The sequence below is a fragment of the Halichoerus grypus genome, chromosome 7, assembly GCF_964656455.1.
Source record: "Halichoerus grypus chromosome 7, mHalGry1.hap1.1, whole genome shotgun sequence".
Lineage (NCBI taxonomy): Eukaryota > Metazoa > Chordata > Mammalia > Carnivora > Phocidae > Halichoerus > Halichoerus grypus.
The window spans coordinates 90452798-91029513 of NC_135718.1; the positions used below are offsets into that span (position 1 = coordinate 90452798).

Sequence of the window (576716 nt, forward strand, 5' to 3'; positions counted from 1 at the left end):
ACAAAGCAGGAAAAAACATGCAATGGAAAAAAGACAGTCTCTTCAATAAATGGTGCTGGGAAGATTAGACAGCCACATGCAGAAGAATGAAACTCGATCATTCTCTAACACCATTCACAAAGATAAACTCAAAGTGGATGAAAGACCTCAATGTGAGACAGGAATCCATCAAAATCCTAGAGGAGAACATAGGCAGTAACCTCTTTGACATTGGCCACAGCAACTTCTTTCAAGATACATCTCCAAAAGCTAGTGAAACAAAAGCAAAAATGAACTTTTGGGACTTCATCAAGATAAAAAGCTTCTGCACAGCAAAGGAAACAGTCAACAAAACAAAGAGGCAACCCACAGAATGGGAGAAGATATTTGCAAATGACACTACAGATAAAGGGCTGGTATCCAAAATCTATAAAGAACTTCTCAAACTCAACACCCAAAAAACAAATAATCAAGTCAAAAAGTGGGCAGAAGAGATGAACAGACACTTCTCTGAAGAAGACATACAAATGGCTAACAGACACATGAAAAAGTGTTCATCATCATTAGCCATCAGGGAAATCCAAATCAAAACCACACTGAGATACCACTTTACACCAGTTAGAATGGCAAAAATGGACAGGGAAAGAAACAACAAATGTTGGAGAGGTTGTGGAGAAAGGGGAACCCTCTTACACTGTTGGTGGGAATGCAAGTTGGTACAGCCACTTTGGAAAACAGTGTGGAGGTTCCTCAAAAATTTAAAAATAGAGCTACCCTATGACCCAGCAATTGCACTACTGGGTATTTACCCCAAAGACACAGATGTAGTGAAAAGAAGGGCCATATGCACCCCAATGTTCATAGCAGCAGTGTCCGCAATAGCCAAACTGTGGAAAGAGCCGAGATGCCCTTCAACAGATGAATGGACAAAGAAGATGTGGTCCATATATACAATGGAATATTACTCAGCCATCAGAAAAGATGAATACCCAACTTTTACATCAACATGGATGGGACTGGAGGAGATTATGCTAAGTGAAATAAGTCAAGCAGAGAAAGTCAATTATCATATGGTTTCACTTATTTGTGGAACATAAGGAATAACATGGAGGACATTAAGAGAAGGAAGGGAAAAATGGGTGGGGGGAATTGGAGGGAGAGATGAACCATGAGAGACTATGGACCTGAGAAACAAACAGGGTTTTAGAGGGGAGGGGGGAGGGGGGATTGGTTAGCCCGGTGATGGGTATTAAGGAGGGCATGTACTGCATGGAGCACTGGGTGTTATACGAAAACAATGGATTGTGGATCACCATATCAAAATGGTGTAATGATGTATTGTATGGTGACTAACATAACATAATAAAATTTAAAAAAAAATAAAAAAATAAATGAAGGGGTGCTAGGAGTATATTCTATTTACAAACAATAGCAAATTCCTTCGGTGAGGGAAAGGAAGCACAGGGCTAAAGCGGATGTTTTGTTTGGTCCAAATCAGGATACAGTTAACTTTACCATGTCCTCCTGCTGCAATTGTACTTAAAAACATTCACTATCATTTGCAGAATGTTGAGTAGGTGATTCTTGGTATTTCATAGATTATTGAAGAGTGACTACATCCTGCTTCTTGGGGTGCAGGAAGGGCTGGGGTCACCTCAAAGCAGAAACAAACAACACAATGTGTGGGTCACTCCATGTTAGACCATCTTGGAATTAAATGGGTGCCAGCATTGGAGAAAAACAAATTAGTGACCTTTGCATATTGCTCCAGGGACTTCCTAAGAACTTCAGGAGCCAGGATCCTGCAAAGCTGGGGTTCCAAGTAAAGTTTGCACATTGTTTGGGTTCTGAGTGTCCAAAAGGGTTGTCTTCAAGGACCTGGGGGTGAGGTGCGTGGATGGATGCATTGAGTTCCGACTGCCAAATGCATCTCAGCTGGGCACATGGAGACAGGGCCAAGGACAGCCAGGCTCTGAGACCCAGCTTCGAGGAAAGAGAGTGTCTAGGGTGAGCAGGAGAGGGAACAGTGTTTGGTTTTTCTTGAGGGGTCCAGAGGCTGGCCAAGAATGCCTATCAGAAAAGTAATGATGTTGCTACAGGAATGGGAAGGACTGGGATCCTTGCCCCTGGGTGAGTTGGCTGGCTGTGGGAACAGGAGAGGCATCACCCACCCTCGGTTGGGAAGGGTGCCCTGGGTCTCCTGTGTTTACTGCATACACCAAGTGGTTGGTTGGGCCCGGAGCTGGAGACCTTCTTTAAAGACTCCTGTAAATGAACATGCACTTGGGAAAACAAGTGTTAAGTAGAAGTCGTTGCTCAGATAGAACTCACTGTATCCACATCTGCAATGGTTGCAATTTATTACAAGCATGTCAGCAAAGCGCAATTTTACATGGACCACTGATTTTTGTATTGTGATGGGTGCTAATCTTAGTTATTATCAGAATTTTACTTGAACTTCTAACTTGTAAGGTCAGGCCCAAGCCAAACCCTCTCTGGGGCTAAATGTCTTAGGGTAATGAATCAAGCACACAGGCCATTAAGGAAAGGAGGGTGTGCCCAAGACATCATTCTAGCTTTCCCCTACAAAGGGCTCCCTGTGAGGGATCGGTTTTTCCCTAAGCGTAATTGATTTATCAGTTAATGTCCTCATGTACCCCCACCCCCACCCATTAAAACACAACTATTAGATTATTTATTTATTTATTTGAGAGAGAGAGAGAGAGAGAGATCACGAGCAGGAGGGAGGGGAAGAGGGAGAAGCAGACTCTCCACTGAGCAGGGAGCCAGATGCGGTACCTAAGGACCCTGAGATCATGGACCTGAGCCGAAGGCAGATGCTTTACTGACTGAGCCACGCAGGTGCCCCTAAAACACAACTGTTAAAATTCATTTCTTGGGAAATTATTCTGTGAAAGGGATGTTGGAAAAATTCTGATCACATATCTATATTCATTATTATTAAATTATTAATTATTGGCAAGGTGTTCACATTTACCCTTCTAAAGACACTGGATTAGGATGTTTTAGCCTCAGGCCAAAGGAATAAAAATATTGAAGGGTGGATCTAGGCAATGGTAAGCCAAACATCTCTCCTCCACAGTATTTTGTAATGAAAAAAAACTTCCCTGGGATTAGCATTCTTTCAGTGAAGCCATATATAAAACCACCACCAGGCTTGCCCCTTGTAAGGTCCAAGAAAACAAAAGAGCATTCCCTGGAGGCTGTGGGATCATTTCCAGATGTGGGTTTGATTTCATAGTAGCTAAAATTCCTAGGCCTTCCTGCATGTCCATTAACTATTTGTTAACCCCTCTTTAAATGCTTTTTAACTCTCAAAAACCTCTGTGTAACATTTAGTTTTCCGGTCAACGCTCTCTGTTCAGGGCTTCCAGAGCATTCTTGGGAGTGAAGGCAGTGTGAAGTCTCATTCGCAGAGACACTCACACAATTCCTCCAGTTTCCAAAGTGCTTATAAATTGTCAGTGGCTCCGAAACACCAAGGACTAATCCTGACAGAGTCCAGAAGGGGAGGATGACTTTATGGGAAGCTGACCCAAAGGGGAAGGCACATCGGTCATACTCCTGACAGTGTCCCCCGGAGCACGAACTCCTGGAAGTGGCAGCATCTGGCTGCCTCAACCCTGATGGCTCCCCCCGCCCAGCAAAGTTAGCAACACCTCAGGCACTGCTCCCCAAACCGGACACGGGGACTTGCTACCCCTAGGGCTAGTGGCTCTGAAAGATGCTTCCAGCAGCTCCCTCCGCGATATCTGAGGAAAGCATGCCAGGGACCTGCGCCTTGCCCAGAGGGGCCCACTTGGGGCTTTCCTCTCTCTTGTGATCAGACCTGGGTCTCTCTCGTCGGCCACTCCAGGCATAAAGAGGACCAGCTGCTCCGGGCCTGCCGTGAGGCTCTGCAGCTGGAATTAGGATGAGGTCCCTCACCTCGTTTTACGGAGCGGTTCTGTCCAGCTGGAAAAGCAGAACACTTCACCTGCTAGCTGCTGAAATCGACAGGCTCCTTACTATACTGCGCCATGAGGCGAGGTGGCAACCAGAGTCCTTATTTGCAAAGAGAAACTCCACACCGTAAGGGGAAGTAGCAAACCGACTTATTGAAGGAGACTGCGTGGCTTACAGAATCTCCAGGAAGGCCAGAAAATCAGGCCTGGAGGCCCTAGAGCCTGGAACAACACCCACATCATTTTCCCAGTGAGTGCAGGTGCTGTAACCTCGGGCCCCCCTGCTGTCCTGAAAGCTTAGGAAAGAATTCCTCCAGGAGCTTTCTCACAAAGGTCTGATTGGTGGGGGCCAGGTCCCATGCCGTGTCTTAGCTGCAAGGGATCCTGGGAAATGTAGTTCTGGCCTGAAGGTCTCTAAAACTAGGAAAGGTGTTTCTAGAAAAGTTGCTAAGCATTCTACACGGTCCCTCATTTTAGTCACTGTGGCCTGGAAATAGACATTGTATGTATCATTTATTTATTATATATCCATATGTTATTAGATACAATTCATTCCTTCATTCATTTGAAATCCGCTCTTTGTTGTCTCTCGAAAAGGTGAGGTGGTGCAGCTGCTGTGTGTCTTAGTTTCTTGTGACCGCTGTAGCAACTTACTACACACTTAGCAGCTTAAAATAACACACGTGTATTATCTTATATTTCTGGCGATCGGAGTTTTGAAATCAGTGTCACGGGGATAAAACCAAGGGTATGCCGGCTGGTGTTTCTTCCAGAGGCTCTGGTGGAAACTCTGTCTCTCCATCTTTGCCAGCTTCCAGAGACTACCTGCACTCCTTGATGCATGGCTCCTTTCTCATCTCCCTCCATCCTCTGGCCACCATGGTACATCTCCCACTATCCTGGTCCTCCTTGTCCCTCCTTCAGTGACCCTTGTGATCACATTGGCCCCACCCAGATAATCACCCCACCTCAAGGTCCTTAATGTAATCACATCTGCAAAGTCCTTTGTACCAGGTCAGGTAAGGAGTCACAGGTTCGGGGGATTACGATATGGACCTCTTTGGGGGCCATTCATCACCCTACCAAATCCTACAAGGCCAGCAGGCTGTCTCCAGAAAGACCTTTGTGAGCAAAATTCCTCTGGCTGAGGGTCCAGTTTCCATCCATGCCAGTGTCCCAGAACTGAACAAATTTGGAGAGAGTGACTCAGGATCATCAGACACCCAGGACATTGTTGAATAAACTAGAATGTCAGTGAATTCATTTATTCATTCTTAATTGGCCCTATTCCTTTCTAGGGGGTATGGGGGGTTCTGCCTGGTCTCTGAACGTCTGGGTGGTCAAACAGAAGGCTGTTTGGTGAGCATGAACTCAAGCCAATGGTGGTGGATGTTCCCAAGGGGCGTTTCACCCAGGTAGTTGGGGGGGACAGTGAGATGTCCTGATGGATGGCAGAGCTCATCTTTCTATTGGCCAGATGCTGTATTTTTCCCCCGAAGCAGAGCTGGAACACAACAGCCAATCACCAGCTTGCTCCCCCTTGAGACTCACCCTCAGCCTCTCCCTCCCTCACGGTGCACCTTCAAGTCATTGCCAAGCACCATTTCATTTTCCTAAATATCCCCAAAGCCAAAGACAGTTAGAATCCCCACTGCCACCCCACAGCCAAGGCATCTTATCTGGACCACTGTGACAGCCTCCTAATGGCCTTTCCTGTACCTGGTCCTGTCCCCTCCTACCGAATACTCCACCCTGCAGCCAGACTGTTGTTTTCCATATAAAATCTCCCTTACTGAAAGCAGTTGAGGTACCATTAGTGTTAGGATAGAGCCTGTGTTAGTCCAGATCCTCCCAGAAGCAGAAATCAGGTTAGGATTAAACATGCAAGGGTCTTCTTTGGGGAAACATCTGTGAGAGAAATGGGAGAGGGAGCTGGGGGAGGCTGGAGAGCCATCAGGGCAGGGGAGGGGGGGAGAAGGGAGGGTACAGTGTCCTGCACTGCTGTGAGGTCCCAGGAAGGCTCTGCAAAACCACTTGCATGGTCTTTGAGCCAAGCAGGTCCCTGAGCAGACTGGCTCCTGGGACTGAGCCCGCCCTCCCCCCCATCTCCCTCCCACCCCCCCAAGCATTCAGTCACTGCCCGGGGACAGACAGGAGGCTGCTTCGCGAGGGATTTAGACTGTTGTAGCTGGAGCTCCGGGTCAATTTGCTCCTTGGAGTCAGAGGTCTGTGTGGTGCCTGCGTCCCCACCACAGCCCACCTCCTCAGCTCATGCGCCCTGCTCTCCACACGAAGGACAAAAGACATACTCTTTCCAGTATCCGAGTCTGCAAATGCTGTTTGCTCTGCGTGGGTTACCCATCATCGCCCCACCACCCCCCACCCTGGCCTCCTTTCCCTTCACCTAATGAGTCCGAGTCTCAGCTGGAACACCCCCATTCCTCCTCCACCCTGTGCGTCCATAACCCTGGTCCTTTCCCATCCATTCTACTCTCGTGATTTTGTTTTGTTTTTTTTTTTAAAGATTTTATTTATTTATTTGACAGAGAGACAGCGAGAGAGGGAACACAAGTAGGGGGAGTGGGAGAGGGAGAAGCAGGCTTCCCACTGAGCATGGAGCCCGATGTGGGGCTCGATCCCAGAACCCTGGGATCATGACCTGAGCCGAAGGCAGCCGCTTAACTGACTGAGTCCCCCAGGCGGCCCTACACTCGTGTTTAATACCTGACTGGTTCTTCACACTTGACCCCAGCAGGGCTATTCATTGCGGTATGCCCCAAACCTGGCATATAGAAGGGGGGCTCCGTAAAATACTGGTTGTTGAGTCAGCAAGGTCAACCCAGAGACAGTGTCCCTCCTGGGAGGACCTGCTGTATGCAAAGAAAGAATGTCCCATTTTGGAGAGTGGTCACCCACAGAGGCCCAGGAAAGGGAAACACAGCAGCAAATGTGGCAGAGCCCACCCAGGCATTGTTGCTCCACTGAGCTCAACATCAGGAGCGCCTACTATGTGCCATTGAGCATGTACTATGTGCTAGATGCTGGTAATCAACCAGAGTGCAGAACCTCCTGAAGCCTAATGAGGGGATGATCGTCAGTCCAGCTGCTAGTAATTTGGACTCTTCTAGCAGCTGTATGTGTACCTATGGTTAAAGGTGATATTCAGAATATTTAGCTGAAATGGCAGAGGCACCAATCAAAACAGACTCCAGCCATTAAGAACCGACACGAAGGGCATTTTGGCTAAATATCCACTCTGACTAAATGCAAGCAGAGACCACGTACACTGGAATCCCACTTCCCACCACACTTGTTATGAGCCATGGTCGCCCAGGAAAGGCCCCATCCCCGCCCCTGCCTAGTGAGTTGATTGGGCTGCTGGAAGCATCCAATCTCATTTCTCACTGTAAGTGAGATGGCTTAGCACATTGGTTTTTTGTGAGCGTCCATGACTCCCAGCACCATGGAGCCATGGGCAAGATAGTTTCCAGCACGCAAGGCCAAAGTCTGAAACCCTGAGCCCCAATGGTCTGCCTGCTTTAGGGCCAGGCCACCCTGGGAGCCCCCTTACCTGCAAGCCCAGACCTCTCTGTCCTGCGTGGTCACTGTCGTGGATGTCTGCCGTTGGTGCTCCTGAGCTGGTGCTCGACTGGGGGCCGCTGGTGGGGGGGCGTGCGTGGGCGAGCGGGCCTGTGCAAGCTCGTGTGTGCACGTGTGTGGAGTTGAGAGAAGCCCTGATATTCAGGAGGGAGAGGCACAGCCAGATGCTCATCGGGGGTTTCTGTCCCAGGAGTGCAGGTTTTTCCAAGAGCTCCGTGAAATAAATGACAGCAATTTAGAAAGCTGCCAGGCGGGGGGTGGAGGGGTTGTGTCACAAAGCGTCAGGAGTAGGAGGCAGAGCAGGGTGCCTGTGGGGCTCAGTTGGCTGAGCAATCGACTCTTGGTTTTGGCTAAGGTCCTGATCTTAGGGTCGTGAAATCAAGCCCCACATCATGCTCCGCGTTGGGCCACAAGTCTGCTGGAGAGTCTCTCTCCCTCTCCCTCTGCCCCTCCTACTCATTCTCCCTCTCTCAAATAAATAAATAAATCTTAAAAAAAAAAAAAAGTAGGGTCTTGAATGGAAAGCAGGGGATCAGAATTGAGGTGGGGGCTTCTGGGAGACCCCACATCCCAGACCTGAGATGGGGGCCTGCTGGGGAGGCCAATCATTACACGAGAGACAAGGTCTCTCACTGAAATATTAAGATTTCAGCCACTCCTGCATGGGTCTTTCCCTCTTGGAACACAGAATTTACATTTGAACTCTTCAGATTAAGCAAATGACACTGCAGGACAGGAGCCCAGTGGAAAGTTTCTCAAAGGATTATCTGAGAATCAAATGAGGTGTTTGCCCAAAAAGCAGATTCTTGGGGCCACATCCTGTGCCTATTGAGTTGGAACCTCCAAGGGCGGGGCCTGGGCGTCTGCTCTTTTCACCGGTGGTTCTGAAAGCCTGCGTGGTCCCAGTGCCACCAGGAGGCCATGCCATCGAGTGAGGGAGCAGAGTGGGGGATTTCCTGTGCCTTGCATACCACCTTGACTTTTAGGAAGTAGCACAGAAGAAGGCAGAGTCTGTGAAAATACTTTCCTTGAGACATCGCCGTTTTTCTTTTATTTCAAAACTGTACTTTAATTTTGGGAACTCGCAATTTGAGGAGGTTAGAGGCGCACCTCTTTTCAGCCACAGGCCTTGTGTGGGCTGGGGAGGGTGGTCTGTTTACTCACTCTGGCAGCCTGCTTCCCCTGAGAGGGTCAGGGCCAAGGTCCCCGAGAGGGAACGTGTGTTCCCTGACTCAGTGGAGTCTCAGGGCCTGACTGCCCAAGGTTGATATAAAGGGCCTAAATATAGACCCCAGAAGCCCGGCTCAACCTGCAGGAAGGAGCAAGAGGCCTCCCTGGGTTGCCAAGAAGGGATCTGGACAAAGGAGCTGGCTCCCCTCTAGTGGGAGAGAAGCTGCTTCCTGGCGCGGCTCAGGGGCTGAGGAGCTGGGGACACAGAGCCCATGGGCCAGGCAGCCAGGCAGGAACCCAGGCGGCAGTTGTAAACAGTAGACATCACAGCAGTGCATTCTAAAATCACGTGGCAGTTAGTAAACCAAGGAGCACAGTTTAAGGTGGTTTCTCCTTATTTCTCAGTGAGATTAAGGCTACCACTAGATTCTCACTCATGACATTCTCACACGTAAATACATCCAGGTGCCATCTGTCTGCGAAGGCCCTTCTCTTGGGGGGAGCACAGAACTTTGGCACAGACACTCAGGAATGGCGCAAGAGGGGAGTTTGGCTTCCAAACCGGGAAGTTTGGCTACGTTGGTCCAGGCACTGTCCCTGCAGGCAGGTGTCTCTGCCGGCAAAATTGTCCTCCCGTCTGAACTCAGTTACTCTGAAATTGGAGAGGGAAGCACCTTTTGAGAAAAAAAATATACAGATAAACAGTGAAGTGCCTACTTAGGACTCAAGAGAAAACAGATATTGTGACCGAAAGACACCAGGCTTTTAATAAAAGCTTACAAAGTAAAAATGCACCTTACCTCATACACATGACAAAGGCTACTATGAAAGACAGAATGCAAGGAGAAAGAGAGAGAAATTGCCACCTTTGTGCACTGTTGGTGGGAACATAAAATGGAGACAGTATGTTTTATTTCTCTTGTATAAATATTTAGGAACAGAAGTACTGGGTCATAGGACAGATGGGTGTGTACGTTTTCCAAGTTTTCGTTTTACCCTCCGAGAGTTCCAGTTGCTTGGCACCCTCACTACATCTGCCATCGTCACTCTCTTTAATTTTAGTCATTCTCGAGGGTGGCAAATGGTATCTCCTTGTGGTTTTAATTTGCATTTCCCTGGAGACTACTGATGTTGGACATCTTTTCATGCCCTTTTTAGCCATTTCTATATCTTCTTTTATTAGGTATCTGGTCAAATCTTTTGCCCATTTTTAACTGGGTTGTTTGTGTTTTTGTTATTTGTAGGAGTCCTTTATGTATTTTGGATATAGGTCTTTTGTCAAACATATATATTGCACATATTTTCCAACAATCTGACTTATCCTTTTGTTTTATTAATGATGTCTTTCAATAAGCAGAAATTTTTCATTGAAAAACGTCCAGTTTAATCAATTTTAATTTTATGTTTAATGTTTTTGTGTATGTGTCTGCTCTGAGAAAACTTTCCTTTTTCGAAGGTCATGAAAATAATCATTTAAATTTTTTCTAGAAGCTATATAGTGTTAGCATTTACATTTAAGTCTATGAGATAGAGGACCAGGTTCATTTTTTCCCATACATTTATCCAATAGTTCCAGCACCATTTGTTGAAAAGACTTTCCTTTCCCTATTGAATTACCTTGGCATCAATCGATTATCATCTATTGGACTCTATTCTGTAGATCTCTGATCCATTTGCCTATATGCCAATACCATCCTGTCTTGGTTACTATAGCTTTATAGATGTCTTGAAATCAGTGGTTCTATTTCAAGATTGTTTTGGCTATTCTAGGTTCTTTACATTTCCATTATATATATATTTTTTTTTGAGAGAGAGAGAGAGAGTATGCGTGTTTATGCATGCCAGCTGGTGGAAGGGCAGAGGGAGAAGGAGAGAGAGAATCCCAAGCAGGCTCCATGCCCAGCATGGAGCCCAATGACAGGCTGGATCTCACGACCCTGGGATCAGAGTTGGATGCTCAACTGACTAAGCCACCCAGGTGCCTCTCCATTACGATTTTTTTTTAACCAACCTGTCAGTTTCTACCAAAAAAGATTTCTATTTAATTGAGACTGTAATTGGTATGACTTTGAGTTTATAGACAATTTTGAAGAGAATCAGCATCTTCCAATCCATAAACATGATACATTTCTCCATTTATGTGGGTTTTCTTGAATTTTCTCATGATTGTCATGTGGTTCCCATGGTAGAGTTCTTGCATGTATTTTGATAAATTTTTTCTGAAGTACTTTTTTCTTGTTCTGGATGTTATTAAAAAGGGATTTTAAGGGTGCCTGGGTGGCTCAGTCATTAAGCGTCTGCCTTCAGCTCAGGTCATGATCCCAGAGTCCTGGGATCGAGTCCCATATCGGGCTCCCTGCTCAGTGGGAAGCCTGCTTCTCCCTCTCCCACTCCCCCTGCTTGTGTTCCTGCTCTCTCTCTCTCTGTCAAATAAATAAATAAAATCTAAAAAAAAAGGGATTTAAAAATTTTCATTTTTAATTGCTTGCTGTAAGTATATAGAAATACACTTAATTTTTGTATGTTGACTTTGTATTATGTGATTTTACTAAAGTCACTAGTTCTAGTGGTTATTTTGTAGATGCCTTATAGATGGTTATGTCAGATGCAGATATGGTTTTTGTCTTTCTTTTCTAATGTGTATGCCTTGTATTTATTTTTCTTTGCCTGATTGCAATCATTAGGAGCTCCAGCACAAGGCTGAATAGAATTAAGAATAGACACTCTTGCCTTCTTCCCAGTCTTAAGGGAAAATATTCAATATTTTACCTTTATTAGCTATAGGTTTTTCATAGTGTTTATCAGAATGAGGAAATTGGGGGCGCCTGGGTGGCTCAGTCGTTAAGCGTCTGCCTTCGGCTCAGGTCATGATCCCAGGGTCCTGGGTTCGAGCCCCACATCGGGCTCCCTGCTCAGCAGAAAGCCTGCTTCTCCCTCTCCCATTCCCCCTGCTTGTGTTCCTGTCAAATAATTAAATAAAATCTTAAAAAAAAAAAAGAATGAGGAAATTGTCTCATATTCCTAATTTTCTGAGATTTTTATTATGAATGAGTATTGAATTTTTCAAATTCTTTTTCTACATCTACTGAGATGGTCACATGGTTTTTCTTCTTTATTCTGTTTATACAATGAAGGACAATTGATTTCCCATATGATACCAGCTTTGCACCCATAGGATAAATCCCATTCAGAATTATGTGTTGTTTTTTTTATATATTGCTGGGTTCCATTTGTTAATATTTTATTAAAGATGTATGTATCCGGGATGCCTATGTGGCTCAGTTGGTTAAGCATCTGCCTTTGGCTCAGGTCATGATTCCAGGGTCCGGGGATCAAGTGCCACATTGGGCTCCTTGCTCAATCGGGAGCCTGCTTCTCTTCTGTCTGCTCTGCCTGCCGCTCCCCCTGCTTGTGCTCACTCGCTCTCTTTCTGACAAATAAATAAATAAAAATCTTTAAAAAAAGATGTATGTATCCATGTTCACGAGGGGTATTGGTCTGTGATCTTCTTTTCTCGTAGCATCTCTGTCATATTTTGGTTTCAAGATTGTTGCTGGCATCATCAAACCGATTAGAAACCACTCCTTCCTCCTTTGTTTTCTGAAAGGGTTTGGGTGAGATTGGCATTATTTTTTCCTTAAATGCTGGATGGAATTTACCAGGGAAACCATCTGGCCCTGGAGTTGTGTTCATGGGAAGATTTTTAAGTTGGGAATTCAATATCTATAAAAGATAATATTTGTAAAAAAAAAAAAAAAAGTTCTGCTTACAGTAAAATGAAGAGGTAACAGATACACTGAGGGGGAGAACTGTTAAAATAAAAAGAGCCAACACTTGGAGCACCTGGCTGGCTTAGTTGGTAGAATATGTGGCTCTTGATCTCAGGGTCATGAGTTTGAGCCCCATCTCGGGGGTAGAGATTTGCTTAACTAAATAAACTAAAAAAAAAAAAAGAGCCAAGACTTGATGACTTGGGAAACTCTCAGGCTATCCAGATTGCAAAAGATGCTAAAATTAGGAGATTTGCTCACTGCCCAGAAAGCAGAGTCTGGAGAGGAGGCCACAGTTGTGGCTGGAAAACCACTTGCTGGTATTGGAGAGACCAGATGTGTGATGTGTGGGTCCCCTTAGCCACTGAAAGGGACAGAGGATTCCATGAGAGAAGGCTCTCAGACTCCCTGCGTTCTACAGGCAGGAAGCAGGCTGGTAAATCTGCTCAGCTGCAAGCATGTGCTACCCTTCAAGAAAAAGGAACATGAGGGCACCAGGGGTGCTCAGTCGGTTAAGTGGCTCAGGTCATGATCTCAGAGCCGTGAGATCAAGCCCCGAGTCGAGCTCCATGTTCAACGGAGAGTCTGCTTGAGATTGTGTCCTTCTCCCTTTGCCCCTCCCACTCATTCTCTCTCTCTTAAATAAATAAATAAATAAATAAGAAAAAGAAAATCATGGATTTAGAAAATGTGCCTGGTAGTTTTGTCGCATCCGTGTACTGGGAGAAGATGTGGTAGTTTTGTACAGTTCTGTGCTTCTAGGTATGCTTATAACCTAGTAGCACACCTGGGCACCTGGGTGGCTCAGTTGGTTAAGCGTCTGCCTTTGGCTCAGGTCATGATCCCAGTGTCCTGGGATCGAGTCCCGCATTAAGCTCCTCACTCAGCAAGGAGCCTGCTTCTCCCTCTGCCCCTCCCCCTGCTCATGCTCTCTCTCTCTCTCTCAAATAAATAAATAAAATCTTAAAAAAAAAAAAAGGAACATGATTCTGGGGGGCCTCGAGTCATAAAGTATCCCTCCTGGGTCTTGTGACACAATGGAGTTTGCCCAGTCAGATTTGCTCCCAATTGCTTGGGGCTGGCGACTCTGTTCTTCCTTCCATTTTCTCCCGTTTAGAATGGGAATGTGTACACCTGTTACCTCGTGTCTGTCCCACAATTGTATTTTGGGAACAGATAACTCATTTTCTAGTTTTCTTGGTCCACAGATGGAGAGGAACTTTGTTCCAGGATGGACCATGCCCAGAGTCTCACCCTTACCTGATTAAGACAATACACACAGTAACATTTGGAACTTTTGGACTGATGGTGTTTAGACAAGATTTGGGGCTTGAGTTGATGCTGTCACAGGTTGAGACTTGGGGGATGTCACCCAACACAGGGTGAGTGTGTTGCACGTGGGGATGGAATTGAATCTTTGAGGGCTGAGGGTTGGTCTGTGGCAGGCTGAATAATGCCTCCCACTATACCAGGTCCTAATCCCTGCAACCTGAGTATTACCTTTCATGGCTAAAGAAAAGCTTAGTCCTCCTCCTTTCCTCCCCCACTACCACACGCATAATGTTTCTGACACCAGACTCCCTTCTTTGGAGAATGTGGAGAGGGGCTGAAAATGGAGTTCATAATCAATCAAGCCTCCGTGGTGAAGCCTTCATAAAAATCCCAGTAGTTTGGGGTTCAGAGAGTTTCCAGGTTGGCAAGCACATCCACACAGAGGTTGACCCACCCCAACTTCCCGAGGACAGAAGCTCCTGCATTTGGAACCCTCCTAGACCTTGCCCTATGTATCTCTTCACCTGCCTGTTCATCTGTACCCCTTATCATGTCCTGTCATAAACTACTAAATGTAAATAAGTGTTTCCCTGAGTTCTGTGAGCTCTTTTGGGAAATAACCACATCCAAAGGGAAGGAGATCATGGGAACATTTTATTTATAGCCAAGGTAGGCAGAAGTTGTGGGTCACCTGGGGACCTACTACTTGTGATTGGTATCTGAAGTGAGGGGCGGTCTCAAGGGGCCGAGCCCTTCACCTGTGGGGTCTGACATGAGCTCTGGGTAGACAGTGTCAGAACTGAGTTACAATGTAGGGCATGCAGCTGGTGTTGCACAGAACTTATGGGTGTGGGGAAAGCTCCCACACAGGTGGTGTCAGAAGTGTTGTGAGTGTGTTGTGAGAGCAAAGGGCACACGCAGGAGTAGTGTATGTTGTCAAAGGTGGGTGCTGTGTGTGAGAGGAAGTGAAGGGTCTTGAGATGAGGAGATTATCATGGGCTATCCAGGTGGGCCCTAAATGTGATAACATGTATACTCATGAGAGGGAGGCAGAGGGACATGGGACTATGGAGAAGAAGGAAGGAATAGGAAGAATATACTTCTGGCTCTGAAGGTGGAGGGAAGGGCTACAGGCCAAGGAGGCAGCTCCGGACGCTGGAAAAGGCCAGGGAGCAGACCCAGTGAAACTGATTTTGGATTTCTGGCCTCCGGAACTGTAAGCCATCATGTGTGTGGTGATTTGTTATAGTGGCTGTGGGAAATCAATACAGGGCTGTCCGAATCTTTATCCTTATTGCTCTGTGTGTGTGTGTGGGGGGGGGGGGGTTGGGTGTGGGTGTGTGTGGGTGTGGGTGTCTTATTCTATCAACTCCTGAGAGAGGTCTGTTAAGCTCTCCAATTATTGCTGTGTTTTTTTCCTATTTCTCCCTTCACTTCTTGGTGTTTCTTTCAAATGTATGGCCAGGAACATACACAGGATGGTAATGTCTTCCTGATGAACGGTCTCTTTCATCATGATAAAATGTCTTTCAGTTCTGGTAATGTAGTAATACAGCTTGGGGGGCAGCCATGGATTCGAGGGGAATTTATATGCAGATTTGGGGGGCTCACCCCTTGTGGCTCCTCCCTTGGGTTTCAGATACCTCTCCTGAGGTCCACAAGCCTTTGTGCTTGACTTTTAGTCACCCCATGCTGTCACAGACCGGTCATGCCTCCTGGGGAAAAACACAGAAAACAAGATCTCATAGTGCAGTTCCCTTCCTCAAGAGTCAAATACCCTCCAAGTTTCTGTCTGCTTCTAGCTGCTCTTCAGCACCTTAAAATGATATATTTCTAAAATATTTTGTCTAGAGTTATCACTGTTGTCTGTTAGAAGATTAGACTAGTATAGGCTACTCTGTCATTATTGTAACCAGAAATCCCCTGAATTACAATAAACATCTTTTAAACTTCAAGAGTCCCCCCAAAAATATTAAAATGCAAACAGTTGCCTTGGAAAATGGGAAAGAAAGAAGTAAAGCAGCTGGCTTGTGATGGACTCCTCCTCTGATTCTGGAAGGACATGCCCAGGGAAAGAAAGAAGGCTGGTGACCTAGTCTAATCTCCTCATAAGTACACTGATAACTAGGTATTTGCTAGGAGCAAAGTACTTTGTGATAAAATTCTTTCAGCATGGGGTTAAGCAAATCTAGACTCTATAGATTTATGACCGGAGAAGGTCACATTAGTTATACAACTATCTGGAGTGTAAGATGGAGATGTCTCAGGACCTGAATGCTACCCCCCTACTATGTGAGGTGCCCTGCAAACCTCATTAGAGACCTCATATATCACTCAGACCCAGAGAGCATTTACCCAGGCAGGAGGGATAGACCTGGGGGACAACAAGGCTTCCAGCTTCAAAAACTTCTACCCAGTTCTCAAGGAAAAAAATTGCAGAAGAAATATTAGAAAAAGACCCAAGATGGAAAAAGTGTCTTGAACAAAGTATACAATTTTTATAACAAGAAAACTGCTTGTTTTATAACAAGAAGTAACTGCTTATTTTTGAAGTACCCACCACCAAAACCATAAATGCATTAAATGAACCTTCCAGAAAAGATTACAAAGAAAAATATTTCATGGAACTGTAGGATGCTAAATGTCAAAGGTATAGATCAGATCATCCTAGGCTACTCTGCAGTGACAAATGGCTCCGGGTCTCAGTGGCTTACAACAACGCAGGTGTGTTTACTGCTAGAAGGACATGGCTTGGTATGCTAGCTGTGGATCCAGCCTAGTGGAGCTGCTTCTATCTGGAACACAGCTCATCTCCTGACAGAAGGATAAGAGTGGGGAGAAACATGCCCAGGATGTCAGAGCTTCTGTCCAGAGCTGTCATGCAGCCCTTCTGTTGACATTGGTCAAAGTCACACAGCCAGTCCTGCTCAACAGGACAGAAAAGCATGGCACCCTGAAACTGAGTGGTGCAAATTTATTTTTGAACAGTCATACAGTCTGTCCAATCCCCACCTCAGAGGAAGGAGGTAGAGGCAGGAGGATGGCTCATTTTTGCTGGAGGCCACTGTTGTCCTATTTCCTTTTTAATCCTCCCCACCGTCTTCTGCAGATATCATTATCCCCTTCCCAGATGAGGAATAGAGGCCCAGGGAAGCTAAGTACCTGTCCTGGGTCATGCAATAATAAGTGGAAGAAATGGATTTCAAACCCAGGTGCACCTGGTTCTCAAGTTCACTGTCTCCCAGTGTTAAAAGAAACACAGTCCCCCCCACTCCCCCAACACCAAAACCTGAGGCGGAGGCCATCCCATCCCAGACCACGAGCAGGCTCAGGAAGGCGCTTCCCTATCCCTCACAGACCAGCATGTGAAAATCAGCTGACGGTGATGACCTCAAAAGAGAACCACGAAGGGAATTGATTCATCAAGGATCACTCGAACGGGCACCGCCGCTGCACTGACATGGAAATTTCTAGCTAGGGAGAGAGGGCTGCTGTGTCAGGCCAGGCAGAACTGAGTCCACACTTAGTGCTGCCACTCATCATCCATGCACGTTTGAGAAGCAGCTTTGTCTCTGTGAACCTCCATTTCCCCATATGTAAAAGAACAAGAACGATGAACTGCCCCTCACAGAGTTGCTCCAACAGTTAAGACAAAATGTAAAGCACATATAATTGGGACCCAGCTGATGTCCATTCTCAATCCCTCCCTTTCTTGCCTTAAAGAAGCTGATCTCATGGCAAGAATCTGAGAAAGGGACAGTCCCTGCTCTGGAGATGTTCTTAAGTAGTGAGGGAAGCAAGTGAGTAGGCCCTTGTAATAGCTGCAGCGAATGCTGTAGTTTAGGGTGGAGCCAATAGCGTAAGGGGAAGGGGGCCTGGTGTATTAAGTAAGCTTTGTTTAGCTGCATGTGAGGGAATCACAAAATAACAATTACCTAAACAGGATAAAGGTTATTTTTCCATCCCCAAGACTACGGGGTTAGGCAATTCTAAGCTAGTGCCTCCACGATCATCAGAACCCCTTCTATTTTGTGTTTCACCATCCTCATGGTCATCACACTCCAAGATAGTGGCTTGAGCTCTGGCTACCACCTCTGTACTCTAGATAGCAAGAAGAATGAGAGTAAGGACATGCCCCTTCTTGTTCATCCTATTAGACAGAACTTACTTACATGGCTTTTACTAAAGTGGCCTGTGGGATTTCTAACAGAGCCAGAAACATGCTCAGAAAAGACCCAAGAGGACCCTAGGCTTGCACCTTTGGCTGATCTCTGGGATCCATGCAAGCAGGAAGCAAAGGCTAAGGCAGAGTGGCAGATGTCCTAGCTAGGTGCAGCAGAAATGTCCAGCTCAGAGACAGTCTTAAAAGACCAACAGTGTTTTCCTTTAGTTTGTTTTTTGTTTTGTTTTGTTTTGGCTCCAGGTGTTTAAGGAAATCTGTGTTTGGTCAGTGGCTGACTGATGAGATAATGGAACAGAGACTTCAGTGACTGCACATGACAAGGAATACAGCGTGCAAAAAAAAAAATAATTTGGAAATGTCACTAAACAAATGGATGACTGTAACCCCTAATGAGAAATAACAGCAGACCTTCCAAAGGGGGAACAGAATCTAATTTCCAGAGTTATAATATTCAAAATGTGCGATTTTCAACAAAAAGTTACAAAGCAAACAAAGAAAAAGAAAAGTATAACTCATTCAGAGGAAAAAGAAATTGACAGAAACCATCCCTGAAGAAGCCCAGATATTGGACTTCCTAAGACCAAGACTTTAAAGGAACAGTCTTGGGCAACCCTCTCGGGTCCCCTCCCTCTTTGGGAGCTTTGTACTCTATCATTCAATAAACTTCACTATAGCTCAATAAATTTTGCTTTGCTGCCCACCAATAAATAAATAAATAAATAAATAAATAAATAAATAAATAAATAAACCAACTGTCTTAAATATGCTCAAATAGCAGGACGCCTGCATGGCTCCATCGGTTAAGCATTTGTGTTTGGCTCAGGTCATGATCCCAGGGTCCTGGGATCGAGCCCCAAGTCGGGCTCCCCACTAAGCAGGGAGTCTGCTTCTCTCTCTCCCTCTGCCCCTCCCCTCCTGCTTGTGTGCTCTCTCCCTCTCTCAAATAAATAAATAAAAATCTTTCTAAAAATATGCTCAAATAGCTAAAAGAAACTTTGGACAGAGAACTAAAGGAAGCCAGAGAACAATCTAAATATAAACAAACAAAGGATATCAAGAGAAATAGAAATTATTAAAAGGAACCAAATAGAATAATTCTGGAGCTGAAATGTACAACAAATAAAATGAAAAATTTGAAAAGCTCAACAACATTGATGAATCTTTAGCTAAACTGACTAAGAAAAAAGAGAAAAGATGCAAATAATTAAAATCAGAAAGGAAAATGGGGGCATTACTATAATGCTTGCAGTGGGGAAAGGATTAGAAGGGAATACTATGAGGGCACCTGGGTGGCTCGGTTGGTTAAGCATCTGCCTTCGGCTCAGGTCACGATCTCAGGGTCCTGGATCGAGTCCCGTGTTGGGCTCCCTGCTCAGTGGGGAACCTGCTTCTCCCTCTCCCTCTCCCGCTCCCCCTGCTTGCGCTCTCTGTCTTTCTGTCTAATAAATAAATATCTTTTTTAAAAAAGGGAATACTATGAACAATTGTGCACCAACAAATTAGACGACTTAGATGAAATGGACAAACTCCTAGAAACACACAAATTACCAAAACTGCTCAGGAAGGAAGAGGAAATTGGAGCAAACTTATAAAAACAAAACAAGATTGAATCAGTGATCAAAAATCTCCCCAAAGGCAATATAAGACAGTTTCTCAGGGTGAATTCTACAAAACCCTTAAAGAAGAATTAACATTGGGTGGCTCAGTAGGTTAAGTTGCTGACTCTTGATTTCAGCTCATGTCCTGGGATCTCAGGGTCCTGGGATCAAGCCTCGTGTCAGGCTCTGAGCACAGGGGGATGTCTGCTTGAGGATTCTCTCTCTCTCTCCCTCTGCCCCCCCCCCACTTGCTTGCATGCTCTCTCTCTCTCTCAAATAAATAAATCGTAAAAAAGAAGAATTAACACCAATCCTTTTCAAACTCTACCAAAAAATAGAAAAGAAAATATTCCTAACTCATTTCATGAGTCTTTACGTTTCATATTAGGAGCTAAAATTCAACCTCTCACTAATGCACAACACTAAGAGCTTCCAAAATAACAAACCTGGCTGGGCAGTCCTTCCTTCGGGATTCTGCAGAGGGTGCTCACGTGTTAGAGTTAGAGTTTGTGACCCTCAAGTGTCCTTCCCGTTTTAATAACTTATTATTTTAGGGGCACCTGGGTGGCTCAGTTTGTTAAGCATTGGACTAATGATTTTGGCTCAGGTCATGATCTCAGGGTTGTGAGACTGAGCCCCAAGTCCAGCTCTGTGCTCTGCGGGGAATCTGCTTGAGATTCTCTCCCTCTGCCTTTCCCTGCCCATCTGTGTGCACGTGCTCTCTCTCTCAAATAAATAAATCTTAAAAAAAAGAACTTATTTTATAATTCTGTTAAATGTAATTAATTTCTCTAATTTAGCAAAGATCATTATTTGTATATTATTTTGTCTGTCAAAATGCTGGCCTGCTCCATTTCCATCTTGGGTTAATTTGGGTTTAAGCAGCTTTTATTTTTTTTATTTTTTATTTTTTTAAAGATATATTTATTTATTTTAGAGAGAGAGAGAGCACGGAGGGGAGGGACAGAGGGAGAGGGAGAGAATCTTGAGCAGACTCCCTGCTGAGCAAGGAGCCCGATGCAGGGCTCAATCTCACAACCCTGAGATCATGACCTGAGCCAAAATCAAGAGTTGGACCAACTGAGACACCCAGGTGCCCTGCATTTAAGCAGCTTTTAAAAAATATTTGTTTTTTTCCCATTTGTCTATGGCTAATTGATTTCTGACAAGGGGGCCATGGCCATTCATTGGGGAAAGAACAGTTTCTTTAACAAATGGTACTGGATATCCACATGCAAAAGAATGAAGCTGAACCCAGACCTCACACCATATATAAGAATTAACTCAAAATGGATCAACCACCTAAATATAAGCGTTCTTATAAAACTCTTAGAAGAAAACACAGAAGTAAATGTTCATGATTTTGGATTTGACAATAGATTCTTAGATATGACACTGAATGTACAAGCAATGAAAGAAAAAATATCAACTGGAATTAATAAAAACTAAAGGCATGTGTACATTAAAGGACATTATCAGAAAGTGAAAAGATAACCCACGGTGTGGGAGAAAATATTTGCAAACTGTGTACTGACAGGGGTCTGGTATCCAGGTAGGTAAAGAGCTCATACCACTTGGCAACAAAAAGATAACCAAATTTAAAAATGGGCAAAGGAAAAAAAAATAGGCAAAGGACTTGAATAGATGTCTCTCCAGAGAACATACTCAAATGGCCAATGACACATGAAAGATGCTCAACAGCACTAATTAATAGGGAGACGCAAACCAAAACTAGAATGAGGTACTCCTTCATACCCACTGGGAAGGCAATAATAATAATAACAATAATAATTTTTTAAATGGAAAATAACAAGTGTTGGACAGTGTGGAGAAACTGGAACTCTCTATTGATGGCTAGTGGGAATGTAAAATGGTTCATCCTCTGTGGAAAACAGTTTGGTGGTTCCTCAAAAAGTTAAACATAGGATTTCCATATGATCCAGAAAGTCAACTCCTAGGTATGTACCCCAAATAATTGGAAAAGGTGCTCAAACAAATACATGCACACACATGGTTACAGTAGCAGGACTGACAATAACCAAAGGGTGGAAACAGCCCAGATGTGATCAATGAGTGAATGGATCAACAAATAGTGGGACATACATACAACAGAATATTATTTAGCCATGAAAAGGAATGAAGGCGAATACAGGCCACAGGAAGGATGACCCTCAAAGACATTATACTAATCAAAAAGGTCAGACCCCAAAGGTCACATATTGTATGATTCCATCTATATGAAATGTCAGAGTAGGTAAATCCATGGAGATAGAAGTCGGTTGGTGATTGCCAAGAGCTGGGGGAGAAGGGGATGAAAAAAACTGTGTAACAGGTAGGAGGTTTTCCAGTGATGGGAAGGTTTTGGAACTAGGGACAGGTGGCTGAGATTGCACAATACTATGAATGTACTAAATGCCACTGTACACTTTAAAAAGGTTAATTTTATGTTATGCGAATTTTACCTTAATTTTTTTTTTAAAGATTTTATTTATTTATTTGAGAAAGAGAGAGAGAATGAGAGAGAGCACATGAGAGGGGTTATGGTCAGAGGCAGAAGCAGACTCCCTGCCGAACAGGGAGCCCGATGCGGGACTCGATCTAGGGACTCCAGGATCATGACCTGAGCCGAAGGCAGTTGCTTAACCAACTGAGCCACCCAGGCGCCCTACCTTAATTTTTTAAAAAAACGAAGCCACTCAGAAATATCAAATTGCTGACAATCTCAGCTCGCCCCATAGACTCCTAAATCCAGGAGTCACAACTCCTTCAGCCAATTCACAGGTCATCGGTAGCAGTTTCATCCCTGTACAATTTTATCTAGAGCTCCTGGTGGCTCTGATGTTCTAGAAAATAGAGCAGGAACATTCTCGTGATGTTAGCTCACAGGCGGAAGCGGGAGACCGGGGACCCAACACTACAAGGAAAGAGATGTCCTCCAAGCAAATGCGCTACGGCTCCAAGGAGCTGCCAGGCCCCTGTGCGATCAGAGGCCGGCGTCCCCGCGGCGCCACAGGGGCAGCTCAGGCCCCGGCGAGCGCCAGGAACCCGCCGCGAAGGCCAGGCTCCAGGTGAGGCGGGGCCGGGGCCAAGGGCGGGACCTGGCAGGGGCCGGGGGCGGGACCTGGGCGGAGCCGGGGCGGGGTCTGCGCGGGCTACGGGGCCTGGGCCGGATGGGCGCTCGGCCAGCCGCGTAAACACTGCTGGAGCGGTGCGGCCGAGGGGGGCCCGGTGAGCTGGTGGGGCTGGGGCGTGCGGGCCGGGCCGGGTCTTCCGCCGCTCGGACGGCGCGGGGTGGAGCCGCGACCCGCGGGCGGGGCGCTGGCCCCCGCACACCCCTCTCCGGGGCGGGTCGTGGCCCCTTCCCCGGCGCGGGGCTGCGGTCCCTGAGCGCGCCTGTCCGGTCTCTGCGAGCGGCGCAGGGGCGGAGAGGGGAGCGCGCAGGGAAGCGGCGGCGGCGGCGGCGGGAGCCAACCGGGACCTCGTGGGTGGGAGGAGCGCGGGAAGCGGCCCCCAGGCCTGGGCCTACGCCGGGCTGTGTCCGCCTCACAGCGGCCCGAGCACGCTAGTGGTGGGCGCGGCGCGGCCCGCAGGAGGACTAGGCATTTAAAGGAGCAGCTCACGTGGGTCTGGGAGGCTCGGGCACGGCGTCCTTCCCGCGCTGGGGCCGCCTTGGCTCCCGGGCCGGTGGGCCTTCGAGGCAGGGGGTAGGCGAGGGTCTGACCGCCACGGTGGGGAATCGCCCGCAGGTCGGGCCTGGAGCCGGCAATTTCGCTATCAGCGGTGCTTGGCCGTTTTAAAGCCGTGAGGAGACTCCCAGAATCAAGCTTTTGAAGCTGGAGGAAACAGAAACAGGCTAGTACCCACCCTACATTTTATCGATGAAGAAACTCAGCCCACAGAGCTAACGTGGCTGTCCAGGGCCAGCCAGGTAGGATAGAGTAGAGCCAGGCTCAGAACCCGCTAAGCTAAGGGTTCGCCGTCTGGCCCGAGGGTCTGCTGTCCAGCCCTGGCAGCAGACCTCAGCCCTTTGGTAGCTGGATGAAATGCTCCTGTCTGCTGAATTAATGAGTATTTCCTTTTTAAGGAATGAACTGTGGGTTCGTGGACTAACTGCGTCCCCATTTACAGATGGAGAACCTGAGAGGCATCCCCTCCAGAACAGTTGCAGAGCCAGCTTAACTCACAATCGTCAGCCTGGGCTTTCCAGCCAGTCCTGACAGTAACTTGATCAGGACCGACCCTGGCTTCTGGTATGGATGCCCTTGATGTCCATTCTGTAGACACCTGAGCCTCCAGTGTTTCAGCAGTAATTAAAGGCTCGGGATAAGCTGCTTCAGGTGTGGGAGCCCCTGGCCGTGAAGGCGGCTGTGTGGGAGCAGGGAGGTGTGTCAGCAGCTGTGTCTTCTGAGCCTGGCTGGTGAAGGGGCAGGGGTCCTGGCACCAGCTCAGAGCTGCAACCTCAGCCACCCATTGGGCAGACAGGTAGGCGGGCGGTCCAGATTCATTCCTGGGGTGTGTGAAGGGGCCTTTAGGTCTGGGGCTGGAAATGGGGGGCTTGGAAGAACGTTTGCTGCAGAGTGGGATAGATGTCATTTTGGGTTTTCAGGGAAAATTCTGCATGGTTTGGTGTTCAAGTGGCTGTGCATCAAGTCTAGACTCTTACTTGGTGCATGCACGGGGGTTGGATGAAATGAATGCCCTGTTCCTATCTATTGGAGAAAGCAGCATAAGAAAGAGCCTGGCTGGAGGCTGCCCCTCATGTGCCTGGAGGCCTGGTGTGTGTTGCCATGCCTGTCACCTGTCCCCTCAGCACCTCGATGGCTGCTCCCAGTCCCACTGCGTACACGGGGTTTGCCAAATGAGAGGCCTCCCCTACCTTGGCCTCTGAGTTATTTTTAATTTTAATTTTTTAAGGTTTTATTTATTTGAGTAATCTCTACACCCAACATGGGGCTTGAACTCATGACTCCGAGATCAAGAGTCACACACTCGTCCAGCTGAGCCAGCCAGGCGCCACAAGCCTCTGAGTTATTGATGATGAGCATAAAGTGTGTCATATGCAATGTCTCTTTACAGCTGCAGTCACACAAAAGTAGCTATTATTTTTACCAGCTACAGTAATGGAAAACTGAGGTTCAGGGAGTTAAGCCACTTGTCCTGTTAGGTGCCTTCGGTGACTAGAGCACCAGGATTTGAACCCAGCTGGCTGGGTCTTAATCTTTTGAGTTTTTGCATAGGGAGACTTCCCACATTCACCCCTACCTGTGTCCCTGCCCTACTGCCCTGGAAATTTTTATGTGCTCTCCATTAGTATCTACTTGACAAAGCAATAAAAATAAAAATAATTTTTAAAAGATTTTATTTATTAGAGAGCATGAGAGCATGAGTGGGGGAAGGGCAGAGGGAGAGGGAGAAGCAGGCTCTCCACTGAGTGGGGCGCCTGACACGGGGCTCAAAGATCCTGGGACCCTGAGATTGTGACCTGAGCCGAAGTCAGACATTCAACCCACTGAGCCACCCAGGTGCCCGCCAAATAATTTTTTTTAAAGAGACCAAAGCAGTGTGTGTGTAGGTCACATGCGTGTTTCTACCGAAGATATCTTTGGCTGGTTTACAGCTGTTGCTTTGAGTTTGGGACGCTGTTTAGTTGGAGACTGGCAAGACAACCGGTGTTTCTGCAAGTATTCCCACCTGTTCCCCAACTCCAGTGGCTGGGGGAGGGCTGGGGGAGGGAATGTCAGGGCTCTGAGGCTGGCACAGGCTGCCCCCCGCCAGGGCCTGGGAGGGGAGCTTGGTCGGACATGGGCCTCACGCCTTGTGTATCCAGTGTTGGCCTCCAGGCCGGGAGGTGGCGAGGCTGCCGTGGTAAAGTCTGGGGAAAGACCAGATGTTAGGGAGGAGTCCAGCTTCTTCATTGCCTGGGAAAATGGGTTGCTCGTTCGTCTTTGCCACAATATGGTCTTCTGGAGCACGGGAAGAAAAATGCAGAGGGTGGTCGCCTTTCTGCTGTACCTTAACCAGAAAATCCTTGGCTTTGTAGAGGTAAAGATAATGCATGTTTGTTCTAGAAAATCCAGGAACTGTTTTTTAAAAGGTCCTCCATTGGCTCTCAGCCCAGAGATAACCCCTGTCAGCATGCATTTCCTTACAGCACACTTCACGCATGTATATATAATCCTTTATGAAAGTATTGGATGCAGGAAGCTGGACGTGAAGTTTTGTATCCTCTTTTTTGTGTGAATGTTACGTCTTCAGATTGTTCCCTTCACAAATATTCTTGTGTATAGAGCACATGAGCATGTCATTATTTATCTGACTAGTGTGTAGCAGGACACTTTCCCACCTTGAATTGACCCGGAGAAGCAGCGCGCTGACTCCGGCCCCCTCCCTGCCATGTGGAGCCCTAGTAGCAGATGAATGGATGGTTGGATGGATGGATGGATGGACGGACAGATGGACGGAGGGCAGAGTAGCCCCCAGGCTGGAGTTGAGGGGTTGGGGGCAGGAAAGAGACTGAGTGAAACCGTGATCAGGAGGCATTTGCAATTCGGCTACCTCTTCTCTGTGTTTTGGAGAAGCTGTATATTAAAGACACACACCTGCCAGTGGCAAAGGCATGTGCCTTTTAAGGATGGGTGTGCCCCCAGAGAGCACACCTGGGGTGCTGTGCGGGCCACCCCTGTGACCGTGGCCCTGGGCCACTCCCGAGGGTGCGAGCCTCACTCGTACTCTGGGTGGGCAGTTCGCTGACCTGAATTGCAGCCAAGGTTTTGGCCCCTCTGGGCTCCAGTTTCCTTAACTATAAAGTAGGGCACTGACCAGATGGCCTTTAAGGTTGGTGCCAGCTCTGGCATCTGTCCTATGGATGTGCCTCCGCCTTTGACATAGTGTTCATGTTGCCAGAGGGCTGGGGCTAGATGGAAGCCATGTCTCCGCCACCCCCACCCCGCCAGGCCTGGGTGAGGGGTGACCTTGGCCACTGAACTCTTGTGTCTAGTGGTTTAGCACGTAACTTTCCAAGGGGGCATCAACAGCTTCCCTCCCTGTCCCGCTGTATCGCTGCTTCTGTTCCATCTTCATGGTAACTGCTGTTTCCCGAACACCTGCTCTGTGCAGGACACTTTACACATTATCCCTCGTTTCCACAGGACTCTTGCAAGGTGTGTCCATTCTGCTTCTTTCCAGATGAGGAGATGGATGGCCCTGTGAGGTTAAATCAGTTGTCTCCGTGCAGCTAGGGAGTGTGTTCAAATTCCACAGCTAGGTGATTGGATCGCTGCTTCTCGTTTAAAAAGAACCCTTTTTTCCTGGGCTGGACTCAAAGATGGCGTGTTAGGACCATGGCCTCTACCACTTTCCCCAAACTGCCCGCTTGCCAAGCTACTTCAGGACATGAGGGAGGTCTGCCTGGGGTCTGGACACTTCTGAGTAGAAGACGGCAGACAGGTGAATCAAGAGCCTGGGTTGAGGTTCAGGAGGCCCTGTCAGGGTACCCTGGGGCCTCTGATCTGGGAGGGTGGAGCGGCCCTCTATAGGGAGGCACTCTAGCCAAGGCTGCCTCCCTGGGTTGGGGAGAACCGCCTGGTGAGTAATGGTGCATCCCTGTTTGGGCTGAGGTGGACGGACAGAGGCCAGCCAGGGCCAAATACATGGGCAGCTGCCCCGGGCCAGGGGGGACAGGGAGGCTGTGGGAATTCCTGAGGAAATTTTGTCCCTTGCAAACCCCTTCCCGGTATGAGGGAGGCTGTGAGAACTTCCCGGGAGTTGTGGGGAGTGCTGCGAGGTCTGACCCTAGAGGAAGGGTCTGTGCAAACCCTAGCCACCCTCTTTGAAAGTGAGGGCTCCCCGTTGAGTTTGGCTTGCTGCAAACAAGAAACAAGGTGCGCAGGACCCTGACCTTCCTCCATTGCCCCTACTCTTCAAGGTAAATGGGGTAACTCCCACTTTGCTTCTGGAGGAGCGATTTACATCTTTTTCCAGTGAGGCGCTCTTGGTTACTATGGCGTTTTACAGTCTGTCTCTGAAATGAGAAGGTCAAGGAAACTGGGTCACAGGGTTTCCTTAATAATTGCAGGAGCTGCTGACACAGGCACACTGGGGGAATTCTCTGGGTCAGACTCACCCGGTTTGGCTAATTCAGCTTTTCGATCCCATTCAGCTGATTAATGGGAGGAAGTGGTGGCTTCTCTGGCTGTGTGGGTTTTGCATCCTATCGCGAGCCAGGCAGCCTGCAGTCCCTGGGAAGGGCTGCCCCTCCTCCCGTCCACCCGCCCTCCCGTCTTCTTCGGCCCCCTCCGAGCCAGCCCAGCCAGCCCGCCCAGCCAGCCCAGCCAGCCGGGGCTGGTTGCTATGTGGTTGGTAGGACCTGCCATCAGGCTGTGGGGGGAGCCACTCCACCCCCCACCCGCCCCAGTATGCCTCCCGAAGGCGTTCCTGACGTCACTGGTGCCCTGATCTGGACAAATATCGAGTAAGATTGTTGATCTGCATCCATTTGGGTGGTGATTTTCCCCTCCAGAGATTTCAGAGTGCTGTCAGGCTTCAGTTCCGACTTGGAAGCAAGAGGCGTGCTGTGTTCTCCAGAGCCAGGTAAAAAGAGGGGCTGCGTGTCCACCTGTCCCCCTCACCCCCAATCCCATGAGGGCACACAGGAGCGGCAGGATGGGAAGGAAGTCTGTCTCAATGTTGATATTCCATATGTCCCTTTAAAAAATTAATGGCTTGGGGCACCTGGGTGGCTTAGTCCATCAAGCATCCAACTCTTGATCTCAGCTCAGGTTTTGATCTCAGGATTGTGAGTTCAAGCCCAGCGTGGGGCTCCATGCTGGGCATGGAGCCTACTTTAAAAAAAAAAATGAATGGCTTAAAAAATAAAACTACAGGCACAATCCCTGTTTATAATAGAAGGTTTGAGAAATGCAGAAAAATGTGAAAAATCACCCACAGTCTCAGCGTCCAGAGGTTAACTGCGTTTGGTATTTTGTGATCTATCTTGCCAGCCCTTCATATACGAACGTTTTCTAAGAATGTTCAAATGGTTGTGAATGTGAGGGTTTAGATCCATTACATTTAACATTGGATGACCCGAGTCCTAGGCCAGAGTTGGGCATTTCCGTAATTTTCACTTTTTGGACCATTGTAAGCAACCGCAGCAAATGTGTTTTTATGAAAATCTTTTATTATTTTCTTAGGGCAGTTTCCGAGAAGTAGCATTTTAGGATCAAAAGGTATGAATGTTTTTAAAGCTTTCCCTGTTTGCTGCCCGCAGTTGGTGGTGCCAGAGGCGTGTGAGACCTAGTTTTTCCACCTTCCCGTCAGTGGTGGGCATCGCCTGGGGACTCCCTGGGCCTGGGAACCGCCTTCTCCCCTTGCAGCTCTCCTGGCGGGAAGAGCTGCTCCCCCTCTGCTGCCTCAGTGGCTCTCTGACCAGACGGAGTTTCAGGAGGAGGACTGTTCCTTCTTTCACTCCCAGATGCAGCGAGCAGGTAGTGCTGAGCAGCGCCGGGGGCAGGGAGGTGGATTGTAACAGGACTCCTGCAGTCCTGAGCTGGGGGCCTGGGGGCTGGCTGGGCTTGAGTTCCAGAGCTGGGCAGCCCCAGGAGAGGCTCTCAGCCAGGGGCCATCTCAAGGTGCAGAGCCCTGGACCTTTGGTCAGAATGAAGCTGGGGATCCACACTCGCTAAGTGGTCTAGCGTAGTGTTCAGACTGCAGACTCTGACTACCTGGGTTCAAGGCTGCCTTTGAACCTATCACGCTTCAGACCTGTCTCCTCATATGTAAAATGGGCAGGAACAGCAGTGCCCAGCTCCCACGTCACTGCGTGTAGTGTGTGCTCGGGGCTCAGCAGGTGGTGTCCCCCCAGCCCTGCCCCAGGTGGCCTGGACCCTTTGAGAAACGGCATGTTAAGGGACCCAGCCTTTTCTGAGTGCTCAGTCCCCTATCAGGTGTTCAGGGGTCTGAAGGCTCCTCACCTGTCCCCGCCCAGCCAGCAGGCTCAGAGGGTTGGGATTGGATAGGGCCCTTGTTCTCACAGCCACAAACCCCTCGGGGGGCCTGCTGTCCTGGGTCCTAGGAGTCTTGGGCCCGGCGTCAGGGCAGGCTTTGGGAGGAATCTGCCCAGGGAGCCTTTGTTTTCTGGCCAGGAAGCCATGCCTGAATTAGCTCTGACAGTCCTTCTTCAAGCTCACCCTGCCGGGCGTCCTTCGGGGACACCAGGGAAACGCTGGGAGGCAGAAGTGGCCTCTGGGGACTGTCTTGTTAGCTGCTGGCAACTGGCTGAAGAAATGGAAATTGGAAGGACTGGTCCCCTCCTCTGTGTCCCCACTCTCCCCCGCGGCTCCCCTTCTCCTTTCAAGAAGCATCTGTGCTCCCTGTTTGTCCCTTCCCCTCTTGCTTGTCATTGGGAGCCCAGGAGACGAGGCAGGCCCGAAGGCTGCAGGTGGCATGCTTCTGAAGGCTGACGCCGTCCCCTGCCTTTGGTGGGGGAGGTTGCAGCCATGAGGCTTTCCATCCAGGGACCTGGATCTGTTCCTCCAGTCACTGCGGAGATCAAATGCAGGCACCCCAGGGGCCTGAGAGGGAGAGAAGAGGCGTCGTAACTGCATTATTAATTCCTACCCCAAACAGAACTGATGTGCTAGAAAACAAGGTACTGAGAGAGCCTCCCCATAATTTCAGGTCCCCTCAGACTGGGCTCCGTCAGGTTCAATGTGTCGGGTCCCAGGTCCGGCCGCCCTCCCGTGGCCTTGAGCTGACGCTGGTGCTGGGGGACTTGCAGTGAAGAGGGAGGAGACCCCTCCCCTCGTTCTGTTCACACCCCTCTTCTGTCTCAAAGCCTTGGCTGGCCCCTCCCTTTGGGACTCAGCCCTTGCTCCTCCCTGGAGGCGGGTCCTGCCTTTTCTGACCTCCAGCCTTCCTGCTACCCGCTGGGTCCCCACGCTTCAGCCGCAGCACTTGGTGTTGTTGGAACAGACCCCATGAGGTCCCCCATCCCACACATCTGTCTGCCAGGATGCCCTGCCTCCTCCAGTCTCTGCCTGGGAAGCTGTTCCTGGCCTTTGTCCCTCTGAATCCTTGAGACCTGAGACCCCCCCCCTCCCCCCACCGCCACCCGACCCGACAGCTGACGGACTCCTCCTCCTCTTGACCTTAACTGCAGGAGCTTGAGCCTTGTCCCCGTTGTGGCACCTGTCTTCTCTCTTCCTCTGTTGGTCCTCCTGCTCTTGTCTTTCTGTTCTATTATTGGAGTATAATTAACGTACTCTGTAATATTAGTCTCAGGTGTGCAATCTAGTGATTCGGCGGCTCCATACATTTCTCAGCGTGCATCACGAGAAGTGTTTCTTCTTCACCTCCACCTGTTGGCCCCTCTCCCCGCTCTGGAAACCACCCTGTGGGTCTCTATTTAGGGGCTTGTTTCTTTGTGTGTTTGATTGTTTTGTTTCTTGAATTCTGCCTGTGAGTGACATCACCTGGTATTTCTCTTTCAATTCCTGCTCTGGTGGGTCTGCCCTGCATCAGGGAGCTGGTTCATTATTTTTTAATGAAGGTTTTATTTATTTATTTGAGAGAGAGAGAGAGAAAACAGTGGGGGGGAGGGGCAGAAGGAGAGGGAGCAGCAGACTCCGTGCCAAGCAAGGAGCCCGACGCGGGACTTGATCCCAGGACCGTGACCCAGGATCATGACCTGAGCCGAAGGCAGGTGTTAACCAACTGAGCCACCTAGGCACCCCGGAGCTGGTTCTTTTTGAGGCCCCTGTGAGACTGACCGGGAGCCTTTTGTCACAGGTCCTAGTCCGTGAGGTAAGCAGATGCGGGCTCTGCCTTTGGCCTGCAATTGGGGGATGGAGGTGAGGTCCACTAGGGAATAATCCTGGCCACAGCCCAAGTCGAAGGCCCTGCCAGGGTGAGCAGAGCTGGCTGACGGTAGAAGGAACCTGCCTGCTTCATTTGGAAGTCACATGTTCCTGGGGGGGAACTGACGTGGAGGCACGCGTTCAACCGAGGCCAGGCCTGGCCCTCTGTCCCCAGTGCCCCGTAGCTCAGCCCTGAGGGCCTCTGGGAGGTGTTGGTGGGAGAGCAGGCCTGCCCAGGAAGCTGGCAGGGATAGCCAAGTCCTCCAGGGGTTGTCTGAAGCTCTTCTAGGTCCTTCCACTGCCCTAGCTTCCTTGTGCTGCTGTGGTAAGGACACTGTGCTCGAGGAGTGCACAGTGGAGCTAGGGGCAGGCCTCCCTGCAGTGTAGACCTTCCAGCCTGGCCTTCCCAGTGGGTCCTGCCCTCAGCTGAACTTTCCCACCAGACACACACAGACACACACATACCCCATCTCTCATGTTCTCGCTGTTGCCCTGCACCCCAGACTCCTTAACCCTTTTTAACTCATCTAACCCCTTCCTACTCAACAGGTTCCTGGACCAGACTCCATCTTTCCCCTGAGATGCTTGTCCCCTGCTCATGGCTCTGTGCCTGGCTGTCATCCTGGATTCTGTCCTGTTTCACCCCCACATCCAGCGCTGACGGGTGTCCTCCCAGTCCCCCCTCACTGGCTTTCCAGCCTGCTACCCCTGAGTCAGAGCCTGTCCCCCTCCCACAGTTGTCTTCAGGGAGGTCTCCTAACATGGCTCAGGAGGCCCTCACGCCTCCACAGCCCCGCCTTGGCAGCGTCAGGCTCCGCCTGGAGTGTCCATTCTTCATGCTCTCTGCCCTTTCCTCCCACCTGGAAAATTCTGTCTCCATCAGGGGTGGTATCTTCTCTAGAAAACATGCTTGATCTCTAAGAGTGACCCTTCTTCGTGCTTCTGTACCTCTTGGTGAATGCTTAGATCATATAATTGGTCACATGGGATGGTTGTTGGTCTTTTTTTTTTGGAAGATTTTATTTATTTGTGAGAGAGAATGAGTGAGCATGAGCGGGGGGGAGAGGGAGAAGCAGGCTCCGCACTGAGCAGGGAGCCCAACAGGGAACTCGATCCCAGGACCCTGGGATCATGACCTGAGCCAAAGGCAGATGTTTAACCGACTGAGCCACCCAGGTGTGTCTCTCTCTCTCTCTCTTTTTTTTTTTAAGGACAAACATTTCTCGCTCATCCTCCTTGTTGTCCCACCACAGGTGCTCAACAGATATTTGTTGATTGAATGAATGAGAGTGCTGACAGTTTGGAGTGGCCATGACTTTTCTAGTTGGGCCTTTTGCCCGTGGCCCAGATCCCTGCCATTCCCTCCGGAGGCTGCCGCAGCTGTAGAGGCGACTCCTGGGAAGTCTTGCCTTCCAGCAGCCACTTGACCCAAGCGTCCTAGGCGGTTGTCGGGCAGGACCTGTGTCCAGGTCTTCGGGCCACCTCCGGCCACCGCCTCAGTCCTCTGCTGCCTTTGCCTTGCAGGAAGATGGACCAAGGTCCCCTGTGCTCCTTTTTCCAGGCACTTCCCAAGGCAGGGCCATGCTCACGTTCATGGCCTCTGACAGTGAGGAAGAAGTGTGTGACGAGAGGACGTCCCTGATGTCGGCTGAGAGCCCACCGCCGCGCTGCTGCCAGGAGGCCCGGCAGGGCCTGGAGGATGGAGAGAATGCTGCCCAGTGGGTAGGTTCCCGCCAGCGGTCAGAGGCCCCGGGCTCCTGGCCCTCATGGATGGAACCCAGACATGCCCTGATGCGGGAGGGTTGGGAAAGTAAGGATGAGAATCGGTCGCCAGGGTGGGTCCCCCAGGGTGGGTGGTGGGGCCCGGTCAGTGAGGGCTCTGGAGTAGACAGCATGTCTGCAGTCTGCCACGGACCGGATGGTTCTGCCCCCAGCCACCGCCTTCCTGGCACAGGTGCTGCGCCACGGAGCGTGGGAGCGAGTTTGCATGCTGGGAGGGTAGCACAGGCCCGGGGTGGCAGGGGGAGCACCGCGGAGGGTCGACGACCAGACCTGGGAGCCATGGGATGAGCATCTACCTCAGTCGTGTGTGACTGTTGAGCTGGCTGCCACTTATAAACAACGGAAGTGTATTTCTCACTGTTCTGGAGGCTGGGAAGTACGAGCGCAAGGTGCTGACAAATCTGGCATCTGGTTCTTCTGGGTCTTCTCCTTGGGTCTTCATGTGGCGAGAGGGCCAGGGAGTTCTCTGGGGCCCATTTATTTTAGTTTAGTTTCAGAGGTAAAGGTCAATGATTCATCACTCTTATGTAATACCCAGAGCTCATTACATCACGTGCCCTCCTTAATGCCCATCACCCAGTTACCCCATCCCCCCACCCCCTCCCCTCCAGCAACCCTCAGTTTGTTTCCTATGATTAAGAGTCTCTTATGGTTTGCCTCCCTCTCTGATTTCGTCTTGTTTTATTTTTCCCTCTCTTCCCCTATCTTCCTCTGTTTTGTTTCTTGAATTCCACATATGAGTGAGATCATATAATTGTCTTTTTCTGATTGACTTATTTAGCTCAGCATAATACCCTCTAGTTCTATCCACGTCGTTGCAAAGGGCAAGATTTCATTCTTTTTGATGGCTGAGTAGTATTCCATTGTATATTTATACCACCTCTTCTTTATCCATCCATCTGTCGGTGGACATCTGGTCTCTGTCCGTAGTTTGGCTATTGTGGACATTGCTGCTATAAACATCGGGGTGCAGGTGTCTGGGGCCCATTTATAAGGGCACTTATCCTATCAGGAGGGCTCCACCCTCACGACCTGGTCCCCTCCCAAAGGCCCCACCTCCAGATTCCATCACATTGGGGGGTAGGGTCCAACGTGTGAATTTTGGGGGGACACAGACATTCTGATCTTATCTCTGCAGGGCAGGAGGCTGTAACATCATGAAGTCGGGGTGCCTGGGGGAGAGTCACCTAGCCTCACCACCTCCCTCCCCATCAGGGCAAAATAGCATCGGATTTGCCTGAAACCCCAGCTCCGTTTTGCCCACTATAGTATTTAAAATCTTTCGTGTGGAATTTTTCCTACCAGCCAGCCTTAGTCCCCATTGCTGAAATTAGAGCTCATTTCTTCCATCCTCTGAGCTCCCAGCAAGCTGGTCTCCGGTCTCTCCAGCTCAAGGCCACCGTGAGCCACTCCTAACCCCTCCTTTGCACTTTTCCTTGTCTTAGCTGAGTGTCTAGCTTGGAATTCTCTCTGCAAAGAACCGATACTGAAGCAACAGTCCTTTTGAATTTGTGTTTCTCTTGGCTTTGTCTTTGGCGGTTAATGTAATTAACAAGGCAGCGAGTGACCCTGAGTTGGCACAATTCCCAAACAGAAATTCTTGCGGATGGGTTTAGGGCAGCGTGTGCCGGTGTCCTGCCCTCCCACCTTCCTGGAGCATGGAACCGCCCCCCAGGGCTTTGGCGTCAGTTAGCCCGTTGGGGTCTGGTTCATGGCTCCCAGTTCTGCATGCCCTATTTTGTGCGTGTCAGGGGAGTTCCAAGTAATTTCTTCCTCTGCAAATTCCCAGTGTCTTACAGAGAGTCCTCATGGGTGAAGACTCTTCTAGTGTGTGTGTAATTGGTCTTCCTCCTCTGTCACCTGGCCAGTCTCCTCCCAAATCTGTATGGCTCCTTGAACAGAACTGAATGGCTTCTGAGTCCCTGAATGGAGGGAGGGGGGAGATCCCTAAACGTGCTTCGGGTTCATGAGCCACATGTCCTGGGCCTGCAGGCTGCCCTCTCCTGTGGCTGCCATGGCCCCTTCCTGCATTTGCCGTGGTGAGTGCCAGCTATAAATCTTCCTTGGTTGATTTCATAAATGTTTCCAATGCCCTGCTATCCCAGCACTCCTGCATCTACAGCACTGCCCCCTAGGCTGGTTCTTCCATCTGGAAAGCAACACTCAAACTGCTCATTTCCAGTTCCAAAACACCTAGGCACTGCATCTCAGGGCCCACCATGGGGGCGTGCTGTGGCCCTCACGGAGCGGTTTTCCACAGAGAAGCCAGGATAGTGAGGAGGACCTCGAAGAGGACGCGGACCGCTACGTGTGCAGTGGAGTCCCTGGGCAGCCGTCGGGCCTGGAGGAGGAGCTGACCCTTAAATACGGGGCGAAGCATGTGATCATGCTGTTTGTGCCTGTCACGCTGTGCATGATTGTGGTGGTGGCCACCATCAAGTCCGTGCGCTTCTACACGGAGAAGAATGGCCAGCTGTAAGTTGGGGAGCAGGGCGGGGTTGGGGGGTCCTCTGCACCCGCAGCTCCATGCCAGGGGCATGTGCAGAGCTGGGCTGAGAGCTGCCTGACTCCATACTCTGCTCTGTCCACTGCCTCCCCGCTGCGTGACTTGCATGGGCCCTTTCCTAACCACTCTCTGCCTCAGTTTCCTTGTTTGTATAATGGGTCCAACACCAGGAGAATGAGGCAAATGGAACAGTGCCTGCTGCTGTGTGGTGCTAAGGCACACGGGGTTTCAGGGCGGAGGGCAGGCTCCGGCTGCGTGGCCTGGGCGGGGTGTCCCCGGTGTGGGGTCCCGGGGGCGGGTGTGCTACACCACGTGACTGAACAGGTGGTTTTCTCTCTGGGCCTCTGCTCCTGTGGATGGAGACCCGCGTGGGGGCCGGAGATTTCTTAGCTGGCTTCCAGCCCAGTGAGGGAGGCTTGGATCACTTTAGTGGAAGGACAAGTGGGAAGCCACCTTTGCTCCCTCGCTTGCTGCTCTGGGGCAGTCGCCTGCCTCTGACTGCCTTCTCTGAACTTTGTTTTTAATGTTTTTAGTTAGGGAGCGTCCTTTTCATTTTGGTTTGGTTTTTCCAAAGAAAGGGGCAGGCTTGTGGTGGGCTGGGGCTGCAGAGCAGGTGGGAGGGGGCCCAGCATGCCGTGTTGAGGGAAGGTGCTCAGCAGGCAGGCTGCCGCAGTCCCGGGCAGACAGGGTGGACAGGGCGGGCGGCCAGGGGACGGCTTCTCGCGTGTCTTGGCTATGGGTGCCACTGCTGCTGGCCTGCGCTGCGTGGGGTAGGGGAGGCGGTGGGCGAGTCCTGGGCTGGCTGTGGGGGTTTGCTGGGCGCCCTGGCCTGGAGAAATGGGGAGGGCAGGAGAGCACTTTAGGGAGGGGGAGGCCTGGTGGGAATGGGGGGAGAACATTTTGGGGAGGGGGAGGGCTTAGGGGGGAGGTGTGGTATGGGGAGTGGGAGAGGTGTGGTGTTGGGGGAGGCCTAAGGGAGGGCAGGCGAACACCTTGGGGAGGGGGAGGCCTGGGGGGCCCCTTCCTTTTCCATTTGGGGCTCAGGCATCAGGCTAAGGCTGGGTGGCTCACGGGCAGGCCCTATGGAGCAGGCAGGGAGCAGAGTCTGCAGCCCGCCATCTCCCTCAGCATCTACACACCATTCACTGAGGACACGCCCTCCGTGGGCCAGCGCCTGCTCAACTCTGTGCTCAACACCCTCATCATGATCAGCGTCATCGTGGCCATGACCATCTTCCTGGTCGTGCTCTACAAGTACCGCTGCTACAAGGTGAGGGCCGGCCCCGCCTGCTGCCCCATCCTGTCTGCCTCGCCCCCTGCTGCCATATGCCTGCCAGGGTTCTTGCCCCAGACAGAGCAGACGCTGCTGTTAGATGCTGTCCCCCCTGCCCCCCCCACCCCCGTGGGGGGGTTGCCTGCTGCCACCGTCCTTGGACCTTGCACAGAATCCCACCTGGCCCCGTCCCTCACTGCAACGTTCTCCACGCCCCTTCTCACGTTCAGGAGTTAATTTTATTTCACTGCTTCTTCCGAAGAAGCGAGATGTTCTATTTTAGGGTCTCTTTGCCCCACACTTCCCCTGCAGGTTTACTCATCCTTCCTATTTCCCTCTTGCTGGCTGTGCAGGTGCCGTGCTGAGGTCTCCTAGGCCTGGGGGACTGGCAGGCCCTGTAGCTGCGGTAAGGGCCCCAGGAGCCAGAGAGCAGAGGCTCCGGAGGAGGCCCACCTGGCCTGAGCGGGGGCGCTGTCTCTCCCCGGCAGGCCGTGAGCTTTCAGACGTAGGTTTTAGGGTCTGAACCCCTGAGGCCTAAAAGAAAGACACACTGGGGGTGGCTGATTTGAAGCCATCCTCACACCAGCTGCCACCCTCTGTGGCGCAGGTGGAGAACAAACAGGAGGCTCAGCCCAGGGACAGGAGCCCATCCCAGCCAGGGCGACGCAGGGGTAGACGACAGGAGGGCTGTCGCAAGTGCTGGGACGCCAAGGCTGATCAGTGAATGATGACTTGTGGAAATAAGGCAGCTTTAAGTGGGGCTGGGAAGCAGCGTAGGGGCTGCATGGTCGGAGCAGAGGCCACGGGGCCTGTGAAAACAAGCCGATCAGGGAATTGGGGCAGGGAAAGCCGGCACTGCCGTGGTCAGTGGCTGTCAGGCGACCCATCCCAGGACTGGTGGGAGGCAGGTCGGTGAGGTATCCTTGCAGGTTCTGTGACACTCAGGAGGGAGGTGATGGTGGTCCTGGGGGGTGAAGGCAGCTGGGGCAAGAAGGGTCAGCACGTCCCAGAGGCAGCTGGGCCACTGCCTTCATTCCAAGGAGACCCGGTTCCCACTGAGGTACCCGGTGGCCCGAGCCGGTGACTGATGGTGGCAGTAACCCCCCTGTGCCACTGAGGGCTGGCCAAGGGACTGGCTTAGGACCAACCCACCATCATCCTTGACCTCCCTCGTTGGCCAGGACAGGAGGCACGTGTCTCTCTGAGGACCTGTGTATGGACTCTCAGGTGGGAGGGCTGTTCCCGGGGTGACCAGAGAATGCTCCCTCAAAGATGGCACTGACCACTCTAAGATAGCACCCCAGGGAGTCTCCCGTCACTTTTTCCTGACATTCTTTTCTTCGTAGCCCCTGTGACTACCTGTCAATATGCATATACATTTATTAGCTACGGCCCTCACACTGGCACGAAGTGTGTGCGCAGGGACGCCGCTGGCTTCCTCCCCGGAGCCTAGGGCCATGCCCGGCAGGTGGGAGTCTCCAGCACATCTTCCCTCAGGGAGGGAGCAGGGCTCTGGCTGCTTGGACCTGAAGGATTCCCGCTCCATGCACTTGCCAGGTGACCTTGAGAGAACTCTGTGGATTTCTTTGCTCTCTTTATTGGTCACACGGCTACTCAGTACCTTCCAGCACACAGTAATGGAGGAGCCTAACGAAGATTCTCAAGGCTTGGGCATCAGACCCAAGAAGCTGGGGGCCTGTGTTCATTCTGCCCATTTCTGTTGTCTAGTTCATCCACGGCTGGTTGATCATGTCCTCCCTGATGCTGCTATTTCTCTTCACCTATATCTACCTCGGGTAAGTGACCCTGTGGGCGGCAGGCTCCTCGGGCCCCTCCCTCCCCCCAACCCCCACGAGGCTCCAGTTCTGGGTGAGGAGGGCGCCCGCCCATTGGACTCCAGATTCTCCCCAGTGTCACCGCTCCAAGGGCCTGGCCTCCGATCCCTCCTCCCACGGGCCTTGACCCAGGGCAGGGGCGCTCTGTGGCGGGCCACGCATTCCTCTCTTGTTCCTGATTTAACTGAGCACAGTCAACACAGAGGATGATCTCTGTGAACCCAAGAGGGGTGCAAACCCCTTAAAATTCACATTCTAGTCTTTGGGCTAGGCCGGGGTACTTGCTCATTTATGGGAAAAGTGATCTGCTCTATTGCCTTCTATTTGGAACATCAGCCTGACCCAGGGGCCCGGAGAGACTAAAGAGACAGGAGGACCTTTTCTTTGGGCAAAGTGTCTTCCAGGTTGTGCCAGCGCATGTGTATGTGAACCAACCCAAGGATGAGATGTTGGCACACTCACCACCTTGTTCCAGAAAATACTTGAAGTGGTTCGTTGTAGGAGTCACAGAACCGGGGAAGGGGGTATTAGTAATGAAGCCAGAGGTCAGAAAAACCCAGCTTGGGGCTTAGTGGTTGAGGAGCAGGGGGTGTTGAACTATGTCTAATTAGGGTCTAACCTCTCCGCTGAGTTTCCCACCCCACGGCTTGACTCTGGTCGTGCAGGGAAGTGCTCAAGACCTATAACGTGGCCATGGACTACCCCACCCTGTTCCTGACCGTCTGGAACTTCGGGGCAGTGGGCATGGTGTGCATCCATTGGAAAGGCCCCTTGGTGCTGCAGCAGGCCTACCTCATCATGATCAGTGCGCTCATGGCCTTGGTATTCATCAAGTACCTCCCGGAGTGGTCCGCGTGGGTCATTCTGGGTGCCATCTCTGTCTACGGTAGGCAGGCGCAGGTGGGACTCGAGCCTGGTGGTGGGCAGTGGGGGCAGTGTCCAGGGTCGAGTCCTCCTCACTGGTGCCCATGAGTGGTGGGTGCTGACAGGGGCTCCCCCTCTGACGAATGCTGGATGGTCTCCCCTTTGAGAGGCTCGCCTTTGTAAGACACAGGGGCTGTGGGGCTTGGGGCTGTGGACGTGGTCACTAATGATAGCACGTGTGTTGAGTGCTCACACTGGTGAGCACTTGACACACTGGGAGGATTTGCTCCTCAGAGCAACCATAGGGTCGATCACAAGACCTGTGAATAACGAGCGCCCAGAACATTAGCTGCTCATTAACTAGTGTTAGTGTGATTCTCTCTCCCTGTCACTTCCATTTTAAGGGTAAGGAATGGGAGGCTCAGGACAGCAAGCCCACCATCGGGGTCCCTGAGCCACATGGCAATTCCTTGTTTGCAAGGAATTTAGACCCCGTTCTGGGCTTCAGCCAATGTGCATTCTCAGTGTCAGGGCTGGAAACCGGTGGGTCGGGAGCTGGCACACAGGCCACACTCTGAGCCTTGCTCGGGGGCTCTGGGCTACATTTGCCCCGGTGTTCGCGGGCTGGCTCCCCCTCTCTGGGGGCTACTTGGGAATAAATGTCACTTGCCACATGTCCCACATGTCTTTGCTCTCCCAGATCTCGTGGCTGTGCTGTGCCCCAAAGGGCCACTGAGGATGCTGGTGGAGACTGCCCAGGAGAGAAACGAGCCCATATTTCCCGCCCTGATATACTCCTGTGAGTGACCCCTATGTCTCTTCCCCAGGTGGGAACCAGGGGCTGCTTCCTGGCCATGGCTTTCAGAGTTCACTGATCCAAGGGGAGGGGGTGGCCTTGGTGATCCCAGGGCGGCCCACCCACTAGGGACAAAAACAGGCTGGATCTTGGTTTCACACAGAAGATGCTTAGAGAGTTAGGGCCAGCCGGGGCTGCAGGGGATGTGGTCCACCCCACAGCTGCGTCCTGTCCAGCATCCAGTGGCGTGTGGTGGGTACCCCCCTTGGCCACCCGCTCGGCCCTCCACACTCTTGAGAGGGTGCTTTGGAGAGGGGCTCTGGAGGGCAGGGGTCTGGGGGAGCAGGTGCACCTGCTTTTCGCTGGGCTTCCTTGACGGCTCCGTGGCTGGTTGCAGTTAAGTCTCTGAAGGGAAGGCACACGGGATTGCTGCTGGCTGCGGGGCCAGTGTGTAGGGATTTGGATTTATATATGCATTCAACAGACAAGCATCAGCTCCACACTTTGCAGCAAGCACAGTGCTGGGCTTTGGTGGTGCCGCAAGAAACAAGACCCACGTGGCCCCTGGCCTCACAGGGCTCAGAGCCCTGTGGTCCTAATGCCCTCCCATCTGTCGATGGGCATATTTGAGGAGTGAGCCTGAATACCTGGGGCTCAGCTGTCTGCAGGGTACAGACCGGCTGCCAAGTGCGGATAACGTCTACAAAGGCAAGATGGAACTTGGATTGGGAGCTGTTGGCAGGTGGCCCACAGCCTAAAAGCAGGTTCGAGGCTGCTCAGAGAAGCAGAGCCACGTGTGGGGGGCTGAGACCGGGCTCATACCTGTGTTCACCATCTCTGTGCTCTGGGGGAGTGCACGTTCTCAGAAGGGAGACGTGCTTTGTCAAAAGATGAAGTGGTAGGGGAGCTGAGGACTTTAGGGGAGGAGTGGGGGTACTGTTTTGTGTCAGGTGGTCAAGGAAACCTCTGTCATAAGGTGACATTTGACCGGAGACCTGCCCTAGGAAGCCCTGGGGACAGAGTTCCAGCAGAAGGCCCTGAGGTGGGTGCGGCCTGGTGCACTGGGGAGCCAAAGCTGCCGGGGGACAGAAGGGAGGAGGGGGCAGGTCCAGGGCCGCAGGTCCAGGGGCGCTGGGGAGCTGAAGCCACTGGGGTGCAGAAGGGAGGAGGGGGCAGGTGAGGGGCCGCTGGGCCTTGCAGGCCATGATGAGCACTCGGCTTTCACTCCTTAGTGAGCTTCACGCCCTGAAAGGCTTTGGACCGAGCTGACATGAACATTTTAGCAGGATCACTCAAGTTGTTGAGGGGAGAGCAAAAGTCATGGTGACAAGAGTGGAAGAGAAGCTGGGTTTGGGGGTGACCAGCAACCCAGGAGCTGGGGGGGGGGCTCTGGCCCCAGGGGAGTGGTAGAGGCTTTGAGACGAGATATTTTGGAGGCAGAATTGGCAGGATTTGTGATGCTTGGGGTGCGGGCTAGGAGAGAGTCAAGGATGTCCGTGCATCATGGGGTCTGAGCAACAGTAGGGATGGAGGTGTCACTTAGTGAGAGGGACAGGGTGGGGCCAGCGGGGCCGCGTGGCCGCCATGGGAAATGTTCCAGGCGAGGTGTGCTCACAGGATGGCCAGATGGAGACTTGGAGAGACGTGTGTGGTGGGAGTTCAGGCGAGAGTTTCCCAGCCAGAGAGAGAGAACCCAGTCAGTGCTCCCGACCCAGCAATCCCATCCTGGACGGACATCCAGGGGAATCAGACGCAGGATCTCAAGCATATGTCCGCACACCCATGTTCGCAGCAGGGTCATGCACGGTAGCCAAGGGCCACGGTCATGCCGATGCCCATTGACGGACAGGTAGGTGAACAAAACGTGGTGAACCCACATGGTGGAGCATCACTCAGCCCTGAAAAGGGAGGCGTTCTGACACGTGCCATGTGGATGAGCCTGGAGGCCACCATGCTGAGTGAATGAAGCCAGTCAGACGAGGAGATGCTGTGGGATCCACCTTTATGGAGCATCTAGAGAAGTCAGGAACTGGAATGGTGGGGGAGGGGAGGCAGTGTTCAGAGGGTAGTTTCAGGGCCAGAAGATGAGCAGCTCTGTGGTCTATCTCACAACAGAGTGGATATAAAAAAAAAAAAGCCCAGGAAAGGCATTGTCTGCCCACATCTGGTGATTCTGGACCCCTCCCCCAGGGGGCCCCGAACAAGCGGCATAGGCACGTCCCCGCTGGAGGTGATGGTTTCTGGGGATGCTGCCTCCCAGGCCCTGGGGGCAGCCTCACTCAGCAGCCCCTGACGCAGGACCTTTTCTCCTTCCACAGCTGCCATGGTGTGGACGGTGGGCATGGCCAAGCTGGACCCCTCCTCCCAGGGAGCCCTTCAGCTGCCCTATGACCCCGAGATGGGTGAGTGTCAGGGGACTGCACCTGCACCCAGGTCCACCTGGCCTGGCCTCTATGGGGGGTGCAGGACCGGGAGGCGCGTGCTGGGGACTGAGCGAGTGGGGGACGTTCAGCTCTCCTTACCTTTCCTCGTTATGTGTAGCGGAGAGCCTTTCTGTCTGCGTCAGGGCGGGGCTGGCTGGTGGGTGAGGGCCGGGGAGCCCTGAGCTCAGAGCTCCCCCTGACTGGACTTCTGTCTCTCTCCCTCGCCCCCGCCTCACACCGGGACGGTCACGTTCTCTTTGTGGACACCCAGAAGAAGACTCCTATGACAGTTTTGGGGAGCCCTCATACCCAGAAGTCTTTGAGCCCCCCCTGCCTGGTTCCCCAGGGGGGGAGCTGGAGGAAGAGGAGGAAAGTAAGGCGCCCATGCCCAGAGGGTCTGCGTGGGCCCAGGGGTGGGGCAAGGGTGGAGCTGGGGCTCCCTGAGGTCGGGGGGGGTGTGGGGAGAAGCCCCTTCTCACGTCAGAGATGGGCACAGAAGTCCAGGAGGAGCCTGCACAGGTGGAGTCCAGGCAGTCTTCCTGCTAAGCCACGTATTTACCAGATGTGAGCGAGTGTGGATGGTGTGTCTCTACTGTGCTGGGTGCGAGCAGTAATCCAGGCCTGGCTCAGGTGTACCGGGCATGGGTCCTGATCACCCACACTGGGCCAGGAGGACCATGCGGGAGAACACGGGGGCCAGAGCACAGTGACCCAGCTCCTTGACCTGCTCTCGGGGGCCCAGGGGAAGTTACCTGAGGTAGGGACTTCTGAGCTGAGCTCCAGGGATTGAGCTCTGGGAGCAGGGGACGCAGGGGTGGGGGTGGGGGTGCAGAGGCTGGGGGGCCGGCAGTTCAGGGTGAGTTAGAGGAAGCCCAGGCAGGATACCCAGACCAGAGATGCAGACATGGGACTGGGAGGCTCGTTGGGGCTCAGAGGGCCTCCCAGATTGAAGTGGGGGTTCTGGCCTATGCACCATGCACAGCCACCAGAGGGTTTTGAGTTTTGTGGGAGGAAGGACGTGACCCAGAGGGGGCAGAGTTGCAGATGGTGGAGAATTCCATCCCAGCACGCACTTGCATGGCCTGAGGAGGTCCCAGTGTAGCCGTGGGGGCACAAGGTGTGGGTTTGGGGCTCAGGGGCAGACTGGGCTGGGCAGCCACTAACAGCCCTGCCCCACGCTCCGGGCTGCCATGGGTTGTGGAACACGGGGTCCCACGTGCCACCCGGCACACAGTAGGTTGGCCATACCTGTGTCCTGGTGGAAGGACTATTTTTATCCCCTTGGAAATGTGCCCTTGGGCCTGTCTTCAAGACCGTCTTCCACACAGGCCCTTCCCTGTCTCTCCCTGGGGGTCACTACCCAATTCTGCCCCACTACCCCTCCAGTTTCAATAATTCGCTAGAACGACTCACAGGGCTCAGGAAAGCGCTGTGCTCACAACTACAGTTTTATTATAAGTGAGACAACTAAGGACCGGCCGTGTGAAGAGATGCAGAGGGCAGGTGTGGGAGGGTCCTGAACTCTCCCTGTGGAGAGCTCTCTCCAGGAGGTATCAGGGCATGTTACACACACACACACACACACACACACACACACACACCAGAGTCTTACTGGGGTTGTGTTATGTAGATGTGACTGAATCCTCGCTGGGGGCCTGGCCTGTCCCCCCAGAGGCCAGCTGGCTCCAGTCCCCGCCCCCTTCTCACAAGGTTGGTCTTTCTGGTAGACCAGCCCCTCCTGATCCTCTCACTTGCATGAACTCAAGGGTTTAGGATCCTGGGTCTCCTGAATAACAGACACTCCTGTTACTTGGGAAATTCCAGGGATGTAGCCTCCCTCCCAGGAAGCAGGGACAAAGGCCAGAAAAATTCCTCGTGACCCAGCAGCACAGGCTCGAGGAGGGAGCCTTGGGGAGCAGCTGAGGAGGGCTAGCCCTTGGGGTGTATGCAGCAATCAGGGTGCAGCTGAGATTCGGCCCTGGAGGCAGCGGGGAGCCCTTAGTGGTTTGTTAGCTAGCATTTGAGGTGGACCCTGGCTGCAGGAGGAGCTGACCCTGCTGGGAGACCAGGCCCCTGGCACCAGTGAGGGAAGAGCCACGCAGGCTCAGGCTGGGAGGAGATGGTGTGGGAGGGGCCGGCGGGAGTGTGGGGGTGACCCAGGGGCACATGGGGCATGCAGGGCGGACAGCTGGAAGCATCTTGGGACCTGCAGGGGGACACTCAGCAGCCACATGGAAGGGAAGCTCATTCTGTTTGAGGCCAGGGTTTGAGTCAGGGCATCACATACATGTCAAAACCTGGGCCTGAAGGGGGGCCTGGGGAGGGTTCAGGTCGGAATTAGAGACAGAGGGGCTGAATCTGGGTCTGCACAGTGAGGAGGAAGGGAGAGTGCCAGAGGAGGACCTGAGGAGGACGGGGGACTGAGCAGGGAGCAGCCTGAGGCCGCGGGCATCCACGGGCAGTGTGCTGGCCTCCCCTCTGCACGCTGACTGGTGGGGGACCTGGGGCTTCCGGGCCTCACAAGTGCACAGGACGGGAGCACAGAGCTCTTCTGAGAAAGAAGAGATAAGGAAGAGGGGAGAGCGGGAAAGTGGGGGGGGGGGTGTGAGCGAGAGGGAGACTGACAGACCACAGTGAAGAGCGTGGTGGAGACAGACAGCTGAGGAAGGAAAGCAGGCTGGGGGCAGGAGCCAGCCTCCGGAGGTCTGGTGGAGGGTGGCATGGGGTCCAGCCCCAGCCAAGGAGCCCCCGTGAGCAGGAGGAGGCCGCAGAGGGCCAGACAGGCAGCTGGCCCGCACGTGCGACTTTGTTAGATAAACATTTGTACCGTCTGCGGTGAGCAGTTCCCTGTAAACAAGTACTCCGTCCGGGCAACCCCATCTAAAGGAAACAGAAGCACCCTGTGAGTTTTCGAGTTCTCATTTACTGTCGGCAAGAGATAAGCTTATTACCAATTACGCTTACCTCTTTTTAAGGGGAAGGGTTGCCAGAGGAGCTCTAAGCACTGTATGCACTCTTGAAAGTAGTGAAATTAAATTTCCTAGAAAATATTTCTAACATAAACTTAGCAGTAAATTGTACAGCCTCCCACTGACCCCTGAAAATACATTTTATTTGCTCTTTTCTTACTCAACTGTCAAGCACCAATTTTACCCAAATTGTCAGAAATGCCAGCTTTTCACAGCCCAGATGGCAGGTGGCCTAGCCCAACGGCCCACTCTTCCCACTGGCTGCTGGTTTTCCGAGGCAGCCAGTCCTTGCCCTGGAGGCCAGGTGAGGTGGGCTGGCAGCGACCCTGCCCCATCTGGGCCCCCACGGGCCCCAGGACTCTGGCCCCAGGTCCCTTGGATCCCTTGGGGCAGGCAGAGTGGCTGGAGTGTGGGCTGGCGTCCGCCTTCTCCACCACTTCCTCTTGGGGCTCCCGATACCAACGGGTTCGCTCTCTTCCCCATACAGGGGGTGTGAAGCTTGGCCTGGGGGACTTCATCTTCTACAGTGTGCTGGTGGGCAAGGCGGCAGCCACCGGCAGCGGGGACTGGAACACCACTCTGGCATGCTTCGTGGCCATCCTCATTGTGAGTGGGCCGGGGGTGCACCTGCCCTGTCTTCCCGGTGGTGGGGGGGGGACCTGGATCTGAGGGGAGTTTCAGATGCTGCTGTCCCTTGGAGGGGCAGGGTGGTGGGGGCTGGACAGGGCTGCCAGGAAGCCCCTCGAGATGAGACAGGCTTACAGGAGGGTCCAGGCAGGGCAGGTATGGCTGGGGGGCTCTGGCATTATGGACCATGCACGTGGCCATGCAGAGGCTTGGCCGACTTTGTGTGCAGTCTCATGACATCTGTGAGGCAGGGAGGGGACCCCGTCACTTCGAACCCCAGCAGTGACTCAGTGTGGCCAGATACCCATGATGGGGAAGTGTCCTAGGAGGATTGCATCTGAGAGGTGGAGGCTCTGAGCGGCAGGTGCTCTACTCTCTGCCCTGGCAAAGCTGGGTGTCACAGGGCGCCGGAAGGCTGAGGCTTGTGTTCCTGGGGATTTCCTACCTGCCCACAGCATGTCAGGGATGGAGTAGCGGACCCCCAGCCTTCTCCACCTCCAGACTATCTGACATGAAGCCCTGCCCTACCCAAGGACAGGGCAGCTGCTCTGGTCCCCTGTCCCCTCCCTGGATCACTGCCCCCATCAGCCAGGGCAGGACAGGACAGGCAGCCACTTCCATGGGGATGGGTCATATGGCATCTTTGGTTCTCTAGAGGCGCCAACTGCTGAGACCCTTACCAGCCTTTCCATGGAGCTTGTCCCACTCTTTAGAAATACACATCCCTCGAGGGGAGGCTGCCTGCCACTGGTCTCGTTGCCAGGTGGGGGCGGTGGTCTGGTAGAGCAGCGCCGTTCTGGGAGTCAGGAGGCTCCTGCGTTAGCGTGCAGGGTGTTAAATGGGGCGAGTGCTCCCCCTTGGGTACGGCACAGAGCTTTGAGAGCAGCCCTCCGCGTCCTGCAGGGTTTGTGTCTGACCCTCCTGCTGCTTGCTGTGTTCAAGAAGGCGCTGCCCGCTCTCCCCATCTCCATCACGTTTGGGCTCATCTTCTACTTCTCCACGGACAACCTGGTGCGTCCGTTCATGGACACCTTGGCCTCTCATCAGCTCTACATCTGACGGGGGTCGGGCATGGGGCTGGCAGCCGTGGGAAGTTGTCATGGGTGCCCTCGTATAGTTCTACGCTCTAGTGCCATATGTTTTTAAGACATTTCTTTCCTTAAAAAAAAAGTGTCCTGTTTACTTGGCGAAGAGGAAGAACCAGCTTTTTGGTGCTAGTGGTTTTGTCACCTGACCACGGCTCACCGGCCAGAAGCGCCGGTGTTCGGTCTGGAGGAGCCCAGGACGGCTATGCCACGTGGGGAGGACGTGGAGAAGTCGCCCGGCCCCACACCGCACCCTGGGATGCTCCGAGGGCCAAGGCGAAGGAAGGGACCAGGAGTTCATGCTTGGGATGGCACCTAGCACCTGCCCACTCCTGCGGGAGAAGAAAGCCGGTTTGCCCTGCGTGGAATGTCCCCAACGCTTTGTCTATGATGTCATCGTTATTTTACTACCTTTAGAAATTGAGTCCTATTCTTGTTAGGCAGTTACTGTTGGGAAGTGGCTTAATATCAATAAATAGATGAATCCTCTTGGAATGCTGGAGTTTGGCGTGTTTGTAAGTGTGGACCTTGCTTCCTGCGTCTCGTGGCCTCTCCTGGGAGGACATGTGCTCTGAGGACAGAGGGGGAGATTTGTTCCGTTGCCTCACTGCTCATGTCTGTCTGCAGTCATTTCTCCAAGTAGAAGGCTTCCTAAGCCAGGCTGTGTGGAGCCAAGACAAGCAGTGTTGCTCCTTGACAAACCGGCACGTGGGAGGCTGGATGGGGGCCTACGTCTGGAACCCACTGTTGTCCCTCCTGTGTCCATCTCTGGGCACTGTGATTGGGGCGTGGACCCGTCGGCTTCTCCCTTTCCTGTCCACATCGGCCCAGGCCATGGAGAGAATCTCGGCGATGCTTCTGGCCGGGGCTCGGGTGCTCGAGGCAGTGCTGGTGGCCGCTGGTGGTGCAGTGCAGTGCGGCTGGCCGGCCGCTGAGCCAACGCAGGGCCTTGCAGTTCTGACTGGTAGACCCACATCCTCATTCCCGAAATAACGTGAGTACTGAGCAGTTGGCGATTTATCATGAGAGAAATAAAAGTGTTTTGATGTTTGATGCAGCTTGCCGTTCCCTGGACTGTTTGTAGAAGTGCAGAGGGGATGCAGGAACCCGGAGGCCAGATGCAGACTGGTGGGGGTGGAATCCGGACACCATCCGCTGCTGACTGACTCACGGTCAGAGCCCAGGGTGGTGGCAGGCATCACAGCGCAGAAAGCCGACAGCAAGTTGGAGTCTCAGAAGGGAGTCTCAGAAGACGAGGGCTGGTCCCTGGTGGTAAAGGGGAGGAAGACCGCGGATTAGCTTGTTCTATTTGGCAATCCAAACAGTAGTTGGGGGGTTGGGGGGGTCCCAAAGATGAGCTTTAATAAGGTCTGATTTGTTAGGTGTGGAGAGGTCTTTGTCAAAGGGCTGGCCAGGATGCTGGGGGTGCAAACCACATTTAGGGGTACAAGCAGAGGGTGGAGGGCCTCACGTCCAAGTGACCGACAGGGAAGGAGAGAGGAACAGTGCCCATGAAGAAGGCCAAAGACGGGAAAACAGATGAATGTGAGCAGGCCCCAGGGTGTGAGCCCTTGCAGGGGAAACAGCTACTTGAGGAGACCCAGCCTGGGGAAGCCGGCCCAGGAGCTGGGAGCCTGGGACCCCAACACAGAGTGTGGGGCAGGGGTAGGAGGACAGAAAGGTGATCAGATATGCTGGAAGGATCAGAGAACGGGCTGCACATGCCAACCCCGCCCCACCCCCCCCATGTCACCAACCAACTAGTCCTAGTGTTTTTTCCATATTTGCTCTGGATTTGTTTTTAGAAGTAAAACCTTATAATCCTGAAGTCCCATTTGCAGCCCCAGGGCCATCTACCCCCCACTTCCGCTGTCCTGAAAGCAACTCATACCTGTCCCTCCACGTTCAGGTTAGCTCTGTGTGCCAGTACATTCTTTACACTTTATAGAAATGATACCACACTGTATCCACGTGATGACTTCTGAAATTTTCATATTGGTTCTTGAGACGTTCATGGACGTAAATGAAGCCCTGGTTCAGTTATCTGAACTGTTTAATATTCCATTGTGTGACATCCACCGTGTACCTGTTACGCTGTTGATGGACGTCATGGGTTTGCAGGGTTTCTGTGTTAGAACCAGACCACAGGGAGAGCTGTTTCGGGCATCTGGGTGAGTGTGCGCAGTCCCCTTGCTGAGGGCATGTTCCTGCTTGCTCCCCAAGCTCGTGGGGCCCTTTGTCCTCTGACAGCCCCCCCGCTCCCCCACTCGACTTGCACTTGGCATCTTCGGATTTTTCATTTTTGCTGATTGGGTGGGTATTCTGTCCCTGAAGTTTGAGTCTGCACTGAGCTTGAGCATCTCGTCTCGTATGTTCTGGCTGTGCGGATTTCCTTCTCTGTTCATATCCTTCACCCACTTTCCATTTGGGCGACTTGCCTTTTACTTATGGGTATTTACATCTGTTAACATATATTTCTGGAGAAATGCTAATGTTTGGTCAGTGACATGCATTTCAAACATGATCCCCAGGCAGTGGCTTGTCTCCCTAGCAGTCTTTCTCTGTGCCAAAGTCATGTTTAAATGTTACTATGTTAAATGTTATGCGTGTCCATCTTTTACCTTTGGTGGCCTCTGAGGCTTCTTTAAGAGATCCTTCCCTACCCTTGAGGCTTTCTAAAAACCTAAATTTTAATTTTCAGGGCTCCTGGGTGGCTCAGTTGGTTAAGCATCTGACTCTTGTTTTCAACTCAGGTCATGATCTCAGGGTCGTGAGATTGAGCCCCCTGTGATGGGCTCTGTGCTCAGTGGGGAGTCTGCTTGAGATTCTTTCTCTCTGCCCCTCCCCCTCTCTAAAATGAATAAATAAATCTTCAAAAATTTTTAATTTTCCTGTAAGGATTTTTTATACATCGGAAACTTATTTGTATGTATTGTATTTGGTGGGGGACCCAGTTTCGTCTGTAGCCCTCTTTATTGAATGGTCTCTCCTTTCTGTGCCATCTTGTAGAGCCATCCAGACATCCGCTAGGTTTCCCTGGGCAGGCAGAGCGGCTTGTGGGCTCACGTTCTGTCCCCCAGGTACGTACATTCTGTCCCACGAGTATGTGCACTCTCCCAAGCCAACACCTCACCAAGTGGGTGAAGCAGAGAAATTCACTGGGGAAAAGAGAAGATGGAGCTCCTCCTGAGCATGTTGATTCCTGGGATCCTGGAGGCAGAGGGTGCGTCAGTCGGCTTACACCGGCTCTCCCAACATAGTTACAGCTAGAAAACTGCACTGGTGTGGAATTGCTGTAGGAATGAACATGTTGTCCACTGGATGCAAGACTAGCCCTGGGGATTGACCTGGGGGCCGGCTTCCCCTCCTCTGCGTCCCTCCTGTGTGCATTCCTCCGGCTCCCTTCACTTCCTTTCTCCTCACCTGCTCCTCTGCTCCTTGTTGCCACCTGGAGCTCACGACTGTGGTCCCCGTGCTGCGTCCCCTCTGTGAGGACCTTGAGATGCGCAAAGCCCACTGCCCTGGGTGTCCTGTGCGCTCCCAAGTAAGGCTGGCAGATCCTGGCTCTGCCGGTTGCTGACCTGAGCCAGGTTCGGCCGTATGTAACAGCGGCGATTTAAACAAGATGGGTGACGGGTCTCCCACAAACGGGCAGCTCGGGGAGCACATGCTAATGTGTGGTATCAGGGGTCAGGCTATTCTCTCGTTTCAGGATCCTCAGTATGCCACCCACATCGGCTGCCCGGCTCTCACCGTCAATCAAGTTCACTCCATCTGGTGTGAAAGCAGGATGGAGAAGGATGTAGCTCCTCTTCAGGCACTTCCCAGATTTGCACCCAGCGCTCCTGCTTATATCCAACTGGCCCTTGGTCACGTGCCCACGCCTTGCTCCAAGGGAGATGGGGAAATAGCTTTATTTCAAGCAGCCACATGTCCACTGAAAAAGGACAAGGGAGTACGCGGTTGGGGTGTGTCTTCTGGTTCACCAGCGTAGATGTCCAAGTTACCCTAGCAATCAGAAGAGGTTATGAGGGATAGCGTGAAGCACAAGCTGACGTCTTCAAGGGAGGTGGGAATGGGCACTGGGGAGTGACCAGGGACAGCCACGGGGACCAAGGTGGACGGTAGTCCTGGAGATAAAACGAGGTGGGAGCGAGAGAGAGAGAGGTGAGCCAGGAGACAGCTGACCCCTACTGCCATCCAGGTGGGGCGGAGTGCCCACGAGTGGCTTGCGCAGGATGGGGTCCAAACCTGCGGCCCCTGCTTTTCCTGCTTTAGACAGCACAGCCCCCCAGGAGGGCAAGCTGACCGACACCCAGTGTAGAAACATGCCTGTGGCCTGTGATCTAGAAATGGGTGTTTTGTTTGAGTTGATGCAGAGGAGGGAGGGTCCTGGGCCATCTGCTGGGAAGGAAGGGCCCTATAAATCCCCACCTTCCCCTTGGCTGCTTAGGGAAGGTCATGTGTATGACATAGGACCTCTGGACAGCTTTGCATGGTGGCGGGGAGGGAGGATCCAGTCTGAGCAGATGGCCAGAGAGCTTGGCAGTGGTTTGCAAGGAGGTCCAGGAGTGGGGATGAGGGTGGGAGGGGCATGGGGCACCTTTGGGAGGACCACAAGGCAGCGGCCATGGACTTCCTGGAGAGTGGCGATACCAGTGACAGACCCTCACCCAGGCACATGCTAAGTGAGTTCATGTGGTTAATACCTTTCATCCTTGTACGCCAGGAGGTGGACTAACGTCACCGGGAGAGGAATTATGGCATCCACGTGGTGGGGGAGGGAAAGGAGCCACACTCTGTGCTGTGACCTCACCTGACCCCCAGACTTGGTGCCGTGGACACACCCTGCACAGCGTGTGTGCTGGGGACTCCAGAAGCCAGGGACCAGAGTTCCCTTGCCCCCACGGTCTGCAGCCCTGTGGCCCCCCCGAGGGAGCACTGCGTCTGCTTACAGCTTGGAAACGTTCTCCTCGGATTTCCTCCACTCTTGTTTTGAGGGATTTTTTTTTTTGAGACTGCGGTCAGATTGCTCAGGCTGTTCCTTGTCTTCTCTGAATGGTTCTCTTCTGCTCTCCATCCCTTTGTGTCCCCTCCCTACCCATATTCTAGAATCTATCTTTCAGCTCTGCAGCACTTTATTTTGGAGCAATTTATATTTTTATTTTTATTTTCAGTAGGCTCCTCATCCAACATGGGCTTGAACTCATGACCCTGAGATCGAGTCGCATGCTGCACCGACTGAGCCAGCTGGGAACCCCAGCAATCATATGGTTCTAACGGGGGTGTTGTTGCTGTGACATACGTGAACTGCAGTGGGTGGGGCTCGGTGTTCGCCTGTGCCGTGCAGTGACCACCACCTGTGTCCAGCTGGCATTGTCACTGTGACACGCTGACAGGATTCTGTGTGCGAGGAAACTTCCCAAACCCTTCATCTCTACCTGCTCCTCCCCCTCGGCTGACCTGTCACTTTTTATGTAGGCAGTGTCTTCTCAGATCTCCCTGGAGAAACAAAGTCACTTTTATTCCCCGAATCCCGTCCGTTTTCTCCATAGTCATCGCATTGGTCTGCCTCGTCCTTTCCTCTCTTACCTCTTTTCAAATGGCTGAGGGTGGGATCTGTGGATGGAGAACTAGCGCAGGTGCTCAGCGCGACCCCCTGCGCACCTGGGAGGTTGGAGAGCGGTGGGCTCAGGTGCGCCCCTCCCTCCCACCTGGCTTCCCCTCTCAGCCCCACTCCAGGTGAGCTGAGGGAGGGGGGTAGTGGAGAGAAGCCCCGCCCCCACGTAACCCAGCAGCCCCCCTCATCAGGCGACAAAGCCATTCCTAAAGTGAATGCACGCACGTGGGATTCCCCCCCTCGTCACGGTTCCCTAACAAGAGAAGAGCGAACACAATCAAACGCATGGGAGTTTGGTGCCTAGAAAGCCTGGCTGATTCCTGTTCTGCCACACCAGTAGCCACCACCCACTGGCCAGTTCAGCTCTCTGGGCCTCAGTTTCTCTCATGCATAAAGCGAAAGACATAAAACACAGTAGTGACAGGGGCGCTGGGTAGCACCGTCGGTTAAGCATCGGACTCTTGGTTTCTGCTCAGGTCATGATCTCGGAGTCCTGGGATCGAGCCCTGTGTCGGGCTCCAGGCTCTTCGAGGAGTCCGCCTGAGATTCTCTCTCCCTCTGCCCCCTTCCCCACTCATACTGTCTCTCTCTCTAAAACAGATAAATAAAATCTTAAACACACACATATTAGTGATTCCCAGGCTAGTGATTTGAACTGTCGTGAAGGTGATCCGTGACGGCATTTTAATGATGTTTAGAAGCTCTGACAAGGCTGCTCAAGCTGTCGGCTAAAGTGCAGTGAGTTCTGTAGACCAGAATGAAACACGAGGTGGGTGAAGGACACGGAACTCTGGGAGGGGGGGAAAGGCAGGACCCTCCGCCCAGGTGGAGCTCTGCCTGCCCTGGCCCCTTGCCGAGAACTTCCGCTCGCTGCTCCAGGCTCGGCCCTACTGGGGGCCCTGTGTGCCGAGGGTAGTTTGGAGGGGCTAGTACAGGTGGAGGGGAACTCCGTTGTCACCACAGACAGAGACTCTTCTCTGCACGATCTGCTCTGATTTCAAGAGGGAATTAACTGATTCATCCCAGAGAACTTACCCATACTTGGCGTATTCCGGGCAGTGTGGAGATGCAGAAATGAGAAGGCTCTGGTTGCAAGGGGCTTGGAGTCTGGTTCACTGAAGGAATTTTTCATTTCCAGAAGCCCAGGCCAGACGCAAGAGGGCTGTGGTGGCAAAACCAGCAGCAAAGTGGAGCTGGTCAGAGGAGTCTGCATGTGGGCAGAGGCCAACCTCCCTGACTCCAGGAGGCCACGCTGCAGGACGCAGGGGGACTCAGCTAACCCTGTGTATGCAGGTGTGAAGAAGGAGTCAAATGTTCAAGATGCTTTGGCTGCAGGCGCCTTCAGGCCCTAGTGGAGGGTAACAAATTGGTTAAACTGGTTAAGCCTTGGCTTAGTTTGGGCTCCAGGGGGCTCATGCAGTCGGGAGTTTCTCTCCCATGACAAGAACGGAGTGCACTGGTCTGGTTTGGTTTATTTAGCAGTTCAGAAAAATCATCATCGATAATTCCCTCATTCTTCCCATTTCTCTCTCCAGCGTTCCCACCCGCACAGAGCCAGGTGTGCAGAGACAAGAGGGGAGGGAGAGGGGGAGAACGAATCTTCCCATGTCATTTTTTGAGGTCGGTGAAAATCATTCTTAGCAGCCTCCCCAGGTGGATTTCCCCCTGAATCCCATTGATGGGATTTGGGTCACTTCCCTAGGTGACGAGTGTGGGGTTGTCACGGCCAGCGCAGACCAGTCGGGACGTGACCCTGAATCTCATGGGGGCGGGAGGGGCACCTGAATAAAATCAGAGTTGTGTTGGTGAGGAAGGAATGAGAGTAGAGTGGGGAAGGCTCTATGTGGACAGCCTCCAGCGTCTGCTACCGTAACTTCCTTACTTTTCTGCCCCATTTTGCTTAGCGTTAGAAAATAAACTGCACAACTCAGCTTTGTGGGTCATGCCCTGCTCCCTTCTCCTGGGAATAGCACCTGCATTGGCAGGGGGGTGTTGCATGGGGTCCTGGGATGCACCTGTCACATACAATGTATCATCTTAATCATCTCACTATTGCCAGGCAACTTCACCTAGTTGCAGGTGAGGTTTCCAGAACTTTCTCATCTTGTAACACTGAAACTCTGTACCCACTGAGTGACTCCCTGTTTCCCTCCCCCAGCCCCTGGCAGCCACCATTCTGCTCTTTGTCTCTATGATTTTGGCTGCTCTAGATACTTCTATAAGTGGAGTCGTGTGGTATTTGTCTTTTGGTGACTGACCAACTTCACTCAGCATAATATCCTCCTGGTTCATCTGTATTGTAGCCTGTGACAATATTTCCTTCCTTCCTTTTTAGGCTGATTAATATTCCATTGTATATATAGACCACATTTTCTTTCTCCGTTCATCCGTCTGTGGACATTTGGGCTGCACCACCTCTTGAATGATGAGCTACTTGAATGATGCTGCAGTGAACATGGGTGTGCAAATACCTCTTTGAGATCTTGCTTTCAATCCTTTTGGATATAGACCCAGAGGTGGGATGGCTGGATCCTGGGGTAGTTTTATTTAACTTTTTGAGGAACCTCCATACTATTTTGGCAGCGGCTGCACCAGTTTGCATTCCCACCACCGTGCACAAGGGTTCCCCTTTCTCCACATCCTCTCCAGCGCTTGTGATTTTCTTCTTGATCGTGTCCATCCTAACAGCTGTGAGGTGGTAGCTCTTTGTGCTTTGGGTTTGCATTTCTCTGATGATGAGTAATGTTGAGCATCTTTTCATGTGTTTGTATGACATTTATATATCTCCTTTGGAGAAATGTCTTATCCAAGTCCTTTGCCCATTTTAAATCAGATTTTTTGTTGTTGAGTTGTAGGAGCTCTTTGCATATTCTGGGTATTAACTTCTTCTTCTTCTTCTTTTTTTTTTTTAAGTAGGCTCCATGCCCAGCGTGGAGCTTGACATGGGGCTCGATCTCACAACCCTGAGTTCATGACCTGAGCTGAATTCAAGAGTCAGACGCTTAACCGACTGAGCCACCCAGGCGCCCTTGGCTATTAACTTCTTGTCACATGTATTTTCCCCCATTCTGTGGGTTGCCTTTGCACTCCTGATAGTTTCCTTTGATGCACAGAAGTTTTTCAGAATGACAAAATCCCATTTGCCTATGATTATGTTTGCTTTTGTCGCCTGTGTGTTTGGGGTCATGGCCAAGAAACCATTGCCAAGTCCAATGTCATGAAGCTTTTTCCCTATGTTTTTTTCCTAGGAGTTTTATAGTTTGGGGTCTTATGTAATCCATTTTGAGTTAATTTTTTGCAGATGGTGTAAGCTTAGGGTCCAGCTTTATTCTTTTGCATGTGAGTATCTGGTTTACCCAGCACCATTTGTCAAAGACACTGTCCTTTCCCCATTCAGTGGTTCTGACATGCCTTATTGTTTGACCTTCCACATGCGAGTTCATCTCTGGGTTCTCTGTTCTGTTCCATTGGTCTGTCCACACTGTTGATTCAGTAGCTTTATAGAAAGTTTGAAATTAGGAAGTATGGGGCCTCTCTGTTCTTTTTCTTTTTCTTTTTTTTTTTTTTTTTTGAGATTTTTTATTTATTTATTTGACAAAGAGAGACACAGTGAGAGGGGGAACACAAGCAGGGGGAGTGGGAGAGGGAGAAGCAGGCTTCTCGCTGAGCAGGGTGCCCGATGTGGGGCTCGATCCCAGGACCCTGGGATCATGACCTGAGCTGAAGGCAGACGCTTAATGACTGAGCTACCCAGGTGCCTCTGTTCTTCTTTTTCAAGATTGTTTTGTTTTGGCTATTTGGGGGTTCCTTGAGATACTAAATTTTAGGATTTTTTTTTCTATTTCTGCAAAAAAAAAAAATGTCACTGAGATTTTGATAGGGATTGCATTGGATCCACAGATTGCTTTATAGGTAATATTGACATCTTAACATTCTTTAATCCATGTGCATGGGATGTCTACCTATATACTTATATCTTCTTTAATTTCTTTTAGCAGTTTCCAGTGTACAAGTCTTTTTTTTTTAATTGTTATGTTAGTCACCATACAGTACATCATTAGTTTTTGTTGTAGTGATCCACGATCCATTGTTTTCGTATAACACTCAGTGCTCCATGCAGTACGTGCCCTCCTTAATACCCATCACCGGGCTAACCAATCCCCCCTCCCCCCTCCCCTCTAAAACCCTGTTTGTTTCTCAGAGTCCATAGTCTCTCATGGTTCATTTCTCCCTCCAATTCCCCGCCCCCATTTTTCCCTTCCTTCTCCTAATGTCCTCCATGTTATTCCTTATGTTCCACCAATAAGTGAAACCATATGATAATTGACTTTCTCTGCTTGACTTATTTCACTTAGCATAATCTCCTCCGGTCCCATCCATGTTGATGTAAAAGTTGGGTATTCATCCTTTCTGATGGCTGAGTAATATTGCATTTTATATATGGACCACATCTTCTTTATCCATTCATCTGTTGAAGGGCATCTCAGCTCCTGCCACAGTTTGGCTATTGTGGACATTGCTGCTCTGAACATTGGGGTGCATGTGGCCCTTCTTTTCACTACATCTGTGTCTTTGGGGTAAATACCCAGTAGTGCAATTGCTGGGTCATAGAGTAGCTCTATTTTTAAATTTTTGAGGAACCTCCACACTGTTTTCCAAAGTGGCTGTACCAACTTGCATTCCCACCAACAGTGTAAGAGGGTTCCCCTTTCTCTACAACCTCTCCAACATTTGTTGTTTCTTTCCCTGTCCATTTTTGCCATTCTAACTGGTGTAAGGTGGTATCTCAATGTGGCATTGAATGTGAAAGGGAGGAGAACCCAGCTGTCTTCTACTAGACTCTTGTGTTCTGTTAAAGAGCATTGCAAAAATGTAACTAAGTGCCACTCTTTTCATCAAAATATAGCTATTTTTCATAACCATGCTATTTTTGCTAACATAAAACATTGTTATTTTAAAAAGGAATTAGATACATCCCTACTTTAAAAAAATTCTCAGCTGTGATTTCTAAATAGGATAGAATTATTCCACATAACAGAAGGCCTTTGGAGTCCTGGGGAATGTTCATGAGTGTACAGGGGTCCTGAACCAAAATGTTGGGGGGACTGCTGCCTACATCTGGAGGCTTTCATTTCAACTGTCCTTTGTTTTTTGTTTGTTTTTTGCTTTCATATTTATTGTCATCAAACATAAAGGAAATAGTTTCAAAGTGGTTGATATTAACATTATAGTGAGTACCCTAATTTATTCAACTGTCCTTGGACCACTTTCCCTCTGGCCCTGCAGCACCTCCGTGTGCCTGGATCGTCTCCTTCCTTTAGCGCCTGGGTGGGATGGCCACACGGGGGCAGCAGAGTCTTCCAGGAGCCAGGCTGCGAGGTTCCACCTGCTGCTCGAGGTTTCTGTCCTGTCTCTGGCTGGCAGTGCACCCTGCCCTGAGCTGGGGAGCCAGGAGAGGCCTGAAACAGTCACAGGCCCAGGCCGGAGCCTGATCCCAGGGCAGGGGTTGATGCGGTCAGTGAATGAGCCTCGCTTATCATCATGCGTAGCTGAGGCCAGAAGCCAGTTTTCCAGATTCTCAGCCTTACCCTGTAAGGGTTAGTTCTCCTTGCCTTGCCTGCGAGGGGAGGGCACCCTGCACTCCTTACTGGAAAGTCGCACCTCGTTACCATGCAGGGAAGGGGGGAGGCGAGACATGGAGCAGAGGAACTCCACGTCCCCTTTATCTCATCGTGCATGAAGCTGGCGGTAAAGGGGCGTATGTGGATTTCACACAAGCCTAGGCTCTTGTTTCTCATCACCTCTAGCAATGAGAAAGGAAGCCTATGGCCATGTAACACAGATAATCCCCTCCCCTCCTTTTAGCCTCTCCTCCCCCAACAACCTTTCAGCCACCTGGCCCGAAGAGCCGGCTCCAGTGTTGGTCAGTACAAAGATCGTGCCATCGAAAATTGCAAGAACAGTCTTCAAGGCCCCAGACTCCTGGCTGCTGCACCATGTTCCTTCCCTCTTACCTGTAATGCCAACCCCATGTTGGTTTTTGTCCTAAGTATTCATCATCATATATAGTCAGCCCAACGATACACAAAAAATCAGCAGTTTTTGCTCACGTAGGGCTTTGAAGGAGTAGGCTGGTGATGTTCCTGGTTCCACCTTGTGTTAGCTCTGTGACCTCGGGCAAACTGGCCTCATCCTGGCCTCAGTATCTCCCCCGTAAAAAGGGGATGAGGGAGAAGGTCATGAGTTTGCTGTGAGGATCGTATGGCTTTTTGTATCTAAACGGCTTAAAGCAGTGCCTGGCTCCTGGTAAGTGCCCAATAAACAGTAACTTGGAAACATTCAAATGTAAACTGCATTTGAAATTCATAACTTTTTCAGCTGCCAGAGTCCTGAAGGACCTCAAAAGTGATTGAACTCAATGTTTTCTGAAGTATATTCAAAATGCTCTCTTCCTTCAAGATGTTCCATGAGAATGGGCTCTGTGGCCAAGCATTACGGGGCACTTAAAGTTCAAGGTCAGATACTAAAGGCTCAGAGAAGGCACAGGGTCAAGAAACTGTTCAACTTTGGTTGTTCCAGCGTTGATCAGACTGATCGACCATAGGACCTTTTCACATGATCCCTTTTAACTTCCGGGTTGCTTGTATCAGCACAACACCTCCTAACCATGCAGCAGTCTGTCCTGTGACTCTTCCCATTAGTGATCATGCAGATTCTGCGGGGACATCCAGCGACAAGGTGCTCTGTCCCCACCCCAGGTAGTAGGTAACAGCGGGGAAGGGTTTGCTGCACGCCGGGTGCCGTCAAAGCACTAAGCGTGCATTATCTTTTTTTTTAAGATTTTATTTATTTGACAGAGTGAGAGAGCACAACCAGTAGAGGGAGGGAGAAGCAGGCTCCCTGCCGAGCAGGGAGCCCGATGCGGGGCTCGATCCCAGGACCTTGGGATCATGACCTGAGGCGAAGGCAGATGCTTAACCATCTGAGCCACCCAGGCGCCCCGCATTATCTTATTTAATTCTTACAGTAACACTATGGGAGCATCCTTAACTCCTGTGTTTTGAAGAAACTGAGGTTTAGAAGAGCTAAGTAATCTGCCTGAGGTCACATGGCTAGAAAGCACCAGGATGCAAACTCAGGTCAGCCTGGCTCTGGAATACACCCACCCCCACCCCCCGGTGCTGCTTCCTACGGCCCATGTCACCTCGATCTGTTGGAAAGTCCTTCCCTGTCTCAAGCTGCCGCCCAATTCCCGTCCCTCCCCTTCCTCCCTGGTGTACACACATCAGTTTCAGTTCCAACATCCTCTGGTCGCCTTTCTTTCTGGAACTTTATCCATTTTGCTCCCTTTTCTCTTGACTTAGGTACTTTGGCAGCCCTTTTGCACTGAGATATTCAAAACCAAACACAATTCTGTCCACTCTACTCTCATTTGATAGTTACACTTGTAGGAAAACATGCATTATCAAAAAACAGAAGAATTTTCCTTTTATGGACAAGGTTACAGGATAAAAATGTTCAATGCACAATAACAAAATTTTTCCATCAAGTCTTTTGATGACAGCTGTTTTTCATAGCTCCAGTAGTATTGCTCTAGAACCTTCAGCCTCACTTGATTACAGGGCTGCAGCTCTGCCCTGCCCCCTGCCAAGCCCTGGTTTCTCACCAGGCTCACCCTTTTTTTTTACCCCTGTGACTCATCATTTGGTATACAAGGCACAAAGCCGCTAAAATCTAGCTGCTGGGCTCTTAACAGGCTTTCCTCTCCTGAGCAGCTGTGGTCTGCTTATAACCAATAGCAGTGCCTAGTGACGCAAATTTCTTTTTTCTCTTTAATCATTAGAGCCAATTCTAGTTCTGAAAACACGACTGACGGAAGAACACTGGCATTCTCAGTGTGATCTGACCCTTGTTCCGACACCTCTACTTCATTAATTCAACTCAAGAGTGCATTGTTTGGGGGAGCTGTGTTACCCCACAGATCCATATAGGGCTGGTCTGCAACCAAAATTAATTCCCCCACAATTCTGCCGTACGTCTGCAGATGTATTTTGGAGCCTCCACTGAGGATCGTATGTTTACATCTGTTTAAGTTCATCTGACTAGACCCGTGTCGTTGCACCAGCCCAGGCTGGTGGTGAAGGAGAAGACTGGTGTCGTCTGTGAAATTGACAGGCATTACCCCTAGATCAGCATTTTCTGGTAGAGTGTTCTATGGTGATGGAATGCGTACAGCTAAGCTGCACACTATGGTACATACCTAGGTGGCCAGTGAACCCCTGAAATAAGGCTAGTGCAACCGAGCAACTGGATTATAAATTGTATTTAACTCTGATTAAATGTTAGTCGTCACATATGGCTAACGGATACCACATGGGACAGTGTGCATCTAGAGGTCTTCCTGACACATAGGCAAAGAATCTGAGCAGAATAGGGGCTGCTCCTGCCACTGGAGACCCAAGTCTAGATTGGGGATGCTCATTCAGTGCTTATCAACCACCTGTGCATATAGAGATCAAGTTGCACTTTCATAGTGTTGGACTTTGTCAGATGCCTTGTGAAATCCACACGTTCCGTGTACATGCAGTTGCCCTGCTCTGCCAGCCTGGTGATTGTTTTTTAAAGAAAAAAAATTTTTTTTTCTATTTGTAAAAGTCATTCATACCCGCTGTGGCAAAATGCAGGAAAGCACGTTGAGGATATTAACAATGACCAATAATCCTGCCATCGGAGACAACTAGCATTCATGGTTCAGCACATTGCCTTCATCTTCCTTCTGCGGTGATACCTTTCACATCACTGAGTGTATACGTTCTCTGATATTTGCATCCCGATTTTTTTCATTAACAGTATTTCATAAGGGGCACCTGGGTGGCTCAGTCGTTAAGCGTCTGCCTTCCGCTCAGATCATGGTCCCAGGGTCCTGGGATCGAGCCCCGCATCGGGCTCCCTGCTCAGCGGGAAGCCTGCTTTTCCCTCTCCCACTCCCCCTGCTTGTGTTCCCTCTCTCGCTGTGTCTCTCTCTGTCAAATAAATAAAAATCTAAAGAACTAAAAAAAACAAAAAAGCCCCAGTATTTCATAAGTACTTTCTCTTATAAACATTCTTCCAAAACAGTCTTAAGGGCTATATCATAGTTCATTATATTAATGACTAATAATTTGCACAACCATCCCCCTACTGCTGTACTTTTGCTAACTTTTTTGCTATTATAAAGCGATGGTAACATGTGTTGGTCCAAAATAGCTTTGTTTATAATTTGCATTGATTCCTGAAGGAGTATTAGTAAGTCTAAGGATGTGAACATCGTTAAGGTGAATTCTTTCAAGAGAGGACAGGAAGTTAGCTTGGACCACATGCTGGCTCTCTGTGGCCAATGCTTTCCTTCAGAATGTTTGAGATGGATGCTTCTTCGATTCCAGTTTCCTAGCCTTTTTGAAAATCAGGGTGACTCTGTCTCTTCGGTTCTCCAGCAGCACTTCTGGCATTCGAGTTCGTCCACGAGGAGCTCAGCTTGTTGCAAGGCCCCTTGGTACCTTCATCCCGTGCTGTCCTGCTGCTTCCTTCTGTCCTCGGAGCTTCAGTTCTTCTTGCCAGTATGGTTCTTCCATTTTCCACCCTGGTTTCTCTTTCTCCCTAATAAGGAAAGTGGAAGGAGCGTGCGGCAGAGACTGCCAACCGCTGGACAAAATCCAAGTTCTTCTCCAGGGTCTGAGCACACACCTGGACTACATCCCCCAGATCTCCGTGGTTGGGTGGCCGTGTGATTGAGTTCAGCCAATGGTGCCTGAGCGGAAGAGCCTGTGCTACCCAGGCCTGGCCCATGAAAACCTGCCCTGTGGGATGGCCACGTCTCCCAGGGCAACCTCAGAAGTCCCATGATGAAGATGCCAGCGCTTTTGCCAACGGGTGTGCAAAGGAACACCCTGCTGACCCATTCACCTACCTACTGTTGTGTTTGATGGTGTACCTGCTCTCCTCTTTTCCCCCTTTGGCACCATCTGCAATTTATAACTTCGTTTAGTCCTGCTTGAGCTGTCTTTCCTTTCTTCTTGGATCAGGGGCTCAATCGCACCTACCTTTTCTCCAAATATCGTGGGATTCTCTGTCCTAAGTCTTGGCACACACTTCACTGTCCAGTAAGCCCTCCCCAGCTGTCCCAGACTCCTGGATGACCACAAGCTTTCTCTCACTTCACCTTACACACAGACGCCCCTGGTTGTGTGGAATTTGTTGTTGTTGTTGTTGTTTTTAAGATTTATTTATTTATTTATTTGACATGGAGAGACACAGCAAGAGAGGGAACACAAGCAGGGGCAGAGGCAGAGGGAGAAGCAGGCTCCCTGCTGAGCAGGGAGCCCGATGGGGGCTTGATCCCAGGACCCCGGGACCATGACCAGAGCCGAAGGATGACGCTCAACGACCGATCCACCCAGGCGCCCCCAGTTGTGTGGAATTTGTTCTGAAATGGTGCTCCTCTTCATTTTCTCTGCTTTCTAAGGAATGGAATTGTCACTGTGTCAAGACTTTAGCAGAAATTGTCTTGCCATTTCGAGTGAGAGAAAAACATCAACAGCCATGGCTGCCTGCTACCTCAGGAAGATAGATCTTGCTGAGCAGGAGGGCTATACCCTGATGAGTCTGATGGCAGAGTGTGGCAGGAGGAGTGGTAGAGGAACACAGGACTGCACAGAAGAGAGTGAGGATTTGGTGTTCCAGAAGCCATCTGTAACGGAGTTAAGGAAGAGAGGTAGGCAGGGGAGGACAGGGAAAAACTGGACCACCCCATGAGGGGAGTCAGCTGGTAGAAGTCCTAAGGATGGGATGGCCAAAGAGCCAACGGTGACCATGCAATTCTTGGATAGATTCCTCCATTCCCCTAAAGGCTTGGCCCAGTTCTGGACTGGGAGAGCACACAGATGGCAGGATGGCCCACAGACTGACGGGACTTGGCAGCTGCCAGAGCTCGGCGCCGGAGGTGACCGTGTGGATGGGAGCCTCCTCCTGCCTTCTGCCCTGGCCAAACTTTTGGGGAGGATTTGGAGTTCCATAGGAAGTGGAGGGGACATGTGAACCTATTTTATTTAGGGAGGCTTCAGCTGACATCTGAGTTACAAAATAAACCTAGCCATTGCTAAAAAAAAAAAAAATCATAGTATCATAAAGTAAAATTAAGGATTAAGTAGGTAGTCAGGTATTTGGCACCTCAGAACACTGAGGCCCGAGAGGTCTGTAATGTAGCTAAGGGACCTGGTGTCATGGGAGAGCTCTGCTCTGTTCTCTGGCTCCTAGCCCCTTGTTCTCACTCCGTGTCTGGGATGAGAGAGCGCTGCTGCTGGGGTAGAAACGGGCCAGCTCCTCAGGCCCCTGGGGCTCTTGGGCCCTCATGGACTCAGCTCTTCCCTGAGTGGCTCCCACAGGCACTTGGGGGGTTGATGCTCAGAGCTCAGGGGTATGGATGCTGTGAGTGAGGAAGAGGTCTCCCCCCCACCCCCCAGGGCGATAGATGTTCCCCAGTGAAGAGAAGCACGTAAGAAACAGATCCAGGAGTAAGCTCATCAGGGTCATAAAGCTATCTTGTCTGAATGTCAGAAACATCCTTCATTTCAGTCAAAGGATTTAGGACCCCAACTAAAAGCCTGGAGATGTTGGGGCCATCCAGGCAGCCATGGAGGAAGAGAGTTTATCGGACCCACTGTTTTCCTCTGTTCCAGATAAGCATGTGTGTTGACTGGTGTGGAGAGGGGGAGGTTTCCTGAGTACAAAGTGCTGAGGCACAAACCCTGAGATAAAAAGTCATAAATAGACCAAGGGCCTGACCAGTGCCAGGCTCAGTGTCCTTGGGCTGGTAGGACTCGTGGGCCAGGTCCCAGGTTGGGGGGCCGGGGCCAAGCAGCTGCTGTAGAAATTTCCTCGGGTTGTCCACCAGCGCCTGGGAAGCTCTGGGGCTCCTGATGGCAGGGGGTTATGAAAGAGACATAAGACATGGTCCCAGCTCACAAGGAGCTGGGCCCCTAGAGAAGACGCTCAGGGATGCTCGCCAAGAAAGCAAGTGAACAAGCAGGTTGGAAAATCTTAAAGTTGTAAATAGTGTCAAAGCATGGGATTAGTCAAGAAAAGGTCAGTATCTCCTCTCAAGTATTAGAACCCCATTTCACCTTTTAAGGAAAATGTTGAAAATACAAACTTCACATTAAGGTAAAAGTTGACTTTAGGGTGCCTGGCTGGCTCAGTAGGAAGAGCATATGACTCTTGATCTTGGGGTCATGGTTTCAAGCCTAACACTGGGTGTAGACATTACTAAAAAAAAAATAAACTTTAAAACTAAAGCTGATTTTATTAATTTAAGTACTAAAAAGTGTCACAAACAATATATTAATTTTTTTAAAGGAAAAATATTTTACAATTTGTTACCAGTTGCTAGAGTCTGAGATATTCTTAAGAATTCGGGTTAAAATTGCATAATCATTTTTAAAAAGATGTTATTTATTTATTTATTTATTTATTTATTTATTTATTTATGAGAGAAAGAGAGTGCGCACAGGCTGGGAGAGGGGCAGAGGGAGAGTGAGAAAGTCTTAAGCACTGAGCGTAGAGCCTGTTATGTGGCTTGATCTCACAACTGTGAGATCATGACCCGAGCAGAAACCAAGAGTCAGACATCTGCCCAACTGACTGAGCCACCCAGGTGCTCCAAAATCATTTTTAAAACAGAAAGTTATTAAAAGACATCAGTTTCATGTCTTAGTAATTGTTACCAAAGGAGGTGTGGGGGGGGTTTCCCCTCCCTAGTAAGGTGGCCTGTGTGTGTGCACGTGTGTGAACCCACAATACTCACCATGGTGCTGCATTCCCAGTACAATGGTTAGGATGATGCTTTGGGTGGCAAGTAGGAGAAACCATGAAGAGAATTTATTGGTTCACATGGCTTAAAAGGTAACTGTTAGGGCAAGCTTCCAATATGGTTTAGCCAGGGCTCAACGCCATCTGTCTGATTCTCTCTGCCCTGTCCTACTTTGTGGGCTAGATTCCCTTTAGGCTGGCTTTCTTCCTGGTGCCAGATGCTTGTGAACAGCAGCTCCATTGGAACTGAACAACTTAGTTGGAATTTCTTGACAACGAGCCTGGAGAGCGTGGGGCTATTGCTTCCTGTAGCTACTGAGCACAAGTCCTGAAATTCATTCTGATTGGGCCACCCAGGGCCAACTGCTATGGGCATGCCATCCATATGCTGATCGGCTCAGCCCCCAAAAAACCTGTCCCTGTGGCAAGTGGGTTGAGATCGGCTTATTAGACCACAGGGGACCATGCCTGGAATTGGGTGAGGCCAAGGCCTCTGGCGCTGGTGGTGACTACACAGGAGGAGGACAAGAGGTGTCGGAAAGACATTCCCAATGGCTACCGCATCTTGGTAGCAATTGTTTTAGGATTTTATGTATTTATTTATTCGAGAGAGAGCTTGCATGGGTGCGCACAAGCAAGGGGAGGGGCAGAGAGAGAGAAGCAGACTCTGTGCAGAGCATGGAGCCCAACTCTGGGCTCCGTCTCAGGACCTTGAGATCATGAACTGAGCCAAAATTGAGTCAGATGCTCAACTGACTGGCCCATCCAGGTGCCCCACTGTTTTTTTTTTTTTTTTTTTTTTTTTTTAATATAGGGGTACTTTCTAGGAACAAGGCACTATGGGAAATATCAAGTCATGCAGCTTACAATGTATTAGATATAAAAAAGATGAGTTGGCTCCTAACTACAATACACCATTAGATGTAATGTGAGAAAGAGGCATGCACATGCTAAAACAAAGTCCTATGAAAATTAAAGGAGACTGATTGCATCTGGGTGAGGGGACCAGAGAGGCATCAGTAACATTGGAATTAGGCTTAGAGAGCGAGTAGGAGCGTAAGGCTCACAGGCGTGAAATGGAGGGCATGGGAGGCTGGGGAGCAGTAAGAGCAAAGCCCCAGAGGCAGAAAGCCAAGGGGTGTGGGAGCCCAAGTTAGTTGGAGCACAAGTTCTAGAAGTTGCTGCTATCTTGGGGTCAGGTGAGACCTAAATTACCCCACAAAGTCAGGGTGCAGGGCGATCCTGCCTTGTATTTTCCCCCATGAAGAACTGGCTTAGGGATGCCTGGGTGGCTCAGTCGGTTAAGTATCTGCCTTCGGCTCAGGTCATGATTCCAGGGTTCTAGGATCAAGTCCCGCATCGGGCTCCCTGCTCAGTGGGGAGCCTGCTTCTCCCTCTCACCCCACCTCATGCTCTTTCTCATTATCTCTCTCTCTCAAATAAATCAATTCTTAAAAAAAAGAGAACTGGCTTAATTCCCCATTTGCCTGATTAGCAGCAAGTTTAGTCTTTCAAATCCTGAAGCTTACGCAGCCCATAGTAGGGGCCGAAGTCAGTCTGACCTTCAGATGCAAGCGGGGAGCACTGGTCTCTAGTCTGGCCGTCAAACGAGTCCCCAGGTCCCTGTGACTCCTCAGGAAGGACAGTTGCCCTGCTGTCACTCTGAACGTGGCGAGCAGTACCCCTCCCTGTGGCCCAGAGCAGTTATCTCAGAGCTCTGCCCTTCCGTTAAATTCATAGCTCCCCACTCCCCACCCAGGCACCCACTGCCCCAGGGACTCTGGGTAAGAGGTACCTCGGGGTATCCCTATGGATGCAGAACTCCTGACTTTTACCCTTCCCTGGGGTCCATAGCACCAGGAGGCAGGGAGCTTTTCTGTCAGCTGAAACACCCACCGTTATCTGCCCTCGCTCCTACCACTGTCTTCCTGCACACCCTTTCCCCACCGCACACACCCCTGGGGTTCTTGGGGTGGGAGCAACTGTGTGAAATGCTTTGCGATGACCAAGGTGACTGTGTGACATCATCTCTTGCACTGGCACGGAAAAAGAAACTAAAACCCCAAGTTCAGCCACCAGTGGGACATTCTGCCCTCCCCAGACTAGAAGGTTCCCACCTCTACATCAGGGATTGCTTGTTTCCCCCAAAGGAGCCAGGCTCGCTCTGCTCTTGATTGAAAGTTCACACTGGCCTTCAACCTCCTTGGTCATTGGCAAAGTGGAGTCTTGCATGTGCCTTTGGGCTGCCCTCACCTCCAGGCTGGAGTTCTTTTCCTTGTAGGCCTCCTCCCTGCCTTGGGCACATGGCTCTTCTCCTTCCTGAACTCCCCCTTCACAGCCCTCCTGTCTCAACCCTGGTTCTGTATGTCTCAGAGGGACGGGGTTCGAGTTGCCCACACACGGTTAGGCTCCGCTCATGGCTTCCAGTTTCCAGCATGTTGCTGCTTCTCTAGTCTATGAACTTGGGGCCCAAAGCTAGAAACTACTCTAAATAATTAAAAACAATTTTTAAAAAATATTTAATTTATTTATTTGAGAGAGAGAGATGGATAGCATGAGCGGGGTAGGGGAAGGGACTGAGTAGGGAGCCCAAGGTGGGGCTCGATCATGACCTGAGCCAAAGGCAGATGCTTCACCGACTGAGCCACCTAGGTGCCCCCCCCCCAAAAAAAGTTTTAAGAAAGTATCCAGTGGCTGAGAGAGAACAAAGTCAAATACATACTCAGCAACCAGGATGGCTTCCCACACTAACTCGAGAATTTAAGGACAGGAGAATGAATTACACACCCTTTTTTGATTCAGAGGGTGCTACTTCCCAATTCCTGTCATATAATTAGCTATTTCTCCTTAACAAAATCAACTTAGAACAGTTGCCTGGGGTGAGGTGGGGAGTGATTGGGAAGAGGGCATGGAGGAACATTTTGGAGGGAGAGAAATTGTTCTGCATTTTAATCAGGGTGTTGGTTACATCATATATTCATTTGTACAAACTGGTGACCTATAGTCTTAAGATCTGTGCATTTTACTGTAGTGTAAAAATAGAAAAAAAGTCAAACCAACAATTAGGCTTACTTGGCTAATGTCCATATGTGATGGTGTGTTGACAAGAAATTAATCTGAAAAAGAGAAATAATACCCTATTGAGAAGTGGGACGCGTGCTGCAAGCATGGGCAGACGTGATTCATGGGTTGGGCCGGGCTGTCTCCAGTCACAGGGAGCTGAGCCTCTTCTGTAATGTGCTTAATTACTTCCAATTGTGCAGTTGGCTAAATACAGTCATTAGTCTTCCCTTCGTTGAACAGGCTTGGGGATTCCTTGAAGTCACTCTCTTAGCAGGACTGGATTGGATTTTCCCAAGTCTGGTGACCTCCTCAGATTGTGGTGTGTGATGGTGCATCTCCGGTGCTCCGGAAATGATCTGTTTTCACCACTGGGTGTTTGGGGGGTTGTGTGATTAGTCTTGGAGTCAGTGAATCATGCATGTCAGGCCTCTGGGCACAGCAAGGGCACTTGTGGGCTCTGTCCTGGCACAACGCTCTCTGCCCGCCAACCCAGCCTCATGGAGGTCCAGGCTAACCACATTTCGAAAACAGGGTTATTAACTGCAGTACTGTTTGAAATAGCGAAAGAGTAGAGACACTCCGCACATTCATCAGTGGGAGACTAGTTAAAGAAATTTTGGCTCGTCCACATAACATAATACTGAAAAAAGAGTGAGGATGCTTCTCTGTGTACAAATTTGGAAAGTTTCAGGCTATATTGTTCAATGAAAAAACAACAGAGTGTATATAATATGAATGCAGAGAATATGAGTGCGTGTGTGTCTTTGCTCATATATATAAAGAAACATTGAGGGGTGCCTGGGTGGCTCAGTTGGCTAAGCCTCTGACTCTTGATTTTGGCTCAGATCATGATCTCACGGTCGTGAGATCGAGCCCTGCCTCAGGCTCTGCCCTTAGCGGGGAGTCTGTTTCTCCCTCTCCCTCTGGCCCTCCCCATCCACTCCTGCTGCTCTCTCTCTCAAATAAATAAATAAATCTTTAAAAAGAAACATTGAAAAGAGACAAGAAATGTAATTGTAGTGGTCACATTTGTGTGTGGGGGTGTGTGGGGGCATTGGGGTTGGGAATTGGGCAGGAGAGAGTGGGAGCAAGGAACACTTCACTGAAAACCTTTTAAAAATAGTTTTTAGAAAGTCATGTGAAGATATTACCTAATAGAAGATTGGAATACATTAATTCAAATGTTCAAAAGTTTTTCAAAACAGGGAAAAGTTTCAGGGGGAGGAAGACCCTTGTGGTCACCTTAAACCAGCATTTCCCACACTGTGGTTTGTGAAGGTGTTATGAGAAATTCATGGACTCACAGCAGTAATGGAATTTGTTTTAATTCCTACTTTCTTATATTCAGCAAATGAAATAGTTATTAAACATGTGTGTTCACGTAATGCCACACCCTCTGAGAGCCCTGGGCGTGGGGGGCGAGCACACAGGGAAGCCTGTGGAGAGCAGGGGTGCAGGCCATGACTCTATTCTTCATGCCTGTTCCTGCTGTGAAACAGCGGCTTCTGCATTGGTGGTTTTGACCATCACACAGTTTTAAGTTGTTTTTATTCTTAGCCACATGTTGTTTAATTTATACCCCAAATGTCCCAGGGATTGGCGAAGATTCTTTGCTTGACCAAACTTTAGTCAGACTCCTGAACCCTCTCCTAGGCCCATCTGTGCACTTCTGTGTAAAATTCAGTTTTAGGGAGGACCCCGCTAAGTCAGGGCTGTGCGTGTGCTCAGGAAAGGCCTGAGGAGGCCTGAAGACATCACTTCTGACTAATCTCAAGGCTCCACACAAGCAGGAAGTTAGGTGAAGGTAGTGTTGTCAATGGCCAAGGTCAATGTTGAGGGCATGCCCCATCATGCACACAGCCTGGCTGATTTGCTGCTTCCTTGCATTCAAGGAAATCTCTGTCTTATTATTAGCTGGCCACTGAGGTAACTGAATAGAGACCTTAGTGGCCATGTACAACAAAATCAGACTTTACAGAATTAGTTTCCAAAAGTCACTACACAAAGAACAACAGCTACAATAAGCAGCAGCAGGAACCAAACCCTGGGGGTCGATGAGAATCTGGTTTCTCGAGATGCCACATTACATTATTTAAAATGTTTAGTGCTTAATAAAAAATTATGAGACAGGCAAAGAAACAAGAAAGTATGGCCCAGGTATAGAGAAAAAAAAGCAACCAGTAAGCATAGAGAATGTCCTAGACATTGTGCTTACTAGTCAGACTTGCTTTAAAAAAAAAATTATTTATTTATTTATTTTTAAAAGATTTTATTTATTTGAGAGAGAGAGAGTAAAAGAGAGAGCACACAAGTGGGGGATGAGGGGCAAAGGGAGAGGGAGAAGCAGACTCCCCACTGAGCAGGGAGCCCAACTCGGGGCTCGATCCCAGGATCCTGGGATCATGACTTGAGCTGAAACCAAAAATTGGATGCTCAACTGACTGAGCCACCCAGGTGCTCCTGCTAGCCAGACTTTAAATCAGCTATTTTAAATATATTTAAAGAGCTAAATGAAACCATGTCTAAATAATGAAATAAAATTTTGAGAATGATATCTCCTCCAATAGAGAATATCAGTAAAAAGATAGAAATTATAAAAAATAACCAGATAGTTCTAGAGTTGAGAAAAACAGGAACTAAAATGAAAAATTCACCCCCAGGGCTCCACAGCAGGTTTGAGCAGGCAGGAGAAAGCATCTTGACTTGAAGAAAGATCAATTCAGATGATCTACTTTGAAGAAAACAAAGGAAAAAGATTGAAGAAAAATTAACCCAGCCCCAGAAATCCGTGGGATATCATCCAACATACCAACATACATGTAACAGGAGTCCCACAAGGAGAAGAGAGAGAGGAAAGAGGGATCTAAAGAGTATTTGAGGGGCACTTGGGTGGGTCAGTCGATTAAGCATCTGACTCTTGATTATGGCTCTGGTCATGATCTCAGGGTCCTGAGATGGAACCTCACATCGGCTCAGTGGGGAGTCCGCTTCTCTCCCTCTCCCTCCGTTGCCCCCTTCTCTCTCTCTCTCTTTCTTTCTCTCTCTCGATCATAAATAAATAAATCTTAAAAAAAAGAATATTTGAAGAAATAATGGCAGAAAACTTCCCAATTTTAATGAAAAACATTAATCTATATGTCCAAGAACTATATCAAACTCCAAATAGAATAAGCTCAGAAATAGGATAAACACCTAGACACATGGTAATTACACTGTCAAAAGACAAAGACAAAGAACCTTGAAAACAGCAAGGAAGAAGCCACTCATCATGTACAAAGATCCTCAATAAGTTTAACATCTGATTTCTCATCAGAAACCACGGAGGCCGTAAGACTGTGGCATGACCTGTTTAAAGCACTGAAGAAAAGAAACCCTGTCAACTAAACATTTTATATCCAGCAAAACTATCCTTCAAAAATGAAGGACAAATTAAGACCTTGTCAGAGGAACAAGCCCGGAGGGCATTCATCACTAGGGCACATCTGCCCTGTAAAAAAATAAATGGTGTCCTTTAGGCTGAAATAAAGGGACAGTAACTCAAATCCGCATGAAGGAATAAGGAACCCTGTAAAGGAAACTATATAGGTAAATATATAAATATATAAGTATAAGCATAAGTATATTTTTTGTTTGTAACTCTTATTTCTTTGCCTGATTTAAAAACAACCGCATAAAGCAATAATGATAAATCTGTGGGGTGGGCAGACAATGTATAAAAATGTAATTTTATGACAATACCAACACGGGGCGGGGAGGGAGAATGGAGCTATATAGGAGCAAAGTTACTGTGTATTATTGAAATTAAGCTCCTATTAACTTGGACCAGGATGTTAATTACACCCCAGGGCAACCACCGAGAAGAAAGAAGGGCGTGGCCAACTGTGTCACCTACCAGGGACCCTTTAGATGAGCCCTGAGAACTGACTGCTTGGTCCGGCAGCATGGAGGTCCCAGGTGCACCGGTCTGGGGGTCGGCGGGGGTAGGGCTGACCAGATGGGTTCAGGCAGAATGGGAGAGAAGGAAGTAGAGAAAATGAATACAGGTAATGCTTCCATGAATTTTGCTGAAAATGGAAGCAGATAGATGGGGATGGGGCAAAGGGTGAGAGGTAGCTCATTGGTTTTGCATGCTGGTGGAAAAAAACTAAGTGCCGTCTCTGTGTCATTAGGAAGAATTTTGGAAATCTCAGGGGGATTATTGGAGCATCATGCTTCTCACCCGAATGCCCCAGGCACTGGCGTCTTGGGTTACTGGGGGGTAGGCATACACGTTCGCATGTATGCACACACACATTTCAGGATATACTAATATCTAGAGGGCAGGGCGGGAGGCAAGAGAGGCCCCGTGAGCCCCAGCCGAAGCGGAGAGCTAACAGAGGGTTCGTCCCGGGGCACACACTACCCCCCCGCCCTGGCCCCGTCCCTGTCCCCGTCCCCGCGTCCCCTCCCTCCGCCCGCGTTTCCCAACTAGGGCAAAGGGCAGCGCGGAGGGAAGGGCGGGAGGGGCTTCCTCCGCCCCACCCCGCGAGCGCTGGACGGCCTCCCATTGGCTCCCCTCGCTCCGCCCTCGGTCCCCATTGGCAGCGGCGCGAGCGCACAGGCCGAGCGCTCTGCTCCGCACCGCCCAGCGTGTGGCCGGCCCGGCGGTGCGGCCAATGGGAGCTCCCACGGGGCGGGGCGGGGCCGCGGACGCCGGGAGCCCGGGCACGGGTGAGTAGGTAAACAGATCCGGGGCGCGTGGGGCGCCGGCGCTGCGGCTGGCGAGCGCGCGCAGGCGGCGCGAAGGTGACCGCGGAGCTCCGCTTCCTGCCGCAGGGTAAGGCTGCGGCGCGTCAGCCGCCGCGCGCTCCGGGGGCACAGCCGGGCTCGCCTTCCACCCGCGCGCGCCCCTCCCGCGTCGCGCTCCTGGGTGGCGGCTTCCCCGTGGCAGTTCCGCCAGCCCCGGGCCCACCTCCGCCCGCTGCGCCTGCCTCCCCGGGGCGCCCGCCCGGCCTCCTCCCCCTCCCGGCTGTCTCAGGGTCTTCGCTCCCAGACCCTCCACGCTGTGTGCAGGGGCTCTGCGTGCCGCTGGCTGCAGGCTCCGGTCACAACTCGGACTCCCGTGGCCCGGCCCCGCTGTCGGGTTTCTTAGGTGGGGGTTTGGGGTGTACTTGGGAAAGGGGGCCCTTTTTGCTCCTTTCATACGTTAGCTTTTCCTGGGTCCGTCCTCCTGCTTCTCCAGGCCCTGGGGGCCCAGGGAGAGGTTTGGGCTAAATTGCCTGAGCTGCTGCCTGTCCCTAGTCCCAGCCCCCTACCACACGCAGTCTGCCCGTGGGCCTCGGGGACGGGGAATGCTGCCAGGGCAGGTCTGGGTGCTGGGGCTCTCCACGTGGCTGAGAGGTGCCAGCCTCCTGAAGGGCTAGAGGCTTTCCACTGGCCGGGCACAGCCCATTGGAACACATGTCGTGCTCACTGGGGCCTTCGGTGTGCGTGACGGAAGACGCAAGAGCCGGGCCTGCCAAGCCTAAGTGGTTGCCAGAGGATCCGAGCATGCATGATACCAGCCTGCCAGTTGTCCTCCTGTGGATGGACAGGTCATCTTGGCAGGAGGTCCTCTCTCCTGAGACGAGGGGGTGCTCTAGGTTCACAGGAGCAGCATCGTTAAGACTCTGGCAATGGCTCAGGGTATTTTGTTCAGCCTTGCAAATAAGGCAGGCAGTGCAGGGTTATTAGAATTTTTGGCCTGACCTTGGGCACCTCAAAGGAAAAGTGACCCAGATGGTGTGAGCACTTCCCTGTGTGTCTCCTGAGACAGGGCTTTCCAGTTTTCAGACTCTTGACGTTTGGGCTGGACAGTTCTTTGCTGTGGGAGGGTGACCAGTGCGTTGTAGGATGGAGAGCAGCATCTGTGGCCTCTGTCTACTAGATGCTGGAAGCAGCCCCCACCCCAACACACACACTAGTGTGACAACCAAAAATTTCTCCAGACGTTGCCGAGTGTCTCCTAAGTGGCAAAATCGCCTTGGTTGAGAACCATTGAGCTAAGACTCTAAGAAGAGTCTTTTTGTGCTGCCAGAAAGGCGTTCTGGGACCTGCCCATGAGTAGTTGAGAGGTTTAGGCAAAGGGTAGTGCTGTGCCCCCATCCTAAACCAGGGATAGAAGCTGTATAGATGGGATTCCAAAGGGACCCCACCTCCACACCTGGAGGGATAGGAGAGCGATAGGAGGTAAACCCATGGGCATTTACTTTGCCTGCTGGATGCAGGGCAGTGATTGGCTGGGTCCAGAATGCAAAAGAAGGAGAAGGCTGGTGGTTTCTGTCTTTGAGACTTTGCAAGAGGGTTGGGGATATGCATGTGAAATAACTGTGGGACAGTTTTTAAATAGTGACCAAACAAGTTCAAGCTTCCAAACCCTGGCAGAAAGGCCAACTCCATTATCCACAAGGTGATGCTTTAGTCATCTTCTTGTGTCTTGTGATGTGGAAAGGGGCCGGCCCTGAGTGCGCAGAGTAAGTGGCTGCATTTCAAGCCTATGTGTGGGGATGTCTGCACTTGCTGTGTGCCCCTCCATGAGAGCGTGCAACACGGGCACACGTATCATTTGTAAAGTGCCTCTATGGTCGGTGGAAGCATCAGTGTCAAAGATGCAGAGAAAGATGCTTTACTTCTGAGTGTAGGTTTTTTTGCCTTTAATATAACCTGGAATTTATGTCCCAAAGTTCTAAGTACCGAATTGATGGGGATGCAGAACAGCTGAAAAACAGTGATTATTGCATAGAGCAGGGAAGAATATCCCAAGCCTCTCCCTCCCATGAATTCCCCTGTCTTGTTCATTGATCCTGTGGGTATGTATCAGGATTTTCCCGTAACATTCCTTGGTCGGTTAGGTGGTCTTCTGGGTGCCCTTTGTTGCCATTAGAAAAGGATCTGGACAGAGAGGTCACTTCTCCTTTCTCAAAAAGAAGTTTAGAGAAGTCCAAACTTGGCAGGATAATTTTCCGCCAGGAGCCACGGACACTGAGTCATTATCTTTGTCAGTTGAAACAAGAGCTGTGTGCAAAATTAGACAGGAATATTTAGATAGAACGTTGTCTTGATCTGACAGTGGCATCTGGAAATAGTTCGTGCATTCCTGCCGAATAACGGCCAGGAACTTGGAGCCAGTGGAAGGGAGAGAGTGGTGTAGGGAGCTCAAGGGCCCGTGTCTTCAAGAGTGGTGCCTGTTATGGGGGAAGTCTGCAGACCCTGAGACAGGGCCAGGACCCTGGGTGCAGGACGTGAGAGGGGGCTTCTGCCCGCACTTTGCAAAGCTGAGTGGGTACCCACTGGTCTGTCCGTAAGCATGTTGTTCCTTGTGGGGTTCCAGGCTCCTGAGCCCTTGACCTCTTGCTTTGAGGTCAGGGGCCCACAGAATATTTAAAGTTGGAAATGACCCTGAAAATGTCTTTTTATTCTTCATACTTGGGAGTGATTTATTTTCAGTGGGTGGATGTAGAAAAGATTCACGAGAGAGCCAAGTGTTTTTTGCTCAGATTGACAAGTCAGGGTATTGTAGAATAGTGACTGTGCTCTTGTCCCAAGAGCCCTAGACTTGTGTGTGTGTGTGTGTGTGTGTGTGTGTGTGTGTGTGTGTGTGTGTGTTTTAATATCCTCCTATCCCATCTGGCCTGGGGCAGAGGGGCTACATTTGGTCCAAACCTGGAAAATCCTTGTGTACCCTGAGGGTCAGTGCCCCTCCACATCCTGCCCCTGAGGAAAAGCCCACTCTGGAATCGTAGGCGGATCTGGTTTTTTACTCCTCATTGAACAACTACGGATGGATTGACTGCATCAGGCATGGCATTGGGAATATTGAAATGAACAGCACTTGGGTCCCTGAACTCAGGGAACTTGTAGTAAGGGGGGGGTGCAGATTCCACCTCAGGGCCCTCAGTGTGGTTTGGACTAGGGGCTCTGGGTGCAAACTGTGAAGGCTTCTTGGAGGAGGAGCATTGGGGGGGGCTCTGAGGATGAGCAGGATTTCAGCAGGAAGAGGCAGGAATTGGGGGTGGGGGGGCGGGGTCAGGGGTCAGTGCTTCACAGACTCCTTGTGGCAAAGGACTGGGTTTTATTTTTTCCCAGTTTGTTGCAGAGCAGTGTGTTTGCAAAGCACAGTAAACATGGCACGGCGATGCTAAATTGCTGTGGAAGTTTCTAGGCGCTCACTCCTGGGGGATGTTAGCAGTCTAGGGACCACCATGTGCTCTGCCGTTAATGGTTTGGGTGAGTTTGGGTGAGGCAGAGCAGTGCTTCCACACATTTTCTCTCAGCACTGGGGTCAGGAGCCAGGAGGGCTTGGCTCTGGACTCCTGGCAATTTTGAGCTGAATTTCGTTCAGGCCAGCTCATGAGTCCAGCTGCAGCCCAGAGGGCCCCCAGAGAGAGACAGAGAGACAGAGAGAGACAGAGCGAGCGTGAGCTCCCTGCCCTGATAATGTGCACAGTCCGGGCCAGACTATGCAGGACCCACAGCGGGTACCGGCCCTCTGCTGTGGGGACCCAGCATGGAGCACAAGCTGCTTCTGCTGGAGAAAGGGTGGGAGACGAGTGCTTGCTGGGGCCTGAAAGATGGGTGCTTTTCCCTGGGAGAGAAGTGCGGGGAGGCTGAGGCCCAGTGGGGGCAAAGGTCTGGTGGCCAGTGGGCGTTGCCATGGGGAGGGTGCCACGGTGGGCTGGTGTGTGCTGAGCAGATGGAAGGCAGGTCAGTGTGGCCAGGCAGGGAGCCAGTGAGGCAGTTTGTGAGAAGTGAGGGTGGCCTGTGTCTCAGGTGGTGGATGGCGGGGCAGGGGGCAGACACGGGGAGGTGGAATGTGAGGCATAGATTCAAGAGAATAGAAATCTGTGCAGGTAGAGGGTCTAGATTCAGTGGCTGGTTGGATACTAGGGGCTGAGGTTTCTAGTTTTGGGGAGGAGCTGGTTTGGGGGAAGACGGTGATGTTAGTTCTAGACATGAAGGGGTTGAGGTACCTCTGGGACTCACCTCCTCTTCTTATTAAGATGTAATTTGCGTGTGGTAGAGTCACCCTGTCTAGTAGGTGGTTGTGCAGTTTGAGAAATGCGTAAGGTCTCGGGGCGCCTGGGTGGCTCGGTTGGGCAGCGGGCTCTGGATTTCAGCTCAGGTCATGATCTCGGGGTCCTGGGATTGAGCCCCGCATCAGGCTCTGTGCTCAGCGTGAGTCTGCGTGAGATTCTCTCTCTCCCTCTGCAACCCCCCCTTTGTGTGCACGTACGTGCTCTCTCTCTCAAATAAGTAAATCTAAAAAAAAACAAAAACAAATGCATATGGTCACCTAACCATTACTACAGTCGAGGTGTAGAACAGTCCTGTTACAGACACGTTCCCCGTGCCCGTTCATTGGTGGTGTGGGACTTTGAGGGGTGCTGTGGTGTGTGTGTGGAACTGGGTTGGTTCTAGAACTGCCTCAGCGGTTGAGAGGGCCTGCCTGGGCTGAGAGCAGGGATGCGCGGACCTAGGGCATCCCAGGGAACAGGGAGGACCAGTCAGCGGGGGGATTTTTATATTTGGCACAGGAAGGCTGAGAGAGGGTTTGTGGATGTGAGAGGGACGGTTTTCCTGGAATGAGAGAGTGAAGGCACAGCTGGGTGGTGAGAGTCCTAGTGGAGGAGGGGGGAGGAGCTGGGATGGGAGGGGTAGGCGGGATCTGAGGACTCTGAGATGTGGGCTCGGGGGTGGGGGGGGTAACACAGCACATTGCCTCTGGGGGGAGCAAGGAGGCAGCTGTAGAATGAGTGAGCCCCTTCCCCCCCACCCCCCACTGGATGGGAGGGACTGGGTGGGCTGGGGGCGCTTGAAGAGAAAGCCAGGGGAGTGTCCTGTTGTGTCCTCCTGACTGCCAGGTCCTGGCCCTGCCCGCCACTGAGGAGCTAGCTCTTCCTGGTGGGTGAGTGAATGTGTGTGTGTGAATATGTGTGAGTGCATGTGAGTGCAAGTGCGTTTGTGAGTCCATGAGTGTGCCACTTTGAGTGCAAGTGAACAAGTGTGTGCATGTTTGCATGGGTGAGTGCGAGTACATGAGTTGTGTGATTACGAGGGTGTGAGTGTGAGTACACAGGAGTGCATGGGTATGTGAGTGCGAGAGCAGGTGAGTGTGCAAGCATGAGTGTGTGAGAGCGTGAATGCTTAAGTGTGTGCGCTGGTGGGTGTGCATGTGTGTGAGTACAAGCACGTGAGTGGGCATGAGTATGTGAGTGTGGTGTGAGAGTGCGAGTGCACGAGTGTGCACATGTGGGTGTGTGTGAGTGCGAGTACTGAGTGTATGGGGGTGTGAGTGTGGTGAGTGGTGTGAGTGCAAGTGCATGCATGTGTGCACGAGCATGTGTGTAAGTGTGGCAGAGGGGCAGGGAGGTGGGTTTCCCAGAGGCCTGTGTCCTGAGACCAAGGCTACCCCCCCGCCCCGGGGGGAAGCAGGGTCTGTCTCTCCGCACTTGGTCTCTACAGTGCCTGGAAGGGGCAATGCTCGGTTCTTTAGAGCATCATTCTTTCCAGACCCTGTGAGCTCCCCGTGTTCAGAACAGCCCTGGCCGTGCTCCCAGGTCTGCCTCCTGTGCTCCAGGGATGAATGGGTCCTAGTCTCTGGGAGCTGGAGACCATCGTGGGCAGTTACCCCATTCTGTACAGGAGGAGATGAGGAAGCGCAGGCCTGAGGAGGAGAACAGGTGTGCCCGAGGTCACACGTGGCGGCTGTCCCTTGGGGGGGGCTCACCATCCACCCTCCCCTGTCCATCTTCTCCCGTCCGCCATCCCCACACTGCTCCCGTCAGGGGACTAGGTCTGGTGATGACGTCCTGCCATCGGCGGGACTGGATGCGAGGTCGTGGGGACTATTCACACACACACAACCCTTCAGGTGAGGTCCAGAGCCTCTTAGCACAGGGGATGCCGCTCTGCTGCGGCGGTAGCTGTGTGTGTGGGGTGGGTCTCAGGGTGGTCTTGGACAGGACCCTGGATTCTGGGTTCTAGATGTCAGGGCTCCGTCAGTTAGTGAGTACCCTGGGTTCAGTTCTGGAGGTGGCCCCCGTGGGGAAGAGAGAACGGGGTAAGAGAGGCCCCCTCTCCAGGAGCTCACTGCACAGTAAGGGGGACGGGACAGCTATACAGAGTCACACAGGCCATCTGGAGGCGACCTCAGGCCATCAAGAGATGCGGGAGTTTGGAGGAAGATGAGGGTGGTCACTCTGCAGGGTGTACCATTCCATCAGGGTGGGTAGGATTTGGGCATAGGAAGTGGTATTCCAGGGGCAGGAGGCACATGGAAGTAGGAAAACCTGTGTGTGTGTGTGTGTGTGTGTGTGTGTGTGTGTGTGCGCGCGCGCGCGCATAGAGGGAGGTCCATTCTGGCAGAAGCACTAGGGCATGGGGCAGGGGTGACAGTGTCCCTGCTGATCCTCTTCGCATTTCTGTCCCTGAGTATGGTTGTCCGTCAAGACCCTTGTCTGGGCAAGGTCCCTACTTTAAAAAGGACCGGGGTTTGCATGCACCTGTGCCAGTATCCCTGCCTGGGCTGCGTGTGGTATTCGGAGGGGCAGCTAATAAAGACTGGTGCTGGGCGTTGGTGTGGCGATCTGAGGACCACATACCCAGTATCCCCTTCTGGCTTACGCACATCCCGAGGTGGCCTTCAGTGTGGGGCTTCTGCCTCTTTCTGCCGTTTGTGTCTGAGACAAGAACCAAGCCTGGCCCTGAGGGTCTAGGCTTGCTGGTGCTGGGAAGCTGATGCTTGGTGCAGGTAACTTGGGAGCTTTCCAGAAGGGGCAGTCTGACCAGATGGCCTTTGAGAACCCTGCCAGCTCCAGAATTTCTATGACTCATGATTTCTGCAACCAGGTGGACACACTTTTCAGGGCATGAACCTTGCCGTGTCTCCAGGAGCCTGTTGATTTAAAATGTTGATTTACTCCAATTCAAAACCTCAATGAGATACCACCTCACACCAGTCAGAATGGCTAAAATTAACAAGTCAGGAAACGACAGATGTTGGCGGGGATGCGGAGAAAGGGGAACCCTCCTACACTGTTGGTGGGAATGCAAGCTGGTGCATCCACTCTGGAAAGCAGTATGGAGGTTCTTCAAAAAGTTGAAAATAGGGCTACCATACGATCCAGCAATTGCACTACTGGGTATTTACCCCAAAGATACAAATGTAGGGATCCGAAGGGGTACGTGCACCCCGATGTTTATAGCAGCAACGTCCACAATAGCCAAACTGTGGAAAGAGCCAAGATGTCCATCGACAGATGGATGGATAAAGAAGATGTGGTATATATACACAATGGAATATTATGCAGCCATCAAAAAGAATGAAATCTTGCCATTTGCAATGACGTGGATAGAACTGGAGAGTGTTATGCTGAGCGAAATAAGTCAATCAGAGAAAGACATGTATCATATGACCTCACTGATATGAGGAATTCTCAATCTCAGGAAACAAACTGAGGGTTGCTGGAGTGGTGGGGGGTGGGAGGGATGGGGTGGCTGCGTGATAGACATTGGGGAGGGTATGTGCTATGGTGAGCTCTGTGAAGTGTGCAAGACTGTTGAATCACAGATCTGTACCTCTGAAGCAAATAATACATTATATGTTAAAAAAAAAAAAAAGAAGAAGATAGCAGGAAGGGAAGAATGAAGGGGGGGAAATCGGAGGGGGAGACGAACCATGAGAGACTGTGGACTCTGAAAAACAAACTGAGGGTTCTAGAGGGGAGGGGGGTGGGAGGATGGGTTAGCCTGGTGATGGGTATTGAGGAGGGCACGTTCTGCATGGAGCACTGGGTGTTATGCACAAACAATGAATCATGGAACACTACATCTAAAACTAATGATGTAATGTATGGGGATTAACATAACAATAAAAAAATTTAAAAAAACTAATGATGTAATGTATGGTGATTAACATAACATAACAAAAAAAATAAAATGTTGATTTACTGATGTGGGGGCAGATTTCTTAGCTGCTTTTCTCTCAGCCTCCTGGGCAGCAAGGAAAGGGCCGGAGCCTGCGGTCAGGCCAGGGTGGAAGGGCCAGCACCTGATGTCTTTGGGACTTTTGGGAGATTTCTCCTCCTTGCTGAGCTCTCTCCCCCCAGTGAACGGGGACAGCACCTGTTGTGGGAGGGCAGGGGAGTCGTGTAAAGTGACAGGCACACAGACGGGACTGTAAATGGTCGCAACTTGTGACTAATACGATTTCACTGGAATAGTAAACGTGAAATGCAAGTGTTTTGAAAGATGAAGAGGGTGAAAGCTGATGAAAAGCATTTTGAGAGTGGGGGCTCTTCCGTGGACTCAGTGGCACCCAGGCTGTGTATCAGACTCTCAGGAGTGGTTTGGATGTTGAACTGAGCTGTGGAAGGCATGGGGCATGTTGATCCTGAGAGCTGGTGGGACTCTGTCCTCAGGAACAGGAGTGTGTTTTGAGCTGGCTCTGGGGTAGTCCAGCCCCAGGCACAGCACCTGACACGTGGTTGGCACCCAGGGCTGTTTGTGGGGTGCCTGAACTAATTATGTTAGAAGAATGATCTGGAAATTATTCTAGAATACAGCCCGCCCCTCTTCCCAACCCAGCGATTTGCCTTTTATTTTTTTAAGATTTTATTTATTTATTTATTTGTCAGAGAGAGAGAGAGCATAAGCAGGGCGAGCGGCAGGCAGAGGGAGAGGCAGGCTCCGGAGCCCGATGCGGGGCTCCATCCCAGGGCCCTGAGCTGAAGGCAGACGCTTAACTGACTGAGCCACCCAGGCGCCCCGCGATTTGCCTTTTAAAAAATGGCCCCTGTATTCGTTTCCTGTGGCTGCTCTGACAAATTACCACAAACCCAGAGGCTTGAAACACTGTAGATTTACTATTCGACAGTTCTGGAGGTCAGGAGCCCGAGGTGGGACGTCAGCAGGGCCCATCCTTTCTGGAGACTCCAGGGCAGAAGTGACCCTGGCTTTCCTGGCCTCCAGGGGGCGGCCTGCCTCCCAGGGCTGTGGCTCCTGCCCCCACCTGCCTGACACCTGCACCGCAGCCTCTGCTTCTGTTACACCTCCTGCGGACCCGGACCTGCCCGCCTCCCTCCCATATGGACCCCTCCCATATGGGATGAATTGGGCCCATCTTGATAATCCCATCATCTTTTTTTTTTTTTTAAAGATTTTATTTATTTGACAGAGAGATAGAGAGAGCACAAGTAGGCAGAGCAGCAGGCAGAGGGAGAGGGAGAAGCAGGCTTCCCGCTGAGCAGGGAGCCCGATGCGGGACTCGATCCCAGGACCCCGGGATCATGACCTGAGCGGAAGGCAGACGCTTAACGACTGAGCCACCCAGGCGCCCGATAATCCCATCATCTTAAGGATCTTTGCCTGAATCCCATGTGCAAAGCCCCCTCTGCCACAGAAGCTGACATCGTCACTTGTTGCAGGGCTCAGAGCATGGACATGTCTGTGAGGTCATGACCCAGCCTGCCACATTTCAACACAACCCTTTAAATACTTGATTTCACTTTAAAGGAAACTTCTCGACCACAGCTCCAGGGTCCCCACCCAGGGTCCTGTCCACCTTCCTGGGTGACAGTGCAGTGACACTGGTCGTTCATGTGGTCACGATCAGTCTGGGTGTCGGTGGGGAAGGAGTCAGGGGGTCGGAGACGGGAGCCTTCCACAAGGGCTTGGAGTTGGGCTGGAGAGAAGAGGCGTGTGTGTGCCGGAGACGTGCAGGGCAGGATCTGGTCGACCTGGAAGATGAGGGCAGCGAGGGAAGACTCCCCGAGAGCTAAGAGTCGGCTCAAGTCCTCGAGTAAATGTGGTGTGTCCGTACCTTTCAGGTACTTCACCTCTCCTTCTTAGATTGGACGTCCTAACAGTTTATGCCGTGATCTCCAGGTGAGAATCAGGTTATAGGGTGGTTCAGGAGCAGGCCTGCAGTGGCCGGCTGGTCAGGGCAGAGCTGACTCCCAGGCCGTGAGGCTGGCCTCACGCACACAGGGCTCCCCTGTCCGCAAGTCGGGTGAGGTGCAGTTGACATGTGCAGAAGCCTAGGGCCGGGCTTGCTTGCCGTGGCTTGGTGCTCACTCGGTGCTCACTCGGCACTGGTGTGAGTAGAGGCTGGATGGGAGGCCCGGGTCCTCACTGTGACACCTCCAGCCTCAGGCCCAGGAGCTTGGGCATCTCGTGTTGACCCTTTAGACAGCTAGGAGCCATTTAGCAGGGGGTTAGCATGATGAAGTGGATTGGGGAAGATTATTCTGGTGGTAGAGTGTGCTGTGGCCTGCAGAGAGGTCATCATGGGAATCAGAGACCCCCTCCCCCTCCGCCCCCTGAACTGCCCGTTCCTCCCATAAAATACCAGTGAAGGCTTCCTGTTTTCTCCTCTGGGAGTGGCATTGGCTGTGGTAAGGATCACCAGCGGGTGTTTCTTTCTAGCCTCCAAGCGGGCCCCTGGCACCACAGCATCAACAAACCACACTGGTCCCCGGGAGAGGGCGAGACTGCCCTCCCTGAGTCCGACGTGATACTGTACCCAGCCTGAGCGCTCGGATATAAATAAGTGGGATTGTCTACACCGCTGTCATTCGTGAGCCCTCTGGTCTCCCCGAGGCTGAACCTCCTTCCAGAGCGTCTCTGCTCACAGTGATGAACGCTTACTGTGTGCTAGTCCCTCGGGGCCCTGAGTGCTACTGTATGGATTACCTGACCCACTCCTGTGGGGAAACTGAGGCACAAAGAGACACTTCGGTGACTTTAGTTCAGCAGCAGAGTCAGGATTTGAACCCGGGGTGCCTGGCTCCGGAGCATCTTGATGAGATAAGCACTGTTTTTAGGTTTTAAGCAGAAAACTTTGGGGAGTTTTATTTTTTTGAAAGATTTTATTTATTTGACAGAGCAAGCGAGGGAGAGACAGGGAGAAGCAGGCTCCCTGCTGAGCAAAGAGCCCCATGTGGGACTTGATCCCAGGACCCTGGGATCATGACCTGGGCCACCCAGGTGTCCCTGGGCAGTTTTTAGTCAGAAAATGAAATTGCTGTCAGGACCCCATGCTTGGCAGGTGGGCATTTAAAAGGCCCGTTTGTAGTCAGTCCCGTTTGCTCACCAGAAGGAGGAGGGGCCGCTCAGGATCCCCTGTGCCCCCCCTCCCCCCGTGCTCCAGAGCCCTGGGCATCCTTGGGGCGGGGGGAGCTTCTCCTGCTGCTTCTGTGAGCCACCCATCCCCCAGCCTGGTGCCCATCTGGGGGCAACACTCCGGGAAGCCTAAGACGGTCTTAATCTCCCAGCAGGCAGGGAGTGGAGGCTTACCGTCTAAGGTACCTGAACAGTCTTCAGCTTGTTTTCTCCTCTTACCTGTCTGGCTCCTGAGCTGATAGACTCAAGTCCTTCCTGGCTCCAGTTCTTACAGGCTGTGTGACTTTGGCCAAGTTATGGAACCTCTCTGTGCCTTAGTACCTTCATTTCAGACATGGACATAGTAACAGCACCTAGCTTATAAGAATAATTGGGGGAACACTTAGCTCACAGCCTGGCAGACGATAAAGTCTCAGGAAGTAACAGCAGCTGTGGTTAGTGCCCTGCAGCTTGGAGACATTTGGGGACACGGTGAAACTCACTGGAGGAGAGTGTCCGAGTGTCTGCTGCCCAGCAAGCCCTTGTGTGTGCTAGCACACGAGTGTGCGCTTCTCACTAGCTCCGAGAAAGAGCCCTCAGGTCTGGAAGCAGCTTCCGAGGGAACAGGACATCCTCAGCCTGGAAGATGCCCCGAGGCCCTGAGGCTGGCTCTTTTCCTCACCATGCAGGACTCTGCTGGCAAAGGGGACTTCCTGGTCGACGTGCGGTCTGGGGGGTTCTGGGGGTGACTGGCAGCTGTGGGGACTGCAGAGCCCTAATGGACGGGAAGGTGACTCTCCAGGCCCGGCTGCTGGTATCGGACGACAGGGGCTGTTTGTCTCTGTCTCTTCCTGGTCCTTCCTCGTGTATTCAGTTGCCAGCACATGAGGCTGTTTCTGAAGCCGCTGGCAAGACGCTGGGGGGCCCTCACCGGCCCGAGGCCTGGAGCCCCTGCGAGATTCCAGTGCTGGCCCCTGGGCATGATTTGGAAGGCCAAGGCGAAGGGCACAGCCACAGAAGTTCATGGATTTGGGTCCCGAGGTTTGAGTCTCTCTGACTTACACCTCTGGTGTTTCCTTTTACTAAGAGTAGAAGGAAAGAAGAAAAATTTTAAGCACCATAAAGGAACTTTTCAGGGCCCATGCAGGCTGGAAATTGAGAATGTTCCAGCCCAAAGTAAAGCTTATTCTTGGCTGGGAGGGGGCAGAAGGTCATGGGCCCCCCCACCCTGGGGCCTCCGGAAAAGGACATTCAACAGCCCTGTGGGAAGTGACAGTCCTGAGGGCCTGTGGTGGTCCTGTGGCTCCTTGTCTTTAAGCTCATTCATTTCTTTTCTAGCTTCTTGAGGCAGTAACAGGAAAAGAAAGGGCAGGTGGAGGGTTTCCACTGATGGGCCGATCCAGGCTTTGGGGAAGCGCAGCACTCTGCTCCCTTTCCCCCTCGTCCTCCAGAACAGGGGATCTCGAGGTGGGGTTCCAGCGTGAGCAGCGGCAGCACCTGGGAATGTGTGAGTCGGGCGGGTTTCCAGGCCCACCCCAGACCTACAGACCCAGAGCCTGAAGGCGGGCCCAGCAGTCTGGACTTTCACAAGCCTCCTGGGGGACTCTGCTGCCCACTAAAGCATGGGCACCCTGCCTCCTACCAGGCCTCCCAGGGGCCTCTGATTCCGAATCTAGATTAAAGCTGCAAGCAGGTGTGAGCCCATCCCAGCTTTCTCAAGCCTTCAAGGGAGCAGCTGAGTTCATTCTGTTTCCTGAGTATTTATGACCCGCCTGCTGTGTGTTAAGCACGAAGCTTGGCATTGGAGACACGGAGAGGGGGAGGACAGGTGTGGTCCTTGCCCTGCTCTGGCTGACAGCCCCTTGGGGGAGGAGACAGTGACTCAGGCAGATTTACAGCAGGCACTGCTACACGGGGGGAAGGACAGGCTCGGGGGGGGGTGGTGGGAAGTGCGTGCGTGGGTTTTTGGGGTGGGACATGTTGGGGGAGGGTGTCCCAGAAGAGGTGGTGTTTGGGCCAGGAGCTGGGGGGTGGGGGAAGAAAGTGTGATCCTCTGCTGAGGCTGGCGGGAGAGCTGGGCTGGCCTGACTGGGACACAGTGAGTGGAGGGAACAGGAGAGGAACTGCGGTGCGGGGAGGCCAGGTCACTAGAGTCCTTTCAGCCCCTTAGGAACCTCAGAGAGCTCAGGAAGCTCGGAGTGGATTGGGAGTGGGGGCCGGGGACTAGGGGCAGGCGGGCTAGCTAGGGGCTGGGGAAGTCATCCTGCTGGGAGTGGCCAGGGAGTCAGCGGAGGTGAGGATGGGTTTGAGAGAAGTGGGTGGTGGCCCCATTCCTCAGGATGGGGAGCCCGGGAGGGGAGCATGGGGGTGGTGAGGGCCATTTGATGCCAGTGGGACTTGGGGGTGACGTGTGGGGCAAATGGCTGGATGAAACTTCACACACTCCCCAAGACAAAGAGCTTTCTGTGCAGCTTCCTTTGGGGTCCTTCGCCCAGCCATCCCGAGGCTTTGGGGCTGCTCAGGAAATAGAGCTACCCGGCTTTGGTCAGACGGGGCTGCTCGGTCACGCCACGATTTAGAGCCATGAAGGGGATCCAACCCTGGCTTGCTGTCCCCTCGAGCGGAGAGACGAGTGACAGATGGTGAGCTCGTGTCCTGAAAGCCCGGGGAAGGTCAGAGAGTGAGGAGTCAGTAGGAGCATTCTCGGAGCTTGGGGACTGTTTTCCAGCCTCTGTCCCTGGGAGTGCTAAGCTGGGTCGATTCCTGTTCTCTCTCTCTCTCTCTCTAGATAAGCTCTTTATTTACATCCTTTATAGAGGTTTAGCATGTTAGGACCAGAAAAGGGGAGCCACCCAAAGCCCTCTCCTACTGGAGTGGGACGAACTGGAGAGTGATGCACTTAGTCGCATAGACCGCAGCCCTGGTAGAGCTGGACCCCATGTCCCTGCTCCTAGGACTCTTTTCTGGGGGTCCGCAGCCGCCTCTGCACCTGAGCCTCGTGTGTCAGCCCCCGTTGGCCTCTGGCTCTCTCCCTGGTGCCTGATCCAGTATAGAAGCGTCCGCATGGCACCACAGCTATGGGTGCCCAGGGGCCTGCAGGGACTAGAGCACCGGGAGGAGACCTTCGTGAACAAGCGTTGCATCTCTGAATGCCTTTTTGTTTTGGTGCTAGTCCCTAGTAGGCACCCCCAACGGGAGTGCTGCCCCCCCCTCACATCTCTTTGTTCACCCAGCACTTTTGGCTGTCCCCTCCTCGGGGGAGAGTGGTGGCACCGGGGCCTTCTGGGGCTCGGGGCTCACCTACCAAGTAGGCAGAGAGCCGGGCGCTCAGTTGCTCTGCTCCTTCTGGGCGGGGTCCGAAAACTTGCTCAGCGGCCAGTGGGATGGAGTGCGGTGGGGAGAGGGGTCGAATACTTGTAGATACTTGTAGATGAATCCTGGTGCAGATCAGGTTTTGTTTTTTAAACAGTTTATTTTAGAGAGAACCATTAGGGGTGTGGGGTGTGGGTGGCAGAGGAAGAGGGAATCCCAAGCAGGCTCCATGCCCATCGCGATGCTCAATGTGGAGCTTGATCCCAGGACCCTGGGATCATGACCTGAGCCAGAGGCAGACGCTTCACCCACTGAGCCACCCAGGTGCCCCGGGGCTTTTGCTTTATTTATTTAAGATCTTGATGAAACGCCTCCTGCTATAGCTGTGTGCCTGGTTCTAGTGCACTCCTACAGGGGGTTTGCCGCAAATTTCAGGGTAGCTGAATTCTGAGTTCCGTTGGGATTCTGGTGCCTCAGATCCGTGAGACCCACTTTTTGAAAACCAAAGGGGAGAAAAGTTTTGGAAAGGTAGTGCCTTCTGTCTGTCCTTCCTCTTCCTGATGTCCCTTGAGGGTAGACACACCTTTGCAAAAAAAAAAAAAAAGTACCTGGTGTTGATTAGGTGTGAACGGCTGACTTTGCACTGAGTGGAGCAGCGCCAAAGTGGGGCAGGCCTGGGTATCCACGTGTGAATCTGCTCACAAATGACTGAGTGTTGATTCGTAGCATCTGTTGATTTGAGGAAAGCAGGTTTTGCCTCACAGCGAGCAGGAAGGTGGGATCTCTGTGATGTTATTTCCACCTGGATGGGGCCTGCCTGGCAGAGTAGCTGGCTGGAGTCCCCCCTCTTCCCCTCCCTGGTGCCCGCTGGCTGGGGTCAGACTTGTGCCCATCGCGACTTTGCTGGGGACGAGGACGCAGCTGGTCGCATGAAAGGCATAACTAATTAGTTTTTTTTAAAGATTTACTTATTTATTTGGGGGAGGCGAGGGTCGGGGGCAGAGAGAGAATCCCAAGCAGACTCCCTGCTGAGTGTGGATCCCGACATGGGGCTTACTCAATCCCAGGACCCTGAGATCATGACCTGAGCTGAAACCAAGAGTTGCACGCTTAACTGAGCCACCCAGATGCCCCATAGCTAGTTTTCAGTGTGTACTGGTTTTAGATGACTTACCCAGTTGCCACTTTGAAAGTAGTATACATCAACTAAACGAATCAGGAATATACTGGAAGAGACCATAGTTACTCATATCTCCCAAATGCAGGAATTAAAAAAAACTTTGGTCAATTTAGCATTTTTTTCTCAGGAAATTTTTTTTTTTAAGATTTTATTTATTTATTTTGACAGAGAGAGAGAGACAGCGAGAGTGGGAGCACAAGCAGGGGGAGTGTGAGAGGGAGAAGCAGGCTTCCTGCCGAGCAGGGAGCCCGATGCGGGGCTCGATCCCGGGACCCTGGAATCACGACCTGAGCCGAAGGCAGACGGTTAATGACTGAGCCAGCCAGGCGCCCCTCTCAGGAATTTTTTCTAAAGTGTCTTGTGAAGTGGGTGTAATCCGTCCCGTCTGGGGGCGGTGATCAATGCTGCCACGCTCAGGAGCTGGGGAGTGAGGACTGGACTCCAGTGGGTCCCAGGCCTGCGTCTGCAGCGCGCCAAGAGTGGAAGTTGGCTTTCCAGTTTGAGCGTCCATGGATCGGTGTGGTGGGCCAGCGCCGGCAGGGCAGACCCACTGGCTCCACATCACTTCTCAGCTCTGCTCTAGTGACGCTTTCGTTCATGCTTATAACTTGGGTGAGAAATCCAGGGAGAATTAATTTTCAGCCTGGAAACAAAGTCTGAATTAAATAGGTCTCAGGAGGGTCTCAGGAGGGTATCCATTAGAAGACAAGCTGAGGCTTGGGAATTATCAGAGCCTGAGGCCTGTGGGAGGCTCCTGCCTTGGTTAGCTGGATTGGACTGAGAGGTGAGTAAGGGGAAGGCCTAATTTGGGGGACCTGGGGACAGTGGGATATGGGGGATACCCTGGGGCCACCAGCAAGGGTCCTTTTGAACAGGTGTGGCTGGGGCCGGGTCTCCATCCACCCTTGTATGTCCCTAACATGTCCTTCAGAAACCTCTCTCCCTGGGGTCTGCGGGCTGAACAGCGGGGGTGCTGCGTCCAGCATGTCTACGTGTTGGGAGTGGGGCCAGGGGGCTGGGCAGTTTGAGCGCCAGCAGCAGCCCTGTGTGAGCTCTGGTTATGGGCTCTCTCCCGAGTCCTAGCCATTGGGTCTGTGGGGCTCACCCTTGTTTATTGCCATAAAGTCCAGGATCCCAGATCAGAGCCCATGGTGTGAAATGGCAGCAGGTGATGGGCCCGGCTAGCCCCTCCCCTTCGTCTCTTTCAAGGGTATGGTCCCCTTCCAGAAACCTTGGCTTTGATGAGGGTGTAGGCAGCCCATTTGTGCCTGAGCAGGGCCCCGTCCCTGTGGGTGTGCCTTGAAGCCAGTGGGCCAAGTGTTTGGGGAGGCAGTGTGGTGTGGTGGGCACAGAGCAGGGGAGGGCCGGGATCGCACCCCAGGGCCACCATTCAGTACACCATTCAGGATCGTTAACCGCTCTGGCTTTGGTTTTCTCCTTTGTGAAGTAGGAGCAATGAGACCCGTGTCACCAAGTTGGAGAGTGGAGAGCGCCTGGGGTCTGGTGGCACCTGTGACCGTGAAGGTGAGGGCCTGTGACCACGGGTCCTCTCTGCTCTCCAGGCTCCTGTGCCTTCGTTCTCCTTGTAAATATGAGTAGCTGCACTGTTCCCCAGCTCAGGGTCCCTGCAGGACTCCTGGGCCGACCCGGGCTGCTCCCCTGTGATGGGTAGGTGGGAGGGAGCCAGCCGTCTTCAGGAGCCCCTGGAGTTGTGGTTGAGGTCTTCAGAGTCGGCGCCTCCCTTCCCTCGTGTGAGGAGAATTCGGAGTCCGCAGGCATCTGTGTGCCCGCAGCCTCCCTGCTGCTGGCCCAGGCCCTGCATCCAGGGTGTACCTGGGCTTCCCCCCACAGCCTCGCCCCTCCTCATAGTGGGTCCCAGTTCCTCCCTGCCTTGGCCAGAGTGCTCCCTGGCTGCTTCTCTGGGGCCCCCTGCTGCTCCCTTTCTTTCTGTGGGTTTTCTTCAGCCCCAGCATGTCCCTGGGACCCTATCCTGCCCCTCCCAGCACGCAGTCCCATGTAGGCTGTAGGAGGTACTTGGGGGACTGGCCGCACATGCTCCCCTGGGAGGCAGTGCTGGGTACAGTGCTTTCTGCCTCTATGGCCTTGACCGACATGAAGAAACACATTTTACACTGTGACCGAGTGGAGGGAAAAGTACAGGTGCACACAGGGAAAACAAGTATCAGGAGAGAGTCCCACCCACAGTGTGCTCTGATGCTTCTCTGGCCGTCCTGCATCCTGCTCCTCTTGGTTTTCGTGCCGGTTTGGATTTCCCAGATGGATGGCACTGGACCGCGGTTTGCAAACCACACGGCTTGGGAACTCGTGGAGCCTGAGGGTGGGGAGGGGCCTCTGCACGTCCCTGGGCCTGTGGGTGTCTGTCAGAGGCCCGCCCAGGCAGAGCAGGGGCAGCTGGGTGGGGACGGGCAGCCCCTGAGGGGCTGGGGTCACTGGGGTTGGGGCGCCCTAGGCCCTAGAGGGAGGCGCTTCTGGAGTGGACGCTCCCTCCCCAACCAAGTTTGGGTCCAGGGAAAAGAGCACTGGACTAAAATCAGGGCATCTGGCTTCACATCCCCCTTCTGCCACTTGGGCTACTCACTTCACCCCTCCACACCTCGGTATCTCACGGGGTGGCTGTGGGGCCCCCAGCCCTGGCTCCACGGAGCCTTTGGTTCTGCTCCATGCCTGGGCAGGACAGGGTGGGGGGCCACCCAGGGCCGACCTTGAGCCCTGGCCCTCCCTCGCTGTCCTGTCTCTCAGTCAGCCTGTATCAGAGGGGGTCTGGTGGAAGAACCAGACCTCCCGATGCCTCTACCCAGACCTCGGGGTGGAGCTCCTCTGTGTGAGTGTGGAGCACCCCTCGACTGGCCCATTCTCTTACAGCCCTCCAGGATGGCTGCCATGCTGGGGGACGCCATCATGCTGGTCAAAGGCCTTGCCAAGCTGACCCAGGTGGCCGTGGAGACCCACCTGCAACGCCTGGGCCTTGGTGGGGAGCTCCTCGTGGCGGCCAGGGCCCTGCAGTCCACAGCTGCAGAGCAGATGGGCTTGGTCTTGGGGAAGGTGCAGGTAAGGAGGCAGGCGGGAGGGGGCGTCAGGAGGGGCTGGCCTGGAGCTCTCGTCGAGGCCGGGGGGTGGGGGGGGCAAATCAGGATGCCGCCGGGGGGCTGGCTCAGGGGACCTGCTGTCCTTCTGGGTGTGGTGGGGTCCCGGCGTGGGGCTGTAGCCCTATGACTCGAGTTGTCGCTCAGGAAGCCTCACGGAGCTGGGATAGCCCCCGGGAACCAGTGGCCCAGGCCCCAGTTCACTGGCCCAGGGGCACAGGCCACACTCTGCTGGCCCAGTCTCATCCTGCTCCCCACCCCCCACCTGGCCCTCTGTTCCTGGGCCTCTACTGAACGTGCTCAACAGAGGCCTTTTTTTTTTTTATTGTTATGTTAATCCCCACACACTACATCTTTAGTTTTTGATGTAGTGTTCCAGGATTCATTGTTTGTGCATAACACCCAGTGCTCCATGCAGAACGTGCCCTCTTTAATACCCATCACCAGGCTAACCCATCCTCCCACCCCGCTCCCCTCTAGAACCCTCAGTTTGTTTCTCAGAGTCCATCATCAACAGAGGCCTTTTTAATTTCAGAAATTAAAAAACAAACAAAGCAGCATCCACCTTTGTTCTTAGGGAGGCAGCTGCAGGGAGCCTGTGTTTCCTTCCCTGAAACAGTTTCTTCAAGAGCCCGAGCACCTTCTCCACTGTTTATCTGATTTATCTTTCTTGTCGGGTCGGTTTTGGTACAAACGTGGCAGAAGGTACCCTGTGTGTAGGCTGAGCGTGCGTGTGTCCCTGGGCGTTACGCCGCAGTGTCAAGCTGTCCCGGGCCCTATGTGCCCAGGATCCTTACTGACGTGCCAGCCGAACCAGGGCCGCATTCCCAGCTTCATTTCCGCGGGGCTCTGGGCGTGGACTCGGGGGCTCGGCTCCTTTCCGGGGAGCGCTGGCGCAGCTTCACCGCCTGCCTCCCTCGCCCTCCTGCCCTGTTCCGAGCCCCTGGCCCAGCAGGAGGGTCCAAAGCACGCGTGCGTGTGGAGAGGCAGTTGTCAACAGGGTTTGCCACAGCGGAGGGCAGAGCACCGTTCACCTGGGTGTCACCGTGCGAGCCGCCTGCCCCGTTCCTGGGAGCCCGAGAGGGTGGGAAGGGGGCACGGGCACAAGATGCAGATGGTGCCCTGCTAGGAGGCTGTCACCGCCTCCAGGCCTCTGGTCAGGTTTTAGGATTCCCAACCCCTCCCCTCTGTTCCCTAAGGGTCTGGTGGTGACACCACCTCTCTGTCATTCTATGGAAATGCCTTTAACTTGTAGAAGTCTCAACCCCATCATGCCGCCCCCAGCCTGGCTGCTGTCCTGGGCATCACCCCTTCTCAGATGGGGAGACTGGTCCTTGACTTCTGAGTGACTCCCAGGTGCCTTCCTGGTGTGGAGCCATCCCCTTCCTGGTGGGTGTCTTGTCTGTGAAACACCGGCGAGTGAGAGTGTGCCAGGCCTGGGGGACCTTCTGAGAGGCGAGTGGGGGGACAGGCCAGGGCATCTCCAGCAGGGTCCTCGGAGGGAGGAGGGAGTGTGGGTCCCACCACGAAGGAGGCACTGAGCTGGGTGAGGGGCCTTCGTGTGCTCCTGTTCTTTCCCTAAAACTTAGATCGTTGGGGCCTCCTCCTCTCCGAGGGGACGGAGGCCACATAATCCAGAAATGTCTCCCCCTCCACACCTTCAAGGGCTTCGTTCACTTGCTCACTGAGCTTGGGGCCCCTCAGGTCACGCAGGGCCAGGGGGCCGTGGCTGGAGTTCTGGGACGGCAGGAGGCCCCACGGGGCTCCCATGGGCCCTCCCATGAGCCCTCCCGGCTTCCCTGGTTCTGGCACGTCCCCGGCACCCAACACGTCCCCGGCACCTGACACGTGCTTGGCAAATTCAAGTGCAGGTCGCTTGTGCGTGGAGCCGAGGTTCAGCAGGGCCAGCGGTCCAGGCTCTGCCAGGCTTTTACCAGTTCTCCCAGCCTCAGTGTCCCCTTGATGAAATGACAGTGACGGCCAGTCTCTTTTTTCCCCCTGGAGGGCAAGTCCCTCCTTGGACCCCAAGCCGCGGTGAGGAGGCTGTGGGGCTGCTGCTGGTTTGCAGCGCCCCCAGGCGCCCCGTGTGTGCCCCGAGCCCACCCCTGCGGCCTCAGGAGCAGCGCCATTCCCCCGGCCTGTCTGCGGCCCACACAGCTCTATTTCCAGATGAGGTGGCAGAGAGGGGGCAGGAACTGGCTCAAGGTCACTCAGGGTTTGAATGCAGCAGGAACCTGGGCCTGCAGTTTGGGTCTGTGTGACCATTACAGAGAAAGCGTGGCACTTCCCTCCTGGCCTGTCCCCGTACCCCCAGCTCCCAGGGACGGCAGGCCAGCCCTCATGAGAGCCTCTTAGAGGAAGGGCCAGGGGTGAGGTGCTGGCCTGGTGTGGCGGGTCAGTCCTGTCGGCAAGTGGCCCTCGCTGGTCTGGTTGGCCTTTTACTTCTCTGAGCTGTCTGCTGGCCTGGCTCACTCCCCAAAGCCCTGATTTACAGATGAGGAACTTGCTGCCTGTAGTGTGGCGGTCACTCCCCAGGGCCTGGCGAGGCTCCCAGCAGGTGCTCTGTGATTGTCCGGCTTCCCTGGAACCACAGAGTGGGGCCTCTCAGGAGCAGGGCCGAACCTGGGTCTCCTGGCTTCGGGCTGGGAAGGTGCTCCCCTGCAGATCTGGCTGAGGGCCGCCTTCCTGGTGGAACGTGTGGCGCCCTGTGCAGGGGGCGGGGGTGGACACAGGGAGGAGGCCCAGGCGGGCCTCTTGCTCTGCTCATGCTGGCTTTTGCTCCCCACAGGGTCAGGATAAGCACGAGGAGCCTTATGCCGAGAACTTCGAAGACCCGGAAGCAGAGTTCTCTGGGCCTCAGACTGTGGGGGCTCTCACAGATTTCTCTGCAGCCTCCTCCCCTGACTGGTCAGCCCCTCCATCCTGGGATCACACTGGCAATGAGGGCCCGGCTCCTGCCTACGTGACCAGTGGACCCTTTAGGGAAGCTGGGCTCTCAGGCCAGGCCACCTCCCCTCTGGGCACGATCACCGGGAGGCTCTTTGGAGACCCCAGACACCCACTTTCTACCACGGGCCTTCCACGAAGGTTCTTCCACCAGGACCAGCCCCCCGTGGGGGGCCTCACCACGGAGGACATTGAGAAGGCCCGGCAGGCCAAGGCTCGCCCCGAGAGCAAGCCCCACAAGCAGATGGTGCGTCCTGGAGGGCCTGGTGGAGTGGGGCTGGGTTGGCTGCCACTCCTGCTGGTGCTGGTGTCAGGCCCTCCTCTGGGGACATTCTCCGGATGCTGTGGTCTGGCGTTTTCAGGGACACAGGCCCCCTCTTGGTGGACTAAGCTGCCAGGTGGAGCGGCCACCTTTGGGGGTGGAGCGGGGCTGTGGGGGGCCGTGTGAACCCCTACAGGCTGGTCCTGTCCCCATTTGCCGATTCCGTGAGGTCTCTTTCCTTGCTCCCTCTAGCTCAGCGAGCATGCTCGGGAGCGGAAGGTGCCAGTTACACGGATTGGGCGGCTGGCCAACTTCGGAGGTAAGGTGGCTGTGTGCGCCCGTGACGCCTCACGTGTCCTGGCCTGCCAGCCCTGGCCAAGTGGAGCTGGGACCACCGTGGGGCCCGCATGGAGGTGGGAGAGGGTGGGGACCTGAGGTGTCCCGTGGAGGCCATCAGCGCCTGCCTGAGCTGCTCCTGACCCTTCTCCCTGGGGGATGATCCAATGACGGGATTCCACTCTGCCTCTGCTCACCCCCGGGGGTGAGCGTGGCCACACTCGGGGGATCGTGTCTGCGGCACCAGCCTTTTCCTCCTGCCGCTGAGCCCTGCTGCCGGGAGGGGCCGGGCAGTGAGCCGACATTCCTCACAGGGCTGTTGAGCTCCCGGAGTGGTTTTTGCCCCTGACTGGCTTCGCAGGGACTCGTGGGCTGGACCCCCACGGGCTGGCAGGGTGTCAGTGGAGGGCTCACGAGGTGCTGGGGCCTTGAGTTGCTGTCAGAAAGTCTGTGTGGTTGGGAGCTCTGTCCTTTTCATTGGAACTTTGAGTACTTCTGTGTCCAGTACACCTGTGCTGAATCGAAAGGTAATTTTGGAGTGAAGCACTTGTACCTGCTTTTATGACCTCGTGTTGTCCTTTCCATTCCCGAGCAAGATGCAGGTCACTGTGTGTGTCTGAGCCGTGACCTGCTTGCCTCGCATTTGGCTCGTGTGGGCTTCTAAGTGTCCCTCCAATGTACCGGCCGTCACGCACGCTGTGCTCTGCAGCCTCTTCTCCCAGAGATGACATCCTGCTCCTCGTTTGGGGTTGGCTCTGTGCCCTACCCCCCCCCCGCCCCCGGTAGCCTGGCCCTTGGAGCTGGACCCATGTGTGGGCTCTGACACCGAGTGACAGCTGCTGGGCTTCCCCATGTGCAGAGCCCACTACGTTCATTGGATGGAGCTTTTTCGAAGCTTTTGTTCCATCATTGCTATCTTCAGATTTGGCATCTGCTGCTACTTAGCTGTTCCAGAGTCCGGCCTAAAGTACCCCCTCTGCATTTTAGGACACAGTTATGGCTTTATTTCCTTTTGTGGGCTTGCATTCAACCAGTGCCTCACAGAACAGTGTAACTGCCTGGGACGCCACTCCCGGGAGGAGTTTGAGAATCCGAGCTCTGGCGGCCTCCGTGGGTCCTTACTCGGCAGGAGCCTGGGCACGTCCCTGCTTTGCACAGAGGCTGCTGGGTGGGTGCGTTGATTACTGAAGTGTTGCGTGGAGGCCCGCTCCTCTCCCCGATGAGTTTGAGGCCGGAGCCGTCCCCTCTCACTCTGTGGTCTCTCTCTCTGCAGCCCGCTTCCCTCTGCTCCAGAGGGGGCTCAGCACAGAGGCTTCGCTTGACCCACGGGTTTGGAGTGGAGTAATCCTCTTGGGGTAGGGACGAGGCTAGTAGAGGGTCTGTTTGGGAAGAGTGGTCAGAAAGAAGGTTGTGGTGGTAAACTGAATTTGACGGAATGCCAGGAATTCCCGGGGAGAGGGGCAGGAACCAGGCCCTTGGGGCTGGGGTCGAGGCAGATGAGCAGAGTGGGAGGGGTTATGGGGGAAGATCTGTGGAGTGCAGGGCTCCCAGCGGGCCAGACGCCGCCTGGTCTGGGGTCAGGGTGAGCAGGTGCTCTGTGCCCTTAGAAGCCACCGGAGCCCCTGCTCACAGCCACCCGGGGCCTGGAGCCATCCTCGGGGCGCGCCCTAGAGGTTCGCCCAGGGCTTGTCAGCTCCTGTGTCGGGCTTTGAGGGGGGAGGGTCTCGGCAGGGAGCAGCCAGGTCTGGGAAGAATGTGCTGTTCTGGCTCCAGATGGCAGTTCTGGGCCTTCAACCTCAACCTGAAATTGTCACGCTCTTCAGCCAGTGTGAAATCAACTTAGTGGGTCAGGACCGGCACTTAAAAAACAAATAGAGTAGAATTGAATAGAATATCAGAATTAATATCATAGATTCTTAGAGCTGTACGTGTTGCAAAAAAACGTTTTTTTTTTCTCCAGAGCTACAAACATCCTGCTTATGTGTGTTGTTCGCGTATTGCGAAGGGTGTGGTTTACCGGTGGGTCGTTGTCTGAACAGAGTGAGGTAACGCTCCTGCTTTGTTCTTCTAGAATACACTTCTGACCTTTCTTCCCCTCATGGGGGTGCAGTGTGGACCGACAGGTGTAGGGATTTTTTGCAGGGGGGACATGAAGGAAAGGGATTACTCCAGACTGCCCGGGAGGCAGGCTCGCCCTTGAGAAGGTCAGTGGTGGGTATTCAGCTGGTGGACGTGGAGGGGGTGGGGGTCCTGGGTCCACTTTGGCTCAGGGGGCATTATGACTGAGATGTTGTGAGCAGGGCGGTCTGTGGATATTAGGTCCTGTTAAGGAGTGATATGAAAGATGGGATCAGAGTCTGGGTTTGGGGTCAGAACTGGGCTTCAGGTCATCACAGTAGTGGGTTATAATTCCAGCCCGGCTTCCTTGTGATCTTGGGCCCTACTTAGGTTTCTCTTCTTTAAAATAGGGGCTTCTTTTATTTTCTAGAACCAATAAATTTTTATTTATTCATTGTACTTTCCCAGGGTAAAGAGAGAAGGGAAAAGGGTCAGCGTTATGTGTTACAAACACTAGCAAGTGGGAAAGGAAGTACCCAGCACAGCAGAATCAACCACCCAGTAAACACTGCTTGGAGGAGGAGTCACTCAAGCCCACGGGGACTCAGTGTCCTGCAGCTCAGAAAGGGGGGGATCAGCGAAAGAGCAGAGTTACAGGCTTTCCTCGCTCCCCTCCACCTGCCCTGTAAATTCAAGATTGCACACAAAGGTGTGGTTTCTGGTGGTTAGCATGGAGCTGCACTCGTCCGTCTCCTGTTAAACGATCTTGTTGCCACTTTGACATGTTTCTTGCACCTGTGTGGAAATTCCTGAGTGACGTGGATGTACATTCATCTTCCCAGTCTCGGTCCCCCAGCCCTACTTTGTACGTGGAAGGCCCGCTGCCCGCCCCCCATTGCTTCTGCTTCTCTCTCCCCTAAGATTAGAGATTAAAGTAGGTTTGATCCATCCCAGTACAAGTGTGTTAGTACGAATCACAGCAAGGAATGGTCTTGACACAGGAGATTGGGAACAGAGGTTGGAGTGTTCTTAGCTTCTTCAGGATTTAAGTGTGTGTGTGTGTGTGTATGTGAGAGAGAGAGAGAGAGTGAGGGGGTTTTTTTTGGGGAGGGGGAATAGGAGAGGGGGTGGGAGTCAAGTGTTTAGGACAGAAGATCTGGCTGGAAATAGGGGAGGGGAACCCAAGAGAAAGGATGGTTCAGGACCCCCACACTTCAAGAGGGGTCACCGAGCTGTGGTCCAGATTCTTTTCCTGGTACAGAACCTTTTGTCAAAGATGCTCTGGCTATTTTTCTCAATACAAAAAAGTTTATAAACGATAAAACCTCAAAAGAATATGGAGAAGACCAACACATATTTGTGAAGTCCTACAAAGCCCCCACAAATACGATCACTGGAGCGGGCAGCAATTGGGGGGAGACAGCCCGGGATCAGATGCATGTCACCCGAGGCACTCTGTTGGGTTTGCCCCCTTCCAGCACAGTGAGGAAGGTTTGTGGGGCTGTCCTGGCATGTGAACGGAATCTCCTTTTCTCCTTTAGCCCCCATGACACTCCTCACGGCCACAGCAGGGCGGGACACTGGCTCTGGGCACCACAGAGAAGCCATGGCTTATGGTCCCTAGAAGCCAATGAGAAAAGCCCAGAATTCACAAAGGTTAAAACATGTTGCCTTTGCCTCAGACACCCATCCCTGGGCAGCTCGAGATGGGTCCAGAGGTATTGTTCTGAAACCTGTCCTTATCCCTGCATTTTTAAAATTCACGCACGCACCTGTTGTGCATGGTAGGACCAGCCCAGTCTCACGACGGATGGATCTGGTAGAAGAAGGGAGTCCCGGGCCCTGGGACCAGAAGTCTGGAACAGGAATCCTCTATTACACATAGAAACGACCCTCAGCCAGTCCTGTCTTCCCCTCTGCCCCTTTCCCCGAGTGCAGCCTCGCCTCGCCTTCCTGCACCACCTGTTCTGTTTAGAACACTCTCCCGTCTTCCAAGAGGAGGAGATCAAGTCCTGGGGCAACCCAGTTCATACCTCGTCTCCCACGGAACATGGCAGGTGGCAGGCTTTCAAGAGCTGGCTTTTCGGCCCTAGTGTCCTCTGATTGGCAAAAATGAGGTGGTTGCTTAGACTCTGCCCTCCAAGTAGTTGTCCTCCCTGGTGATAAAGCAAGTATTCTGTGCCAAACTGGAGCTGCTAGCTCGATCAAGCTCCTGAGAACACCATGCAGGAAGGAGAGCCTTAAGATTAAAACATACAAAACCACAAAACCAGAATATATTATGGAAAAAAAGTTAAAATGCACAAGATACATCACTCGCACATAGTGCTGTTGGCCGCCTGGCGAGAGTGGGGCCTGGGTGTGGTTCCAAGGGAGCAGAATGGGGGGAGGCCTGCAGCTGTTCCCCCAGTAAGCCCTCTGTTGCGGCAGCCCCTGGCTTGCGACAGTTCTCGGTGGGTTAGGAGATGAGGAAAAACCCTGCCTCAGCCCTGGGAGACTCCCTCCCACACGATGTAGTGGCTTGTGGGTTGGGCCCATCCATCTGGTCTCAGGCCGAGCCCTGCTCGCACATTGACCCACTTACAGGGGTCCCCTGGCGCCTTGGCACCGCCACCTGTAAGCGGCTGGGTTGACACAGAGCCCAGGGTTGTCGGCTGAGCCCGTGGCCCCTGGTCGGGAGGCCCTGGACAATAGGGGTCTTGCATTGGCTTTGGTGAGGATATTTTGACCTGTGGCTTAATGTCTTTTGTCCGAGTTGGGAAATTCTGGTCATTTCTTCCAGTGCTGCTCCTGTACCCTGTTCTCTCCCATGACACGTGTTAGGTATGTCACGTGTCCACGGTCCTCTGCGTGTTTCTCGTGTCCTTGTCTGTATTTTCCGTCCGTTTTCCACTTTGTGCCTCGGAGGAGCCGTCTTCCCATCTCCTGTGTGTCTGGAACCTGAGGGAGGACTGGAGGATGACAGAAAGGAGACCTTAGCGGGTCAGGCCTGCTGCAGAGGAGGCTGATCTCCGAAGGAGCTGATCGCTGCTGCTCATTCATTGTGGCAGCCGGGCCTCCACCAGGAACCTTACAGTCCTGCCGGGGAGGCAGGAGCGAGGAGGTGCTGAGGGCACCAGGACGGGAGGACACCGGATGTGCAAAAGCAGGAAGAAGGAGGGCGATGTGTGGAATGGCTTGCGAAATCTGGTCTAGGGAACAGATATGACAAGACTGGGCCGGGAGTGATGAGTAGAGCAAACGGACCCTTGGGAACCCTTGTATTTTTAAGAAGGTGAAAAGTTCAGGGACCCTCATTCCCAGAAAAATGCTTTGCTTTAAAAAAATAGTTCATGCAGGGCGCCCGGCCGGCTCAGAGGAGTGTCAACTCGATCTCGGGGTCATGGGTTTGAGCCCTGTGTTGGGTGTGGAGCCTGTTTAAAAAAAAAAAAAAAGGCTTGACTTGAGGAAGGGAGAGGGGTGCTGTGGGACTCTTGTGTCATCATCCTCCGTCCACTTCAGTTATGATGTGACGCCACTTGTCCATGCATGTTTCTGCTGCTAGTCACGGGCCTCCGGACATGAAAACACTGAGTAACGTCTTAGTAAAAAGGAAATATACCAAGAAAGAGATGAGGCCACAGAAGAGTGTCTTCTCTGTCGGAAAATAAGGTGTAGGGTGGAGGCGCGGCGTTGGCTGTTGGGACGCTGACCCATGTGGGGACATGGTCAGTGTCTCAGCAGCCGCACGCTCTCTGGCGTCGTCATGCCCTCACCCCGCACTCTCGTGGCCCCATCCCAGCGGTAAACAAACAAACAGTGGGTGACTGGGCGTATTTGGTTTTTTGGTTATTTTTTAATTTTGCCAAGAACATTTAAAACAAATAGAACTCCCATCAACCATTCTCATGTTTTAATAATGCAAAAGTGCAAAGCACATGCTCCCAAGATCAAGGACAGGAAGTTGAGTAGCAAGTTTGGTGACCGACTCGCTGTGGGCGCAGATGGAGGCCTAGGAGCTAAGCAGAGCCGTACCGCTGGGACGCTGCCACCAGACCTGCGGCTGGGGTGGGGGAGGAGCCTTTGGGCCTCGTGGGGCAGCCCCGTGTGCCCAGCCCCCTGGCTCCATGCGCCAGGGTCGCTTGTCTGAAGTCAGGCATCCCCCTCACAGAGCTTTATCAATCGGGCACTCAGTCGTCATTGAGGCCGCGGAGATCAGAGGTCCCAGGGCTGGCGGGCAGCGTGCAGGGCTGACTGCTTGTGGGGTGGCCCTGGGGACACCAGCTTGCTGCCTGCAATCCTGAGGGCGCACTCCTGTTTTCCTCTCACAGCAGGTCCCTGCCCGCGCCCGCTTGGTGGGGGTGACGGGTGTGGGCGCGTGGCTTCTGCTCCTCCAGGAGGTGCTCTACAAGGGGTGCATGAGTCTGCTTTGCCCCCTGAGGAGCTCTGTGAGGGAGGCGAGGGCAGATACGGTGATGTCTGGTTCAGGTGACTCGTGCCTCAGTGGCCCACGGCCGTGTGCTTGCTTGTGACTGCGCAGGGACCTGAGCCGAGTCCGAGACTGCAGCAGGGTTCCTTGCTGGGCATGGGGGAGGGGGCGGCTCCTGACAGCCTGGGGGCACGCCGTCCAGGGGACTCTGACCCCTCTTTCCTGATGCTCCGTGCTGTCCCCTGGGGCCAGGATTTAGGAACAGTTTGCTGCAAAGGCAGGGTCCTTGCCCCCACCCCTTTGTGTGTCCTCTGGCTTAGAAGATGTGTTACGACAGCGCGGGCCCAGAACGGTGCCTGGCACACAGTGTGTTGTCCGTAGAAATCTCTGGGGCTGTGGCACAGAAACCCCCGTGAGCCTTGCTCTGTAAACAGCCCGGGGTTTCTGGCGGGTACAGCTACGTCTTCCCGCCCAGGGCACCTTTCACAAAGCCTCCTTCCCAACGGCGCTGTTTGTTGGAAGGTGTTTTGTTTTTCCTTTTCTCAGCCTCTGCTGTCCGTCTGGGCCGAAGCCCAGGGTGCTCCAGGGCGGCCTTGTTGGGCTCCGATAACCTCCAGGGGGACTGCAGGGAGGAGAGGCCGAGCTGGGGGCCTGGGAAGCTGGCCCAGGGCTCTCCTCTCTCTGGGGAGAACCCTCCTGCTTCCCATTTCTTGACTGCAAAAGCTCTGTTCTTGAGAGAAAGGCTACCTTCCTGGCAGGGGCCGGCACCTCCTCGCAGGCCAGGACGGAGGCCAGGCTGCCGACTGCTGCCCCGGGGCCGCAGAGCTGGCTCTGTGGACGGTTGGTTGTCTGGCAGGACTTGCTGGCCGGCCGTGTGGGCCGAGCTGATGGTGGATCCCAGCGCCCTGAGCACTGGGAGGACTGAGGTGGGGCCGAAGAAAATGGGTCACAGGTGGAGTGAGCAAGTGGGGCTCCGGGCGTCCCCACCAGGCCTCGGGGAGTCTGAGCGGAAGCCTCCGGTACCACCCGGTTCTGGGAGAAGAGCCTGGCTGGGCCTTGTGCTTTCCTCTCGACAAGGCTCTGAGAATGGCTGGAAGCTCGCTGGGTGGGGGAGGGCTGGTTTATTCTTGGTTCACTAGAGCGGGAGCTCCTGAGGTCAAGGTCAGGGCAGCTGGGCTGGCCGCAGTGGGGAGCCCGTCGGCTGCTGCACCTCCCGCTCCCTGGGAGCTCGCAGGCCACCGAAGGAGCCTAAGGCGGTCTTTGTGTAACATCTTTTGGTGATCTAATGACAGGTCCTTGCCCTTGGAGAGCTTTGGCCCTGCCCGGCAGCCTAGAAATGGCCAGGGAAGGGTGTGACAGAACTTCTGAGGGGGACGACGACGGGCAGGGGAGCTGGGGGGCCACCTCTGCTCGCGGTGGCCAGGCTGGTTAACCCGAGGCTTGTCTTTGGACTTGATGCAGGCAGATGCAGAGAGACCTTGGTGAGGGTCACTGTAGTTTGAAGGTTAACCTTGCTTGTTATCACTTACTTTGCAAAGGCAGATACTGTGCTGGGTGGGGCGGGGTGGGCAGGCAGCAGGGAGTTAATGTTTAATTGGCGCGGCTGCTCTCAGCTGTCTCAGCTCCGTGCCCAGTGCCCTCTGGAGCTGGTCAGAGCTAAAACAGGCCCGGTTGCCAGATGGCCTTGGTGGGCCTGAGGGCCCTTTCAGGTGCCTGGCTTCTTCCTATGGCTTCCAGAGCTCGGCTCATCCTGCCCTGCGCTGCTTGTATGCGTGAGTGCTTGGAGCACGGCCGGGCCAAACCGGGCTGTGCGCAGTGCGCGTACACGCTGGATTTTGAAGACTCTGTACAAAACCAAAACAAAACCGTGAAATACCTCTGATGATTTTTACACACAAGAGGACTTAGTAATATTTTGGATGTATTATGTTAAATAAAATACACGACGCGCATTCACTTCGCATCTTTTTGCCTTTTTTTTTCTTTTTTTTTTTTTACTGTGGCTACTAGAAAATTTACCCTTCTGCACGTGGCTGGCCTGGTGCTTTCTCTAGGCAGCACTGCTGTCACCACGTTGAATGGGAGCAGTGACGGTCCGCAGCGAGCGCCGGAGCGCTGCCTGGCCCCACTGGGAGCTCTCACTCTCAGTCGGCCGCTGAGGCCTCGCCGTGACCTATGGGGCTGGTGACGCGCACGCTGCACCCTTGCCTGATGGTGGCTAAGATGCATTGCAAAAGCACGTTGTAAGGTTGGGTTAAAACCTTCTTTGGGTTTTAAAATTATTGTTCTATTATTTGTTGGCTATTATTTTTTGCTAAATAAAATTTTGAATAAATTCAATAGTATTTTTCATAACAGTGCAAAACTGGGAAAATACAGAAGCACATGCTGGTTTCCTCGCCCGTTAAACACTGTGCCGGGCGGAGCTCACGCCTCTGGGCGTGGGGGCTGCGTGCACCACCCGCCTCCCGGCCCCACGGGCATTGGCGTCTTCGGCGTCTTCTGTGGGCCCCTGCTGTCCCTTCTGCCGTGGCCGGTGCGCTCACACACGTGTCCTCCACTCTCTGCTAACGGGTGCCCCCACGCCAGCGAGAATCATGCCTCAAGTAGAGGCAGCAGGTCCTGACCGGACCCCTGGGCTTTCTCTGTGACCCCAGTGGCACCTGCTGTGCTCCGTGGGCCTCTCCTGGACAGCTGGGGTTGGGCATTTCCGGCCTCTGGACAAAAGAGGTATTGATGAACTTTGATTTTGAAGATTGTGAAACATAGTTTTTAGATGAGAAATTGACTGCCGCCCCTGTTGTCCTCAGACCACTGTCCACACCCTGCAGGCCCTGGTGGGCAGCGAGTCTCCATGGCTTTCCCTTCGCAGGCTGTTCTGACTCCCACCAGCGACTCCTTTCTATCACTGTACTGACACCTTTCCTTCTCGGGGCAGTGGAGTCAGAGAATTCTAGAGTTGGAGCTCTTCATGCTGAAGGGGGTGGCTGCGTTCCAGGGGGTGCCCCGTGGGGTCAGGATGTCCTCGGCCCATGGACCGTTGCTGCTCCGTGTTGTTTGTGCTGGGAAACCGTGTCCCACGCATGCTCATTCTTAGGGCCTTCGCGTGCCCTGCGAGCAAGGGGGGGTGGGGGTGGGGGAAGCTTTTCCACGGATGGCGCCACACCTCTGAAAACAGCACGTGTGTCCTTCCTCTCTCTCTTCCCCCTTCTCAGAACGTCTGGACTGTCAGCGAGCGTCCCTGGGGAGCTGCGGTGGGTGACCTTGTGAGGCTGCTCTGGGCCTCACAGATGGAGGGGTGGTAGGTAGTCCCTACACCAGCACCCAGCACTCCTTCTCCTCCTCCTTGCAGGTCTGGCCGTGGGTCTAGGCTTTGGGGCATTGGCTGAGGTAGCGAAGAAGAGCCTCCGCCCAGATGACCCTTCAGGTGAGCTGGGCCCTGGGAGGTGGGCCGCTTTGGCCCCCAGCCCCTCCATGTTCCTGAAGTGTGGGCCTCCCGGGGCCATCTCCTGTCCTGTGTTCCACATAAATGGCGCCCCGGAGTCGTCTGCGGCCCGAAGGCTGCTCTAGCTGGCCCACCCAGTCCTTCCCGGCTCCCCCGGTGGCCGGCACACCTGCCTGCTTCTGATTCACTTTTGGCCCTGCGTCTGCCTTGCTCTGCGGGGCTGTTGGAGCCCAGGGCTCCCCACGGAGCAGCGGGTGAGGGGTGTCCGTGCTGCTGGACCAGACCCCTCAGGGCCCTTGGTGCCCCCGCCTCCAAGACCTGTCCTCTGTCTCTGAGGTGAGCACCCTGACTCTTTTGTCCCCTGCCTCCCAGGGGCCATGAGGTCAGGTCACCACCGTCAGCCCTCCCTAGTCCTGGTGGCCAGGTCAGGGTGGGACTCCATGGAGAAAGTTCGGCAGACTGGCTGCTCTGAATTTTGTGGTGCTCATGATGCCGTGACGTTGGGTCGGGGCAGCTCGGGGTGTAGGGGGCTTTCCCTTCCCTGGAGTCCCGAGAACAGCGCTGGGAGAGCCCTCTGCTCGGTGGATTTCTCCAAATGTATTTGAAGATCTGGGTTGGGTGCCCCCCGGCCCATTCAGGGAACATCAACTCCTTTCTGGGGGTACCCCCAGGGACACCCCACTGTGCTGTTGCACTGTGACCCCCGAGGCCCCAGCTGGGGGCCCTGAGGGGAGCCTGCCACACACCTGGATGGCCCCTCTTCCCCTCAAGACCCTCCTGTGGGGACGAGGGGCCTCATGGAGAAAGGACAGTGGCGTGTCCCCACAGGCCAGAGAACAGGGTGCCTGGGGCACATCGAGTGTCCTTGGAAGGGGCCTGAGGACAGAGAGGGTTTAGCGAGGGTATTTTTAGTGTTGGTGCTGAGACACTTTGGAAACGAAGCCTGGCTTTCTCTGGAATGAGAAGCCGGTGTTCTCCGCAACCCCCCTCTGTCCCCGGAAACTGGCTGCTCTTCGGGCACCCCGGCCAAGCAGAGAAGAGGCAGGACTGGCTCCAAGGTTACAGGTGGTGACCTTCATCAGGGAAGTGGTGACCCTGGCTGGGGGTCAAGGGGCCTAGGGACCATGGCCTGAGAGCCGGGGTTGGGGGCCCTGGGCAGCCTCCAGGCTGCGTTCCAGCTCTGAGTGGGCTCTGGAACCCATGGCCTGGAGGATGCTGACCAGCCCGGCCCGGTCGGCCCCAGCAGAGCTTCTCCTGAGTGGGAGGCCTGCCCACCATGGCCCAGCTCCCCCAGGCGGCTCTCAGAACTGGCCATGCCCAGGGGGGAGCACATACCTCTGGGCTGTGGGGAGGGGCTGCTTGGAATGCCCGAGAGGGCCGGGTCCCCAAATCTCAGGAGTGCTGCAGGCAGCCCAGGGCTGTGTGTGGGGGCAGCGCAGATCTGCCTCCTCCTCAGCCTCCCTTCTCCTCCCTGCCTTTCCACTGGGGCCCAGGATTTGGGGGGGGGGCAGTGCACACAGAGGGGCCCCCGTTCTCTCAGCTCTGGCTCAGGGCAAGGGGGTAATGTGGGGCCCCTTCTCGGCCCAGCTCCCAAGGGCGGGTCCGGCCTTATGCAGCTGCCCTCGGGGGGCAGAAGATCCGCGGGTGCTCTCGGGGGCTTCTCGCCTGCAAACTGAATGTCCCTGGGGCTTAGTCCCCATGTCCCCCCCACCCCCCATCTGTCAGAGGCCAGGCTGGATGCAGCCCCTGGGGCAGAGTTCCTTCCTAGAGGACGCGGCTCCCCCACTCCGAGTGCTGAGGACAGTGCCATGCACCGTGGGGATAGCTGTGGGCAGAGATCTAACCAGGCTCACAGGACGGAGTGCAGGGAAAGCAGTGGGTGTCCCAGGGCTGGAAGAGCTGGGGGGGTGGGTCCCGACCGGGGTGGACTTGTTACTGGGGCCAGGCTGTGCTGGGGTTGGGGTGAGGGGGCAGACGCCAGAGCGGGTCCTGACGTCCTTGTGGCCACGCGGTAGCAGCCCTCCCATGTCCTCACCCTGCAGCCTACCACCCCTGGTCGTATTGGACAAAGGTCATCTGCACCCATGAGGTTACTGTACCTCGGGGGCCTCTGTGGGCAGACGGGGAGGCAAACAGCAGCCGGCTGAGTGCTGTCCTTGACCCTGTGCTCTCCTCCCTGGAGGACGGCCCCCTCCTGTGCCAGCTTGCCTTGTAGTGACCTCAGGGGTACAGGTGACCTTTGTCCCGTATGTGGGTGGGAGGGACAGTAACGGAGTCCTCACATGGGTCCCTCCAGGTCCCTCCCTCCTGGTGCCCGCCCCCTACATGCCACTATGGCCTTCTGTGCTGTCCCCATCAGGCCCCAGGGACAGATACGGAGGGAGGGGCTCCGCGTGTGTAAATGTGTGCATGTGCGTGTGTTGGGGGGCTGCTAAAGTCAGGCCTGGGAGAGCTGGGTGGTCCTGAAGGGCCTTCCACAGCATCGGGCAGGTGGGTATGCGGCATGGAGTGTAAGTTGCATTGCTGGTTTTAGGGGCCTCAGGAGGCTGGCGCCAGTGTGAGGGCTCCTGTTTCTTCACGCTGCACTTGAAAATCCCCCATACCCCTAAGTTCTGTATTGTCCCTGTTTTTATGATGCTGGAGCCTGGGGCTGATGGGCTGGGGTGCACTCAGGCTCCCTGGTGCCCCGGGTCGAGTGATGAGATGAGCTGCGGCTGCCCCATGTGGCCGGGTCGGGTGAGGCCTGCAGACACCCCGGGAGGCGATGGGCGGGCACGTGCTGACCCAGCTCCTGCCCACAGGGAAGAAGGCCGTGCTGGATTCCAGCCCCTTCCTGTCGGAGGCGAACGCGGAGCGCATAGTGCGAACGCTGTGCAAGGTGCGCGGGGCAGCGCTCAAGCTGGGCCAGATGCTCAGCATCCAGGGTGAGTGCACGCTGGGGGCTGGAGCCATGGGGGCCCCACTCCGGAGGGGACTGGGGGATGTTCCCCCACCACTGGCTCCTCTTGCTTGAGTCCTGGCTGTTGAGCAGCCAGGATGTTTAAAAACATCTTAAGTAGGAGCCCGTGGTGGTTTTTCTTGCTTTGTTGTGGGTGTTTTGGCATCTCTGGAGGTGATCCTCACATCTCCCAAGTTGGTGAGAGTCCCACTGCTGCCAGCGCCCCCTACTGCCACGTGTGGGGGCTGGAGGGTGCAGGGGGCAGGGGAGAGGTTTGAAGACGAGTCCCCTCCTGGGCCCGCAGCTGGGATGGAGTTAATCCCCGGGGCAGGCGGGGTGCATGTGCAGCCCTTCCATGGACCAGCCCCGAGTGCAGGACCCCTGTGTGGTGACTCATCGCAAGGACAGTGTCAGAGATGCGTGCCGGGTTCTGCGCGGGAGGAGCGTCCTCAAAGCATCCTCCGTGGCCTGGACCCACAGCCCCAAGTGAGCAGCAGGTGGCCGAGGCGGCGGCTCTCAGGACTTGTGTGCAGGACGTCATGCTCCTGCCCTTGGCGCATGGCAGAGCATTTCAGAACGCTGACACCACGGGAAACCACCATGTGAGGAAAGCTGTCCGGAGCGGCCTCGTGAGGGGCCACCATGGCTCCAAAGAGACGCATTAGGAATAGTGTCAGAAGGGGAAAAACGGTTCTCTGTAGGTGGTCAGGTTCTGGGTGTTTCTGAGCTCTTACGCCACTTTATTTCTGAAATTTGCTGCTTTTATAATCCCAAAAAGCTTTGCCTGTTATTTCTAAGAAATCCACCTTCTCAAGTCACTGGTGAGTCAGCAAGCCATGGCACCTGCCGCCCGATGCCGGGGCCCTCGGGCTGCACAGACGCCCCCTGCGCCCCAGGGGAGGCTGTCTCCGGCCTCTGTTGTTGGCTATGGGGCCCCGGGAGTGTGCACAGCCCAGCCTGGGGCCCTGTGTCCTCCCTGGAGCCTTTGTCCACAGCCCTGGGGGCCATGGAGGGGGCTGCTCTGCTCCTGACCCATGCGCCTGCCTTCTGAGGGGTAGCCCTCTGCCGATTTCTGGTACCTTCCAGATGATGCTTTCATCAACCCCCACCTGGCCAAGATATTCGAGCGGGTGAGGCAAAGCGCGGACTTCATGCCGCTGAAGCAGATGATGGTGAGCGGACAGGGCCTGGGAGGGGGGGTCTGGGTCTTCTGCCGCCCCTTCCCTGCCTTGGGTGGCAGCTGTGGCAGCCCGTGGGTGCTTCTCAGGGTGTCCTGGCAATGGGCTATGCTCACGGCCCCTCCCTGGCTCCTCCCACCAGAAAACGCTCAACAATGACCTGGGCCCCGGCTGGCGGGACAAGCTGGAGTACTTTGAGGAGCGGCCCTTTGCAGCCGCCTCCATCGGGCAGGTGCATCTGGCTCGCATGAAGGGCGGCCGCGAGGTGGCCATGAAAATCCAGGTAGGCACCCGGTGTGTGCATCCACCCTTGTGGGGGCTGCAGAGGGCTGGGCCCAGGCCCTGCAGTGTTGGGGTCTCCTCACCCTACACCCCCGTGCGCCCCCTCTGCAGAGCAGCACCTGTGTTTGCTCAGCACTGGGCACTGGGAAGTACCTGCTGAGTGAGTGCAGGTAGAACAGCCTCCCTGTGAGCTTGGTCTGGGCGGGGCCAGGGGACAAGTCAGTGTTTGCTCAGGGGGGATGGGGCCCTGACTGCTTGGCGGGGGAGGGGCTGATGGAGAACAAAGTCATGAGGGGACCTGGGAGGTCCTGGCAGCATTGTAGGGTCACATCTGTCACTCACCCAAGGTATGGGGTCTGGGTGGGACTGGGCTGGGAGAGCAGGGCTCCCTCACAGGACCTGGCCCTGCCTGCCCGGGACCCCTCTGCTCCCCCCCGCAGTACCCTGGTGTGGCACAGAGCATCAACAGTGACGTCAACAACCTCATGGCTGTGCTGAACATGAGCAACATGCTTCCCGAAGGTCTGAGACTGGCCGCAGGGTCAAGGGCAGGCATGCAGGACGGGCTCTGGGGACCTGTGGGGGCCGCCTTGGGGAGCCCCCAGCCCCCGCTGACACCCTCCTCCCTGGCGCAGGCCTGTTCCCTGAGCACCTGATCGATGTGCTGAGGCGGGAGCTGGCCCTGGAGTGTGACTACCAGCGAGAGGCCGCCTGTGCCGGGAAGTTCAGGTGGGGCTTGCAGCCAGCAGCTTCCACACCGGAGACAGAGGGGCCGCTCGAGGCAGCCCCCGGGGTGGGTGAAGGCCCCTGCGGCTCTGAGGGGTGGGTGGTGGCAATTGGGGTGTGGGGTTGTGGCCAAGTTTTGTCCCCAGAGTGAGGGTGGGAGGCTCTGGGGCCAGGGTGTGACTGTCCCAAGCTGCCCCCCAGGGAGCTGCTGAAGGACCACCCCTTCTTCTACGTGCCTGAGATTGTGGATGAGCTGTGCAGCCCCCATGTGCTGACCACAGAGCTGGTGTCCGGCTTCCCCTTGGACCAGGCTGAGGGGCTGAGCCAGGAGATTCGGAACGAGGTGTGTCTGACCATGGCCTTGGGCCCTGAGGTGCTGCTTCTAGGGATGAAGGGAACAGAGAGGGCTGTTGTGTTCCCCCTGCCAGGGACACCTGGAGTCAAGAGTCCTCGTGTGGGCAGCGGGGGGGGGGGGCGACCGGAAGAGGAGGGAGGGCGGGAGGGGGTTCCCCAGGCCCCAGAGTCGGCCTGGTGCCACCATGACCAGGGCTGCTCCCTGCCCCTCCCCCCCCAGATCTGCTACAACATCCTGGTCCTATGCCTGAGGGAGCTGTTCGAGTTCCATTTCATGCAGACAGACCCCAACTGGTCCAACTTCTTCTATGACCCTCAGCTGCACAAGGTGAACCCCTGGGAACTTTACTGGAGAGGGGTCTGCACAATCGGGGGTCTTGGCCCCTGCTCCACCGGGTTAAACCTCTCCGGTATTGCTCCTTCCCAGGTGGCTCTTCTGGACTTTGGGGCAACTCGGGAATATGACCGATCCTTCACGGACCTCTACATTCAGGTCGGTGGGGGGCCGGGGCCTAGGGTCAGCCCAGGGGACACTGGGAGGGGGGAGGGTGACGGGGCTGCTGTCCTCCCACCCCCGGTGACTGTGGGTGAGGACAAGGCCCATCAGGCTCACAGGCTGGGGGCTTGGAAGGAGTGAAGGGGACAAGGTGGGGGGGGGGGCAGGCAACTGGGGGCTCCCTGGCTCCCGGGAGCACCTCCTCCCCTGCCGCTCACGGCCCCTCCTGGGTGTCTGCCCAGATCATCAGGGCAGCTGCCGACAGGGACAGGGAGGCGGTGCTGAAGAAGTCCATAGAGATGAAGTTCCTCACCGGCTATGAGGTCAAGGTCAGCTCCCCGTGGCCTTTGGAGCTCCGTAGGCCCCGCTCGTGGGGAGGGTGGGCAGTGGGCTGCTTTTCCCCAAACTTTGACTCAAGAAATGAAGTGAGAGGCGTTAGTGCCCTGGAGAACTCTCCTTGGGTCTGCCTTCACCCCAGCTCCCTGGGCATCCTGGGCGTGGCGGGATGAGGCGTGATTGGAGCCTCGGGCGATGGGTCAGTCAGGAAGCCCATGCCCCTCCTTCCCACCCACTTGTAGATCTGGAGCTGGGGCTTATGTGAGTGTGAGTGCAGGGAGAGGGCACAACCTGGCCCACCTTCTGAGGTCTGGGGGCCGGCCGGCAGGAGCCTGGAGCCGGCTCTGCAGCCCTTTAAGTGTGGGGGCACTGGTCTGTGTTCCTGTCCCCTGAACTGTCACCAGATTTCCCCGAGAGAGCAGCCCTTTCCCCTCCTTGCCAGGGGGGAGGCTGGGCGTCCGGGCCACCCTCAGGAGGGGTGCACAGGCCCGCAGCCAGGCCTCCAGGCTGTCAGGCTTTGGCCGCCATGCTGTGCCTGGGGCCCCTGCCTGCCCTGCCTCACGTGAAACCGGGGCACACAGCAGGCTTCCCCCGGCCCCAGCTACCATTCCTTAATCTCGTTAATCATCAGACGCCCCCTTTGAGCCTCCTCCCCTTCAACGCCACCTGGTGGGACAGCTCCGTGCCAGGGCACGGCCCCACTCACCCTCTGCCCCACCCCCTCCCGCCAGGCCATGGAGGATGCCCACCTGGACGCCATCCTCATCCTGGGGGAGGCCTTCGCCTCGGAGGAACCCTTCGACTTCGGCACGCAGAGCACCACCGAGAAGATCCACAACCTGATCCCTATCATGTTGAAGCACCGGCTCATCCCGCCCCCTGAGGAGACCTACTCCCTGCACAGGAAGATGGGGGGCTCCTTCCTCATCTGCTCCAAGCTGAAGGCCCGCTTCCCCTGCAAGGCCATGTTTGAGGAGGCTTACAGCAACTACTGCAAGCAGCGGGTGGCACAGCCCACTCCATGAGCCCCCCGCCCGGTGGTTTCCCTCCTGGGGACGCTAGCAGAGGGGTACAGGACTGCCGTGGGATCCTTGCCACCCGAAATACGGAGAAGCCTGAACGTACATAGAGGATGAGGCTTGTGTGTTTCTAGAATGAGACTTGTGTTTTGTGCCCTTTGCTCGAGCCTGTGCTCCGAGCGGTGCTGGCAAAAGCCCTGTTTGCATGAGGCCCTGCCTGCTCTTGGGCTGGGCTGTGCACTGTGGACAAGTGGACGTTTCTGGACCCGTGGAAGGAGATGAATGTGCCAGTGTCACCTGGTTAGATCTGAGGGGTCACCACAGGCTGTTCATTTTTGTACAATTCTTGTAATTGTATGATTTGTTTCAATATTAAAAAAGACAAAAACCCACCCTCCTAGCATCATGGTGTGAATTCTTCTGATGGTGACCAGCCCGAGGTCAGTGTCACACCCTAGGCCGCCTCCAGATACACCTGAACGCTCAGCCCAAATTCATCACTGGGGGGGAGGGGGAAGATGTGTGCCCCCTGCACACACCACACATGCAGAAGAGCCAACTGGGGGGCGGTGACCCCTACCAGCAGGGTCTGCCTGGCTTGCACCCCAGGGGGCCAGGCTACTGCTGAGGGAAGCCTCCTGGCCTGTGGTTTTTCCCACGGCAAACTGAATTCCTAGGTGCAGGCATCTCTGTGCACGGCCGTGGGGCCCCCTCACAGCCCGGTACCGTGACAGGTGTACCAGATGGTGAAGGACGCAGGGAGACTGCTTCAGGACAGGATGGGAGGTCTGGCTGGTCTCGGTGACAGCAGCTAGGGGCCTGGCGCCCAGCACCACCTGCTCCAAACCCTTGTCAGAGCCGTCGTGGCCCTTCTGAAGGCTGTTTTTGTGCATTTTTTTAAACATAGTTTCTGCATTTATGCACCGCCTTCTGGGACATTCAGGGCTGGCAGGGTGTAGGACGAACCGGCTCAGAGCCCATGTGGCTGCTGAAGGTCAGGATCTGGAATGAGGGCAGCCATGCGGCCCGAGCTCCCTCTCCGCTCCCCAAGGGCCGGCAAACTGTGGTCCACGGGCCACATCAGGGCCTCTGCCTATGCGGAAGTTGTCGTCTGGGGACCCAGCTGTGCGCATTCGTACCCGAGCTAAGGCCATTTGGGGCAACGACGGCCACAGAACCAACAAAGTAGAAGTTTTCACTGGCCCTTTATGGAAAGCTGGCCAAGCCTCGCTCTCACCCACTGCGCCAGGCCTCTCTGGAGAGGCGGACATTACAATGCGGCGCCCCGCCAAGAACAGGAAGGTAAACTGCATGAGAAACAGAACCAGGAGGGGGCCTCAGGATAATGAGGCACAGCCAGCTTCAGATTTCCTCTGGTAAGAGCCCGCAGGCTGGCTGCGCGTCCCCAGGTGGGCCGTTCTAACCAAGTTAGGGACATGAGCAGAGGCACTAACGTGCCCGAAGGATCTGCCGCTGCCCTGCAAACAGCAGACAGAAAACCAGCCGGCTGCCTGGTTTGTACAGTTTTGACAGCCGGTGTGTGTGTCGGGGGGTGTCTGGCTGTGCAGAGGGTACCCTGCGGGGCAGGTGCACACAGAGCAGGCCCTGGAAGCCTGCGGCAGGGCCTGGCCTCACCCATGGCCTGACGTGTTCTGGAATTGCTAGCCGGAAGAGAACGGAATGCCACCCTTACCTGAGCTACGGGGCAGAACTAGGAAAAGTCCCTGGTTAAACTGATCCCGCATCCTTCTGCAGGTTAAGGCGGGCGCCTGGACCAGGAGGGGGACTGGCAGGAAGCAGGATCTAGGAAGACGAGGAGAGTCAGTCACCTTTCCTCCACTGCTCAGACCTTTCAATCAGGGAAAGACAGACAGGACCGTGAGGTCTAACAGCTCCCTGTTTTATTGCAATACATCAAATTCTGGTTAATATTAAGTGATACCAACATAAAATATTGGCGAGGAGTCTTGTTACATTTTTTACTATCCCACCTTAAATATTTCTGTGCAAAAGAATCTACACCACTGTCTGGTAGCAGAGAATCGCTTATAAACCTCTCTAAGACATTGAGGGCATAAAACCAAACAAAAGGAAATAGAGGCTAAAGCAGTATCTTTTTCCCTTCCATACACACATTTGCCAGCATTATATTCTAAACAAAAAAAATGATTACACCTAGGCCATGCAAAACTGTACAATATTACAATGAGAAAAAACCCTAAAAAATTTATAAAATAAATGATAGTACACTATCAAATAAAAAGGCAGGTCATTTTGTTTTCATGAAAGTTTCCAGGTTTGTTCTCCTCCTTCGCCCCCGTTAAGTGACGTGGCTCCTCGGGTGTGGCGCTCGTCCCTGGGAAGGGAGGCAGGCCGGCCCACTGGCCAGCGCTGGGTGGCCGACGGCTCCAGTGGAAGCCAGCCCTCTTACCCAGCTGGACTCTGCCAAGAATCTGGACTTGAGCAATAACTGAAGTCAGAACAAGGAAAGAGGTCTAACAGGTGCAACGAACAGTCATGCAGCTTACCTACTAACTCGGGCTGGGCCAGGGAGCGGGGGAGCAGAGGGCCCGACTACTTCCTTGTCTGCCCAGCGTGTGTGACCGCTGCCACGGACGGACAGACAGCCCTGCTATACCCGGCGTTCGGCGTGCCTGCCGTGCCCTCCCTGGCTCTTCTGGAGTGAGACCTGAGAGCGCACAGAAATGCGCACAGAAATGCAGCGGGTCTTTCACGGAAGTCGATGTGGCCACTAAGTAACAAAATGACAGGACTCTAACCATACAGAAGGCAGAGAGAGGAATGACAGATTGTTGCTGTAAACGTAACAGAATTTCAGATTCTTCCCAGAAGCCTGGGTACGAGAACCATGTGGGAAACTGAACAGAGGGGCCCTTCCAGCTCCAGCCCCAAGCCTTCCAACCGTGCTTCTGGGAACGAGCATGCTTCGCTGACGTAGGGGTGTGCGCGTGTCCCAGAACTACAAAAGTGAAATCTGCTTTAGTGAGCATTTGACCAGGAGGAAGGCTTTTGTTTTTGGCAAAAAGAAATATATATATATATATATATATATATATATATATATATATATATATATATATAATTTTTATATACCCAGAGCACACAAGATTAGTTAGAATTCAAGGGTAGACAACAAATTGGCTGGACATAAATAGCACCAAAATACCAATACGTACAGACTATTCTAGAAATGCCTCACTGATCTGTCCTTCCTACTGTGAAATGTGTGCCTACTGCCAGGTGTGATTTTAAAAGGTCCTGCAAGAGAATCGAGCAGGACTTCGGGCAGCAATACCCCCTCCCTGGTCTTTGCACCTACCTGTGTAGGTCTTCTGTTTCCCTAGAACCCATTCCCCGCCTTTTCAGATTATTCTTCTCAGAAGCTTCTGCTGGTAACTGCTTCGTATCTGAGAGGGGGGTAAGCCCAGGAGAAGGATCGTTATCTTAGGAAGAACCGCCCCCTTAAACTGTTCCCCGTGGCCCCAAACTCTTGCCGTCAGGATCGGTCCTATCCAGCACTGCTCTACTACAACTTAAGACTGCTGGGGACTGACCAGAAAGTGCCGGGGGGCAGGTCCCTGGGTCATTACCGCCTTCGGGGGCTCTCTCCTCTGCCCTGCTGTGACTCACCGCAGTGTCGTCTGGACCTCAGGTAGGGTGACCCTTGGATCCTAAAAGCATCCTTTAAAAAATAAGCACCTACCGGCAACACAAATTCACACGTAGTTGTCGAAGCTACAACGAATGGCTTAGTGCGGAGTCCCGTGACTCACAGCTGGGAAGCAGGAGGGGAGAGGCGAGGGGCCGGAGGGGGGGTGGTCAGGAGGACAGGAGGCAGCTGGCCGCAGGCCCTCAAGGGAACGCCAAGTTCATGGATGGGGCTACCGGGTCACAGGGCAGGGACCAAACTCAAGGTCTGATCCTGGGCATCTGGACATACAGGAGCATCTCACACAATACTACTTTCCCCACAGCAGAACGACGGAGAGGGGCCTGGCCAGCATGCGCGTGCGCAGGCGGCCCCCGCGGGCCCTCTCTCCCCTCACCGAGCCTCGGGCGCCTTCTCAGAGCAGCACTGGCCGGACGCCCCAGGGCGGCCACGGAGCTCGGACACTGCCACTCAGACTCCACGCGCGCCTAAGCTGAGAGAGAGGAGGAACTCTTGTCGCTAGTTCTCAGAGAAATTTAGATAAAAAGGAAGAGAGCCAGATTCTCTTTACTTCCATGAGATATTTTTATTTCTTTCTCTGCTCATGTGCTTAACTGAGGAACTAACTGTGAAGGACTCCAGCCCTCCGGGGTGCGTACTTGCTTCCCGGTGTTGGCGGGAACAGCACAGTGCCGCCGGGGCACCTGCCTGGCGGGCCCAACACTTCTGTTTTCCACCGGGGGCGGGGAAGAATATTTGGTTAAGGCTGTGCAAGTCCTTGCATTTGAGGTTTTCTATTATTTGGTAATTAAACTCTCGGGCTTCTCTGAGGGGGGCCCTGGCCAAGGACGCCTTGTGGCAACGCAGGGAGGAACAGGGTTAGCCCAGGAGGAAAGCACGTCTAGGAACCTTTTTAGGGACCTTCAGAAGCCATGACATCGCTTGAGTGCTTTCAAAGGAAGGACTCAGGAGGTGACGAGACCACATTTCTACATTCATCTGCAGAAGATAGCAAAATACAGTAAAAACTGAGGAGTGTGGTTCGAATTCTACCATTACCAAAAGATCTGGAAGTAAAGTTGCCTGTTCACGCTGCTGCTGAAGAGGCGTCCTGGGCTGGGTCTGGTGCTTGGGCTGCAGTCCAGAGCAGTCGGACTGGGTTTTGAAATGTTTTCCTGCAGCCCCTGAGGACCGTGGCTGCGACCAGAGAGGGAACTCTGACTCTTTGCGCTGTCTACCAAGGTCTAGAATGTCAGCTTGAGGCCTTCCTACCCTTTAAATTACTTAGCTGGAAAACAGACGAGAAACAACACATTTCTTTAAATTAAATGATCTCTCTCTTATATAGGAATCCATCTTTTGCTGAATACAAGATGCTTTTTACTATATACATTCAGTATTTAACCTCTACATTTGTGTACTTATTTAAAATCTGTATTGTAGTAAAATATGCACTGTTTTAGTGAATAAGGATTTACTGGCAATGATCAGGTTGACATTGGCTGTGGGTGCTGGAGGAGGGCGGGGGGCTGGCGGGGGGACCCATGTGCTGCCTGGGGTGCTGAGACTCTGCCGTGGAAAACCAGTCTGCCTGACGTTCTTCCCGTGCACATCTGCGAGGTCTGTCTACTCGAGCTACCTTCAGGGAGGGGGACACGATGATGGGAAGCAACTCTAAGTGTATGAAATGGAATCGATATTCATCGAAGCTGCTCAGTGGAAGTCTGCCTTGATGGTGGTTGTTGTTAAGTCAAGGGGGTGCAGGGGATGTGGGGGGCATGGGGCTGCAGGTGCAATCGTCCGCGTCCCTGAGCCCCCACCCTGCTCCTGCCGCTGGCCCTGGGCCTTCCAGGCAGGGGCGGGGGACGGATGTGGAGACAGGGCAGTGGAGGGGGCTGAGAGGGAGAAGCTGCTCTGGCGTCCACTCTGAGCACCAAAGCCGCTCATGGGTCCCAGCTCCCGCGGTCGGTGCTCTCCAAGGAGAGGCTCTTGGTCTTCCGGGGCGACACTGGGCTGGGCGGGCTGCTTAGGTTGGAGCTGTTGGAAGCTGTGGAGTGCCTTGGGGAATCTGAGTCCTGTGGGGCCCCAAGAAGACATTAGTGAGAAGCAGAGGTGCAGGAGGGGCTCAGCTCCCCATAGGCGACCTGCGGCCACCTGAGCAAGTAAGCCAGTGTGACTGGTCTACCGTCAGTAATGAAGCCCCTTTTCTGAGGCCAGTAAAGGGCACAGAATACGGCAAATGTTCAACAGTCCTTTCTGCAGGCCTTTAGAAATGTGGGTCCCTGTCATACAAAAGCTGTTAGAACATCTGTGCAAAACTGCAGTGTGCAGCCCAGGAGACCAGCCATGTCAGCACCCCCAACCTTGCTCCCGGCTGAGCAGGCCCCTGAGTCCCGACCCCTGGCTGCAGCTGAGGCCACTCTCGAGGTGGTGGCATCACTTTGGTAAGTGTACGAATCCTTTTAACACAGGACTTCTCCAGATGTGACATCACTGCTGCCCACACCCCACTCACCTCTCCGTCAAAGTCCCTGGCTGGGGTGTCACTTCCCTGGTCCATGCCTCCGGAAGACAAGGAGCCCTCTGACGGGGAGGGCATGGGCTGCCACTTTGCGTTGTAGCTTCCTCCAGAGAATTCTCTCTTTAATGCACTGCCGTTCTGTGCAGAGGACCCTACAGGACAGCATTCAGGTGAGGCTTCGCATGCGGATGGACAAGGGGACAGCCCTGTAGAAAGTGTGTGGACTGGGGAGATCCTGGGGAGACCCTGGGGCCAGCCACTGAGGGGTAGCATTCTCGAGCCCACTGGCCTCTGCACCCACCACTTTACTGCTGGAGAATTTGCATGAAAAGCAAAGGGACAGGAGAGAAGCATTTTTACGAGAGAAGCCTGGGATACAAAAGTGAGGTGAGATTCTTTAAAATCACATTCTAGTTTGGTCTCAGAGCTGAAGCACCTAAAGGAGGGACCAGCACCATTCAGAGGGAGAAGGATGACAAAAAACCCTTAGAAATACTGGGGAATTGTTTGTACCTATTTAAAGCTCTCAGTATTTCTTTTTATTCTTTAGTTTTTGCTTAAAAAACAGTTTAATCTTGCTGAGCTTCCATATTCAGACCACGGGTCTAAAGAGACTGCCGAGGTTTTTTCATATAAGATACAGACTGTGACTGTTTCCATTTGCTGCTGGTTGAACAAATCCCAATTTAGTGTTTTTACACTAAGAATTCAGTAATAGTGTCAAAAGATGACCGTGCTGAGCACCTCAAGTACCTCACAACCACGAAAATATGAGTCCTCATTTGTGCCGGAACAGGAACCTGCCTGGAGAGGCCCCGTGCTCGGACACTCCTGGCCGACTTCCCTCCAGCCCCCCTTGGCTGCAGGCGGCCAGCGTGTCACCGTAATGACTCCCGTGCCGGCCCCCAGTGCTGTGTGCACACCGTGCACTGTGTCATGGAGCTTACCCAACTGTGGCAGAACTTCAGCGGTCCCTGTTCAAGCCTCTTGTGAGGATTCTGGAATGCACCTCAGGCTGGGAACCAGGGGTTCCTCTTCCTGCCTCCCCGGGAACCTGCCCCCCAGCGCCCCGTCTGCCTTGCAGACTCTCTCACTAGACACACACTGCTCCTCACGGTTGCCATGAAGATGTGCCTTACTTTTCTGAGGGGGCTCTTCTGGGTCCTTGGATCACAGCCTTACTGAAGGCGTAGCTCATCCTAATTCCATGCTTGCTTCAGTGCCACACAAGCTGTATTTTATTTTTGTGTAAATTTTGTTACTCTGAATAAAAAATCCACACCGCCAGAGGCTTCTGTTGCTCTGCTTATTAACTGCGTGACCTCGAGCACGTTCTTTTACCGTTCTGAGTCTCGGTCTCCATCTGTAGACACAAGAATAACTTCTCCCTTATGGGAATTTTCTGGGAACAACAGCCCTGGGTACATGGAGAACACGGTGTGACCCACAGGCGTGCAGTGGGGCCTGCGCAGGGCTGCACCCCGTTTACCTCCATTCTAGCGCCATTTATAGAATGGAAGAAATTAATGCCACCTCAGTGATTCACACTTTTTTTAAGAATGAACTTTGGGAATGTTCCTTTCAAAGAAAAGTTATACTCGACCACTCCAGTCTTAACACATTAAAGCAGGGCTATTTTGTCTGACCAGCAAAAGGGGCCTGGGGACAGTCTGAGGACTGTGGTCCCAGCTGACTGAGGCCACACTTGGGCACGGCCTCTTCTAAGGAGCACTGGCTTGGGCGGCGAGATGTCTGACTCTCCATGACCTCAGGAGAGGCGAGGCTCCCCAGTGAGCAGGCCGCTGACAGGACTGGGTCTTCCTCTTTGGGGGGAGCAGGATGGAGCCATGGTGGGAATCTCTGTGTGGCTCTGACTCCACGTTGTGAAGCCATGTCGAGCTCGGCTCTGGAAGATCTGTGCTTCTGGTTGTGGAGACGGACAACAGGGCCCCTATTACTTCTTGTGTCTCTCTTGGCTGGCTGTCCTTCTGGAACCTTCTGGAAACTTCTCAAATGAGCTGGGCTCTTCTGAAAGCCAGCAGAAGGCACTTGACACAGCAGATGCCCCTTGGGATTCCTGGGAGGGCCTTCCTCTTACCAAGGACCTCAAGGAGACCACGCCTGCCGGTTCCTGCAGACCTGGTGGGTCAGCAGGGACAGAAGCCCCTCACCACGGCCCTCCTGGGGAGGTGGCCACCTCAGCCCTGTGCATACCTGCATTACAGGTCCCATCTTTACCTGCCATTCCATAAAACCAAAGTCCTGAAAACTGAAAGTGTTTTCTTAAGCTTGATGTAAACTCATGCAGTGGGAAACCTAATCTGAGCTAATCGGAGGCTGACTACAGAGCTTATTTTAAGATTACATTTATTTAGGGGCGCCTGGGGGGCTCAGTCGTTAAGCGTCTACCTTCGGCTCAGGTCATGATCCCAGGGTCCTGGGATCAAGCCCTGCATCAGGCTCCCTGCTCCGCGGAAATTCTGCTTCTCCCTCTCCCACTCCCCCTGCTTGTGTTCCCTCTCTCGTTGTCTCTCTCTGTCAAATAAATAAAATCTTAAAAAAAAAAAAAGATTACATTTATTTATGTATTTATAGTGTGACTAGTCATGAATTTGGCTGTATAAATATTGATCTGTTTGTGGGTGCTGTCCGGATCTTGCTGGAATGTAACACGTTATACGGTAGATTCCTTTCTTATATATATTTAAAATCTGAATTCTGAAAACAAACAAAAACAACATCTGGCCCCAAGGGTTTTGGAGAAGGGATTATAGACTTAACTGTTAATGCTGTAATACTCTCTTTGCATCTCAAGTCTTGAGAACTTATAGCAAGTTATAGTGTAAATCCATTATCTTATGTAGCCACCATTAATAAGAAGAAAATAAAATGCTTATCACTTTTCCAACTGGCTGGAGTTTTCACTGTGGTCAGGGCCATACGCGGGGTGGCGATGCTCTCAGGAGGCAACGACACAGGGGTCGAAGGCTGACACTGAAAGCCCCACGCACGCGGACCTCCCCCCAACCCCGTGCTCACACCTGCCCCGGTGCTCCCACCCCGGCCCTTGGGTCTGAGTGCTCCAGAGCACACCGCACGAGGGGCAGGGAGTCGCCCGGAAATGAGGTTATACAAAATCTGCTGCTTCTGTCTGTCTGCCTCTGTGGCCACCTGCTCTGGGGGAAGCAGCCACCACAGCACGAAGATGCTCAGAGAACACAGGGACAGGCCCACACTGGTGAGGAACACCAGCCGTGTGAGAGGCTGCCGGCTCACACTCCAGCCACAGCCACGGGGAGCCTGAGATGAGCCGGCCAGCTCAGCCGCTCCCAGATCCCTCACCCTCAGAAACAGAGAGAGATAATCAATGATCATTGTTTCTTTTCTTTTCTTTTTTTTAGAGAGGGAGAGAAAGAATCCCGAGCAGGCTCCACACCGAGTGCAGAGCATGACGCAGGGCTTGATCCCATGACCCTGAGATTATGATCTGAGCCGAAATCAAGAGTCAGATGCTCAACTGACTGAGCCACCCAGATGCTCCTGATCATTCTTTTTTTTTTAAAGATTTTATTTATTTATTTGATAGAGAGAGGGACAGAGGCAGAGAGAGTGCGTGCACAAGCAGGCAGAGCGGCAGGCAGAGGCAGAGGGAGAAGCAGGCTCCCCTTGGAGCAGGGAGCCCGACACGGGACTCGATCCAAGACCCTGAGATCATGACCTGAGCCAAAGGCAGATGCTTCACCGACTGAGCCACCCAGGTGCCCCCGGATCATTGTTTCAATCCAAGTTTCAGGATACCGTGTTCTGCAAGAGAGGTAACTACTACAGCATCACCCATCTCTATAGCGCCAGGGCCTAGAAGCGACATCCAGCGCAGAGCAGGGCTGACTCCAACGTCTGCTGTGGGAACAACAAGGCCCATCTGCAGCAGGGACATCCATTCCGATAGCTAGCACTCAAGAATGGGAGGCAACAGATACGTTTTCTAACTGAGTGACTTCATGTGAAACTGAAGCGCAATCTATGTCCCCTGGAGACCAGCTGTGGGCGTGAAGAGAGGTCCCGTTAAGATTATGACGGATGCATCTGCACTTCCGAGGGCACCCTCTACTCACAACCTCCGAGCTCTAGGCTGATGCCATGCTGCTTTTGAGAAAGTGACAGAAAAGCGGCCCTTGGCTACAAGTGATCTCCCCCGAGTCAGAAGCCACGATGACCGTCTGACATAGCTCACTGCTTGTGGATCCAGGAACTACCAAAGATCTCTGAATTCAACAAGACTTAACTTCTAATTGCTGCAATCAGTCCAATGCTGCTTCTGTCCACTCCTCTCATTCTGAGGCAGGCAGCTGTTAGCATCCCTGCACTTTTACTCAGGCAAACAGTGCCCTCCCCCCTCCCTGCCCCGCCAAGTCACTCCCAGATGCAGCAGCGCAGAAGCCCAGCATGGGGCAGAGTTTTCTCTCCCCACAGCCCCTGAGCCCAGGGTTCTGTGCGGAGTATAAGACAAGAGATGCTGAGGTTCAGGGTGAAAGGAAAGAGGCTGGCAATAAAGACAGTGGGTGAGCCACCTGAAAGCGGGTGCTTGGTCACAGAAGATCGTACCCTCTGTGCCCCAGCAGAAGACTTGATGTCTACTGGATGTTCACCAGATAAATGACAAACATCATCCCGCTTCTGTGGCACAGGTTACGATCCTGAACTTTTCTCATGCTCTGCCGGCCCTTCAAGAACTCTGGCTCCCCCTGCTCCAGCAGGAAAACGAGGGTCACCTGGAACTCTTCCCTCTCCCTCGCCTCCCACAATAACTACCCTCCAGGCCTTACTGTTTTCACCCCAAAGCGTCTCCCCTCTTTCCTCCTCTGCTGCCGTCCCCCGGGCCCGTCACCCCTGCCGGCCACTCTGACAGCCCCACCAGGATGCGCGCTCCACTCTTGCCCTGTGTCCAGTCTCCATCTGGCAGTCGGAAGGATAGTTTTAAAAATGTAAATTGGAGAAAGGTCCTTCCCTACTTCACATTCTTTAGAGGCTTCCTATTGCGATCCTAATAAAATGTCTCAGCTTGCTCTGCACGTCCCTGCTTGGTCTGACCCTTGCCTACCTCTTGTGCTTTATTTCTTGGGTCACTCCCTGACCACTACCAGGTAGCCACACGAGTCTTCTCTCAATTCTTCAAACAGGACTCAAACACGGCTTCCCCACTAGGGGCATGTGACCTTCCTAATTCCTCTCAGTGTGACTTTGTCCCCAACGGCCACCCCTTGTTACTCTGTGATGATGCCCTATTTATTTCCTTTGGAGCCTCAATCATCACAACTTGTGGTATGAAATGTCTGTCTCCCAGGTGGACTGTGAGCTTGATAGGACCCCGTGATTGTTTTCTTCACAAGTGCATGTGTGCTTACTAGGCACTGCCCAGGAGCACGCATGCGTGGGAGAGGTGGGGGGCGGTGGGGAGGTCCCAGGCTCCCAGGGGCAGCACTTACTCGCTGACAGGCCACTGCTGGCGCTCATGGAGCGGCCGGGCTCAGGGCGGGATTTGGTGATGGATGGAATACTGACTGAGCCACTGAACACCGCCCGACTTTCCTGGGGCCGAGGGTTCTGAAAACAAAACACAAAGAGAAACTCTTCAGCCAGAGAGAAAGTGACTTTCTGCAGAGATGTCTACTTCTCACTTCAATTTCAACAAATAAATTATGTTGACCAGAGTGATACAGAGCAAGGAACAGACTGCATAATCCCTCCTGCCCCAAATTTCGAAACCCTAACAGAAGTAAACCTCACCCCAATCAAGGGTAAGTGCTCCTCCTTGTACTTAGTGAAGTGGTTATCAACAAATAAGAATTCTCTTTGTTGTGAGAACAGTAAGTAAAAGTTAATGGTTAGAAGTGACAGCAAAGTGTAGAATTACATGGACATTTGCAGATAACGGAAACAAAGCTTCCACTTCCTACGAGACTTCCACTAGGATGACTCCACTAGTTGAATAGAAGCCCACTTGGAGGCAAGTCAGTGAAGAGTGTATTTTTCTCCAGTAAATGTTGCACTGTGTGACACTGGATGCGCGTTCACACCCCCGATACCCAGGCTGGCCGAGCAGGTGCTGTGGATCCCAGAAGGCACGTCTGGAACCGCCACAGCTTGGGGAGGGGGGAGTGATCTCACTTGGCAACACTGGCTTGAGAAGTTTTCCATCACATTATGGAATGGTTTCAGGGTTCCAGGTAGAAAAATGGGCTACTGAGTACTCTGAAAGTCACACAGGGCTCGAGAGGAGGCTTGGAGGATGAGCTGTCTGAACATGGCTGAGAACAGAAAGCACTTGGCTGCCTCAACGGACCCAAACATTTGAGACCAGAAGTAGGGGCTGCTGATACCTGAGAGAACTAACAACGGGCCTAGGTGGGCAGTTAGGAAAACATGCGTTAATATCATGTGAAGAACTCCAAATCCTCCGTTCTGAAGAGCCACGCCAGCTGAGAGTCAGCCGGCTGGCCGCAGATCCAACCGCTGCCATTTTGGTTCACATACCAAATCTGCAAAGTCCATTTAATTCTTAGTGTGTTATTTGTTCAAAGCAAATGCTTTCCCTTTTTTCCTCTAAGAAAACAAAACAATTAAAACAGAAACAGTGCCAGCATTTTAACATTCATGCATAGAGAAGCAACCTCTGAGACACCAGTGACATGCACACAGTGCAGCAGAGGAAAGATCAAAAGAGATGGGAAGGTCAGTTTCAACGTTTAAATTTTTACTGTTTCTGCTGTAAACCTTATGATACCTTGGAGATGTCCTTCCCTACAGAAGAAACCTACCCTAGAATAAATGGCATAAATGAAGCCTGTAAAAATGTATCAGTTGTTTAGTAACACCGAATGCTGAAGTAATAAAAGACTGACTCACAAAGACATGTTTTGTGAGGAAAAACCCCACAAAGACAGTTTACCATTCATTCAGCTGGAGTTCAACTTCCATCTAAAGTGACAGGAAACCAGCTTTGCTGGTCTTTTCCATGCACAAACACACTTCAGATTAGGGGAAAACTTTCACTGACGACAGTGTTTCTAACTAGCAGAGGACTGACTTACAGAACATCTCTGTCATCTTTCATGGGAAAAATTCTTGACCAATTAATTTCTACAACATTCCTCTGGAATCCACTCCCTGCAATCTGTTACCAAGCAAACTAAAGCTTATTTTTATCATCGTTAATCTTATTTTGTCAAATAAGACATTTAAATGACATTATATAGTTTAATGTCAATGCCATTTCAAACATTATAATTTAGGATACCTTTATAATACAAACAAAAATACAAAAATAAACTTCTTACCCTATAGTCAGTTTTCTGTACAAATAAAAAATTGGTGCTACTACTTTGCTAAGTCAGAGGGTGCTGTGGGACATGGGTTTGCAGGACAGAATCCAACTATCTTATTTGCAAAATGAACTTGAGAAAAGGTTCCTGAGGAGTTAGCTAAGTGTGCATTTCTTGCTGGAAGTATGGATAATCTGCTAATGCCCACCAGCTCTCCGGCCACCACAAGGCCCCTGGTTACAGCCCTGTCAGGCTGAACCGAAGGGGCCACCAGCAGAGGCCACGGTCCTTCCGAATGCAGCCCCTTTGTGTTAGTTTTCTCTCTGATTTAGGTGTTATATCTTGGATCCTGGCTGGAATTAAAGGCCTATCAGTACCTCAAAGACTAGTGAGATTATCTTCTTTTTCTCATTTTTCCTGTGACTCATTAATACTATTATAATTTTTACCTGGGAGATTTTTTGGCTTTTCAAAAAGGGGTTTATTGTACAAAGTAGGCCTGTGGCTAGGCCCTACCACAGACTTGAACATCACTAAATGGAAAACATTTTCTCTGAATTGAACCGGTTCTAGGCTAATGAGCTATAAAAAAAATGGAGAAATTCTGGGATTCCTTTTTTGTTTGTTTAAACAGAATAAAGACCCACGCAGGGGCTATTTTTAATGATGGTATCTGGAAAGGGAAAATCATGATGGGAAAATCTATGAAACATAAAAATACCTCCAACACTGTTCAAAAACTAAAAGTGAAATCCTCCCCCGTCTTCACGTTTTTCCTCAAAAGAAGAAACAAACTCGAACTTGAAGAGGAGGAGGAGGAAGAACAGAGGTTTAGCAAAAGAGAAGCAGGCCGAAGGCACACACTCACAAAATGCCCCCCCGCCCAAGCAGAGTTACTTATCAAGCCAGCTACAGGAGGTCCGCACACGGTTAGTGGAAGTTAACCCCTGACTCAGCTGTTCATACCCTCAGAGTCATAAAGCTTGGTGTACCAGGGACAGAGCGCAGAGACGGGGAATACTCGGGGTTTATGGAATCAGGAGAGAGAAATTTTTCAGCAGAATTAACAGTCATGTGATAGATGTGCTCAAAGTTGATCGGAGAGGAGATCAGGCCGGAGTGATGATGAGGGGATGGATAAGGGAAGCCTGGCTAACGAAACAACAGAAAGAACAGAAGTCGTGAGGTCATGAGAACGGATCCACTGGTCATATGTGACATTTCACAGTACGCATGGAGCAGAAATGACATATCTCACATCAGAACTGAGTCCTTCACAAAATACTTTCAGGCCTTAGAGAATTAAATTTTGTAATCCTCCTGCCAGCAACTGAAACAGGTGATGTGCAAAAGATCATTCGCTTTATAAAATTATCCTTTTTTATTACTTGCATCAAGTGAGCAGAAACTGGACTTTCGGAGCTGCAAGGAGACGTTCAGAGTTTAGTTCAGGATTTTCTTATTGTGATAGAATCAAAATATGGCAGAAACATACAAACAACAGTAAGGACAGAAAGAACAAGAATGTGAAAGAGCAGCGATCCCACAACCAGCCTCTTGCTAGAAGTGCTATGAAACTTTCTGTAGAAACTGGAAACCATTTCCTGGGATGTACAGACTCTGACGTGTGTTTGGTTTTACTGATCTTATTTCCCTCTGACAAAAGCAATGAGGGACTGAGGAAGACCTTAATTACTGGCATGACTCTTAGCAGCCCAAACCTGTCTCTACTTAGACACCCAAAGGACAGGTTTGTTTTTAACAAGGGAAAAAAATCTTCCCTTCCATGTCTGGGTGTATTAAAACATAAAATAACATAATACTAAAGATACAGGAAAAGCTTTTCAAACTGAGAACTCTAGTTTTTCAGGTACAATGACTTCTGAGTAATCTGGGAGCCATCACTCAGCACCCAGCCACCGTCTCTAAGGGGCATTTTCGAGGTTCAGGCCCGGAGAGCGGCCGCGGCATTCAGGAGCTGGAGGGAAGGACTTGTGGGGAGAAAGCTCGCAGAACATACGCCTCCTGAGCTGGGATGAGCCAGCTTTGCTTAACAAAACCTGGCAACTTATGGAGACTGAAACAAAAGCTTTTCTATAAGATATTGTTTTAAGTTTGGAGATGTGAGTGAACCAGTACTTTCCAAGGTTATTTCCAAAAAGAAAAAAACTAATTGATGTCAATGTAACTTTGACTTGAAGAAGCAATATTACTTCGTGGAGCTCTAAGGGGTCACTGAGCTAGAAATGTGGTCTTCATGAACAATTCTAGGGATGGGTAAAAGGCTAGGAGAAATGTCATGGGCCAAAAATAAATCTTCTGGAGGTAAACTATTATTATTCTTGTATTCAACTGGAGAAAAATCTGCCCTTTGTTGCCAGCACCCACTATGAAAAAAAGCAAACGACAACCAGGATTCGAGAAGCTAAGGCAGTATGTACTTCTAAGTCCCACATGCCACTTCTACTGACTGCTAATACCCTCCTGGCATACTGACACATGCGCGAAGGGCTCCCATCGAACCTAGGACTCCCTCATCCTGATGATCTCTTGCACATTCGTGAGGCAAACAATCCTCTATCAGTATCATTTTGGTACACAGAAGAACTTCTAAAGATGCCCAATAAACTCTCTAAGCTCCTAAGTATTTCCCAGGAAAGCAGTACTGATATGAGTAAGTTAAAACATAAAAATGTCTGGGGTACATGCTGCTCTTTGCATGGATGATAACATGGAGCTCTGGGGTTTGAAAGCCCTTCTGACACATGTTAACGATAGATGAATTTAATTCATCTTAATTTTTAGAAATTGTTCATTAAACACAGATAATTCCATTTCAGCGGAAAGGACATATTAAAACCTGGGAACATATTAAAATATCACAAGCTTTTCAATAAACATATATACACACAGGTACACACATGTATAGTACTAATTTTTTTCAGACATGCATACTAATGTGTTGTTGACCAGTGCCTACCCCAAAACAAGCACGGGTCTGGGCGGACAGTACATCAAAAATACTGGTTAGGTGGGGCAGCGGGTGCCGATATACAGCCCCAGCTTGGACATCCCTTGCTAGTAAAGGGAAGAAGGCCAGGTGAAACTAAAATTAAGGTGAAGAAATAGGTTTCAAAAATGTACACCAACTTCTTGTCCTGGAAATACAAAAGTGCTTACAAGGTAAGAAAGGACTGGAAGAAACATTAAAAACTGGATTGCATTCTAGGGGCACAGAGGGGCACATGTGTCCATGATGGAAAGAGCCAATGAGGCAGTCATGGGTTAGCAACATCAGTGACAAGAAATGCTAAAAATCAAGAGGTCTAATGGGGACAAGTGGTTGCACAGAAGGCCAGGTACCATGCAGTCAGGTGGGGGAAGAATCTTTAGGAAATGCTGTCTGAGCTTGTTTAGCTCAGTAATTAAGACCAGACGTTATTTTGAATAAAAAAATAAATAGAGATTTCTTTTACTTTAAGTGGTGGGAGGGTAAAGGAAGAAAAAGTGGGGTGAGGAGGGATGCCCTGATACAGAAGTTCTCATGATGTTTGAAGTCTGACATTTCTTTTCACTGTGCTCATTCATCAGGGTGTGTGATGACCAAGTCTTATGTGTATGAAGCTCTGAAAAACTTCTGGAACATTAGCAAATTGGTTTTTCACCTGATGGCAGAAGACTACCAAGCAGAGGAATATTTTACGAAACCCTGAAACTATTTCACCTGAAGGAAAATATCGTGATTTCTGAGAGAGAGTAGAATATATAGAAAAATTTTCTATAATTCTTCTGTTGTGGGAATATATAAGATAAAAACTATATATATATATATTTTAAGATTTTATTTATTTATTCATAACAGACAGAGAGAGAGAGAGGCAGAGGGAGAAGCAAAGCTGGCTCATCCCAGCTCAGGAGGTCCTCAGCAGGGAGCCCAATGCGGGACTCGATCCCAGGACCCTGGTATCATGACCTGAGCCGAAGGCAGATGCTTAACCATCTGAGCCACCCAGGCGCCCTGTATATTCTTTTTTTGTGCACCAAAATGAAGCACAAGTGAAAGAAATTTTAATTTAAAAAGTATAATACGTATTAAAAACTTGTTAACTGCTGAAATAATTTTGTATTTGTTGATATATTGCTTTGCAACATATTCATGTTTGAAATCTGCATCCCTCTATCCCTCCAAAATCTTAAAACTTTCACTAAAATGGTACATTAGCCCTTGAGCTATCAAGTATAGGCTATAACATGTATTCACATTTCCAATGCTTATCAAAATGTAAAAATCCTCTCTAAAATGACAGAGGGTTTGGACTGTATGGTTATGTCATGTTTACTTGAGAATAAAGGAAAACCAGCCTGAGAACTTTAAACACATGCTCAGGATGAGCAAACAGTAGAGAGAAATCTGAAATCTCATTCCCAGGCAAAAGGTGAAAAACCAGTGTAAGTTTTAATATGATAGGTAAGTGTAACAGTTTATTATTTAATGTTTAGTCTTAGATTTTCTACTTCGTTTTAATTACTATTTTGAACACTTTATTCATAATTTATCCAACACAGCTAATAAAAATCCCCATTCCAAGAGGATAAATGGCTACTGTTAAATGATTTGAACTCCCTAAAGGAGGGGACAGCACTATAACTAGGTCATCATAATGCCCCGGTGATAACAGTAAGAGCATTGTATTGGTTCATAAACAGGGTCAACTGGTTAATCGGGGTATTTCCAGTGAGGAACTCAGACTCAATGACTGATTTTTTTTGTTCTTCCCATGAAACAAATGCAGGACTACCTTCAAAAGCTTAATTTTATTATTTTAAAAAACTTGACTGCACATAAAACTATATTACCTGGCATTTTTTTCTGTCAGCGATAGACCCTTGTATCTTCTATCACAGCAGGATAGTGCTGGTAGTGGTAGTGGGGGTAAGAGGACAGACTCCCTCAGAAAGAGCTCTGGGTCCAGATTCACAAATCTAACGCTACCACCCATGATCAAAGGGGTCCTATGAAAGTTTCAATAATTTGCTGAGGTATTGTGATACTGGAATGTTAAGTGTAAACAGAGCCTGGAAAATTAGCTAATTCCACCAATATTCTTCATCTCAACATAATGGGTACAAGAATTCAATCTTCATGTGAAAAACAAGTTTTCCTATGTTGTCAATTTTTGTGTGGAAGACAGACAGGGCAACATGTTTGTAACTGGGGAGAGGAAGAAGGTTTGCTTGCCCAACCAGGTAAGAGGTGTGGCCATTAATGACCAACCTAACCTGGTTCTCTGGCAGTAAAAAAGGCCAAATATCTGTATTGAATTGCTAAAACATAATGAAATGTTGGTGATTTCATGAGCAAGTTCTGAGTCTTGGTACAGATCCTCTCCAAATCTGGCAGTGTATTCCACCACCAACAGTAAGTCTGGATACGGGACAAGTTTACGGGGTGTGCAACTAAGTAAGAACTGGATCTGTCTGGTTTCTCATAGATGCCCAAATGTTGTGTTTTTCTCATCATGTATATATCATCACGCATCTTACACATATTATGATGTATGGACACAAACATCTCGTCATCATACTAACATATCTTCTTAAGTCTACATATGGATTTAGGCACACATGTATGCTTTCTCCCCCTCTGCCCCACTCGTAACCCCGTTCCCATTCTCCCTTCATTTCTCTTACCATTGGCAGGTCTTTTAGGATCTGTATCCCATCTCCTGGGCCCATGTGTGCTATGTGGTTGAAATTAGTTGGGTTAGAAATTAATTTATTTCTCATTTCTGGATCTCGTAGCATCTCTCTGTAAGATAAAACACCTGCTTAGACACTTTTTCTGTGATCGACCTAGATGATTTTAGAAAAAAATTAGCATCCTTTATTCACAAAAATAAAACTGTGAAATCATATTTAATAAGGATAGAATTAACTATAAAATATACTCCATTAAAACTTTACTTAGAAACTTCTGTTTTAAATAAAAGATCTTGAGCATTTTGGTGGGAAAATAGGCTTCTCTTAGCACTTACATTTAAAGCTGTATTTTACAGATAGTTCTGACCATTCTATGTATGTCTTTTAAAATAACTGAAAACACTTTAGCGATGTTTTTATATGTGCCCGGAAATACTATAAGCCTTTGGGCTCTTTGCTCATGAGAGCTAACCCGAAGTTCTAAAGCCTGAACAGATGTACCACATGCAGACATGTGCTGTTTATATTATTATACAAAGGCCCATAGTCTAAAAATTGTAAGTATTTCATATACACAGAGCAATGAATTACAATATGATACTTTAATCCAGTGCATACTCACACTTTGGAGAGTATTAATTAAAACTACACTGAAAAGTACATTCGTGATTGCAGTTTTGATACCATAGATGGGTGACAGATTTTAAGAGCTCAAATCTACCTTCCGAGTCAAATACCAGTATCACGAAGCCTCAGCTTCATACCCACCTCCTCTGCTGCATCCTCTCCTCTTCTGGGACCCTGAAGGAGAAGCGCCGTTTGTTGTTGATGTTTCTAACCATCTGCTTCCGACTATTGTCCGATGTTTCAGGAACCACCAGTTCATCCCCTTCTGTTAGAAAAAATACCAAGAACGGCGATGTTCTTTAAAGTGCAAAAATGCTTTTTATCTGTTAATCTCTAAGACAGTACCAACATTCACCAGTTGTACAAACTACGCAATTCTCATTTTTAAACGTTGTGTGTTGATACTCACAGCAAATAATAATTTAAACCAGGACATACGTAAACAGGTATATGTGAAAATTAAACATAGCTTACAAAGTACAGTTTCACTTTAATTTGATTATAAACATAAACTGGCACAATTTTAGTGGAAGACAAGAAAAATGCAGTTGCCTGGGGGGTCCTGTCACTTTGCTCCCTCCCCCTGCAATCTCTCTGCAATGTCTTCTCTCACCTTCCAGGCACTGGGTCCAAATGCTCTTCCTGTGAGGCTGTGCGGCAGACAGGTGTAAACGGGAAATTATTCGTGTAAATGATAACTAAAAGTATTTTGACATAATAAAACATGTCCTTTGCAAGATCCAGTCTGCCAGATGTGCACTAAGGACAAAACCTTGCGCTCCCACCAGCTTCCTTTACTAAAGGTAAGACTCTGTTGCTATTTCTACTCGTCCGATCTTGGGGAGGAAATGATACTTAATCGTATGCATCCAGTTTCAATTTTAATACCTAGAAGTAAACAAAACCGTCTGCCAAGGGCTCCCCAGACCTGTTGAAATTTGTGAACACACTCTAGGAATAAAATAGGCAGCTGTATTCACACAACATGATGGATGCCATTCTCTAAATAAGGAACAGGAGAAAAGCCAATCTTCAGAATTTTTAACAGCCACAAAGCTGAAGTGAGAAAAAGGAGATGAGCGGAAGCCTGCAAGGCAAGCCTGGGCAGATGATTAGCGGAAAAGCAACATTCTGCTTGGATGGGAATAATGATGTAGCTTCACGTGAAACACAGTTTTGGAATTTGAGAATCGTGAGGGCAGAGCAGGTCTGGGTGAGTGATGGTGGAATGGGAGATGTGGGACAGTCAGAAGGCTGCAGCAACACTTTGAGCCCCTGAGAGATGAAGGACAGAGCAAGACAGAGAAAAAGAAAGGGCCTCTGGGGAATGGGGCCCCTTCCTTTTCCCGAGGACAAGACACCTATGCTGAAATTCTGTCAGGTATTCCCTCACTAAGCTCCGCCTCCACTGCCAGCTCAGAGCAGAAAGATGAGAGTACGGGGAACGCAAGTGGAAAGAGGCTTCATCCTACGGACACGACCTGGGACATGGACATATTGCATGATCATCACGGCCACACACAGTGAGAAGAGGGTGGAGCCAATCCTATACCAATATTTGGACTTCCTCTAAGAGACAGATACAAAATTAAGTACAGGCCCTTAGAGGTGAGAGGTGTAAAGTTCAAGTGTCATTAGCTTCATGGTGGATCCATCACTGAGTGGGAATCATTTCTAAATTCTGACTCTCCCTTTGGAAGTCCTCTCTGACAGCCACCAGTCCGTCAACCCAGAGACCTCCAGAGCGCCAAGAGCACATGACAGACATCAAATGTGAAGGCAAGTAGTGACTGTGGACACAGCCCTCGTCCTCTTTGGATTCCCGTCCTGGGGCTCCCACTCCCCGCTCCCAATTCTGGTGCTCCTGGGACCCTCCTCTCCGTTCTCCTTGCCCTGAGCTTATATGAGCACTTCCGAAGTTCAAAGCCCTATGTGTTGTCAGAAGATGTATTCTCAAAGTCCCCGGTCAGAACTCTGGATGAGTTTTCACAATTTTAGCACCACAAACCTGGGTTAGATTTTGCAGTATCAATAATACAGAAGACACAGAAGACACCTACAGCTATACTTTCTCCACTTCAGTCGGTACTCCACAAAAAAATAACACGGTAGGTCAGCAATAAATATATTGTGTATACAGCTACGCAAGATTAAACAGAATGCCTTTTTAGGCAGACATTTATCTTAATAGACTGAGGATAGGATGACAGTAGCCAAGATCACAGACTTTGGAGTAAGATACACCTGAGTTTAAATCTGGTCTCTGCCACTTATTTATTTTCCTCAGGCAGTCAGCTTAGAGAGAACATTTCCATTGAAGCTACCCTATTAATGTATATTTTCTTACCTGCCATCTTATTTTTGAAATATATTAATCTAATTGTCTCCAACCCTAAAAGGTTTAATGATCCTTCACTGTTTAAGGGTCGAACCTAAAATAAAAAAAAAAATAAAATAAAATTAGTATTTCAATAAAACCTTCAAATGAAATCATAAAACTTCTGGCCTATTTAGAAAGCACACACTATTGAGACCTTCCATCTATCCTTCCTCTTCAAAATATAGCTCCCTCAGAAAATCAACAAAAAATTAACATTAATTCTGATGGGTATTATAAAATTATCTAATTTGAACAAAAAAGTTACAATGACAACATTTTGAAGGAAGACTATTCGGGTGGAAAAAAGCAGAAATACATTTAAATCTTAAATTTGACTTTTTAAAGCCATTAGTGACTAAATCATTATACTAAGAAGATATCAATGCAGCTACTTTATGAATGTGATTAGAACTATATGTCCACATATGACAGAGATGAAACTGTGTACCACTCAGGGGGGCTGTCAGTAAACGGTGACAAAGCAACTCCTCACGTACATGGAACAGATGAATGGAGTCCCTACCTCACACCACAGATCACACACCAACTCTACAGGGATTAAAGACATAAATACAACAGGCACAACTTTCAAACTTTTGGGATAAAGGTCCTATTATCTTTATGACCTTGAGTTAGGAAAGTTTCCTAACAGAAAAAAGATAAACCTAAAGGATAAGAATGATACACATATAACGACATTAAAATTTGTAACAATAACCCCTGAAACTAGTAATACCCTCATGTTAACTAACTTAAATTTAAATAAAATCTAAAATAAAATTTATAACAAGTTTTCAGCAAAATAATATAATTTATTGTTATTAAAATAAATGCTAAGCAAATTAGCAAAGCAAAGCAAATGCTGAGCAAAATACACAATCAAAATGGATAGGACACAAATGGAGAAGATTTACCCCACCCCTTACTAACTCAATATTTACAATACATAAAAATTTCAATAAATTAATAAAAAAGAAGCCAAACAGAAAAGTGAGCAAAAAGCATGACTAGGTTTTCACAGAAGAAGAAATAAGAATGAACACATAAACAAAAGTAAGATGAATAGACATACAAAGATTAGGGACATGCAAATTAATGCTTCGATGAGATAGAATTTTACAACCATTGATAATGGTTATAAAACTATGAATTCTGAAAATGGCAAGGTCAGAGAAGATGTGGGTCTGCAGGAACTCCTCTGTACTGCTGGGGGGAGTATGAACCGGTACAATGACTCTGGAAAATAATGACACTATCCTATAAAGTTGAACCCTTGCTTTCCCTGTGCCCCATCAATTCCACTCCTAGACGTGAGATATAAAGAAACTCCTGCACATGCACCCAGACACAGGCATCAGTGTTCACAGTAGCAAAACCTGGAAAATAATTCAAAGTCTGCCAATCAGAGAATGGAGAAATGAACTGTGATTTATTCACTCAAGAGAATATTTTATAGTAGTGAAAAGCAATGAGCTACACATAGCACGTGTAACAACAAGGGTGAATCTTGAACTATGCATGAAGAAAGCAAGGTAGATAACACACATGTAACATTTTCATAAAGCTCAAAAGCAAGCAAAACTCAACAGTACAAAATGAAACAACTGTTTAAGAATATTTAAATATGCAGCCCCCCCCCCCCCCAATCTGTATTTTAAGAAAAGCAAAGCAATGATACCTACAACATTCCCTCTCTGGGGAGGGGCAGGGGTATGGGATAAGGGAAAAGGACACTGGTAGAGGCAGTGATATTGGTCATGTTCTGGCCCTAAAGTTAGGAGGTGGGTTCATGAGTCAGCAGTTGTTTATTATGCTTCATAAAGGTCACATTCTTTCATATACATTATAAAATTCACATGATAAAAATAAAACAGAAAACTAAACCCAAATATACAAACCAAAGGGCCATATTGTAGGTGCTGTACATAAAGTGGGAGTATTTACAAGAGTTTTCATTGCTGATGTGCTTTAAGATCGGGGCAGACTTCGAAATAGGACGTTGGCTACTTTCTGGTACCTATTCCTTTACACCTGCCCCCTAACCGATGATACAAGCTACATATATCTGTATGAAACTATTAGTCTTCTCTTATGCAAAACAGTCATTGTATACCTATAAAATTCCCTTCTGTTATCATAGGGAGATATTAAAGGGAAAATCATGTTTTATTAGGAATATATAAAGCCTTTGTGTTTTAATCATGAGATGTTTAAACAGTTTTGGTTCTAAGTTTAACCACCTTTCTAGCGTGTGAGAGCTGTCTCAGGATTAGAGCCTGCATCCCATAATGTGAAAAGCAGTTACAAAAAAGAAATGACAGCCTTCTCCTCCCTCAGAGCTCCTGAAGTAGAAGACGACACTGGCATTTTAGGTTGGGTATAGATTCTAGTTGCTCGTTATGACAATACTCCTATCGATACAGTGAAACTAAATGTGATAAAAAGAGTATGGTGTTGAATTACCTACAAAATTAACCAGCTTGAGTTTTGTTTCTAGTGTTTCTCCTCTTAGCTAAACCCCAAATTACCAACTGCCAGAAAATGCCTGAATAGTGAAAAATAGCCAACTATTAGTGTTTGACTACACTCCTTAGTGTTTGACTACACTCCTTAGTGTGCTTAGCCCATATTTCCACATGAAATTACCTTTTTGAGTGGGAGAGTCTGAATCCATTCCATAGAGTTCACGTCGAAGATATCAACCGCGTTTTCACTATACACCGAGAGATATGGTGCATTGTAACCTGCAAGAAGGGAAGGAGGGAACAGTGGCTAATTACTTCTAACTTGTAAACCCCAAACATTTTGAAAGATCTATGCTAAATAATTGTAGAGCAGAATCCCACCCAAATCCTACTGTGTTCATGTAGTAGCCACTTCAAAACATTTTTGAGGCAGACAGAACATAAGTCATAAATGAGCAGAGGACATGCCGTGGGTCAGACGGCCACTTTAATACCTAAGGATTCTGCTAACACAGACGGCGGAATATTCCCTTCTCCAATACAAGTTCTATAAAGGGATGTCATTAGATTTTTTTTTTAAAGTATTTGATTCCTAAACCAGTTAAGATACTGACAGCACAACAACTTACAAAGCAATCTTTAGGTGAGACCTGCCATCGCATCTATGAACATAGGATCACGCACCTGACACAGGCACGTGAATGGGGTAAATGTTCAAAACCGCTTACTGGAAGAACGAACAACGACAGACGGTGACACAAGCAAGAAGAGATGAGATGGTTGACATAAGCTGATGTCGCGTTTTACATCCTTGGCCGAGCTATTCATAAAAGCTAGATATTCTGATTCCATATCAGAAGTAATACTTGGAATTATTATCTGACCAGGTTACCAAACAGTCCTTATTCTACATAGGACACCACAGATAAGAGTACGTATTTTAGAAGAAACAAAACTTTAAGAATAGTTAGGTTTGGGTGGGTAGAATTACAAGTATTTTTCCTTCTTTTTTTTAATCTAGATTTTCTAACTTTTCTGTAATAAGCATGTATGGCCTTCCCAACTTTTCTCCCACTAAACCTTTACACTCAACTGTATCCTGCCCATCACTCCTCCTACCTGGTTCCAGTGGAAGAGATTTCACGCCTCTGGCCCCAAATCCTTCCCCCTGTGTTCTGAATTCCATCCTCTCTGGCCTCTGTGGGTATCTTACTCTATTTCCTGTATTTACCACACAGTCAACCTTTCCCTAGTTCCCCAGTTCAGCATTCAAGCATGTTCAAGTATCTTCCACTAAAAACAAAGCACATGGGGTCAGACACACCTCCTACCAGCCTCTCCAGAACTTGGTACTTATGCTACAGAGCACTTAGAATCCAATGCAACTTCTCGCTTGTCATGAATCTTCCTTACTTCCCACTCTGCACCAGCAGGGGAAAATTGCCTATTGAGCTGGGCTCTCTATCTTGTCCTAGTGAGATGGCATGTAATGAGTATCCAATAATTTATTAATGTCTTAATATTTCTCGAAAGAGTGCAACAGGCAATCTCAAATATCTATCTATCTAGATAAAAATATAAAACAGAGAAACACTTCTTACAGATGGTGCATTATACCTTTACATAACTGATTAAATAATTCACTTAGTAACTACTTCTCCAGAGTAAGTCTCACGAGCTGTTAACACGCTCACAAGCACTGTATTTTGGGGGACCATGAAGATAACTGTTTAGAGTTACTTCAAAATATAACATGGGTTAAAAATCCACTTAAGTAAAATATTCCATAGAAAGAGAGCTTCAAATAGGTACAAGGTAATGTCAAGCCTGCTGGCCGAGGTCTAACTATGGTAGTTGCTTCACATAATTAAACAACGTAATTGACACTTAGGCAAAACCTTAAGGGTGACTTTAAAAAACCACCTGTTATTAAGAGTGAATATATTTAGGAGATGAGGTGGAAGGAAAAAGAAAGAAACAAAAAGGTAAAACAGCCAAAATAAGAGACTCTTACAACAAAAGGAAGGATTTGCTGGCCACATCAGTTCCTGCTGTCTCGATCTCCGGCCCTGGCAGTCGGTGTATATCCCGATGCTGTTAAAACACAGCAGATACTCTTTACTGGAGATCTCAACTGCGCAGATGGCATCCATCGGCTGATGTGCAATAAACGATAGTGTGTGGTCATTTGAATGGAGCATGCTGTACGGACTTCCTTCCCCATTCAAGGGGTATCTGAGGAATCCCGACTGGAATCCCACGCAGAGTTGTTCACTGAAGATCGCCATCCATTGCACATTATATGGCACTTGAATTTCCTTAAATTTTCTGTGACGGGTCTTGCTCTGAAATAGTTCATAACAGAGGACCTGCCTTTTCATAGCCACACACAGGCATGTGAGAGCTCCATGGCACACTTTGCCAGAAGTTATGGACTGACACCCTTTAGTTTCTGCCAGCTTATAAAAATCAGTCTCTCGTCCGTCCAAAGCTGACATGGGAAAAAGTCGCACGTGACGATTTCGTCCTGAGATCACAGCAACAAGCTGATCATTTGGAATGAGTTCAATCTGATGTATCTTCTTATTGTCACCAACTCTAATAATTTCTATGCAAAGAAATGATAATAAATCAAATGCAGAATAATGTTTTATTTATTAATCGTATCCCAATTATACTCAAAAAGGTATGTCAACTTATAATAAAGACAAAGATACACACAGAAGAATAAGAAATCCAAATCATATGGAGAAAGAGGAAGATAATTATATCCATTATAAGGCAACTGCATACACCTACAGTGAGGTGTTAAATTCAGCACCACGATTTCCGGCAACCAAGGCAAAGGATCCCTGTGTGATAAAGCATGCCACATCTGTAGGAAAAACCTTTTTACTGGCACTAAGTTCTCAGGAACTTTACCATGGTGCTCCTATTTTAAGGTATATTTCACTGAAGATATTTCTTTCTTTTTTTTTTTTTTCCTAGGGAGAGAGAGTGCACATATGCATGTGCATGTGGAAGCAAGGGAGAGGGGCAGAGGGAAAGAGAATCTCAAGCAGGCTCCAGGCTCAGGGGCTCCATCCCAGGACCCTGAGATCATGACCTGAGCTGAAGCCAAGAGTCAGACGTTTAACCAACTGAGCCACCCAGGTGCCCCTGAAGGTATCTCTATGGGTAACAAACAGATGTAGTTTAAATGCATTGTTTTCCCATGATCTCTCTTGATCTGAAGACAGGACACTAGCAAATTGGTTCCTTTTTATTTCACTTAGTATTTAATTTCTCCCTGGAAAAAAATCTGTTGTATTAAGTGTGGGGAAAAACACCCCCACATGAACACATTTTAATGACTGCTACCTCTTCAAGCACTAACAGAGCAATGAACAAATCAAGCTGTATCTTTCACATCTATCTTTAGGCATGCAACCTGAGTTTGTGCCGCAGAGCTGTTAAATGAATGACAAAAGAAACACAACACATTCTTGCAAGTTTAAGACCTCAGGAGGATTAAAGAATATTAAAAGGTATCTTGATTTATAAACACATCAAATTAGGTGTGGAAAATTTCAATTACAGAATACATAAGAGCGAATCGTGCTCTTCTTAGAATTTAGAATCTAGAGTTTAGATTTGTCTAACAACATCTGGTTGAAAGTTACTCTGCAATAATTAACTTTTCTCTTACCATCTTTGGTGACGTGAACAACAAACAACCCTTCTTCATTGCCCAGTGCTATCCTTTCGTGATCTATGGAAGACATAAATATGAAACACTGTTAATAGATAAAACTATGTAAAACTAATAGAACAAAACAGATAATAAAGAAATTTGGTGCAAAAAACTGAAATAAGTAACTTAAAATAGCAATAACAATTTGTACTATTAAAATCTCCTTTCAGATTACAGTGGTAAATGTTACCTCATGTCTTTTTAAATGGAACAATCATTAGAAAGTATATCCATTCTCGCAAAAAGAAGTAAATGTTTATTCAATAAAGGGTGAAAAAAATTAAAAACCTAGTTTGTTAAGCACCCTGGGTCTAGTTCTATTTCTTGTTTTGGGAGGGAAAATTGTGGAAGGCACTTGAACCCTACTCACTAGCTTTTCTTTATTGACTAGAAAGTAACAAAAGAGTTGGATGTGTACAGACAAAAATGTAAACCTCCAGACACAGACACCGCCATTTCTTGAGGGCATTTGATATGCAGGGTGTCCCGTGTCACATGTCCCGCCTTCCTGAAACCTCCCCATCACTTCTGTGAGGTACCTGGAACCTGCATCTTACCTAGGAAACATGCTTTAAGAAGTTAAGCAACTTGTTCTAAGTCACACAGCTGAAAATAGATCGTTAATAGGTTAATCTTCAGCACCGTTGCTTTTTCAGAAGAAAACACACTTGGAAAGTGTACTTATTCTCATTTACTGGAAAACATAGCTCTCAATGGCCTCGCTCACTCAGTAGACTCTTCCTGCACATTCAGGGCACAACACACGCCATGCTGGACACTGGGGGTTCCCAGCTGCAAGCCAGCCCTGCTCACACAGTAGGTTAGTCAACAACTATGGTAACACGGTCAACGGGGCAAGTCCGTACCTATGATTGCAGCTGCCTGGGTTGTTTTAATGAGGGGCAGAGTGCTGTCATAAGCCTCCTTGGGAACATAGACTGAGCGGTCTCTGAATTTGCTTTTCTTCAAAATCTTGTGCAGCTCACTGAGCATGCCCACCCACTTGTTCCTCTCGCTCTCGCTCTCCGCGAGCATCAGGACCGAACACCTGCTGTCAGACGCCGAGAGCTGGGAAGCCGTGACCTAGGATAGTTTAATCAGCCTATGTTAGAAAACAGACACCCTCCACACTGGTTTCATGCTGATGCTAGTTGACCAGACTCTGGCTGACAAAATGAGCACTCATCAGATGACACCTTTACCAGAGGTCAGCTCTCCTAATCAGGAGAATAACTAGTCTTCACATTAGAATTCATGACAAAGCAGAGGTAGCATATACCGCTATCTATCTAGATACCATTTTAAATGTTAGTAACCATTTTTTATTTTCTTTGCTATAAAATGCCAGAATGCCATCACTGAGAAATGCATGACCCATACTCATACATCAACAGCAGCTGACATTTACTGAGCAATCTCTGAGCAGTGATCGGAGCATGTTACAAGTATGAGACGGGTACTGCTATCATATCCTGATTTTACATATGAAAATACTCTGGCGCAGAGACTCACGGTCTCCAAGGATGTCCCACCAGACTGGGATCCTGGGTCCATGCTCAGAAGCACTACACCAAATCGATTTTCAACTTGTTTTAAAAAGTCAGCAATAACACTCCGTTACTTCATAACATAACACATTATTTTAGAGAAGATCAGATCACTTGAGTTGGTATTTACATGAAGATTTATCACTATACAAATAGCACTTACAATCAGAACAGACAAACTTTATATATACAGATCCCTTCTTAAAGGCAGCAGTGACCATAAAATCCCACTATGTGAATCAGCTTTAGGCAAGTGGGCCTCTTTAGGCTCCCTTGGTGACCTTTCTTAGATACAAGATTCATAGACACTCAGCATACGGGCATAACATTAGGGCAGTGGGCTTTTTTTTTTTTTTAAACATCTATTGTCTTAATTTACCAATTCAAGATCCCCCTGTAGTAGGGCAGACAGCCTCCAAAGATGGCTACCAACAATTCTTTCTATGGAATTCTATTTTTCTCATCAAGCTCTGGAGTCTATTTCCTCTCCCCTTAAATCCAGGCTGGCCTCGTGACATGCTCTGACCAACAGAATGCAAGGGAGTTATGCCTGTTTTGGCCTGGTCCTTAAAAGAGAGGCCTGGCAGCTTCTTTTGTTCTCTTGGAGGCCAGCCCTGTAGACTAGCTCAGCTGGATGACTGAATGAGAGACCACATGGAGAAAGTTCACAAAGAGAGCAGAGATCGCCCAGCCTGACAGCCAGCAGCAAGGCCCCAGATATGGAAGCAAGGTTATTTTGGATATTCCAGCCCCAAATGAGCCAAATGTAGCCACAGGAGTGACCCTACTCAACCCCACTCAAACTGGATAGCTGACCCATAGTATGGTAAAAAATAAATCATTACTGGTTTAAGCCACTAAGTTTTGAGGTAGTTATTACAAAGCAATAGAAATAAAACATTAATTTTTTAAATGAGATTTTAAAAAGAAACCTCTATTTTTCAAAAACTTGAGAAACCTCACACTTACTCAATTTTCCATGTGGTATATTTATTTGGAATGTGAATTGTGGCTCAAAAGTATCACCCAACATGAAACTATTTTAGGAGCCAAATATTCACGCTTTCTACAGGTCTTTTACTAATAAAATATTTACTTAGCACTAATTGTCTATACATTCAAGTACTGGATGATACAAAACACATTAAGGAATATAGGATTTAGTATTTCCTAGTAAGTTTATGATCTATATAAAGAGACAAAATATATATTCACTAAGAACACATAATTCAGTGATCAAATTACAGTGCACATACTCACTCTGAATATGCAGGGTATATCTTTTCGACTTGCATGAATAACATCAGAAGCCAAGACTGAACTCACAGAAAATTCTTCATCCCTGAAGGAAAAATGCAACATTAAAAGTCAGTGTATGTGGGTGTGTATGTTGTGTTTAGGGTGTGCATCCAAATAACACACATGGGACAATCCTCAAAACTTCATTGCACAAAACATTCAAATTGAATTAAAAAAAAATTGATTTTTTTCGCCATTATAATTGATGGTGCCCAGAGGAATTTATAAGGGGTAACTTAGCAGTGGCAATTACACAGGGCTGGCAACAGCTGCTGCCTCCAGCTGCAAGGCCAGTACCCGTACATGCAGATGAGGGATCGGAACCCTCCAGAACAACGCACCCTCTTGCCTCCCGCAACACAGCTCACGAGCCCACAACATACCGTATCTGACATTTCACTCTTCTGTCAACACCTGAAACAGAATTCCTCCATAATAATTTACTCCTTGTGACTTCCTAATTCTTAGTGCCATCATTCTCTTGGTCTTGAAGACTTGACGCCTTAGTCTCGTCTCTGCTTCTTCTCCCTGTCTTTCTATAGCAATTCCCTGAGCAGGCTCTGTCAGACTTTCGTTGCTAATGTTTCCTGCACCTATCTCCTCATATTCTGTATCTGAGGGGAAGAGGATGTGTCTAAGGTGCTGGTATGAAATGTGCACCATGGCTGGAAACGCTTGTTCTGAGTGCTGGAGAAAGAGCTGGAGGGAGGCCTGTGTGGGAGTCATCAGCATAGAGGTGACAGCTGAAGCTCTGGGGGCTCATAAGTCACCCCAAGGGAGCGCAGGAGTTACAAGAAGAGGTAAAGGAGAGCACTCCACAGGGGAGGGGAAGGGCCTGAAGAGTGAGACCAGAAATATTCAAGAGGTGGACTCATTCAAATGTTTCCCGGCTCATTACATACTCCAAGAACCTATCTGATTCTGGGATATTTTTCCTCGCACTGGATTTACGATCTATACCTTCAGGTGACAAGACCACGTATTAGGCCTTCGTCACCCCAGCCATCTTTATGCTGGTCTTTTGGATTCGAACATTAGCTTCTTTTCCCTAAGCCCGAACCCCAACTCACTCACTCAACACACATCAACCTGTCCTATAACGACACCTTGCTTCCTGGTTTTAATTACATTACTCTGGCAATATTAGTAAATTAGATTATTAATATGAAATCAGATTTAAATAAAAATATGGCAATGTAATTAGATGAAAAACCAGACACTTTTTTATTCCTATGTCATAAAGACACAAATATTTTCACTTTTGAAAGCTTACCTCATGTCAATCACCTGACTGACCACGACACTGGGCTGAGATGCTTTTCCTTCCGCAACATCGTATAGGAAGAGTTTAAAGTCACAAACCACAGCCAATGCTCTTTGCCATCCTTTCTTCACTCCAGCTGGCTTTGGGATCTTTGGGCAACAGAAACAACTCAAACTAAAATGTCAGTCACAGCCCCCTCAGTTACCTATGTAACTGCACGATGGAAACCTAAAGATAATGTACACGTGTCCTAAGTCTGCCGCTCTGGGGGGGTCAAGTGCAGATGGAACACACAGACCACTGATAACATGAGAAACTGTAAGAATACATTCTTTAAATATTGTATGACTTTTTATTCTGAAAAATTTTTAAACAGTACCATTTTAACTTTCACTAATAATTCATTAAAATAACATTCATGGATTTCTTTCTTAGTAGCATAAAAGTCAAATTTGGGAGTATGATGAAATGTAGCTTACACTTTAAATGCTATTCAGGATTACAAGTAAGAATACCCCCTGATAACATCTCACACGTCATAGGCATACACTGCATCTCCAGGAAGACCAGGTGCCAAAGACTCCTTTAGGGAGATTCCAACATCTGTTCGTTACAAGATACGGACAGTACAGAAAACTGTAAGACATTTTGGAATTTATTTCCAAGCAAAGGCCAGGTTTTTGTTTTCAAATCACTCTGGATGAAATAAAATTATTAGATGAATTTTATTCGCCTACTTTTCTGGCAAGGAGTATGTTTGTAAGACGACTGGACTTTATTTTCAGTCATTAATCAACCTCAAAAGATTAATCTAAACCCAACCTAATCAGACTTACCCTGACATGACCTTCATATGCTGTTCCTATTCCCTTCTGCGGGTCTATCCCCAGAGGCCCTTTTGTCTGCTCAGGCGGGACTGGACAAGCAGTTGGAGCTTTGTTTACACAAGTTATATGACATGAAAATCCACACACTTTTGAAGGGGGGGAAAAAACAATGTTCAATAAAAATTCACTTTTACAAAAAGATAATTCACTGAGCACTCATTACATACAAGGGGCTATAGTAGATGAATGCTTATCTGTGGCTTTGTTTTAAAGAACTGTTTTGTCATTTGGGGAGCCGATTCATTTGCTTACTAATAAGAATTTCAATGAGAAATTGTAAAGATTTTTATTATTGTAATATTGTTTTGTGTTAACATTAGTAATCAAGAGCAGCCAATACATAGGAAAAAAAAATCTAAGCTTGTGAATACAACAGTTGATTTAAACTTGGCATTCCAAAAAGTAGTTTCTAGAGTTCTAACTCTTCGTCTCACTGCAACTTGGTATCTGCCCTGAAAGTTTCTCTTGCCAGGGTCACTAATGGACATGAAATTACCTGACATCTTTGCAGTATCTGGCAAACTTTACCAATCCCTCTTTTTGAAAATGAAATTGTTTAATGATTAAAAATGTATAAATCACGGGTAAACTTTAGGATTTGTTAATATCATTATAGATACTTCAGCTATGACTAAGATCATAATAATGGTCAACTTTATTGAGTACATTTCTCTGTAACAATCTAAGAGAGGTACAGCCACTCCTATTTATGATGGACTTGCCCTGGGTCACAGGACTCGTAAGTGGCATTGCTAGAATTCAAACCCAGGCGGTTGGGCTCAGAGCCCGCCCTACCAACAATGCTGCCATGATACCTCTACCTGATACACGTATGATGAACTTGAGACTCCAAGAAACAGGATAAACAAAAATAAATGTATAAGTTTCACCGAGGCTTGGTTGGATGACAATTAAAATATTTAGGGGGTGCCTGGGTGGCTCAGTTGGTTAAGCCTCCAACTCCTGATTTCAGCTCAGGTCATGATCTCAGGGTCGTGGGATTGAGCCCCATACCGGGCTCTGCATTCAGCGGGGAGTCTGCTTGAGATTCTCTCTCGCCCTCTGTCCCTCCCTCCACTCACTCTCTCTCTCTCTAAAATAAATAAATAAAATCTTAAAAAAAAAAAGTAAAATATTTAAAACAAACAAACTTGTTGGAAGGGGCTGTAGACTAAGAATATTCACTTAGACAATTCCTACTCTAAGGGTCAGTCCTGGAGAATATTTGGGAAAGATTAAGAGAGGACCTGAAGGGATACCATCAGGGAATGCATGCACATGGGAAAATGTATCATACACCACTGATAGGCATTATGAAACCACCAGAGGAGCAAGATGAACTAGTACTGACTGTCAAAACTACCAAATTTCTGTAAGACATCTCGTTCACTTTTAAGTAGAGTGTCTAACAAGTTATAATTTGTTTTACTAATTAGGCAAAAATCTCACCTCCAAAAGCAGAGGAAGCAACAAAATAATTGTCCTATACAGGATCTAACTTCAATCAACCAGGAAGAAATTAAAATGATAGGAATCTTTGGAGGCTGTAACCACATTACCATAACATTTATGAAAGCCTGGGCAGGGTCTAACGTGTCCCCACAGTGTACAGGGCAGGGTACTAAGAGTCTTCAGGAAAGGGGTGCCTGGGTGGCTCAGTTGTTGGGCGTCTGCCTTCGGCTCAGGTCATGGTCCCAGGTCCTGGGATCGAGCCCCGCATCAGGGTCCCTGCTCCATGGGAAGCCTGCTTCTTCCTTTCCCACTCCCCCTACTTGTGTTCCCTCTCTCACTGTGTCTCCCTCTATCAAATAAATAAATAAAATCTTAAAAAAAAAAAAAAGAAACTTTAAAAAAGAAAAAGGGTCTTCAGGAAAGAAACGTACAATTTCATGATGTGAGACTCTAGAAAGGGGCTTGGGAGATCTCAAAAACCCCTACCATGTAATTGCAAGTGATTCTGATGCATAAGAAATGATAAGGGACCTAACACCAGGTACCTATCCAGGATTCCTTCTGATAAACAGATTTTTAAATGACATTTATTTTTATTTGTATTTTATTCTTTTAAAGATTTATTTATTTTAGAGACAGAGAGAGCTGGGGGAGGGGTGGAGAGAGAGAGAGAGAGAATCCTGAAGCAGACTCTCCACTGAGCGTGGAGCCCAATGCAGGGCTTGATCCCAGGACCCTGAGACCATGACCTGAGCCAAAAACCAAGAGTCAGATGCTTAACCGATTGAGCCATCCAGATGATGGCATCAGATGCCCCTAAAAGTGACACTTATAAGTACTGGCTAAATCCAAAATGGGACAAGGCTTAAAAACTGTACAAATTCTCTCCTTTGGCTTCCATCACACCTTCCCAGTCAATGACAGGTTGTTCCTTTTTCAGATTACTTTGCTGTCTTTACCTTTCACCTCCCCTGAGCTGTTTCCTAAGGCTCCGTCCTCATACTTGCTCTCTTTTCACTCTGTGTGTTTCCTGGAAAACGCCATTCCCCTTCATCACTCTGTATGCTCATAACTCTCAAATCTACTTTTCAACCCTAGACCATTTGCTTTGGCTCTAAACCCATGCATCTACACAACTAGCTGGGATGATGCAATCTGGAGCTTCTACTTTGGCTGTGAGAGCTAATCGGACATAGAATGCACTGCCTTAAGATGCCATTAACAGCCCCTTGATTCAAAGCGACCAAATACAAACTACAAGCACATTCTACAAGGGGAACGCCTGCTTCTGATGTGCACTGATGACCTTCCCTGCAAAGTCCCTTCCAACCCTAAAGGCTAAGAAATGGAAACTCATATTAGAATTTGAACTAGCAACTATTTTATCTTTCTTATAAGATAGATCAGTAAATGATACATAAGGCATTGTTACAGTGATAAATTTGATTTGATTAAAAAAAGTATATTCCCAAACTATTCCCAAACAGTGTATCCCGTTATAATTATTTAAGTCATTTTCATTTCAGAAGTCTTAGGAAAAATAAAGTGGTGCCCAGACAAATATACTTTGTTTTCTGTTCAAATGACCCCTGATCTCTCATCTCTCAGAATGTGAGCTCCTCGAGGGCAGGCTCTCAGTCTTCTCCCCATCCCTGACTACATCACGGTGTCTAGAAGTACAGGACAGGGATTCCATGAACACACGATGGATGAATCAATGAGTCAATGAGTGGTAGGGAAAATCCGCTGATACAAATACTGGGAATAAAATATCTTTCTGAGGCAAAGTGGCGGACACTTAATATTTCTGAAAAGATACTGAACTGCCTACTTCTGAAGAATGATTTCTCTTATTAGAGAAATTAAGCAAGGTGAGAGTTAAATGAACAGATTCAAGGATAACTTTTATGTCTTCTGTCACTCAGCTTAACGCTTTCCCAGAACCACAAATTCACCCGCATAACGAAACAAAGATGAATGAGCCACACTGACAGAGGTCTTCCCTGAAAAATGTTTCTAGGGGCCGTCCAGTTTCTCCCCTGTTCAACATGTAGCAAGGTGCTTGCTTTATTATCTGTACTCCTGTTATCAGAAAAAAGCAGAACAAGCAGGCACTTATATATTGTTTAAGGGGAATACAGTTACATGATCACAGTTAGGAAGCCAACGCTAGGACTCTAATGTCACACTCTCCTGCCATTTTGTTCTTACCTTCACAGGAACAGCCCTGTCTTATCAAACCCACCATCAGAGAGGTGCACTGGTGACATCTGGTAGGGGTAGTGAAAGATTTGACAAAAAACTGATGGGTCTTGCGCTGCAAAACAAAGGGATAAAAAACATACACCAATTATTAAAAACATCAATTATTTAAAGGATTTCTGTAATGTAAATCTCTGGGTGCCACGCGATCTACTAGGATGTTTCCTAAATAGAAGTGCAATGAATTATTTTCATTTCTCACATCTTTCTGTAATTTACGCTCTTTGCATATTTTTATTAGGCAATATAGAGCTAGGTTAAGCTAAAAATAATGTAAGAAGTTATATGGTAATTAATTGCTCTTGAATGCCATTTGAAAAGTTATGAACTGTAGCTTTTTATTTTTGCTCAGATTTTGATTCAGGATTTTTAGAAATTCTTCAAATTATTCTTCAGCAAAGAGTTAAGTGAACTGTTACATATTTGTACCTCTACAAATAGAGAAATTTAATATGCTTTTATACCTTCTTAGGAAGAACAAAGAGTAACTGAAAATTCTTGTCCTGGCTATATATCAAGTAATTTTATTCTCTGGGACCAAGAACAAAGAATATGCTTAATGAATCTGTTTCCTCCTACGGAAGCAGGTGGTATTACCCTTCAATAGACAAACATACACCCGTATTATTCTAGAGACAGATGGCAGCCCAAAACTTCTTGTTGCAAACCCAGTAAAGTTCTCTAAGTCTTGTTTGTCCTATCTGGTGGTAAGTCCATGTAGGCTGCAGCTCTCCAAGATATCCTCTCCTTTCCAAATTAACTCTTAGAATGTTTTAATAACAAATGAATTGTATTAACTGTTCTTCTACTCTACTGTGTGAGCTTAGGACACATTACTTAACTTCTCTGTGTCTTACTTTCCTCTTTCTATAAAATAGGATCAATAATAGTATCTACTTCATGGGGTGGTTAAATGAGTATGTGAACATAAAAAAAGCCTTTCGAACAGTGCTGGCGTAGAGTAAGCATTCAGAACATAGTTACTTACTTTTGAAAACAAATTTGGCTAATTACTTATTTTATATGTGTGATTGATTTAAACTAGTAAGAACTCTATTCCAATAATATGCGAATTCTGATGACATGCTGTTATGAAGTAGTAGTAGTATTTTAGTTGAGACTAACTTATAATAAAAAACTAAAAGGACTCTTCAGGGGTGCCTGGGTGGCTCAGTCGATTAAGCATCCGACTCGATTTTGGCTCAGCTCATGATCTCAGGGTCGTGAGACTGAGCCCCACGTCAGGCTCTGCACTCAGCATGGAGTCTGCTTGAGATTCTCTCCCTCTCCCTTTGCCACCCTCCCCCCAAAATAAATAAATAAAATCTTAAAAAAAAAACTAAAGGGACTATTCAAAGCTTTAAAATTTAAGTTAAAAATAAATGCTGCTCTTCTCAATTGGGATATATGATTTACACCCCACAAAAGCTTCAAAGCAGGACTAGGATCTGACTCTACCGCATCTGGAACAGAGACCACCCTCAGACTAACTGTAAAATTGCTCCCGTGTGGCCTGAGCCCCGACCAACGAGGGGACATTGTGCCGGTACTCCACATGCATCATCTCATTTAATGGAGACAATACCCCTGTAAAGACAGGTAATATTTCCTCATGCAGATAAAGGAGATGAGACTGAGTTACTCATGGATATACAATTCATGGTAGAGTTAAAATTCAAGCCCACATCTGTCTGATTCTGCCATCTCTCAGAGTTTGATCATTTAGAAACATGTAGAATATGCTCCTAAAAAAAAACCCCAAAACTACACAAGGCATGGTTAGGTCAAGACTAGGGGCCTCCATGCCTGTGATAAAAATACAAGTACCTAATTTGTTAATATCATATAAAATCTTGCTCAGTATTTCTCCTGTATACCAAGTTTTACTCTTACTTTTTGCTTTTGAGGACTATCCAGGGTAAATTTTTTAGCATTTTTTCGATTGTTCAAAATTATGGCAAAAGATGCAAAGTTAGTTTACTGATTCGCTCTGGAGGCTTTTATCACAACAAGAGAACTGATCAACTGCTTAAGGGAGGTAACTTCCTTCTTTCTTCTAAGGGATAACTGACAGGTCTGGAATATCAGTAATAATAACGGTAGCCACAACAAACGTTAACAGTAATTCTTGACAATACCCAAGAAATCGTTGACAAAACATATTACATACTTTTTTCCCCCCCCAGAGATCTACTCAGGATGTCATAATTTTAACTGATTATGCTGGGAAAGAAAAATGTTTTTGCAGAGCATTATTTAACTGACCAGGCAACCAACTGGTAGGTGCTGATTAAACCGTGGGAGGGGGTGGGAGGTACTACTAAAGAGTAAGGGGTCCATGTTTCACTGATCTCAACGAAGGACAGTGTAAAATAGAACATAATTAAAGATCATGATTCTGATGGCACTGACCTCTAGGCAAAACACTAGGATTTTGTATTTATTTGTTTTTGGTGGAGGAGAGAGGAACAGTAACAGAAAGATACTTGGGTCCGCTCCTAGGGTCCAGAGTACCTGGCTTCTGACTTTTCTAAGATCCCCTTTCTGCCTCTGGGTCAGTATTTGATTTCTAATACTTCCCCCAAGGGTAGTTTGAGGAGGAGAAAAAGAAGAAGAAGAAAAGTCTAGGAAAAGGGGCATTAAACCTAAAGCATAGACCCAAATTAGAGTTTTAGATTATGTGACAGTTTGGAGTAAACTGAGAATTAACTATAAACTCAACATTTAAAGAGGTAGACAGAAAGAAGGGCTCTTCTCTATTCTAATTTTGTCTGTGTTGTGGACTTCAAGCTATCACTGGAGAAGATAAAAGGTCTTTAACAGAAGCTGTGAGAACACAGCAGAACCAATTACGACCCCTGGTAAAAGCTTAAAACCTCACTGTTGATAACGAGAATTTTACCACTGATAAATGACAAGAAATCTTTACCTCATACAAACCTTTCTTTTAAAATAAATTTTTTAAAATGCTTTTTCTTTTCTTTTAAACACTTTCAATTATTTTGATATAATTATAGATTCACTCCATCTTAAGATTTTTTTAAAGGTTTTTTTGTTATTTTTTTTTTAAGATTTTATTTATTCGACAGAGAGAGACAGAGAGTACAAGCAGGAGAAGTGGCAGGGAGAGGGAGAAAAAGGCTCCCGCTGAGCAGAGAGCCTGACATGGGGCTCAATCCCAGGACCCTGAGATCATGACCTGAGTTGAAGGCAGACGCTTAACCGCCCAGGCGTCCCTGTAGATTCATTCCATCTTTTAAAAAACATGAAGTAAATTTTATTTTCGGGGAGGAACCTTAGGTACACAAAGCTGAGTTAATATTTAGTCCATGAGGGTGCCTGGGTGGCTCAGATGGTTAAGCGTCTGCCTTCGGCTCAGGTCATGATCCCAGGGTCCTGGGATCGAGTCCCACATCGGGCTCCCTGCTAGGCGGGAAGCCTGCTTCTCCCTCTGCCTCTCTCTCTCTCTCTGACTTTCATGAATAAATAAATAAAACACTTTAAAAAAAAAAAAAAAAGAAGGCTTTGTGGTGCTTCTTATTTGAAAAAAAAAAAAATTTAGTCCATGAAATATCATCACAGAGCTTGGCGGAGGCCCCACTCTGGTTTTATTTTGCCTTACTGCTTTTTCCATTCATCCGTGATGATTCACTCTCCATCCTTCCCCATGAGATCTGGCACCCAGTCTAACAGGATTTATACAGATCCTTGGGTATGTATATATCCCTGTAAATTAGACAGTTTGAGTGTGTTTCTAGTGTATGTGAGTACCCAGGAGCACGCATCAGCCACATATTACCCATCTTTCCCCCATTTCCAACTCCCTGGTACCCTTTGTAGCAATAAATGTCTGTCCACTCCACAATGCCATGTTGCTCTCCAGAATGGATGTATGTGTTTATACTTCCACTACCTGTGTGTGCAGCTGCCTGTTTCTTCATGTCCTTGACGTTACCTTACTTAATTTTTGACAATCTGGTGAGTATAAAGTGATAATTTTTTTTTCCCTGTTGTAGATAAATTTTTTTTTTAATTTTATTGTTAGTCACCATACAATACATCATTAGTTTTTGATGTAGTGATCCACGATCCATTGTTTTCGTATAACACTCAGTGCTCCATGCAGTACGTGCCCTCCTTAATACCCATCACCGGGCTAACCAATCCCCCCTCCCCCCTCCCCTCTAAAACCCTGTTTGTTTCTCAGGTCCATAGTCTCTCATGGTTCATCTCTCCCTCCAATTCCCCCGCCGCCATTTTTCCCTTCCTTCTCCTAATGTCCTCCATGTTATTCCTTATGTTCCACAAATAAGTGAAACCATATAATTGACTTTCTCTGCTTGACTTATTTCACTTAGCATAATCTCCTCCAGTCCCATCCATGTTGACGTAAAAGTTGGGTATTCGGGCGCCTGGGTGGCTCAGTTGGTTAAGCGACTGCCTTCGGCTCAGGTCATGATCCTGGAGTCCCTGGATCGAGTCCCGCATCGGGCTCCCTGCTCGGCAGGGAGTCTGCTTCGCCCTCTGACCCTATCCCCTCTCATGTGTTCTTTCTCTCTCATTCTCTCTCTCAAATAAATAAATAAAATCTTAAAAAAAAAAAAAAAAAGTTGGGTATTCATCTTTTCTGATGGCTGAGTAATATTCCATTGTATATATGGACCACATCTTCTTTATCCATTCATCTGTTGAAGGGCATCTCGGCTCCTTCCACAGTTTGGCTATTGCGGACATTGCTGCTATGAACATTGGGGTGCATATGGCCCTTCTTTTCACTACATCTGTGTCTTTGGGGTAAATACGCAGTAGTGCAATTGCTGGGTCACAGGGTAGCTCTATTTTTAAATTTTTGAGGAACCTCCACACTGTTTTCCAAAGTGGCTGTACCAACTTGCATTCCCACCAACAGTGTAAGAGGGTTCCCCTTTCTCCACAACCTCTCCAACATTTGTTCTTTCCCTGTCCATTTTTGCCATTCTAACTGGTGTAAAGTGGTATCTCAAGTGTGGTTTTGATTTGGATTTCCCTGATGGCTAATGATGATGAACATTTTTTCATGTGTCTGTTAGCCATTTGTATGTCTTCTTCAGAGAAGTGTCTGTTCATCTCTTCTGCCCACTTTTTGACTTGATTATTTGTTTTTTGGGTGTTGAGTTTGAGAAGTTCTTTATAGATTTTGGATACCAGCCCTTTATCTGTAGTGTCATTTGCAAATATCTTCTCCCATTCTGTGGGTTGCCTCTTTGTTTTGTTGACTGTTTCCTTTGCTGTGCAGAAGCTTTTTATCTTGATGAAGTCCCAAAAGTTCATTTTTGCTTTTGTTTCACTAGCTTTTGGAGATGTATCTTGAAAGAAGTTGCTGTGGCCGATGTCAAAGAGGTTACTGCCTATGTTCTCCTCTAGGATTTTGATGGATTCCTGTCTCACATTGAGGTCTTTCATCCACTTTGAGTTTATCTTTGTGAATGGTGTTAGAGAATGGTCGAGTTTCATTATTCTGCATGTGGCTGTCTAATCTTCCCAGCATCATTTATTGAAGAGACTGTCTTTTTTCCATTGCATGTTTTTTCCTGCTTTGTCAAAGATTATTTGACCATAGAGTTGAGGGTCCATATCTGGGTTCTCTATTCTGTTCCATTGGTCTGTATGTCTGTTTTTGTGCCAGTACCATGCTGTCTTGGTGATCACAGCTTTGTAATATAGCTTGAAATCGGGAAACGTGATGCCCCCAGCTTTGTTTTTCTTTTTCAACATTTCCTTGGCGATTCGGGGTCTTTTCTGATTCCATACAAATTTTAGGATTGTTTGTTCCAGCATAAAGTGATAATTTTTAAATTATTCATTTTTTACTAATAAGGTTGGACATTTCTTCACATGCTTGTTGACCATTAGGATTTAGTTTTCTGGGAATTACTTATTCATATCGTCTGCCAGTTTTTCAACTGGATTTCTAATCTTTTTCATATAGAGTTGTAAGAGTTTCTTACATATTCCAGAAATTAATCCCTTACTGGTGTTAAACATTGCAAATATCTTTCACTAGGAGGCACCACCTATTAATCCCCATTAACAAAGCTTTCGCTGGACAAGCATCTTTAATTGTGATGTAATAGAGTCCAGCAATATTTTCACCTTACGCTTATGATTTGAGATCTTATTTTCATCGCCTAATCACAAAGAATTTCCCATTTTCTATGTATGTTTTTAGTTTTAACTCATACAAATACACAGTTTAAAAAGTAAAACAGTATCACAATGCTTATAATAAAAACTGAAGTGCCCCTCTGCTCCAAGTTATCCTTCCCAGAGGCAAGTTCTTTTAGCTCTTCTAGCTGTTTGCCTCTTTCTGTGTCTCCACATTTCTGGGCGGGGCGGGGGGGGGGGCGGTTGGAAGCAAGCCTATACTGCTATTTCCTGATTGGAGGCATTATACTGACTTCCTATTACGGAAGAGGAGGACTCGGCACTGTTACACCAGCTACTCCCTTCATGTTCTCAATATTGTTAAGAGCACAGTCTGGGGATAAATTTTACATTTAGCATTTAAGTTATTATGACCTTGGAATTATAACTCAGTGAGTTGAGAAGTATATTATAGTTCTATCTTTCTTGTGTAATCTTTTGATTTTTCTGAAATTAGTGATGCTGTCCCTCTTTTAAACTTAATTTTCTAGTCTCTTGCATTAATTATCCCCAGACCCTCCAAAGGAATGGCAAAATCCCCTCGAATCAATTTACCAGGTGATTAAACAATGAAGAAGGAAGCCTTCAGGGCTCCTCTACCTCGTGTTTATTGACCTGAAGATGTCTCTCCTGGAGCCCTCTGCTTCCCTGCTCTACTTTCTCTAGGTAAATCTGTATGCGATTCTCTCTCCTATGGACCCTATGCCTTTCTCTTTCTTCATCTTCTCCCTTGTTTTGGTGGAAATAATTTCTTAGTAGTTTACTTAGAAAGCAGAGCATAGGTGATAACACTTTTAGAAGATCTTCAGTTTCTGAAAATGCTATTATTTTCCCCTCAGCTGATTAAACATTTGACAGGGAATCAAAAATTCTAGCTCGCCATCATTTTACCTTCCAATTGTCCTTTCCATTTTGCTGTTAAGTATGATGCCATTTCAATCCCTAATCATTTGAATGTGATGTGTTTTTTTCTAAAGATTTACTTATTTGAGAGAGAGAAAGCCTGAGCAAGCAGGGGGAGGGGCAGAGGGACAGAGAAACTCAAGCAGACTCCCCGTTGAGTGCTGAGCCCAACACAGGGCTCGATCTCATGACCCTGAGATCATGACCTGAGCTGAACCCAAGAGTCAGGCGCTTAACTGACTGAGCCACCCGGGTGCCCCTGATGTTTTATCTCTTTGGTGGTTTACAAAAGTTCTCTATATTCTTGATATCTTGAAACACTGCAGAGTGACGTGGGCAGGAGGAGGTATTTGTTAACTGTTGGGACTCCGCAGTCTGGAAATGTCCTTTAGTTGCCGAAAGCATCTGTATTAAATACTGTACAATTTCCTTCCTTTTCTTTTTTTCTGTTATATTACCAGAACTTCTTTTTTTTTGGATATTGATTTCTCACATTTTCTCTATTTTCTATCTATCCTTTCGCAACAAGTTCTAAGAGATTTCCTCAAATTTATGTCCCAACTCATCTAATGAATTTTTAAATGCTTGTCCTATTTTTAAATTTCAAAGGACTCTTCTGGTTTTTCTGGTTATTCCTTTTTGTTTCCTTCTGCTTTGGTATTGCCTCTTTTTCCTTCAATGAAAGTAGGAAATCTTTTTGTTTGTTTGGATCTCTTCTTTTTGCTAGAGGATTTCCTGAAATGTCTCCTGATTCTCGGGAATTTGTTCACATTTGTGAGTCAGTAAAAAAAGCTGATTGGAAGGTTTTTTGGTTTATATTGTGTGTGTGTGTGTGTGGGTGCACGCGCACCTGTGTGCACACGCACTATCAATGTGGACCCAGCCATCTTGACTGCCGTTATCTGTCTTTTCTGGGTCATTCAATTTCTTCAGAGACTCCACTGAAATCCTCCCAGGAGGGAAGGGAAGGAGGAGGCAATAAACCCAACTGCCAACATTCTGGAGCTAAGCAGGAGAAAGGAGTTTGGAGCCTTACCTTCAGTTTGCGGACTTCTTTAAGATCTCACTACTCCTAGTTCAACACCTCACCTCTCTCACCAACCACTGAGCCCGGTGTCCTTCAATCTGTGGTCTCTGGTTCGGTTATTCCACAAAGTAAACATATTGCTGAGTTGGGGGTAAGCTGTCTGGTTTTGAGAGATGTTATAACAGTGCTTTCTGTGGACTTTGAACCCAATTCATTCTAGACTTCCTTGTTCACTCCTGCTCCTTGAGGTGTCGGGTACCTTATCACTCTGGTTGATCTGAAGCCTGTCCTCAATGTATCTCTCAGGAAGGGCTTTTGGGGACAACACTCCTTGACTTCTTACATGTTCTTAATACTTCTCTGTGGCTTTTACTTTTGAAGGATGCTTTACTCTCCTTAAAAACCCTAAAATTCTTAAAAATCTTTGACATTTCAAACTCATCAAATTGTTACAACTACGTGCAGTTTTTTTGTATATCAATTATACCTCAAAGTAGTCAAAAACAAAGTCACAAAGGGGGAAAAAACCTGGACTCACACTTCCCTAGAGCATTTTAAAAGTTATCCAATTGTTTTCTGGCAGTGTTGCTATTGAAAAGTCTGATGAAAATTTCAATTCTTTTCTTCCCCCTTGAGTGACTTACTACACTTTTGTCCAATTTTTTTTTTCTTTATAGGCCAAGAGTTTACTAGAATGTGTTTTCTTTTGTCGGAGTTGATTTTCTTGGCTATGCTGGGTGCCTCTGCAGGATGAGTTTCAAGTCTGCTTTATTTTAGAAAATTTTCTTGAACACAGATTTTAGTATTTTCTGTTGCTTGTGTGTTCTCTATCAGAGACTCCTATTATATAAACACTGGCCTTCCTTTTGTTCTTTTCTGTCCATCACTTTTCTCAAATCCTTTTTAGTCTTCCCTCATTTCTTTTCTTCTAAAAAAGATTTATGCGTTCATTTGGTGGGGGGGAGAGCGCACAGGAGAGTGGGGGGAGGAGCAGAGGAAGAGGGAGAAAGAATCCTTAAGCTGACTCTGCGCTTAGCATGGAGCCCAACATGGGGCTTGATCCCACGATCAAGAGTTGGACACTTAACTGACTGAGCCACCCAGGCACCCCTTCTCATTTCTTGATTAAAATTTTTTTTTTCCATTTTTCTATTTATATAAGTGATCTGTTGAGTTTATTTACTCCCCAATTCCTTATAGGTCAGTCTGTATTCTTGCAGTCATATTTCATTTTAATTTCTAATTCTTTCCCTGGATTTCTGTCACCTCTCTTCAAATCTTGCTTTCTCCAACACTCTCATTTCTAAGGCTTGCTATTTCTAATTTTTGTTGTTTCACAGCTTCTATCATTTCCTTATTTTCTTCTGAAATATTGATTGTAGTTTTTTTGGTTTCATATTTATGTCTTTCTGGCACACTTTCATTTTTTAAGATACATTATTCTCTTTTTGTGTGTGTGAGATTTGACTGAACACTTTCCTCATTTTTAAGTGAAATGACTTTTCCTGTACTTCTATGAGGGAGGGGTAGGCCAGGGTAATTTTCCCAGCTCCATGCCTTTGCATAAAATGATTTTTTTTTTTTTTAAAGATTTTATTCACTTGACAGAGAAAGACACAGCGAGAGAGGGAACACAAGCAGGGGGAGTGTGAAAGGGAGAAGCAGGCTTCCCACAGAGCACGGAGCCCGAGGCGGGGCTCGATCCCAGGACCCTGGGACCATGACCTGAGCTGAAGGCAGATGCCCAATGACTGAGCCACCCAGGCACCCCAGCATAAAATGATTTTTAAAAATGACCTCATGCTTTCTGAGCTCTTCCTCCCCTGTTCTTAATCATCTGGACTTTCTCTTTCCTTTCCTGTCTTGCTCAATTCTGAACCCATTGCCTGCTGACCCTCCTTAGGCTGGGGCTGTGATCTGGAAGGGCGTTCTGACCATCAAGTTTCGAGGGCTTACAACTGCAGCACTGTTGTATCTTCCTACCATCCTGACTTCCTTGCTCTCTCACCTGTAGGATGGAGCTTGCAAAATCCTCTCGGTTTCTTCGGTTCTCAAGATGCGTACTTGTGCTCTGGTGGTTTTCTGGCTCTGGGATTATCATGAATCCCTCTTTCTCTAGCACAGTGTTTAATACCACGGCGGGGCGGGGGGAGGCGGGGGGTCTTATAGATGACTTTTTTTTTCCCCCTATCAGTTTGTATTTTGGAGTTTGTGGGAAAATCTTCTCATCTGTAGCGTTTTTTGTTTGTTTGTTTTTTTAAGCTTTGATACCTATCCAGTTGGTTTGTCTGTTTTTATGGAGATTCTGTGAGATTCAAAAACCATGCTGCCACCGAGACCAAGTTCCCAGAATCCTCTACCCTCTACTCACTGGATTCTAGAGACTCTCCGACATATATTTTTCATTAAAATGTTTTTAGATTGTATTTATTAATTAATTTATTTTTAAGATTTTATTGATTTGACAGAGAGAGACAGCGAGAGAGGGAACATAAGCAGGGGGAGTGGGAGAGGGAGAATGTGGGGCTCAATCCCAGGACCCTTAGGATCATGACCTGAGCCGAAGGCAGACGCTAATGCCTGAGCCACCCAGGCACCCCTAGATTGTATTAAAAAAGGTGGTACTGATTCACATTTCCACCTACAATGTGTCACAGTATCTTACTGATAACAAGGATATGTATCCCACAAATGTAAAGAGGTAGTTCATTATTACTTTAATCTGCTTTTCTCCAACTTCTTGTAAGTCTGACCATCTTTTCACTCTCAGTCATTTTAAGTTTTCATCGGCCTATTCCTGGCTTTTGGCCAGTTAACTATTGCATGTTCATCCCCTTGTTTATAAAAGCTCTCAGTGCATGCAGGTATTAACCCTCTGTCCTCTGCCCAGCATTTTCTCTACTATATTGTTTGTCTGAGAGGTGTGAATTAAAATCTCCAATCTGTCTCTAACCTGCTCCTCCCAAGTTCTTAGTTCTTGCTTTATATAGGTTAGGGCTTCTTTGTGAGTCCCATACACATTCATGATCATTATCTTCTTTATCTATTATTCCCTTTACTAGCATACAATGTCCTCTTTCGTGCCATTTGGTGTTTTACACCTTAAACTCCATATTACAGTACGTATCTGTGACCTCTGTTTTCCTTTATTTTCTTCCCTCCCATCCACCTTTGCTTTCAGCCATGTGGCTTCTCACTGGCTCTCATGGTAGGCTCACTCTGGGGAGCCAGCCGCCATGTAGGAAGACTGAGGGTGTCATCTGGACAGACCTGAGCATCGGCTGCCTGTCACGGGAGTGAGCCATCCTGGACATACAGCACAGCTGAACCTCCACACATCTGCAGCCTCAGCTCACAGCTTACCACACCCACACGGCAGACCCTCTGTGAGAGCTTCCCACTGGAGCCCTTCTTAAACTCATACCCACGAAACTGTGAGCATAATAAAAATGTTTTCTAAGACATTGGGATTTGAGACAATTTATTGCAGTTAAGAGCACCAGGTCACCATGTTCTCCTTTCTCCTTTTTCTCTTTCCTGCCTCAGTTCAATGAATAGCATTTCCTTCTGCAGGTATGAAAATTACACATTTTATATGCTAGTCTTCTATTGATTCCTTTCAACTCATTAAGATTCAAACTTGTGCTTACTTTCCTTATCAAGTTACCAATATTTATTTAAACATTTCTATGCTACCACTATGTCAGGTACTGTTCTAAGGTGTTTACAAATATTAAGCTTCTTTAAAACTCCAAAGAATCCAGTGAAATGGATACTATGATTGTACTCATTTCTGATGAGGAAATGGAAGCAGGGAAAGGTAACTTGCTCAAGTTCACACAGCTAATTAGTGATGGAGCTGTGACTGCAATTTAGGAGGCCCTGCTAGGAACCCACCACGATAACCACCATGCCTTGCTGTCTCTGCAGCTTCTCCCCAGATGAGACAAATGCCTAAGCATGCTCACCTCACCCGATTCTTACACTTACCTCCACTGTGTTTGTATTTAGATTAATTCTGGACTGCTTTGAATATGTATTTCCTTTCTCTTTGATTTTTGTAGAGTGAGGGTGCTTGCTTTTACAGACTACAGTAAAGTCCTCTGAGATACCTAGTCACCCTATTTCCCAAATCTCTCACAGTGGCCTTGTGGCTTTCTATCTCTTTTTGATGGAGAATTTCCTCCAAGAATATTTTTTTTCTTCCAGTTTTATTGAGATATAACTGACATATAATGTATTAGTTTAAGGTATACACCATCATGGCTTGATACATGTATATAATGCAAAATGATTACCAAATAAGTTAACATCCATCACCTCTTATAGTTGTCATTTTTTTCTTGCGGGGAGAATGTTTAAGATCTACTCTCTAAGCAAGTTTCAAATATACAATACAGTGTTATTAACTATTGTCACAATGTATTCCATTTGTCTGCAGAACTTACTTATCTTGTAACTGGAAGCCTGTACCTTTTCCCTCATCTCCCAACCCTACCTCTGACAACCAATATGTTCTCCATTTCTATGAGTTCAAATTTTTAAAATTCTACATATAAGTGAGATCATACAGTATTTGTCTCTTATTTCATTTAACATAATGCCCTCAAAGTCCATCCATGTTATCACAAATTACAAGATTTTCCTCTTTCTTATGGTCATATAATATTCCAGTGTGTGTGTGTGTGTATGTATGTGTGTGTGTGTGTGTGTGTGTGTGTATGTGCACCACATTTTCTTTATCCATTCATCTGTCAACACTTAGGTTATTCCCACATCTTGACTATTGTAAATAATGCTGCACTGAACGTGGGGGTACATATATCTCTCTGAGATAGTGATTTTGTTTCCTTCAGATATATACCCAGAAGTGGAGTTGTTGGACCATATGGTAGTTCTATTTTTAATTGTGTGAGGAACCTCCATACTGTTTTCCAGTGGCTGCACCAATTTACACTCCCACCCACAGTGCACAACTCTTTTCTCCACATCCTCACTAACACTTGGTATCTCTTTGTCTTTTGGATGGCAGCCATTCTAATGGGTACAAGGTGATATCTCATTGTGGTTTTGATTTGCATTTCCCTGATGATTAGTGATGTTGAGCACCATTTTATGTATCTTTGGCAATTTTTTTGGATGTCTTCTTTGGAAAAATGTCTACTCTGGTCCTCTGCCCATCTTTTAATTGGATTATGTGGTGGTTTTTTGTTTTGTTTGGGTTTTTTGTTTTGGCTATTGAGTTGTAGGAGTTCTTTTATATTTTGGATATTAACCCCTTACCAGATATATGACTTACAGATACTTTCTCTCATTCCATAGGTTGCCTTTTCATTTTGTTAATGGTTTTTTTGCTGTGCAGAAATTTTTTACTTTGATGTAATTCCACTTACTCATTTTTGCTTTTGTTTGTCTTTGTTTTGATATCAAATCCAAAAAAATCATTCCTAAGACCAATGTCAAGGAGATTACCCACTGTTTTCTTTTAGGAGTTTTATGGTTTCAGGTCTTATGTTCAAGTCTTCAATCCGTTTGAGTTGATTTTTGTGTATGGTGTGAGATAGTGGTCCAGTTTCATTCTTTTGCATGTGGATATCCAGTTTTCCCAGTGCCAATTATTGAAGAGACTGTCCTTTCCCCATTGTATATTTTTGATGCCTTTGTCATAAATTAAGTGATCAATATATGTGTTCAATAAACAGATATATGCATATTTATTTCTGGGATCTCTATTCTGTTCCATTGATCTATGTGTCTGTTTTTATGCCAGTACCATACTGTTTTGGTTACTATGGCTTTGTAATACAGTTTGAAATTAGGAAGTGTGATGCCTCCAGCTTTTTCTTTCTCAAGATTGCTTGGGCTCTTTGAGGGGACTTTTGTGGTTCCATACAAATTTTAGCATTGTTTTTTCTATTTCTGTGAAAAATGCTGTTGGAATTTTGATAGGGACTGTATTGAATCTATAGATTGCTTCATGTAGTATAGACATTTTAACAATATTAATTCTTCCAATCTGTGAACACATAATACATTTCCATTTATTTGTGTCTTAATTTCTTTCATCAGTGTCTTAGAGTTTTCAGTGTATAGATCTTCTACCTCCTTGATTAAACTTATTCCTAGGTATTTTATTCCTTTCAATGCAACTGTAAATGGGATTGTTATCTTAATTTCCCTTTCTGATAGTATGTTCTTAGTGTATAAAAGTATTTTCAGAGACGGGTTTTTTTTTTTTTTTTTTTTTAAATAAAACTTACTAAGTTCTTGTATACATGAAAATATTTTTAACTTACTCTCATAATTAAGTGATACTATGGCTTGGTTAAAATTTTAGGGTTCAAAGTTCTTTTTCTTCAACATTTTGAACATTTATCTTAATTGTTTTCTTGCATTTAGTGTTGCCATTGAGAAGTCTGATATCAATTTAGTTTTTCTTTACAGATGATTTACTCTTTGTCTTTCAAAGTTTTTAGGATTGTCTCTTGATCTATGATATCCTTAAATTTTACTATAATGTGTCTAAGTGTAAGTTTTTAAAAATTATTCTCTTTAGCACATAATGATGTATTTCAATATGAAGTTTTTCATCTTTAATTACTGGGAAATATTAAGTGATTATTTCTTCAAGTGCCTCTGTTTTTTTCTTTCCCCTTCAAAGTCCTACTACAGAGATACTGAAACTATTTCTGTCATATGTCTTATATCATCCATGTCATCTTCCACCCCATTAACTGTTCTTCTCCTACATCTAGTTTGCTCATTCTATTAAAGCCATCTGCTGAGTTCTTTATTCCAGCAGTTATATTTTCACATGAAGCACTTGCAAATTATTTTTCTTCATGGGTGCCTTATCCCACTCCATGTTACCAATAGACTTCCTTTTTTAAAAAATCTCTTTCAGATACTTATTGTGCCTATTTTAAATTCATATTCTGGTCTCAGAATTTTGCTGTATCTAGGAAAGGTTATTCAGCTTGTTTTTCTTTTATACCAGTTATACTTCTGTATATTTTATTAGCTTTTCAGATCCATCAACCTGTCTCTCACTCTGTGGTTTATCCAAGGTTTCTGTTCTGGAGAGGGAGATCATTTGTTTTCCAATTTTTAGAATTTCTTTGTAGGAGCTTGAGATATAAGCAACTAAATCTTCATGTTCTACTATAATCAATACTTCAGTGATAGTTATGTTGAATAGAATGAAAAAGTAGTAATTCACCTGAATTTTTCACTAAATGTTTCTCTTTCTCAGTGGTTTGTCAACTTCAATCTTAGATTCTTCTGAGTGGCCTCAACTTAATATCTTCTTTACAGTGCATCCTCTAGGCACTACTCCTTACAATAGCAGACTTCAAAACACTGAATTTAGGAAGATGGAAACAAGGAGACCACAAAAAAGAGAGCAAGCATAGAAGCAATGATTTCTATTCATTGGAAATTTCCATTTATTTTACTACCTACATGAACTAACTATGCCAGATAAGTAAGGAATGCCAATCTGTGTTTTCTAGAACCCCAAACCATCTCAAATTATGGTGCAATTATGTGTTTAGTTGCTAATTGTATATCTAACATTAATAGATATTTTTTAAAAGAAAATACTTAGACATGTACAGATCTACATGCAAATATTGGCTCTGTAGCTTACTATTTGTGTGACATTTGGAAAGTTAATTTCTTTAAGCCTTAGTTTTCTGCTCTATAGAGACATATTAGACACCTCCAAACACTGTAGTAAGAATTGAATTAGAAACTTTTAGACATATGATAGAAATAATAGTGACAGAAATAATGATATAGTAGATAGATAATGTCTGGGGCATAGTCCTATTCAGGAAATTGTAGATATGATTATGAAGCTGCTCTTTATATTATTTTTTGATTGATAATTTAAGAGGTCTTCTAAAATGTTTAATCCCATAAATATTTATGTAAATACTTCTAGAGGGGTGCCTGGGTGGCTCAGTCGGTTAAGCGGCTGCCTTCGGCTCAGGTCATGATCCCAGGGTCCTGGGATCGAGTCCCGCATTGGGCTCCCTGCTCTGCGGGGAGCCTGCTTCTCCCTCTCCCTCTGCCTACTTGTGTTCTCTCTCTATCTCTCTGTCAAATAAATAAATAAAATCTTTAAAAAAAAAAAAAAAATACTTCTAGAATAATGTTATTTTCCTGTAGATATAAAAATAAAAGTATAACCCCAAAGAACTAGCAAAACACAAACCCAGCATTCTTCTGAACTTTGCAGGTCTGTACTGTAGTCTTTCTCCTAAATCAAATATGCATTTGAGTGCACGCTAATGCTGTGCTTATGGTATATTCAAGTTGCACGTTCCTCCACTACTATGTATTCCATGTTTTGTATTTTAAAATGGGGAGGTGCCTGGTGGCTCAGTTGGTTAAGCGGCTGCCATCAGGCTCCTTGCTCCACAGGAAGCCTGCTTCTCCCTCTCCCACTCCCCCTGCTTGTGTTCCCTCTCTTGCTGTGTCTCTCTCTGTCAAATAAATAAATAAAATCTTAAAAAAAAAAATAAAATGGGAACAATTAATAATGAAAAATTGTTTGGAATTTTGAAAAAAATTGGTTTATCAATGATTTTATTTCTCCTTCAATTTGTTAGTGCCCAAAACTGATTTGAAAAAACCTTAAGAGCATAAAGCAAAAGGAGAACATACTTTAAAAATAGTAATCTTTCAAAAGCCCAGAAATTATAAAAAAGAAAAGGCACAAAACTTCCAACTTGTCAGGCTTTTCCACTAATAAATAAAACCAACCAAACCAAACTATGCACTTCAATATAGCCGTTCCATCTTCAATTTTTATAATTTTTTAGATTAAAATTATTAAAAAAATAGAAGAAAAACAAAACAAAACAAAACTTTACGACACTCTTCCTACCTTTCTTAGTGGTGGTTATTTCCAGTCCTATAAAATTTATTTTCTTTCCAAGCTTTTATGTTTGCAATTTTGAGGAAACCAATAGCAAAAATCACAGCAAATACAAAAAGCAGAAGGAATCCATTATTTGTATTTTTTTTCAGAACACATCATGCTTATATTTAGATTGAGTACCTTAGTCGGAAAGCCAGTTGAACCAGGACATCCCTTTTTCCTTAAGGTTGGTGTGTGAACTGGAGGAGGAGTACTGTCTACAGTCTGAATCCAGGAGCAAAAAAGGAAATAAATGTCATGAAATACTCCATCTATTTCACACATCACTAAAAACAAATCAAAGTAAATAAAGCCAAGCAAGACATCAATAAGGCAAAAAATATCTCAATGAAGCTAAAATTCTCATAGTGTTGATAATTTAAATTTCAGCCTGCAATGTCTACAAATGAAATAGTTGTTCAATTAGCAAAAAAAAAAATGGGTCTGGAAATTTAAAAAGAAATGATTCAGAAAAGAGAATCCACAGAAGAAAACAAAAAAGTCACAGCATACAGCCTACATAAAAATGAGGATATTAATTTTGAAGTTCATCTGAAAATGCACATTAATTCTTAAAAGTATCTGATTTTTTAAAAAGGATTTAAAATCAAAATATTTAGAAGATTCTTTTAACTCCTAACTTCTATACACAGAAGGCATGTTACACATATGGAACACAATTCAGTGGATTTGTGTGTGTGTCTGTGTGTGTATGTAGAAAGAGAGAGAGAGATTATTGGGATTTTGTGCAGAAATCAATTTCCAAAGAAGGGAGTTAGACTATTTAGTATTACGGGAATTCAGAACTTAACATACAAATTCAAAAGTTAAAAGCCATATCTTTATAAGACATTAATGTAAGATATTTCTTTCAGTGAAAGGAACCAGTGATTTTACTGGAAAAGAGACATCACTTGATTAGCAAAGTGTTAGAAAAAAGGCACAAAGAATTACTTCGTTTTAGGATGCTAAGCAAGCAAACAAGATGAAAAAGCTAGCTTTGAATAAAGTTATAGAATAGTCTAAAATATTAAGAGAAAAATAAATGATCTCTCTTTGCCTTTGTTACTATATAAACAGAGTATTTTCTATGCCCTATAACCTTAAAAGGCAATTGAATTGGGCTTCTCAGAGTTTTCTGCTTGTGAGTTTAGTTCTAATTTAAATTTACTTTAAATAGCTTGAAAAAGTTTTGAACCCAATTTATAAACTAATGTTTAAAAATGTAAACATGAGAGATTAAAGAGAGGAACACTGAAAACCTATATAAAAGTTAATAAAAAGCAACAGGAAACAAAATTGACATTATAATTTACACAGAAAGCCCAAGAGAAGTTTAGAAAAAAAGGAGTGAAGTAAGGGTGTTGGATACAAGATCAACAGAGTTCATGAAGACCATAAGAATATATATTTGGAAAAGATTCCATTCACTGTAGAAACAAAAACTTTAAGGTACCTAGGAACAAATGTAACAAGCAATATGAAGTAAATTCATAAAGAAATTAACAAAACTTTACTGAAAGATATAAAAGAATATCTAAATGATAATATGTATACCCTGTTCATAGATGGAAAGACCCAATCACAAAGATGTCAATTCTCCTCAGATAAATCTATAAAATTCAATGCAATTTCAATCAAAGCCTCCACATGGAACCTGACAAACTGATTCTAAAAGTCATATGTAAAACTAAAGGGTCAAAAGGAAAAGGAAAAAGAAGAAGGTGGGTGGGAGTGGCTGATTATACCAGGTGAATTATTTTAGGGTTATAGCAATTAAGACAATGTGATATTGATACAGGAATAGACAAAAAGAACAACAGAAGAGAAAAAAGGACCCCCAAACAGACCCATATATATAAAGCAGAGATTGTTTTACAAATCAATGGGGGAAATATAGTAGAGTTGGCTGTTCATATGAGATAAATAGATTTAGAACCCCATTTCACATAATATGTAACAATAAATTTCAGTTTAAGGTCCTAAACAGGTAAAATAAAAAATTTTAAACTTTTAGAAAAAAGTATGGAAGAAAATTTTTAAATGTTGCATAGGGAAGAACTGCCTTAGGAAGACATAAAAAAATAAAGTCATAAAGGAAATGATTGATATATATATAAGCCTACTTTAAAATAAACATTGTTGCAAGACAAAAAGACACCAAATAAAATTTTAAAATAAGCCACAGACTGGAATAAAAGATTTGCAGTGCATATAGCCAGCTAAGGATTAGTATCCAGATTACATAAAGAACACTTACAAAAAATAGGAAAAATAATTCAGTAGAACAACAGACAAAAGACATAAACAGGCAAACCACCAGTGGTCAAAAAACATAAAAAGATGCTGAATTAACACTTGAGATCAGAGAAATGCAAATTAAAAACAAAAAGGCCACTCCATACCCATCAAATTGGCAAAAGTTAATGTCTGACAGTACCAAGGGTTTGTGAGGATGTGGGAAAATGGGGAACTCTCACATATTGCTGGTGGGAGTGAAAACTGGTCCAACCACTGTAGAAAATAATTTGGCAAAATCTAGTTAAAGTTGAAAATGCATATACCACACAACCCAATAATTCAGCTTCCAGGTATATATATGCTAAACAAACTGCACATTTGCAAAAGCAGACAGCTACTAGGATGTTCACTTCAGCACTGATTGTAATAACAAAAATCGGAAACAACCTAAATATCTAACAACAGGAGAATGATAAGTGGTTGGGGTATATTCATACAATGAAATATTATGTAACAGGTATAATGAATCAACTAAACGGACACGTATCTGCATGAGTCGAGCTCAAAAGCATAATGCTGAATGAAAGAAGTTACAGAAAGATAAAGCTTTGTGTAAAACATAAATATAAAACAAACATTCTCATATATTGTTTATGGATACAAATGAAGTGAAATTTAAAATGAAGGAAGAAGATGCGCATCAATTTCAGGGTCTTTAGATATGTCTGACTAAGGAGAGAGGGGAATGGTATAGGGAAGGGTGTTTCAATTCTCTGGAATATTTTCTTTCTTTCAAAACAAATTTGAAAAGGACAGGGCAAAATGTTCACATCTGTTAAATCTGTGGATGGTGGTTACATATGTGTTTATTATCCTCAGTATGCTTGAGATATTTCAACATTAAACATGTATAAGCTCAAAATATTGAAACAATGATTAAAAAAAAAAAAAAGCAGAGACTCATCAACTTAACCAGTCTGAGGTAGTCTGTCACAAGGTTGTAAAAAATCAAGTCAGAATCTAACTACAAATCACACTTCACTTCAGACAGCTTTCCAGAGCGGACTGTCTGCTTCCCTTGAACACGAGACACAGCTCTAGAGAGAATATGGGAAACAAAGGGGCTCTGTCAGAACTGCAAGCTGAGTGAAGAATCCAAATTGCATCTCGAAGCAGGAGGGCTTCACTGAGGCATGACACATCCTTCTGACTCGTTGAGGAAATGACCTCTGTTGAGAAAACTGGCTGACTGGCTGTTTGAAACCACTGACTAACATGAGGTACAAAACAACACTGTTTTTGTATTATTAAAAGGCATGACATAGTTGAATGCCTCTTGCGGACCGAGCAGTTAGAATAAACTATTCAGTGGCCAGCAGTGGCAATTTTCATTTTAAGCTGTACTTATGAAGTAACAGTTGTGTAGGTCTTATTACATTTACTGGACAAATTAAAATACGAGAATGGCACCTGACACTGCCATGTGCCTACCAAGTTTATATCTGACAATTCCAAAATTGAGATAACCCTGCCCTCTGTTCCACATAGTCCTTTACTTAAAATAAAGGCTACCTTTATAAGTAAATAAGTATCTGTCTATTTTAGGTTGAATCTGCGGGGGGCAACTTGCGACTTTTGTTTTAGAGTCATATTTACATTATCAGTCAAACGCAATCATCTCCAATAGATTGTGACTTATTACATAATATATTTGATTAAAAGAAGAGTCAGATTTCACTTGTTTTTGCAATTCCCTCTTTCCTGACACAAGTGAAAAGTTGGGGAGCAAGACTGCTCCAATGAGGCACCTTAACTGGCTCAGCTTCACTAGATGTGGAAGGAGATGTGGACCTTGACTGGATGTTAACCTTGACGTTCGGATTCCGTACATATGTGTTCTCAACAGGATCAGTCTAGGAAGATAAGTCGGGAAAAACAAAAACCCAAGAAATCACTTTCAAACAATGTGCAGCTCTTAGCAAATTTCTGTAAGGCATAATCATGATAACATTTCTTGAGAAGAGGAAAACAAACTTCAGTTTGAATATTCACCTTCGGGATGTGTCATCACACAAAAGCATAACCGCTAGCTTTAATGTAAACAAAGATAAAAACAACAGTTAACAAAATGCTCCCATCTTCACTGCCGGTCTCCGACTTTGAGCACTGGTCTCTAATACATGTTCTTGACTTGTATTCCACAAACGAAATCATACGTGTGAATTAAGTGCAGAGTACTTAACAGAGTATGTGCTGCAGATTAGAGATAATCCTGTCCTTCATAAGAAGGAAATTTGGTCATCTACCAGGCATTACTTGAAAGTAAAAGAAACTAATTTATCAGTTTTGTGTTGGCTGAGGGTAACACCGCTTTTTTATTCTGCAGCAGTAGAAATACCAGCACTTATATTCAGTTGCGCCCTTTTAACCAAGTATTTTTAGAAACTCAAAATGCTTGGGGTTAAAACTTAGCATTAAAGATCTTATGGAGCATACCAATCGATGATATATTCAGTTTGGCAATTTTCAAAATTACCAGGATTGCATTTTTGAAATGAAGGGCAAGGAAAGCAATTTTGAAAAGAGGTTGGGGGATTTGTTTCAACTATATTGTACAGCAAGAACAATGCTTAGATCAGAAGCTACAATTCAATAAAATGAACAATCAGCTTAAGGATTTTAAATAGGTACTTAAAATATTTTTTTCTTTTCCTTTACTATATTATGGTTACTCTTTTAGGGACAGGCTAGTGAGCTGGCTAACCCTGCAGGAGTCCTCTGCTGGGCACAGGCAGGTTTCTGGCAAACCACAAGGCAAGACTTTGGTGGGGATGACTCACATGGCTCCCAACCAGGCCTTAAACCTTTAGTTACTGCGCTCAGGGGAAGTGGGGAGAAGAAGGGTCTCTGGGAGGGCATCTAAGGAACCTGGAGCAGCAGCTATGTACCATCAGCTAGGAAGGTATTTCAATATTTTAAAAACTGGAACACCTAAGCTGAAGCATACCAGCTGTATGTCCGCTCTGAAGTGTGCAATGTGGCTGATTTCAGAAAACTAGTACAGCTTATGAAGTGGGAGAGCCAGGCCCGAATCCCACTCCTTGACTTCAAATCCAGTATTATTTTTGTGGTACCAGAGGCATCTCCACAGTAAAGGTACTCATAGCAATTTAATGGTCATGGAGAATGAGTTACATGATCTCTTTTCCTGACAGTGAACTCTGATCATCAACAGGAGAGTGAAAAAAAGAAGAAATTGAGACTCTAAGACAAGTTTTGCCCAGTTCACAATTTTACGCAGGGAGAGTCATGGAGAAGGTACTCCTTTTAAATTATTAATCTGGAATATAAATCTGGGCTGGAGATAGGGCAGAAAGATCCTACTTTCTAGAAATCTCCTCCTTCTAGTTTCCATACAATTACATAAACTGCAAGCTGAATACGAGGGGAGGGGGTTCAGTTAAAATGGAATTGATAAGCAAAGCAGTCCTGATGCATTTTACACTAATAAGAATGTAAAATGACCCCAAATAATCAAGTTAAGTAGTTCATAAAGTTCTCAAGAAGTGTCCAAGTAGGGGATTTGCTAAGTGCAAAAAACTGGGTCATTTTAATAAAATTTAAGTTTCTGACCTGTCACACAAAAGCCTGTAGCCCATAGCTTGAAAGAGATAAAAGCAGAAGTTTCTGTGCAAAGGATAATGCTGTGAATGGGACTGGACAGCTAATATAGTGGCTTTCTGCCTCTGGCCCAATTACTTTAAAGATACTTCAAAAATGAGAAAGGCAGGAGCTTGCTGTGTTCAGGAGTACAGGCTGACAATTGAAAAGCAGATCTGCTCTTTGAGTCCCGTGAACACACGCTGGCCAGAGGTGAGCATGCGGTTTGATTACCTCTACTTTCTTGCAATGACATTAGAACACGCTGCCTTAAGACATTTTGTCAGCACGTGCCCTGCTGGGAGGTGTACATCACAGAAATCATCACCCCTAAAAATCGACCCCACCCCTTGTCCCCACCCCATAGTTGGTTCTTCAAACATTCACCATCATGTTTCACGACCCTATGAAAATTGTGACATGATGACAGTGTGATACTGAACAAAGGGAAAAATACACCATCAAAGTTTAATCCTTGATTACAGAAATTAGTGACTCTTAAAGAACTCTCGAGGCTTTAAATACATACCTCTTGGCCCTTCTTTAGAATTACTGTCATTTATAAAAAGTCTGTTTCTCCTAACAAGTTTTTAACTCATAAATAAAAAAGAAAACAACAGGAATGAGAATAGATTTTAAAATGATTTTCTTAGCTGCATGAGGTAAAACTGGTTATTCAAAAGAGGAAACATTTAGATTTAAAAACCAACCCGATACCAATTCTAATAAAATAGAATAATAAAAATTAGCATACCAGCTTCTTGGAACTATATGCTCTTAAAATAAATTCCAGAGATTAAACAAAACCAGGTAGTTTTTGTTAAAACAAATTAACAGTAAGTAGAAATATTTGAATAATATTTTGAGATGGCATTGAGTATATTTAAAAAGTTGAACTATGCCATTTATGATGATACTCTGATTTTTAAAAAAAACCATGAATGTATAAGTGAAGTTTAAAAATTACCACTTTATTTCTCAAAAGTGTGTTTCTTAGAAAGACAAGGAACAAAGTTTGGTAAAGATGAATAAAACTCGTGGCAATAACGTTTTGAATAACAAACTTTTTCCCACGTCTTCTAAAAGCTATTAGAAGCTAATACCTGTTAGATTAATAGATTTACATATTTCATTTCCTTTCTGGATTACTGCCAGTGTAAACAATATCTCAAAAGAGGTTTAATAGGAAGAATAAGAAAAATATAATACCACTTACATATTTTCTAATTCAAAGTGTTAATTACCACCAGCAGGACTGGTTTTTCAAGATGTTATTAATTTTATCTATAATTACATGCTTATTGATACATTTATAATTAAGGACTTATTCTATCCACTAAAAAGCAATTAATTTTACTGAACTTTCAGAACACTCAATAACTATAAGCCAGACTTTGCAGACAGCCTAAAGTTAACTTAATAGTTAATTGGCAATGATTCAGATATAACATGGCAGCAAAGCATCTGATTAATAGCACATCAATTATGTTTACCTTCCAAACCTTTATCGTGGTTATAATACAGTCATTAATAGTATACTTAAACCATGGAAGTTAAATTCTTTGTGTTTTGAAAAACTATATAGCATTAAATGTAAGCAATGACTTGAATTAATAATGCAGGAAAAGCTGATAAACATGATATACATCCATAGCAGAAATACCACAATTCAATAATTGCATTTATCATTGTAGAAAGAATGATAAAAAGGAGAAAATAGTGAAAAGCAATACATAGCTAATATTAATTGGATAGTACCTTCTGATAGTATCTGGAGGAAGATCTTGGAAACAAATCTTAACTGAACAGTATAAGCAATTCACTCAATATTTCTAAGCTGCAATCTACTGAGAAAGATGAGGAATATCTTTATGTAAATGTGATTTTTTTTCTATTTTCTGGTTAACTAATTCTTTTTTCTAAGTAAACCTACTTCAAGGAGTTATTCTGATGAACAGGCATTAGAAACATCTACTACACTCCAATGTCATTTTTACCTACTGCTCTACTCTTCAGGGAAAAAAAAAGAAAAACTGAATGAGTATCAGCAGTATCATCCACAATACATAACACTGTCATGTAAAAAGTCTATAATGTTTCCTGAATCTATTAGGATTTCCCTACTGAGTGATCCACAAAATTTATTTCTAGAGTAGTGCAGTAAAATAGAAAAGTTTTCTTTCCCCCTAGGATCAGATCTGAGTTTTAAGTGAACTCCTTAAATTATGCAGTATGGTTTTCTGAGAAATAATAAAAACAACTAAAACAACTCATCTTGAACATGTATCAATGGGCCTTTTCTACTCCAAAAATAATTATAGATTTGAAAAATACAAGAAGCAAAACATTCTCATGAGAAACCTGGTTTTAAAGTAAAAGATACCAAGATTTGATACAGATTAGATATAGATTTTTAAAAAAGCTTACATCTAACATGTTGTTTGGTATTTGTAAATACAAAACTCTAAATTAACCAAAAAAATACAATTATCATCAATTATCTTTACCCTTTAGTAAAGTACCCTTTACTTTAGCTAGAAGTATTTTGGAAACAAAGTGGCAAGTAATCCAATTTTTTGTATTAAAGAAACACTTCAAAACCTCAACGTTTCACTGATATAATTTTTTCTGTTAACTGAGCTTATGATAAAAAACAGTGTTAGGGAAATACTGTATCATTTGGAAAACAGCAAATCTAATATTTTATCATCCTAAAACAAATAATAAATCACTGAAGGTTACGACTAGTAAGTGCAATCTTACTAATTACAAATAATATAACTTGTTACTCTTTCTGAAAATTTCTCCTTATTTTCAATATATCGACTTGAAAATCTACTCTGGAGAATTCATAAATGTTCTCAGAAAACATAAAAGAAACTTAAGTTACACGTTGGCTATTTATAATCTCTCTTCCAAACTCTAAAGGAATAATCTAAAATGAGACATTTAACGTTTCTCACTATTAATGAAAACACTGTGGACCTTTCCATAACCATTTATATTCGGGCATTAATGATAAGAACAAATCTTTTTTGTGCTATGCCTAACTGAATAACACCACTTAAAAATAACGTATTCAAATTGTAAATGGAAACTTACAGTGGACTGGAAATAAAAACACAGCAAACCTTGAACAGTGATACCTCACTTATAGGACGTGTAAGAATCCTAAGAATTTTAAGTTTATAAAAGTATTACTTACTGCTTGTCTGAAAACACAGTATATAACCCAACTATATGTCACTGTTGGATTCAAGGCCACTGTTAGGAATGGTAACCGTCTCTGTCCTATTGTAACACACTGCCGTCTCCCAGGACTATCAAGGCCCTCACTATTGCCAGGGAGATGCTTCTCTGTACCTGCTGAATAGCTGTTGATTCTCCACTCAGCTCCCTCATAGACATCACCACTTTTCAGAGGCAGTTTTTTAATTTGTCAGATACATAACCAAGGAAAAATTGAAGCAAGCCTGGAAAGCAGGTTATCAAGCCTATCACATCTGCACTTAAAAAAATCATATACACGTCAAGAGACTCTGGTTAAGTGCAGCTTATTCATATCCTATAGAATGAAGATATAGACTGAATAGTATTTCCCTCAAAAATTTTTCCTTATATCAAGATTCACAGAGGTGCTCTGGGAGGCCAAGGCCCCTAGAAGTCCACAAGGCAAGTGAGATATAATTAATCTCTACTTACCCAGAAAAATAAAATCTCTCTTAATTATAACCGTATTAAAAAAAAAAAACTCGTTAAAAATTCACTCAATTCACAGGCTGACGATTTGAACCCTAATATAATTGCGCACACAACATTTTGGTCTTCCTTCCTAGAGGTTATAGGGTATACTTAACACATACTCAGTTTAATCTGGTAAGTCCAAGCACCCAACAGTTTTAACTCTCTAAATGACAAAATAATAAATAAAAAAATCAGTTGACCCAGCAGTCTTTTCAAAAGTGTCATTAATCAATGAGATATTAAAGTCATAGTTCTACTGGCCATACCACTGGTATTTGACCTGCTTATTCATTATTAAACAGGAGTTTGGAAATATGTGCTATGTAAGGGTTCATCATGTTTATTTTGCCATCAATGCTGCACGACATCTGAAAGATAAGAGCACAGGAAGCAGTGAGGCACCCTACTGCTACCCATGCTCCCTGTAAACCAGATTATTCCATGATCTAGCCCTTTCCAAGTCAGAATTCTGGATTTAAGATGTGGATTAATCCAGTGATTATGAAGCTGACAGGTGAAAATTTATAAGCTTTTATCTACCACAGAAGTTCCTTTTTAATATTACTATTTTACATCGCATATGAAAACCAGAGCAGATGTCAGCTAGCCCACTGCTTCCCAACTAGGGGGTGTGTATGTTGTGTATCTTGATGTTGGGGTGGACGCTGGTTTAGGAAATTTGAGATCTTTCCACAAATACATGCCCCATTCTGAGCATATAAGAAAACTGCAGGATAGAGATAATGGCTGGCCCATTCAGTACTGAGAAACACTGAGCTAGCATCAGCATAGGATGTTGCTTATAGTTTGTTATCAATACATATATCAAGTGTCATGGTATTTTTAAGTATCTTGGAAATACCTTAGAATATAAACAATTTATTATTAATATTATTGCCTCAAATCTATAAACATATTTAGGGATATTCCTCTGAAATACCTTAAATAATCTATCAAAGATTTCTGCAAAACTGATTTACATAAAATTATAGTCAGTAAGATCTATAAGTTGTCCCAAATTCTTTTGAATTCTGCATAATATGAATCATCAAGGTTTTTTTCCACATAATTAAAATCTCTAGGAAATCTCTACATATTTGCTTATATCAGATTCTTATTTAGAGACTCATTTACTTTGTAGGCGATCAATTTGGAAAGCATACGTTAGGATCACTTTTTTCCCCTAGTAAAAATTAAAATAAAGATACCTTATAATTTTAGTAGTTTGGTTACTGAAATTTATACAAACATTCCTAAAGCTTTACGGCCAAAGCCAAAACAAGAAAAGAAAAAGCAAAAAGAAAATGCAGAAAGGCAGAGTAGCAACAGCAGGGCCAGCAGCACACAGCATGCAGCAGAGGTGAGAGTACATCGCGGAGACGTTAGCGTGTTCCGCAACCACAGGCAAGAAGGGGAAGAGACAGGGTGGAGGGCATGGGGTGGGGACACACAGTGCAGTAGTTTCTTACACGTCTGCCTTTGCTAGCTGGAGTACAGGACGGAGAGCGCTTCAACAAAGAAAGGAGAATACTGCACGTTACAAATATTCACACACGACTCTTGAAGGCTACCGCTGTATTAACAGACAAAGTATATCAACATACACATAAAGACACATTTTCTGATAGGTATTTTCAGGAAAAACTGGAAGATAGGACAGTAAAGAAATTGTTGCTCAGACTCGGTCTACGATGACAATCAAGCTTTCACGGGACCCCACGCAAACAGTGACCCACGAAATAATGCTCCATCAAGTGATGGACAATCTCTTTTCTGCAGAGGTTGGTAGTAACAACTGGAAATGTGAGAACAAAAATGATCCAAATAATTCTGATTTAGTGCTGGGTAATAGTTAATAAAATACTTAATCAGTCTTTTACCTACCAAATTCTTACTGTTTCCAAAGATGATGCTTTTAAATGATAAAAGCTAACTTAGGCCTTCAGAATTACTGATAATGAATGAAAACAAAAAGTTACTTCAACAATACTGTCCATCCTGACTAGACATTAGGCTTAAGTCAAGAAGGACCTTCAGCTTTCGGACATTAAAGATTAAGTAATTAGAGAAAAGCAGCAATAACAATAAGTAGGTAATAACTGTACTGAAATATCTCCCAAGTCTCTGGAACTTGGTGATGCGTGAACAGCAGAGTTTTATAAATATAAACTGTATCTGCCTCTGGCAATTCCCTATATTCAATAGAACCTACCATCTACTGAGGGTTTGCAATAGGTCAGGTTTTTATTTTTTATTTTTTTTAATAGGTCAGGTTTTTAAAAGACACAGAAGATGTGCCATTCACAGACTGGTGGGGAAGACACCATGCCACCCACAGTGTGACAAATGCTGTGACAGAGGTTAGCTGCAGAATTCTCCGGGAAGCTGGGGGGCGAGGTGTGTGGGGGACGTACAAGATTTGTAGGGGGACCTAGAGAGGGAGTTTATAAACTGAACTACAGGAGCTACAGAGCTCAGAGGAAACTGGAAGGATAAGAAACATCCTTCCAGGTGATCAGTGTTATTTGTACAACTCTGGCACACTGGTAAACAGGAACTTTTATTTCTTTTTAGGCGACTTGGAAGGCAGATGACCTGAACACGGTGTCCCAGAGAGTTAATGGCAAACCAGGATTAGAAGGCCTGCAGGTTCCTAAGGAAGTTTTGGTGTCTTCGTCCAGTCATTCCTGTTGCTTTAGGCAGAACTCCCCCTCCCTAACCACGCGCTGCCCGCCTAGCACGCACTCGTCTTCCTCAGTATCTCTTACTCTGCGGACCATACCCGTCCCTCCGTGAGGACCGGCTCAGCCATCGGTTCTTTCAGAAAGCCTTTTGGCAGGCTTCTAGTTCGGTCAGGTAGCTCTCCTTTATACTCCCATGATAGACAGTCCATATCTTTTATTATTGTGCTGCTCCCAATTGTGTTATAATTATTTATTTACATGTGTGGTTTTCCATCAGATTCAGATCCTTAAAGATCTGGAATACGCTTATCATAAAGCCTCTATAAAGTCCTTAATAAATACTGAATGAATCCTTCTGACATTCTGCAATACTTACCTCATTATTTCTTTTTTTTTTATGGCATTTATTACTTTCTATACGGCACAGTATATAACTATGGATTTATTTTCTCTAACAGTAAAATAAGTGTTTTGAGGCCTACTTCTACCTCTGATTGATCTTAGCAGCTACCATTGTGCAAAGTAGAGTACTACATGTGTAGAAAGTGCTAAGATGTTTAATACAGAGAAACCTTTACTTTTTGGCTATCCCTACACTTCTAGACCAGAGTCAGGAATGTGCTGAAACCATGAAAAAAAAGCATGACTAGCTCAAAGTAAATATATTGCCACTACGCTAAAAACAAGTCAACATGTCTCTCAAAACCATCCCTGCATATGAAGGACAACACAGTGTATAGCTGGCACTGTACAAATGGAATTGGGGGAACACACATGGCACACACTTTCTCCTTTACACACACTCTCATAACCATGGTTTTCTACTAACAGTAGAAACTGGTCTCACAGTACACGCTGGTCTCACAGTACACGCTGGGAAGCAGGATGTTGTCTTCATATACCATTTAAAACTGTGCATTTTATATCTGGTATAAAACTGCCGCCATAAATTTCAGGCTGATTATGGAAGTAAGCACATGGGCAGAAACCAAAAGAAGTTAATTTATCTTACAGACACATAATTTGGCAAATAGATTTTAAGATTCAGTTAATGAATTCCAAAGGTCTTTTAAAGTAAGATATTGAAGAGTAAAAGACTAGGTAGTCATGGTTCTTTCTCTCTAGATTGTCTAAACTATTAGGATATATGATATACAATAAAAAACATATCTTATATATAAAATAATATATAATGCTGCCTAACCTAGGGAAGGACTGCATATGACAATCTTCTGAAATGGGAGAGTTTCGAGTTGGGTTGTATTTAATATGTGGATGGAAGATTTTTAAAAAAAGAATTGAAAGAGGAAATATCAAGAATGCCATAATTTATTGGATTTAGGCCTGGTTTGGGTCACAGGATTGAAAGATCTTTATAATGTATGTTTTAAAATTCTGTCTTCCACTGATTCTCCCATATGATCAATCTTCCCCAGGTACAGCTACACAATGCTGCCAAACCTCAGATTTCTGTGATGGGTTATGATAGATTATGAAAGAAGCCAAGGGAGAGACCAGCTAAAAGCAAGAGATGAGGGAAGGAAGCTAGGAGCCAGGACTGAAATTAAATATTTTAGGACATCTTAGCAAGATTTTACCATGAAATCAAACAAGGAGTGGAACTCAGCCTGCCAATACTCTCAGACTACTTGCTTCTTGTCATATGCCAGGATACAAGAAAACAGTATTAGGAAGACCAGACAGTTGGACTATTGGGACTAACTCTATTCCTTGATGTCTGACCTTTTTATTCCACACCTTTAATTGTGGTTTACTCTTTCCTCAGTACACTAGAATAAGCCTCCAGAAAGCAAGTTGGCATACTCTCACTTGCCAGGTTCTCCCAGTTTTTGTGAATTTGGCCTGAATGAACAGAGTGTAGAATTGTAATTTAAATAAAACTCAAAACTTACCTGGCATAGATTTAATAAGTGACAATATGTTAATAAATGACAGTATGTTTACCAAATATAAAGAACAAGTAGTTCATTTATATGACTATAATTAGTATGACCTTTAGTACAGTCAAGCCAAGTATTTTGGGGGCTCAATTGAAAAGAAGAAAATGAACGGAACAGGATGGGAAGTTTGTAAGCTGGTCTGATCATCCCTGGACTTCTGGCCACTGGGATACAGGGAACAGATCAGGGAGAGCCTGATCTGCTGAGCTCCGCCTGCCCCTCACCCTGTTTGGTGCTGGGCCTAACACAGAGCCACCCCCAGGCAGTCTAGGACTGGGCGTGTGGGGCTGAGAGAAAAGACGAGGTCAAGAGGAAATGATTTCCACAGCAGAAGGACCCTGGTGTCCGTTTCACTGCTGTCACTGGTGTCTCACCATGTGTGGGAATGCCTGACCCAAGAGACAAAGTGGTCAGAGTGACATCAGTTTGCCATGAACTAAAACCCCCTCTTATCTGCCCTAAACAGTGTCATCCATAACCCTGTTGCCACCCCTTCCCTATTCCTCCAAAGACTGAGAATTCTAAAACTTTACTAATGGGGGAGAAAACGATCCAGTCTACTAATGGGAGAATGCTGTGATCAACAACGGTTACAACCACTGGACTGAGTATTTTTCTATGGTGCTTTTCTCTGTCAGAAGCCTACGATTCTACATGGAGAAAAGCCCAACTACCCGAGTTGTCCTGAATTACAGAAGCAGGGTGCTGAGAATGCCTTCCACTTCGCCTGAGTCGGGGGCAAGGAAGGGACCTGGGTTGCTTACACTGCTCTCCTGTCAAGGCTGCTCTTGCTGGAAACTTGACTCACACAGAATTGCCTAAACTATGCAACTTAAAAGGAAGGCCTATGGCTCCAAATGTGTTCCCATATTGCCAGAAATTCTGGCATTCACTTGAATTTTGAACAGGCAAAATACACTGAGGAAAAACTGGAGGTGGGAGAGCGATTCTGGGCACTATTTTATGTGAAAAGAATTATTGTGTTAATAGGCCCACATGGGAGGGTTAAGGAAAAAAGTAAAGGGTCATTTTTGAGGAGGGGAGGTGCTAGTGATACGGTTCTAGAGAATCAGAGGGCAGTATGAGGTCACTAGGCCACAGGAAACAAATGGGGAAGATCCATGGTGTACGGACACCAAAGAACGTTTCATTTCTGCAATCTTGCTGAATCACTGGCTTTATCCCTTACTAAACCTACAAGTTCCTGCTGCGACTCAAATTCTAGATCTTCAATGTCATCTATTTCTCTTCTATTTCTAGGAGATAAAATTAGAAAAGAATGATCAGAGGATGTGTTGTATGCATTAGTTAAGTGTTACAATCCGCTCACTATGGGGGGCAGTCACGCACAACACTCTTAACTAGTTTTGGCACAAAGAACAATCAAGATTGATTCTATTCCTTAAGCTTCCAAATGCCTAAGAGAAAGGAAGCAACAGAAGTTTGGTTCATACTAAGTATTCTGGACACCAAAGACAAGCATGCCAAGGATTGAATACCATTTTTCAAAACATCACTCTACTCTGGCTTTGAGGATGAACTGAATGGTAACTCTGGGAAGAGCGGTCATAGTTATCAACTACAGAGGTTTATGCCATAAAATATGAAGTAAGAATACAAACTATTTTTTTTTAAACAGGAGCTTACTTCCTTCTCCCTGACATGCAAGCCTCATTGTGCAGCGGTCTTGGGGCTGGACAATTTGCGGGGGGAGTGCAGTGACTCGTATTGGTGGGGGGGGGCAGAAGGCGAGCAGAAGGCCAAGGAAACATTTAAGTCACACTGGATTCCTGGACAAGAAAGGAAGCTAAAGGGAATGCAGGAAGGGAGGTGAACGGCCTATTACGAGTAAGGAAACAGTAACCAGTGTTACTGAGGGCTCTACACACTTTGTTTCTTTAAATTCTCAAACAACCTCTGAGGCAGTACCACTATTATTATCCTTGTTCTTCTGATGAGCAAACTGGGGCTTACCTAACAGAAAAGTTAGGGAACATGATCCCAATCATACACCCAGAAAGTGGCAGAGGCAGCAAATCTGAGCCCCCTTGTGCGCTTAACCAATAAACTGGAAGAAGAGAACTCAGGAAGCAAACGAGGGAAAGACCAGGCTTTTTAAGAGCTGGAGCCCGATTCATAAAGATTCAGCATGTGTGAACTCAACTCCTTTTCCCTTTATGATAGGAGTTCCTTTGTGCTGGTTTGAAATTCAGTGTTATGTCTGAACTGCACTTAGGCTGAGTGCTAGTGGGTGACAGACAAGAAAGGTCCTCCTGGAGGAAAGTGAGAGTGGGAGGCTTCTTCACTACAGCTGGGTGGTGGCTGAGAGAGCAGTGACAAGGCAGGTGTGGGACGGCGCGCATTCCTGCAGCCCTTGGGCCGAGTAGAATGAACCTATCTGTTAAAATACACACGACTTCTAGGTTTTACATTCAGAGCTTTTTGTGGGAGGAAAGGGAATGTAGAGAAGAGTTTGTTAGAAAAAAAAAATGGAAATGGTTTTCTAGTGGAAGGAACAGTTAAAATAATTTATTCGAACTTCCTTCCCAATCTCTGTCAAGTGAATGATGTTTCTATGGACATACTATATTGAATATTTTAGTACAGTGAAACATACAGTAGATTATAATGTGAAATACTATTGTACTCAAGAGAACTCAAGAGAGTTCTCTTTTTATTGCCCTGTAGAATTAACTAGAACAACTGTCTCAAGAATAATGGAATAGTTTCCATTCAGAATGGACTTGGGTATAATATTTCAAAGACAGAAAAAAATAACTTGAAAAAATTTTTTAAAATCTAGATCAAGAGTTTTCTTTAGTGGACAATTATGCGAAATACTTTTCTGAATATAAGAATTATGTTTAACAAAACACAAAAAATAAGACCTACAAAAATTTCCCTGGTAGAAAAACCAGTGCTATGTAGAACATTTGCATTTGAATCCATTTTATTTTCCAGTTTCTAGAAAGGTTAAATGTTCGACATGATAAGGATTTTTGTGCCATTTAATGTGGAATAGAGAGAATGCATACATCTGGTATTTTAGTAAAGAGAATAAACAATATACATTAGGGACTTCTAAGTTATCAAATGGATAGAATTAATTTAGGAGAAAAAATGGTAGTGCAGTCAATTTATAGTGCATGTAGCACATATGTTAACGAAAATCACTTTCCACATTACAGGTGAAATTCTGTCAGCATTAAAAACTGATTTGTACTCAGTTATTATGTCACAGTAAAATCTATTGAAAGATTTAATAAAACATATCACTTTTTTCTGATTTTACCACCAGAAGTTTACTTCTGAGAAATAAAACAGCAAAGTGCCAAAAACGGGAATGTCAAATAGAAATCACAATGAAAAATAAAAATGAGCACTTTTATATACAGATCTACATAGTGACAATAATCAAATAAACATTCCAGTCTTCAGAATTGTTGCAAAGAAAGGAAATACAGATGCTCTGATGGCCAAAGCATTTTTCAAAGTACATTTTCACTTTCTGATGTTTAATAAAGATAAACTCTTCATTATATTTCAGGTAAGAAAGAAGCTAATTTTGTCTCATAAATAAATTACCAGGTGTGATATTTCTAAAACTGACTGCATTACTGGGCAAAATTCTTCAATTCAATTCACTGATGTCTTTTACTGAAGGATGCATTGGTTTGAAAATCAAAGACTTACGTCATCCAAAAAATCAATCAGTGAAGATGAGGAAGAAGAAAAGGAATCCTATTTAACGAATACAGCAATAAGAAATAGAAAATATGGATGAAGCAATTTAATACGAACAAATAATAAATCAAAAATTTTGTAAAACAATTGAAAGGCAAATGACATTAATTCAAATAAATAAATGAGAAAAGCAGTCATTGGCATCATTTCTCAAGAAACTTAGAAATCCATTAATTTTTAAAGCGTGGTTCTTTTTCCCTTTCCCAAAGAAATGAAATACAATGCACACATTGTGCCCAAAATGTAATAAAATGAAGCGCACGGTAAATCATTAATAATCAAATTAAATGAAGCACTTTAGAAGGGTCACAATTAAAAGTGAGCAGTTCCCACTGGAATGTAACCTCTCTGAGAACAGGACTTGGTGAACTGGGTCACTATTCTATCTCCAGCACCTAGAACAGTGCTCTACACAGAGACTTGTGATTATTTGTTTAATAAAGATATAATCACTAACTTAAATCTTCTGAGACAAAAATATACTTTATATCATAAAATTGTTTTTTTTTTTCAGCAAAGAATTTAAGCACCAAAGAAGGACAGTCATAGAGTCACTATTTCCTTATTATGGAATATACTGCCTAATACTTTCTATGTAATACTTTTAACAAAAAGTATTCCTATTGTTAACTTCTAAAATAATTGAACGGATTTGAAGCTAGACCCAGCATTGCCCTATTGTGAGTTTTGACCTTTTTCACTTTTTTTTTTTTTTTAAATTGCGGCTCTGTGCTTGGGAGAAAAAAGAAAAGTGTCAAAATTCTTTCAAAAGTTTGGATTTGTTCTGCATTTACTGTTTCTCAGGGGAAGAGACAAAATTTCTTTTAAATCTTATGACTCTCACATTTTGACCTTTCTTAGATTTTTCTTAAATACAAATGTGATTACAGTTTCCATAAGGATGCAGAACATGGGGTGCCTGGGTGGCTCAGTTGTTAAGTGTCTGCCTTTGGTTCAGGTCATGATTGATCCCAGGGTCCTGGGATGGAGCCAAGCCCGTATCGGGCTCCCTGCTCTGCAGGGAGCCTGCTTCTCCTTCTCCCACTCCCCCTGCTTGTGTTTCCTCTCTAGCTGTGTTTCTCTCTGTCAAATGAATAAATAAAATCTTTAAAAAATGCAGAACATACTCTTCTCTTCACATGTTTTTGTTTATATAAGATTCTAGGTCCTCTTATGTGGGAGGCAATAAAACAGTTTCGTTGCAAATGAATTTTAAGTCACAAAGTGAATTTTAAATGGACCGCAGGGAATACTTGAAAAGTTTAATACTTACTTCAAATTGATCCAGAGCATCGGTAGGCGTATTCAAAAATGCCAAGAAAGAATGCTGTGAGTCTTGGTGCTCTATACCTAGAAGACAGCAGCAACTTTTTTAAAACTAGAACAATTTAAACTAATTTTCATGGATAACCATTCCTGTCTGAATCTATTAAGAGCTATTCACAAACTACCATATTTTAAAGCTGATCAATACTATTAACTCTACATATTTAAAAAAACTATTATTAGTGTTTCTTGGAATATCACTTAACAGTTAAATCAGTCTCCATGACATACTTGTTTCCTGACTTGAGGACTTGAATTTCTTTCTTTTCCCACATAGCGCATCAGAAGAAACACATTACATCTTGGTAGACTTGGGAGAATTTTAAAAACATGGTTATATCTGATTTTTCTAAGCTAATTTATCACCAAACAAGGTTTCTGTTTTGAAAAACTTTTAGCAAACATATAGTAAGCATTAATATAAATAATCTCTTATGATAATGTCGTGATAAAACAAATGTATTTAGTTATGAAAATACTTTTGTCAAGGCCTCAATCTGATTTCAGGTATTGTTTTATTGACAGAATAAATCACTCATACCCTAGTTTTTCTCAGGTGAAGTTATAAAAGCTGGTGCATATTTGTTAGCTATGGCATTAACTTCAAATGCATAATTTCCAAAATAATTCTTAAAATTTATATACAATGATAAATACAACCAAGCACACATTTTCGACTTCCACATCCTTAGGAAGTGACATTAACTCATTTGTGTGGCTTTCCTACTACTCTCTAATAACTAACACCATGGATGCCAGATGAGGCACTATGTTCAGAAATTCATCCAGTCAATAAATATTTATTGAGAGCCTTGTGCCAAACCTTGTCTAGATACCAGGTCATATTAGTAAATGAGCAGAAAAAAAATCCTTGCCCTCACTATATTATATAAATACTACATTATATTATTTAAGTAGTATAGTACATTATGTTACAACACAAAGTGAAATTTTATTATCTACAATGTTCTAAATCCAAATAAAAGCTATAGGTTAACATGCTTTCATAAAGCAATGTGATAAACTTAAGTTATTTCTTCTGCAAGTTTAGATCTATTCTAAAAGTGATGCAGTCAGTGACATGAGGCATGTTATAGTCAGTCACACTCTGCACTGGTCTCTCTTCTATATAAACTGCCTTTAGGGCTACAGATCCTCCAGGTCCTATATATTCTTTTTCCTCTACTCACTGAATAATGCAGCTCCCTTCCACTCTTCATGTTTGAAAACTGCTTGATTCTCAATTTAGTGTGAAGCCTTGTGCTCAATGTGAGTTCCTAATTCACTTTTGCTGTTCCTTCCTTTCCTGTTCACTAGGAAATCGAACCGACAAAAATTTTTTGAATATCTACTACTTTTAGTGGTTTTTCATGTCAACTCCTTTATGTGATAGCTTCTCTTTCCTCCACAATTTTATTTTTTTCTCCACAATTTTAAAAGCAGATACAGAGACCCAACCAGCTTGACATCACTGTGTGTCACAGGACTGAGGAATTACAGGGAAGCATCACATAATGTATGCATAACATAAAGCCATTAATTAGTTCACTATTCAGTCAGGAATACTGACTCTGTCAGGACAATGAATTTATTTACTTATTTATTTTTTAAAGTAGGTTCCACATCCAGTGTGGAGCCCAAGGCAGGGCTTGAACTCATGACCGTGAGATCAAGAGTCAGATGCTCAACTGACTGAGCCACCAAGGTGCCCCAGGACAAAGAATTTCTAATAACTGCATATAAGAGATCCCTTCATTGAGGAAAAAAAATTCTGAATTTGTTTTTATTAAATCTTCACATTCTTAATGCCCACATTATGGAAACAAAGTTTAAGTCAAGTTCCTGTAATAGCTGCCATGCACTCTGAGTTACTTTTCACATTAATGGAAACATGCTCAGGTAATGCTTTCAAGAAAATGGGAATAAATCCTGAGAAATCCCTCAGGGTAAGCAGTTTGAGAATCAAACGTGGAAGAAAACAATGAAATGCCAAAACAGTTCATCACTGAATTGCTTTCTAATATGGGATTAGATTAATCTTTAGTTACTTCATACATTGTTTCCTCAACTACCCTGGAAGTGAATCCTACGACACTTGAAAAGAGTATAAAGTACACTATAAAAAGTATTTTTCCCCCCAGTCACAAAAACCTTATTTGTGAAATCATCCACGGCACTGAAAAAACAGTCCAATTTATGGCAAAATGAGTTTTTCTGTTACCATGAAATCTTTAAACCATGTATATTAAGTACAACAAAATGACTGAAACCAGTCTAGCGAGTGTGTGTGTCAAATATGCGTATATATATCCATCAGTGAGCGTCAGCGTGCTTAGTGTGAACAATTCTCTGACCTACACATACGCGGATTCTTGGGTAATAAAATACATTCACAACAGAATAAGCCCTGATTGATGCAAAACACATTCTCATACCCTTTTCAGATCTAAGCTCTTCAGTGTCCTTTATCAGTTGTTCGATTTCTGAGAGTAGCTCCAAGTTCTTCTTCTCTGAATCTTTTAGTTTACTTCAATAAGGGAAAAAAAAAGGAAAAATGTCATTATTTTTACTGCTGGTTAGTGAGCCATCCTACAGTACGTAGTTGGAGCTTCCTGGTTTAAATGTCAGTCACGTTAGGTCAGGGAAGTGCAAAGCCACTGCAGGAAAGACAAATCCCGCCGGTCATCTACTGTTATATAGATAAAATTTCACTGCAACACAGTCAGACTCATTCATTCACAGACTGTCTCTGGCTGCTTTCACACAATAGCACAGTTGAGTAGCCAGAGGCGATATGGCCCACAAAGCCGAAATTATTTAGTATCTGGCCTTTTATAGAAAAAGATGCTGACCTGGAGCTAAATGATTAGATTTTAAAATGTCATAAAATCAAAGGTTAAATTTAGGATTTTGTTAGACTCTTCCACAGAGAACCATGAAAGTGGAGCATTGTTATGAATACATCTGTAGTTTCCGATTTCATTCAGTCTGGTTTATGAGCGAATGTGCAAATGCCTGTGTCCCAGGCACGGGAAGGTAGCTCATGCTCGTTCTACTTACAACACAGAGAATGACATTCAGTAGCTCTTTGTGTTAGGATCAACTCACATTCTCCAGAAAATGTTCTCTCAAATTTTCAATGTCATGCTATCACATTTAAGCAAAGCATACTTAATTTATGTCTGGATTATTTATAACAAGAGTTTATATTTCAGTGGGGTGCCAGGCAACCGCCCTCTAATTGGATTCAAAACATTAATGATTACAGTTTAAGGACTAAGGCTTCACACCATTACAAACTGAAATTTATGGGACTATATTTCTTTTCATGATTGAATGCCTCTGGAACTCCGCTATGCCAGCACCAAATGGATTTTTCTATTTATATGTTGATTTGTAACACTAACTTTCTATTGTTCCTCTATATCACCAATACTGACTTATTCTTGAACCATGGTTATATCCAATCCAATTAAGATTTTTATTTTATCACTTATTTAATCTACTGTTGCGATAAGGATTGAAGGAATGTATTTATCCAGTAATTGTCTCAGACTGTGGAGGATATACTTGTTTTAAAACATAAAAGAACATGAAGAAACAATTATAGAGAACCTTCATTTGTAAAAGATCTATGGTAGAGGCCAGAATTCCCAGATGACTGTATTTTGTTCTGAATATATGTTGCATTTTTATACTAATATGATACTCTTGAACAGGAGAGAATTTTGGATTTAATGGAACAGAATTTGAGAGTCAACTAAATTTTACAAAGTAAGGGGGAAAATAAAATATTAATTAGCACTATTAATTCTACTTTATGGACAAGTCAGAGGACTAATCTTTCAGCTAGTCTGTTTTCTAAATACAAACAAGGTTGTATTAAAATCCCATCACTGCATACAAGGCTTGAAAGCATTTATTCATTTTCAAATATTCATAAATTTTTCTGGTCATTACTTAAAAGAAAAAAGTGATAGGTATGAACTTCTCCCCAAATACTTTTGGACCAACTTAGAAATTATTCTAGTAGACTCAACTCAACCAAGTATATTCAACCTTACCATTCTGTGATGATGTTAGCTGCTTTAACTTTATTCAGCTCTTCTTGGATGGCCTGCTTAGCTCTTATTTCTGCATCCAGGGCTGACTGCAACTCCAGCCTAGCTGACATATCCAGTTTTGCAAAACGACGCATTTTCCAGGGCATATCCTACCAAATAATATGACTGTTGTTAGCCCCATCCCATTTTTTCCTTAACATTTAAATTCAGTAATGCAAGTAAATTTAGAAACTACATAAAGCACTATCTTTCTCTGATAACAGAATAGAACTGAAACACTGTTTGTGAAAGTATATTATTTTCCATTAAATTCAGAAATAATTGTAGACCCACATATAAGGAGTTTATTTTCCATACTTATTACCAATAACGGATACCTATACAAAATTACAGTTAAGCAGTGATGTGTTATGATTTCCTAAACTGGCAAAGACTTGGACTAAGTGAATTCTCAAGAAAAACTTTACAGTGAGCTAAAGCCTAGACAAACTGATAGAAGTGCTCAGATTTATTATAGTGTGTTTGAGCCTCCCCTCCCACCCCATATGATAATTCTCCATGCAAAACAGCAGAGCTTACTGTTGCTCGTGCACCCAAGCTGGAATTTCTCAAAGCTTCCAACTCTTCTGTCATTTTAGAAGCTAAGGCCTGGAGATACCCTCGTGCATCCTTTTCATCACTGACCCTGGAATACATACACATACAAAGGACAAAAGTAACACAAACAGAAAAACTTCAGTGAGAGATATATTGTTTTTAAAGCCTCATACAAGAAATAAGTGAAATAAATGTCTTCTTTCAAAAGATCTACCACAGTACTACTGCCTGACAATAAGTGGGAAGAGGTTTACTGAACTGTTTCAGTTATCTATCTATCTGGTCATGTTTAGGAAAGTTCAAATTACTTGTATCTGATAAATTAGTAAAATTTCACCCTTGAACCACAGAGTATTCTTTTAATCTAACATTAAAAACACACATATTTACATGATTTCTAAAGAATATTAAGATTTCTAATTGGGTTCTGCCATTTTATCTTATGAAAACAAAATGCATCAGTTTTAAAACTGAAGTACCCTATATTTAGAAAGTTTAAAGTAAAATAGTCTGCAAAAATCAGGGTTGTACTGCAATACAGCTCCTCTGTTTTCTAAAATGGTCAATAAAATACCAATCAAAAGGAAAAGATTAAAGTCTACTGAAGCTCATAACTGTCTTAAGACTATCTTGCTGATGTAACTATTACGATTCTATAAAAATGTTTTCAAATTATATTCAATGACACATATTCTAAATTTCAGAATTTGTCTAAGAGAAAGTTTGTGTTTTGTTACATCTTCAAAACAAGGGCAAGGCCAGGATAAGGACTGCCAGCATATGAAAATCTACAAAAGAAGGTCCTATCCTCAAGAAGAATGAAAACAATTAGTATACAGAAAGCTATAATTGGCATAAAGAAAAAAAAAAGGAGTTGAAATTTGCAGTGCTTAGAAGTGTATTCTAATATACTCTGGGGAACACCATTTGCCTTTGGGAAGGCTGGCTGTTTTCATAAATACAATTCAGGCCACTGAATAGTAATGAGAAAAGCATATTTCAGGTAAATCAATAAGTATCTATGCATATAGCAAATTGAAATCTTGAACTTGGCTTTAGCATCTTTTAGAATTTAAACTCTTGAGGAGCCAAATTCATATATTTCTATCTATATATCTTAAAGAGGCTCTTTAAAAGGGATTTGGTTCTCTTTTCTCTCAGATGGGAAGGTGTACTGGAGGACAAGCAAAAGAACCTAACAATAAAAGCGATCCAATCATTATAAAAAGTTGCCCAGCCTAGTTCGTTACATATTTTTAGGCTCTATATACATATATATATTTTTATTGCCTTTTAAGAGAAAATGGCTTTAGAAAATACTGTTTGTGTAGTGGGAAGTGGTTTCCTTTAAAATTCTTTAACTTTGGACACCACACGTGACCACGACCTTTTGATTTAATCATCTGATCTACAGCATAAAGAATAAGTGAAGATGAAGGAAGATTACCTATTTTTTTTTGGAGTACCAAGAAAGACACTTAAGAAAACTGTATTATCATTTAAAGGGCCAGGCTAATCAGCCTCAACTAGCATTGCTTTAGTGCCTATCTACCACAGTGATCTCGGTTTATGCACATTCCAACCTGCTTCCATAACTCTGGAAAGCAGTAAATTCTTGTACATGACTTTCATGCTGTTTAATGTTTCAAATAAAAACCAATCTCTACCTCTGAAACAAATAATACATTATATGTTAAAAAAAGGAAGAAGAAAGAAGAAGAAGAAGAAAAGGAAGAAAGGAAGAAGAAAAGAAGAAGAAGAAGAAGAAGAAGAAGAAGAAAAGGAAGAAAGGAAGAAGAAAAGAAGAAGAAGAAGAAGAAGAAGAAGAAAAGGAAGAAAGGAAGAAGAAAAGGAAGAAAGGAAGAAGAAGAAAGAAGAAGAAAGAAGAAAGAAGAAAGAAGAAGAAGAAGAAGAAGAAGGAGAAGAAGAAGAAGAAAGCAGGAAGGGAAGAATGAAGGGGGGGAATCGGAGGGGGAGACGAACCATGAGAGACTATGGACTCTGAGAAAGAAACTGAGGGTTCTAGAGGGGAGGGGGGTGGGGAGATGGGTTAGCCTGGTGATGGGTATTAAAGAGGGCACATAATGCATGGAGCACTGGGTGTTATATGCAAACAATGAATCATGAAACACTACATAAAAAACTATTGATGTAATGTATGGTGATTAACATAATAATAAAAAAATAAATAAAATGGGGAAAAAAAAGAAAAAAAAATCTCTTGTAATTTTCGTTTTATTTGCATGTTGAATACGTTCACATTCCCTGACCCATGTGGTCTCCCGCTAAGTCTCAATTTTTTATTAAAGCTCTGTCTATTTTCTTGGCTACAGAGAATTAATGAAGGGAAGGGTTTAAAAAAAAAAAAAATAGACTGGGTCAGTTACAACTCCTGCCATTTAAATTCCACTGGGCCCTGGTCTCCTACAACAATTCCTTTTTAGAATCATTGCTATTTGTTTCCAACCTTGATCCTTGAAGTCTCACTTCCCTCAGACCAACACTGTCTTGCCCTTTTCTTTAGGCCATCTGGATAAGCTGACTCATGCCCATTTTAACTTTTTTTTTTTTTTTTAAGTTTTAGAGGCAAGTAAGTCCCTCATCTTTCCTTTGGCCAAGTCATTTAAATGTATTCCTCATCCCACACATATACAAATAATTACCTTCTTTAAAACAGCTTTCAATTTCATCACTTCCACTGGCTGCTGTAAACATATACAGACGTTTTCTAATCCAGAAAGGTTCCTGTCCCAATCCCTCTCCCTGTCACTGTGATACAACCTGTATCTAATTACTCTAGTATTTAACCCCTCACTAACTCGTACATACTTTCTGAGGTCTGATTTCTACCTCAGCTATTTTGCTGAAACCACAGTTCATTCAAGTGACAAGTCAACTATAAAAGGCCAATTTCAATCTCTTTTGTTTTTCTGCCATAGCTAAATCCTCTACTCCCAAGCTCTTTCAAGTAATTAATGCAGAAATACTTATTAATACTGACTATTATGTAGGGCATAATAGTCAGAGAAGATCTAGAAGATAGTCCTTAAAACGTCAGGGAGGTAGGACATACACAGTAGAGTGATTAAGAACTTGATTCTTGAGTCAAACAGACCTTGGTTCAAATCCTAACTCGCTGCTCACCAGCTCCGGGACTTGGGCTAAGTCATTTACCCACTTCTAGCTCTCTGCTATCTCACCTACAAAGTGGGGATAATAATCCTACCTCATAGGACTGTTGTAATAACTAAATGAGAATCCTGTACAAGTGAATTTTCAGCCCAATGCCTGGAACATACTATGTTGTAATCAGTATAAGCTACGACTATCCACAAACAAAGATTAATGAATGAGGAATAGTTCAAATAATGTGAGGAAATTTAAATAAAGGGAAATAAAAGTGTTATTATTGAGACCCTTTGCTGATTATGAAAACACTTTCCTGGCTGCCCTCTACCTTCTATATGCTGCCCTCACCATATTATCCTTCTTTCTTTCCTCCTTAAAAAGATCTCAACAACTTCAATGGCTTTATTGACCAGGAATTAAATCCCCAAATTTATATGCTTTACCCTAACCCTTCTGTAATCTTTTCAAAAGCGTATTGAAACTCTGTACCCAGATGTCTCAGGAGGAGCCCAGACTCACCAACAAGCAAAATAACACAAACAAAATTGATTATATCTTCCCCAAAGTTGGTTCCTTCTCTGACTTTCCTACTTCAATGATATCATCATTTTCTTAATCTAACTCTGAATTTCAGAAAAACGAATTCTTCCTCATTTCCTGACCTTCCTTCATAATTAAGTCCTATAGATTCTTCTCGCACAATGTCTTCTCCATTTCTTCACTTTTTCCCAAACTTCCCTCCACTTCACCCTGAACACCACTGTAGAGTTGTCTTCCTAATGCATCATGCAATCAATGCCATTATCCTTTGCAAAAACCCTCTCCTTCTTATAAATAAATAAAGTTTAAATTCTTACCCAATATTCACGGTAACTATACAGTAGTAACTTTACTAGTCTTATTTCCTACTATTGTTTTATATGAAATCTCCAATTCAGCCAACCTATGTATAGGACCCTTTATTAACCTCAGGGTTTTCAGAAAATGCATTATGGGTTCAAATGATTACCCCCAACTTTCTCAAGCACCCAGTCTGAGGTAACTCTCCTCTACACTCCCATAGGAAAATCGGTATTGTGTAATACATAGGGCAACTTACATTTAAGTCTTATAGCTAATCTCCAGATCTGGTCACATTACTTTTTAAACTTTTCAATGATACGTTAAAAGCAGCTTGATGGCAAAGTACTATAGTTTATAGGCCATCCTACCTTGTATTATACCAGAAAAGTGCATTAGATGTGAGGAGAAGCATTTTATTTATTTATTTATTTTTTTGGTGTGTGTGTTTGTTTATTTATTTATTTATTATGTTCTGTTAGTCACTATACAGTACATCATTAGTTTCTGATGTAATGTTCCATGATTCATTGTTTGCGATTTTAAAAATCACTCTTATGGACTAGCTTATGATTCTGACCTTTCATTGTTGTATCATTTCAAAGAAAAAGTGAAGTATTCTGATGAATCAATGGTGAGAAGAAAGGCGTCTGCTCTAACACAGTGAGGAGAAACAGGTCTCCCTTCACTAAAAGGTATTCTTTCATATGAAAGGGATATTTCATAGGAAAAGGCAGAGGGAGCCAAGTAAGATGACCATTAGCAATGCATCCAAGTAAGATCTTATTTACAATAGTGCTTGTTCTGTTTTAAAACTGTTATTTTGTCCAAAGGAAACATTTAAAATACTATATATCACAAGTTCCTAAAACCTTGTCTTGGCATCATTTCATTTTTTAAAGTTTTAACTTAAATTCTAGTTCGTAAACATACAGAATAATACTAGTTTTGGGTATACAACATAGTGATTCAACAATCCCATATGACAACCAGTGGTCATCCTGGTAAGTGCACTCCATAATCCCCATCACCTATTTCACCCAGCCCCCCACTCACCTCCCCTCTGGTAACCATCAGTTTGTTCTCTATAGCTAAGAGTCTGTTTCTTGGTTTGCCTCTCTTTTTTTCCTTTTGCTTGTTTTGTTTCTTAAATTCCACATATGAGTGAAATCATAGGGTATTGGTCTTTCTCTTACTGACTTATTTCACTTAGCATAATACACTCTAGCTCCATCCATATTGTCGCAAATGGCAATATTTCATTCTATTTTATGGCTGGGTAATATTCCATTGCATATACATATATACCACATTTTCTTTACCCATTCATCAATCAACAGACACTTGGGCTGTTTCCAAAATTGGCTACTGTGGATAATGCTGCTATAAACATAGGGGTTCATGTATCCCTTTGAATTAGTATTTTTATACTCTTTGGGTAAATACTTAGTATTGTGATTGCTGGATCGCAGGGTATTCTGCATCTACTAAAATGATCATATGGATCTTGTCCTTTCTTTTATTAATGTGATGAATCATGTTGATGGAGTTGAGGAACACTGAACCAACCCTGCAAGCTGGGAATAAATTCCACTTGATTGTGGTGAATGATTTTTTAAATGTATTGTTAGATTCAGTTTGCTAGTATTTTGTTAACAATTTTTGCAACTATGTTCATCAGAGATATTGGTCTGTAGTTCTCTTTTTTTGTGGTGTCTTTATATGGTTTTGGTAATGCTGGCCTCATAGAATGAATCTGGAAATTTTTCTTTTCTATGTTTGGAATATTTTGAGAAGAATAGGTATTAATTCTTCTTTAAATGCTTGGTAGAATTTGCCTGTGAAGACATCTGGTCCTGGACTTTCGTTTGTTGGGAGTTTTTTCATTACAGATTTGATTTCTTTGCTGGTTATCAGTCTATGCAAATCTTCTATTTCTTCTTGTTTCAGTTTTGGTAATTTTATATATTTCTAGGAATTTATCCATTTCTTCCAGGTTGTCCAATTTGTTGGCATATAGTTTTTCATAATATTCTCTTACAATCTGTATTTCTGTGGTCTTGGTTGTTAGTTTTCCTCTCTTGCTCATGATTTTATTTATTTGGGTCCTTACTCTTTTCTTTTTGGTAAGTCTGGCTAGAGCTTTGTCTATTTTAGTAAGTTTTCAAAGAACCAGTTCCTGGTTTCATTGATCTATTCTATTGTTTTTAAAGTTTCTATATCATGTATTTCTACTCTAATCTTTATTATTTCCTTCCATCTGCTGGCTCTAGGCTTTGTTTGTTGTTCTTTTTCTAGCTCCTTTAGTTTTAAGGTTAGGTTGTTTGAGATTTTTCTGGCTTCTTGAAGTAGGCCTGTGTTGCTATAAACTTTCCTCTTAGAACTGCTTTTGCTGCATCCCAGACGTTTTAGACTGTTGTGTTTTCATTTGCATTGTTTCAATGTATTTTTTTATTTCTTCTTTTATTTCCTGATTGTTTAGTAGTATGTTATTTAACCTCCATGTATGTGTGGTCTTTGCAGATTTTTCCTTGTGGCTGACTTCCAGTTTCACAGCATTGTGGTCAGAAAAGGTGCATGGTGACTTTGTCTTCTTGAATTTGTTGAGACCTGTTTTGTGGCCTCATATGTGATCTATACTGGAGAATGTCCCATGTGCACTTGGAAAGAATGTATATTCTGTTTTATTACGGAAGGTTCTGAATATATCTGTTATGTCCATCTGGTCCAGTGTATCATTCAAAGAAACTGTTTGCTTGTTGATGTTCTTTCTAGATGATTTGCCCATTGATATAAGTGGGGTGTTAAAGTCCCTTACTATTATTGTATTATTATTATTGATTAGTTCTTTTGTGTTTCCTATTGTTTTATGTATTTGGGTGCTCCCATGTCTGGTGCATATTTATGACTGTTATATCTTCCTGTTGGACTGTCCCCGTTATTATGACATAGTGCCTTTTGTCCCTTGTTACAGTCTTTGTTTTAAAGTCTACTTTGTCAAAACAAAACAAAACAAAACAACATAAAGTCTACTTTGTCCAATAGAAGTATTGCTACTCTGGCTTTCTTTTGACATCCATTTGCATGATAAATGTTCCTCTATCCCCTCACTTTTGATCTACAGGTGTCTTCAGATTTAAAATGAGTCTCTTATAGGCAGCATATAGATAGACCTTGTTTATTTATCCATTCTGTCACCCTATGTCTTTTTGATTGGAGTATTTAGTCCATTTATGTCCAACGTAATTATTGATAGATATGTATTTATTGCCATTTCATTACTTGTTTTGTGGCTGTTTCTGAAATTTGTTTTCTGATCCTTTATTGTCTTTCTCTTTCATAGTTTGCTGATTTTCTTTAGTGACATATTTGGATTTCTTTTTCTATTTTTTTGCATATTTATTAGTAGTTTTTGATATATGGTTACCATTAGGTTTGTATATAACCTCTTCTGTATATAGCAGTCTATATATTAAGTTGACAGCTGTTTAAATCTGAACCCATTCTTTTCTCCTCTCCTCCCCATGTTTTAGGTGTATGTTATTATATTTCATATCCTTTTTTGTGAGTTCCTTGACTGTTTTTCTTTTTGCAAAAATATTCATTTTTACTGCTTTTGTGTTTCCTACCTTCAAATTGTCACTTTTGGTATCTCCTTTCCACTCAGTCTCCTTTAATATTTCTTGCAGGGCTGGTTTAGTGGTCATGAACTCCTTTAGTTGTTGTTTGTCTGGAAAACTCTTTATCATCCTTGTATTCTGAACGAGAGTCTTGCTGGATAGAATATTCTTGGCTGCAGATTTTTCCCACTCAGCACTTTGAATATATCATACCACTCCCTTCTGGCTTGCCAAGTTTCTGTTGAAAAGTCTCCTGCTAGCCTTATGGGTTTTCCTTTGTATGTTACTGACTTCTTTTGTCTTGCTGCTTTTAAGATTTTTTTTTAATCACTTTATTTTGCAATTTAATCACAATCTGTCTTGGTGTGGGCCTGCTTTTGTTGATTTTGATGTGAGTTCTCTCTGCTTCCTAGATCTGCATGTTTGTTTCCTTCCCTAGATTAGGGAAGTTTTCAGCTATTATTTCTTCAAATAAATTTTCTGCCCCCTTTTCTCACTCTTCTTACTCTGGGACTCCTAAAATACAAATGTTATTACATTTGATGGAATCACTGAGATCCCTAAGTCTATTTTCGTTTTGTGTAATTCTTCTTTCTTTTGTTCAGCTTCACTGGTTTGCATTACTTTGTCTTCTAGGTCACTAATTCATTCCTCTGCTTCTTCCAGCCTGTATCAAGTGTGTTTCTAATCTTGTTTATTGCACTCTCCATCTCTAATTCTTTTAACTTTTATCTCTGTGGTAAGGGTCTCAGTGATGTCCTCCACTGTCTTCTGAAGTCCAGCATCTTTATGACCATAGCTTTAAATTCTCCATCAGACATATTACTTATATCTATTTTGCTTAGATCTCTGGCCATGGCCTTATCTTGTTCTTTCACTTAGGATAAATTCTTTTGTCTTCTCATTTTGTCTAAGTCTCTGCCTTCTTCTGTGTTAGAAAAGCCATTTATGTATCCTGCTCCTGAGAGTAATGGCCTTATGAAGAAGAGGGCATGTAGTGCCCAGGGCCTGGCACACCAGGGAATGTCTCCAGTGTGTGCTGCCTGTGCTCTGCTGCTGTGTCTGGTTGCTCTGTCCTTCAAGCCAGTCATCTACAGAGGCTCTCCTTGCCTGCTGTGGGCAGTGTTTGATCCCTGGTCTGAATGTGCTAAGTTTTCACTAATTTGCTTTGGTCTGCTTGTGAAATGAGACCAATCACCACCTCCACTGGAACTGAGGCCCTGTAAAACTCCCTGGTCAGGAGACATGGTGTGGGCAAGGGTTTGTGCTAGTCTTTGGGGGGAAGGGCCACCACACTACAACTGAGGTAAGTGTGACTGAGAAGGGCAGTTCCACCAGCGCACCTGGGGGTGGGGCTTGGTGGAACCAAGTTACACAGCCAGTATCTTCCCATAAGTGGCTCTGTGTTTATGCTGAGGGGCCAGGGAGGGAAATGGTGTTGGCCAGCTCCTTTTGTTCTCAGAGAGGCCTCTCCATGAATGCTGTCTCTCTGGGCTGCACTCCAAGAAGAGCAAATAACCTCCCCACTGTGTGCTCCAAGCACTCTTCATATTGCTGTTTCCACACCATCTGCCCCCGGGGTGTTTGCCTGCCTTCTTTCCAAGAGCAGCGCAGTACCCTCCAGGCTCTATTCCAGCCAAGCCTGCTGACCTTTAAAACTCAGTCTTCAAGCCCTGCTGTTTCCAAGAACTCATGAAATTTAGCCCCTCTCATTTTCCAAGCCAATGGCTATGGGGAGATGTTCTCCTTGTGCGTTCCCCTGTGTGCTCCTCTCTCTCTCTCTCGCCCTTCTCTGTGACCACGGCTACCTCTCCTCTGCAGCAGCCAGGATTTGTTTCTTCCCTAAACCACATCTCCACACTTCCTACATTCTTCAATGTGGCCTCTTCTCTCCCTTTAATTTTGGAGTTTGTTTTGTCAGCCTTCAGTTTGATTTAGTATTTAGTATGATTTGACAGTTTCTAGTTGTATTCGTGGGACAAGGTAAGCCTAGAACCCTTCTACTCCACCACCATCTTCCTGTCTCTGGCATCACTTCATTTTTTAATATACCAAAACTGAAAAACTTGAAAGAGACCAAGACTCCTGACCTTTTTAAGTGTGGACAGAACGTCTCAGATTTAAGTAGGTGAGAGGAGTCAGAGAACAGGGAGTATACCTTTTACTTTTATCCTACTAAGTATTAGTAGGATAATTAGTATTACTAAGGTAATTCATTCTACATTGAATCCTGAGAGCTTAAAGAATAGTTAATAAAATGAAGCTGTAATCATGTAAGTTTTTATGATGACATGTGCATCAATCTGTTGTAATTATGAAAGAAAATGATAGCACATCTTTAGGTTCAAAATTTTTCTCCAGGCTGTTTCTTAAAATAATCACAAATACAGCAATTTTGGTCTTAGAAAGGAACTTATAGCTAGTGAATGAGTTTCTTCAGTTCTTTAAGGACCAACTGTCTTAAAATAACCTTTTCTTTTCTTAGAAATAACAGCTTTCAGTGAAGCTGTGGAAATTTGACACAGGATACTTGCTGCAGTTGGGGAAAAGAGGAACATAAGAGAAAATATAGAAGGACGCAGATCAGTAATAAATAACAGGTCAGTAATAAAATACTGTTCTTAAGGGAAACTTATTTTTTCAAAGCAAAAAAGTAAGAAAAAGAAAACATGTTGTAGCCTTCTGGAATTCACGCAAACTTGGCCACATGTTCAAATCACTCACAAAAATACATTTAAAAAGAGTACTCACCACTGAATTATTTCTGTGATTTGGGCTTCCCAATGTGCAACTGATTCTTTCTTGTCTGCTAGGTCTTTTACCTCTTCTTCTAACTGCTGGTTGCGCATACTTAAGTTCTCATACAAAGTGGTGAGCTGAAAGGCAGTTTTAAGACACTTAAAGACACATGTGACTTTTAGGAACAGGAATGCAAAGTGCTCAGATGCCACTTGTTAGAGCTGATTACTTACCATATTCCACTAAAAAATGCTTGTCTTCCTGATTTCTTCTTATTATATACCCTTCTGGTCACTGAATTTGGAAACATCAAGTATTCTGAATTCTCCTCTGCCTTTGCTTTCCCTTACTCCCACACTGAATTGCTTCCATTTGTGAACATTCTCCAGTTGCCTGAAAACTCCTCAGGTTCTACTGGTAACAACAATCTCTCGTTTTTTGTTTTTTTGTTTGTTTCGGTTTTATTTGGGGGGGGGTTGTAAATGTCTTCATGTCATCTTTTTAAAATAAAATCTTACAAAGTATTTCAAGTATATGCAAAAATGGACAGTATAAGTTAATTCCCATGAGCCCACAGCCAACTTCAATAATTACCATTTCAATGCCAGTCATTGCATTTGTATCCTGTCTTCTTACCTCTTCCTCCTGAATTATTCCTAAGTGAATACCAGACATCTATAATTTTACCCGTATATATTTCTGTGTATATCTCCTGCAAATAAGGCTCTCTTTTTCAAAAGATAACATTATCATACTTAAAAAATTTAATGAGTTTCCTTATATCATCACATAGGTAGTAACTGTTCAAATTTCCAGGTATCTCAAAATATCAAAAAGCTTAACAGTTTATTAAATTGAATTGTGATACCAACAAGTAACCACAGCTTAATGGTTCCTATATCTTTTAAGTCTCTTTTATTTATAGGCTCTTAGTCCATTCAGGCCCCTATAATAGAATATGAAAGACTGGGTAATTTAAGTACGAAACATTTATTTCTCACAGTCTGGATGCTAGAGAGTCCAAGATCAAAGTGCCAGCAGATTCAGTGTCTGGTGAGATCTGCTCTTGGTTCATAGATGGCTGTCTTCTGGCTGCCATCCTCAGAGGGTGGGAGGTGTGAGTGGGCTCTCCAGGGTTGCTTTCATAAGGATAATAATACCACCATGAGAGTGCCACCTCACAACCTAATCACCTCCCAAAGGCAGCACCTCCTCCTACAATCACACTAGGGGGTAGGTTTCAACATGTGAATTTTGGAGGGCCACAAACATTCTGTCCATAGCAGTTCCCCTCCAGCACTTTTATTTTTCTTGTAATTTATTTGTTGAAGAAAACAGGTTTGTCCTACAGAGTTTTCTATAGTCTCGATTTCTGCTTTCATTTCTGAAAGACGTTTTTTGCCATATAGGACATTCCAGGTTGGCAATTATCCTCCTCTAGTGCTTTGAAAATGGCATTCCTTTTTATTCCCCGTTTTGATTCCTTTTTGGAAATCCATTTTTTTCTGTTGGGGAGTTAACTTTCAGTTTAACTTTTGCTCATTTGAATATAATGTGACTTTCTTCTCTGGTTGCTTTTAGGGTTCTCCTTGGTTGCTGGTTTTCAGCAGTTTTTCTATGATGTCCCTAAGTGGGATTTAATTTCTATTTATCACCTTTAGGGTTTGTGGCATTTCCTGATTTTGTACCTAAATGTTTCTCATAAGTTTTGGAAAATTATGGGCCATTAATTCCTCAAATACTGCTTCTGCCACAGTCTCTTGATCCTCTCCACCTGGGAGAGCAAGTATTTGTACATAAGATCTTTTCATCACGTCCCCTTGGTCTCTGTCCTCTTTTATGTATTTCCATCCTTTTAATTAATCTCTACCCATACTTTAGTCTGATATTTTTTTATTTATATACTCTTTTCTTCAGCTCTTTCCAGTCTGCTGTTAAAATCTATTCGGTATTTTGGTTATTTTAGTTTTTACTCCTAGAAGTTCTATTTGACTCTTTTGTATACACTCCAGTTGTCTGCTGAAATTCTTCATGTCTTAAATTTTCTATCATACAGTTATTATAAAATTTCATTTATGGAAATTCTGATGGGAATCCCTGTGGGCTTGCTTATACAGACTGCCTAGTTTTCTGTTTTTTGTTTTTTTTCTTTCCTTATTTTGTTTTTGCTATTTTATTTTTACTCTTGGTTTTCAGTGATTTAGTTGTATCTCTTGGTATGCATGGTAATTGTTTTAATGTATGCCACACATTTTGCATAAAATTTTTAGAGGTAATTTGAGGATCTGTACATAGTATCTTCCTCCAGAGAGTATTTACCTGGCAGGTATTTAGATTCAAGATAGGTCAGGTATTGAGTTACTTGGAGGCTAGGTTTCAGTCAGTGAGAGGTCTCATCTCTTTCTGGTTCACTCTTATTCCTAAAATGTAGCCTTTCAATGAGTCCAACTGAAAGTTTGTATTCATCCCTTCAAACTTGTGGGACTGTGGAATACTGTGCTCAGCTTCCTGGATCCTCAGCTACTGCTTTCATATCAGCAAATGCCTCAAGGGGAAAAGCGGCATTGAGTGCTGGGCTCATCTCTCTGCACTACTCCTCTATAGGATCTTGGTCAGTGATGACGGCTGCCTTCTTATCTCTCCAATGCCTTCCTGCAGATAAATACTGTGGGAAATAGTCCCACCATATTAAGACAATTTTTTAAAAAATCCAGCTCTTGGTGAGGTGGTGGGTATGAGGTAAACTAATCTGCCATAGAAGCGAAAGTTCCTGCTTTAGTAGGTTTTTAAAAATTTATGATAAAATATTTGCATTCAATTTTCATTTCATGGCTATAGTTTTTCTGATAAATGGTCTCAATCTGCATTAGTTATTACTATTCCTTTCTCGTTTTTTGGTATGTTTATAGAAATACTGTGTTCCTGTGTTCGTTTCTTTTTGATTACTCAACCTGAAGAAGGCAAGTTTTTCCTAGAAGAGCTATTTACAAGTTTGTGGGGATGAGAGGCCAAGTGATAGTTAATTTTCCGTGTTAACCTGACTGGGTCTTAGGGTGCCAACAAGCGTGATCAAACATTACTCTGGGTGTGTCTGTGAAGGTGTCTCTGGATGAAATTAACATCTGAATCAGGAGACTGAATAAAGCAGATTGCCCTCCCTAACACAATGGGCCCAACCAATCAGCTAAAGGCCTGCAGAATAAAAAGGCTGACCCTAGGGAGTAGGATGAATTGGAGGGAACTTCTCCTGCCTAAATTCCTTCAAGCTGGGAGGTTAGTTTTTCCTGCTTTTGGACTCTTATGGAAACAGCAGCTCTTCCTGAGTCTCAAGCCCTTTGGATGTGGACTGAAACTATATCATAGGCTCCCTTGGGTCTCCAGACTGCAAACTACAGCTCTTCGGACTTGTCAGACTCCATAATCAGGTGAGCAAATTCCTTACAATAAATGTCTTTACACATACGTGTGTGTGTGTGTGTGTGTGTGTATATACGTGTGTGTGCGTGCGTATATTTGGTTCAGTTTCTAATACAGGCTAAAGCCATGTTCTAAGTCAGGGGTCTGCAAACTTTCCAATAAAGAATTAGATAGTACATATTTTTGTCTTTGTGGGACACACATGGCCTCCATCACATCTTGTTCTTCTTACAAAAACTTACTTAGAAGTTATGTAAAAATTCTTCTTAGTTCACGGGTCTTAGTCTGAGAGTCAGATCTGGCTCAGGTCACAGTGTGCCAATTCCCTCATTTAAATTGATCAGGAATCCTCCTAGTGACCTAGGGTTGTTCTCATGTGTTTTTGGCCTGCACTTCTGTGAGACATAGACAGTTTTGGCACAAGTCACAATGCAGTTTTCTTTCTTTCCCTCTACCAAAGGAGCACAGCTGTAATTCCCTGTTTACCCTACCTCCAACCTCACTGTCTTCTCAGAAGGCAATGGGGTCCAGAGAAGCTATTGATGCCAACATACACCCTTACTTGTCCATTGAGAATAAGGGATTGAAGTTCTGTACCTCAAGGTGTGCCACTTACCTCTGAAAATGTACTTTACCAGCTATTTTCTTTTTACAGATTTACTGAGGTATAATTTACATACAATAAAATTTATTCATTACAAGTGTATGGTTCATGGATTTTTAATAAATGTATTTATTTTTAATTTAATTTAATTTTATTATGTTATGTTAGTCCCCATAAAGTACATCATTAGTTTTTGATGTAGTGTTCCATGATTATTTTTGAATAACACCCAGTGCTCCATGCAATACATGCCCTCCTTAATACCCATCACCAGGCTAACCCATTCCCCCACCGCACTCTCCTCTAAAACCTTCAGTTTGTTTCTCGGAGTCCATAGTCTCTCATGGTTCATCTCACCCTCCGATGTCCCCCCCTTCATTTTCCCCTTCCTTCTCCTAAGGTCCTCCATGCTATTCCTCATGTTCTACAAATAAGTGAAACCATATGATAATTGACTTTCTCTGCTTGACTTATTTCACTTAGCATAATCTCCTCCAGTCCCATCCATGTTGATATGAAAGTTGGGTATTCATCCTTTCTGATGGCTGAGTAATATTGCATTGTATATATGGACCACATCTTCTTTATCCATTCATCTGTTGAAGGGCATCTCAGCTCTATCCACAGTTTGGCTATAGCCAAACTGTGGATCTTTAATAAATTTAAACAGCTGTGCAACAATCACCACAATCCAGTTTTGGTACAGGAGAAATTTCCCCACTGCTGGTTTGCAGTCAGCCCTGGCTTCAACCTGAGTTCCAGGCATTGCTGATCTGTTTTCTGTTTCTATACTTTGGCTTTTCCAAGAAATTTAATATCAATGAAATCCTACAACATGAGAGTTTTTTTGTCTTTCACTCGTCACAATATTGAGGTTCAACCACAGTATTGCGTGTATCAGAAATTCACTCCTTTTTCCAGCTGAGTAGTATTCTATTATATGGATAATAGTAAATTTCATTTGCTTGTTCACTAGCTGATGAGCATTGGTACTGTTCCCAGTTGTTTGCTATTGTGAATAATTATGCTATGAACATTCATACACAAGTTTTTAAGAGGACTGTGTTTTCAGTTCTCTTAAATAAATATCTACAAGAATTTCTGGGTCACATGGTAAGGGTATGCTTACCTTTTTGAGAACCTTTGAAACTATTTCCTGAAGTGGTTATACCACCACCAGATGCTCCTACAAGCAGTGCAGGAGTTCTAGTTCTGCCATATCCTTGCCAAAAGTTGGTATGGTCACTCTTACTGATTCCACTTGTTCTTGAGGGTGTACAGCAGTACATAACTGTGGTTTTAAGTGCACATTTTCCTAATGACATTGAACATCTTTTTACATGCTTGTCATTCATATCTCTTTCATGAAATGTCTACTCAAATTTTTCCCCCAATTTTTCACTGGGTTGTTTGCATTATTTCTTATTCTTGAATTTTAAGTTCTTTCTATATTTTAAATATGTTTCTTATCAGGTAAGTGATTTGCAAATGTTTCCTCCTCATCTGTGTATGTCTTTTAGTTTTCTTAATGTTGTCTTTAGATGTGATGAAGTACAATTTATCATTATTATTCTCTCATGGGTTGTACTTTTAATTTATATCTATGAAATTTTCGACTAACCCTAAATCATGAAGATTTTCTCCTATGATTATCGCTCACGTTTCAGTTTATGATCCACTTTGAGTTAATGTTTTTATATGGCATAAGAATTTAAGTTAATTTTTTTGCATATGGATATCCAAGTGTTCCAGCACAATTTGTTGAAAAGATTATCCTTCTCCCTTTGAATTGCATTGGCACTTTGGCTGAAAATCAATTGGCCATAAATATGAGGGCTTATTTTTAGACCATTAATCTATGGTTCCATCATGCCAATACTACTAGTAAGTTTCCAAAGACTGTCAGGTAAATCCTCCAATTTTTGTTGCACCTGGCTATTATAGGTCTTTTGTATTCCCAAATAAATTTAAGGATGAGCTTCTCAATTCCAGAGCCTACCAGAATTTTGATAGGGATTTCCCTGAATTTATACATTAGAGGAGAACTGAGGTCCTAACAATTCCAAGTCTTTCAATCCATTAACAGGGTACATCTCTCCATTTGTTTAGATATTCCTTCATTTATCTCATCAATGTTTTGTAGTGGTCGTCCTCTGGTTAATTCCCAGAGCTCCATAATGGTTGTTTTTGACAATGGGGTCCACTTTGAAAAAATTTTTTTTTCTTGAGAGGATTCATCAATCTCTTCATGTTAGCATAGACAGAAGTTTACCGGCTGTTTTTGAAAATTTTTTTGCAGATGAATGTCTTCACTAATTCCTACAACACATTATTTTTTATTATGATTGCTTTTGACAGCCCTCCCAACTAATTTGTGAGTGAGGTCAGCTAGACATCTGCAGGAAGGAGAGGAAACACAGATTTTGCAAGGCCGTGTTACAATAGTTACAAGTAGTTTTAAGTAGACTTGTTCAGTATTAGAGAAATGCTAATCTTTTCATTATTACTGAATAAAAGCATGGACTCTGGAGCCAGACTGCCTGTATTCAAATTTCATCTGGCCACTTCCTAGTTCTCTGATTAGGAAAGGAGTCTCATCCCCCTCTGCCTCAGTCTCATCTACAAGATGGCAAGAGTAATAGGGAACACCTCACAGAGTTTTTGTGAGGATTAAATGATTTATATAAAGTAACTCAGAAGAGGACCTGCCCTCAGTAAATTCTAGCCAAGTATTAGTTCATTTTGCTTGTTTGGGAATGAGAATCAGGTTTTACTATTTGTACCTTGACATATCTGGCTTATAGTATGGAATAGTAGTATAGTATAGAATATGGAAACATGCTCATGACATTTTAAGTGAAAGGCATATTAGAAAACGGAATGCACGTATGACTGCACCTACATAATATTTATACAAACAAAACCTGGAAAGGAACACATAAAATTAAAATCGTTGTTTTGTGGTAATGAGATCATGGGTAACTTTTATGTAATTTTTATAATTTTGCTTTTTTGTAAAATAATAATTTAAGAACAAGATACAAATAATACTTTTCCTTATGGGAAGCCATTTACTTTCTCTAACATACATGGCTAATTTTATTTGCAATAAGTTATCTTTTAATAAAAAGTGAAACTTAACAGGGGTGCCTGGGTGGATCAGTCAGTTAAGCGTCCAACTCTTCATTTTGGCTCAGATCACAATCTCAGGGTCATGAGATCAAGCCCCACCCCGTGGGGCTCTGGGCTGGGCTTGGAGCCTGCTTAAGATTCTCTCCCTCTGCCCTTCACTCCCCCTCCACCCCCCCTCTCATTTTAGAGAGAGTGCTCTCTCTCTCTAAAAAAATAAAAGAAACTTACCAGACTTCTGAAAATATCAACAAACTTTTTTTCGATTTCTTTTTTTTTTTTGAGAGAGGGAGAGCATGAGTGGTGGGTGGAGGTGTGGAGGTGTGGAGGGAGGGGCAGAGTGAGAGAGAGACAATCCCAAGCAGGCTCCATGCCTAGCATTGCACCTGAGTTGGGGGCTTGATCTCACGACCCTGAGATCATGACCTGAGCTGAAATCAAGAGTTCTACACTTAACTGACTGAGTCACCCAGGCACCCCTTTTTAATTTCCTTTTAAATTTTAATTTGTGGAGTTTAAAAATGTTGGCTAACATAATAAAAAAATGTGAACATGAGAATCTATTCATAGCATTAATTAAATAAATTTCAAAATTAACCTAATAGTTGTTTTCTGGCTTCTATGCCAGAAGTTCTGCTGAGAAGAAATTCAGCTCTCCGCTCAGGTTCCAGACAGAAGAGCTGTTAGAGCAACGGCAAAAGTATTCTTTGGTTATCCCTCTTGGTGAAAAAACACAGTTCAAACCAAACCAGAAAATGATTGAACAGAAAGAAACAATGAAGATGCTCAGTTAAGGTGAACTGAGAGTTAAGGAGGAAGAGAAGCAAATGCTGTAAAAGGAATAAATATAGGGAAGAGGCTTAAAAGGTAGCAGAACCCAGATCCATCTCTATTTCTCCAGGAATAAATATTTCCTTGTTATCATTTGTCATTAAATATTTGCCCACCATACAAATTTGCTCTCAAAGTTCTACTCATCCTTCATCATACCTTTCAATTTAGTAAGAAAAGGTAATGTTCTACTTTTATTAACTTAGGAGACAGGCTTTTATTTTTATCCTTTGCATCTCATCAGAATCAAAAAGAGTATTGCTTACAAATTATCTCTAAATATGTATTTCTGGAAAACTCGGCAGAACTTTATGGTTACTAATGAAATAAAACCAAGGGGTGAATACAAGATTTGATCTACATTCAATTTGATTATTATTTAATATAATTTTTCTTGAACTATATACATTTTTTACTAGGTAATTTGTTTATAAACTACATGCAGAGGCCTTCTAGAGTTTAATTACATTTCTTACGTCAAGGTAACTCTTAAGAGAATCTTAAATTCTAATAGACAGAAATAATGTTTAATTTTATAGTCATATTAGTCAAACACATGAAATAAAAATTATGTGACCTATTTGGATAAAATTCAAATACTGTTAGTTTTATTTTAGTGGAAATAACTAAGAGTTACACAATCACCTTCATATACTCTTCGTACTTTAAACAAAACATTCATACTACTTACTATCTCTGGCCACTTCCCACAGTGTCTGTGTACATCAGCTCCATAAGACTTTACAAAATGGACAAATGGAATTGTTTCTCAAATAGTTTTCAAGCAAACAAGCAAAGTCATTATTAAATGTGTAAAGGACCTAACAGTCATGAGGAAAATAGTGAAAGATGCATGGAACACAAAGGAAAACTGAGAGACAATAAAAATTGTGAGAGACAATAAAAAGTCTCTCTTCTATGACTATTTAGTCATGGTATTTCAATCTGTTATTAGAATAACTAATAACTGAACAAAATACTTTTACTGGAGGAAAGTCCTAGAAATCATTATAAAACACAATTACCCAAATGTTCTTAATTAAATATAAGTAAGATTATTAAAACGTCTGGATAATATTAGGATTTTTACAACTGTTTGTTAAGAACTGACAAAAGAAATGCAGAATAACGGCGGTTCAAGAAATCTCAGCTACTAAACAGAAAAACATTCCTTTTAAGTATTTGACATTTTGTTCACAAATCTGGCTGAGTCTAAGTTTAATCTATGGTTCTGCTCTTTACTCAAGCTACAGCAGTTTAGGCAGAGCTAGTTTCCCTGGATTCCTACCTACCAATGATATTATTTCTAGCTACTCGCAGTTTTCCACCATGAATAGGACATCATAGTTGTCAAAACTTCTCCAGTTTGGCCTAAATATTCCTGCTCTTGCCAATGGCCAGCTTAACTCCAACAGCCATGAAAGAGTAAGTGCTAAGTATGACAGGAAAGAGTGAAAAAGAGAATAGATGGAAAGTGAAATAAAGAATAGAGGATCAAAAAATAAATGGGACAAAGAATAAGATGAGATAAGTAAAACCCTCTCCTCAGAACTCCTATACAGACTGGTGTAATGAAAACTTGCCTGTACCATCTAGGTAATCCTTGTATATAAGGAGGGATAGTAAACCCAAACTGTGCATCAAACATAAAATTATTTCTACAATTTCTATCACAGTGCTGAACATCTAGCATATGCTCAGGGAATACAAATTAGATTGTATCACTCACCTTATCAAGTTCACTTGTCAGTTTTTTATTTTCTTCAGTTAATAATACTTTTTCTCGTTCATACTGTTGTTTGAACTCATTTTCAAATTCTTCCCTTTCACTTTGACTAACACAATTTGAAACATAAGAGGGGGGAAAAAAAGGAATGGAATTAAAGTTAAAATAATGGTATCCCCGACTGGCTACTGTACCATATGCTTTTATTCTGAAAAGTCACATATGTTAAATGTGCCAAATCCCTATCTTCCCCCTTAAAATTAAAAGTCACAATCATTCTCTTTTAATTAATAGACTTGTCTGCCTAACAACATCTACTTTGTTTTTCATTTGAAAATCTGAGAAGACATCTGTGATTTGTAGACTTCATGATTGTGCTCACCTTATTTGGTTGCATATGTACCAGAAAGTATGGGAAAATGAAGAGGTTAGGGAAAGAGGGGGATACATGGGCCCCAGCATGATTCCTTATACTCAGTTCAAGATTTCTAGCAAATCCTCAGTGAAATTTCCAATAGTTCTCTCAATATATTCAGCCCTTCCTTTTCTTCTTACCTAGGTACCTACCTACCTACACACCTACCTACACACATATGCAAAAATACACAACAAATTTAATATTATAAAACTTATTTAAAATGATAGTTCTGAGAGGCACAACTGACTCACCCTTAGAGGTAAACATAGTGCTAACAGACTTTGGAAACCACCTAAGGGAGAAAGGGGAATCAGTTTTCAAACACTAAGCTGAAATGCAGATGAAGAGGCTTATATTCTAAGCAACCAATGGGTCAATGAAGAAATCAAAGAAATAAAAAAAAAAATACATGGAGACAAATGAAAATGAAAACACAATGGTCCAAAATCTCTGACACAGCAAAAGCAGTTCTAAGAGGGAAATATCCAGTGATACAGGCCAACTCAAGAACTAAGAAGCTCAAAAAAACAATCTAACTTTATACCTAAATGAGAGAAAAAAAAAAAGACAAAATCCAAGGTGAGTAGAAGAAAGGAAATAATAAAGATCAGAGCAGACATACATGAAATAGAGATTAAAAGAGAAAAAACCCATAATGAAACCAAGAACTGGTTCTTTGAAAAGATAAACAAAACTGATAAACCCTTACCCAGACTCATCAAGAAAAAAGACTCGAATACATAAAATCAGAAACAAAAGAGAACTGATACCACAGAAATACAAAGAATAAGAGAATACTATGAAAAATGTATGCCAACAAATTGGAAAAACTAGAAGAAATGGATAAATTCCCAGAAACACACTATCTTCCAAATTGAATTAGGAAGAAACAAAAAATCTGAACAGACCAATTACTAATAACAAAATTTAATCAGTAATCAAAACTCTTCCCCAAAATAAAAGCCCAGGCCTTAGCAAACATCCTCCATAATGGGGAAAAACTGAGAGCTTTTCCTGTAAGGATGTCTGCTCTTACCACTTTGATCCAACATAGTACTGGAAGTTGTAGCCACAGCAATCAGACAAAGAAAAAAAGGGGGAATATGAGGATCCATACTGGTAAGTAAGAAGTTAAACTGTCACTATTTGCAGATGACCTGATACTATAACTAGAACACCCTGAAGACTCCACTAAAAAAAACTACTGAAATAAATGAATTCAGTAAAGTTGCAGGATACAAAATTAATATCCAGAAATTGGTAGCATTTCACTAATACACTAATAACAAAGTAGGAGAAGGAGAAATTAAGAAAACAACTGCATTTATAACCACATCAAAAAGAATAAATAAAATAGCTAGGAATAAACTTAAACAAGGTGGTGAAAGACCTGTACTCTAAAAACTATGAAAGAAATTGAAGATGATGCAAACAAATGGAAAGACAGTCTATGCACATGGACTGGAAGAATTAATATTGCTAAAATGTCCATACTAGCCAAAACAACCTACAGATTCAGTGCAATACCCAGGAAAGTAGCAACAGCATTTTTCACAGAACTAGAACATGTAATACTAATATTTGTATGGCACCGCAAAAGACCCCAAGAAGCCAAAGCAGTCTTCAGGAACAAGAACAAAGCTGGAGGCATACTATAAGATTTCAAGATATACTACAAAGCTGTAGTAATTACAGCAGTAAGGTACTGACTCAAAAATAAACACAAGGATCAATGGAACAGAGAACCCAGAAATAAACCCACACTTATATGATGAATTAATATATGAGAAAGGAGGCAAGAATATACAATGGGGAAAAGATAGTCTCTTCAATAAAGGGTTCTGGGAAAACTGGACAGCCACATGCAAAAGAATGAAACTGGACCCCTTTCCCACACCATACACAAAAATAAAATAAAAATGGATTAAAGATCTAAATGTTAGACCTGATAAAATTCCTAGAAAAGAACACAGGCAGTAATTTCTCTGATATCAGCCATAGCAACATTTTTTTTAAAGATATGCCTAAGACAAGGGAAACAAAAGCAAAAATAAACTGTTGGGACTACATCAAAATAAAAAACTTGCCAGGAAACCATCATCAAAATGAAAAGGCAAACTACTGAGTGGGTGAAGTTATTTGCAAATGACATATCTGATAAGGGATTAATATCCAAAATATACAAAGAACGTATACAAGTCAACACCAAAAAAAACCCAAGTAATCCAATTAAAAAATGGGAAGAAGACCTGAATAGACATTTTTCTAAAGACGACATACAGACGGCCAACAGACACATGAAAAGTTGCTCAACATCATTGATCATCAGGGAAATACAAGTCAAAACCACAATAAGGTATCACCTCACACTTGCCAGAATGGCTAACATAAAAAAGACAAGAAATAAGTGATGGCAAAGATGTGGAAAAAAAGGAACCCACATGCACTGTTGGTGGGAACACAAACCAGTGCAGTCATGGTGGAAAACAGTACAAAGGTGCCTCAAAAAATTAAAAATAGAAATGATCCAGTTATTCCACTATTGGGTATTTACCTGAGGAAAATGAAAACACTAATTTGAAAAGATATATGCACCCTTATGTTTACTGCAGCATTATTTACAAAGCAAAGATAATGGACGCAAGCTAAGTGTCCATCAATAGGCAAATGGATAATACATACACAATGGACTATTACACAGCCATAAAAAGGGATGAGATGTTGCCATTTGTGGTAACATGGATGGGCCTAAAGGGTATTAAGCCAAGTGAAAGAAGCCAGACCTAGAAGGACAAATACCATATGATTTCACTCACATGTAGAATCTAAAAAACAAATGAACAAACAAAAAGCAGAAACAGACCCATAAATACAGAGAACTGATGGTTGCCAGAAGGGAAGGGGAGTGGAGGATGGGAAAAATGGGTGAAGCAGAGCAGGAGGTGCAGGCTTCCAGTTATGGAATGAATAAGATATAGAAATAAAAGGCACAGCCTAGAGAATCTAGTCAATGATACTGTAATGGTGTCATACAGTCACAGATGGTAGCTACACTGGTGAGCACAGCATAACCTGTAGAGAATCACCATGTTGTACACCTGAAACTAAGGTAACACTGTATGTCACCTTATATTCAATAAAAAAAAAATTTAAAGAGATTTATATCTTAGCAGTAAATGAAATTCAATGTGGATCTGTTCTGAGTAATTTCATATGATTGATTCCAAGTCAACAAAGAACCTGAATAATGACTGATTTTAAAAATGTAATCTTAGAAACGTCTTTTTTTTTTTAAAGATTTTATTTATTTATTTGACAGAGAGAGAGAGACAGCGAGAGAGGGAACACAAGCAGGGGGAGTGGGAGTGGGAGAGGGAGAAGCAGGCCTCCCGCCGAGCAGGGAGCCCGATGGGGGGCTCAATCCCAGGACCCTGGGATCATGACCTGAGCCGAAGGCAGACGCTTAACGACTGAGCCACCCAGGTGCCCCTAATCTTAAAAACTTCTTACATCACTATATTAGTGAATATAAATGAAATTATATTTTAAATTATAAATTCTGCGAAAATAAACCATCCTGTGTGCAGGCAAACATGCCACTTTAAAAAAATTATCCCAGAACCCTGGGATCACCACCCGAGCAGAAGGCAGCTGCTTAACTGACTGAGCCAGTCAGGCTCCTTGCTCAGCCAGGAGCCTGCTTCTCCCCCGCCTGCCATTCCCCCTGTTTGTGCTTGCTTTCTGCCTCTCTCTGTGTCAAATAAATAAAATCTTAAAAAAAAAAATTTTTTTTTTTTAAATTATCAATAGTCAAAATTTAGTTATGTTTGCACCCCAATGTTTATAGCAACAATGTCCACAATGGCCAAAATATGGAAAGAGCCCAGATGTCCACTGATGGATGAGTGGATAAAGAAGATGTGTATACACACACACACACACGCACACACACACACGCACACACACACTGGAATGTTACTCACCCATCAAAAAGAAATGAAATCTTGCCATTTGCAACGATGTGGATGGAGCTGGAATGTATTATGCTAATAAGTCAGTCAAAGACAAATACCATATGATTTAATTCATATGTGGAATTTAAAAAACAAAACAGAGGATCATAGGGGAATGAAAGAAAAAATAAAGTAAGATGAAAAGAGAGAGGGAGACAAACCACAAGAGACTCTTAACTATAGGAAACAGACTGAGGGTTGTGGAGGGGAGGTGGGGGGGCGGGGTAAGTAGGTGATGGACATGAAGGAGGGCACGTGATATAATGAGCACTGGGTGTTATATACAACTGATGAATCACTGAACTCTACCCCTGAAACTAATGATACACTATATGTTAAGTAATGTGAATTTAAATAAAATTTAAAAAATCATCTTGATTCAGAAGCAACTCCAAATAACAAACAATGACAAAAACTTGAAAAATTACAAAGAAGCCTTTCGAAAAAATATGTACACAAATAAACTGAGTAAAATTTCTATGTAAAACTCTTCTTGTTTTTTCCTACTAGCACTAAACAAAGCTGAAGTCTCTTCCATATGAAAACAAAATGAACACACTCTTCCCTGAACCCTATGTCATGCTTCATTTGCCAATTCCCTGCCTTCCTGTTCACTGGGAACCATCTGGAAACCTTGACAGGGTGTGCTGTATCCACTTCCTCATCACCTATCTGTTCCTCACCACACAAAATCTGGCTTCTGCTGCGCCACCACCTCAAAAACCTGTTCTCTCACAACCGGCCATAGTCCTGTTACCACACCCAATCTACCCGCCACCTTTGACAGCGTCGTCCATTTCCTCCCTCTTGAAATGCTACCTTCTCTTGGCTTCAGTGACACCATGCTCTCCGATTTCCAGTCTCCATCTCTGCCCTGTGGACTCCCTTCTTTCTGTCCTTCCCCAAAATACCAATGCTCCTGGGTATTCCGTTCCAGAGCTCGACCTCTCTCTCTGCACACTTCCCCTGAGCTGGCTCATCCACCGCACCACCTGAATCCAATTACCTGTTACGCTGATGAACTCTGAATTTAATCTGAAGCTTTTCTGGGCTTGCTTCAACTGCTGATTTGGTATCTCCACAAAGATGTCTCGCCAAGCACCTCAAATTCAACATGCCCAACTCAGGAGAGCTCCACAAATAAACAAGTTCCTTACCACCCTATTTACCTTCCTCATACACTCTACTTTCTCTTCTCTTTCTCTAGGTGAGAAGCACAGCTCAGGCCAAACCCTCCACTCATACACCTGTTCAAGTTACATGGTTTCTGCACTTTTCTCCACCTGTTGGATAATTCTTATCAGATTACAACCATGGTGTTATTTCTCCCATCTAAAAACAGAAACAAAAGGCAAAAATAACTTCTTTTGAGATAAATTTCTCCTCCAGCTACTGCTTCCTTGCACTGTTTGCTTTTAAGAGATTCCCACCACTATTCTGTTTTCCAACTGCTCTCCTTTAAGTCTTGGATCCCACTGTCGGGTTTTTGCCCCTCCTGTTCCACTGATTGTTCTTACCAAAGTTACCAATAAGCCTCATATTGTTAAATTCAACTGTCATTGTTTGGACCTCATCTTACTTGATTCAGACCTCATCTCACGTTAACATGTAGACAGATTTGATATGCTTCATCACGTGGTTTCCAGGACACCAAATCAGCCGGTCTTCTTCCTATCATTCTTGGCTGTTTCTTCCTCATTTCCAAAGTCCTAAAGACTGGAGCACCCCAGGGCTCAGTGCTGAACCTCTTTTCTATCTCTACCAATCACTAAGTGATCTCACAGAGTCTGTTTTAAATACCATGTGAGTGATAAACTACTCCCAGGATTTTATCTCTAGCCCTAAAATCCAGGCTGATCTACCCAATGACCTACTTGACATTTCCATGTGGGTGTCTAGTGGGCATCTCAAACATGTTTAAAATGAGCTCCCAGTAATACTCCTATCCCAAACGTGCTTCCTTCGCACTGTTCCTCTCTAAATGGTAACTACAATCTCCTAACTGCTAAGGCCTGAAACCTCAGTATCATCCTTGATTCTTCTTCTTCTTCTTCCTTTCTCCCTCAGTATCTAGTCCACCAGCAGAGACCAGTGTCTTTACTTTTAAGGAGTATCAGAATTCCAACATGTCTTTCCACCACTTCTGCCTCTACCATAGGCCAACCCACCATCCTCTTGGGCCTGGACTACTGTGATAGCCTTCTAAATCATTTCCATGCTTTTCTCTTATCTAAGTCAGACTGTTTTTAACCCAGTAGTCAGAGTAACCCTGTTAAAACACAACCCAGTATTTGTCAATTTTCCACTCAAAATCCCGCAGTACATCCCTGCAATGGTTTTATTCAGAGCAAATAACCAGAAGTCACCTGTCACAAAGCCTTGTGCGATCTGGCCCGGGTCCCTCTCATACTTATCTCCTACTATACTTTCCCCTTAAGTCTACCTTGGCCATATTGGCCTCCTTATTATTATATTTAATAGACTTTATTTTTTAGAAAAGTTTTAGGTTCAAAGCAGAGATTTCCCACATACCCCCTGCCCCCCAAACACAGGTACAGCCTCCCCACAACACCACCCCCACCAGGGTGGAGCATGTGTTTTGTCAGTGAACTTGCAGTGGACACATTAGCATCACTCAAACTCCACGGCTTACGTCAGGGTTTGGACACATGTTCAATGACATGCACCCACCATTACAGCATCACACAGAGTAGCTGCACTGCCCTGGACATCCTCCTAGACACCTCCACCCTCCCCCAAGCCCCGGCAAGCACTGATCTTTATACTGTCTCCCTAGTTTTGCCTTCTTGTTATTTTTTTAACAGACTGTACTCCGTGTACTCTTCTCCTACATCTGTAGAGATGTCTCCCTACTTTCTTTAGCCCTTACTTCAATTACCTTCTCAGCATAATTTCCCCAGACCAGTCTATACAGACAATTTAATTGCCCCCTCAATGCTTCATGGCCCTGTCTTGTGCCGTATTTTTTGTTCTTGGCATTTATCATTACCTAATATATTCTATATTTTACTTATTTTGTTTGTAGTCTTTCACCTAACTAAAGGAAAGCTCCATAAGGACAGAGATTTTTTTTGTCTATCCACTGCTACGTTCCCAGGGCCCATAACAGTGCTTTACCCACCACAGGTCCTAAAAAAATTCTGTTGAATGAATGGACCAAACTAAATAAATTTTGGCTTCCAAAATAAGTTGAGAATGACAATAGCATACATTCAGCTGCCTAAAAATAAGGTCCCAGGTCCCAGCAGCAATTTCTCACATCTGGCCATTATGGCACCCAGGTTCTGGGTCTCTGGGACCTTCCAAGCCCACATGTTTCCCTCCACCTTCGAGGTCAGCACCTACAGTCCTGCTCATTTCCCACAGCCAGGTTCCTACCTGCCATCTGCCCCCCTCAGTCCCGCTCCACACAGAAACAAGAGTGATCTTTCAAAACCACGAGTACCACCCTGTCACCTGCCTTCAACGGCCTTAGGATGACGCCCAAACTCCTTGCCCTCCTTCATGATCTTGCCTCTACTTCCCTCTGCAGACCCACTTCTCACCCTCTCACCTGGCCTTCTATGGCTTCACCATCAGGACAGCGTAGTCTCTGAATGTGCCATGCTCCCCTCTTTTCCTCTCCATCCTAGCACATTCTGCTACGTCTATCTGGACACTCTTCCACAGTTAGATAATTTATCTCTTTGGTCTTAAATTAGACATAATTTTGTCCAAAAAACCCAGACATACCGAAGTTATCCTTTGTGCCTCGTCTATGGGAGCTCCTGCATTTTGTCTGCACTTATACTATCCCGTGTGCTTGCCTGTCATGCTGTAGTATAATTTCCTATTTACTGATCTTGACTTTGGGCTCCGTAGAACTGGGATATGTGGACTGCCCATGTATCTCCAGCCCCTGACACATAATAGGCATTCAGGAAATATTTATTAAAGAGTAAATAACTTGATTCTTACCTCTCTCTCCTGTTTTTTTCCAATTTGTCTTTCAAAATCATAATTTCCTTGTTGAGAGCAAGTTGCTGGCCTTCTGAATCATGAAGTTCTTTCTTCAGATTTTTAATTTCATTTGCATGTATTCCTTCTCTTTTAGACAATTCTTCTTCATAAAAGATACTTTTCTTTTCTAAATCAGTCTTTAGTTTGGTTATCTCTTGCTGATGTTCTATGCTGCAGAGTCCTGGCGAGTAACTAATTTGTTTTTGCTACAGAAGTAATAACAAAAAATTGGTTCATCTATAAGAATAATAAAATATCAAATAATAACTTCTTTCTATAACATAAAGAACTGTTCATATAGCTGAATATTATTTTTGTATATTACCACATAAACAATATTTCTTTATTAAGGCTATTCACCTTTTGTCGGCCACATGTTGCAAATACTTTTCTCAGTATGTATTCTCTTATTGTGTTGTGTTTTATAGCCTTCTTTACACTAAGATTATATATTTATCTGTAATTTCTGCTCATAGTTATATAATTATTTGTTTATATTTAAATTTCTAATGTAAACACAATTATTGTTGGTGTATGGAGTGAGAGAAAAATCTAACTGCAACCTATTTCTGATGTGGAACCAATAGAGGATTATAAGTATGCTTGTGTCTTTAGAAGATTAAATGGGGCTAGGGAATGACAGAGCTAGAATGTACAAAAAGGAAAGAGAGGGGGCTTCTCCAATGGTCTAGGGAGAAAGACAAAGGTCTAATCAAACATTTTCACATCCACTAGAAAAAAATGATAGGTTTCTTGACATTTAGGTAGGGCATTAGACACAAGAAATTTAGTTGAAAGCCAACTTCTTAGAAATTTGGATGAAATATATTCTCAGTAATAAGGTGCAAGGAAAACACAAAGTCCAAAGCTTCTTCCAGACTGTGGCTAAAGGGTGAATAGAAACATATAGAGATTATGCCTGTAAGACCTCCTGAGCTTTGGAACTTTTCCATTACTTTGCTATATGCTATTTTCCCAGGGGGTCAAGGACAAATTTTTAAAACCCAAAGAACCTGGGTTTATGTTTAGTGATATAATGAATCATGCTCTGGAGGACACTGTGTCCTTTTTTGACAACAGTAATAAGGGCTGAAAAACTGTTAACAGAAGTTGATTTAAAGCTGAAAGAAAACTATGCTCACTTCTTCACATTTGAGGTACATACTTAAAAAAAAAAAAAAAAAAAAGAACCCAGAGACATCAATTGGGCTGGAGAACTGTCTCTGGGCTATCCACTGTACTATTTAACCATTTACTAAAGCACTACTGATGGAGCACCTACTGCACGCAAGACTCGGACCATCCAGCATTTTGGGGGCAGCCTGTCTCGCAATGCTCGGCCGAACCGGGAAGAGCCACAGCCAGTCCGACTCTGGCTCCATGCAACTCCACAAAAATGAGGCCTAAATCGACATCAGTAGTCCTGACCATTTACCTATATGGCTCTTTCACTTTTTTCATCACCTAAAAAACAATCTTAGTTTGCTGTTCTGGTTTGTATAGTTTGGCTGTTGGGATAGCAGCAGCATGCACTGACGTTTCAAGCAAAAGTTACCCTGATATCAAAACCTAACAAAGATACCATCAGAACAAGTCATAGACTCAAGTCACTTGTTGATAAGGATGTAAAAAAAGTCAAAATGTTGATAAAATCAAACCATATGTAAAAAAGAACACTCTACCCCAAAGAATAGATCTTACTGCAGCTACTGAAGGTAATTTAATACTAGTAAACTTGTTAATAAATGTGCAAAGATGGCATTACTTTAATGTATTAAATTAAAATAAATCCATATGATAATCTCACTAGGTATCCATGTCCAAAAGTATTTGAGAAAATCCAATACCCATTCCAAATACTACTCCGAATCCCACAATAAAACAAAACAAAAAACAGTAAAATGATTCTCCTTTACCCATTTTCCAGCTATCAGACAAAAAAATACCTATTGGTGAAGCACCAGAAATACATACAAGAGATTAAGGAATAATCACAAAAAGGGTGTCTGCCATTATTTCTTAGTATTAGTTTTTAGATATTCTGTCTGAGCAAGTAACATGTGCAATAATTATAAGAAATGAATATTAGAAAGAAAAGTGATAAAACCATTATAATTTCCATAGAATTGTTTGCCCACGAAATGTAAATAAATCCACTAAAAATGTTACACCTGATAAAGTTGCGTAAAGCAACTGCAGGTAAGATAAACACAAATCAACAATATTCCTGGGGAGTGGAATGAGCAATAATAAAACACAGTAAAAAATTTCATTGTTAATAGCAAAAATAATCAAAGAAAAATTATCAGAAACTAATACATGCACGTGAGGAATAACAATAGTAACTTGTCTGAATTATATGAAGAAAGGACAAGTCTTTATAAAAGACATAAAAGAAGACTTGAAACAATATAGAAAAATACCTGCTACTTGAAAGATTAAATGTATAGCTATTTAATATTTCTCAAGTTATATTCCTTGTAAATATAAAAAACAATTAAATATAGGAGATGGCACACAGGTGTTCCTTGTAAAATACACTTGTAAAAATGCCAAAGAAAATCCTGGCGGCAAAAAGGAGTAAAGAGGAAGAGAGAAGAATGTTCTTTTCAGATATTAAAACATACTATACAAATCTTTAATAAAATCTCAGTGTAACAGAGCTCTATCCCAAAATAATTTTATTCAATATATGAGATGTCTTTAATCACCAAGGAAGGCAGTAATTAACTAATTGGAACCACCAATTTAGCAACAAAAGAACAAAATGATTCTCACAACATCCCATCTAGCAAAACAAATTCCAGGTAACTTAGATTTAAATATATTTAGAAGTTTTTTCCCCACACTTCTCAATAGTTTAATAAACTGATAACTATTTAGGGGTTGTTAGATTGTATATATGATGTTTGTTAAACCAAGCACAATTCTAAGTAAGCACTGATAGGCTTTGGTAGGGAGAGCTAAGTACATGGACAGTTGCATGAACAAGATGTTCATTATACTGTATTATTAAAAAAATAACTTATCTCCTATGGTGTAGTTTATAAATATCTGAAAGAAATCACAGGACAATTTCACAACATTGTCAAAAGGGAGGTTATGTGGTTGAAATTTTTTCAAGAGACAGAATTTTGTACATTCAGAAAAATAAATCATCTTTGTTCATCCGTTGTTAGACATTGCTTTAGCTAATGAATACTGAGTCATGATAATTAATTTTCTTGGAAAATAAAGGATATAAACCATGAAAAAAATATATTTAGAAGTATACAGAAGTATATGTGACTAGAATTAAATTTTTTTTTCGACAGAGAGACACAGCGAGAGAGGGAACACAAGCAGGGGGAGTGGGAGAGGGAGAAGCAGGCTTCCAGCCGAGCAGGGAGCCCGATGTGGGGCTCGATCCCAAGACTCTGAGATCATGACCTGAGCTGAAGGCAGACGCTTAACGACTGAGCCACCCAGGCGCCCCTAGAATTAAATATTTTTAAACCCAATAGAAACACCCAGGAAAAGGCAGAATTACATACTTAACAAACTCTGAGAAAAGGACAAGCTAAGCTTTGAAGCAATAAAAGAAACACCAAGGAAAATAAGAACAAACCTCCTGTGATTTGAAAAGGAAACAAGACCAAAATTAAAGGTCAAAAGATAAATGAATAAATAGTTGTAGAAAAATGGAAGAAAAAGTATCATTTTCGCTATTGAAGAGTTTATATGAATTGTAAGAGAAATATTCAGACTCTAAAATTAAAAAGGCAAATAACTTAAAGGAATAATTCACAAAGAAAAAATATAATTAATAAACAATCTACTAATAAGGCAAGAAATGCCTCTTATACTTGCAACAATTTGTGGCCCGCATCTAGTGCCTTAAAGTGATCTGACAATTTCATTTCTAGGTATCTGTTCTAAGAAATAATATCAAAAAGGCAATGCACAAAAGTGTTCACTGTAATGACACTGTTGCAAAAGTGAAACATAAATATTCAATAGTAGAGAACTGGATTAAGTGGATATCCTTCTAATATCATTAAAATTATGTGATAGTGGGACGCCTGGGTGGCTCAGTCATTAAGCGTCTGCCTTTGGCTCAGGTCATGATCCCAGGGTCCTGGGATCGAGCCCCACATCGGGCTCCCTGCTCGGCGGGAAGCCTGCTTCTCCCTCCCCCTGCTTGTGTTCCCTCTCTCGCTGTGTCCCTCTCTGTCAAATAAATAAAAAAATCTTTAAAAAAATAAATAAATAAAATTATGTGATAGTTACGTAATGAACGTAAATGCTTGTCTCACACTTTCAAGTGAAAAATACAGGTGTTAAGGGTGAATTATGTCCCTCCAAAATTCATGTTAAAGCATTAACCATCAGTACCTCAGAATGTGTATTTTAAAATATGGTCTCAAATACTGCATGATCTGACTTAAATGTGGAATCTAAAAAAGTCAAACTCTGAGGAGCAGAGGGTAAAATGGTAGTTGCCAAGGGGGGAGTGGAGGAAATGGGAGAATGTTGGTGAAAGGGTACAAAAATTTCACACAGGTAGGATGAGTAAGTTCTGGAGATATAAGGTAAAGCAGGGTGACTAAAGCTAACAATACTGTATTATGTACTTGAAATTTCTAAGAGGGTGGATCTTAATTGTTCTCAGCCAAAAAAAAAAAAAAAAAAAAGATAACTAAGTGAGGGTATGAGGGTATGTTAATTAGCTTGTTGTGGTACGTATTTCACAATGTACACATATATGTAGACATCACATTTTATACCTTAAATATATACAATTTTTATTCGTCAATTTTATCTCAGTAACACTGGAAAAAAAGAAAATAAAAGTAGGGTCTTTACAGAGCTAATTGACTTAAAATGAGGTCATAGGGTGGGCCCAATAGAACTGTGTCCTTATAAAAAGAAGAAATTTGGACTCACGGTCTTGCACACAGGAAGAAGGCAGAGATCCAGGTGATACATAAGCCAAGGAATGCAAACCATCAGAAGCCAACCCCACCAACACTTTAATTTCAGACATCTAGTTGCAATGATTGAGACTATAAATTCTGGTTTCTTAGGCCACCCAGTTTGTGGTAATTTGTAGCAGCCCCAGCAAACTAATACAACACGGTAAAAAGCTCTTGTAGTACATGATCACAAGAACTGAGAAGTATTTTTTTTTTCAACAGCCTTATTGAGATACTATTCACATACCGTATTATTCACCCATTTAAAGTGTATAATTCAATGGTTTATGGTTAATTTTAAGTAGTAAAATACATATACCATAAAGTTTTGCCATTTTAACCATTTTAAGAGAATTCATTTTAAGTGTAGAATTCAGCTATTAATTACTTTCAGAATGTTGTGCAACTATGACCACTATGTATTTCCAAAACTTTTTCATTATCCCAAAGAGAAATTCTCTAACCATTCAAGAATAACTCCCCATTACCCACTCTACCTGGCCCCTGGTAACCTTGATTCTACTTTTTATCTCAATAAATTTGCCTATTCTAGATACTTCAGGCAAGTAGAATCGTACAATATTTGTTCTTTTTTGTCTGGTATCTTTCACTTAGCATAAAGTTTTCAAGATTCATCCATGTTGGGCCATGTATCAGAGAGTCACCCCCTTTGACGGTTGAATTATATTCCATTGCATGTAAAAACTATATTTTGCTTCTTCATCTGTTGATGGACACTTGAGCTATTTCTACCTTTTGATAATTGTAATAATGCTTCAAAAAACACTGGTGTACAAGTATCTGTTTGAGTCCTTGCTTACAATTCTTCAGGGTACATACCTAGGAGTTGAATTGCTGGGTCATGTGGTAACTCTATGTTTACCTTTTTGAGGAACCACCAAACTGTTTCCACATTCTTGCAAACACTTGTTTTGTTCCTTTCAAACCCTCCCCTCCCGCCCCATTTTAGCTATCCTAGTAGGTATGGAGTGGTATCTTAACTTCATTTCCCTAATGACTAATGATGTTGAACATCTTTTTGTGGGCTTATGGACTATTAAAATATCCTCTTTGGAGAAATGTCTATTCAAGTTATTTCCCCATTTTTTGATTGGGTAGTTTGTCCTTTTGTTGTTCAACTGAAGGACTTGTTTATATATTCTGGTTATCAAAGTCTTACCAGATAACTTGATTTGCAAATAATTTCTTCCATTTCCTTAAAAATGTCCTTTGATGCAATGCACACAACTTTTTATTTTGATGAAGTCCAATTTATAAAAAAATTTTTTTTGCTTCTGCTTTCAGTGTCATAGTTAAGAATCCATGCCATGGTCATGAATACTTACCCCAAGGTTTTCTTCTAAGAGTTCTATAGTTATAGCTCTTATATGTAGGTTGATCCATTTTGAATAAATTGTTTTATATGGTATGAAGTAGGGGTCCAAATTTGTTTGCATGTAGAAATACAGTTGTCCCGGCACATAAATTGAAGGAACTGTTCTCTCCTCACTGAACAGATTTAGGACGACATAAAAAATCACTTGGCCACAGATGCAAGAGTTCACTTCTTGACTCTGAATTTTATTCCAGTGGCTTGTGTTTCTATTCTTATGCCAGTACCACACTCCTTCTGTTTCTGTAACTTTGTAGTAACTTTTGAAACTGGGAAGTTTGAGTCCTCCAATTCTGTTTTTCTTTTTCACAACAGTTTGGCTGCTTGGGGCCACTTGCAATTCCATATGAATTTCAGGATTATATTTTCCATTTCTGCAAAAAGGGCTGTTGGAATTTTACTAGGAATTGTGATGAACTTGTACATGACTTTGGGTAACACGGACATTTAAACAATATTAAGTCATCCTAAGGCAAGAAACAACAAATGCTGGAGAGATTGTGGAGAAAGGGGAACACTCTTACACTGTTGGTGGGGATGTAAGTTGGTACAGCCACTTTGGAAAACAGTGTGGAGGTTCCTCAAAAAATTAAAAATAGGCACTACTGGGTATTTACCCCAAAGACACAGATGTAGTGAAAAGAAGGGCCATATGCACCCCAATGTTCATAGCAGCAATGTCCACAATAGCCAAACTGTGGAAAGAGCCGACATGCCCTTCAACAGACAAATGGATAAAAAAGATGTTACTCAGCCATCAGAAACGATGAATACCCAACTTTTGCATCAACATGGATGGGACTGGAGGAGATTATGCTAAGTGAAATAAGTCAAGCAGAGAAAGTCAATTATCATATGGTTTCACTTACTTGTGGAACATAAGGAATAGCATAGAGGACCTTAGGAGAAGGAAGGGAAAAATGAAGGGGGGGAAATCGGAGGGTGACATGAACCATGAGAGACTATGGACTCCGAGAAAAAAACTGAGGGTTTTAGAGGGTAGGGGGGTGAGGGAATGGGTTAGCCTGGTGATGGGTATTAAGGAGGGCACGTATTGCATGGAGCACTGGGTGTTATACGCAAACAAAGTATCATGGAACACTACATCAAAAACTAATGATGTAATGCATGGTGATTAACATAAGAATAAAAAAATTAAAAAAAAAAAAGAAAAAAAATTAAGTTATCCTAACCATACATGTGGGATGTCTTTCCATTTATTTATGCCTCCTTTAATATCTTTCAGCAGTGTTCTCTAATTTTCAGTACACAAGTCTTTAACCTTCTTGGTTAAATTTATTCCACGGTACTCTATTCTTTTAGCTACTATTGTAACTGGAATTGCTTTCACAATTTCCTCTGTGGATTGTTCATTGCTGGCATATAGGAACACAACTACTTACTGCGTGTTGGTCTTGCAACCCTGGGGTCGTTTGTTTTCTAATTACTGAGTTTTAAAAGTTATTGGATAAATCTGTAGTTTTTCGCAGTCTGTGCCTCATCTTTTCATTTTCTTCTTAGTGTCTTTTGCAGAGCAGAAATGCTTAATTTCAATGAAGTCTAACGTATCAATTCTTTATTTCATGAATTGTGCCTTTGGTGCTGTATGTAAGAAGTCACTGTCCTAGGTGATCTAGTTCTTCTATGTTATCCCCTAGGAGTGTTATAGTTTCATATTTTACATTTAGGCCTCTGATCCATTTGGAATTAATTTTTGTAAAGGATGTAATTACAGTTCTATTCATTCATTCATTCATTCATTCAGTAATGTGGCTGTCTAGTTGTTCAGCACCATTTGTTGAAAAGACAATCTTTACTTCATTATATTGCCTTTGTTCCTTTGTTAAAAATGACTTATCTGTATATTCATTTGCCAGTACCACATGGTCTTGATTACTGCAGGTTTATGGTAAATCTTGAAGTCAGGTAGTGTCAGTCTTCCAATTGTGTTCTTTTCCTTCACTATGGTATTGGCTATTCTAGGTCTTTTGTCTCTCCATATAAACGTTAGGTTTAGCTTGATGACATCCACAAAAGGACTTGCTAGGATTTTGACTGGGAACGCATTAAATCTACAGATTAAGATGGGAAGAACTGAATCTTGATGATATTGAATCTTCTTATCCATGAACATGGAATATCTCCATTTATTTAGTTCTTCTTTGATTTCTTTTATCAGAGTTTTATAGTTTTCCCCATATAGCTCTTGTGCATATTTTATTACATTTATACCTAAGTATTTCATTTTTATGGGTACTAATATTAATAGTATTGAGTTTTAAATGTCAAATTCCACTTGTTCATGACTGTTATACAGGAAAGTGACTGGCTGTGTATTAACCTTGTATCCTGCAATCTTCCTATAATGGCTTATTGGTTCCAGTTGTTTTGTCAACTTTTTTTGATTCTCTATATAGACGATCATGTCATCCCTGAACAGACAGTTTTACGTCTTCTTTCAGAATCTGTATACCTCTTATTTTGTCTTCTTGTCTTACTACATTAGCTAGGACATCCAATACAATGTTGAAAGGTAGTGGTGAAAGGTACATCTTCACCATGCTCTTGATCCTAGTGGGAAAGTGTCCAGTTTCTCACACGTATAATGTTAGCTCATTTTCTGTTAGATATTCTTTATCAGGTTTAGAATTTATTGACAGTTTTTATCTTGAATAGATGTTGGATGCTGTCAGATGGTTTTTTTGCATGTATTGAGATGATCATGTGATTTTTATTTTTTAGTCTATTGATGTGATACATTTTATTCACTGATTTTTTTTTTTAATTTTGAGCCAGTCTTGCATACATGGGATAAAAATCCCACTAGGGCATGGTGTGTAATTCTTATTACATATTGTTGGATTCAATTTATTAATATTTTGTTGAGGATTTTTTCATCTGTGTCTATAAGGCATGTTGGTCTGTGGCTCTTTTTTCATGTAATGTCTTTGTCTAGTTTTAGTAGTGTAATGCTGGTGTCATAGAATGACTTAGTAAATATTCCCTCTGCTTCTGTCTTCTCAAAGAGATTGTAGAAAATTAGTATGACTTCTTCCTCATGTTTTGTAGAATTCACCAGTGAACATATCTGGGCCTGGTGCTCTTCTGGAAGGTTATTAATTATTGATCCAATTTCTTTAATAGACAGAATCCCTTTCAGATTATTTATTTCTTCTGTGTCAGCTTTGGCAGCTTGTGTCTTTCAAGGAACTGCTCCATTTCATCTAGGTTATCAAATTTGTGTGCACAAAGTTATTCACAGTATTCCTTTATTAACCTTTTGATGTACATAGGATGTGTGGGGATGTCCCCTTTTTGATTTCTAATACTAGTAGTGTCTTCTCTCTTTTTTATTTTTGGTTTTATCTGTATTTTATTTTATAATAAGAGTTTAAAAAATATAGCAGAAAGCACAGCATGCAAAACAGAGCCACTATATTCTTTGCAAAAAGATTTATTACAGAAAAGAGAAGAAAACTTTAACGAGAAACTATAGTGTCAAGAGAAATGCAAGTGTATGAAATAATATAAACTATTATTGATAGGTAATCCCCTTCTTTTCAAGCATCCAGGGAAGTTATTAAATTTATATAAAGTACTCACCCCTATGCTTATAAATTTGAAAATCTGTTTGAAAGACATTTTTACTGGAAAAATGAAAGTGAACCAAATTGTCTCAAAATGAATGAAAAATAAAGCATTAATAAAGCTACAGTATAACAAAGAATGTGTTATAGAAGAATTCTTTCAGATTTCAAAGTTTATTTCCATGAGTACAAAGAAAAGGGAAAGCTTCCCTTTATATAAAGTTAACATAACCCTGAAACAAAACCCAACCAAAAGAGCATACAAATAATAAAATCATAGACTCATCTCAGTATAAATTTAACAACAAAACTTGTTAATAAAATGTTAACAATCCTAACCCATTGCTGTATTGGAATTCGATTACTGTATGAGCAACTGATTCCCAAAGGTTAGAACAGTTTAATGCTGGGAGGCTTGTTGATATAATTACTATCAAAAATAGATGAAAGGGATCTCTTTTTTCTTAATTAGCCTGAGAAAAGACTTAACCAATTTTACTATCTTTTCAAAGAATAAGCTTTGATTTCATTGATTTTTTTCCTATTTGTTTCCTGTTTTCAATTTAATCAGTTTTGGCTCTAATTTTTATTATTTGTTTTCTTCTGTTTACTTCAGATTTAATTTGCTCTTCTCTTTCTAGTATCTAAAGTGAAAGATGATTAATTTTAGATCTTTTTCTTTCTTATATATGCATTCAATGCTATACACTGCTTTCACTATATCCCACAAATTTTAGTAAGTTAAACTTGTTTTCATTTCTATTTAGTTCAAAATATTTAAAAATTTCTCAAGACATTTTCTTTAACTCATGTGTTATTTAGAAGTTATTTAGAAATATTTTGGAATTTTTCCAGCTATATTTCTGGTGTTGACATCTAGTTTAATTCCACTTTGGTCTGAGAGCAGCCGTTGAATGACTCCTAATCTCTTAAATTTCTTAAGGATTTCTTAAGGTTTGTTTTACAGACCAGAATGTGTGGTCTATTTTGGTGGATGTTCCATGTGAGCTTGAGAAGAATGCATATTCTGCTGTTATATGAAGCAGTCTGTAGATTTGCCTTATATCCATGTGACTGATGATGCTATTGACCTCATCTATGTCCTTACTGATTTTATGCCTCCTGTATTCGTTCATTTCTGAAATAGGGGTGCCGAAGTTTCCACCTATAATAGATTCATCTGTTTTTCCTTGCAGAGCTATCAGTTTTTGCACTCACACATTTACATGTCTACGTGTTAAGTTTTGCTACGTCTTCTTGAAGAACTGATTCCTTTATCATTATGTGATGCCTTTTTTATTCCTAAAAAACTTTCCTTACTCTGAATTCCACTCTGAAATTAATATAGCTACTCCCACTTTCTTTTCATTGGTGTTAGCATGATATATCTTTCTTCATCCATTTACTTTTAATCTATATCTGCCTCTATATTTAAAGTGGGTTTCTTGGGTGCTTGGGTGGCTCAGATGGTTAAGCGTCTGCCTTCAGCTCAGGTCATGATCTCCAGGACCTGGGATAGAGCCCCACATAGGGCTCCCAGCTCAGTGGGGAGCCTGCCTCTCCCCTCCCTCTGCCTCTCCCCTCCCTGCTTGTGCTCTCTGTGTCGTTCTCTCTCTCTCTCAAATGAATAAAGAAAATCTTTAAAAAAACAATAAAGTGGGCTTCTTATAGACAACATACAGTTGGATATTTTTTGATCCAATCTGACACAATCTGTTTTACAACTGATGTACTTAGACCACTGATATTCTAAATGACTACTGATATTTTTGGATTAGTATCTACCATATTTGCTACTGTTTTCCTATTTATTGCCCTTGTTCTTTATTCCTATTTTTGTCTTCTACTCCTTTTCTCTCAACACTTTAAATATTTCACCTCTACTCTCTTCTTGTTTGCATGAGTTTCTAAGAAGTCATGTGCAATCCTTGTCTTATATCCTCTATTTTTTTTTTGCTTTGGCTTTCAGGATTTTTGTTTATTTTTGACTTTCTATAATTTGAAAATGGTATCTCTAGGTGTAGTTCTTTCCGCATTTATCCTACTTGGTATTCTCTGACCTTTCTGGATCTGTGGTTTGGTGTCTGATACTAATTTGGGGAAAATTCTCAGTCATTATTGTTTCAAATATTTCTTCTGTCCCTTTCTTTCTTCTCATTCTGGTATTCCCATTAGACCTATGTTATAACTTTTATAGTTGCTCCACAGTATTTGGATATTCTCTTCTGTTTTGTTTTGTTTTGTTTTGTTTTTTCAATCTTTTTCCTTTTTGCCTTTCAGTTTTGTCAGTTTCTACTTAGATATCCTCAAGCTCAGAAATTCTTTTCTCAGCTTTTCCTTTTTGGTTCTTTCTTAGAATTTCCACCTCTCTTTACATTGTTCATTTAATTCTTCCATGTTCTCTACTTTCCCATTAAAGTCCTCAGCACATCAATTAATCATAGTTTTAAACTCCCAATCTCATAATTTCAACATCTCTGCCATATCTGAGTCTGGTTCTGATGCTTGCTTTGTCCCTTCCAACTGTGTTTTGTCTTTCAGTATATCTTATAATTTTTTTGTTGATAGGCGGCACATGATGTGCTGGGTAAAAGGAACAGCTGTAAATAGGCTTTTAGTAATGTGGCAGTAAGTTGTGGGGAAAGGAGAAGTGTTCTATAGTCCTAGGATTAGATATCACTGTTTTATTGAGCTGGTGCCTCTGGACTATAAAAGTCAGACAACCTTGTCAGCTATTCTCTCCCCCTTAGTTTGGACAGGATGACTACAGCAGGTTGGGATTGGGTGTCTTCCTTCTCTCAAGTCCACTGGGCTCGGATAAAACTTGAGCAAGTTCGGTTCTGGCTGAAGAGTTTCTCCTGAGGGCAGACCTTGTTAAGAGGAACAGGATACTCTGGCATATTTCAAAATGGTTTCCCCTATTGTTAGCACAAGGGATTTTGCTTTGATATTCATTGTGAGAACCTGGTAGAGGTCCAGGAGGCAAAACTCACAAAAGCACCCCCACTGGAGGTTTTATATCTCAGACCTGTCTACACTGAGCCTCTAATGATTTCTCAGTTGTAGTTCAGGTTTCCAAACACTGGCACTGATTCCTACAAAGGTTTCTGCTAAGTTGTGAGTCTCTGTATTTGCCTGTTAGTCTCTCCAAATTTAGGGGCAGCAGCTTATTCTGTGATGTCACTTCTCCTACAGGTATAAGAAGAGTTGTTGGTTTTTCTATTTATTCAGCTTTTTACTTGTTCAAACATAGTGGCTTCCAAGCTTCTTATATGCTGGACTGGAAACTGGTAGTATTCTTTTGAATATTTTTATATAAAGGGTCATGTCATCTGTGAACAGAGATAGTTTTACTTCTTCCTTTCCAGTTTGGATGCCTTTTATTTCTTTTTCTTGTCTAATTCCTCTGGCTAGATACTCCAGTAGAATATTGCATAGCAGTGGTAAACATGGGCATCCTTGTCTCATTCCTAATGTTAGGAAGAAAGTTTTTGTTTGTTCAACATTGAGTAGGATGTTAACTGTGGACTTTTCATAAATATCTTTTATCATGTTGAACATGTTTCCTTCTATTCCTAGTTTTCTGGGAGTTCTCATCTTGAAAGGATGTTGGATTTTGTGAAATGACTTATGTGCTTCAATTAAGATAATCATCCCCCCTCCCAGGTCCTATTAATGTCATGTATTATGTTATTTTTTTACATTGAACCACCCTTATATTCCTGAAATAAACCACTGTCATGGTGCATAATCTTTTAAATATGGTTTTGGACTTGGTTTGCCAGCATTTTGCTGGGGATTTATACATCTACATTCATTACAAATACTGGTCTGTAATTTTCTTTTCTTGTAATGTTCTTAATATGGCTTTGGTATCAGGGTAATGCTGACCTTAAAGGATGAGTTGAGAAGTACTTCCTACTCTTGTCATCTTTGGAGAAGTCTAAGAGGGATTGGTGTTATTCTTCTTTAAATGTTTGGTTTAATTCACTAGTGGAAGCATCTGGCCCTGGACTTTTCTTTGTCAGAAGTCTTCTTATTACTGATTACATCTTTTTGTTATATGTCTGTTAGATTTTCTATTTTTTTTCTTGATTCATTTTAAGTAATTTGTGTGCTTTTAGCTAAAGGTTTGTCAATCTTGTTTATCTTTCAAAAGAATCAACTTTTCATTTCATTCTCATTATTTTTCTATTCTCATTTTATTTAACTCTGCCTAATCTTCCTTTCTTCCTTCCTTCTGCTAGCTTGAGTTTCCTTTGCTCTTATTTTTCTAGTTCCATAAGATATAAAATTATGTAACTGATTTGAGACCTTTCTTCTTTTTTAAATATAGTTATTTACAGCTATAAATCTCTGAGCACTGCATCCAGTGTGGTGTTTTCATTTGATTCCTCTGTAGGTATTTTTCTAATTCCCCTTGATTTCTTCCTTGATCCACTGATTAAGGGTATCTTGTTTTATTTCCACATATTTTTTAACATTCCAGTTTTCCTTATGTTACTGACTTTTGGCTTCATTCCATTGTGGCTGGAGAAGATATTTTGTATGACTTCAACCTTCTATTTTTGAGACTAGTTTTGTAGCCTAACATCTGGCCTATCCTGGAGAATATACCATGTGCCCTTGAGAAGAATGTGTGTTCTGCTGTGTTGCGTGGAAGGTCTAGTTGGTTATAGTGTTGTTCAAGACCTTTTTATCCTTACTGATCTTCTGTCTATATGTTCTATGCATTATTGGAAATGGGATACTGAATTTTCTGTTATTCGTTCCTACAGCCTTTTAGAATGGTCAAAATAGGTTTCAAAACCAATTCAAAATAGGTTTACAAGAAATTAAACCAAGATATTCCAGTTTTAGAAAATATCCTCAAGAAATTATAGTATGATAATAATCACAGCCAACTTGCTGAGCCTTTACTTTCTGCCAGGCCCTGGGCAAAGCATTTTAAATGCATTAACATTGGGTAGTTCTATTATTATCTCAAATTTATAAATGATACAAGTGATTATGCACATTTGATTAGTCAGTAAATACATGTGATTCAAAGCTTTCAGAGCAGCAGTGTTTATTACAGGAAAAAAAAGCAGACTAGTGGCTAGAACGTGGCACTGAGTTAGAAAATCCATATTTAATAATAATCCATATTTAAACTATACTTTATCACTTATGACTACATAATCCTTAACTCTTTTGGGTCTCAATTTCCTCAAATGCAAATAATCTCTAACATTCCTTCTAGTCTGTACTTTATGATTGTTTGTTACCCAAATCACCAAAAACAGTGCTGGAAACAAAACAGTCCCTGACTGAAAATTATTTGAGACAGTAATGTAATGAGTTCCATACACAAATCCTGTTCCAGAAGCGTAAGTACATAGGAGAAACACCTCTACTTGGGAAAGCTGACCAAGACTGTGCAATCATGATAAAGCAAAAAATTAAAAACAAATAAATCAATCCCTAAAATAAGAAATAAAATCTAGAGTTTATATATATAGTAGAGAAAACTCATTTGCAACCACTAATATTCAATAGTCAGAGAAAAAGTTCTGACCAATTCTACATTCATTCATTGATTTAACACATTTATTAAACAAGTATTAAAATCTGGCCCTGAGGGCGCCTGGGTGGCTCAGTTGGTTAAGCGACTGCCTTCGGCTCAGGTCATGATCCTGGAGTCCCTGGATCGAGTCCCGCATCGGGCTCCCTGCTCGGCAGGGAGTCTGCTTCTCCCTATGACCCTCCCCCCTCTCATGTGCTCTCTCTCATTCTCTCTCTCTCAAATAAATAAATAAAATCTTTAAAAAAAAAAAAAAAAAAAAAAAAAAAAATCTGGCCCTGAGCCAGGTTAATACCATATCTGCATGTTTTCAATAGGTTTGGTCACAGTTTAGGCAGGGAGACATTTTGTGGATAAATACAATAAAAGCTATGCTAAAGTTATTAACAGAATTCTATAGTAGCACAGACTCCCTGAGATGACATTCAACTTGATTCTTATATTTGCCAGATAAGTAAGACTAGACTGTGCATGGTTATGCAAGTAGAAGGTGTAGGTGAAGGCTGGTGGACAGCACAGAGGAGACGGTTTTGCTCAGGTCAGAGTGAAGAAAAGGCAGGCATCATATTCAGATTTTAATTTAGTGTTGTAGAAATAGGATGTCAATTTAATCCCAATTCTCTCACTTTGACATATACATTATTATCAAAGCTAAGAGTTATTGAGCGCTTTACATATATATGCATATACTCCCTACATAAAACCAGTAAGATAGGGTTTTACAGATAGGAAAATTAAAGTGGAGGTTAAATGTTTTGTCCAGCATTACATGGCTAGTAACTGATGAGGCTAGGAGGTAAAACCAAGCAGTCCAACTCTAAAGCTGACACAGGATTTCCCTTGCTAAGCACTTCTGCTCAGATGTGTTGGCCCATGCCCATTATCATCTCATCCCACCTAACAGAAGTATCTGCAGAGCTATCCTTGAGCCTCTCCTATGTCATTTATAAAATAGAGGGTCTGGTTATCTAACCATGCCCCCCAATCTTGTCCAGGTGTGCAGTCCTTCCTAAATATTTTGAACTCTTTTCCAATAGATTTCTTCTCCGCACTAAACACAACCTTCCCTTTCCTTCCAGAATGATGAGGAAGTCTACATCAGCTTTCTACTAGTAGGAATGAGAATTAAGAATACTAGGTTTGAAGGATAGCTAGTTTTTACTCCACATCAAAGAGAGTACATAAATTAACACTCCTGTTAAGCCTAAAGAGAAGAAAATTAATTCAACTTCACAAATGTGAAATCAGACGCTACCTTTAGTCCCTCCAATTCATTTTCCAGTTGCTTAGAATAGTGCTCGCTCTGTTCACGCAGTTTCCTGTCTTTAGATGCTTCAGCAGCCACAGCTTCTGTATGAACTTCCAGCTTTAAAATAAAATTAAAAGAGCAGATGTCATGGTTATAATTGTTTTTCCAATAAAATGCTTTTCCCCATGGGAATTTACCTTATAACAAGAAAATAACTCAAATGTTGAAATTCGTATTTAATAAAATAACCAAACTAAAAAAAAAAAAAAAAAGGTTTTCAACAATTAAAGAATGAGATATACATTATTCCACTAATCTGAAAAAGCAGCTTTAATCACTACCCCATGGGCACTAGAAAATCTGCCTGACTACTAACCTCTTTTTTGGCTCTCTCTGTTCTGCGCAGTTCTTGCCTTAAGCTTTCAACTTTTTGCATCACCAGGTCCACCTCTTCTTCCTTATCTCGGACATGGCGAGCAAGTTTCTGTTTTTGGGTGTGCAATTCTGTTAGCCGCTCATTGATCTCCATGAATTCCTGCATGGCCAGTTTCCTCTGACAGTGTGCGTCTTTCAGCTCTTTGGACTGGTTTTTTAATCGCTCACTAGCCTGGACTAGTTCCTACAGTTTTGTAAAAAGAATAAAGTTACCAATTCTGCAACCTAGGGACCAATTTTGGCCATCAAAGTAGCTATCATGAAGTCAAGAAGAGCCAAAATTATTCATCTGAGGACAAAATTAAAAGAAATCAACTACTTCTGAACAGATATGAATAGCAGGGTGCTCTGTTATTATTCTCGATTCCTGATGCTAACATGCTAACTGTGATGAACAGCTGATTTAATCTGCCAGTACCTTAGATTCTACAAATAAATAAAGAGTATAGGAACACCAGATACTATGGTCAAATAAAGGGTATGTGCTACGGTGAGCGCTGTGAATTGTGCAAGACTGTTGAATCTCAGATCTGTACCTCTGAAACAAATAATGCAATATATGTTAAGAAAGAAAAAAAGAAGAAGAAGAATGTAGCAGGAGGGGAAGAATGAAGGGGGAGAAATCGGAGGGGGAGAAGAACCATGAGAGACGATGGACTCTGAAAAACAAACTGAGGGTTCTAGAGGGGAGGGGGGTGGGGGATGGGTCAGCCTGGTGAAAGGTATTACAGAGGGCACGTATTGAATGGAGCACTGGGTGTTATTCGCAAACAATGAATCATGGAACACCACATCAAAAACTAATGATGTAATGTATGGGGATTAACATAACAATAAAAAAATTTAAAAAAACATATTAAAGAAACATTTTAATTATCACTTCAAACCATTTAAATAATAAAATGCAATCTGTAGTAGGCAGCAGGGGAGTATGGAATTGTCCATCTCTGTTGTAATATTAATACCAATTAAAAGATTTTGTAATATTTAAAAAAAAAACTAATGATGTAATGATGTAATGTATGGTGATTAACATAACAATAAAAAAATAAAGATTTGTGAAATGGAATGGATATTTGTGAGATTTTAAAAAATTATACTGAATCATTACAAGTGATAAAAAAACAAGGAATGCTCTTGGTGGAGACTAAGCCTTAGGCCAGAAGCAAGGAGAGAAAGCTAAATAAACTCCCGGATCAAAGTGAGAAACTTAGAGGGAGTTAAAGCACTCGAGTCTGCCTTCTGGCAAAAGGAAATGCAAATCATTTTTGAGTAAAGAGCCTCAATGAAATGTAGGATTTTTATGAGCACAGTAATATGAGCTCACAACCATAGATTCCCAAACACCCAAAGAACAAACAACCATAAGGAAAGAACAGAAACAATAAAAACAAACTCCAATGGTATTTGGACATTAGAATTATAAAATATTAACATAAAATTCGTATGAAACATGTGAGGAAGTAAAAAGAAATCAATTTAATGGGAAAATGACAAAAGACTATTAAAAATGACCAGGCAGATTTATAAAACAACTGTGTAGAACATTTAGAAATGTAAAAATATAAGTGTTAAAATTAAAGACCTGAATTCATCAATGCAGTAAGCTCCACATTCATGAATCAAGAAAAAAAAGTTAAAGCTCAAATCCAGAAACTTTTAAAAAATAAAATTGTGTAGCACCAAATAAAAATAAATGTCCTTAAAAGAAATCAGTGAAAAAAGACAAATCACCTATTTTCCATCCTCAAAAACAAAAACAAAAAAGGATAGACTAAGAAGTAACAATAGAAACAGGGGGAAATGTTTCTAATGAGATAAGAAAGTAATTAAAATTGTACACCCAGAAAAATTCCTTTTCAAGTAGGAGGCTAAATAATTAGATTCATATAAACAAAAACTGACAGAGCTTATCACAATCAGATCTCCACTAAATAGGAACCTCTGAAGATTTACTTCAGGAAAAAGAAAAATAATTTTAAAAGCAAAGTATAATGACAGAGAAATGGAGGACTAGGAAACTGGTAAACATAAATGTGAATGTAAACAAACAAGTGAATGAGACTGCATTATAAAAATGTCTCATCTGGACAGTAAACAAAAAGGATATAAGTAAAACATTAGTAAAAAACAATACCAATGTTGGGAAGACATAACAGAGTTAAAGGTTTGGGAGGTATGGTTTCAGATATTAAATTTAGACTTTGTTAAATATGCATGATAAAATTCAAGAGCAGCTACTAGAAACTGTTAAAACAAGTAGTGAGTAAAGTGGGAAGAAAAAAAAAACCCACTTCAATTAAAATTCAAGAAAAAATTTTGCAAGATGAAAAAATGCTGGAGATTCATTGCACAACAATGTGAATGTACTTTACACTATTGAACTGTACATTTTAAAAATGGTTAGGAAAGATTTTATATTATATGTATTTTACCACAATTTTAAAAAGGCAAGAAAGGAAACAAAGATAGGCACAGAAAAAGCATCATGACAAACATAAAGCAGAAAGTAACTTGGTAGAAACATGTCTAAACACATTAGTAGTCAAAATAAATATAAAAGGGCCAAATTTGTTGTACCAAATTAAAAAAACAATATCTAGACGTTAATAGAAAAAGCATTATTATTAAGGATAGAGAATGTCCTACACAATGATAAAATTCAACACTAGAAAGAAATGCTATTCTAAACTTTTATGCATTCCACAAGACAGACTCAAAATAAATTATTTTGAGAAATAATAGCCAAGAACATCATAGAAAAATTGGTAAACACACGACCATAATGAGAAGTTTCGATTTGACAATCATTAATAGATAGACCAAGCAGTTAAAAAACAGTGAATATAGAGAAGATAATCAAGCTTCATGTGTAGAAGCTTGCACCCAATATTGCACCCTATTCTTCTCAAGCACATAGTGAACATTTAAAAATTGTTGGCGCCTGGCTGGTTCAGTTGGTAGAGTGTGTGACTCCTGATCTCAGGGTTGTAAGTTCAAGTCCCAAGCTGGGTATAGAGATTACTTAAAAATGAAATCTTAAAAAAATAATAATAAAAGTAAGTAAAAAATAAAAAATGTTAACAGTCTGTCTAGGCCATGAAACAAGTCTCAGCAGATTTCAAAGAACAGATATTAAAGATCAAGTTCTTTAAAATCATCACCATTAAAATAGAAATCAAAGGTAAAAAGGCTAAATTCCATAATAACTCACTGGTCAAGGAGAAAAGTCATAAAGAATGTTAAAATATTTAGAACTAAAAACAAAGTGAAAATAACAAAAAACAACAAAAATGTTTAGTAGATATATTAAAACTTGAGGATGCAGTAAAAGGTTTACTTAAGGGGAGATTTATAGCTTGAAATACTTACATTGAAACTTAAAAAATGGTTTAAATTCAATGAAATCCCACATAAAAAGAGATAGAACACATTAATGCTTCTGCCAATATGAGAAGATAATAAAAATCAGGACATAAACTAAAAAACAGAAATGTTGGGATAATGAACATCAACAAAGGCAAAAGATGGTTCTTTGAGAAAATAAAACAGGCAAACATCTGGTGAGATCAAACAAGGAGAGAATAATAAATGCAAAAAGAAATAATATTAAGAAAGGAAAAAGGTTATAACTACAAATCTGGAAGAAATCAAAAAAGCTAATGAAAATATAATGAAAAATTTTATGCCAATAAATTTGTTAGCTTCTGAAATGAACGAATTCCTACAAAAATACAATTTATCAAAACTGTTTCACAAAGAAATAGAATGCCTAAATAGCCCTATAATAATTAAAGTACTTAAATCAATAGTCAACAAACTTTCCCTATCCCCTCAGTGAGAGAGAATTTCCAAACTCAGATGGTTTCACAAGTGATTCCTCCAGGGTTTCAAGGAATAAACATTCCTCTTATACAAACTTTTACAAAGAGAAAAAGAGGCAATGCTACCCAACTCATTCTATGAGACCAGTATAACCTTGATATCACAAAAACACCAGAATAGAAAAGAATTACAAGCCAATCATATTGATGAAAACAAAAAATCCAACAACAAAAAAAGACATTGGCAAATCAACTCCAGTGACATAGATAAGCATGAACTCTGGATAGACTCCTTGTGTTAAAATTCCAGCTCCACCACTTTCTAGCTCTATGAACTTGAGCAAGTGTATTTGACCTCTCTGTGCTTGGTCTCACCATTTATAAAATGAGAATAATAATCATCATAATAATAATAATATCTAAATCACAAGGCTCTTATAAAGATTAAATGATCTGATATATGCAAAGCACTCCAATTACAGTGCTATTACATAAGTGTTACATATACTGGCATATTATTATTTAGGAGATAATACACATGCAATTTAGGTTTAACCCAGAAATGCAAAAATGGTTTAACATTAGAAAAAGTCTGTCAATGTAATTTACCAAACCAAGTTATTAAAGAACAATCATTTAATTATATCAATAGATATTAACAAATCCCTAGAAATTGGTTGCAATAGTGTATAGAAAAGCACATTTAATAAGTCCAATACCCATTCTTGATAAAAATGATCGCAAAATAGGAATAGAAGATAACTTTCTTAACCTGATAAAAAGTATTACCAAAAACTTACAGAAAACATTATTAGTGGTGAAACAGTAAAGGCATTTTCTTTGAAATCAGGAATAAGACAGGGAAGCCTGCTATCACGAGTTCTATTCAACATTGTACTGTGGGTTCTAGCTAATACAGTAAGACAAGGAAAGAAAGAAAGGTCATAAAAACCAAAAGAAGAAACAAAACTGTCATTATTTGCAGAGAACCATAAAGAATCTCAAATATATTAGTACAATTAATAAGAATTTAGCAATGTTGCTGGAACGAAATCAGTAAGAAAATATAATTTTAAAGATACCATTTAAAATATCTTAGAATAAATTTAAAGAAAGGCAAATAAGACATGCATAAAATTTCATGAAAAAACATTTTAAAAGATGTTAAAGATATGGAGAGATACACCATGTTTGTGGATAGAAAGACTGTGGGGCTCTAGATAAAATATTTTTATATTTTTCTACAGATAGGCCTTTGTAAACAAATTTTACTGAAACTTGGGGCCTGGGCTAAAAGCAAGCCTTGTAATTTCTGACTAATTTAGCGTGAGAAACTCCAAAGAGATTTAACTCCTGGATGTATGTGTTTATACTTCAACAGAGGTGGGGAGAGAGAGAGGAGCCTGGATCAGGGAGTGATCCTCTTTATAGAGCCTGAGACTCTGGGCTTATCTTTCCACTGAAGTGATTTATTTATATTTCAAAGAGTCCTAAATCCTTCTCTTTACATTTCCAAGGAGACTCTCAAAAGGGTAGGTGGAGATGAGGGGGGAAGTAGGAAGCATCCACCACTCTCCTTTATATAAACACCCTGACTCACTTTTTCGGGGTTCCTCACATTCACAACATAGACTCCATATATGTAGGGTTTTGTCTATCCAACTCTCATTGCATTGCTACCAGAGGTAAGAATTAGCACACAGAGGAGGGATGTGGTTATTTGTGCTCTACATACATCGCAATACTACGTTCTGCTCTTGAAATCTGTGTGTGCATTTGGAATAATATTAATAAACACAGATAGTAAGAACCTAAGTAAGAACTTAGTAAGATAGTAAGAACTTAAAGATTCAATACTGTAATGATGTCAATTCTCCTCGAATTACTCTACAGATTTAACGCAATTTTAATCAAAATCCCATCACAGTTTTTAAGGAATGAGATGTAGACTCATTCATAAATGGAAATGCAATATATGACAGAGGTTAACTTGCACATCACTGTGGAAAAGAGGGGCTATTTAGTAAATGAACAACTGGTTAGATACACAGGAAAACCTAAAATTGGATCCTTATCTCACATGATATGAAAAAATAAATTTCTGGTATATTAAAAATTTAAAGATGAAAGAACAAACTTTAAAACTTCAAAATAAAAACAGAACACTTTAAAAAAAACTGAGAATTTTTAACCTCAGATTTCTTACACAAGCCAGCAAAACTTTAAAAAGAAAAATTGAAAGACTTGACTACATTAAAACTAAGAACTTCCATAAAGAAAATGAAAAGACAAGCCACTAACTGGGAGATATCTGTAACACACAACTGACAAAAGATTAATATAGAAATTTTCAAGAATTCTTAACCAACCAATAAGAAAAAGACAAACATCCCAACAGAAAAATATACAAAGGATACTGAGAGGCATTTCTCAAAAGAAGAAATATAAATGATAAATGGGCATATGTAAGATACTCAACCTCATTAGTAATTAGAGAAGTTAAGACCTTATAACAAAACATCATTCTAGACCTAAAATATCAATTTCAACTAGGTTGGCCAAAATAATATATCTAGTAATACAAAGTATTGTTGAATAAACACTAGGTGGTGGGAGTGAAAGTATAAATAGGTATAATCAGCGGAAAATGATTTGGCATTATCATAAAAAATAGAATATCTTCATTACTTATGATGCAATTATTCTACTAGGGTTTGTATATGCAAGTGTGTGCATATCAGCATATACATTCAAGAATGTTCATTTACAGTAGTTGCCAAGTATAAGCAACCTTAATGTCTATACACAAAAAATGGAATAAGTAAATTCTGGAGTGTTCACGTAATAGTATACTATACAGCAACTAAATGAATGCTTTATAGCTATATGGATATTAGAAATATAATGAGTGAAAAAAACAAATTGCAAAAAATTGCATATACCATTTTATAAAGCTCAGAAAAAAGCAACACTAAATTATATATATATATATATATTTTTTTTTTTTTTTTAATTTCCTATGGCATTAAAAATTCTTTAGCCACCAAGCCACACTATTCCATCATATGAATTGGTCGGGCATTTCAGTTCTTCCTAATATTTTTCTTTTATAAACGTGGTGAGAAATTTCTCGGTGAGCAAATCTTTGAACGTCTGGTTATCTTCTTAAATTTTGACAAATGGAGTTTACTATATCAAGTATTTCAGTATTTTAAGGCTTTGGATACTCTTTGCAAATTAGCTTTCCAAAAATAATATATCAGATTATAATCTCATCTTCAGTATTTGGCACTGGCATTTGTATTTATTTTTATTGAAGTATAATTAACATACAATGTTACAGTAGTTTCAGGTGTAAACACAGTGATTCGACAATTCTATCCATTACTCAGTGCTCACCATGAGAAATGTAGCTACCATCTGTCACCACATACATTTATTTTATTATATATGATATATTGTTTAGAGATATACTAATATGTAATAAAAATTTTTCTCAATAAGGAAATGATTGACATAAAATTTAGAACAGTGAGGGGCGCCTGGGTGGCTCAGTCGTTGAGCGTCTGCCTTCGGCTCAGGTCATGATCCCGGGGTCCTGGGATCGAGCCCCACATTGGGCTCCCCGCTCTGCAGGAAGCCTGCTGCTCCCTCTCCCACTCCCCCTGCTTGTGTTCCCTCTCTCGCTGTGTCTCTCTCTGTCAAATAAATAAAATCTTTAAAAAAAAAAAAAAAAAATTCAGAACAGTGATTACCACTTTCAGGGAAGTAGGGAGAAAGGGACTAAAAAAAAAAAAAAAAAAAAAGACTGGCCAGGGCTATGCCACAGAATTGGTGATGTTCTATTTCTTAAGTTAGATGGTAGGTTCAGAGGTGTGCGTTATATTATTTGCATCAAAACTCATATAATGTTATATTTATTCTTTTAAATGTATCAAACGAAAAATATCTTAAAAGGAGTATCTGCTGCCTGTAGGATATTAAGCAAATCACTCAAAATTCTTTATCAATAGGTTTCCTTATAGCACTACCTTCTTCTCAAAATATACTAAAAGGATTTTTAATATTAAAACTTATTAAAATTGCCAAGATATATGTTACTTTATATCTAGATATCAGATTCTCATCCTTTTTATGTTTACTAAGTTTGGCTGAATAATCCTACATTTAAATACATAATAATTACCAATAATATTACTATAATATTATTAAAACAAATAGAACATGTTATAAATTCGAATTATTATTAGATTGGCCATGAATTTAAATGGGTCTGTACACCACATTGCTTGTAATTGCATTAAGAAAAAAGTAAAAATATACTAATCTAATTCAATTTAAGCCTTATATAGTTTTTCTCTTAGTCTTTCTGATTAGCTTCCTCAGCAAAAGGTTATTTATTTTTAATTGCCTCCATTTCTTTACTGGCAGCAAGACTTCAAAATCTTCCCCAAAAAGAAATTCATTATATTATCAATTATATACTATATCATTGAATACAATTTATACTATGCCATAAATCACTCATTTCTTTATTGTGTTGGCTAGTATTAATTCCAACTTATTTTTTACTTGTTTATGAAAGGCAAAGTACATACACTGAATGGTTTAGGTAAAGTATTCTTCTCTGGTGCTTGAATATTATTTGCCCTACTGGATGTGTTAGAGTGTCTTTGCTATTAATAAATTTTGTTGATATTCACAAATACTGTTTGAGTGTTACATAAAGTTCTTATGAAAATAACTTTAGCTTGTTCATCCGTGCTTTGAAAGATAAACTGACATTTTAAAAAATAATTAAAACACTAAAGAAATTTTTTTATTATCATCTTTTAAGAATGTTCATATCAGCAAATCACAATGAAAATATGCCTACATTTTTAATTTTTCCATAGATACTAAATATGGCTATTTGCTTATTCTTTTTTATATTTTTCAATAACATTTACTTTTATTTATTTTTTTTTTATTTTTATTTTTTTTTAAGATTTTATTTATTTGTGAGAGAGACAATGAGAGACAGAGAGCATGAGAGGGAGGAGGGTCAGAGGGAGAAGCAGACTCCCTGCTGAGCAGGGAGCCTGATGTGGGACTCGATCCCGGGACTCCAGGATCATGACCTGAGCCGAAGGCAGTCGCTTAACCAACTGAGCCACCCAGGCGCCCAATAACATTTACTTTTAATCAAGTCCTTTGATTATTAACTTTTCAAAAGAACAAACGATTCTGAACTTTAAAATCTTGAGAATATAAAAATTTCTTCATTACTAGCTATTAATCAAATGACATACACCAAAATAATTCTTAAATTTTTAAACTAACATTTTACAGACAAAATATACGTTAGGTTATTGTAATTCACTAGGAAAGCTTTTGGTATACAAATTAAACAAGGTTAAAAATCCAAAAGCAGCTTTAACAATCTATCCATATATTTTTACCTTGTTTAATTCTTCCCTTTCTTGTTGTAGTGTTTTGATTTGTTTTTCATAAGCCTTGACTTGTCGAAAAGTATCATCTAGCTCTCTCCTCACAGAGTTGGCTTCCTCAAGTTGTTGTTCTAAGTGACTTGATTCTAAAAAGAGAAAACAGTGCTTATTTTATTATTTGTATAAAAACAAATGTTTGAAACCAAGGTTTTACACAACCAAATTTTTAAAAAAAATATTTTGTATTTGGTTTTAGGCTTATGGACACCCCATACCACTATGACTATGACTCATGACTCATAACAATTAAATGCTTAGCCAGTTCACTGTAGAGACCTGCATAGCTAATGCCAATGTGGAGATGTGTAAAACTTGTATACAAAAATGCCTCACATTTCCATTAGAAAAAGAAGACCATACTTCCAAAAAAGGACCTTCAGAACCAATTAAAAGCTTAAAACTAATAAAAACGATAAAACCAACCAAACTGACAGAACAGTGTTTCTCTATAGATGGTTATTAGCATTCGTGTGCTGATGTTAGTCAAATTATTATAAGATGGCTGTGCTTCTAGTGGGTGCAGATTCCCAGCGGAGTTTCACTAGTGGTCATTTGAAGAACAAACTGCTTTTTTTTTTTTTTAATTAACATATAATGTATTATTTGTTTCATGGGTACGGGTCTGTGATTCATCAGTCTTACACAATTCACAGCACTCACCATAGCACATACCCTCCTTAATGTCCATCACCCAGCCACCCCATCCCTCCCACACCCCTCCACTCCAGCAACCCTCCGTTTGTCTCCTGAGATTAAGAGTCTCTTGTGGTTTGTCTCCCTCTCTGGTTTCATCTTGTTTCACTTTTCCCTCCCTTGCCCTATGATCCTCTGTCTTATTTCTCAAATTCCTCATATCAGTGAGATCATATGATAATTGTCTTTCTCTGATTGACTTAATTTCGCTTAGCACAATACCCTCTAGTTCCATCCAAGTTTCATTTTTTTGATAGCTGCATAATATTCCATTGTATATATATACCACATCTTCTTTATCCATTCATCTATTGACGGACTTCTAGGCTCTTTTCATAGTTTGGCTATTGTGGACATTGCTGCTATAAACACTGGGGTGCATGTGCCCTTCGGATCCCTACATTTGTATCTTTGGGGTAAATACCCAGTAGTGCAATTGCTGGGTCATACGGTACCTCTATTTTCAACTTTTTGAGGAACCTCCATACTGTTTTCCAGAGTGGCTACACCAGCTTGCATTCCCACCAACAGTGTAGGAGGGTTCCCTTTTCTCTGCCTCCTCGCCAACATCTGTTGTTTCCTGACATGTTAATCTTAGCCATTCTGACTGGTGTGAGGTGGTATCTCATTGAGGTTTTGATTTGCATTTCCCTGATGCCGAGCGATGTTGAGCACTTTTTCATGTGTCTGTTGGCCATTTGGATGTCTTCTTTGCAGAAACATCTGTTCATGTCTTCTGCCCATTTCCTGATTGGATTCTTTGTTCTTTGGGTGCTGAGTTTGATAAGTTCTTTATAGATTTTGGATACTAGCCCTTTAACTGATATGTCATTTGCAAATATTTTCTCCCATTCTGTCAGTTGTCTTTTGGTTTTGTTGACTGTTTCTTTTGCTGTGCAAAAGCTTTTCATCTTGATGAAGTCCCAATCGTTCATTTTTGTCCTTGCTTCCCTCGGCTTTGGCGATGTTTCTAGGAAGAAGTTGCTGTGGCTGAGGTCGAAGAGGTTGCTGCCTGCGTTCTCCTCAAGGATTTTGATGGATTCCTGTCTCACATTTAGGTCTTTCATCCATTTTGAGTTTATTTTTGCATGTGGTGTAAGGAAATGGTCCAGTTTCATTCTTCTGCATGTGGCTGTCCAATTTTCCCAACACAATTTGTTGAAGAGACCGTCTTTTTTCCATTGGACATTCTTTCCTGCTTTGTTGAAGATTAGTTGACCATAGAGTTGAGGGTCCATTTCTGGGCTCTCTATTGATTCCATTGATCTATGTGTCTGTTTTTGTGCCAGTACCATACTGTCTTGATGATTACAGCTTTGTAATAGAGCTTGAAGTCCGGAATTGTGATACCACCAGCTTTGCTTTTCTTTTCCAACATTCCTCTGGCTATTCGGGGTCTTTTCTGGTTCCATACAAATTTTAGGATTATTTGTTCCATTTCTTTGAAAAAAAGTTGATGGTAGGGATTTTGATAGGGATTGCATTAAATCAAACTCTGATTTCTGAAAGCAAATATTTGAAAACCTCTGATCTAAAAGAGGAGACTGAGGCCTAGGGAGCTGAATATCTAGCCTGACGTCACATTGCTAAATGCGTATCAGAGCAAAGATGACAGCTCACTCCTGCATCAGCCTCTCCAACTGGGAAAGTAATGTTATCAAACAATACTTAACATTTATCACTTCAGAAGAGTTATTAGGAAACAAAATAAAATTACTAATTTTAATACACGCTTAAATAAAATTTAATAAATTGATATAAAATATTCCTGGCATCAAAAGTAAATTAGCAAATTAAAGAACTGAAGCCCATAAAAAGAGAAATCTAAACACATTCATTGTGAATTTCTGTCCTAGATATTTTCTATTCTTTATAACCTGTTACTCTGAATGTCATCTCCAGACAAGTAGCATTAGCATCCTCTGCGAGCCCATCAGAAATGCAAAATCCCGGGCCCCACCCACCCCATACTTGAATATGAATCAGATCTATATTTGAACAAGATCCCCAGGTCTTGCAAATTCAAGTGTGGGAACAGGTGCATAAAGTATTGCACACTGAGTTGAATGGTTTCAATAAATGAAGTAGTGTTTATAATACACTAGTCCTATTAAAAAGAGCATTTCATGTGTATAGTAAGTCCTGTGGTCAAAAAGGCACTAAAATACATTACTGTATCATATACTAACTGGTGCTAGATTCCCTAAATAAAATAATTTACTGATATTCAGTGCCCTAACTCATAGATTTATTAAGAGCTTGTTTATCTTAGGTATTTTGAAAGTCTGGATACATTTATGGATACCATAGTTTTTTAACAATTTTCAAAAATATCTGCAAAGTTGCATTTAACTAGTTTTCATTTTGTCTAACAGTATAATTTTAATAGTCTTAATAAATATTTCACTTGAAGAATGTTTCACTAAAAGATTATAGGATGTATAATCTTAAAGATCACAGGACATGTAGTCATATTCAGAAAATTATATTTTATCATTTTCTCAAATTTCAGCATTGCATGTAGGAACTTTTCTGTTTATACTAATTTCTTTGAAACCTTTTTAAGTGATATTTTTCTTTTTAAGTTTTTAACATTTTTAAGATTTCAACAATTTGTTATTACTAATAATTTGGAGTCAAAATTGAGTATGTGACACAGCTAACTTCAATCCCATTTTATGGTTAAGGCATGTCCGTCTGAAGTAGTCATATGGCCCGTTTCGTAATCCCTTCTGAGAATGTCCACCTCCTTTCCTGCACTCTGAAGAGCTCTTCCCTAGCATATTAACGTTTTTTGCAAACTACTGAGTCATTCACTTATCTCAACTGCTTTTTGTTAGAAACAAAAATGAAATCAGTGTTTCATAAAATGTCTGCATCACATAAAGTTTACGGCAAAATGACTCCGTGGGATGGGTTTCACAGCCATCATGGATGGTTTATTGTCTTCTTTCAGTTTAGGTTAAATTCCAGTTTTATCCCAGCCATTTCGCTTTGGCTGCTTTGCAATGAAGCTGTTAGGTATATATATGAATTCTATGTCACATTTTCATGTTTTACATAGACCAACTGGAGAAGACAAAATCGATTATTTATAAAATCTTCCCATATGAAGAGAAGTATTACACTTGCATTTGATATACACAGAATTTTGCATTCCCCCAAGATAAAAACCCCAAATCAGGAAAAATCCAAAATGCACTGAATTTTGGCCAACCACTCTAAAATGGCTAAGGTGTAGGAGTGTTTACTTTTACTACAGCAAACAGTGAATTGGATCAAAACTTTGAAAGAAATCCTCAAAGACAGGGCGCCTGGTTGGCTCAGTTGGTTAAGCATCTGCCTTTGGCTCAGGTCATGATCCCAGGGTCCTGGGATCGAGCCCGCATCGGGCTCCCTGCTCAGCAGGGATCCTGCTTCTCCCTCTCCTGCTCCCCCTGCTTGTGCTCTCTCTCTGTCAAATAAATAAATAAAATCTTAAAAAAGAGAAATCCTTAGAGACTATCGAAAAAGATCTCATGAACCATGATTAGCCATAACATTTAGATGGAGTAATTGAACACCAGTTTTAGTGAATAAACAGAAGAAGCAGTACTAGCAAAGTGGGTTAGCTCATCCCAACTAAATGGTTCTTAGCTCACTGTTGCTAGTACAATTGTCAAATTCAATCTGTTAGTAATGAGGATTTAATAAGGGATTAACACACAGTAAATAAGTTTTCTTTGCACTGTGTCGCATATAAGAGAAATATAAAACAGAGTCTCCATCTGAAGGAGATGACCAAGTCAGGAAGACAAGTGTAACACTCTTCATAAATGAAGCAGAAAATCAAATGTGTGGCAGGTGATATGGGAGCTCTGGGAATCACTCAGAGTGGAGCGCGGGCAAACCACATGGGGCAAGGGCAGCACTCAGCAGGGTAGAACCATCAAAGCATCTCACCCCAATCCACAGCTCCCTACATTCTTACTCCTAAAATAATCCAGAACTCTTCTGAGATGTGAAGAGATCTGACTTCGAATCATGACGGGGGAAAACAGGTTCCCCTATTTTCACCCCCCTCCTTCCATTCACTCTTTTATACTTTACTTACATGATATAGTGTGTGTGGGAGACAGACAGATGGACAGTGAAAGAGAGAGAGGGAAAGAGAGTTAGTTTAGTGCTGAAGAGATAGAACACGGAGGCACAACCCACCCGTCTCAAGGCAACAAAGGAAACGGGGTTATGAAGCACATTATAGGTTACAATAATTATTTTATTTAGGAAGTAAGAAACCATTCCTTTATTTTCTCATGGAAAAATATTAAATGAGAGGATGAATTTTTATTTTTATCTGCAGATGGTCAAGAAGTATTTATTGAGTGTCTGTTAGAAGACACAAGGAAACTGTCTTACCCTCCGGGAGTTTAGAGCATGATGAGGAAAGCAGATTTTAAAAAGTAATTGTAAGTAGTCACAAACTTATTAAGTGTTCCAGAAGTTTAAATATATTATAAAACACTGCCATTGGAAGAAAAGATAGAAAGACACCGGTGATGCATATTTGTTCACACAAAGATCTTGCTTAAGAAGTAGCTAGAGGAACATCATTTAGAAGGTGATTTAGATACTTTTTTTCCTTTATGGCCACGAGTATAGTCGGGGCCACTCATCAGGCAGGTCCCTAGGGAGCCTATGCTTTATCTCTAGCTCTTATGTCAAATGTTTAAGGCAGTGTGGGTGTAATTATGAATGAGACACAGATGACAAATACCCTCAGCCTGACCACTATGCTTCTGGAACCTACTATAATTTTTGGTACAGAGTAGCAATTCCATAAAGATGCTTATGGATTGAATTAAGAATGAATGAATGTTGCTGGTGGGAATGTAAATGGTACAGCTGCTGTGGAAAACAGTGTGGCAATTCCTAAAACGTTAAACACAGAATTTCCATATAAACCCAGGAATCCCACTTCTTGCTATATGCCCAAAGGAAGAGAAAGCAGGGACTTAAACAAAGATATGTAACCTCATGTGCAAAGCAGCATTATTTACAATAAACAAAAGGGGGAACCAAACCCAGCGCTGGTTGGCGGATGAATGAATAAACAACATGGAGTGTTTACATATACACAATAGGACGCTGTATTGGGAAAGACATTCTGACACCTGCTACGACATGGATGAACCTTGAAGACACTATGTGCTAACTGATATAAGTCAGTTACAAAAGGACAGATGTTGTACAACTGCATGTATATGAAGTTCCTAGTCAAATTCAGAGAAACAGAAAGGAGAACGGGGGTTGCCAGGGGGTGGAGGTGGGAGGAATGGGGAGCTGGCATTTGATGGGTGGAGAGTTTCTGTTTGGGAAGATGACAAGCCATGGAGACAGAGGGTGATGGTCGCACAGCATGTGAATGTGTTTAATGCTACTGATCTGTACATTTAAAAAATGGTTAAAATGCTAATTTCTATATTCTATACATTTTACCACAATAAAAAGGGTTTAAAAATGAATGAATGATATTGAAGAGATGGAATGCAATTGAGGGCACAGAGACCAGCACTTGGCCAAGAAAAAAGAGGCAGGGAAGGAAAAATTCTAAAAGGAGGATTTACCCTTTCTCTCAACGTCATTTTCAATGGTTCTGTCCCACCCCTGGGAAAGGCTGAAACATCAGGAGTGAAGAGCAGTCATATAAGCACAAGTTTAGGGAGAAGGAAGGAGTAAAGAAGGAAATCTCAATCAACAGGAGTTGAACGGTAACTCCATCCGGGCACCACTGATTTGTACGTAAGGCATGAGTGTGTTGGGAACTGCCTGTAAAGACACAACGTAGGAAGACACTTCAGGAAGTGGTCAAAGGTTTCCAAGAGCGAAGTTCCACTTCGTCACTCACTCATCAACAAATACTGACTAGGGGATTTTTATGTGTCAAGCACTCTTCCACGCACATGTACATATCAATGAGTAAAATGGTCAAAGTTCCTACTTTCAAGACACTGACAGTCTAGTAGTGAGGGAAGTAAAGCAACATTCAAATGAAAACTATGTCAGTGGTAGAACGTATTATAGAGGAGTATAAGACTGCCAGGTGAAGAATGTCTCCAGCAAACAAGCAAAAATGAATTAATGAGGAAGGAAAGAAGGAAGGAAGGAAGGGAAGGAGGGAGGAAGGAAGAACAAGGGGGTGGAGAAAGAAAAGAGATAAAACAACACAAACAATGTGAAACTCTGAAGGTGATCAAGTAGGACTAAGAGTAGTCCTATGGCGGGAATCAGCCGCTGAGGCATAGTAACAAGATGAGAAGCTGGAGAGGCAAATACATGCGCCATAATGAAGGCCCTTGGAAACAACTGAGAAATTTTACTCTCATCCTGGAGCCAGTGGGGATCCATAGAAAACATCTAAGCATGTATGCTGAAGCTGTGATGTCATGGGGTTTACATGTGAAGAGCTTACTCAGGGGACCTCTGCTTCCAGAAAGACAGAATAGATGTACTTCCCGCTTCCCATTAACTGCAACGAAAACTCCTGGACATCATACATAAAACAAACATAAGAAAACTGAAATTTGGAGAGAAAAGGATGACCGACAGGGACAAGGGAACATGACACGGTGGTGTCAGGAATGCTGGACCAACACAGTGGGAAGTTCCCTGGGTTGAAACTGGCAACGCAGAAATGCCAACAAGCCCCAACAAAAGCCTACACTTTTTACCCAAAGGACCAGGAAAGGAGCAAACTAACAAGACAGAACACTTTCAGAAAATAACCATTCTACTCACGTTAAACAACACAAACAACTTGCCCACGACCACGTCCATCAGCAAAGGACACGTGACGAGCTAGAGTTCCAATCACATAAGGCTATGATGAGGTGCCCAAACACACTGTAAGGAGAGGACTAGCAAAGGGCCAGAATATTCAACCCCACTGGTTGGTAACAAGCCTGTCCCACACACAGTATCAGTGGAGACCACGTGGCCAACTAGCACTTCCACCCCCTCCCCCAACAGTAGTGAGGTTCTCCACTGTCCCCACATTGGGGTGGGGTCAGAAGAAGTAAGAACGTCCACCACTGCCCAGCGGTATTAAGGCCAGGCCCACCACAGTGTCAGTAGAAACCAGGTGGGGGCCTGGAACACCCAACCCCTTCCAGGAAGGAGGAGGAGCCCTTCTTTGGGTATCAAGGGAGGCCTAGTGGGGAAACTGAACTTTTACTTCAACCTAGCAATCTACCATTGCTGAAGTGGTGGCAGGAAAAGCCAGCTAAAATGGAAGGTTTAAATAAGATTCAGAGTCACTAACTGAAAATCCTATCAGGAAACAGGAAAACCTCAACTTGAATGAGAAAAGAAAATCAATAGATGCTGACACTGAAATAGTAGAGATGCTAGAAATATCTGACAAGGGGCATCTGGGTGGCATAGTCAATTAAGCGTCCGACGCTTGATTTTGGTTCAAGTCATGATCTCAGGATTGTGAGATCAAACCCTGTGTCAGGCTCTGCATTGAGTGTGGAGCCTGCTTAAGATTTTCTCTCCCTTGCCCTTTGCCGCTCTCCCTGCTCGCATGCTCTCTCACTCTCTCTCTAAAATAAATAAAATCTTTTAAAAATATATCTGACAAGACATTAAAACAGTTATGATAAAAATGCTTCACTGAGCAATTATGAATACATCTGAAATAAATCAACAAACAGAAGACCCAAGCGAAGATATAGGAAGTCTCGGCAAAAAAACAGAAGTTTACAAAAAACAAAATGGAAATTTTAGAAATAAATAAATAAAATGAAAATCTGGGTGGATGGACTCAATTGGGATCGGCGGAAAGAATCAGTGAAATGGAAGATAAGACAGTAGATATTGACCAATCTGAACAGCAGAGAAAAAACAGAATGAAAACAAAAATGAACAGAGACCCAAATATTTATGGGCTGATAACAAAAGATCTAACATCCATGTTATCAGAGTCCCAGAAAGAGAAGAGAAAGTAGGCAGGTCTGTAAAAGTACTCAAAGTAGTAAGGTCTAAAAACATCCCAAATTTAGCAAGACACATAAACCTACAGATTCCAGAAGATGAACGAATCCCAAACCGAATAAACCCAAAGAAATTCATGCCAAAACACACCATTAAACATCAGAAAACTATAAAAGGAGAAAAACCTTGCAAGCAGCCAGAGAAAAATACCACCTTAGATAAATACTCAGAATAACAGTGAATTTCTCCTCAAAAATGAGGGAGTCCTAAGGAAGTGGTACAATATTTTTCAGATGTTAAAACGAAAGAACTATCAACCTAGGATCCTATGCTCTGCAAAAATATTCTTTAGTAATAAAGAGAAAATTAAGACATTCTCAGATGAATAAAAGCTAAGAGAATTTGCTGATAGCAGAGCTATCTTAAAAAAAAAATGGCTAAAGGAAATTATCTAACGAGAAAACAAACAACAGAACAAAGAGCTCAGCAATATCAGGAAGAAAGAAAGAGCACTGTATATAAAGTATGGGTAAATCCGCAAGGATTTTTTTCTCCTCTTCAGTTTTCTAAATTATATTTTACAGTTACAGGAAATATTATACCCTTGTCTTATGTGCTTCTAAAACATATGAAGAAAAATACTTAAAGCAATTATAAAATAAACCAGGAGAATAAACAATTGGTATCAACATAAAACAGACTGTTATAACTAAGGATTTTATGTGAGCCTCATGGTAACCATAAAGCAAACAACTACAGGAGGTACACAACAGATAAAGAGAAGGGAATCAAAGCATAACACTACAAAAAATCATCAATTTACAAATGAAGCCAATAAGAGAGGAAGAAAGAAACCAAGGAACTATAAAACACCAGAAAACAATAGGATGACATTAGTAAATCCTTACCTATTAATAATTACTTTAAATACAAATAGATTCAATTCTCTAACAAAAAGACCTAGAGTGGCTGGATGGATTAAAAAAACAAGACCCAGCTAGATGCTGCCTATAAAAGGCTCACTTCAGCTTTAAGGAGACACAAAGACTCAAAATGAAGGGATCTGACAAGATATTATTCCATGCAAGTGGAAACAAAGAGAACAAGGGTAGCTATACTTAGACGAAATAAATGTTAAGTGAAGAATAGTAACAAGACACAAGAAAGTTACTGTGTAAGAATAAAAAGTCCAAATCATCAAGAAGATAGGAAACTTATAAATATATATGCACCCACTACTGTAGCACCTAAATATACTGAATAGATACAACAGATGTGAAAGGAGAAACAGACAATACAATAATAGCAGGGGACTTCAATACCCTACTTCCAACAATGTATACATCATTCAGACAGAAAATCAGTAAGGAAACACTGAATGTGAACTACAGACCAAATGGATCTAACAGACATATACAGAACATTCCATCCAACAGCAGCAGAATATACATTCTTCCCAAACACACATGGAACAGGATACATCAAAAGTTAGCTTACAAAACAAGTCTTAAGAAATTTAGCAAAAACTGAATTCATAACAAGGATCTTTTCTAAGCAAAAATTATGACACTAGAAATCAATAAAGGAGGAAACTGGAAAACTCATAAAAATATGGAAATTGAACAATACACTCCTGAACAACCAATGGATCACAAAAATGAAAGGGAATCAAGAAATATCTTGTAACAAACAAAAATGGAAACACTATATATCAAAACTCATAGAATATGACAAAAGCAGTTCTAAAAAGGAAATTCATGGTGATAAACACCTACATTAAAAAATGAAAGGTCTCGGGGAGCCTGGGTGGCTCAGTTGGTTGGGTGACTGCCTTCAGCTCAGGTCATGATCCCGGAGTCCTGGGATCGAGTCCCACATCGGGTTCCTGGCTCGGCAGGGAGCCTGCTTCTCCCTCTGACCATCTCCCCTCTCATGCTCTTTCTCGCTCTCTTTCTCAAAAAAAAAAAAAAAAAAAAGTCTTTAAAAAAAAATGAAAGGTCTCAAACACCTAACTTTATACATCAAACAGCTAGAAAAAGAACAAACTAAACCTAAAGTTGTAGCAGAAGAAAGGAATTAACAAAGATCAGAGCAGCAATAAATGAAATAAACATCAGGAAAACAGAAGAAAAGATCAATGAAACGAAGATTGTTTTTTGAACAGATAGGCAAAATTGGCAAAATTTTAGGTAGGCTTAAAAAAAAGAGAAGACTTATATAAATTAAAATCAGAAATGAAAGAGGAAATAATTAAATGAGCAGCACAGAAATACAAAGGTCATAAGAGACTACTATGAATGATTACATGCCAGTAAACTGGATAACCTAGAAGAAATTGATAAATTTATAGAAACATACAACCAAGTAAGACCAAATCGTGAATAAGTTAAAAAATCTGAACAAACCAATAATGAGTAAGGATGATGAAAGAAAAACCCATGACCTGATGGTTTTACTGGTGAATACTACCAAACACTTTAAAAAGAATTAATACCAATCCTTTTCAAACTCTTCTAAAAAATGGAAGAGGAGGAAATCCTTTCAAACTCATTTTATGAGGCCAGCATTACACTGATACCACAGCCACACAAGAACCACCAAAAGCAAAAACCAACAAGTGGGACTACCTCAAACTTACTTCTGAACAGCAAAGGAAACCATCAACAAAATAAAAAGGCAACCAATGGATGAGAGAAAATATTCACAAATCATATATCTGGTAAGGGGTTAATATTGAAAATATATTTTATTTATTATTTTTAAAAAGATTTTATTTATTTATTTGAGAGAGAGAGAGGGAGAGGGAGAGAGATAGTGAGAGAGAGCATGAGCGGGGGGGGGGGGTGGTGTGGAGAGGGAGAAGCAGGCTCCCCACCGAGCAGGGAGCCTAATGCAGGGCTTGATCCCAGGACCCCAGGATCATGAAAGCCGAAGGCAGACGCTTAATCGACTGAGCCACCCAGACACCCCAAAAATATATTTTAAAAACTCATAAAACTCAATGGCAAACAGACAATCCAATTTAAAAAATGGGCAAAGGATCTGAATAGACATTTTTTCCAAAGAAGACATACAGATGGCCAACAGGTACATGAAAAAGTACAACATCATAAATTATCAGGAAAATGCAAATAAAAACCACAGTGAGAGATCACCTTGCACCTATTAGAATGGTTGTCATTCAAAAAACAAGAAATAACAAATGCTGGCAAGGATGTGGATAAGAGGGAATATTTGTGCACTGTTCGTGGAAATGTAAATTGGTGCAGCTACTTTGGAAAACAGTAAGGAGGTTCCTCAAAAAATTAAAAATAGAACTACCATAGGATACAGCAATTCCACTTCTATTTATCCAAAGAAAACAAAAACAATGAATTGAAAAGATATGTGCATTTCCATAAACATACACCAAACGGTGCAGCATTATTCACAACAGTCAAGACATAGAAGCAACCTAAATGTCTACTGATGGACAAATGGACGAAGAAAATGTGGGGTACATGTACAATGGAATATTACTGAGCCACTGAAATGAAGAATACCTTACCATTAGCAACAATATGGATGGACCTTGAGGGAATTATGCTACGTGAAATAAGTCAAAGAAAGACAAATACTGTATGATCTCACTTGTATGTGGAATCTAAAAAAAAAAACAAAAACAAAACCCCTGAACTCAGAGAAGAGATTGGTGGTTGCAAGAGGCAGGGGTGCAGGGCAAGTTAAAGGGGTAAAAGTGATCAACAGGTACAAACTTGCAGTTATATAATAAGTAAGTCTTGGGAATGTAATGTACAGCAGAAGGACTACAGTTAATAATACCGTACTATATATTTAAAAGTTGTTAAGAGAGTAGCTCTTAAGATTTCTAATCACAAGAAAAAAATTCTGTAACTATGTGTACTGGTGATCATTGACTTCCTTTGGTGATCATTTCACAATATATACAAATACTGAATCATTATGTGTACACCTAAAACTAATATAATGTTGTATGTCAACTGTATCTCAATAACAAAAAAACAAAAGAACAAAAACAAAGACAGAAGAAAGAAAGAAAGAAAGAAAGAAAGAAAGGGAGGGAGGGAGGGGAAAGAAAAACAAAGGCCAATATCTCTCATGTATACAGATGCAAAAGTCCTTAACAGAACACTAGGAATAAAATTCAGTAATATATAAAAATAATTATACACCATGACCAGTGATGTGTATATTCCAGGGATGTAAGTTTGGTTCAATAATTTCAAAATCAACCAATCTAATTCACCATATTAACAGGCTAATTAAAGAAAAAAAATCACATATGAATATCAACAAATGGAGAAAAGATACTTGACAAATTTCAACAACCATTTGTGATTAAAAACAAACAAACCTTAGAAATACAGGACTAGATGGACTAGATGGGAACTTTTTTTTTTTTTACTTTTTCAAAGAGAGAGAGAGGGAGTGCACAAGCAGGGTTGGGGGGAGGGGAGGGAGAAGCAGGCTTCCCCATGAGCAGGGAGCCTGACGTGGGGCTTGATCCCAGGACCCTGGGATCACAACCTGAGCCGAAAGCAGATGCTTAACAGAATGAGCCACCCAGGCGCCCCTAGATGGGAACTTCTTACATGGTAAAAAGTGTCAATGAAAAACCTGTAGCTAGTATTACAGTTAAGGGTGAAAGACGGAATGCTTCCCCCTCAGAAAGCCAGGATGTCTGTTCTCACCACTCTTCTTTAGCATAGTTATGCAAATTCTAGCCAATGCAATAAAAGGAAATAAAAAGCATACAGATCAAACAGGCATACAGATCATACAACTGTTCCTATTTGCAGACGCATGATGATCCACACAGAAAATCCTAAGGAATCAATTAACAAAAAAAAAAAAACCCTCTTAGAGCTAATAAGATGGGCTTATGAAGAAGTCATCCCAATCCACATAACCTCTTTGAAGATAAATCACTGACCATCCCAGCTGCTCTTGTGTTTTTACTACTTTTTCAGTGTCAAATAACTCATTCACTGCTATCGATGCTTTACTGTTGATAGCAAAGTGAAGGGTTCTGCTTATCATATTCCTAATCTACCTTAATTTTAGAAAGATAAAGCTACAGAAATTTGATAAAAAGATATTTCTTAGGAAAAGAGCCACTTAAAAAAAATAGAACAGCATGGGTCGCCCAGGTGGCTCAGTTGTTAAGCGTCTGCCTTCCGCTCAGGTCATGATCTCAGGGTTCTGGGATTGAGCCCCGCATCAGGCTCCCTGCTCGGCAGGAAGCCTGCTTCTCCCTCTCCCACTCCCCCTGCTTGTGTTCCTGCTCTCGCTGTGTCTCTCTCTGTCAAATAAATAAATAAAATCTTTAAAAAAAAAAAAAAAAAAAGAACAGCATAAATTTCAAATTTAAGAGCTCCACGTATATTTAATACAAGCAAAGTATTAATGTGGCATTTTAAACAGCCCTTTTTATAAAAGACCCTATATGAGATTCTTTCTTCTTCTTCTTCACTTATTTTGTCTTAAAATGGTATTTCTGGAGGCCTGACGATCCTAGCTAAACTAGTACCTTTTTCTCTCTCTTTCCTTACACTTAGCTAAGGTGCCATGACTCTAAACCCTGACTGAAAAAGGCTGCCATTACATTGATAGAAAAAGCCAAAAACCTTGTAACAGTTGGTGAGACTCTACAGATCAGGCCACAAACCCTCCCCAACCCTTTACTTCTCTGGCCTCCCTTCCTCCACTCTCTCTTGCTTGCTCCTCCTGCTCCAGCCATGCTGTCCTCTGGGTCCTAACTACACTCATGAGTCACATTCTGACTTCAGGGCCTTTGCACTGGCTGGTCCTTCTGTCTTGGACATGTGTTTCCCATTTAACTGCACAGCTAAGCCCTTACCTTCTTCAAGTTTTTGTTCACATGTTACCTCCTCAATGAGGCTTACACCCACACCACCCTACCTAAAATTATAAAACTCCTCATCTTGTACTTCTGACCCATTCCTCTTCTGCTCTGTGTTTAAGTACTTAGAGCCTTCTAACATACTGTATCATTTACAAAGTTATATAGTTATTGTTTTAGGTCTGTTGTGTGCCTTACACCCCAGCAAAACAAAGATTTTATTAATTTTGTTTGGTACTGCATCCCAAGAGCCTAAAACAACACCTGGTACACAGCAGGTGCTCAACAAATATTTGTTGAATGACCAGAATACATGCATGAATGCATGTAATAGGCATATCAACAGTTGTCCAAATTAATTTTAATTAAATCTCATCAATATGCTGAAAGGAACTGTTATGGAGAAAATAAATTTTCACATGCCTTGATGTCTGCATACATCTGGTTCCCTTGTCTACACTACTCTTCTTCCTCACTCCTAACACTCCTTCCCTGATTCATATACATGCTCAGCCAGACAAATTCCAACTAAATGTCACAAACTAATAGGTCTTTCAAAAACGTCATCTTTGTTAACTTAAATCATGGTTAGGTGCCCCTCCTAAATACTCTCCACATACCCATGTTTCTTTTTCTCATAGCCTTTCCACATGTATTGCAAAAACTATTTTTTCACCAGACCAAAATGTGAGCTCCTTGGAAGGAGAAACTTTTCTTTTTTTTTTTTGAGCGAGAGAGAGTGCGCATGTGCCAGGCTGGGGCTAGGAGGTGGAGGGGCAGAGGGAGAGGGAGAATCTTAAGCAGGCTCCAAGCACAGAGCCCGACGTGGGCCTCGATCCCACGACCCTGAGATCATGACCTGAGCTGAGATCAAGAGTCAGGCGCTTCACCAACTGAGCCACCCAGGCGCCCCAAGCAGAAACCATTCTTACTTGCTCTTCCCTCACGGCCCTAGAGCTCACATCACATAACACATGACAGGCACTCAATAAATGTCTTGTGTCAATAAAACATTTTTTTAAAAACCTACTAAAGTGAAATAATAGTGAATCACAGAAATTTACCTCTTACTTGTTTCCTTAGTTTTTCAATTTCTTCTTTTAAGGTTTTTATTTCTAAATCTTTGCTTGCTGTTAGTGGACCATCAGCAGTTGAATACTGTAGAGCTTGAACAGTCTGTGTTGACTCTTAAAAAAAAAATAAAGAAAAAATGAGAAATATGGCCATATCTTAAATTTTTAAAACTAACAGCAATATATTTCTTTCTAGAGAAATCCTTACATAATTCTGATCAAAACATCCTCGCATCGACAAAAAGCGGGTAAACACATCACAATTAAATATCAAAACTCCAATGCATGTTTCTTTAAAAGTATAACAGATGTAGGAAAGGATCTGCCTACTACCATGTGAGATTTTCCATTTCAAACACTGCTGGTGCAGTCTACCACTGAGTCAACAACCATTCAGCCCCCGTTCATCATGTAATAACCCCAAAAACTTCCTGTGTCAGATGATGCATTAAAACCAGAGTCTGGTGTGTCAAGGGAGGTTTAGAGATTTAATACAGCTCACCTGGAACAATGCAGGGGGGGATGTTTGGGGGCACTGAACCCCCCCATGCAGTAGAAAATCTGTGTATAACTTCTGACCCAAACACTTAACTACTGAGAGTTTCTTGTTGACCAGAAACCTTATCAATAACACGAACAGTTGATTGACACATACTTTGTAGGTTATATGTATTACACACTGTATTCTTACAATCAGGTAAGCTGAAAAGAAGGAAATGTTACTGAGAAAATCATAAGGAGGAGAAAACACATTCACTGTACTGTATTTACAAAAAAAAAAAAAAAAATCCACAGGACCCACCCAGTTCAAACTGCATTGTTTCAAGGGTCAAGTGCATATAATATATAGAAATGCTGGCCCCCAGATTTCATGTATGAAAGTTGAAGCCCACTACAGATGACTTCGGCTCATCAATTTAGCTAAAATAGAGATTACTATTCTTGTGGTTCTAATCAGAAGATGCAAGGTATTCAAGAAACATTAACTCTACTGAGGTTTATTCCCAGATATTATCAGAAGATACGGAAAAAAGAAAACTTTAAAGAATTTTATCAGAAATGAAACCACCCTTGTCCTAAAATAGTTATTGTGCTATCTTATGGAGGGTTTGCAATAGTAAGTCTCTATTCACCATAATTTTTGGTTAGTACAAATCATTACTGATTGTTTTATACTACTTATATTATTTATATGTTGCTTTATATAACATATTGCTTATATGCCTTATTACTTATATGTATTACTTATGTTTTATATATGTGTGTATGTGTATATACACAGATACATAGATGTATATACATATGTATATACACACACACACACACACACCACACACACACGCACACACACACACACAAGCTCCAAAATATTGTGGCCTTCAGAGGAGGGAGATTTTCTAATTAATTTTCACCATATGCACAGAGAATAGTATCATGATATTTGTATTCATAAATATTGGTTAATTTGAATTAAAGGTGCAAGATGTACCTATTGTGCATCCAACCATGATATTCTACATTCAATAAGTACTTCTTATACTTTTCGGTTTCAAAACATGGTAAGTATCAATGCATTTTGTACTTATTATCTTTAAAAGAACATCCTTTATTTATTTTAAAAAGATATCTAAGGGGGCACCAGGGCAGCTCAGTAAGTTAAGTGACCAACTCTTGATTTCGGCTTAGGTCGTGACCTCAGGGTGGTGAGATCGAGCCCCGCCTATGTGGGGCTCCATGCTCAGTGCTGAGTCTGTTTAAGATTCTCTCTCTCTCCCTCTCTCCCTCTGCCCCTATCACCACCACACGCACGCATGTGCATGCATGCTCTCTCTCTCAAAAAAATTATATATATTAGAAAGATACCTAAGTTAGGAGTAGAAAAAGGAAGATACAAAAATAGCCAGTGGATACCAGTAACAGCTCCTTTTCCTCCTAGACTCCGCATCCTGCAGGGTATGGAGGTGGGTAGGCATCCTGGCTCCTCCTTGTTACTTCTGTCCACCCCGTAAATCCCAGTCTGCTAAAATGCCCATTACTCATCTGCTGAAGTTATTATCCATTGTCTTTCTTATTCTGTCTTTGACTAACAATTTCACACATTGTTCATTGCCCTTCTTTCTATTACAACCCTTTTTATTATTCTTATTAACTTTATATCAAAATAGACAATCCACCCAACACTCTGGCTTCTCGGACACACAAATCCCCCGTGCAGACACAGTTGGGGCTTTTTACCCTCTTGTTTCTGAACCAAATTCAGGTGCACTGACAAGGTAGGCTGGCCAAAACTGAAGATGGTTTAAATCAATCATTGGTGGACCCATCCTTTGTTGCCAGTACTGGTTAAGAATTAGGTATGTGACCTAGTGAGAACTACTAGTCCCTTGAGAAGAAGTCCCCGAGGGGGCTTCCTGGAAAGGGGTAAGTCTCCTACAGATGGAGAGATGGATGAAAGGAAGCAAGCCTTCATTTGGTCTCCACATGTGTGCAGACGTGATCTGGAATTTTAGCAGTACGGGAGAATCATGAGAGGAAAGCCATGAAAATCACAGAGAAGCTAACCCCACTATCGGCACTGAAATGGTCTACTTCTGACTTCCCACATGAGATAATAAATCTGTATTATTTAAGAATTCTAGGATTTGCAGCCCAAAACAACCTAGCTGGTCTCCAGCAAAACCACCAAATCTACTGGTCACACCCTAGACCCGTGGTTCTCACCTCGTCTGAGCTTAGAAATGTGTATGTGTGCACACAGCAGGGAGTGGGGGGTGTTGACACAGGTGTAGGTAGGAGATGATTAAAGGTATTTAGTGTCTGGGGACCAAGAAAGCTCAGTATCTTACAGAATGTTTAAGTCTCCTGCATCAAAGAATCACCCTGCCCTGAATACTAGTAGTTTGCCTATGGAGAAATGCTACTAATGTACACTTTTCCATTATTTAGTAACTGTACGGCCTCCCAAATCTTGATTTCAAGTACACCATTCTCTCTTATCTTTACAGTGTGCTTACTACTCCAGGGGCCACTTCAATGATGCTCATTCCCACCAAGAGATCAAATCCACTGTCCTCATGTTTTTCAGTTTTTCTCTTTTCTTCCTTATTTAGCCAGGTTGGATTCCGCGGTCCATCACTACAATGGACTACTTTGCACACACACCTTCCATCTCTTTGCCCTCCTCTCCTCCATTACACCCACCCTAGAAGACCCCAATCTTGGCCGACTCTGACTCTCCTACTTGTGCTCCCACCCTGGAAGCTGACAAAGTGGCCGAAGAAAACACAGTCACTTCAAATTCATGTCTACTGACATCGAACAGCTTGGCGATGACTGGCAGTCCTCAGCTGCATCCCTAGACCATCTCCTCTTCTCTTCTCTAAACTGACCATTTCACATATTCTCTTTTTCTTGTCAAAATCTAATACACTCTCCACCTTCCTCATTCCCAGCTGATGATCCTGCTTTGTATCTGATTTTGCATCGGTCTCCTCAAAGTAGAATGTAAGCACTACATGGGCAAGTATTTTTCTCGTTTTCTGCTCATTGTTACATCCTCAGTTATGTACACAGAACAAGTCCTGGGTCATCAGTGTTCAAGAAATAGCTGATAAATGGATGAAACGGCCTGATGTAAACCTATGCCGCTGCATGAAACCGGTATTAATACAAAAAGGCAATGATCCCACATTTTCATTGCACTTGCCTGGCGTAAATGATACCAATCACACATAATGATAGTTTCTAAGAACATGTTAGATAATTCAAAACATCAAAAAAGCCTGGTATATAGGAATTTCTCATTCAGAATAGGAAGGAGTAGGAAGCACTAGGTCTCTCACTCCTGCTGCAAAAAGTAAAAATATGTAACTTGCAAAAACCTTATTTTTACAGAAATCATGTATCTGAGAAAGCAAAGAGGACTAAGAACAGTAAAACAGAGAGGTACAGGCCATTCTGAGGTGAGAGGACTGGCAGCTGCCTCTGACTTCTGAATTCTACCCGATTCTATGAGCAGGCTTAGGCTCCAGGTTGCTCTAAATTGAGGGATATCACTCTGGAGTGAAAACACATGACAATTTCTGGAAAATGGGTGGGGCTGCAGAAACAATTTGGAAACCCCGAGATCCCTAAATATGTGGTACTATTTTCATCATGGTGTTTTTGTTGTATCTGGAGACTGCATAGGAAGTTAGCAGCTTCTAATACTCAGACTGAAGTTTCCTCCAGTATTAGAGTATTTCAGAAACAAAAATCTTGCCCAAGGAAAAGAGTCTGTCTCGAATACATGGCCAGTCTCCCAATCAACACATTTGCCAGATAAAGAAATGGCACGGAGGTAGGAGGCTTAAGGGCAGAATAAATCTCCCACAGTTGATGGAGAGAGAAGGAGAGAGCCCCAGCCAGACTCTGTGTAGATCTCCCTTTGTGATATTTGAAACCGGAGGTAGGTTTAGTCCTATGAAAACTGCAAACGAGCCTTGTCCTAGCTCCATTCCAGGTTAGACAGAGCACCAGGAGAAACAAAAAACTTGTGCTACAGCACCACCTTCTGGAAAACAAAAGAAAGGCTTCTGATTGACAACCTACTGAACTCTTAAATCCAAGGAAACAAAACCTTACCTAAGTAGGAAACGTGTTTGCTACTTCAAATGTGACAGCAGAGGTACATTCATGATACACTATGAAAAAATCACAGTAATAGGGTTTCACAAAAAGAAAAGGCCTAATCTGCAGCAACCAAACTCAAAGACACAAAACACTGTGTTCTCACTGATGAAAGATACAAAATAGCAGTTATGAAGAAATTCAGTGAGCTATAAGAAAACTCAGAAAGGCACTTCAATGAACTCAGGAATAAAATTAATGAAAGAGGTTGAAATTACGAGAAAGAAGCAAACAAAAATTCTGGAGCTGAAGGACTCAATCAATATTATGAGTCCTTTTCAATGCACTAGAAAGCACTGGAAACAGCAGATCAGATGGAAGAGAGAATAGGCAGTTTGGAGGGTGGGAATCTAGAAATGATTTGGGTGGGAGAGGAGAGAGAATGGAGATTTCTAAAAGATGAAAAAATGCTACAAGACTTATACTCCATTAGATAAGCAAACATAAGAAAAATGTGGATACCATGGGGGGGGGTAATTTATTTAAAGAAATAATAGTTGAGAACTATTGGGGGAGAGAGAGAGAACTACTGGGGAGAGAACTGGACATACAAGTCCACACAGCCAAATAGAACACCTTCCCACCTCAATGTAAAAAGACCTTCACTAACACACCTTATAATGAAACTGTCAAGAATCAATGGTAAGGAATTTTAAAGGCAACCAGGGGGGAAAGGATGTGACCTATACCCATCAAGGTATTAGCAGATTTCCCGGGAGAAACTACAGACCAGAAGAGTGGGATGATATATCCAAAGTACTGACAGATAAAAACCACCAGCCAAGAATATTCTATCCAGAAAAGCTATCCTTCCAATATGAAGGAGAGATAATGGCTTTCCAAGACAAACAGCAGCTGAGGGAGTTCACCACCAGACCTGCCTTGTTGAAAGGAGCTCTTAAAACTGAAACGAAAAAATGAAAGCACACAAAATTCTAATTAAGATGATAAACAGACATTCAGAATTAGAGAACTGTAACTCTATTTCAGAATAGTGTTACATACTTAATTGTAGCATAAATGTTAAAGGAAAGGCATTAAAAATTATAACTACTACAATTTGGTAACAAATTCATAGCAAAAAAGAGATAATTTGTGACATCAGAAATATAAAAGGGAAGCTATAAAAGGATGGAAACTTTATAGGTGAATGAAGGTAAAGTTGCTATCAGCAGAGAAAGGACAAGTTTATCTAGGAGATATTTTATGCTAACCTCATGCTCACCACATGACAAAAATCAAGGGCAGAGACACAAAATATAAAAAGGGGAGAAGGAGCAAATCACCATGGAAAACCACCAACTGGCAAAGGTAGAGAGAAACAAAAGTTAAAAAGAACAATGGAGAGACAAAACAACCAGAAGGCAAAAGATAAAATGGCAGTAGTAAGTGCTCAAATATCAATAATCACCCTAAACGTAAATGGACTGTCCTCACCAATAAAAAGGCAGAGTGGCTGGATGGATTAAAAACAAAAAGAAAAACAAAGGGTGCCTGGGTGGTTCAGATGGTTAAGCATCGGACTCTTGATTTGGGCTCAGGTCATGATCTCAGGGTCGTGAGATGGAGCCCCATGCTGGGCATGGAGCCTACTCAAGATTCTCCCCTTCCCTCTCCCTCTACCCTTCCCCCCTCTCCCCCTTGCTTGTGCACATGCACACTCTCTCTCTAAAAATCAAAAACAAAAAAACAAGACCCAAGTGTATGCTGCCTAAGGGAGACTCATGAGCTCAGAAGATACACACAGTCTCAAGGTGAAGGGATAGAAGATAATATTCCAAGCATCCAAGCAAGTGAAAACCAAAACAAAGTGGGACTAACCATACTTACATCAGACAAAATAGACTTCAAGCCAGAAATGGAAACGAGACAAAGATCATTATATAATGATAAAGGGGTCAATGCATTAAGAAGATATAATAATTGTAAATATACACTCCCAACACCCAAGTACTGGAATATATTCAGCAAAAACTAACAGATCTTAAAGAATAGTACAATAATGGTAGGTGGCTTCACTACTCCACTATTCACAGTTGATGAATTGTCCAGATAGAAAATCAGCAAGACAATGTTGCAATCGAACTCTACTTTAGAACAAATGGACTTTGAACAGACATTACAGAACATTCCATCCACCAGCAGCAGAATACACATGCTTCTCAACTGCACACAGGACCTTCTCCAGGACAGATCATATGAGAGGACATAAAACAAACAGAAAATTTAAGAAGAAATTATACCATCTTTTCTGATGAGGATGGTATGAAATTAGAAATCAACAAGGGGAAAGTGAGAAGATCTATAAATATGTGGAAATTAAGTAATTCTAAACAACCACTGGGTCAAAGAAGAAATCAAAAAAGAAATCAATTTTCTCAAAACAAATGAAAATGAAACTACAACATATCAAATTTGTGGAATGGATGGATTGAAGCAGCTCTGAGAGAAAGTTTATAGCAACAAATGTACATATTAAGAAATTAGAAAGATTTCAAATAATCTAATTTATACTTAAAGGAACTTTTAGAAAAATAACAAATTAACCCCAAAGTTAGCAAATGAGAGGAAAAAAAGATAAACCTCATTGACAAACCTTTACACTAAGAAAAAAAGAAGAGACTCGAATAAAATTTAAAATGAAAGAGACATTACAAATGATACTACAGAAATCTATCAGATCATAAAGGACCCCTATGAACAATTATAGACCAGGAACTTACATAACCTAGAAGAGATGGATACATTTCTAGAAACACACAACCCACCAAGACTAAATCAGGAAGAAACAGAAAGTCTGAACAGACCAATAATGAGAAATGGGATTGAATCAGTAATCAAAAACCTCCCAACACAGAAATCCTTAGGAATTGATAGCTTCACTGGTGAATTCTACCAAACATTTTAAGAAAAATTAACAACAATCCTCCTCAACCTCTTCAAAATAATGAGGAGGAGGGAACACTTTCAGACTCATTCTATAAGGCCAGAATTACCATGATACCAAAACCAGAGACGACAACCACAAGAAAACTATAGACCAATGTCCCTGATGAATATAGATGAAAACATTCACATTAAAATATTAGCAAGCTGAATTCAAGAACACATTCATACGATTATATACCATGAAAAGTGAGATTTATCCCTGGGATGCAAGGATGGTCCAACATATGCAAATCAATAAATATAACACATCACCCTAATAAAATGAAAGATAAAAATCACATGATCATCTCAATAGACAGAATAAAAGCATCTGAAAAAATGAAACATCGTTTCTTGATGAAAACACTTTGCAGATTGGATTTAAAAGGAACATAGCTCAACAAAATAAAGGCCCTTTGCAACAAACCAATAGCTAACCTCACACTCAATGGAGAAAAATTGAAATCTTTTCCTCTAAGATCAGGAACAAGACAAGGGTGCCCACTCTCTCCTCTCCTACTCAATATAGTACCTGAAGTCCTGGCTAGAGCAGTCAGGCAAGAACAAAGAAATAAAAGGCAGCTAAATCAGAAAGAAAGCAGTAAAATTGGTGCTATTTGTTGATAGGATTTTATATATAGAAAATCTCAAAGAGCAAACCAAGATAACTATTGGAACTGATCAATAAATTCAGTAAAGTTGCAGGATTCAAAATCAACACATAGAAATCTGTTGTATTCCCTTACAGTCATGATGAAACATCTGAAAAAGAAAGAAAACTATCCCATTCACAATAGTATCAAAAACAATACTCAGGAAACATTTAACCAAGTAAGGGAAAGATCTGTACAATGGAAACTATAAGAGTTTCCTGCAAGAGACTGATGATGACACAAACAGAAAACTATTGCACGTTCGTGGATCAGAAGAATTAATATCATTAAAATGTTGATACTACCCAAAGCCACGTATAGATTTAACACAATATCCAGAGATAGAAGAAACAACCCTAAAATTTGTTGTGGAATCACAAAAGATCCTGAAAAGGAGAGCGGAGCAAGATGGCGGAGGAGTAGGAGACCTGGATTTCATCTGGTCCCAGGAATTCAGCTGGATAAGGATCAAACCATTCTGAACACCTACAAACTCAACAGGAGATCGAAGAAAAGAATAGCAACAACTCTCTGAACAGAAAAGCGACCACTTTCTGGAAGGTAGGACGTGCGGAGAAGTGAATCCTAGGCGATATTCAGGAAGACGGTGGAGGAGGGGGCGGGGCCTCCATCGGCTGCTTCTGGCAAGTGACAGAGCCCTGGAGCACAAAATCGGAACTTTCAGAAGTCTGCTCCGCTGAGGGACATCGCTCCAGTGGCTAAGCGGGGGGTGGAACCCTGGCGGGACAGTGTGGTCTCAGGACCCTCAGGGTCACAGGAAGACCAGGGGTGCCTGAGTGAGGCAGAACTCCCAGGTATCGGAGCAGGGAAGCTGGCTGCAGAGATGGAGCCGAGGCGTGGGCTCTCAGCTTGGGGTTGCCATAAACCGTGATCCGCGGCACAGTCGGGCCACTGCTCCTCCAGCAGGGACCCAACAAGCGGCAGATCGGGGGAGACACCCCTTCCTCCCCCGGGAGGAGCGGCACAGGAGCGCACCACAGGGATCTGCTGGGTTGGAGACTCCACACAGGGTTGTATGCCAGATATAGAAACGCTCGGTCACAGGCCAGGTGAGCACGGAATGCGGCCAGAGAACGGGGAGATGGGAGTGACTGACTGCTTTTCTCTGGGGGCACACTGAGGAGCGGGGACCTGAGTTCTCGGCTCCTTTGGGGTGGAGATTGGGTGGCCGCCATTTTCACTCTCGGCCTCCAAAGCTGTATGGAAAGCTTGCAGGGAACAAAAGCTCCCAAGAGCAAACCCGAGCAGATGACTTAGCCTGGACCGGCAAGGGCGGGGCAATTCCGCCTCTGGCAAAGACATTTGGGAACCACGGCAACAGGCCCCTCCCCCAGAAGATCAGCGAGAACAGCCAGCCAAGACCAAGTTTACCAATCAATGAGAACGGCAGAACTCCAGAGCTAGGGGAATACTGCACATAGAATTCATGGCTTTTTTACCATGATTCTTTAATCTTTCAAAGTTAATTTTTTTTAAACTGATTTTTTTTTAATTTTTCTTTTTCCCTTTTTCAACCAACATCTTATCAATCCCTTTTTTAAAAAAAACATTTTTATTTTTCATTTTTAGAGTCATATTCTATCCCTTCGTAGTAGTTACCCTTATTTTTGGCATATATATAAAAGTTGTTCTCTCTTTAAAATTTTGAGATACAGTTTCTTCTAACAGATCAAAATATACCCTAAATCTCTAGTGTATGGCTTTGTTCTAGTCTCCTGCCTGATCACATTCTCTCCCTTTTTTTTTTAAATCCTCTTCTTTCTTTTTTCAAACAACTTATCAATTCCTTTTATAAAACTTTTTATAATTTTCACCTTTACAGTCATATTCCATCCCTTCATCGTATTAACCCTTATTTTTGTACATATATAAGTTTTTCTTTCTTTAAAATTTTGGGAGGCACTTTCTTCTAACAGACCAAAATACACCCAAAACACACTGTGTGGCACTAATCTATGCACCAGCCTGATCATATTTGATCATATTCTGTTTTTATTTTGTTTTGTTCTGTTTTTGTTTGTTTTTATCTTTTTCTTTTTTCTTTCTTTCCCTTTCTTTTTCCCCGGTTTCAGGTTTTTTCTGATTTGTTTAGAGTATATTTTCTGAGGACATCGTTACCCTGTTAGCATTTTTCTCTCATTCATCTATTCTCCTCTGGACAAAATGACAAGATGGAAAAAATCACCTCAACAAAAAGAACAAGAGGCAGTACCGACTGCCAGGGACCTACTCAATACAAACATTAGTATGATGTTGGAACTAGAGTTCAGAATGATGATTTTAAAGATACTAGCTGGGCTTGAAAAGAGCATGGAAGATATTAGAGAAACCCTTTCTGGAGAAATAAAAGAACTAAAATCTAACCAAGTCGAAATCAAAAAGGCTATTAATGAGGTGCAGTAAAAAATGGGGGTGCTAACTGCTAGGATAAATGAGGCAGAAGAAAGAATTAGTGATAGAGAAGACCAAATGATGGAAAATAAAGAAGCTGAGAAAAAGACAGATAAACAACTACTGGATCACGAGGGCAGAATTCGAGAGATAAGCGATACCATAAGACGAAACAACATTAGAATAATTGTGATCCCAGAAGAAGAAGAGAGAGAGAGAGGGGTAGAAGGTATATTGGAGCAAATTATAGCAGAGAACTTCCCTAATTTGGGGATAGAAACAGGCATCAAAATCCAGGAGGCACAGAGAACCCCTCTCAAAATCAATAAAAATAGGTCAACACCCCGACATCTAATAGTAAAACTTTTGAGTCTCAGAGACAAAGAGAAAATCCTGAAAGCAGCTCGGGACAAGAGATCTGTAACCTACAATGGTAGAAATATTAGATTGGCAACAGACCTATCCACAAAAACCTGGCAGGCTGGAAAGGACTGGCATGATCTATTCAGAGCACTAAATGAGAAAAATATGCCGCCAAGAATACTATATCCAACTAGGCTGTCATTGAAAATAGAAGGAGAGATAAAAAGCTTCCAGGACAAACAAAAACTAAAGGAATTTGCAAACATGAAACCAGCCCTACAAGAAATATTGAAAGGGGTCCTCTAAGCAAAGAGAGAGCCTAAAAACAACACAGACCAGAAAGGAACACAGACAATATACAGTAAAAGTCACCTTACAGGCAATACAATGGCACTAAATTCCTATCTTTCAATAGTTACCCTGACTGTAAATGGGCTAAATGCCCCAATCAAAAGACATAGGCTATCAGATTGGATTAAAAAACAAGACCCATTGATATGCTGTCTGCAAGAGACTCATTTTAGACCCAAAGACACCCCTAGATTGAAAGTGAGGGGGTGAAAAACCATTTACCATGCTAATGGACACCAGAAGAAAGCTGGGGTGGCAATCCTTGTATCAGACAAATTAGATTTTAAACCAAAGACTATAATAAGAGATGAGGAAGGACACTATATCCTACTTAAAGGGTCTATCCAACAAGAAGATCTAACAATTGTAAATATCTATGCCTCTAACATGGGAGCAGCCAATTATATAAGCCAATTAATAACAAAAGCAAAGAAACACATCGACAACAACACAGTAATAGTGGGCGACTTTAACACCCTCTTCACTGAAATGGACAGATTGTCTAAGCAAAAGATCAACAAGGAAAGAAAGACTTTAAAAGACACACTGGACCAAATGGACTTCACAGACATACTCAGAACATTCCATCCCAAAGCAACAGAATACACATTCTTCTCTAGTGCCCATGGAACATTCTCCAGAATAGATCACATCCAAGGTCACAAATCAGGTCTCAACTGGTACCAAAAGACTGGGATCATTCCCTGCATATTTTCGGACCACAATGCTTTGAAACTAGAACTCAATCACAAGAGGAAAGTTGGAAAGAACTCAAATACATGGAGGCTAAAGAGCATCCTACTAAAGAATGAATGGGTCAACCAGGAAATTAAAGAAGAATTTAAAAAATTCATGGAAACCAATGAAAATGAAAACACAACTGTTCAAAATCTTTGGGATGCAGCAAAGGCGGTCCTAAGAGGAAAGTATATAGCAATACAAGCCTTTCTCAAGAAACAAGAAAGGTCTCAAATACACAACCTAACCCTACACCTAAAGGAGCTGGAGAGAGAACAGCAAATAAAGCCTAAACCCAGCAGGAGAAGAGAAATAATAAAGATCAGAGCAGAAATCAATGAAATAGAAACCAAAAGAACAGTAGAACAGATCAACGAAACTAGGAGATGGTTCTTTGAAAGAATTAACAAGATTGATAAACCCCTAGCCAGACTTATCAAAAAGAAAAGAGAAATGACCCAAATCAACAAAATCATGAATGAAAGAGGAGAGATCACAACCAACACCAAAGAAATACAATTATAAGAACATATTATGAGCAACTCTATGCCAGCAAATTAGATAACTTGGAAGAAATGGATGCATTCCTAGAGATGTATCAACTACCAAAACTGAACCAGGAAGAAATGGAAAACTTGAACGGACCTATAACCACTAAGGAAATTGAAGCAGTTATCAAAAATCTCCCAACAAACAAGAGCCCAGGGCTAGATGGCTTCCCAGGGGAATTCTACCAAACGTTTCAAGAATAATTAAAACCTATTCTTCTGAAACTGTTCCAAAAAACAGAAATGGAAGGAAAATTTCCAAACTCGTTTTATGAGGCCACCATTACTTTGATCCCCAAACCAAAGACCCCATCAAAAAGGAGAATTACAGACCAATATCCTTGATGAACATGGATGCAAAAATTCTCACCAAAATACTAGCCAGTAGGATCCAACAGTACATTAAAAGGATTATTCACCACGACCAAGTGGGATTTATCCCTGGGCTACAAGGTTGGTTCAACATCCACAAATCAATCAACGTGATACAATACATTAACAAAAGAAAGAACAAGAATCATATGATCTTCTCAATAGATGCAGAAAAAGCATTTCACAAAGTACAGCATCCTTTCTTGATTAAAACTCTTCAGAGTATAGGGATAGAAGGTACATACCTCAACATCATAAAAGCCATCTATGAAAAACCCACAGTGAATATCATTCTCAATGGGGAAAAACTGAGAGCTTTCCCCCTAAGGTCAGGAACATGGCAGGGATGTCCACTATCACCACTGCTATTCAACATAGTATTAGAAGTCCTAGCCACAGCAATCAGACAACAAAAAAATAAAAGGCATCCAAATCAACAAAAAAGAAGTCAAACTCTCACTCTCTGCAGATGATATAATACTTTATGTGGAAAACCCAAAAGACTCCACCCCAAAACTGCTAGAACTCATACAGGAATTCAGTCAAGTGGCAGGATATAAAATCAATGCACAGAAATCAGTGGCATTCCTATACACCAACAACAAGGCAGAAGAAAGAGAAATTAAGGAGTCGATCCCATTTACAATTGCACCCAAAACCGTAAGATACCTAGGAATAAATCTAACCAAAGAGGCAAAGGATCTGTACTCAGAAAACTATAAAATACTCATGAAAGAAATTGAGGAAGACACAAAGAAATGGAAAAACGTTCCATGCTCATGGACTGGAAGAACAAATATTGTGAAGATGTCAATGGTGCCTAGAGCAATCTACACATTTAATGCAATCCCTATCAAAATAGCATCCCCTTTTTTCAAAGAAATGGAACAAATAATCCCAAAATTTGTATGGAACCAGAAAAGACCCCGAAGAGCCAGAGGAATGTTGAAAAAGAAAAGCAAAGCTGGTGGCATCACAATTCTGGACTTCAAGCTCTATTGAACAAAGCTGTCATCATCAAGACAGTATGGTACTGGCACAAAAACAGACATATAAATCAATGGAACAGAATAGAGAGCCCAAAAATGGACCCTCAACTCTATGGTCAACTAATCTTCAACAAAGCAGGAAAGAATGTCCAATGGAAAAAAGACAGTCTCTTCAACAAATGGTGTTGGGAAAATTGGACAGCCACATGCAAAAGAATGAAACTGGACCATTTCCTTACACCACACACAAAAATAAACTCAAAATGTATGAAAGATCTAAATGTGAGACAGGAGTCCATCAAAATCCTAGAGAACACAGGCAGCAACCTCTTTGACCTCAGCCAGAGCAACTTCTTCCTAGACACATCGCCAAAGGCAAGGGAAGCAAGGGCAAAAATGAACTATTGGGACTTCATCAAGATGAAAAGCTTTTGCACAGCAAAGGAAACAGTCAACAAAACCAAAAGACAACTGACAGAATGGGAGAAGATACTTGCAAATGACATATCAGATAAAGGGCTAGTATCCAAAATCTATAAAGAACTTATCAAACTCAACACCCAAAGAACAAATAATCCAATCAAGAAATGGGCAGAAGACATGAACAGAAATTTTTCCATCCAAATGGCCAAAGACACATGAAAAAGTGCTCAACATCGCTCGGCATCAGGGAAATGCAAATCAAAACCTCAGTGAGATAACACCTCACACCAGTCAGAATGGCTAAAATTAACAAGTCAGGAAATGACAGATGTTGGCGGGGATGCAGAGAAAGGGGAACCCTCCTACACTGTTGGTGGGAATGCAAGCTGGTGCAGCCACTCTGGAAAACAGTGTGGAGGTTCCTCAAAAAGTTGAAAATAGAGCTACCATACGATCCAGCAATTGCACTACTGGGTATCTACCCCAAAGATACAAATGTAGGAATCCGAAGGGGTACGTGCACCCCTATGTTTATAGCAGCAGTGTCCACAAGAGCTAAACTGTGGAAAGAGCCAAGATGTCCATCGACAGATGAATGGATAAAGAAGATGTGGTATAGGGGTGCTTGGGTGGCTCAGATGGTTAAGCATCTGCCTTTGGCTCAGGTCATGATCCCAGGGTCCTGGGATCGAGCACCACACTGGGCTCCTGGCTCAGCGGGGAGTCTGCTTCTCCCTCTCCCTCTGCCTCTCCCACTGCTCATGCTCTCTCTCTCTCTCTATCTCAGTGTCTCAAATGAATAAATAAAATCTTAAAAAAAAAAAAAGATGAGGTATATACATACAATGGAATATTATGCAACCATCAAAAGGAATGAGATCTTGCCATTTGCAACGACGTGGATGGAACTGGAGGGTATTATGCTCAGCGAAATAAGTCAATCAGAGAAAGACATGTATCATATGACCTCACTGATATGAGGAATTCTTAATGTCAGGAAACAAACTGAGGGTTGCTAGAGTGGTGGGGGGTGGGTGGGATGGGGTGGCTGGGTGATAGACATTGGGGAGGGTACGTCCTATGGTGAGAGCTGTGAATTGTGCAAGACCGTTGAATCACAGATCTGTACCTCTGAAACAAATAATACAATATATGTTAAAAAAAAAAAAAAGATAGCAGGAGGGGAAGAATGAAGGGGGGGAAATTGGAGGGGGAGACGAACCATGGGAGATGATGGACTCTGAAAAACAAACTGAGGGTTCTAGAGGGGAGGGTGGGTGGGAGGATGGGTTAGCCTGGTGATGGGTATTAAAGACGGCAGGCTATGCACGGAGCACTGGGTGTTATACACAATGAATCATGGAACACTACATAAAAAAAAAAAAAAAAAAAAAAAAAGACCCTGAAAAGACAGAGCAGCCCTGATAAAAAGAACAGAGCTAGCGGCATCATGCTTCCTAATTTTCAAACTATACTACAAAGCTACAGTAATAAAAACAACATGTTACTGGTACAAAAACAGACACACAGACCAGCAGAACAAAACAGAGAGCCCACGATCAAATCCTAGCATATATGGTCAACTAATATTCAACAAGGGAGCCAAAAAATACCCAATGGAGAAAGGACAGTCTGTCCAACAAATGGTGCTGGGAAAACTGGATAAATAATGCAGAACAATGCCAAGTGGGCCTCTCTCACGCCACTCACAAAAATTAACTCAAAATAGATCAAAGACGTAAACGTAAGACCTGATAGCAAGACTTTGAGAAGTACACATAGGTTAGAAGCTCCCAGACATTGGTGTTGGCAATGATATTTTGGATATGATGCCAAAAGCACAAACAACAAAAGCTAAAATCAACAAATGGGACTACATCAAACTCCCAAAAGCTTCTTTCTGTAAAGCAAAAGAAACAACTAGCAAAATGAAAAGGCAACCTACAGAATGGGAAAAAACTTCTGCAAGCAATATATCAGATAAGGGGCTAATATTCAAAATATACGAAGAACTCATACAACTTAGTAACAAAAAACAATCCAATTTAAAAATGGGCAGAAGAACTAAATAGATGCTTTTCAAAAGAGTACTTCAAAATGGCCAAGAGGCACATGAAAAGATGCTTAACATCACTCATCTCAAGGAAATGCAAATCAAAACCACAATGTCACGATGTTCATACTGTCAGATGGCTATCAGGAAGAAGACAAGAGACAACAGGTGCTGATGGGGATGGAGTGAAAAGGAACCCTTGTACAGTTGGTGGGAATGTAAACTGGTCCAACCACAATGGAAAACATTATGAAGTTTCCTCAAAAAATTAAAAACCAATCTGGCAGATGATCCAGTAATTCCACATCTGGTTATATACTCAAAGGAAATGAAAGCAGGATTTCGAAGAGATATAAGCACCCCCATGTTTACTGAAACATTATTCACAATAACCAAGATATGGAAACAACCTAAAGTCTATCAATGGATGAATGGATAAAAAAGACGGGGTATATGTACACAATGGAATGTTATTCAACCACGAGAAAGGAGAGAGTATCCTGCATTTGTAACAAAATGAATGGATGGACCTGGAGCACACGATGCTCAGTCCAACAGAGCAAGAAAAGCACTGTATGACATCACTTATATGTGAGATCTAAAAAAGTCAAACTCATGAAAAACAGAGAGTAACACTGTGCTTACCAGGGGATGGGGCAGGAGTGGGGGCATGAGACTGATGTTGTTTAAGGGTACCAAATCGCAACAAGTAGTAAATAAGTCACAGAGATCTAATGCACAGTGTCATAAATACAGATAACAATGCTGTACTGTAATTACGTATGTGCCAGAAGTACTAACCATCACTACAACAATCTTACTACAGTATATAAATGTACCAAATTAACAAGGTGTACATCTTAAATTTATACAGTGATATATGGTAAATATATTTCATGAAAAAGTCAAAAGAAACAACTTGCTACACAAAGAAGAAGTAATCCACATGCAGAGATCATAGCAACTTACAGAAAAATGGAAAACAGTCTGTTTTATTGATGTCTGTAGTTTTTTTTTCTCTATGGGGCCTCTAAAAGTATAACAGCAAAATTTTATTGTTGTAAAACTTTGATTATTTCTCTCTTAAGAGTTACAAGCTATTTGATTATTTATACAAACATTCCTTTGTTCACAAAAGGAGTAAGTAAAATAAATTGTTATGTTATGTCCCTTACTCTGGAGAAAATAAAGGAGGAAAGAGGGAGAGTAAGTGCTGGAGATAAAACAAGATTACACTGTATTTTTTTTAAATTATTTATTTATTTATTTTTTAGATTTTTAAAATCTATTTTTTGACAGAGAGAGACAGTGAGAGAGGGAACATAAGCAGGGGGAGTGGGAGAGGGAGAAGCAGGCTTCCCACTGAGCAGGAAGCCCGATGTGGGGCCCGATCCCAGGACCCTGGGATCATGACCTGAGCGGAAGGCAGATGCTTAACGACTGAGTCACCCAGGCGCCCCAAGATTAGGTTTTAAATAGAGTGGTCAGAAAAGCCTCATTTCAAGGTAACATTCAAGTAGAAACCTGAAGGAGGTAAGGGAATGAGTCATGTGAATGCCAAAGGAATAAAATTTAAGGCAGGGCAACAGTTGATGCAAAGGCCCTGAGGTGGAGATGTGCCTGGTTTGTAGAAAGAACAGCCAGGGAGCCCAGGGTGGCTAGAAACAGAAGGAACAGTGGGGGAGGCGGGGGCGAGTGAAGGCAGGGAAAGCGGCTAGAAAGTCGTTACAAGAAGGCGGGTGACAGTGGTGGTGATGTGAATGGGGTGATGGCCACACTGTAATGGGGACTGGACTCCAGATCTTCTGTGATGGCAAAGCTGCCCAGGTTTGTTGACGGGCAAAATGGGAGATGTGACAGAAGGAGAGGGCTTAAAGATGCCTGGAAAGCTGTAGTTTTGAGCACCTAAGAGCCTGGACTGCTCTGGAGGACCCTGACATTCACAGGTCAAAGAGTTCAGGAGAACTCAGGAAAGAGACAGAATAACTGGTTTATGAGAAAAAAGAAGACCAGGAGATTCAAGTGTCCCAGAAGCCAAAAGAAGAAAGAGCTGTCAGGAGGGGGAATGGTCAACTGGGTCAGATGCTGACAGGTGAGAAGCCACAGCCTGGGAAGCAGGACTGCTGGGCAGCACACAGTGGGAGTGGACTCGAGATCTGCACTCGTGAATCTCAAGTGGGATCAGTCAGCACCCTGCCTGTCCTAAGTTCTAAGTACGTTACCTTCAGCCACACGGAATGCAGGTCAACAGGGCTGGGGTTCTGGCAAGGGAGTGTGACAGACTGATGTCAGAGCAGCGGATGTGAGGATCCGAGTAAGGGTCTGATTATGACTGACCATGGAAGGACAGAGGGTACAAGGCACAGGGTGAGGAGGACAGAGCTGCAGGTAACAGTGGAATGGAAGGAACACAGGAGGCACCAGAGGGAGTGAACTAGACTACAACGAACAGGAGATGATGCAGGGTTTGCTTGAAACTGAGATTAGGGGCGCCTGGGTGGCTCAGTCAGTTAAGCATCTGCCTTCGGCTCAGGTCATGATCCCAGGGTCTGGGATCGAGCCCCGCACAGGGCTCCGTGCTCAGTGGGGAATCTGCTTCTCTCTCTGCCTCTGCCGCTCGCCCCTGCTCGTGCACTCTCTTTCTCTCTCTGACAAATAAATAAATAAAAACTTAAAAAGAAAAAAGACTTCAAAAAAAAACAGAAATTGAGATTAATAACGAATTCTGGATACTGCAGTCTCAACACAGGAGTTGGATGAGATCGGGTGGAGGATAGGATCCTTGGATGTGTAAGAATCAAGAGACCAAGAGAAGTCAGAACAGTAGGAGGTTTGCCAAGTGCATTTTACAGTCTCCAAGTATCAAGCCAGGAGTGATGTGCAGAGGACAGTTTGCCAGGAAGTTGCACTTTCAAGGCTGAGGAAATAGGACAGCGATCCCCAGCGCTACACTGGGATGGGAAGGGCTCCTTTCCCGAGAGCAGCCCCATCTCCTTCTTCCCAGACGAGTTCACGTGTGCACAAAGGAACCCGTGGGGAAACGAACGCTGTTGGGGGGACTGTTAACATCGTGAGTCTACATAAACAGTATTATTCCATATTCCACATGAGTCTTCAACTGGATTTTTTCCACTTCATACAAAAATTTCTTTTCAAGATAAAACAACCCCTCATAATCAATAGTTCTTCAAACTCTGAGTCCAACTCCAAAAGGAAAGATACCATCGTTAACTATATTTACCTTGAAGCTTTCTACTCAGCTCAAGTTTTTCCTGTTCGAGGCGCTTGATTCTCCTCTCGTATGCCTCGGTTGCCAGGTTGTTGTCGAGAGTCCTCTGGACACTGACATCAAGGTCCAGGGACGCAGGACCGGCTGTGACACGTAAACAGCTCCGATCGGAAAGAACACTGAAGAAACAGAAAAACGTGAGTTCATGAGTAAAAGAAAGTGAAGAAACAGAGAGAGCCTTCTGCAGCTATCTATTTAAAACATGGATTTCAATATCTAGCTACAGTTAGCCGTCTAGGGTGATGGTAAAACACAATGTTTACAAATCTTAACACAGACCACTTTTTAGAAGCATTTTTTAAAAATGAGAAATAGTCCCAATTGTCTTGAATTTCAATAACCACAAATTATAAAATGATGTTTGCTGAACAAAAGGTGACCACCTAAGTGAAACAGTAGTCAAAAGCACACACCATGGTCCTCTTTGTCAGAATCTGGACTCAAAAGTGAAATGCTTCCTTTAATTCAATACAATTTAGCTAAAAATATTTGAAGTGTTGGACATTCAGCAGTGAGCAAATTTGACACTTGTCCATGAAGAGCTTATGTTCCCACGATGGAGACCGAAACAAACGAGATAAATAAGTACAATATTCAGGGCATTAGGCAGTGCTGAATGCTAAGGAGAAAACATCAAGCAGGAAAGGAAGAGGTGACATATTGAGGGGGAAGAAATAAAAATCCAGACAAAGTGGCCAGGAGGCTATCACTCAGAGAGGAACTCTGAATAAAGTCCAGAGGGAGTAACCGGGGGGAAGAGCATTCCAGGCAGATGGAACAGAAGCGCAAGAGCACTGAGATAGGAGTAGGCTTTCTGGCCTGGGACCGTGCCAGAAAGGAGCCGTGTGTGGCTGGAGCAGAGTCAGCAATGTTAAGAGTAGCGGGAAAGAGAAAGTGAGCCAGTCTATGCAGGGTCTTGGTCAGAATGTTGGTTTGGATTAAGATATAAGCCACTGGAGTTGGGGGACTGTGAGGATAGGTCTGGAACAGGTGAGTGACACGTTCCGACTTATCTTTTAGCAGGACCAGACAGGTTCAAAGAAATCTAAGAGACGAGTTTATAAACATTTGAGTAGGTGGTTCAGAGAGGTTTTAAGTAGGAGAGAGCAGAGGAGTCTCACATTCAGGAGTCACCAGCAAGTATCTGGGAGTGAACCACAGTATAAGTGGAAAAGGTCCCAAGATAAAGCCATGGGGCCCAGGGAGATTGGGAGATCAGAAGGCATCAGCTGCAGAGACAGAGGAGGACTGGCCAGAAAGGTGGGAAGTCAGGCAAGCACCCTGGAAGGTAAAAGACAGAAGTGCTGTGATGGGAAGGAGCCATGACTCACAAGATGAGTGCAGACACATGAGACAGGACTGACTGGGAGCCCCCATGGTTCATCCTCACAGGCAAGCGCTCGGGGCCAGAGGCAGGCAGGCGGGACCGAGCAGAGGAGCGTGTGAAAGCTGCCTGTATCAACCTCTCCATGCAAGGAGAAGTGAGCTCATCAGGGGAGAGCAGGAGAGTGGGCACAGGCACGAGAAGGGTCCTGGAGATCGGTAATCATGACCGTGGAAGGTGAGACCAGTGAGAATGGTCAGATGCTTTTCTTTGGACGCTGTGAACTGCACAGGAACTTGAACTGTAATGATGATGTCAACTCAGCAAGACCATGAAGGAGAACAGGAGGCAGTCGAGAAATTGAGGGAGGGCACACAAGGAGTGAATATAATCATACTCTGCTTACACCAGGGAAGGAGGACCAGGAAGCAGTCTGTGAAAACAGGGCTGGTCTTGGCACTTGGCACCTGGAGCGTATATGCTCAAACGCAAGGGACTCTTCCAATTCCTGCCCCAGTGCTGAGAGGAAGACTCAGCTCTATTTCTCTCCAAAATGACTTAAGATTCTCCTATGTTCTATTCGTTACAGAATATCTAACTTTTTCCAGCAGTAGCTTCAGCCTCTATTTTAAAATTTTTTTGACTTACAAGGCTCTCTCATATATTTTTTTAAAACTTCAATTCATCTTAATTTGCTTTAAGTTGTCCAAATTATGTTAACTTTTCCAACTTACCAGCTACTAGTATATGTGAAACCAACAAATGGCAGATGGTGCCCAGAAAATGCAGTATGTGTGGGTGGGGGCATCGTTTCCTGAAGGAGGAAAGAACATCTGGTAAGAAATAAATAACTGTGACCTGTAGGTTGGCCTATAATATTAACTATCAATAGGAAATACATGGCTGTTCGATGAAGTCTGGTGCAGATGCACAGTGATCTAGAATCCAGACAATCAACACTGCCACTGTAATGTTCTAATAAAATTAAACTCCAGGTGGAAAGTCTGACATTGAGAGCACAGTGATTATTCAGGTATGCATATGTGCAGATCTGCCTCGTCACTAAAAATTACTTGTAACCCAAATCAATATTCATAGTACTTCTGCAATCACTTGCAGACATAGGCAGAGCAAAAAAAATTTCTTGAGCCACTCAATGCCTAAGTTTCCAGCTGAGACTGAACAAGGAGACGCTCTGCCTTCTTGTTTCAGCTCTGATATGATGAAAAAGTATTCCTTCCAAGGTCTGCATGTGCCACATCTTCCACGTTTTTCTGTTTTATGGGTGACCGTGTTGTTTAAAATGTCCTCCAACCATAGTGCAGAAGGGCCATCTAGATGGTTTCTAAGCAAGACAGCTGTGATGCGCCTTACAAACACATATGTGTGTTAGAGAAGCTTTGCTCAGGCCTGAGTTACACTGCTGTTGGCTGTGAACTTGCTGTTAATCAACAATATATATTCAATAAGGTGTCTTTAAAAAGAAACATACATAAAACAAGGTTATGTACCGACTGGTTGAATGAAATGACCAGAGATTCAGAAGAACCTAACCCTGAATTTCCCCTAGGAAATTTCCCCTAGTTCAATATTCATGAATACAGCGTACACAGAAACTTTATGGAACATATAACTACCATAATCAGAATCGACTGTACTATGTATTTAATTTGGAATGATGCAAATTTCTGTTTACAGTAAAATGTAATTCTTACAATAAAACACTGATGAGGAAAGTCCATTTAATTTTTTCTTGGAGGCCCAGAGAGGGAAGCATAAGAAGTCCTTACCTGCCTTGCCCATGCTACCTCCTGAACAGTGAAAAGTGACAGAAAATCAATATACAAATTCTTAGTGCAGAATTAAAACCATAAGAAATAAAATAATGGGATAAAAAAAAGTTCAAATTAAGAAGGCTAAAAAGGCAACATCCATAAAATTTTATGTTCTTACTGTCCTAAATTGTAACAATGTAACCTAAAGGTGCAGAGCAGGGGTTGACGAACTATGCCAGCCCACAAGCTAAAAGTGGTCCAGTGTTTGGCGACTCTGCTGGTCTGCCACCCGCCTCAAGGGAGGCTACAACCTCAGGATAGCAAGGCTGTAGACTCCCACTCCCCACGCCCTTCACTTCCTACCACGCTTGCTACTTTTAGTGGCAACACCACTGGGCATGGGGAGCTCTCCAGATCAAGTCAGTCTCCTGCCAGCAGCACCACGGCCCCAACCAGGCCGATGGAATGGGGTGGGGGCAGTGTTTAACCAAAGTTCAGTTTCTCATGAATAAATGCTTCTCGATTTACTTCCCTTGGGTTGAGTTGTCAAGCCCCAAAATGGTTGTTTTTGACAATTCTGACCAGTATCATGGAGCTTTTTAAGGAGAGATTTGCCAACCTCTTTACTCTGCCATCAAATTCCACTTTTCTAAGTATCTAATTTCTCTTCTTCCTAGGAAACCTCACAGTGTAACTGATCTCATTAGTCAATACGTGAAGTTTAATTTTGCTCCTTGTCATGAATAAACATGTTCACCTCAGTGAACCCTCTTAATTTCTCAATATATGAGAGAATAAATACTAGAAGCCATGATAACTGTCTGACTGGTAATTGATAAGGAGGTCCATACAATTGCTTCATAACCACATTAAAAAGAAAGGGAGGGACAGAACTTCTTCACAATGTCATACTTACAGAATTCTTTAAACAATCATCATCCACATCAAAATTTGATGTATCTGTTGGGCTACTAACTTCTGGAATATAAGGTGCTTCACAGTTTCGAATATTATCCCAATCAATTCCATTGAAAAATGGGTGTTTCTTAAAGTCTTCTATCCCATTTTGACCAAGTCGGTGTTCTCTGCTGCAAATGAGCCTTCGAATAAGATCCTTAGCATTTTCAGACACATCAGTCACTTGAGCTGGAAACTGAAACCTCTCCTAGACACAGAATAAAGAAACAAAATATAAATCAGTATTTAACTCCCTAAGTAGGTTGATTAACATTTATTTTCTTAAAAATGCATTTTAAAAATGTGTAATAAGTGTACACTAGTGCAGAGTACTCATCCTACAAGAAAAAAAGAGCATTTTCCTAAAAGAACTTTTAATTTTATATGTGACTTAGTTACACATGCACTGTAGAAAGAATAAATTAAATGCTAAAATACCCTAAACTGCTGTCAAAAGGAAGAGAACTTATTAAAAGTAGAATCTGACTCAACATTTCAGTAGAGTGTCTATGACTGACGATGTTCGTATACGCCACAAACTAAGCATTAAGTAACAACAGCAAACACCTGTGAAGAACGGACCATGCACTTCGCACTCGTGGAAACACTTTATTCACTTAACGCTTATAATCCTCACAGCAAGCCTCAAAGGCAGGTGCCACTATTATTCTGATTTTATAGAAGAGACCCAAAGGCCCAGGGAGTTCAAGGCAGTTGCTCCCAGTCACACAAGTAGTAAACGGGAGAGCTGGGATTTTGGAAGAGTGGCCTGACTCCACAGTCCGTGCTCTGAGCCACCGCGTCACAGACAATGATCTCTCTGTGAAATGCTACATGTGCTCTTTACAACTCAGTAGCTGGCTATTCCCTGTCTTCCAACTCTCTATAACTATTTAGCAGATTATCCTTGCAGCCAGGCAGAAAGAGCACCAACTCCACAGAAGAGCATCAACTGATTAATATATTCGTGAAGCAACTGATCATACGGTCTCATCCCCCTTTTATGGGACATTCCCATTCCAGGTGTTTGCAACCGCTCACAATCTTCTGAAACCAATCAATCAGAACCTTCCTCTCTTTATTACAATTTATTTCTATTTCACTGGGAACTAAATGGATTAAGGCTCTATTAATTTGTTTCTGTGGTGAATCTGGATTGTTTTCACTGTTTTGATCGTAAAGAAGACTGGAATAGGTATCCTTGTACAAACATCCTGGTTCGACTGAATATTTCCTTAGGGCAGATTCCTATAACTGAAGTTGCTCAATCCAAAGTTCTAACCATTTTTAAGGCTCTAGATGCATACTTACAGACTTGTTGACAGAAAGATTACATCAATTTATATTCCTATCAACAATGTCTAACAATGTCCATCTCACTGGATTATTTACAGTACAGAGTGTAATTTTTCTTTTCATCTTTGCCAGGGGAAAAAGAATATCTCAGATTTATTATGGTTAAGGATAAGAATTTTTTATTTTTTTTAAAGATTTTTATTTATTTATTTGATAGAAAAAGACAGCAAGAGAGGGAACACAAGCAAGGGGAGTGGGAGAGGGAGAAGCAGACTCCCCGCTGATCAGGGAGCCCGATGCGGGGCTCGATCTCAGGACTCTGGGATCATGACCTGAGCCGAAGGCAGACGCTTAACGACTGAGCCACCCAGGTGCCCCAGGGTGAGAATTTTTTAAATGCATTCTAGTCATGAGTACACTTACAGTAGTAAGGATATAAATTATCTGCTTACCAATTTTGTTATTCTACTGGAGAGACCATTTAATTCCCTATTTATTAGCATTTCTAATAAAATACAGGAGAAGGTAAGAACTCATAATTTTATGCACAATTTATGGATTTTGATTATTCACTTTTGTCAGGTCCCCTATTAGCATAGGAATTAGAATGTTGTTTTTAAAAAAATTCTTTTTTAACTATCACATTACTTTAAATTTATTGTATGTATCATTTACCACATTCAATTGAAAAATAGTAAAATATACTAACTTTATGATTCATGATTTTTCCATATGTCTCCACCAGAGATTCTGCATAAAATGGTGTTTCTCCATAAAGCATTTCATACATACAGACCCCCAGAGACCACCAGTCACATTCAGGCCCATATCTCCCTTTCCCATCTTCCATGGCTTGAAGGATTTCAGGAGAGATATAATCTGGAGTTCCAACAGCCACTGAGGACTGGACCTGAAGAAGTTCACACATTTTTAGTAATCTATTATATTAGAAACAATTAACAATTTTTAATTAAAAATATTTACACTTACTCACATATACAAGACATTATTTCAAAACAACTACAACTTTGTCATTACCTGAATTTAGCCTCCTTGTACATATAAGTTAAATTGTATATAATCTCCACACTAGTAGTCCTCCAGATTTCATAATACTATAGAATCTTTATTATTGCTGGTACTTCACTGACTACATTTAAGGTAATGAAATGATTTGAACACCACAGCCATTAAAAACAAACTGAGTATTTAGTACAGAACATTCTTGATATTACTAACCAACACATTCATATAAATAATGGAACTAGGAAAATTCTGCAATTTGTCAAAGGAAAATATAGCCTGAAAAAAAACAGGCCAATACTTATCAGCAACCCGGAAATTATTTTAAAACACCTTAATTCAAACCTAAGGAAATCAATATTAACAATGTACTGCAAACTACTTATTAATTTTAAAAATTACAAAGGGGTTTGAAACATATTCTTCAAAAAATAAGCAAGTTAGATCTAAATAAGAAAATAATCACTAAAAATGATCCTGGGCACACACACATCTTGTAAGGTACTCTGAGGTAAAATAAAATTGTTTCTTTGTATGTTTTAAAGAAGCATATCAAAAAAGAACATTCTCAAGGTAGAATAATGTTAATATTCTGGATTTTCTAGAAAAAAATATCATTCTTAGTAATCATTAGAATAGACTTCCTCTTTGATAATACTGAGATAAGGTAACTTGAAAACTCGTATACCTCAAACTCTTAAAAATGCTAGATAAAATATAACAACCATTTTTGTAAACATATAAATGAGCTCTTAGAGAAAAAAGAAATTCTTAGGGGCTGGTAATCAAATGTTTGAGAACCAGGGTGATAAGTGTTATAGCAGGAATGGGGCTGGGGAATGTTGGTTTTATTTTCTACGTACTTGGATTTTAATATATCCATGAGGACAAGAGGACAGCCCTCAGCTTATATGAAGTTTGAAGCAAGAAGCCACCCCATATAATAGCCTTTACTCTAGAGGGTAAGTGAAAAGGTGAATTATAAAAATATGCCACTCAGAGAAAGATATTTTATCTATATTGATTGTGGCTGAAATGTGAAGAAAAAAATTGCTCCTCCCAAAATTCATCACTTTCAGCCACATAGTCCCAGCAGTGGATATTCTAAATCATAGTGCTTCTGTGGTCCAGAAGTCCTCAGGCCAAGGAATTGGCAAAAATACTGGCACCAGGTAAGGTGCACACCAAAAACCTGGCATAACAAATTCAAAACTACTACTATTCAAAACTCACTATTTTATAGGACACATGATCAAACCTGAGCACATATAATTCTCACATATAATAGCCCACTGAAGATGAGCTCACAATCCAAAAATACAAACTAAATGAGGAAACAATCCATTACAAAAAAAAAGTCAGAAATTGAAGCAATATAATTAGACCCCTAACAATGATTAATTCTACTTCATGAAATAAGTATGTTTAAAATGATTAGAGATGATTTAAAAAGTGAAATCATAAGAAAAGAAAGATTTATAAAGTGAAATGAAGTCCTAGAAATGGGGAAAAAAAACCCAAAAAGCTAATCCTTAAAATAAAAAAAAAAAAAAGTGAATAGGTAAAAGATATGAAAAGATAAATAAAACCAGATCCACTTCTTGCAGTTGAACTTCAGTTGAACTGCAGAGTACCAAAGGCAAAGAGATCTTCAAAACAGTAAAGAATATAAAGAGGTTGCCTACCAAGGCACAGCAATTAGACTGACAGCGGAATTATTAGTACTGACACAGCAGTCAGAAGAAAATGGAATTGTATCTTCAAAGTGACAAGACAAAATAATTGTCACCTAAATATGACACACAAATGGGGGTTAAGTATAGACATTTTCACACAAAGAGTGAGTGATTTTCCATGTATAGACTCTTTCAGATAAACATAAGGACGCACTTCAGGAAACAAGAAATTTAATGCACATGGAAGAACGTGATAGTAGAAGCGATTGTGAACAAAGGTATTAGTAAACTTTAACATACATACAGTCATTAATTTGATAAAATAATGACAAAGAGGAAGAAGACAAGGAGGAGTAGGAAAAAGAAAAGGAGAAAGAGAGGTAGCAGAGTAGGAGGGACAACTATTTAAAGGTTGAAATATCAGATGAAACTAAAATACCAGAAAACAGTAACATGTTACCAAGGGAACAATTAGGATTCAAGTGGTTGAAGTTTCTTATTTTCTCATCTTTATTTTTAATTTACTTTTTAATTATTATTTTTAATTGTGGTAAAATACCCATAGCACAAAATTTACCATTATAACCATTTCCAAGCATACACTCCAAGGGCATGAAGCACATTCATGCTGTGGTGCAACCATCACCACTATCCTTCTCCAGAACTCTTTTCATCTTGCAAAACTGAAACTCTGCATCCATTAAGCACTAACTGCCCCCTGCCCACCTCCCGCCCCATCCTGGGCCCTGACAACTACCACTGTACTTTCTCTCTGAGTCTGACTACCCTAGGTGCCTCAGAGCCATGAAATCATACAATATTTGATATTTTGTGTCTGGCTTAAATCACTTAACATTATCAAGGTTTATCCATCTTGTATCATGTGTTAAAATTTCCTTCTTTTTAAGACTGAATAATATTCCATTACATGTAAATATCACATTTTCTTTATCCATCCATCTACTGATGGACACTTTGGTTACTTAAATCTCTTGGATATTGTGGATACTATGAATGTGGGTGTACAAATACCTCTTTGAGTCACTACTTTCAATTCTGTGAAGTATATTACATACCCAGAAGTAGAATTGCTAGATCATACAATAATTCTATTTTTAATTTTCTGAAGAACTGTCATACTGTTTTTCAGAGTGGCTACAGCATTTTACACTTTACATTCCCACAAACAGAGCACAAGTGTTCCAATTTTTTCACATCTTCACCAACAATTCTTTTCTGTTTTATTGTGGGATTTTTAAAAATTTTTTAACAGTAGCCACTTAATGGGTGTGAGGTAGTATCTTTGATTTGTATTTCCCTAATGACTAGGGACGTTGAGCTTGTTGGCCATTTCTATATCTTCTTCAGAGAAATGTCTATTCAAGTATTTTGCACATTTTGAATTGCTCTGTTACTGAGTTGTAGGTAATTATATTATCACATATTCTGGATAATTAGCCCCTAATCAGACATACGATTTGCAACTATTTTCTCCCATTCCATCAGTTGCCTTTTCACCAAGATGACTGACACAGTCACAAAGGTGGTGTAGTCCTATTTATCTATTTTTCCTTTTGTTGCCTGTTGTTTGGGGTCATATCCAAGAAATCATTGTTAAATCCAATGTCATAAAGCATTCCCCTATGTTTTCTTCTATGAGTTTTATAGTTTTAGCTCTTGTATTCAGATCTTGGATTAGTTTTTTGTTAATTTTTGTATATGGTATAAGATAAACTGAATTTCTTGTTTGGCTTAGGAATATGGTGGAGAAACTGACTCTAGACTTTAGGTAAACCTTAAGTGTTAAAAATTTAAAGATAAACATTAAAATAATTGAAATAGAATGTATAGCTTCCTAAGATGTTAAATAAAAAGAGAAATTAAACTACACTTGACCAAATCAACAGCAGGCAGGAAAGTGGGGGAAAAAAGCATGCATGCAAACAAACAAGCAAAACCTACAGTAAATAGCACAAGATCAGATACTAAGAATAAATACAAATATATTGATCATCATGAAATTTATAAATGGATTAAATTTACCTATTAAAAGACAGCATCATCACACTGGATGACAAATAAAACCAAAATGAACAAATATTTTTAAAAATTAGCAATAATCTGTTTAAAAGGGATATACCTAAACAGGACACAGAAAGGTTAAAAGTAAAAGGATGGAAAAGATACATCAGGCAGATGTTAAAAGAAAATTATGGTAGCTATATTTCTATCAGTTAAAATAGACTCTAAAGGCAAAATCATTATTAAGATTTTTAAAAATTCATTAACATAATTGTAAAAGAAAATACCCTGGAATAGCAATTCTGAATAATATACCTAACAATGTAGCTACAAAAGGGTTGTGAAAACATCGATGATTACAAGGAAAAATTAATAAATTCAGTATCATAATAAGACTTTTAAAATAATAGATGGTATAGCAGAAAGAAATAAAACTGGTAAGAATATAAAAAATTTGAACAACAAATTAACAACTTCAATCTTATGGACCCACATAGAAACCTGCACCCAGAAATTAAAAAGAGTGTATTATTTTCAAACAAACAAGTAACATTATAAAACCTAGCCTGTTATAAAGCAAAAGCAAATCTTGACAAATGCCAGAAAAAACTGATATCAAATAGACCCACACTCCAGTAAAATAAAACTAGAAAGAACCAAATAAATAAGTAAATAGTACACTAAAGATATTAAAAAGCAGATATCTAAATAATCAATGGTCCACAGAAGTATTCTAACTAAAGTTGGAAAATATTTAGAAGTGAAAAATAGTAAAATGCTCTATATATCAGAACTGATGAAGGGAAAGAAAAGCACAAGCAAACATTAGGATTGAAAAAACAACAAAACTACACATGTAACAGATATTTTAAAGCTAGGAAGAGTGCAATATGAACATTATACCAACAAAATTGAAAACTCACAGAAAATAGACAATTTTCATAGAAAAAAATATAACTTACCAAAACTGACTCAGGAAGAAATAGAAAACCAAACAGACCTATAACCATTAAAAAATGTGATCAATAGTATAAAATCTACCTGGAAAACAAACCAAAAAAACAAGAGGAAAACAAAACCAAACCAAGGTAAAGGTGATTTAAAAGGGCACGTTCTGCATGGAGCACTGGGTGTTATACGCAAACAATGAATCATGGAACACTACATCAAAAACTAATGATGTAATATATGGTGATTAAAATAAAACAAAAGTGAGTTCTACCAATTTCCTAAGAAATAGATAACCTCTGTATTATATAAACTGTTCTAAAGCCAAAATTGATAAGGGGAGAGAATAGGACTACCACCTGTCCATTTTATAAGGCTAAGATAGCCCAAATACAAGAATCAGACAAGAACAATTTGAGAAAGAAAATCATACTGCAATCTCAGAATGGTCAATCTCAAGTATGACTCTCTGGTAACAATCCAATATAAAATATTAGCAGAGTCAATCCAGCAATTTGTTCAAAAATATCAATACATCTTCATGATAGAGTTATGTTTGGCCAAAGAATGGATGATTTAACATTAGATAATCTTTGTCATTCATCAGTTTAACAGATTAAAGGAAAAACACCCTAATATCATCTCACTGGATGCAGAAAAGTCATTTGATTACAACAATAACGACCATAACAAGACATTCTATGCTAATTAGAAACAGAAATTTCATAATAAGACACAGAAATTTCCTTAATCTTGTAAGGAATATCTACCAAAAACTTACAGCAAACATCATACTTAATTTGAAACTACAGAAAAAAACACCATTAGCATCAAGAACAAAGCAAAGAAGCTCCCTATTACCATACGTCTCTAATATTGCACTGAAGGTCACTGATTGCATACGGGGGAAACAGCATATGTAAGCATTTGTTAAAGACAAAACCTAAAGTTGATCATTATTTGTGGATTGCATGATTGTCTACATACAAAACCTAGAAAAATCTACAAATTATTTTGAACTAATAAAAAATTTAGTGAGCTTGTTAGTTTCAAGATGAGTATACAAAAATCAACTGTGGTCCTAAACAAAAGCAACAAGCTGTTAAACTGAAAAATTATAAAAGTTATCATCTATAATGCTCCACGCCCCAAAAATCCACAGTGTGCCTAGGAACAAATTTAACAAATAAAGGTAATGGATTTACAGTGAACATGATTACAAAACTTCAATAGCAGACACAAAACAAAACCTAAAACAATGGAGAGAGACACCATGTTTGTGGAAGGGAAGATTCCATGTTACAGACATAAATTTCCCCAAAATTAACCTCTAAATTCAATGCAGGTCTACAAGCTTGTTTCTGAAGGGGTATGTGTGTACATGTATGCATATAAACCAATAATATAATCCTAACAATCATATGGAAAAACAAATGGCCAAGAATAGCCAAGACAATCTTAGAAGAAGAAAAAGAATTATAGCAGGACATCCTTCCCAGAAATTGACTTCTTATAAAGGTGTAGTGATTAAGATGGCATAGTTTCAATTCATACGTGAGAACCAAAAAGCAAGTTGAGACTTGATTTGGAAAGTCACAAAATCTGGGAAAGGCTAAAATTAAGGGAGCTGCCCAGGTGATAAATAAAGATCCATACAAAGTCATATAATCATAACATTTCAGAACACTGGGAAAAACAGAATATCCTAAATGCTTCTAGAAAAGGGGCGAAAGGTTATAATAGAACAATTGAGATTTAGAGTGGCACCAGATGTCTCAACATTAAATTAGAAGACAATGCCATGCCTGCTAAATTCTAAGAAAAATCATTTCAAATCTGTAATACTATGCTCAAACAAATTATCAATCAAGTATGAGGGTAGAAGTGAAAGCATTTTTCACATGTACAAGACTATAAAATATTTACTTCCATTAGAACCCTTCTCAGGAGCTACTACCAGATGAAGAGAAAGCCAGAAATGGGAGCCAGGAAACAGCGGATGCGCTGCTGGACTGCCGTGCAGTGAAGCCCACGATGAAGAGTAGGGTAGTCCTGGCATGACTGTGCTACAACTGGCCAGCAGAACAGTCTGGATGAGAAGGGAGAAGGCAAGACTCGAGCGTAGCTCTCTCCAAAAGGTAAATGGGAACTGCTAGGTTACATAATGTGTCCGAGAGAGAAAGGAATTATGGGTTGGAAAGTTTGGGGATAAACTGGTGAGAGTTATATAGAAAACAAGGCAAAGTGGTCACTTACACCAAGGACAACAAAAAGATGTTCAAGAAAAGAACTGTAATTAAAATAAACTGCATGGCCAAACTATGAATAATATTTGTATAGAGTCATAAAGAAATGAACATGATTTAAGGAAAGACTTACACTAGGAAAACAGAAAGTGTATGGGTTGGATGAGATGGTAGGAAATTAACAGGTAATATCTAGAATGAAATAATCAAAAGACAGTAGCACAAGTATGATAACAAGAAATATGTAAGTAAAGGAAGCAACAGGAAAAGCAGCCAGAAGTCTCTAGGTGTCTGCCTCTAGCAGTAGAGATTTGGAGGCAGGAAGAATGGGACAAAGGAATGCAGTTTTTATGATAAGCCTGCTTAAAATATTTATAGATCACTTTGATAAAAAATAAAAATAAAATGGAAATAAAACAAGTAAAAAGGCTTATTCATTATAATTTTCTAAATGGAGGATAAACATGCTAGTACATCCAGGAAAATTATTTTGAGATCATCAGTAAAGAACGAACAACTAGGAAGACACACCAGGATTTCAAGGAATAAACTTGATCGTGGGTAGCTCATACAGACAGAAACAGTCCTCACTGCATTCTGGAATGCCCAGGGAGTTGGAAGGCTGCCTATGAGACTCCAAGAGAAGAGCCCCAGCTTTCAGTCTAAGGGACAGGACTCGGGGAAACACCAGCTCTTCCCCTGGAATTCTTCTTCAGGGTAGCGCTCTGCTCTCCAGAGTTCTGATCCAAAACTTCCTGATGCCACAGCCTCCCTGACTTGAATCTGTGTCTTCTCAACTCAGCAAGTTCTCCCTTCTTTTATCATACCTGCCATTATCGGCTGCCCACTTCATGCTTCAAAGAGACACAGGTGTCCCCAAGCAGTGCAGTTCCATAGACACATTCTAAATTGTGTTACTGCCCTCAGATCTTTTACTTCTACAAATATCATAACCCCACATGACAGTATGATTATTTTTGCTTTTCACACTCATCAGATGGCTTTTATGTAAATTTTGAAGAAAAGATGAGTCTTTTTTTTCTTTATCCTACAGATCTTATTTATCATATCTGATATTCTTTATCCTATTGATCTAAGTATCCAAATGGTATCATTTCCTTTGCATTAAAGGACATTCTCTAGCATCCAGATTGATCACTTTCACTTAACTGAAAATGTCTTTTATTCACCTTCATTTTTGAGGAATATTTTTGCTTGACATAGAATTCTTGGTTTATAGATTTTTTTTTTCTCTTTCATCATTTTAAAGATATTATTTCTGATGAGACACCTATGGTTATTCTTACCATTTTCCCAAAGTATGTAACATGTTTTTAATTATGGCTGCTTTCCATTTTTTTCCCCTTATCTTTAATTTTCAGGAGTTTAATTGTGGACAGGTGTGGTTCCTTTTAACCTTGAGGTACACTAAGATTCTTACATTTGTGTTTTTCATCATATTTGGTAAGTCTGAGCCATCAATCCTACAAATTCTTTCTGCCCCTGTTTCACTCTCTTCTCCTTCTAGTATTCCAATCATGTAGAACCCTGGGCCTGAATTTATTTTGCTTCAATCTTTTCCTCTCTGTTCTTCAGACTGGATCATCACTATTGACCTGTCTTCAAACTCACTGGCACTTTCTTCTCTCATCTCTAATCTGCCATTAACCTACTCCTGTGAGTTATTTATTTCTATTCCTACACTTTTCAAGTTCTTAAAAGGTCCATTTGATTTCTTTTCCCGCTGAGATTCCTTATCTGAGCCATCTTTAAGACTGTATTTTGATTCTTTAGACATATTTATTTAAAAAAACACATTTATGATAGCTTCATTACGTCTCTGTCTGCTAAATCCAACATCTGTGCTATCAAAGTTTCTATTGACTACTTTTATTTTTTAAGTCTGTATCACAATCCCTATCCCTCTCCCCATTTTTGTTTGGTCTCGTGATTTCTAATTGAATGTTGGTCATTGACAGAAAGATATTATAGAGAGTATGGACTCTGTTATCTTCCGCTGAAGATGTTAATTATTATTGAAGCAGATAAAAAAAATACTGCCTGATCTCTTTAAACAAGGGTTAGCTTACAGTTACAATCTTTGGGGGCAGATTTGTAGAAACTCTAAAATTCATCTCAATCCCCTTGACTTGGCGGACCACTTTCAAACTCAATGAATTTTATCAGGACTTGGATTTAGACTGTTACACAGGTTTGGAGTAAGTCTTACATGTTATAAAGGTGTTAAATAGCTCCCCAGGGCCGAAATTCCAGTGTCCCCATGTACTGTCTCTTCTCCAGCACTGCTTGATTTCCAGTAACCTGTTCAATTTTCAGATGCACAGCATCTATAATTTGGTATGTCTTCTGTCTTATACTGCATATGTACAGCCCAACCTTCAGAAGATAGCCCCATATCTTTAGGCCCTCTCTCTGAACAACTCCCTCCTCTCCAGTGTTAAGCACTGCAGACTAACTAACTCAACTAACTCACCTCTGATGTCTTCCTCCTCAGCTCTGTATGACTACTACCCTCGGCTCTAACTCTAGGTTTCTGCATCAGAACCTGCATACAGTCCCCATCCTGGGAAACTGTAAGGTACATCTCATGAATTCATTTCTCTCAAAGATAACAGTCTTATGCTGCCTGTTGTCCATTGCCTGAAAACAGCTGTCCCAAATATTATGTACAATTTTACAGTTTTTTATAGTGAGAGGACAATTTGGTACCGATTACTCCTTTCATCATGGCCAGAGGCAGAAGTCATATAATCTATTTTTTTAAAGTTTATCTCCTTAGGATAAATTTTCAGAAGTCAAATTACTGGTCCAAAATCATATGACATTTTCATGGCCTTTGGAATATATTATATAAACTGCTCTCCAAAATAGTTTCTGCCAAAGTGAAATTACATGTATTTGGACTTCTGCTATACAGCCAGGAAGATGAAGTAAAAACAAACAAAACAGGGAATAAAATTGGGGCATATAAACTTTTAAGTTTATATGAGGGATCTAGGGTTAGTAGAAGTAAACCAAATGGGAATGTGAAACTAAATCCACGTAGAGGATGTTCTGATCATTCATTTGTAGAATATTGTCCCTCAAAAAAACTAGACAACAAGGAAAGAAAGATTAAAAAAAAAAAATAAAGGTGAAGAAGGAGTCACATTTTCTTCTTCCATGTGGGACTTATTTTATTCACCTCTCTTAAACTGTGAAAATATCTCAAGTACAATAACAAACAGTTCGGCTAAAGAAAAAAACCAAACAAGGTTCTCATAAAAGACACATTATATCAATCTTAACATCATTAATATAAGCAGTTAAAAATGGCATTGGACTTTGTAAACAGACCCTATTATGAATAAGTATCCCTAATGCCACTGTGGGAAAAGGTGGAGCATAGAAAGACAAATGGATGGATGGATGGATGGATACTTAGATAATATAAATAGATGGTTTCCAAAACAGATAAAGAGGACAAGTAGCAAGGGAGATATCTGTGGATAAAGTGACTTGAGATTTATCTTTATTTACCGTTCCATCTTCCATCAGCTTCAGACAAGAACCAAAATCTGCTAATCGAATATGTCCATTCATATCCATCAATATATTATCAGGTTTGATGTCCCTGAAAAGACAGACACATTCAATTTTTAGTTGAGAAAAATAAATACAACCATTTACTTGGTAAGATAAAAATTTGTCTGAAAATCTCAACTTCTTTTAAAATTAATACTCTAAGAACACCTACTTGACTACATTATGGGTTCAAATCCTGGCTCTGATTCATATGATAACTTTCTGAAACACATGCACTTTCAGTGTTCTGGAGATAAAAAGCTTTTTGGCAGTTTTTTTATCTTTTTTTTTTTTTTTCTTTAAGAGAGAGAGAGCGCATGCCTGCGTGAGTGAGTGGGGGTGGGGCATAGGGAGAGGGAGAAAAAGAATCTTAAGCTGAGCGTGGAGCCCAACATGAGGCTTGATCTCACAACCCTGAGATTATGACCTGAGCTGAAATAAGAGTCGGACACTTCACTGACTAAGCCACCCAGGTGCCCCTTCCTGGCAGTTTTCATTCAAGTTAAATTAATTTAGATTTGCAAAGATTCCAGTATGACCATGGTAGGCCTACTTTTTGTATACAGAGAAGAGCCATAATTATTTGATATATACAAAACATACTATTCTCTAGCCCATGAAATTGGAGAGGAAAAAATATACTTCCTAGGCCTTGAACGTAAATGTAAATAAATAAATGTTCAATTACTTTGAGTCAAAGTGATTGCAAAGAAATTTCTTCATAAAGCTTATTTGAAATACAACTGACACAACTGCTTAGTAGTAATTTATGTTCTATAAAGCTATTTATGGATGTTAAGTCAAAGGCTTGTAAAATATACAAATCTAATTAACAGCAAATTAAATCACACCAGTTTTTGTATTTGTTTCTACATGTGAATAAGGAAAAGGGATGCAAACTTCAGCAAAATACATAAAATGATTCCTGTAAAGACCCAGCAATGTGTTTTCTAATCACAATCTAAAGATTAATTCTGAAAAATTAAGAGATCAGACTTTCTCAACATATTCTACATGTAGACGAAGGAAAAAAATTATCTATGAACATCATATATGCCAAAAGAATTCTATTACCATGTGGTTAGGGTCACCTTTTTTTTAATCTCTTTCCTTATTTATTTTATAACTGGAAGTCTGTACCTCTTAATCCCATTTATCTATTTCATCCATCCCCGACCCACCTCCCCTCTGACAACCATCAGTCTGTTCTCTGTATTTAAGAGTCTACTTTTTTATTTCTTTCCTTTTCATTAGTTTTATTTTTTAGACCTACATATAGATAAAATCACATGGTATTTGTCTTTCTCTGACTTACTTCATTTAGCATAATACTCTCCAGGTACATCCATGTTGTCACAAATGGCAAAATCATATTCTTTTTATGGTTAATATTTCACTGTATATATTCCATATATATACATGTATGTATGTACACACACACACACACCATATCTTCTTTGTCCATTCATCTATCAATGGATACTTTGGCTGCTTCCATATCTTGGCTTTGTAAATAATGCTGCAATACACATAAGGGTGCATATATCTTCTCAAATTAGTGTTTTGTGTCTTTGGGTAAATACCCAGGAATGGAATTACTGGATTATATGGTATCTCTATTTTTAATTTTTTTGAGGAACTTCTATGATGTTTTCCACAGTGGCTACACCAGTTTATAATCCCACCAACAGTGCACAAGGGTTTCTTTTTCTCCACACCCTCACCAACACCTGTTATTTCTTGTCTTTTTTTATCCTAGCCATCCTGACAGGTATGAGGTAACATCTTATTGTGGTTTTGATTTGCATTTCTTTGATGATGAGTGATGTAGAGCAACTTTTCAGGTACCTGTTGGCCATTTTGTCTTCTGAAAAAAGTCTATTTAGTTCTTATGCTCATTTTTTTATTAGACTGTTTGGTTTTTCGCTATTTATGTTTGAGTTCTTCATATATTTTGGATATTATCCCTTTACTGGATATATCATCTACAAATGTCTTCTCCCATTTAATAGGTTGCTTTTCATCTTTTTGATGGTTTCCTTCACTGTGCAAAAGCTTTTTGTTTTGATGTAGTCCCAACAGTTTATTCTTGCTTTTGTTTCCCTTGCTTGAAGAGACATATCTAAAATAAAGCTGGAGGTATCACAATCCTAGATTTCAAGATATACTACAAAGTTGTAGTAATCAAAACAGCATGGTACTGGCACAAAAACAGACATCAATGGAAAAGAATAGGGAGCCCAGAAATAAACCCAAGCTTATATGGCCCATTAACCTATGACAAAGGAGGCAAGAATATACAGTGGGGAAAAGACAGTGTTTTCCATAAATGGCATTGTGAAAATTGGACAGCTACATGCAAAAGAATGAAACTGGACCACCTTCCTACACCATTTACAAAAATAAACTCAAAATGGATTAAAGACTTAAATGTGAGACCTGAAACCATAAAACTAAAAGAAAACACAGGCAGTAATCTCTTTGACATTGACCATGGCAACATTTCTGTAGGTATGTCTCCTTAGGTAAGGGTCCTTTAATTTAACCTGAATGATACCACTTAAGGTCTCTATGGCTCCTTTTTCCCATCTGCAATAAGAGGATAATATTATTGAAGTAATTTCTGTGTGTTGTACATCATGAGTTGGCAAATGTTGACCTAGAGGCCAAATCCAGCCCACTGACCATTTTTGTAAATAAAATTTCATTGTAAATAAAGTCACATCCATTCACTTATAAAGTATCATCTATGGCATGGGGCGCCTGGGTGGCTCAGTTGGTTAAGTATTATCTATGGCAGCTTTCTCATTACAACAGCAGAGTGAGTTGAGGAGTTCTGACTACAGACACTGTGGCCTTCCAAGCCTAAAATATCTCCTGTTTGGCCTTCTACATAAAAAGTTTGGTGACACCTCTTGAAGATGACAAATGACTGCTTAACAGAGACAGGCAGACAGATGGACTGAAAACAACTTTTACAGGAAATTGGCTTCATTATCCTCAAAGTTTGAATTTATCCCACTGCCAGAATGGTGTATTAAAAAAAGATTTTTCTGTTGTTTGGAAACATCAAAGAAGTATACTTTAGTGCTGGAAGGAACCTTAAAAATTACCTAAACCATTTTTAGAGAAGTATAAAAAATGATTCTATTCTTTATTTTAAAAAATATCAAGCTGTATAGTCACTACACATACTGCTATTGGCATATTTCTCAGATTTTAAAGAAGACGAAAGGCATTACAGAAAAGGAGAAGAGTGAAAGGATTCATAATCATCAATAATATTTTAGGCTATTTTAAAAGTAGGAAATATTAAAACTTAATTAGACAAATAAATTATATCTATATTTATAACAAATAATAAATAATGAAATGGAAAATATTTAACAGGATAGAATTGACGCTCCCTAAGTATCCCTTTACCTTTCCATATTCTCTCCTTCATCCACTCCCCACAGGTTAGCAACCACTACCCTGGCATTTACTATATCCATACATATTTTATATTATTAGTACATATATACAACCATAAGACTATTTTTCTGAATGTCTTTAAACTTTATAACTGATGTCAAACTGTGTGTAGCCTTTGAAATGTGGTTTTATTCTAATACTGTTGCTAAAACATGTTACCCACATTGATACACATTGTTCTAGTTTGTTAGATTTAATTGCTATATGGAATACTTTCATAGACCAAATTTATCAGTTCTCCTGATTATAGAATTTAGTTCTTAACAATTTTAGATGTTGATTATTTTGCTATCATACAAAATTCTGAAATGAGTATTTTTACTAATGTTGCCTAGTGCTCATCTATGAACGTTTCTCCAGGCTGTATACCTAGAAGTGGAATTGCTATGATGAAAGACATGTGAGTCTTCAACTTTACAAGCATGAATACCACTAAGGTTAAGAATCTTTTTTTACATTATCACTAGTCATCTCACATTCCTCTTCTGTAAAATGCCAGTTAATATCCTTTGCCATTTTCTTTTTTTTTTTTTTAAAGATTTTATTTATTCATTTGAGACACAGAGAGAGAGAGAGAGAGAAAGAGAGAGAGCATGAGCAGGGAGAGAGGCAGAGGGAGAGGGAGAAGCAGGCTCCCCGCTGAGCCGAGGTGGGGCTCAATCCCAGGACCCTGGGATCATGACCTGAGCCGAAGGCAGATGCTTAACCATCTGAGCCACCCAGGGGCCCCTCCTTTGCCATTTTCTTATACTGTGTGTGTGCTGTTCATTTTTTGGGTTTGGGTTAATATTCAGGAATTCTGTTTACTCAAGCTTAGTTTACATGTGTTACAAATCTCTTCTCTCAGCATGTGGGCTTGTTTTCTCACATTGTTTATAATGTCTTATTCGTAAAAAAAATTATTTAAGGTCAATGTAGTCTTACAATTTACAATTTTTGTCTTTTTCACTATTTTCAGCTTTACTGAGATATAACTTACAAATAAAATTGTCATATATTTAGAGTATACAACATGATGATTTGATATACATACACATCATGAAAGGATTCTCACTGTTGAGTTAACACACTAATCATGTGTTCTTTTGTTTTTGGTGGTGTTTTTCAGTAAAACAATTTCCATTCTCTTAGAAAAGTTCAGTTATACAACACAGTTTTATCAACTATAGTCACATTATACATTAGCTTCTCAGACCTTATTCATCTTTTTTTTTTTTTTAGATTTATTTACTTAGGGGGAGAAAGGCAGAGGGAGAGGAAGAGATAATCTCCAAGCTGACTCCCCGTTGAGTGAGGAGCCCAACACAGAGCTCGAACCCACGACCCTGAGATTGTGACCTGAGCCGAAATCAAGAGTCGAACGCTAAAACTACTAAGCCATCCAGGTGCCCCAAGACCTTATCCATCTTATAATTGTAAGTTTGTACCCTTTGACCAACCTCTCCCTATCTCCCCAGCCCTTTGCAACCACAATTCTACTCTCATAATTTGTGGTTTGTGTCCCAGGAAATTTCCCTTACCTTCTCCCAGAGGTCATACAGATAATGTCCTATATTTTCTTTTATAAGTTTTAAAGTTTTAGTCTCCCTGGAATAAATGTTTGCATGTAGTGTGAGATAAAGACCCATCCCATTTCTTTCTGTCCCAACACCACTGATTGAATGACATCCTTTCACCACTGATTTATACCATCACTTAGCTTGCAAATCCAATCGGTCTGTTTCAGAAATTCCTAAAGCAGTCTCCCTGAACAGCTTTCAGGGTAAAAGGAAGCCTATTAATAATCACCAGAACAACAAGCATAATCTGGAACTGATCTAGGCAAACTGAGATACATGATCATCCTATGTATACGCCTATACCTGGACCAATACCACACTATTTTAATTACAAAAGCTCTGTAATGACCTCTCTACACCCGCAGACCAGGTTTTTAACATTTCATGGCTCTTCCAGATGAATGCTAGGATTAACTTAATATGTTCCATAGAACACACTGAGATTTTGATGGGACTCACAATGGTTTTATATATTAATCTGATGGAACTGATGTCTTTATAAGAAGACTATTCCCATCCATGTATACAGTGTATCTTACTTATGAATATTCTTTTATGTCATTCAATAATACTGAATGTTTTCTGCACAGAACTTTTATTATCTATATAGCTATTACTTATCTTTTTTAACTATGTATCTATGTATTTATTTTATATATCTATGTTTTATTATCTATAGTTTTGGGTACCTTACAGTTTTGTTGCTATTGTGAATGGGATTTTCTTCAAAGAAACATTCTCATCTTGCTTTCAATTTTAGTGGGAATGTTTCTAATGTTTCGCCATTAAGTATGATCCTTGGTTTAGATTTTCAGTAGAAATTCAGTATCAGGTTATGAGAATTATCTTCAACTCGTAATTTGCTAAAAGTATCAGAAATGGATATTCAATTTTATTACTTTTAGTATTGAGATTTTATGGTTTTCCTCCTTCAACTTATTAGTATAGTATTACACTAATAGATGGTCTAATGTTGAAACTCCCTTGCATCCTGGGATGAAACCCACATGACTGTACTTCTGTTTTTTAATGTACCATGTATCATGGAGTCTAAAATTCCATTGATTATAAAGATGCACCACTATGTCATGTGCCACTAAAGGAGAGAACACACAACTATAATTTTAGAAGCCATTATTTTAAAAAGCATCCCAATTTCAGAGACATTAAATTGAAAAATAAGCCTGTCTTATTAGTATTGATAAATATAACATCTACACTGCTGAGTTTGATTCAATTGTCCCTTTAGGACTTTCGCTTTTCTTCTCATAAGTGATATTGTTCTATATTAACACTCTTTTCTTGTACTATCCTCAAGTTTTGTTATCAAGGTTTTACTATCTTCATAAGGTGAGGTAAATGGCTTTTCGAAAACTCAAATTTTCTGAAACAATTTATACAGGATTCAATTATTGCTTTCTTAAAAGTAAAAGAGAACCTCTTCATCCATAAGACCACATGGAGTAGGGGGGGCGGAGCAAGATGGCGGAGGAGTAGGAGACCTGGATTTCGTCTCCTCTCAGGAATTCAGCTGGATAGGGATCAAACCATTCTGAACACCTACAAACTCAACAGGAGATCGAAGAAAAGAAGAGCAACAACTCTCTGAACAGAAAAGCGACCACTTTCTGGAAGGTAGGGCGTGCGGAGAAGTGAATCCGAGGCGATATTCGGGAGGATAGAAGGCGGGGGAAGGGCCTCCATCGGCCGCTTCTGGCAAGTGATAGAGCCATGGAGCACAAAATCGGAACTTTTAGAAGTCTGCTCCCCTGAGGGACATCACTCTGGTGGCTAAGTGGGGGGTGGAACCCTCGCGGGACAGTGTGGTCTCAGGACCCTCGGGGTCACAGAAAGACCAGGGGTGCCTGAGTGCGGCAGAGCTCCCAGGTATCGGAGCAGGGAGGCCGGCTGCAGAGCCGAGCCGAGGCACAGGCTCTCAGCTCGGGGTTCCCATAAACCCTGATCCGCGGCACAGTCGGGCCACTGCTCCTCCAGCAGGGACCCAACAAGCGGCAGATCCGGGGAGACTCACCTTCTTCCCCCGGGAGGAGAGGTGCGGGAGCACACCGCGGGGATCTGCTGGGTTTGGAGACTCCACCCGGGGTCGGGTGCCAGAGAGAGAAACGCGCGGTCACAGGCCGGGTGAGCACGGAGTGCGGCCGGAGACCGGGGAGACGGGAGTGACTGACTGCTTTTCTCTGGGGGCTCACTGAGGAGCGGGGCCCCGAGTTCTCGGCCCCTCCGGGGCGGAGACTGGGAGGCCGCCATTTTCACTCTCCGCCTCCAAAGCTGTACGGAAAGCTTGCAGGGAACAAAAGCTCCCAGAGCAAACCCGAGCAGATTACTTAGCCTGGACCGGGCAAGGGCGGGGCAATTCCGCCTCCGGCAAAGACATTTGGGAACAACGGCAACAGGCCCCTCCCCCAGAAGATCAGCGAGAACAGTCAGCCAAGACCAGGTTTACCGATCAGTGAGAACGGCAGAACTCCAGCACTAGGGGAATACTGCACATAGAATTCATGGCTTTTTTACCATGATTCTTTAGTCTTTCAAAGTTAATTATTTTTTTTAACTGTCTTTTTTTCTTTTTTCTTTTTTTTGAATTTTTCTTTTTCCCTTTTTCAACCAACATCTTATCAATCCCTTTTTTAAAAAAACATTTTTATTTTTCATTTTTAGAGTCATATTCTATCCCTTCATAGTAGTTACCCGTATTTTTGGCATATATATATAAGTTGTTCTCTCTTTAAAATTTTGAGATAGTTTCTTCTAACAGATCAAAATATACTCTAAATCTCTAGTGTATGGTTTTTTCCTACTCCCCTGCCTGATCACATTCTCTCCCTTTTTTCTTTTTTTTTTTTAAATCCTCTTCTTTCTTTTTTCAAACAACTTATCAATTCCTTTTATAAAATTTTTTATAATTTCCATCTTTACATTCATATTCCATCCCTTCATCATATCAACCCTTATTTTTGTACATATATAAGTTTTTCTTTCTTTAAAATTTTGGGAGGCACTTTCTTTTAACAGACCAAAATACACCCAAAATCTATGTGTGGCACTGATCTATAAACCAGCCTGATCATATTAGATCACATTCTGTTTTTGTTTTGTTTTGTTCTGTTTTTGTTTGTTTTTATCTTTATCTTTATCTTTTTCTTTTTTTCTTTCTTTTTCTTTTTTCTCTCTTTCCCTTTCTTTTCCCACTGCTTCAGGTCTTTTCTGATTTGTTTAGAGTATATTTTCTGGGGACGTTGTTACCCTGCTAGCATTTTGTTCTCTCATTAATCTATTCTCCTCTGCACAAAATGACAAGACAGAAAAAATCACCTCAACAAAAAGAACAAGAGGTAGTACCGACTGCCAGGGACCTACTCAATACGGACATTAGTACGATGTCAGATCTAGAGTTCAGAATCATCACTTTAAAGATACTAGCTGGGCTTGAAAAAAGCATGGAAGTTATTAGAGAAACCCTTTCTGGAGAAGTAAAAGAACTAAATCTAACCAAGTAGAGGTGCAATCAAACATGGGGGCGCTAACTGCTAGGATAAATGAGGCAGAAGAAAGAATTAGTGATAGAGAAGACCAAATGATGGAAAATAAAGAAGCTGAGAAAAAGAGAGATAAACAACTACTGGATCACGAGGGCAGAATTCGAGAGATAAACGATACCATAAGACAAAACAACATTAGAATAATTGGGATCCCAGAAGAAGAAGAAAGAGAGAGAGGGGCAGAAGGTATAATGGAGCAAATTATAGCAGAGAACTTCCCTAATTTGGGGAAGGAAACAGGCATCAAAATCCAGGAAGCACAGAGAACCCCTCTCCAGCACTAGGGGAATACTGCAATATCAATAAAAAATCAATAAAAATAGGTCAACACCCCGACATCTAATAGTAAAACTTACGAGTCTCAGAGACAAAGAGAAAATCCTGAAAGCAGCTCGGGACAAGAGATCTGTAACCTACAATGGTAGAAACATTAGATTGGCAACAGACTTATCCACAGAGACCTGGCAGGCCAGAAAGGACTGGCAGGACATATTCAGAGCACTAAATGAGAAAAATATGCAGCCAAGAATACTATATCCAGCTAGGCTGTCATTGAAAATAGAAGGAGAGATAAAAAGCTTCCAGGACAAACAAAAACTAAAGGAAATTGCAAACACGAAACCAGCCCTACAAGAAATCTTGAAAGGGGTCCTCTAAGCAAAGAGAGAGCCTAAAAGCAACATAGACCAGAAAGGAACACAAACAATACACAGTAACAGTCACTTTACAGGCAATACAATGGCACTAAATTCCTATCTTTCAATAGTTACCCTGAATGTAAATGGGCTAAATGCCCCAATCAAAAGACACAGGCTATCAGATTGGATTAAAAAACAAGACCCATCGATATGCTGTCTGTAAGAGACTCATTTTAGAACCAAAGACACCCCCAGATGTAAAGTGAGGGGGTGGAAAACCATTTACCATGCTAATGGACACCAAAAGAAAGCTGGGGTGGCAATCCTTATATCAGACAAATTAGATTTTAAACCAAAGACTATAATAAGAGATGAGGAAGGACACTATATCCTACTTAAAGGGTCTATCCAACAAGAAGATCTAACAATTGTAAATATCTATGCCCCTAACATGGGAGCAGCCAATTATATAAGCCAATTAATAACAAAAGCAAAGAAACACATTGACAACAATACAATAATAGTGGGGGACTTTAACACCCCCCTCACTGAAATGGACAGATTGTCTAAGCAAAAGATCAACAAGGAAATAAAGACTTTAAATGACACACTGGAACAAATGGACTTCACAGACATATTCAGAACATTCCATCCCAAAGCAACGGAATACACATTCTTCTCTAGTGCCCATGGAACATTCTCCAGAATAGATCACATCCTAGGTCATAGATCAGGTCTCAACCGGTACCAAAAGATTGGGATCATTCCCTGCATATTTTCAGACCACAATGCTTTGAAACTAGAACTCAATCACAAGAGGAAAGTTGGAAAGAACTCAAATACATGGAGGCTAAAGAGCATCCTACTAAAGAATGAATGGGTCAACCAGGAAATTAAAGAAGAATTAAAAAAATTCATGGAAACCAATGAAAATGAAAACACAACTGTTCAAAATCTATGGGATACAGCAAAGGCAGTCCTAAGAGGAAAGTATATAGCAATACAAGCCTTTCTCAAGAAACAAGAAAGGTCTCAAGTACACAACCTAACCCTACACCTAAAGGAGCTGGAGAAAGAACAGCAAATAAAGCCTAAACCCAGCAGGAGAAGAGAAATAATAAAGATCAGAGCAGAAATCAATGAAATAGAAACCAAAAGAACAGTAGAACAGATCAACGAAACTAGGAGCTGGTTCTTTGAAAGAATTAACAAGATTGATAAGCCCCTGGCCAGACTTATCAAAAAGAAAAGAGAAATGACCCAAATCAACAAAATCATGAATGAAAGAGGAGAAATCACAACCAACACCAAAGAAATACAAACAATTATAAGAACATATTATGAGCAACTCTATGCCAGCAAATTAGATAACCGGGAAGAAATGGATGCATTCCTAGAGATGTATCAACTACCAAAACTGAACCAGGAAGAAATAGAAAACCTGAACAGACCTATAACCACTAAGGAAATTGAAGCAGTCATCAAAAATCTCCCAAAACACAAAAGCCCAGGGCCAGATGGCTTCCCAGGGGAATTCTACCAAACATTTCAAGAAGAATTAATACCTATTCTTCTGAAACTGTTCCAAAAAATAGAAATGGAAGGAAAACTTCCAAACTCGTTTTATGAGGCCACCATTACCTTGATCCCAAAACCAGACAAAGACCCCATCAAAAAGGAGAACTACAGACCAATATCCCTGATGAACATGGATGCAAAAATTCTCACCAAAATACTAGCCAATAGGATCCAACAGTACATAAAAAGGATTATTCACCACGACCAAGTGGGATTTATCCCTGGGCTGCAAGGTTGGTTCAACATCCGCAAATCAATCAACGTGATACAATACATTAACAAAAGAAAGAACAAGAATCATATGATCCTCTCAATAGATACAGAAAAAGCATTTGACAAAGTACAGCATCCTTTCTTGATCAAAACTCTTCAGAGTATAGGCATAGAGGGTACATACCTCAATACCATAAAAGCCATCTATGAAAAACCTACAGCGAATATCATTCTCAATGGGGAAAAACTGAGAGCTTTCCCCCTAAGGTCAGGAACATGGCAGGGATGTCCACTATCACAACTGCTATTCAACATAGTATTGGAAGTCCTAGCCACAGCAATCAGACAACAAAAAGAAATCAAAGGCATCCAAATCATCAAAGAAGAAGTCAAACTCTCACTCTTTGCAGATGATATGATACTTTATGTGGAAAATCCCAAAGACTCCACCCCAAAACTGCTAGAACTCATACAGGAATTCAGTCAAGTGGCAGGATATAAAATCAATGCACAGAAGTCAGTGGCATTCCTATACACCAACAACAAGGCAGAAGAAAGAGAAATTAAGGAGTCGATCCCATTTACAATTGCACCCAAAACCGTAAGATACCTAGGAATAAATCTAACCAGAGAGGCAAAGGATCTGTACTCAGAAAACTATAAAATACTTATGAAAGAAATTGAGGAAGACACAAAGAAATGGAAAAACGTTCCATGCTCATGGACTGGAAGAACAAATATTGTGAAGATGTCAATGCTACCTAGAGCAATCTACACATTCAATGCAATCCCCATCAAAATACCATCCACTTTTTTCAAAGAAATGGAACAAATAATCCTAAAATTTGTATGGAACCAGAAAAGACCCCGCATAGCCAGAGGAATGCTGAAAAAGAAAAGCCAAGCTGGTGGCATCACAATTCCGGACTTCCAGCTCTACTACAAAGCTGTCATCATCAAGACAGTATGGTACTGGCACAAAAACAGGCACATAGATCAATGGAACAGAACAGAGAGCCCAAAAATGGACCCTCAACTCTATGGTCAACTAATCTTTGACAAAGGACGAAAGAATGTCCAATGGAAAAAAGACAGTCTCTTCAACAAACTGTGTTGGGAAAATTGGACAGCCACATGCAGAAGAATGAAACTGGACCATTTCCTTACACCACACACAAAAATAGACTCCAAATGGTTGAAAGACCTCAATGTGAAACAGGAGTCCATCAAAATCCTAAAAGAGAACACAGGCAGCAACCTCTTCGACCTCAGCTGCAGCAACTTCTTCCTAGAAACATCGCCAAAGGCAAGGGAAGCAAGGGCAAAAATGAACTATTGGGACTTCATCAAGATAAAAAGCTTTTGCAAAGCAAAGGAAACAGTCAACAAAACCAAAAGACAACTGACAGAATGGGAGAAGATATTTGCAAATGACATATCAGATAAAGGGCTAGTATCCAAAATCTATAAAGAACTCATCAAACTCAACACCAAAAGAACAAAGAATCCAATCAAGAAATGGGCAGAAGACATGAACAGACATGTTTCCAAAGAAGACATCCAAATGGCCAAGAGACACATGAAAAAGTGTTCAATATCGCTCAGCATCAGGGAAATCCAAATCAAAACCTCAATGAGATACCACCTCACACCAGTCAGAATGGCTAAAATTAACAAGTCAGGAAATGACAGATGTTGGCGGGGATGCAGAGAAAGGGGAACCCTCCTACACTGTTGGTGGGAATGCAAGCTGGTGCAGCCACTCTGGAAAACAGTGTGGAGGTTCCTCAAAAAGTTGAAAATAGAGCTACCGTATGATCCAGCAATTGCACTACTGGGTATTTACCCCAAAGATACAAAAGTAGTAATCCGAAAGGGTACGTGCACCCCGATGTTTATAGCAGCAATGTCCACAATAGCCAAACTGTGGAAAGAGCCAAGATGTCCATCGACAGATGAATGGATAAAGAAGATGTGGTATATATACACAATGGAATATTATGCAGCCATCAAAAGGAATGAGATCTTGCCATTTGCAACGACGTGGATAGAGCTGGAGGGTATTATGCTGAGCGAAATAAGTCAATCAGAGAAAGACATGTATCATATGACCTCACTGATATGAGGAATTCTTAATCTCAGGAAACAAACTGAGGGTTGCTGGAGTGGGGGGTGGGGTGGGAGGGATGGGGTGACTGGGTGATGGACACTGGGGAGGGTATGTGCTCTGGTGAGCGCTGTGAATTGTGCAAGACTGTTGAATCTCAGATCTGTACCTCTGAAACAAATAATGCAATATATGTTAAGAAAGAAAAAAAGAAGAAGAAGAATGTAGCAGGAGGGGAAGAATGAAGGGGGGGAAATCGGAGGGGGAGAAGAACCATGAGAGACGATGGACTCTGAAAAACAAACTGAGGGTTCTAGAGGGGAGGGGGGTGGGAGGATGGGTTAGCCTGGTGATGGGTATTGAGGAGGGCACGTTCTGCATGGAGCACTGGGTGATATGCACAAACAATGAATCATGGAACACTATATCTAAAACTAATGATGTAATGTATGGGGATTAACATAACAATAAAAAATTAAAAAAAAAAAAGACCACATGGAGTAAAACAATGTTCACAGCAGCTATACTGTAACAGCTCAAAATGGGAAAAAAAAAACTCAAATGGCCATCAACAGGGAGGTGGATAAATTGTCATATTATTTATACAATGGAAGACTACTTACCAATAAAGAAAAATCTACTGTCATATACATCAAACTGAATGAATCTCAAAACCTTTATGTTGATAAAAAAGACATCATACAGAAAAGAATACATGATGTAGAATTCTATTTATAAAAAGTTTCAGAACAGGTAAAACTAAGTTATGGGGATAGAAACCAGAACAACCGGTAGCTGGAGAAACAAACGTTAACTGGGAAAGAGCGCAAAGCAATTTTCACGGTGATAAAAACATTCTACATCTGGATTGCGATGACGGCTACACAGGTATATCCGTTGTCATCATGGCACATCTAGCACTTGTGTATTTTATCATATGTATTTCAATGTAAAAAATAAAGGGGGGAAAGGTACAAAATGCCTAAAAATATACGAGATTGAAGTCTTGTGGAAGGAGAACGTCCCATTACAGACTCAGTTTCTTTAAATGTTCTTAGGTGATTCAGATGATTTCTATTTCTTCTTAAGGACATTACAGTGGCTTATGGTTTTCTAATGCACATTTCATCCACATTTCCAAATCTTACTGGAGTACAGTTGCTCACAGTATTGTTACTATTTTTTAAATATACAACATACTTACAGTTTTGTTCCTACTAGGACTTCTTTAAATCTCTATATTGTCCTGATAAAAATAACGCCTAAGGCTTATTTAGTACTTTGTATTTTACGTGCAGTGTTTTAAGTGACAGAGATTTTTTGCCATTCTAACTGGTGTAAAGTGGTATCTCAATGTGGTTTTGATTTGAATTTCCCTGATGGCTAATGATGATGAACATTTTTTCATGTGTCTGTTAGCCATTTGTATGTCTTCTTTTGAGAAGTGTCTGTTCATGTGTTCTGCCCATTTTTTGATTTGATTATTTGTTTTTTGGGTGTTGAGTTTGAGAAGTTCTTTATAGATCTTGGATATCAGCCCTTTGTCTGTAGTGTCATTTGCAAAAATCTTCTCCCATTCCGTGGGTTGCCTCTTTGTTTTGTTGACTATTTCCTTTGCTGTGCAGAAGCTTTTTATCTTGATTAAGTCCCAAAAGTTCATTTTCACTTTTGTTTCCCTTGCCTTTGGAAACGTGTCTTGAAAAAAGTTGCTGTGGCCAATGTCGAAGAGGTTACCGCCTATGTTCTCCTCTAGGATTTTGATGGATTCCTGTCTCACATTGAGGTCTTTCATCCATTTTGAGTTTATCTTTGTGTATGGTGTAAGAGAATGGTCGAGTTTCAGTCTTCTGTATATAGCTGTCCAATTTTCCCAGCACCATTTATTGAACTACCTTATACCAGTTAGAATGGCAAAAATTGACAAGGCAAGAAACAACAAATGTTGGAGAGGTTGTGGAGAAAAGGGAACCCTCTTACAACTGTTGGTGGGAATGCAAGTTAGTATAGCCACTTTGGAAAGCAGTGTGGAGGTTCCTCAAAAAATTGAAAATAGAGCTACCCTATGACCCAGCAATTGCACTACTGGGTATTTACCCCAAAGACACAGATGTAGTGAAAAGAAAGGCCATATGCACCCCAATGTTCATAGCAGCAATGTCTGCAATAGCCAAACTGTGGAAAGAGCCAACATGCCCTTCAACAGACAAATGGATAAATAAGATGTGGTCCATATATACAATGGAATATTACTCAGCCATCAGAAACGATGAATACCCAAACCTTTGTATCAACATGGATGGGACTGGAGGAGATTATGCTAAGTGAAATAAGTCAAGCAGAGAAAGTCAGTTATCATATGGTTTCACTTATTTGTGGAACATAACAAATAGCATGGAGGACCTTAGAAGGGAAAAATGAAGGGGGGTAAAATCGGAGGGGGAGACGAACCATGAGAGACTATGGACTCCGAGAAACAAACTGAGGGTTTTAGAGGGGAGGGTGGCAAGGGAATGGGTTAGCCCAGTGATGGGTATTAAGGAGGGCACGTATTGCATGGAGCACTGGGTGTTATATGCAAACAATGAATCGTGGAACACTACATCAAAAACTAATGATGTCCTGTATGGTGACTAACATAATAAAAAAAATAAATAAGTGAAATTTTTTTTAGCTTAGCAAGTAAAAACAACTAATTGCTGCACACAGAAGAGATGCTCAAAATGAAAAGAATAAAAATAAGATGAAAGAAAATCGGAGGGATGTGAATGCCATTATTAAATAAAGCCTGGTGCACCTATATTTTACCACGCAAAGTAAATTTCAAGGCAAAACCAAAACAAAACGCAGTAATAGTGACAAAAAGGATCCCTGAATCAGGACTAGCTTGATATAACAAGTATGAATTTGTATATTCCACTTTCCTGGGGAAACAGGAAGTGAGGGAGGATGCTGGCATGACGATATAACTCTCTCCTCACCTCACCCTCCCTATCTGATGCAGGGTCCCAGGACCAGGGCTGCACTTGCAGGTGCCAGAAGCAAGGAGGATTCCTATTTTTTTTTTTAAATTTAAATTCAATTAGGGTGCCTGGGTGGCTCAGTTGGTTAAGCGACTGCCTTCGGCTCAGGTCATGATCCTGGAGTCCCTGGATCGAGTCCCGCATCGGGCTCCCTGCTCAGCAGGGAGCCTGCTTCTCCCTCTGACCCTCCCCCCTCTCATGTGCTCTCTCTCTCTCATTCTCTCTGTCTCAAATAAATAAATAAAATCTTTAAAAAAAAAAAAATAAATAAATAAATAAATAAATTTAAATTCAATTAATTAACATATAATGTATTATTAGTTTCAGAGGTTGAGGTCAGTGATTCATCAGTCTTATATAATACCAGTACTCGCCTGAACTCTGCCCTATGCACTTCTTCTCTTGGCTGAGTTTAATCTGTACTCTCTCTCCACATCATAAACTGTAAGCAGAGCAGTTTTCAGGAAATTATGGGAGTCCTTCTTGCAAATTATGGAAATCTCAGCAGCTCATTCTGATACTTCCAATTCAAATTCAGAACTACAGAGTTTATAGTTGTCCTCTTCTATCTTATATCAGTGTCTCCTTTCTTCTTCACCAACAGGCCTGATTCTTAAGGACACGGGGCATAAGAGAATTGGAGTACTCCATAATCATGCATTTGCTTTTATTTCACATTTACACACAACAATCTCAAAATAACATTATTTATACCAGAACCAAAAATCTGATGCCTGAAAACAAGTTGAAAAAAATGTGTATAAATTCCCCCAATTATCACCACCTACTTTTATAGTTGCACCCTACGTCCATTCCTAGAGTGTACAGCCGTAAATGCTGTTTCCGCTCCCACTTAACTTGTTTTCTGTTTCAGTTCTACAATTACTTAATGAGCAATTCCAGTCCTTAAGCTGACTCTCCATGGTCATTTTGGTTGTCTGTAGCTCATTCTCTAGCGGAGTACTAGATTGTTCAGGAAAAATTCAAAGGATCAACATTCCCCAGGCTCCTGCAAGTTGAGGACATTTGTTTGTGCTCTTTATACCTGAAAGGTGATTGTGTTCGTGTTCTTTCTTCTGGGGTATCATAAATATTTAAAGGATTTTTTTTTTCTGTCATAAACCTTTTTTGTCGAATTGTCTGATTATAACACATTTTCTTTCCCCTATAAGTCACTTATTCTTTTTGTCTCCACAGGATTTTTTCCTTTTTTCAAAAAAAATTTTTAAAGGTCTATAATTATACTAGAATTTGCTTATGCCATTATCTCTCTCCATTATGTTATAGTTGTCATACATATTATATATTTGTTCACTGAATATCTACCAAAACAAATTTCTTTAAACAGTCAAGTTTTAAAGAACCTAAGAGAGGGGTGACCTGGCTGGCTCAGTCGGTGAAGCGTGAAACTCTTCATCTCAGGGTTGTGAGTTCAAGCCCCACCTTGGGTGTAGAGATTACTTAAAAATAAACAAAAAAAAAATTTTAATCTTTAAAAAAATAAAGAAGAGGAAAAAAAGTGTTTTATATACACTGAGATTTTTTTTACCATTTATTATGCTCTCTCTTCTTTCTTGAAGACGCACATTTTCTTCTGCTAACATTTCCTTCATTCTGAAATGTGTCATTAGCGTTTCTGGTAAGGAAGGTCTTGAGCAATAAATTCTCTTGGGTTTCATGTATCCATGTCTCTCATGGATACATGAGCTACCCTATGACCCAGCAATTGCACTCCTGGCTATTTACCCCAAAGACACAGATGTAGTGAAAAGAAGGGCCATATGCACCCCAATGTTCATAGCAGCAATGTCTGCAATAGCCAAACTGTGGAAAGAGCCGACATGCCCTTCAACAGACAAATGGATAAATAAGATGTGGTCCATATATACAATGGAATATTACTCAGCCATCAGAAACGATGAATACCCAAACCTTTGTATCAACATGGATGGGACTGGAGGAGATTATGCTAAGTGAAATAAGTCACTTCATTCCTGAAGGAAATTTTCATTGGATACAAAATTCTAGGTTGATAGTTTTCTACCTTCCAGTGTTGTAAACATATTGTTCAATGATCTTTTAGCCCCTTTGGTCTTGATGAGAAATCTGAGATCTCTCAGATTGTTTTTCCCCGGTATGTAAAATGTTATTTTTCCTCTAGATGCTTTCAAGACTTTTCATGTCCTTTGTATTCCACACTTTGATTTGGAGGTGCTGAGTGTGATTGTCTTAGAATTTATATTGTTTTGACTTCCTGTGATTGTTGATTCTCTAAATTCCTATGTTTCTCCAAATATGGGACATCTTCAGCCATTATTTTTTCTGTCCCATTCTGTCTTTCCGGGGCTCCCATTACATATGTTACATCTTTTCATCCCTTATCAGTTCATTCTTTCAATCTTTCCATGTCTAGTTTGCATAGAATAATTTCTACTGATCTATACTCAATTTCACTGACTTTCTCTTATGAGTCTCCTTTCTGATACAGAAACCATTCAGTGAAATTTTATTTGAGATACTATATTTTTCTATTCTGAAGTTTTCATTTGGTTCTTTTTTTTTTTTCTATTTCACTACTGAGATTTTCTATCACCTCATTCATTTTAAATGTGTTTTCCTTTACTTCATGAAGAATGCTTAAAATAAGTACTTTTTTAAAGGTTTTATCTGATAATTCTTATAATTCAAATGTAGGTCAGTTGACCTGGGTCATCTTGAGCTATCAGTCCACTTTTTTTCTCTTGAGGCTCAATCATAATTTTCTGATAGACTGAGTAATTTTCGATTGTACTATGTACATTGTGATCCATGACACACTATGGACTCTGTCAAAAATCTCTGGAAAATGTTGGCGTTTTAGTTTTACCAGGCAGTCAACCTGGTTAAGCTGAGATGTATACTCTAGGATACTCTACAACATGACTGAACCTTGAAAACAATGTGCTAAGTGAAAGAAACCAGTCGAGAGACACCCATTATGTTTCATTTATATTAAATGTCCAGAATAGACAAATCTATAGAGACAGAGAGATTAATGGTTCCTTAGGGCTAGGGAAATATGGGAACAGGGAGGTGAGAGCTTAAGGGTACAGGGTTTCTGTTTGAAGTGATGAAAATGGTTTAAAACGGACTGAGGTAATGGTTTAACATATCTGTGGATACACTAAAAACCACTGCACATTTTAATTGACTGAATTGTATGGTATGTGAATTACATCTCAATAAAGCTGTTAAAAAAGACTATTTATAATTAAATCTTACAGCAATTTTTAATGAACATCCCCTGAATGTCACTGGCAAGTAGTACAAAAAGGTAGAGATAACTCTTTCCTCCACTGGGTGAAAAAAGTTTGGAAAAAGTCATGAGCCAGTAATAGATTAATGATTACTATTAATGTTAATTACCAAGGACAATATCTAATGCTATTATGAGTAGAACCAATAAAGAAAAGTTTGTGATTTTTAGATCATTTTTAAAAACTGAAGGGTTTAAAATGGAGAGACAATTCTTTTTTGTTGTTGTTTTTAGAGAGAGAATCTCAAGCAGATTGCAGGCCCAGTGCAAAGCCCCACCCAGGGCTCGATCTCACAACCCTAAGATTACAACCTGAGCCAAAACCAAGAGTCAGACGCTTAACCAACTGAGCCACCCAGACGCCCTGAGAGAATTCTCCATTTGTAAAAACTAGTTTCACATTCTACCATTACCTAACTATATGGGTACCTATTGCCACTAAGAACTGTAAAATGATAAGTGATCTAAAACAAAGGAACTGCTCTCTCCAGATTATATATGCATATCTAATTCTCCCTAATCAACAAGTTTAAAGGATTATATACTTTATATTATCACTGATCTCTGTGACAAAATGATCTGCCCACCATCAATGACCTTCCCTTCTCTATCAAAGCAGTTTCTAATAAGGTCCTTCTAGTTTGGGGACAACATGAGCACCACTCTTAAAACGGTGATATCGCAAAACCTATACAAGAAACAGAAATCAAGGTAAGATCCTGGCTACTGAAGAACACACAATATCGGCTGGTAACACTTTGGTATCAGAATTAACATTCTGATTATCTACGTATTCTTTAAAAACACCACAAACATTCTCATCTTTCCACTTTTGTCATCTAAAACTATACCACAGGATAATCAAACACAACATTCTAACCAGATCAAGCTTTGTTGTTGTTCCAGTAGGATTTTGTGTATTTCATTATTATTAGCAAGCCTGATGTTGTAGCTGACAATTTGAACACCAAGCCTATTGCTGAGTTTAATTAACATATTTAGAAATAAGTTGGGGTTTTTTTCAAACTATAATTAGAGCTTGCTTTACTATAACCCAACATTTGGCATGTACTTTAATCAACCAGAGTCAGATATATGCCACATGATACTGTTTAGTTGTTAGAAATAATCTCTTTCACAAATTTTGCATTTAAGCAAATAAATGATTGAAAAGAAAGGACACACTCTTAAAATGCATAGTGCTTATTCAGCAAATCAAAAATGGAAATGTTGGCATTCAGACTTTAAGTTGAAAATCAAAGTGCACCTATGGCAAGTCTCAAATCTGAGGTGACAGATCAAAAATAAGGTATTTAGTGACCGCTAAAAAATAGCCAATTTGTTAAAAGCATTAAAAAATATAGATATGCTCTTACAACAATGTTTTTATATTGTATTTTTCTAAGTATTCAAGTGATGCCTTTAACATTAAAATAATGATAAAATTTTATTTCTGAACCTTAATGGTCATTCTTTGTATATCTTGTTTACTTTGGTCTTCCTTCCTCAGCTAAGCTACTTCAATATGTTGAACTATCTTCTTCCTACCACAGACTGGCTTTTTCCAAGAGGTCCCCCTGATTCACTTGTTCACCACCTATTTACTCTCTTATTCTACATCTCCACAGTGGTTAGGTATATAATTCTTACTGCTTTTTTTTTAAACCTGTTTTTGTTGTCATTCAATTGCTCTCTATTATTATAGGTAAGCTTACCTCAAAGTAATTTCTCCAAATGAGGGCGTATTTCCTCCACTCCTATTGTGTATTCTCACCCAAGAAAATAGGTAGCATACTGGAAAAACAGGACTGATTGAACAATACTTGTGAATGAATTTACAAAATTAAAAATTTGTCCAACTTGGGCACAACAATGAAGCAGAAGTTATTTGCTTAAAATTAGTCTTTTTTCGGGACGCCCGGGTGGCTCAGTCCATTAAGCGTCTGCCTTTGGCTCAGGTCATGATCCCAGTATCCTGGGATCGAGTCCCACATCGGGCTCCTTGCTCAGTGGGGAGCCTGCTTCTCTCTCTGCCTGCAGCTCCCCCTGCTTGTGCTCTCTCTCTCTGTCTCTGACAAATAAATTAAAATCTTTAAAAATAAATAAAATTAGTCTTTTTTCGAAAGATACTAAATTGAATGTAAAAAGCATATTACTTATATAAAAGCATAATACTTACATAAACAGCAGACTTCACTCCCACTCCCAATACCCAGGACACTAGTATCCACAAACAAAGATATTAAATGTTTGAAATATATCAGCTAAGGCATTAATGTAATTAAATATGAAGGGAAAGATGATTTACTTTGATTTTCCATAAGACACCTTATCTACACTCTCATTATTTCCTCCTAATGTTCCTTCTTAGTTTGCTTTGTTGGCCACTCCTCCTACTCTACCCAATCTCGAAATACTGAAGTCCTCAGGGCTCAGTCCTGGATCCTCTTCAATACTGACTGTTACACTACGTGGTCTCAGCTTACCTTGTGACTTGCACGTCATCTATCTGCCAATGACACCCAAGTACATGGATTACAGGTCCCAACCTTACAGATGGTAAGAAAAATCATTTCCTGGCAGGCCAGGAGCCTAAGCAAATTTGGCAATCTGGATGAATTCACCCAAATTTATACAAATTGCAGGTGTGACACGACGGAGAGTTTCTTGGGCTTGGTTTTCAGACTTTAGAAAAGAAAGTAATAGAGCTATTTTTTTCTTAAAACTTTTTCAATTTGAAATGATTACAGACTCAAAGGAAATTGCGTAAGTAGTGCACTGAGTCCATGCACCGTTCTACCCAGCTTCTCCACCGGTAACAACATATTACAGCCACAGCTCGATGGCAAAACCAGGAAACTGACACGGATACATTAATGTTAGATTATACACCTTCTTGGTCTGTATCCTTTTTTAATCTGCATGCGCGCATGTGTGTAGTTCCATCAATCTCATCCCGTGTGTTGATTCATGTAACTACCACCACATTCAAGATACACAACTGTTCCATCACCACAAAGAACTCCCACGTGCTGCCTCACTCCCCATCCTGGCCCCTGACCTTGTCCCCCGGGGGCCGTTCGTTCATCTGTTTTTTATCTCTGTAGTTTTGGTATTCCAAGAATGTTAGGTAAGTGGAATCATATAGTACATACGTTTTGAGATTTAATTCTTGTCACTCAGCGTAATGCCCTTCGGGTCCACCCAGGCTGCTGTGTATAATTAGTACCGCATGCCCCTTCTCCTGCCAGTAGCAATCCCTTGTATGCATACAGCAGGTACAGCAGAGGTGTGCAACCCGCCGCCCACTGAAGAACTTGCGGGCTGCTTCTCGTATTTTGCTATTACAAAGGAAGCTGCTACAAACACTCAGGTACAGTTTTTTCTGTGAATGTAAGTTTTAATTTTTCTGGGATAAATGTCTACAAATGTAATCTCTGGGTCACATGGTAAGTGCATGTTACTTTTTTTTTTTTAACTTTCAAACTGTTTCCAGAGCAGCCAAATCATTTTACATACCTACCAGGATTGTGTGAGAGATCTACTTTCTCCACATCCTTACTGGCGCTTAGTATGATCACTATTTGTAAGTTTAGCAGTCCTAATATCTTCTCATTGGTATCTCATTGTAGTTTTAATTTGCATTTTTCTAATGCCTTAATGATGTTAAACAGCTTTTTATGTGCTCAGCTGCCATCTGTATCTCCTCTTGGGCAAAATGTCTCTTCGTGTCTTTTGTCCATCCTATAATTGGATTGTTTGAGGTTTTTTGATTATGTCAAGAGTTCTTTATATATTCCAGATTTAAGGTCTTCGTCATACATATGGTTTGCAAATATTTTCTCCCATTCTGTAGCTTGCCTCTTCATCCTCTTCCCTGGGCTTTACGAAGTGCACGTGTTTTTAATTTTGATAAAGTCCACTTCATTAATTTTTGGTGTCCTATCTAAGAACTCCTCATTAAGGAGCAAAACTAAGCCCTAAGTCCAGAAGATGCTCTCCAATGTTTTCTTCTGACAGTTTTACACTTCTACGTTGTATAGTTAAACCCATGATCAATTTTGAATTATTTTTTATATTTGTGTGAGGTTTAAGGAGATTTATTTTTTGGCCTATTATTCCAACACCATTCACTGAAGGCTATCCTTCCTCCATTGAGTTGCTTGTGCACCTTTGTCAAAATCAGCTGGGAGTATCGTGCTCGTCTCTGCCCGGGTTCTCTCTTCTACCTGGTTATCTATGATTTTTTTCCTCCACAAGTACACAATATCTTACTTAAGGTAGCAATATGGTAAGTCTTAATATTAGGTAGTTATTCTGCCTACTTTATTCTCCTTTTCCAAAACCATTTTAGCTACTCTAGTTTCACTACATTTCCACGTAAACTTTGGAGCAAGACTGTTTCTATCTTAACAAAAAAACCTTTACTCCTCTAGACGAAAAACCTATATGAGCTGTCATAAATGTTGAAAATTAGATAAGTAGCTAGGTATAGCTGTTTAGGGACAAGCCAGTAGCCTGAGGCCTGAATGCAGCTGCACACAGAAGAGCAGAGCTAGAGTTGCTGAGGGAAGTTAGCCCAACACAAATACTTTCACCTGGACTGGAAGAAAAAAAACCCCAAAAAACAAAAAAAAAACTTTGCTGGGATTTTGAGAGGGACTGCATCAAACCTGCCGATCAATTTGGGGAGAACAGACATCTTTAATCTGGAGAGATTTCACATCCATTAGGCCCTCTACCAACAAGTGCTCTAAGAATACTGTCTTTCTTCCCTCCTCAACCCCACTGCATCCTTTCCCGGCCTCCTGTGAAAGGGGAAATGCTACTAGGGTAGTTCTCACAGTAACAGCCCTGTAAGTGCTCATCTCTATAGCACCATTCTCCCATGTCTCAACACAATGACAAGGAAATGGTCTGTGTGCCAGCACTTTAATAAGTAGCATCTTTTCATCTTTACAGGAACACCATTGTTTTTTAGAAAAAGTTCCAAGTTGCTGTAATCTCAATTATAAATCATTTGGAATCTAAATTTAAAAAGCTTGTGGAGGAGCAAGCACAGTAAATAAGTCTTCTGGCACCTCGTTCAATGCTTTATTCACTACCTAATGTTACTAGAAAACATTTTTACTTCATTGGGTCAGTCTGTACGTCAATTTTACAGTTAGCCAGAGACAATCTCTTTAATTCCTATTTCCATGTCCCCATTCATATCTCTTTCATCTTCTATTCATTAACTTCTTTGAAAACAGGTAAAATAATGCTTTACATTGTTTTTTTTTAAAGTGTATGTCTGGAAATTTCAAAGGAAGTTGCAAATGCTCTTGACTAAAATATGACAACGTGCTGAACACTTGGAAACCGAGCACATATGACTGATGACACCTATCATTTGCTACTTTCCACTGCTCATTTCTCTCTCAATAAAACCATGCGTAAATGAAGACAAAATTTTCGCATGAAAATGTTTGTTCTGTTAGAAGACCAATAATGTATTTTAGAAGTCTAGAAATAAATTTATTTTTTTTCACATTTTTTCAGTTTTTATCAAGATATAATTGACATACATCACTGTATAAATTTAAGGTATCCAGCATAATGGTTTAATCCACATATTCTGAAATGACTACGGCTATAAGCTTAGTTAGCATCCATCATCTCATATAGATACAATAAAAAGAGAAAAAAAAAAGGAAAAAAAATTTTTTTTTGTATGATGAGAATGCTTAGGATTTATTCTCAACAATTTTCATTTATATCACAGGGCAGTGCTAACTATAGTCATCATGTGTACATTATATTTCTAGTACTTATTTATCTTATAACTGGAAGTTTGTACCTTATGAACACCTTTCTTCTTCCCCCCCACCTCCAACTCTAGTAACCACAAATCTTAACCCTTTTTCTTTATTTCTTATTGTTATGTTAATCACCATACATTACATCATTAGTTTTTGATGTAGTGTTCCATGATTCATTGTTTGTGCATAACACCCAGTGCTCCATGCAGAACGTGCCCTCTTTAATACCCATCACCAGGCTAACCCATCCTCCCACCCCCCTCCCCTCTAGAACCTTGCCATTTGCAACGACGAGGATGGAACTGGAGGGTATTATGCTGAGTGAAATAAGTCAATCCGAGAAAGACATGTATCATATGACCTCACTGATACGAGGAATTATTAATCTCAGGACACAAACTGAGGGTTGCTGGAATGGGGGGGTGGAAGCGATGGGGTGGCTGGGTGATAGACATTGGGGAGGGTATGTGCTATGGTGAGCACTGTGAATTGTGCAAGACTGATGAATCACAGATCTGTACCTCTGAAACAAATAATACAATATATGTTAAGAAAAAAAAAAAGAAGAAGAAGATAGCAGGAGGGGAAGAATGAAGGGGGGGAATCGGAGGGGGAGACGAACCATGAGAGACGATGGACTCTGAAAAACAAACTGAGGGAAATAAATTTATTTTAAAAGAACACAAAGGGAAAAACATATTTCCTTCCCTGAAGGCATCCAGTCTCCACTATTTCCTTTTTGTATTCTCTAATTCCATATACTTGGAAGTTCAAAATTATAAAACATTCTGAAATTTGGCAAAACATGAAAACTCTGATGTGCAGTTTACTGTAAAACCAACTAACTTAACACACTGTTTGAATCAAACGCTTCATTCCCTAAAGTTACTGGTAGCTTGATGGCTACCAAGATATCAAGTCTACAACACGGTACTCAAGTGTTTCCACAAGAGGGACTGAAATCGCTCTTCCTCAACTCAAGATGAGCTCTCTTCTCCAGCCGAACCACCTACCAACCCTCCTCCAGACCCACCCTTTGCCTGCCTATGACTTTCTCTCCTGCCATCCCTTGTCTCTAGAACGCCTTACAATCTGCCTACAAAAAGCCTCCTCATTCTGCAAAGTCCCACCACAAAGCATTCTCTTATGAGAAATATGATGTTATGTCATGAGCATAAATTCTGGCATCAGCCTCAGATTTTAATCTAGGTTATGCTAATTATGGACTCATGTCTCTGAAGCTGGGTTTCTTCATCTATAGAATGGAGCCATATCCATTTTAGACGACACCCAAAATACAGAATTATTGTTAGAATTAGAATAATATAGGTAAAGTCTGTAACACAGTTAAGAGTTAACCACTGGAAATGACCATTAGAATTAAGCTTATTACTTGTTTCTCTGAGTTCATTGTAATTTGCCTGTATAATTCTACTAGCAGTTCACAATCTGGGCTCACTCCATCTCTTACACTTTTGCCCTAAATGATTATTTAACTTCTACTACTTTAGTTTTCACTTATGTCTTGTGTTTTGTGTCCCCAAACAGGCTGGAAGCTTCTTACAAGGCAGGACTCTATGTTATACTTACTTAAATTTTTATGTAATTTAGCACAGTGCTATTTATAAAAGAAGACTCGACAAATATTTCCTCAGTAAAGCATCTGCTGAAATACAGTCTATCCAGAAAATGGGAATCACATTTTAAGAGTGCATTGATACACCAGAGTGTGTCCATTGAGAAGTAAAGGGAGAGGCAAGGAGAGAGGGCGGGGAGGTGTGGAAGTGGGCACAAGGTGAGGGTCCATATGTGTATGAGATAGTGGGAGAGAGAATGCGTACATCAATTTTGATAACAGAATAACTACAGATACACTGATGTTTAACCTAAAGGAAAGATGAGTTCAGAAGGCATGATAGCTTTAAGATAAATTAGACTATTATATGTGGTTCTGAAGGCAAAACTAGGACCAATGGTAAGGCAAAAAAGAAATTCAGCTTAACATAAAATAAAATTCTACGACATGAAGAGGAATAAACAGGACTCATTTAACATGGCATACCTTGTAAAATTATAGGTATAGAGCCCTAATAGAGCTCAGGGTTGAAATGGCTTTCCAATGTCAACATCAGAAAGATAGCTATCATCTAAAATGCTGTGGTAAGAAGAATCTTAAGACTGCATATACAGTTGGTAGGAAAGGGTCCTATGATCAGTTAAGAATATTTGTCACAGCCTGGCAGAAATACCTCATATTTACTATCTCCAATCTAGACAAATTATTTTCCAAAGTAATCATTCCTCACTAAGAATTTAGATATGAATTGGGGAAAATTTCACTGAACTCTTTGAGTCTAAGACTAACATTCTTTAAATGTTCAATTAAATGATGTTTTTAAAGTATTTTTAACTGACAGTCCTCAGCTAGGATCTTGGGTTACTGTAACAAAAGCACTTTAGTTTCTCATTCTGTAATTCACTCATAAGACCACAATACCATCTTAAAAACTGCATTGTGTTTTATAATTTTCATAGTATATTCATGTTTTTATTTTCAAAAAAACTTTCTATCAGATATCAACAGAGAAAAGCATATGATTAGGCAAGAGCCAAAGTGAGACCTCATAAATACAAAATTTTTAATAAAAAAATTTTTCCTTTAATAATGTCCTAGAAGTCCATTACTAAGTAAATCAATCAGCAGAAAATACCCACATCTTAAAAAAAAAAAAAAAAAAGCAACACTAAAACAGAAACTTTCTCTTCCACGCGCGCTCTTGTCCTTCACAGAGATTATGTGCATCACCCACCACTTAAAAGTAACAGTCACTGCTGTGTTACTGAGCAGAAGGACTCGAAGTGTGGTTGCTGGACCAGCAGCAGCAGCAGCACCTGGGAACCTGTCAGAAATGCCAATTCCCAGGCCCACCCACCCTATGGATTCAGAAGCCCTGGTGCTGACCCAACAAAGTGGGTCACAGCAAACCCTCTGCCCCATTCCGATGCATGCTGACATCTCAGAGAATGGTTCCTTCCCTCTCCAACGTGGCAGGTCCTTCACCTGCTTCTCCCTAGCACCTCTTCACTCTTTCTCACAGTTTTCACAACCCAAAGATTTCCTCATTTGAATGATTAATTCACTAGTAACTGTGATGGTTTCCTACTTTCTTTCCTTTGAAATATGAGACTGCCTTTTAAATTATCCATTAAAAATTTTTTTTATTACACATAAATTACTATGAGCTGTTTACATAGAAGAGATTTTTAGCTTGTGTCAACAGGTATAAGAATAATCTGGTATGTGGAGAAAGGAGAACCCTCATGCACTGTTGGTGGAAATGCAAACTGGTGCAGCCACTCTGGAAAACAGTATGGAGGGTCCTCAAAAAGTTAAAAATACAAGTGCCCTATGATCCAACAATCACACTACTAGGTATTTACCCAAAGAGTACAAAAATACTAATTCAAAGGAATACATGCACCCCAATGTTTATAGCAGTGTTATCTATAATAGCCAAACTATGGAAATAGCCTAAGGGTCCATCGATAGGTGAATGGATAAAGATGCAGTATATATATACAATGGAATATTAGCCACAAAAGAGAATGAAATTTTAACATTTGCAACGATATGAAGGGAGCTAGAGTATTATGATTAGCAAAATAAGTCAGAGAAGGACAAATACCATGATTTCACTCACATGTGGAATTTAAGAAACAAAACAAATGAGCAAAGGGAAAAAAGAGAGATAAATCAAGAAACAAACTCTAGAGAACACACTGATGGTTACCAGAGTGGAGATGGGTGGGGGGATGGGGGAAACAGGTGATGGAGACTAAAGAGTGCACTGGTCGTGATGAGCACCAGGTGATATATGGCAGTGTTGAATCACTATATTGTACACCTGAAACTAATATTATACTGTATGTTAACTGGAATTTAAATAAAAACTTTAAAAAAAAGAATAATCCTGTATAAAAAAACTATTTTGTAAATAGGCTCACTTTTTTCTCTTCATTCCATCTTAAACTGTATACGATCAAACACACATTTGTGGGGAAGACTTTAAATAAATCATTGTACCTGTCAAATAGTTCACAAAGAAAAAATTACCCCATGGCCATCAAAAGTATCACTTTCCTACGAAAACATCTCCACTGACATTCATACAACCCATTCTTGCGTGGCGTCTTACTTACCTGTGCACATAGTGCAGCTGATGAACAGAATCGATTGCTATCACCATCTCGGCCAAGTAAAATCGAGCCATATCTTCAGGCAATCTATCTTCAAATTTGCTGAGCAGAGTAAGCAAATCCCCACCAACATAATAATCCATGACCAGGTACTGGGAATGAAAAAAAAAGGACTCAATAAATAATAAGGGTGAAAAATTAACATATGTAACATAACCCAAGGTCAAACAGCACTGGGTCAAATAATTTTGTTGTTAATTACAAGAAGCTGCATAAGACAATCCTTACAAGGCTTGTAAATTTCAGGAAGCAGTAAAATAAAATTTTAAAAACCTGAAGCAGGGAACAACAGGATTACTCTTGTTTTGTTGTTGTGTTTTGTAAAGTAATAGCATCACCATCATCACCTATAACAATACACCACAGTTTTACCAACATTTCATAGAGGAAACAATGTATTAATTCTCCAAAAATGATTAAAATAACTCAGACTATAAGACAGTCCTTTATTATGTTGAGCAAATTCATTTTCATCATTGTTACATTTTCCTTATTTCCTGTTGGACTGGTAACAACTTTATCAAATCAGCACTTGCATCAGCATTTAGAAAGCACTAGTATACTGAATATAATAATTTCCATCATATACATACTTCTCTTTTCACTCCTGATAGTGCAGAAATATCAGAATGGACTTTTCTTAGGTATGTATAAATAGAAGTCAACTAATTTTAGATATGGACTCTCATGGGTATATGTGTACAATACTGTGATTTATAATAAATAATATGTATACTTATATTTATATACACACACACACACACATATATATTTTGACAGAGCTCCTAAAAACCCTTAAAATCTCCTAAGTGGGGGTGCCTGGGTGGCTCAGTCAGTTAAGCTCAGGTCATATGGGCTCAGGTCATGATCCCAGGGTCCTGGTGAGTAAGGAAAGTGTACAGGTATAGGCAGGAAGAGATAGGGGGCCCCTGACTAGGCTCTGAAAGAGTGAACAAGAGATAAGGGAATAGACCAGACCACCTGGCCCCGGATGTTATGGTGGCTACAGGGAATCACAGAAAACGAACAAACCTCAGAAGTAAGTCATTTAAGGGTGCTATCAATTGTCCTTGCTCAGACCAAGACTGCACAAGAATCTCAAGGCCACAAGCTCCCTGGTCAAGTTTTCAAGAAAAGCCCTCAGTGGCAACCCATTTGGGACCCCTCTCACTCTAGAGAGATTTCTTTCCTTTCTGTTCTCACCTTCACTTAATAAACTTTCAGGGCACTTCACCCTTTTGTGTCCGGGAGATTCATTCTTCGACTCTGCGAAACAAGAACCCTGCAATCCTGTAACACTGGGATGGAGCAGGGTCAGACTCCCTGCTTAGCAGGGAGTCTGTTTCTCCCTCTCCCTCTGTCCCTCTCCCTGCTCAAGTTCTCTCTCTCTCTCTTAAATAAATAAATTAATTAATTAAATACTTTAAAAATTATCTCCTAAGGGATAAGATAAAGGTGGCTTTTGTTATGTATAACAAACCCCTTTTCAACCACACTTGTGTTTATGTTAATGAGGTGGCTTTTGGAAAGCCCTTAGGTAACCTAAGGATGGGGGCTGGTTGCCAGGGGAACCAACCAAGATTAGAAGGTTGGAAATTTCTAGAGTAGGTTTGGAGGCTGAATCCATCATCAATGGCCAATGACTTGATCACTCATGCCTATCTAATGAAGCCTTCATAAAAACCCAGAAGGATGGGGTTTGGCAAGCTTCGGGCTGGGCAAACACGGGGAGTGGTGCTGGAAGAGTGGGGCACTTCTGCGGAGGGCGTGCGAGCTCCGCGCCTCCCCATCACATCTTGCCCTGTGCACCTCCTTCCTGCAGCTGGTCCTCAGTCAGGGGAGCAGCTCTGACAAACTAACCATATCTGAGGAGTGGGTCGTGGGAATCTCCAATCTACTGTCTGTGAGTCAGAAGCACAAGTAATAAACTGAAGTTGTAACTGGAGTGAGGAGGGAGTCTTCTAAGACTTTGAACCCTTAGCCTCTGGGATCTGAGTTGTCTCCAGGTAGACAGCATCGGAATGGAGTTAAACTGCAGGGTGCTCAGCTGGCGTCGCAGGACTGCCTGATGAGTGGAAAACCCACACAGCTAATGTCAGCAGTGAAGTAGTATTGAGAGAGTATGGTGTGTGACGTAAATGAAACACTGGAGATTTCCTTTACCATGTGTGTTTGCGAAAAAAGACAGACAAGGAGTAGATGCTAAAATGTTCACAGGAATTAGCCCTGGTTGTTAGATTACCCATGATGTCACAGCTTTTCAGTATTTTCTAATTGCTTTCTAAATATGCATCACATATGCATGTGCATATTGTATTATACATATTCTTTATTTTATTTTATAATGTTATGTTAATCACCATACATTACATCATTAGTTTTTGATGTAGTATTCCATGATTGTTTGCGTATAACACCCAGTGTTCCATTCAATATGTGCCCTATTTAAAAAGAATCACCAGGCTAACCCATCCCCCACCTCCCTCCCCTCTAGAACCCTCAGTTTGATTCTCAGAGTCCATAGTCTCTCATGGTTCGTCTTCCCCTCTGATATCTCCCCCTTCATTTTTCCCTTCCTACTATCTTCTCTCTCTTTTTTTAACATATAATGTATTATTTGTTTCAGAGGTACAGGTCTGTGATTCATCAGTCTTACACAATTCACAGCGCTCACCATAGCACATACCCTCCCCAATGTCTATCACCCAGCTACCCCCCACCACACCAGCAACCCTCAGTTTGATTCCTGAGATTAAGAATTCCTCACATTAGTGAGATCATATGATACATGTCTTTCTCTGATTGACTTATTTCATTTAGCATAATACCCTCTAGTTCCATCCACGTCGTTGCAAATGGCAAGATTTCATTCCTTTTGACGGCTGCATAATATTCCATTGTATATATATACCACTTCTTCTTTATCCATTCATCTGTTGATGGACATCTTGGCTCTTTCCACAGTTTGGCTATTGTGGACATTGCTGCTATAAACATCAGGGTGCACGTACCCCTTCGAATCCCTACATTTGTATCTTTGGGGTAAAAATACCCAGTAGTGCAATTGCTGGGTCATACAGTAGCTCTATTTTCAACTTTCTGAGGAACCATCATACTGCTTTCCAGAGTGGCTGCACCAGCTTGCATTCCCACCAACAGTGTAGGAGGGTTCCCCTTTCTCCGCATCCTTACCAAAATCTGTTGTTTCCTAATGTGTTAATTTTAGCCATTTTGACTGGTGTGAGGTGTTATCTCACTGAGGTTTTGATTTGGATTTCCCTGATGCCGAGCGATGTTGAGCACTTTTTCATGTGTCTTTGGCCATTTGGATGGAAAAATTTCTGTTCATGTCTTCTGCCCATTTCTTGATTGGATTATTTGTTCTTTGGGTGTTGAGTTTGATAAGTTCTTTATAGATTTTGGATACTAGCCCTTTATCTGATATGTCATTTGCAAGTATCTTCTCCCATTCTGTCAGTTGTCTTTTGGTTTTGTTGACTGTTTCCTTTGCTGTGCAAAAGCTTTTCATCTTGATGAAGTCCCAATAGTTCATTTTTGCCCTTGCTTCCCTTGCCTTTGGCGATGTGTCTAGGAAGAAGTTGCTCTGGCTGAGGTCAAAGAGGTTGCTGCCTGTGTTCTCTAGGATTTTGATGGACTCCTGTCTCACATTTAGATCTTTCATACATTTTGAGTTTGTGTGTGGTGTAAGGAAATGGTCCAGTTTCATTCTTCTGCATGTGGCTGTCCAATTTTCCCAACACCATTTGTTGAAGAGACTGTCTTTTTTCCATTGGACATTCTTTCCTGCTTTGTTGAAGATTAGTTGACCATAGAGTTGAGGGTCCATTTTTGGGCTCTCTATTCTGTTCCATTGATTTATATGTCTGTTTTTGTGCCAGTACCATACTGTCTTGATGATGACAGCTTTGTTCAATAGAGCTTGAAGTCCAGAATTGTGATGCCACCAGCTTTGCTTTTCTTTTTCAACATTCCTCTGGCTCTTCGGGGTCTTTTCTGGTTCCATACAAATTTTGGGATTATTTGTTCCATTTCTTTGAAAAAAGGGGATGCTATTTTGATAGGGATTGCATTAAATGTGTAGATTGCTCTAGGCACCATTGACATCTTCACAATATTTGTTCTTCCAGTCCATGAGCATGGAACGTTTTTCCATTTCTTTGTGTCTTCCTCAATTTCTTTCATGAGTATTTTATAGTTTTCTGAGTACAGATCCTTTGCCTCTTTGGTTAGATTTATTCCTAGGTATCTTACGGTTTTGGGTGCAATTGTAAATGGGATCGACTCCTTAATTTCTCTTTCTTCTGCCTTGTTGTTGATGTATAGGAATGCCACCAATTTCTGTGCATTGATTTTATATCCTGCCACTTGACTGAATTCCTGTATGAGTTCTAGCAGTTTTGGGGTGGAGTCTTTTGGGTTTTCCACATAAAGTATTATATCATCTGCAGAGAGTGAGAGTTTGACGACTTCTTTGCCGATTTGGATGCCTTTTATTTCTTTTTGTTGTCTGATTGCTGTGGCTAGGACTTCTAATACTATGTTGAATAGCAGTGGTGATAGTGGACATCCCTGCCATGTTCCTGACCTTAGGGGGAAAGCTCTCAGTTTTTCCCCATTGAGAATGATATTCGCTGTGGGTTTTTCATAGATGGCTTTTATGATGTTGAGGTATGTACCTTCTATCCCTATACTCTGAAGAGTTTTAATCAAGAAAGGATGCTGTACTTTGTGAAATGCTTTTTCTGCATCTGTTGAGAGGATCATATGATTCTTGTTCTTTCTTTTATTAAGGTATTGTATCACATTGATTGATTTGCGGATGTTGAACCAACCTTGCAGCCCAGGGATAAATCCCACTTGGTCATGGTGAATAATCCTTTTAATGTACTGTTGGATCCTATTGGCTAGTATTTTGGTGAGAATTTTGCATCCATGTTCATCAAGGATATTGGTCTGTAATTCTCCTTTTTGATGGGGTCTTTGTCTGATTTTGGGATCAAGGTAATGCTGGCCTCATAAAATGAGTTTGGAAGTTTTCCTTCCATTTCTATTTTTTGGAACAGTTTCAGAAGAATAGGTATTAATTCTTCTTTAAATGTTTGGTAGAATTCCCCTGGGAAGCCATCTGGCCCTGGGCTCTTGTTTGTTGGGAGATTTTTGATTACTGCTTCAATTTCCTTAGTGGTTATGGGTCTATTCAGGTTTGCTATTTCTTCCTGGTTCAGTGGTTCAGTTTTAGTAGTTCATATATCTCTAGGAATGCATCCATTTCTTCCAGATTATCTAATTTACTGGTATATAGTTGCTCATAATATGTTCTTATAATTGTTTGTATTTCTTTGGTGTTGGTTGTGATCTCTCCTCTTTCATTCATGATTTTATTTATTTGGGTCATTTCTCTTTCCTTTTTGATAAGTCTGGCCAGGGATTTATCAATCTTATAAATTCTTTCAAAGAACCATCTCCTAGTTTCGTTGATCTGTTCTACTGTTCTTTTGGTTTCTATTTCATTGATTTCTGCTCTGATCTTTATTATTTCTCTTCTCCTTCTGGGTTTAGGCTTTATTTGCTGTCCTCTCTCCAGCTCCTTTAGTGTAGGGTTAGATTGTGTATTTGAGACCTTTCTTGTTTCTTGAGAAAGACTTGTATTGCTATATACTTTCCTCTTAGGACCGCCTTTGCTGCATCCCAAAGATTTTGAACAGTTGTGTTTTCATTTTCATTGGTTTCCATGAATTTTTTTAATTCTTCTTTAATTTCCTGGTTGACCCATTCATTCTTTAGTAGGATGCTCTTTAGCCTCCATGTATTTGAGTTCTTTCCGACTTTCCTCTTGCAATTGAGTTCTAGTTTCAAAGCATTGTGGTCCGAAAATATGCAGGGAATGATCCCAGTCTTTTGGTACCAGTTGAGACCTGATTTGTGACCTAGGATGTGATCTATTCTGGAGAATGTTCCATGAGCACTAGAGAAGAATGTGTATTCCGTTGCTTTGGGATGGAATGTTCTGAATATGTCTGTGAAGTCCATTTGTTCCAGTGTGTCATTTAAAGTCTTTCTTTCCTTGTTGATCTTTTGCTTAGATGATCTGTCCATTTCAGTGAGGGGGCTGTTAAAGTCCCCCACTATTACTGTATTGTTGTCGATGTGTTTCTTTGCTTTTGTTATTAATTGGTTTATATAATTGGCTGCTCCCTTGGGGCGCCTGGGTGGCTCAGTCATTAAGCGTCTGCCTTCAGCTCAGGTCCTGGGATCAAGCCCCGTATCAGGCTCCCTGCTCCGCGGGAGGCCTGCTTCTCCCTCTCCCATTCCCCCTGCTTGTGTTCCCTCTCTCGCTGTGTCTCTCTCTGTCAAATAAATAAAATCTTTAAAAAAAATAAAAAATAAAAAAATAATTGGCTGCTCCCATGTTAGGGGCATAGATATTTACAATTGTTAGATCTTGTTGGATAGACCCTTTAAGTAGGATATAGTGTCCTTCCTCATCTCTTTGGTTTAAAATCTGATTTGTCTGGGTGCCTGGGTGGCTCAGATGGTTAAGTGTCTGCCTTCGGCTCAGATCATGATCCCAGGGTCCTGTGATCAAGTCCCGCATCGGGCTCCCTGCTCAGCGGGGAGCCTGCTTCTCCCTCTGCCTCTTTCTCTGTCTCTTATGAATAAATAAATAAAATTTTTTAAAAAAATAAAATCTGATTTGTCTGATATGAGGATTGCCACCCCAGCTTCCTTTTGGTGTCCATTGGCATGGTAAATGGTTTTCCACCCCCTCACTTTCAATCTGGAGGTGTCTTTGGGTCTAAAATGAGTTTCTTGCAGACAGCATATCGATGGGGCATGTTTTTTTTGTCCAATCTGATAGCCTGTGTCTTTTGATTGGGGCATTTAGCCCATTTACAGTCAGGGTAACTATTGAAAGATATGAATTTAGTGCCATTGTATTGCCTGTAAGGTGACCATTACTGTATATTGTCTCTGTTCCTTTCTGGTCTATGTTACTCTTGGGCTCTCTCTTTGCTTAGAGGACCCCTTTTAAGATTTCTTGTAGTGCTGGTTTCGTGTTTGCAATTTCCTTTAGTTTTTGTTTGTCCTGGAAGCTTTTTACCTCTCCTTCTATTTTCAATGACAGCCTAGCTGGATATAGTATTCTTGGCGGCATATTTTTCTCATTTAGTGCTCTGAATATATCATGCCAGTCCTTTCTGGCCTGCCAAGTCTCTGTGGATAGGTCTGTTGCCAATCTAATGTTTCTACCATTGTAGGTTACAGATCTCTTGTCCCGAGCTGCTTTCAGGATTTTCTCTTTGTCTCTGAGACTCGTAAGGTTTACTGTTAGATGTCAGGGTGTTGACCTATTTTTATTGATTTTGAGGGGGGTTCTCTGTGCCTCCTGGATTTTGATGCCTGTTTCCTTCCCCAAATTAGGGAAATTCTCTGCTATAATTTGCTCCAATATACCTTCTGCCCCTCTCTCTCTTTCTTCTTCTTCTGGGATCCCAATTATTCTAATATTGTTTCATCTTATGGTATCACTTCTCTCTCGAATTCTGCCCTCATGATCGAGTAGTTGTTTATTCTCTCTTTTTCTCAGCTTCTTTATTTTCCATCATTTGGTCTTCTATATCACTGATTCTCTCTTCTGCCTCATTTATCCTAGCAGTTAGAGCCTCCATTTTTGATTGCACCTCATTAATAGCCTTTTTGATTTCGACTTGGTTAGATTTTAGTTCTTTTATTTCTCCAGAAAGGGTTTCTCTAATATCTTCCATGCTTTTTTCAAGCCCAGCTAGTATCTTTAAAATCATCATTCTGAACTCTAGTTCCAACATTGTACTAATGTCCGTAATGAGTAGGTCCCTGGCAGTCAGTACTGTCTCCTGTTCTTTTTTTTGAGGTGAGTTTTCCATCTTGTCATTTTGTCCAGAGGAGAACGGATGAATGAGAGAACAAAATGCTAACAGGGTAAAAACGACCCCAGAAAACATACACTAAACAAATCAGAAGAGACCTGAAGCCAGGGGAAAAGAAAGGGAAAGAAAGAAAAAGGAAAAAAAAATAAAAAGAAAGAAAGAAAAAAAAAGAATATGATCAAATATGATCAGGCTGGTGAATAGATCAGTGCCACACACTAGATTTTGGGTGTATTTTGGTCTGTTAGAAGAAACTGCCTTCCAAAATTTTAAAGAAAGAAAAACATATATATGTACAAAAATAAGGGTAAATACGATGAAGGGATAGACTATGACCGTAAAGATGAAAATTATAAAAGATTTTATAAAAGGAATTAATAAATAAGAAGTTGGTTGAAAAAAGAAAGAAGAGAAATCTAAAGAAAAAAAAAAGGGAGAGAATGTGATCAGGCAGGAGACTAGAACAAAGCCATACACTAGAGATTTAGGGTATATTTTGGTCTGTTAGAAGAAACTGTATCCCAAAATTTTAAAGAGAGAACAACTTATATATATACCAAAAATAAGGGTAACTACAATGAAGGGATAGACTATGACTCTAAAAATGAAAAAAAAAAAAAGATTTTTAAAAAAGGGATTGATAAGATGTTGGTTGAAAAAGGGAAAAAGAAAAATTCAAAAAAATAGAAATAGAAAAAAAATTTTAAAAAATTAACTTTGAAAGACTAAAGAATCGGGAGAAAACAGCTATGAATTCTATGTGCTGTATTCCCCTAGCATTGGAGTTCTGCCGTTTTCATTGATCGGTAAACTTGGTCTTGGCTGGCTATTCTTGCTGATCTGGGGGAGGGGCCTGTTGCAGTGGTTCTCAAATGTCTTTGCCGGAGGCAGAATTGCCCCCCCTCCCTCCGGGTCCAGGCTAAGTCATCTGCTTGGGTTGCTCTCGGGAGCTTTTGTTCCCTGCAAGCTTTCCATACAGCTTTGGAGGACGAGAGTGAAAACGGCGGCCTCCCAATCTCCGCCCCGGAGGAGCCGAGAACTCGGGGGCCGCACTCCTCAGTGAGCCCCCAGAGAAAAGCAGTCTGTCACTCCTGTTTCCCTGGTCTCCAGCCACACTCTGTGCTCACCCGGCCTGTGACCAAGCATTTCTATCTCTGGCACACGACCCCATTTGGGGTCTCCAAACCCAGCAGATCCCTGCGGTGCATTCCCGCACTGCTCTTCCTGGGGGAGAACGGGGAGTCTCCCCGGATCTGCTGCTTGTTGGGTCCCTGCTTCCAGAAAGTGGTCGCTTTTCTGTTCAGAGAGTTGCTGCTATTCTTTTCTTCTATCTCCTGTTGAGTTCATAGGTGTTCAGAATGGTTTGATACCTATCTAGCTGAATTCCTGGGACCAGATGAAATTTAGGTCTCCTACTCGTCCACCATCTTGCTCCTCCTCCCTATACATATTCTTTTAAGGTGAGTGAAAACAAGACTCAGTGGAAAGATGGCCTTTGTAGTCAGGGATACTTGTATTCAAATTCTGACTCTGGGTTTTATTTGGCTTGAAAAATTACTTAATCTCTTTGAACTTTCTCATCTATCACTCTACAATAATGATACCTTCTTCAGAGTACAGCACTCACCATCAAGGACAGTAAACAGAAGATATTTAAATGTCACTTATAACACCTTCAAGTTAAAATGATTTTATTACCAAATGAAGATATTACTTCAGTGATCTCACCAATTTGACATTTAAGATTTAAAGAAAGTCTTGAGAAAATTCACATTCTTATTACTATATATTAAAATTATAAGCATGGGTAGTTTCTATTAATTAAAAGAAACTAATTTTACTGTTAAATCCTTGAAAATAGAAGGAACAATATATTTCAAATCCTGGTCTATGGTTTCCTTGCTCTATTTACTAGGACTAATGTTTAACAGATTCCATCATGAAGATTAGAGCAAACTAATTTAATGTAATGAAATAGTGTTAGCATAAACATGTCACTAGAAGTGGCAATGGTTGTGGAGAAGAAATCCACAGCTACTGCCTTAAAGAAGTACTCTGAGCAGAACAGCAAACACAAAAACTTTTCAAATAAAAAAAGTCTGCTATTGAAACGAAAGTAGAATATTTACACATAGGAAGTCATAAAATGTAATTCACCCCTTCAACAAACAGTCCCTAGTGTCAATCAGGATTTTTTGGTATCAAACACGGAGAAAAAACCCAGAGGATAAAAAGATGAAAGGCTCCTCCATCAAAGGCTTTCCTGTCTTGATGTGTCCAATAGCTGTGCCTGCCACACCGGGCTCCCACAGGCTGAGTATAACAAACTGCTAAAAAAAAAAACAGTCGTCTCAACATTTTTGCCACATTCAAAACTGAGGCTCCTTGTGTCATTGTCTCTCACCTACTTTCATCCATAATCTGCTACGTGCTTCCCCTTAACAAACCCCGAGCCCCAGGATCCCTCACCTTCCCGCCTGTCCACGTGCCTCACTGAACCTCTTCTCTGGTAAACAAACCTCTTTGAGATAGCATAAAAAATTATGAAGACATAATTATTCTGTTTTCCTTTCTGGCTGCCTACTAAACTGGCAGCCTGCTCATATTCTTTCCCTACCTTGCCCTCAGAGGAAATAAGCTGTTACTAGGACAGAATTCAGCAACTGGAGGGAGCAATGAGCAGAAAACACAAAAGGAAATTCTCAAAAGAAAAGCGATGAGTTGAAAATGAACTACACTTATAATCGGGTTTTGGTGTGAGGGAGACAAGATGCATCAGAAACAGCAGACAAATAAAAACCCCACATGGGAAAAAAGTTCTTTTTCTCCGTAACACATCCCAGCGAGTATCTCCAAGAGCTGCGAGTCAGTCTTCTATTTTCTCCTTTGTTCAGAACAACATTCAACTAGATCACCAAGGTCGTGTTGGGTCTACTTCCTACTAAATGTCTGTGGAGTCCTTCCACTTCTACCCTACCCACTACCCTAATCCTAACCTAGGTCCCTGGCCTGTCTTGACTATATTACTGTTACAGGTTTAAGGGTAAAGAGCTTGCTATATTATATTTTATTCTGTACAAAACTTTCTTGGGAATGAAAGACAGAATACAGAACAAGTGAGGATCAAAGAAGCTCATTCACAATTCCACAGATACGGAGTACCCACTATGCGCTAACATCACACTAGACAACAAGGTGCTACAATGAGTAAGATGTGGCTCCTACCTTAATGGAATTTACAACCTAATGGAGAAGAAAACACAAATCAATGGGCAAGTTCAGTGTAACATAAATACTGTGACAGAAATAAGCAGAGGGTGCTGCTGTAAGCTCTAAAAGACCCTAACCTCTGAATCAGGTTCATTAATTCATTAATTCATTCATCTAAAATTTATTTTTGTACAAGGTGTGAAAACTGTTCTCTTATTCATGGAGAGTTATCTAAAACAAGTAATAAAATATCCATTCTTTCCCCTAATTCAACTGAAATTCTCCCTTATCATAATTTAAGATGTGAAACACCCTTAGATCTGCTCTTGGGCGCTCTATTCTGCCACAGTTGCTCTCAGCGATTAATCAGTAAAATGTAGTATCTGGTACAACAACGTCCTACTCATAAACTACCTTTAAAATAGTGCCCAATATAAGATGCCTTTAAATGAGTTTAAGAAAAATAGAGACCGAGAGGTAATGTTTGTAAGATATGTCAAGGAGATAATAATCCTAACATAAAGAGCTCCCACCAGGTGTTAAGAAGAGGGCAAGCAATCCAACAAAACTAGGCTGAAGCTATTAACAGTTAATTCACCTAAGAGAAAACACAATTAGCTAATTAATACATGGTCAAAACCAAAGCGACAATGAGATGCCATTCTATACCAACCAGATTAGCAAAGAGACCATTCCTATTCTGGGAACACTGAGTTGCAACAACACTGCGTTCTTGGGCATGATGACTTACTGCACCTGCTCGGCAAAGTAACTTCACAGTATCTACTGAAATTTAAAAGGCACATACCCCTGGACCTAGTATTTCCACTTTTAGGAATATAGTGTAGGGCATGTGGGCAAGTATGTTTACTGCACAGCACTTTGAAAACTGCAACAGATCAGAAACAGTATGAATAGAAACGAGTCCAAAAGGAAACTATTAAATGCATCCATCCAACATGTCCATTCTGTGGAATATTGTACAGTCATCAAAAGGAGTAATTAAATAAATATGCCCATCTTTTAGGACAACAGCCAGCTGCAGAGTAACACATACTTTGTTTTTACATATCCAGACCTCCGTATTGTAGAGGGGGATGGAGCCAGTCACAATGAAGCTGACCAGCGGAGTAAAATTCTGCCAAGGCCCAAAGGCGATGGAACAAAAGTCAAAGGCAAATACCTTACGCACACTGAAAGAAAAGATGAGAACAGGTGCAAATATGAATAAATTTGTACACATATAGGGGAAGAATGAAAGGGAACGCTGAGACCAGAGCATGGAAAGTGAAAAGTTCATGCTTGAGTAACCAGAGGTTTCATTTTCTCCATGAAGTAGGAGTTACAGAATGAGGGTACAGGGATATTTATACAAGGTCCCTATACTACAGGTAGGGATCATAGCTGCTATGCCTGTTTTATGGCTGTAATCAGGGCGTAAGAAGTCAAACGATTTGCCCAAACATACCCTAGATGGTGGGAAAACCAGAACTCAGGGTTCTTGATCCTTATATCAGTTCCTTTTTACTCAGAGTTTTTTCAGTAAAAAAACTGAGTACATCCATGACATAACGAGTATGTACAGAACCCCAGAAAAATAAAAAAGAAATTAAAGATACAGACTGAGTCTTTAGCAATCTTTTATCTCTCCAAAATAAACAGACCTCTAGCTATGGATAGAACACACCATAAGATTTCCAACTCTGAATTTCTTAAAAAAAAAAAAAAAATCCATATTTCAAAGTTTGTGCTTTGTAAGAAACTACATTCCAAAGAAACAATGTGACTGTATTCATCTCTCCTTGCTTTTTCCTAACAATTTCTATCTTCAGCACAAACTGGATTCCAGCAGAGAATCTGGGGTTCATATGACTAACTACAATCTAACATTTAAATGTCTTTCAAAAAATAAATAAATAAATAAACAAATGTCTTTCATCCTCTAAACAGTTTACAAATGCTAATTCAAGAAGAAAATTTTTGTTTTAAGTATTTCCTTGGCTTTTTTTTCCTCCAGCATAAAATAACTAAACTGGAAACAGAGGACAAGAAAATATGAAGAAGAGACAAATTTCACTGATTCATAATATTCTAAACGATATCTAAGTGATAAGAATTTTATGTGACAGTGTCGACACCTCTAAGCAGGTTTGTATTTAATGAGGTTTTCCTAAGGGAAAAAAGTATTCTAATCACATTTTAAGATCGTTTGTTAAATTACGCCACTTCATCTCAAGCAAATAAAATGCACGTATGCTATGACTATATATTTTTTCATAAAGTGGCTGCAGAGATATTTCAGCAGGTTATAAATGAAAGTGCAATTATTCATCACAGCCTCTTGAATCCTATACCACAGACCACGTTACTTATTTGGCTACTTCAGGACTATGAGGGTTAACAGTTATTTTGGAAAATTACTGTATAATAAAATTTCCTTTTTGGAATCTAAAACTAGATTTGCCAACATTTCTAAATGATTTTATTTTCTAATATTTTATAAATATTCGAAAGCAAATCTTTGATGATAACCAAGATAATTTAGGATTTCTATTCTTGAGACTAAAATACCATAAGCTTGCCCTAAACTAAGAAAAACTGGCAATTTAGAGGAGATTTGACCACAGAAGTATTTCAGCCCTCCTCCAGTTATACTGTAACATTTATTCTAATATAATCAATGACTAGTATATACAGACTATTTCTCACAGAGAAATGCCTCTGGGAAAAAAATGTTAATTCTAATGTCAAATGCAAAGGGAACAGGTAAGACTAAATTCAGACGAGAGAGAACGATATGTCAATGAAAATTAGGCAAAATTTTGCTATACAAAATTTTGTATTTGGACACAATTTCTGTATCTATATATTTCCTTTTTTTTTTTTTTTTTAAGATTTTATTTATGTGAGAGAGAGAATGAGAGAGAACATGAGAGGGGGGAGGGTCAGAGGGAGAAGAAGACTCCCTGCTGAGCAGGGAACCCGATGCGGGACTCAATCCTGGGACTCCAGGATCACGACCTGAGCTGAAGGCAGTCACTTAATGACTGAGCCACATACATTTCTGTGTTTATAACAAAATACAGATTTTTAAGCAATCCATAACTCTACAGTGTTATGCCTACCTACAACAAAAAACACTGTCAGAGTGGATTTAAGTCCTTATCACCTAAAAGCTTTTGAAAATCCATCACAATAAACTGCTATAAGTTTGCTAACCAAGTACGTATTTATGTTTAATTTACTCTTACTACAAATTTTGCTGACAAACCTATGTAGAGTGTATTTGCATTGACAAATTCATCCCAAAAATCTCATACATGTATTGTAAATCCAAGTCAAATATCCTTCCACTCAATTTAACAGAGCAACTAGAGCGTGCAAAGCTCTGCATTATGACTTTTAAACAATTCTGACCAAAACCCACAATAATACGATTTATATGATTCAATACATATTATAAAAGAAATAAATGTCATGAAGCAATAATCTCTCTTACTGCTTGAACTCTGTCATTTTCTATTCTACTTAACTTTTTAAATGCTGGTTGTAACCCACTAAATTGAGTTTACAATCCACCAATGGTTCATGATCTGAAGTCTGAAACATACTATCATACTCTGCAAGTATGTAAGGCATATAAAGACAAGTAATGTAATGACACTGTTTGAACCCCTGGATCTGCCTGAAATCAGATAAACTCCATGACTACTAAGTTACACAGCCCTGTAACTACATTTTAGCTAAAGATAGCAGGGTTCATATCATTTATTTAATCTTCGTAAGCTGTATCCCCAAAATCAGAAATGTACATATACGTACGTTACTCATCTAATGGCAGTACTAAAAAAATGTAGAGCTGAAATGCAATGAGAAACATTAATTCAAACTGGGAATTCTGGAGAAGACTTTTAAAATGCAGACTTTGAGACAATTTTGGAGTATTAGCTGGACTTCAACAGGACAAGAGGGAGAGGAACAGGCTCTGGCATGAAAGGTACCAGGGAGAACAGAAATAAAGGCAAAGGAGAACAGAAACAAAGGCAAAAAGGAGTACAGACAATGTCCAAGAACGGAGGTATTCCACTAAAGCTGAAAAATAGGATTTGTGGGTGGGCACGATATTTCCAGTTTATCTTTTTTTAAAAAACCACTCTAATCTGTCTAACACAACTGACAAACCGTGTCCCTCCTCCTCGACGACTCCCCTTTCGTTCATTTCAATGGTGCAGAACCTGGACTCTCTTTCTTGCTCTGACCGTTTCCACTCTAGTTTCCTCCTTGTTGGGTCCTCTAGGTCTGGCTTCTCTAGGCAAACTTTTTTCCCTGTACAAGCACCCATCAGTTATTCTCTTTTACTACTAGTATTCATTGTTATCTACAAGAGGAGCTGGCCAATTTTTCCTGTAAAGGGCCAGATAGTAAACACTTCAGGCTTGGCCGGCCAAGAGGAAAAAGCAAGATATATAATAAGATAGAAAACAAATTTCCACACATTTTTACTGGCAAAAGTCAAAATAAAATAATTGAGTGCGAGTTTTATAATGCAGGTGTACTAACAGAAAAATGTAATTCTTTTTGTGGGCAAGGGATGACCATTTGCTTAATTGGGGCTCAGCGTCAGTGTTCCCCATCATCACAGTCTGGCTAATGTTCCTCTAAAAGTGCTGATCTATACTGGGAGTTTACGTATTTCATCTGTGAAAATGTCTTCACAAAGATGGCTACTGGTATCAATTCGTGAGCATATAATTTTGATTGAGCATATTCCTCACATGGAAGGTGTCTATAGAATGCTACTGGATTTTTCTCCTGATACTTGTGTTCAAGCATGTCGATACACTGCAGATTAATCACTTCTAACTAAAGGTTAGGCGGAAGGTCGCGATTGCCAGTAACCGGGTTTTGAACTACGGACAAATCCTTAGCACTTGCATCAAATCCCAAAAACTGCTGCTAACTGTAGTTTGAGCTTAAAAGGTCTCTCTGCTGCAAATCTGTGTGGAAATAGAAATCTCACTTCTTTTTACTTTTGACGGCATGAGAATCAGATAAAGCAGCTTGACATTACTTGTGATTCCAACAATATTCGCTGTCAAAATGACTTTGCCAGAGTGTAAGTTTTGCATGTAAGTGCTGTTTTGTCTTATAATTTTAGGTAAAACTTATTTTTAAAACATATCAAGTCTACAGGAAAAGCTAATTTCAAAGCTATTCAATATTTTATACAAATGGTTGAGGGTGAGGTTTTTTGTTCAGAAATGTTTCAATCTTGGCCCTCTGTAACAAAATCTTGACACTGCAAAAGCACTGAATGGCTGAATGTAGAGCAAGTGAGGATATTCAGCTTTGGTTTCTGACAAAAATTCACGGATATGGTAACAGTCATTTCCATTAAGACTGAATGAAGTTCACCAGTGATATTCCTGGTTCAGTAACAAATGAAAGATTCAAGTGTTTACTGCAAACTGTCTGCTCATTAGTAAGACGATGCATATCCACGGGCTCTGGGCACCTAATATTTTTACGTAATTTGTAAATCTGTCTGCCTAAGCCTCTTCCTACTCCACACCTATTTTACCACTCTCACTTGTAATACATACTAGCAAATTCTAATGCAGGTTGTAGCAACTTAGGGTTTCCTCAACTTCTCTGAAAATACGATTGGCTATTATTCCACACAAGCTATTAGTAAAGGCTGATTCCTCAGGACCACAAACTCAGCACAACTCCCCAAGTCACAGCAAAAGAGCAGGACCTCTTTCATCTCAAGAGCCAAAAGCAACCACTCAAAATCATTTCCTGGTTTTAAAATCAACCGATGATGTTCCCAACGTCCCCCATTCTTGAAGCAACCGTTCTCACCAAAAGGCTCATAGTGTGAGACAAGTTTATTTTCTGTGAACGTTTCTTTGGCTGCAGCGAATGTGATTTAATTCACACAGTGCTGGTAAATGGCCTTCCTGCCTGCCTAACAACAAGCCACTCAGGAGCTCACTACCGCTCATTTTGTATTTTTGTGAAGAAGGTCTGCTGTGATAAGATACTGTTTTGTATTTTTGACTTTCCTGACTGCTGCCTTCCTGGGAGCTGGGAAGGCTGCGAGGAGGACTTGGCATGGCCCTATGGACACCGGCCGGTCCAGCAGGCCCGCCGTGGTGTGGCAGCACAGTCACACCAGGCTGGCTTCTAACTTGTTAACAATATAACCCCCACTGCGCTGTGCCTGCAGAGCAGGCCTATGGGAAGTCCACACATGCACTATTAATGACAAGAATAATAAAGTGTCACAGGATCGCAATATGTACACATCAGAAATGCTATCAAGTTGTAAATGTCACTGAAATTTGTAGGCCACTGAACAGTGCACAGCATCAAGAGAACATGCACTTGCGGTGTTCCCCTGGGTCATGGGACCAGCTGCTGTCGCATGAGGCCGACTCTGCCATCATCGTGCAAAAGCAGCCACTGAAAATGTACAAATCAGCAGTCATGGCTTAGTTCCAACAGAACTTTATGGACACTGAAGTCTGAATTTTATATTACACATGTCACAAAATATTCTTTTGATTTTTTTTCAAATATTTAAAAATTCTTAGCTTGTGGGCTGTACAAAAATAGGTGGTGAGCCGAATTTGTGCTGCAGGCAGTAATTTGCCAAAAACTGATCTATAAGATAAGGACTCCATAAGCTATACAGTGCTGTTTACCCTCAGGAGCACCGGACTTAGATGCCTAACCCACTCCGTGGATCACATGACAATTCAAACCCAACACATACTAAATTAAACCCATCACCTTCCCCCTGTCCTAAATTTTCCCTTCCCAAATATATTTCCCAACTCAATTCATCAACCACTAAGCAGTGAATCCCCCAAGTCAGATGCTGGAAAACTAAGAATCATCCACACTCCTCCTTGAAGCCCTTCTAAACTCAGAACTGGTCCTAGCTCCTGAGCGTGCTCTACAGTCTGGAAGTACCATTCTGTACTCCCTCCCTTCCACTGCTGTGATCGTGCTGGCTTCCTCTCATCCCTCAAACACCCCTCTTGTCCCCTCCCACCACAGACTCTGCACGGTCCTAAAACAGCCGTTTTCACACTTTGCTCTGTGAGGGACACCTGAATGATCATGAGGGGAGGCAGAAGGAAGAAGTTAAGAGACAAGTCAGGGCCGTTCCATTTCTGTATGCCTTACTGTCTGGGCTTGCAGATATAAAATCATTCTAAAAAATACACAAGAGTTCCATGACCCAAAAACCCCACTGTGTGAGAACCATGGCTGTGAAAGTCTAATTTCTTTACCGTAACATGTAAGGTGCTATATGATGTGACTCTCTCATCTCTCCGCCCCCATCTCCAAGCCCCTTATTCCACCCTCCATCAGTGCGAACATAACAAGCTTCAATCTCCACACTTTGGCTCACCAAGCCCTCTCTGCCTCTTCTCCCTTCTTGGTTTGCTAATTTATATTTGTCTTAGAAGAGTCCTCATTGACTTCATGCCTTTGAATAAATGTTATACTTTCTTCATCTGAAATAATCTGAAAATATTATTTACTTGATTTTGGACTTATTGTCTGGAACAGTAAGAAGAGAGATCCTTTGTCTTTCTCACTACTGAATCTCCAGAATCTAGAGAAATGTGCCTCGCATATGGCACATATCCAATAAACACCTATCACGTGAATAAGAAATCTCACTAATTTTTCTTTTTAAAGATTTTATTTATTTATTCATGAGAGACAGAGAGAGAGAGAGAGAAGCAGAGGGAGAAGCAGGCTCCCAAGGAGCAGGGACCTCGATGCGGAACTCGATCCCAGGACCCCGGGATCATGACCCGAGCCGAAGGCAGACGCCCAACCATCTGAGCCGCCCAGGCGCCCCTCATTAATTTTTTTTTTAAGATTTTATTTATTTGAGAGAGAGAAAGCATGAGCGGGAAGGGGGGAGTAGCAGAGGGAGAGGGATAAGCAGTCTCCCCGCCGAGCAGGGAGCCCAAAGCGGGACTTGATCCCAGGACCCTAGGATCACAACCTGAGCCAAAGGCAGATGCTTAACAGACTGAGCCACCCAGGTGACCCGATCTTATTAATTTTATAAACCCAATACACAGTGTTGTGTCTGGCACGCAGCATGTATGCTAAAAACCATGAAATGAAAACTCAGGCCCGAAGATGAAGAGCCTCCAACCCAGCAGTGGCGGGTTCCACCTTCACTTCCTGTTCCCTTGTTTATCCCTCAATCTTCAACTGGCAGTGCTTCTCATATTTTGATTTTCCTCTGGCCTCGTTCCCAACTTCTTCCATCACGTGGTTCGCTGATGTCCATATAAAATCAGATGCAGCCTCGATTTTAAATGCGGCTCTCTACTTCAAGCAGCACACGGCCACTTTGAAAAATACGTAAAATTCCAAATAGTAATAGAATATTACTAATAAAATATATTGGGAAAATCATGAAAAGAAAAATCCTGAGCACCTCTTATAGAATTTAAATGCTTGGATTTAGTTTGGACTTGGTTATTAAAAAGCATAAAAAATTCCAGTGGAAAGCTATCAAATTACCCGGGGCGGGGGGGACGTAATAAAGACACAATTTATATGCTGTGAAATTCAGTGGTTTTCTAAATCACAACTACATTTACATAATGCTTAAAAGAGAATAATGCTAAATTCTGCCAATAAAAATTTAATAAGAATATAAAAACATATAAAAATGATTCTTACTAAGTTATTGTCATCCTGGAAAGCATAATGCAGAGTTGTAATCCATTTATTATCTCCATTCACTAATACATCCCTTTCTTCACGAAAACATGCTGTCTGAAAAGGAAAAACAAAGACGTTTTTTAATCAGAGGACACTTTATGTAAAATATATTATGCAAACAACTGCTTAATGTGTTTATTATAGTTTCTGTCCTAGAAAAGGAAAATGTTTATTATACTTCCTGTCCTGGAAAAGGAATACATCCTGATACGACTTTCAACGCGGAGAAAGTGGACAATGGGAATAGTACACTTGAAAACATTTTGTATTAAAAAATACTGCTATAGTTTAAAAAAAAAAACAAAAAACAAAAAAAGCACACATGCATTTAACGACCACGGTCCAACCTACCATTTAGATAATATAAACGTTAACATTTTACCATCTCTACTTCCGTTCTTTTTATTTTAAGAAATAAAATACAAGTAAATTGTATTTACTTGCATTTCCCTGCCTCCCTCCTGATAAAATGAATAATCTGTAGTATATACTATGCTCTTTCTTTCATATGCTTTGATCACACATGTATGTCTCCAAAACAACAGAACTGTTTTGCATTTTGAAAGTTTACATGAATGTTATAATTGTATCTATCCTTCTGCAACTTGATTACTTCTTATTCAATGATGGGTGTTTTCCTTTCAATTGCTACAGCATTCGCTTGTCTGAATATACCAGAATTTATGTATGCAAACCCCAACCAGGAAAACATAGGTTACTTCCAATTTTGTTTTTATGATGTTGCAAGAATATATTGGTACAAATGTACAAGAGTCTCTCCAGGGTATATACTTAGAAGTTGAAATGCTAGCTACAAGCATTTCCCACTTTACCAGACATAGCCAATTTTCTCTAAATGTGTATTGCTTACTATCCTCACCCCAGTGTAGAAATCTCTCTTACTCCCCCCGCCCACATCCTCAACTGCATTTGGCATTATTAGACTTTTAAGTGTGTCAATACGATGGGTGTAGAACCGTACCTCACTCTTCTTTTCATGAACATATTCCTAATTCCCCGTGCAGATAAACAGCTCTACACAGGCTTACAGGACATCTGAACTTTGTCTCTGAATTGTTCATTCCCTTTGTCCATTTTCTCTAATGAATTGTCTTTTTCTTTTTGATTTGTGAAAGTTTTAATTTACTCTGAGACCGTATTTCCACTCTTATAAAGGTACATCCTGAGAACCTTAGAAATGTGTGGCTAAAAAAAAATAATTTCATATGATACATTATAATTCTGTAATCTATCATTTTTAAACTTTTAATTTTAAAAATCTCCACTATGTCAGCAAGTTCAAGAAGAACTGAAAGGTAAAGTGAAACCTAAGTCTCCCAAGTCATACCCCATACACACACAGTCACATGTGTCCAGAGGTCACCACCAAGAACTCTGCTGAGTATCTTCTCAGAAAATTTGTCTCTGTAAGCATGAATATGCGCACGCGTGTGCACACATACAATATTCACATGGTGCCCCATTTCCCCTAGCTTTTCTTTTCTTTACACAAATCAGATCACGTGCTCCGTAAGTTGTTTTCTTCAAGTAACGATATACCTGAACAGTTTTCCACACCAGTAGAGACCCACCTACCACCTAATTCTTAATGGCTGCACCACATTCATGCACACTGAAAAATCATCACGCAGTATTCTATCGACAGGACGTGCTTAGTTACTTATTTCCCCATAAAATAAATTCAACAGCCATGATATACAAAACAATTAACATTAATATCCCCTAATCAGGTACCTTAATTTTTTTTATTATGTTATATCACCACACATCATTAGTTTTTGATGTAGTGTTCCATGATTCATTGTTTGCGTATAACACCCACTGCTCCATGCAGTACGTGCCCTCTTTAATACCCATCACCAGGCTAACCTACCTCCCACCCCTCTCCCCTCTAGAACCCTCAGTTTGTTTCTCAGAGTCCATAGTCTCTCATGGTTCGTCTCCCCCTCCGATTTCCCCCCCTTCATTTTTCCCTTCCTGCTATCTTCTTTTATTTTTTTAAACATATAATGTGTTACTTGTTTCAGAGGTAGAGGTCTGTGATTCAACAGTCTTACACAATTCACAGTGCTCACCATAGCACATACCCTCCCCAATGTCTATCACCCAGCCATCCCATCTCTCCTACCCCCCACCACTCCAGCAACCCTCAGTTTGTTTCCTGAGATTTTCCATGTATTCCCACAAATTTTATTTGATCAAATAAAACTTCCAAAGTCATGCATGAAACAGCACCAGAGAAAAATTTAAAAACAAAGCTTAAACCAAATCAATGGGCAGTTTTACCTGACAATTCGATTATTAAAATCCACAACATTATGCTTTGGTTCCCTTTGAGGGAAAAGAAAACCACTTGACACACTCACTGCTAAGTTGTGTTTTAGAATTTAAGTGACCCACGATTCTCATTTGCCACTAACAGTTCTGAGAGGGGTAAAGTTGGTCAGAGCCCAGAAAGACTTTTTGTTCCTGACTCTATCTTATTATGACAGCTTTCTGGAATCTCACAGACATTCCAGATAAATTCTAATAAACATCTGATTAGGGACTTCAAACTCAAAAAAGCTCCAAAGACATGTTGTCAAAAGATTAAACTTTAGTACATTCTCATCTATTCTAAACTGTTTCAGTGAAAAAATAAATTTTAAAAAATAAAAAATATAAACTATGACCTAAAACTTCAAACACATATAAGAGAGGAGTAAAACCCCCTCTTCCCCACAACATCCTCATCAACCAACTTCAACAATGACGTTATCATTCAATCTTGTTTCGTCTACACCCTCACCCCCTCAAACCCCATCCCGCACCCTTCACGTACCACCATCCTCCCTCCTCACACGTGTATACAAGCGCACATATGCACACGCTCAGGGGTTTTTTGAAGCAAATTCCAGACATCATGTGACTTTATCCGTAAGTATTTAGGTATTCAACTATCCCTATTAATGCCTCAGATATTGAGTTTAGATGTAAAGCACCTTGTCCTTTTCTGCTTCAGTAGGTCATGTTGTCCTCAGTTGTCACAACTAGGGGATGAGGGGGTAATGGCAATCTACTGGGAAGAGGCTGCTACACATCCTACAGTGCATAGGACAGCCCGCACAAGGAATCATCTGGCCCCAAATGTCACAAGTGCCACTGCTGAGAAACCCTGTTCCAAATCGATATTAACCAAACCATGATGCATGTGCGCCACAAGGTTCATGAAGTTATATCAAGGACTCCACATAGATAAAGGATATAATAAGGTCTACTTCTACCAAAAAAAAAAAGAAAAAACACTAAACAATTTTTTAATATCCTCCTGTAAAAATAGAACATCTGAGTATATGAGAATGTAATAAATATGTAGGAGGGGTTACTGGAGGTCATACAGCTTCTTCAGATGCAGTCACAGATCGGGAGAAGGGAAGGGACTGCTGATGCACTAACACAGTTTGTGAATGATGAACGGGCAGCAACAGCAACTGCTGTACCCGTAAGGTTAGTTAGCAAATATTCAGCTGCCGAGGTACAGAAAGAGAGAGGGTATCCTGCTACCTTCCAATGATGCACGTCCCACTAGTTATATATTTATGATATACCTTACATGGAAATAAATACAGCCAATAGGTTGGAGGTATAGCTTTGAAAAAGCGTTTAAAGCATCAACAACGCACAGGTTAAAAATCGAGACATTTCGCTGCTCATCTGTAAATTATTAAGCATCACTGGTAGGCCCAGTTTTCCAAAGCTGGATAAATCATGGTCAGAATAGAGGTTTTATTTTTAACATGTGTTCAAAAAAGGACTTGATAACTCAAGCATAGAAATACAACTCCACTCTACTTCAAAACGAATCTCTCTACAAAAATTTCAATGTAGAATTTCTTCCTAAAAGAGGTAAGTTTCAAGTAGTTTGAGAAGAGTTCCTTTCAACTACTGAACCAGCCTTGTATCCCTGAAGTAAAACCCACTCGGTCGTGTTGTATGCACGAGTCTTTTTACACATTGCTGAATTCTATTTGCTAACATGTTGATAAGGATATTTGTATCTATGTTCATGAGGCACTTTGGTCTTTAATTTTCTTTGTATTGTCCCTGTCAGGTTTTTCTATCAGAATAATATGGGCTTCACAGAATGAGTGTTGCTCCTCAGGCCCCAAGGTCCATCTCCTCCTCTCTGCCTATCAGAATCTCCTTAAATTTGTTTTATATATAATGTCAAGTCTTTAAAACTGTACTTAATGGAAGGGAAAAGAAGAAATACATCTGTTCCATTTCACCCCAGAAAGAGAATATATTAATATTTTAATTCAACAAAATAATTTATTTAATTTCCAACTCCTGTTTTATCTTCAATTTTGCCACTTCTGTAATGAAAGCTAACCCAGTGATCCTTCCTTTTTCTTCTAATTCTCCCCAACATACTAACTTCACAGATAATAGTGGAAACTTTAACTCAGTTTTTTAAAACTTCTAATGCTGAAACACTAAACTGACTACAATTATGATTTCTGTGAAATAATTAGAACAGACTTATTTACTCTTTCTTACTAATAAGACTTGTTGCTCCAGCTGCTGGCGATGCTGCCAGCCCCCTCAGGGTCTGCCTCAGCTGCAGAAGTTCTACGATCCCAAGGCCATGTCCATCTGGAGGTGGCCTGGAGTCAGTAACTGAATGAGGCACGTGCAAAGGTAAGTCTTTGGGCCTCATGTGGGGCTCCGAAGGACCATTTCTGCTCCACAGCTCCCTGTTGGACAGTTTGACTTCCCCTGAAAATGATGTCTCACCCTCTTCCCCTTCCATCAGTGCCAATTTCAGAAGAAGACCCTAATTCAATCTCACTGCTGACTACCTGGAAAATCCAATCAATGACAGGAAGGCAAGTGAGCCTTAAGGAAATTCAAAAGTAAAGACTGAAGTTATTGAATATAAAGGACCCTGGCACATATGCCAGAGAGTGACATAAAAGTTTCCATATACTTTTCTCAACAGGATACTATTACATGGAGATGAGCTCTGGGAGGCAGAGAGGGGCTGCACTGGTTGGGGGGCAGTTGAAGAGGACTTCAGCTTTATCTGTAATGTACTACTATTCGTTTTACAAATAATGTATCTGCACTTCACTGGTGCAGTGTTTTTCAGGGGACACATAGAAAACAAGACCAAAAGCAAAAACGTGACCCAAAAAAAAAAAAAAACGTGACCCAAATGTTAGTCATCGATTCCAGGTGACAGAATGTAAATGACTATAAGTTTTGTCTTTGTGTTTTGCTATATTTTTCAAATTTCCCCAAAGAAATGAATAATGAAATTTCTTACTACCGCCACACCTATCATCAAGGGAACCATTTTTGCTTTTCTCCATATGTTCGGGGTTTTTTTCAGATTGCTACCAGTATTGGTGGATAAAGAAAGATTTCTAAGGACTAATTTCTCATTAGAGAAATCTTACTAACCTCCAGAGCTACTGTTCAGCCTATGCAACAGTCTGATCCTCCTACAAGTTCAAATACTGAAATACTTCCAGACTGAGGTCCCCGAGGGCCCTACCCCGTCTGGCCACTCACCATGATCTCCCACGGCAGGAGACCCCCAGGTTCCCCCAAATCTACGTGTAACATCAGTTCTGACCAGACCATACCAGCTATGAGATATTTTTAACATTGCTCCAGCCAATCTTTCCCTCGTACCTAGCATCAACATAAAAACCCTAGCAATTCTTGCAAGAGCAGATTTTGCTACCATCCTCTAATAATATAAAAAACATAAATTTAACTGTATAATTAGCAATCAAAAGACTTCTTAGAGGGCACATTCAAAATTCCTGCTGATTCCACTTTGAGCAGAACACAGATAAATACAGAATAACATAAACGAGTTACATCAAGTTGGAAATCCATTATTGCAAATTTTCTTCCTATAAAATAAACTGGTTTCCACACCTCTTTTTCACATAAATATACAAGCCCCACATTTGGTTTTCAGGCAATATGAACTAAGCCTCACGAATTATGACTTTTTAATTTTTTTTACAAATTATAACTTTTATCGCCACTATATCAAAATTGTACATTGTGGAACTTGTCTCTTAGGTCTTAAAAATAATGCCACACAGATACGATGTTAATGATATTTAAGGATCTACTGGCTTTATAATTTTATAGGTCTCTAAAATTATTTCTGAAACATTATTTAAACTTTCTAATAATTAGAATCTTACCTCAGCTCTTTTCAGCATTTCCCATTTGTTCAATATTTTCATGGCAAATACCTTATCTGCATTTTTTAGTTTCACTACAGCAACCTAGAAAAGGAAATACAACTTTTAATATATGATAATGTAACAAGTAAAACTTTTTTCAGTCATCCATTTTCCTTTTTCCTTTCTGTAAGAAAATAAATACCAACATTATCAATGATTTCCATGCAGTTCATACTCTAAGATCCGAAATCAAATAATATTGTCAGTTGAAAAAGTTATATTAGTCAACAAGCCAAATAAATAAATGTATTTTTTAACCCTATATCAAGTGATTGTATATTATATCCTCCTTTTCAAGTTGTCTACCCTGGAATTTAAACTCAACATCTACTCTCACTAGGAAATTGACTAAAATTTACAACATTGAAATAACTAGAGCTTAGTGAATACCGTGTGCCAAATTCCAACACGATGCTATAGGGAAGGCAGCTGCCAAAACAAATACGTTTCGTGGGAATCAAATAATATAAAATAAACTGAAAATGATCTTATTTTTCACACCACATATTCTTACCCACTGTACAACCCCCATCTCTCTCTCTCTCTCACACACACACACACCACCCCTAAAGATCAATTAAGGCTAACAGCTTGACAAATTATAGACTTCACACATCCCTTTCCAACATTAAAAGGAACAAATATTTTTTGTATTTTGTATTTTAGTTATGGATCAAAAAACTGTCAAATATAAATAAATAAGCCTCAACAAACTGATCCCATTGCTGTTTCTACCTCTCTGCTTCAGTGTGACTAGCTAATCTCAGAGGGCCCTTCCAGCTCACTGGGGACGCTGCAGGGCTGAGAAGGCACTGCAGAGGAGGAGACCAAGCTTGTTTCCAGTTCCTGGGGGCTGGGAAGAGGAAGACAAGTACTACCCTAACATGCAGAAGGAGAGAACAAACTATATACAGCATGTCTTCAAATAGTTCAAAGATTGCCGAGGATAGAGAATAGGTTTAAACTCAAGTGTCGAAAATGTTAAAAGCTTAGTGGTAAATGTGCCTATTAAGAGCATTTAATAAATTTTTATATTTGGATTAGATTGCAATAAAAGTAATATGACATATAATTAAAATAACTGTATAATACTATATAAACTAGACTATTTCTTGGTAATTGTCATAAATGGTTATAATGACTTGTGATTATAGTTTTATCAGTTAAAATGGTGGGAAAAAAGAAGAATAGCTCAATTTCAAGTGCAATCACTTTAGTCTTCAGTCATTTCTGGTCATATCTGTGGAAATGATGGGTCGGTTAAATCGTTCTCCCAATGGGTTTGTGCTTAAAGAAAGGGGGCTGTCCATGACACAGAAACAACCTGAATGTCCATCGACAGATGAACAAAGAAAATGTGGCACACATATACAATGGGACATTATTCAGCCATAAAAAAAGAAGGGAATCCTGTTTTTATGACAACATGGACGAACCTGGAGGGTATTATGCTAAGTGAAATAAGTCAGACATAGAAAAACAAATACTGTATCATCTCATTTATATGTGGAATCTAAAAGAGTCCACCTCATAAAAACAGAGAATAGAACGAGGGTTGCCAGGGGCTGGGGGAGATGTTGGTCAAAGGGTACAAAGTACCAGTGATAAGATGAACATGTTCTGGGGACGTGATAAACAGCATGGTGACTATAGTTAACAGTATTGTACTGTATACTTGAAAGTTGCTAAGAGAAAAGATCTTAAATGTTCTCACCACAAATTAAAAAAAAAAAAAACCTAATTAAGTGAGGTGATATTAACCTTACTGTGGTAATCATCTTACAATATATATATGTATCAAATAATCACTTTGTACACCTTAAACTTCCACAATGTTATATGTCAATTATATCCCAAAAAAGATGGGGGAAAAATAACGGGGGCTGTAATAAAGAGCCAAACTCTTTGAAAGGCTAGAAACACAAGTTTAGCTGCTCTGTAGACTCACATTATATGTTGAGAGTGCAAACAGACAGACAGGAGCACTGAGCTCAACATGCTTACATTCAGGACAGGAAAGACATGGCTTAAGCCATCCTTATTCTGATTTAGGGAAGACTGAAAGACTCTAACACTTAAGATTTCCTCTCCTTAGGTCCTTGTGAGAAGAGTACTCCTAGCTGTACGTCTCACCAGTTCTCTGCGTTTGAGGCTATAAGGATCTGATGATAACTGGTAGGAGTAATGGTAGTACTACCCAGCAACACATAACTGAGTTTGCTCTAAATGCTGGATACTCTTCTAAGAGTTTTATGCAGGTCCACAATCCCTTACCTGCAATTCTAAAGCCAAATGGTTTTCACAATTCATTTGGCAGCAGGTACTGACATTGGGCTAATTATAGTTTTTTGGGTTTTGGTTTTTTAATCTCATTTAGTGTAAAGACAAACATGCTTCACTGTAGAAACCCTAATGTGCCTGCTTTTGAGGTGCTGCTCCAACCCCAACAGGAGTCCTTTATAAAACAGAGCATATGCACTAAATTATCTTTCTAAAATCCAAAAAATACTGGAACCAAAACCACCTCTGGTTTATAAAGCAGTGCAGGGAATGAGCATGTCCTGAACACTCAAACGCTGAGCTAGCATTTACTGCGGCTGTTCAGGGTAGCGGTAATAGCAGGCGCTCTGTAGCCGACTACTCAGGTTTGAATCCTGCCTTTGCCATTAGCTGTGTAACTCTGGGCAGATAATGTAACCTTTCAAAACTTCAGTTTTCTCATCAATGTAACAGCGTTACTAACAGTACTCACCTTATATAATTATAGTAAAGATTAAAATAATTAATACAAGTATAAAGTGCTTACCACTTAGCACTGTTCAATGACCCCAGCTATTATTATGTGGCAGGTATTGTGCACATTCTAGCCCAATCTCTTAACCGTCGTTTGCCTTACCCCCAACACATAGCAGACATTCTACATCCCAAATTATTAAATTTCTTTAACTGTGAAATAAACTCCAGTGTCTTCAACTTCTAATAACTTTATACCCCTGGCACATAGAAATATAGCTAGGAATATCCTCAACTGAAAATACATACAAATAAAAATGAAGCCACAACATTTACTATAGGGTGGTTTCCAATAGTAATATATTGGGAATAACTTAAATATTCTGAAAGATGAAATTTAGTGAATATCTCCCAAAACAGAAAATTATTCATATTTTCAAAATATTGTTAAAGAATACTATTTAATAGGCAAAAATGCAGAATATACCACTTGCAAGAAGTTTATTAAAGTTTGCACACTAATCATTTTTTCTGTATATACACAAAATACATATCTATGGATTTCTATGCCAGATGAATACAGAGAAAGATAGGCACCAAAATGTTTAAAGATCAGGTATTTCTAGGTGATATGATTTCTAGTCACCTTTCTACATTTTCTGTATGGAACGTGCAAAATTTGAAGCATGGAATGGAATGTATGAAATACCACACCTCACCCTGGTCAGGAAGTGACCGCTAATTACTGGGATGCTTAGTGTGCTGGTGGGGGCCCAAATGAGAGCCACTCTGCACACGTGTGGTCATCGGAAGGGCCACGTTGCTGTGCAGTGAAAACCATTCTCCAAGCTACTTTATGACCAGTTCATAAGCTGCCTTAAACCTTCTCTGGAATGAGATAGGATGTAGTGAAATTCTAAAATGTCAGTTCAGGAAATATTCTTGAATTACTGAGTTGATGACACCGTAAGACAAGACCATGAAGCTGATGAAATGCTAAAACAAAATAAAGCTCATCTTGCTTTTCTCCTCTAACACTACAGATCATTTTCATGTTCGTGGTAGTAGAAGGAAACTCAGAAAGAGGCTTCTCCCTGGACTCTAAACTTCAGGTTCTAGATTCTCAAGAACCACAGAAAACTGACATACAAGAGGGTATGTATGTTAAAATGCCCTTCCTTATTTAATTTGATCAAAAGAAAAAGTACTCTTAGTATGGACTTGAAGACCACAAATTCAACACAGAACAAAGATGTACTTTTTAAAAACACCAGACATAGAGATATCTGTTTAAAGGTTTCATATTGAAAGCACTATAACACTAGAAAAACTGCAAACACGACAGGAAAAAGTCAGTAGGTGACACATGTCAACGAATGAGTTCTTACACACAGTTTAAGTGTCTGCACTTACAGCTACAACATACAACCTAGGATTTATCACACTATATTAAATAGAATTTCAATCTCCAATAACAGTTCCCATGCAGTTCTCAAATCTAGTCTACACTCAGCATTTCCAGAATTCACCATACCTCCTCTGGCCCATCCCAACAAACCTGCTTTTGAGTCCTGCCTGGACGGCCCTACCGGCCCCTCCACTTCTGCCCTTAACCCCACTACTATCTATTCTCAACCTGGCAGTCACAGCGATCCTGTTTAAACGTAGCTCAGATGGTGATACTCCTCTGCTCCAAACTTCCCACCTCTCTCCAAGTAAAAGTCAACCTGCTATAACTTATAAGGCCAACATATTCTGGTCTTCTGACGTCCTAGATCTCACATGCTCTCTCCTCCTAGCTCACTCTGCTCCAGATACACTGGTCACCTGGTTCAATCCCAACCCAGGGCCTTTGCACTTATTCCCTAGGTCTCAAGTAGTCTCCCCCTGTAAAGTCACATGGTCTGCTCTCTCAAACTGAACTGAGAAGGGTCCCTTCTTGAACGGTCACTGCCCTGTCACACTTTCTATACCATCTCTCGCTTCCCTCTCCCCTTCGCTCTTATTATTTAACAAACTGTTAGGCATCAATATTATCGGCTTCGAAATAAGTCAAACAGAGAAAGACATGTATCATATGACCTCACTGATATGAGGAATTCTTAATCTCAGGAAACAAACTGAGGGTTGCTGGAGTGGGGGGTGGGGTGGGAGGGATGGGGTGACTGGGTGATGGACACTGGGGAGGGTATGTGTTCTGGTAAGCGCTGTGAATTGTGCAAGACTGTTGAATCTCAGATCTGTACCTCTGAAACAAATAATGCAATATATGTTAAGAAAGAAAAAAAGAAGAAGAAGAATGTAGCAGGAGGGGAAGAATGAAGGGGGGGAAATCGGAGGGGGAGAAGAACCATGAGAGACGATGGACTCTGAAAAACAAACTGAGGGTTCTAGAGGGGAGGGGGTTGGGAGGATGGGTTAGCCTGGTGATGGGTATTGAGGAGGGCACGTTCTGCATGGAGCACTGGGTGTTATGCACAAACAATGAATCATGGAACACTATATCTAAAACTAATGATGTAATGTATGGGGATTAACATAACAATAAAAAAATTAAAAAAAAAATATTATCGGCTTCAAGTATACTACTAAACTGATACTGAGACTCAAGTAAAAACAAGGCATTATGGGACACCTGGGTGGCTCAGTTGGTTAAACGACTCTTGGTTTCAGCTCAGCTCATGATCCCAGGGTTGTGGGACTAAGCCCTAAGTCAGGCTCCGTACTCAGAGGGGAGTCTGCTTGAGATTCTCTCTCCCTCTGCCCCTCCCCCTGCTCATTCTCTCTCTCTAAGATAAATATTTTTTTAAAACCACAAGGCATTATGGTAAGATATACAACTGTGTGTTTTAAGATTAAGTGTGTGTGAGATTATTCCAGCCCATGCTGCTCTCTTAATGACGTGTGTGGCTTTCAAAGTCTTGACTTCACAACTTAGTCTTTATCTTTTTTTTATCTCCAATGTATAATGTCCACCATCATTTATCATTAATAAGAATAATAATTGGGGCGCCTGGGTGGCTCAGTTGGTTAAGCGACTGCCTTTGGCTCAGGTCATGATCCCAGGGTCCTGGGATTGAGCCCCGCATCGGACTCCCTGCTCAGCAGAGAGCCTGCTTCTCCCTCTCCCTCTGCCTGCCGCTCTGCCTACTTGTGGTTCTGTGTCAAATAAATAAATAAAATCTTAAAAAAAAAATAAGAATAATAATAAAATCACAAGAACAACCCTTATGTACAGAACGCATACTCTGTGCCTGGCACCGGGCTGAGCTCCCGCACCGCGCTCCAGGCGGTCCCACAGCACTCACTGCCAGATGACAGAGCTAGTGCCCTTTACTACTGTAAGTACTGAACCTTCTATAGGCTCTGAAGAAATCTTCCCACTCATCATGCCTATCATCTTGACACCTATTGACACGTTAACAGTCATCATTGTTAATATGTATGGAAATCAGTGTGTTTGTTTTTTATAACGTTCTGTTAGTGATCGGTTTGTGTTCAAAATATTTACTGGGAAAAAAAACTAAGTCTCTTTAGCAAGCAAACTAAAAACACTACAAAGAGTTCACTGAACAACTGGAAGTATCCTCTCCTTGAAGACATAATTTATACATACAGTAGCAATCGTCAGAACATTTAAAAACTGAGCCAGCATGGGCATCGACCACTTGGAACAGACACTAGCCACACAAACACGGCGTGCCCATTGCAGCATGCCCTGGTGGACTGAGGACCAGCCCTGTATGGTCAGGGGCAGTCACAGGTCACAGGTCAACCATGCAGGAGAACCTCACACACTGCCTTTACTCTCCCTGGAATCCCCAGAGAGCCAGGGTACAAGAATGTTTACGGAAGAACAAATAGCTAAAAATAATTCTCCCTTCTGACCCTAGCACTAGGCTATGCAGACCCGGAAGGGCCTAATTATAGTAAGTAGAGGAAGCAGGCTAATTAAAAGCTTTTTGACACCTGAAGCAGGGGTAGCAGGCCAAAGCAGCAAGCTTTCCCAACAAGCTCTGAAGCCCAGAAGCCTTGAAGCTGCCGGAGCAAGGCTGGAGCAGGCAGAAGCGGTGAGCCACCAGGAAGCTGTGGACAGGCAACACCCAGGAGGTAAGTTAAAGGTTTTCCTGAAAGCAAAAAGGAAAACCCAGCGTTAAGTTCAGCAGTAACTGGCAACAAGTGAGTCGTAGAGAGAAGGTTCTTAACTGGTAGAGCTGCTGATTTTCCATTATGTCTTGCTCCTTTATTGTTTCCCATGATTTATGCATTTCTTGAAGAAGTTCCATAAGTCATGCTTTTATATTCATAGTTTTGTTGTTTTTTTTTTAAGAAAAAGCATAATTGAGAGAAATGCTGCTCCTATCAGATATCCATGCCAGAGGTGAGCCAGAGGCATCTATAAACCTACTTACAAATTCCTGATAGAAGACAAAAATTCCTTGGAGGAAATAGATATCTCTTTGCATTTTAAAATCTGTCAGTTGAGAAATACAGGGTATAAGGCCACCAGAGATGCTTTAATCAGGAATGAATAACTATGCAGTAAGAGCTCATGATCCAGCCAATACTACTTTTCTATTCAAAATTCACTCTGTCTTAAAATAGAGTAAATTATCTGCAATCTGTTGCTTTTATTTACATATTTTAACTGATATTCATATAGTGCAAGGATAAAAAAAGAAAGGGGGAAAACAGGCACCTTCTCACACTAAATCTCAAATATCCTCAGTCATGCACTCAGGACTCTTGAGTTGACTCTGGAAGTCTAATGGCAGCAGCCCAGGCCAGGCAGGACTTGCTCCTGGTCCCCTGACGCTCCCCGGCCCTTCAATCCGCCCAAGCAGCAGACCTGTAAGGCAGACATCACTGGACTTAGCTATCGGCCTCACTTAATCCGATGTGTAAGTATTAATAATTCTCTAGTGCCCTGTCCTATTTTCAGTCCTTTTTATGAAAAAAATTATTTATTTTTATTATTGCCTTATTTCCATAGCTCAACTTCCACTGAGCCCTAAAATCTACCTGCAGTCCCACCATTAATTCTCTGTCCCTTACCAATCTTCTAAAACACCCTGTGCCACCCTGCCACCACCATCTATGCCACCCTGTCCTAGCCACCTGTCACCCCACAATTAATGACCTGGGGGCCTACTTCCTAGAAAATAGATCCTTCACATTCCCTCACAAAATCTTTAAATGTCTCCGTATTTCTAAGTATCCTTACTTCTTTTCCTTTTTAACCCAGGGAAGAAATGTCCCCCACTACTCTCAAGGCTAACGATACCACCTGAGATCTTGATCCCGGACCCTCTCTTCCTTCTTACCCTTATTCCATTAAAGATTTCTTTCTGGACTTCAAGCCCCCTTTCTTCTGCTTCCTGAATATCAATTGATAAACTTTTCCAAGACCTTCTACCATCCAAAAACAATAAAATAAAACAAAATATTCACCACCCTCTTACCCTCCCCTCAAGGAGCTGTATTACATCCCTTTTCCATAAGGCATCATTTCTCCATAAAGCACATTTTTAAATAGTATGTGCTTGCTTTTCCCACTTGCTCATCATTGATTTGCTTCCCAGCCTCTTCCAATCACTTATTTCCATCTAGTTTCTATTTCACTCCACTCGACCAAAATTATTCTCTCAAAGATCCATAATGACCTAATTTCCAAATAAAATCTGTTCTCACTTCTCATTTGCTTCAACCTTTCTTAGTCATTGAACACTGCTGACAATCAGTATACTTTCCTACTTTTCTTTTACTTGTTAAATGTTCCCCAACAATCCCTACTCCGCCGTTTTAGATCCCCTCTTCTTCCTGACTTGTGTATCTATTCCAAGTGCCCCAGCTCACACCTATATGCTCATGACTCCTAAATCCTGATCTCCTAATATCCATACCCTTATTTCTAACTGTCTACTAGTCATCTCTAAATGTTTATCAAGTATCTCAAATTCAACAAGTCAAAACCCTATATAGCAAACTCATGTACTAAGCTGCACATCTCAACCATCCACCTGTAACTCATCTCTGACATCCAAGTAACTTCTCTCCAATCTGTCTCTCCCATCCACCCTTCTCCCCCACTACCACCGGCCTGCTTCAACCCCTCATTATTTCATCTAGAAAATGATACTAGAAACCTTTTTGACCACCTGACTATATGCCAGACTTTATGCTAACTGCTGAAAATACAAAAATAAAAGAGCTCTTGCCCTCAAAAATCTCACAGTCCAATGTGGGGAATATACAATTACAGGACAACTGTATGGACAATTTGGAAGAAGTAAAAACAAGACCCTATAAAAAGCACAGATGACAGATTCCTGACCCAAAAGGTGAAAGTGGGGGAGGGAGGTATATAATATGTGAATATATCTGTTAAAGTGTCTTAGAAGAGGTGACTGACACCTGAGGTCTTACACAATGCACCTCAGAAAAAGGGGACTGGGGGGTTTGACTGGAGGAGGGGACTCTGGGAAGTGGGTGCAGATGAGCAAGGCCCAGAAGCCAGAAATACCTGTGTGGGGGAGAGGGGTGAGTATGTTCAGGGACAAGGAAAGATTTTCCTCCTAGCAGGGAGTAGCAGGAAGTGAGGCTGAAGGATCCCAATAATGGAGGAGCTCGCATGTTGTGTTAATCAACTAGAACCTTAAAATATGAATAATAGGAAACCATCCTTCAGAGCTGGTTTTAGTTAGATCACTTTAGTAGCTCTATGGAGAGTAGCTCTGAGGCAGGGAAAGAAACAAAAAGCTGAGGTTAAACACACTGAGAACCCAACTGGGGAAGAGAGGAAGAAATTCAAGGATTACTTAGGATATAAAAGTTGGTGGTGAATTAGATGTGGGGCTGGACAGTGAGAAATATAGGCTCTCAGTGCCTCTGGTCTCCTCTCTCTCCACTCCTTCCTCAACACTATTACTGGTACTATCCTTTTGATTGTTCCAATTCTTTCACGCCTCCGCTTACAGCCCTCTGGTCTTCTCCCAATCCTATAGAATAAAGTTCCTTAGCATAGCACAGCCCAGCACTCACATTCAAGTGACCTTCCAACCACCACCGCCAGAAACTCTATATTCCATTTAACAAGATCCCTACCTGCTCCCTGAATTGAAAGAAATGCACTTCAATTAAAATCTAAAAAACACCTCTTTGATTCTAATAAAATATAATTAGAGAAAATTTATAAAATCAAAGTATTAAAAAATAGAAAGCCATAGATAACATTATTTCATAGAGAAAAGAAAACTACTCCGAAATCCTATAACTTTGTCCATACCCTTTCAACCAGCAAGATCCTCTTCTAGAAATTAATCCAGAACAAATTACTTAGAAGAAATCATTTGAAATGCAGTGAAAGCATTATGTGCAAACACTTTAGAGAGTATTCTTTATAATACAGAAAAAATAGAACCACCTAAACATTCATTCATTCATTTTACAAATACATATTGAATGCCTAGTATGTCCTAGACCCTGTAGTAGGTGCCTTGGTACTGCAGAGAAATGAATATCCTTATATTCACAGAGCACACATTCTAGCTTAATGTTACTGTTGAGTCAATTACAGAACAGCCATGTTATGGACTTCTATGGAGCCATGAGCAATCAGGTTTGCCAAGAAACATTTCAACACATGGGGAGAAGACTTAAACTATTTGGTAAGAAAAGCCAGTTAGATATTAATGTTGACAAAACTATCCCAATTTTACTACCTATGAATAGAAATTACATTAGAAAGAAAAGCCCAAAAATTTTAGAAGTAGATCTCAAGGTTATGTACCTTTCCCTCTGGCTGATTAGATGGTGACTCTAACCAAGGGCATGGAACATATTTGGATTACAGGAGATGATTAGTAAGTATGATTTTCATTAGTCACAACAGAGAAGCACGAAAGAAAAAAGAACCTCATTTTTCTGCTTTTAATCTAACAGGAAAAATTCTTATGTTTAAAAGCACTGTGCTAACTACTTAGTATAATGAATAAAGAAATTCAATCCTTGCCTTCACTTGTAGTCCACTGGAGAAGACAAACATTAAGCGTAGATACAAGAAATTTAAAAGTCAGAAGTATATGTGTTATCAAGCAGTTGTACAGGGGTTCTCACCTTCCCCATTAGAAAGATAAAAGTATCTTACATTTTTACTCCCATTTTTATAAACACATTCCATCTACTGATTTCATTCTCCCATTCAGTTTCGTTATGGATTGCATCCTGCCATCAATTATTTCACTGACTTCCAAATATGGAATGATTTAAGATTTTTATTTATTTATTTATTTATTTATTTATTCTTAACATATATTGCATTATTTGTTTCATAGGTACAGATCTGAGATTCAACAGTCTTGCACAGTTCACAGCACTTACCAGAGCACATACCCTCCCCAGTGTCTTATCCCTCCCACCCCACCCCCCACTCCAGCAACCCTCATTTTGTTTCCTGAGATTAAGAATTCCTCATATCAGTGAGGTCATATGATACATGTCTTTCTCTGATTGACTTATTTCGCTCAGCATAATACCCTCCAGTTCCATCCACGTCGTTGCAAAAGGCAAGATCTCATTCCTTTTGATGGCTGCATAATATTCCATTTATTTATTTATTTATTTATTTATTTATTTATTTATTTATTTATTTAAGAGGGAGGGAGGGAGGGAGGGAGAGAGAGAGAGAAGGAGCAGAGGGAGAGGGAGAATCTCAAGCAGACTCTGCATTGAGCATGGAGCCCGAAGTGGGGCTCAATCTCACGACCCTGAGATCATGACCTGAGCCAAAATCAAGAGTCGGATGCTTAACTGACTGAGCCACCCAGGCACCCCTGCAATGATTTTAAAGAAGCAACAGGTGATAAGGAAATACATTTTGTTCAGCAGGGAGGACCTCTGATTTCTCTGAAAACATGTATCCATTAATGTTGGCCTTAAATATAATGCATTAGTCATTTCAAAGTATCTGGAGGAACTGTATCAAAAGAGATGAATGTGTGGGCAAATTCACTCTGCTCTTGAGTCTTCCTCGGGCTCAGAAGTTAAGAGTGAATGGAAATGAAAATACTCTACCCCAAAAGCAAGAAAGGCTCTACCATCTCTCTTAGAGTCAAGAGGCAAGTGTTGAAAAACAAAGGTGAGTAATTCCCCTCCACTTCTGTCCAAACGACAAATTCAGGTGAATTAAGACTCAAGACTTGTCCACTAGCAATCAGTTGGGAGGCCCATATCTCATCACTCTCTGTCCCACTAGCAAATGAGTTTCTAAGGTGCACTGGAAACTAATTCAGCTACCTGGACCCACAAACTCTGAGTCTATTTCTGGTGGTATGGAAGATTACATACGTCGAATGAGCTTCCTAAACATCATAAATGTGAGAAACTATCAAAACAACCTTTTAAACACATTTCAGAGATGGGATGAAAGAAACTGGCACAGCCTCAAAACTAAGCACATCTAAGAATCCTATAGGATAAGCAAGCACAGCTGGCTTTCACCCTGAACTCTGGAGATTGATTTTGCCCTTTGGTAACTGGAGAGCTGGAAGGGATGGGGAATAAAGACTAGGCAGCATAAAAGGTGAATAATCTAACAGGAAGCCAAACCTAGTAAGTGGATTTACAATGGTCATAGAATATAAAGTCCCTATACAGAAAAATTAATTGCACTTCTCTGCATTAGTAAATGCTAAATGCTCCACACATACTAGACAAGAAAGGAGGACTCATCAGTTGTTGAATATGGTGTTCTACATCAACTGAGTTTGTAACTGTTCACATCTTTTACTCCTTACTGTTGTCTACTTGTTCTATCAGATATTAAATCAGTGTGCTAAAATCTCCTACTATGAGGTTCCTATGTATATCCTTTTACTTCTGTCCATTTTTGCTCTGTATCCATAAAAGCAATTAGGCAATAAAAAGCTAGGATGGATGTGCTATAATAAAATTAAAAATTGGTCTTTGTCCTTAGTTCCTGGCACACTGTTCCTAAAACCTTTGGGATTTGTGGAGAGAGAAGACTGTCTTCTGTATGTTCATGAGATGACTGGTGGCTGGGGGCCTCGTTGGCTTCAGTATGGGGGCTGGTGACCAGGAAGACTAGGATTTGATTAGCAGCTTATTACTCTTAGCCCCACCCCCAACCTCCAGAGAAGGGGACAGGTGCAGGAGGTTGAGTTGTTAATGGCCAATGATTTCATCAATCATGCCTACGTAAGAGAATCTCCACAAAAACCCCTAAATGAAGGGGTCCCAGGAGCTTCCGGGTTGCTGAGCACATCAAGGTGCTGGGAGAGTGGCACAGAGCCGGGGCATGAAGCACCACCCCCTCCTCCACGCCCAGCCCTGTGCAGCTCTTCCACTTAGCTGTTCCTGTATCCGTCATACTAAACCAGTGACGCTAAGTTTCTGAGTTCTGTGAGTCCTTCTAACAAATTGCTAAACTTGAGGAGAGACTGGCAGAAACCCCTAATTTACAGCTGGTTGGTCAGAAGTATCTGGTGGCCCAGGACTTGCTAATGGCATCTTGTGGGACTGAGCCTTTTAACCTGTGGGATCTCCTGCTAACTCCAGGTAGGCAGTGTCTGAATTGAACTGTTGGACACCCAGGTCGTGTCCAGAGAGTTGGAGAATTGGTCAGTATGAGAAAAAGAAAAACCATACATTGGGGTCAGAAGTGCTATGAGTAAAAACAGCTCAATGGGTATACATGTCTATTTTCCTGAGGTATGATGTTAGCATGTAACATTTCTTTATACATGGTTAGATGGAGAAATACTTCTGGACTTAAAGTCTACTTTGCCTGATTTTAGAAAAGCTATGTTACTTTAATTTACTGTTTGCACAGTAAATTCATTTTCTACATTTAATTTGTAACTTTTTTCTGTTCTTATATTGAAGATGTATCTCTTCTAATCAGATATTCCTGAGTTTTGTTTCTTTATATAAGTGAACAACATTTTACTTGGATTATTTAAGCTGTTTATATCTTATATAACTGCTTAAACTTTTGGGCATATTAAAATTTTGATTTAACCTATCTGCTCACTATTCTGTTGTATTTCCCATCATTTATTTTCCACCTCTATAACTCATTATACATGCTAATATTTTCCTTTCATTGGCTGTCCTAAAGATTACAATTTACAGTATCAAATTAGTATTCTTACCACCTCCTAGACAATGATTAGATCTTCAAACACATTAAATCCATTTCCCCACCTCCTACCCATTGTGCCATTGTGGTCATGTAACCTAAATGTACATATGAGCATTACTGTAACTGTTTTATGCCATCATCAAAAGCCACATTTATCCTTTCTGAAGCTCTCCATCCCTTCCTACATCTCCATGCTTTATTTAGGATCGCTTTCCTTCCACCGGAAGATTCCCTTTAGTTTTTCCCTTAGTTTAAGTCTATGAGGACAGATTCTCTGTTTTCTCTTTGCCTAAAAAGGTCTTTGTCTTCATTTGAAAAAAAATTAAGATATAACTCATATACCATAAAATTCACCCTTTTAAAGTGTACAATTCACTGGTTTTCAGTATACTCACAAAGTTGTACAATCATCACTATCTAATGCCAGAATATTTTCATCACTCTCCCCAAAACAACCCATAGCCAGAAGCAAGCATGCCCCACACCCCCCTCCCATCAGCCCCTGAAAACCACTAATCTACTTTCAGTCTCTATGGATTTGCCTATTCCAGATATTTCATATAAACGAAACCAGACAGTAAGTGTCTGTTTATATCTGATTAATTTTACTTAGTATGATTTTAGGGTTTACCCACACTGTAGCAGATACGAGTATCTCCTTCCTTGTGGCTGAATAATATCCCAGTGGATGGACAGACCCCATGTGTTCACACTCCTCAGCTGAGAAACACGTGGATTGTTCCCATTTTTTTGGCTATTATGATTAAGGCTCCTATGTACATTCACATACAGGGTTTTGTGTGTATATTTGTTTTCAGATCTCTTGGGTATAGATCTAGGAATAGAATTGCTGGATTGAATGGGTGTTTTCTAAAGTAGTTGTACACTTTACATTCCCACCAGCAAGGTACAAGAGTTCCAGTCTTTCCACATCCTCACCAATGCTTGTTAACTGTCTTTTTAATTACAGCCATCTTGCTGGGTGATAAGTAGTATCCCGTTGTGGTTTTGACTTAGGTTTCCCAAATGACTAATGATGTTGGGCATCTTTTCATGTGCTTATTGGTCATTCATATATCTCATTGGAGATACATCTATCAAAATCATTAGTCAATTTTTTAGTTAGGTTATTTGCATTTTTACTGCTGAGTTGTAAATGTTCTTTATAGGTTCCTGGAAACTAGACTGTTTTCAGATATATAATTTGAAAATACTTTCTCCCATTCTATGGACTGTCTTTTCACTTTCCCAATAGTGTTTTTTAGAAGCACAAAAGTTTTTAATTTTGATGAAATCTAATTTATTGATTTTTTCTTTGGCATGTGTGGTTTTGGTGTATACTTAAGAAACCATTGCCCAACCAAGGTCACAAAAACTTATACCTATGTTTCCTCTAAGAGTTCCACAGTTTTAGCTCTTAGCTAAGTCTTAGCTCTTAGCTCTTTAGTTCTATTCTCTATTTTGAATTACTTTTATATCTGGTGTAAGGTGGGATCCAACTTCATTCTTTTGCATGTGGATATCCAGTTGCTCCTGTACCATTTGCTGAAAAGACTATTTTTTTTATCCGCTTGAATGTTCTTGGCACCCTTGTCAAAAATCAACTGACCAGGGGTGCCTGCCTGGCTCAGTTGGTGGAACATGCGACTCACTATCTTGGGGTTGTGAGTTTGAACCCCATGTTGGGGGTAGAGATTACTTAATAAAAGTTTTTTAAAAAAGAAAAAGTCGGGGCGTCTGGGTGGCTCGGTTGGTTGGGCGACTGACTTTGGCTCAGGTCATGATCTCAAGGTCCTAGGATGGAGCCCCACATTGGGTTCCCCTCTCAGCGGGGAGTCTGCTTGTCCTTTTGCCTCTGCCCCCCCCACCCCGCTCATTCTCATGCTCTCACTCAAATAAATAAAATCTTAAAAAAAAAAAAAACAACTCAACTGACCATAGACATATGGGTTTATTTCTGGACTTTGAATTGTATTCCATTAATCTATATGTGATCCTTAAACCAGGACCACACAGCCTTGATTACCAGTGCTTTTTGTATTAAGTTCTAAAATCAAGAAATGTGAATTCTCCCATTTTGTCCCTTTTCAAAATCAGTAATTCTGGGTCCCATGAATTTCTACATAAGTTTTAAAATCAGCCTGTCAAAGTAGCTTGGGTTTTGAAAGGGATTGCATCAATTTGGGGAGAACTGCCATCTTAACAGTATCAAGTCTTCCAACCTGTGAATACAAAATGTCTCCGATTTGTCTAGGTCTTCTTTAATTGCTCTCAACAATACTTTATAGTTTTGCTTTCATTTAAAAACAAATATTTTTGCTGGGTATCGACTCATAAGTTAACGTTTGCTTCTTTGAGCAGTTTTAACATTCTCCATTATCTTTAATTTCCATCATTTCCCTTGTCAAGTGAATTGTCTTCTCATTGCTTTTTGGAAGTTACATGTCCCTTTTTCCTCCGTTATTAAAACCTTCTCTTTATCTTTGGTTTTCAGAAGTTTAACTATCATATGCCTGGACGTATTATGTGCCTTGATGCATTTATTCTGTCATGGAGTCATAGGAACTCTTGAATCTATGTGTGGATTTCTGTTCTTAGTTAGCTTTGAAAAGCTCTCACAGATGATCCCTTCAGATACTGTTTTTGTCCCATTTTCTCTCTTGTCTCCTTTCTGGAACTATAAATACATACATGTTAATTTTTTTCACTGTGTCTAATAGGAATCCTAATTTATTTTTTAATTTTCCGTCCACTTTTTTCTCTCCATACTTCAGCCTGGATATTTTCTACTGACCTAGTTTCCAGTCCATTAATCCACTCTTCAGTTTTATGTGGTTGCTATGAAACCTATCAAGTTTTAATTTAAGCCACTGTATGTTTTATTTCTACCCTAGGGTCAGATCACCTTAATACAATCTGGGATTGATTTGATTACAACCGAGTTTCCATCTTGTGAGGGCTGGCCTATTTCCATTTGTCCTCCCACCGAAGTGGTGTAACCCTTCAGGGGCCCCAATTAAACACCAAGAATATTTAACAGAGCCCTCCTCTTTATTGAGCTCTAATTTCTAATTTTTGTTTTCCCCAACCTGTGAGATTTCTGAAAGTTTTCTTTAGCTTCTCTGCCCCGAGACAACTGCCTCCAATTGAAAGGTAGAGCTAAATGCTGGAGATGCACATCTCAACAGACCTACTTCTCTGACTCAGAGCCCCTGAGTCCTTACTGATTTTATAGCTCTACACTTTCAGATAAATTTGTATTTTAATCAAGGTTTTCTAGTTGTTTTCAGCAGAAGAGGTGGTGTGATATAAGCAAGTGTGTCATAATCAGAATCAGAAGTTCCATGCAAATTATTCACTGTGTCAAATTTCTCAAAATATTCTATAGGATTTTGATTGGCATTTCATAGAATTTATAGATTAATCTAGAGAGAACTGACGTATTTACAAATACATCATACCATGTTTGATTATGGTGTATCTGTTTTTCAGGTCTTTTTATCATATACTCTTAACAGTTTTAAATTTTCCTCCATGTAAATTTTGGCCATTATTTGTCAGGTTAAATCCTAGCTACCTGATTATTTTTATTATTGCAAATGGTATCTTATACCATCATCTCTCCTAGCTGATTATTTTGTGTCTAGAGGAATTCTGATTTTTGTAAAATGATCTTTTATTTGAGAAATACTAAATTATCTTATTAATACATCTAATTTTGTCTATTGCCTCTGTAGATTTTTATATGTAGGTGATCAGATTTCTCTCTTCCCTTCCAATCCTATTAACTCATTTCTATTTATTTTCTTAACATATTGGCCAGGAACTCCAGTAACATGAAATGCTCTAATAGTGTTAACCATGTTTGTCTTGTTCCTGATCTTAAATGGCATGCATCTGAAGTTTTTCCATTAAAAGTTTGTTTTAGGTTTTGGCCCATATCTCTCATCAAATTAAAGACATTCCCTTTCTTATTTTTAGAGTTTTTATAATACATATGTATTAAATTTAACACTTCTTCTGAAATTGAAATAATCATGAGCCATGACCCAACAATTTTTAAATATATTAATTTTTTTAAAGAACCCATTTTGGTTTTGATAATACTATTTAACAAATTTCCAACCTTACTTTTATTAGTTCTCTCCTTCTTGTTTACTTTGTGGTTCTTTTTCTAACTTCCCGAATTAAAATTTGGGTCATTAATTACTGTATTAGTTTGCTAGGGCTGCCATAACAAGGTATTATAGATCAGGTAGCTTAACCAACAGAATTATATTTTCTCTTATAGTTCTGGAGACTTAGAAATCCAAGATCAAGGTGACAGGGTTGGTTACTTCGGAGTGTCATGAAGGACGGATCTATTCCAGGCCTCTTTCCTTGGCTTAACATGCTCATCTTCTCCCTGTGTCTTCAAATCATCTTCTCTGTGTCCAAATTTCCCCTTCTTATAAGGATACCCATGATAATACAGTAGGGTCCACACCAATGACCTCATTTTAACTTTCTTACCTCTACAAAAACTCTATTTCCAAATAGAGTCATATTCTGAGGTACTAGAGGTTACAACTTCAACATACAAATGTTTTTGAGGACTTGGGGATAGAGCCACAATTCAGCCCACAGCACTTACCAAAGTTTCTTTCCTGCTAAATTAATTATAAGCTATAAGTCTCTTAAGTATCTGACAAATTTTGAAGTGCAGCATTTTCATTCCTATCTAATTATCTTATAATTTCCCTTATGATCTACACTTTTAAATGTATAAACATATAGGTCATTTTTAGCTGACTGATATTAATTCCTTTTTTAAAAAAGGTTTTATTTATCTATTTGAGAGTGAGCGAGCGAGCAGGGGCAGGAGAAGAGGGAGAGAGAATCTCAAGCAGACTCCCCGCTGAGCATGGAGCCTAACGCAAGCTTGATCTCATGACTCTGAGAGCATAACCTGAGCTGAAACCAAGAGTCAGATGCTTAACCCACTGAGCCACCCAGGCACCCCAATTTCTGATTGTATTTTATTAAGGTCAGAGATAATGGTCTGCATAATAATGATAATTTTTGGAAGTTACTGAGGCACACCTTCTGGACTAGAACAAGGTAAATTTTTTTAAAAGATTTTATTTATTTATTTGAGAGAAAGAGAACACAAGTGGAAGAGAGGGAGAAGCAGGCTCCCCGCTGAGCAGGAAGCCTGACGCAGGGCTAGATCCCAGGACCCTGGGATCATGACCCGAACGGAAAGCAGATGCTTAACTGACTGAGCCACCCAGGCGCCCCAAGAACAAGGTAAATTTTAAGAATGATCTGTATGTGCTAGAAAAGAATGTGTATTCTCTACTGAATATAGGATTCATATCTATTAGGTTCATGATAATCATGTCATTAAAATATTTTACATCTTATCCCAGTTGCAACAATGGTGGACTGGGTTTATAGGAAGTGGGTACTACGACTGGACATGGCAACTGCAAGCTCAGGGTCTCCACAGTTTCAGTAAATCCAGGATCCAGATCTCAAAGTGTGGTGGGCCCTAACCATCCTTTTATGCCTGGTGGTGCTGCTTACTAAAGCAGACCCCATTTTGTACCCCCGCAGATGAACTGTTCAGCCTCCATAATGGGGACATCAGCAAAACGGACTGTTTGAGCCTTTCCTGGCTAGATCAAAGCTGCCTCAGAGAGTACAGTTTGCTAAGAAAATAAGTCCGCCTAAAAAACTTTGATATCCAGAAACAGTGGCCAAACTGTCTAAACATTCAAAAGACATCATCAACAGAATTCCTGTGTTTCTTCCTGGTTGTTTGGGCCATGAAAACCATTTCTGACAAGCTCTGCATTCACACCCATGTGGATGCCAGTGAGGAGATCGGGGCCCGTTTGAAAATTGCTCCTCTGTTGGGTAGTGGGGATGACTGTATGGGGTCTGGGTCTTCCCTCTGGAGCCTGGAATTTCTGGACCAAGCAAGGCCTGGTCTCGGATGGCCTCATTATGATTCCCATGTAGGCTGCAGACGCTCCTCTATCCCCCCATGTGAGCACTATTTCAATGGCTCTCAGCCACCAGGCGATGGGAGGTGGAGAGACACTCCCAAGTGCAGCAAGGCCTGTAAGCCCGGATGTAAGGAGCTACCACTATAGTTTCCAGCGTCCCTTCCAGCACAACACTTGCAGCTGGTGCTTACACGCAGGGCCCAGCAGAGGGAGCCTTCCCTGTCTCTGCAGACTCCCGTGGTCCTGAAGTTGAACATGTCAGCTACAAAATAAAGGGAGGCCATACCACCCGCCTCCTGGACTGAACCGTGGAGAATGCTATCCCCCACTGGCTGGCTGTCACTCCTAGAAAACGGACTGGGGTGACAACTGCTTCTTCAAATTCTCTGAGGAAAGGCCACTGTGGAATCAGAGACTGTGTGTTAGAATCTCAGGTACTGATCAGCACCACAAAAATGTGGCCTACTGCAGCCTGGTTTTTGTTGTTTGTTTTTGTTTTTTTTATAAGGCTGGTTGGGTTAAGGTGAGGATGGTGGTGGGAACTCCTTTTATTCTTTGAGTTCAGATAAGACTGAAGAGCTCGGATCATGGCCAGAGTGCTGTGGGGCCCAAAAGACGAGACCAGGCCACACCCTGTATATACTATTTAAGGTGATCTTTTCTGGGTTAAACACAGCTCTCTTACACAGGAAAACTCCCAACCCCGGCTACATGTGGCCTCTTCGGTGGACTGATCCTTACTGCTGACTGGACGGTGAGCCCTTTCAATTTCCTAATAAGGACTTTCGTGTAGACTAGTGCCTGCTGCTCCAACCAACCTCCAAAGTCTCCCCCGCACCGGAACATCTCCACTGAGCAAAACCAAGTGAGAACCTGAAGGCTCGGACTTCAGGTTTTCCAAAGGGATGGAAAATTAAATTCCTAACAATGATTTAAATTCCTACATACATTCAGTACCTCTTACCCAGTAGTTATTTTCTAGATTTGGAATAAGAGGAGAAATGATAGTACTTTAAATGAAGAAAGCCACTTTGTCCAGGGGTCCCTTAATCTGTTGAACCTTCCACTGTGGCACACCCTCTCTGATCTCTGTGGCATGACTTTTTTTTAAAACAGAAGTTTTATTCGCAGTGAGCCTGATCATGTGAATGAACTATTCCAACGCTGGCTAGAACTGCTGTGCTAGTTGCAGAACATAAATCCCAACAGAATAGCTTAAACAAAAGTAAGTGGGTCTCTACTAGATACCAATTTGACTGCCTCTAATCCCTTCGTGAAACTAGTTTGGGAGAAACCAGTTGTTACCATTTTTTAAAATCACTGCTTTGCTCTACCAATCGTTTTAACACAGAACGGAATAAATATGCCATTAAAAGTTCCACCTTCAAAAAATAAAAATTTCTAAGTCTTGATTTTTTTTTTATCTGCTTGACTTGCCAGTTTCTGAGAAGGGAGAGTTAAAAGCTCTATTTTAAACTGCTCTGAGTTTTTGTATTCCCCTACGGAAATTTTATCAGTTGTTACTGTATATATTTTAAAGCTCATTTGTTAGATAAGCATCAATTATTACAGCTTTTTACAAATTACTTTATAACATTTGTGATTATGACATACAGAAAGAAGACAAAGCAAATGTAGAGTTAAACACAATTTTAAAGTGAACAACACATAAGTAAAACGGAGATCAAGAAACAGAACATTGCAGTAACCCAGAATCTGCCCACGTGCTTCTACCTTCTCATCAGAGATAACCATTATTCTGACTTTTGTGATAAAATCAAATCACATGCATTCTCTCCTATGGTGCCATCCTTCAACTCAACACAGTCAGGTTTTAGAAAACAAGGTTATTCTAGCCTCATCAAATGGGCTGGGCAATGGTCCCTCTTTTTCTATCTGGGGAAGTTTACATTTACAAGTACTTCTTCCTTAAGTTACTCACAGAACTTGCAGATTAATTCATCTCAACCTGGAAGAATTTCTAGTGATTTTTTTAAATAGAGAATAAGTTCAAAAAGAATTATTCAATAAATAGCAAATGCTTGAAAAATCAAAACAAAATGTTTCCACTTAGAAGGGTCACTCCCACTCCTGTCAGCATCTACCTGTGCCCCATCCCCCTTGTCCCTGTAAATGTTACTTTATGAAAATACAAGTATGAATTGTACAATTTCTACCTCTTAACAAAAAACAGCATACCATATCACACACTATCCTGCAGCCTATTTTATTCACTTTACGATATATCCTGGCGATCTCTCCACAGAGGTCCAGTGAACTCCTTCTTTATTGCAGCTGTAAGGTGTTGCACTGTGTGGCTATACCATAGTTTGTTCAACCTGTTTTGGACACCTGTGTTGTATTTGTCATATTTTTTACACTTGAACAGCTGATCCATTTGTAGTTTGTTCTGATATATAATTGAATTTTAATTGGATCCACAAACAGACCCTTCCAACTGGCTATCCCATTGTCTCAAGATCATGTATTAAAACGTCTCCTTTTGCACTAATTGGAGATACTGCCTTTAGCAGACATTAAATTACTCTGTATGTAAGCCCATTTCTGGACTTCTTATTCACGTGTATTTCTTAAGGCTTTATAACATGTTTTAATATATGGTAGGTCTGTCACTGCACCATTTTTTGAGTGTTTTTCTCTTGATTCTTAATTATTTTCCTGTATAAACTTAAGAATCAGCCTAGTAATTACCATACGTATTGGAATTATTTAATCTGTTAATTTAGAAATAATTAACACTTCAATGATGTGGCAATTATAAATGTGTTTTTCCCCTCCATTATCTTCCAACTGCAGTTGTTTACACATACAAAAGTTCATGACTTGTGTATATGTATAATTACTACGGAATTATTTCTTTAATTTATACTAGCTTTTAGCATTATGTTGGGGCTTTTAGATATATTTTTAGATATATAATAATATATTTGCAAACTGAGGTTCTAACTCCTTCCTTTTTAATTCTTATACCCAATTGATACAGGCTTTTTGGCAAAAATTATGTGTGTGGGGGGGGTCATTCTAATTCATTTTTGTTTGACCCTAATTCTGGGCAATTTATGTGACTCCACCCTCTAATTTACGCAGTAGCAGAAAGGTAGAAGAAAGAGCAAAATTATCAACAAGAAGAAAACTGACTGATACTGATGTTTCTGTAATGAATTAAGAATGTTGTGACACTTGAGGGGGAAAGATGGAGGAGGAGTAGGGGACCCTATTTCAACTGGTCCCCGGAATTGAGCTGGCTATCTACCAGACCACTCTGAGCACCCACGAAACTAGCCTGAGATGTAAGAAAATCTGGATCACTACAAACAGAATATCCCAGGCGATTGGTTTTGAGGTACGAAGCGGGGAGCCATGATTCCGCGGGCAGATATCAGAGGATAAACGGCAGCAGGAGGGAGCCTGGCCATGGGGATCCTACACCACCAGTGAGCAACAGCCTCGCTCGCTGGGGACGGGCACAGACTCGCAGACCAGTAGTGGCGGGGAAAGGACTTTAGGGCAGCCCCCAGGGCGGAAACCGCGGGCGAACTGGGAGCGGCTGGCGGTTTTAGAAGCACAAAGAGCAAAGACGTGCCCCGACCTGGAGGCACGACTGGGAGCGCTGCGGAGGGGCACACAACCCAGGACGCTGCAGTTTATAGCAGCACGGACAGAAACGGAGACAGTGTGGTCTGGAGAGCTCACTGAAGAACAGACTGCGGTCTCTCTGCTCTGAGGCAGAGGGTTGGAAACGGTCTCTTCTGCTCTGACTCACGGAAGAGAGGGGGAAAGCCACCAGGGAAAGGCGCCAGAGAACAAAAGCCCCAAAAACTGATTCCCGCTGAGCCCATCCCCCGCCACAGGGGGGCAGGGCAACTCCGCCCAAACAGGGTTGCCTGAGTAACAGCGCGGCAGGCCCCTCCCACAGAAGACAGGCTGGGAAAACAAGAGGCCAGCAACCCTAAGGTCCCAAGAAAACAGGTGCATCTTGCTTGGGTTCTGGTCAATAATTTGGACTCCATACATTCCCTCAAACACCCATCAACAGAATGACTAGGAGGAGGAGCCCCCAAAATAGAAAAGACTCAGAGATTATGACTTATGCTGCAGATTTACAAATGGATGCAGATATAACCAAGATGTCAGAGATGGAATTCACGCTAGCAATTGTGAAGACAATGGCTAGAATGGAGAAATCAATTAATGGCAACATAGAGTCTCTAAGGGCAGAAATGAAAGGTGAATTGGCAGAACTTAAAAATGCTACCAGCGAGATCCAATCCAATCTAGATAATCTAACAGCTAGGGTAACTGAGGCAGAAGAGAGAATAAGCGATCTGGAAGACAATTTAATAGATAAAAAGGGAAAAGAGGAGGCCAGGGAAAAACAACTCAGAATCCATGAAAATAGAATCAGAGAAATAAGTGACACCGTGAAGCGTTCCAATGTCAGAATAATTGGAATCCCGGAGGGAGTGGAGAGAGAAAGAGCACTAGAAGATGTATTTGAGCAAATCGTAGCTGAGAACTTCCCTAATCTGGGGAATGAAAAAAACATTCGTGTCCTAGAGGCAGAGAGGACCCCTCCCAAGATCAAGGAAAACAGGCCAACACCCCGGCATGTAATAGTAAAATTTGCAAATCTCAGAACCAAGGAAACCATCTTAAGGGCAGCTGGGGGGAAGAGATTCCTTACATACAGAGGGAGGAACATCAGAATAACGTCAGACCTATCCACAGAGACCTGGCAAGCCAGAAAGGCCTGGCAAGACATATTCAGGGTACTAAATGAGAAGAACATGCAGCCAAGAATACTTTATCTGGCAAGGCTTTCATTTAGAATGGATGGAGAGATGCAGAGCTTCCCAGAATGGCAGAAACTGAAAGAATATGTGACCACTAAGCCGGCCCTGCAAGAAATATTAAGTGGGTTCTATAAAAGGAGAAAGACCCCAAGAGTGAGATACAACAGAAATTTACAGGGACAATCTATAAAAACAACGTCTTCACAGGCAACATGATGACAATTAATTCATATCTTTCAATAATCACTCTCAACGTGAATGATTATGGGCCTAAACGCTCCCATAAAACGGCACAGCCTTGCAGATTGGATAAAAAGACAGGACCCATCCATATGCTGTCTACAAGAGACTCATTTTGAACCTAAAGATACATCCAGACTGAAAGTGAAGGGATGGAGATCCATCTTCCATGCCAGCGGACCTCAAAAGAAAGCTGGGGTAGCAATTCTTATATCAGACAAATTAGACTTTAAACTAAAGTCTGTAATGAGAGACACAGAAGGACACTATATCATTCTTAAAGGGTCTATCCAACAAGAAGATCTAACAATTGTAAACATCTATGCTCCCAACATGGGAGCAGCCATCTACATAAGCCAACTGTTAACCAAAATAAAGAGTCCTATTGATAACAGTACCTTAATTGTAGGAGACCTCAATACTCCATTCTCAGCAATGGACAGATCATCTAAGCAGAAAATCAACAAGGAAACAAGAGCTTTGAATGATACATTGGACCAGATGGACCTCATAGATATTTACAGAACATTCCACCCTAAAACAACAGAATACTCATTCTTCTCGAGCACACATGGAACTTCCTCCAGAATAGACCACATACTGGGTCACAAATCAGGTCTCAACCGATACCAAAAGATTAAGATTATTCCCTGCATATTCTCAGACCACAATGCTTTAAAACTGGAACTCAATCACAAGAAAAAATTTGGCAGAAATTCAAACACTTGGAAGCTAAAGACCACTCTGCTCAAGAATGTTTGGGTCAACCAGGAAATCAAAGAAGAACTTAAACAATTCATGGAAATCAATGAGAACGAAAACACATTGGTCCAAAACCTATGGGATACTGCAAAGGCGGTCCTAAGGGGGGAAATACATAGCCATCCAAGCCTCACTCAAAAAAAAAAAAAAAAATCCCGAATTCACCAACTAACTCTACACCTTAAAAAACTAGAGAAAAGCAACAAATGATGCCTAAGCCATGCATTAGAAGAGAAACAATTAAAATTAGAGCAGAAATCAATGAATTAGAAACCAGAAACACAGTAGATCAGATCAACGAAACTAGAAGTTGGTTCTTTGAAAGAATTAATAAAATCGATAAACCACTGGCCAGACTTATCCAAAAGAAAAGAGAAAGGACCCAAATTAATAAAATTATGAATGAAAGGGGAGAGATCACGACTAACACCAAGGAAATAGAAACAATTATTAGAAATTATTATCAACAACTATATGCCAATAAACTGAGCAATCTGGATGAAATGGAGGCCTTCCTGAAAACCTATAAGCGGCCAAGACTGAAACAGGAAGAAATTGACAACCTGAATAGGCCAATAACCAGTAATGAGATTGAAGCAGTGATCAAAAACCTCCCAAAAAACGAGAGTCTAGGGCCTGATGGATTCCCTGGGGAATTCTACCAAACATTCAAAGAAGAAATAATACCTATTCTACTGAAGCTGTTTCAAAAAATAGAAACAGAAGGAAAACTTCCAAACTCATTCTATGAGGCCAGCATTACCTTAATCCCCAAACCAGGCAAAGACCCCATCCAAAAGGAGAATTTCAGACCGATATCCCTGATGAATATGGATTCCAAAATCCTCAACAAAATCCTAGCTAATAGGATCCAACAATACATTAAAAGGATCATCCACCATGACCAAGTGGGATTTATCCCCGGTTTGCAAGGGTGGTTCAACATTCGCAAATCAATCAATGTGATAGAACTCATTAATAAGAGGAGGGAGAAGAACCATATGGTCCTCTCAGTTGATGCAGAAAAAGCATTTGACAAAATACAACATCCTTTCCTGATTAAAACTCTTCAGAGTATAGGGATAGAGGGAACATTCCTCAAAAGTTCATAAAATCCATCTATGAAAAACCCACAGCGAATATCATCCTCAATGGGGAAAAGCTGAGAGCCTGTCCCTTAAGATCAGGAACACATCAAGGATGCCCACTCTCGCCACTATTGTTCAACATAGTACTAGAAGTCCTAGCAACAGCAATCAGACAACAAAAATAAAAGGTATTCAAATTGGCAAAGAAGTCGTCAAACTCTCTCTTTTCACAGACGACATGATACTTTATGTGGAAACCCAAAAGACTCCACCCCCAAATTACTAGAACTCATACAGCAATTCAGTGATGTGGCAGGATACAAAATCAATGCACAGAAATCAGTTGCTTTCTTATACACTAACAACGCAACTGTAGAAAGAGAAATTAGAGAAACGATTCCATTTACAATAGCACCAAAAACCATAAGATACCTCGGAATAAACCTAACCAAAGAGGTAAAGGATCTATACTCTAGGAACTACAAAACACTCATGAAAGAAATTGAAGAAGACACAAAAAGATGGAAAAATATTCCATGCTCATGCATCGGAAGAATAAACATTGTTAAAATGTCTATGCTACCCAGAGCAATCTATACCTTCAATGCCATCCCGATCAAAATTCCAATGACATTTTTCAAAGTGCTAGAACAAACAATCCTAAAATTTGTATGGAATCAGAAAAGACCCCGAATCGCCAAGGAGATGTTGAAAAAGAAAAACAAAGCTGGGGGCATCACGTTGCCTGATTTCAAGCTATATTACAAATCAGTGATCACCAAGACAGCATGGTACTGGCACAAAAACAGACATACAGACCAATGGAACAGAATAGAGAACCCAGATATGGACCCTCAACTCTATGCTCAAATAATCTTTGACAAAGCGGGAAAAAACATGCAATGGAAAAAAGACAGTCTCTTCAATAAATGTGCTGGGAAAATTGGACAGCCACATGCAGAAGAATGAAACTCGACCATTCTCTAACACCATTCACAAAGATAAACTCAAAGTGGATGAAAGACCTCAATGTGAGACAGGAATCCATCAAAACCTAGAGGAGAACATAGGCAGTAACCTCTTTGACATCGGCCACAGCAACTTCTTTCAAGATACATCTCCAAAAGCTAGTGAAACAAAAGCAAAAATGAACTTTTGGGACTTCATCAAGATAAAAGGCTTCTGCAAAGCAAAGGAAACAGTCAACAAAACAAAGAGGCAACCCACAGAATGGGAGAAGATATTTGCAAATGACACTACAGATAAAGGGCTGGTATCCAAGATCTATAAAGAACTTCTCAAACTCAACACCCAAAAAACAAATAATCAAGTCAAAAAGTGGGCAGAAGATATGAACAGACACTTCTCTGAAGAAGACATACAAATGGCTAACAGACACATGAAAAAGTGTTCATCATCATTAGCCATCAGGGAAATCCAAATCAAAACCACATTGAGATACCACCTTACACCAGTTAGAATGGCAAAAATGGACAGGGAAAGAAACAAATGTTGGAGAGGTTGTGGAGAAAGGGGAACCCTCTTACACTGTTGGTGGGAATGCAAGTTGGTACAGCCACTTTGGAAAACAGTGTGGAAGTTCCTCAAAAATTTAAAAATAGAGCTACCCTATGACCCAGGAATTGCACTACTGGGTATTTACCCCAAAGATACAAATGTAGGGAAAAGAAGGGCCATATGCACCCCAATGTTCATAGCAGCAATGTCCGCAATAGCCAAACTGTGGAAGGAGCCGAGATGCCCTTCAACAGATGAATGGATAAAGAAGATGTGGTCCATATATACAATGCAATATTACTCAGCCATCAGAAAGGATGAATACCCAACTTTTATATCAACATGGATGGGACTGGAGGAGATTATGCTAAGTGAAATAAGTCAAGCAGAGAAAGTCAATTATCATATGGTTTCACTTATTGGTGGAACATAAGGAATAGCATGGAGGACATTAGAAGAAGGAAGGGATAAATGGGGGGGGGGAATTGGAGGGAGAGATGAACCATGAGAAACTATGGACTCTGAGAAACAAACAGGGTTTGGGGGGGGGGGGATTGGTTAGCCCGGTGATGGGTATTAAGGAGGGCACGTACTGCATGGAGCACTGGGTGTTATACGAAAACAATGGATCGTGGATCACTACATCAAAAACCAGTGATGTATTGTATGGTGACTAACATAATAAAATTAAAAAAAAAAAAAAAAAGAATGTTGTGACACTTAAAAGATGCTAAATCCTTGGAGCGGGGAAAAAAAGATCCATATTCAAGAACAACTATTACGAAAATAATGCAAAGATATCTGGCAAAGAAGTCAATACAGAAATTAAAAGAGAACATTAAAAAATATTCAAATAACCCCCCAAAAAGGCAGAAAGAGAGCAAGAGAAGAACAAGAATGAGGCAAACAGAAAACAAAACAAAAAATGACATAACTATATATATTTATAATTATACTTATATATTTTCACTAAAATGTCCTAAACTGGGCTTCAGCAAATCATGGCCTAGAAGTCAAATACAGCCCAATACCTGTTCTATAAATAAAGTTTTATTTGAATACAGCCAAATCCATTCATTTACAAATTGTCTACGGCTATGTTCACACTACAATGACAGAGTAGAGTATTTGCCAAACAAACGATATGGACTGTGAAATCTAAAATATTTACTGTCTGGCAGTTCACAGAAAAAAATCTGTTGACCCATGGTCTAAACAGCCCGATTAAAGTGCAGAGATTACCAGAATGTATAAAAAATGCAAAACCTAACTACATGCCATCCACAAGAGAGTCACTTTATTTTTTTTTTAAAGATTTATTTATTTAGAGAGAGAGAGAGAGAGAGCAGGGGGATAGGGAGAGGGAGACAAGCAAACTCCCCACTGAGCGGGGAGCCCAATGCAGGGCTAGGTCCCAGGACCCTGAGGATCATGACCTGAGCTGAAATCAAGAGTCAGGCGCTCAACCGACTGAGCCACCCAGGTGCCCCAGGAGATTCACTTTACACACAAATGCAAAAAGAAAAAGTTCAACCCTTAAGAAAGCTGACTATATTAATATGAGACAAACTAGACTACCAAACATATTACCTTACAAAAAAGGAAACATTCCATAATGATAAAAAAGTTGATGTATCAGAAATACATAAAAATTGAGAAATTGTATGCCCCTTTTATAAGTTTCAAAATGCATGAAGAGGAGGAATAGACATACCAACAATTATATTTGAAGATTCTAATACTCCTTTCTCAAATGCACTGAACAAAACTCACCAAAGTATGGAAGATTTTATTGACAGCATCAACCATCTTGATCTGACATTTATAAAAGAATATAAGCAACAAACGTAGAATAAAAATTATTTTCAAGTACACGGAGTGTTCATAACAATAAGTCATATTTTGACCATAAAATAGATTTTAATAAACCTCAAAAGTACTGAAAACTCAGAGTATGATGTCTGACCATAACAAACATAATTTGGACATAACAATAAGATAACTCATACAGTCCCAAAATTATTAAAAGTAAATGCTATACTTAATAACTCATCAATCAAAGATATCAAAGAGAAAGTTAGATAGTATTGTGATATGAATGATAATGAAAATATAACATCAAAATGTGTGGGATACACCTAATCCTGCTCAGAGGAAAATTTATAGTTTTAATGCTTAAATTGGAATGGAAAAGAATCAAAGATCTAAGTTTAAGTTTCTACCTTGAGAAGCTAGAAAAAAGATGAGAAAATCAAATCCAAAGAAAGTATTAGAAAAGAAATAACAAAAAAATTTTATGTTATAAAGTGACAAAAATAGGAGCACCTTGGTGGGGCTCAGTCAGTTAAGCAACTGACTCTTGGTTTTTGGCTCAGGTCATGATCTCAGGGTTGTAAGCTCGAGCCCCACGTTGGGGTCCACACTCAGCACAGAGTCTGCTTGAGATTCTCTCCCTTTCCTTCTCCCTCTCCCTCCTCCTCTGCCCCTCTCCCTGCTTGTGTGCACTCTCAAATAAATCTTTTTTTAAAAAAGTGACAAAAATACAATCCACAGACCTAAAGTAGCTTTGTTCAAAATTAATAACACTGAACAACCTCTAACATGACTAACAAAGAATGAGAGGAATAAAACATAAATATCAGCAATGAAAGATGGAGCATTACCTCATATTCCACAAACATCAAAAAAAAAAAATAAAGGAGTATTATGAGCAACTTTACATTTGAAAACTTAAATGAAATAAAATTCCATGAAAAATAAAATTTACTGAAACTGACAAAATAGAAAATAGAAAATCTGAATAGTTCTGTAACCATCAAGAAACTAAATTAGTAGGATTATATGCTCCACAAAAAACCCCAAGTCCAGATGGTTTTACTGGTAAATTCTATCCAACACTTAAGGGGAAAAAAAAAAACAAATATACACAAAATATTTCCAAAAAAAAAAAAAAAAGGCAAACCCTCCACCAGTTCATTTTGTAAGTCCAGCATAACACTAAGGTCAAAAATTGACATCAACATTATAAAAAAGAAACCATAGGTCAACATTCTCCATTAAGTATAGATATGAAAATAGCTAAAAAAATACTAAGGAACTACTAAATAGAGCAGTATCTCAAAAGGACAGTAAGTCATGACCAATTGGAATTTATCCCAGAGATTAGTCTAACATTTGAAAATCAATCATTTACCAACGGCATAATCCATGGAAGAAATAATTGATAAGCTAGACTTCACCAAAATTAAAAACTTCTGCTCTACAACAGACACTGTCAAGAGAATGAGAAAACAAACCTGGGAGAAAACATTTGCAAGAGACCCATCTGATAAAGGACTGTTATCCAAAACAAAGAACTCTTAAAAATCAACATTAAGAAAACAAACCACCCCATTAAAAAAATGGGCCAAAGATCCTAACAGACATCTCACCCAAGAAGATACATAGATGGCAAAAAATCATATGAAAAGACGCCCAACATCACCCAGGGAACTGCAAGTTAAAACAACCATGAGATACAACTACACGCCTATTAGAACAGCCAAAATTTAAAACACTGAAAACTCCAAACGCTGATAAGGATGTGGAGTGACAGGAACGCTCATTCATTGCTGGTAAAATGCAAAATGGTACTAGCCACGTTGTAAGACATTTTAGCAATTTCTTACAAAACTTTAACAATACTCTTATCATTCCATCCAGCAATCATGCTCCTTGGTATTTGCCCAAAAGAAGTGAAAATTTATGTCCACACAACAACTGCACGTGGCTACTTATGGCTGCTTAATTCATAATTGCCAAAAGTTGGAAGCAACCAAGATGTCTTTCAGTAGGTAAATAGATAAATAAAACCAGTGGCATGTTTGGACAATGGTGTATTACTCAACACTAAAAAGAAATGAGCTATCAAAAGCCATGAAAAGACATCAGAGAAACTTAAGTGAACATTACCACATGGAAGAAGGCAATCTGAAAAGGCTACAACCTGTATGATTCCAACTATAGGACATTCTGGAAAAGGCAAAACTGTGGGGACAGTAAAAAGACGAGTGACAGCCAGAGGACAAAGGAAGGGTGGGATGATAAACAGAGTACAGAGGACTTTTAAGGCAGTGAAACAATTCTGTGTGATATTATAAGGGTGGATATGTATCATTATACATCGGTTGAAATCGATACAATGTGTACCACCAAGAGCAACCCCTAAGGTAAACTATGGACTGCAGCTGATAATGCTGTGTCCATGCAGATTCACCGACTATAGCAAACGTATCACTAGAGTGCAGGATGTCAACAGTGCAAGAGGCTGAGCATAAGTCCGGGCCGGGGGTATATGGGAACTCCCTGCACTTTCCACTCAATTTCACTATGAACATAAAAATGCTCTAAAAAATAAAATCTATTTTTAAAAAGTCAATCAAAATGACTCACCTTATTACCAGAATAAAAGGGCAAATCTATATGATTATTTCAGTAAATGCCCAAAAGCATATGACAAAATTCAGCACCCATTAGTGAAATTTTTTAAATTCTCAGCAAACTAGAATAGAAGAACCCAGTAGAAGGACTTACACTCAGACTTCACTACATGCTCTCAGCTTTATAGTATAAAGCTACAGGAATCAAAATCAAGATAGTGTGAGACTGGCATAGGGACAGACAAAGAGACCAATGAAATAGAATAGAATGAGCAGAAAAAGATCAAGATTATATGGTCAACTGATTTTTTTGACAAAGCTGCTGAAGTAATTCAACAGATGGGAAACAGCCTTTTCAACAAATGGTGTTAAAACAACTGGAAATCCATTGGGAAATAAATGAACCTCAATCCCAGCTCACTCTATACATAAATTAATTTGAAATGGATCACCAATCTAAACAAAAAAGGTAAAACTATCAAGCTTTTATGGGAAAAACATAAATACCTTTGTGACCTGAATATGAACAAGAATTTCTTAGAAAGAACATAGAAAATAACAACCATAAGAGAAAAAATTTTCAATTATATCATCAAAATTTAAAACTTCAGGGGCGCCTGGGTGGCTCAGTCGTTAAGCGTCTGCCTTCGGCTCAGGTCATGATCCCAGGGTCCTGGGATCGAGCCCCGCATCGGGCTCCCTGCTCGGCGGGAAGCCTGCTTCTCCCTCTCCCACTTCCCCTGTTTGTGTTCCTGCTCTCGCTATCTCTCTGTCAAATAAATAAATAAAATCTTAAAAAAAAATTTTTTTTGAACTTCATAAGGAAACATTTCTAAGAAAATTAATAGGCAAGCCACACAGCCTGTGAGAAAACACTGACAAAACGTATCTGACAAAGGACTTTTATAAAATATAATGAATTCCTACAACTCAATAATGAAAATACAAATACCTCAATTTTTTAAATGAGCAAAATATCTCAACACATACTTCACAAAGAAGATATAAGAATGGTGAATAAGCCACAAAAACACATTATTATGTTGATATAAAACACAAATCCAAATAACAATGCAATTTAATACCATGAGATACACACTCACTAGACTAACAATGAAAAAGTATTGGTGAGAATCATGGAACATGGTAGGAATATAAATTGGTACAACCCAATTAGAAAAAATTTGCCAGTTTCTTTTAAACATGCACCTACCATTAACAGAGCAGTGCCAGTAGTAGATATTTTTCCAAGGAAAATATAAATGTATTTCCATACATACTTGTACAATAATATGCATATCAGCTTTATTCCTAATACCCAAAAACTAAAAACAGCCCAAACATTCATCAACATAAGAATGGACAAATTGTAATATATTAATAAAACAGTATGCTAATCAGCAACAAAAAGGTAATATTCATACATTCAATCACAAGGATGGATCTCACAGACATATTCTGAGCAAAAGAATTCATATACCAAAAAGTACATATGGTAGGATTCCATTTACATGAAATTTTCAAAAACCCAAAACTAATCCACAGTTAAAATTTAGAAGAGTGGTTGCCACTTGATGGAAGTTATAGGGAACTAACAGGGAAGGAAACTTCCTAGGGAGATGGAAAAGTTCTGTATCTTCAATAAGGGTGAATCTATCTGTCAAAACTCACATTATACATATCACAATTAGTGTATTTTGACATATATAAAATTTACCTCAAAAGAGATAGACAACAACAACAAAAAAGAACTCACACTCCTAGATGACTTAACTAGTTTTCAAAGAAATACTAAACTTATACAAACTTTCAAAAAACTGAGAAACCAAGAACACTTCCCAAACTGTCTTATGAGCTAAGCATATCATTCCAGAATATAAAAAAAATTAATAGGATAGGTAAATTAAGGGCCAATCTTGCTCCTGCATGTAAACAAAAAACTGCTGAACAAAATATAAGCAAATCAAACCAAACTATATATATTAAAATACACAGGAACAACTGGATATATACACTAATGTAGTACTGGTACATTTTAAAACTAACCAATATAATCCCCACAGTAACCAAATACAGAAGTTAAATCGTATCAACAAAACACATATAGAAAAAGCTTTTGATAAAAGTTCACTCCTATGCAAGGCAAAAACTCTCAACAGACTAGGACTAGAAGGAAAACTACCTTAACCTAAAAAAGAGTAACAATACAAACAAAAAAACTGCAGCAAACTTCAAACTCAATAGTAATTGAGTGTAAGTCCTTATATCTCAACAGTAAATTATTGAATTCTTCCCCCTGAAATCACAAACCAGACAAAATTCTATTTTCACCATTGAATTCAACATTTTATGGAAGATCCTCTCCATTGCATAATACGAGAAAAAGAAATAAAAGGCATAAAGTTCGGAAAGAAAAAAAAAGCTGTCATTATTTGAAAATAAGGTTATGAAAAATTCAAAAAACTTACATGTAATCTAGAATAAGTGGATATATCAAGATCCTTAAATACAATATCAATATAAAAAAAATCAATTGTATTTCTATTCTAGTAACAAAGTTAGAAAACAGAATTCTATAAAAAGCTCATCCACAAACATCAAATACTCATAAATAAATGTATAAAACCTACAAAGAAGAAAATGAGCCTTGACCTATACCTCAAGAAACACAAAATAATCAGTATCAGATGGATCATAGACTAAAATATAAAGCATAATGATATGCTTAAAGATTATAGAATATAACACAGGAAAATATTTTCATGACCTTGGGGTTAAAAAAAAAAAAAAGCTTGCTTAAAGGAACACAAAAAGGACTAATTATAAAGAAAAGTTTAATTAACTGGACTTCACTAAATTTAAGAACTTCTTTTCAATAAAAGCCACAGAAAGGAAGAAATATTTTATTTATTACACACACACACTATCTCCAGCAAAGGACCTGTATCCAGAATGTACCAATAAGTAAGACAACCCACTCTCAATTCCCCACCCACTCCCAACCTCCCAACCTGAGAATATGCCCTTCAAGAAAAAAAAAAAATCACGGGGTGCCTGGGTCAGTTAAGCACCTGCCTTCGGCTCAGGTCATGATCCCAGTGTCCTGGAATTGAGCCCTGCATTGGGCTCTGTGCTCAGCAGGGAGCCTGCTTCTCCCTCTCCCTCTGCCTGCCTGCCTACTTGTGATCTCTCTCTCTCTCTTTGTCAAATAAATAAAATCTTTTTAAAAAAATCTAAGTTATGTACAGTGATATAAAAATGGGCTTAAGTTAAAGAGTTATCAGAAAACGTAAAGTGAAATCATAATTCAATATTACTCACCCCCCAAAAAAAGAAAATGGCTAAAGTTAAAAAAAAAATAATAATCACGTGTTGGTGAGGTTGTGAAGCAACTGGGAACTTTATTGTTGGTGGGTATATTGATAAAAATTGGTAAACTGGTAACCACTTGGGAAATTATCTGGCACTATCTACCAAAGCTGAAAAGGCCTACCCGATGACCCAGCAATTCCTCCTACGTTTATATCAAACACAAATGAGTGCCTCGTTCTCCCAAAAGACATGTATAAGAATGTTCATAACAACATTATTAACATGGCCAAAAACTATAAACAACTTGAATACCCACCAACATTAGTATGAACAAATAACTTGCAGTATATTTATACAAAGGAATACTGTGAACTAATACAAAGATGACTCATACAAGCATAATATTGAGCAAAATAAGCCAGAAAGAAGAGTATTTCTTATATAATTCCATTAAGATAAAATTCAAAAACAGGCAAAATAAATCAACAGTGATAAAGTCAGCATAGATGGTTAATATGGAGATGCTAATTCACGCAGAGAAGGCATTGGGTGCCTATCTTGGTCTGCATAGTGGTTACATAAGTACATGCAAATGTAAAAATCCACTGAGTCAGGTATGCATAGAACTCCATTTTTTAAAAATTTTAAGACCTCAAAATAAATATATTTTCAGACAAATAAAAGCAGACATTTTATCATCAGCAGACCTGATGAAACAGTAAAAGGAATTTTTAAGTCAAAATGAAAATATTATCAAAGGGAAGTCTGTGAATGTAAAGTCTGTGAATGTGAAGGAATAGGGACAGTAGTTTTTGAGGTTTTAAATATATGTACAACTAAAGACATAACAGCAATGACCCAAAAAAGGTAGAAGTCAGGTAAATCAGAAGTGGCAAAATACAAATTTACCAAGAATACATGTGGCAATCTCCAGGGAAAACAACAAAAAGTAAAACTAAGAAATTAATAAATGAGGGAGAGAATAATTTAAAATACTCCATTACCAGGAATTGAGAGTCACATAATACAGAATGGGCAAGACAAATAGAAAACAAATAGTAATAAATAATTCCATTACATATCAACGGACTCCAATCAAAAGATGAGATTATCAGGCTAGATTAAAAAACAAAAACTGGGGGACCTAGCTGGCTCAGACGGTAGAGAATGTGACTCTTGATCTTGGGGTCATGAGTTCAAGCCCTGTGCTGGGGGTAGAGTTTACTTAAAAAAAAAAAGAAAAGAAAAAGAAAAAAATGAAAAACCTATATTCTAATTAACAGTAAACATACCATAAGATTAAAGAAAGCTAAAACTGTAAGGATGAAATAAGATATTTAATGCAAATACTAATAAAAAGAGCTAGAATCATTCTATTAATATGAAATTAAGAAAAATTTAACTCAAAAAGCATTACTTAGAGATAAGGATCATTCCATTATGATAAGAGTTAATCACCAGGCAGATATAATAACTTTATATTTGTCATCAGTGAAAACTAAAAGAAAGAAATAAACAAATCCTCTCTAAGGAAATGAGAGATCAAGAGGAGAAAATAACAAAGTAAGGATGTGAAAGATTTAAACAAGGTTAATGATTTTAACCTAACTGATATTTATACAACAATGCACAGCAAATTTCAAAGGACTGAAATCACACAGTGACTGTTACGGAATTACACTGCAACTCAGTAACAGAAATATACCCAGAAAACCCTCCAAGTATTTGGAAATTGAACAACAAACTTCTAAAATAATAGATAAAAAAAGAAGAAGAAGAAGAAGAAAGAAAATACAACGGAAATTCGAAATCACACTGTATTTTGAGCAAAATAACAGTGAAAATATGACATATCAAAACTTATCAGCTATAGCTAAAGATGCTTAGAGGAAAACATATAGCCTTAAATACACATTTTTAAAAAAGGGCTAGACATCAATGCTCTAAGTATCTATCTCCAAAAGTTACAAAAAAGAAGAGCAACTTAAAACCTAAGAGAGTAGAGTCGGCTTCTCTTTCTGCCCTTACCCCTGCTGCTGCTCGCTCTCTCTAATAAATAAAATCTTTAAAAAGAAAGAAAAAGAAAACCAAAGAGAGTAGAAGGAAGAAAATATTAAAAGCAGCAATTACTGAAACAGAAAACAAGTCTACAATAGAAAAATTTAAAAAGCAAAGGTTAATTCATTGAAAAAATAATAAAACTGATAAAGCTCTATCATGATAAATGAAAAGAAATGAGAGGCAAAAATAAATATAGTAGTAACTGAAAAATTAGATGACATGGGTGAACTTAGAAAACTGACACATAGAAAGAAAATCCAAACAGTCTGATTTTCCACTAAAGAAATTAAAACTGTCCCACTGGCAACTTGCAGGCCCAGCGGTTTCACAAGTGAAATTTTCTAAGCATATAAGGAAGAAATAATAACAATCTTCCCAAACTCTTCCAGAGAAGAGTAAAAGAGGCCCGCATAACCAAAATACCAGAATGTGATCAGGATTTTCAGTAGGAAAATTACAAGCCAGTTACTCTCCAAGAATCTAAACACACACACACACACACACACACACACACACAGCAAGCCAAGTGCAATGAAACATAAAAAGGATAATACAAAGTTAGGCTTATCTTAGAAATGCAGTGTTAGTTTAACATTTGAAAATAAATCGTTGTAGGGCGCCTGGGTGGCTCAGTTGGTTAAGCGACTGCCTTCGGCTCAGGTCATGATCCTGGAGTCCCTGGATCGAGTCCCGCATCGGGCTCCCTGCTCGGCAGGGAGTCTGCTTCTCCCTCTGACCCTCCCCCCTCTCATGTACTCACTCTCTCTCATTCTCTCTCTCTCAAATAAATAAATAAAATCTTTAAAAAAAATAAAAAATAAAAAATAAATCGTAATTCAACACATTAACAGAGTAAAGGAGAAAAGTCTTAAGTGTCTCAAAAGATGTTGATAAAACATTTTCTTAAAATCCAACACAATTCATAATTGAAAAAGTAAAATCAGCTAGGTTGCTAAGTATGAAGTCAAACAAAATTCCATTATATTTCTCACTACTAGCAAAAAAACAACTAGAAAATGAAATTTAACAATTTTAATTAAAATGACAAAGAATAGCATATTCCTTCATCAACTGGCTGACTCAGTATTATTAAGGAATCAATTATCTACAAACTGATCTCCAGTTTCAGTGCAATCCTAATCAAAATTCAAGCAGATATATGGGTGTGGATTTTTAAGAGTAATTCTGAAACTGAAACACTCATTGTAAAATTACATGAAAATATCAAGGGCCAAAGAACAGAGGAGGAGAGGGAGGAAGCTGAAGGACATACACTACCAGATACTGAGACTTCTTAAATCTAAAGTATGTAAGACTGTGTGGTACTGGCACAAGGAGAGACACATAAACCCATGGAACAGAAGAGTCCAGAAGCATACTCAAACTTACACTGACAGATGAAGAAGAAAAACATCTTGGAAAAAAATTCCATGTAGAAATATTTCATTCAAAACACTAATATATATTTTCTGACTGATCATATCAATTACAACAGCAAGGAAATCATGTTTCAGTTAAATTCTCTCAGAAACCGTATAAAATTACTTCCAAAACAATTAGCAGAACTTTTATAAAAACTTTATCTCTTACCTCTCCAAAAGCTCCTCGACCTATCACCTTCAATATCTCAAAGTCTTCTCTATGTAAGCGCATCTGTTTTACTTTAGAAGTAAATGGTTTGGCTGAAATAAAAGAACAACATCAATTAGTTTCTTAATGAAATGTGATGCAAATTAGATATATACACAATGGTTCCTAAACAACAGAAATTCAAATTATGATTAAGCATGAAGTCAAACTATTTCATAATCCCATCAAACTATATTAAGAAGAAATAGATTTAATTTCCACAAGAAAATAATTTCCTTTATTTCTTGCATGTGAATTACGTTTTTGGTGAGAAACATATTTTTAAACACCTAATAACATATGAAATAAGGCAAAGTAACAGGAATGTACAAAGGAGGCCAATTCCTTTTCGTGTTGAACACTGTGTATATTCTAACACTCAATGCTAGACATATATTTTAACACAAATGTCCGAGAAGTAAAAGCAAATTTTATGGAAGAGGGAGTTTCAGCAATTCCCACCAAGTAAATTCAGATTTCTTTCACACTCATTCATTTATTTACCCTTTTAACACCCCTTTAGCAAGAGTCTACACTATATAAAGCACGGTGGCAATCACTGGAGTCCGAACAATTATGAGTAAAATACAATACCTTCCTTCAAAAAGTGCTCAGTCTTCAGGGCAGACAGACATAAACACACAAACAAAATGTAACAATGGGATGAAATTCTAATAGAGGTAAATATAAAGTGCTTCAAGATAGGTGAGAATGGAACACTAATACTTCACAAAATAACACAGGAACTGGACCTTGAGGACTAAGTAGAATTTTGCTACTTTGCCTGGGTTTGCAGTGTAGACATTCCAGGCACAGGGAGCAATATAAGCAAATGAAGAGAGGCAAGAAAATAACGGTTGAGGTGTTAACAGTCAATATTCCACTGTTGTTATACAATTTTGAGAAGAAATACAAAGAAATTGGACCTAGAAAGTGAAAAATGTAAATGGCCTTGAATACCATACAAGGTATTAATGATAGGGGATAAACTGACATTTTTTTAAATCATAAAATCAATGTATGTTCTGCTGCCTCTAAGAGAAATGTAGAATTATCTTCCTTTCCTCCCTTCATGTCCCTTTTCATTCTCATGCAAAAAGGAGTAATATGACTAAAGGGTCATTATATATAGATACTGCTCTCTTCCCCTTCCTTCCATGGAGCAAGAGTAATATTTATTTGAGCATTAGGAGAATGAAATAGGCAAGCCAATCCTTACAACTTGATTTGTTCTGAAGGTATTTAGCCCAACTAGCTAATTTAGAAAAGAAGGGTATTCCAAATTGCATATCTCAGTCTAGTAGAGATTTCTGTGATGGTGTTTTAGATAATAAGGAAAGGATACAAAGATTGGCTATTTGGAATTCACAAAAGGAGAATATGATCAAAGGAATATCATATTTGAATGAAGGTATGGAGGATCTCATCCTGGGAGAAAGACAACACAGAAAACAATGGCACCAAATGAAGTGAACACTTTGATAAGATGACTAAGGCACATTGGTTTTTGAACAACCCAGACTGGAAAGCTTGTTGAGACTATGGCCACTGTGTACCAGTCAGGGTTCCAAAAGGAAATACATCATCATAATTGGAGGAAAGTTTATAGACAAACTATTTGCAAAGATGTACGTGGGATATAAGGGTACCACCAGGAAGAGTAAGTAATCTATCTAGCAGAATGAGTACTGCTATCTATCTAGCAGTAATCTGAGACTAGTGTCCCTCCCTTTCCCAGCTTCTGTATCAGCATTTCAGAAATACATGGTTAAGACGGGTTGGTATAGAATATATAAATTAAAAATAAAGATGTGGAGCCAGCCAGTATGAGTCCACTGCTGGTCTAGTTGCCAGCTATAGCTAAAAAACACCACACAGCAGCCTACAACATAACATTTAGCAGTTCTTTAAATACATCTTCTATTTCACTTTATATTCCTCCTACCTCAAGACTTTCAAATAACCTGAACCCAAATAAAGTATATGCTCTATATCTTTGTCTCATTACCGACCCTAAATCCAACAACAGCATTTCATCACAGACAACTACAGTTATCTGTAATCTAGAATAATTCCGTGTATACCTTCTTTTGAGTAACATCCTACTTATCTAAAAGGTCAAAAATGTAGCTTTTTCAAACCTCAGAAACACTACTGCAAAACAGGAAAAGAAACTTTTTTAATTTAAATTCAATTAGCCAACATATTGTACATCATTAGTTTTTGATGTAGTGTTCAATGACTCAAAGAGACTTTTTTAAAACTAGAGTAAATGAAATACAATTCAGGGAAGCAAACGCTTGTTAAAATGATCTTTCAGAAAAGGTACAAAGGATGATAGTATGCAAAAAACATCATTTTTCCACACAGTAGCATATACCCTGAAAGCACCACAAATGAGTACTATAAAATCATATGTAATTAGGGCTAAAGATTTTGTGAGTTTTCCAAGTTTCATAAAACTTCACCATTAACAGAAATTTAAAAAGTAATCCTATCTATTCTTTACTTCCTGGAACCTGCTGATAAAAATCCCATTTCTTTGACATTGCAAAACTATTCTATTTTAGGCATTCAAAAATGAGTTAAATCACAAATTTCTTCAGGAGGCTCATAGTTTTACTAATCATGTACTGAATTCACTCAAAAAGTATCTTCTAATACCTGCTGTATGCCAGCCATTTTATAAGATGTTAGAGATACAAAAGATAAACAGTCCCTGTACTCAAGTAAACAAATTATGCAATAAGTGTTCCTCTTCCATTTAAAATGTTCAGTGTGAATACAAATGGCTAATAAACAGAAAATGGCACTCAAAGAAATCAGAGAAATGCAAATAAACATACTAGAAATATTCTATTACTTACTAATCAAATAGGCCAAAAAAAAAAAAAAAGTGAAACCACCAGTGTTTGTAGGTGTGTGAAGTATAAATAACAGATATTCTCATACACAGCTGATATTACTGTTAATTACAAACTCTGTGAAGAGAATTTGGTTTTCTATTTCATTCTTTTAATTTGGTATATTAAAAAGATTTTAAAAGTTGAATCATCTTTATATACCTTAGTATAAACCATACTTGGTTGTAATGTTTTTAATACACAGATGACATTGCTTTGCTCTGATTTTATTTTAAAATTTAACATCTTGACTTCATAAACAACACTGTCTACAATTATCTTTTTTCTATACTGTCTTCATCTGGTTTGGGACCAATGATAAATCAACCTCATTAAGTATGTTTAGTAGCTTTCTCTCTTTTCTCATTCTCTAAACAAAATCCAGGTTGTTTAAAGATCTCAAGGTGATAAACAAAACTACAAAACTTTTAGAAGATGAAAGCAGGGACTCTGACTATAAGGTCCGATAAAACATGCTAATGAAGATATCTTTTCAGTGGGCTTTTAATAATTGACTTCTTTCATATAACTGTCATTTTCATATTTTATATTTCTTTCTGTGATAACTTTGTTAATTCTATTTTTTTTACAAATTTATATGCTGCATTAAAGTGAAATATTCTTTTGTTTTAAAACTCTACAATATAGATAGGTTTGATCCCTTTTAGATGCTAATACTGTATATCTGGGTCTTTTTTCATTGTTTTTCCTTACCAATATGGCTGGAAGTTTGCATATTTTACAATCAGTCTTCTAAATACATAGTATTTAGATTTGCTTGTCCTCCATAAAATTCTGTGAGATTTTCTTGTTTTAGTAGGTTGTTCCCCAAATTCATGTAAAATTTCAGAAAAAGTAGAGGCTAATATTAACCCTTCCCCTCCCACCAAATAACTAAGTTAGACATATTAATAATAGGCAAAAGAGATATTAGGGAGAAAGGCATTAGTAGAATAAAGATTAAAAGGAATCATACATAGAGCTTAAAAAAAAAAAAGTCAAACTAACCAGGATGTAACAATGATTCTAAACTTGTATACACCCAATAACATAACCTCAAAATATGTAAAGCCAAACTGACAGACATAAAAGAAACAAACTTACCTTCACAGATTCTACTATTAACTCTCTCAGTAATTGATAGCTCAAGCAGGAAAAAAAAAAAAAAAAAGCACCATGCATGTAATGCTCCACTTATGAGTTGGAGAATATCATTATAAAACACACACAGAACTTCTACAAATTTTGACAACATGCCAAGACATAAAACTACCTCCAACAAATTTCAAAGTACTGGGAACATAAAAACCAAATTATATGAGTAGAGTGCAATTAGAAATCAATAACAGAAAAGTTACCAAGAAAAACCATAAGCTCTGATATCCAAAATTATTTTAAAGAAGAAATTAATAAATAGAAAATATTCAGAACTAATAGTAACAAAATACTATACATCAAAAGTTCTAGAATACAGCCTAAACCAGTATATACTGAGGCGGGGAAAAAAAAGCTCTCAATATTTACATTGGTAAAGGACATCTTAAAAATTAAGGTGTTAAACAGACAATGAAGTATTAGACCAAAGAATAAACTCAAAGTAGAAGAAAACAAAAAGAAAGCAAAATAAATAAAATTAATTAATTTGAAAATAAGCATATAAGAGAAAGGCTCAACAAGGCCAAAGGATGGTTCGTTGAAAAAACTAATAAAAAACAATAGAGTGCCTGGGTGGCTCAGTCGGTTAAACATCTGTTCAGGTCATGATCCTGGGGTCCTGGGATCAAGTCCCGCATCAGGCTCCTTGCTCGGCAGGGAGGGTGCTTCTCCCTCTCTCTCTGCTTCTCCCCTGGCCTGTGCTCTCTCTTGCCCATGCTCTCTCTCTCAAATAGTTAAAAAAAAAAAAAAAAAGAAAGAAAGAAAGAAAAGAAAAGAAAAATCTATAGCGGGAATGAGAAATTGGACAAAACTTCAGATGCTGCTGAGATTGAATGGATTTAGGTAAGAGAATATCATTAAAAGCTTATGCCAATAGGGACACCTGGGTGGCTCAGTCGTTAAGCATCTGCCTTCGGCTCAGGTCATGATCCCAGGGTCCTGGGATCGAGCCCCGCATCGGGCTCCCTGCTCAGCAGGAAGCCTGCCTCTCCCTCTCCCACTCCCCCTGCTTGTATTCCCACTCTCACTGTCGCTCTCTGTCAAATAAAATCTTTTAAAAATAAATAAATAAAGGTCTAAAATCTTTAAAATAAAAAAAGCTTATGCCAATAAATTTGAAAATGTAGAAGTAAGCAAATTCCTAGAATAACTGGTTTTTTAAAAATTAAAAATATGAACTGATAAATAAACTGAATCACTAGTATAAAAATCTTCTACAAAAAAAAAAGACCAATCCTGAACAGCTTTACCTGCAAGTTCAACTAAACACATTAAGAGGTAATCCCCATATTAAACAAAATTTTCCAAAGAATAAACCAAGAGGGAAAGCTGTCTAACTCATTTCATCCTAACCTCATACCAAAAATACAGATGTTGTTCATGAATACAGATACAAAAAGTCTCACCAAATTGTCAAACTAATCAAGCAATTTATAAATAAAATAACATGACCAAGTTGAGTTTATCCCAAGAATGCAAGGTTGTTTTAATATTAGAAAACTGATTAACATGATTCATCACAGAAACAGATTAAAAATATCAATATTTCAATAAATATATCTATATATAAACACTGTTCAATAAAATTATACAACCATTCATGCTATTTTTAAAAACTACACTTTTAACAAATGAGAAACAAAAGGAAACTTCCATGGCCTGATAACTGATAGCTACAACAGCAGCAGCAGAAGAGCAAACATAACACTTAAAAGAAAAATGTTAAAAACATTGTCCTTAAAAATCAAGAGGCAAATAAGAATGTCTTCTATCAAAATAATCGTTATTATCACTTCTACTTAACATTTTAATAATGATACAAGTCAGTCAGTAGGAAAAGAAGTAACATACATAAGGACTGAAAAAGAAGAAAGAAAACTGTTACTATGCACAGATAGATTTAATTATCGACATAGAAAATCCCACAAGCAATTAAAAAAACGGGGAGGGGGGCGCTCCTGGGTGGCTCAGTCGTTAAGTGTCTGCCTTCGGCTCAGGTCATGATCCCAGGGTCCTGGGATTGAGCCCAGCATCGGGCTCCCTGCTCAGTGGGAAGCCCGTTTCTCCCTCTCCCACTCCCCCGCCCCCACTTGTGTTCCCTCTCTCGCTGTGCCTCTCTCCATCAAATAAATAAAAAATCTTTAAAAAAAAAAAGAAAAGAAAAGAAAATCCCACAAGCAAATCAAACCTACAATGAGATATCACTTCACACCTGTCAGAATGGCTACTATCAAAAAGTCAAGTAACAAGTATTGGCAAAGATGTGGAGAAAAGGAACCCTTGTGCACTGTTGGTGGGAGTACAAATCAGCGCAACAACTGTGGAAAATATGTAGGTTCCTCAAACAATTAAAAATAGAAATACCATATGATCTAGTAATTCCATTACTATTTATCCACAGAACATAAAAATACTAATTCAAAAAGATATATGCATCCCTATGTTTATTGCAGCATTATTTACAATAGCTAAGACATTAAAGCAACCCAAGTGTCCACTGATAGATGAATGAATGAAGATGTGATGTGCGTGTGCATAAACATGTGTGTTGGAATATTACACACACATAAAAAGGATGAAATCTTGACATTTGTAACAACATGAATGAACCTAGAGGGTACTATGCTAGGCGAAATAAGTCAGTCAGACATGAACAGACATTTTTCCAAAGAAGACATCCAAATGGCCAACAGACACATGAAAAAGTGCTCAACATCGCTTGGCATCAGGGAAATCCAAATCAAAACCTCAATGAGATACCACCTCACACCAGTCAGAATGGCTAAAATTAACCAGTCAGGAAATGACAGATGTTGGCGGGGATGTGGAAAAAGGGGAACCCTCTTACACTGTTGGTGGGAATGCGAGCTGGTACAGCCACTCTGTAAAACAGTATGGAGGTTCCTCAAAAAGTTGAAAATAGAGCTACCATATGATCCAGCAATTGCACTACTGGGTATCTACCCCAAAGATACAAATGTAGGGATCCGAAGGGGTACGTGCACCCCGATGTTTATAGCAGCAATGTCCACAATAGCCAAACTGTGGAAAGAGCCAAGATGTCCATCGACAGATGAATGGATAAAGAAGATGTGGTATATATATATACAATGGAATATTATGCAGCCATCAAAAGGAATGAAATCTTGCCATTTCCAACTACGCGGATGGAACTGGAGGGTATTATGCTGAGCGAAATAAGTCAATCAGAGAAAGACATGTATCATATGACCTCACTGATATGAGGAATTCTTAATCTCAGGAAACAAACTGAGGGTTGCTGGTGTGGTGAGGGGTGGGAGGGATGGGATGGCTGGGTGATAGACATTGGGGAGGGTATGTGCTATGGTGAGCGCTGTGAATTGTGTAAGACTGTTGAATCACAGACCTGTACCTCTGAAACAAATAATACTTTATATGTTAAAATAAAAAAAAAAAGAAGAAGAAGAAGATAGTAGGAAGGGAAAAATGAAGGGGGGGAAATCGGAGAGGGAGACGAACCATGGACTCTGAGAAACTCTGAGACTATGGACTCTGAGAAACAAACTGAGGGTTCTAGGGGGGAGGGGGTGGTGGGATGGGTTAGCCTGGTGATGGGTATTAAAGAGGGCACGTATTGAATGGAGCAGTGGGTGTTATACACAAACAATGAATCATGGAACACTACATCAAAAACTAATGATGTAATGTATGGTGATTAACATAACATAATAAAAAATAAAGTGAGCTCGCAATCTAAAACTTTAAACCCAGTGAGGAAATAGTCCACCATTGTAATGAAAAGTTGGCAATCAAAACAAACAGATTAGTACCCAGGAACTCATGAGATTAATACAATCTGAAAACACCATAAAGTAAGTGGGTAACAATGATTAAAGAGATAGAATATAAATGATAAAGAAAACAAATTATGAAAATTAACCAAATAAAACTTCAAGAAATGAAAATTATAGTCACTGAAATTTAATGTTATGTTGTCATAACATGTGCTATCAGATCATTTAAGTCACCAACTTACTTCTCTATACCTGTTTTTAAGTATCCAAACCTTATTTAAAAAGAAAAAGAGGGGCGCCTGAGTGGCTCAGTCGTTAAGTGTCTGCCTTCGGCTCAGGTCACGATCCCAGGGTCCTGGGATCAAGCCCTGCATCGGGCTCCCAGCTCGGCGGGAAGCCTGCTTCTCCCTCTCCCACTCCCCCTGCTTGTGTTCCCTCTCTTGCTGTCTCTCTCTCTGTCTCTGTCAAATAAAGAAATAAAATCTTAAAAAAAAAGAAAGAAAGAAAGAAAAAAGGAAAGAAAAGAAAAAGAAACACTCTAAACCAATAACTCCAAAACAGGAGGAGGTTAACAGGGAGGGGGGAGGATGTGCTGTTACGGGTGAATCCTGGACCTCCTCAAGAATATAGCATAAGACTATGAACTCCTCCCCAGAAAAAGCACATATACTTCAAATTTTAAATACCACACAAAAGATTACTAGATATCTCATAAACTTAGATTAAGAAATCATTTTCTAAAGGGTATTTCATATATAGACATATTTCAGTATTTACTATTAAGTATAAATTTAAACCAAATTATATGTCAGCAAAGAAAATATCACCTCGTTAAAAAAAAAAAAAAAAAGCCTTTTAAGCCACAGGACATCCTGAGAACATCCTCGAACCTGTACCCAGCATCAAGAAATTCTACTTCCTATGACACACAGCAAAAACAAGAACTCAGAATATGGTGTTCAAATGACAGGGTAAAATTTAAATATGCTGCACAGATTTAAAAACATCTCACCTAAAGATTACTCTAAAACTTTCCCATTCCTACAATAAATGTGACTTTCATAACAACAAGTGACTGCAAGTTAACAAACCAGCTACTTTATTCTACAGATTTTTAGCAAATTTCATTAAATCACTTTCTTACATAGAAAGGCTAAAGGAAGAATTTCATTTACATGAAAACAGAACGGTTAATTGTTAATGGTTAAAAGTGTAGGCTTTTGGGGGGGGGGGGGCGCCTGGGCAGCTCAGTGGGTTAAGCGACCAGACTCTCGGTTTCAGGTCAAGTCATGATCTCAGGGTCGTTAGATCGAGCCCCATGTCGGGCTCCGTGCTCAGCAGGAAATCTACTTCAAGATTCTCTCTCTCTCCCTCCCCCAACTTGCTCACTCTCTCTAAAATAAATAAATAAATCTTGGGACACCTGGGTGGCTCAGTCGTTAAGCGTCTGCCTTCGGCTCAGGTCATGATCCCAGGGTCCTGGGATCGAGTCCCACATCGGGCTCCTTGCTCAGTGAGGAGCCTGCTTCTCCCTCTCCCTCTGCTGCTCCCCCTGCTTGTGCTCTCTCTCTCTCTGACAAATAAATAAATAAAAATCTTTAAAAAAAAAAATAATAAAAAAAATTTAAAAAATAAAAATAAATAAAATAAATAAATAAATAAATAAATCTTAAAAAAAACATAGGCTCGGGGCGCCTGGGTGGCTCGGTCGTTAAGCGTCTGCCTTCGGCTCAGGTCATGATCTCAGGGTCCTGGGATCGAGCCCCGCATCGGGCTCCCTGCTCAGCGGGAAGCCTGCTTCTCCCTCTCCCACTCCCCCTGCGTGTGTTCCTCTCTCGCTGTGTCTCTCTCTGTCAAATAAATGAATAAAATCTTAAAAAAAAAAAAACATAGGCTCTGGCATCGAAGCTCTGAAGAGTTAGTCTGACTGACCCTCACCACCTGTGAGACTGTGAAAGGGGGGAGTTTACGCATCTGTACAGGCACCTGTACCTCATAATCCTCAGTCACGGGGACGTAATAAACAACTAATGCTAAGTACAGAGGGTCCCCAACTTAAGACGGTTTAAATTAACAATTTTCGGCTTTACAATGGTGTGAAAGCAACATACGATCAGTAGAAACCATACTTGGAATTTTGAATTTGGATCTTTTCCCAGGCTAGTGATAAGATCATGTCCCGAGATGCTGGGCAGCGGCCACAGCTCCCAGTTGGCCCCGCAATCACGACTGCAAACAACAGGTACACTTAGGGCCATTCCATTGATCACTTTCAGTACAGTATTGGATAAGTTATGTCAGATATTCAGCACTTTTACAGGCTCAGCGTTAAATGATTTTGCCCAGGCTCGTGTGAGTGTTCTGAGCAAGTTTAAGGTGGGCCAGGCTAAGCTAGGACGTTCGGTAGATTAGACGTAGTAAATGCATTTTCAACTTAGGATATTTTCAAATTACGATGGGTTTAGTGGGAAGAAACTCCATCATAAGTCGAGGAAGATCTATAATAAGTAAAGTACCTGGAACATGGAAGGATTCAAAAGTTATTAGCTGGTATTATTAAAAGAATTCTTAGTGCCACTTATTACCTATTGGATCATAAATGTACTCCTCTCTGGACCCCAGATTCTCCTTTTCTCTGAAACTAGAAATACTAATGCAGAGTTGCAAGAATAAAACATTTTTAAGCTGAGCTACTTTCTTTCAAGGATCTCAAAACATGTATTTTAAAAATCTGATGATCTGAAGAAGGTCCTTTAAGTTCTAAGGTGTATGATGAGCATTCAGGGGACAAGAAAATGCCTATGTAATATCCCAACAAGAGCATAACTGAAAAGGAAAATGACAAGGAAAAAAAAGTCTCAGGAATTCAAGGGAATAGATCTGTTTCATTCACTACTTTAAAACCTGTTATTCTGGGGACGCCTGGGTGGCTCAGTCGGTTAAGCGTCTGCCTTCGGCTCAGGTCATGATCCCAGGGTCCTGGGATCGAGTCCCGCATCGGGCTCCCTGCTCAGCGGGGAGTCTGCTTCTCCCTCTGCCTGCTGCCCCCCCTGCTTGTGCTCTCTCTCTGACAAATAAATAAATAGAATCTTAAAAAAAAAAAAAAACTGTTATTCTGTAAATCACTGTAAAATAAATGAATATTGTGGCATCGTGGCAAACAGTCTAGTTACCTCCTAACAACTCTTCTTCCCTTCCTCCTCACTAACGGACCCCAGATTTGGGGAGGGGGGTAGCCATATGCTCTGCCCCAGATGCTGAATTATAATTGATACATGCCAACCATGGCCACCCCTTCCCCCTTTTCCCATTGTTTGGTCTGGCCTTTGTGTGCAACCTGCTTGTGACCAATGAGGTAAAGGGCCTGAGGGCTTCTGAGAAATTTTTTCTCTCTGATGAGTAAGAAGAATAAGGAGAAAACCCTTTCCCAAAGACTCCCTTCCTTTCTCCTTAGGATGTTACAGTGATGGTGTGCTTTTCCAGGAGCTGTCCTGTACCCATTAGCAGAAAGCCCCGCTAATCCAACTCTGAAACTGTTGAGCCAGAGAACCAACTCTGTGATTGCCTGCCTCAAGACTTCTGATTTAACAGTAAATGTCCTTGTGCTTTCAGCCACTGTTACTTGGAGTCTCTGTAACTTACAGCTAATAAGCACACCTTGAGTGTTACAAATATTAAGCACAAATTCAAAATATAATTCTATCCTGTAACAGATAACATTCTGCAGAAATTGTGTCAAGTTCCACCCTAGTCAATAACATTACCTCTGCATTTATTAACTGAAACTATACATGTCTGTACCACTTTTCTAGCTTCTCCCAAATTAGGTCATCAGAATAGTATTCATCATGTTAAGATTCATTCCATTTAACAAGCTCAGCATTTTATATTCCTCCTCCTCCTCTCCTCTATGGAAACTTTAAATTAGAAGAAAAAAAGAAAGCAAGCAAGCATAGGCATAATCCTGACTCTATCCCTAGTCTTAAGAGATCTTAGACACCAGACTACAACATGGGAAACAATTTTTGAAAACCAGCACAAAATAATAATTTTTAAAATCACAAAAGAATAATGATAATTCCTTACTAAAAGCTTACTATGTAACAAGTTCTGTTTAAATGCTTTGCATACACCAACTTGCCTCACAACAACTCCTGAGGATAGGTGCCATCATTAGCTTCACTTTAGAAACAAGAAAACAGAAGCAAGAGAATTTAAATTATTTCACTTAGTTTTTTCTTACTACTTTTTGACTAATTTTTGATAACTTTGCTGGCTTTTAGTCAAATAAACGAAGGAACTGGGATTTGAACCCAGACTCTCTAGCAGACTGTCTTTAGTGGATCAGAAAGGGCAGAAAAATATTGACTTGGAGTTGTTGAAGAAGGCATAAAAAGAGAAGTAAAACTTAAAATCGCTATTGCAAATTTAGGAAAGAAAAGTTAGTCAAGCTAATGTATCAGATAAAGTTTGCTCTAAGAAAATTAGTACACTTTGTTTACATAGCTCTTTCAGCCAAGAATTCACATTTAGTGTTGAATGACATAACTAATCCATGAATGATATCCCTACTGATCTCCAATTCATTTCCAATCAGTTACTCAGAGAGATAAACAGAATATATAATTCTACAAAATGAAGTTAATTTGGGAACCCAGTGGTCTCTTAAAATGTAAATATTTATCAAAGGCCTGTGGAAAAAAAGGAATATTACAATGGTATTTTAATGTTTTAGGAATATTTCCTGGCCCTTAATCATTTTAGAAACATACAACCTGGTCTGTATCATCTATCATGTATGCAATTCACACAGATGCAATCAGCTAAGGGGTGATAGAGATCTGTTAATGAATATCTACACACCTAGCTAATAGGCAGTCTGAAGCAAAAGATACAGTACAAAGAATTCTGGACCATTTGTACAAATCGCATTCACTGGGCATTTACAATGAGCCAGGCACCGAGTACTTAATCAAATGCTTTAAAACTGGAAAATTATAGTTAAAATGTATCTAATCTCTTTGAAAAGTTTTACTTTTGTAAAGTATGCATTAAAAAGAAATCCCCAGGGGCACCTGGGTGGCTCAGTCATTGGGCATCTGCCTTTGGCTCAAGTCATGATCCTGGGGTCCTGGGATCAAGCCCCACATCGGGCTCCCTGCTCCACGGGAAGCCTACTTGTCCTTCTCCCACTCCCCCTGCTGTGTTCCCTCCCTCGCTGTCTCTTTCTCTGTCAAATAAATAAATAAAATATTTAAAAAAACAAACAAACAAGAAACCCCCAGGGCTCCTGGGTGGCTCAGTCGGTCAGTTAATTGTTAAGGTCATGATCCCAGGGTCCTGGGATGGAGCCCCGCATCGCATCAGGCTCTCTGCTCAGCGGGAAGCCTGCTTCTCCCTCTCCCTCTGCCTGCTCCGCCTACTTGTGCTCACGCAGGCACACGCTCTGTCAAATAAATAAAATCTTTTAAAAAATAAGAAAAAGAAATCCCAATATGATATTTGATTGAGGTTCCTAAGCTGTTTCTAAACAGCTAGGAGCTGTTTCTAAAGCTTAGCAGCAAGACAAATGCAAAGTAACCAAGAAAATATTTTACATCACAAACAGTAGATAGGTATGGGTTTATTCCTATCAGATATCAAAACATTATATAAAGCTATAGTAAATAAAAGAGTATGGTAAAGAGATTAATATAGAGGTTGGCAAATTTTCTGTAGAGGCCACAGTAAATAGTTTAGGCTTTGTCAAAATTCGGCCCTTGTATCGTGAAAGCAAACAATAACGATATATAAACAAATGGGCAGGTCTATGTTCCAATAAGTCTTTATTTACAAAAACAGGCCATGAGCCAGATTTGTCCAATGTGTCGTATATTGCTGAACCCTTGACCAACAAAACAAAAATAAGCTCAGAAATACGTCCACAATTATCTGAAAATTTAGTGTAAATTCAAGAGGAATTTCAAATCGGGGGGAAAGACAGACTATGGGGGGGGGAATCAACCTACACTTCATACAACTCAAAAAATAATATCATTGAAGGAATAAATGTTTGTAAAAACTGAAGTACTGCTAGGAAAAAGTACTGGAGCATATTCCTGTAATCTTGAAGTGCAGGATACTTTCTTAGCCAAAACAGAGCCATATGGCCAGAAGCCATAAAAGAAAAAATGTGCTAAACTTACTCACATAAAAACTTAAGTCTTGGGTGCCTGGGTGGCTCAGTCGTTAAGCGTCTGCCTTCGGTCCTGGGATGGAGTCCCACATCGGGCTCCCTGCTTGGCAGGAAGCCTGCTTCTCCCTCCTCTCCCACTCCCCTTGCTTGCGTTCCTGCTCTATCTCTCTCTGTCAAATAAATAAATAAATCTTTAAAAAAAAAAAAAAAAAACTTAAGTCTTATGTAAGATTAAAGTTAACATGAACAAAGTTAATTTAAAAAAAAATGAAAAAATGAATTTGCATCAAATACTTATTTAACAAGAATTAATATAAAGAACATGTGGTTTTTACACATTAATAAAAGACTAGCATTAGAAAAATGAGCAGGGTATATGAATGGGTAATAAAAAAAATCATATGAAAAATGTCCAACACCTGGAAGTAAATTAGAGATTAATATATTATATAAATAAATAAATATAAGTAATAATTATTGACTGTGGGATAGGAAGAAAAAAAAAGATTTATAATATCCTGTTCCTGGAAAACAGGCATGCTCAAATACCATTATTGGGAGTTTAAAATGGTATAGACTTTTGGGGAAGGAAACATTGCAATAACTTTTAGTATTTTTTTTTTAAAGATTTTATTTATTTGACAGAGAGAGAGAGAGCGAGAGCAGGAACACAAACAGGGGAAGTGGGAGAGGGAGAAGCAGGCTTCCCGCCGAGCAGGGAGGCCGATGCGGGGCTCGATCCCAGGACCCTGGGATCATGACCTGAGCCGAAGGCAGACGCTTAACGACTGAGCCACCCAGGCGCCCAACTTTTAGTATTTTAAATGTGTATTCCATTTGCCCCACTTCTGTGTATCTACTCTTAAGTAATGCACAAAGATAAACAAGTCCTGTAACACTGTATGTTAGAACAAAAATCCAGAAACTAAGACACGTAAGGAAATGGTATCAAATTATACTGTAAATTGTATAATAAAGATTATGCAGTCAATAAAAAAAAATGCAGTAGACCTATGTGAATTAACAGGGAAGCATCTTTAGGGCATATTAAATAAGAAAAGCAGTCAAAGAACAATATGTAGAAAATTACCACAATTACATTAAAAAAAGAAACGGTGTACACATTTGTAAATGGACACATATACTTAAGTAGATGCACAGGAAAAAGGCCTAAAAGGATACAGGTCAAATAATTAATAGAGATAACTTCTGTGAAAGAGAATGGAAATAGGGAATAGGACAGAAGGACTTTCACTTTTATTACTGAAAGCAGAGAACTATTTGATTAAAATTATTGATTAAAAATATGGAATCTGAGGTCAGATGTACCCAGGTTCAAGGCTAGGGTTGGTCACTTTATTAGTTATATGATCTCATACTAGTTATTTATCTTTTCTAAACTTCACTTGCAAAATGGAGGTAATAGAACCTAAGTTAATGAGTTGTTTTTTCACTTTTATTTTGTGGTAAATATATTTAACAAAATATGCCATTTTAACCACTTTTGAGCATACACCAGCAACATTAACTACATTCACAGTGTTGTGCAACCATCACTGCTATCTATTTCCAAAACTTTTTCACGACCCAAACAAAAACTATGGAACTATTAAGCAGTAACTCCCCACTCCTCTTTTTCCCCCAGCCCCTGGAAACCTATAATCTAGTTTCTTTCTCTATGAACTTGCCTGTTCTAGGTGCCTCATACAAGTGGAATACAGTACAATATGTAGCTTACTGCTGGCTTATTTCACTTAGCATAATGTTTTCAAAGATCATCCATGTTATAACATGTATCAGAACTTCATTCCTTTTTATGGCTGAATCATATTCCATTTATATATTACTTACATGTAGTTTATAAATATTCACATACAAAACATTCTTTTTATCCATTCATCAGTTAATGAACGTTTGGGTTGTCTCCACTTTCAGGTTTTGTGAATAACGCTGCTATGAACATTGGTATACAAGTATCTGAGTCCCTCAACAGGTTATTTTATAATTAAGTAAGAAAATTAAGGGCGCCTGGGTGGCTCAGTTGGTTACGCGACTGCCTTTGGCTCAGGTCATGATCCCGGAGTCCCTGGATCAAGTGCCGCATCAGGTTCCCTGCTCGGCAGGGAATCTGCTTCTCCCTCTGACCCTCCCCCCTTTTCATGTGCTCTCTCATTCTCTCTCTTTCTCTCTCAAATAAATAAAATCTTAAAAATAAATAAATAAATAAGAAAATTAAATACTTAGCAGGATAGCTGACATATACAAAAGCTCAATACATTTTAATTATACTTCTGTAGGATTTGAACGCTTTAAATAAACATGTGTTCATACACAACATGTAAATTTTTAAAAATATTTGCTCCTAATTCAGAGCAAGATCTGAGGGTAAAATAATCATATTGCTAAAGAAAAAATGTTTCCAGGAGGAAGACACTGATCAAGAGAGAATACCTGTGAGAAACCTAGGTATAGGCTGGACTGATTTTTTTCCCCCACAGTAGACAGTGTGCTGACAAATGAACAAAATATTAACCTACTTGACATGTCATTCCTATCATGGACTATCAGAACTTAAACCCATTAGAGTAACTATCCTTATTCCAATTCCATTGTTTAAGCAAACTTTTGATAAAATTTTTCCACAGGGGAAAAAAAAAGCACTGGTGGGGCTGACACAGATGACTCGTGTTTGATAGATATAACCTTTACTGTAAATTGCTAAACTAGCATTCTAGTTCATCTACTGTGCCTCTTTATAAATCAGTGAGATCAGTGAATATATTAGTATACCTGATTTGATAAACTCTATAAGGTAGAGACTGTGCTTGCTATAGCAGCACATATAAGGTTGAAACTTAAGAGTCTCATAAATTCAACAACATAACGTTTTCGTTAATCATATACCTCTACAAATACTCATTTAAGTTTAAAAGAAAAGTAAATTATAAATCAGGAAAATATATAGAAATATGATTGTTAAAGGGCTGCCATCCTTAAAATTCAAAGAGCTCTCACAATGCAGTAAGAAAAAGAATAGAGAGAGAGCACTGTAATAGAAAACTCGGCAAATGAGTAGGTAATTTTTAAAAATAAGTATAAATTTATTTAAAATACACATTCAAAAAGCCTTAAATCAAGTATACCAAGTAATTTAGAGCTCTGTCTTCACATTCAGAGACCTGAGTTCCAAACTGGTCTATAACTGAATAGCTGTGTAAACGTTGGCTTAATATCTTGACCTATCTCATTCTCATTTCTTCATAGACACTAAATTATTTATTAACTCAAAGATAGTGGTAAGTATCTTATAGGCAGATGAGAGGAAAACTTCAAAAAGGCAAGACCTGGCTGTAGGAGGACTGATAAAAATAGGGAAGAGTTCAACTTGATATGAAAAGAATGACAAACAGTGGTGACTTCCAAAGGATGTCTTACCCTAAAACATCTGAGTGTGAGACAGACAGGTGGCTCATATACATCTGTCCGTGGTCCTGAACCTCCATTGACTGTTAGGGCATAGTCCATTCTAACTGTGGAACACTGGTGACCCATTCAAAGTTTCCTAGGAATTCTCAACCAGGTAAACACTAATGGAAAAGAAGGGAAAGTACAAGGAAAGAGACATAATCAACCCAAGGATTTTGACACAGCACAGCCATGGAGACAATGACCAGTTAGGGAGGAGGGACTTGCTTTGATAGATTTCAAATATTCACATATACAAAACAGAAGGGGGAGGTGAGGTAGAGGGGAAGGGGGAAAGAAAGGAAGAATAAGAAGAAGAAGGGGGCAGAGGAAGAGACTCTCCCCCTACTCTGAATTTTTGAGAAGTCTTACTGAAAACTTACGGAATTACATACATTTGGGTTTGGTGCAATTCTGTAGTAGGTATCTCCTGAAAATGGTGATAAAAGTCAATAATGTATGGTGCAAGAAAGGGTAAGCAGGTGTGAAGGAGGTAAGAAAGAGGAACGCAGGGACCATAGCTCTACTAAAATTCTCCCTCTCCCCTACACCTTACATGATCCAGAAGGAGACACCTGATCCAAGCTATCCCAATTAGAGTCTGTCTCTCTTTAAAAGAAATAGAGACTAGGAATCACAGGAGAGGATCCTTGAGAGAAGCATAAAAGACTATGATTAACTTTACACCTTGATAACTTACATGTATAAGTTTCAACAGGGTAATCCCTGAAGGAAGAGAAATGGAGTGTAGGTCATCCAAACAAGCAGAGAGGAAAAATAATTCAGGAAAATATACTGAATTAATCCAAAAGATAGTGAGAACATATGGAAAAACAAATATTTTTGAAGTTTTATTTTAAAAAAGGAAAGAAAATATGGTAGAAATAAATCCAAACAAATCTGTATTTACAATAAATGTAAATGGCCTACACACTACAGTTAAAATACAAAAAGATCTCACACTAAGGGGGAAAAATCCAGTTATGGCAAAAACCCTCACTAGAAATAATGACTGTCATTGCATAAAAGGTTCAATTCATCAGGAAAATGTAGTAATTCCACACTTTATGTACTTAGTTAATCTAGCCTCAAAGTATATAATGGGCAAAAACTGATAAAGTTACATGGAAAAACTGGTAAATATGCCATCAAGATAGGTAACTAATATACATTCTCAGTAATTAATAGGTGAAGCAGACAAAAACCTAAACGATCTAAATAACAAGCTGGGTCTAGTGGACACAGATACAACACAAGAGCAGAAGAAACATTATTTTGAAAAACATTGAAATTTTATATATATTGAACAAACACTGGGCCATGATACAAATAAGTTAGAAATTTTTTTAAATAATGACTTTTTTTTTTTTTAAGATTTTATTTATTTATTTGACATAGAGAGACAGCTAGAGAGAGAACACAAGCAGGAGGAGCAGGAGAGGGAAAAGCAGGCTCCTGGCTGAGCAGGGAGCCCGATGTGGGGCTCGATCCCAGGACCCTGGGATCATGACCTGAGCCGAAGGCAGACGCTTAATGACTGAGTCACCCAGGCGCCCCTAAATAATGACTTTTTTAAAAAAAGGATTTGGAAATTAAAACATACCTCTAAACAACTTACAGTATAAAGAAGAAAACAGAAATAGAAAATTAGGAAGCATTTAAAAGGGAACAATAATGAAAAGACAACTACAAAACAGGTAGGATGTAACCATAGTGGTAAGTAGAAATCCAAAGCCTTTACACTCATATTAGAAAAGAAGAATGATAAGAATTATTGAGTTAATCACAAAAAAAAAAAAATCACAGAACTTTAGAAAATGGAAACAAGAATAAAAGTAAATGAAATAATATAGATGAGAGTATTAATAAAATAGAAAATAGATAAAATCAACATTACAATTCTTTCTCAAGATTGACACATCTCTAAAAAGAGATTAAGAAGAGAGAAGACATAAATAAGCAATATTAGAAATGAAAAAATGTATACAATTACTGGTCTTAAGAGATTACACCGAAAATCATTATTTTGAGCAAATTTATCCAAGATATTTTAAAACTAAGATGAAACAGGCAAATTCCTAAGAAAACTCAACTTCTCAAGAATACAAAACTTGAATAATTCTATATTTAATAAAGAAATTGAATCCTACTTAAAAATATTTCAAGAAAACTCCAGATGAAATAGATCATTGAATTCTGCCAAACTTTCAAATGCCTAAAGTAGAAATGACACCAGCATTACATAAGGAAATACTTCTCAACTTGTTTTATGAGGCCAGCATAATCTTGACATTAAAACCTTACACACATTATAGAAAAAGAAAACTATAGGCTAATCTCCCTTGTGTACAAAAAATTATAATCAGAGCACTAGTAAATCAAATCCAGAAATATATGTTATACATCAAAACTAAGTTGGGTTTAATCCAGGAATGCAAGATTGACTCAATATCCAAACATCAATGTTAATCACCACATTAATGAAATAAAACTAAAAAATCATATGATTATCTCTATGAATGCAAAAAAATGAGAAAATTCAATACAATTAAACAACAAAATTATTAAATGTCATACATTTATATTAAAATAACCAAAAAAGCTTTAACCTCTTAGAAAACTAGGAATAAATATACCAGATAAAACTCTTAAATGGGTTTTAAGTCAACTTCTAAAGCCCATATTCCCAGGGACAGGATTCAAAGCTGAGCCACTCAGATTGACTCTAAAACCCAGCCTTTTTCTACGACACTCTCACAGTGGTCATGAAAAATATTTTTGTTCACATACTGTCTCTACAAAGATTTTGAAAAGGTGTACTCCTTTGACAGTTTTAAATCACAGCTCAAATATTAATTATAGATTTAATAGTTGTAAATGATGTAATTTCCAGTGTATTGCATATTGCCTATGTGCTTTAAAGAGTATTCCAACAAAACCTGATATTATGAAAAATTTATGGGAAATGTCCACCATATAATCTACCTGGCAAAGTCAGTCCTCACTGTCAAACCAATCAGCAAAAAATAAGACTCATTCTCTGTTAGAAAAAGTAGGACTCTAATTTTTACTTCAAAGGAATGTGTAATTACATAGCCCAGTATCAACCATATTGTTTCAGAGTTCTGAGAAAGATGATGGACGACAGAACTTTGCCACTAGTTTATAAACTAGTGAAATAAAGCACCCACTTTGATGCTCTTTATAGAAGCTCTTTGTTTTGCCCTCCTCAGGAGCCATGCATTCTCAAACACTCTCTTTTGTTTGGCACCCAGGAGATTTTCACAATCTAAAGCAATGCACCATAGCAAGATTCAAGACAGGTAAGGAGTATGCCTTTAGTTTATAAAGCAGGAGATGGGCAATTGTGAAATAGGAGTGGAAAAAGAAAATCAGCAGACCGCAGTGTTCCCAAACAGACGGATTTTAGAAGAGAATACTTAGAGAAGTTGAGGATTTGGAATGGGGTTCCCATAAAACCATATGCACCCACATCCCCCTTGGGAAGTCTTTATGCACCCTAGGTACAGATTCCTCAGAAGACTACTGCAGTAGATTACCAGAATCCTGAGCTTCAAGATGTCAGTAGACATCTTTAAAAAGTGAAACTGATAATTTTTAACAAAAAATGTTAATCTGGTATGAATTCTTGGGTGTAAGTGAATAACGATACCTTAAAAATGACTCCATCCTGGAGAATTTGTTTTCTAACAGCGATCATCTGCAGTCTATGAGAAGGGACTGTCTTGGCTGGAAACGGAGACCATGTTCTTATCCCTCTCCCTCTTCTCACACTAAGGTGAGCTTGCCAGCCAGGGAGCCCGGCACAGTGTGATTCAGGGTGTCGGAGCTGTCTCTCCAGGCAGAACTGCCTCTGGGGCCCAAGGACAGACTTGCTCCTTGTGGCAAGGCTCCATCAGCAGCTCTGTAGGGTCTGTCCCCCAATCCAGATACAGTGCCCAGTCTGCCGCCTTCCCACTCACCACATTCTCCCAATTCCAGGCCTCCATACCCTCAAATAGTATGGCACATGTGAGTGTGGAGAATTGTTGAGCACAGGAGAATCTAAGCCAAATCAAACTAGGAAAGTCCATCTAGTGTCCTATCAAAACCCCTTTAATGCTGCCATTAAAAAAATTTTTTTTTTTAAATTTTTTAAAAGTCCTTGGAAAAAGTGGTCACTTTTCTATTTGTAGAATTGCAGCAATTATTTTCTTAGATCTCAGGTTGAATTCACAGGTGTTCAGAATGATCTGATAGATGTCACGCTGAATTCAAAGGACCAGATGAAATGAGGGTCCCCTACTCTTCTGCCATCTTCCCTCCTTATTTTTTTTTTAAAAGTCCTTAGACTCTTTTCCCTGACTGGCTGTTCTGGTTTTACCCAGAACCAGGTAAGGGTAGGTAGGCTCAGAGCTCTGGCCCCTCAGCTTCCCTTTTTGTCCCTACTTCCCACCCCAGTCATGCCTAGGAACCTCCACAACTTCTCAGAACATAGCTCTTGAAGATACCACCAGGCTGCTCCCCAAACTGTGGGACAGAGGCAGTCAGCCAGCCAAGGGCCACAAGCCTGGTCCCAGCCTTTGTGATTCTGAATAACAGCTGGATCTTAAGGCCCAGTAGACATGAGCCTCTGAGAAGCAGTCCAGAGCTCCCAGGCTTGCCCACCTCCAGCTGGTGAGTCTCCTGTGGCAAATACTTCATGCCTGCCCTAAGCACCAGGCAGCAATTTGTCTCTCAGCACCTCCACCCACCCCCCAAATTTAGAGCTTTTGCAAATTCTCCAACTCAAACAACTAAGAGTTTGAGAACAAAGCCTGAGGCAGGGAAGAAGAGTGGGACAGAACACTGCCCAGAGCCTCAGGAGACCTGAACTTCTGCTCTGGTCCTGCCACAAACTCAGAAATCACCCTGGGTAAGACATGTCCCTTAATATAAAAAGGAGAGTGAGAAAACCCACCTGGTTCTGGATAAAACCAGAGCAGTCAGTCAGAAAGAGTTCTAATGATTAAAAGGAAAAGAAAAATTAAAAGTGAATGAGTAAATATTGCCTAGGAATGCAATGTTAATACTCTTAGGGTGAGAATTGTGATTTTCTGAAAATTACTATTTTTTATGGCTCCTATGCCACACTTACGAGTTTAAACTAAAATTAAACAGCTGTTTACATAACACCCTAAAATATCTGTATAGAAACCAGCAGAATCACTTCCAGCGTCTACATATCTATTACTACAAATGTGTGATACGAAAATTTTGATGGGAGCTCAGTAGAAAAGGCAACAGAATTTCTCAAACACAAACCTGCAGCAGCCATGGGTTCTCTGTTACTATCTGCAGTTACCAAGTTTTGCTTAATATATTATGGTTATTTTTAAAAACACAAATAATAAATGGTAAAAAAATATTTAAAATAATAATACTGTTTGCTTAGGAGCAGGTAAAATGCAAACAGTAGGAAGGCAGAGCTCTACACCTCACTTTTTACTAATGGTTCTTGCATTTATTCAAGCACAGAGCCAGTGAACTCAGCCAGTCAAAAAAGGACACACAGTATGATTCCACTCCTAGGAGGGATTTGGGAGAGTGAAATCCATAGAAAGTAGAATGGTGGTTGCCAGGTGCCGGGGGAGGGAATAATGGGGAGTTATTTTTATAGGAACAGTTGGAGCTTGGGAAGATGGAAAAAGCTCTGGGAACGGATGGTAGAGATGGCTGCATAACAACATGAATGCACTTGATGACCCTCAACTGGACACTCAAACGTGATTACAAAGGTAAATTCTGTTGTGTATTCTTTTACTGCAACTTTTAAAAATAAATATCTATTTGTAAAGTCACAAGAGAAAAAAACTTTAAATTGAGAAAAATCCTACCCACTGACTTAATCTTTCCGGCAAATTAAAGAAAAATTTCCGTTATTCTATTTTAGTGGCAGAATGGGAGTGTTCTAAGAAGCATGATCCACATACTAATGCAATAGCAATGTCCTGAAAAGATGCATATAAATTGGTCCCATGACTAATTTTTACAAGCAAACAGTTGTAAATCTGTTGATATTAAATGATATAGAAAGTTTTTATATAGGCTTTCTATATACACATAAACAAGAGGAATATAAATGAGCAAAATTTAACACACCATAAAAATGAGGTTTCATGCGTCATTGTGAAAACACTTTACTACAATATCTACTAATAGCTTATACAAATTTACCACTCTTTCTGCATTAAAAAATACTAGAAAATGTATGGAAGAACCAACTAGGAAGACTCTATTTGTAATGAAAATGTGCTACAAGTTTGTGCTATTTACTTTCAAAATGCTTTACTACATTGCTTTATGTACCTAATGAACAACCCATAAACTATTTCTCTCTTCTATAACAGGAAATTAATATAGAGAAATTAATGCCTTTTTTTGCCACATCACCTATGATGGTGTGGTTTGATGGGTATTTAATAATACATCTTAATATTTTGTAACTAAAAATATAAGGATTTTTATTTCCTAAAAAATTATTGATTTACTTTTCTGCATTTTATTCTCCTTGAAATGAAAAACTAAAGTTCAACCAGTTCACAACTTATGAACTTGTCGTAATCCAGAAATTTATTTGCAAATAATTAATTTGAAATTTAGAATATCGCAGAGAAAATGTTACAAGTGCTGGTCAGTTTCCCAGCCAACCATACATAAGTCTGTAAACTTTAAATCTGAAGTCCAGCAGGCAATTATCAATCCTTCTACTCCATCACACCCAGGAGAGTAAATGCCTGAACTTAACAGCACTGAAGATAGTGTACTAATTTCCTCAATCTATGATTCCTACAGAAATACTAAGTCCCAAGGCCTAAACTTTAGAGCAACATTTAGTTGAGTTTCTTGTTAGAAATCAAAGTTCTCCCAACCTTTAGAAATCCATTTAGCTCTAGACAGACCAACAGAAAGATTCTCTGGCATACAACTCTAGTTGAAGAAACATGGTCCAGTCCTCCCAGACAGACACATGGCCCAATACGACAAAATTCTTCTGATTTCTTGTATAAAACAGGAGCAAAACAAACTGCCTACACAGGTATACTAATGGAGGGTCCAAAACTTACCAAGATTAAGCTGACATTCTCCAGCCTGAAATTGGGTCTCTTAATCAGAAGTGCACATTAGAATCAACAGGGAAGCATTCTTAAAATTCACATACCCTGGTCTCCAACCTGAGTTAACTGAATCATAATCTCTGGAGATGTGTTAAAATCATACATATTTTGAAAAAGCCATGCAAGTTACTCAGATATACACCCTATCTTAAGAACCACATCTTTTGAGGACTTTACAAATAACTGTTCAATAACCACATACAACTACAAAAAGCAAACCAAAATCTGCGTTCTTGTTTCCATTCACCTGTCCATGAAGTAACAGAGTCAAATTCCACCCTCCAGCCCTGAAATAACTGGCCCAAAACCAAGCCACATAGAAGGACTCCAAAAAATCACAATGAAAAGCTGTCAGGATCTGGTGGTTTGCTTTTCTTGAGGATAGCCAGGTTATTCGATTCAAATTCTATCCTCTGTGAGTCTTGTCTCTAGGGAGAGAATCAATTAAAACATACCACGAGATTATCAACAGAGAATCAAATCCAAGAAAACATTGTCTCTGTCTCAGACTGGAGTGAAAAAGGAGCAACCCCATTTTTGCACAAGTCAAATTATTTTGGTACACCCTAGTTAAAACTGCAATTCCACCTGCCCCTGGGCAGCTGGATGCAGCTAGAGAGAGAGAAAAAAAAATCACAAACATACTGGCTGATTAAATTCATCACCACGCATATCATATAAACACAATATTCCTGACAATCTCAGTACACTCTCCCAGGATGGTTGCTCTCCCACCCTCCAAAATTACGATGTCATATTGTGCTGGAAAGAGGTAGCATCAGAGGCATAAGGCTGCTATTCTTAGAAAGGCCTGCTTGCAAGGTTAGTGATGATTAAGTAAGATAATCCACGAAAATTGCTTTGACAGTGCCTGGCACACTGTAAATACTCAAATATTAGGCTGCTGTTACTCATCTCGTTGCCCAGGCCAAAAACATGGGCTCTGTCCCATGACCATCCAATCTAAATTACCACCCACAACACTGTCCTGGCATACTTTTATTTCTTTATAGCTCTTACTGATGTCTAAAATAATTCTATTTATTTTCATGTTTATTTCCTGACTACCCCACCCCAAATTATGATGTAAGCTCCATAATAGCAGAAACCCTGCCTGTCCTGGTCATTGTTGTATCTCCAGAAACCGGTACCCACCACAGAGGAGGTATGCAATAAACATCTGCTAAAATGAATTAGTGTACTCCAAAAACATTCTTTTGAAACAAAAGACTACAAATCTTAAGGTTACTTATGTTCGGGTAGAAAGCAATTTCCAAGCCTCCTTGCTTTAAAAACAAATATATATTCAATGGCTTTCTACTGTCCAGAGTCAAATTCAACTTACCTAATAAGCCTTCTGACATGGCCCCAACTCACCATTCCAAGTATTTTTCCCACTATTCCCTCACTCTGCTCCGAGCACATGCTTTTGAGCTTTCCGGTCTCCACAGTCTTGTACTCTTCATTGCACTGTTCCTCTCTGCCGGCTAAAATGCCCTCCTCCTATCTCTGATTCACAAAACACCTCTTAAGGGTCAGCTCCAATGTCAGCTCTGTGACTGACCCTTCTCCATTCTCCACTCTCCTTATCAAAAGCAATCTCTCTCTCATGCCTCCTCTAATGCACTTACATTCTCCTTAATTCCTTGAGGGCAGGAACCACATGCTGTTCATCTTTATTGTTCCCACACTCCGTTATACACATAATTGCCACACCCCATTATACACATAATATTTATTACACACAATAAATATTCATTGAATTAACTTTAAACAGACCTCCTAACCACACCTTCTGCAGACATCACTAACAATAAATACATACTGGAAATTGTGTTAGAGACACAGTAAGAGATGATCCTTGGGGTGACATATATAAAAAAGTAATTAATAATCCAAGATAATTCATACTGGCTGCCAAATGAGCACCATAAACAAATTTTACAGGCATTCAGAGAGAGGGTAATCAACAGAAGATGACATGGCTGAGAAAACTATCATTTTAATGACCATCTGCAATTTTAAAATTAAAATTTAATTATAGATATCTATAATGCATCCTTTTCTCTCTTCCACACAATAACACTGACTCAGAATCATTAACTCAAAACCACACATTAGAGAAGGCATTACTTTGAGGCAATCAGGGAAAGGCAAAGAACACCATAAAACTTTACTGTAGCATTAATATTCCCTAAAGCAAATGTTATGAATAAATTGCAAACTACAAAGCCAAGTATAGTGGAGACTGTTTGTGGTTTACCGAGAATCCATTCCCTCTTCCTAAATAGAATCCAATTATTATTTACACTTCCCTCACACAGCCCACGTACCTTAATAATCCCACCAATGCAACGACTAGTTCAAGAATAGACACAAGACCTAATTCTGACCATCAAGACTGGAGAGGAGACTTTCTGGGTTTCTGTGAAAGGTAAAGTCTTGCTCCTCTTGAGAAGGCTACAGGAAGCCATGTCTCTCTCTCTCTCTCTCTCTCTTCCACCTGAACAAGGATGTTGCTCCAGTGCCATCCTACAACCTTGGAGAAAAATAGCTTTAAGAGAAGACTACACTATGGCAGCAGAGAGACTACGAGAACCTGGATATTTGATAACACCGCTGAGCCACCAACCAAGAAGCTTACCCTACCTCTACCCTTGATAGCTTAGCTAAAATATTCCTTATTATTTAAACAAGTTTGCATTGGATTTTCAGTTATGTATAGCCAAAAGCACACCATCAACCCCCCTCCCATTTTTGTTGTTTAATCAACAACCTTTTCTTGTTATTGTACTAGCATTTAAATTGTTTCTTTTTACTCCAACCACTGAAGTCAGGACTTGTACCATTAGAAATTCGACCTGTTTCTGCTACAGAATCATAAAGTCAAGAAATAAAGTACAATGTTCAAAAAATTCTTTTCAAGTTCATTTTAAAGAAAAGACAGTTTAAAAACAACAAAAAGACCTGAGGTCTATAACAGGCCTGTTATAGTAGTTCTGAAAGTATCACCGTTTAGAAGAAGAAATATAAAGATGATGTTTTAAATTTCAAGTGGTAACTACATGTCACTAAATATAAACTCTATTTTTATAGATATACAAGCATTTCCATATTTTTATCCAAAGGGACATAAAAGTGAGATAGGTATCATAATTATTATATTATTCCAATTTTTTTTTGATAGAATGGCAATAAAGTAAGTATTTTGAAAATATTTTTAATAACAAATGAGTCACCAATAAAATTCACTGAATTCAAATCCTCTTCTATTACCTAGAAGATACAGTGAAAATTCAAAAGATTTTAAGATAATTTGGTCATAATTTTACTGCTTTCCACTGAATACTAAAATCAAGATTCTAAATTTGTTAAAATTTGACTTATAAAAGAAGATTATGGGAGTTAAAAACATTTTAATAATATTATATTTCTTTCTACCTTCCACAACTAATACAATTATCTAGCATGAAGTAATAAGCATTCCATAATTGTTTGGATTTATTACTGCCAAAATCACTAATGACCACTCTTTGACCTCTGATCCATATTTCTGCCTCCTGAACATTCTACTTGGATGTCACTATCATTCAAACAAAACTGAAAGTCTATAGACTTAAACATTTTGCTATTTTTTTTTTAAGATTTTATTTATTTATCTGACAGAGAGAGACACAGTGAGAAAGGGAACACAAGCAGGGGGAGTGGGAGAGGGAGAGGCAGGCTTCTCGCAGGGCAGGGAGCCCGATGCAGGGCTCTATGCCAGGACCCTGGGATCATGACCTGAGCCAAAGGCAGACGCTTAACGACTGAGCCACCCAGGCGCCCCAAACATTTTGCTATTTAGATTGCCCTCTTTATCAAATTCTATTTCTTTCCTGATTTCTACAGAATTGCTTTAAAGTAGGAGTTCCAGACTTTTTTTCTTGATCATAACAACTGACTCAATGCTGAGATTTGACTGTATTAAATTTTAATTTTATTGCCTATTTATTCCGTTGTGCATTCACCAATTCTTTCATTTATTGAATAAATATCTGGGTAACTACAATACACCAAGTACTTGTGCTAGGTATTGGGGATGAAATGATAAGCAAAATAGACATAGTCCCTGCCCTGGTAGGGAAGTTAATATATTAATCAAATAAGGACAAACATAATTTAAAATAGTAATATGTATTGTAAATTAGGGACTGTTGTACATATATTTTTTGAAACTGGTATATTTTCAATCACCTTTTAATCCTTACTATTTACAATTTCTAAAAATTACCACAAAAAGGGATGTCAACCAAGCTGAATCCTCCAGCTCACAGAACTTATAATGAATGTGCTATCAGAACAGGTCATACAATCTGTGACTAATATGATTTATTGTGAAAGAAGTCTGCATCCCCAATAGCCATCAGATTGACATGCAAGGTTATTATGATGAAGTCATTTTTTAAAAAGACCTATTTCACATTTTCGTCACTATTTCATTATAAAAGCTACTTTGAAAAATGGCCCTAGCTTGTAATAAATCACATTTAAACATAGATCAGTCTATAACAGCATTATTTATAATAGCTAAAGAAAATTGGAAATAGCTTAAATATTGAAAAAATATTGTAATGCCCAATATATAACTGTGTATCTATCTATTCAGTGGAATATTAAGCAGACTTGGAAAATGGTTATTATGAAAATTTTATAATATAGAAAGAGATTATACAATATTGGTGATAATGATAACTAAAACCTATTGAAGGCTTTCATGGGCCAACATTTTAATATTACATACTAAGGAAAAATGATTTCACAGTTAAATTCACAAAAGATATATATACAGTACAAAATTTTTACATTAATCACAGTCCCAGCAATTCTGGCAACATATTCTCTTCCTCACTCCCTTCACACACTGCACACAAAGAAGATATAACAAATTAATATAGCAGGAAAAGTGTATCAGTTGAGATTCAGTTCAGCTCTACCTAACAAAAGTCAAACATAGCTTAAACAAAATTAAAATGTATTTCTTTTTCAAGTAAAATAAGTCTGAGGCTAAACAGTCCAAGTCCTGGTAAGGCAGCTTGACAAAGATGTCAGGAATCCAGGATGCTTTCAGTTCACTGCTATGCCATCCTTGGAGCATGGTCCTCATGCCCCGATCCTCATGGTCCAAGCTCTGAAGACATCACATGTGTTCTGTGTAGCAGAAAGGAATAAAGTGGGGGAAGCCCCCCTTCTGATAAATAACACACATCACTTCTGCTTACATCAACTGACCAAAACTAGTCATAGTTTTGGCCACAACTAACTGCAAAGAGAGCTAGAACACAATCAATCAAGTTTTGTTAATAAAGAAGGGGAGCCCTATCAAAACTCCAACAGTCTTTTCTGAAGAAATGGAAAAGCCAATCCTCAAATTCACACGGAACTGCAGGGAGCCTAGGATAGTCAAAAACTCTTGAAAAAGAAGAACAAAATGAGAGAACTTACACTTTCCAATTTCATAATTTGGTACAAAGCTACAGTAATAAACTGTGTGGTACTGGCATAAGGATCAACATATAGATCAGTGGAATAGAACTGAGAGTCCAGAAATAACCCATATATCTATGACCAGTTGATACTTGAAAAGGATGCTAAATCTATTCAATGGGGAAACAATAATCTGTTCAACAAATTACACCAGGATAATTGGACTTCCACACGCGCAAAAGATGTTAGACCTCTACATCATACTATATACAAAAATTAATTCCAAATGGATCGTTAGTTCATTTACTGTCCTTTCACAAAAGGACTTTCACTTTATTTAACTGTTTCACATGATTTATATTTCTTCTGCTATAACTCCCAGTTATACCACAATTCCAAATTCATACATATTTCCAAGGCACAGGGAACAGGGAGCATTTAGATTACATCCAACACATACATGCACACAAAATAACCACAAGTTAAATTATGACCAATAGTACCAGAAATTCAACCATTATAATTGCCCTCACTCACTTGTATCTTTTTTTTTTTTTAAGTGGGCTCCACGCTGGGTGGGGCTTGAACTCACAACCCTGAGATCAAGACCTGAGCTGAGATCAAGAGTCAGATGCTCAACCAACTGAGCCACATAGGCACCCCCCCTTGTATCATTTTTTGTAGTAATAACCTAAAGAAAATCGTTTTTTAGTTTTACTAATTTAGCTAAATATGTGTATGGACTAGTGACATTTGTATGTTGGTGCTATATAGCCTAAACACTCAAAGAAAATTAGTCTAAACTGAGCAAAATACACTGGTCATCTACAAAACTCCATATCCAGGGGCACCTGGGTGGCTCAGATGGTTAAGCGTCTGCCTTCGGCTCAGGTCATGATCCCAGAGTCCTGGGATCGAGCCCCACATCGGGCTCCTGGCTCAGCGGGAAGCCTGCTTCTCCCTCTCCCTCTCTCCCAGCTCATGCTCTCTCTCTCTCTGTGTGTCTCAGATGAATAAATAAAATCTTTAAAAAAACAAAACAAAACAAAACAAAACTCCATATCCAATCTGCTAGGATATCATACACGATTCATGTACAACTCTTCACATTTTAGAGGCTGGGGACCTTCAGAAATGAACAACGTTAAAGAAGAAGAAATATAAATCACCTGAAGCAGTTAAATAAAGTCAGAGTCCTTCTGTGAAAGGACAGTAAACTGAACTAAACATTTCCTCGGTATTTCTCCATAAAGCTTTCTGGATTTTCAAAACAAGGAATTCGGACTCAAATACAATCTGAGCCACATGCAGACAATTTCAGGGGGAAAAAAAGCTAAAACTGCTTCACCTGAAAAATCTTAGCATTAATAAACATTTAACAATTAAAGCTGTTTAAAATCCAAATAGTTCCTACTGCAAAACTACACTCTTACAAAAGTTATCTTCGTATATTCTAGAATTGAAACGTAAGTTAGACACTGCTGCAAAGGAAGTATCACCACGGCTGGGGAGAAAATTCCTTTATCATTCGCAAATACTAGTTATATTACATCATTTCCTTTTACTTCTTTGTCTCTTTAAATGGGATGGTTGAAGTTGTATTTTTCAGGGACATATCTAACTGAAAACAAAATATGCAAGACTACCATAAATACTTTATCGTGACCCCAAATAACTATTTTAAACTATGGATGTTTCGATCTAAGCACTCTGCTTAGTATCTACTTTAAATTCTTTTCATTTTTTTTTTAAATGTTTTATTTATTTATTCATGAGAGTCAGAGAGAGAGAAAGAGAGGCAGAGGCAGAGGGAGAAGCAGGCTCCCCGCCTAGCAGGGAGCCCGATGTGGGACTCGATCCCAGGACCCTGGGATCATGACCTGAGCCGAAGGCAGACGCTTAACCATCTGAGCCACCCAGGCGCCCAAATTCTTTTCATTTTAAGTAAAGGCATTAAATCTAGAAACTAAAAAATGATCACCACTTTAAGATATAAATATCTTATGTATGGCTTTACTATTTTTAATGTTTTCTTTTTCCTTTTTAGCTAAAATGTGAGAGTAAATACAGAACTTCTTTATTATTTTTTTAAGATTTTATTTATTTATTTATTTAGAGAGAGAAAATGCAAGTGGGGGCAGGGGGACAAAGGGGGAGAGAGAAAAATCTCAAACAGGCTCCACGACCCTGAGATCATGACTTGAGCTGAAATCAAGAATCGGACACTTAACCAACTCAGCCACCCAGGTGCCGCTTCAGATTTTTTTAAGTAATTTCTACACCCAATGTGAACGTGGGGCTCGAACTCACAACCCCAAGATCAAGAGTCACATGCTCTACTGCCTGAGCCAGCCAGGTGCCCCCAGAACTTTTTATTTATTTTCCTCAGAACTTTTTAAATATACAATCACCAACAAAATAAGTGACCAACAAACTGGAAAACAATCAAAATGACCTTGAACAACAGAAGTAGTCAACAAACGAATCAGAAGAATATCTAATGCAAGGAAACAAAGTATTATGTTATTGTTTCGGTCCTTTGGGCTGCTATACTGAACTACCACAAATTGGATGGCTCATACACAACGGAAATGTATTTCTTACAGTTCTGCAAAGGTGGAAGTCTACCATCAAGGCGCCAGCACGGTGCATTCCAGCAAAGGCCCTCTTCATGCTGGCTAGCTAGCACCATTTCACTGTGTCCTCACATGGTGGCAGGGCTTGAAAACTCTCTGCGCCCTCTTTCATAAAGGTTCTAGTCCCATTCCTGAGGGTACCACCCTCATGCCCTAAGCACCTCCCAGAGGTCCCACTTTGTAAGACCATCATCATCTTTGGGGGTTAGGATTTTGCCATACAAATTTGAGAGCGACACTAACATTCAGACCATAGTAATAATTTAATAATAATTTGTTTAGGGGTGTGCTTCTCAACACGCATCCTAATGTTCACATTAAAAATGAAGTCATCCTCTAAAAACCTGACTCAGGACCAGTCAGAAATCTGACCAGTTTCCCAGTTAGGCCTATGTCTCAGCAACTCCCTGAAACAAACTTCTCTTAACTCGGCCCTAAAACAGAAATGAAAAGGATAGCTCAATTATTTAGATTTCAAAAAGATTTTCTCTGTGAACAGGTGAAATTCATTACAGGAAGACTCTCATTTAAGGTGAGGCTTTTTTTTTTTTTTTTTTTTGCATTTACAAGGAGCAACCTGGATTTAAGAAGACTCAAGAGCAGCTGAGCGCTGCTAAAACAGAGCAGCCCTACAGCTGTGTATCTGACAAGAGTTCTGATGGCCCCTCTCACGGTACCTGGTAGCTTACTAGTTGACAGAAGTGATCATTATATCCACCATTTATATCACTTGTGTGATTTATTTTGTCTTCACTGCTATTAGAGTTAGAGTTCTTCTGGTCTGTGTCCAATTCCACAAACAATGAGTACTATGTGTATGCTTGGGTAACCTTTGAAGGATCTGTTTATCATTAATGTAAATACATAGAATTTATCCTATGTAGCTCTTTCAGGAATAAACCACACTCCCCAGATAGACAAAGACTATTTACAAATTGCCATCTATGAGAATTATCACTAAAGAAGAAAAAAAGACTGATCTGCTCAAAGAATATCCTGATGAATTCTAAATCCCTATTTACTGCATCCGGTTTTGAGCTCCTCAGTTACAGGACTTAGAAAAAAAGTTTGAAAATAAGATCATGAGGAAAGACTAAAGGAATTGGGACTTTTTAACTCTGCAAAAACTAAAGCTATTTTTTAAGTTGCCAATTTTATTAGTTATTCATGAAACACAGATCCGACTGTCACTTTAAGAAAAAACATCAGGGGCACCTGGGTGGCTCAATCAGTTAAGCCCTGGACTCGTGATTTGGCTCAGGTATTGATCTCAGAATCGTGGGATCGAGCCCTAACATTGCTCCACACTCAGCACAGAGTCTGCTTGAATTTCTCTCCCTCACCTTCCCCCTATGCCCCTTTCCCTGCACGCACGCACTGGCGCACATACTCTCTCAACTCAAATAAGATCTTTTTTAAAAAAAGAAAAGGAAAAATATCAGGCCCCAATAAGCACTACCACCCTCACTAAACTTTCCCTTCCCATACATAGCATAATTTTGATTGGATCAATATTCAGTGCTTTCATTACTATAACCATGTAAATTATTACTTTTCTTTCCTATACAATTTTTTATTTTCTTAATAATTGCTTTCTCATTTGCTTCATTTTCTAAGCAACCCCAGACTCTCCAGACTTCCAAATGTCCTCTCAAGATGTCCATTCACATCAGTGTAGAAGTCTCTCCTGTCTGGATTGACTGACCTCGGTGTTGGGTGCAAAGCTGCCATTCTGTATTCTCCCTTCTCCATCATCCTAGGGAATCCCTTCTTCTCTCCCCTGTATTGGACCTCCTGCTTCCTGTATCCTACACTTCCTCATCTTAGTTTATTCTCCTGTTTCGTTCGAGCTAGGGCGACCACCTCATCAGTCTGCCTAGGACAGACTAATGGCTTTCGCACAAGTCCCAAATATGGAGCAATTCCTCCGTCCCAGGTAAGCCTAGATGGGTGGGCTGCTTACCCTATTGGGAGCCTATTGACTGCAGAAAGTAAATTTTTTAAAAACTTGCATGTCTAAAAATGTCCTTATCCCATTCTCACACTTCTCACACTTAAATTTGGGTACAGAATTCCAGTCTGGAAATCATTTTTTTCAAACATTAAACATTGTCTTTTAGCTTCCAGTCTTTGCTACTGAGAAGTCCAAAGCCTTTCTGATTGCTGACCCTTTGTTTTCTTTCTCTTTGGAAACTTTCTGAGTCTGGTGTTTGTCCCAAGTTCTGAAAATTCCACAGTGTACTGACTGTGAATCTTGATGTGAATTTATTTCCATCCATTGTGCTGGGTGGGGCCCCTCTATAGAGAAACTCATAACCTTCAGTTCTAGAACATTTTCTTGAATTATTTCATTGATAAATTCCTCCCCTCTGCTCTCCCTTTTGAAATTCCTATAATTCAGATTATTCAGAACTCCTAAATTGACCTATAATGTTTTCTCCTCTTTTCTCTTTGTAGTTTTTGCTCTATTTTCTGAGAAACTTTTCCTGCTTTACTTTCCAACTCTTGTGCTGAGGTTTTAATTTTAGCTATCATATTTTTAATGTCAAAGAACTTTTTTCATTCTCTTCTTTTCCCTTTTATGACATCCTGATTTATTTCAGGATTCTCTCTTATCTCTGAGAATAGGAATAGTTTTCTTTTTGAAGTTATGCTTTCCCTACAGAGTCTGTTTCACGTAAGTTTTTTTCTTTTTTTTTTTGGTCTGTTTGCTTGTTTGGAGCTATGCCTTATGCAGTAGAGGCTTTCCTTGGATACCTGGCAATCTTTGGCTTCCTATTCATGTTTTTCTATTCATCCCATATTAAGTGTGAGAAAATGAAAAGATGATCTGAAGCTCTGAACCCCTGGGTGAAGCCCACTGAACAATGACCTTCACTTTAGTGTGACTGCCTCAGCCCTCTACTGAAGGATCCCTGATGTCTGAGAAGACTTTTCTAATCTGTCTTTTGTTGTTTTTAAGTCGGTTCCACGCCCAGCATGGAGCCCAATGCAGGGCTTGAACTCAAGACCCTGAGATCAAGAACTGAGCTGAAATCAAGAGTCGGACACTTAACCTACTGAGCCACCCAGGCACCCCTTCTAATCTGTTTTTGTGATGAACGCCTGTTCTGGGAGCCAAGTAGAAGTATTTATTTTCAGCATGAAATGCCCACCCTAAACTACATCTATTATCACTCAACCCAGAACCTCTATTTTACTGAGAATAACCACCCAATCTTTGGGCACAGAGTAGGGAAGGGCATGAGAGTTCCTACTGGCTATAAAAGTTTCAGTCACTCCTTCATATTTTAGTCCCACCCACTCTTCAACTTTCAGAGGTTCCTGAAGATAACAATTTCTAAGACTTTTGAGGATTCTGCCGAGTAAACTGGGTAAGTCCTCAGCTTTCACTTTTACTGAGGATTCAATTTTCTCAGATCTTCTAAGTCAGTCATCACTCACCTGCCCACTTTTCAGCTTCTGTAATTTCACTGCTAGAGTACCCTTCCTGTTTTTCTCATCTGTGAAGGTTTATGACTTTTTAAAAAAATTCCTTTACTATAGTTTTAGGAGACTATAGAAGGGAATGAAATTATATTTGTGTTCAACTCATAATCGCCAGACTTTAACTTTGCAGGTAAGATTAAACACATACTAAACGTAAGAAAATTTTAACTTGAAAAGTTAAAAACTTGATTTTATCTTATTCCTTTAAACAGTAGCACCCTCTTCTCTTTACCTTCACCCCATGAAATACTTGTTTAAGATTGTCAACTGCTAAGGGAGGGAATTATAAACCACGACTTATAAGAAATCACTTTTGAAATAAAACAACATAAATCAATGAGAAAAGAAGTCCCTGACATACAAAAATATGATTTGCATGCAATGCTTTAAGATCAAATCTATTGCTTTCAGCCTTGTCTACAGCAAGTATAATGGCATTAATTCATTCAACCAACATTGCCAAATGCCTACTATGTGTCATGTATACTAGGATGGGGGGGGTGATATAGAAGACGAGTTTCCAAACAAATGAACCAATGAGAGAAAAGTTATGGAATAGTCAAAGATGTGCCTTAATCAGAAGAGACAACACTTCATTACAGCTGGAGCAAAAGATGAGCGTGGTACAAAAGGGCAACATGAGAGAATGGGGGGAGTGTGATGGAACTACTCCACATCTTGAGGTCTACGTTTGTCAAACCCACAAAATGTACACCAAAAAGAGTAAATTTCACTATATATCAATTCTGCAAATAATTTTTTAAATTTTTTAAAGGGGGAGACACCTGGGTGGCGGTGGGTTAAGTGTCTGCCTTCAGCTCAGGTCATGATCCCAGGGTTCTCGGATCAAATCCCGTATCAGGCTCCTTGCTCAGCGGGGGAGTCTGCTTCTGCCTCTGCCCCTCCCCCTGCTTGTGCTCTCGCTCTCGCTCGCTCTCTCTCTCTCTGACAAAATTTATTTGACAGAGAGAGAAAGCATGAGCAGGGGAGCGGAAGAGGGAGAAGCAGGCTCCCCGCCGAGGAGGGAGCCCGATGCGGGACTCGATCCCAGGACCCTGGGATCACGACCTGAGCCGAAGGCAGACGCTTAACCATCTGAGCCACCGAGGTGCCCCCCAAAAAATAAATTTTTAAAGGTGAAAATGAGAAATAAATGAAAAGAAAATTATACACACACATGCATGCGCATGCCAGTAGGTGGGGAAAATCAAAGTAGGCACGGGTGGGGACAGAAACCATGGTGGACCAAAGGAGGGTGCTAAAAGCTGAACTAGATGAAAAGGACGTCCACATAAAAGGGCTGCATGGGATCACTTCTGGGATATTCTGCCAAAGATGTATCATCATGAGAAACAAACCCAAATTTAGCGTTACTACAGCTGCTGCAAAATAACTGGCCAATAATCTTCAAAAGTCTCAGTCATGAAAGTTTAGGAAAATCTGAAGATCTAGTCCAGACTGAATGAATACTAAAAGGCAGAACATCCAAATGCAACATGTGATTCTGAACTTTTTCTATAAAGATATTATCAGCACAACTGACAAAACTTGAGGGTCTAAAGATTAGATGATAGTAACACATCAATGTCAATTTCTTGATTTTAATACTTGCATCGTGGTCATGCAAAAAAAAATATAGAGAGAAAATACACACGAACATACTTGGGGATGATAGGAAATCAATAGGCAATTTACTCTCAAATGGTTCAAAGGGAAAGACACTGTACTGCACTTGCAATTTTTCCATAAGTTTGACACTGTTTCAAATTTGTGTTGTTTTGTAAGTGATGAAAAAGATTAGGAAAATGGACAAAGACCGTATCATTAAAAATTCTGCATGCCATGCTAAGGAATTTAAATGTCATTCCAAAAACTATTAGTAGTCATTGTAGGATATTAAGCAGGATGCTGACATGATCAAAGGATCATGTTGTGTTTTTTAAAAATCCATCTATTTGGGACGCCTGGGTGGCTCAGTTATTAAGCGTCTGCCTTCAGCTCAGGTCATGATCCCAGGGTCCTGGGATTGAGTCCCACATTGGGCTCCCTGCTCAGCGGGGAGTCTGCTTCTCCCTCTCCCACTCCCCCCCTCTCGTGCTCTCTCTCTGAAATAAAATAAATAAAATCTTAAAATATATAAAAATTAAAAAAATAAAATAAAAAAATAAAAATCCATCTATTAAACAAAGGCCATGGGGCACCTGCGTGGCTCAGTCAGTTAAGCGTCTGCCTTTGGCTCAGGTCATGATCCTGGAGTCCTGGGATGGAGCCCCACATCGGACTCCCTGCTCAGCTGGGGGAGTCTGCTTCTTCTTCTCCCTTTGCTCCTCCCCCTGCTCGTGCTCTCTCTCGCTCACTCTCTCGCTCTCAAATAAATAAAATCTTAAAAAATAATAAAATAAGATAAAAAATAAACAAAAGCCCTGGGTAGGATTCACAATATTTTCAGGTTAGGGACACATGTACTAGTACTAATGATGTTACAGATTACTTAGCATTTAATGGAGAAACAAAAGCATGATTAATAGGTCAAGAAGATCCAGGAATGGGATCCATTTAGATATGTTTAATACAGGCAAGTCAACTGAGCCAGATACACACAGAGGTTGAATAAAATCAGGATAACCCATACTTAATTGAGATTACCACAGGAACACAGGCTAAAGAAACAAAAATGATCATACTTAATCATAACCTCATGCAATGTAATACAGCAACGACTCCTGGAGAAAACTGTTAACTTAGCATGCATCAGTCAGAAATGGGGTGACACATTACAAAGGCATGCAGCAAAAAGGCAGAAATAGAAATCACACTAGACTTGCAAATACTACTGTGGTTTTAACCATAAACTCTAGGAAAATCTTCATAAGTATGGAGCATGGAGAAGCTTTATGATATCATCCCAGTATGTCTCAATACCTGAGCTTTCAGTCTGTTTTTGTTTTTTTTTTTTTTAAAGATTTTATTTATTTATTTGACAGAGAGAGACATAGCGAGAGAGGGAACACAAGCAGGGGGAGTGGGAGAGGGAGAAGCAGGCTTCCCGCTGAGCAGGGAGCCTGATGCGGGGCTCAATCCCAGGACCCTGGGATCATGACCTGAGCCGAAGGCAGACGCTTAACGACTGAGCCACCCAGGTGCCCCTTTCAGTCTGTTTTTAAATGCTTCTTAGTTATAATTTTTGGTCAGGGCAAGGCCATACTTAGCTAGCAATACAATCTTAAAGTGGGGCTTTAGCCACTACAAGCTTTTCCTAATCTTTTTAAACAAATATTTTTAAATCTTAGGACAGATGTAAATGCTTGACTGCTGTTAATAAAGCAATGTGGGGCATTAGCCACGCCCAGGAAACCAGATATTTAAGGATGGGATTCTGGCTGCAGCAGAGCAACTGTGCTGCTTTCACCAAACCCTCATAAAGTCTGATTAGCTTTGTCCTATTTCCCAACAGCCATGACAATCTCTCAAATTCTGGACAAATGCAATGGTTAGAGAGGTAGCTTGACTAAAAAATGATCAAGCTCTACTGAAAACAGAAATGACTAGGTTAAGCAGGAGCAACTGCAAACCAGGAACTGCACATATAAACTCAAAGGCATGTATCAACTCTTACTGTAAACATGCATCCATCCACTCAGTGCAGAACTCCACGCCCACCTAATAAAGACTATAGCTTCTAGATGCTGCAAAGGGCAGGGCTAAAAGATGTTTAGCAGAGAAAGGATAAAGGCAAGTCATTCAATCCTCCACCTTTGGAGTCTGATGTAAATTGTGACGATATTCAAAACACTATGTGATAGAAGATTTTGGTAACAACCTTCTGTCACGTGACCAGTTCGAAGGCTCTGATGCTGCCTAAGGACTCTTAGCGTAGACGGGCATTTCCCAAACTCTCTAGGTAAAACAAAGTTAAAGAGGTTTCTGTACAGCACAACTTTTAAAAAACTTTTACTCTGACAATGAGTTTTGTAATAGCCAAAGATGCAATAAAACTATTTCCCAATCTTACGTATTCACTGAACTCTTAATCTTCAGAATATTCATTTATATCCCTTGAAATATAGTTTAGAAAACACTAGTGTATGATATGAGGAATTCTTAATCTCAGGAAACAAACTGAGGGTTGCTGGAGTGGGGGGTGGGGTGGGAGGGATGGGGTGACTGGGTGATGGACACTGGGGAGGGTATGTGTTCTGGTAAGCGCTGTGAATTGTGCAAGACTGTTGAATCTCAGATCTGTACCTCTGAAACAAATAATGCAATATATGTTAAGAAAGAAAAAAAGAAGAAGAAGAATGTAGCAGCAGGGGAAGAATGAAGGGGGGGAAATCGGAGGGGGAGAAGAACCATGAGAGACGATGGACTCTGAAAAACAAACTGAGGGTTCTAGAGGGGAGGGGGGTGGGAGGATGGGTTAGCCTGGTGATGAGTATTGAGGAGGGCACGTTCTGCATGGAGCACTGGGTGTTATGCACAAACAATGAATCATGGAACACTATATCTAAAACTAATGATGTAATGTATGGGGATTAACATAACAAAAAAATTAAAAAAAAAAAGAAAACACTAGTGTACACTGTTCATTTTCTTCATACTTACTGCTAGACCACAACATGTACTTAGGGTGCTGCATAACGTTTAGTCCACAAAAAGTCCTAAGTGAACAGCACATCAACGGCCTTTCGTGATTATTTTCATCTTCTGAGTCGAGGTCTAGTACTCTACCACTCGCTTGCAGATTGGAGCTATATAATATAAAAATAAAACATAACTAGCCATATAATAATATTTGCTGTTGGTGACGCAAAGAATGGGTATTGGCTTGATATCAGCTGAAAAATAGTTCAGTTAATAACAAGATGTTCAATGCAAAATATCTTGTCCTAAAAGAAGGAGCAAGATGCTGTTTGCACAGTCACAAAAGGAAAGACATCTCCAATGCCAATATAATTTAAATAAATTATCAGTAAGAGATGAATATTTGTTATTGATGAAATACATCCTAGTATTAATACAGCTATACATTCCAATATAAACTTTACCAAAAAAATAGTATTTTAGTTCTTCCTTTATCATGTTAGATAAAAACTTAGAAAACCAGAAAAAAGGGGCGCCTGGGTGGCTCAGTCGGTTAAGCGTGTGTCTTCAGCTTAGGTCCTGATCTCAGGGTCCTGGGGTCAAGCCCCACATCCAGCTCCCTGCTCGGGGTGGGGGAGTCTGCTTCTCCCTCTCACTCTGCCCTGCCCCCACTCATGCTCTTGCTCTCTTTCAAATGAATAAATAAAATTTTTTAAAAAAGGAAAAAGAAAGGGGCGCCTGGGTGGCTCAGTCGTTAAGCATTTGCCTTCGGCTCAGGTCATGATCTCAGGGTCCTAGGATCAAGCCCCGCATCGGGCTCCCTGCTCCGCGGGAAGCCTGCTTCTCCCTCTCCCACTGCCCCCGCTTGTGTTCCCTCTCTCGCTGTGTCTCTCTCTGTCAAATAAATAAAATCTTTAAAAAAAAAAAAAAGGAAAAAGAAAAAACCAGAAAAAAAAAAAAAGAAAATATAAATCACCAGAAAAGGAATAAACCTAAACCAACTTTCAACCTTTTGCAAAATAAGCTATTACTATTATGTCCATTTTTTCACAGATGATAAAATAGACTTAGGCTCAGTAACTCGCTTAAATCATCCAGCCAGTAATCAAAGGAGTCAGTCTGAATCCAAAGCCCTTGCTCTTTACCAGTATATTCGTTTAGAAAGGAATATTTCATGTTGAGGTATTCCACTTGTAGATCTTCACCATGGAAACTCTAAGTAAATTTAATTAAGCTTTATCACTATGAATAGAGCAAACAGAATAGGTGGGGTTTTTTTTTTCACTGATTAAGCCTACAGTGATGTTTAAGCAATTTGAAATAAAACCGAAAGTTAAATGACTGCACATGACATAACTAATTCACATGTATTCTTAAAAGACTGTTTTCATCCACACAAGTAGTACTTTCAGGCATAATTACACTGGGAGAGAGAAGAACAGTGTTGATGTGGAAGAAGGGAAAAATAAATGTGTATCAGAGGGGAGAGAAGAAAAGCTAATTAATTTGTCCCCCTATAAGCGATTTGTCTTTAAATAATCAAATTGAATTATCCTCTAGTCTTATTATCTGCCACCCCTGATATCCAGAGTTTATGGTAATCAAAGAGTTGCTCACATAGGGCTGAAACAGCACCAATTACAGTCGTTCCCCCTTATTCATGGTGTATATGTCCCAGGACCTCCTGGGACAGAGAGTACTGAACCCTACATATACTACATTTTTTCCTATACATATATCTCTATGAAAAAGCTTAATGAGGCATAGTAAGAGATTAACAATAACTCTTAAATATAACCATTATAAAAATATGCTGTAATTAAAGTTATATGAATGTGAATGTGGTCTCTCAAAATATCACATTGTACTGCACTCAGCCTTCTTGTGACCACATGAGATGATAAAATGCCTACGAGATGAGGTGACGTGCGGTGAATGTCATAGGCCCTGTGACATAGTGTTAGGTTACTACTGACCATCGGATATGTTACTTTACTGTGCTTTGTAGATTTTTTCTTTTTTTTTTCAAATTGAAGGTATATGGCAACATTATGTCAAGCAAGTCTATCAGCACCATTGTTCCAAAAACATTTGCTTTGTGTCTCTGTGTCACATTTTGGTAATTCTTGCAATATTTCAAACTTTTCACTATTATTATATCTGTCATGGTGATCCAGTGACTTAGGTAATCTGTGAAGTTACTGTTGTAACTGTTTAGGAGCACCGTGAACCAGGCTTGTAGAAGATGGAGAACTTAACTGATAAATATTGTGTGTGTTCTGACTGCTCCACCAACAGGCCATTGCCCAGGCTCTGTCCCTCTCCCAGGCCTCCCTATTCCTTGAGATGCAACAATACTGAAATTAGGCCAGTGAATAACCCTACAATGGCCTCTAATTATTCAACTGAAAGGAAAAGCCGCCTGTTTCTCACTTTAAATCATAACCAGAAATGATTAAGCTGGCTGAGGAAGTCATGTTGAAAGCCAAGATAGGCCAAAAGCCAGGCCTCTTATACCAAACAGCCAACTTAAAAACGCAAAGAAAAAGTTCTTGAAGTAAATTATATGTGCTACTCCAGTGAACACACGAATGATGAGAAAGCAAAACAGCCTTACTGCTCATTTGGAGAACGTTTCGGTGGTCTAGAGAGAAGATCAAACAGCCACGACATTCCCTTAACCCAAAGCCTAAACCGCAGCAAGGCCCTGACTGTCCTCAACTCTGGGAAGGCTCAGAGAGGTGAGGGAGCTGCAGAAGAAAAGTCTGAAGCTGGCAGGGGTTGGTTCACGAAGTTTCAGGAAAGAAGTCGTCTCTATAGAAGTGCAAGGTGAAGCAGCAAGTGCTGATGGAGAAGCTGCAGCAAGTTCTCCAGAAGATCCAGCTAAGAGAATTCATGAAGGTGGCCACATCAGATTTCAGTGTAGATGAAACAGCCTTATTCTGGACAAAGATGCCATCTAGAACTTTCACAGCCAAAGAGGAGAAGTCAATCCCTGGCTTCAAAGCTTCAAAGGACAGGCTGATTCTCTTGTTAGGGGCTCATGCAGCTGGTGACTTTAAGGTGAAGCCAGCGCTCATGTGCCATTCCAGAATTCCTAGGACCCTTAAGAATGATGCTAAATCTACTCTGCCTGTGCTCTGTGACCAGAACAACAAAGCCTGGATGACAGCACATCTATTTACAATATGGTTTACTGAAGATTTCAAGCCCACTGTTGAGACCTACTGCTCAGAAAGAAGATTCCTTTCAAAACATTACTGCTCACTGACAATGCACCTGTGCACCCAAGAGCTCTGGTGGAGATGGACAACAAGATTAGTGTTGTTTTCATGACCACTAACACAACATCCATTCTAAGCCCATGAATCACGAAGTAATTTTGACTTTCAAGAAATATATTTCATTGGGCTATAGCTTCCACAGAGTGTGATTCCTCTGATGGATCTGGGCAAAGTAAATCAAAAACCTTCTGGAAAGGATTCACCTTTCTATTTCATCTACTCTAGATGCCATTAGGAACATTTGTGATTCATGGGAAGAGGTCAATATATCAACATTCACAGGGGTTTGGAGGAAGTTGATTGCAACCCTCAGGGATGACTCTGAGGGGTTCAAGACTTCAGGGGAAGAAGTCACTGCAGATGGGGAGGAAAGAGCAGGAGAACTAGAATCAGGAGTGGAGCCTGAAGATGGGGCTGAACTACTGCAATCTCATGATAAAACTTGAACAGATGAAGTTGCTTCTCATGGATGAGCAAAGAAAGTGGTTTCTTGAGATGGAATGTAGTTCTGCTGAAGATGCTGTGAAGATTGTTGAAATGACAACGAAGGATTTAGAATATCCCATAAATTGAGTTGATAAAGCAGCAGTAGGGTTTGAGACTCCAATTCTGAAAGAAGTTCTCCCATGGGTCCAATGCTATCAAACAGCATCGCATGCTACAGATAAATCCTTCATGAAAGGAAGTGTCCATTGATGAGGCAAACTTAGAAACTGCCACAGCCACCCCAACCTTCAGCATCCACCACCCTGACCAGTCAGCAGCCACCAACCAACATGGAGGCAAGACCCTCCAGCAGCAAAAAGATTGCAACTCGCTGAAAACTCAGATGATGGCTACCATATTTAAACAATAAAGTATTTTTTAATTAAGGTATATCCTGTTTTTAGACATAATGCTATCGCACACTTAATAGACCACAGTATAGTGTAAATATAACCTTTATAATGCACTGGGAAACCAAAAAAATCATTTGAATTAGTTTATTATGATATTCGCTTTATTGCAATGGTCTGGAATCAAACCCTCAGTATCTCCAAGGTATGCCTGTATGTATGTTTTTCTCTTTAATAAAAAGATTGTATTCTCTGGTTTCTTTACACCACATATAAATAGGTGCTGGCACTTGAAACCCATAGCTTCATACATATAATGTTATAGGTAATAGGGAATTTCCACACTAGTCCAAAGTCTAAAGTCTGAAATCAATAGCTTAATTAAAACACTGTAACCTTAGAAAAAACAATACTTAACGCTACAATGAATTCTAAAATTGCCCAAGTCCTTCATCTTTTCTTCTTAAATATCAAAAAGTAATGAATAAAACTGTTCCAGATACTTTTGCAACATGTTAACAATTATAGTAACAAGGCTACAAAAGATAAAGTGGGAATTTCTGTATTTATTGTGAATGCCTATACTTGAAAAGCAAGTTTAATTAGAGCAAGAAAAGGTCATAAATAGTCTTCTCAGTAGGGAGCTGATAGCACTGGTTCATTATTTTATACCTAATTTCACTCTACTTTATAAGGTGCTTTTTCTAGATGTAACTGTTCATCACCATCACTCTTGTGCTAGACCACCATGATCAAGCTTATCTCTCAGTTCACATGACTATCACACAATAGACAAAAGTCCACAACCACTAAGTAAAAGACAACTTATTCATATTTGGATTCTCTCTCAAACCACACAGTATCCCAAAGTTTCCCAAAATTATCTCTTTCTAATCCTCATACAAGGAACACCATGACCTCATACTAAAAGTGCATTTCCCAAAGGGTGTTCCATGGAACACAAGTTGCCATACATCTTCCAGATATTCTTTAAAAAGATGGTTCTATAATCATACCAACTGTATAAATTCTAGGATAACTGGCAGTATTTCTGATGTTTAATTTTGTTTAAAATAGTTTCCCCAAATTTATTTAGCCGCATAAACATCTCCTTCCCCTCCCTTGCCACAAAGCACCTATAATTATCCCCTGGATTTCCCGAACACATTTTGAAACTAGGGATGGGGCTAGAGTGAAGAAGCCCTAAGTCCAAAACAGAAGCAAACAGTTCATAGGAGAAAAGAATTAAGGGGCAAAGAGCAAGATGGGAGAGTGGGGAGCCAGGTCTTTATACCTTCTGTTACCACGAGAGCTAAAGTGCTGCTTTCCCAAAGCAGCACATAAAGAAGCACTAGAAGTGGGGTTAGCCAACATAGGGCTAGCCATTCCCCATGTACTAGCTGGAAAAAGGAAGTGGACACTAGAAAAAAAGTATAGAGCAACTGGCTGGGAAGAGCGACCCTGATGCTCTGATGGGCATCAGTGGGGAAGAGAAAGAAATGCCCTTGATCTACAAAGGAGTTTTGTATGCAGTGATAACAAAAAATAGCCATTCCTATATCTGGGATGACCTATACTTACAGTGTGGGTCATTCAAAAACAAAAATCATTATGTAAAGAATTTCTTGACTCATTAACATACAGCGAAAGTAGCTGAGCAGTTCTTGGCCATAGCTTCCAAAAACTTGAAGTCACTCCCACTGGTAGTTTCATGAGTAACAAGGGATCAGAAAATCCATAGAACTAGCAAATCTTCTCACTTGCATCTACTCTAGAGTTCATCTGGAGTAACGGGAAAATATAACCAAAAAACTAATACCAATGTCTACAGGTCATATGATCATTCCTCGTGTTCAACAAACTTCCAACTCTGACAATCAATGAGCCAACATCCAAGAGCCCAAAGTCAGAAAAGGAAAAATGTCAAAGGAAAAGGAAATGAACCTTCAGAGACTCAAAGACAATACAAAGGAATGAAGTCAATTTCTCTGTTCACTAAGTTCTTGTAAATTAAACATACCCATTCACAGTACAGACTTAAGAGGCAACCTAGAAAAACACTATATTCATGCTCATTTTTATCAGTCGTCCTTTCTCCCATTCTCGCCTCCTTCCAAGTTTCTTGCCCTGCCCTAAACTCCTCTTCTTTAAATTCTTAAGTCTGTCCCTAATTTTATCATGTGAGCTTTTGGGGGGGGAAAAAAAAAAAGGAACTAGGTCTACAACCTTTCTGCTGTCAAACAACATATTTTAGCTTCATCTACAGTAGAGTTTCACACTTTTTGGATCCAAATTGCAGTAGAAATACAGGGAGACACAAGAGTTTTGCATGAAAATACTCTTTCTAAACATAATGTCCTTGATATTTTCTATTCTGGTCTATTTAATTTTTTTAAATGCTTGTTGGACTTAGTAAATTGATTTTAAAATCTATCAAAACTAATAAGATGAAACACAATGGGCTACATATTTATTTAAAATAGCCTACATACTGTCAGTAAGTGTGCCAAAGGAGAAAAGATTTCAAAGCAATTTTCTGACTGCCACTGAAGAGTAGTGTAATAAAATATTAATTTGTACCAAGTTCAGTTCCTTTACCCTAAAATAGCCTGGGCTTACTCTGTAATATTAATCAAGTCTCAGGAATTATGAAATATTTCATAAAATTGCCAACGTTATGCTATTTGTTTTTACACTGCTATACTAAAGTATGCCCTACATAGCCATATGAAAAATAAATTCCTAAAATTCTTAAACTGTTAATCCTAACATCCCTATTCTCACTCACAGAGGGATATATTCTTAAAAAAGAGAAACACAATACCACATGATTTCACTCATATGTGGAATTTGAGAAACAAAACAAACAAACAAAGGCAAACAGAAACAAACCAAAAAAAGAGACCCTTAAACACAGAACAAACTGGTGGTTGCCACAGGGGAGATGGGGGGTGGAGAATGGGTGAAACAGATAAAAGAGATTAAAAGTACTTTTATCTTGATGAGCACCGAGTTATGTACAGAATTGCTGAATCACTGTATTGCACACCTGAAAATAATACTGTATGTCGACTATACTTGTATTAAAAACAGAGAGAAACAAAAGAGAGAAATGGAAAAGTAACAGAGACTACTTATTGAACATTCTTCTACCATGTACCAGCATTGTGTTAGGTCAAAAAATTCTACTTCCTCACTGTCGTTCTTAGAAAAGACTAGGATGTTAGATGAGTAGAATAAAGGAAACAACTGCCCAATCTGTATTTCCAATGACATTTATGACAACCCTGAGGACTTAAAAATACACTTAATCATCTGTATGAAACAAACACTTCGATAGTTTGGTATGACATATTCTACTAACATAAAGCTAGTAAGGAGCAACTGCAGAAGTGAAGAACAAAGTGTCCTAGAAAAGATTCAGATCCTTCTAATCAAGCCATCATCACCTCACTTAACTGACCCACACCTGAAAAAATGTGAATAAGCTTTAAAACTACCCCAATGAAAGGAAAAGTTTAAATCACAGTACCCACTGAAGTGCTCTAGTAACAAGTTTATTATTAATCATTTAGATGTATGTGTGTGCATACACTAAATAACCTACAAAATTACTATTAAGGATAATTTTAAATGAAATGTTACAAAGTACAAGAATCAGAAACCATCAACAAAGTTATCCACATACAGACAGCCTTGCTTGCTTCTTTTGTATTGAGTAACATTATCTTACATCTATTCTTTAAGTAAGTTGGTAAAGAATTCCCTAAAATTCCAATTTCCCATTTCAAAGTAGAGGGTAGCCAATTCAATGAATAATGCACTCATTTAGTCAGTGCTAGCAAATTAGTTTATAATATAAACGTTATTTTTACTTCCACAACTCTACTGTAACTTATGCTAGAGTTATACTACTGACATCAAAACTATTATTTTATAAACAAACATACAAACCATTATCATTTCACCAATCCAAAAACAAGGACACAAAAGTCTTTCAAATCTTACTGGATATAACTAGAAAATATATATTATTAAATTTAAGTGGTCTATGGCCTTAAGGCACTCTTATCCCCTTGCTCTATTGCTCACTGCCTTAATTCCTTCTTCCTCTCTAAAACTCTACTTACTGGGCGCCTGGGTGGCTCAGTTGGTTAAGCCACTGCCTTCGGCTCAGGTCATGATCCCGGAGTCCCGGGATTGAGTTCCGCATCGGGCTTCCTGCTCAACAGGGAGTCTGCTTCTCCCTCTCCCACTCCCCCCTCTTGTGCTCTCTCTCTCTCTCTCTCTCAAATAAATAAAATCTTAAAAAAAAAAATGAAACTCTTTAAAAAAAATAAAATAAAACTCTACTTATTTCCTCCCTCAAGCCATCAACACAAGCAAGGAATGCTGCCCTTCCCTCCCCCAAAAAAAACATATCTGAGTGAAATATCAGTTTTCTTGTCATGATACTGTGATGAACAAAACTTTAACTGTACCAATTTAAAAGTGAAATGGACCATAACTAGGAATAAAGTGAAACTGATGGAAATGAAGCAAGGCAGACAGAACCTTTGCTGACTCCATTTTTTTTTTTTTTTTTTTTTTTTAGATTTTATTTATTCATTCGACAGAGAGAGACACAGAGAGAGAGGGAACACAAGCAGGGGGAGTGGGAGAGGGAGAAGCAGGCCTCCCGCGGAGCAGGGAGCCCGATGCGGGGCTCGATCCCAGGACCCTGGGATCATGACCCGAGCTGAAGGCAGACGCCTAACGACTGAGCCACCCAGGCGCCCCGCTGACTCCATTTTTTAAAGTAGCCTATCATCAGCATAAAAATAAGGCATAATTAGATGACACGTTCATTAATGTAAATAGCCAAACACAAATATACAGCATGTAATACAGAGTATTTGACTACTACTGCTCTACTGTTGGGAACATTGGATCTTTTAAAACTCAAACTAGGGGCGCCTGGGTGGCTCAATCATTGGGCGTCTGCCTTCCGCTCAGGTCATGATCCCAGGGTCCTGGGATCGAGCCCCGCATCGGGCTTCCTGCTAGGCGGGAAGCCTGCTTCTCCCTCTCCCACTCCCCCTGCTTGTGTTCCCTCTCTCGCTGTTGTCTCTGTCAAATAAATAAAATCTTTAAAAAAAAAAAAACTCAAACTAAAAATTGTATCATTTAACGCAAATCATAATTATCATATTTAAGCCCAACAAACAATCCCTGTAAATTTCCAACACCGACCAAAAAAGTAATGTTTAAGAAATTAAATTGAGGTCATTTCACTATCTGGAAACTTCATCTGTTTTTTACATAATGTTAGATGATAAGAATAACACAGGACATGTCCCCAAAATGTAGTAATCAATTCAGACACAAATAACAGCTGACCTATTTCAATACTTAAATGGAGAGAACAGACTGGCATTCTTAACCTAAATTCTCAAATAACTTAAAAATAATAAATACTACTACTCAAGATACATCTTTTGACAGCTTTTCCATTCTTAACTTTTTCTTAGTCCTTACCAAACTTCTGTGGTTGATAACTCCCATTTTTGAGACCTCACACTTAAAAATGCATGACTAGACACTGCCTAGCCACACAGCATACAAATTCCTTAAAAATTCTCGTCTCTTTTTCTCTACTACTGAGAAAAACAATACGGGTTTGAGACTATACATTTTTGTTATGTCATGTCAGACTTCTAAGAAGGCAAAATATGAAGGATACCACTAAAACTTACTTTAAACTGTGCAAAGTCCCTGGTTTGAAATTACTCAAAATATATTAAGAAAAATAAAGTATATTTGGCCAAATACTTACTTGACTTTTGGCTTATTTGGCTTAAATTAAATATGCATACACTGGGGCGCCTGGGTGGCTCAGTCATTAAGCGTCTGCCTTCAGCTCAGGTCATGATCCCAGAGTCCTGGGATCGAGCCCTGCATCGGGCTCCCTGCTCAGTGGGAGGCCTGCTTCTCCCTCTCCCACTCCCCCTGCTTGTGTTCCCTCTCTCGCTGTCTCTTTCTGTCAAATAAATAAATAAATAATCTTAAAAATAAAAAAGATTTAAAAACTAAATATGCATAAGCAAGGTTTTTTAATAGAGATATAAGAAACAAAATCCAAGAAAACATCTTTGGTGAAAAATATACATAAATTATTCTGGCAAAACAGCAAAATACCTTCTTGCATAAAACTACTATGTAAACTCTTAACCAAAAGGCAATTAAGGATACAATTTTCTTTTATCATAATTTTAAAAATTATATTTATTACTGGTACAGAGAGTTCTCCCATCATTTTGTAGATGAGAAAGAACAGTTACTAAATGACAATCATGATCATAGACAAGAGTGTCGCTATGGAACCCAATTCTAGAAGTACGTAAACCTTTTCTTTAAATTTTCAAAAGAAACACTTAAAAAAAAAAACTCTGAATTTAGGAAACATGGAATGTAAAACGACATACGTTTTATAAAATATTTTGCTCTACGCATAAAAATAAAAGACATACAAAACCAGTACCAAAGTCAATCAAAACTGTCTAACTCTTAAGAGAGAAGATGGTTTAGAATTCTTACATTCCTACTATGAGCCTGGTAGTCTGTTTGTAAAAATCATCTGTTCACTTAAAAATACACACACATACACACAGTTTTTAAACACCTCATGACATCAAGTTGCTAGAAAACTTCTGATACTGGCAAGTTGGATAAAGTTATTATATAGGCCATCTTGAATGAGTTATTTACCTGACAAACTAATTTTTAATAAATTTCAAATCAAAAAAATAAATGAACGAATAATCACGACTTGACTTTTACTTCAAGAAAATAAAGCTTTACTTGAGAACAAAGACATTTTAGGACACTTTCCAACAAACTAAAATTATTAATATCCCAATGGTACAAAACACTTCTTTAGCTAATACCCCTCAAAAGCTAATGTACCAACACAGGTGTGGGTGGTGATGCGTGTTCTCCCAACAGAGAGCCACTGGGTGTTGGAATGTGCTCGCGTGTAACATGGGAAGCAGAACTTAAGCCAAGCCTTCAAGCTAGAAGGTCACATGGAGTGTCTGTGCTTATCTCTGATCTACTGCACTACAGCGGGTCTTCTAAATCATATCTCTATTTAGGGAAATGGAGACAAAAATCTAACCGGTTTAGATCTGCATTAAATGTATAGTCCGTCTAACCCTCAAGTGGGAGCTGTTCCCAAACATTCTCCACCAACTACTATCACAAAATTTTTTAACTATTATGTCATGCTATCTTACAAACATGACAATTTTTGGAAAGTCCATGTTTAGTAGTTTCCTTTGTACCATATGGAGATGAAATAAAACCCCAGCGATCACCACCTTCCAGTTCCTGTTGACCTAAGACATTTCACTATCTCCTCCCATTTCAAGAGCGATTTCCAAAGTCTGGGAAGGAATGTTTCCACCAATAAATACCTTTCAACTGAATCTGTGTTATTCCGCCACTCGTTAGGCAACTGTGAGCAATAATCCATTTTGCTCATCACAGAATTATTCAAAATCTTTTACTGTTGACCTCAAAACAGAAGTTCTTCCTCCTAAATTCCACATTAAATCAAGGCAGTAATTGAGTAGCACGGTTTTACTCTTGGGAAAATATCTACCAAAAACTTAAAAAAAAAAAAAATCTTGAATAACTGGTAACTATTCACTGTATATACATTTAAACGTACTACCATATCCATTATGTATTTAAGTCTATGTTATAAATGTTACACGGACCATGTATCTGCCTATCTACATACTAATGACAAAGTCGACAGCTTACTCATGATACCTCCCTTGCAACAATTAAATCCCAATGCCCACCTAAAGGGAGCTTACTGAAAAATACAGACTCACCCCATTCCAAGTATTCAAGAATGTTCTTCTCTCTTCGCAGCGGAGAATTATTGCATTCATCATAAAGGCAGATGAGTATATCCAGCAGCGTCTCCACACTGAAGCACTGCCCATTGGTCTGAGCCGGCCCGTCCAAAATGAACTGCTCCAACTGCCTCAAACGCACTTCCCCAGACATGTTTGCTTCGGGGTCCGCCGCTTTTCCCTTCAATGAGTATCACGGTTTGCACTACGAGTATCTGATCCTAAATTTTAAAAGGTGCGGTTTTAAAAATAAACCCCTCGTCCTGCACACAACTGTCATGCACGGCCGGTGCTGAATGACACCCCGACACGCCAGGAAGCTCCCTTTACCGAAGCGTCTTCGATCCCGCACAGATGCATGTATTGGGAGGGAAAGTTACCATAAAATAGATCTTTTATACATCTTAAGAAGAATAATACAATTAAGTCGTATATTTAAATAAAATAATAATTAAAAGTACAGCGAACCAAAGAGTCAGGACTTCTTTAAAAAAGAAGAAAACAACAAAATACAACTCTTCTCCTTCATTCAAAATTCAACTCGTGCAACACAATCCCGCAACGAATCCGGCTGCATCATTAATGAATCGGGTCCGATCCGCATCAGCAATTCACTTCCCGGGAAGGAGGAAGACGGAAAAGGGAGGAAAGCCCCAGAATGTACATGGGGGAGGGAAAAGCAAGTCGCTGCTGCAAAGGCTGCCGCCCGCCGCTGGGAGAGCGCCCCGGCGGCGGCCGCGCGGCGGCGCGACGGAGGAGGAGGCGGCGGCGGCGGCGGCGGCGGGCGGGAGGGGGCGAGGTCCCCGAAGCAGCCCCTCGGCTCGCCGCCCGCCGGGTCCCGCCCGGAGAACGCTCTTCCTCTCTCCTCCTGGCGTCCTCCTCCTCACGGCCCCGCGGCGAGTCGTCTGTCCCGCGGAATCCGGACGAAACTCCTCATCTCCCTCGCAGCGTCTGCCCGGGCCTGACGCGCGGCGCCACCGGGCCGGGAGCGCGGGCTGCGGCGGCGCTCGCCCCGGCTCCGGGGGGCTGCGGCTACTCGGCCGCCCGCGCCCGCCCCATGGCGGGGGTCGCCGGCCGGGGGCCTGCGCCGCGCCGGGCGGACAGCCGCTCTCCCCCCTCGGCCGCCCCGAGGTTCCCGACGCCCTGGCGCGGAGCGGGCGGGGGGTTGACGGGAGGGGGGTCTGGATTCAGAGGACGCGGCCGGCTCTTTCTCCCCCTTCCTCACGCCCGGGGGCTAAGGGCATCTTTCCCCGACGAGGCGCAGGAGGAGGGGTTGGTGCCGCGGCTGAGGCGAGCAGAGGCTGCGGCAGCCCGGCTCGCAACCACTCCCTTCCTCTCCGTCCCACCCCTCCCCCGCCTTCCCAGCCTGGCGCGCTCGCGCCCTGGTCTCCGCGAAGCTCCCCCAGCCCCCGCCGCGCGCGCCGGCCCGAGACGCGCCGCCGCGCCCGGATCCAATATGGCGGCCCGGCCGCGGGCGCGCGCCGCCCCCCGCCCTGCCCCGCCCCGCCTCGTCCCTGTCCGAGTCGGAGTCCGCGGGCCCAGCCGGGGTCGGTCCCGAGGCCGCGCGGAGCGGAGCCGAGGCCCCGGCGGGACGCGGGCCGGGGTGAGGGCGGCTGCACCCTGGCGGGAGGGTGGGAGCCGGCGGGGCCGCGGCGACTGCCGCGACGTGGAACGCAGTGATGCGAGAGGACCCACGGAGGCCTCTGGTGCGGATGGCAGTCGGGCCTCTCCCGGCACGCTCGGAGCACCACCTGTCCCGCACGTTTGCTCGGGGTTTGGGGGGGCCAGGAACTGCCAGCGTCCGGCTTCCCCCAGACCTGCGGAGGACCGTGTCTCTCTCACCGCCCCTTACCTGCGTACCACCCGCCCCCCAAATGCGGTGCCCGAGCTCAACCGACTAGCAGTTACCCTGGTGTCTAATTACACCACTTCGTGTGTCATTCCCAGGACAAATGCAGTGACACACTCGTGGGCGCTACCGTCCCAGTTGGGAGAGTGCGTGCCAAGGGCACAATGCCCATCTATCGTCCCGAAAGTTTCCCTACGCGCAGCGCTGGCTTTCCTCCTCCGGAACCACTGCAGCTGCTGCCTGTTCATCCCCCGCCAGGGCTACCACCTACAGGGGTTCAGCAGATGCGGGGAGTCCGGACCGTGCTCCGCGGGCATCGAACCCCCGGCCCCGGCGTGCGCGCACGCGCGCACCCGCACGCGTGTGCCCCAGTGGCACCGCAGACGCTGAGCAGCAGCGGCAAGTTCTTCAGCTGCTATGGCCCCTGACGCATTTAAGCATTTAGGGCCTTCCAGGTGTTTTCGAGTCTTGGTTTTAGGAGAGCTCTGTTTACAAATTTCTCATGAAGGCCCCACAGTGAAATGTATCACCAAACTGGATCACTGCGTTTCTATCATTTCCTCTCAAAATTGCCATCTCCTTTATAATTTTCCTCCAAAATACAATTATTTTATATTCCCTGCCTATGCCCGTGGGCCAGTTATGTTTTCTGTTAATGCCCACAATTGCATCTTTTTACATCTTAATAATATGGAAGCTGAGGAGCAACTAGAAATGAAGTGTAAGAAATGAAGGCTAACAAATTATTAAAGTTGCTGTGATTCACAAAACACTATGAATTTCACGTGAAATCTACGCTTTCGAAGTCTACACGGGCCTGGCTTAAATAAGGACAGTATTATATCCCATGTGCTGTTGACACATGAGAGACTCTTAGACAAAAGATGAATCATTTCTAACCATGACGTCTTTATATGTGTGTTTTGTCTAATTATAAAAGTAATAAAAGAAATGAAATGTTTAATCCTAACACAGATAATAATCAATATTTTGGTGTTTATTATTCAAACCTTCTTTCCACGCATTTTAACAAAAAATTATACAAAATGAAAGTTTTATAGTCTCCTCCTCCACACTCTTTTCACCTAGCAATATATTATAAACATCTTTTCAGGTCAACAAATGTTCTTCAACAGCATGGTTTCTAACAGTAAAGCCGAGACATTTTAACAGTTCCATTTGACCTTGAGGTGGGGAAGCCAAGAAAGAAGCCATTTCTTCTATTTTTCCACCATAGAACTGACTCCAAGATACCTACTTATCCAACTTGAAAATAACTATAAAGAAGAGTTCAAAAGAGAGAAGCTAAAACATGTTAGGACTCCATGAATGCTGATTAACAATGGAAGTATGTGAGATACAGATACATGTTTTTTAACAGAACAGTCAAGCTGCCAGTCCTCTCTACCTATTCTGTTAGCACTTGGGTACCACCCACAGTCCAGGGTATTGATGGTTGCTTAATAACCTTTTCCAGATTATTTAGAGAGTAAAGGGGAGGACTTATTTTTATTTAATAAAAAAGGCACAAAAAGAAGGAAGAAGGTTGAACCCAATCAATTTGGCTTGAATAATTCAAGCTCAGAGACTTAATATTTAACTAGACACTAAACACATTGTGCGGGTGTTATTTTAAATGTTCCGGTTGAAGTGTGAACATGCTTGTTAATGAAACCGGTCTTAAGCCAAAGAAAGGCACAGCCCCAGCAACCCCACAGCGCTTAAAGTGTTCCTGCGAAGCAAGAGTGGCACGGTGTTCTCTGGGAAAGGAGCCTGGAGGAGGTCTTTGTGAAATTCTGCTTGGGGGCCTACAGATCAGATGTATGCTACCACAAATACAATCTTTTTGAAATCATCATCAGAAGTTTTATATGAAAGTGCCGGGAATTATTCGGACCGTTCAGAAAAGGAAGAGGATGGGTCGGGACCAGAAGATAGGAGAGTGAAAAGAATAGGACAGGACAGGAGTCATTAAGCCTAGTCTCCCATGCAAGCTCTATTCGTCTATCTAATCCTCCGATTCTGACCTAAGAGCAAGAGAATCAATGCATCAGCGAATATTTGTAACAAACAACCCCACTCTTACCTTGCTGCATCTTACTCCAGAACAACCATAGGTTCGATGATGAAGAACAGGGCTCAAAGCAAGGTCCATGCCACATCACATCCCCTTTCTGCCCAGCACATCCTGACCCCACAAATGATCGACTTGGTTTACCACCCTCTGAGGTTGAAACCCCAGCTTGTCCTCACTTCACAACTGGCTCCCAACATGAGTAACACCAAGGGCAAAGGCTTACATTATGAAAAAGGAAGACTTTATAATTAATAATTGCTTCCTTTATAGAACACTGGCAGTATATAAATACTGTCCATTATTCTATTCAATAATCATAAGCACAGGAAATAGAAAAATTATCATCTCCATGTCATAGACAAGAAAAGGGGCCTAAGGAACTTAGATCCATAGCTAGCAAGTGACTGAGGAGCTGCATGTCAACACCAGGCCCACCCAGCTCATGCCAGGGCCCATGGTTTTATTTTTTTATTTTTTTATTTTTATTTTTTGGATTTTATTTTTAAGTAATCTCTACACTCAACGTGGGGCTCGAACTTACAACCCCAAGATCAAGAATCACATGCTTTACCGCCTGAGCCAGCCAGGGAGCCCCAGAGCCCGTGGTTTTAACCACTACACAAGTGAGGTCTGAAAGTCTGCAGAATTCTGTTGTAACCAGGAAGCAGGGAGATAGAGTTGTTAGTTCACATATTTGGGCCTTAGAAATTGACATCCAGGCAAAAGAGGGAAACAAATATGATGTGTCAAGGGTCCAACCAGGAAACCAGAAATCACCTGTGTATTTAAGCTAGGGGAATCTTAATTCTGGGAAATGATTTCATAGGTGATAGCAGGGCTGAGGAAACAAACAGGGGAGAGCAAGGTTTTACCCAAACTATTTTAAAAAGAAAGATAAAACAAATGTTTTATCTCTGAACAAACATTAAGTGGGTTTTGAAGTGCCTGGTTTTAACATAGCAATTTTCACTCCCCTCTTTTCATATTTATTTTGCTTTTTTTTTAATCCCTCAAAAAGGTTAAAAAACCAACCAAACAAACCCTACTCATCTAGGGCAAGTTTAATTAGGTTCACAGACTAATGTTTCCCACTTGCTCATCAATGGATCTTGCCTATCTTTAAATCTCTTGCTTAAACTTCTCATTAAAGCTCTATATAAACAAGCTCTACCATAAATGGAATTTTTAGAAATATGCTTTGGGTCAAACATTACGATACAGATAGTGTCCACTATTTGACCTATTTAGGAAATTTGAACATTAAGAAGAGAGGTGGTCTTCTCATAAATTCCATCAGCAGGAAACATTTGGCAAGACTCCACGGCCATGCGTGATGACAAAACCCAAGCCTGCAAAGCCAGTGTGTTCCTCTCAGGCCTGAGGTGGCACTGGAGGTGACACGGCTGAGACCCAGGGGCTGGCAGCTGAAGAAGTGAGAACTGGAGAATCCAGTTATCATACATGGAAATTGCTCTGCCCCAGGTTATCAGTGACTTCCATGTTACCAAAGCCAATGGTCATTGATCTTAAGTCCACTTTTCATTTGACCTTTTAGCAGTACTCGACAGCATTGATCGCCCCCCCCCCCCACCTTAACTAAAAGCTTTTCTTCACTCTGCTTCTACGCTCTCTTTTCTCCTACCGCACTGGCCACTCCTTTCCAGTCTTCTTTGGCAGGTCCTCCTTGTCTTTCTGATTCCTAAAAATGGGATGCCCAAGGGACCAGTCTTTGAGCCTTCTCTCTCTTCTAGCTACACCCATTCCCTTAGATGATCTCAATTAGGCTTAAGAATGTAAATACTATATATGAAGTTTGAAAAAACATGTCACAAGTTCTTCAACACTCTTCTCATCGAGAGGTTAGGTCTATATCCCTTCACCTTGCATTTAGGCCAATCTTAGTGGTTCCCTTGTAACAAGTAGGAGGTAGCAGAAGTGACCATTTCACTTCCCAGGCTGGCTATAAGAAGCCACATAGCCTCACCTGGTCCATGGGAATACCATCACGAGAACCCTGCACTGCCATGTAAGAAGTTCAACAATTATAAGAAGTCCAGCAGTCCCCAGGGCTGCTATGCTAGGAGGGAGCACAAGCCATAAAAGAACCCCATGCAGACACTAAGTCAGCATCAACTGCCAGACACGTGACTGAAGATGCCTCTGGAGGATTCCAGCCGCCAGCTGTCAATCACCCCCACCAAGACCTCAAGTCTTCCCAGCTGAGGCTCTAGTCATCATTGTGGAGCAGACAAGCTCTCTTCACTATACCTTTTCCAATTTCTGATGCACAGGATCCATGAATCTAATAAAATGATTGTGTTAAGCTGCTACGTTTTGAGGTAATTTGTCATGCTAAAGTAGTCACCAGAATAAAATATAAATGCTGATAACTCCCACATTTATTTTTTTTATCTGATTCATCAGCACCTAGTACCAGGGACCGTGTGCTACGTTCTCCCAGGCTTTATCTGTATCGTGTAACTCCCTCAGAGAACTGGGGGCAGGCACTGTCTCTTCCTAACTAAGAGGGAAATGAAGAGGCATTTTCCTAAGGAAAGAGCCTCCCCATTGAGCTGCCTTCTAAGAAATGCTACCTGAGAAGATAGTGGAGCTCTCCCTCTGCTGGGAGTTTGATGACACGTACATCAAGTGCCTCGAGGAAGTGGTCTTTATAATCCTATCATCATATCAGATAAAGGGCTAGTATCCAAGACCTATAGAGAATTTATCAAACTCAACACCCAAAAAACAAATAATCCAGTCAAGAAATGGGCAGAAGACATGAACAGACATTTCTCCAAAGAAGACATACAAATGTCCAACAGACACATGAAAAAATGTTCCATATCACTCGGCGTCAGGGAAATACAAATCAAAACCGCAATGAGATACCACCTCACACCAGTCAGAACGGCTAAAATTAACAAGTCAGGAAACAACAGATTTTGCCAAGGATGTGGAGAAAGGGGAACCCTCTTACACTGCTGGTGGGAATGCAAGCTGGTGCAGCCACTCTGGAAAACAGTATGGCGGTTCCTCAAGAAGTTAAAAATAGAGCTACCCTATGACCCAGCAATTGCACTATTGGGTATTTACCCCAAAGATACAAATGTAATGATCCGAAGGGGCCCATGCACCCCAATGTTTATAGCCGCAATGTCCATAATAGCCAAACTGTGGAAGAGCTGAGATGTCCATCAACAGATGAATGGATAAAGAAGATGTGGTATATATACACAATGGAATATTACTCAGCCATCAGAAAGGATGAGTACTTACCATTTGCATCGACATGGATGGAACTGGAGGATGTTATGCTGAGAGAAATAAGTCAATCAGAGAAAGACAATTATCATAGGGTTTCACTCATATGTGAAATATAAGAAACAGCACAGAGGATCACAGGGGAAGGGAGGGAAAACTGAATGGGAAGTCGTCAAAGAGGGAGACAAACCATGAGAGACTCTTTTTTTTTTTTTTTTAAGATTTTATTTGACAGAGAGAGACACAGCGAGAGAGGGAACACAAGCAGGGAGAGTGGGAGAGGGAGAAGCAGGCTTCCCGCCGAGCAGGAAGCCCGATGTGGGACTCGATCCCAGGACTCTGGGATCATGACCTGAGCCGAAGGCAGACACTTAATGTCTGAGCCACCCAGGCGCCCCACCATGAGAGACTCTTAACTATAGGAAACAAACTGAAGGTTGCTCGAGGGGAGGTGGGGGAGGATTGGGTAATTAGGCAATGGGCATTAAGGAGGGCACGTGATGTGATGAGCACTGGTGTTATACACAAATGATGAATTACTGAACTCTACCTCTGAAACTAATGATGTTCTGTATGTTGGTTCATTGAAATTAAATTAAAAAAAAAAAAAGAATCCTATCATCCTAACATTACAACTCCCCAAATTCCTAAAGCATGAAGTAACAAAGACCCTCTTCTTCGTGAAAGGTAGATGGTTTGTCTACAAAATTTTTAAAATGAAAGAAAAAAAAAAACTTTGGGTATTATTAAGTTTGGGAAAACAAGACGGGATACCAGTGTCCTCTGCCGTACTGTGGACATCAAGCAGCAGCGACAGCTAACACGGAGCATCTTCTTTGTCAACACCAAACTGAGGATCTTACGTTCATGCAATCATCTTAACTCAATAGGGCAGAAACTACAATTATTTCCCTCAGCTCAGGCTGCTATAGCAAATTACCATGGACTGGGGGTGAGGGGGGGAGGAAGGTGTTAAACAACAAATATTTGTTTCTCACAGTTCTGGAGGCCAGAAAGTCCAAGATCAAGATGCCAGTGGATCCGGTTCCTGGTGAAGCACACTTCCTGGTTTGCAGATGGATATCCTCTCATCGGTATCTTTACATGGTGGAGAGCCAAGGAGAGAGAGGAAGCAACCTCTCTCACGTGTCCTGTATAAGGGTACTGATCCCACCCCCAGCGGGGCTCCACCTGGTGACCTAATCACCTCCCATAGGCCCCACCCCCTAAGACCATCCCATTGGGGGTTAGGATTTGAATGTATGAATGGGGGAGGGGGGGTGGCGGGGCCACAAACATTCAGTCCGTAACATTTCCACATGACTAAGGACTAGAGAAGTTAAGTAGCTTTCCCAAGGTTATAACCTCTATAGAGCTGACAGACAGGAAGGTCAGGATTTCTACCCAGGTGAGATTATTAGAAAGTCCGAGCACTGAAATGCTTTGCTAACTACCTCATAGCAAAGCTAAGAGAAACTAGTATCAGTTACCTATTAATAATTAAATTAAGCCCTATTGTCTAACCAAAAGAAGGGAAAACTAAAGTGACTTCATTATAACCTTAAAGCATAGAAGACATTCTCTTGCAGGAATTTTGGTCAATTATTTCCCATGTAAAGAAGAGCTAAACCAAAGAGAATAGTTTTATTAAAATGGAATTTATTTCACGTAGACAGAGAAACTCATTTTCAGGATGGCAAACCCCAAAATCAGACACAAAGAGAGATGGTGGACTTGTAATCTCTGAAGGCCTTAAAAACGTTCATTTCAAACCAATTTCAACAGCCATTTCTCTTAGTTTGGAATCCACCTGCCAGAAGGTAAAAGGCCCAGAACAGATGTACTCTCCAGGCTCCATTCAGCAAGAAGATTCAGTGCTTCCACACCAGTACGGGGGACTAATTAAACCCACAGTCATATGGTGGAGCCCATGATTATGTTTTAGAACAGACTGTGACCTCTCTCTGACCCAGAGGGTAGCAGCATCAGCACTTAAAAGCCAAATGAAATAAGGCGCTGTCAGCAATGTTCCTCAGGATAAAAAATGTAACAATAATAATAATAAAAAGTATCAAGACATAAACCCGCAAATAGGATGGTATCTGGAGCACCCCAGGCATTCATGAGAATAAAGGAAATGAGAATTCAGGAAAATTAAATCTGAGATATCAAGAGGGGCTTTCCTCAAATAAAAAAGGCCCCCAATGTCATAAAATACAGGCAAAAATCCATGCAGACGATAAGAAACAATATAAAAAACTTTGTCAGTATTAAAACTTGGATTCGTTCCAACCACTTCTTCAGATACTAGCTTGGCACAGGTCAGAGAAAAAGCTAGAGAATATTTGGGACTGACGTTAGAAGAGACAAATTAAGTCTTTTTTTCTACTGTAACATTAGATAATCCTGTTCTTTGAAATTTTGTTTCTCATAATGATAACATGTTACCCTATATAAACAATTGATCATTAGTGGTTTATTATCTCAGCAATGGAGCTGAATTTTCTCTGAACCATCCACACCCTTTTGCTCACCCTGCCTGTGAGAAGATCATGATTTATTTAATGACGAGCCCAGTGCAAGCTACCATGTATAACTGTGGAGCAGATAATTTCTCTACGTAACGATAAATTGTCTAAGCAGTAATAAACTACTACTTTGTCTTCTCCAAAGAAGACATCCAGATGGCCAACAGACACATGAAAAGATGCTCAACATCACTGATCATCGGGGAAACACAAATCAAAACTACAATGAGAGATCACCTCACACCTGTCAGAATGCCTAAAATTAAAAAAAAGAAAGAAACAACAGGTGTTGGCGGGGATGTGGAGAAAAAAGGACCCCTCGTGCACAGTTGGTGGGAATGGAAACTGATGCAGCCACAGTGGAAAACAGTTCAGAAGTTCCTCAAAAAATTAAAAATAGAATTATCATATGATCCAGTAATTCCTCTACTGGGTATACACCCCAAAATTATAAAAGCGCTAATTCGAAAAGATACATGCACCCCTATGTTTATAGCAGCATTATCTACAATAGCCATATTATGGAAGCAACCCAAGTGTCTATTGATAGATGAATGGATAAAGAAGATGTGGTATGTATATGCAATGGACTATTAGTCATAAAAAAGAATGAAATCTTCTCAGTTGCAACAACATGGATGGAGCTAGAGAGTATAATGCTAAGTGAAATAAGTCAGTCAGAGAAAGACAAATATCATATGATGTCACTCATACGTGGAATTTAATAAACAAAAGAAACAAACAAAGAAAAATAAAAGACAAATCAAGAAACAGACCTTAACTCTAGAGAACAAACTGCTGGTCACCAGAGGGGATTGGGTGGAATTGGGGGGGGGGGGAGTTGGGGGAAACAGGTGATGGGGATTAAGGAGTACATCTGTCGTGATGAGCACCAGGTGATGTATGGATGTATGGAAGTGATGAATCACCATACTGTACACCTGGAACTAATTTAACACTTAGGTCAACTATAATGGAATTAAAATTTAAAAAATAAAAAATAAAATAAAATAGGTAATTTTAAGAATAACAGATCATAGGGGCGCCTGGGTGGCTTAGTCGGTTGGGCAGCTGATTCTTGATTTTGGCTCAGGTCATGATCTCAGGGTTGTAGGATTGAGCCCCAAGTCAGACTCCAAGCTCAATGGGGAGCCTGCTTCTCCTTCTCCCTCTGCCCCTTCCCCCCGTGCTCTCTGTCTCTCTCAAATAAAAATAAATAAATATTTTTTTAAAAATAACAGATAATAATAATGTCTCTGAAGAAAAACAATCACTACTTTGTTCTCATTAGTACTTCACACTTAGGATGGAATTAACCGTCTCACAAAAGCAGTAGCTAATCATTAACCAGGATCCTAGAGCAACCATTCCCAGTTTTTTTAAACCATTATTAAGCTGTTTTAGTATTCATTCATCAATAGTCATTTAGCAAGCCCCCAAACTGCACCAGGAACAGAGCACAAAGTATAAGTGGATGATGTTCAACCTTCACTGTACAAATCCCCTAAAGACATAAATTGTAAGCAAAGGTATCACAATATTGTTAGTGTCCTTTTAGTTGGAAGACGAAGGTTAGCTTGTAGGAGGTGAAGAAGCAGAGACATTTACCTGAGAAATTGAATGGGAGTATACCTTTTGGTAAGCTTTGGATTACTCACACAACAGAACAGACGGCATTTTTCCAAATAGGGAGAAAAGAAAAAGCCAACTTCAGTGCTGTGGGAAGCATGCCAGGACAGAAGAATCAGGCCCCTCCAGGAAGGGACAGCAGAACCAATAACCAAATCCAACCATGGCTAAATGAAATCTTGTGTAGGTGATTTAACATTCAAGTGGCTGATTCCACAAGGACATGGTTGGGTGTAGCCATGTCTTAGAGGAAGCAGTGGTGGTTGTCAGATGGATGTCGAGATTATAGATGATAGTGGTCCTTCTGGGTTAGGGTGGCATTGGTTAGTAAAAGAGGTAAGAAGGGGAGACAGAGGCATGAGCCCGTGAGAGGTTCTGGGTCTTGGCGAAGAAGGGATAGACTCCAGTTTCAGCAGAGAATTGGAACAGAAACCTAAACCCAAGATGCCAAGATGGGCATGACACATGAGCTGACCAGATAGACTAGGGGTTGGGTAGAAGCTCTCCGAGGTTCTGGGAGCTAAATGTTACTTTGGGTCCACTAGACCCCACCTGCGGACCTTGCTACCTGATGGTCAGAACTGTCGGTGTGTGCTGTAAGGCTGGGCTTGCCCTATTCAGGTCCTCTCTGGAGTGGAGCCTGAGGGTCATCAGTGCTGGTGTGCTGCCAGGACTGGGACAGCCATGGGCTGATGCCACCCACCTAAAACTATCCCCCTTGCTATCCTACCATGATGCCTAACACCTCAACAGTCTGACCACTGCTTTGGCTTAGGGTGAAGTTGGGGAACATCTTTCACAGGCCGGATACAATCTAAAGCTGGGATTGACCTGACCACTAGTGTAAGGATATTTACTACTTTGAGCTAAAGTCTGGACAATGATTTCTTCCTTATAAGCAGATTGGCCTTTTAAAGGAAAGTCATTAGAAGAGACAACCAGGGTATAACATCCTCAGCCCAAAGAACGATCGGGTGGTGAGCGTGTGCCTCAGTGACACTTTAGACTGAAGCTACGGCCTCAGTCCCTTCTACACACTCTCATTCAGCACACGTATATTGAGGGCTGACTGTATGCCAACCACACTTCACTCTCCATGAGGTTTGAGAATACAAACCATTCTCTCTTCAGCAACTCCTCACTCCACCTTGTTTCTACCCTCCCCTCACTTCAAGCTCTGCCAATGTAACATTCCTGGCAGTTTCTGTTTATCTACATCTTTCCCCCTTTTCCTTTGCCTACCTTCTCTCCCCCCTCTTGCACCCTTTCTCTTTCCCAGCCTTCTCCCTTCTCTTTCCCTTCTTTCTCCCTTACCTTCCCGCTACCTTCTTTTCCCTTAAGTCATCATCATCATAAATAAAAATAGATTTTAAAATACTTATTAGACATAACCAGTCTTGGTGGGAAGAAATGCATGATTTCACATATGCTCCTGTGAAGTTCATGAGTTGGGACAGCTAGCATGAAGTTAGCCCTGACTAACCCATGCATGTAGATTTAGATGAACTCCCTCACCCAGAAGGGACCAGGCTGAACGAAAAGAAGGCCAAGCATGTCATTTTTTCCAACAATTGGTGACGGGGAGAAGGATGAAGAAAAGGTCTATGCCTGGGACACTCCACAGTGTGATGAGGAATGGAAAAATCAGAGCAAACATTTCATGGGGAGTCCATCCTGAACATTCTTCTTGAATTCTTTCTTTGGCCCTCATCACATCCCTCCCAACTAGGTGGCATTATTATCTCCAGATGAGGAAACAAGTGTGAAAAGTAGTGGCAGGTCTGGAACCAGGACCTAGTCTGCCTGATACCGAAGTCTGTGGTGACAGAATGAAGAGAAGCTTCGCCAGGTCCCTAGTGGTGTCCGACCACGCCATAAAAGGGAACCACAGTCAGGATTCTGAGGGCTCACGGGCTCATCCAGCCTCACACAGTGGGCCCTGCAGTGTGCGGGCATAGACTTGGGGGGGGGTGGGATATGTGATCAGGGAACACATGAACAGGCATTTCTGAGCTGGAGAAATCATTATCTTACCCAATTCAGGAGTCATGCAGCCTCTGTGTAAACATTCCCAGGGACAGTCCTCCTACAAAATAAGAGTCACAGTTTGGCCACATTTTTGATTCAACAGTTCAAGGCCTTAAGCTCACATATATGCAGGGGCTTTAAAATATTTTTCTGATACTCCCACCTTTGTAACATTTCATCTGTCTTTAATTGTAGAACTAATTCTTTAGAACTACCAGAACTCCTGGGTATTTACCCCAAAGACAAAGTAGGGAAAAGAAGGGCCACATGCATCCCAATGTTCATAGCAGCAATGTCCGCAATAGCCAAACTGTGGAAGGAGCCGAGATGCCCTTCAACAGATGAATGGATAAAGAAGATGTGGTCCATATATACAATACAATATTACTCAGCCATCAGAAAGGATGAATACCCAACTTTTACATCAACATGGATGGGACTGGAGGAGATTATGCTAAGTGAAATAAGTCAAGCAGAGAAAGTCAATTATCATATGGTTTCACTTATTTGTGGAAGGAATAGCATGGAGGATATTAGGAGAAGGAAGGGAAAAATGAAGGGGGGGAATCGGAAGGAGAGATGAACCATGAGAGACTATGGACTCTGAGAAACAAACAGGGTTTTAGAGGGGAGGGGGGAGGGGGGATTGGTTAGCCCGGTGATGGGTATTAAGGAGGGCATGTACTGCATGGAGCACTGGGTGTTATATGAAAACAATGGATCGTGGATCACCACATCAAAAACTAATGATGTATTTTATGGTGACTAACATAACATAATAAAATTTTAAAAATTAAAAAAAAAAGAAAAGAAAAGAAACCACCAGAATGCAATGTGAGTATACTTAATACTCCTGAACTGTACACTTAGAAATGGTTAAGACGGTACATTTTAGGGTTGTGTGTTTTCACAATTAACATTTTAAAGAATCATGAGAATGTAAACAATTATGGATATGAAATACACATAATCCTCAAATATACATCATGAAATGTGGTGGCACAGACAAGTTATTCCTTTTATTTCGGAAAAAAAATTAAAATCTAATAGATGACTGAGCAAGTCTGTTTGTCTGGAAACTTGGCTCCGAGCTGTTAACTATTGTAGATGCCCTATTAGTACCACTCACTTACATCATTCTCTTGGAAGTTCTAATAATTCCTGTTTCTCTTTGGTTTCTGTGTAGACATAAGTTTCAATTGTCTATAGTAGTTAATATCTTATGATTAATTCAGCTTGATCATTTGTGTTCTAACCTGATTATTTCTTCAACAATACCTTTATTTGGGGATATTCATGCCTTAGGTGATATATTTACTAAGATTTTCTGCTTAAGAGATTTATTCTCTTCATGTGATAGTACTTTATATGTATACATAATTTATTTTGAGTTCTCCACTCTTTAGAAGGAATATGTGATTAGCTTACACCAAGTCTCAGGATGGTGGATTGTCATGCCCATCGTACTGATCGTGAAACCAAAACTCAAGGGTAAGGAATTTCCTGAGGTCCAGCAGTAACAGTGGGAAGATATTAAAGACACAACCATGGCTTAGAAGTCGATGCCTCTGCATCAGAATTTATCACTTCTATTACTCTGTCCGCACACGACCAGTTGCCTTTTTTCAGTCCACACTCAACAGGTTCTTTACTAACTTGGGATATTTTCATGGTAACATACAGACATTTCATGTATGGGAAGAAGAGAACAATATGTTTTTGAATGTTTTGTCTGCATTTAGAATGATAGAGAAATAAAACTATTGTAATGCAGAATTTTGGAATCATGGAATTGAAAATGCTACTAGGATCATTATTTCCCAGGCATGATATAGGAATCACAAAGCCTCTGCTTAGAGATCCCAGTGATATGGATCTTACTGCTTTTGTTTTTTTTTTAAGATTTTATTTATTTATTTGAGAGAGAGAGAGAGAGAAAGCGTGCGTGAGCAGGGGGAGGTGCAGAAGGAAAGAATCTCAAGCACACTCCCGGACCAAGGGCAGAGCTCAGCTCAGGGCTGGATCCCAGGACCCTGAGATCACGACCTGAGCCGACACCAAGAGTCCGACGCTTAACTGACTGAACCACCCAGGCACCACGAATCTTGTTGTTTTTCAAGTTTGGCTTTATTGCTAGATAAGTCTATTTTTTATTATGAATAATAAATAATATATTGCACGAGTCAGCGATTGTTGCTATTGTATAACAAACCACTTCAAAATTTTGCGGCTTAATACAAGCTTTTACATAGCTCTCGACACTAGAGCCAGCAGCTTAGGCTCTGCTTAGTGGTTCTTCTGCTGGGTTCCTTTGTGCATCTGTGGCCAACTACAGATCAGTTTTGTCAGCAATGGGTGGGCTCTCACACGTGTCCAGAGCCTCAGCTAGGACAACTGAGCTGACTCAGCTCTCGTCCACACAGTCTCACATTCTCCAGCAAGCTAGCCTGGACTTGTTCACATGGCAAAGGCAGGAGTCCCAATAGAACAAGGAGAAGCACACAGGCCTCTAAAAGTGTTGGAATTGACACAGCATTCACTGCCGCCATATCATATTGGCCAGAGCAAAATCATTGGTACTACCTAGATTCAGAGAGTGGGAAAATGGACTGCACCTCGGAATGGAAGAAGACACATGATAAAGGGCTCGATATGGGGAACTAGGAAATTTGTGGCCATTTCCCTACCTACCACATAGATCATAAAAATTATATGGGGGAGGGGTGCCTGGGGGGCTCAGTGGGTTAAGCGTCTGCCTTCGGCTTGGGTCATGATCCCAGGGTCCTGGGATCAAGTCCCACATCAGGCTCTCTGCTCCACAGGGAGCCTGCTTCTCCCTCTCCTCCCCGCTCATGTTCTCTGTTGCTCTCTCTCTCAAATAAATAAATAAAATCTTTTAAAAAAATTACATGGGTATGATGGTATAATGGTTAAGGATGTAAGGGTATGATGTTAAGGATATAAGAGATGATGTTTCAGATGTCAAAAGGCCAACCCATAGGGCATTGGGCATGAAGACTAAGCATCCAGAATGGATGGCGGCTGGAAACAACAGATAATGTGTACTGTCTGACCTTAGGATGTGACATTAAGGATGATATTTGACTAGAACGCCAGGACTGCCCAAATTCCCAAATTCCACCCTTGTTCGTGAGATTCCCAAGACATATATATGCTCAAAAAATACAGCAAGTTACTTCATCATTGACTGGAGCTTTGGCCCCAACTCCTAGTAAAAATTCAAATTAAATCTGAGTAGCCTCAAACCTAAATAGGTCCAAAGGCCTACCTCATGTTGACCTATTTTGATTGCATGCTCATCCATTGGACAGAGAAAGGTGTGGCACCTAACAAAGGACTAATCTGGGGAGAAAGGAAAAATTTCTCATTTTCCAAAAGAATAGGAAATTTTGTGGGGCCATCCAGAACAGTCCACTGTAACATCATAGCCACAGCATCATTAATACTGAGCGAAGATAGTGAGGGTAAGGTGTCCTGGGGACTGCAGTATATAACAGGTTAACAGGCAACCTCAGAAAACTCTGTTAAGTTGCAACAGTCTATGTGGATAGTTGAAAAATTCAGTATATTTGCATAACACAATTGTTCTACAAAGGTACTTGTTTTGAGCAGGTATGAAAATGAAACACGAAAATGATTGCAACGAAGGAAGAATTTTTTTTTATTATATTCACAATCCCATAGGAATAGGAGACATGCCACACCATCCCACACCATGCAGGTCCACACAGAGAAGTACCAAAGCAAGACGAGCAAGCAGGGAGAGGGGAACTGTGGACAGGAGATTTTATTGTGCTTTACACAGAAAGGAACGGGAGAAGCAAGGTAAGCAAGCACTACAAACTTATGATCGAATAGTCTGAATGATTTTTGACAGGCTCTGGGCTGTAGGGATAATGCCCAGTTGTCTGGTACCTGGCCCCGTGGTGATTAGGACAGGATAGTGTCCCAGACTGAAGTGTGGTCAAAGAAAATGGGTGGCAGGGTATGGTTTGCATATCAAAAGTGTGCTGATAGGCAAGTTGTTATCTCCAGGAATCAGTTAACCCTAGAAGGGGGAGTTCCCCAGGTCTGCAAGGCCGCCAGTGCCAGAGCACCAAGAACACAGAAAGTAAGAAAATATAGCTAATGCAACTGTATTCTTTGGGCAGACATGTGAAGCCATAGGAAGATACTGGATAAGCGATAACAAGGTGTGGAAGGAAGCCTACAGAGCCTCATTCTAAGTTCCATTTTGCTGACCATCTCATAGGCTGCAAGCACGGTCTGTTGAATCTCCTTCCACTACTCCGGGTCCTCTCTCCCTTTCCTCTAGACTTGTAAATTTATTACACCCAAACTCTAGGCTTTATCAAAGCAGATGCTATAGCCACAATTATTGTACGAATCCATTTTTAAATGCGACAATATGGCATATCCAAGCATATTTTAATAATCCATTTTAAGATATAAACAATTCTTTTTTTATATTATATTATAGATTTGCAGATGTATGATCTTCCAAATTGATGCCAACATAAAATAAATTCCCAGTAATTTAAAATGTTTAGAATGTGAAACTAGTCTAATTTATTTCTACTTTGATGTCCCTCCGTCTTCACGTTTGTTTCAGTTCCTCTACTAGAATCATATTCTTATTTATTTTTTCTCTGAGCATTCTTGGGATATTTCTGCTCTGTAGAAATTCAATATCAAGCTTCACCATTTTATTAAATATATCAAACAGCAGATTCTCTGGATAGTGAGCCAAAAGTTGCCAAAGGATGTGTTTCTTTTATCTGCTGTGAATTATGCCAGTAGTCTCAACAGAGTGGTAAAGACTGGGTGTTTTATATTATTAAGTGAATATGTAAGAACAGATCCCTGCAAGGACCTGATTATCCTGTAGCCGTATGCCATCACCAAGAGAAATTTAAGCATTTTCTCTGTCTCCACAGATGAAGTGTATGTTTTCTTTGGCTTTACTTCTATTGAGTTTAGTTAATCCCTTTCAAACCAGGAAACTCAGACTTCACGTATAGAGACTCTCCTTTGCACAAAACCTTCTCTATCTTGCATTTACCAACACACGGTTTACCTGTCATTTTAATTGCGCTCATACAAATTATGCTGATTTATACTTAACCATACCAAATTTCATTTGTGATTCTGAGTTTTTGATTTTCAACAGCAGCTGGAAGTGAGCTGGCAGAGTGCTTTGAATGGTTTCTTTTGTAAGTAGTCAGGCCCCAATGTTCCCCCACAATTATTTCCTTTAAAGTTAGTTAGTTTTCATGTTGATAAAAAAGAAAACTCAGCTAACATTGCCCCTCTACTTTAATTTCCCAGTATCTGGACGACTGGGTGGCTCAGTCGGTTAAGCATCTGCCTTCAGCTCAGGTCATGATCTCAGGGTCCTGGGATCGAGTCCTGTGTCAGGCTCCCTGCTCAGTAGGGAGTCTGCTTCTCCCTCTCCCTCTGCCTGCCACTCCCCCTGCTTGTGCTCTCTCTCTCTCTGTCAAATAAATAAATAAAATCTTTTTTTTAAAGATTGTTTATTTATTTATTTGAGATAGAGCGAGAGCAGGGAGGAGGGGCAGAGGGAGAGGGAGAAGCAGGCTCTCCACTGAGCAGGGAGCCTGATACGGAGTTTGAATTCCAGGACCCTGAGATCATGACCTGAGCTGAAGGCAGACACTTAACTGACTGAGCCACCCAGGCACCCCTTAAGTAAATAAAATCTTAAAGAAAAAAAATCTTCCAGTGTCTTCACATGACTATACTCATGTGACTACATTCAAGCCCCGAAATTTCAAGCTTTTAAATCTGATTTTTAACCCTGATTCATTGCATAAACCTTCAAAAATGTCTTGTATTATTTCCATTTCCCCATATATAAAAGAGTTAACAATGTAGCTCCACAGAGCATATGGTGAGATTCCATGGAGAAACCACAGCGATCTGCTGCTTTTGGAGAAAGGAGGACCTCCGTAAATAACGAGCCACACCAATATTCCCCGACCATTTCTCCAACACACCCACAGTTCTGATACACAGATTTCCGCCCTGCTCTATCGTTTCAGATTTTCTCTTTTAGGAAGTAACCACTCCCTGTGAAGTTCAGTTCCATACTGCTCATTTTCTCTGTGTCTCCATTTCTTAAAGAAAGGTATGGAACGGATCCAATTCCTGAATTCTAGGAACTTCTATAAACTGAGATATGTTTAAAGAAAACTTGATGAATCATTATGCTTCCCCACCCCCACAAGACTTTGGAATGTTAGCTTTAAAAGGAATACAGAGAACATCCGATCCAAACTGCATTTTCCAGATGAGAAAACTGAGCTTGTGGGAGCTTGAAGAATCTGGAGATTCGGCCAAAGTGACAAAACTAGTAGGTAACAGATCCATATATGTATAATTTCAAAGCATGCATGTTGATATTTATTTCATTTTCATTAGTTTCTTTTTAAAAAGTATCTTAAGACTAATATAACCTGGTTGAACTTTTGAAGTCTCAAAACACAATGACAGTAACCTGTTGTGTCTCATTTCTTTATCAAAGAATTACTACTGACACTTGTACTTTTAAGAATGGTTTCTAAGAAATGGTTACTCAGAGGTGATACTCAACACATTTAACAACAGCACATCAAAGACAGTGCTCCACAATTCGTATGTCTGTCCTGGTTCAACCAGCAGCATGTAAGCCTGAGTATATTACTCAAAAATGGACAATTCCCATGCTAGAAATAAAGAAATCATCCTGAAAGGTGATTGCAACACAATGAAAATGTAACCATACCTAGTAAAGCTATACGATTTTCATTATCACGTTTGTTCAATACGCTCTGTTCTTTCTCAAAAATTTAAAAAGGAAGCAAAAGATTTTTTTTCCCCACATGATATTTCTGGTGGACTAACCATTAGGTTTAACTATTGGTAATGGTAATAGAACTGTCCTTCCAAAGCTGGTAAAAATCTATTGCCTCCTCAAGTTAGAATTTTTAATATGTTCCAAAATAAGCTCTGGCTAGAGTTATCATGTATATAATCATGTACATATCATGTATATAATATAATATTTCATGTTATATAATTTGTAGAGCTGTTACCTGGGTTTTGGAAGTGGGGACATAAATCGGGTTTATTAGCAACCTTGAATTGGGGCTACATGTGTGTTTGCTGATTTACTACAGAACAGCATAAACAATAGCACTGTATTTTCCCCAAAGTCAATACGGAAATACACCACAGTGCTTGCTTTACTGAACAAGTCTGAATTTGTGGCAGGAACACATTCAGTTTTCCTGTGTTTCTCTGTTATTTGGAAGAACCAGATGGAGTGTTCTTTTAATCCTTTGCTCCCACCTAGAAGAAATTTTTTTAAAAAACTATAAAATATTACTGTGATATAACTTTTCACACAATCAAAAAATTCCCTCCCACAGCATTCCCGAAAAATTTTCACCCAGTTGCTTCTTGAATACTTTCAATGATTCATTGCTTAATTAGGCTGCCCCTTACTTACAAGCTGTGGTTGTATGAAGGTCTGTGTTAATGCTTCAACAGCGTTTCTGAAAATGTGGTCTCTGGACCAGCAGCATCAGCATCACTTGGGAACTTGTTAGAGATACAAATTCTCGGGGCGCCTGGGTGGCTCAGTCGGTGAAGCATCTGCCTTCAGCTCAGGTCATGATCTCGGGGTCCTGGGATCCAGCCCTGCATTGGGCTCCCTGCTCAGCCAGGAGGCAGCTTCTCCCTCTCTCTCTGCCCCTCCCACCCACTCGTGCACGTGCGCACTCTCTCTTTCTCAAATAAATAAAACTTTAAAAAAAAAAAAAAAGAAATACAAATTCTCAGGGCTCCACCCCAGACTGACTGAATCAGAAATTCCAAAAATGGTGCCCAGCCCTGTTTTAACAAGCCCTCCTCCCCACACAGGTGACTTTGATGCATGCTCAAGTTTGAGAACCATTGTCCTATATGCAACCTCATGCAATAGAATTAACAAGACATTATATTGTGTATGACTCGTTGGGTTGCAGATATCAGAAACGAAACTCTACATTTCGCTTAGCATCCAAAAGGAATATCCTAGTTCATGAGGCTCTGGATAATGGAGTACCTCAAAAATCAAAGGGATTGATCTGGACCTGAGGGACCTTCTGGAACTGGAAAGAAGACAAGGAATGTCTCACTCTCCTTGCCCACTCACTAGCACACTGGCTTCACTACCACTGTCAGCTCGTATGTTGCTCATTTCTGGTTTTGCTTGATTTTATCCTTCTATTACAGACAGCCTTCAGCTCGTGATGGAGAAGATGGCCACGTCCCCCACCCTCCTACCCACCCACATGCCTTCATATGCCTATAGCACCTGCTTCAGAGGCAATGATGTTCCTCGTTAGGCTGCAAATCAAGATATCCCAGGGAAGGACTCCTAGGGCAGGAAATATTAACCCAAGAAAGGTGTTGGGAAATCTTGCCAGGCAGACAAATAACAATAGTTACTATAGTCTATTACATAAACTATAGTCAATTTTACTTCGTGAAAAGGAAGTTTAGAAAGACCAGTCACCTTCCCAAATCATTCAAGTCAGTGAAAATTAAAACCAAAAATATTTTAGAGTAATAATATTTAAGACTATAATATAGTCACTCATCTACTGAAGACCTCCCTAGAAAAATTGAGTTTGGGTTTTAAGTCAACATATTTGTACTGAACTTTCTTCCCCCATGAAAAAAGATAGTTTTATAAAAATAGCTTCATGAGCTTGCAGTAAAACAGTGATGAACGAAATATAATTTTCCCTATTGCAGACAGACAGTTGAGATTTTTTTGCATTTATGTCACTCAAAAATGATTGTTATAAACTTCCAGCTTGGCAGGAATGTACTCCCAATGGAGGAAGGGGGAAAAATCAAGCCAATCTAAAGTCATGAAGATTTAAATAATGTATTTAAGAACAAGCACAAAATAGAACATTTTATGGGTTTTTGCAAGAACTTTGACTTAAGGTTTCCTGATTCAAAAAATTATAATTTAGGGATTTGACTTCAGCAAAACAATCGCTTTTTCTTTTGAAATGCCTTCTATCTAAACCCAGAAAAAATGATAGTAACGAAGCATATGGGTAAGGAATATACGTGATCAAAGCATAAGAAATTCCAAAGATTTTCATGGCAAGACTCATTCAATCTCTTTAGCCTTAAGTGAGTCTTCCCATTTTTTCCTTCAGACGGAGTACAATAGGCATAATACATTATGGTTGCTATTTTCAGGGCCTAGTATAAACCATATTAAATGTGCTATATAGCTGAATCAATATAAGAACGTTAACTTTGGAATTTCCTGGTTCTTGAATGTCTAAGTTCATACTGTTTTGTTATACCAATTATGGACAGTTTCTAGAAACTAAGCACCACCTGCTAAGTTTTGTCTTTTCAGCCCTGTTTCCTTCCACCGTTTCCTTCCACCAGCTGGGCCTTCGTGGTTCCCCAAGACAGCCTGGGACAAGGGTTTGTGTAAGCAGAGTTGAACTAATTTGGCACTAAGTAGATTGTGAGATTGAAGCTCTTATTAATATTTGAGGAAGGCTCTGTGTGAAGCAATTGTTTTTTAAATCTTAAAATCATTATTGCTCCCTCCCACAAATTTCCATCAGCTCTCTATTTTTCCATGACCTTTTGCAATAAATATTGAATGTGAAAGTATGTAGAACAGAGGGATTAGACTCGGTTTCCCCATACTCACAATCCCATCTTAGTAGATGATTGATAAAAATAAAATCAGAGAGCCTCATTGTGTTCTCAGTTTTGGACACTAAATAAACCCCCCCCCATACTATGTTGCCACAAAAAGATTATGGGAGAAATGCTGAATTCCAAACCTCCGTATGGATATCCCCAAAGGCATCTGGTTCTACTCTCACTTGTCACTCTCAACTGGAATTCAAAACTGCCAACATCTTAGAACCCGTTCCTATTTTAGCAGGAACATACACTAAGCCTCTGGTTGGAGTCAGAATCTTGTTTCAGGATGGTTTGTCTTTATGGTCCCTTGTATGCTGGTTCTGTGTATGAACTTTCTTCTCTCTTCTGAATTCCTGACTAGTGAGGATTAACATATACGATGATCATTTTGGTGATGGGTATGATGCTAATGATGATGACAATGATTTCACAATCATCCAGGAGCATTTGCGACAAGCCAGCCTCTATAAGTATATTCTGCTCTGCTCCAGCGTCTAGGTATATAATGCAAATTAGCTTATATATGAGTGGTAAATAGGAGGATATCGATATAACTGAGATTGCTTTGATTTGTGTGTGATTTTCATGTTAATATTCTGCAGCTCAGGGCACGCATGTTAATATTTTACAGTTCAGGGCGCCTGGGTGGCTCAGTCGTTAAGTGTCTGCCTTTGGCTCAGGTCATGATCCCAGGGTCCTGGGATCGAGTCCCACATCGGGCTCCCTGCTCAGCGGGGAGCCCACTTCTCCCTCTCCCACTCCCCCTGCTTGTGTTCCTGCTCTTGCTATCTCTCTGTCAAATAAATAAATAAAATCTTAAAAAAAAAAAATTTTACAGTTCAATGCACACTATTTAATAAACATTAAAAAACCATGGGAAGTCATGTAGTAATCCAGTGCAGAACAAGGTGCCCATTCAGCCTGCTGTCTTCCTCTTGGCTCTGTCTGGGAGGTGCTCACTGCAAAGCTTTTCTGGATCTTGGTGCAATTCGTCCTCATCACCATAACTTGGCAGCATTTACTCTTACTCACACCCTCTTCCATCAAGCAGCCACCACCTTTCCTTAAAGGCAAGTCTTACATTTACTTAGTATTTTTTTAAACATTTATTTATTTATTTTAGAGAGGGAGAGAGCACGCAAGCCCAGGGAGCAGCAAAGGGAGAGGGAGAGAGAATCTCGAGCGGAGTCCGCACTGATCATGGAGCCCGATACGGGGCTCGATCTCACGACCTTGAGATCATGACCTGAGCCAAAATCACAAGTCAGAAGCTTAACCGACTGAGCCCACGCAGGCGCCCCTACTTAGTATTTTTTTAGGAGAAGTGTAACTCGAGGGCATTTTATTAGGATGGGGATTGTTATCGTCAGTGCTTTGGCGACAAAATTGCATAGGTTTTTGCCCCAATCCTGTTTTGTTTTTTTTTCCATAAACCCTCTTACTTGCAGTGCACAAGTTTGCAGAATGAGTGGTTTGTTGTTTCTGCACGTAGTGAAGAAATGCCTGCTCTCTGCCCAGAGTCTTAATTCGGTGCTTGCCGCTATTGCACAGTAGAGGTATTATTTCCATTAGCTGATGAAAGGAAGCCGAGGCTCAGAGAACTTAAGTAACTTGCTCAAAATCTCGCAATGAGAAGGCAAGATGAGGTTGAGTCATTATATACACTCCATTTATCCCCTGGCCCCTGTCCAGTCTTAAACAGGACCACAGTGGAGGCACAGGCGGTGAGCCGCGGACCCCCTGCTGTCAGGCACGGTGAGGTGGGAGCCCTGGCACCCCCCTCCACACATCTTGCGGAAGATAGCCCCCAACGCTTTTTTGTTCTTGTTCCAGAAAAAGGTTCCATAAAAATAAATTAAATATGTGGGTCAGCTGTAGCAAGCTGGTAGCATCACATGACGGGGGCTGTGGAGCTCGGCAGCGGGAAAGAGCCTGACCCAGCCCTGGCTTCACACTGCGGTGATACAGCACATTCCAGAAGAAGAAAATAGGATGTGGAGGATTCAAATAAAAAATAATCCCACAAGGGATTTTCTGTCGTCCATTGACTTCCTTTTAGAAATTGAATGTGATTTGAGGGAAGGACTACTGTTCTTCTCACAGATGAAAGCTATGCCTTTTGAAAAGAAATTGTCTTACGCAGCATGATCCTGTTTTTATTAAAACAGAATACACGCACACAAAACCTTTGGACAGTAAACGTCAACATTTTGATGCAATTAATCTCTGAATGGTACAATTATGGGTTGAATTCTTTTTCCCCGCTAATTTGTATTTTACAAGGTGCCTCAAATACGTTTTCTAAAGCAAAGTGACAAAAAGTCACTTATGAAAACAAATTTTTAGGAGAATTTTGGGATGGTCTTTCCTGGAAACAATTGATTTTGTATTGGGAAGGGCATTCATAATTTTTTTGATGCAGATCAGTCTTTTGGTATCACTCAGCTTTGTCGTTCTTCCTATAAATGTCACAGACTCATTGATTTCTTTGTTCTGTTCTTTCACGTCAGCTTTTTACAGACTCTGCTTTTATAGACTTTTTTACAGACTCTTTCCCATGCTCACCTGCTCTTGGTCCCCCCCCAACTGCACTGCCGTCTCCCCTCCTTTCCTCGGGCATCCCTGCTTTCTGGGGACCCCGTCACCCCAGTGCTGACTCAGGCATCCTCTTCCGACCTGTGGTGTGGTGCCAGCACTCACACCTGTTTGCACACTCCTTCCTATTGTTTTATGTGTCTTTTATCCCCCTACATGTCTGTCTCAACAATGGCAGCAGCTATCTGTCCACTTCTAAGGAAACCATGTCATTTCCAACAACTAGAAAATTATGCCCAACACAACAACAAATGTGTATTTTTCTGTTGTCTCTCACTCATTTGTTCCTTAACTGGAGCAGCAGTATGGCCATCCCTAAAAATCAGGAGGCACCTCAGTAAACACATGAAAGGTTATTGTAGACCACCCTCTCAGGACCTTTTCCGCATATTGTCTGTTATGGGTGAATTACAATAGTAACAGGACCTAATCTCCCTGGTAGTTTCATAACCTTGGTGGAAGGTGGCTATAAATTGTCAGAGCTTGTCTACAATTGAGTCTACTTCCACCCATGAGTCCTTGCAGTATAGACGATCCCCCATCCTTTGACACACACGTGTTTGACTAGGGCATTCAAAATCTGCATTAATCCCTGCTCTCCGGATCAAAATGAGCATGATGTCATTAATCTAACAGATCAGCATGATAGCCTGCCTCCATGGATGATCGAAATGGTCAGCGTCCCTGTGAGCTGTGTTGTCACAGAAGGAAAAAGAGTGAACACAGCCCTGTGGCAAGATAGTGGCTGCCTTGGGAAAGCAAACTGGTCATGCTTTTCCCTTACCGATGGCAGTTAGGAAGAGCACGTTCACTGCATCTGTAGCTGCACTCCAAGAGCCAGCCACTGTGTAATACACTGCAGTAAAGACGCAACATCTGGTACAACAGGTGCAACTGGGTGGCCCCAGTCACCACCTGCCTTGGTCCATCTGGTCTCCACAAGGGCCATTCAGGTGGATTGGATGGGGATATGATGAAGCCACTACCTTTGCATCCCTTGGCCTATGTGCACAGTTCTCCTTGGGATACATAATTGTTTCTGATTTACTATCCTGGCTGGAGGAGGGCAGTTTTAAGGACCTCCACGTGTCCCTTCCTACCATAATAGCTCTTACTCCATCAATCGGAATTTCAGTGTAAGGATTCTGCTCGCTATTAGGTATATGCATCCAAATTATGCACTTGGGGAGTGGGACAATAACCATAGGTGGGTCTGCAGACTCACTAGACCTGCTGTCAGATGGGCTTACGCAGGATTCCATTTATCACCTGGCTTCCATAAGCTTCTATCGTGACTAAGGGATTGTAACGGTATTTTGAATCCCTTATATCCAATAGCCCCCACCCCCCAAATGCCTGGCAATTTCCCTTTTCCTTCTCTATACTGCTGGCACATGATCACAGGTCATGGAAGAATGTGGGAAGAATTGAGGGAAATGATGTCTATTCCCATAGTGGCGTCGTAGGCTCCTTTCTCAGGTGGACGTGGCCTTCCCTTCAGTCAGTGGCCTCAGTGAGTGAGAACTACCTCAGATCTGGAAACTGGAAGACGGGTCATGATTTCCCACTTCTGCAGTTGATGTTAGCCTTCTGTTCACTGAGCTCTCGAGTTTTTCTGGTTATGTGAGAAGCATCTCAGTCAGCCGCCCATCTATCATGCCTCTCTAGAATCACAGTGGCCTATTTATTAGCCAGTGCCACAAAGCTTTGTGAGGGGAGACACCTGTTTTAGACTCTGACCTTGCTGCCCAGTTCTGTGATATCCACCCTACCCTTGTCTGTCAAGTGCTATGCCTGGGCTCTATTATTCCAGAATCTTCTCACCTCCATTCATACTGGAGAGCCCAGTTCCATGGCAGAATCTCCTATAGTTACTTCTGCCCCATGGAGGATAACCATCATTGGGCTTCTCAAAGACGCGGGTGCCCCTCATTACCACATCCTTATTGCTTCAGGGGAGGGAATATTCCATGGACTGCATGCTCAGGGATGGGTTCTTTACATCATATAATAAATCCACTCCCATATTTCCATCTCCTTGAGCCTTCTAACCCCTTTCTCAATACTCTGAAAGATAGTTCCAGCATCTTGACCTCATTTACTGCAGGTCATCAATACGTTCGGTGTTTATGGAGCAATCCTAGCACATATTAGAACTGATTCAGATGAAACTCCTAATCATACAACACTCTCAAGTCAATGAATCCCCTCCCCACCGCCCCCAGCTTTAGATCCTGCCCTCCCTAGCCCAACTCCTTCAAGATCCGCCTCCAGCTATGCCTTCCCATTTCCTGCCAGTACCCACTAGCCAGATCTTGAGGCAACAAAGGGAAACAGGAGGAGATCCGGAGGAGGACATTCATCTATGAGGCAAGAGCCTCAAGTAAGGTCTCTGAAGAGCCTCTAGGAGAGAAAAGGCTCCTCTCCTCCAGCATGGGATAGTGAGCGACTTCCGCCAAACTGGAGAGTTCAGGGGAGTCTGGGGGCTCAAGGTTCTCTAGTTCATCCAAACCAATGTTCCCTTTCCATGTCCCAGGGAACACTCATCCCTATTAGGGCTCTGACTCTGGCATTTACTATCTGTTACTTATACATTACTATCTGTATCCTTATAATTAAATCCTGGGCCTGAGGTACAGAAGACAAGAGCCTTTTTTAAGTACCACTGTGGAGCCTTTCTGTCTTTCCCTGAACATCTTAGGCTGATATTTCATTAATCTGAGCCTGTCACTTTCCTTTTCATGACTTTGTGATGCTGTTAACAAAATCGAGAGGTATGTGTCAGGTTGCACCTGCACATTACGGAGGACATCCTCATTGGTTAGGATGCAAGCCAGCCCCACTTAACCCCACATGACACCAGTCACATCAATGGCTAGAATAAAAAGGTGGGCCGAGAGGATGTAGGACACCACAAGATGACCTCTCCTAGAGCATTGCCTCATATAAAACTCTTGGCCTGAACCTTCTATTTCACCTACCATCGCTCTGATTCTTTTCTGGGAACAGTCTCAACAGGGAGTCTTGCCCCCATCTGGAAAGCTCAACCCAACGACATTCTTCTTATCTCTCAGCACTATTCACCCAGTCCTTCTTAGCCATTTCCTTTGTGAATTATCAGATAATGACCCTGTCCCCAGCTTGTTCCTCATATTATTTAACTCTCCCTGGCCATAAATTACACTAAATTTGCAACAACGTTTTCTTAGGTCACATCCCCTGGGACACAGACTTTGAAACAGATTTGTGTGTAGGAAGTTCATTGGGGAGTGTCTTTGGGATCAGCACCAAAGGAGAGCCAATGAAGTAGAGGAAGGAGCTGAGCTGGGATGCATAAAAGCCAGGCTGCAGCCAAAGGGGAGCTGTGCAGAGCCTGTCTTGTCCCACCTTGACGCAAAGGGGTTAGACCTTGGTATCCTGAATCCATCTGTCTTTGGTTGGAAACTGGCCCCAGGGAGGCTATATTCTTGGGCAAGGGACTAAGAGCATTTCTGGAGAGTGACTCAGCTGAGAGTTTTCAGCTGCCAACACTCCCAATAGCTGGAGAAATGGTATCTCAGTCCCGAAGGGAAGATCTGGATAGTATATGACAGTATTAACTACGGTCCAACCCTTTCCGCTGCCTGCATTAGTTGCTTTGTAAAGTAAGTTCTGCAAACGGGATTCCAATTGGTTCTTCTCCTGGAAAATTTAAAAGAGGAAAAACTGCAACTTCTGTCACCAGAGCAATGGATCCTCAGGTGCCAACAGATCATTTCCCTTTTCTACCACCTGTTCTAGATTCCCCTCACCCTTGGCTAGCAACTCTGTTGGTCTTGGTGGCTTACTTGGTAGGTTACCCTAGACTCTCATCCCCAATAGGTCTGAGAACCTGGTTGCCATGCCCTTCTCAGGCTGTGACTGTGGCATCTTTTTATTATTATTATTATTATTATTATTATTATTATTATTATGTTCAGTTAGCCAATATATAGTACATCGTTAGTTTTTGATGTAGTGTTCAACGATTCATCGGTTGTGTATAACACTCAGTGCTCATCATAACACGTGCCCTCCTTAATGCCCATCACCCAGTTACCCCATCCCCCCTCCAGCTCCCCTCCAGCAACCCTCAGTTTGTTTCCTGGAGTCCAGAGTCTCACATGGTTTGTCTTCCTCTCTGATTTCTTCCCATGCAGTTTTCCCTCCCTTCCCCTGTGGTCCTCCGAGCTATTCCTTATGTTCCCATCAACATTGGGAAAAGGAGTACAAGGAAATCCTCCTGGAGGCAATGTGGGTGCCAAGAGTATTTTTCCCCGACACCATGTGTATCAGAAGCCTCACCTCTTCCTGATGATCACAGTCGATGGCCCCAGCTGTGTCCCCAATATGCCACATCCCCAGGAAGATGATTCCTTTTTCTCTTCTTGTCTCTTACAACAAGGAGCCTGAAGTGATTGGACAGCAGCTATAGCTTAACGTTTAATGGACCAATTGCTGTGCCTCCTAATGGAAGTGGTTTCCCCTCTAGGTACAAGACCTCTAAGTCCACAGAGTCCAGAGTTGCAAGGACAGAAAGTACAAATTCCCATTAGTCAATGACAGTGATGATAAACGCAGCCACTCCTACTGTCACATTGTTTCCCAGACCCATGTATTCTTCCCTCTGGGGACACAGCAGTACATACTGCTAGTTGATTTGGGGTATGTTCCGATACCTGGCAGATGCTGCCCCATCCTGGCTCATTATCATCTCCAAGCCTGAGCCTTGGCGGCCCCTTCAAAGACCATTCCACCCTTCCAGCAGGCTGGCAGGGTCCAGTTGATCCCATGGTCGTATGTCCACTTTGACACTCCTTTTGCTATAAGGTGGGTTCCTCGGACTGATATGGCATCATATAGTTTGTATATCAAACCGTCTGTAATCCCTCAGAAGGTGGTGCTGGCCGACACCCTGTGGGCAGGGCAGGCAAATCCACATCTGTATGTATTGATCCCTGTCAAGATTAATTGCCACCCCTTCCAATGTAGAAGGGGTCTGGTGTAGTTAACTTGCCACCAAGTGGCTAAAGGGTCTCCTTGAGAGATGATACCACACTGGGGACTCAGAGTTGGCTTATGTTGTGGGTAGGTTGGACACTTGGCAGTTCCAGTAGCTAGACCTGCGTTGGTGAGTGAGAGTCCGCACTCTTAGCTCATGTGTAGCCTCCATCCCTGCCACATGGCTATCCATTCACATACCCACTGAGCCATCACTGGTGTGGCTGATAACTATCAGTTGTCATTCTTTCTCCTTGGTTCTGACACCTCTTCCATGTTGGATGTTCTCTGCTGGGCATGAACAGTAGGATTCAAAACCCTTCACACTCTGGGCCATGCCCATAGGTCCATCAACATGCCTCTTCTACAAATGTCTCTGCCCCCAGTCTTCTAACATTGTCAGGGAAACAAATCACCGGGAGTAGACTGCGAGCATTGTCCAGAAATCTGCCAAGTGGTAGGATGTTCTTTGTTGTCTTTAAGGGTCTCCCACCACAGTAGTGCAGGAGGGTCCCTTTTCATCTTGCATCCAAACTCCAAGCAGACCCTGTGAACTTAGCATGACCTTTTCTCTCCCTGTCAACTGGTCATAGGGACCCTCCATGGTCCTTAGTTGTGAGCTGAGGGGGAAGAACCAGTGGCTGGTGACCCATGCGTAACCCAGCCCCAAATCCATTTTAGAGTTGGCTTCTTCAGATCATTCCTGAAACCAACTATCCTGGGTCAAGCTGCCCAAGATGTAGGCTCTGAGCCGGGAATTAGCGTACATTAGATTTAAAAAGGAGGGAGTGTCATCAGATCAGCACGGAAAGGAGATGAGGGAAGAAGGACCGAGAGAGGGAGGACATGAACTGCTCTGTCATCATGGGGAAGGCCTCAGCTGGTCCCATAGTAAGTTCTGGGCTGGGTTGGAGGCCACCCAGGTTGAGGGTATGACTTGGGCAAAGTGGCTCTCTTTGGCGAATGGCAATTCACAGAAAATCATTCAAACCAGAGCAGCCAGCCTTCAACACTCCTGACAGCTGGGTGAATGAGTGCCTCAGTCTTGAAGAGGCCTACGGACACCACACCGTAGCATCACTGTGTAAGGCCACATCTCTCTCAGGCAAAAAGATCTAATCAGCACATAACTTCCTCCATTATAAGAGAGGAGATTTTGCCCAGAGACATTAGGGCTAAGAATACCAGCAGTGTTAATAATATGGTAACTACAAATGGCTTTGTGTAATCCCAAGGTTGAAACAGCAAAAATATGTTTTCTCCCACCCCCAGATGTTCTCATGGTATTTTGTATATCCTTCCCCATAACAGAGGTGTGGTGGGGAAACAAAGTTTCTGTCTTCTAAATTTCCTATAAACTTTTAATATTACCCCTCTGTAAAGATGAGACTTAAAGTCTGTCCAAGTATTGAAACTGACCCTTTCAAAGTCTATTTTCCAACAAAGTAATTCTGGCAGAGTTGAGGATAGGCTAGTCTTTCTAAATTATTCTTCTCTGGATGAGTGCTATTATTGCTTTCACACCTGTGCACCTTTGCAAATTCACTCTTTTGCCGAATATCTTTTCTTACCCTTTGTCTTCCTCCAGAGTTCTTCAAGATCCTCATCAAGTATTCATTTGTTCATAGGATTGCCAGATTTAGTAAAGAGAAATACAGGACACACAAATAAATTTAAATTTCTAATAAACAACAAATAATTTTTTAATGTACGTATGTCCAAATATTCCATAGGATACACTGATACTAAACAATTCATGTGTCATTCATTTGAAAGTCAAGAGTAACTGGGCATCCCATATTTTATCTGCCAAACCTATTCATTCCTCAAGTATTTGTGCAATATCTACTACATGCCAGAAAGTATTTTCTAAGCATTAGGAATATAGCAGTGAACAAAGTAACTCAAATTCCTGCTCTCATGGAGTTTATATTCTAGCGGAGGGAGTCAAGCCATAAACAGATCCACAGGTAAATATACAATAATATTGTTAGAGCATAAACGAATGTCATGCAGAAGAACACAGGGGAGGGATGGGGAAAAGGGAGTGCTGGACTTGCAGGTAAGACAGTGCTGTTTTCTACAGTTCTCTCTGATTCCATGAGCCCTGAAAGAAGTAAGAAAGCAATCCATGAGATTTGGGGGAAGGGGGGTGTGTATTCCAGGCAGAGTGAACCCCCATTACAAGTCCTGGAGGTAGAGGTGTGCTTGGCTTCTTTGAGGGACAGCAAGGAGACCAGTGTGGCCGGAGCACAAGAGGGGTCTGTTCAGAACCGAGGTCAAAGGAGCAAACCGTTTTCAGCCTTTTGGCCATTGAGAGCTTTGGCACCTAGAGATGCAGCAGACACTTGACGGGATCTCACATTTCAGATAGAGCACATGTTCCATTAATAAACATTTGTTAAGGGGCACCTGGGTGGCTCAGTCAGTGAATCGTCTGCCCTCAGCTCAGGTCATGATCCTGGGGTCCTGAGATCGAGCCCCTCGTCAGGCTCCCTGCTCAGCGGGGAGTCTGCTTCTCCCTCTGCCCCCACTTGTGCGCTCTCTCTCTTTCTCTCTCAAATAAATTAATAAAATCCTAAAACTAAATAAGTAAATCAATATTTGTTAAAGAAATGGCTTCTACGTTGAAAATCGACCCTTCTTGCTAGGACTGGGAGTCAGGGTGGAAACAAGGAGATCAACAATGAGGCCAATGCAATCACCTAAGAGTGCTTGAATCCTGAGTGTATTGTGACTGAATTTGCTGATGGATTAGACATGGGGTGTGGGTAGAAGAGGAGAGTCAAGACTGAGCCTGGAGTCTCTGGAGGGATGGAGTGGTCATTTACTGAGGCCAGGAAACCCACAGGGGGAGCAGATGTAATGGTATGTCGCTGGGGCGGAGGCCTCAAGCAGGAGGTCAGCCTCAAACTTGTTACTTTTGATATGCCTATTAGCCATCCAAGGAGGGATGTCGAGGCAGCGGCTAGATGTTAAAAGCTGGGGCTCAAAAGAGAAATACAGGGGGTGCCTGGGTGGCCGATCAAATCCTGCATTGGGCTCCATGCTCAGCAGGGAGTCTGCTTGAGATTCTCTCCCTCTCCCTCTATCCCTCCCTGCTCGTGCTCTCTCTCTTTCTCTCAATAAATAAATAAAATCTTTAAAAAAAAAAAAAAGGGAGATACAAATTTGGGAGCAGTGAGCATACTAAAAGCATGGGTCTGGATAAGATCCCTGGGGAGTGGGTGTAGCCAGAGAAGAGTTTTAAGGACTGAGCCTTGGGTCTCCAGGTGTTTAGAGGTGTCTAGAGGTTGGGGAAACACGTGTCGTCAGCTGAGCAGGAGGAGAACCGAGAAAGAGTATTCTAGAAACCAAAGTAAAACAGCATTTCAAGAAAGAAAGTGTAATCGTTGTGTCAAGCGCTTCCAGGAAGTGAATTTACATGGGGCTTGACCACTGGGTTTGGCAGCCCGGAGTCGCTGACCCCTTCCACCAGAGCTATCTCAGTAAGACAGTGGGAAAGAAAGCCTGACTGGAGTGGGTTTAAGAGGAACAGAAGGAGAGAAAACAGAGAGCAAGAGGAGTTTTGTTACAATACGGGGATGACCCCAAATCCGGGGTCATTAGAGAGGAGGGAAGCAGCGGCAGGAGTGCTGTTCTTGAGCAGGTGACAGAGGATGGGAAGTGGTGCAGCAATGGAGAGGTGGGCTTGTGACAGGAGCACAGACAGTCCACCAGGAGTCACAGCAGGGAGTGGAAGTGCCGATGCGGGGAGGAGAGCAGAAGGTGGCAAGAATCGATGGTGGGAGCACATGGGAGCCTTTGCTGACTGCCCTTTTCCTGAGATCAGAAGCAAGGTGGGGGTGAAGGAGAGGGAGGGGATGTGGTAGCTGGGGAGAGGGGAAGGGGTGAAGTTAGACCCAACAGCATGGTTGTATGTTTTCTTCAGTCACACTCAGCTGTCCAAGTGCAGACAAGGTGTAGGCAGAAAATCGGATATAAGCAGGGGTGGAATTTTAGCAAGCAAATATGACAAAGCAAGAGAGAGGCAAGGGAATGTTTACAATGCTTGCCCAAGAAATCTAAATCGGGTTAGGAGGGAAGCAGGGACATCGGGGGTGAAGGACAGTGAACAGGTGGTGGGGCCAGGGGATGGGAGGATCCAGCGGGACTGGAGGATCATGGGCATTGGGCACTAGAGAGAGCGCTGGAGAAACAGGAAGTGGTGGTCAGAGTGGGAGCCTGGAAAGTGAAAGTTAGGAGGACCTGCAATCATGAGTAATGTCACGGGGAGACTCTGGCGAACGCAGTGAGTGACTGAGGTAGGGTCAAGCTCCCTGGAAGAAAGGGGGTCGGGCTGAGAGACCACAGCCCCGGGTGGGTCTCTATGTGTATAAGGAAATCACCGGGAAGGGTGGGTTCCGGGGAATAAGTGAACCGGTGTCTTGGTTTCCTATTGCTACTGTGACAGACCACCACAAACCCAGTGGCTTAAAACAATACAACTTATTATCTTACAGTTTCAGAGGTTAGAAGTCTAAAGTCAGTCTCATTAATCTTCAGTCAAGGAGATTGGCAAGGCTGGTTCTTTCTGGAAGCTCAAGGGAGAACCCACTGGGCTTCCCTCACATCTCCTTTGGACTCAGACCCTCTTGCCTCTCTCCCGTAAGGACACTGTGACTACATTGGGCCCACCTACATAATCCCCATGTCTCAAGATCTTTAACCAAGTCCCATCTGCAAAGTCCCTTTTGCTGCTTACATATTCACATGTGCTGGAGATAGGACATAGACATCTTTGGGGGGCCATTACTCAGCCTACCACACCAGCAATATGTTTTCCTCTATGAAGACTTCCCTGATTCTGGTCTCCCCCCCGCCCACCCCAGGCTGGGTTGATAAGTGTTCCTTTTGGGTCCCCATTGTACCTTCTTAGAATATTCCTGTATTAGAGGATGTGCATTCTTCATCGGAGTATTTACCATGGTAAGTTCTGGGTTAGTCACTGTTCATATAAACAGGACGCGGCATCTTGAAAGTTCTCATCCTAGGGGCGCCTGGGTGGCTCAGTCGTTAGGCGTCTGCCTTCGGCTTGGGTCGTGATCCCAGGGTCCTGGGATCGAGCCCCGCGTTGTGCTCCCTGCTCAGCGGGAAGCCTGCTTCTCCCTCTCCCACTCCCCCTGCTTGTTTTCCCTCTCTCGCTGTGTCTCTCTCTGTCAAATAAATAAATAAAATCTTTAAAAAAGAGAGAGAGAGAAAGTTCTCACCTTAATTGTCAACGTTTGCTTATGCATCTATCTCCCCAGGTAGACCGTGGATCACACCAGGAAAGGAACTGCTCACACTCATGTCCATGTCCTCAGTGCCTGCCATGGCACCTGACATATAATATGCCCTCAGTGGATATTTTCCAATGATTAGATGAGCTCTGGTTGCATTTAGTAACAGAGGCACCTTCTCTAAGTGAACACATGCACGTGAAAAAGAAACTACTCTCATAACCCTAACCCAGCTTCCCGACAACACATGCGCCTTAATGTACACACGGATCATTTTACTAATCTGTGTGCTAATCCCTCAGATGTCTGGAACCAACTGCTGGTCTCCTGAATACTGTGTATTTTTATATATCCACCAGCTTACATCTTAATTTAGGAGCGCTTGGGCATCAATGTTTGCAGTGGGTCTGCCAAGCCTGCTTGTGTAGGAAATTTAGATTGGGTCATATCTCCAGGGAAACTGCTTGAGTTAAAAAGGAAAGTATCATCTATCTCCCATTTAATCACAACAATTGGAGACCAATAAGAATATACCAGCAATCATAAGAAAAACGGATCCCTTAACAAGCGGCCTGGTAAAGTCATAAATAATCTTATACACAAAAATTACCAGCAGACACTTATGAAATCCATGTCCTTTTATAATTATTACCTCAAAGAACTCGTTGGTAGCAGATTCCAAGGAAGATTTCAGTATCTACAGTTACAGATAATGGTGAAATTTGATTCTGGGACAGAGTCCATTGTAAATCTTTTGTCAATGGAATTATCAAAGCATGAATAGTGTTTTAACCAGACACGCTGCTTTTTTCAGCCATGTAGCCCTACAACTGTGGGCATGTCTTTTGTGCATTATAGAGACCTGTAGCATAACCCCATCCAAACAGCTGAGCAGCTATGCAATTGGAAAAGCCCAGAAGAGCGCTGTTACCAGAATTTAGACCCTATGCTGTTTTATGAACTCTGGTCCTGGCCAAATTATTGTCCCTAATTAACAGTAGGGGTATTTTCCCTCAGAACAGTAGATAGCGGTTCACCATCCCATTTTCAGAAAACACTCCTCAGGTTCCAAACTAGTATATTAGATATGTCTTCAAAACTCCAGGCCTATTTCCTCTCAACAAATTACAGGGTCATAGTTTCTAAATTTAGACTTTATGTAAAGAATGAAGCTACTTCAGGCCCTGAAAGGGCGCTGGTCGCAGTTATTCTGTCTCAGCCTGGTGACAACAACAAAATACCAAACAGCTTAAGGCTGTTGGCAGCATTTATCAATCATTCATCAGCCTTTGATTCCTTAGACAAAAGCCATCAGAAGGCCAAATTATCCTGTCCTCAAAGAGATAGAAAGCACTCGTGTTTCTGTGGGGCACCACACTGCCATCAAGATAAAATTCAGGATGGGTCTAGATATCTATGCTAGAAAACTTCATGCGTCCATGAACGAAGGGTCATGTCCAAGTATGTTCCCTGGGGTACTGTAGGGAACAGCAAAAGTGAAAGAGGTCAGATTCCATCTATCTTTGGGGAAACATGGTGACTAGACGGGCATATTCTAATCCTTCAGTGAGCGGGAGAGGCTGATTACACAAGTGTGTTTGGTTTTGGGAAATACAATGATTTGCACACCTTTCTTAATGTAAGTTATACTTCAGTACAAAGCTTTAAAAAAAAAAAAGAAAAGAAAAAAGAGGGCGCCTGGGTGGCTCAGTTGGTTACGCATTTGCCTTCAACTCAGGTCATGATCTCAGGGTCCTGGGATCGAGTCTCACATCAGGCTCCTTGCTCAGCAAGGATTCTGCTTCTCCCTCTGCCCCTGCCCCCGGCTCGTGCACATGCGCTCTCTCTCTGTCGCAAATAAATAAATCTTAAAAAAAAAAAAAAAAAGATCAAAAGGCCTTTGCCCAGCTCTCAAGGAGTTGCTAATGCATTCCGCAGGACAAGCCCCAGGGACTTCTGCTGGAAATGAGACTCTCAGGCCCCGCCCCAAGCCTCCTGAACCAGAATCTGGGTCCAATGAAATTTGAGAAGCACTGACCTAGGGCACAAACAGACAAGTCAAAAAGCACGTATGAAAGTATAATAAACAGACAGAGGGGCGCACAGGGCATCGAGGAGCCTGGAAGAGGCCGCCCTCGCCCAGACCAGCACAAGACACTGCTACTGGGAGCATCTAAGTGCCAGAAGTGTGGGCCGAGAACCTCCGGTTGGCTCCCTCTCTTATTTATGGGTTAGCATTTTAGCGGAGAGCAGTAATTGGCCGGAATCAGTAAGAAAGAAGCCTAAATTTCAGGCCCAGAAAGTTCTGCTGTCTTTGTGCTGTCGTTGAAGAAGATAAATGGTCTCTACAGCTGGGGACAAAGCCAAGTAGGGCAAGCACGAGGAAGACCTGATAGGGAAGGGCCTCACAAATAATTAGCGGCTAATTTTAGCCCATCAACTTACCTATTTTTTCATTATTCAGGAAAGCTGAGTTGTAAAAATCTGACCCCGCAGCAGGGAGTCGAAAATCACACCCAAGATCTAGCGGTGCTATCTCAAGTCACGGTCACCGGAGGCAGGGCCCCAGCGGCATCTCCCATGTGAAGAGCTCCTGCTTTCCTTCTCCTTCCATGTGTCCCATCTACCATGACAGTCTTTGTCTAGACCATTTGCTCTTTTTTTATTTTTTTATTTATTTATTTTTAAAGATTTTATTTATTTATTTGACAGTGAGAGAGGGAACACAAGCAGCGGGAGTGGGCGAGGGAGAAGCAGGCTTCCCGCTGAGCAGGGAGCCGGATGCAGGGCTTGAACCCAGGACCCTGGGATCATGACCTGAGCCGAAGGGAGATGCTTAATGACTGAGCCACCCAGGCGCCCCTGTTTGCTCTTTTTTAAAGTGGGATCATAACAAATGAACTCCAAGTTCAATAATGCTAAACACCATGAAGAGATGAGTTCTAATCTTGATGTGGTATACTCGCTTTCATTTAGCCTCGATCACAATGAATTGTTTTAAATCTGGTACAACATTGCTAACTCATTTAGTTTATGGCCTGACATGGGAGCACTTTCTCCTGCGTTCGTGACTCTTTGGTCTCATGACCCCCTTGAGTCGACATCCCTGTCTCCTAAAGATTTTAACATGCATTTTGTCTCTGCTGAGATTAAGAGCCAATTTGGGTTTTCACAGACAAAATCCCTGATTTTTGAAAGTCCTGCCACTTTCTGTTGCCAAGATTTGAGTTGATGGCATCCCCTCCCTGCAAAGGGAGGCCCTCTCCAAATTTAGTGAATACTTTCAATATCTTTGTCTGAATTACTGATAAAGAACCTACCCCTGAGGACGTCCTTGAGTTGATAAGGAGTCACTGATAAGCATTGTTCAGGAATTTTCAATGGACTAATAATAGCATTACCAGCCTCTCAGCTTCTGGCTTTAGGGTATTGTGGGACATAGAATCTAGAATCGACTGCCTTATTCACATCCACGGGGGCTACTCCCTTGTCCCCCACCCTCCACTCTCCACCACCCACTGCCATATATCCTGCCCCATTAGCACAAAAGGAAATAACATTGGTCTGGCATCCTCTTCTTACCAGCCCAAGCCTTGGCATTAAAAATTTAAGGAAGTAAGACCATTTTCCCTGCGTCATAGCCAAGGCTGTCTGCAGCTAACCCAGTGCAGTTTCTGAGCAGCATTCAATAAGTAGAACAGAGAGCCAGCCGGATCGCCCAATGCCCAGAAACACGCACAGGGTGAGATATTTATTAGTAAAAGTGGCAGGAATGATTCAAGATCTGAGGTCACCAGGGTCTGAGAGCAGCCCATCAGCCACCGTGGATAGAACCTGACCTCCTTCCATGCTCCCACTCTGAGGTCTGCTGGCTCTAAACAGTGTCAGCCAAGGGAAGCTCCCAATTTTTATCTAAAACAGAAACGCAGACAATCATCAAGCACAGACAACTACATACTCTGTAACAAGAAAATATACGTCGGTCTGTGTTAAATTATACCTTAGCCATGCACGGGCAGGCCCCGTCGAGGCTCAATAATTCTACTCTGCTTTAACTTGTCCTGATAATTTACTTTTTGGATCAAATCCCTGCTGTTTTCGTGGGACTCCCTGGGGCATTATTTTCATTCACTGGAACCACCTCCTTTGTAAGAAATAAACCTCATTCTTCCTTCTCCGGTTCTGATCTGACCATAACATGTGCAGACTTTGTTCCGGGTCACATACCTGCTCCTTGGGTTCCTTATCGGTGTCCGAATCACTGTTTCAATTGTGAGCAGCAAGCCTGCAGGAACTCTGTGTGTGTGGGTAGATTCTTAATACAAGTGACAAAAAGAAAAAGACTACCAAAGTTCAGCATTAGAAAATAAATAAAGCAGGGAATTAATTTCAGGGTTTAGAAATTCCTTTTTCGTGGAATCCAGTGACTTAAATTGCTGTGTTCACTGTGGCAGGTGACGGCAGACACTTGTCCTCCTCCTGCAGAATGACCAGGGCTCCATCTGCCTGGTTACAGTTGTGACAGCCCCCTGGGCCCCAGTGCAGGGCTTCTAGACCAATGCCAAAAGTCCCAACCCTTCATCACTTCTTTTCCAGTGACTCGACAAATGCCTAGGAACCAAAAGCCTCTCATCTAGAAGGCTCCCATTCCCACATATTGCTTGCCCAGGTCTCAATCCCACAGGGTCAAAGGCCCAGTGTTCTCCCTGCTCGGCCTGACACCCCTCAGTTTGCCTCTATGTCCTAACCTATCCTCCCTTGACCCTACCTTCTCCAGAACTCATCTCCCCAAAATAGAATTCATGACACAGAATCGCACTTTTTTTTAAGCAGGCTCTGCACCCAGCCCAGAACACAATGCGGGGCCTGAACTCACGACTCCGAGATCAAGAGCCGAGCTGAGATCAAGAGTTGGCTTCGTAACCAACTGACACCCAGGTGCCCCACAGAATCTCACTTTCTAACCATCTTAGCCGGTATGGGATCTAAATCACTTTTGACTTCCACAGCTAATCCTTGGTTACCCCTCATAGACTGGGTTTTGTATCACCACCACAGGACCACTAAATCCTGTTGTGCTGTGATGTGTTTATCCTTGCATCATTATTCATTCACACATACATGCACCCATGTATTTAACCACGTATTTAAAAAGCGTTGGTTAGGGACGCCTGGGTGGCTGAGTCGGTTGAGCACCTGCCTTTGGCTCGGATCATGATCTCAGGGTCCTGGAATTGAGCCCCGTGTCAGGCTCCCTGCTCAACGGGAAGTCTGCTTGTCCTTCTGCCTTTGCCCCCCCCCCACTCGTGCTCTCTCTGTCCCTCTCTCTCTCTCAAATAAATAAATAAAATTTAAATAGATAAATAAATAGGGTTTGTTAAACATCTGCCTTGTGCCAGGCAAGGGAGAGATAAACAATTTAATATTGCTATCCTCAAGAAGCTCACAATCTAGTAGTGGAGTCAGATAAATAAAGATAATTACGGTTATGAGAGAATAAGGAACTAGCAGCAATATTGAAATACAAAGGGTATTTTGGGAGCTCTGAGAAGAGGTATCTCATCCAGCTTGGAGGGGTTAGGAAAGCCTTTTGGACAAGGCTGGGGTAAGACCCAATTTATTGCTTGCTGTAAGGCAAATCTAGAATTAAGGCAGCAAGTGAAATCAAATTACATCTCAGAAAATCAAATTATAGGTCCATAAAGTTTCAGCCAACATATGGAAAAAATTTTTATTATGTCCTTGACCAAACGCATCCAATCTTCAGCTTCTTGCTGTGAGCACAATTAAATGGCATAAAGATGTTGGTTGTTGTAGTCTTCAGGTCCTTGGGAAATGTTTTGAGGATTCGAAGTCCACTTTCTCTGCCCCTGTCTCCCTGACTATCTTCATAACAGATCTTCAGAGGGACCAATGTGCCAGAGACCCAGCTACTTCTAAAACATGACCTCCAGAGTCAGAAAAGTTGAATACAGACTCGTGGGAGGTTTGCACTGGACTCTGTGGACAGAATGGCATCCAGAATCTTTCCTGTCCTAAAATGCCTGAGGGTGCCTGGGTGGCTCAGTCATTAAGTGTCTGCCTTCGGCTCAGGTCATGATCCCAGCATCCTGGGATCGAGTCCCGCATCAGGCTCCCTGCTCCACGGGAAGCCTGCTTCTCCCTCTCCCACTCCCCCTGCTTGTGTTCCCTCTCTTGCTGTCTCCCTCTCTGTTTTAATAAATAAAAAAATCTTTAAAAAAAATAAATAAAATGCTTGAAAAAAAATATTAGCTATCCATAAGTACACAAGCCACAGTGCTGATCTACTTAGGCCTGCTGCTTCCCACAAATAGAAAAGGAAGGAAAAAACAGCTTCCAGTCAAAATGAGATCAGCTCATCTGACCCACAAAAAAAAAAAAAAAAAAATCCAATTAATTTACAATAAGACAATTAAGGCAATTCCCAAGGAATAAGCTAGCTTGGGCTTTTAACTAATCCTGGGTAAGGCTTGGAGGCCAATTTGATTTTAGACAGTGATCCAAACATTTACATGCTTATTTGGAGTTTGGATCTCTTTGATTCATAAGAAAGGTTCCTGATATTTTCTTGGTGACAAGTTTTGGCATTTTCCCAGTTTTTGTCATTGCCAAGCCCCTGAACGGCAGGGAAGTATCTAATTTTTTGTACCCACAGTGTGTAACTCTTAGAAAATAGAAGAAGCTTGATCAGTGTTTATGAGCACATTTAAAGTCCCAAATGTGGAGAGAGGGTGAATGGAGAGGAGGAAATAATCCAATCTCTGTTTACGGAGGGTAGTGAATCCTGTACCCTTGGACCGGCTCCAACCATTTTAACCCAGAACATAAGAACCAGTCCTAATCTTCGTTCAGAATGTCAATATTTCAAATTACGTTTATTTGCTGGGTAAGGTCTCTGTTTATGTTTGGCCGTGTCGTGTAGCTCTGCTTGTCTGCCCTTCAACATGTTTGTCCACCCTGATGGGAAACTTCAACAGAGTGGAAATGATGCCTATTTTAGTGGCTTCGTGGCACTCAAGTGGGTGCTTAACGACGCTATTCTGAACAGAGCCTTTGGGAGATCCTAATGAGTGACACCATTCTGAATGGCCTGAAATAACCAAAAGAACAGCCTTCTCTTTGCAGGGAGAATACTGAGTGACATCACTGTTTTCAAAGCACAACGCCGTTATTTAGAATACATTCCTCAGTGCTTTGTGAGTCTCTCCCTCCATGCGCCAGCACCCATTTCCCCCAGGGGCCGTGTCTGGGGTTAGCAGGGGAAGGAGAGGCAGACACGGAGGATCCACTGTTTGGTGGCTTCTTCCTTAGGCCACATTGCGCTCCATACACATAAATGACCAGCACAGGTATGACCACCCTTATGCATACTTCTACCCAGCGCCTCCAACAAACCTCCCAGCAATGATTCACTTGGGCTGAGGCATCAGGGGAATCTCCGATTTGCTCAGGCTTGGCCCGCCCCGCATCCCTCCACCCCCTGCTGTAAACCAGCGCTAGAAAGATGGAATCAGAGAGCTGGAGGGGGTTCAGAGAGCTTCTGTTACACCTGCACTTTCCAGGCTTGGTTGCCAGACACTGGGCCCGTGGGTCTGGGGTGCAGCCTGGAATTTATATATTTAAAAAGAACCCCCAGGGAAGTCCCAGGATCATTGATTCCTATCCAACCACTTAGTTTTGCAGATGATATCAATGATGAGACCGAACCAAGGACACAACAATGACTTGGCCAGGGTCACACAGCCAATCTCTCCTTGAGCCTCCGCTGGGCCACAAGGAGCCATGCTTTTTATTTCACCCCAAATGATGCTATAATCAATACTGTAATTAACCAGTCTCCTGGAAATGACACCTCTTCATAAACAAGTTGGTCACACGACCTTCAGGAAGTCCGTGAGACAGTGTTGGCACTTGTCAGCTGGGGTGGTTTATTCCCATGTGACTTGCTGCATAAGACAAAATACCTCCATGGGTAGCATCTGCTTCCATGCTGTGCATAACTCAAGGTAATAAAAGCCAGTCCCCCAAGTGCAGAGGGATTTGCAGGAAGAAGCAGGAAAAGGAGTGCAGAAACAATTCGATGACTGTTAACAACAACAACAAAAATACTAGGACATATTTCAATGTCTGCATTCTAATTCTTATTCTAACAAAATACACTTTTTTTTTTTCCAGTGGGAGAGGTCCTGTAAACTTTCAAAAGAATTCTCAAACACTCTAAAGAAGGCGACTGCTTGTTTATTATTGAAGATCTCTCTAATTAAGACACAAATTTCAAAACATGATTTTAAAAACACCAACAGTAGGCAAGGTTACAGAGACAGCAATGGGCTCTGAGCTACCCTGTTAATCCCACCCCAGCAGCCACTCAGCCCACGGTGGCCAGTGTCCTGCTCCCAGCCTCCCCGTCTTGAGCATTTCAACACCCATCTTTCCTCTTGTTCTCAGCCTCCTTACTACCAACTTCGCCCTCTTTTCTCTCCTTAGGGATGGCTCCAACCCTTCTTCAGATTTCCCCAAAGCCCTTCCCTGCCAGCCTCCTCCTGCCCCAGATGGTCCCTCCTCTGCTCCTTTCACCAACTCCCCTCATCTGCCTACATCTTCAAGTGGGTCTCCCATTTAGGCCCCTCCTGTTTTGATTCAATATATTTCCCTTGGATGATACATCTGCTTTGAGACTTCAGTGTCCACCTATAGACTTAAGACTCTCAAATCTGGGGGCACCTGGGTGGCCTGGTAGGATAAGCGTCTGCCTTCGGCTCAGGTCATGATCCTGGGGTCCTGGGATCAAGTCCCACGTTGGGCTCCCTGCTCAGTGGGGAGCCTGCTTCTTCTCCTTTGCCTCTCCCCCTGCTTGTGCTCTCTCTCTCTCAAATAAATAAATAGATAAAATCTGAAAGGAAGGAAGGAAGACTCCCAAATCTGTGTCTTGGGCTGAGCTCCATCTCCCAAGCTCCAGGCACCTATGTTCAACCACCCGGACACTCCGTCTGGACGGCTTGCACACATAGCACGTTCCACATCAAACATGTCCTCTGGTCACACCTGCCCTCTTGCTTACACTGCAGTGGTAGAGAACTGAGTCTCCAGCCATTCTGCCTCTGAGGTTAGGAACTCCTGTAATCTCAGACACCTCCCTCTCGAGCATCCACTCCACACATTCGGTCAGCCTGTCTCTGGTCAGCACCGTTCCCAGTGCTCCCTCCCTTGTCATCTCTGGCAAGAGCTTCTGGACCAGCTTTCCTGCCCCCTGCCTCTCCTTGCTCAGCTCCATCATGCACCATCTGCAGAGTTACCTACCCTCTGAGAAGCTGATTGGCTCTTTTGTCTGGCTCCCCTTTGCCTGTAAGGTAAAGCTAGGATTTTATCCATGGTTCCGTCAGCCTAGCTTTGCTTATCATTCTGACTAATCTCTTGACTCTCCCAGTCAATGCATCCTCTTGCCAAATGAATGTACAGTTCCCTGAACACTCCAGGCTCTCCTGGGACTTTGTGCCTTCACATACACTGCTCCCTGAGCCTGGACACCCCCCCACACACCCCTCCCAAGGGCCCCTCATTCTTCTTTCATAGTCTATCAAACTCTTACATGTCCATCACCTCCTCTGGAGTGTTCTCCAATATTTTGGGCGTGGTAACTTGTTCTGCCTTCCTGAATCCTATAGTACTTTGTTTGAACTTCAATTTCTATGTTTATGTGTCTGGATTCTTTACTTAACCATGAGTTCAGGTGCTCAAAGGCAGCAGCATGCTTCATTTGTCTTGGCATCTGAGCACGTAGCACATAGAAGTTGCTCAGTAAATGCGGGGCGGTGGGGGGAATGCAATACTGAAACCAGGCATGCATTTCTTTTTTTTTCTTTAAGATTTATTTATTTATTTTGGCGGGGGAGGGGTTGGGGCAGAGGGAGAGGGAGAGAGAATCTCAAGCAGACTCTGAGCTGAGTGCAGAGCTGGACATGGGGCTAGATCCCATGACCCTGAGATCAGGACCTGGGCCGAAACCAAGAGTTGGACATGACTGTGCCACCCGGGTGCCCCACCAGGCATGCATTTCTAATTAAAATCATTTAGTAGCAGCTTTATGAGGTATCGTTTGTACACCATACAAAGCACCCATGTAAAGTGTACAATTCAATGGTTTTAGCAACTTCAGAGGAGTATGCAATTATCACCACAACCTACTTTTAGAAATTGCTGTCCCCTCAGAAAGAAACCCTTAGGTATCACCTCCCCAACCCCCTTTACCATTCCTCCAGCCCTAGGCAACCACTGATCTACTTTCTTTCTATATAAACTTGCCTGTGCTGGACATTGAATGACAAAATACATGTTCTTTGTGGCTGGCTCCATTCACATAGCATGCTTTCAAGACTCATCCATGTCGTAGTATGTACCAATATGTAGTGTGCATCATTCTCCCTTTATTTTTTTAAGATTTTATTTATTTACTTGAGAGAGAAAAAGAGAATGCGCACAAGTGGGGGAGGGGCAGAGGTAGAGGGAGAAGCAGAACCCCGCTAAGCAGGGAGCCCCCTCGGGTCTGATCCCGGGACACTGGGAAGACAGACATCTAACCGACTGAGCCACCCAGGTGCCCAATCATTCCCCTTTTATGTTCAGATAAGACTCCATTGTATTGTGTCTAAGAAACCACTGGCTAACCCAAGGTCATAAAGATTTACCACTATGCTTTCTTCTAAAAGTTGTATAGTGTTAAGTCCATTTTGATATGATCCATTTTATGAATGGTTTGAGGTAGGGATCCAACTCATTTTCTTGCTTGTGAATATCCACTTGTCCCTGCACCACTTGTTGAAAAGACTATTCCTTCTCCACTGAATTGTCTTGGCACTCTTGGGAAATCAACTGACCATAAATGTAAGAGTTTATTTGTGGACCCTCAATTTTATCCATTGAGCTCTATGTCTATTCTTCTGCTAATACTAATTGAACCATTAATTATGGATCATAATATATTGTCCCTGTCAATAATTAAACCGGAGGCAAAAAAATATGAAGCTTAGAAGGGTCCCTAAAATTGCACTAAGCTCAAGGTCCTGAGAGAAATCTTGCCCGAGAGGAAGGCAATGGGCTTCAGCTGCTGAAAGTCTCTTCTTGGACACTGTTTACATGAGGAAATCAAGCATGGGTCACCGTTCTTTGGAACTGGCTGTGTCCCTGCCCAACAGACTTCCTCTCTCCAGAGCCCCGCTGAAAATTTCCATTCTTCTTTTGCTTCAAAACAAGCTCCACTCGGTCCTAAATCTCACTCTCTCCTTTATGTCAAGGTTCATATTTTGAGTTTCCCCACATATTAGATATAGTTTTCAGGAACATGTAATTCGTTTTTCAACATATATTAACTAAGCAAATGTTCTGTGCCAGATATTGTTCTTGACTCAGCAAATACACTAGTAAACAAAACAGAGGACCCCTTGCCCTTAAAGAACTTACATTTTAGGGGCACAGGTAGGCAAGAAAACAAGTAATCAAATAAATGAAGTAACTCCAGATAGTGATAAGTGTTATGAAGAAAGTAGAGAGAACAGGATCACAAGTGAAAGAAGGGTATTATTTTAGACAGACTGGTGGAAGGGAGCCTCCCCAAGGGGGTGGTATTTGAGCAAAGCCCTAAGCATTGAGAAGTGAGCCATGTGAAGATCTAAGAGGGTGAAAGAGGACATCAGCCACCTCCATTTTGACCTCAGTCTGTACCTTCTAATTGATTAAATTCCTCTTTCCAGCTTATCTCTTAACTTAGGCAAAAGACCCTGCAGGCAAACATCCCCCCATGGGAACCGAAACTACCCCCTCCAGCAATAGGGGCTGCCCTGAGCTGGCAAGACCTCTTGGGACTGACCCCAGGACAATGATTGACCTGATCTTTACTGCTCACCTGAATGGACCCACCGACCTTTGTCCCACACTTTCCTTATATAAACCTAGAAGTATCTTCAGCACTTTGGAAACCGTCTTTGAGACACTAGTCTGCTATCTTCCCGGTGTTGGCCTCCCTGAAATAAATTCCTTTCCTCTTTCACCATTACTCGTCTCTCTGCCTTTGGATTTTATCAGGAGCCAATTGCCAAACCTCTTCTATTCAGGATCCCCAGAGGCAGGTATTCTTGCACCATTGGGCCCCTATTACAAGGGGAGTTATCCAGACGGAGGTGACAGCAAGTACAAGGGCTCCAAGGAGGGAGAAAATGTGGCTGGAGTGGAGTGAATAAGGGAGAAAGGGGTAGAAGGCAGAGGTCAAAGAAGAAGCCTAGGGCAAGACTGTGCAGGGCTTTGTAGATCAGGAATTGGAGTTTAGGTTTTTATTCTAAATATGAGGGAAAATCCTCAGAGAGTTTTAAGCAAGGGAGTGGTGTGATCTGATTTACACCTTAAAAACACCACTCTGCTAGAAAAAAACAGATGAAAATCTTTGTGACCTTGAGTCGGGCATAGATTTCTCAGCTATAGCACACAAAAACTTGATCCATAAAAGAAGATATGGACTTCATTAAAATTAATAATTTCTGTTCTCTGAGAAACACTGTGTAGAGGATTAAAAGACAGGGCACAACCAGTCCAGTATGTAAGAAGCTTGGAAATTCCATCCTAACAACAAGTAGAGAGCTGATCAAACTAAAAAATCAACCGCTGTTCTTAGATCTGTTAAAATGAAACAACAGGCCCAAGATGGAGTCACTTGTGCTAAGCCCCACCAAGACTTAATACCTATCCTAACTGCACTTTCAGCCTCTCCATGGAGTAGAATCTCAAACCTGTCTGGAGATTTCTGGTGGCACTAGTGAGGTCATCTGCATGATGAGACCCCTTGCCTTCCCCTAAGGGAAGGTGGTGAGCTTACCTGAAATAATCTGCTATCAACTTCCTAATCCATCCCCCTTCTGCCTGTAAAAACCTTCCATTTGTACAGTTCCTTGGAGACTTTTTCTACTTGCTAGGTGGGATGCCCGACTCATGAATTGTTGAATAAAGACAGTCAGATCTTTAAATTTCTCAGCTAAAATTTGTTTTTTAACAGATTCATAAGAGAAGTGAGGTCACAAGACAAAGCGTTGCCCACAGAAATTGGAGTGACAGATATGTGAATGCAGAGCATCACAGCTTATCTGAGTGGAAGCCTGTAAACAAGAACCTCCATGGGAACCGAAACCGTAATTGACAATCCATGGGAACCGAAACCGTAATTGACAAAGTACTGGAGACTCAATGTGAACAAGTTTGGAGGTAAAAACTTCAGGGCAACCCAGTCAGAGGGAGACCCCCACATTTTTGTGAGTTTTGCCTCCAGGAGCTCAATCAGGTACTGATAGTGAGTATTGGAGGAAAAACTCCTTGTGCTTCTAGCCGGAGGAGGCGGAAAGGAACCATTTTTAAATACACCAGAGCATTCCATCCTTAACAAAGTCCATCCTCAGGAGAAACTATTTATTTTTTAAAAGATTTTATTTATTTATTTGAGAGAGAGAGATAGCAAGAGATAGAGCATTAGCAGGGGAGAGAGGGAGAAGGGGAAGAGAGGGAGAAGCAGGCTCCCCGCTGAGCAGGGAGCCCGATGTGGGGCTCAATCCCAGGACCCTGGGATCATGACCCGAGCCGAAGGCAGACACTCAACTGATTGAGCCACCCAGGCACCCCAGAAGAAACTATTTAACTAGAGTATATCCTGCTGGGTTTTTTTTCAGAGGCTAACTGACCTGGGGCAGGGGAAATACCCACCTCTAGCCATCCTGTCCCACTTAAGTGGGGGACAAAACTGACAAGCACTGTGAAGTTCCCAGTGCAGAGGCACAGGCTCACTAAGCCTAAGATCTAATCACAGGACTATAGGATGCTTCGCTCCCCCACACTTTACCACCACATCACTAAAAGCCTATTTACAGCACTTCTTTAACCCAGTACATCAGTCCACCTATCAAGAAAAAAATTACAAGGCATAATATAAGGCAGAAAACATAGTTGGAAGAGACAGAGCAAGCATCAGAACTAGACTCAGATATAAGAGGGATGTTGGAATTATGCAGTCAGTATTTAAAGCAACAAGGATGAAACATGCTAGGGATCTAATTGATTAAGTAGACAGTATGCAAAGGTGGCTGTGCAAAGTAAGCAGAGATATGCAAATTCTAAGAAAGGACCAAAAAGAAATGCCAGAAATTAAAGAAAACCAGAGTAACAGAAAGGAAGAATGCCTTTGATAGACTTACTACTAGACAGGACACAGCTGAGGAAGGAATCTCTGAACTTGAGGATCTCTCAATAGAAAGCAGTTCTTAGAGGGAAATTTGTAGCATTGCATGCATATATTAGAAAAGGAGAAAGATCTAAAATCACAATCTAAGCCTCCACCTTGAGAAGCTAGAAAAAGAAGAGCAAATTAAATCTAACATAAGCAGATCTCTTAAAAAGATAATGAAGGAATGCTATGAACAACTCTATGCTCACAAATTTTACAATCTAGATGAAATGGTCCAATTCCCTGAAGGGTGCCATCCACCACAACTCACACAAGAAGAAACAAACATCTGAATAGACCTTTTAAAGAATTTGAATCAATATTTAATAACTTTCTAAAATAGAAAGCACCAGGCCCAGATGGACTCAGTGGTGAATTCTACCAAACATTTAAGGAAGAAATTGTACTAATTCTCTACAATCTCTTTCAGAAGATATAAGCAGAGGTAATACTTTCTAACTCATTTTCTGAAGCTAGCATTTTTTAAATACCAAAATCAGACAAAGACATCACAACAAAACTACAGACCAATATCTCTCATGAACATAGTTGTAAAAATCCTCAACAAAATATTAGCAAATTGAATTCAACAATGCATAAAAAGCATTATACACCATGACCAAGTGGGATTTATCCTAGGTATGCAAAACTGGTTCAACATTTGACAATCAATTAATGTAATCCATCACATCAATAGGCTAAAGAAGAAAATTCCCATGATCATATCCATAGATGCTCAAAAAAGCATTTGACAAAATCCAATACCCATTCATAATAAACACTCTCAGTAAGTTAAGAATGGAGGGGAACTTCCTCAACTTGATGAGGAATATCTACAAACAACCTACAGATAACACCATACTTAGGGTGAAAAGCTCAAAGCTTTTCTATTAAGATCAAGAGCCAGGCAAAAATGTCCCCTCTCACTATTCCTTTTCAACATCATATTAGAAGTCCTCACTATTGTATTAAGACAAGAAAAGGAAATAAAATGTGAACCCACTGGAAAGGAAGATATAAAACTATCTTTGTTTGCAGGTGACATGATTGTTTGATGTAGAAAATCCAAAAGAATCAACCAAAAAACTGGAACTAGTAAGTGCTATAGCAAGTGTGCAGGATATAAGGTTAATATGCAAAAGTTGGTCACTTTCCTATATACTAGCCATGACCAAGTGGAATTCAAAATTAAAAACACAATACCCTTTACTTTAGCACCCCAACAAACAAAATACTTTGGTATAGATCTAACAAAATATGAATAAGATATATATATAAGGAAAACTACAAAATTCCAACAAAGGATATCAAAGAACTAAATAAGTGAAGAGATATTCCATGTTCATGGATTGGAAAACTCAAGAGATCAATTCTTCCCAACTTGCTCTTTAAATTCAGTATAATAACAAGCAAAATCTAAGCAAGCTACTTTGTGGATATCAACAAACAGACTCTAAAATTTATATGGAGGGGAAAATACCAGGAATGGCTGACACCATACTGAAGGAGAAGAACAAAGTTGAAGGACAGACACTACCCAACTTCAACACTTACTATAGAGCTTCAGTAATCCAGACAGTGTGGTATTGACAAGAAAATAGACAAATAGATCCATAGAACAGAAGGCCCAGATATATATATATCTGACAAAGGACCAAGCAAAATACAATGGAGAATAGTCTTTCCAGCAAATGGTACTGAAACAGCTATATATCTACATGCAAAATAACAAGTCTAGACACAAACCTCACACTCTTCACAAAAATTAACTCAAAATGGATCACAGACCTAAAACAAAAACACAAAACTATAAAATTCCTGGAAGATAATACATGAGAAAACTCAGATGACCTTGGGTATGGCAATGACTTTTTACATACAGCACCAAAGAATTAATAAGCTGGACTTCATTAAAATGAAAAACTTCTGCTCTGCACGTCCAATCGGCCTTGCTTTGGTCACATGCCAACAATCCCTGTCCATTTTTGGGGGAGAAGACCTTGACCGACAGCCCTGCCAACCTGCAAACCTCTGACAAGGAAAGTGCTGTTATAAACTTAGAGCAAATTTAATTGCCAAAACTTGGAAGCAACCAAGATGTCCTTCTGTGGGTGAATGGATAAATAAACAGTGGTCCATCCAGACAATGGGCTATCGTTTAGTGCTAAAAAGAAATGAAGCCATGAAAAGACACAGAGGAACTGAAATGCACATTATTAAGTGAAAGAAGCCAATCTGAAAAGGCTACATAGGTATGATTCCAACTCTGTGACATTCTGGAAAAGGCAAAGACAGTGGAAGATCAGTAGAGGCCAGGGGTGGGGGAGGGGCACAGAGGGCTTCTAGGACAGTAAAACTTTTCTGTGTGATAATATAATGGTGGATACATGTCATTATATATTTGTCAAAACTCACAGAATGTACAACACCAGGAGTGAACCCTAATGTCAATCAACTATGGATTTTGGGTGATAATGATGTGTCTGTGTAGGTTTGTCACTTATAACAAGTGTCCCACTCTGGTGGGGGAGGCTGTGTATATGTGTGGATGCAGGGGGCATATGGGAAATTTGTGTACTTTATGCTCAATGTTGCTATGAACCAAAAACTGTTCTAAAAAATAAAATATTTTTTAAAAGGCAAGGTGTAGACTGGGAGAGAATATTTGCAAACCACATATCAAAAAAAAAAAAAAAAAAAAAAAAGACTTCTAGCCGTACTATTAACAAAAACCTTTTAAACTCAACCGTCAGAAAACAAACAATCCAACTGGAAAATAGCAAAGGACTTGGACTCTTCATTAAAGCAGGTATATGAATGGCAAATAAGCACACAAAAAGATGTTTGACATCATTAGCAATTAAGGAAATGCAAGTTAAAACCACAACAGGTATCATTACACACTTTATTTTTATTTGAAAAATAAAAGAAGCTGGATCCCTTACACACTGCCAGTGGGAATGTAAAATGGTACAGCCACTCCAGAAAACAGTTTGGCAGTTTCTTATAAAGTTAAAAATATACTTACCATACAACTTAGCAGTGCCACTCCTATTTACCCAAAGAGAAATGAAAATTTATGTTCACTCAAAAGCACATAAGTCAATGTTCCTAACAGTTCTATTTATCGTCACCAAAAACTGGAAGCAACCTAAACGACCTTCAGTGGGTGAATGGATAGACCAGCTGTGGTGCCACGGAATATGGTATTCCATACCATGGAATACTACTCAGCAATTAGAAGGAATGAACTATTGAAACACACTCCAACATGAATGAATCTCAAATACATGATGATAAGTGATGGAACCAGAAAGAAAACAAAAACTGTACAATTCTGTTTATATAACATTCTAGAAAAGACCAGAGGGACAGCAAATGGATGAGTGGTTTCTAGGGCTGGAGGCAGGAGGAAAGACAACTACTACAAAGCCCAGGGGCATATTTGAGGATAATGGAACAATTCCACGTCTTAATTGTGCTGGTGTTTACAGACTGTGTACATTGTCAAAACTCTCAGAATGACCAACCGGGCGAGTAATGATGTCATGAACTGAAATGGGGCTGAAGGGGTAGGGGGTAGCAAGCTTCAGGGGTGTAGAACTGAGAGTTCTTTTTCGGACACGTTATGTTTAAGACCATCAGGCACTCACATGGAAATGATATGCACTACCCTAGAGTTCAGGAGAGAGGTCAGAAATGCAAGTCTCATTTGGGACTCATGAGCGTTACCATAAGCACACCACCAACAATGTCACCTTTGTTATTTCTACCCCGGCTGCATTTTCTTCCTTAGCCCTGATAGAAATGGGGATGAGCCAGAAGTCTGTGTCACTCCAAACTAAATCTAGATGTGTCTGGTCAAAAACCTGGAAACAGAACCTTTACCTTTGACCCATCTATTTTGTGAACATCAAGTTGAAGCTCAAAAGAAGGCCACGGCCTTGAAACTCTGAACCACTGTGAGTTATAAAAGAATGCCGGATTTGATTGGTCCTATAAAAGTGATTTACTGTACATATGCATGTGTGCATGTGATTCGTAAGTATTTTCAGCAAATTGAAAACATATTTGAAACCTATGGAAGTTTGCAGAAATAAAAATGAGCAACAGATAGTAAGGGGGACTATCACACTAGATTTGTGGCATTTGTGGCTTCACGGATATAAAAAACAATTGCTTAAACAAACCCATCCTATGTAAATAAAAAGTTAAAGGGAAAAGTCAGATCTAATTTACTCTGTTTGCACTTCCGTAGTCAGAAGGCTTTCGTTTTTTGTTTTGTCTTGAAATCAGCTCCCTTATATAACACATGTCAAAATAGCTGGAAAAATGTGATGAGCCAGTGCCAGCTGACATTCTTGTCCCACAAGGACAACTCCCTTCTGGCTCCTTATTTTATTTTCATATTTTGGGCACTGTGAGCTAGTGGTTGGAACGCAGGCAGGCCGCCCGTATGGCTCTGCAGGAGCGAGGACGAAAGCCTTGGGTCTTCCCGGCCCATGGCGGTCTCACCCAGGGTGTGGTCAGCAGGACGTTTGCCATAAGTTAGATTCCCCCAGGAGCCCAATTTTGCTAACATGTAATTTGGGTGCTTAAGGACAAGGGAAAGGTGACCCAAAGTACTTTCAGAGACGTAGGGCCTTTCGCTCAATTTCCTCGTCACTAAAGAAGGAAAATATTGTATGTGTTCAAGAGTTTACCTTCCAGGGGAGGTTTTAAAGGACAGAGACGCCTGGGTGGCTTAGTCAGTGAAGCATCTTCCTTCAGCTCAGGTCATGATCCCCAGGTCCTGGAATCGAGTCCTGCATCTGGCTCCCTGCTCAGTGGGGAGCCTGCTTCTCCCTCTGCCTGTTGCTCTGCCTGCTTGTGCACTCTCTCTCTGACAAATAAATAAAATCTTTGGAGTGCCTGGGTGGTGCAATTGGTTAAGCGACTGCCTTCGGCTCAGGTCATGATCCTGGAGTCCCAGGATCGAGTCCCGCATCTGGCTCCCTGCTCAGCAGGGAGTCTGCTTCTCCCTCTGACCCTCCCCCATCTCATGCTCTCTCACTCTCTGTCTCTCAAGTAAATAAATAAAATCTTAAAATAAAATAAAATAAAATAAAATGAAATCTTTAAAAAAAATAAATAAACAGACACATGTTAATCCTGGTTCCACTAAATGTGCCATTTGGGGCATCTGGCAAACCCTCAATGTCTCAGTAAATTCTCTAAAATGAAGCTCATACATGTGGTTAGAAAGGTCCTTTGATGGAAAACCCTATTAGAAAGGAATACTTTCAAAATCGATAACAGTTTTTGTCACATAAGTAGTCAGAGAAAGGTGGGTTTTTTTCTGAAAGTTTTATTTAAATTCCAATTGGTTAATATACCGTGTAATATCAGTATCAGGTGTACACTATAGTGATTCATCACTTCCAAACATCACCTGGTACTCGTTAGGACAGGTGCACTCTTTAATCCCCATCGCCTACTTCACCCATCCCCCATCCACCCGAGAAAGGTTTTGGATTGAGTTTCTTAGATGACTGGAAAAATAATTCTAAAGGGTGTTTGCAAAAAACTATATATATGGGAAATAAGAAATAATTTCTTTTTTTAAGATTTATTTATTATTTTAGAGAGAGAGAGAGCAGGCGAGCAGGGGGAGGGGCAGAGGGAGAGAGAGAGAGAATCCTCAAGCAATCCCCACTGAATGTGGAGCCTGACATGGTGCTCGATCCCAGGACCCTGAGATCATGACCTGAGCTGAAATCACAAGTTGGCCGCTTAACCAGGTGAATCACCCAGGTGCCCCAAGAAAAATAATTTCTAAAAGACCTTTAATTTTTAGGGTGCCAAGTAAATCCTAAGATAAGACACACTGCCTCTTCTATATCTCAGAAACTCTTTTCTTGCTCATACTAGATTATTTTTCTCTACCTTCAATCAATCAATTGATCAATATTTATAGAACATTTACAATATTACTGACTCCATGATAGGCACCAGAGAAGATCCGGAAGATACGGAATTGGTGGTCCTTGCCTGAAAGAAGTTTGTAATCTAAGATTGAATCTAAGATTCAAAATGGAGTAAGTATTATATCTCTGCATTGCAGACAAAGTCAGGATCAGAGGCAAGGATGGTCAGGGAAGACTGGAGTCCTCAGGAAAAGCTTTATTATTTTTTTAAAAAGATTTTATTTATTTATTTGTCAGAGAGAGAGCACAAGCAGGGGGAGCGGCAGGCAGAGGGAGAAGCAGGTCCCCCCCACCTCGCTGAGGTGCCTGACACAGGACTCAATTCCAGGACCCTGGGATCATGACCTAAGCCAAAGGCAGACGCTTAACCCACTGAGCCACCCAGGCGTCCCAGTGTTACGGAACCTGGACTGTATCGCTCAACGAAAGAACCAAGCGGCACTCGGAGATCTTGGAGGATAGGAGGTTTATTTAACGCCGGCGGGCTCAGAGGAAAGTGATCTCCAAAGGTCTGAGCCCCGAGCACAAACAAAGGGGGCAATTTATACGCTTCTACTTCCGCACACTTGGCGCTTTTGGCGCGTGCGCGAAGCGGGGCAGGGAGAAGAACTTGGATTGGTGCACGCGGGAAGCAGAGCCTGGAGAAGAACCCGGAAGAGCCCTGGGGCAGGGGCTGGGACTCCCTCGCTGGCTTGGTAGGCCGGCTTAGGACACGGATTTTCCTTATCATTTCCCCCTTTGATGCCCCTTTAACACCTAGTTTAGAGGGCATCATTTTCATCTTCTAAGAGACAATAGTGAGTAAGGAGTAACTGGAGTCTGATTTTAGCAATTTAAGTAGTGATAAACCTCGTAAGGGCATTAAGAACACAAGCTCCTTGTCTTCAAGCACAAGATGAAGAACCTGGTGTGGACCAGTGGCATCTCTGCCCTTGATGGTGAATTCAGTCGGCCTCTGAGGTTGACTTCTACATTGATAAGGACATGATCCACGTCGCAGACACCAAGGTCGCCAGGCGCTATGGGGATTTCTTTATCCGGCAGATTCACAAATTTGAGGAGCTCAACCAAGCCCTGAAGAAGATGGGACAGAGACCCTGAGTACATTCACACTCTCGTTAGGAACTTATTTTGAGGTCTTTGTAGGTGGGGCATATTTTTGTCACCATGAAGCCTTTACCTAGATCAGCCATTCAGCTGAATTGAAGTTTATTTCAATTAAGGACTGAAATGCTTTAAATAGGTCTCAGTAAAAGATCTTTGGAGTGAGGAAAAAAAAAAAAGAATACAAGGACCAAATGCCACTATGAGGAGAAGCAATAGGAGGGGGCTGACAAGGGGGGTGAACCAAGGGAACCATTGTGAGAGGGTATCCCAAGTTGTCCACTGGAGTGTTTCCCACCGGTGATGTACTCGTTCCTGTAATTGGGTCAGAGTTTCTTGGACCACCCCAGACTCATTAGCTTAGAAACAACTTTCCTCCTACAAGAAGAGGCAGAGCCCCCCTTGCGCAGCCATGAGCAAGTCGAACCCGCACCTGTTTTGGAGGACCACTAAGGCCAGTGAATCTAGTTGGCGCTGCAGGGCCAGGGCCAACTGAGTGAGGGCGGAAAAATCCACCGTGCGTCGTTGAGTTAGACCCTGGTACTGAACCTGAGACATCCCGACGCCAGTGGCGCCGACGGCAACGCCTGATGCGGCCAGCAGGCTCACGACAAGAGGGATGGCTGCGGGGGACCGCCAAGGGCAGCTAGGAGGTCTCCATATGAGTGGGGCATCGCTCCTGGGGAGGACTGAAAGATCGGGTAAGAGACTGACAAGCGTGCATGATTGATCGCGTGGGGTGATGCAGATGTATACACCTTGATCACAAGCCAGAAAAGTGGTGTTAGGCGCACAGACCCGACTGTGGCCCGTGATGGGAGAGGAAGAGTTTCCATACAGTGGTACCGGAGCCAGAAAGGGATAATCTGAGGTCCCCGGTGCTGAGGTGGGAGGTGACACGGTGCACTGGTTGAGGATGACACCTAGGTATTGGATGGGACCGGGCTTCATACAGATCCAGCAGTCAGACACTAGGGGTGGATTTGAGTGGTTAAGTGCTTGGTGGGAGGCGTTAATCATACCTAACAGTTGCGCTATAGATGCTTGCTGCGTGTGGATGGGGGACCCGGGGATGCACCAGGGCGAGTTATTTTCTGTCTGACTCTGGGGGTTGACTGCAAGGCTTGGAGTGAACATGGACTTAATCATAAATTTGGCCATGGGGTCGGTCCCCATAGGGTGATACTGGCCCAACAGGAGAATGATTCCTGTAGCCCATGATGTGGCATTGGGTTCTAAGACAGAGAGTGAGCGGTATACAGTGATTGTTAGAGCAAGAGGATGGGGTGGCATTGCATACCAAGGAAATCTGGATGTCACTGCGCTGTTTGAGGTGCCACCACCTGGTGGACCATTGTTCCATTCCCGGCCAAGTTGCCACCCACGACTTGCGAGCAGAACTGAGAGCAGGTGTTTGGCTGTTGAGGCATCAGGCCCCCACAGATGTAGATATCTACCAGCTGGTAACCTGAGTGAGGGCCATGGCAGGAACACCATCTATGAGGTTCCCAGGAGGTGTCAAGAAGCTGGCATCCATCAGAATGGAGGTTAACCTTTGGTGTGTGTCCATCCCAGGTGGAAGAAGTCAATGGGGGCGCTGGTGCAGGATTGAGGGGGATAAGATGGAAACGCCATTTGCCAGTGATGGTGATACGAGAGTTTGCCGCCCTTGCCTGGCCAGGCAAGCTAGAGGCAGTGAGGAGGAACCGCACACCAGGTAGCAGAAGACCGGGACTGACTGGGGCCAGGAAAACCATGGTGAAATGCGCGCAGGAGTAGACAGCAGAGGGCCAGTAAAAGTGGGGTATATGACCTTAGGTAAAGGGAGCCACCATGGGTAACCCATCAGCAGATGAAACCCGTGGACAAGTAAGTGCAGTAATACACCCTAGGGACACCCACTAAGCAATGACAATAGTAAGCCTCGGGGGGAAAGTCCAGTCAGGAGGGGCAACAGTGTAGAGTCCAACTCCCAAGATCAGGGAAATCACGCCAATGAGAGCCAGGGACCACGGTGAGCAGGTGTCCATCAGTCGGGGGGGTCTCGTCGAAGGTGAAGCCGGAGTGGGTTCGTGAAGTCTGGCTGGACTCTCCACTGGCACGGCTCCTCATCTGAATGATGAGCTTTCTTCACTCTGGAGTGGTGGACCCACGGGGTGACACCTGAGACCTTGAGGGCAGTAGGGGCAGTTAGAACAACAGTGTGGGGCCCTGTCCACTGTGGTTTGAGGGGGTCTTTCTTCCAATCTTTGACCCCAACTGAGTCCCCTGTCTGGAAGGAGTGTACCTGAGACCCTAAGGAGATTGGGGCCCTCTCAATGGTGTACTTTTGTAATTTATTTAGGGTGGCCCCAGGGCCTGAAGTTGCTCCTTTATCCCTTTATCTCCAACCCGATGCAAGTTTCCTGGAAGGCTTCCCAAGCACGGGGGAGGCCGTCCATATATTAATTCGAATGGGGAGAAACCTGATGTCCCGGGCGTACAGCGAGCACGCAGGAGAGCTAGGGGTAGCAGATCCGGCCATGGGAGGTTAGTCTCCTGATAAAACGTTGCTAAGGTTCCCTTGAGGGTGTGATTCATTCACTCTACTTTCCCTGAACTTTGGGGCTGGTAAGCAGTGTGGAGTCTCCAGGTGATGTTGAGAGATTTGATCAAGACCTGTACAATGTCTGCCATAAATATGGGTCCATTGTCACTATGGATTGTTAATGGCAGGCCGAACCAGGGCACGATCTCCCACAAGAGGACTTTAGCTACTTCCCAGCTTTGCTCCGTCCTGGTTGGGAAGGCTTCGACCCACCCAGACTATGTGCATACTATTACTAGGAGATATCTGAACCCCCTGCTCGGCTGCACATCTGTGAAGTCTACCTCTAGATCTTCGAAGGGGGTTGCTCCCATCCTCTGGACACCTGGCGGGAGCCGTGGTGCAGACCGAGCATTATTTTTAGCACATGTTATGTATCGTTCACTCGTTGCTCAGCATAGTGCAGGCAGCTGACTGAGGTAGTGGTGCTTCTTGAGAAGGGCCTCTAATGCAGTTTTCCCCAGATGAGTGAGTTGGTGGTATTTCTTGACTAGATGCCCTCCAGTTGCTGTTGGAACAAAGATGCGTCCATCTGGCATTATCCACCATCCCTTTTCAGTCAGGGTGGCTCCCTCAGCCATGGCCCATTCCTTTTCCTTTTCAGTGTAACTGGGTGGAGGGATTTCTTCTGGGGGTGTTAGGGCCATGGTGAGGGAAGGGGCTCTGTCCATGTCCTCACTGGCTGTGGTCTTGGCTGCCTCAACTGCCAGATGATTGCCCCGTGCTATGGGGTCGTCTCCTTTCTGGTGTCCCTTACAGTGCTGGATTGTTACTTCCTTTGGAAGCCAGACGGCTTCGAGGTGTCTCAGTACCTCTTCTTTGTTCTTGATAGCTTTTCCTGCTGTGGTTAGGAGGCCCCTTTCCTTGTAGATGGCTCCATGTATACGTACAGTAGCGAAGGCGTACCGAGAGTCTGTATAGATGTTGACTCGCTTGCCTTCACCGAGGGTGAGGGCTCGGACTAAGGCATATAATTCAGCCTGTGGAGCTGACCATCCAGCTGGTAATGCCTTAGCTTCTAGGACTTCAGTGGTTGTGGTTACTGCATAACCCACTTTCTGGGCTCCCTCTCATAGGTAACTGCTGCCATCGCTGAACAGCTTGAACTCTGGATTCTTTATGGCTTGATCCCAGTGGCTTGTGTAGACTTCATCAGTCACCTCGGAGCAGTTATGGTCTGGTTCCCCTTCTTCCATGGGGAGAAAGTTTGCTGGATTTAATGTCCTTACTGTTTCGAGGGTGACTCGTGGGTTTTCGCAGAGGAGCCCTTGGTATTGTGCTAGCCGAGAGTTGGGAAGGAAGCTGTGTCCCTGTGCGTTCATGAGGGACACAACTGCATGAGGGACCTTGACATTGGTTCTTGCCCCAGGGTAAGTTTGTCCGCCTCTTTGATGATTAGGACTGTGGCTGCCCGCGCCCTGAGGCACGGTGGCCATCCTGCTGCCACAGGGTCCAGCTTCTTCAACAGGTAAGCAACTGGCCATTGCCAGGTTCCAACAGTCTGGGTGAGTACCCTGAGTGCTATTTTTTCCTTTTCATGCACAAAGAGATTGAAGGGTTTTTCTACATCTGGTAAGCCCAGGGTTGGAGCCCTCCCCAGGGCGGTATTTATCTCTGTGAAAGCGGCTTCTGCTTCCTCAGTCTAGGTAGGGGATTCTCGATCTGGTCCCCCTAAGAGATCATAGAGGGGTCTTGCTATTGCCGAGAACCCAGGGATCCAGATGCGGCAGAATCCTGCAGCTCCCAGGAATTCTCATAGGCCCCTTTTCATCTGGGGCTGTGGCAGGGAGATGATGACCCTTTTCCTCCCCGGCCCTAGTTCTCTTTTCCCTTGGGTGAGGAGGAAATCAAGGTATCAGACCTGTTGTTGGCAGATTTGTGCCTTCTTCCAAGGGGCTCATTATCCCAAGTCTGACAGGAGCTGTAGGAGGGCCTTTGTGCCTTTTGTGCAGTCTTCTTGTGTGTCACTGGTGAGGAGGAGGTCATCCACGTACTGGAGGAGGGTGCATCATGTGGCCTCTCTTGGGAAGCTGCGAGGTCCATGGCCAGCGCTTCCCCAAAGAGGGTTGGTGAGTTTTTAAACCCCTGCAGGAGGCGCATCCAAGTCTGTTGCATCTGGTGCCCTGTATCAGGTTCAGACCATTCAAAGGCAAACAGTGGCTGGCTCTGGGGAGCTAAGCGGAGGCAGAAGAAGGCATCCTTCAAATCTAGTTAAGTGAACCATCTGGCCAACCCTGGGATTTGGCCGAGGAGAGTGTATGGATTCGGTACCACAGAGTGCAGAGAGATGGTCACCTTGTTGATGGCCTGCAGGTCTTGAACTGGTCGGTATCCCCCTCCTGGCTTCTTGACTGGCACTCGACTAGAATACCTGCTTCTTTGAGTTTGGTCAGATGTTCCTGGATGCTGATCTTAGCTTCTTGTGGAAGGGGCTATTGCCTTTGCCTCTGAGGTTGGGCTCCTGGGATCAGTTCAACAATGATGGGCCCGATTCCAGGCTAGACCAGGTGGATTGTTTTCAGCCCATACTGAAGGGAAAGCTAGTCAGAACTCCAGCAGGCTGCTCGGTTGGGCCTGGGCAGAGAATAGCTTTCATTCTTCTTCCCTTGGCATGGTAATTGCTAGTATTAGAGACCCTGTCTCCTTTTGCCTTGGGTTCAATCAGAGGCTAGTGTGTCCAGTGGGCTCAAAGGTTATCTGAGCCCTAAGCTTGGAGAGTATGTCTCGGCCCAGGAGAGGGATGGGGCAATAAGGCAGATAGAGGAATTTGTCTCAGACCTTGTGGCCCCCGACTTCGCACTGGCAAGCCTGGCAAAAGGGCTGTTGTATTGCCCGTGTCCCAGTGGACCCGGGGATGGTCGCAGCCCTTTTGCTGAAAGGGGCCACTAGGGAGGTGACAACAGAGTGCTCCAGTACCAACCATAAAAGTCACTGGTTGGCCCCCCACCTTCATTCTGACCGTGGGCTCATAGGGGCCAAGGAGAAAAGAGCCTGGTCCCCCTCAGTCTGAGTCCATTCCCGCAAGGCCTATGAGGTCCTCCTCTCGGGGTTCTTCCTTATAGGGGCTGGGCTTTTGAGCCTCTCCCTGGTTGGGACATTTGTTTTTCCAGTGCCCTTTCTCCTTACAGTAGACACATTGATCCCTTGCCAAGGGGGTTCTGGGCTTCCCCCCTTTCGGTGGTTGGGGTCTCCCCATCTTTGTGTTGTCCCTTTCTTTCAGGGCAGTGGCAAGGAAGCTGACTTTCTTTTTCATCTTTTTGTCAGCTTCCCATTTGGCTGAGACCTCCCTGTTCATGTAGACCTTATTGGCAATCTCTATTAGTTGGGTAATGTTCATCCCAGCAAAACCCTTTAGTTTCTGAAGTTTTTTCTGATGTCTGGGGTGGCCTGAGCCACAAAGGAGGTGTTTACCATCTGTTGGCTTTCCTTTGCCTTGGGGTCAAATGGAGTATATATCCTGTAACCTTCACATAGTCTTTTGTATTAGTCCCCGGGGGAATCCCCTGGTTGTTGAGTGACGGAGGATACGTTAGTCATGTTCATGGGTTTCTTAACTCCTGCCCGGATTCCCTGGAGGACGGCCTCCTGGTACCGGTGGATGTGGGCCTGTCCCTCGGTTGTGGTGAAGTCCTATGCTGGGCGCTCTTCGGGTGTGGCCGTATTAGCCCAGGCAGCAGGGTCAGTGACTCCCACTAGTGCCCACTCTTCTGGGTACTGCCATGCACCTTTCATTATTCTCCTCCTTTCCTCTGTGTTAAACAGGGTGTGGAGTAACTGTTGGCAGTCTTCCCAGGTTGGCTGATGAGTCTGGAAGAGGGATTCTATGAGGTCTACCATAGCCTGTGGTTTCTCAGAGTAGGATGGGGTGTTATGTTTCCAGTTGAGTAGGAGAAAGGCTGATAATATATCATGGAATGGCCGGGTTGGACTGTCCCATCTTCATCGTGCCTCTTGGGTTCCCGCGTCTCTTGTACCGGCATTTGGAGGGCGTTTGCACCTGGCCTGGGGTGCAGCCTGGCTGCTGGTCCTGGAGAAGGTGGATCCTCTGGGCCTGGGGATGCTGGTGAAACTGATGGTGGCGGAGTGTCTGGAGCTGAAGGGCCAGGTGTAGACGGTCTTGGGGGTACGTACAGTGGGGGCAGGGTCGGTTCATCCTCGGGATCTCCGGCTAGGATTTGTGGAGATTGGGGCTTTTGCTGATTTTCTTTAGGTAGCTTAGATGAGGTGATTAGGACCCTGGCCTGTCCCTGCCTATTGCAAGCACATCACACCCAGGGGGAAGGGTCTGAGCAATTCCTAGCCAGGAGTCAATGTACAGAAACTGGTCAGGTTGTCCTGGTTCTCCTGTTACGACTCATCATACTCGACGAATCGTTGGGACATCCAATGTCCCTTCTGAAGGCCACCCGACATCAAAGGTGGGCCATTCCAACTCACATAGGGCTCTCAACTTGCCGGGGTTCATCCTGACTCCATAGTCTCCTGAAAACCCCTTCTTGAAATTTTTGATCATGGTCTCTAGAACCATAGGTTTACTCTGCCCTGACCCCCATGGTGATGTCCCCGTGTGTGGTGACACAGAGACAGACAAAGAGGGGTGCCTCCTGAGGTGAGGAGACCAATCAGATGCCTGTCTGGCCATGTCCCGAAGGAGCTTAGGTGAGGCTTAGCCGTTGTGGTCTCAGCGCTGTGACTTACAATCGGAAACTATTCCGATGCCACCATAGACTGTATGCCGTTCACCATGGAATCACAGACGGGCCCACTCAGACTCCGTAGGCTTCTGGGGACCTTACGGGTGCCCGCCTGCACAGAATCCGTCCGCTTGAGCAAGCCAGGTCAGACTGCACATTCACTCACACATTCACACTCCAGAAGTTATTACATTCCCTCCCTGGGAATCCCTACCTGTGAGACCTCTAAGAGGTCTCTGGGAGGTGATCAGGCTCCCCTTCTACCCTGACGACAGGTGGGCCTGTCTGGGTCCTGGGTCCCCAGGCCTTACCAGAATCCAACGTCGGGACCAGGTCCCCACCTGCCAAGTCTCCTCGAGTCCGGCAGGAACAGCAGAGCGGGGCCAGCCCGAGGCGACTGGGGCGGGAGACTGCTGAAAATTAGGCAGGGTGCACCTTCTCCGTTATGATCTCTCGTTCCGTCACTGCCCCGCTGTTGCCCTCAAACTGGTGGCAACAGTGGGCCAGTGCGGTTGGGTTTCCCAGTCAGGGAACCAAATGTTACGGAACCTGGACTAGATCGCCCGACGGAAGAACCAAGTGGCACCCAAGATCTTGGAGGATAGGAGGTTTATTTACTGCTGGTGGGCTCAGAGGAGAGTGATCTCCAAAGGTCTGAGCCCCGAGCACAAACAAAGGGGGCAATTTATACACTTCTACTTTCATACACTTGGCACTTTTGGCACGTGCGCGAAGCGGGGCAGGGAGAAGAACCCGGAAGAGCCCTGGGGCAAGGACTGGGACTCTTTCACTGGCTCAGTCGGCCATCTTAGGACACAGATTTTTCCTTATCACCAGGAGACGCTTTATGAGTTTCCTCTTTCTCCTGGCATGGAAGGGGAAGGAAGGACGTCAAGTGTGGAATCTTGAAGCTTGGGAGCCTGGAGGACACCAGTGCATTTTTCACTAAGAAGGCAATCATGCAATCCAGTTCACAGGGATAAGACAAGTAGATTCATCCAAATGGGGTGCCAAGACAGTCTAGAACTGCACTGTCCAATATGGTAGACACTAGTCACACATACCTATTCAAATATAAATTCATTACAATTAAATAAAATTAAGTGTTCAGTTCTTCAGTCTCACCACATTCAGATGCTCAATGGCCATATGTGGCTGGTGGTAGCATTTTGGACAACGCAGATATTAAACATTTCCATCATTCCAGAAAGTTCTCTTGGACAGTGCAGGCCTAGAGCCAGGGAAATGTGAAGCGAGAGGCAGGATAGCCAAGCTTCAAAGAATCCTCCAAGACCACTGGTGTGTTGCTGTAGCTGGTTTCTATATGCTTCCTGTAGCAACAAGGCATCACAAATCCAAAAGGGATTTAATTGCTTTAACAAATATACATTGAGGCTCTGAAACAAATAATACATTATATGTTAATAAAAAAAATTTAAAAAACACAAATATACATTGAGGACCTACTGATACGTGGTTAGATGACAAAAAGGACACAGAAGTGAATCAAGCAAATGCCAGTCGTCAGGGAGCTTAATGCCTCCCGGAGGGGAGAAAAGATGTGTACTCAAATAATCATAATGCAAACTAAAAGATGATAAGCATCCTAAGAGAGGTACAATGAAAGCATGCAGAAGTTCAAAAAGGGGCAGATTAGTTCTATTTGGAGTTTTCAAGAAATTCTCTAAGATAGGCTTTAGAAGTTCAAATAATGGGGGCGCCTTGGTGGCTCAGTCGGTTAAGCACCTGACCTCGGCTCAGGTCATGATCTCAGGGTCCTGGGATCGAGCCCCATGTTGGGCTCCCTGCTCAGCAAGAAGCCTGCTTCTCCCTCTCTCTCTGCTGCTCTCTCTCTCTTTCTCTCTGTCAAATAAATAAATTAAATCTTAAAAAAAAGAAGAAGTTCAAATAATGAACCCTTAAAAGGCAGAGTGGGGTGTGGTGGGAAATCCCGGAAAACCAAGAGTCCAGAGATAATCTGTAAGCTCGGTTATGCCCTCACTGTGTGACCTTGGGTAAGTCAGGGCCCAGACCTCAGTTTCTTTAGAAATTGAGCAAGAGGGAAAAAGGAGACATGAATTTCCAGATGGAGTGACCAACACAAGCAAAGGTGTGGGGACAGGTGGGTGTGTGCGTAGGAAATGGAATAGTCAGACCACCTTATAACTTGTTCCAGAGGTTATTTAATTCAAAGACAACCCCCCAAAAATTTGTTTTAAAAAACTAAAAGCCAGGGCGCCTGGGTGGCTCAGATGGTTAAGCGTCTGCCTTCGGCTCAGGTCATGATCCCAGCCAGGGTCCTGGGATCGAGTCCCGCATCGGGCTCCTTGCTCAGCAGGGAGCCTGCTTCTCCCTCTCCCTCTGCCTCTCCCTCTGCTTGTTCTCTCTCTGTCTCTCTCGCAAATGAATAAATAAAAATCTTTAAAAAAAAAAAAAAAAAAACTAAAAGCGGGCTCCTGGGTGGCTCAGTCAGTTAAGCATCTGCCTTCGGCTCAGGTCATGATCCCAGAGTCCTGGGATCAAGTCCCACATCAGGCTCCTTGCTCGGTGGGGAGTCTGCTTCTCCCTCTCCCTCTGCCGCTTCCCCTGCTTGTGTGCGCTCTCTCTCTCTGTCAAATAAATAAATAAAATCTTAAAAAAAAAAAATTAAAAGCCACTGCTCCAAAAACAATAGCTAGATTTTGGTAATGACATTGCCCCTCCTCCAGCTTCACTGCCATACAACATTGTGTAAGTTAAAATCATACAATGATTTTATACACTCATCGATTGCAAAATAATCACCACCATAGTGTTAGCTAACACCTCCCATCATGTCGCATAATGACCATTTCTGTTTTGTGGCGAGAACATATCAGATCTACTCTCTTAGCCACTTTCAAGTACGTAATACAGTATTGTTAACCATAATCACCATGCCGTACATTAGATCGCCAGAACTAATTCATCTTATAGCTGGAAGTTTGCACCCTTTGACCAGTGTCTCCCCATTTCCCCATTCCCCAGTGCCAGCGCTAACCACCATTCTACTCTCTGCTTCCACGAATTTGACATTTTTAGATTCCACACATAAGTGAGATGCAGAATTTATCTTTCTCTGACATTTCTCTTAGCATATCACCTTCAAGGTCCACCCATGTTGTTGCAAATGGCAGGATTTCCTTCTTTCTCATGGTTAAATAGCATATATATGATATTATGTATCATGTGATATATATGATCATATGTCATATATTATATATCATGTATATATTGCATCTTCTGTATCCATTAATCTGTTGACGGACAATGAGGTTGTTACCATACCTTGGCTATTGGGAACAGTGCTGCACTAAACACAGGTGGGCAGATCTCTCTCAAGATTCTGTTTTCCTTTTCCTTGGATATATATCCAGAAGTGGGATTGCTGGATCATACGTTAGCTCTACTTTAATTTCTTTTCTTCAAGAAAGTTTTTCAATGATATGCAAGTTAGTATCCTTTTATTTTACCTGTAGCTTCTATTACAAAGGTCTTAAAATTACTATAACCCTGAGAAAGATATTGGCATGCTTTGTAAGTCCTTCCAGGTTTTGAAATTTACCTTATATTGTGGGTAGAAAAATAGGGAAGGATTCCTTTCCACTTAGGGAATACTGACTAAATGTTCAAATATTTAGCGTAGTTTTAGTTTTTACTTGTTGAACATGATTTGGGCCGTAGATATGTAAACCTTCTTCATCTACCGAAACAGTTTTAATGTTAGTTGCTCCGGAAGATGTTAACTTCTGTGAAGTTCACTGAGGACCCTCCCTATCTTTGTCCATGGTGGCTGCACCAATCTACATTCCCACCAACCGTACCCAAGGATCCCTTTTCTACACATCCTCGCCAACACTGTCTCTTGTCTCTTTGATGATAGCCATCTCAACAGGTGTGAAATGACATCTCGCTGTAGTTTCAATTTGCATTTCCCTGATGATGAGCGATGTCAAACAGCTTTTTGTGTGCCTGCTGTCCATCTGCATGTCTTCTTTGGGACAACGTCTCTTTAGTTCCTCTTTTTTTTTTTATTGTTTTGCTATTGAGTTGTATGAGTTGTTTATAAATGTTGGATATGAACACCTTATCAGATATAAAATTGGCAAATATTTCCTCCCATTCCATAGATTGCCTTTCCATTTTGTTGCCTGTTTCTTTTGTTGTGAAGAAGCTTTTCATTTGCTATAGTCCTGCTTATTCATCTTGGCTTTTGGTGGTGGTGTTTTGCCAAAAAATTGCCAAGACCAATGTCAAGGAGATTTCCCCCTATATTTTCCTCTAGGAGTTTTATGATTTCAGATCTTACATTTAAGTCTTAATTTTGGGGAGTGGTGTAATATAGGAGTCCAATTTCATTCTTCTGCATGTGTTAATTCAGTTTTTCCAACACCATTTATTGAAAAGACTATCCTTTCCCCATTGAGTATGCTTGGCTGCCTTGTTAAATATTACTTGACCAGATACACATGGATCTATTTCTGGGGCTTTTGATTCTGTTCCATTGGTCTATGTGTCTATTGTTATGCTAGTCCCATACTGTTTTGATTACCACAGCTTTGTAGTGTAGTTCGTAATCAGCAAGTGGGATGCCTCCTGCTTGCTTTCTTCTCAGGACTGCTTTGGCTATTCAGAGTCTTTTGTGGTTTCATTCAGTAATGTTCTGATACTTTAGATCATATATGAGAAGCAAAGCAAAAAAAAAAAAAAAAATGGAAGCGATTGTATTTGCATTTATGGCTTTTAGGTGGAGCTGGAGAACAACTCGAGACTAATTGGGTCCCCTTTGGGAAAAGGCTGTCATTTGTGGAAAATATGAGTGAGAACCGCACTTCAGGAAACAAATAAAATTGCAGGACATTTCAGGGGGCGGAGAAGCAAGTCAGAGTCTGAAGCTGAGAAATCACTATTAAAGCAGCTGTTGAGGGCTAAAGCTGACATGAAAAGAACAAAGCCAAGAACCCGGTAGTTAAAGTAAATTTTAGATCGCATGAGGAATGTGGAGTCCCTTGTTAAGAAGCTGACAGAAAATAGAGCATAAGTGGAATACCCACTCAGCAGGCTTGCAGATCTCTATCTCAAGAGTGAATATGAATATATAGAGAATTATGTCATCTGCAGCTGTACCAAAGCATCTGTCAGTAGCCCCATTATCATTTTCTTATACATATATTTTTATAACTACACAGAATGATTAGAGCAGGTAAGAGTACGTGCTCCATATGTACAAGGCCACTAAAGATTTATTTAATGGTTAAAATCAAAAGTTCCTAGAAATTGTTTTTCTAACTCCACAGCCCCCCACTGGCTAAGAGTACATTTCTCCATCTCTTGCTCTTCATCTAAAAACCTGAAAATAGGGGTGCCTGGGTGGCTCAGGCAGTTGAGCGTCTGACTCTTGGTTTCAGCTCAGTCATGATCTCAGGGCTGTGAGATCGAACCCCATGTCGGACTCCATGCTGGGTGTAGAGCCTGCTTAAGATTCTCTCTCTCCTTTTCCCTCTGCCCACCCCCCAACTCTCTCGAGCACGCTCTCTCTCTCTCTCTCAAAAGAAAAAAAAAAGTAAAAAAGTAAAATAAATAAAATTTAAAAATAAAAATAAAAGCCTGAAAATAGTGTCCAATATGAGTCCAGGGAAGAGACTTAGCTATTATAAATAAGGATATTATATGGTCATCTACCCATCCAAGTCTTTAAAATACATTGAAATGCTACCCTGTCCAAGATTTATAGAATTGACTTTAAAAGTAAATGTGAATGTGAATTGTGTATTAAGTATATGGGTGAACTTCACACCCATATTTGTGCAGGAGCCCTTAAATCCAGACCAATGTCACTTTTCCTTCGCTGACCTGTTGCTACAAGACTGCTGTCATTACTGTATGAAACCAGGTAAGATGAATCGTTAGGTTAAGTAAGTGGAACTGGCTTTCACTTGACAAAATCTGTGATTCAATTGCATGTTCTTTCTGTCTTTTGCTTTATTTTCTTTTTCTAAAACATGAACTCCAGAAGAGAGCATTTAATATCTAGTCAGGATCGATTCAAAGGGAAAAACTGCTATAGGAACTTAAACATCAAATGGGGCTCCAAATTTTTCAAATCACTAATATATATCTTCAAGAAAATGATCCATGTTTTTTAAGTTTTCAGATTGGTTGGCATGAAGTTACTCACAGTATTCGTTTTCAGGGTCCAGTGACTTGTGATTTTGTAAACCCACTCTGTGTCATGTCTGTATCTTCTTCATGACTCCTAATATTGTATATTTGTGCCTTTTTGTTTGATCAGTCTTGTATTCAAGTTAGATTTTTTTCTAATAACTTTTGGTTGTATTTATTTCTTCTATTCTGACTTGTTTTCTATTTCAGCATTTTCTGCTCTTATTTTTATCAATGCTTTCTGTGATGGGTCAAATTGTGCCCCCTTCTCCCCGCAAAATATTGAAGCTAATTCCCCGTACCTCCTAATGTGACTTTATTTGGAAATAAGGGTCATTGCAGATGTGATTAGTTAAGGTGTCATGAGGTCAAACTACTGTAGGATGGGCCACTAATCCAGCACAACTGGTGTCCTTATAAGAGGAGGGAAATTTGGACAGAGGGAAGAAGTTGTGAAGACCCACAGGGAGAAGGCCAGGTGAAGAGGACTGGAGTGATGTGTCTACAAGGCAAGGAATACCTGGGGCTACCAGAGCTAGCAGGGAGCTTGGGACAGTTCCTTCCACTGCACCTTCAGTGGGGGCATGGCCCTGCCTCCACCTGGGTCTCAGACTTCTGGTCTCCAGAACTTCGAGACAATACATTTCTGTTGCTCAGGCCAACCAGTTGGTGGTCCTTTGTTATGGCGGCCATAGGAAACTAACTAATGCACCTTTTTTCTCTACTGTTCATTTCTTACTCTACGATTTTTCTTTCTTTTTTTTTTTTTTAAGATTTTATTGAATAATTTGAGAGAGAGAGAGAGAACATGAGTGGGGGGGGCAGAGGGAGAGGGAAAAGCAGGCCCCCCACCAGGCAGGGAGCCCAACATGGGGCTCGATCCCAGGACCCTGAGATCATGACCTGAGCCAAAGGCAGACGCTTGACCAACTAAGCCACCCAGGTGCCCCCTCTATGATTTTTCTACCTCCTATGTTGGATGGTTAACTTGTTTATTTTCAATCTTGTTTTCTTAAATACATTTAAGGATATACATTTGCCACTAGATAGTTCATGATTCATTTTTGTAATTTTCATCGTGATTTCCTTTTTAACCTTGAGTTATTTGGCTGTAAATTTTTAAGCTTCAAAACATGTGGAAATTGGGGCACCTGGGTAGCTCAATCAGTTAAGTGTCTGCCTTTGGCTCAGGTCATGATCCCAGGTTCCTGGGATCGAGCCCCGCATCAGGCTCCCTGCTCAGTGGAGAGTCTGCTTTTCCCTCTCCCTCTGCCCCTCCCATTGCTTGTGCTAGCTTTCTCTCAAATAAATAAATAAAATCTTCAAAACATGCAGAAATTTAAATTACATTTTTAGTGTTGATTCTGATTTATTTGAATTCTAGTCAAATTATGGTCTGTAAGATATTGATCTCTTAAAAATTTGTTGAGACTACTTTTTAATCTAGTATTGTGATAAATTTCTTTTGTAAAAGTTCCATAGATAATCTAAAAAAATATAGTGTACATATTCTTCATTTGCTTGGTTCAGAGTATTATATGTATTTAATATATGCATTAGATCAAATTTTAAAGTCTTATGTTCAAATATTCTGGGTAGTTGCTAATTTTTTTATTCTGCTAGAGCTATCAAAAGTGTGTTAAAACCTTTTACCATTATAATAGGTTGGTAAATTTCTCTACAGTATGGTTAGTTTTTGAGGTGTCCACAGGTTTATGACTGTATGTTATGAAGCATGTTGTGTTAATATATATTTTGTCCCTCTTTCTTGCTATTAATTTTTATGTTTTTAAATTTTATTGCATCTGATATTAAGATATCTATATCAGCTTTCTTTTTGTTAATATTTTTACTGTGAGGGGCACCTGGCTGGCTCAGTCAGTACAGCATGTGACTCTTGGTCTCAGGGTTGTAAGTTCAAGACCCATGTTGGGTGTAGCAATTACTTAAAAATAAAATATTAAAAAATATATTTTTTTACTGTGAATCATTTGCTATTCCTTCATTTTTTATTTCTCTGTATTGTTTTATTTTAGATATGTCTCTTGTATACAGTATATAACTGATTTGGGTTTTTTATTCATTCAAATAATATCCTTTTTTAATATCAATTTTTATCATCTATGGTTGCAAAGGTAATTACAATATTTGAATTTATGCTTAACTCCTTTTTTTATTTTTATTTTTATTTCTTTTAAAGATTTTATTTATTTATTTGACAGAGAGACACAGCGAGAGAGGGAATACAGCAGGGGGAGTGGGAGAGGGAGAAGCAGGTTTCCCGCAGAGCAGGGAGCCCGATGTGGGGCTCAATCCCAGGACCCTGGGATCATGACCTGAGCCGAAGGCAGACGCTTAACGACTGAGCCACCCAGGCACCCTAACTCCCTTTTTTCTGAAAAAAGATTTTATTTATTTATTTGACAGAGAGAGAGAGAGCACAAGCAGGGGGAACAGCAGGCAGAGGGAGAGGGAGAAGCAGGCTTCCCACTGAGCAAGGAGCCCGACGCGGAACTTGATCCCAGGACCCTGGGATCATGACCCAAGCCGAAGGCAGACACTTAACCAACTGAGCCACCTAGGCGCCCCAAACTTCCTTTTTTTTTACTTCATGTTTACCATCCTTTGCTTCCCCCCACACGTTTCCTGCCTTGTCTTGTATTAAAAACATTTTCTGGGGGCACCTGGGTGGCTCAGATGGTTAAGCGTCTGCCTTCAGCTCAGGTCATGATCCAGGGTTCTGGGATCAAGCCCCGAATTGGGCTCCTTGCTTGGTGGGAAGCCTGCTTCTCCCTCTCCTTCTGCTGCTCCCCCTGCTTATCCTCTCTCGTTCTGTCAAATAAGTAAATAAAATCTTTAAAAATTTTTCTGTATTCCCCTTTTCCTCTTCTGCTGACTTAGACATGATATTTTATTTATTTTAGTGGTTGTCCTGAAATGGTTAACATACATACTTAACTAACCATTTTCTAAAAACATCTAAATTTATTCAGCATTTTTGTCCTTTTTCCTTACATGACACTGATCTTCGCATATATTAACTTCCCATTGAATAATCTTCATCTCTTCCCATCCTTAACACCGTGTAGCTTTTTTATTTTTGTCTTGAGTTGTGTCTAGAGTTCATTCTTTTTTAAAAAAGATTTATTTATTTATTTGAGAGAGAGAAAGAGAGAGAACATGTGGATGGGAAGGGGCAGAGGGAGAGGGAGACAAGTAGACTGCCTGCTGAGTGGGAAGCCCAACTCAGGGCTTGATCCCAGGACCTTGAGAGCATGATCTGAGCTGAAATCAAGAGTCAGATGCTCAACAGACTGAGCCACCCACACACCCCTCCCTTTTTTTTTTTAAGATTTTATTTTTAAGTAATTTCTGCACCCAAGGTATGGCTAGAACTCACAACCTGGAGATCAAGAGTCGCACACTCCACCGACTGAGCCAGCCAGGCGCCCTTAGAGTCCATCCCTTTAATAAATGCAAAAATGGTGGGGTTTGTGAGAAAATCAAATTCATTAACTAGTTTATCGATTTCTGTGTTATCATTTTCAACCACTGTTTGTTTCCTTCTGTTTTTGCCAAAATACAACCCTGCTAGCTACTTTCATGAGGGTCTAGGAATTGAAATACCTCAATCACTGTATTTTTGAAAATGTCTTTAACTGCCTCTCACTATTGAATAAAAACTTAAAGAGGTATGAGATTTTTGGTTCTCAGCCACTTCCCTCAGCACACAAAGACGTTGCTTCCTTGACTTCTCTGCCCATAAGAAGTTAGCTATTGGTCTAATTCTCATTCCTGGGAGGGTGATGCATCTTTTTTCTTTCTTCACGTGGATTTTTTCTATGTATCTTTGATGTCACACAGTTTCACTGAGATGGGAGGATTCATGTGTCTCCTGCTTGGTACTCCCTACGACCCCCCCACCTCAGACCTCAGATGGTTAACTGTAGAAAATCCTGAGCTAATGCCTTTTGGGAACTGCTTCCCCACCACGGGGCTCACACTCCCCCTCGTGGACGCAGGCGGGGGCCCATCAACCCATCCCCTCTCTTATCCGCCCCCCACATTTTCATCCCGTCTCTGTCCCGTTTTCTGGGGGAGATCCTCAGCACCCTCTCCAATTCACTAATTTTCTCTTGAACACCTTCCTGTCTAGAGCTTAGTTTATCTATTGCATTTTTATTGTGCTTTTAGGTACCCATGCAGTCTGACTCCATTTATGCTGGTGTTTTTCTCATCGTGTTCTTACTCTTTTTAAAATGAAAGCTCTTCCTTCATATATCTCTGAACGTTCTAAACACATTAGATGTTTTCCCCAATGGGTCCATAAAATTACTGTCAATGGGAATCAATTCGTGTTTTTGTTTCATTTTGTTGGCTGCCTTTCTTAGCATTGGGTTTGGGTTGAGGAGATCATTTGGAGACCAGGCTTGCATTCCCTCTGTCTCTGTTTTTCTTCTCCTCTCTACCCCCAGTGCTTTCCCCTCCCTGTCTAGTGGGTTTTTTGTTTTGTTTTGTTTTGTTTGATTGCCTACACTCTGCCTTTGGCTGCCTAGACCCCAGTTCAGACCAGTCTACTAATGGAGCTTCAGAGATGCGGCCCACAATGATACAGAGGACAGCACAGGTCCGAGTACCAAGCCCAGGCGGTGGACTGATCCCTTTCCTAGTCATGTGGCAAGTTCTGTCTGTGTCCTCTCTCCCCTAAGTCCACGGTTTGCTGAAAGCTGTAGGCCAGGCAGAAATAGCTTATTTTTGTTTTCATGAGTAGGAGGAGCCTGCCTCTGCCTCTGGCTTCAAGCAGGGAGCCTGGCTTCAGTCTCCGATCTCAGCATGGAACCCTTATTTTAATTTACTCTGGAAAAGCCAAATTCTGATTAATATTGCCTGGTTCCAGACCTAGAGCCCAGGAAGCTTGTGGGTTTCGCTTTGCTCACAGCTTTGTGTTTCTGTCCCAATTCTGGGCCACAGAAGTGTTTATTTAATTTTTTAAGCTTGATAAATTTCATTTGTCATTGCTATGTTTTGGAGTAAGACATGTCAGAGAACAAGCTTTTAGAACCGTCTGGACTAGGTCTGCACGCTGACTTCTTTAATAAGTTCATGAGTCTGCAATGCATTCAGGTCAATCTTTGGTTCACTTTCAGGCAAGACCAGGACTCAAGTCTGTGACTACACATCACAGCCAAAAAATGATTTTATCTTAACACTGAGTATCTAAATAATTAGCTTGTTTACCAGATGATCTAATCCAGTTGTCATCATATTGAAAATGTCAAACTTTTCACCTTCCAGTTAAGTTTCTTGTCTATAATATTCATGAATAGCAAGCATTTTTTTTTTAAATGAAAAACCAAGATGGGGAAAATGTCAACTCTCAGCCCCTGAATTCTGGAATCTTCTAATGATATTTCTACCAAGTAAATAAACCCAGGAGTAAATGAAATGTGTTTACTGCTTATGCTTCCTGGAATTTCTTACGGTTAACTCAGAGTCGGAAGAAATTCCTCATATGACCACATTGAATTTTTTTCCTGTTGGTCTGCATCAAATTTGTGAAGATTAGTGACTAAAAGGCTAAGACTTTAGGGAGTCCTGGGGCAAGGTAAAAGCTCCCTTCAAAGGAAGCTGAGACACTCAGCTGGTTTCTTGGAAAGACCATTCATTTTCATGGAAACGGTTCTGAAAACATTCTGATGGCGCCAGAGAGAGCAGAGAAGGTTGGTTCCCCCTTCATTCTGCTAGGAATGGAGTCACAGTGCTAGGGGTGGCTTTCCAAGGAAAAAAACCCCAATTTATTTTATTTTATTTAAAACCAATTAATTAACATGTAGTGTATTATTAGTCTCCTTGGATTTGCTCATTACAGGAAGTGCCCTCCTTCGTAGTGTTTGTTAAGGTCTGAGGTGTGAGCTCTCCCACCATAGCTGACTTCAGACCAGTGTGTCAAGGCTGAGCACACAATCAGGAGATGCCTGCAATCAGGGTTCTGGGAGGACGGGAGGAAGCTTCAGCATCCACCATCCCAATGCCGAAGCCAGGGCTTTCAAGGTCTCCCCTGGACCCTCATTGGCATTCAGCACAGTTGCTTGCACCCGTGTTGTCAGGCCTTTCTGTCAGCCATGCCTCCTCTCCCCCCACCTGCCCAGGTTCCTCAGCACCCCCACCTGCCAGCTCGTCATCCTCCCCTCCACCTCTGGCATTAGAGGCGATGGACCCACCTCTCCTTGGTGGGTCGGGGGGGCTGTTTCCCTTCTCTCCTTACACTCTCCCTCCCGCCCCCCACCCCAGTGATCTCACCCAGTCCCACAGCTTTAAATATCACCCCAAGGCTGTTAACTCTCATATTTTTAATCTCCAGCCCAGACCTTTCTTCTGAGCTCCAGGCTCACACATCCAACTGCCTCCTCAGCTATCTCACACTCAACTTGTCCAAAATTGACCTCGGGAGCCTCCTCCTCCCATCCTCCTTATCTAAATAAATGGAACTACCATCTGTTCCTGTGCTGAAGTCACAAACCCAGGAGGCATCTTTGCAAACTTCCTCCTCTTTTTGCTCATAAGAGCTAACCTGTTACCAAATGCTACCGATGCCACTTTCCACGCATTTCACAGATCTGCCCGTGTGTCTCCATCTCCAGGGCCCCCACCACCACCTCTCGACTGGAATACTGCAACATGTTCTCCTCCTGGCCCCTTTTCCTGTGCTCTCCACAGTAGCCCAGGAGGTCTTTTAAACATACTGTAAAACCATCACTGGCTTCTCCTTATATCTAATGGAAAATAAAACATCCTCACATGGCCTACAAGGTCCTGCCTGATCAGATTTCAGTTTAATTCTGGAACCTCATTTCTTCCCATATTCCTCTTCATGGACCACACTCTAGCCACACAAGTTGCTTTAGGCTCTAAACACACAAACTCTTGTGTGTTCTTGGCTCGGGTCCTTGTAATTCTAACTATCAATCGGATGGCTTATTTCATGTCTGCCTTTCCCCAGTAGTGCGGGGACCACGTCTGCTATGCTCACTCTACACCCAAGGTTTTGCCATGGTTGGTCCTCAATATTTGCTGAAAGAAGTAATAAATCAGGGCACCTGGTTAAGTGTCTGCCTTCGGCTCAGGTCATGATCCCAGGGTCCTGGGATCGAGTCCCTCATCAGGCTCCCTGCTCAGCAGGGAGCTTGCTTCTGCCTCTACCCTTCCCCCCGCTCGTGATCTTCTCTCAAATAAATAAATAAAATCTTAAAAAAAAAAAGAAGTAATACATCAATGAATGAATGAAACATCAGGTTTTCAGGTAAACCTTTTTGGGTGACACAACTGGATGTGGATCAAAGGGACATTAGAGTGGCCGTTGATAGGAAGCTTTCAGAATGCTGGGGTGGGACAAAAATTCAGTCGCTTTGAGGATGGCACTCTCAGAGCAAGTAAAGTTGGAATAGGGAATCTGGAAAACAACCATGGGAAGGGATGAATGGCCCTGCGTGCAATTAAAATTCCAAAACAAACGACCAAGCAATACAGTCACCAAGTATCTTTATTCCTATGCAGACAGGTGCTAGAGGGGGAGGTCTGGTGCCAAGGGTAGACCAGTTGCTCCACCGTCAGAGCAGATTCTTGTAAACCCTCGAGCCTCTCTGCCCTCATCTGTAATACAGGGACATTACCATTACGTACTTCTCGGGGTGTCCCTGAGCTGATGGATGGCAAACACATTCTATCACCAGATCTGCTCTACCCCTAATTTCCTTAATTTCTCTGAGCCCTGTACTCTCATGTGTTAAACAATGGTTTTCTACTTAACTTCTTTTTAAGCCCCTTTAGATGTAAAGACTCCGTGTTACTCTAAATAATTTTAGTGCTCTAAGGCCATCCTGACTCTCTGCAGATGTGTGGAGGAAAGGCCCTGCCCTGTGAGGGTCTGGATGGTCGTGGGGGCAGGAACACTGGGCAGGTCACTGGGCGCCACTGTGAGGGGACTGCCTGGCCATCCCCCACCCGGGACACCAAGTTCTAGAATCAGCTTTAAATACATGTTTTCAAAGTAGCTCTGGGTTTTTCTCCTTCTTTTCCAGAGTAGTACATGCTAGGAAATGTGCTCCAGTAGATTAGGGTGGTAGCCATCCCTTTTGTTCTCTTTTTTTAATGTATTCATTCATTTTATTTTTTTAAAGATTTATTTATTTATTTGAGAGAGAAACAGAGACAGAGCACGAGCAGGGTGAGTGGCAGAGGGAGAAGCAGACTCTCCACTGAGCAGGGAACCTGACCTGGGACTCGATCCCTCGACGTTGAGATCATGACCTGAACTGAAGGCAGACACTTAACCGACTGAGCCACCCAGGCGCCCCTATTCATTCATTTTAATGAGGTTTATTTTCTGCAGCAGTTTCAGGTTTATAGCAAAATTGAGCAAAAGGTACAGATTTCTATGTGTGGCTGGGTGGCTCACTGGGTAGAGTGTGTGACTCTTGATCTCAGGGTCATGAGTTCAAGCCCTCCATTGGGCGTGGAGACTAATTTTAAAAAATTAAATAAATAGGGGCGCCTGGCTGGCTCAGTCAGTTGAGCATCGGACTCTTAGTTTCAGCTCAGGTCATGATCTCAGGGTCGTGAAATAGGCCCTGTGTTGGACTCTGCACTCAGCAGGGAGTCTGCTTGAGATTCTTTCTCTCCTCTGTCCCACCCCACTCTCTCGCTCTCAAAATAAATAAATAAATCTTTAGAAAATAAAATAAGTAAAGAAATAAATAATAAAACTTAAACAAAAGTAAAAAAGGTACAGATTTCCCATATGCCCCTGTACCCCACACACACACAGCCTCCCCCACCAGAGCGGGACACTCTTTAAAAGTGACGAACTTACATAGACACATCATTATCACCCAAAGTCTGTAGTTGACATTAGGGTTCACTCCTGGTGTTGTACATTCTGTGAGTTTTGACAAATATATAATGACATGTATTCACCATTATATTATCACATGGAGTAGTTTTACTGTGCCCCTCCCCCACCCCTGGCCGCCACTGATCTTCCACTGTCTTTGCCTTTTCCAGAATGTCACGGAGTTGGAATCATAACGTATGTAGCCTTTTCAGATTGGCTTCTTTCACTTAATAATGTGCATTTCAGGTTCCTCTGTGTTTTTTCATGGTTTCATTTCTTCTTAGCACTAAATGATAGCGCATTGTCTGGATAGACCACTGCTTATGTATCCATTCACCTGCCGAAGGACATCTTGATTGCCTCCAGTTTGGGCACGCATGAATAAAGCTCCAATACACATCTGTGTGCACGTTTTTGTGTGGACATAAGTTCTCAACTCCTCTGGGTAAATACCATGGAGCATGATTGCTGCATCCTATGCTAAGAGTATGTTTAATTTTGTAAGAAGCCGCCAAACTGTTTACAAAGTAGTGGTGTCAATTTGCATCCCCACCAGCAATGAATGAGACATCTTATTGGTCCACTTCCTCACCAGCATTTGGTATTATCAGTGATCTGGATTTTGGCCATTCTGATATGTGTGTAGCAGAGTCATTATTTTAATTTGCATTTCCCTGAAGACATAGGATATGGAGCATCTTTTTATCAGCTTGTTTGCCATGTGTAGATCATCTTCAGTGAGATGTCTGTTAAGGGCTTTGGCCTATTTTTAATCTAGTTGTTCATTTTCTTATTGTTGAGTATTAGCCTTTTTCACTTTTTTCCACCTTTTCTTTTGGGGGGGGGTGATTCCACCAGGACTTGAACCCGGAACTCACTTTTATTTTTATCCAAATGATGCTTGCACATAATTTTGAAAAAAATCAAATGATTTATAAGGCTTATTATGAAAATCAGCATTTTTCTGAATCCACCTTTGTTTCCTACACCTTAGTAGCAACACGTTCAACTGATCCTTCTAACGATTACTTCCATATTTCTAAAAAGGAGGCTTATTTGCTACTTTGTGATTTGTCAGTTTCAGGTCTTTGTTATTAACTCCCCACTATTAATTTCCTCCAGTAATTTCATCTTCATGAAGAAGCCTTTCCTGGAAACCCCTGATCCACTTCTGTCTGGATCGGCTGCTCTGTAAGCTGTCATCTTGGGTTTTTCCTTTCCCATCTTTCAGAGGATTCCCTGAGCTTCCTCCAGGTTGGATCTTCTGTTTCAGGGATCCCATATCTTCCTCTTTGGGTTTATCTTCCTTTTTGGTGAAGAAAAATTGGGGAGCACTTACGTGTCTGAAAATATCTTTAACCTACCTTCACACTTAACTGAGAATGTGTCTGAGTATAAAATTCTAGGTTTTACGTTATTTCCCTCAGAATTTCGAAGACATTGTTCCATTGTGTTCTGGCTTCCAGGGAGACTGTTGAGAAGGGGGTACTGCTCTGATTCCTGATTCTTTCTGTATTGCCTATTGTTTTCCCCTCGTGGAGTTTTTCCCTGTCTCCAGTCTTGAGGTTTCGTGTGGCTGTGAGTCTGTCTCCCTTCAACAGGGAGGCACTCAGTGGGCCCCTCTTATTGGCAATTCATAGCCTTATGCTCTGGAAAACCACCCTGGATGTTTCTTTCTTTTTTATTTTTTTCTAATAGTATCCTGTTCTTATTTCATGGGTTTAAAATCTTCCCTTATCACTCTGAGGATACTAATTACAGCTTTTCTTTTGAATTATTTTTCTCTTTTCATCTCTGTTTCATCCAAATTGCTTTTCCTGTTTATTTGTTTTCTGTTTTCATATTAGAGGTTTTCCTCAAATGTCTGGGGACTTCTGGGTGTCCACTTATATGTAAGAAAAGCATACAAAGAAACAGATTGGAATCTGTATGCGCACGTGGGGCTTGTGAATGGTGGGTCTCGCTGCAGAGCCACATAGCCAGGCCACATTATTAGAAGACATGACCCTCCCCCCCGCCCATACTGGGGTCATTAGATCTTTTCTCAAGGGCTGGACAGATTCTCCAGAGAAGACATGCAATTTTCTGCTAAGCTGGCTGCTGGCAGACTAGAAGCTGATGAACGGAAGAGGTGATATATGGACCAGCATTCAGTGAGCAACATTTTACTCAGTATCTCTGGTTTTAGTGTGGTACCCCCACCCTGAACTATGTCTTGGTTCCCTAGTCCAGAAAATATTGTCTTGGGCAGCAGAGATAATAGGGACATCCAACTGCTTTTTTTAAACAACTTTATTGAAATATAATTCACATACCATACAATTTCACCCATTTAAAGCATAGTATTCAGGGGCGCCTGGGAGCCTGACAGTTCAGCATCCAACTCTTGGTTTCGGCTCAGGTCATGATCTCAGGGTCCTGGGTTTGAGCCTTGCATCTGGCTCCGCACTCAGCATGAAATCTGCTTGAAGTTCTCTCTCTCCCTCTCCCTCTCCGTCTGCCCTCCCCCCTCCACACTCTCTGTCTCTGTCTCTCTCTCTCTCTCAAATAAATAAATAAATCTTTTAAAAAAGGAAACAAGAGGAGATGGTTTTAATCTGATTTTATAAAATACACAGAAATAGTATAAAAATTATCAATATCATAAAGCAACTATAAATAGTTCACTTAGAAAATATATGCGTACAACAAGCTCTAAATAATACACAGTGTGGCTCTGGTTTTCATTTTAGACAAATATGACCGATGACAACATCCCTGGTCCTCCCTGACCTCCCATTGCCCTGGCTCGTTGTCACCCACTGTCCTTTCCTGTGTCCCACACTGCCTTCCACACCCTCCTCCATCAGGAAGTCTTCCTGGAGTCAGGAAGCATTTTGCGGAGAATTCCCAGTCTCTCAGGCCACCACTGCTCCCCTAAGTCCCCTCTTCAGTGCACTCTCTGCGTCTAGCCATGCACATTCCCTCTTTCCTCCTGAACGGTTCTACATACAACTGAGGCAGAGGGATCTGCTCACCTCCAAGATCCAGCAAAAGTGACTTTGGCATCTGCCCCCTTCCCAGGGACAGTGTGTTTTCAGTTGTAGCAGGTGATCTGGCCAATTACACAGACCCTGTCCCTGCAGTGACACTCCCACTCTGTCTCAGGTCACAGGTCATACATACATCGCATGCTTAAGAACATGACACAGGGAATGACAGGATCAATTATCGCATGGTGGTGCCTCTCGAAGACAGCTCCCCCCAATATAATAACCACTGATTCTGTTACTTCCTGTGTCTTGTTCTTAAATATGCGACACACGATGCATGACACGATCCTATAACATACCTTATGTTTGTCGTTTGCTGTGTAAATCTTCTTACAGCTGAGATTAGGTGGAATGTTACCCATGTTCTATCTGAATTATAACATGTCCTAAATTAGAATAATCCAGGATAAAACAACTTCATGGCGACTCCGCCCCAGCCAGCGATCAGCATTCCACCCAGGCATTCATCCCTGTGGGGACTCGCAGTCTGGGGTCTCAGCTGCCGCCTGTGGCTCAGCACGGGTCTGAGGGCTCAGCATCTTCGGAAACCATCCTTAGGAGACCAGGTTTACAGACCCGGGGAGGACGTGGGAATTCTGAGTCCCAATCCAGGCTCTTCTTCCAGCTTGCTGTGTGGCCTCCCACGAGTCATTTCCCATTCAAGCAGTCATTTTGGCATTTCAACATGGAAATCATGTCCATTAGGTTCTCAAGGGCATCATGAGAAAGGGGCAAGTGCTGGTCAAAAAGAAAATGATCCGAAAGTACCAGGACCTCCTCGGTAGCGCTGACCTGCCTTGAGACATGAAACCAGGCAGAACCAGAAAGCCCAGCCCGGACACGGCCAAAACCAAAGGCGTGTTGTTGTTACAAAGAAAAAGGAACAATGTCTGATTTTAACATTCACACATTCCAAACCACAGTCTTCCAAGCCTATGTCCTGCAGCCAAGCCACTTGGTGAGAGCCAGGTCTAGGGGAAAGTTTCCAGAAAGCAGATATTGGCAAAGGTTGCCTTTAAACTTGCAGAGAATACAGTTCACTCTTGTTGGGTGTGTGTGTGTGTGTATGTGTGTGTGTGTGTGTGTGTGTGTGTGTGTTTAAAGAACATTTTCATTCCTTTTTGTCACAGAATTTCACAGGCTATGTTTACTTTTCCTTTTCAGGTTATAGGATATGGATTTTTCAAAGTCAGATAAGAGGAACAGACACATTTCTTTCCTTCCTGACAAAATTCTTCCGACTTGTAGGTGGAGCCAGAATCTGAGATGATATTTTAGATACTTGTTTTTCTTACGTTATCATTAAATTACTTCAAGGAAAAAAAATGAGGTATGAAAATCCATGATTTTGACTGCTTTGCAACGAGGCTAACACATGCGGAGTGAAAGGAATGATTATTGATTTTAACGATAGTCCTTGGACAAAGGGCCTATGCGGCCCAGAGTCCTGGTGCCCAGAGAGGGCAGTGGGCCCTGGGTCTGTTTCCAGTAGCTTCATAAACCAAAAACGGCCACTGCAAGTGCACTGGTTTTAGAGAAATGTCCAAGAAAATTGCCCTCCTTCTACTCATAACGTGTCATTATAGAAAAATAGAAGCCCGTACACTCCAATCTGATTTGCATTTAACTCTGGAAGCCTGTAAATGTTGCCATGAGGTAAGGGGCTGATTCCAAGCTCCAGAATCATTTTGGTGCCATAGATACTATTTTAAAGTGGATATTCCTTTGGGTTTCTCGGCATTATTCCTCCTGGGTCATGGAATAAATGGGGCTCTCTCAGATGAGAACTCCCAGTCCTAGTAAACAAGAACAGAAGGGCCTGGTGGCCAAAGCAGCAGCCTCAGATTTTAAAACGTTCAAGTTCAAATCTCGTGGGTTTACACTTGAGTTAAAGTACACACGTCTGGTTGGAGAGGCAGTAACATTGCACGATGAAATCTGGCCTACCCACAGCTAAGTTCTGGCTACAATTAATTAAACAAAAACTTCCTATGGAATTCTTTACCTTGTAGATCCTCAACAAAGGTTCTACATTCCAGAAAGCGCAGGAAAGCTTTATTCTCCAAGCTTCCTGCCCCCTACAAGATAGACACTTGAATTCCAGCACACAGACTAGAGTTCATACTTGACACATTTAAAAATTCTTGATACACCTGTAACCCTAGGCCTTCCTTCCTCTCTTCACTTTCTTCTCCTGATTTTTCCAGGGAGATAATAATTTACAGATTTAAAGGCATGCTCTTGGCACTGACGACACATTGGAAATAGACGCATTGGAAGAAAATATACCCGGGGCACCTGGGTGGCTCAGTCGGTTAAGTGTCTGCCTTCGGCTCAGGTCATGATCCCAGCATCCTGGGATCGAGCCCCACATCAGGCTCCCTGCTCAGCGGGAAGCCTGCTTCTCCCTCTCCCACTCCCCCTGCTTGTGTTCCCTCTCTCGCTGTGTCTCTCTCTGTCAAATAAATAAAATCTTAAAAAAAAAAAAAGAAAAGAAAATATAACCCTGTATTAGGGTATTAGGGCCTATAATTATACTGGCCCAACCTTCATAATATCTTGTTTTTCTATAGCATTTTACCTGTTTATAAAGCACTTTACATATATGATCTCCTTTTATCCTCATAGCCATGGGTTAATGTAAATATTGTGCCCAATTTACAGACCCCAAAAAATGAGACCTGCTCCTAACCCTGACCTTTGCAGTTCTAAATGTTTTCATCACCACAGTGGAAGTGCCTCTACTAGCCAAAAATTGCTGTAGAATCACATTCATATTCCAGACTTTGTTGCTACTCCTACCCTACTGAGCTATGCTTGGCAATGCCACTGCCATCGGGGAAGGAAATATATACCCAAGTTCCCTGCAGATGCTGAACATTTATTTTTTTTAATTTTTTAAAAGATTATTTATTTGAAAGAGAGAGAGAGTGGGGAGGGGCAGAGGGAGAGTCTTAAGCCGACTCCACGCTCAGCCCAGAGCCCGACTCAGAGCTCTATCTCATGACCCCGAGATCATGACCTGAGCTGAAATCAAGAGTCAGATGCTTAACCGACTATACGACCCGGGCACCCCCAGATGCTGAACATTCAAACAGTACCAACAGTTGAACTGATTTAATTAAATCATCCGCTACCCCATTCCCTCCCGTACACCCACAAAGAAAGAGAAATAACTAACTTTTTATTCTTGCTCCAAGAATACCTGAAATTAGAATTATCCCAGTACTGGGTCCTGAAGATGTTTCAATAGGAACTTCTGTTTTTTAAATTCAAACTCCAGTCACTTTCTTTCCAGGGGCTCCTATTGCCAATGGGGCTTGGGACAAATAATTCCCAGGAAAGTGATCTGTGTTTATATACGGGATGAAGACAATATTGACACCTGCTCCTTACCTACCTGGCATAAGTGTTGGGAAACAACCAGATAATGTGTATTGTACGCTTTGAGTGCCTAGAAAGAAGATAAGGCTTATGTGCAAAGGTGCAATTCTAGTAAGTCAACATGACAGCATCGTCTATGTTTTACATGCGTGCTTGTTGCCTAAGACACCGAGGAGCAGAATGCAGCTCTCATGTTTGATGTTCTAAGGACATGATGATGTTACAATACATTTGCAGAAGAGCCAAAGTTGGGAAGGTAAGACGACCTCTTCTTTTTAAAAATCCCTGTGTGACTGGTATTGATTTTAGGCTAACTTCTCCAGCTGGTTCTACGATGGAGACAGCCCCCAAGGTCCACAAAGCACTCCTTCCATTTCATCATCGGTCACATGATGCCATCCCTAGGAAGGGCCAGGATGCCATGGCGAGGGGTGACCTGGAGAGGAGAGAAAACCTGTCCATTCCCCCGGGGGGGGGGGTTCCCAAAATTTGAAAGCCCAAATGTTGGATTTCTATGGCCATGCTTCTAGAAAGTCTCTGCCAGTCAGGCCTGTCCCCCAGAACAGCGTCCTGCCCCACACCTAGCAGGACCACACCAGATGACTGTCCCACAACCACCATTTGAATCTGTTTAAAAGAATAATGCCAACCATCTGTATCAGCTTCCTATTGCTGCAACATCGAATGACCACTTGCTTGGTGGCTCAAAACAACAGAAATCTATTCTCTCCCAGTTCTGGAGACTAAGAGTCTGAAGGCGGTTGCACTAGGCTGAAATGAAGGTGTTGGCTGGCCAGTGCTCCCTCCTGAGGTTTGGGGAAGAATGGGTTGCTTTCCTCTTCTTCCAGCTTCTGGATGCTGCCGGTGTTCGTTGGCTTGTGGCAACATCACTCCAATCTGTTTCTCTGGTCACACTCCTTCTCCTCTTCTGTCTGCCATGCCTGCCTCTCATGCAGATGCTCAGGACTGCACCTGGAGGCCACCTGGACCATCTCTCTATCTCGAGATCTTTACCTTGACCACATCAGTGAAGTCCCCTTTTGCCATACAAGGTAACATATTCGCAGGTTCCAGGGATGAGGACATGGCTATCTTTTTTTGGGGGGGGGCGGCAGGAGGGGTATTCAGCCGATCACACCACCCCTGTCTGAATCCCTGAGTCTCCAGAACAAGCCTGATTCATATCTCAATTGAGTCTCTCTTTCCTTTCCTTCAAGAAAGCAGAGTAACTCCTCTTCCTTCTTTAGGGGAGAGAACGATGGGATAGAACTTTTATGGAGCCCCTACTATGTGCTCAATAATTTACAGACACTCTTCATGACAGGGGTGTGGGTATCCATTTCACAGATGTCGTCTTGTCGCCATTTTACAGATGAGACAACGGAGGCTCATAGGGGCCAAGTAACTTGTCCACAGTCTCCCAGCAAGTAAATTGTAGCAACAGAGTGGGAACATGGATCTGTCTGGTTTCAAAGCCCATGTCCTGTCTACCCCACCAACATTCCTCAAATTCCATTCACACTGACACCTTGTAAAGGAAAAGCAACTCTCATAGACCCCAGTCAGAGAAACAACTGACTTCAAAAAACTAGAGTTTTAGTCCAAGAAAACATGAATTTACACATTCTCAAGGTCTCCCCAAATTTGGGGAGTAATGTGTGAGAAGCACTAGGAGAACCAAGGTATCCCTCATCTTGAGAGCTCCACTTTAAGGATCCTAATATTAAGACCCAGAACAGCTGCATTTCAACCATGTCGCTCTGCTGCTTAGGAAAGGCTTTAATGCAACAAAGCCTTTACTGCTGATAAGATTTTAACACTCACAATCCCCCAGTATTCTGGGTGTAAGTTAATGATTTCCACCACAGAGACGCTCGAGGAACTTTAGTCACACGGAAGTAAGTGGCTGTGGCATTTTCTGAGCTTAATCTAAATGAAAATTTACCTAGATGTCCCACGAAAGCTTTGTAGATTAGAAATGTCACCCTCGTTTTGGCACAAGCTAACAGCTATAGTAACGTTGAAGCCTAATGCTTATCACACAATTATTTGATTACAATTCCTTCTGTGCCAGGGACTGCTCTAAGCACTTCACATGAATTAACATATTTAATACTCATGAAAATCCTGTGAGGCTGGTCATATTCTTCTCTTCCTTTTACAAGTGGTAAAACTGAGACACAGAAAGATTAGGTAATTTCTTAAAGTCACACAGCGAGTAGAAGGTGCAGAAGTAGGATGACACACAAGTCATCTGATTATAGCTGCCATGTTTTAACACAACTAAGAATGAAGACGCTCACTCTGTGCCTAAACCCATTTCCTGGGCCCAGGCCCGAGATAGGAAGTGTTACAGAGAGCATGCACACAAGCACGGTCCCTGTCCCCACCCCCACTTGTCCGTGGCGGTTTTGCCATCAAACTCTTCCCTGAGGTCTTCTGCTCCCTCTTCACTGTCCAGTCACCCAAGGACACAGCTGAAGGTGAAAGGCCATTACTCTCGTATTGGACTCTAAAACTTCCAATCTGCTTTATGGAACACCTGTTCCCAACAGCCTCTACGGTGAAGGGAAAAGTGGAACGTCCCCTCCACCCTCCCACACTGTCTCCACTTCAGTCCCTCAGTCTATCTTTTGGGAAATTTTCCTTTAAAGGTTTCCTTGGAGAAATGTTGGGGTTACAGAAAGAGGCATCATGTGCCTTGTCTCAACCTTCCCAGAAATGAATGGGCCTCCAGTTCCAAGAGACCCCTTGAGTTCTTAAACATTTCTTCACTTTTCATGACCCATTCAGTGTTCTTACAACGGATCATTAAATCTCGTATATGGCAGTGGGATCCATTCCAGGTGATCAACGACCTGCTTGCACTTATGCTGTCTAAGTATAGCACTTTCTCACACTCCTAAAGATCTCATCTTCTCTTTCTAGAATGCATTCCTAGGGAGACTCACACCCCACTGCCAAATGTGCAAGAACTCATTCTACCCAAAGAAATGAACTGGTTTGTTTTCTTCTTTGCATTTCTGAGAGGTATATCCTTGATCCTCATTGATGGAAGAGTCTGCTCACGTGAGGTGGGAAACGCCTTCTCTGTGAAGATATTGACAGTCCTCAAAAGGTCCCATCAACAACGGAAGCTGTGCAAGGGTCTTGACACTCGAGAAGCAAAAGAGAAGCAACTTGCAACTTGGAAAATTATAATAATATAGACATTTTATCTAAAGTCAACTTCCTGAGGTTCTCAAACTATACCTCACTTACTCCAAGGCAAGCATATCCATATTAGTTCCAAAACAAAGGGATTTTTCTCATTTTTTAATCACCGACTTCCAGTTATACTCCTAAGACTCCAAACTCGGCCGTGATCAAGCCCATCTAAGAATTTGACAGCAGCCACAGCCATGTTGACTCTCTGCCTGGACCTCATCTTTCAGTCTCTGGACTCAACCCCAATGTTTGGATGTTCACAAGCAGGAAGAGATGTTCCCGGAGGAGGAAGTCAATGAAAGACCCGTGTTCACACTGTCTACTCCTTTTCCGTTCCTGGGCTTGTAAGGTCTTTGTCTGAGGTTGTATCTATTTAATCAGCTTCCCTAAACTGTAAGTTCTTCAGAGAAAAAAAAGCAATCCTTCCACTGCTTCGTTATTCCTTCATTTCTCTTGGTTAGTGCCCTACAAACCATCCATGTGGTTGACCAACAGAGTAAGCCACCAACTAGCCTTGAGTCAGATAGGCATTCTATAATTGCCTCCTTGTTCCTCTGGAAAATGCTAATTCTTATTTTATTACTTAGTGTGGTTTTTATTGATGGGTCCTTTCTTCTTGAGGGGCAACTGATTGAGAAATATGGTGAAAGCTTTCCCATCTTAGGAATCCAGGTGGAAAGAAGACCATGCATCATACAGCTCCAGGAGAGTGAGATCAACTCTGAACGTGGCTGGTCCCAGTTTGCCCTGTCTCTCCAAGATCCTAGCAGCTTTTACAGAATACCTAAATATTATGCGTGTTGGTCATTCTGGCTACCCAGCCTTTAAACGACCTTGCCATATGGGGGGGAAACCTCAGAACAGAGGGAAGGCGGGACTCCTCTCCCTACTTTAGGAGCCAAAGAGGGGCGCCTGGGTGGCTCAGTCGGGGTCTGCCTTCGGCTCAGGTCATGATCTCAGGGTCCTGGGATCGAGCCCTATGTTGGGCTCCCTGCCGGGTGGGGGGCCTGCTTCTCCTTCTCCCTCTGCCCCTGCCTGTGTTCTCTCTCTCTCTGATAAATAAATAAATAAATCTTTAAAATAAATAAATAAATAATAAAGTTTATTTTGTTTCTCACCCCAGATACAGAAATAATTCATGCTCATTGTGGAAGATATGGGGAAAACAAAAATAAGAAGAAGAAAAAAATTGCCTGTCATTCTACCAACTACCAGTAGTCACAAATGAAATTTCAGTGTTTCTTTTCTAATATTTCTTCTATGGAAACTTCTCCATAGCTATGCTCATCCTCATCTATTGCCTGCTAAAATTCTGAAAAGAGCAGAAACATTGCCATTTCATGCTGATATCTATCAGAAACATTGCCATTTCATGCTGTCCAGGTGCTAAAACCAGACAGTAAACTCTACCTTTTGGCTGAAAGGAACATTTCTCAAAGTGTGTCCCTTGGAACACTTACTCCTTCATTTGTCATCAGATCCTGAAGATAGAATATAAAAAGAGTTTTTCTTGACCAGAAAAGTTTGGGAAATGCTGAGATCCTGAAACACTGAGAAAACACGTTTCTTTATTGCATGAATTTCCAGAGCTCTGAACACATCGGAGACTCTCAAAGACGACAGCTTTGCCAAGCATATTGGGCCACAGGAATCCCCTTTGAAGATATTTTTCTCTGGACCAGTGTTCTAGGGAGTGCTGACCCAGAAAACTTAGAACTTTGTATCATTTTACCTTCCTCCCACACCATGAGTGAAGACCCAGTTCAGAGTCCACAGGGGAAAAGGAGAATATATCTCAGATATATAAAAAGCACAATTTGGAAAATAAATGGCAGAATGGGACCTAGGAAGTAATTTTCCTTTGTGGAAATGTAAGACATGTAAGAACATGTCCGAGGAAATGGGGTTTACAGACAAACATCACGATTCGTGCCTGAGAGAACTAAGACCAGAACAGTGCTGAACTCTAAGGGAGCAAACTTGTCTGGGGAAATTTTACTGCATAAATGGTTTTATCCACATTTTGGTAGAAAATCCAATTAACTTACTAGAAGGCTGCATTTCCAGACTAAGGAGATTAACCTCGTGTTACTCAATATCTTTGTAGTATTTTCCCCCCTGAGAAAGGACAGTTCTATATGACAAAAAAAAAAAAAAAAAAAAATATATATATATATATATTTAATGGTGCTAGCAAGGACAAATGAGAAAACAAGAAAACGCGGAGGTGTAAGACAAGGAAAACATCCTCACTGGAACAAAGCATGGTGGACCCAAGAAACTTCGGCCAGAAATCCTGTTCTTGCCCAATCACTTTCCCAGCTTTACTAATGTCTGGTCAGACTCCACATGGAATCTGCCACAGAATCTGGGGGTTCAGTCTCAAGAGTAAGAATGAAACATGGCTTCTTCCATTAAGCCAACACATCCGAATGCCCATTGTCAGATGCAGAAACTGAGTTTTAAGGAAGTTTTAAAAAGCCCTGAAATGGGGTGATGTCTCCTAACACACACTTTATGTAACAACTTGGGGTCTGCTCTGTGAACTTGCTTTGGGCCAAAACCCAGCCGCAAGGCTCCCGCAACACTCCTGAGCTTGATGTCTGTCATTTTTGGAATAAACTAAGTGTTTAGGAAAGTCTGGGAATTACCAGAGTTCAAAAGTTCCTTCTTTCTGTGAAGAAGCCTAAAGGATCTTCTAGAGCAACTTCCTGATCCTTTGCCTAAGGCTTTCGTGGTGCTTCTGTTCAGTGAGCTGCTCAGCAGACCCCCCATTACTGAGTTGGACAGTGAGAGCTCAGTGACCCTCCAGGGAGAAGCGGAATCTGAGAAGGTCAAAGCTGGAAAGGACCTTCATGATCATGTCTATTAGCCCAACCCCCTCTATTTACAGATCCCAAAACATGAAGCCTAAAACCCACCCAGAATCCAAGAGCGAATGTGCTCTCCCCCTCCTTCTATTTGTGCGCAAGTTTCCCATGGCATCCGGCCAGAGCCTCTACATAGTAATGTCTAGAGGATTTATGAGGCCACGCGATCCTCTGGGTTTCTACGCAGACCTAAACAGGAAACCCACACAAGGAAATGCTCTTTCTGTTTGCAGGCCGGATTCCCAGGATGCTTTCACCAGAGTGCCCTGGCTGGAACAAAACTAGGGCCTGGCCCCAAAAATGCCCTTAGATCCCGAGGCAGAGGTGCCGTCCCCACCCCTGTCCACCCTCACGCCCCTCCACCAGGCCTGCGATAATTTAAGGAGAACACAATTTGCTTCTCTCAGACCTCGACGTCAGGTGGCTCCATTGGTCTAGATGCCAAACAGGGGTCAGTCCAGAGACACCCACCCCTCCTCCGATCTCTGGCTGAGTTCAAGACTTTGCTTCTCCTCACCTACGTGACATCAGTTAACCTGGGGAAGTTAGGCACCCCGCTCACCCCCCCCCCCCCCACCATTCTGTCTGCATGTTGCATTTTGCCTCCAGAAGATGCCTCAGGGCTGAAAAACTATGTGCGTTTCCCAGCCCAGGGGCAGCCAGATGCTTCTGGGTCCTTCTGAGTCATCATTGCGCGTGACAGACGGACACTCAACCTGACCCAGCTCTGCTCTCCTTTGCTGCAACCTCAACCCAGTGTTCTGCCAAATCTCCTCTCCCTGGGTCATCGGTCCATCTGCCCTTGTGTCCAGCCACTCCGGCCCAGGACGGCATTTTTCATTCTTTTCAGCTCTCCGTGGAAGATTTGGAACTTCGGAGGCTGCTGCTCAGGGCTGGACAGGAAGGAAGTGTGTGTTGCTGCTCCCAGAACGGAACAGCAGTGCTGGTGACCCTGCTCCCCCTCCTCAGGCGTCCCCCCTCCCCGGGGCTCACACCGAAAATAGACTCTGTTCTCCTTGGTTACCCCCCACCTCCCCCCAGGAGAGAAGACACAGGCTTCTGGTGAGCTGGCGCTGTTATCGGGACTGACTGTATTTCAGGAATTACCAGATGTTGGGAGAGGATAATGTGTCACTTCCTCTAACAAACAGTCTGGGCATCTGTGCATTTCCTTTTGAGCCAGCTCTTTAGGAGACTGTGATGCAGTGATGCTGAAGGACAGATCACTCTGGCCTCCGCTCTCGGGGGGGTCTCCAAACTATTTGGTCCCCATCCTCCATTAAGAAACTGTTTCTGGGGGTACCTGGGTGGCTCAGTCGGTTGAGCATCTGCCTTCCGCTCAGGTGATGATCCCAGGGGGTCCTGAGATCCAGCCCCAGGTTGGGCTCCCTGCTTAGTGGGGAGTCTACTTCTCCCTCTCGCTCTGCCCCTCCCTCCACTTGTGCATGAGCTCTCTCTGTCTCTCAAATAAAAATTAATAAAATCTTTAAAAAAAAAAGTATTTCTATCCTCTGTATGCATGGGTGACACCATGAGGGGACACCATAGGTAGTGGTTAAAGTCAAGGGCTCTGGAGGGTCACCTGGGTGGCTCAGTCAGTTAAGTGTCTGTCTTCAGCTCAGGTAATGATCTCAGGGTCCTGGGATCAAGCTCCCCGTGGGGCTCTACACTCCATGGGGAGTCTGCTTGTCTCTCTCTGCCCCTCTCCCTACTTGCTCTCGCTCTCTCTCTCTCTAAAATAAATAAATCTCAAAAAAAAAAAAAAGGCAAGGGCTCTGGAGACAAGATAAAGGTGCTAAGGGAAAAGGACAAGTAGCCAAGAACTCTAGGAGGGGACTTGGAGTAATCAAATTATCCATCCATTGTGGTCTCAGTGGGGGACAGGCACAAGCCACGTTACTGGGGAGCTCACCCCACCACCCCAGCCAGCCCTACTGAATCTGAAACTCTGGGGATGAAGCTCAGCACCCTCTTTTGAGCCTTCCAGATGGTTCTGATGGGCCCTCGAGTTTGAGAATCCCTGACCTGGATAGATGCACATTAGGGATTTCTCAGCAGCCAAGAGAAAAAGAGATGGTTACCCAAGAAAATGCTTCAGCAACCGCACAGAGGTGGGACTTAGGGGGGAGGCTATCTTGGCAAGAGAAAGATCCTATAAATAGAAATGAAGTGAACTCAGAGAAAATAATTAAAGATGTAGTAATATCCCTCTGCTATACTGGGCTAGTTTGTAGCACTTCTAGAATATGGTTTAACGGAGAATATATTCATAGGATATTTTTCGGATTAAAGACAATGTACAATGTGGGCCCAATTATGTAAAATGTGTGTGTATATCAGTTCACATATAGGAAAAATATTGGAAAATTACATATGAAAATGTTAACAGCAATCAATCCCCGGTGATGGATTATGGATAGTTATTATTTTATCCCTTAAGCTTTTCTGTTTACACCCCCAACTTCTCCATAGTAAGTAGGGCTTTTTATAACCAAAATTTTTTTTTCAATACCGTGACAAGCTTGTTAGGTCAAACAGTCCTTTAAACAAATTTGTATGGCCCTCTGCAGAGGCTAGCTCGCCAAGAATTTATGTCACAGAGATAATTAGCACCACCTGTTACGCTTGGGCTAAAAGGGGGCCTTGAACAACAACAAATGAGGGGACTGTGAAACTCATCAGCTCCATTTCAGACCCTCACAGCCGGGAGAGCCCCCCACCCCACCCCACCCCCGCCCCGCCCCGCCCACGGCACCTGCCGCCTGGGCCGCTGGGCGCCCGTGAGCGTGGCTCTGGGGGTGTTGGGCGTTGTCAGCATCCGCGGGGCGCTGCCCCTCCGCGCCGCTTTGTGCGAAAGCCCGGCGCCTCTCGGTTTTTACACCCCGATTTCCAGCTGGGGATAAGCTCGAGGCAAACACAAAGCAAAACAAAAACACTGAAAGAGCCCTTAAAAGCCTCGAAAGGAAGAAAGGACAATGAAACGTGATGTAAGAGCCTCCGAACAGCCAGTGACTCAGCGCTTCTGCCCCATCAACACCAGCTGCAGCCCGCGGAGGCTCACGGAACAGCCCCCCCCCCCACGCTGTGCCACACACACACACACACACACACACACACACACACACACACACGCTGTGCAAACACCCCACCGCCTGGAGCGGAGCAAAAATTCAGCCCTTGCACGGCACCGCAGACAAGACCCAAAAGATCTCTGCAGCTGCTGCGGGGCAGAATGCCTAAGGGTGTTTCTTGCACGTTAATTCCGCTTTCTATTAACATCTTTTATCCAGACTCTATCCCTAAGGAGTTGGACGCGTGTCCCTGGGAGCAGAGTCAGCAAACTGGAACCAGTACCTGCCTGCAAGCCCGGCTGTCTCTCCTCTGACACATCACAGGGTGAAATTTGGTTAGTGGGGTCGGTTGGAGTGCTGGCTTCTGCAGGAGGCTGGGCTCGGAGGGGATGGGGGAGTTGCGTGTTCAATCCCCACCCTTTGTGAGTCAGGGAGGGGGCTGGGAGAAGATTTGCACAGACTATAGATGGGAGTGGGAATCTGTCCCGAGGGATTTTGACTCAGGCAGTGACTCTGTCTGCAAACGGATCATCTTGTTAAAAGTTGAATTTTTAAACTCAGCCCTTACCACAATTCAGAGTCGGTTGAAGTAACCCCTCCCATGGAGTCGGCTTGCCTTGGCCCCGCTCTTCCCAGATGGCTCTGCTTCCACAGGGCCCGCCCCAAGGAACTCTGCCCATGAGGCTGGTCCCTGAGGCCTGACGCTTCCATCCAGCACCAAATCCACATTGCACCAGCACCGCTCTCGAGATTCGATCCCAAAGCAGCTTTATTTCTGTCACCCAGGGCTCCTTCAAAATGTATTCCACAGGGAAAGCTCTCTCCTGCCATTCGATGAAAAACCCCATGAACTCCAGAATTTTTCTGCTGGCTCAGGTATGAGATCATTCTATGGACGGACATTCAAATCACAAAACACAGTCTTGTTTCAGAAATTAGGTGTCTGAGCCAAGAATCCAGCAAACATTGTAATGTTCATTCCAAGGTGGGGCTTCCCAGCACTTCCTGTGCCCAGCACGGTGGGAAGGAGCAGGGCTCCGGGGACGGCATGGTTCTTATCAGGCTAAGGACTTGGCAGATAGTTGAATGGACTCTCTTTCCTGGGTCTGCCTTTTTGTTTGTTTTGGTCTCAGGCACCCAGATGCCATCCTCAGGCTGCTCCCCCTGCACAGATTCTCCCCCCCCCCAGACTTCCCTTGTCCCCTCACCTCTCAGGCCAACTCTTGGATCAAATTCAGGATGTCACCTAGCCTGCTCTCTCCCTCCTGAGGCCCACACAGGTTGGTCCCTGCTCTCTGTGGGGTGCACTTCTTGCTCGAATGAAGCCCTGTTTTCTCTTTTCTCTACCTCTTCCCACTGCCAGGGCTGCTGCTGGAGGTTTCTGAGCCATTCTGCAAACGCAGGTCTCAGAGTGGATCTTCTCTTGCGAGATGTGAGGGAAAGGAGGTAAGAGCCCCAGCCCCATCCCTCTTGGGGAGGCCAGTGCAGTCATGGCTTTCCTGACAAATCCCCCTCTCCTTTTTCTTGATCCTTCTATATCCCTTCATGGGTGAGGGTTTCTAAGGGCTGTGAAAACCAGTTTCTGGACATTCCCTTTGAAAATCTGCATATGGTCTGTGTGACAAATACACATGCCTCAAATGAATATACTATTCAACCAGCCACCTGTCTGGGGCACATAAGAGTCGTCATCTATAAGGTGGGAGTAATCCTATCTGCCCTCAGGAAGGCTCCAAGCATACCAGTCTGAGTACATGGCCCTTAGGTGAAAACAGTGTTTACATTCACCTATTAATGGTGTTATGAACTCGCTTCACTTTCAGCTTCTTATAATTTTGAGATGAGAAACCTTTATCATATCACATTGAGTATGGAAAACCTCTGCATATTTTTTATTTTTAATTTTTTTTTAAAAGATTTTATTTATTCATTTGAGACACAGAGATACAGAGAGAGAGAGCATGAGCAGGGGGAGAGGCAGAGGGAGAGGGAGAAGTAGACTCCCCGCTGAGCCAGGAGCCCGATGTGGGGCTCGATCCCAGGACCCTGGGATCATGACCTGAGCTGAAGGCAGACGCTTAACCATCTGAGCCACCCAGGTGCCCCTTATTTTTAATTTTTTAAAAGATTTTTATTTATTTGTCAGAGAGAGCACAAGCAGGGGGAGTGTCAGGCAGAAGGAGAAGCAGTCTCCCCTCCAAGCAGGGAGCCTAACGTGGGACTCGATCCCAGGATGCTTGGATCATGACCTGAGCTGAAGGCAGACACTTAACCAACTGAGCCACCCAGGCATCCCACCTCTGCCTATATTTAAATTTGCATTTTCAAATATAAGCTATAGTTTGTAATTCTTAATATTCAACAGTAAGTATTATGACACCATAAAAAAAAAATACTATCTGACCTCCTCACCCCCTAGACCTGTCGGGATTTGGACAAGACGAGAGGAGAAGCTCTGGGAACTCGCATGCTGTCAGTGGTGGGTTGGAGTTGGTGCGTGTCTGTTCCCAGCTCCCAAGTTCTGGAATATCACATTGGTAGTTTGAGATTGGCCGTGGTGAGAGTATTTCCACCATGTATTTGAGCAAATGCTGCAAGTTAGAGCTTTCTCTCCCTTCCCCACCCAAAGCTGATTATTAAACACCCATATACCGCTGCATGCAATTATAACGCAATAAATTTTATTGCTATATATGGTCTATATCTGGAGGCCTCACGTGACGTGGCTGGAAGATAAGGCTCCTGGGTAGAGCCATGATAAAGAAGAGAGCATCATTACCCCAAAGATACAAAAGTAGGGACCCGAAAGGGTACGTGCACCCCGATGTTTATAGCAGCAATGTCCACAATAGCCAAACTGTGGAAAGAGCCAAGATGTCCATCAACAGATGAATGGATAAAGAAGATGTGGTATATATACACAATGGAATATTATGCAGCCATCAAAAGGAATGAGATCTTGCCATTTGCAACGACGTGGATAGAGCTGGAGGGTATTATGCTGAGCGAAATAACTCAAACAGAGAAAGACATGTATCATATGACCTCACTGATATGAGGAATTCTTAATCTCAGGAAACAAACTGAGGGTTGCTGGAGTGGGGGTGGGTGGGAGGGATGGGGTGACTGGGTGATGGACACTGGGGAGGGTATGTGCTCTGGTAAGCGCTGTGAATTGTGCAAGACTGTTAAATCTCAGATCTGTACCTCTGAAACAAATAATGCAATATATGTTAAGAAAGAAAAAAAGAAGAAGAAGAATGTAGCAGAAGGGGAAGAATGAAGGGGGGGAATCGGAGGGGGAGAAGAACCATGAGAGACGATGGACTCTGAAAAACAAACTGAGGGTTCTAGAGGGGAGGGGGGTGGGAGGATGGGTTAGCCTGGTGATGGGTATTGAGGAGGACACGTTCTGCATGGAGCACTGGGTGTTATGCACAAACAATGAATCATGGAACACTATATCTAAAACTAATGATGTAATGTATGGGGATTAACATAACAATAAAAAAATTAAAAAAAAAAAAGAAGAGAGCATCAGAACGAAGGCTTTGCCTCCCATAGGAATATCCCTGGGAGTGGCCCCAGAGATGTGCCCAAGGGCAGGACAATAGGGTTCTCAGGGCCTGAGGAAGCACCTGCTTTCTGGGAAAAGTGATTTCCTAACAGATGGGGGAGAGGAGTGGGTGTGTGTTCCTCAGAGTGGGAGGGCAGGCTGGGATGGCTAGAGTGGCCCTGGGAAGCAGGGTGGCCCCATTTTCAGGCCTAGACCAGTCTCCACTCCTGCAGGTCCTCCCTGATGCCTGGATGCACAGAAGGCCACTCCAGCCCCACGAGCAGCATGGCCTCTGTGGCCCCAGAGCTGGGCTCCACCTCCTGGCCCTTAAAGGCAGCAGAATCTAGGGTAGTGAAGGCCACCCCACAAGAAAGGAACAGAGGGGGCATCAGTAGCCATCTGGGATGGCGGAAGCCTTCTGGGGAGCTGGCAAGGGTAGGCAGGGGTGGGGGGTTGCCTAGGATTTTGCTCCTCTGGCTTTGACATCTTACCCCAGGGTGGTAAGGATGGCCCAGACTCGGAGCACAAGGCCAGGGCCAGTGAGCACCCCAGGCTCAGGATGTGGAGGGCCAGTCCCTGACAGTGACAATTATGACGCTCCCTGGAGGGGCCTCAGGAACAGAGGAAAGCCTGTCACTAACAGTGACTCGGCCTGCAGCAGTGACCCAGTGAACGAGCAGTTTGGCGTGGCCAGCCTCCTAAAGGAGCATGAGTGCGCTGGGGGGAGGAGTCAGAGCCCAAACAGGTGAATGGCATCTACAGATCTACACCCCCGGGGTCCATCTGAGATGCCATCTGTCACCCTGGTTCCTAAGGCAGGAAAACTTCTACACGGCAAATCTGCTCTGTTTTCTCTATTGCTGCGGATTTTGTTTTCTTCTCAGAGTATCTTTACAGAAACTGCGTCTCATTGGATTTTTGTTGTTGTTGTGTTCTACCAGCTGTGGAGAAGCCCCATTCGCTTTCTAATACCGTTCGAGAGTCTCAAGTATATGAGAAATTAAGCCAAACTTGCCATTCTTCAAAATGTTTAAATTTCCATGTAGGTCCCACTGGCCTGGTTTTCTTTTGTCCTCTTGGGGCACGGAATCCCAAACAACACTACCCTCTGAGCTGTGGCAGAAGGAAGACAGCAATGTCGGAGAGTGGTGGACTGTTAATCCTGACGAGGGACAGACCAGAAAAGCCACTGCTTCCTTCCCGGTCACACGTCCTGTGGGAGAGAAGCTGCCAAACATGAGCCTTGCTTGCTTTTTAAACCTCAGCAAAGGAGAGCATAGACGTAAGGAAGGGGAGATTAAATTCTAACGGAAAGATAAGCATTTATTTTTGAATGTTGGATACACAGCAGCTCCATCAGGGAGTAGTGATAAATTTTACATTTTGACATCCAAATCTTAAAAAGTAGTGAAGTCCAAACCTGTTCTGAGCCTGGGTGGCTCAGTCAGTTAAACACCTGCCTTCAGCTCCGGTCATGATCCCGGGGTCCTGGGATTGAGTCCTGACTCGGGCTTCCTGCTCAGCGGGAAGCCTGCTTCTCCCTCTCCCTCTGCCACTCCCCTTGCTTGTGGGCTCTCTCAAATAAATAAATAAAATCTTTTGAAAAATAAATACATGATAGTTATTCCAGATCTGGAGGTAACATGGCTTCCACTAGTAAGGTTATATAGCATCAGTCCCCAGTCTGACTTTCCATGGAGTCTTGCTCAGGACAGAGGTCCTGGGCCCCAGTCCACCCTGCTGGGGCTGACGAGGACCTGATGATTCTACTAAACCGGCTTACGTCTCTCTGAGCTTATTTAAAATGGGTGAAGACCCCCAAATTGTCATGTCCATTACTATACTGCCATCTAATGGCGAGGTGTATTAAAACACAAATGTTAGGGACCACTGACCACCCAAGGTTTTTTTCATAGCAAACAGTTATAATGTATCTCTCTGTCTCTCCAGATAAGTCACCAAATGGCCCCCATAGTTCACAGAAAGGAAGGTCATGAAGTCTCTAATTTGACTCTCTGAAAAAAGATTGTGTAAGCATCAGTGAGGACAGGAGGATTTCTAAAACACTCCCAAAGTGTGCATGGTAAGAGAAGACTGCTCTTTTAAGAGAGTTGTTTACACTTTCCTGCATATGAGAATTTAGGAACAGAAGGATTTGTACAATACAGTATGTGTATAATGAATTATTATCTTACAGAAAGGAGGACAAAAATTTCAATCATAACCCCATGCACTCTCCGCTGCTCTAAAAATAAAGTCCCACGGCACAGATTAAGTTCCATTGCTATATAAGAAAACACTGATATATTACCAACCCTTTGCCCTCTGCTCCTGCTGGTCAAGATTTTAGATTACTGGTTTTCCTTCCAGTGCTAAATGTTGGAAGTGGATATTGGGGGAAATTTACTGAGCAATGAAAATGAAGACTGCCTCTCCCTTCCCCATGTTCCCCCCTCCCCCTGCTCCTAACACACAGGACACACATATCAGGGATTTTTCCACTTCCTGAGCAATTCCATTAGTGTCACCAATAACTCAACTCTAAATCACATCAGAAGACAGCTGGAACCCCGAGAATTCCTGGGTGCAGCTAGCTGGTCCACAGTGCACAGAGGCTTGCTGCAGAACCCCCAGGACTCCAGGCTGCTGAGAGGCTGGCATAGACTAATGACAACAGACACTCGACCAGCTTCAGGGGAATGAAGGGCCATGGGAACAGCAAGCATGATGGGTAGGTAAATTAGGATACCCTGAAACTTGGCTTCAAACACCAAGTATGCTGTATAATTTTGAGAAATACTGTTAACGAACTTAAAACAACCTAAAAATGCAACTTGCAAGTTGACTTCCAACCAGGGAACGGGGCAGGGATCACCGTTAGACCGGAGAAAATACCTTCTGGGGTGAGATCCATATTGCGTGCCCTTTCCCAAACAGCGCCCCTCCCCAGCTTTTGGAGCACAGAGTGGTAGAAAGGTGTGCTGTTAGGTTGTTTTTGTGGGGTTTTTTAAAGATTTTATTTATTTATTTACTTATTTATTTATTTATTTATCAGAGAGAGAGACAGCGTGAGCACAAGCAGGGGGACCGGCAGAGGCAGAGGGAGAAGCAAGCTCCCCACTGAGCAAGGAGCCTGATGCAGGACCCAATCCCAGGACCCTGAGATCATGACCTGAGCCGAAGGCAGACGCTTAACCAACTGAGCCACCCAGGTGCCCAGGTGTGCTACTAGGTTATAAGCATACCTAGAAGCACAGAACTGTACAAAACTACCACATCTCCTCCCAGCACACGGATACGACAAAACTACCAGGCACATCTTATAAATCCATGATTTTCTTTTTCTTTTTATTTATTTATTTATTTGAGAGAGAGAGAGAGAATGAGTGGGAGGGCCAGAGGGAGAAGGAGAGAATCTCAAAGCAGACTCTCCGTTGACCATGGAGCTCGACTCGGGGCTCGATCTCATGGCTCTGAGATCATGACCTGACCCGAAACCAAGAGTCAGTTGCTTACCGACTGCACCACCAAGATGCCCCTAAATCTGTGATTTTCTAAGTGCTGACCCCAACCAGCAGCAGAAGCTTCACCTAGGAACTTATTAGAAATGCAAATTCTCAGGGCACCTGGGTGGCTTAGTCCATGAAGCACCAACTTCAACTCAGGTCATGATCCCAGGGTCCTTGGATCAAGCCCCACATTGGGCTCCCTGCTCAGCGGGGAGTCTGCTTCTCCCTCCCCCCCTGCCTGCCGCTCCCCCAATTGTGCTTTCTCTCTCTCTCTGTGTCAAATAAATAAATATAATAATAATAATAATAATAATAATAAAGAAATGCAAATTCTCCGGCCTGACACCTGACGCTAGTCCTACATACAGAGCAGGAAACTCTGGGGTGGGTACAGAAGTCTGTGTTTTAACACGTTCTCCGGGGGATTCTGCTGCAGACATAAGCTTGAGAACCACTACCTGAAGGATGCAGTTTGTTGGTTAACAGATGGCAGGCGAGGTTGTGACCAAGTAAGTTTAGCTAGAACCTGAAGCTCTGGGATCAACGTTTTGGCCCCCGTGTCCTCAGCTCCCTCAGTGTCAAGCAATGCGTCATCCTGGCCCTGAGCACCCCGGCAGTTTTAGTAGGTTCTGTCCACCTCCGGAGCCTGCTTCTTCTCCCTGGGAACGAGCGAAAGCCACCGGAGCGACGCTAGTCATCCACGTTGGAGCTCAGCAGAGACGTCCCCAGGGATGCTCGATCTCCTATCTTGTTGTTTAATCTTTAGCATCGGTGTTTGCTTCCAGGTCCAGCAAGAATGGTTGGCAAGCACGGTTGTTAGGTGGGAGAACTGGAACAGGAGATCTCGCTGTGCTCAGAGGAAACCGCGCGGCCAGCCAATCGCTCCAGGGACCGAGACAGCAACAGACCCAGCATCACTTCACGAAGAGGACAGAAAGCGACGGATTTTAGGGCTTTTCTTTTTTTTTCTGATAAAGTTACAGAAACGTCTAAATACAACTTGAAAACCCACCTTCCCACCACCTAGAATGAACGACTATTAACATTGTGTCTGCAGATGAGCTGGGAGAACAGAGAGCAGTTGGAACAGGGCGAAGCAAGGAAGTTTTTCTGAAGTAATTCTTAACAAAGGACGTCCTCATGCTTTTATCAGAAAACATTTCCACTGTGAGGTTTCCACATAGCTGCTAATAATAACTTGTAAATTTGCCTAGCTGGCGGCTGGAGCATTGGAATTTATGAATAACAAAGAGCAGAAAAAGAGCTGAAGAGGAAGCCAGCTCTTTTCCTTGGGAATAAACACAACTTGCTTTTGAAAAACCCTCCCCTTTCCTCCAAAGAGAGCAGGAAAGAACTCAGGCTAGTCCAAGGACAAGCAGGCTATGGATCATTAAAGTGGAAGGCTTTTCCATCCCTGTTAGTGGAGTCAGAGCCGGAGGCAGGAAGCCCAGAAGCGAGAACCACCACCAAGGGCACGCCCCTCCCTGGCTCTGACCTTGAACTATGTTTGGTGTCACCCACAAACCCGGGAGGCAGTAAGAATGCGTGAAGTCAAGTTCATGAGCCCTGGTGTTTGTTCCCAGGGTGGGGAAAGGGTGGAGGTGTCATGGCTGGAGGGCTGGTCACCAGACAGGACAAAGCCTTGCCGGGGCCTGAGCTGGCCAAGGAGCAGGGCGAGGGGCTGTCATCCCCACTCCGACCCAGTTTCCCAGCAACATGGAGAACCTCCGAATGAAATCACCTGTGGCCCTGAGGACCTGCCTTCTATTCTTTGATAAGCTCACTCCACCTCTAGAGGCAAAAAATACATAGTAAAATACTCATCCTCCCACTTAACCTCGACCGGGAACCTCATTCTTGCTTGGAGAAACCCGTTTCCCGTTTCCCCGGCAGGCAGAACAAAGTTGGAGGGGGGCAGGGGAGTCTTCAATCTGTGCAAGAGGGCGGGGGTGCCTAGACCAGATACCCACTGGGCATCTCCCTTTTGTGTACCTATTGGTGAAATGAATATACTCGTTGGCAAATTTAATAAAGTTAAGCGTGCAGCTCAGCTGAGAAGCCTCAGCAAACCTTCCCGCACCCCCACCCCTGGCAGGTGCACAGTTGGGTTTCTAGCACCCGGCGCCCCACTTCTCAGAGCAACGCTGCATGACCTCATGGTTCCAGGCTTTATGATGCCCGCCCGCTCCCCCACCCACCACACACACACTGGTTGTGCTTCTTCCCAGATCTCTCAGAAGCTCTTTAGAGGCAGTGGGAGCCTGTTCGCAGCTGCCAGAGCACCGTGCTGAGGAAGCCTGCAGAAGCATTCGGGCCCATTAAAAACCAATAACAAGAAATGGGTTTTTCACCTGGTTTCCTATGGAAAAAATAATATGGGGAGGGGAGGTGTTTGGAATACACGTGTGGGTGGATGCATGTGCATGTTCTTACGTCGATTAGAAATTCTTTCAGCCAATAAACATTTCTTGGTACCTACTATGTACAAGGCTCTGTGCTCTCTGACGACAAACGTGAGTGAGACACTGTCCCTAACTTCCAGGAGCTCACAATCTAGAGAAAAATCACCCTTACAAACTAGAAAATCATATCCTAAGTCCTATGATAAAGGTTCATTCATCTATTCAACAAAGATGGACTGTGCACGATGTGCCAGCTTCAAGGATGAACAAATAATTTTGAGAGCACAAAGGCCAAATGTAACTACCATTCCTCTTCTGAACACGAAGGATGTGATAGGAGAGCTGCCATGCACACGCTCTTCGAGGAGAGGGTCCTTCTTTTTGCACAACCATCCCACCTGGTATGTGCCCGCAAACATCCAACATATACTGCTTCCCACGGATGGATTTCCTGTCCTCTCATTCACTAGTCAGTTTCAACCCAATCTTTGTTGGAAAGAAGGCGTTCTGGAGGGAAGCCTGAACTGAGTCTCAGAGGATGTGTGGGAATGAAACCAAGTTGTGTGTGTCAGAGGGACCGCTCGAGAAAGACAGGAGAGATGCCGTGTGGGCACGGAGACCACCATGCAATCCAGCCTCTTGAGCGTAGAGATTCCAAAGCCTTGACCTTGCCGGAGTTGTTTGCAGTTCGGCAAGCTTCCAGGAGCCAAGCCCATTCTTGAAGGATGGCATAGCAACTAGAAGGCCAACTTCTTAAGTCAGAGTGGCTCTGGCCGGTGGGCCATGCGGCTTTGGAATCTGGATAGATGCAGAAGGATGCTGAGTGAGCAGGAAATTGGAGCAATTTGCAAAGTCAGTGATCTTGTCATCAACTGAGGGCAGCTGCGGTCTCTTTGTGGCTCCCACCTCTGTCCCCTCCATGCAGAGCCAAGTTTCCAGGAGCTGCACTTTGCTCTGCTCCCTCAGCCCCCACAGCCCGCACCCCACCCTCCCCTGCACCTGCCTCTGCGAAGGCCACGCGTCCCTCTGGTTCAGCTGCCATTGATATGGTCTAAAAATTCCCAAATCCCCATCTACAGCTCAAATGCCTTTTTTTTTTTCTTTTCAATGTGATAAAATACATTTAACATAAATTTACCATCAGAACAATTTGGGTTTTTTAAAGTGTACAGCTCAGTGGCATGAAGCACATTCACACTGTTATGCAACCATCCTCACCATCTGTCTCCAGAACCCTTTCGCCTCACAAACCTGAAACTCTGTACCTGTTGAACATTCCTCCCTCCCCCAGCCCCTGGCAACCACCGTTCTACTCTCTGTCTCCATGAGTTGGACGACTCTAGATACCACATAGAAGTGGAATCACACAGTATTTGTCCTTTTGTGACTTGTTTATTTCACTCAGCGTAATGTCCTCAAGGTTCATCCGTGTTATAGCAGGTGTCAGATTTCTTTCCTTTTTAAGGCTGAATTATACACACATACAAATAGACATACTACATTTTGTTGATCCCTTCATCCATCGATGGATACTTGTGCTATTTGAATAATCCACTAACATGGGTGTGCAAATGTCTTTTCGAGACCCTGTTTTCAATTCCTTGGGATAAATACCCACAAGTGGAACTGCTGGATCATATAATAATTCTATCTTTAATTTTCGGAGAAACTGTCATACTATTTTTTTCCACCACTTTACATTCCCACCAACAACGTACAAGGGTTTCAACCTTTCCCCATCCTTGTCAACGCTTGTAATTTTCTGGTTTTCTGATATTAGCCTTCCTCATGGGAGTGAGATTCCAATGGCTTCTATCAATGCTAGACTTGCATAGCCAGCTGCCTACTGGACATTTCCATCTGAATATCTCAAGGAACCTTGAACTTGACTTGTTCAAAACTAATCTTTCCCCCCCAAACCTGATCCCCTCTGGAGTTCCCTGTGGGAGCAAACCACCACTGTTCCTCCAGGTGCCAGAGCCGAACGCTGGAAGCCACTCTTGTCCGTTCCACCAATCCTAGCTCCTTGGTACGTCCTGAACCTTCCCTCTTCTCCCCACTCGGTCCTGATGCTTTCATCCGAGCTGAGGTCAGGGTCACCTCCCCTGGGAATGCCCACGCCAGTCCCTGCCTTCTGTCCCACTCCCGCTGACTTATTCTTCCCACTCCAGCCCGAGTTATCGCTTTAAAATGCGAATTGGATCCCATCCTCCCGTTTAAAATCCTTCGGGAGCTCCCCAGTGTCTTCAGGATAAAGCCTGAAGTTGTTAGAATTACAACTCCGTAGCCTGGCCCTTTCAGATCTGGACAAACCTTAGCTCTTAACGCTTCCCGGCTTTGTCCTTCGAGTGCATATTGAATGGCTAGCAGTGGCCCAAATGTGCTACAATTGCAATTCCTCTCCCCAAGAATCCTTACCTGGAACACCCTCCCCCACTCCAGCTTCTTCTAGTACCTAACCCTGTTGAAATGTCACCTTCTCTGGGCCTCTGGCTCCTCCAGCTGGGCTGGGGCCCCATCCCCTAGACATAGAGCACATTTAGGTTCTGGACTATGCTCTATTTATCTTTGCATTCCGGTGTCTGGCTCAGAGTTTGGCACATACTAAACACCATCTGGGCAGCCAAAGCAGGCTTCCTGGAGGAGACGACAACTCACTTGAGTCCTAACAAATGGCGAAGAATTGGCCAGATGGAAACAGGTCAAGGAATATCTCAGGAGGTAGAGGCAACAAGCAAAAAAGCATGCAGGCGTGCGGTTCAGACCAATGCATCAGAGAAACGTGGGTCGTGCAAGGTGGCTGGGTGGCTAGGTGGCTGGGGCAAAGGGAGTGGCAGAGACGAGGCCAGCATGCTTGTCAATGGACTCACAGCAGAAACACCCTCGGGCCGTCCTGGCCAGGGCTCCAAAGCATGGAGCTATTCTATAAGACTAGTTAGGGGTGACCCATGAGCCCCGGCATTCAGAATTAAGGCGCTGATGACAGATAAATGCATTATCCTCCCAGAGTACACACGCTTGAATTAAGTGGTGGATTGGCCATTCCCCAAATAGACCTTCATGAGGCCATTTGTTGAATTGAACTGACAAAAAGCATTAACACAAAGAAAATATCGATAATAATAATGAAATGTCTTATATACATGAAAATATAATAAGATAGTATTAATAAAGTTATGAAATGAAATTTGGGTGCTTCCGGAAATCAGTCAGAGGCTAAGGGAGAGACATGTATGGGCTGGAGATGACAAGGCTCCTGAAATTGGGAAGCACCAGTCCTTCCCACAGTCTGAAGATCAAGAAGTCAGAGGAGGTAAGGAGTGGAAGCAGGAGGGGTGGGAACAAGAGAGGAGAGGTTAAAAAGGGTCAGATGGTGAGCAGAGAACAGCACCAGTGGGCTTGGGGGACCTTGCTGTTTCTCCTACACAGTGAAGCCCTTCACACCGTGTCCCCTCAGTGACAAAGGCTCTGAACAATGGTGGACGGAGTCCTGATGTCACATATGGCCCCAGACCATTCCATGAGTCTATAGAAACCAGTCCCCAGCATTGGGTAAGATGGTTCTGGATTCTCACCTGTGATCCTCGTATAGCTGGGGCGTTGGGGGTGAGAGCACCTGGCTCCGGGGTCCCCGACAGACCAGGTTCAGCCACTCCCTGCAGACAAAATCAAAGGCGGAGAGTGGAGTGAAACAGGAAAGGAATTTATTTTAGCAAGGCCAACGCCAGGCTTTGCCACCTTCCCCTGACATGACTGGGAAGACTCGCGTAGACATGGTCTGGGATGCCCTGGCAGCACCAGGAGGAGAGAAGAACCGTCCTGCGTGGCCCATCGGCTTCCCCTGGGTGCTCTGTGAGAGGCGGGGAAGGGGGACCCCGAAGCCTCGGTAAAACCACAGCCCTGGCCCTACAGGAAAAGTTCCCCGGTGAAGTCACACCCTCCACGGAGGCAGCTCAGAAAGGCTGGGGAAAGAGGTCTTCTCTGGGAATTGGGCATGGGGGAAAAGGGCCACAGGGGGTCAAAAGCCAAGGCTGCAAGAAACAAAGTGCGGGTGGCGGGGGGGGGGGGTTTGGAGCGGGTGTGGCGGGGGGAGTGACTGGCTAGTGTTCACGTGCTGTCACCTCCCGGGGGACTTCAGAACTGCAGAGCCGCCCTCCTGGAACAGAGATGCACCAAGCGTGCATTAATGGGGCACCCGGATGTGGGCGGCGTAAGACTAGGTCCTCGACCTTGCTGACATTGTGGTTCAGGATGAGAAAGACAGTAGCAGGTCGTGTGTGGTAAGTGCGAGCGACAGAAGAAGGTGTGCACGCCAGAATGGCGGGGTATTGCCACCTCCACCCTGTTATCCAGTCCTCCAATTCCAAGTCACAAATACTCCCTAGATCCACCCACTTCTCCCCGCTGCCACTTCTCTCCTCATCCAATTCTCATTTTTGCCTAGCCTCCTCTAAATATTCGCTTTCTTTCCCTCAATCGTCCACATCAGCCTGCTTAAAATCTTTTAGTGTTTTATGATTGCTCTTAGGATGGAGACCAGGTCAGGTGGGTGCTCACTGGGGTCCCTCCTCCTCACCCTCAGTGGGATGCTTTAACCACCGTGGCGTCTCCCTCCGAGCCTTCCATTAAGACTCAACACTATTCCATCCTGAATGGATGGTCCCCAGGGAGGGTCACTGGCAGAGGGAGGGTGAGATTAATGGGGGTGGGGGGTGAATGTAGGGAAAGGTAGTGGAGAAAGACCATTAAAGTCAGAAGACCTCCAGGCTGATTACCCCTAAAGCATGTGAAGTGCACACATAACTTTCTCTGGGTCTCAGAGTGAATGATGTTGTGCATACATTGCGGGGAGAGTGTCCTAATCACCTACTTGGCGTCCTACCCTGGGGCTCTGGCTGGTTGGATTCATTCATTCTGCAACCTTTAGGGAATTCCTGTCATCTAGGAGGTTATACCCACCCGTGGCCCCCAGAGGGCACTGTGGAGGCGCTTCTGGGCAGCTTGTCCTGCACTCAGGTGCTGGTCAACTTCCAGGGTCAGTGGCCCCAGATGTGAAAGCTGCTGAGGTCAAAGCAATCCGATGATTATGGAGCAGGCTGGGTGGGGGAGTGTGGGAGAGTGAATGTCTACTCTGTGAGCTATCTGAGAGTCCTTGAACAAACATATTTTGTTGGGTTAGCTCCTTGCAACCAAGGAGCCACATGTTATCTGGTTCACATCTCCTGGTTGGCCAACCACAGATGGTGAGCAACACATATTGTACAAGCCTTGGATGGTAGCTGCCAGAGGAGGAGGTGGCTGGGAGCTCCTGAAATGTGCTCGGGAGTCCATCGTGGTGCTTGGGGGCTAGTCGGGAAGGGTAGACGGAATGGCTGGGAAAGAAATTACACCACCTTGCTGAAGACATCTCTTACCAGTGGGAACGAGCCAGGAGAAGATCAGCAAGGAAGGGTGAAGATGAAGCACAGAGCACACATATTCCAGGGACATTTGGGACTGGAGAACGTACTGCGATCCTCAGACCGCCCCAGGACAGAGGTCAGCGGTGGGACCACAGTGCGGGATGTCATCAGGCAGAAAACGGAGAAGAATGTCCTTTTCTAAAAGGGCCCTCTGACCCCTCTTGTGGCCAGATTCAGAGAAAAGTAGGCACAGAGGAGGCCCCCCTCTTCTGCTGGAGAAATCATTCATTCTCAACAGCATGAAGCTAGCCCAGGTCCGGATAAGCCGGACGACAGCGGAGGTGGTGGGTACTTGGCCGTGCTGGGGACAGGAGTCCGAAGTAGAACAAAAAGTAGGAGTTCTCAAAGAAATGGCTCCCCCTTTATAGGGTGCAGGGGTGGTGGGTGATACACTAAGCTCTGGACATGCTCCTCCCTGGGAGATGGATGGCGAAGGGCTCATGAGTCACACACCCTCCCCAGGGGTGGTGGCAGTATCCACCTCGATCCAGGTGGCCCCGGGTCTTCTGGAAGCCTGTTCTGTCAGACTAAGTCTTGCTCCACAATGTCGCAGGTCCACAAAAGCAGGGCCCTCCCCTCCCCTCCCCTCCCCTCCCCCCCTCCGCCCTCAGGGCTCCAGCAGCCTGTGGAACCCTCCTCTGGGGCCCAGCCTGCAAATGCCATCTTGTATCACCAGTGTTTCCCATGGTACCTGCCCTTTAGCAAATGCGGAATAAATAAATCTTGATGGCATGAATTTGAATGGGCCTGCCAACTTTGTGCAGCACGGCCCTGAGAAAGCGCACTTCCAGATTCTTACCTGTAGCAACAGAAACCAATCCTATAGCAGGTTAGTGGGGAAAACAGATCCATTGTGAGATGTGGAGTAGCTCAGAGAGTAGCTAGAAGGACAGGAAGGGACGGATGTGGCATAGACCGGCACAGAAACGAAGGCCCAGACCACCGCGGGAGAAATGAGGGGAGGACCCCGCTGATGCTGCCCACGCCACGAGTGGGCGCCATGGCCTCCTTGGGGGACGCTGGAGTCGGCATGGCTGTCACCTTGTCACAACTGGAAGGACCCCTTGCTTCTTCGCTTCACTAACTCCAAATTCTGACTCTAGGGTGTGCTTCAGATTGGCTGAGTCTAGGGGAAAAAAAAGAAAACAAAGGAATTCAGCATAACTCCCTTCTACCTCCACGTAGGCTCATTCTTTGCTTTCCTTTTATCATCCGAATTCTTCCATGCACGTGCTTCGAAGAAGAAATCTTGCCTGCCCCTCTGTTCTAGAGGCTGAAGTACCACCCAGACCCTCCTCCCAGCTGACCCGGGCCAGGGACTGACAGCTCACAGAGGCCCCTTTGCCTCCCTTACCGGGGGAGCTGCCCAGCTGAGAGTCCTGAACCTTCTTCCCCCTGAGGAAGGGGCAGTTCCAGACACTGACTGACTGGGAGGGGGGCACAAACGTTGGCCCCTGGCCTCAGGGCAGGTTATGTCCCAGAGCACTCCTCTGTCAGCCTTTACCTGACACTACTCCCCTCACCTGAGCTACTCCTTCCCTGAGATCCCATCTTCACCTGAGTTAGACCTTCCCTGAGACCCCAACTTTACCTGAGTTAGTCCTTACCTGAGACCCTATCTTCACCTGAATTAGTCCTTACCTGAGACCCCATCTTCACCTGGTTAGCCCTTACCTGAGACCCCATCTTCACCTGAGTTAGTCCTTACCTGAGACCCCATCTTCACCTGAGTTAGTCCTTACCTGAGACCCCATCTTCACCTGAGTTAGTCCTTACCTGAGACCCCATCTTCACCTGAGTTAGACTTTATCTAAGCTCACACCCTTCACCTGACTTAGACTTTCCCTGAGATTGCATTCTTCACCTGAGTTAGACTTTACCTGAGATCACATTCTTCACCTGAGTTAGACTACCTGAGATCCTATCTTCACCTGAGGTAGAATTTACCTAAGATTGCATTCTTCACTTGTCAGACTTTACCAGTGATGCTATCTTCACCTGAATCAGACCTTACCTGAGACCACACCCTTCATGTGACTAATTACCTAAGATCACGTTCTTCACCTGAGTTAGTCCTTACCTGAGACCCCATCTTCCCCTGAGTTAGACTTGACCAGAGAGCCCATCTTCCCCTGAGTTACACTTGACCTGAGATCCCATCTTTCCCTGAGTTAGACTTGACCTGAGATCCCATCTTCGTCTGAGTTAGTCCTTACCTGAGATCCCATCTCATTTGAGTTAGACCTGACCTGAGATCCCATCTTCATCTGAGTTAGTCCTTACCTGAGATCCCACCTTCACCTGAGTTACACTTGACCTGAGATCCCTCCCATCTTTGCCTGAGTTAGACCTTACCTGACATCCCATCTTTGCCTGAGTTGGACTTGACCAGAGAGCCCATTGAGATCCCATCTTCCCCTGAGTTAGACTTGACCTGAGATCCCATCTTCGTCTGAGTTAGTCCTTACCTGAGATCCCATCTCATTTGAGTTAGACCTGACCTGAGATCCCATCTTCATCTGAATTAGTCCTTACCTGAGACCACATCTTCACCTGAGTTACACTTGACCTGAGATCCCTCCCATCTTTGCCTGAGTTAGACCTTACCTGAGATCCCATCTTTGCCTGAGTTAGACCTTACCTGAGATTCTATCTTCACCTGAGTTAAACCTGACCTGAGACCCCATCTTCACCTGAGTTAGTCCTTACCTGAGACCCCATCTTCACCTGAGTTAGTCCTTACCTGAGATCCCATCTTCACCTGAGTTAGTCCTTACCTGAGATCCCATCTTCACCTGAGTTAGTCCTTACCTGAGATCCCATCTTCACCTGAGTTAGACCTGACCTGAGACCACCTCCTCACTTGGTGCTCCTTTTCCCTGTACCTATCTCGCTTTCCTTCCTCCCTTACAGGATTTTCCTGAGAATAACCCCAAGGTAAATCACAAGCACCTGCTACTGCTACCTGACTCAGGCTCTGCTTCCCCAACTGGCCTCAGGCACCCCTTTGCCATGGTCACCTGTCCCTCCCCTCACAGGGAGCTCTGCAGTCTAAGGGTCTCCTCTTCTGCTTCTGCACTGGAGTCACAGGAACAAGGCAGGGGCACACGGGGGGCCAGGGAACCAGGCGGACAGATTTGGGAGAACTTTATGTGTGACACTGGCAAGATTTGGTGAAGGATTTTATAGGGAGGGGAGGGAAGAGAGGGAGGTGTCAAGGATGACATCTGGGTTTCTGAATTTAATAACTGGGAGGGCTTGTAGGAATTGGGGGAGGCAGGAGGGCAGGCTCACCATAGCCTCTGCATTCCTCGAGGGTGAAGAGAGCCAGCTCCATGATACTGTTCACACATTATCACCCAGTACATGTGGCTGGCCCTCCAACATGTTTTGTGTTACTTACCACCATTGTCTTGGGCGACAAATGGCTTCCCTCCACGATTGGCCCTGTGTATCTGGTTTGAGTCAGCATAGATGACAGGGCTGTGAGGGGGAAGGAGAGAGCAGGGCTGTGGGAAGAGGGGCAGAGGGAGGCCAGCAGTGTGGCTTCTCTATGTGGAACAGGTCTTACCTCTGCCTGTCCTGGCTCATCCTCTTTTTGTCACACGGTCTGGAGAGCCTCAGGGCCTTTGCTGTCCCCTCAACCCCACATTCTCCTTCCCCCTTAATTGCCTCAGTTTCTAGAGCAGCTCTTACTGATCACTCCATCCAAATTTGTCTGCCTCTGCTTCCGCACCAACTCTGTCATCCCAGCGCCCAGCCCAGCATGAAGGACACAGGGCACCAAATGCGTTTTCTAGTTTTCTCTCTGCCCACTTGCAAGCTGTCAGTTGGCCAGACTTGCCGTCCACTTGCCATCCTTATGTTCATTCCTGCCAGTAGACCTTAGTTAGAACCACCCCAGTTCATCAGAAGACTCAAAATAGAAGTAGGGTTGGGGTCGGGGTCTCCATCCTTCCTCCTTGAGGGTCCATGTCCTGACCTTGGGGCAGCTGCAGAAGCAGATCCTCAGACACGAGGCTCTTCTCCTATTTCACGCAGAGTTCCTCATTATTCTGACATGATTTCTTTCTTTCCTCAATTTCTCATTATTGCACTTTACCCAAAGCGACATGTGAGAACTTGATTTTAACGTTGGGAGATTTTGCAAGGGACTAAGTGGGGTGGACAAAGGTTTGGCAGAAGTTTGAGCAAAAGATAGTGATGGTGACTTTGATAATCTCTTAGCAACTTGCTTGAAAACATTGTTGAGAGAAAAATCAAACTCCAGCTTCTCCTGATTAAAAAAAAAAAAAATCTGCGATAAGCTCTATTCATATCAACAATTCCAAAGACTTGCAGGGGCACCTGGGTGGCTCGGTCGGTGAAGCATCTGCCTTCGGCTCAGGTCATGATCCCAGGGTCCTGGGATTGAGCCCCGCATCGGGGTCCCTGCTCAGCGGAGAGTCTGCTTCTCCCTCTCCCTCTGCCATTCCCCCTGCTTGTGCTCTCTCTCTCTGACAAATAAATGAAAAAATCTTAAAAAAAAAAAATAGTTGATACTATAGAATGTCACTTAAATCTTGGTGTTTGCCCAGATCTTTTTGTGAAAATGAGCCCCTGGAATTGGGAGTCCTTGAATGGACTAGTCAGCTGAGAAAGATTAGGGCACACCAAATGGGGAAAGAAGACAGGAGAGCAGAGACCCAGGACATCTTGGCTCACCAGTGATGAGCTGGGAAATCTGTTGGTCGCCCAGGACAGGGCTGATAGTCAGACGCCTGGTCCTTGGAGGCTTCTGTGTCTCACCAGGCATCCAGCACCTTGTCCCGTGCATTTCCTCATGCAGATCTGTTGCTTCCCAACTGTAACTCCACTCATTCATTAATTCAACAAGTATTGAGCACCAGCTGTGTACCAGAAAGCACACTAAGTGCAAACAAGCACCCTGAGCGCATGGAAGTTACATTCCAGTGGGGAAGACAGACAATAAACAAGTAAACAAACAGACAAAACCAAGATAATTACATATCTTAAGTGCAGTGAAGAAATACCCAGGTGATGAGATACATGAGGGGGAACAGGAGCACTTTAGAAAGAGCCATCAGGGAAGTTGTCTCTGAGTGGGTAGTATCTGAGCTCTACCTGATGATGAAGATGAGGTCACAGACACAGAGGATCTGGCCTCACTAAATTCCCAGAGGAAAGCATCCCACGCAGAGCAAAAAAAAAAGTGCTTAAAGCCCAGGAGACAGGGAAGAATTTCCTAGTGACGGATGTCAGGCTGGTACAGCTGAAGAGCAGTGATGGAGGAGGTGGAGGGCTGTGTGAGTGGGACTGGTAAATTCGGAGGAGGCAGATCGTGTGGGACCCTATGTTGCTCAGGGTCTTGTCGGGGGAGAAATCACACCAATTATTTTAACAGGGAGCATTTGGCGTGCAGACTCGTTGACTAGGTAATTGAAGAGACAAAACTATACAGTAAGGTACCATGAAAGTAGCAAGTTCAGGAAGCAGCTAACATCCTGAGAGCTGAGGGACCAAAGGGAAGAGGTTGGTATTATTAAAATGTGTGAGTCTAGAGGAGGACCCCACCGGGCTGACACTCAGACATCCAAGAAGGGGGCACAGCTGGGTTCATGTCGATGTCTCTAAGCTCAGAAGAGGGGCCTCCTGCCTGGACCGAGAACTCTGAGGAGGCAAGAGCCAGCTAGTCCTGGTATTTCTGTGGGTCGTGATGAGGCTGGTACTGGATGCATTGGAAACACTGCAAATGGGACCCAACTATTGCTATGGGAAGAAGCTGCCATTGAGAGAGTGGAGTGAGGTTCCCAGAACTCTTGCACCCTACCGGGCACTGAAAAAGAAAACAAAACTGCCAAGTGCAGAAATATAGTTCTTAAAGTCCCAAACCCAGCAAAACAAAGTTAGAAAAGAAGGATGGGTTTGGAGCTGAGAGACAATAGCCAAAGAACCAGCACAGACCATGTATGCCACAAAATGGGAACTTCAGTTTTATTTTAAAAGCAATGGAGAGTCACTGGTTGGTTTTATGTAGAAACTTGATATAATCAGATTTCCCTCTAGAGAATATCATCCTGGCGACTGTGTAGAAATGAAAGTGGAGAAAAGGCAGGATCAACAAGATCAGTCAGGAGGTTCCCAGCATTGACTCTCAGGAGACATGGTGGTGGTTTGAGCTAGAGTTGTAGAGGAAGAGACATGGCTGGATTAGAGATGCGGAATGGACAGGACTCACCTACAGCGTGGATGTGGAGCCAGCAGCGATGGCAGGAATGATGGACACCTGGCTTTCCTGAAGAGTTGGATGCTGACGTCATTTACAGAAACAAGAAGGCTTGGAGAAGTGAAGGAAGACAGGGAAATCCAGGATACCATTTTGGATCACATCCCATTTTAACATTCCCATTAGACAAGCATGTGGATAGATCAGGCAGGTAGTTTGATATGAGTTAGATTATGGAGCTAAGGGGAAATGGCTGGACACTACCATGGGTGACATGACTGGGCAGAAGAGGTCCTGGGACTCAGAGCTGGTGACAGTGTCTGATCTGGGCAGAACACTGGGGGAAGCTCCTGTACTTGGTTTGTGCAGTATTTTTATTATAAAACTTCATGTGTTATATAGGCTCTTCCAGTTGCAGGTAACAGATGTTTGCTCAGATTAAGTTAGATAATTAAGGTTTATTCTCATCATACCCAGGAAAATAAAGGTGAGGACTTTAGCCCATAGCTGACCTTATGGTAACCCAGGGACACACAAAACTATATTTTTTTTTTAAATTTTTTTTTAAGATTTTATTTATTTGCGAGAGAGAGAATGAGAGACAGAGAGCATGAGAGGGAAGGGGGTCAGAGGGAGAGGCAGACTCCCCGCTGAGCAGGGAGCCCAATGTGGGACTTGATCCCGGGACTCCAGGATCATGACCTGAGCTGAAGGCAGTCGCTTAACCAACTGAGCCACCCAGGCGCCCAAAACTATATTATTTTAATATAGTTTGGAGGAGGTGAGGAGGAGCTAAGACAGCAGAGTAGGAGGAGGACCTAGACTTCCATGGAACACAGATAGATAAATATCAGATGATTCTGAATACCCAAGAAATTGATCTGAGGACTGACAGAACAAACCGCACAACTAGAGGGAGAAAAGAGGCCAGTCACACTGTGGAAGGTAGGAGGTGTGGAGAAGTGATTTGGGGGAGAAACGGATCATAGATGCTGTGGAGAGGAGGGGCCTCTAGTCACGGAGAGAGGAGGGGGCGTGGGGGGGAAGGGGGAGAGAGAGAGAGAGAGAGAGAGAGAGAGAGAGAGAGGAGTACACAGGGATACGCAGAAGGAAAACACTTCCCTAAAGCCATTGACTGGGAAAATGAGAGGGGCTGATTATCATGAGTTTTTACAACGAGTGGGGGCTCAAAGACTGGAGTTTTAGAGGTCCAAGGTGTGGTCGGTGCATGTAGAGCCTGGTGGGCACTGTAGTGCTCCTGTGGAGAAGGAGAGCAGAGGCCCAGGAGAGGACGGCACGATCTGAGGATCCCCTGGGACACACTGGGAGACATGGTTCCCCCTTATTGAAGCCCATCTGGGAGAGGTGGCATTGCCTCTCAGGGGACAAAAGAGCCAGTGGGCACCATTGCACTCCCCTGCCCCTTGGCACAGGCACAGAGACACCTGCTGAGGGCAGGTAACCTGGACACTGGCCTTTTGCTGTGCATTACTCCAAACCCCACACTCCTGTGCACTGGTGTGACCACCCTTCTGGGACAAACCTGCATGAGTCCCACCATGGCAAGACCCTCCCCCAGAGGACCAGCATGGGTCCCTGCTATGCCAGGTCCCTAAAGTTTGGAGTTTTAAAACCCGGTTGGCCTGGCTGGGATAGAACGGGGGTGCACTGCCAGGCAGGCAGACAGCCTGGACACAGACAGGGTGAAGGTAGGGACCCAAGCGGTGCCCAGGACACTCAAGGGGAGATTGTTCACTCCTCTGTGAGAGCTTCCCAGACAGTGGCAGGCAGAAATTCCCTTCTCCTGGGATGAGGGAGAGAGCTGGTGCCATTTTCCTCCCAACTCCCCCACAGCCCTGGAAGCATAAGCTAACTTCAGTAAGCAGCACAGTGCCAGCGGTGCCAGTTAAACTGCTTACACCAGGCCCCAGCTCCCTGTGCTCCGCAGGTGCTGCTTTTCTGGGGCAAGCGTGCCTGAGAACCAGAGCAGCAGCCCCCTCTCCCAGAAGACCAGCACAAACCCCCCCCCCCACCCCACATCTACTGATCGTAGGGCTGTGCAAAGCTTCAGCTCCAGTGGAAACGGCATCAGATCTCTTCTAACAAGCAGAGCAGAGCACACCTAGTTAAAACTCGCCACACACTGCCCACTGCAGGCAAGGAGAAACTCTGTGGAGGACTAACCTGAGGGAAAGCACAGTGCACGCAGCATACACCAGGACACTGCCTGAAGTGCCAGGCCCTGGATGGCATATAACCTCTTCTCACTAAAGCCATTACTCTCAGGAACAAGAAACATAACAGGCCTTCCAAACCCACAGAAGAAGACAGAAACGTAGACAAAATGACAAGAAGGAGGAATTTATCCCAAAAGAAAGAACAAGAAAAGGTCATGGTCAGGGATCTAATTGAAACAGATAGTTTAGAAACAGATAATATGCCTGAACCCAGAATTTAAAGCAACAATCATAAGGATACTAGCTGGGCTTGAGAAAAGCATAGAAGATACCAGGGAGTCATTTACCACAGAGCTAAAAGACCTAAAAACTAGCCAGGCCAAAATAAAAAATGCTATAACTAAATTCAAAACTGACTGGATGTAATGACCACAAGGATAGAAGAATCAGAGAAATGAATAAGTGACATAGAAGATAAAATTATGGAAAATAGTGAAGCTGAAAAGAAGATGGAAAGAAAAATATTGGATCATAAATGTAGACTTAGGGAACTCAGTAACTCCATAAAACGTAATAACATTCGTATCATAGGAGTCTCAGAAGAAGAAAAAGAGAGGGCAAAGGGAGCAGAAGGTTTATTTGAAGAAATTATAGCTGAAAACTTTCCTAATCTGGGGAAGGAAACAGACATCCAAATCCAGGAGGCACAGAGAACTCCCAAAAAAATCAACAAAAGCAGGCCAATGCCAAGACATATTGCAGTTAAACTTGCAAAATATAGAGATAAAGAAAAAATCCTAAAAGCAGCAAGAGAAAAGAAGTCCCTAACTTACAAGGGGAGACATATCAGGTTAGCAGCAGATCTTGCCACAGAAACTTGGCAGGCCAGAAAAAAGTGGCATGATATGTTCAACCTGCTGAATGGGAAAAATAGACAGCCAGGAATACTCTATCCAGCAAGGCTGTCATTCAGAATAGGAGAGATAAAGAGTTTCCCAGACAAACAAAAACTAAAGGAGTTCATGACCACTGAACCCGCCCTACAAGAAATATTAAAGGAGACTCTGAGTGGGAAAGAAAGACCAAAAGCAACAAAGACTAAGAAGGAGCAGAAAATCTCCAGAAACAAAGACTTAACAAGTAATACAATGACACTAAATTCATATCTATCAATAATTACTCTGAATGTAAATGGACTAAATTCTCCAATCAAAGGACGTAGGGTGTTAGAATGAAAAAGAAAAAAAACAAGACCCATCTATATCTACCTACAAGAAACTCATTTTAGACCTAAAGCACCTGCAGATTGAAAGTGAAGAGCTGGAGAACCATTTATCATTGCTAATGGACATCAAAAGAAAGCTGGATTAGCCATCCTTATATCAGACAAACTGGATTTTAAACCAAAGACTGTAACAAGAGGTGAAGAAGGGCACTATATTATAATAAAGGGGTCTATCCAACAAGAAAATCTAAAAATTGTCAATATTTATGCCCCCAACTTGGGAGCACCCAAATATTTAAAACAATTCATAACAAACATAAAGGAACTCAATGATAAAAATACAGTAATAGTAGGGGACTTTAATACCCCACTTACAGCAATGGACAGATCTTCAAAGCAGAAAATCAACAAGGAAACAATGGCTCTGAATGACACACTGGACCAGATGGACTTAACAGATATATTCAGAACATTTCATCCTAAAGCAGCAGAATACACATTCTTTTTGAGTGCACATGGGACATTCCCCAGAATAGATCACATGCTGGGTCACAAGTCAGGCCTCAACAAGTATAAAAAGACTGAGATAATACCATGCATACTTTCCAACCACAACAATATAAAACTTGAAGTCAACCACAAGAAAACATTTGGAAAGACCACAAATACATGGAGGTTAAAGATCATCCTACTAAAAAATGAATGGGTTAACCAGGAAATTGAAGAAGAAATAAAAACATACATGGAAACAAATGAAAATGAAAACACGACAGTCCAAAATCCTTGGGATGCAGCAAAAGCAGTCATAAGAGGAAAGTATATAGCAATACAGGCTTATCTCAAGAAGCAAGAAAAATCTCAAATACGCAACACATCCTTACACCTAAAGGAGCTAGAGAAAGAACAACAAATGAAGCCTTAAGCCAGCAGCAGAAGGAAAATAATAAAGATTAGAGCAGAAATCAATGATATAGAAACAAAACAAAACTCAGAAGAATGGATCAATGAAACCAGGAGCTGGTTCTTTGAAAGAATTAATAAAATTGATAAACCCCTAGCCAGACATATCAAAAAGAAAAGACAAAGGACCCAAATAAATAAAATCATGAATGAGAGAGGAGAGATCACAACCAACACCACAGAAATATAAACAATTATAAGAGAATATTATTAAAAATTGTATGTCAACAAATTGCATAAACTAGAAGAAGTAGATAAATTCCTAGAAACATATAAACTACCAAAACTGAAACCAGAAAACTTGAAACAGACTGATAACCAGCAAAGAAATCAAATCAGTATTCAAAAATCTCCCAACAAACAAAAGTCCAGGGCCAGATGGCTTCCCAGGGGAATTCTACCAGACATTTAAAGAAGAGTTAATACCTATTCTTCTCAAACTGTTCCAAAAAATAGAAATGGAAGGAAAACTTCCAAACTAATTCTATGAAGTCAGCATTACCTTGATTCCAAAACCAGACAAAGACCCCACTAAAAGGTTGAATTACAGGCCAAGATCCCTGATGAACATGGATGAAAAATTCTCAACAAGAAGACTAGCAAATGGAATTCAACAGTACATTAAAAGAATTATTCACCATGATCAAGTGGGATTTACTCCTGGGTTGCAGGGGTGGTTCAATATCCGCAAATCAATCAACATGCTATACCACATTAATAAAAGAAAGAATAAGAACCATATGATCCTCTCAATAGATGCAGAAAAAGCATTTGACAAAGTACAAAATCCATTCTTTTTTTAAATTTTATTTTATTATGTTATGTTAATCACCACACATTACATCATTAGTTTTTGTTGTAGTGTTCCATGATTCATTGTCTGCGTATAACACCCAGTGCTCCATGCAATACGTGCCCTCCTTAATACCCATCACTGGGCTAACCAATCCCCCCAGCCCCCTCCCCTCTAAAACCCTCAGTTTATTTCTCAGAGTCCATAGTCTCTCATGGTTCGTCTCCCCCTCCAATTCCCCCCCCTTCATTTACAGCATCCATTCTTGACAAAAACACTCAACAAAGTAGGGATAGATGGAATGTACCTCAACATCATAAAGGCCATATATGAAAGGCCCACAACTAATAACATCCTCAATGGGGAAAAACGGAGAGCTTTCCCTCTACAATCGGGAAAAAGACAGGGATGTCCACGTCCACCACTGTTATTTAACACAGTACTGGAAGTCCTAGCCACAGCAATCAGACAACAAAAAAGAAATGAAAGGCATCCAAATCAGCAAGGAAGAAGTCAAATTTTCACTATTTGCAGATGACATGATACTCTATGTAGAAAACCCAAAAGACTCCACCAAAAAATTGCTAGAACTGATACACGACTTCAGTAAAGTTGCAGGATACAAAATCAATATACAGATATCTGTTGCATTTCTATACACCAATAATGAAGCAGCAGAAAGAGAAATCAAGGAAATGACCCTATTTACAATTGCACCAAAAACCATAAGATACCTAGGAATAAACCTGACCAAAGAGGTAAAAGGTCTGTACTCTGAAAACTATAGAACACTAATGAAAGAAATTGAAGATGACACAGAGAAATGGAAAAACATTCCATGCTCATGGACTGGAAGAACAAATATTTTAAAATGTCTATACTTCCCAAAGCAATCTACACATTTAACGTAATCCCTATCAAAATATCACCAGCAGGGGCCCCTGGGTGGCTCAGTTGGTTAAGTGTCTGCCTTCAGCTCGGGTCATGATCCCAGGGTTCTGGGATTGAGCCCCGCATCTGGCTCCCTGCTCGGCGGGAAGACCGCTTCTCCCTCTCCCACTCCCCCTGCTTGTGTTCCCTCTCTCACTGTGTCTCTCTCTGTCAAATAAATAAATGAAATCTTTAAAAAAATATCATCAACATTTTTCACAGAACTAGAACAAACAATCCTAAAATCTTTATGGAACCGCAAAAGACCTCAAGTAGCCAAAACAATCTTGAAAAAGAAAAGCAAAGCTGGAGGCATCACAATTCCAGACTTCACAGTATATTACAAAGCTGTAATCATCAAGACAGTATGGTACTGGCATAAAAATAGACACATAGATCAATACAACAGAATAGAAAACCCAGGCTGGACCCACAACTATACGGTCAAATAATCTTCGACAAAGCAGGAAAGAACATCCAATGGAAAAAAGACAGTCTCTTCAACAAATGGTGTTGGGAAAACTGGTCAGCAGCATGCAAAAGAATGAAACTGGACCACTTACACTATACACAAAAATAAACTCAAAATGAATGAAAGACCTAAACGTGAGACAGGAAACCATCAAAATCCTTGAGGAGAACGTAGGTAGCAACCTCTTCGACATGGGCCATAGCAACTTCTTACTAGATACGTCTCCAGAGACAAGGGAAATAAAAGCAAAAATAAACTATTAGGACTTCACCGAAATAAAAATCTGCACAGCAAAGGAAACAATCAGCAAAACTAAAAGGGAACCTTTGGAATGGGAGAAGATATTTGCAAATGACATATCTAATAAAGTGTTAGTATCCAAAATCTATAAAGAACTTATCAAACTCGACACCCCAAAGACAAATAATCCAGCTAAGAAATGGACAGTAGACATGAATAGACATTTTTCCAATAAAGACATACAGATGGCCAACAGGCACATGAAAAGATGTTCAATATCACTCATCTTCAGGGAAATGCAAATCAAAACCACAATGAGATACCACCTTACACCTCTCAGAATGGCTAAAATCAACAACAAGATGTTGAGGAGGATGCAGAGAAAGGGGAACCCTCCTACACTGTTGGTGGGAATGCAAACTGTGCAGCCACTCTGGAAACAGTATGGAGGTTCCTCAAAAAGCTAAAAATAGAGCTACCCAAATGTCCATTGACTGATGAATGGATAAAGGAGTTGGACTGTACATATACAATGGAATGTTACTCAGTCATAAAAAAGAATGAAATTTTGCCATTTACAATGACATGGATGGAGCTAGTCAGTCAGAGGAAGACAAATACCTTATGATTTCACTCTCATGTGGAATTTAAGAAACGAAACAGGTGGGGGCGCCTAGGTGGCGCAGTTGGTCAAGCGTTGGACTCAGTTTCAGTTCAGGTCATGATCTCAGGGTCGTGAGATTGAGCCCCAAATCAGGCTCTGCCCTCAGTGCGGAGTCTGCTTGAGATTCCCTCTCCCTCCGCCCCTCCTGCTCGTCCTCTCTCTCTATTTCAAATAAATAAACAAATCTTAAAAAAAAAAAAAAGAAACAAAACAGATGAACATGGGGGGAAAAGAGAGAGACGAAACATAAAATAGACTCTTTTTTAAAAAAAGATTTTATTTATTTGACAGAGAGAGAGAGAGCACAAGCAGGGGGAGTGGCAGGCAGAGGGAGAAGCAGGGAGCCCGATGCAGGGCTCGATCCCAGGACCCTGGGACCATGACTTGAGCAGAAGGCAGATGCTTAACACACTGAGCCACCCGGGCATCCCCATAAAATAGACTCTTAATGATAGAGAACAAACTGAGGGTTGCTGGAGGGGAGGTAGGGGCAGGGGATGGGCTAATGGGTGATGGGTATTAAGGAGGGTATTGTAATGAGCACTGGGTGTTATATATAAGTGATGAATCACTAAATTCTACTCTTGAAACTAATATTACACTATATGTGAACTAACTGGAATTTAAATAAAAACTTGAAACACAAAACTAAACAAAAATATAGTTTTGAGGAAATTTCAGTGGGTCTCTGTCCCGTGCAACCCAATGACCCTAACTAAACCATGATTGTTCTTTATAACACAGAACATAGGGCTAGCACATGGGTCACTGTGAAAAGACAAAACTATGAGGTCTGCTTAGGTTCTGCTTGGGTTCCCATGTTTACACTGCCCAGCAGTGTAAAAATTGCCTTCGAGCAGAAAGCTGGGGTGATTTAGGCTCACCTTATTTGTTTCCCTCGCCTCAGGGACCACAAGCCACGTGGCCCTATGAGGTTCTGTGCCAATTTCTGGATGTAAAATAGCCACACCGTGATCAATTTCGAGTTATCAACGTGAAGCCTCTAAGTGGTTCAGAAGAGATGAGAGAATATGAGCCAGTTCCAACACACGCTGGATACACCCCTAAATATTTCACGGGTTTTGGTGCTATTTTAAATTCCTGACATTCTAAGTGTAATGCTGTTGAGTGATGGGATTTTACCATCTCCCTTTATGGAGTATTAAAGTCCATTTTGTTGGGCAGTTATTTGCAGATGGGGTTGATGTTTCCTTTTTTGTTTGTTTGTTTTAGGCCTTTCCTGTCGGGCTAACTCAGCCCTCCTACTGAGGCAGTGACCCTTTTGGGGTCCTTACTCAGTACCCTGGGTGATCACCAGGGCCCTCCGCTGTGCAGGGCAGGGATTCAGTCTCCCAGGCCTGCCTGAGCTTGAGGAACTGTTAGCCTGTGGAATCCCATCCATTACTCTTCCCAGGCCCTCGGGCATTTCGCCCTACACACGCCCAGATTGGTCTCCACACAAAGTCTCGAGGGAACCCCCGTTTCTGGAGCACTTTCTTTGCATAGCTTCTTCCTCTTACATCTTCTGCCCCACAAACTGCAAATCACCTTAGCCCTCCCCCGCCCCCCGCACTACCCCACCCTCAATCTTTGTCTCTTTAAGAGAAGAGAAGATCTAAGATCTTCTATGATCTGCTTAGGTTTTCCTTGGGTTCCCATTTTTACACTGCCCAGCAGTGTAAAAATTGCCTTCGGGCAGAAAGCTGGGGTGATTTAGCCTCACCTTCTTTGTTTCCCTCGCCTCAGGGACCACAGGCCACATGGCCCTAGTGTCCCAATATCCAAGCACCGTCATTTCATATATTTTGACCAGTCTTCCAGTTGTTTGTGCCAGAAGGGCAGGCTCTACTTCAATGACTCCTTTGCTTCTAGAACAGAAGTTACTGGTTGGCTTTCTGGTCTAAGTCAACACATACTTAATCTAAAACATCTATATTCAAAGTCTTGTTCCATGTGGTAAGAGCCCTGACAGCAGGAAACTCGCCAGAGTTATGGGAGAACCAGAGTGCATCTTCTGAGTGAGGGGAGAGATGGGGAAAGGCTTGCAGGAGAACATGCTGGAATGTTAAAGAATCCCAAACTTTCCAAGTCCAACTGGGAAATTCTGATCTTATGCCCCAAACCTGCTCGTCCAAATATTCCTTACCTTAGTTAATGGCAGCTCCATCCTTATGGCTGCTCAGACCAAAAAGCTTGACACCATGCTTGTCACCTTTATTTCCCTTGTACCCACATCTGACCCTTTGGCAAATTCCATCAGACCCGCCTTTATGCTACATCCAGATTCCAACCAGCCTCACCAGCCCCACCACGACCACCGTGGTGTCCGCCATGTCCATCCCTGCCTCACCACCCAGCGGCCAGCGTGATCCTTGCAACGTGTAACTCCCCAGCACAACCTGCTGGTGGCTCCCCGGCTCATAGGGAGTAAAGCCTTGCAACGCTTCACGAGACCTCCCCGGTCTTTTGCTTTGACTTTTGCCATTCTCCCCCTTACCCGCACTGCTCAGGCCATGCTGGCCTCCTTCCAGGAGCTTTGGCCTCAGGGGCTTTGCCCTTGCTTTTCACTTTGCCCTAAATGATTTACCCCCAGACACTCACTCAGCTTGCTCTTTCCATTCCTTATCTTTGCTCAAATGTCCCTTCTCCGTGAGGCCCTCCCTGACCACTCCATTGAAAACTGGCCCCCACAGCCACTGGGGCACTACCCATCCTGCTCCCCTGCTGCGTTTCTGTCCACGGCACCCACCCCTTCTCATTTGTTATACGCCTTGGTCCTCCTGTCTGTGCTGTTCACTGATGCCCAGTCCCTGGAATAGTACTTGGCCATGGTAAGCCTCAGTAAATATTACACAAATAAGTGAATGCTGAAGTAGGGGTAGAGGTGAGGTCATTAGAGAGCAATAGCCATTTGGGGATGAGGGGATGGCATGGACAAGCACTGAAGGAGGCGAGCGTGTGATGTGATCAGGAAGCTGAAATAAGGGGGTGTGGCTGGAATGAAGGGTATGTGGGAATGGGGCCAAGCAGCAGGGCAGCTGGCCATGCTGGTGTGTTTGAACTTCAGCCTGAAGCAGCGGGTGGTGCTAATAGGTTCTAAGGTGGCATGGGTGACAAGGTGGGGAGTGAAATCTGAGTGTATCAGTAATTTGGTAGAAGACATTGGCTTAGAGGTGGGGGTTCTGGACACAAGGAGACAAGGTTCTATGTTCAACAGCTCAGGTGATGAATGATAAGGACCTGAATTCAATCAGCAGCAGAGGTGGAATTTTTCAGGGAAGATGGTGGTGGAATAGGAGGCCCCTAGGCTTGCCTCATCCCATAATACAACTAGATACTATCAAATCATCCTAAATACCCTAGAAATTTATCTAAAGACTGGCAGAATGAACTCTACAACTAAAGGTAGAAAAGAAGCCACACTGAAGAAGGTAGGAAGTGTGGAGAGGTGGTTTGGGAGAGAAATGGATCATGGCTGCTGTGGTGGGGCAGGGGCCACGGTCTCAGAGAAGAGCGAGAGACAAACTAGCACACAGGGGAGCTCACAGGGAAAATGAACCACCATAGCAATTGGCTTGGAAAGGAAGAAGAGCTGAATTTCATGAGTTCTCATAACCAGTGGGGTTAAAGCCTAGAGTTTTAAAGGTCAGCATGCTTGGCTTGGGGAGAGCTCAGGGGATATTGGGGATACTCTTGGAGAGAAGGCAGGCAAACAGCCTGCAGACATACAATTTAGAAACAGTAATCTGAAGAGCACCTGGGGCACACAGTGGGGAGGTTAGTTGCTCATCTCAGAGCATGTCCCAGAGAGGCAGCATTCATGCATGGAGAGACCCCTCTGGGAACAAAGGAACTGGCCAGTGCCATTTCCCTCTCCCACGCCCCAGCATAAGCACAGGGCCACCTGTGGGAATCAGTGCAGCACTGACACTTGCTACCTACCTTGCTTACACCAAGCCCTGCTCCCCCGACACTGAGTGGAACCAGAGTGTCAGGGGAGTGTCACATTTGCCTCTGTCCCAGTGCAGTGGGCCCCCTCCCCCAGAAAAGCAGCCCAAAGTTCTGCCAACACCACATCTCCTTACCCAGGAGTTTTGAGAAGACTCAGTTCAGGTGGCAGCAGAGACAGATCTCATTACACCAACAGACCAGAGCACACCTAGGTGACCAAGATACAACAGCAGAGTGCATTAGCACACATTGAAACATGCCTGGAAGTGCCAGGCCCTGGAGAGCAGGGGACACTACACGGCAGGAGGCCATTACCCTCAGAAACAGGAAATGTAGCTGACTTTCCTAACACAGAGAAACAGGCACAAAGTCTTAGACAAAATGAGAAGACAGAGGAATTTGCCTCAAATGAAAGAACAGGACAAGACCATGGCCAGAGATCTAAGCAAAACAGATATAAGTAACATGCCTGATGGAGAATTTTTTTTTAAAGTTTTATTTATTTATTATTTATTTGAGAGAGAGAGAGAATGCAGGGGCAGAAGGAGAGGAAGAGGGAAAGAATCCCAAGCAGACTCCCCAACACAGGGTTCGATCTCATGACCCCAAGATCATGACCTGAGCTGAAACCAAGAGTCAGACACTAAACTGACTGAGTCACCCAGGCACCCCTGCCTGATGGAGAATTTAAAGCAATGACCATAAGAATACTCACTGGAATTGAGAAAAGAGTGGAAGACCCGAGTGAGACCCTTAACACAGAGATAAGGAATAACATAGCAAAGATAAAGGTCTCAATAAATGAAATGAGAAATACACTTGATGGAATGAGCAGCAGGCTGGAAGATGCAGAGGAATGAATTAATGACCTAGAAGACAGAGTAATGGAAAGTAATCAGCTGAACAAAAGAGAGAAAAGAATTATGCAAAATGAGAATAGACTTAAGGAACTCAGTGACTCCATCAAACATAACATTTGTATTATAGGAGTCCCTGAAGGAGAAGAAAGAGAAAATGGGGCAGAAAATTTACTTGAAGAAATACTAACTGAAAACTTCCTTATTCTGGGGAAGAAAACAGATACCCAGATCCAGGAACCCCCAACAAAATCAATGAAAGCAGATCCACACACCAAGACATAGTATTTGTCTGTTTTTAAAGATTTTATTTATTTATTTTAGAGAGAGAATGAGAGTGCATGTGAGTGGGGAGAGGGGCAGGGTGGAGGGAGAGGGACAAGCAGACTCTGAGCTGAGCAAGGAGCCCAACATGGGGCTCAATCTCACAACTCTAAGATCATGACCTGAGCCGAAACCAAGAGTCAGCCACTCAATTGCACCACCCAGGTGCCCCAACACCAAGACATAGTGTAATTAAAATGGCAAAATATAGTGATAAAGAAAAAATATTAAAAGCAGTGAGACAAAAGAATATAGTTACCAACAAAGGAAACCCCATCAGGCCATCAGCAGGTTTTCAGCAGAAACATTCCAAGCCAGAAGGGAGTGATATGATATATTCAAAGTGCTGAATGGGAAAAACCTACAGCCAAGAATACTCTATTCAACAAGGCTCTAATTAAGAATAGAAGGAGAGATAAAGAGTTTCCCAGACAAAACAAAACAAAACAAAACTTAAA

General features: G+C 42.7%; 3 protein-coding genes and 1 long non-coding RNA gene across 33 annotated transcripts; 3 read left to right on the top strand and 1 right to left on the bottom strand.

Moving 5' to 3' along the window:
- Positions 1–22357: 22357 nt before the first annotated feature.
- On the top strand, positions 22358–48047 carry PSEN2 (presenilin 2). 10 transcript variants are annotated; one of them, XM_078077857.1, is made up of 12 exons: positions 22685–22765; positions 23666–23787; positions 32954–33114; positions 35435–35649; positions 36758–36950; positions 38682–38749; positions 39454–39674; positions 40353–40451; positions 42767–42850; positions 43143–43244; positions 46328–46446; positions 47371–48047. In XM_078077857.1, the coding sequence occupies exons 3-12, from the start codon at positions 32974–32976 to the stop codon at positions 47524–47526; spliced, it is 1398 nt and encodes a 465-aa protein (XP_077933983.1). In that variant the 5' UTR covers positions 22685–22765; positions 23666–23787; positions 32954–32973; the 3' UTR covers positions 47527–48047. The 10 variants fall into 10 exon arrangements, with proteins under 10 accessions (XP_077933979.1, XP_035936782.2, XP_077933977.1 ...); XM_078077853.1 differs by lacking the exons at positions 22685–22765; positions 23666–23787 and adding an exon at positions 22358–22605 and having other exon boundaries at positions 47639–48047; XM_036080889.2 differs by lacking the exons at positions 22685–22765; positions 23666–23787 and adding an exon at positions 22364–22605 and having other exon boundaries at positions 43146–43244.
- A 25695-nt stretch (positions 48048–73742) lies between these two features.
- On the top strand, positions 73743–113966 carry COQ8A (coenzyme Q8A). Its single transcript, XM_078077859.1, has 15 exons — positions 73743–73894; positions 92570–92755; positions 95579–95983; positions 96251–96317; positions 106153–106227; positions 109047–109169; positions 110270–110355; positions 110504–110644; positions 111084–111165; positions 111279–111372; positions 111571–111712; positions 111944–112051; positions 112151–112216; positions 112462–112548; positions 113287–113966. The coding sequence occupies exons 2-15, from the start codon at positions 92579–92581 to the stop codon at positions 113578–113580; spliced, it is 1947 nt and encodes a 648-aa protein (XP_077933985.1). The 5' UTR covers positions 73743–73894; positions 92570–92578; the 3' UTR covers positions 113581–113966.
- Positions 113967–115453: 1487 nt separating this feature from the next.
- Positions 115454–448601, bottom strand: CDC42BPA (CDC42 binding protein kinase alpha). 19 transcript variants are annotated; one of them, XM_078077860.1, is made up of 40 exons: positions 447221–448601; positions 394379–394470; positions 354647–354730; positions 348375–348470; positions 328453–328601; positions 298963–299056; positions 288217–288417; positions 286171–286419; positions 284214–284293; positions 282108–282274; positions 262360–262482; positions 246697–246830; positions 237373–237615; positions 237003–237113; positions 220208–220455; positions 211802–211907; positions 202104–202228; positions 191746–191851; positions 191167–191315; positions 189538–189629; positions 187050–187126; positions 185726–185773; positions 178857–178895; positions 171792–171896; positions 167884–167967; positions 150653–150758; positions 146939–147075; positions 146112–146251; positions 144800–144881; positions 142859–143075; positions 141948–142010; positions 140274–140867; positions 138441–138538; positions 135762–135846; positions 133556–133679; positions 132779–132896; positions 128054–128239; positions 125252–125369; positions 119760–119917; positions 115454–119319 (listed from the first exon to the last, which is right to left on the bottom strand). In XM_078077860.1, the coding sequence occupies exons 1-40, from the start codon at positions 447396–447398 to the stop codon at positions 119188–119190; spliced, it is 5538 nt and encodes a 1845-aa protein (XP_077933986.1). In that variant the 5' UTR covers positions 447399–448601; the 3' UTR covers positions 115454–119187. The 19 variants fall into 19 exon arrangements, with proteins under 19 accessions (XP_077933986.1, XP_077933999.1, XP_077934000.1 ...); XM_078077873.1 differs by lacking the exon at positions 447221–448601 and adding an exon at positions 361391–361548; XM_078077874.1 differs by lacking the exons at positions 394379–394470; positions 447221–448601 and adding exons at positions 361391–361548; positions 362121–362248.
- Positions 448602–542550: 93949 nt separating this feature from the next.
- LOC118547482 (uncharacterized) lies at positions 542551–547630 on the top strand. 3 transcript variants are annotated; one of them, XR_013449809.1, is made up of 4 exons: positions 542551–542845; positions 543297–543386; positions 543874–543956; positions 547113–547630. It is a non-coding gene; the product is annotated as an uncharacterized LOC118547482 (long non-coding RNA). The 3 variants fall into 3 exon arrangements; XR_013449808.1 differs by lacking the exon at positions 547113–547630 and adding an exon at positions 544930–545579 and having other exon boundaries at positions 543165–543386; XR_013449807.1 differs by lacking the exon at positions 547113–547630 and adding an exon at positions 544930–545579.
- The last annotated feature ends 29086 nt before the right edge of the window (positions 547631–576716 follow it).

Bases quoted from the DNA above. Each gene is read 5' to 3' on its own strand.
- COQ8A (XM_078077859.1), top strand. From the start codon at position 92,579: ATGGCTGCCATGCTGGGGGACGCCATCATGCTGGTCAAAGGCCTTGCC. The intron at 112,052-112,150 runs GTGAACCCCTGG...GCTCCTTCCCAG, and splicing joins ATGACCCTCAGCTGCACAAG to GTGGCTCTTCTGGACTTTGG. The intron at 112,217-112,461 runs GTCGGTGGGGGG...GTGTCTGCCCAG, and splicing joins TCACGGACCTCTACATTCAG to ATCATCAGGGCAGCTGCCGA.
- CDC42BPA (XM_078077860.1), bottom strand. From the start codon at position 447,398: ATGTCTGGGGAAGTGCGTTTGAGGCAGTTGGAGCAGTTCATTTTGGAC. The intron at 202,229-211,801 runs GTGAGTGATACA...ACTGCCTTTCAG, and splicing joins TGACAAGTGAACTTGATAAG to CTCACCACTTTGTATGAGAA. The intron at 133,680-135,761 runs GTAAGAAAATAT...TTTTTCTAACAG, and splicing joins TTTCAAAAATAAGATGGCAG to AAGGGGATGAACTGGTGGTT.
- PSEN2 (XM_078077851.1), top strand. From the start codon at position 22,410: ATGTTAGCTCACAGGCGGAAGCGGGAGACCGGGGACCCAACACTACAA. The intron at 40,452-42,766 runs GTGAGTGACCCC...CTCCTTCCACAG, and splicing joins TCCCGCCCTGATATACTCCT to CTGCCATGGTGTGGACGGTG. The intron at 46,447-47,370 runs GTGAGTGGGCCG...CGCGTCCTGCAG, and splicing joins GCTTCGTGGCCATCCTCATT to GGTTTGTGTCTGACCCTCCT.